The following is a 493,173-nucleotide window of genomic DNA, read 5'->3' as shown; positions in this document are numbered from 1 at the left end:
ATGCCAGACCATGAGGGGAACAGAAGGAAGATGATGGATGCTAGACCAAATTGGAGGGTGGGGGGGGGGCAGGAGGAGAGATGGCAGGGAAAGACAGACAGTGAATGGAAGGGGCAGATGCTGGACTGAAGAGACAGAGAAGGTTATCATGCTGCTGTACCGGGCCATGGTACGCCCTCACCTGGAGTACTGCGTCCAGCACTGGTACTTTAAGAAGGACACGGTACTACTCGAAAGGATCCAGAGAAGAGCAACTAAAATGGTTAAGGGGCTGGAGGAGTTGCCGTACAGCGAAAGATTAGAGAAACTGGGCCTCTTCTCCCTTGAGCAGAGGAGATTGAGAGGGGACATGATAGAAACATTCAAGGTACTGAAGGGAATAGACTTAGTAGCTAAGGCAGGGAGAACGAGAGGGCACTCTCTAAAGTTGAAAGGGGATAGATTCCATACAAACGTAAGGAAGTTCTGTGGTAGAAAGCAACATATTTATTTGGCTCATAACTTGCTGGCGCCCGATATTTTTAGCTCACAGTGAAAAAAGTTTGCTCACAACACCCGCCCGCTTAGAGGGAACACTGGTCTATACTGTAAACGCTGTGTCCTATGTCCACCAAGTCTCACTTTTAGTCTGTATGTTACACCTATACTGTAAATACTGTAATCTAATCCCCCTATGTCCGCCAATCTCTGTAGTCTCACAAAAGTTTGTTCCACTTTTACTGTGAATGTATACTTGTAACCCGTTTTGGGCTCCTTTGGAAGGATGGGCTAAATAAATGATTAAAGAAAAAAAGAAGGGAGACATTAATTTGGCATTACTTGCAGGGTTATATTTTTTGAAAAGAATCAAACCAAGAAAGGAATTGCCTTCTTATATCAACAAAGTGCAATTGTTCTAGTAAAATACAATGTTCTACTCATCTACTGTATCAAATACAGCTGTGAAATCCATTGCCTCATTCAAAGTGTCTAACAATGCCTAATAGACAGAATGTAAATTAGTATATAGAGAATATCATTTTAACTGTGGAACCACTGCTCTTTCAGTTTCTTTCAAGAAAGGAGTTTCAGAAATAAATTAGAAAGAATCTATACTTGGAGATAACTGTCTTGCAAAAGTATACTAATTTTGTACACTAAGGACTGAATTCTGTAAATGGTGGCCAAATTTTAATGCCTAAAAAATGTGCACTAAGCACTATTCTGTGCTCAATTTTGGGCATGAGCATTTACACAAGCTGAACCCTGGTGTAACTTCCTGTACCTAAATTAGATGTGAATCCCATCGAATTCTATAACATTGTGTGCAAATCCTAGAAAATGCCCCTGACCTGCCCAAGTCCCCTTTTTGGATCTGCAAGAAAAAAAAATGTATGCACACATATTTATGTTGAAAAATGTATGCACACATATTTATGTTGAAATATATTTATTAATTAAATATCAAAGTGCATGCATATAAAGATGACAAAGTAAAAGTTTTCTTGAAAATTTGCACAAAACAATCCCTCCCCCCTCCCCCTCCCCCTCCTCCTCCCCCTCCATATCACCCAACAATTCCAAATCGTGAGCTTGCAAAACAATCACTACTCCAAGTCAAACATTCAAAAGTCTACTCCGAGCATGAGGAGTCAGATCCATCCAAAAGTGTTCCCAAATCTGCTAAAAACGACGTCAAAACACATATTTAATTTAAATATAGAATGGTACTGCCTATTATAGTGTCTATGGGAGACATTGGGGGGGGGGGGTCCTGTAATTGCATATTTGTGGGTTATTGGGTCTTGGATTTGGGTCTCCTACATCCAAAAACCCCTTGCCAACATTTTTTGTACTTTTATTTAGCTCTCCTGAGCTGTTTCTTGGCACCAAAATGCTGCTGCCTTGGCCATCTTGGATTTTTTGATCCGATTTTAAAAGCATCTCTGCTTCAAAAGCACCTCAGTGTTTGATTAAAATAATTAGAGATGGACTCCTCAGCCTATTTTATCCCTGATTCAAGCCAGATTTGCGCTGGATGGCTGGCTGAGGAGTATCCTTGTTCCATGTGCCACTTTAAGCTTAGCCACATCTAGTCCCTCTAGGGCTGGAGTGTCAAAAGTCCCTCCTCGAGTCAGGTTTTCAGGATTTCTCCAATGAATATGCATGAGATCTATTTGCATGCACTGTATGCTAATAGATCTCATGCATATTCATTGGGGAAATCCTGAAAACCCGACTGGATTGCAGCCCTCGAGGAGGGACTTTGACACCCTGCTCTAGAGTGATGGAGTTGCAGATGGCCCATGTTTTTTTGGGGGAAAAATCCTAGAGCCCTCAGATAGTGACTCATCATCTTTGGCAAAGCAGGGGACCTGATGGTGTGCCACCTTTTTTAAGCCGGCAACCTTGCTGGAGGTCATCACAGAGTCTTTATGGGTATTGAAGCTTGAACCTCCACAGACCTCCACTGCTCAGCACTCTGTCATGAGCAGCTCTAAGTCTCAGACTACCTTTTTCCTTTGCATCCAGACATTACTAAACTAAACTAAACTAAACTAAATCTTGGGTTTATATACCGCATCATCTCCACAGGTGGAGCTCGACACGGTTTACAAGGTTAGGGAAGGAACGGAACTCCAATAGATTTATAGAAGTAGGTAAGAAGAGAGGATAGGTGTGATAGTACTAGGGAGGGGATGAGGTTACGTTTTGGAGAAGAGCCAGGTCTTCAGAAGCTTACGGAATGGTAGAAGGGGGCTCAAGTTGCGGAGAGGGGAAGGGAAGCTATTCCATAACTGAACGATTCTGAAGTGGAGGGAGGAACCGAGTTTACCAACGAGGGAGATACCTTTTAAGGAGGGGAGGGATAATTTTAGTTTTTGCGTGGATCTAGTGAAGAATGGATTTGAGGAATTCCAGGCTAGAGGAATAAGAGGTGGAAGGATGCCGTGGAGGATTTTGAAGGTTAAGCAGGCACATTTAAAGTGGACCCTGGAGATGACAGGAAGCCAGTGGAGCTTTTAAGGAGGGGAGGGATAATTTTAGTTTTTGCGTGGATCTAGTGAAGAATGGATTTGAGGAATTCCAGGCTAGAGGAATAAGAGGTGGAAGGATGCCGTGGAGGATTTTGAAGGTTAAGCAGGCACATTTAAAGTGGACCCTGGAGATGACAGGAAGCCAGTGGAGCTTGGACAGGAGCGGAGAGACATGGTCAAATTTACTTTTTGAGAAGATAAGTTTGGCCGCTGTGTTCTGGATTAGTTGGAGTCTGTGGAGGCTTTTCTTTAAGCTAAGGTAAATGGAATTGCAATAATCCAATCTGGAGAGGATGATGGACTGTACGAGCACGGCAAAGTGTTTTTGGTGGAAGCAGGACCTCACTTTCCTCAGCATGTGAAGGCTGTAAAAGCATTTTTTTATCAGGGAATTGAGGTGGTCGTTGAAGGATAGCGAGGAATCTATGGTGATGCCCAAGACTTTGCTAGAGAACTCCAGTTGTAGAGAGGAGCCTGTGGGCAGTGGGATGGAGGTGGGTAGATGATCAAGTTTAGGGCCAAGCCAAAGTAGTTTGGTTTTGGACTCATTCAGTTTCATTTGTACAGCGAGGGCCCAGGATTGAAGGTTGGTTATGCATGAAGAGATGTTTGCTGCGAGATTGGTGAGGTTTGCGTCGGTCTCGAGGAGGACCAGGATATCGTCTGCGTAAGTGTAGAGTGTTTCTAGGGGGGAAAGGTGGAGGAGGTTCAGGGAGGACATATAAATGTTGAAGAGGATAGGAGATAGGGGGGAGCCTTGTGGGACTCCACATGTCGGTTTCCACGGGGAGGATGAGGTACCATTCTTGGTAACGTTGTAAGAGCGAGAGCGTAAGAAGTTTGAGAACCAGTCAAGAACTGTGGAGCTAATGCCTATCTCGGAGAGTAAGAAGATTAGAATGTCATGATGGACAACGTCGAAGGCTGCAGAGAGGTCGAATTGAAGGAGAACGGCAAATTTTTTGTGAGAATGAAGTTGTTGGATCTTCGAGATTAGGGAAATCAGGAGGGTTTCAGTACTGAAGTTGGGTCTGAAGCCGTATTGATAGGGTAGGAGGGTAGAGAATCTTTCCAGGTAGGCTGAAAGTTGGGAGGAGACAATGGACTCAAGCAGTTTGGTTAGGAGCGGAATGTTCGCTATAGGGCGGTAATTGGATGGGATGGAGGGATCTAGGTCAGCTTTCTTCAGTAGGGGGGTCAATGCAATGTGTCCCATTTCAGGTGAGAAGAGGCCCGATAATAGGGCAGAGTTTATGAGTTTGGTGAGAGATGAGATGGCCTGTGCGGGTATTTTCTCAAATAGATAGGATGGAAATGGATCCAAGGTGCAATTGCAGGATTTCAATTTCTGGCAGAGCTTGAGGACCTGCGATTCGGATACTTGCTCAAAGGCAGTCCAGGATCTATTGACTGGGACAGGGGTGATGACATTTGGAGTGGGAATGGGGGTGGTGAACACTAGAGAATTGTAGGAGACTACGGGGGGGAAAGAGCTTCTTAAGGCGGTGACCTTTCCATTGAAGAAGTTTGCTAGTAGGTCGGCTGATGGGGAGGAGGGGAGTGTGGAAGGGTTGGTGTTGGGGATTAGGGAGCGCCAGATATTGAACAGCATGCTGTTCTGGTTGTTTGATCTGGAGATCTTGTCACCATAGAAGTTTTTCCTAGCATTTTTGAGAGTGTTGTTGTAAAGTTTAATGTTGACTCTCCAGATTTGTTTGTCTGTGGGGGATTTAGATTTTTTCCAGATGCGTTCCAGGGATCGACATTTTTGTTTTAGTACCCTGTGGTGTGGGAGGTACCAGGGGGCCTTACGGGAGTAGGTGACGGTTTTGGTGGAAAGCGGGGCAAGAGAGTGATAGATGGATTTTGAGAGAGTAATCCAATTGTGCCAGTTGGTAACAGAATCTGAAGGCTTAGGCTTGGATGAGAGATTGTTGAGGAATTTGGACCAGAACTGATCACTTGAAATTTTCTTGCGGAAAGTAATGGACTTAGTGGTATGGGGTGAGGTTCCAAGGTGTGACATGAAGATGGGGAGGCAGAAGGTTCCTAAGAAGTGGTCGGACCAGGGAACGTGGTCCCAACGGGTGTCGTCGGTCGAAGTTTTGTAATCCGTGAGATCGAGGAAGCTGATGATGTCTAGTGTGTGGCCTCTATCATGGGTTGGAGAGGGAGCAGGGGGGGAGAAGCCAAGGGATGTGAGGAAAATATTGAAATCAGATGCATCCTTGCAGGTGGTGTCATCGAGGTGGAGGTTAATATCTCCGATGATCAGTAGTCTTTGGAACTTGAGGAACGCGTTAGATATGGTCTTGTAAACAAGCTCGGAGGAATTGCTCCAGGGGGTGGGTGGGCGATATAATAATAAGATACCCAGTGGGTGAAGATGGAGCTCATCATTGACTGAGGCTAACATGTATTCTAGTGAATGATGGCTGCCTGCGATGTTAATGGAGCATTGGGAGACTCCAGAAGGTTCCTTGCGGGTTGCCAGAACTATGGCAAAATTGTATCTGCTGGCTCCTGATTTCCAAGAGCTGTTTGTCCTGCCTAAACTGAATTAATTGGTAACACAGGTTATCAAACATACTTCTCTTCCTAGTGAAGGTGGAGTAATTTTAAAGGATGCGCAAGAATGGAGGGTGGATTTAGTCCTCAAAAGTTAATTTGAGGCCTTGGGTCTGGGGCTGACGGTGGAAGCAGTGGCTTCCTTTGTCACATGTGCATTGGCATACCTAGCATATGTGACACCTGGGGCCCATCATTTTTTGACACAACCCCCCATCTGTACGAAAAACATGATTTTTAGTAACTAGCCACACGTCACACATGAGTACCTAGGAAAAGGCAGCATCTTACATACTGCAGTGAGCAGTACAACATCAATACACCCATTGTAAAACTAAACAAGCCAGACTAGTACAGATCAATCCTGCAATCAATCTTAACAAAAAAACATGTCTTTCGAACACACAGAACACAGAAAACACCTTCGCCTAGTATGGAATACGTAATCACAAACTAACCCCTCCCTCTTTTACAAAACTGTAGTGTGGATTTTAGTCACGGTGGTAACAGCTCTGACGCTCATAGAATTCTGAGCATCAGAACTGCTACCACCACAGCTGGCGCTAAAAAATGCTCCACAGTTTTGTAAAAGGGGGGGGGGGGGGGATAAAATAGAAATACATAGACAAAGGTTAAATTGAACCAGTAAGAAGCTGGACTCTGCATACAGTGCACCACAGAAACAGTGACACATGTCTCCTAAAGCAATAAATAAATAGAAAATTTTTTTCTACCTTTGTCTTCTGTGGTTTCTGCTTTCCTCATCTTCTTGTAACTCTCTTCCTTCCATCCACTGTCTGCCGTCTCTCTTCCCCTGTATGGCATCTTCTCTCCTTTTATGCCCCTTCCAGAAACTGTATGCCTCCCCCTTCTCCTTTCACCCCATTGGTCTGGCATCTCTCTCCTCTCCTTCCCTCTCCTCTGCAATCCCTTTCCCTTTTTCCCTCATTTTCCTTTTCAATTTATTTTCTGCATCTGTCTAGATTACGTTCTTACTACCCTCTCATCAATGTCCTTTTTTACTGTCTACCTAAAGCTTGCCACCTCTTTCCCTCACCCCTCCAGTATTTCCCTAACTCAATCCTTTTCTCCCCATCATGTGCCTTCCTTTTATTTATCCCCTCCTTCCATCATGTACCCTCTTTCTCCTACCCTTCCATCTAGTACCTTCTCTCTCTGTCCACTTCCATCCAGCGTCTGCTCCCCTCTTTCTCTCCTCCCATTTCCTTCCTGCATTTGCTCCCTTATCTCTCCCATCTGCACTTCCATCCAGCATAGGCTCCCCACTACCATCCAATGTCTGCCCTTTCTCTCGCCATCCACCCCTCTTCAATCAGCATCTGCCCCCTTTCTTTCCCTCCAATATCCTTCCCCCTTATGTCTCTCCCGTTTCTCTGTACATCAATTCTATCAGCACCACCCTGCCCCCTTTCTTTCCCTCCACCACTCTTCCATTCCAGCAATCTCGCTCCTTTCTCTCCATTCAGCAAGGTCCCACGATAACTGTAGCTGCTGGCTGCCAGTCCACCCCACTCCGACGTACTTGCTCTGGAGTGGACTTAGCAGCCGCATGCTGGAAGGTCCCGCGATGACTCTTCTGCTGGCTCTGCTCCGGAAGAGGTAAGTTACGTCGGAGGGGGTGGTCCCGGCAGACGCAGGGAGTTGTGGCAAAGTCCCACAATGACTGCATCTGCCGGGTCCACCCCTTCTGACGTAACTTACTTCTTCCGGAGCAGAGCCGGCAGATGAGTCATCACAGGATTTTCCTGCACCTCAGCGCAGCTGCCGACTCTGTTGCAGAAAAAGTAAGTCAGAGGTAACGTGACCATTTATTTTTTTCATCAAAAGGGGACATCTATTAATTAACTGTGTATCCTTTCATTTCTTTCTTTCTGCACTCAAGCCCAACAATTGTCCCTTTCTATTCCCTCCCTTCTTCCTTCCCATGTCCTTAGTGCCCCCAGTGCCTCCTTCCTGTGTCCATGGTGCCCCCAGTGTCTCCTTCCCATGCCCTTAGTGCCCCAGGGCCTCCTTCCTGTGCCCATAGTGCCCCCAGTGCCTCTTTCCTGTGTCCATAGGGCCCCCAGTGCCTCCTTCCCATGTCCATAGTGCCCCCAGTGACTCCTTCCTGTGTCCATAGCGCCCCCAGTGCCCTGTCTTGTGTCCTTAGTGCCCCCAGTGCCTCCTTCCTGTATCCATAGGGCCCCCAGTGCCTCCTTCCCATGTCCATAGTGCCCCCAGTGCCTCCTTCCTGTGTCCATGGTGCCCCCAGTGCCTCCTTCCCATGTCCTTAGTGACCCCAGTGCCTCCTTATGTCCCCCCCCCCACTGCCTTCCAGATTTTCTCCAGCCCCAAAGCCAGCCTGCCTGTCTGCCTACCTTTCTCCCTCCCTTCCTGCTGCGTTAAAGCTAGCCAGCTTGCCTGCCTACATCCTGCACCACGTACCGCGGGAAAAAAAAGCACCTCGCCCCTTACATTCTCCAGGTCTGTGCCTGCCATCTTACTTCCACCTGCCGACAAGAAGTCTTTCCGACGTCAATTCCGACGTCGGAGAGGACGTTCCGGGCCAGCCAATCACTGCCTGGCTTGCTCGGAACGTCCTCTCCGATGTCAGAATTGACGTCGGAAAGACTTCTTGTCGGCAGGGGAGGTAGGAATGTAGCGGCGGGGCCGGGGAAAAGGAAGGGCAGGAGGACCTGGCGGGCCATGCACCCCCCCAAGCCGTGCACCCGGGGCGGACTGCCCCCCCCTTGGTACGCCACTGCACATGTGCCTACCATACTATCCTGCATCAGGCTCCAACAGCGGAGGAGGACGCATATCTCCAGTTACTAATTTCGGAAGTGGATTATGTAACGGATGCTCTCTATGATGTATTCAGAGTCTTGAGCAAAAAGTTTCCTCTTATTTCCGCCCATAGAATGCTCATGCATCAGTCAATGGGTGGGAGATTCTACTTCCAAGGCTACCTTGAATAGACAACCTTTCAAGGGCCGCATGCTCTTTGACAAGGGGCTGGATGATCTTATGGCCAATGTGACAGATCATCATCCTAAATCTTTGCCAGACAGTAGATCACATGCTCCTGAGGGGAGCATGTTGGGGGGGGGGGGGGGGGGGTGTAGAAAAAATAATTTTATTTTGTGATTACAATATGTCATATTTGAAATATGTATCCTGCCAGAGCTGGTGTTAGCGAGCATGAGCTAGGACCTAACAAAGAGAAGAAAAGTCTTTTTTGTTTTGTTTACACCATAGCACCAGTGTGGGCTTGGACAGGGCAAAGAGGGGTGGAGTGGGTGAAGAAGTTACAAAAATAAACCTGTCAGGCTGTTACAAAAAAGACAACAAAAAACACGCCTGATTGAGCAGGAAAAGTGAATTAAACTGAATCTAAAAATCAATTCAATAGGCCAAATCAAATCGAATTGAAATTTTTTTCCCCTGAATCGGGCAGCACTACTCTCTACTTCTTCATCCCTTTGTATTTCTCTTAATGAGAAGCATAAATTTATTCATCCTGTGCCCTGTGTGTCTGTCATAATTAGATTGTAAGCTTTTTCGAGCAGGGACCATCTCTTGCATGTTTAATGTACAGCGCTGGGTGCATCTGGTAGCACTACAGAAATAATATAATAGTAGTAGAAGAACTCTGCCTCACAGATTTGCTTGATGAACCTGGTCTTCTGGCTACCAGTCAGACTGAGGTCAAATTGAGCCTCAACTCCTGGTAAACCTCACCGTGAAGGGTGGGAGGACCATGCAGCTGGCCCACTGTAAGTCCCAGCTAATCCGGGAAGGAGTCAAAACAGCCTGCACTCAAGCTCCTGAGTAAATCAGGGATGTGAGCAGCTACACAGAGGATGGTCCTTGAGCTCATAAAATATAAAAGCAGGCTGGCTAGCTAAGAGCTCCTTTTACTAAGGTGCGCTAGCGTTTTTAGCGCACGCACACAATTATCGTGCACTAAACCGTACGGTATGCTTCTAGAATAATACCAGCTCAATGCTGGTGTTAGGTCTAGCGAGCGCTATTCCACGTATTAAGGCCCTAACACACCTTAGTAAAAGAAGCCCTAAATGTCCCCAAGGGCTGTGTGAGACTGCATCTTCTTCCAGGTAGAGGTCCCAACAAGTCCAAACCTCTGGGCACCGAGCTTCCAAACAAACTGAGGAAAAATACCAGAAAATAATAAAACCACAGAGCAGAAACACTTCTGAGCAACTTGCTTGCAGAAAATAAATTTGGAGCAGGAGTTGAAAATATGATTGACAGTTTTCTGCAAGCAACTTGCAAGTTGAGATACAGAACTCTAATCGTTTCTGGACCACTAGATACATTGCACTAGAACTCAGACTCCATTAGAAATCACCCATGAGACAGCTTTCAGTTATGCAGCCCAAAAACTTTGGAATGACCTCCTACTTGATATCAGATCAGAATTTTCCCATTCATGTTTTAAAATGCTCCTCAAAACCTGGTTATTCTTACAAATACTTTCTGCATAGCTTTATCTTCTTCTTTCTCTTTTTTTTTTTAACTGCCATTCATTGTAAACCACCTCATTCTGTAGTCCTTTTACTAAGGTGCGCTAACCGATTTAGTGCACGTTAACGATTAGCACGTGCTAAATGCTAAGGTACCCATTATATTCTAAAAGGACCCCTGTATTATTACGATTGGTGGTTTATCAAACATCAATAAAAATAAAATATTATACCTGCATAAGTGCTAGTATTCTATAACTTTAGGCCCCTTTTTATAGAATTGGGAGGTATATGAATATGATTTACATAAAATTGATTAAAAGTAAATCAGTGTGGGAACTGAAGATGAAGCTGGGGGTTAAGTTGGGGAGGGGAAAGGAGGGAAGAGAAGAATACTAGTTGAAGAGCAGTGGTCTCAAACACCCGGCCCAGGGGCCACATGCAGCCCGCCAGCTACTATTTTGAGGCCCTCAGTATGTCTATCATAATCACAAAAGTAAAATAAAAGAGTTTCTTGATCAAATGTCTCTTTAGCTACAAGTTACAATATTATTATTAAGACTTAGACAAAAGGAAAGATTTATAAACTATAAAGAGTTTTACCTCATACAAAATTGTCAATTCTTTAATAAGACATGAACTATTTTTTCAGAGGCCCTCCAAGTACCTACAAATCCAAAATGTGGCCCTGCAAAGGGTTTGAGTTTGAGACCACTGTTGTAGAGGGAAGAGAGTGGGTGGGACTGGGAGAAAGGAAGAGAGAGGAGCAATACTGGACTGGGGCTAGGGTGAGTGTTCTCTGAAAGGTTGGGCAGGGAGGAGGGGGGGCGCCTGGTTCCAGAAATTCTAGCATCATCTCTGGGAACCCTGTTAAAAGTCCTTTTCTACTTTTAAAACAGGCTTGTCATCTGAGAAGCACTTTACAATGACTCCCAATGAAGGCAACTTATAAAAGCCATTTACTTAGATACTTTTTTCAACGGCCTCACTTGAAACGCACTGATCCTGTCGCGCTTTAAGCTTTAAAAAAAAGTAGCGCAGAATGGAAGACGAAACAACCAACCAATCAGAGAATAAGGGCAGCTCCATTGCCGTGTCCTCCCGATTTCCCCCGGCTTCTTTCTCCAGTGGCTGTCCATTGGTTGAAATAGTCCTGGTACAGTATGAGACTGTACAGAAGGGGGCGTGGCTACCTTCCATTGCCGCCCCATTGGGGAGGGGGGCAGTGAATGAGATGCTAATTAGTTGAGTTCCGCCGCCGCGCGCTCTCCGTTTTTACGGGTTCTTCTTCTTTTGAAAACTGCCGAAGAGTCACAGTGCAGCGACTGAGGAGATACCGGCTATTTCGCCTCGAGTGGATGCCGCCGCAGGGGCTGGAGGCGGAATACATCGGCAAAGCCGGGACCGGCGGCGTTGACGTGGTGCCGCCGGTGCCCCCGCGCAGGGTGCGTAAGCGGGCGGTTGGGGCCTCGCCGGGTCGCGAGCGCAGGCTTAAGTGCGTGCTGGTGGGAGATGGTGCCGTGGGCAAGACCAGTCTGGTGGTGAGTTATACTACCAATGGGTACCCGACCGAGTATGTGCCCACCGCCTTCGACAATTTCTCGGGTATGTATCACGGTTACTATCTCTTCCACTCACTGTGCCCTCCCCCCACCCCTTTCAGGTCCCTCTGTGAGAAAGCTGTGTTACGAATGTATAGCCACTTCGTTATCTGCGTGCTATTTAATTGAATGTCATTAAATAGTGATAAATATGAGTGTGTATGTGCACGTACAGCTTTGTCAAATATCTGCATAAAAGCCTATACAGTATATGCTTTACATTTTGAATGACATTATTTAAACATTAAATAAATTATCTATATATCTATATACAGTCACTGGGCTGCTTAATATTCATCTCTAGTGTGTCTAATACCAGTCCTGTGACCTGTCCGAAACATCGCAAGTCAATACAGTTGAACAAAAGACAATAGTAAGTTCATTATCTTCCTGAACACGTACGTTTTTGGAGTTGTTGGTTTTTTTTTTTAAGCTAGTGTGTTTGATATTCTAAGAAACGTTGATTTACAGGTACCATCTACTCACCGTTTGAATTTTGTTTAAGAGACAAACTATGAAGTTACAGGGAAATAACTTTTAAAACCAATAAAAGGAAATATTTTTTCACTCGGAGACTAGTTAAGCTCTGGAACGTGTTACCAGAGGACGAGGTTAATATAACTGGTTTTAAAAAAAGTCCATAGTCTGGTATTGAGACAGACATGAGAGAAGTCGCTTCTTGCTCTGGATTGGTAGTATGGGATGTTGCTACTATTTGGGGGGTTTTCAGGCAGTGGCATAGCGAGGGAGGTTGATGTTAGAGAGTTGCGCGGGGACAGAAATCCCACCCGTCCCCGCCAAAGTCCCACCCGTCCCCGTGAGGACTCCCACCCGTCCCCACCCGTCCCCGCGAGGAATCCCTCCGTCCCCACCCGTCCCCGCGAGGAATCCCTCCGTCCCCGCCCGTCCCTATAAACTACAGAAATAGTTATTTCATTTAATTATGCTACTGAATTAAAGGCTCTGGTAGAAACCCATTTAAAAATAAGCAAAAAGACTTTATTAATTTGGAAATATTAATTGGGAAGAATACATACTTTGTAAACGGGTTTCTACCAGAGCCTCTAATGTTTATAAATTTTTATCAACACAACTAATATACTACTTTATCCTTAAGCAAAAAAAAAAAAAAAGAATTTTTTTCCTACCTTTGTTGCCTGGTTTCTGCTTTCTTCATATTCTCATTCAATTCCTTCCATCCACTGCCTCTCTTCTCTCTGTGTCTTCCAATTGCTCTGTTACTGTGCCTCTCCCTTTCTCCCCCCTCCCAAATTGGTCTGGCACCCATCTTTTTCCTTCCACTCCCCCCATAGTCTGGCACCTCTGTCTTCTTCCCTGCCAGGGTCTTCTCCCCATTCCCTCTTCCCCATTTCCTTCCAGTGTCCTTCTCCCCCACCATCTTCCCCATGTCCTGTCAGGCAGCATCCTTCTCCCCCCTCTGCCTTCCCAATGTCCTTTCAGCGGCCTTCTCCCCCCTCTGTCTTCCCCATATCCTTTCATCAGCCTTCTCCCCCCCTGTTTTCCCCATTTCCTTTCAGTGGCCTTCTCCACCCCTGTTTTCCCCATGTCCTTTCAGTGGCATTCTCCACCCCTTTGTCTTCCCCAGTGCTTTCAGGGTCCTTCACCCCCCTCAGTCTTCAACATGTGCTTTCAGCATCCTTCCCCCCCTCCTCCCGTTTACCCCATGTCCTTTCAGCGTCCTTCTCCACCCCTTTGTCTTCCCCAGTGCTTTCAGCGGCCTTCTCCCCCCTTAAGCGTCTTTTCTTCTCCACTCCACCTTTCCTCCCTCCCTTCCCCTTACCTTTGTGGCATTTCCGCACCCGACCGACAACAGAACAGGCCCGGTCGGACAAATCTCCCTGTCTTGTAGCCGCGAATCTAAATTACCTTCTTACAGCAGCTGGAGTATTGAAGCTGCTGTAAGAGGTAATTTAGATTCGCGGCTACAGGGCAGGGAGGTTTGTCGGCCGGGCCTGTTGTCGGTCGATCGGGGGACCTGACCGGCTGTGCACATTCTTCGGGGCGGACCGCCCCCTCCCCCCTCTTTCGTTCGCCATTGCCTTCTTCCTACCTGCCCTGCCGCTCACAGCCGACCGGAAGTCTTCCTGATGTCAGCGCTGACGTCGGAGGAAGGGAGGGCTTTGCTTAAGCCCTCCCTCCGACGTCAGCGCTGACATCGGGAAGACTTCAGTTCGGCTGTGTGCTGCGACAGTGCAGGTAAGGAGGAGGAGACTACCCTCGCGGCTCAAATGCAGTGTACTGCGATCCAACCCCGCAGGAACCCCGCGACCCTAGGGGGCGTCCCCATGGGATCCCCGCGACCCTAGGGGGCGTCCCCACGGGATCCCCGTGACCCAAAGGGGGAACCCGCGGGATTCCCGTCATCCCCGTTCCCGTGCAGCTCTCTAGTTGATGTCTGGCATTACTGCACTGTTTGCCTCCCCACCCTCTTCTCTGCGGTGCAAGCACCCCCTGCATGCCTCTTGAAATGTTTGCTGGTGCAAACAGCAGGTGGAAGATTCTGTTTGTACAGTGAATATTTCAAGAGATACAGGGGGGGGGGCCCAAGGAGAGGAGACACTGGCACCACTGTGAACATGGCACTCCGGGTGGTCTGCCCCCTCCCCCAGCTCCTCCCTTGCAAAGCCACAGTTTCCAGGTACTTGTGATCTGGATTGGCCACTGTGAAGACAGGTATACTGGGCTTGATGGACCATTGGTCTGACCCAGTGGCGTAGCGAGGGCAAAAGGTACCCGGGATGGTGGTGCCTCCCCTCCTCCTGTAGCTCTAGGTGAAGTTGTTGCTCACAACGGTCAACAAAGTGCTCCTGACGACCCCATCGGTTCTTCCACTGACGTCACTTCCTATTTAAGACACTTGGAAGTGACATCAGTGGGAGAGCCGACGGAGTTGCGAAGAGCATGTTGACCGTCGCGAGCAACAACTTCAACTATATAAGTATGGGGGGAAGGGAAGGGGTGTGTGCATGTGGAGGGGGAGGAATGGGGAGAGGAGGAGGGGTGCCTGCGTCCAGGGCGGACTGCCCCTCCCTTACTACGCCACTGGTCTGACTCAGTATGGCTATTCTTATGTTCTTATGAATTGTTACACTTCCCCCTCAAAAAAGTAACTGGTCTATTGCATTCAAGCATTAGTAATATTTATAAAACCAAGTGTAGGTTTGGTAGACATTGTTTACTTTATAGCATTGTGTGTAGACTGGATCTTTGCTGAATCTTTGCTTTAGATCGTGTACCTAAATTTGAACTAACGAAGGGAAGTATGTATGATATGAAATTAAATCATGTATCTTACCAGAAGCTTTCCAAGTACAGTATTTATATTCTGCTATTAACCATCAAGTTTAGAGCACAGTAAATAACAAATATCAGTTCAGGATAATAATATAAAAGAATAACAAAGAGCTAAAAGCATAGCATAGAAACTTAAGGCTCCTTTTACGAAGATGCGCCAGCGTTGTTAGCGCACACACCAGATTAGCGCGCGCTAGCCAAAAATCTACCACCTGCTCAAAAGGAGGTGGTAGCGGCTAGCGCGCTATTCTGCGCGTTAAGGCCCTAGCACACCTTTGTAAAAGGAACCCTTAGTTATATAGAACAGTGTTCTTCAACCTTTATACACCTATGGACTGGCGGAAATAAAATAATTATTTTGTGGACCGGCAAACTAATAAGACTGAAATTTTTAAAAACCCCATTGCCGCCCTGTCCCCGCGAGCTCGGACCCGTTAACCATCTGATCCCATCCGCACAAACCTCAAATAGTTATGATTTTATATTGAACATATTTTATTAAAGTATAAAAAGAAACAATATTTTGTACAATTGTCATTTTATAAATATAAATAATACAGGGCAAGGATCAACAAAACCCCCGTCTCCCCTCCCCTTCACATATATCCCCTCTACTATCAAGAAAACCGAATAAGCCAAATTATTACAGAATGCTACACAAATATCATGCTAACAGAATACCGCAGTCACACATGGCAGGAATGGTGTTAGGGGGAGTGCAACTAGGGCAACTGCCTCCTGGTCAGAGAGAGCCCTAAGCCAGCTGGAAGCGAAAGACTTTGCACTCCCCAGTATGTCTAACATCAGCTCTAGCAGGATACATATTTTAAATCTGATATATTCTAATCACAAGATAGAAATAAAATTATTTTTTTCTACCTTTTGTCGTCTCTTGTTTCTGCTTTCATCGTCTTTTCACTCTCTTCCATCCAGCATCTGCCCTCTGTCTCTTCAATCCAGCATCTGCCTCTTCCATCCACTGTCTGCCCTCTACCCCTCCCCCTCCCATATGGTATCTGCGTTCTTTCTATGCCCCTCTCTCCTACACCAGATCTAGCATCTTTGTCCCTCTTTCCTTATTTTTCATCTGATCCTCTTTCCCAGCATCAATCTCTCTCTACTTTGTCATTCCTCTGTCTCTCCCCTTTCCCTCATCTGATCTCTCCATTCCATCCTGACTCCTTCCCCTCCTCTAATCTCCTTGCCAGCTGTTTCCTTCCAATGTTCCTCCTCCCCTGTCCAACAGAACCTTTTCCTTTTCTTCCTCCCCTTATCAAACAGTAACTCTCTTCCCTTTCCCTTCTCCCCTGTCAGCAGTAGCCCTTCCCCTCCCTTGTCCAGGAGTACCCCTTCTCCCTTTCCTTCTCCCCTTATCCAACAGTAATTCTCATCCCCTTCCCTTTCCCTTCTCCCCTGTCAGCAGTAGCCCTTTCCCCTCCCTTGTCCAGGAGTACCACTTCTCCCTTACCTCCTTCCCCCTCCAGCAAATGTTTCCTCTATGTAGGCTTGCGGCAGCTCTGTGTGCTTTTAACTTCGGCACACAGCTGCCCCTAAGCAGTATTTTAGCCGCGGTTTCATGAGGCAGCCTCGGGGCCTTTGGTAGGCCATCCTGTTTCGATGATGCGATGTGGGCCGGCCTACCAAAGGCCCCGAGGCTGCCTCATGAAATCGCGGCTAAAATACTGCTTAGGGGAAGCTGTGTGCCGAAGTTAAAAGCACACAGAGCTGCCGCTGCTTGTCTGGGGGTGTGGAGACATACGCGTCAGGAGTCGGTGGTGGAAGGCAGGAGTGCCGGCATAGCGACGGCAACAGGAAGTTGCATGTCAGCTGACGCCGGCACCTTTTGCTGCGGCGGGGACCTGAATCCTTCGCGGACTGGCAAGATTTTTTTGTGGACCGACACTGGTCCGCGGACCGGCAGTTGAAGAACTGTGATATAGAAAGATCTACAACCAAGACAAATTGCTTCCCTCCTCCCTCAAACAATAAAGCACCGTGGGCTGCAGAGGGGCAAAGCCGAGCCTGGGGGAAACAGTCTTAAGGATAACCCCTGTAGTTTGAATGCAAATGAGAGAGTTGTGAAGCAGTAAACTTATTTATTGGGATTTATTAACTGCCTTTAAGGAGAGATTCACCCAAGGTAATGAGTGTACAGCTCAACATAAAACTTATAATTTTATTAACAGCATAACAATAGTAAAATGACCAAATATAAACATAAATACAATGAATGAAGTAAACTCAAAATTTGAAACTTAGTAATAGGACTACCATGAAACAGTTTCAAAAATATACTTACTTAACAACACTAAAATTCAAATAGCAGAGATATGAAACACCTGATAGACACACATTAGAGCATTCAAATAACATAGATATACAGTGGTACCTTGGATTACGAGCATAATCCGTTCCAGGAGCATGCTCGTAATCCAAAATGCTCGTTTATCAAAACGAGTTTCCCCATAGGAAATAATGGAAACTCACTTTGATACGTTCCCCCCCCCCCCCCCGAGGCCAGGGCGCTGCTCCCCTCCCCCCCCGCTCGCAAAGTTCCCCCCCGCGTGATCCGGCACCCCCCGTGAGAACAGGCACCCCCCCGACCAACTTTAATTCACCTCCCCCCCCGAGATTCTCGGCGAGAGGGAGAATTAGAAGGGCTTGAGCATGCGCAGATGCATGCTCAAAGCCGGCAGAGACAAGGAAGAAGATCTTCAAGCGGCACCGGCACTTCTGGGCTGCGTGCCGGTGCCAAAGGGGGGGGTGAGTTAAAGTTGGTCGGGCGGGGGGTTCCTGTTCTCACGGGGGGGGGGGAGGGGTGCTGATTGGAGCGGGAGGGGGCCCTTTGCGAGCGGGGGGGAGTGATGCTGGTTATTGGGGGGTGCTCGTAAATCGAGTCAACACTCGGTTTGCAAGACACGTTTTGCGAGAATGTTTTGCTCGTCTTGCAAAACACTCGCAAACCGGGTTACTCGCAAACTGAGGTTTAGTGCGAGTGTTTTGCAAGACGAGCAAAACATTCTCGCAAATCGTGATTCGCAAACCAAGCATTGAGTCGATTTCCGAGTCCCTCCGCCCGCTAACCGGCATTGCCCCTCCTCTCGCAAATGCCGCCCGCCCAAACTGAATGCTTACCTCCAATGTGGCACCAGCATGCAGCACCAACCCACAGGTGCCTCTCCTTCGACTGGACCTTGAGATCTGCGTATGCTCAAGACCTTCTGGCTCTTGTTTTCTCTGAGACCCACCGCTTCGGGATGTCGAAATGAACCATTTTCAGGGACAGCGTCCCGAAGCTGTGCGCGGGGATAATGGACCGGTGATTGCTTCCCCTCCCTGCCGCACTAAAGCCTACCTCCCTCCCTCCAGCGCTGATTCAACAAAGGCTAGAAGGCAGTGAGGGGGACATAGGAAGGAGGTACTGGGGGCACTAAGGACATGAGAACGGGCACATAGGACATGGGAAGGGGGCACTAAGGACATAGGAAGGAGGCACTGAGGGCACTTAGGACATGGGAAGGAGGCACTAGGGGCACTAAGGACCCAGGAGGGGGCACTAAGGACCCAGGAGGGGGCACTAAGGACACAGAAGGGGGCACTAAGGACATGGGAAGGAGGCGCTGGGAGCACTAAGGACATAGGAAGGACACAGGACTAAGAACACAGGAGGGGCACTAAGAACATAGGAAGGAGGCACTGAGGGCACTTAGGACATGAGAAGGAGGCACTAGGGGCACAGGACACAGGAGGGGGCACTGAGGGCACTTAGGACATGGGAAGGAGGCGCTGGGGGCACTAAGGACATAGGAAGGAAGGAGGAAGGGAATAGAAAGGGCCAATTGTTGGGCCTGAGTGTAGAAAGAGAAATGAAAGAAAGGAATCACAGTCAGAAGGAAATGCAACCAAAGACTCATGAAATCACCAGACAACAAAGGTAGGAAAAATGATTTTATTTTCAATTTAGTGATCAAAATGTGTCAGTTTTGAGAATTTATATCTGCTGTCTATATTTGTCTATTTTTCTATAGTTACTGAGGTGACATTGCATATTTTAAAGTCATCTGCCTTGACATCTTTGAAAACCCCCTAAATATAAATGATAATTAACATTTTCTCTGCGTATAGTGTGCTTTTTGGTTTGTTTTTTTAATTTTATGGTTACCATTATGAATTAATAAGATATTATGTGTACATGAAAAAAGAAATTGGGGGCAGGATTGGGGACGGGACTGACAATTAATAGATATCTCGTTTTGATGAAAAAAATAAATGGTAACATTAGATATGCTGAACCATTGGGTTGTCCATCTGTGCTCACAAGCATACTGTAATCACAGCTTTTCAACTCCTCCTCCTCCACCACATTCTCTGCTGTCCCCTTCCGTTCTTCCTTCTGCAAGCGAACATGAAGATGTCATTCTAATCTGCTCCATTTATGTATTGTTTTGCGGTTTTTCAGTTTGTTCACAGTTTTTACATGGCTTAAGGGACTGCTGTGCCTACTTGGAGAGGAACAGAAGGTAGAAGCTTTGTAGTCAGATTAGAGACCTGTTGGTCAAGCCAGTGCCGACTACATGGTATTACCTGCAAGTCCTTGGATCAATGGCGGCCATGATAGAGATGGTCCCCCTTGGCAAAGGCATATATGAGTCCCCTCCAGGATGCCTTGTTGTCTTGCTGGTGACCTCAGAGAGACACCCTGCAAGTTCAACTTCGTCAGTGGCAGCCATCTGACTGGTGGCATGGGCTGGTGGCTCCACCTACAGTTGCTAGCAAAAGGAATCCCACTCTGGATTGATTCATTGGGGGCACATTGCAATGGTAATCTAGTTCAAAGACAATGGACTCTTGTCACAACAAAAGTGATCTATGAGCAGTGAAAAGGTTCTGGTCCCAAATACTGTCTCACACACACATACTCTGTCGTCTCTGGTACAGATGTATCTGGGGGCACCTCCTTAGAAAGAACAGACTACATCATGTTCAAGGAGATGTCCATTTATTATGAGTCCTTCATTCATTTATATAGCATTATACATGGGTCAATTTTTTCAGAATATGACTGTAGGAAAGACCATATTTGGTAACAGGATACATAAAGCAACTAGACAAAGGTAGCAAACATAAGGAGGGGGTTTGGGAAGTTTGGCATATAATACTATCCTTTTGTGTAAGGTTTGAGCAAATGTTTCTTTCTTAGCAAATGTTTCTTATCTAAATGAGAAGCAGAATCACTCAGCTAAACACAAGCTGGCTTACAGAACAAAATGAGGACACAGAGCTCAGAACACAAAGAGAAAATGACCTTGTAGCTTGTCAGCAGAATGAAGACTGTTTCAGCGTTCTTGTTGCAGGAATAGAAAAACTTATAAGGAATATATCTGCCCCTTCAAGCAGTTCATCTGGTATGGCACTGACTGTAGTCTTTGCTGGAGGGCAAAGTAGTCAGACTTCTCTGACAATGCCACTGTGGTGGCTTATGTCAACAGGCAGGAAGGCAAAAGGAGTGCTCTGCTCCAGCAGGATGCAATAAGCATTGTTCTGTCGGGCTGAAACATACCTGCAGGCAATCTTTGCAGTGCATGTGGCCAGAGTGGACAATGTTCAAGTGGATTATCTCAGTACAGTGCACAAACAATTAGACCCAGGAGAGTGGTCATTGTCCCTGAAAGCATTCCAGGCCTTTGTGAGAAGATGGGGGTCATCGACATTTGACCTCATGGCAACTGCAAAGAACAAAAAGGTGAATTGGTTCTTCAGCTGAAGGTACAAACCATGAAGTGTAGGGCTAGATGCCTTGGTTCAACCATGGCCAGAGACTGGGCTTCTGCACATGTTTCTCCCCAGTCCATGATAAGCTGGGTGATCCACTGAATAGGACATCACATGGGAATGGCAGTATTTCTAGCGCCAGATTGGCCCAGGCGCCCGTGGTATGCAGATTTCATATGACTACAAAAGAAGCAATGTAAGCACCAGCACTAGGTTAATAGGATTTAACATTCATGCAATGGTGGCTGAAAGTTACTAAAAGGGAGTGGGAATCTTGATAAAGCCCATCGATTCAAACGGGCGAAACATGTTGGTGTTAAGAATAAATCCTCCCTACACAGCATCTTACTAGAAGCTAAGTACTTTTAGTATTCATATCTAATTACTTATACATTTGAATGCAAATTGAAAATACGAGCTGGTTCCTATGACGAGTGGGAGCGTAAAGCCATACACAATGAGAGCTTTCGAGTGTGTGGTGGCCCGCTGAGGACCAGTGAACATTAATTCTGAAGTTTACTTGAATGAAGTCTAGCAAAGCTGTAAGATAACTTCTTTCAGCTGAGTTTGTTACAAAAGAAGCAAAGCATCCAACTCCAAGTGCATTCAGACTTGCTCTCAAAGGGGCCAGTTGCCCTAGAAGATCTGGGATGCTTTGTCTTGCGGTATAGCTCTTGAGCGCGCAGCTCTTTTTCTAAAAGGATACTTGGAAGTAGTCATTGCTACTCTCCTTCGAGCCAAAAGCAAATGATGGTTCAGCATAAGCTGAGGCATGGGAGAAGTTTCAGCACTGGTGTGGCAGCGAAAAATTAGAACTGGGTAATACCCCAATATCATCAGGATTGGCAGTGGTGACCCTTAGAGTTCAAGTAGCAAAACTCTCATAATTCCAAGGCTGAGAGAAGAGAGCTTTGCTAGCGGTCCATCCAGACATAGGTTCTTGAAGGGTACTCTGAGACTACTGCCCCCGATTCGAGATCCTGGAATCTTAATATAGTTTGGAGGGACTCAGAGATCCTTCATGGATCTCTCGGTCAAAGCAGTTTTCTTGGTGGCTTTACTTCTGCCAGGAGAATCTCAGAATTGCAGGCCCTGTCATGCAGAGAGCCGTTCCTCAGGATGACGGAAGCAGGAGTGACCTTGCATACAGTTGTTTTGGTGTTTCATGTCAGCCAAGAAGTTAAGTTCCAGCATTCGGGTTTTCAAGATATCCCTAATGAATATGCTTGAGGCAGATTTGCATAAAATAGAAATGACAGACATACAAATACATATGCCTCATATATATTCATTTGGGATATCTTGAAAACCCGACTGGCTGGAGGGTCTCCCAGGACAGGTTTCAGAACCACTGGTCTATCTCGTTGAAGGCACATTCTAAACTAAACCTATACTGCATCTTCTCTATAATGGTTGAACTCACAGCTTCCTCTTCGGCAGAAGCAATGGCAATTCCTCAGGAGATTTATAGGTCAGCCACCTGGTCCTCCCTTCATACTTTCACCAAATTCTAAAGGGTGAACATAGCAGCACAGGAGGAGAATGCTTTTGGGTTCTCAGTTCTATGTGCAGGCTCATCTCTCCCATCCTAGAGTCTCCCATCCTAGAGTTTGGGGACTGCTTAGGTATGTCCCTATGGTTCAGCATACCATCTCTATTGCACTAGAAAAAGAGATTAGGTTCTTACATTGATATCTTTTCCAGTAGATAGGATGGTATGCTGAACCCATCCCCCAGCTATTTATCTGATTTACTTGCTTTCTGACTTGAGCTTAATGGTCAGCTCCATAGCTAGGATTTTACTGTCGGTCAGTTTATTGCATTATGAAGAGTCCTGGGGGTCGCTGTGTGTGCGGACTTCTGGGCACTATGGACCACTGGTCTGACCCAGCAGCGGCAATTCTTATGTTCTTATTACAAGGGAGGAATAGTTGAGCTCTATAAATGTTCGGGCTACTTATTTCTTGTTTAACTTGTTTACATTCATTGTTCTTCTTTTAACTACATTACTTTTCGTTCAGTGATTGTTTGTTTTAATTTCATCTGAGCAAATCAGACACCTGGTTTCAGGGAGTTCCCCGTACCCCTCCTTCTCCTGTTTTTCTTCTGTAGGACTGTCACTGGCTTTGGTAAAAACTGAAGGGGGCAGCAGAGACCGTGGAGGAGTTGAAAAGCTGAAATTGACATCTTTTGCAGTATGCTTGTGAGTGCAGATAGACAACCCTACAGTTCAGCATACCGTCCTTATCTACTGGAAAAGATATTATCAAGGTAAGAATCTAATCTTTCTTTCATGCTCCCATCTCCTCCTCTAAGGCCAAAAAATATGATCACGTCACGCCACTACTATACAAAGTGCATTGATTGTCCATTAAACACAGAATGACTTTTAAAATCTTACTTCTCACGTTTAAAGATAGACAAAATAATTCCCCAGGATTTATAGATCAACTACTCATACCGTACACTCCGAGGACACTTCAATCCAGTCAACAAAATCTATTGCCCATTCTGTCTCCAAGTCATATAACTTATGACACTACACTTATGACTGTTTTTTTCCGTCACTGTTCCCACTCTTTGGAATGCTCTTCCATCATATCTCCGTTATGAAACCTCCTTAATTAAATTTGTCTAATCTTAAAATTTTTTTATTTAATGATGCCTATGAAATTACATTTTAAAGCGTATTATATCATACGTAAACTAAGATATACTTATATAACGATTCAAAGATGTATTTATAAAATTCCTTCACCTTTGTTCCTCTTGTAGCTTTCCCTCATTTTCTTTCCTATCAAGATATTGTAGTTCTTCCCTGGCCCTCTACCCTTTTACCCTATTGTATCTTTGTTTTTTGTAATTAACCCCTACATTTTATATAATGGTTATATAATTTTTTTTTTTCTTTCTTTTATTGTAAACCGCTTAGCCTTATTTTGAGCGGTATATCAAAATCTTAATACACTTGAAACTTCATTGCCTCACTAGTCAACTCCTAAAATTCTTGTACTGTCATAGCTCTGCTGCGGGCAGCAGGAAAGTGTGTGCTACGTGTGCAGCTATGCCCCTGCTTAGATGTAAACACATAAACATAGTAACATAGTAAATGATGGCAGATAAATGCCTGCCTGGTCCTTCCAGTCTGCCCAACCATACATGCTCCATAATTTAATTTAAATGGTCCTTTTTCTTAGATATTTCTGGGCCAGAAACCCAGAGCCCTGCCCGGTAGTGTGCTTAGGTTCTATCTACTGGAGTCTTCATCAAAGCTCACTCCAGCCCATCTTAACCATCCCAGCCATCGAGGCCCTCCCCAGATTGTCCTCAACTTAATGCCCATATACAGGACACAGACCCTGCAAGCCTGCCCAGTACTGGCCGTAGTTCCTTCAGTGTATCCTCATTATTTTCTGATTAGAAATCTTCTGTGTTCATCTCATGCTTGTTTGAACTCTATCACTGTTTTCTTCTCCACCACCTCCTTCAGGAGTGCATTCCATGCATCAACCACCCTCTCTGTAAAGAAGAATTTTCTAACATTACTCTTCAATCTACCACCCTTCAACCTCAAATTATGCCCTCTGGTTGCATCAAAAACACATTTAATTTGCTAGTTTGCTACTCGGTTACAAAGAAATGAATTTGAATATAGTGACAGTCTGGGTATTAGTGACAGATTTGTCTTTAGATACTCAGCCCACTAAATCTGAATTACCTGGAGGAAAGATGTAGAGGAAGACACTTACCCCACAGAAAATCTTAAAAGCAAAACCTGTTAACTTGATTGTATTTTTTTTTTCCTCTTCTTACCAAAGCTGTTGTATCTGTTGATGGCAAGCCGGTGAGACTACAACTTTGTGACACAGCTGGGCAGGTTAGTGAGGTGGTTCTTTATTTTTATATATATATATATGTATATATATATGGTACTATAATAACAGAGCATCAGTAGTTTTTAATGAACACCAAAGTTATGTATTGTATATGAAATTTTGCCTTGCAGAAAGACACCCTTGTACTTTTTCACATTCAGTTTGCAAATGAATTAAAGTAGGAGTTTATTCACTGATTTACACAGGATACTCTACATTTTCAATGTGAAAAATATAATTGTAGAAATATTCAAAAATTAATTAAGAATAGGAAACCAGTCTTGATTTGCATAAGTTTTCACAGTTGTGGACTTTTTCAAAGTATGGAGCACTTTTTGCAGCAATAAGACATGAGTTACTTAGGATAACTTTGCATAGCAGAATGGTACCAGTCTTAGTCACGTTCTCTCAGCTTAGTTGGAGATAATTTTGTTTTGTGCTTTGGATCATTCTCCCCAGTTCCAAGATACGGCACATGAGAGCAAGTTCTCTTTCAAGATATGCTTGTACTTTGAACTGTTAAAGATTATTATTATTATTATTATTATTACTAGTCTTTAAGCCCGTTACATTAACGGGTGCTAGAACATATGTGTGTGTGTCTGTCTTTATTTCTTTATCTCTCTCTCTCCTTAGCCGCTTTCTTTCTTTCTGCCTTTCTTTTTCCTTGGCTGTCCTCTGTTCCTTTTTCTTCACCCCCCCTGTCCATCAGCATCTCTTTCCTTCTCCCCCTGTCCAGCAGTAGGCATCCCTTCCTTTTTTTATCACCCCTCCTCCTTCTTATCCCTATGATACTCTTACCTTGCTCTGTCCCTGATCAGAGGTTCCCGACAGCCGCCCAGTTGCACCCATTGGAAAAGTTCCCACTGCCGCATCCCGCACCCCTCCTGACGCGGCTCCCACTGTCCTTTATGTCTGTCTCTGTCCCTGGTCCCCTTTGCCTGTCTGTCTTTCTGTGTATCTCCCTGCCCCTGTGTCTTTCTTCTTTCTCCCTCTGTCTGTCTGTCCAAACCAGCATTCCCTCCCCCTCCATTTCCCTCCCCCCACCCGTTCCCTGTGCAGCAGCATTAGCGTTTCCTCTATCCCCCCCCCCTTTCCCTTCCCGCGGTCCGGACTACAAACGTGATGATTCCAGCAGCGCTTGCATCAGTCTCCACACGCTGCTTCGGGTCCTTCTACTGCCCTGATTTACTCTGGCACGTCCCTGATGACATCATCAGAGACGCGGCAGAGCAAATCAAGGCAGTAGAAGGGCCCGAAGCAGCGTGTGAAGACTGATGCACACGCTGCTGGAATCGCCATTCGGGCCCGCGGGAAGAGAAGGGGGGTGGGTGTCAAAGGAGGAACGGAGATCGGCGGCGGCAGGAGGAACGGAGATCGTCACCTGGCTTTGGTCCGGCTTGTGGAGAGCAGGGAGGCTGTGGGGAAGAGAAGGGGGTGGGTGGCAAAGGAGCGGAGATCGGCGGCGGCAGGAGGAACGGAGATCGTCGTCTGGCTGCGGTCGGGCTTGTGTAGAGCAGGGAGGCTGTGACGTACAAAGCGAGTAGGTGGTGACGTAAAACCCATGCATGCGCACTTGTATTTTCACGACGGATCAGAGAACACGTTTTTTTAGTGCGCATGCGCGGTCTATCATTTTATTATATTATATTATTATTATTTTTGTATACCACCCAACTATGAGTTCCAGGCAGTTCACAATCAAGAAGGACTGTACAGTCAGTGAAACATACATGTAAACAGGGTTACAGCAGTGATCATGATACAAACTTATTAAACAAGTAAGTTTTCAACAACTTTCTGAAAGCATAATATGATTGCGTTTGTGGAATCAGAGTACTTAACCAGGAATTCATTTTTCCCAACTGGAAAGCAAAAGTCTTATCTAAAAATCTCTTATAACGGCAAGCTTTTACAGATGGATACAAGAACAGTCATTTTAAGTATTTTTATTTGACATATATAACTTAAATTGGGAGGATAGGTATCCTGAAGCCAAACCAAACAGGGCTTTAAAGCAAATGCAGCCAAATTTAAACAAAATTCTCGCTTCAAATGGCAACCAATAGAGTCATTGATAGAAAGGACTCGTATGGTCACTTTTTTTTTTTTTTAATCCAAAGATCAAACGCACTGCTGTATTTTGTATAACTCAAATGCGATTTAAGATTTTTTTTTACACGATGCCAAGTAAATGATGTTGCAATAGTCAAGAGCAGATAGAATTAAAGACAACTACTAATCTGAAAGATACCAAGCCAAAATATTTTTTAATAGTTCGAAGTTTCCAGAGAATCAAAACATTTTTTTATCATTTGTGCTCTTCTAAAGTTAAGTAACGATCTAATGTCACCCTCAAGATCTTAATTGAAGTGGCTATGGCAAAATATTCTGGCTATGAAGTGGCTATGGCAAATATTTTAATTTGAAGTTTTTTTTTATCTGTAATGCTATTGTTCGGACTGGCAAGAAAAAAATAAGTTTTTACTGGATTAAGCTTAAGTTTGAATTTGAACATCCAATGTTCTATCTGTGCCACTTTTGCCAATGTCAGCTTTTTCAGCAGATATAAAAGATCAGATTGATCTGATCTTTTATATCTGCTGAAAAAGCTGACATTGGCAAAAGTATAGTAACATCGTCAGAATAGATGTAGAATTTAACCTTCAAGTCTTGCAATAAATTGGCCAAGGGAATCAAATAGATATTGAAAAGAGTGGGCGCCAATGGAGATCCCTGTGGTACTTCTGATGGATTACTCTAAGAGGATGAAAATTGCACAGCCGAATAGACCTGATATGTCCTATTTTGCAAAAAGCCTTTAAACCACTTCCAAACGTTCCCAGTGATTCCAGTAGCATCTAAGCAGACCAATAAGATCTCATGATCTACCAGATCAAAAGCATTACTTAGATCTAACTGAAGAATCAAGACACTTGAACCTAAATTGAACTTACTATAAAGATAGTCCATTAGCGATGCCAAAACTGTTTCTGTATTATAATCCGAGCGAAATCCTGATTGATGATCATGAAGGATATCAAATTTATCTAGATATTTTACCAAATCCGCATTTACCAAGCCCTCCATCAGTTTTGTAAAAAGCGGAATACTGGCTATCTATCGTAATAAAACACTTAGCGCGCATGTGTACTTTAATCTCCATGCGTTATGCTCATGTGCCGCGCAGTACAATAATTCACCTGCCGCCGATCACCCATGCCTGCCTCAGCTGATTTCCTGCTTTCTGCCCCGATCTCTGACGCCGGTTGACTTCCTGCCTTCTGCCTATGCTGCCAGGATGCCTCTTCTTCTCACCCCTGGACCAGCAGCGGCAGCAGCTGCGGTTTCATCAAGCAGCCGCGGGGTCTTTACTAGGCCGGCCTGCTTGGATAATGCGAGGCAGGTTGGCCTAGCAAAAGCCCCGGGCTAGCGGATGTTGGACAGGGGGAACAGGGAAGGCAGAAGGGGTACTACTGGACAGGGGGGAGGTAAAAGGAAGGGAGAAGGGCTACTGCTTTATAAGGGGGAGCAGGGAAGGGGTGCTACTGGACAGGGGGAAGGTAAAAGGAAGGGAGAAGGGCTACTTCTGGACAGGGGAAGCAAGGAAGGGGTACTACTGGACAGGGGGAGCATGGAAGGGGTGCTGCTGGACAGGGGGAAGGTAAAAGGAAGGGAGAAGGGCTACTGCTATACAGGGGAAGCAAGGAAGGGATACTGCTGGACAGGGGGGAGGTGAAGGGAGAAGGGCTACTGCTGGACAGGGGGAGCAGGGAAGGGATGCTACTGGACAGGGGGAAGGTAAAAGGAAGGGAGAAGGACTACTGCTGGACAGGGGAAGCAGGAAGCAAAGAAAGAAAGGCCTCAGCGCCCCATTGTGCTAAAAGTTTACACAAATATTCTAGCTTAAACACTAGTAGGCCTATAAATGGTTTCACAAGTAATGGGCTCTTTTTGTTTTTTTATGATAGGAGTAACAGCAATATGACCTATCTCGTTCAGAAATAAATCTTCTTTAAGTGAGAGTGTAATCCATCTAACTAGTTCAGCTTTAAAAACAAAAGGAGCATTTCTCAGTAAATTTGGATGACGATCGTCAAGTCTACAATTAGATTTCACATACTTTGTAAATAACTTACAGAAAAATAACCAATCTGGAGAATTAAACCGTGTCCAATTCATATCTGCCCTCGAGCCCTCAACCAGTTGCATCATTACACTTGCATCATTTTTAAACAGTGAACAATAATTAGATCTTAGATGAATAATTTTGTTTTTAAAAAATTCAGCAGGAATATCCGCAGATGGCATGCAATCCGTAATCGAATGCTTTTTAGATTCTATATCAAATAAGTTATTAACTAATGTAAACAATTCTCTACTATTAGTATTAGCTGCTCCAATTTCCTTCAGTCTATCTTGCTCTGCTGCAAAACAGTCCCACAAGATAATACTGGCAACACCATACTTTACTGTAGGAATGATGATTGCAGGTTGATTAGCTGTGCTTTATGGGACACATTGCTTTAGCACTGAGACCAGAGTTCCACTTGCATATCAGGCAACAAAATCTTTCTTCAGGATTTGTGAACTGTGTTTGCAAATGCTATGCAGTATGTTGTCATATGTGTTCTCTTCAGCAGTGACATAAATTTGAAATTGTTGCTGTCAGCATCTTTCCTAGTCTAAGCCAGAGATCTTTTAAGTGAATGTAGGCACTGTTTACCTTCTAGTTGAAGCCTGCACAGAAGATCGCGGATATAGTGTCTTTGCAAACTGCTTTAAGCTGTTTCCTCTGCTGCAGTCCCGACCCTCCTCTGACATCAGAGGCAGAATCGCGGCGGAGGAAACAGCTAAAAGCAGTTTGCAAAGATGCTATAACCGCGATCTTCTGTGCAGGTTGCAACTAGAAGGTAAACGGTGCGGGGAGGCCAGGGTGGGGAACTGGACGCCGGGGGGAGGAAGCTGGACAGCAGCACTTCCCAACTGACCCTCCCTCCTCCCTCTCTAAAGCAGGTGCGGCAGCGGCCAGCTAGCAAGAGCAGCACTGCCGTTCCTGCTTTAGGGGGAGAGGGGGGAGGGTCTGAATCGGGAAGCCGATTTTTTTTTTTTTAATCAATTTGAATCAATTCACCCGAAGTGAATCGGTAACTGATTCGAATCATGAATCGGGCAGCACTAGTAGGGAGAGAGGAAGAGGACAAGGAGAAGCGAGGGGAAAGAAGAAATTAAGGGAAAATGGAGAAAAAAAATTAGGGGAACTGTCTGTGGTGTAGAGGGACTGGTTAGAGAAAAGTGCTATAAATAGCTTGAATGGAGGACTAGAGTATGATGCTGACAAGCTACCAGGAGGGGAGAAAAGAATGGCAGGACCTTAGTTGTTGATTATCCACATTACCTGCTCTGTTCTTGATGTTTAGATTCAAGCTCGTTATTCACTTTTGGATGTATTTTATTTTTACTTTTTATTTCCTTTGCTGATTGAGGGGAAATTTGTTGTCAGTTATGAGTTCTGCACCCTCAATCATTTTCAAAAGTTGGCTCCTATTAAGCATTTTAAAACACATTCTTATCCTTCTAATTTCTACCTTTGAATAACTTTAACTCCAGAGTTCTCAGGACCTCTCTTTTTGGTATATTTAGATCTATACAGCAAACAGCTTGATTCTTTATCCAGGACTGATCAGATTCTGTGGGAAGGACACACATGGGCTATATTTAACTTGTGGGCTTTTAAGGCTAATTTAAAAAAATGGAGTTAATTTGCTATGACAAGAGGAGTAAAGATTTGCATAATTAAAACCTTTTGGTTTCTTGTTCTTAATTACCCTGCACTTAACATGAAAAAATATTCAATATGTTCAGTAGATCCATTTACGAAATGGATTTTTAAATGTAGTTATACTCATAAGTTTACATACTCCTGGCAGAATTTGTCTCAGAAGTGTACCATTTGTGGAAAATATGAGTGATCAGACAAAACGCATTTCTTTTATTTTTAATTTGTTTCAAATTAAACAGAATAGCACAACCTTTAAACAAACCGTAGCAATAAAGAAAATAATAAAATGACCCTGCTCAAAAGTTTGCATACCCTTAGTTCTTAATATCTTGTATTGCCCCCTTTTGCATCAGTTACGGCTTTTAGCCTTTTCTTATGGCGGTGAATGAGGCCCTTTATTTTCTCATGTGTATAAAGCTGCCCATTCTTGGCAAAAAGCCTCTAGATCATATACATTTCTTTGGTTGTCTAGCATGAACTGCATGTTTGAGTTCTCTCCAAAGTGGCTGATTGATGTTTGAGGTCAGGATGTGATAGCTACTCCAGAACCTTAACTTTTTTTACTTCAGCCACTGAAGGGTCGACTTGGCCTTATGTTTTAGATCATTGTAATGTTAAAAAGTCCTAGTCTGCCCCTTGTGCAGTTTCCAGGCTGATGAATGCAAATTCTCCTCAAATGTTTTCTTACAAGACACTGCATTCATCCTGCCATCAATTTTAAATAAATTCCCTGTGCTGTTGTAGCTTGCACCGCCCTCCCCCCAAAAAAACAACAACAAAACCAGCAGAGATCCATTTCCATGCTTCATGGTAGGGATGGTATGCTTAACATGACCATTTTTTTTTTCCATCAAAATGGGACATCTATTAATTGTCAGTCCTGCCCCCAATCCCGCCCTAGCCCCGCCTAATCCTGCCCTAGCTCCTCCCACCCCAATCCCACCCCTAATTTCTTCCATTCATTTTTCATGTACACCTAATAGTAACCATAAAATTAAAAACAAAACAAAACACAAAGCACACTTTATGCAGCGAAAATGTTAATTATCATTTATATTTGGGGGGTTTTCAAAGATGTCAAGGCAGATGACTTTAAAATATGTAATGTCACCTCAGTAACTATAGAAAAATAGACAAATATAGTGCAAAATATAGACAGCAGATATAAATTCTCAAAACTGACACATTTTGATCATTAAATTGAAAATAAAATCATTTTTCCTACCTTTGCTGTCTGGTGATTTCATGAGTCTCTGGTTGCGTTTCCTTCTGACTGTGCATCCTTTCTTTCATTTCTTTCTTTCTGCACTCTGACCCAACAATTGTCCCTTTCTATTCCCTCCCTCCCTCTTTCCTTCCTATGTCTTTAGTGCCCCCAGTGCCTCCTTCCTATATGCTTAGTGCCCTCAGTACCCCCTTCCCATGTCCTTAGTACCCCTTCCCATGTCTTTAGTGTCCCCAGTGCCTCCTTCCTATGTTCTTAGTGCCCTCAGATCCAGTGTCAGTTCTCCTTTGTACTTGGTCCCCCTCACTGCTTTCCAGCCTTTGTCCCACCCCCTCCCCCGAAGCCAGCCAGCCTACCTCCCTCCCTCCCTGTCGTGCTAAAGCCAGTCTGCCTGTCCCTCCCTCTAGCGCCGAAGCCTGCCCCTCCCGGACCAGCCCCCGCTGCTGCTTGCTGCCCGCCGAAGCCTACCACCGCTTCAAACCCCCACCCCCTCTCTGATCTGCCACCCCCTGCACTAAAAACCGTAAATTCTGACGTCGGAGAGGAAGTTCTGAGCCAGCCAGGCAGCGATTGGCTGGCCCAGAACTTCCTCTCCGACGTCAGAATTGACATCGGGAAAAAGGTTTGTGGGCCTGTGCCTGGATCTTCCTTTTCTTTAGTTGCGGTGGTAGGCTTTGGCGGGTAGCAAGCAGCAGTGGGGGCCGGGCCAGGGGGGTCAGGCTTCGGTGTGGGAGGGAGGGAGGCAGGCTGGCTGGTTGGCTTTGGCGTAGCAGAGAGGGAGGGGAAGCGATCGCTTTTCCCATTGTCTCCATGCACAGCTTCGGGACGCTGTCTCTGAAAATGGGACATTTCAGCGTCCCGAAGCTGTGCGTGGGGACAACAGGTCAGGGGATTTAAAAACGGAACAGTCTCGTTCAAAACGGGATGTATGGTCACCTTAGGTACGCTTCTCTTCATAAGCCTTGTTGACTCCTTTCCAAACATAGTGTTCATGGTTGTGAACATTAAAGTTCAATGTTGGTCTCATAGCTCTAAATTCTTTTGTTCCAGAAGTTTTGAACTTCTCTAGGTGCTGATTGGCGTATTGTAAATAAGCTGTTTTGTGGCCTTCGTGCAACAATATCTCTCTCTTTCTGGCAACTATACCATGCAGCAAAAACAAAAAAAAGACTTTAGAGATATGTACAGGAACTTTATTAGTCTCAATAAAACATTTTCCAGAGAATGGTTAACATTAGAGAGAAACCAGGACCCAACACGTTCCGTGTTTCAAAAAACACTCCTTCCTCAGGGGTCCTAGATGGTCTATGTCTCAAAAACCAAGAACCATGTAGAATACAACGATTAAGTGTAAGTTTCAAAAGATTGTGAATGGCTGAAAGCTCCTGTGATAGTTGTTCCTCGGTATAAAACTGGCAGCAACTCTACAATGCAGCCCATTTTTGTTCAAGTATCTATCTCCTTATTGTACATGCTGAAATGGCCACACCATTTTGTTTCAGAGAAACCTGTATTTCAGCAAAAGTTGTTTGTGGGTTTTTCTTTGTATCCTTACAAAGTTTCTTGGCAGGTGTGTCTGAAATCTTTCTTGGTCTATGGCTTGGTATTAACAGAACCCATAATTTTCCATTTCTTGAGCAGAGTCCCAGTATAGTAATTCTTATGTTATAGCAGGGGTAGGGAACTCCGGTCCTCGAGAGCCGTATTCCAGTCGGGTCTTCAGGATTTCCCCAATGAATATGCATTGAAAGCAGTCCATGCAAATAGATCTCATGCATATTCATTGGGGAGATCCTGAAAACCCGATTGGAATACGGCTCTCGAGGACCTGAGTTCCCTACCCCTGTGTCATAGCATCGGCAGCCTACAAAACAGCTCAGCTCTTTATTCCTCCCCCAAGCATCCCCTTCAATCTGTCCCTCTGTTCCCTCTCCACTACCACATCCAACATTTCTCTCATCCTTCTATTCCCCATGCATCTGTATCTATGCCCAATTTTCTTTTCTTCCTTTCCCCATGTGCACCTTCTCTCACTCACATACTCATGCCCAACAATCCTCCCTTTCTATTCCCTCCTTCCTAAGTCCCCTTCCTTCTGTGTCAAGTTCGTTCCCCCCTTCCTTCTGGTCCCAAAATTAAGATGTACACCAGGGATCCCTGCCTGCCTGCCCCGCTGAAGCCGCTGCTGGGGATCTCTCCCTGCCTAACCCCCCCCCCCCCCGAAAGCCGACCCAGTTGTTGGAGCCACAGTCGCTCCCTCCTTCCCCAGCGAACTTTGTACAGAGATGGCACGAGCAGCGATTCACATGCTGCATGTGGCTGGCCTACAAGCCTTCCCTCTGATGTGAACTCTGACATCGGAGAGGAGGTTTCTGGGTCAGCTACTTACGTGCAACGTGTGAGTCGCGTCCCTGCATGGAGTTTGCCGGGGTGGAAGGAGCGAGTGTGGCTCTATCAAGGGAGGGGAGGGATTGATCTCCGGCAGAGGCTTCAGCACCGGAGGGAGGGGGAGGGGAGGCAGGGATCCCCGGCAGCAGCGGCTTCTACTGACTGGCAGGGAATATCCTCTGCAGCGGCCAGGCCGCTTATCCCCCCAACAAACAACCCACGTACCCCTAAGGGTACGCATACAGCGTGTTGAGAAACACTGTCCTGATCAACCCTGGTGCATTTAACCTGCATTATGGAAGAAACACTGCCTGCTCACTCCAAATGCTCCCTTTAGGGTCCATATCCTGATAATGCCAGATGCCTAAACAAAGCTTTTTGTACCAGTCTAGAATTCTTTAATTAGGATAATCTTCCCAAGCCTGGACTTTTCCTGTCCTTTTGTTTCCAACCTCGGTCAGAGTTCATAAAGGAGCTACCATAGAGCATTTGGATTCTCAAGTGATTCTCCTACAGAATTGCATTTCTTTTCAGACTCTTGAGGATGAACTGCCAGGGGAAGTAAGATGTTTATTTCATGAATTGAATATATGAGTGTACTTAGAAAGCATATCTGACAAGCATTCCTATTCAACAGTACTGAGCCAAAGAAACTAGGATAAACCCAGACTCAGGCTGTCTCTACCTTCCTCAGAATGGCTGGATAAAGTCATTTTGCCTGCTCTCAATTTTCACAAGTGGGAACCCCTTTACTTTCCTGCCATACAGTTGCTCACTTCCTTCCTGTGCTTTTGCTCCAATTTCCTGCCAGCTCACTCCCTCCAGCTGCAGAGTAGTGCAGTCAAAGCATTCAGGGGAGTTGGGTGAATCTTATAGCCCTGCTTTTTTTTTGTTTTTTTGCATTTTTTAAAGTTTTTTTAAAGAGCTGTAAGGATGGGGATTCATCTAGACCCCTGAAGTCCTGGCAGTACTGCTAGGGCCTTCAGGGTGCTTGGTGAATCCCCAGCCCTTAGCCATACATTTTTTTTTTTTTAAACTTTTTGCTTGATATAGTTTCATTGGTTGAGCAGTGCTCAGGACTAGTGCTGCCCGATTCAGGAAAAAAATTTTTGATTTGATTCAGCCTATTGAATCGATTTTTTGATTCTATTTTCCTGCCCAATTGTTTTTGTTTTTTTCAAACATCCTGGTGGGTTTATTTTATAGCCTCTTCACCCCCTTTGCCCTCTCCTACCCACACTGGTCCTGTGGTGTAATCAAAATAAACAAACAAAAACACTTTTCCTCTCTCTGTTAAATCCTAGCTCACGTTCGCGGTCCAACACCAGCTCTGGAAGAATACACATTTCAAATCTGACATATTGTAATCACAAAACAAAAAATAAAATTATTTTTCCTACCTTTTCTTTTCTTGTTATTTTTCAAATCATGTTGGTCTGGTTGTCTTCTGATCAGGCTTTCCTTCTTTCTCCGTGCTAACCATCCATCTTCTATCTCTGTGCTCCCCTTCTGTTTCCCTTTCTTCCCCCAGAGGTCTGGCATCTTTCTTTTTTTTTTCATCTCCATCCCCCCCGCAGCTGCAGCGATGGACCCCACCATCTCCAGATCCACCATCTCTTCTTTTCTCAACTACCCTTTCATCCAGCATCTCTCTTCTGTGTCCCTGTACCTATTCTCTTCTCCAGTACTGTCCCCCTTGTGTCCCAATTCCTATGCTCCCTCCATGTCCAGCATCTTATCTCTTCCCATATCCAGCTTGTTCTTTCTTTTTTCCTTACCTCTTGTATCCCCCTTCCTCAGGTACAGGCTTTCTCCTGCCATCCTGCACCTTGCCCACCTACTTTGGAACAGTATCTGTCCCTCTTGTACCCTTCCCCTTGTGGTCTTGCATTTCTTCTCCCTCTCTCCTTTAGTCCAGCACCTCTCCTTTGCTTTCCTCTCCCTCTTTTTTGTTTGGTCTCTCTCTTCCCTTCACCCCAGGTCTGGCATCTCTCCTCCCCTCTTTTACTCCTTCCTCCTCCTCCCTCTGCACAGGCCTTCCTCCCCACTGCGAAGGAACTCTTCCTCCTCTTCCCTCTGCACAAGCCTGCCCCCCTGCTGTGAAGGCACTCTTTTCTCCTGCTCCCCCCACAGTGGCCTGCTCTCCTGCCGTAAAGGCACTCTTTGACCTGCCCTCCTACTGTGAAGGCACTCTTTGGCCTGCCCTCCTACCGTGAAAGCACTCTTCGGCCTGCTCCTCCCGCAGTGGCCTGCCCTCCTGCCGTGAAGGCACGCTTAGGCCTGCTTCCTCCGCAAGCCTGTATCCTCCCCCAGCTTCCCCACTCTTACTTTTAGGCTAACACGGAAGCCTGCAGGATCGCTAGTGTTATAGCGATCCCTGCAGCTGCCCGTCATCCTCAGTGGCATGTTCTCTCTGCCGCGATCCTGTCCCTGATGTCAAAGCAGGGGCAGGACATAGCAGAGCGAACATGCCGCTGAGGACGACGGGCAGCTGCAGGAATCGCTATAACACCAATGAACCTGCAAGCTGCCGTGTTAACCTTAAGGAGGTAAGAGCGGAGAAGCTGGGGGAGGCCTTTCTGACTGACTCTTCCCCCTCAAGCAGGAGCGGCAGCGGATGGCCAGCAAGAGGCAGCGCTGCAGCTCCTGCTTTTGGAAGGCACAGGGGGAGAGTCAATCATTGAATCGGGAGGCCGATTTTTTTGGGAAATTGAATCGATTCAAATCGATCCATCTGATTCGAATTGGTGAATCGATTCAAATCGGGCAGCACTACTCAGGACCTTCAGGGGGCAGGGTGAATCTACCTGGAACACTAGGGAGAGAGCACAATTCACCAGAGTCATTCAAAGTACATGCATGCTCCAGTAGTAACATGGAAAACCGCCTCACCAGCCCCATCCTAATTACTAATGTAATTCAACAACAAAAAAAAACCCAAAACTTTTAGCAAAAAAATTCTTATAAAGTGGAGAAAAACCTCAGTCTTCATGGGTTAAAATAAACTCCATTCCATTTGCTAAGTCCAACATCAATCTGCCATGTTCATCAATCCAAAAACTTTTGAATCCCCATCCCTCAGCCCTGCTTCTTCTTTTTTACTTTTTGCTTGATGCAGTTTGAGCTGATCAAACTGTACCAAGGAAAAAGTAAACAAAAAAAACAACCAACCAGAGCTGTAGAGCTGGGAATTCACTGAAGGCTCTGACTGCATGCCACTGACTGATTGGCATTTTCAAATCTTTGGATATCTTTTTATATCCTTCTCCTGATTCATAAACAACAGTCATGGGTGGGTTTCTTTTCCACAGGATCCCAAGCCTATTTGTGGGTCTCTTTTTTAGGATCCCAAGCCTGCATTATCAGGACTACTTGAACTTTCGTGAGGCTTCATTAATCTGCAGCTGCCTACTTAAGCCTATCAATTCTAAGTGTAAAAAATATGAATAGTACACAAATGTTATACATAGCAACCAACTGATAAACCCAGCGCTGCCTTCACTGGAGAATGAACAGCAAATGAAGCATAAAATATAGTACCAATCACTAAACTCACTCACCACCAGAAAAACACATATTACAACAATACTGTAGAACTTTTAGATATTTTTGACAAGCATAAAACAAATATAGTAGTATTCAAATTATTGAACATAAATGCAAATATTGCATGCCACACTGCTAAGCATTCCTAACTTGAGGTGAATGTGTACATTTGACAGACATTGCAAAACCAAAAGGCATGTATCTTATGGAGTAAAATTTTCTCTTTCAAACAGTGTTGCTTTTAGAAAGATATAGGCAGACACATTTTTTTTTATAATAGACCCTGATGCCAAAGATGCCAAATTTGAAGGAATGTTATAATGCAACTATTCATGCAGAATTGCTGCACATTTGAGAGTGTAGTGTTCAATGCAAGGATATTTTATGATACAAATCTGAAGTCTATTTATTCTTGCTCTGGAGCTAAAGCAGCTGATAAACTGGTCAAAATCTGTTGCAACAAATTTTTGGGTATAGTTTGAGCAAAATTTTCAGGCTTTTGTATTAGCATCATTGCAACTAGCACGAGTTATACTGGACTACCAATAATTATCACTCTTGACCAATTCTTCTCAATTTTACAAGTAACTAAAAATGACACCTTATTCATTACTGTGCACAATGCTGCCAATATCCAGTCAGACAAGTGGTTCTAGCTCAGCGAATATGGCAGTTAGGAATCTAAAATCTTAGGAAAATTTTCTTAGTACCCTGACTATTCTATGTGCAAATTTTGAACAAAATCTGAAACATAATGGTGGGGTCCGTTAGACCACTTGGCATAGAATGACCCATACAATAATTACAATCAAACAAGGTACAAGTGTGGATACTTATCATTCATCGCCACCTTAACCTGTATGTGTCAACTTGAGTGAATATTATCAGCCTGAGCATTCAAGGGTATGTAAATTTTTGATCAAGGCAATCTGTGTGAGTTGTTATCATTACTAAAGGACACACTCAATTCTGTGATAATAAGTAGCTCGACCATTATCTTTAAATTAAAGGGTGGTGTTTTGCAGGATCACTCGTATTTTTCACAACTGGTGCATCATCTTACAAATTGTACCAGGGGTATGTAAACTTATGAGCACCAACTGTATTAGTAGATTGTGACACATACAGGGGTGTGAAGACTTCTTGCAAAGGCATTTTACATTTATTACAAACATTGTACCTAATTGATAGAAAAAGCATTACAACTCTGTTGAAAAGGCATTTTTGTTCTGTGCCTTGTTCCAGTTTTATAGTCCATGTTTTATCAAATGTATTGTCTGAGGATTTTTATTTCAGGAGCCACAGATTTCACCTTTCTGCAATGGGTTTCTCTCCACAAAGCTAGCTGTGACCTGCAAAATTCCTAAGGCCCATAAGTGGCCAATAATTAGGCTTAGGGAATGTGTATTGTGCTCCAGTAAAATTTTGATGACCCTGGTACACAGACTTAATTTGTCTTCAGAGAGTGGCTCCAATTTATATATGTATTTTTTATGTACTGTTTATGTAAAACTAATAAAAAAATATTGAACTTAAAAAGAGGCTTCTATCCCTGCGACCCATAACAATGGAAGATCCCTCCCTCTTTGGCCTTACTGTCCGGCTCTTGAAAGGTCAAGATTAAAAAGGAGAGGATATTCAGAGGAGGTGGAAATGCAAACCATTTATGTTGATCAACAGTACAATTGTCTCTGCATACCTCTTTTTAAGCATTATCACTTAGATTGTTGTGAGAGTAGAAGCTTCCTTGACTTCAGTGCTTTCAGTGGGGGTTTCTGTGTCCTGCCCAACTTGAGGGCTGCTTTTTTACAGCCCAGAAATCTGGACTGATCCTTGGGATATAATGGAATGAAAAATTAGTCCTTATCTGCTATCTTTTTTTGGTTGCAAAGAATCAGTCCAGAACATACCCTTCTCAGTATGTTGCTGTTGGTTTCTCGTTTTTCATGGTTCATAGGTACTTAAGTTACAGATTTGTTTCAAGTTTAACCTATTCTTTTCTATTTCCTTGATTAGATTTTTGGTTGCTCTTGAGGCAGGAGTTAAACAGTACTTGTATTTCCTCATAGCTTTACTGCTTGGATATTGAGAACTGGCTGAGAGCAGCTGCACAGTAGCCTTTATGGAAGAGATTTGCTCTACTCAATCTCCACCTGCTGGTAGACGGGCATGACCCATAAGTAGAGAATGATATGAGGACAAGCTCTGATCATACTTGCAAACATTATTAAAATTTATGAGAGCATGTGTGTGTGCGTGTGTGTCTATGTATAGATAGAAGAGGAGAGATTGCTGGGAAGGTGGGGAAGTGTGTGCTGAGATAGGCTGAGGAGAGGGAAGAGAGTGCTAAAGTCAGGCTGCACATAGGAAAAGGGGGAAGAGTGCTGGAGGAGGACATTTTAATTAGTCCTTTATGATCAGTAACTTCACCAATTCATTTATACTACACAGCTCAGTTTTTCATTGATTCTCATCTGGGATTCAAGAAGAATGATCCTGGGTTGTTACACAGCACTGCATCACCAGCCAAGGCTACCAGAATTAGAATATTTATATTTGTTATAGGAAGGTCTCTGAATTTTCTGTTGGTGTACCATACCTGATCTACTATCTGATGACTTGCATTCTGTTTGTTTGAGTTACCTGTAGGTTCCACAAGTCACCCATGCTGCTTGTGCCAACCTCATAGCTTTTAGTCTACTTCCCACCTGAGCAGAAACAGGAAGTAGTGTCAGATAGAAGGCTGTTGGATCAGTGCATGTAGCGCAGGCGAATTGCTGTTGGCCACTGCCGACCCACAAAGACGTGTACATGCCGACAACTAGGACGAATAATTCTTTATTGGAAAAAGACCCGACACTGCCAGTATTTCGGCTCTTGGCCTTCCTCAGGGGTCTTTCTCTTTAGTTGTCAGTCAAATGATTTCCTAATTAAAGATGATGAATGTCCCAATGTATCAAACCGTCTCACACAGTCTGCGGTGGAGATGCTAGATTGCTAGGGGAGAGGGTACAGGAAGAAATTGGGATGCTCAGTAATTGGCGGTAAAAACACTTTGCTTTGTTTTACTGGAGGTGAAAAATGCTTTTTATCATTCCTGCAGGGCAGTAATAGGCTTTTTCTGCCTCTATGGTAATCCCTTCAGAATGTGTATTTACTACGGATTATTTTGCGTCCCCCATCCCCATGTCATTTTCTACCCAAAAGTCTGGTTGCTCCTTTAGAACTCAAGGAAGAAAATTAGCAGGTAAGGACTAATTTTTCCTTGGAGAGGTTAGAACTGAGAGATGTTTAATGAAAATGGGAGCCTGGTCAAAGAGTAATGTAAACTAACATCTGACATGTTTAGAGCACATGGTAGCCATTTAGTTTTTCTAATCACTTTGGTTCTATTCTGTTTCTCTGTTTTTTTGTGCAGGATGAATTTGACAAGTTGAGGCCTCTATGCTACACCAATGTGGACATTTTCCTACTTTGTTTTAGTGTCGTGAACCCTTCTTCATTTCAGAACATTGGTGAGAAATGGGTTCCTGAAATTCGGAGACACTGCCCTGAGGCCCCCATTATCCTGGTTGGTACTCAATCAGACCTCCGGGAGGATGTCAACATCCTCATAGAACTAAACAAGTGCAGGGAGAAGCCAATTGCTGAGGAAGCTGCCAGATTGTGCATTGAGGAAACAAAAGCTATGACCTACATTGAATGCTCTGCCTTGACTCAAAAAAACCTCAAGGAAGTCTTTGATGCAGCCATTATGGTTGGCATTCAGTATGCAGATGCACAACAGCATCCAAAGAAGTCAAAGAGCAGAACTCCTGATAAAGTAAAAAATCTCTCTAAGTCCTGGTGGAAAAAGTACTGCTGTTTTGTGTAGTACACAATGTGATTTCAACAGAGCTGTCCCAGGGACAAATAAGAGCTATATTAGTTTATCCTCTGTTCTTCACAGGTTTGTAAATATAAAGAAGAGTATATGTAACAACATGCTGCTACAGGAAGTCTTGAATTCCTTTTTCCCCATCCTAAGTGCCTATATATAATGTGATGAGCACTTGGCCAGTGTAATAAAGCAAGCTGTGTATTGCAGACCTATTGTGCTACATAGCGGTGCATATTATACTTGGCTGTTATGGGGAAATTTTTTTTTCAGCAGTCTTGCTCACCCTAGTAGAACTTTACTTTTCACAGCTTTCATCTGCTGCTCCCAAAGGGCTTTTTATCATACTCCCACCAGTCACATGGAAGGAAGGGCAGGTTGATGTACTTAGAAAATGCAAGAAGTTTAAACTTTCTGTTGTTCCCTTAAGTACAAGCTTATCTTTTTGACTGAAATACATGGTAGCCACATTCATTTGGGAGAAATATTAAACTAATGCATGGACATGGTAGAGATTGCATATGTGTATCCGTTCTTTTCCTCTCCCAAATCTGCCCTCTGACTTGTGTGTGGTGTCCTATCCACACTAAATGTTCAGCATAAAGTCAGGTTGTCCTAGAGCAAGGCTGTCCAAGACCGATCCTCGAGATCTACTGGCAGGGCAGGTTTTCAGGCTATCCACAATGAATATGCATGAGAAAGATTTGCCTGCACTGCTTTCTTGGTATGCAAATCTCTCTCATGCATATTCATTGTAGATATCCTGAAAGCCTGGCCTGCCAGTAGATCTCGAGGACCGGACTTGGGCAACCCTGTCCTAGAGCAATGTTTCTTAACTTTTTCAAGCCAAGTACCTCCTAAGCCTAAGAAATACCAACCGAGTACCCCCACCAAGCTCCGCTCAAACTCTGCCCCTGACTCCACCCCCATAATAATAGTACTAATAGTAATGCAATTTCTTCCATCCATTTTTCATATACACACAATATAATCTTATTAGTACATGATGGTAACCATAAAATTAAACACAAAGCACACTATACGCACAGAAAATGTTAATTATCATTTTTATTTGGGGGGATTTCAAAGAGGTCAAGACAGATGATTTTAAAATATGCAATGTCACCTCAGTAATACCTATAGAAAAACAGACAAATAAAGTACAAAATATAAGAAAGCAGATATAAATTCTCAAAACTGACACATTTTGATCACTAAATTTTAAAATAAAATCATTTTTCTGACCTTTGCTGTCTGGTGATTTCATGAGTCTCTGGTTGCACTTCCTCATGACTGCATCCAATATTTCTTTCTTCTTCCTGCATGCTTCTTCCTCCAGACCTCATTCCATTCCCCAACCAACATCTCTCTCTGTCCTGCCAGGAATCCAATTTTTTCTTCCTCTCTCCCTGACTGCCACCCAACACACTCCAGTCCCTCCCCCAACTTTTTCTTCTTCCCTGCCTGCCTGCCCCCTAACACACTCCAGTCCCTCCCCCAACTTTTTCTTCCTCTCTCCCTGCCTACCATCAACACACTCCAGTCCCTCCTCCAACTTTTTCTTCCTCTCTCTCTCTCTCTGCCTGCCCCCTTCCCTCCCCTGAAGCCGCCACTGATTTCTCCCTGCTTCCCCGCCCCACTCTATTCCCTGCCGCCACTGATGCAGACGCAGCAACAGGGACGGGCCAGGCACGTGCAGCGACTGCACAAGCGGCTGTCCCACAAGCCTGCCCCCTTCCCTCCCAACGTTGGAGAGGAAGTTCCAAGCCAGCCATGCAGCGATTGGCTGGCCTTGAACTTCCTCTCCGACGTGACGTCAGGGGAAGGCTTGTGGGCCGACCGCTTGTGCAGTTGCTGCTCGCGCCTGGCCTGTCCCTGTTGCTGCGCCTGTGTTAGGGGGGAGGTTATCGGGTGGCAGGGTTGGTTTCGGGGATGAGGCAGGGAGAAATCGGACATGGCTGTGGTTTCAGTGGGTGGGAGAGGCAGGGTGCCGCAGGTTAAGAAACACTGTCCTAGAGGATCTTGCTAGGGCATTGGTTTTGGGAAAGATAAGATAGGCATGAACGCATCTCAAAGCAGGCTTCATTATTTGTGTGTGGAATTTTTATTTGGGGTGGGGGGTCATTTCAGATTGAAGCAAACTAGACTGTGAAATATGTGACTTGTCTTGCATAATGTGAACAGAAGTTCAGTTGTTACTCAAGAGCCCCTTTACCCTAGAAGATGTGTATGGCAAAGGGCACTTACCATAATTCCCCCCAAAACACTATTTCCTACCATTTATTGTGCACTTATTAGTTTTGGCTTGACAGCACACTCGAATGAGCCTGATTTGAGGCAGTTAGCCTCAGTGCTTTATAGAATAATGGTGAGAGGAATTGGCAAATCCAAAAATTAAAGGGAAGTATTCTTTGCAACTTTATCAGCTCCCTTTTCTAACTAAGGGAGTTGGGGAAGCACATATTTTGATATGAATTACAAAAACTCTCTGAGATAACTGAGGAGTAGCCTGAAAGCCAGGCCATAGCTACCATTTAGCACGATTGGCAAAATGCCCAGAGCTGCCAGTGGTAGGGACCACCTGCAGTAGAACCTTCCCTTCTGTGCCCCTCCCCCATGCCAAGCTACTTACCTGCCTGCTGGTCTTCCAGATGTTACAGCAGAAGACAGCGCTAAAGGCTTCCTCTCTGGTCAGCGGGACCTTTTCCTCTCTCACATCTTACCACACCTCTAGCCAGAGAGGCAATCTTTAGTAGAAGACAGCGATATAGTGTCTGGAGGACCAGTGGACAGGTAAGTAGGAAGGAGAGATGCTGGACCTGAGGAGGGGGTGTAAAGAGAGATGTTGGGCCGCTCCTGGGTCCAGTACTTCTCCCACCTCAGGTGCCGCCCCCTCCCCCCGATCCATCTCAGTCCTTCCACTCAGGGCCCACTGTTCCACTGCTGAAAGCATCTACTCAAGTGCCATTGGCTATTTTATTTTCTACATCTGAAACTCAGCAGCAGAACATGTGTGTTATAACCCACTTGAGCTGATTCTTACTGGCACATACATACACAAATAGACCTGCTAAAGAAAAAATGTACCTTGTGGCTGATTTGGGGGATTGTATTTTATGATTAAATGCATTTTATTAAGAAACCAATAAACATTTGAACAATACATTGTCTCATTTTTTTCATTAATCTTACTGAACATAAGAGATTCAGAAATCCTCCACCCTACCTCTTATCACCCAAGTATGTGGACAAAGCCAAAAGGCATGGAAAAATGTATTATCGCCATTTAATATAAATCCTAGTGGATAATAGGCCAGCATGAAAATCTTGGACATGAGAAAAATAAGCTCTGCCTAATTTTTGATACTCCAACACCGTACTGGGCCAACAATGGAACTAAGAAGTCACCCTGGCTCAATTCTAGAGACAAAGACTCAATTTCTCAAGAGCCCACAGTCAAACACCCGAACTAATCAAGGTTGTTAGACCGTTACATGGGCTATCATCGATTATAGTCTTATTTTCTCTGTGAGCCTATTTTTGAAATTTGTAAAAATGATACTTTAATTTAAAGACTCAATTTCTCAAGAGCCCACAGTCAAACACCCGAACTAATCAAGGTTGTTAGACCGTTACATGGGCTATCATCGATTATAGTCTTATTTTCTCTGTGAGCCTATTTTTGAAATTTGTAAAAATGATACTTTAATTTAAATACTAGATTCTATATAATATTCCGTTATCATTTTACTAAGTATGCTGTAAACATGTGGTACTTAGCTCAAGTTCAAGTGAGCAAAATTAAAGTATCATTTTTACAAATTTCAAAAATAGGCTCACAGAGAAAATAAGACTATAATCGATGATAGCCCATGTAACGGTCTAACAACCTTGATTAGTTCGGGTGTTTGACTGTGGGCTCTTGAGAAATTGAGTCTTTGTCTCTAGAATTGAGCCAGGGTGACTTCTTAGTTCCATTGTTGGCCCAGTACGGTGTTGGAGTACGGTCACTACTACTTTGATTGAGTGTGTATAATTTTTGATACTGACATTCCCTATAATAGGCACTGTAAATTTAGAGTGGGTATGAACGTTATAGCCCCACCAAGATTGTCTGAGCATAATTCTAGTTCTAGATTCCATTTCAAAGTGATATTATCATAACACATCACAGGAACCAGATTGCACAAGACTTTGTGCAAGGCTGATACCAAATAGACAGTTCTCATTGCATCCAAAAAACTCCCTTTATCGCTCATACCCAAAAATAAACCATCTCTTTGTAGACTATGTAATGAGAAACTTGCATATATCATTGTATGACTGGTATTACAGATGTCTCAGAACATCCTTAGAACTACTGTATATTATACATATTATCATTTTACCCTGTGGGTGCTATCTCACTCATGGAATGTGCTTGAATTCCAAATGAGTATTCTTGCTTCACTCGTCTAGATTCTTCACCATCTGCTACAGCAGGGATGCCTACACTTTTTTGGCTTGCAAGCTACTTTTAAAATAACCAAGTCAAAATGATCTACCAACAATAAAATTTAAAAAAACACAAAGCACACTGTAAGCAGAGAAAATGTTAATTATCATTTGTATTTGGGTTTTTTTTATCAGAGGTCAAGGCAGATGATTTTAAAATATGCAATGTCACCTCAGTAACAACTATACAAAAATAGACAAATATACCCCCTCCCCTTTTACTAAACTGCATTAGCGGTTTTTAGCACAGGAAGCTGCGCTGAATGCCCTGCGCTGCTCTCGATGCTCATAGTCTTCCTGTGCTAAAAACCACTATTGCGATTTAGTAAAAGGGGGCCATAGTGCAAAATATAGACGGCAGATATAAATTCTCAAAACGGACACATTTTGATCACTAAATTGAAAAAATAATTTTTCCTACCTTTTTGTCTGGTGATTTCATGAGTCTCTGGTTGCACTTCCTTCTTCTGTAAAACCAATATTTCTTTCTGCCTTTCTTTCTCTCTCCCCCTGCCCCCTCTTTCTTTCTGCCTTTCTTTCTCTGGCCCCCCCCCTCTTTATTTCTGTCTTTCTTTCTCTTTCCCCTTGCCCTCCTCAAGCCATCGTGTCAATTTCTCCAATTCCCTGATTCTTTCCCTACCCTCACCCCCAAGCCACCAACGCGCTTTCTCCCTGCTGCTTCCCCGAGCCAGGCCTGATGTACAAGCGCCGGGCCCACAAGACTTCACTTCCGATGTCAATTCTAATGTTGAAGAGGAAGCTCCAGGCCAGCCAGGCAGCGATTGGCTGGCCCAGAACTTCCTCTCCGATGTCAGAATTGACGTCGGAGGTGACGTTTTCTAAGTCCGGCGCTTGTACTTGCCAGATCTGGCTTGGGGAGAAAAAAATCGCAAAGGCAACGCGATCGACTCGCGTTGCCTTTGCAATCTACTGGTCGATCGCAATCGACCATTTAGGCACCCCTGTGCTACCTCCTAGAACATCTTTTCTTCATCTGCTCTAGGTCATGCCATTTTTTAAATCAGCTTCCCTAGTGACAGTGTTTTATAACAACCAGAAGGAATGGGATTCCATCTGCAGAAAAGCAACAAAAATTTTGGACATTCTCATAGCCAATAATACCCAAATATAAGTTGTTTATATTCACAAGAATCATACCATGTACTAAACAAGCACACCAAAGTTTTCCATTCTCATGAGTGATCCCTAGATACATCAGCACTTAACTGGCTACGAAGAACTACAGAAAGACAGGACTGCGTTATATGTGGTCCTATTTATGCAGTTATCTTAGCCACTTAAATGCTGAAAACTGGCACTTGATCAGCCAAGTGCTGATTCTGCCTCTGGTATACCTTCAAAATAGCTGGTTTCAGCTTGGGCACTAACCAGGCATTTTCAATGGTACTGTTTGGTTAAGTGGCACTGAAAATGCCTGGTTAGCCCTTTATAGGCAATTTAAACTGCCAGGAGCCTCTCTTGGCTGTTTAAATCATTTTGAATATTTTGCCAAAAAGATTTATCCAGTTAATGTCTGATGATAACTGAGTAAATCTGCTTATCAAATTCAATATCTTTATGGATTTTAAAATTCAAGTTTAGCATTTTAATAATTCATGGCCTGATCTACTAAAGGGTTTTTCCATTCTTTGGTTGATGGAGAAAATGCATATTACTTATGTAGCTTTTTCAGTTCTAAGGATCAGATCTTTCAAAGGAAGAACAATTTTATAAAATCAATGCAATACTGCCATCTAGGGACCACCTTTAACAAGTTCCTCAGGTAGTGTTAAGGTGCTCTGCAAATATTGATTGCTTTGGATACTAATGGACACTGGCATTTCTAGACAAAGATTTAGGGCTCCTTTTTACTAAGCTGCGCTAGCGGTTTTAGTGTGCGCTACATTGCCGCGCGCGCTAGACGCTAACACCTACATTGAGCTAGCATTAGTTTTGCGTAGCGCAGGGGTTAGCGCGCACTAATCTGCAGCGTGTGCTAAAAACACTACTGCAGCTTATTAAAAGGAGCCCTTAATGTATGTTTTATGTTTGATTATATGTAACTTGCATAGGTTTTAAGTGGGTGATAAATTTTTAAAATAAATTGTTTTAAAATTATTTGATATACTACTCTTCCTTGAGCAATCACAGGACAGTAAACAAAATGATAATAAAAACACAGTTACAAAGCAGTGAAAAGAACTCCGTTATTAACAGAAAAGGAGAGTAAACTAAGACACTGACACCAGTAGACCCTTACAGCGGTTGAGACATCCAGTGCTACAGAAAAGACTCTTCTGAAAAGATGTGTTTATAGAGAGGTTCTAAATTTAAGATATGATGGCTCAAAGTCAGGATCTTCCAATGTCGGTCCTCAAGGACTGCAATCCTACTACTACTATTTAACATTTCTATAGCGCTGATAGGCATATGCAGCAATATACAACAACATTTAAGAGATGATCCCTGTTCAAAGAGCTTTCAATCTAAATCAACAGGCCAAGTAGAGACTTAGGGTGAGAGGGTTATGAGTTAAATTCATTCTCAAAGTGGTGGGCTTTTACTCTGTATTTGAATAGTTCCAGGTACAGAGCTTGACATACTGACTCAAGCAGTGGTGTAGTAAGGGGGGGGGGGGGACGGACTCCTCTCTGCCCCACATAGAATGAACTAGTTAGAACTAAAGATATAAGCAGTGTAATGTTGCCCTTATTAATAGATGTTTGAAGGAAGTTAATGAGAGAACTAAAATTGCTTTGCAGTTGTGTCCAGGGTGAAAACCTGACTGGTGCAAATGAAGAATGTTCCTAGATTCTACAAAATCATTGTTATCTAAAGACTGTTTGTTCTGTTAGCTTAAAAAAATAGGGAAGATTTGAAGTGGGCCAATAGCTTGAAGCAGATTATGGGTCAAGAGAAGGTTTTTTTCCAACAAGGAACAAATAAGTGCATGCTTCCAGTTAGAATAGTGCCAGAGGACAAACTGTTACTAACCAGTTAGAGCAGTGGTGCCCAACCCTGTCTTGGAGAACCACCAGGCCAGTCGGGTTTTCAGGATAGCCCTAATGAATATGCATGGAGCAGATTTGCATGCCTGGAACCTTCATTATATGCAGATCTCTCTCATGCATATTCATTAGGGCAATCCTGAAAACCCAACACCTGGTGGTTCTCCAGGACAGGGTTGGGAACCACTGAGTTAGAGCACATAAGGAGCAAGGCAATGCCTGGAAACCATAAGGGTGGATTTGGATCAAGGATTGAGGTCTTAGAGCTGAAGGAATGTATCAACTTAAAGAAAAAAGAGTAGGAATTGAGAAAGATTATTGAGTCTATGATAGGGTTAAATTAGATGAACAGAGCAGAGGTGACCTTGGAGAGGACTGCTGCAGAGACAAGGGGCAAAAGAGCATTGCAGTAGTGGTGAGGCAAGGGAACTGTTGCTGAGAATGGAGATTTACAAACTTGGTGCTAAAGAAAGTAGCAAGTTTTTTTTTCGAGGAAAGAAGTTTGAAGTGAGTTTCCTGCAAATCGGAAGCCTTTAAGAATTGCATACCAATTTGAAATAGCTCCACAAATTGTACACTACTGAGCTGCTGCTCAAGTTCTCATTCCCATTGGGAAGCGAGCCTGGCAATGCCAGAGGTGTCCAATGTGTCTTTAAGATAAAAGGTATTCCTTACCATTATTCTAGACCTACCATTATTCTAGACCTACACTGCGCCTGAACTGGAAGCCTTCTCTCTGACGTCGCAACGCCAGAGGGAAGGCTTCCAGATGAGGTACAGGACATGCAAGGAGCTGCTGCCCGCAGCTTTGCGCACTGCATCAGTGAGAAAGAGGGAGCCGGCCTGAAGATAACACCGGGGGGCGGCATAAAATAGCCAGGCAGGAGCAGGCCAGAAGGTAAGGCATAGCATAGAGCAGTGTTTTTCAACCGCTGTTCCGCGTCACACTAGTGTGCCGTGAGATGTTGCCTGGTGTGCCGCATGGCCGCCATCAGGGCAGTACTACCAGTCCTGCATTCATGGACCCGGAGCTGACAGGGGGCCCGAGGCAGGGGCGCCAGTAGCTCGCCAAGGCAAAGTGAGTCGATCACCCAGGACTCACTTTGTCTTGGCGATCTAATCTATCGAGCCGATAAGTCTTCTTCTCCCCGACGTCAATTCTACAGTCGGAGAGGAAGTTCGGGCCAGCCAATCGCTGCCTGGCTGGGCGGAACTTCCTCTCCGATTGCAGAATTGACGTCAGGGAGAGCATGCATCGGCGTCGGCTTTGGGGCCTGTTATCCATTGGTGGGTCCTGTTCCCCGATGGCAGCGGCAGTGGCTTGGGGAACGGCAGGGAGAAAGAAAGAAAGGGGGCAGGCAGGGAAACAGAAGGAAAGAAGAGAAACAGAAAAAAAGAAAGAAAGGTCAGGGAGAGAGGAAGAAAAAGTTGGGGGAGGGAATGAGGTGTGGAGGAGAGAAAGCATACAGGCTGATAGAAGGGAAGAAAGATTGGATGCACAGTCAGAAATCAACAGACGAGGTAGGAAAAATGATTTTATTTTAAATTTAGCAAAGTGGAGGCAGTATTACCACAGTTTTCAAAGGAATTTGCCCAAATAACTTAATAGTTAACTGGGTAAATTCCCAGAGATGAAAACTTCCCTTCACTTACTATGCACAGTTCTGAATTTATATCTGCTGTCTATATTTTACAATATGGTCACCTTTTACTAAACCGCAATAGTGGTTTTTAGCGCAGGGAGCCAATGAGCGTCAAGAGCAGCGCTGGGCATTCAGCGCAGCTCCCTGCGCTAAAAACTGCTATTGTGGTTTAATAAAAAGGATGGAGGGTATATTTGTCTATTTTTGTATGCTATAAAAACCAAATACAGAGAGAGAGCTGTTGACGAAGAGCTACGTGTGTGTCTTTCTTCGATTTCAGCCAGAATATCAGCTTTGTGTTCAGCCAAACAGGCCCAGGTTTCGCACTGAATAAAGTATTTTATAATTTTTCACTATTCTGTTTACTTAATATTTCATAATAAAGTAATTATAAAATACTTTCTTTGTGTTTATTTGATTCCTATTCAAGAGAATTACTTTATATATAGTCAATATAGGCACAGAGTTAAATTTTTTAACATTTTCTAATGGTGGTGTGCCTCGTGATTTTTTTCATGAAACAAGTGTGCCTTTGCCCAAAAAAGGTTGAAAAACACTGGCATAGAGGGAGGGAGACGACAAAGGTAGGGGGGAATAATTTTATTTTTGAATTTAGTGATTGAATTATGTCAATTTTGAGAATTTACATCTGCTGTCGCTGTGCTTTGTGTACTTTAATTTTGTGGTTAACTATTATGTGTTGTTAATAAGATTATATTGTATCTATGAAAAATGAATGGAAAAAATAGTGTTACAATTAGTACTATTATGGGGGCGGGGTCTGGGGTGGAGATTAGGTAGAGATGGGCGGGGTCTGGCCCATAACATAGCCCAGTGTTCTTCAACTGCCGGACCATGGACCGATGCCTGTCCACAAAATAATCCTTTTATTTCTACTGGTCCATAGGTGTAAAAACGTTGAAGAACACTGTCCTAGAGGACTCTCAGGTTTCACGGGGACAAAGAAGGGATTCTAGACAGTGGAGTTCAGTGTCATGAAAGCAGAAGGGGGAAGATCCCAAGATGCCAAATCATGGCAGCAAAATTACTTGACACCCTAGGCAAACCTTCCATGTGAAAGGTTTTATATCTGAAAAGCCTTTCTAAAATTACCTTTTTATGGGTAATTGAATAAATGGCCACATTAGCCAAAACATGTATTTACTTTCAAGTATGTGAACTTTACCAGGTTTTCAAAGTGAAAATACCTTTGCTTTGAAAATTTATCCAAGAAAATTTTGCCCACACATTTATTCCTGCCTTTCAGAGTACATACTTTTTCTGAGCTGAAATAGGTGCATAGGGTTGAAAACCTCTGCTCCCCCCCAACCCCACCCTTAAGAAAGCCTGTTGATATGAGTAAAATTATGTGCATGCAAGTAACTTTAATCACCCATGGGGAGGGTAGCTTTGTAAAAAAGTGCTTTACCTGCAGAAATGGTTTTTAAAAATTATCCCTCCTAAGACCCTAGTTTCTTGCTTATGCAGTATTCTAATGAAATATCTATTCATCTCTACAAAAGACTTGAATAGATTGGTCTTGGGAATAGAAATAACAGCTGTGAGGAATGGAAAAACAATCATAGAATCCTTTACAAATTTTTCAGTTTCCTATTTGGTTAAGAAATCTATATGTAAGCGTTTGTTTATAATACAGTGAATCCAATCCAATCTCATTGTAGAGAAAATTCATTCTACTGTCTTTGTTGGAAGAGCTGAGGTACTTTTGGGTGGAAATATCTAAACTATCCAGAAATTCTGGGAAGAGGTACAGAAATTAATTAAAAACATTACAGGAGAGCAGTGACAGCTCTCTTTACAAATTTTTCTGCTTAAGCTTTTGCCAGATATTCCCTCGCTATCCTGTAACCGTAAATTAATAAAGCACATTTTGGCTATTTCCACAATAGTGTTGGCAGCAGTCTAGCATAAAAGTATAGTTCCTAGTAAAACTAAATTATGTGCAGGATATGAGAAACTGCAACCCTAGCATAAAGAATTGTAATATTATATGAATACTACGATAAATATTTGACAGTGTGGCTTACTGATGCCTTTCCAAATTTGGACTTACCCACATCTCTAATTTTCACTTTCAAATCCTTCTAACTGTCCAAATAGGTGCTATATTGAGAAGGCAGAGTGATATCTGACCATCTAAAAGTTTCAGTCTTTGGAATCTATTTAATATAGTTTCTGACTGCTATACTTTTAGAATTTATGGGATCACTATGTATTCAAAGTGAGTTAACTGTCCAGTTAACTTGCACTGACCAGGCCCTTAGTGAATATTCAGCGCTACTTACCTGGATAGTCCGCTAAAGCCTAAATTGGATGTTTTGGGGACAGAGTCGTTGGGGGGGGGGGGGGGGAGCTGTCAGGTCCAGATTCTATAAAAGATGCCTAAAGTTAGGTGCCTAGATCGATGTGGATAGCCAATCTAGGCACTTTATTATTTAAAAAACTTTAATCAGCACCATTAATTGAAAATTACAATAAAAAAAATAATGAAATCACAATTAATTAGATGGTAAGCGCCTAACTTGATAGGCACCTATGATTCGAGGTAGGTGTCTACTCCAAGGTGCCTACCAGAAAGCAGGTGTAGTTATGGGGCAAATTATGGGCATGTTTTGCGTTTAGGAGTGGATTATGGGTGTGTTTTGACTTAGATGCTGGTAGGCGTCTAATTTAGGTGCATTCATTTAGGCCAAGAAAACCCTGGCATAGAGTGTGCTTAAGGTTTCAATGCCTAAGAGCACTTTAGGCCCCCATAGGCCCCACTAGGTATAATTCTATAAATGGTGCCTAACTTGTGATTAACAAAGAAACACTAACAAGTACCACAGGAAACCAGGGCAAATCCAAGAGCAAAAAAACTGTGGATATGATGTACTTGATGTCAAAGTTTATTGTAATGTTTCCACATTAATACTCCAAATGGTGCAGGTAGTAATAATCCAAACACTCATTAATGAATATTGGTTCGCACCAATATTAATTGATGTGTGTTGTTTGGATTATTACTACCTGTACCATTTGGAGTATTAATGTGGAAACATTACAATAAACCTTGACATCATAGCCACAGTTTTTTGCTCTTGGCTTAACTTGTGATTGACACTTGTACTCCTCGGTGCCTACATGTTAGGCCCTTGTTTATAGGATCAGGGTCTCTGAACTTAGGTAAGTGTAATTCAGTTAACTGGGCAATCAACTCATGTTCGAGTCCTAGCGCCTTGATCATCAAAAGTTTTTGTAGCAGAATACAGAAGTAGATATAAATTTGATGTTGTCGTTGTTGTTGCATCAAATGCGATCCTACACCTCCAACTAGAGAGTTACACAGTACAGACATCCTGTCCGTCCCCACCAGTATCTCTCATGTCCCCGCCAGAATCTCCTCCATCTCCGCCTGACTCCGTGAAGCATCTCCGCTATCCCCGCCCGTCATAAGAACATAAGTACATAAGTAGTTGCCTCCGCCGGGGCAGACCAGAGGTCCATCCCGCCCAGCGGTCCGCTCACGCAGCGGCCCATCAGGCATATTGCCTGAGCAGCGGTCCCTGACTAATTTTATACCTACCTCTACACTTATCTCTAAACCTTCCACTGCTCTTATCTGTACCCCTCAATCCCTTTGTCCTCCAGGAACCTATCCAGGTCTTCCTTGAAACCCTTTACTGTGCTATTTCCTATCACGGCCTCCGGAAGGGTGTTCCATGTGTCCACCACCCTCTGTGTGAAAAAAAATTTCCTTGCGTTTGTTCTAAACCTGTCCCCCTTCAATTTCATCGAGTGACCCCTTGTTCTTGTGGTTTCTTTCAAATTGAAAAATCTGTCCTTGTCAACCTTTTCGATGCCCCTCAGGATCTTGAAGGTCTCTATCATATCTCCTCTGAGTCTCCGCTTTTCCAGGGAGAACAGCCCCAGCTTCTTCAGTCTGTCAGTGTATGTAAGGTTTTCCATACCCTTAATCAGTTTAGTTGCTCTTCTCTGGACTCCCTCAAGCATTGCCATGTCCTTTTTGAGGTACGGTGACCAGTACTGTACACAGTATTCCAGATGCGGGCGCACCATAGCCCGGTACAGTGGCAGGATGACTTCCTTCGTCCTGGTCGAGATACCCTTCTTAATGATACCTAACATTTGGTTTGCTTTCCTCGAGGCTGTGGCGCACTGTGCCGACGCCTTCAATGTCGTGTCTACCATCACTCCCAGGTCTCTTTCCAGCTTACTGACCCCTAGCATTGATCCCCCCATTTTGTAAGTGAACATCGGGTTCCTTCTCCCTATATGCATGACCTTGCATTTCCCCACGTTGAAGCTCATTTGCCACTTTTTCGCCCATTCTTCCAGTGTCGTAAGATCCCTTTGGAGATCCTCGCAATCTACCGTGGTTTCAACCTTGCTGAATAGTTTGGTGTCATCTGCAAATTTGATGACCTCACATTTTGTTCCCGCCCCAGGTCGTCAATGAATATGTTAAACAGGAGCGGTCCCAGCACTGACCCTTGAGGAACCCCACTCGTGACCCCTTGCCAGTCCGAGTAGTGGCCCTTTACACCAACCCTCTGCTTCCTGTCTGCCAGCCAGTTTTTGATCCATCGGTGGACCTCCCCTCGCACCCCGTGATTCCATAGTTTCCTGAGCAACCGCTCATGTGGTACCTTATCGAAGGCTTTCTGGAAGTCTAGGTAAATTATGTCTATGGGTTCACCTTTGTCCACCTGGCTATTTACCCCCTCAAAGAAGTACAACAAGTTTGTGAGGCACGACCTACCCTTGCAGAACCCATGCTGGCTCGACCTTAGCTGTCCATTTTTTTCGATATGATCACAGATGCCGTCCTTAATCAGCGCCTCCATCATCTTTCCCGGGACCGATGTGAGGCTCACCGGCCTATAGTTTCCCGGGTCGCCCCTTGAACCCTTCTTGAAGATGGGCGTGACATTAGCTATTTTCCAGTCCTCCGGGATCTCTCCAGTTTTTAGGGATAGGTTGCATATTTGCTGAAGTGTCTCTGCTATTTCATTCCTTAATTCCTTGAGCACCCTTGGGTGAATGCTGTCTGGACCTGGCGACTTGTCGCTCTTTAGCTTGTCTATCTGCCTGAGGACATCCTTCTGGCTCACCTCTAGTTGGACCAGCTTGCTATCTTGATCTCCATTTTCTATTTCCTCTGGTTCCGGAATGTTGGATGTGTCCTCCCTCGTGAAGACCGACGTAAAGAAGTCGTTTAACTTGTCAGCTATTTCTTTTTCCTCCCTCACTACTCCCTTTCTATCCCCATCATCCAAGGGCCCCACTTCCTCCCTCGCTGGTTGCTTTCCCTTTACGTACCTGAAGAATGATTTGAAATTTTTTGCCTCTCCCGCTAGTCTCTCTTCATATTCCCTCTTTGCTCTCCTAACCACTCGGTGGCACTCCTTCTGTCTTTCCTTGTGATACTTTTGGTTGGCCTGCGTTTGATCCTGTTTCCATTTTTTGAACGATGCTTTCTTGTCACTGATCGCCTTTTTTACAGCAGCCGTTATCCATGCTGGGTTCTTTATTCGATTTTTCTTGCACTCTTTTCTGAACCTGGGGGCGTACAGGTTCTGTGCTTCGTGCACCGTACGCTTGAGCAGGGTCCAGGCGCTTTCTACAGACTCTATCTTCCTTGTGCTGCCGTTGAGTTTCTTCCCCACCATTTTCCTCATTGCATCATAATTCCCTTTTCTGAAGTTGAGCGCTGTTGTTGTGGTTCTTTTCACCCTGGATGATCCCAGTTCTAGTCTGCACTGGATCATGTTATGATCGCTGTTACCCAGTGGGTCTAATACTGCTACTTCCTTTGCAGGTCCCCCCAGTCCACTGAAGATTAGATCAAGAGTAGCTTCTCCTCGTGTAGGTTTTGTGACCAGCTGCTCCAGGAAACAGTCCCTCGTGGCTTCCAGGAATTTGGTCTCTCTCATGCAACTTGAGTGCCCGATACTCCAGTCTATCCCAGGGTAGTTGAAGTCCCCCATCACCACCACACTTCCATTCTTGCATACCTGCTGCAGTTCAGTCTCCAGGTCCCGGTCGATTTCTTCCGATTGGCCAGGCGGACGATAGTATAGACCCAATTTGATGTCTGCTCCAGATCCTCCTGGTAGCTTAACCCATATTGATTCCAAGCCGTCCACCCTTACTGCTGTTTCCATTTTGGTTGAGGGTATGGAGTCTTTTATGTATAGCGCTATTCCTCCACCCTTCTTGTGTGTCCTGTCTCTCCTGTAAAGTTTGTACCCTGGTATGACTACATCCCATTTATTGTCATCAGCCCACCACGTTTCTGTGATTCCAATTATGTCTAGGGCTTTTTGACTGGCTATAATTTCCAACTCTCCCATTTTGGCCCTGAGGCTCCTCGCATTTGTGTAGAGGCAATATAGGTCCTGATTTGTCGCCCGCCCTGCTGTTTTCTTTCCATGGCTTGGCGCTCCCACCTGGCTTGCCTTTACTCGGTCATTCACCTCCCGTGGCGTGTCCGTTTTGCCCCCAGCCAGTATCCCCTTTTTTGGATGGTCCCTTGGCTCCCATTGTACTCTCTTGACCCTGCCTGTTAGATTCATTTGGGCACTGGGCCCCTGCATTGTATCTGTGATCCCTTTTTCTGAAGATTTCCACTCAGTCCCTTTGTCCAAAAGTTCCCTCCCAGTCCCTTTGTCCAAAAGTTTCCTCTCAGTGCCTTTGTCCAAGATTTTCCTCTCAGTCCCATCTGTGGGTCCCTTTTCTGAAGGTTCCCACTCAGCCCCTTTGTCCAAAAGTTCCCTCCCAGTCCCTTTGTCCAAAAAGTCCCTCTCAGCCCCTTTGTCCAAGAGTTCCCACTCAGTCCCTTTGCCCAAAAGTGTCCACTCAGTCCCTTTGTCCAAGAAGCCCCTCATTGTCCCTTTGCCCAAGAATTTCCTCTCAGTCCCTTTGTCCAAAAGATCCCACTCGGTCCCAAGCTCTCTTTTGCGATGTCCTTGCTCAGTATCATTTTTTGATACCAATGTCCGGTGTGTCGAGGCCAGATCGACTTCCGGCTTTCCCCTACTCCTCAGTTTAAACCTAGGTCTATGGCGTTTTGGATGTTTCTTGCCAGCAGCCTCGTCCCAGCCGTGCTCAGGTGCAGTCCGTCTCTCCTGTAGAGCTTGTTCTTCCCCAAGAAGGTCGTCCAGTTTCGAACAAAGTGGAAACCCTCCTCCTCGCACCATCTCCTCATCCATCCGTTCATTACTTGTAGTTCGCTCTGACTCCTTGCGTCTGCTCTCGGTACTGGCAGGATCTCCGAGAAGGCTATCCTCCTTGATCTCAGCTTCAGTTTTCGCCCCAGGATCCTGAACTGCTCAGTCAGTGTAGTCCGGTTGAAATTTTTCCTGCTGACGTCGTTGGTTCCAATGTGGATTATAACTGCCGTCTCCTCCGTCTCGGCTCCCTCCAGGATTCTCTCAATTCTGCTGATGACGTCCGTTGTTCTTGCCCCCGGGAGACATGTCACTAGTCGGTCCTCCCTCCCTCCGGCAATGTGACTGTCCACTTCTCGCAGGATTGAGTCTCCCACTACAACAGCAGATTTCCCCTTCCTCAGATGTCTCTCTGGTCTCAGGTCCGTGTCCTCCGGGCTCTGCTGGATCTCCGCTGATCCTTCCGCCAGGTCCTGTTGGGTACCATCATCTGCTTTTTCAGACCCTACGCAAGGTCCCACTCCCATGGTGTCTGGTGGATCCTGACCTCCAGCTGCCGGTTCCCGTCTGATACGCTGGTGGTCCTGTGCCTCTGCCATCTGCCAGGCCTCCTCTATGAACTTCTCGAGCTCTCTCACTTGTTCTGTGATGTGGCTCCCTCTGGTAGTATCCTCCGTTTCCCCACACTGTTCCTCTATGGTGCAGAGTCCCTCCAGCTCCTGGACTCTAACCTGCAGCCTTCCGACCTCCCTCTTCAGGCTATCCAGTTCCTGGCATCGATTTCATATGTATGCCCGCCTCCCACAGGGGAGGTAGTCATACATATGACATGCGATGCAGTATACTGGGTAGCCCTGCTGGATTCCTGCAGCCTCCATTTCTCTGTTTTCTTTCCTATGTTCTGTAAGAGAAGAGAGAGAAAGAGAATGAGAATGAATAGAGAATAAATTAGAGAAAATGTACCTCAGGAATTTCTCTACTGGGCTGCCTGTGCTCCTGACTCCTCCCTAAGGCACTTCCGCAAAGGCGCTCCCGCTAAGGCGAGCGCCTTTGCCGCTCGCCTTCGCAGCGCGCCGAATGGCTGCGCGCCGTTGGCTCCCTGCCTTTTAAGGGGGAGCCCGGCTGAAGCCGCTGACGTGGTGTGGGTGGGCGGAGCTAACTCTCGCCCGCCCCTGGCTCACCGCGTCCCCCTCGCCTTCCTCCTCTCCTGCTCGCCGCCGCTGGAATCGGCAGCGAGCCCTGTAAATTCCGCCCTCGCCTGCCTGCCTCCTCGCCTGGTGCTGGTCTCCTGGCTGCGGCTCCCTGCCTTTTAAGGGGGAGCCCGGCTGAAGCCGCCGACGCGGTGTGGGTGGGCGGAGCTAATTCTCACCCACCCCTGGCTCACCGCGTCCCCCTCGCCTTCCTCCTCTCCTGCTCGCCGCCGCTGGAATCGGCAGCGAGCCCTGTAAATTCCGCCCTCGCCTGCCTGCCTCCTCGCCTGGTGCTGGTCTCCTGGCCGCGGCTCCCTGCCTTTTAAGGGGGAGCCCGGCTGAAGCCGCCGACGCGGTGTGGGTGGGCAGAGCTAACTCTCGCCCGCCCCTGGCTCACCGCGTCCCCCTCGCCTTCCTCCTCTCCTGCTCGCCGCCGCTGGAATCGGCAGCGAGCCCTGTAAATTCCGCCCTCGCCTGCCTGCCTCCTCGCCTGGTGCTGGTCTCCTGGCCGCGGCTCCCTGCCTTTTAAGGGGGAGCCCGGCTGAAGCCGCCGACGCGGTGTGGGTGGGTGGAGCTAACTCTCACCCGCCCCTGGCTCACCGCGTCCCCCTCGCCTTCCTCCTCTTCTGCTCGCCGCCGCTGGAATTGGCAGCGAGCCCTGTAAATTCCGCCCTCGTCTGCCAGCCTCCTCGCCTGGTGCTGGTCTCCTGGCCGCGGCTCCCTGCCTTTTAAGGGGGAGCCCGGCTGAAGCCGCCGACGTGGTGTGGGTGGGCGGAGCTAACTCTCGCCCGCCCCTGGCTCACCGCGTCCCCCTTGCCTTCCTCCTCTCCTGCTCGCCGCCGCTGGAATCAGTAGCGAGCCCTGTAAATTCCGCCCTCGCCTGCCTGCCTCCTCGCCTGGTGCTGGTCTCCTGGCTGCGGCTCCCTGCCTTTTAAGGGGGAGCCCGGCTGAAGCCACCGACGCGGTGTGGGTGGGCGGAGCTAACTCTTGCCCGCCCCTGGCTCACCGCGTCCCCCTCGCCTTCCTCCTCTCCTGCTCACCGCCGCTGGAATCGGCAGCGAGCCCTGTAATTTCCGCCCTCGCCTGCCTGCCTCCTCGCCTGGTGCCGTCCCCCCATAAAAGTTACCAGTCCCCACAAAATGCAGCAATTACTTCTGCCAATTCTGATTTTAGTTTAATTGAGTTTTACCAAAAGCTCAGACATCTGCAAGAACACACAGACAGACCTTCACAAAATACAGAATAATGGATCACAAATTACGAATAGAAATATGAATATCACAACTGAACTGAAAACCCCAAAACAAACTCGGCAAGTACTTCATTTTGTACTAAACACAATTGGTGGCATAACCATGAGAGGGGGCTGGGCCTCCCACTTTGAGCTCAACCCCCCTCAAAAATGAACATCTCCCTTGCTGTAGCTGGTGGGAATCCCTAAGCCTCATCAGCTAATGACTAACTCCTCAGGTCCAGAGACCAGAGCTTTCCAAGTTTTGCAGCTTGCAATAGTATTCTAGAGCTTCTGCTGCTGCCTCCCCACCCCCTTGGCTTTTATTCATGCATGAAAGCAGTGGTAGCTTGAGGATGCGGTCACTAGCTGCAAAGCTTGGAGATTTCTGGTTGCTAGATTGGAGGAGGAGATCTTTAGTTGGCAGGGCTTAGGGATCCCCACCAGCTCAAGTATTCATATTTTGCATTCAGATGGGGAGAACATTTGGTGCCCATCCATCCATTTTGGGCTCCGTTCCCACCCCCACCCACAATTAGTTGTGTGCCTATGCCACTGTATAGAATGCAAGTATATTTGTGGTGCACATGTCCCAAAGCCAACATATTCCAGTTAATAAATTCAAAATAAAACACTTTTTTCTTACCTTGTTTGGACATTTTGTTTTTCCATCATCTTGGTCCCAGTTTCTCTTTCTGCTTTTGTCTATCTTCTACTAATTATCTTTCCAGTGTCTGCTGTCCATTTTTTTTCTCCTCTTCCCTCTTGCTCCATTCCCTCACTATGCCTGTCTCCATCATACTGATTTTGCCCTTTCAGTTTTCCTCACTTTTTCTTTACTGCCTCTGTTCACTTTCTCACCCTTCTTTTTACATTTTCAAGTTTCAAGTTTTTATTAATATTTGATGAATCACTTATACAATTTACTAAGCGATGAACAGCTTTATAAAAAACAACAAATTAGAGGACTAACAACTTTTTGAAAACAAAATTAAAAAACAAACATAATTATAATGACTAGCAAATTACATCTGACATTCAGATTAATACAAACATGATATAGGAGGGTAGGGGGGAAAAGTTACAAATCCTATTAGAGTGAAAAAAAACATAAAAGGGAAAGAACAAAAGGAAGGGAAAAATAAAAAATTCTGGAATAAGTTATAATGAGTCAGAATTTAAATATTAAAAGCATCTTTAAACAAAAAAGTTTTTAAAAGTTGTTTAAAGGAGATTAGGTCTATTTATTTTCTGATATAGCGTGGCAAAGAGTTCCACAATTGTGGAGCCATGACCGAGAACATATCACTTCTTCTTGTGCCCACAATTTTCAGGGAAGGGACGGCTAATAGATTTAGAGATATCGACCAAAGAGAACGGGGGGTATTATGTGGAATAATCATTCTTGTCATAAATTGAGGTTCATTAAAAATTAGTATTTTAAATACTAGGAATAATACCTTAAAGGTAATACGGTGGCTAATAGGAAGCCAATGGGAGTCGATCAATAAAGGTGTAACATGGTCGTATTTATTCGCTTTGTGAATAAGTTTTATTGCCGTATTTTGGATTATCTGAAGCCTTCTTTTTCTTTTTGTGTTATATTAATTAAGAGGGAGTTGCAATAATCAATTTTGGCTATAATCATAGAATGAATTAGTATATTAATGGATTTAGGGTCTAGAAATGTAGAAATTGAGCGTATCAGACGTAGTTTATAGAAGCATGATTTAACTATTTGAGTAATGTGATTGTGGAATGATAGATTAACATCGACAACAACTCCTAAAATTTTTAATCTAGGTACTGACTCTAAAGGAATATTATCGAGGACGAAAGAAGTCCTTGGAATTAAGTCTTTTTTCCAAGTGAAGAACATGGTTTTGGTTTTTTGTATGTTTAATGCTAATTTATTGGAGCTTAGCCAATTTTTTATCGAGTCCAGTTTTTTATTGATTGCCATAATTTCTTCGTCATTTTCCGGATCAAAAAGGTGGAGAAGCTGAATATCGTCTGCATATGAAAGTGATGTAAAACCTAATGATTGGCAGATGGTAAGTAATGGAGAAAGAAAAATGTTAAATAAGAGAGGTGACAAGATAGAACCTTGGGGAATCCCATAGGTTAGCGAATAAGATTTAGAATACTCATCATTAAATCTGACAATAGAGGAACGATTAGAAAGAAATGAAATGAACCAATTTAGGACTTGACCACATATGCCTAGAGATTCTAGGCGATTAAGTAATAGGTCGTGGTCAATAGTATCGAAGGCTGCAGATAGGTCTAATGAGAAAAGGGCAAATGATTTATGGTGATCTAAATGATAGTGAATATTAGTTATAAGACCTATCATCGAATATTCTGTATTATGAAATTTTTGAAAACTGGTTTGATTTGGGTGGAGTGCATTTGAGGATTCGATAAAATCTGAAAGTTGATCAAAAACCAGTTTTTCAGTTAATTTTGCTAGAAAAGGTAAATTGGAAATTGGGCGGTAGTTAGATACATCATCCTGACTGATTTTATGGGTTTTCAGAATTGGAGTAACGATAGCGGTTTTCCAGTTGGTAGGAACGGTTGCTGTGAATAGGCTGTTTTGGATGAGTGAATGGATAAAAGGACCAAAGCAGGAAAAATTTTTTTTAAATAAAACGGGGGAATGATTTCTAATCGGGAACCTTTTATATTGATTTTTTGAAAAATACCTTCTATTTCTTTTAAAGACGGAATCTTAAAATTAATACATTTGGCTGTAGGTATGAAATTGGTTATACAGTTGTCTGTGGAGTTGCTTATTGTGTTAACATCGAAAGTTTCTCTGATGGTGGCAACTTTTTTGCAGAAGTAATCTGCCAATCCCTGTGCTTTGAGAGTGGATTTTTGATCAGTATTACTGCTTTTAGTCTCTGGGGTAATGGATTTTAGGGTAGTAAATAAAACAGAGGAATTTTTTGCTTTGTGAATTTTATTGGAATAATAATTCTTTTTTGCCTGATTAATTTTATTTTTATAGAGAGAAGCCTTTTCTCTATAGTGTTGTAGGTTTGTAGGGGATTTAGTTGATCGCCATTTTCTTTTTAATGAGCGAAGTTGTTTTTTTAGCAGAGAGAATTCCTCCGAATACCATGGATTACAGAGTTTACGAGGGGAGAGGGTTTTAGAGATCATTGGCGCTTTGGTGTTCAAAAGAGTTTCGAGAGAAGAATTCCAGAATTGTAATTGTTCCTCAATAGAATTGAAGTTGGGGATACTGGTAAAAGTGCTGCAAAAAGGTATGATATCAGAGGTTTCTAGTTTGGAAAAATCCCTAAACGTAATCTTTTTAAGTTCTGAGGAAGATTTAGATAATATTGATTTGGGAAGATAGAAGTTAAGCGAAATGAAGTAGTGATCTGACCAGGGTATGGGAGAGATAAGCGGTACAGAATGAGTAACATGTTGAGATTTGGATGTAAGAATCATGTCCAAAGTGTGTTTAGCAGAATGTGTCGGTTCCTGGATCAAAGTTTGCAAATCTAAAGTTTTAAAAAAATTTAATGTATAAATGGTGTTTGAGTTGGTAAGATTATCAAAATGAATATTGAAATCTCCCAAAATTAATGGGCAAGTAGAGGCTGAGCAAAAGTCAAATATTAAATTTTGGAGAAAAGTTAACTTAGTGTGTTCTATAGGGGGAGGGATATAAAGTAAAAGAAGATCAATTTTATGATTCAGATTAATTTTAACGTGGAGGAATTCAATGGCAGCATTGTTAATGGATTGGTTGCTGATCTTAACTAAATTCTTGTGAAAAATGATAGCCAAGCCGCCACCTTTACGGTTGTGGCGGTGGTTCTAGTAGTAATCAAAATTAGGGGGACAGCAGAAGGAAAGATATGCTTCTTCGCCATCAGTAAGCCATGTTTCAGTGATACAGAGAATATGTAATCCTTGTTGAAGAATAGCATCTTTTAAGAGGTGATGCTTGCTTTTGATAGATCTGGAATTGATAAGGCCTAGTTTTAGAGTTGTATTGTTAAGGATGAAATTTCTGTGGAGAGGCACAGCAGTATTTATTGTTGGATCACTAGGGGGCAGTGGTAGAGTTGGAATTTCCAAAATTGTAGGTGGATGAGATCTTGTAGGTCTGTGGGTAGAAGGTCTATGACCCCAATTAACTGGGATATTGTTAGATGGAGAAAGCATAGTAGGGTCTGAATTAGTGGTACTGTCTCGGAGTTGAAAAGTCAATATTAGAGTGTAAAGAATAAGGAGAGCTAGAAGTCTGTATTTATGGCCGGAAAAGGCTAAAAAAAGTAAAAATGGTTTTAAAATAAAGGCGCCCTCGGATTGCGCACGAAGGAGCAAACTAAGGAGCAGGTCTTACTGTTTTATTTCATTTCTAGTCTTACTTGCTTTCTACTCTTCTGCCGCCGCAATGCGGCGGCCCGCCGGACTCCTCCCCCAACTAGGTTAGCGCATGTCCTATTTAGTTGGACTCTGCGGCACCGCAGAGAGTCCAACTAAATAGGACATGCGCTAACCTGGTTGGGGGAGGAGTCCGGCGGGCCGCCGCATTGCGGCGGCAGAAGAGTAGAAAGCAAGTAAGACTAGAAATGAAATAAAACAGTAAGTAAGTAACAACAGTTAAAACAATAAAAGCAGATTCAAAATGGTTTCCACAATGAGGTGCTAGTTAGTGCGGGAGTGCTGTGATGCCATTTTCAGCTACTTATCAAATTTTCCACCTCCTCTCATTCTGAAGCTCTCCAGTTTCTTTCTATATGCTCCCCATTACCACATTTCTACCATGGTATTCAGTGTTCTTTTTCATCTTATCATCCGCTTTTTGGCCTCTTCCATGTGGCTCACCACTCCAGAATCGCCCTTCCTCTCTCGTCAGGCTATATCTCCCTGTCCCTTTCTCTCCTTCCCCTAGCATCTTCTTGTCCTACCTCTCTTACCTCCTATGGGTCCATCTTTCATCCTCTCTCCCCATAGTCCAACACCTCTCCCTCTCTTTTATGTTCTTCTCTTCCTCTTTAATAGGTGGGAGGGAGGGAAGGAAAAAAGATGCTGCATCTCTTTCCCTTCCACCCCCATATCTAACCTTTCTCACTCCCTCCTTCCATCACCAGGTCCAGTTCTCTCCCTTTTCCTGCCCCCCCCCCCCCATGCCATGTCTCTTCCTTTCCAACTATCCTATCCTTCTATTCTATATATCTCCCAAGTTGGGACCAACAGAGAGAAAAGTCAGAACATAGCCCACAGGGGTGCAAACAATGCTCTCCTCCTGGACACACACCAAAAGGTTCTTGGAAAGGCTTTCACAACTTGAAAATTTTTTTAAAGTTGGTGGTACTTGCTGCAGGATAGTCCAGCTCCGGAGCACACTGTTACTGCCCAGTCTTTCCTGTGCTTTTCTACTGCACAGCTGCAGTGAGTGCTGGTGCTTAATCACAAGATCCTTGATTGGAGGAGGGGGGGGGGGAGGTCTTACACATTGTCATGGCTCACTCCACTAATCTGAGAGAAAGAGCTGGAGCCCAATGGCTAATCAGAAGCACCTCTATAAGGAAATGCTTCTGATTGGCCATCAAGCTCCAGCTCTGTCTCCCCAACTGGTGGATGTATGGCAATCAACAACTGGATCGACAGAACATACGGTAGCCCTTGGAAACCCTGGTTCCATCCCCATGGGAGTCCCGTAGACCTGGGGGGGGGGGATCCCCGTGGGAGTCCAGCAATCCCTTTTCCTGTGCAGACCTCTACCTCCAACACTGCCCATCTGCTGCAGCTCAGATGGGTGATTCATCATTAGTCTGACATCTGGGCAAATAAGTCTGCATAAATAGCAGTCTTATGTATGTTTGGTGTAACTTATTTGATTAAGGGCTGAATATTGGCATTTATTCAGTTAAACGCCAGCTATCCTCACATATCCAGATACTTAATAAAGCAGCATTCAGCATTTAAGAAACAGCTGGCTGAATATTACCTCTATATAATCTATTGTGGCCTCGCTGCCTTTTTTTCAATGTTATGATTTTATAAAGGGAGTGGCTGTGTTGACTTGCAGAGTGCTGTACATCATGGAGACCTAATCAGTTAAAGTTAAAATGTTATCTGGTTAACTGTAACCAGGAATTTTTAAAAAACTCTTTTATCTGATTAAGCCAGCTGCTGAAATTTGCTGTATTAAGAAGGTTAATTGGTATATGCCTATCTTTGTATTCTCCACTTCTGGTTGTATGTCCCTTTGCAATTGCTAATAAAAATATTTTTTTAAAAAAAGGTTGCTGGTTGGAGAGTGAGTAATTGAAAAGTTAATATTTGTGCAGTTCATATTTGAAGTGAACTGGACAAATCCTTTGAATATCAGGGTCTGATCAGTGGTGAAGCCAGGGCGGTGGTGCCTGGCATCACTACGCCATGCACCCCAAGCTCTTCCCCACTGCACTCTGTGCCTCCCCCACCCCCATCTTCCACCTGCTGCTTGCGCTGGCCTCAACTCCTTTCTGACATCATGTCCTGGTCCTTTATCCTTTCTCCCCTCGTTTCAATTTTTGTCTCAATAGTTACTTTTAGTTTTGATTGTCATTCCCCTGATTTTTAACTAATTTTTTAAACATTGTATAGATGTAAACTGCTTTGGTTTGTAAAAGCGGTATATCAAGACTTAGGTCTCCTTTTACTAAGGTGCGCTAGCGTTTTTAGCGTGCACTGCATTGCCACGCGTGCTAACCCTGCGCTATGCGCCAAGAACTAACGCCAGCTCAATGGTGGCGTTAGCGTCTAGCACACACGTTAAAACCTCTAGCACAGCTTAGTAAAAGGAGCTCTTAATAAATTGAAAGTTGAAGTGATGTCAGAAGGGAGCAGAGGCCGGCGCAAGCAGCAGGTGTAAGGTGAACATTTCAAGAGGCGTGCGGGAGGGAATGGAAAGGAGGAGAGGCACCTGTACCCCCATGAAGATGGCACCCAGGGTGGTCCACCCCGCCCGCCCCCCCCTTACTAAGCTACTGATGCCAGGGCACCTATTATGCTTCAACAACAAATGAACTGATATTGGTTTGTCATTAATTCTTGAGTGGAAAACACTAATTGCACTCAGGTGTTGCACTGAGTTAGATTTTGGGCCAGAATTTAAAAGATGGAAAAGGTACTCCTAAAGAGAAAGAAGAGTGCATGTACTGCTGTACAGCAGAGGGAAAATCTTGTCAAATAAAAATAGTAAATACCTCGTGTAGAAGGTTTAAAGAGACTTGCTCTATGTTTTCAAGAACCATACCATGAGAGTGAAAGAAAGAGTGTCAAGTTGAAGCAGAGACCCCTTGTTCTTAGTTATTAGAGTTGGAAAAGGCTCTAATCTCTATGGCTCTTTAGATGACAGTTCTAGAAAAAGGGGAAATCATATTTGATGTGGCCAGTAAGGAGCAATTATGATCACGGTCCCCTGATTTTTGATGCAGCTTGAGAAGAATTTTTCCCATTAAGAACTAGTGGTGGACAAGCATACAGAAGAATCCCCCCAGTGAAGAAGGAAAGCATCTGGGCTTCTCGGTTGTGAGGAGCCAATAAAAGAACTATCAATGGGGTTTCCCACTGTTGGAAAATCAGGAGAAGCACAAGCATGCTGAGGGACCACTTATGAGGTTGTAGAACTCTACTCTACTACTACTCTACTCTACTGCCACAGCATTTTGTTTGCCAGCTAGGTAGACTTCTGTAAGGAATATTCCTCAAGAGGTCCCAAGTCTACATGCAAATTGTTTTCTGATTTAGGAGATAATAACATGTCCCTCCCTGTTTGTTCAGGTAATATATTGCTACTTGGTTGTCCATGCAAAAAGGAACCATCTGATTGAGGAGGCAGTTATGGAAAGTTTTGAAGACATTACAAATCACTCACAATTCTAGGAGATTGATGTGTTGTGCAGTCTCCTTTTGGGACGAGGAACCCTGTGTATGAAGGCCAAGATGGGCTCCCCAACCTACCATGGAGCATCTGTGGTGAGAATTTTCAGATGCAGCGGGGAATGAAAATCCCTGAGTAAGATTGTGTGGTACCATCCACCACTATAGAGAGTGATGGAGCACCTATGTAACTTGGACACGGTCTGAAAGCATACCTGTGGCTCGAGACTATTGAGAGGAGAGTCCACTGAGGTACTTGGAAGTGGCATGACATGGACAGTTGAAACCATGTGGTTCATAGGATATGGTAGGTGATGAGCAGAAACTTGTATGTTACTGGAAATCTGTTTGGACAGACTATATTGTCCACTCATTATTGAGGTAGTAAAGCTCAGCCCTGAATCATATCAAGAAGGGCTCCAATGTATTCCAAGCATTGAACTAGTTGAAGATGCTATTTGGGGTAACTGACTGCATGAGTTTCAGAATGATGGGCAGAATGGATTTTAGCAACAACTGCTGGGAAGCTGCTGTTATCAACCAGTTGTCAAGATGGTGAAAGATATATATGCCCCACCTGCATAGAGCTGCTACTACTCCTACTAATAGGCACTTCGTTAAAACATGAGAAGCTGAGTCCAATCCAAACAACAAAACTGTCCTTGTAATGCAGAGTTCTGAAGTGGAAACATAGGAACTTCCTGTGAGTTAGTAGAATGGAAATATGAGTGTAGGCCTCCTTGAAGTCTAGAAAGCAATGCCAGTCATTGAGTTAAATCATGGGAAGAAGGAATCCTAGTGAAACCATGCAAAATATTTATTTGAAGAGATATCTGTTGAGTTTCTGCAAGTCAAGAATTGGTCAAACTCCCCCTTTTTTTTTGTTTGAGAAAGTACTTGGAATAGAACCCTTAACCCCTCTTCAGCAGATGAACTGCTTCAATTGCATTTTGCAGGAGTAGAGTAGAGAACTCTTTCTGTAGTACTATCTTCCAAATGTAGGAAATCTCAAGGATCCAGAAGGCTGTCAATGCTGAAGAGAAAGAGAATTGTCACTGCAGCATCAATTAGTGCTGCCCGATTCACGATTCGAATCGGTTCACCGATTCACTTCAGGTGAATCGATTCGAATCGGTTCAAAACAAAAAAAACCCGGCTTCCCAATTCACCTGACCCTCCCCGCTCGCCCCCTAAAGCAGGAGCTTTAGAAGGCGAGGGGGGAGGGTCAGTCGGGAAGTGCTGCTGTCGGCTTTCACCCCCCGGCGTCCGGCTTCCACCCCCTTGGCCTTCCACTTACTCCCCAGGCCTCCCCGCACTGTTTACCTTCCATCCGGAACAGCCTGCAAACAAGGTCACGGTGTCAGTGATCTTAGTACCGCTTCGGAGCTGTTTCCTCCATCGCGGTCCCATCCCTCCTTTGACATCAGAGGAGGGGCGGGACCGCGACGTAGGAACCAGCTCCGAAGCGGTACTAAGATCGCTAACACCGCGATCTTGTTTGCAGGATGTTCCTGGAAGGTAAACAGTGCGAGGAGGCCAGGGGGAAAGCGGAAGGCTGGGGGGGGTGGAAGCCGGACGCTGGGGGGGGGGGAAGTGAGCAGTCATTCGGGGTTGTCACAACTCTAGCCCTGAAGCCCGGTTTGTGCTAGGGAAGGCTGCGCCTATCCCTAAGCTTACCTTAAAAAGGGCTAACCAGAGTGACAGCTGAGCTCAGACAAGCAGTTAAAACCTGAGTTCCCATTAAACCATCAGTTTATAGGACCCTGGGGAGGGGAAGATGAGAGTGGGAATAGCCCGGTGCAGCAGGAGGTGCCTTTGAAAAAAGAACAGCCTTAGAGGCAGGCTCACAGCACAGCCAAGGCACAACTGCTGGACCCAATTAGGGCTAATCAGAAAGCCCAGCAGAAGCTACAGATTGTTCCTCCCCCTTGCAGGTTAGGGCATGTCCAGCTCAGGGCTTTAGAGGCTCAGCTCAGGAGAAACAAGTCAGTCTACCCTGGGTCAGCCCAGGAAGGAGGCTCAAGGGACTGGGCTCCTGATCCCTCACTGAATCTGGATGTTGAGATGGCAGATGTTACCTCTGTCCCTGAGACCAACCAGCCAGCCAGGATACCATTGAATTCATGGATACTTCCCTGGAACCTGAAGATAGCTCTATGGATCAAAGCTAAGTTTGATTTCTTTGGGGTTTTTGGTGGCTGTTAAATTTGGTTTTCTTTTAAGGCTGTCTAGGAGCGCAAGGCAAGGGCAGGCAGGGTGAGCTGTGCTAGGTTCACAGCTGCAGGTGTGCCTTATTACCTATGACAGTGAAGAAAGAGTTTTTTTTCTCTTGTTTGAACACTTGGACTTTTGGTTTTGTCTCTCTGTTTGAATGGGACTTTGTGGCTGCCCGGAAGAAAGATGTAGTAGTGGGGAAGAATCCACACAATATCCTCAGGGTGGGATTGTGGGGCCAAGTTTTTGGCAATCTTTGAATTAGTGGATTCAGCTACTCCCCTCCCCCACCAACTATCTGTTAAGTTGGTTGGGAAAGGCCGGCTAAAACCCAGGCCTAGGCAGTACAAGCTAACTGTGTTTAAAAACCCATTGTGAAGCTCCAGTATAAAGACTATATAATTTTGGTGGCTTTAGCTTGCCCTTTGGGGACTGTGAATCTAACAGGGCAAGGCTACCATAGAGTCATTGTTGAACTTACCTGCAAGAAAGGTGTGGGCTGGAATTTTTGTAAGCCCAGATTTTTGTTTATATTTGAGTGCAAAGCCTGCACTATAGCTGTTCGCTATCACAGCAATAAAGTTGAACTAAAATACTTTTGCAAACCTTTATTGGACCTGACATTTATTTTGTTTTATATTGATGAGAACCAGCAGGATCTTCAAGTTCCTTTGAAGACACGTCTAAGTCGGTCGTTACTGAACCCTGGTCAGTGGCCATTTGTAAAACCCGGCACCGGCAGGTTCACAGGGTGGGACAGGCAGGCAGGCCTTCAAAGGGGGGGAACAGACAGGCCTTCAGGGGTGGGATAGGTCTTCAAGGGGGGAGGCAGGTTTTCAAGGGGGGGCAGGCCTTTAGGTGGGATAGGCAGGCCTTCAGATGTGGAACAGGCCTTCAAGGGGGTGACAAGCCTTCAAGGGAAGAGGCAGGCCTTCAAAGGGGGGGACAAGTCTTTAGGGGGAAAAGGCAGGCCTTCAGGGGTAGGATAGGTTTCAAGGGGGGGATAGGCCTTCAAGGGGGAGAGTTAGGTCTTCAAGGGGGGAACAAGCATTCAAGGGGGGGGAGGCAGGCCTTCAAAAGGGGGACATGTCTTCAAGGGGGGGGGGACAGGCAGGCCTTCAGGGGTGGGATAGGTCTCCAAGGAGAGGGACAAGCCTTCAAGGGGGGGAGTCAGGTCTTCAAAGGGGAAGACAGGCCTTTAGGGGGGACAGGCAGGCCTTCAGAGGTGGGATGCAGACCTTTAAGGGGGGGGGACAAGCCTTCAGGCACAGGCCTTTAGGGGTGAGGTGCAGGCCTTCAGGGGGGACAGACCTTTAAGGGGGGACAGACCTTCAGGGGAGGGGGGACCCTGGTATAGAAGTAAACAGAGGGAGGGATTCAAAGAGATGTGCATATGCCGGACTTTGGGGAGGAAGAAATGGGTCTGAAAATAGAGGAGAGGGAGAGAGGGAGATGATGGACAATGGGATTTAGGGAGGGAAGGAACAGAAAGGGAGAGAAGTTGGACACAAGGGATGGTGTGGAATGGGGATAGAGATACTAGATAGGAGAGTAGTTGGGAAAAGAAAGGGAGAGATGGTGGACCCTGGGGTAGTGGGGAAGGAAAGAGAGATGCTGGATGAAAGGGTAGTTAAGAAAAAGTGGATCTGTGGAGGGAGATGAAAAAAAGGAAAGATGCTAGACCTCCTGGGGAGGGAAGAGAAACGGAAGGGGAGGACAGAGATGGAAGATGGATGATTAGAAGGGAGAAAGAAGAAAGAAGGAGACCCTGGCAAGCAAGTTAACAGAAGACAACCAGAGCCTGAGACCAACAAAATTTGAATAATGACCAGACAACAAAAGGTAGAAAAACTAATTATATTTTCTGTTTTGTGATTACAATATATCAGATTTGAAATGTGTATCCTGCCAGAGCTGGTGTTAGACCGCAAACGTGAGCTAGGATTTAACAGAGAGAGGAAAAGTCTTTTTTGTTTGTTTATTTTGTTTACACCACAGCGCCAGTGTGGTTAGGAGAAGGCAAAGGTGAAGAGGCTGTAAAATAAACCCACCAGGATGTTTGAAAAAAACACCCAATTGGGCAGGAAAATCAAATCGAATCGAAAAACCAATTCAATAGGCTGAATCGAATCAAAATTTTTTTTCCTGAATCGGGTAGCACTAGCATCAATGCTTCTCTGGCATTGGAAACTTCAGTGCAGGGAAGCTGTTGGCACCATGCTTGGAGGTTTCTAACCTTTTGGTCCCTCTATGCATGCTGCATCAACGATGAGGATGTAGATTCCTGTCACAGCTCTGTCACTGAGTCTGATGCCAAACGCTCTCTATGCTGTATTGGCGCACCTGATGCTGACACCGATGTAGGTTCCATGTCTGGCAACAAATTCTGGCCACACTCAATGTCAATGCCAACCCAAAAAGCTTAGTACACTGGATTCTGCGGGCTTCAAGGAATCTATTTTGTATAAACAAACAGAAATTGCAGTGTATATCCTGGTGCTCAGGTCCCAAACATTGAACATACCAATTATGGTCCTATTGCACCGAGCACACTTCTTAAAGACACTCAGCACTCCCTTTGATATGGAGGGAAAAACGTCTGATTTGAGGTGAAAGGGCTCAATGGCCTAGGGATCTCGAGTATTCAATGAACTGAAAACAGTCTATACTACCAGGCTGAAAAAAAAAGCTTTTAGAGGCCCAGAAATCCGCAAAAACAAAAATTTACTAAAATGATACAAAATGATAGACAATGGCAAAATAAGAAGAAAGTAACCCCCCCTCCTAAAAAAAACCCCATACAGAAAAACACCTGGAAAGAGGGAATGGAAAATGCATTTAGGCTGGTGTGATATAAAGGTCTCCTTCACAATCGGAAGAAATGGACAAAGATTAAATTGAAGACATTTACAACATAGCTAGCAAAAAGGAAGTACTACTGATAGGTGATTTAATATGCCAGATGTTGACTTGACTGTCCCAGCTGTGGGGTCATCTAGAGGCAAGGAGAACTTGGATTTGTTATAGGAAGAGTTGTTCCAGGAATTAGTAATGGAACCCACCCAGAATAGAACTATTCTGAACTTGGTGCTTATAAATTAGGCAAAGTGTTTGAGATTACAGTGGGTGATCATTTGGCATCTCACAGAATGGTGAAGTTCAATATTAAAATGCAGGATGAGAGTATTTAAGTTTGAAGGTTCTAGAAGCCAAAAGATGGGGAAATACCTCAAGGAGGAGTTAGTTGGATGGGAACAGCTGAATGAAGTAGAAACGCAGTGGGCGAAACTGAAAGGAGCTATTCTAAAGGTGTCAAAAGCTCATAAATATAGTAGCCTTTAATTAGTATAGTTTATGGGCTGTATAGAGAGGCATAATCAGCAGAAGAAAGGAAATGATGTCCCTGTACAGGTCATTGGTGAAGTCACAACTGGAGTACTGTGTTTAGTTTTGGAGTTCTAGAGATGGATAAAAAAGACTTGAAAGCAGTCCAGAGGAAGGCAACGAAAATGGTAGGGGGTTTGTGCTAAAAGATGTACGAGAAGACACTGGAAGAACTGAATTATATATACTCTTGAGAAGAGGAGGAACAGGGAAGATATGGCACTAAGGCAGTGGCATACCAAGAAGGGGGGAGGTCCGCCCCGGGTGCAGCCTTAGAGGGGTGCACAGCCGGCCAGGTCCGGAAAATTCTACCTGGCCGATCAGCCTTCCTCTCCCCGATGTCAATTCTGCATCGCCCTGTCATCTCATTCCCTCTCCGCCTCCATCCGCCACGCCAACATCCGCGCGCACTGTCATGAGCCGCACTTTTGCAGCGCGCTGCCCCACCTCCAGTCCTCTGGCACCGCCCCTACCCGCGCGCTGCTCATTCACAGGCTTCGGTTTCATTATGTAGTTTGTTTGGGGCGGTTCTGTCCGTTGATTGGCCGTGCGGCGCCTGCGTGTCTCTGCCTCCTTCCTCCCCGTGGCTCACGCGCTGTGCACGCTGCTGCTTCCTCCCCCGAGCCGGTCTCCTCAGTGTCTCTCTCTGGTGCTTTAGAGAATGGAGTAGCCTCCAACGCCATCCCCCACCGGGTACCGGTTGAAGAGGATGGAGTGACGCATTGAGAGGGGGAGGGATTAAGAGAGAGAACGAGACCCTCACCCGGGGTTGGGAGGGTACCAGAGAGAAGGGGTGGGAAGAAAGACCTTAATTGGGGGAAGGGAGGGAGACCTGAATACCAGAGTAGCCCTATCTAATCCCCTCCCCCTCCCAATCAGAGACTTGATGGGCTGCTAGATAGAGAACAACTAAAACTGCTGTCTCTCGGCCACCCTGTTACTGTATGAAGAGACCCTGCTTACATTGAGCCCTAGAACTAGAGAGATGCAAGTTTACTACATAGTGGGGGAATGGGAGACCCTGCATCAGAGGAAAAGAAATTTAGAACCAACTAAACCGGCCAGCCATCCTACTGGAGAAGGAGCAAGGGCCATAGCTTCCTAACACTAGTATGATCACACGCTCCAGTAGAAAGAGACTTATGGATTTGCTAGTAGCACCAACATGTCATCTTCAAATGCTAGTATCTTTATTATATGTTTTACAATCCATATCTCTCTCACTTCATTGTCTTTTATGATTGATCTAAGAAGGGGTTCCAGATAAATCAGGAACAATAAAGGTGACGGAAGGTACACTTAACGAGTACACATATTAATAGAAAACACTTCTGTCATAAATCCATCAATGCCTATCACATGGCTGGCTGAAAAGTTTGTTCCTACCGCATTCTCAGATTATCGCTAACATTGACGGATCTACAATCTAAAACTCTTGGTGACCCAATCTCCAAGGAGGAAGTTACAGAAGCAATAAAAGCTCTATCTTCTCCAAAAGCACCAGGGACACGGTTATTAGCGGTATATAAGAATTAAATTAAATTAAATTAAACTATCCAGCTGAATTGTATAAGGTATTCAACCACTCACTCGCTTCAAAACTAAAAGATCTGTATAACTACTTATGGAACTGTCCTCCAGATCAAGGTCATTTTACTGATGTTCAAGTTGTAATTTTATCTAAACCTGGTAGAGATGATAAATTTGAGCAACACTAAACTACTAATTTCTTTTTTTTTTTTTTCTCTTGAAAATTTATTGAAAATTTTATCAAAATACAAAAAAAGGAAAGAAACAAACAATCAATATCAATACCATAATCGTGGATCAATAAATGAGTAAAAACAATTATTCAAGCACAACAGAAAATCGTTAGATACATATAATCAGAGGTAAAAATATTCTATGGTGTTGTGATAAGTAGCGGGAAGATATTCAAGGAAAGAAAAAAAAGTCAGGAGAGAAGAGGGAAAAGAAAGAAAAAGAAGGGTGATGACGGAGGGCGAAAGGTAAGTAAGAAAGCAACAAGGGGTGAGAAAGAGAAGAGAGAGTCCCCCAGAGGCCAGAAAGAGAGAGAGGAAGAAGTTGGAAAGAGAGATATAAGATATAAAAGACGTTAGGCATTAACTTATGAGCGGTAAGGCATTAGAGAGAATTCAGGTATTCGGTGAACTTAGCCCATTTAATATGGACTTTAGCATTCAGGGGAATAGCAGCAGAGATCAGCATTTCACGCTTGTGTTGTAGTAGGACAGATTGGTACCAAAAGTGCACGTTTAAGGAATCAAACGATTTCCAGTTAGATAATATGAGTCGCAGAGCGACAATGAGAAGCGTGTTAAATAAGGCATAATGTGGTGCAGTTAAGTCGAGCAAAGGAGTCTCAGATTTCAATATGACCACTATAGGAGAAAAATTGAAAGTAAAATAAAAAATTTTTTGAATAATTGACCAGACATCTGTCCAAAAGTTTTGTAAGCAGGGGCATTCCACAAGCATATGCAGTAAAGTACCTGGATGCAATTTACAGTTCCAGCATTTGTTAGCAGGCAGCAGACCTGAGACGTGTAGTTTTTGAGGCTTCCAAGTGGCTTTGTGATGTAGAAAGAACATGGATTGCATAGAGTTGACAGATGGAATAGTTCGGATAGTTTTAGACCAAAAAACTTCCCATTGTTTATCTTGTAAATGGCAATTTAAATCTAATTCCCAAGAGTTTTGTACGGGGGTATGAACGTCAGTTCGGGAGTTCAGAAGTATTTTATAGAGATGTGAAGCAACATGGCCTATTACTAGGAGTTTGGGAAACAGCGTAAGTATAGTAGGGGTTCTTAAGATTTTCAGCTGTAAGACTTTAGATTTTTTTTATCATGGAGGTGAGTTGAAGCCATTGATAGAACGATGAGGCCAGAAGGGCGAATTTGGCTTGCAACTCCGAGAAGGTCAAAAGTTGTAGAGAGGGGGTACAGATGTCTATCAAGTATTGTATCCCAAGTCTGGACCATTGAGGCCAGATTATTGGTTTTTTATTTATTAGAAAAGATGAGTTATACCAAATGGAGATATATGCTGAAGTTCTGACGGGTATTTCTAACAGCTCATCGAATTCAAGGAGACAGGTAACAGATTGGGATATGATGGGGTTTACAGATGAAAGTAAAGCATCAGAAGTTAATAGCGGGGCCAACGTCAGATATGCTGGGTAGAGAGCACGTTCAAGTTGGAGCCATAGGGGGACGTAAGCATTCGAGGTGGAAAACCAGTGGGTGGTCTGTTGTACTATAAATGCCTTATGATAAGTTAGAAAATCTGGAAGAAAAACCCCTGCTTTGGTCTTTGGAGCTTTAAGTTTTTTAAGAGCTATTTTAGGCGGTTTGTTATTCCATATAAAGGTATTTATGTGTTTATCAATCAGTTTGTAAAAGTGAGGCGAGAATATGTGGGGGATCATGCTGAGTATGAAGTTAACTTTAGGTGCTACTACCATCTTGATTGTCTCTATCCTACCCCACCAGGAAAGGTGAAGGGGATGCCAAGATTGTATTAATGATTTAAGAATAGCTATGAGATTATCACTATTATGTTTAATAGTAGCAGGAAGGGATGTATAGAGGTTAATTCCCAAATATTTTATATGTGACGGAGACCAAAGAAGGTCAAATGATTGGATCAATTCAGGACGTGAATATTTGTTAAGAGGTAGTACTTCCGTCTTCTGCTTATTGATTTTGTAACCAGAAAATGAAGAGAAGACCTGAATTAGATTAAAGAGAGCAGGTAGGGATTTGTCTGGTTGGGTGAGATATAGTAAGACATCATCAGCATATGCTGAAAGTTTATATTCTGTTTTATTAAGCAGGATACCAGAGATATCTTTATGAGAGTTAATGGCTAAAAGAAGGGGTTCAAGGGCCAAATTGAAAAGATATGGAGAGAGGGGACATCCTTGACGAGTACCTCGCTGTAGGGTAAAAAAAGGCGACAGTATGTTGTTTGTAATAACAGAGGCTCTAGGATTAGAATAAAGGATTTTAACATATTCTAAGAATTTAGGAGGAAAACCAAACCATTGCATTGTTTTAAATAAGTGAGACCACTCTACTCTATCAAATGCTTTTTCAGCATCTAAAGAAAGAGCTATACAGGGTTCATGAGAAGAGTTAGCGATGGAATTTAAATGAAAAAACAGGCGAGAATTATCAGTAATGAGTCTGCCTGGCATAAAACCAACCTGATGTGGGGAAATAATTTTACTAATATGATGTTGCAGCCTAGAAGAGAGGATTGTAGCAAAGATTTTGTAGTCAACATTTAAAAGCGATATAGGTCTATAATTGGGGATTTGCTGGGGGTCTTTGTTGGGTTTAGGGATAACTGTGATAACAGCATCTAAAAAGTGACTGTTGGAGATCCTCTGGGGATTAAGAGAATTAAATAGAGACGTGAGTATAGGGGATAGTTTTTGTTGGAAGGTTTTGTAGAACTCTACTGTAAGCCCATCTAGGCCAGGTGATTTCCCAGAAGAGAGATGTTTTATAGATAGCACTATTTCAGAAACGTCAAATGATCTTTGTAGAGATTCACAATCCGATACGGTAAGTTTAGTAGAGTTCAAAGAAGTCAAAAATTGATTAATAATATCCGATTGATCAGGGGTATCTGAGGAATAGAGTTGAGAGTAGAAAGAATGAAAAGCCACCGAAATAGAAGAATGAGAAAAAAGAAGTTGTCCAGTAGAGGTTTTTATCGTCGGGATCTGTACTTTAACTCTTTTTCTCTTAAGGTAATTAGCCAGCATTTTACTGCTTTTATTCATTTCTACGTAATATTTGGTAGAAGTAAAAAAGATATCTTGCTGTGAAGCAAGGCTAACTAACTTATTGTATGCATATTTCAATTTGTATATTTCGGGTAGAAGAGTTTTATCATTAGAAGCAAAGAAGAGTCGTTCTTGAATTATAATTTGAGATTCAATGTTAAGAAGTTCCTGCTTTTGTTGTTTTGTTTCATATGCTTGAATAGAAATTAACTCACCTCTAAGAGAGACTTTAAAAGCCTCCCATATAGTTAGTGCATCCATTGATTCAGTCATGTTGAATAAAAAGAATTCCTCTATAAATTTAGTTAATCTTTGTTTAGTAGCGTCATTCATTAGCAGGGAATTAGACAACTTCCAAATAGGAGATTTGGTCGTATTAACGGAGGACCATTGCAGTTTGATAGATATCGGGGCATGATCTGAGACAACTATAGTATTAATCTTAGAGGCAGTTAGACATGGGATCAGCAAGGAAGAGATAAGAAAGTAATCGATTCTCGAATAACTATAATGAGGCGCGGAGAAGTATGTATAGTCCCTGTCGTCTGGGTGTTGTAATCTCCATGGTTCGGTAAGATTATAATGTTTAATAAGGGAATGTAGAGCAGAGGCAGCTTTAGTTGGGGTGATAGAGGAAGGAGAGTGTCTATCTAACCATATATCCAGAGGTAGGTTAAAGTCACCAGCAATAATAATAGGAAGAGGGTCAAAGTCTGAAACAGACTGAAAAAGTTGTGTAAAGAACTCAGGAGAGTCAATGTTTGGAGCGTATACGTTAACAAGAAGTACTTCTTGCGAATAAATTTGTGCTTTAACTATTAACCATCTACCCTCTAAATCATGTTTAGATTCTAGGAGTTGGAGAGAGACATTTTTATGAGATAAGATTACAACACCATGTTTTCTGCCAGTTGCTGGAGATTCAGCAATGTAGTTTAGTCCATCTTTGGGGTTCAAAAAGTGGGAAGTATTGGAAATATGGGTCACTTGTAAAAAAACAATTGAAGGTTTAAATTTTTTAAGATGAGTGAAAATTTGTTTCCGTTTGATTGGGTGTCGCAAACCGTTTACATTCCAGGATACATAATTGAGTGTGGCTAAGGCATTAGAGGTAGACATAATGCAAATAGGATATGTTTAAGCCTATACAATCATGACAATTAGAAGGAGGAGAGAAAGAGAGAGAAGAAAAGGTAGGCCTACAGGGGACTATGTCAGAAGTAGGCATAGTGAGCAAGAGCTCAGCCAGGCGAGAATAATTGAGATATCAGGGGGAAGCAACAGAACAAGAGACGCTCAAAAACAGAAACATCCTCCAATAGGTATAACTAAGTATTCAAGAAAGCCAGGCAGAGGAGAAAAGGGAAGACATAGAAAGAAGATTGGGAGTGGTGGGAACTAGTGATAACAGTAGAAAATTAGTGTTGAGAAGTCGTAAGTTTGAAATGATTGTGAAAGCAATCTATTATAAGTATTGAAGAAGTGCGAGGTGGACAGAGCGTGATAATGAAAATAATCAGACAAGAAGATGTTAAGGAAGAAGCGTGGATTAATAATATCATCAAGTAAATAAAGTACCAGGAGATCAACAAAGAAAAGTATGAGCTAGTATATAAGGACAGGAATGTTTAAGAGTTGCAGAGAACCTAGAGCATGAGAAGTAAGAGATAAATTCAAAGAAATGTGCAATGTAAAAAAGTAAAGAAACAATGGTCCAACTGGTAAAAGGTTTTTAATCTAATGTTTTACTTGTTATAAATAAAGTCTGCCTGCATCGTGTACAAAGTCTGCAGTTTTTTGTTTTGCTTGCTCTGCAATGTAAAAAAGTCACATATAATTAAGCAGCGAAATGTTCAAACAATAATGAAAAGGTATATAATCATATTTTGTAGCAAGGAATATCATATATTAAGATTCACATATTATAGACCAATAAACAACATAAAGGAATGGAGAGAAAAAAACAGTACATAGCAATCCCCCTTTTTTTTTTTTGTTGAAATATGAAACCGGTTTTTAAATCCATGAGTCAGTATGTTAAAAAAGGAAAGATAATATATAGGAAGTATTAGCAATTCATTTTGTAGGATGAGTTCAATAAAAGATAATTACAGAAAGTATATAACTGAGTAAGTAATCAACAAATGCAGGTTGTATTCAGTAGTGTGGTGACAGGAAGCCAGTAAAGGGGCTTAAAAGAAAAACTGCACAGACTAATAACACAAGCAACTACAGTGTGATTTCTGAGAGTAGGAGAACAGAAGTGTAATTAATACAGAAAGACAGTAGTTGATAAGTTATACAAAAATATAAGCCATAGGGGACTAAGGAGGAAAATTCATTGAGATGCAAATAAATAAAGATCACAGAAAGTTAAGCAACAAGATGATTAGACATCAAATAAAAGGTATGAATTCATTTAACCAATCTGTGATTACACAAAATTATAGTACAATTAACATTGCAAACTGAGAGGGAAATCTATTCAGTATATAATAGCAAGCAATAGAGGGATGCAGGAAGAAACGTATTTCAGTTGAGGAACAGTACATTACAGCTTAAAAGTATGAAAAATGCTACAAAATTCATCAATTAGCATATTATGAAGGAGAAAATGATAAATAAGAAGCATTAATAATGTATAAGCTGCATACAGCAAGTATAGGACAATGTGAAAACAAGTATGAGAGATAACTGACAATAAAGAGGACATATGGGAGATTCAAAGGACAAATTGAATACTATTAAACACATTAGAGAGAGAGCAGGATATACAGAATTCATGCAATATTGGACCGTAGTTAATGAGACGTAACAAATTCATTAGGAACATAAGGATGCTAGGGAATTATCCAAAGGTATTGAGGATATATATGTGCACATATAGTAACAAGATAGGGAAAATAAAGAATGCAGTACATTAATTCACAGTTGTATTAGTAAACCATAGAATACAAAAGGAGACTTAAAAACCAATATTAAAGAGTGAGATTATAAATGGGGATGAACAACTTATAAATTAAAACAATGAAGGGAAATGCAGTAACCTGAAAGATAGAGAAATTAAAGGAAAAAGTTGGGTTTACTTATAGCACCATTGTAATCTCACAGTAGACTGGGGAGAGAATCTAACAGTCAGGATAGAGCAGCAATACGAACATTAGCAATTAGGAAATCAAAAAGTGTGAGGTTAGTCATGCAGTAATTCAAAACAGGGTTAATAGCCTTCAAGTTGGAGATAAAGAAAGGCAGGAGTATTGTGCATTATAAGTGGAAGCAGTAAGCAATACCAGAGAGTATAACAGCAGTAAAAAGCCCCGAAGGTAGGGAAAATGCAGAAACAAATCAATGCAAAAAATCATTTAAAGAAAGAAGACATAATATTAAAAAGTACAAACTGAGAAGACAATTATGGAGAAAGAAATCAGTTGGATAATGAAAAAAAAAAGCTTTTTAGTAATTAACAGTACTTGTGCTGGAAGTCCTCAGGCAGGGCAGGAGCCATTTTGTGTAATGAAAACACGAGGACAGGGAATAAAGCAAAATAAGGGGAAAGAGTTCTCAGCAAGTTAAACAGATCTCGCAGTAGTTCAATATGTGGAAACCGAAACCAAATGTCTGCTTCAAACAGAGTTAACCATTAAGCAGAAGAACAGTAAACGGCTTCAAATCAGAGTCAGGAGACATCGAGGTGTCTGCAGTGGCAAGAAACACTGACACTTGCAGAAAACATGGATCCAGTGAGAGAGGAGAAAACAGGCACTTTCAGGAGTTTTTTGACTGAGTCTGATCCAGGTAGGCTTGCAGGAGTTCGGGTGAAACAAAGACTGTAGTGGAATTATTTAAGGTAACAACCATCCGTGCCGGATACTACTAATTTCTACCATAATAACTTTATTGCATCTCCCATCATAATTGGAAATTAAGAAAAGCAAATCTGAAGCACAATTCAAAAAGGCTGAAAATAAATCTACCATCTCCGGACAAAAATGGAAGATCTGATTCTGCTGATAATGGTGACAAGTCTTTAATGTCAGAACTTCGATCCATCAAAGAACTACTGAATAATTAAATGGCAATCTCAAAAGACATAAGAAAAGAACTAGAGGACATTCATGCTCAAATTGCCAGTTCACAACAAACTCTGGAAGTATTAACATCTTGCATGTCAAAAATCAAAGAATTGCAGTAGCGTACCAGGGGGGGGGGGGAGATCCGCCCCGGGTGCAAGCCCTGAGGCGGTGCTCCTGGCCTTGGTGTTCAGTCCCCCCTCCCGAAGGACCGCTCGCCCCCCTGGCTTCCCCGCACCACCTACGAAGCAGCCCGCAGTGGGATCGTGATGCCAGCGATCCCTGCGCTGCTTCCTCCGCCGCGGTCCCGCCCCTCCTCTGACATCAGAGGAGGGGAGGGACTGCGGTGGAGGAAGCAGCGCCGAAGCAGCGCAGGGATCGGTGGCATCGCGATCCCGCTGCGGGCTGCTTCGTAGGTGGTGCGGGGAGGCCAGGGGGGCAAGCGGTCCTTCAGGGTGGGTCGGGGCATTAGGCCTTCAGGGTGGGGCAGGCAGGCAGGCAGGCCTTCAAGGGGGAGGGGGAGTGACAGGCAGGCAGGCCTTCAAGGGGGGACAGGCCTTCAAAGGGGGGACAGGCCTTCAAGGGGGGGGACAGGCAGGCAGGCAGGCTTTCAAGGGAGGGACAGGCCTTCAAGGTTTTCAAGGGAGGGACAGGCCTTTAAGGGGGGGGACAGGCAGGCCTTAAAGTAGGGGGACAGGCCTTCAAGGGGGAGGGATAGGCCTTCAAGGGGATCAGGCAGGCAGGCCTTCAAGGGGGGGGCAAGCCTTCGGGGGGTGCAGGCCTTCGAGGGGGGTGCAGGCCTTCAGGGGTGGGATGCAGACCTTTAAGGGGAGGACAGGCCTTCAGGGAGGGGGGCCCTGGTGTAGAAATACATGGAGGGAAGGGGGGGTTCAAAGAGACTCGCATTTGCTGGACTTTGGGTGGGCATTTGCTGGACTTTGGGTGGGAAGAAATAATGGGTCTGAAAATAGAGAAGAGGGAGAGAAATGATGGACCATGGTTTTTAGAGAGGGAAGGAACAGAAAGGGAGAGAAGTTGGACACAAGGAATGATGTGGAGGGGGGGATAGAGATACTGGATAGGAGGGTAGTTGGGAAAAGAAAGGGAGAGATGGTGAACCCTGGGGTGGTGGGGAAGGAGGGAGAGATGCTGGATGAAAGGGTAGTTAAGAAAAGATAGATCTGTGGAGGGAGACGAAAAAAGGAAAGATACCAGACCTCCTGGGAAGGGAAGGGAAACAGGGAGGACAGAGATGGCAGATGGATAGTTAGCATGAAGGAAGAAGGAGACCCTGGCAAGCAAGTTATCAGAAGACAACCAGAGCCTTGGACCAACAAGATTTGAAAAATAACCAAACAAAAGATAGAAAAACTAATTTTATTTTCTGTTTAGTGATTACAATATGTCAGATTTGAAATATGTATCCTGCCAGAGCTGGTGTTAGACCGCAAACATGAGCTAGGATTTAACAGAGAGAGGAAAAGTCCTTTTTATTTCTTTATTTTACTTACACCACAGCGCCAGTGTGGTTAGGAGAAGCCAAAGGGGGGTGAAAAAGCTATAAAATAAACCCACCAGGATGTTTGAAAAACAAAAAAACAAAAAAACAAACAAACACCCAATTGGGCAGGAAAGTTGAATCGAAAAACCAATTCAATAGGCTGAATCGAATCAAAATTTTTTATTTTTTTTCTTGAATCGGGTAGCACTAGTTTGCACTACTGTCTTAGACTTTAGGAACTGGGATTGGGGAGAGATGGCATCCTCAGTACTTTATAATGCAAGTGAAACGAGGATTTGGTCAGACTTTTGAAGGGTCTGCAGAAGAAAAATATTGTATAGGCCGGGGACATGAGACAGCAGGAAATGGGAACTTTTCTTCCTTCTATTTTTGTGAATGGAAAGACTGAGGATGTCAGAGAGTTCAGTTAAAATATGTGCTTTATAAGAAAATATAATAATGTGTTTTATAAAGTTTATAAGCATTGCTGGCCTACCCGGTGAGGTGTTCCTAATGGTGGTGGTGGTGGCAGCAGCGTGTCAATGTGTTGAGAGGAAGAGGTGGTCTGGGAAATTCTGCTGAGCAAACTCCGGGCCCATTTCCACCCCCCAGTTAGTCCACTCCACTCAACTGGTTCACACACTGAGTGGGTCTTTGGGTGTTGTGCCTGGGTAGTTGTTTTGGGATCTCTTCCAGTGGTTTGAAAGTATCTCCTTGTGGTCCAAGGAAGAAAACTTTGTTAACCTTAGCATTGACCTTCAGAATATATTTGTAACAGCACTGCTTGTGTGGCATTAGGCTATGTAGTGATCGAAAGAAAAAAACAGACCTTTGCACATTTTTGCACTATATGGTGGGTGTATGAGGAGATTCACAGCTAAGTCCTTGTGAAGTTACCTTGTTCTTTCTGTATTTGACATCTAGCAAGGTCTCTGTTTGGAAGGAAAGATCTAAGCTTAAAAATGAAGTTGCCAGAAGTTATGGTAAAAGCAGATAGCGTTGCTGATTTTAAGAAAGGTTTGGACAAATTCCTGGAGGAAAACATAAGAACATAAGAACATAAGAAGCGCCATCTCCGGATCAGACCTTCGGTCCATCAAGTCCGGCGATCCGCACACGCGGAGGCCCTGCTAGGTATTCACCTGGCTTATTTTATAGCCAACCATATCTTTATATGCCTATCTCAAGGAGATATGCATCTAGTTTGCTTTTGAAACCTAGGACTGTCGATTCCGCAATAATCTCCCCTGGGAGAGTATTCCAGATGTCAACCACTCTCTGTGTGAAGCAGAACTTCCTGACATTAGTCCTGAACTTGCCCCCCCTTAGCTTCATTTCATGTCCTCTTGTCCGTGTCAAATTGGACATTGTAAATAATCTTCTCTGCTCTATTTTGTCAATTCCTTTCAGTATTTTGAAGGTCTCGATCATATCCCCACGCAGTCTCCTTTTCTCAAGGGAGAACAATCCCAGTGTTTTAAGTCGATCCTCATATTCCAGTTTCTCCATACCCTTCACTAGTTTAGTTGCTCGTCTCTGCACCCTCTCCAGCAGTTTTATATCCTTCTTTAGGTAGGGAGACCAATGTTGGACGCAGTATTCCAAGTGGGGTCTGACCATTGCCCTATAAAGCGGCATTATAACTTTCTCCGATCTACTCGAGATTCCTTTCTTTATCATGCCCAACATTCTATTTGCCTTATTTGCCGCTGCCACGCATTGTGCCGACGGCTTCAGGGTCCTATCTATCAGTACACCCAGATCTCTTTCTTGTTCACTTTTCCCCAGAGTTGCACCTGACATTCTGTACTCGTATTCCTTATTTTTACTGCCTAAATGCATTACCTTGCATTTCTCCACGTTGAACTTCATCTGCCATTTCTCCGCCCATTTTTGTAACCGACACAAATCGCTCTGGAGTTCCTCACTGTCCTCCTGCGATCTGATTGCCCGGCAGAGTTTTGTGTCGTCTGCAAACTTGATGATCTCACTGGATGTTCCGTTTTCCAGGTCATTGATATAAATATTAAAAAGGATCGGCCCAAGTACCGAGCCCTGGGGCACACCACTAGTCACTCTCTCCCAGTCGGAGAACTTCCCATTTATGCCCACTCTCTGCTTTCGGTTTTCCAGCCATTTGCCTATCCATCTTTGTATATCTCCCTCTATGCCATGGCTTTGTAGCTTCCTGAGAAGTCTTTCGTGTGGAACTTTGTCAAATGCTTTCTGGAAGTCCAAGTATATTATGTCCACCGGCTTTCCACTATCAATTTGCTCGTTCACGGTCTCAAAGAATTGGAGTAAATTCGTCAGACACGATTTCCCTTTCCTGAATCCATGTTGACTGGGTTTCATCAAGTCGTGTGTGTCCAAGTGCTGAACTATGCTATCCTTGATCAGTGATTCAATCATCTTGCCGGGGACAGACGTAAGACTCACAGGTCTATAGTTGCCCGGTTCTCCTCTCGATCCTTTTTTGAAAATTGGCGTGACGTTCGCTTTCCTCCAGTCGTCTGGTATCTGACCAGTTCTGATTGACAGGTTTGCAAGTTTTTGCAATAACTCTCCAATTTCAATCTTCAATTCCTTCAAGACTCTCGGGTGAATTTCATCCGGTCCAGGTGATTTGTCACTTTTAAGTTTGTCGATCTGATAGTATATCTGGGCTAAGTCCACTTCAACTGTGGTGAGGCTGTCTTCTATTTCTCCTGCAAACACTTTCTCCGCTTCAGGTATTGTTGAGGTGTCCTCCTTCGTAAAAACGGACGCAAAGAAGGAATTTAGTTTGTCTGCGATTTGTTTATCTTCCTTGATGTACCCTTTTCTTCCCTTGTCGTCCAGGGGTCCCACTGCCTCTTTTGCAGGTTTTTTCCCTTTCACGTATCTAAAGAAGGGCTTGAAGTTTTTGGCCTCCCGGGCTATTTTTTCCTCATAGTCCTGTTTTGCTTCCCTCACCGCCTTGTGACATTTCTTCTGTTCATCTTTATGTTTGTTCCAGGCTTCGGTTGTCTTCGTGCATTTCCATTTTTTGAAAGAGTCCTTCTTTACCTTTATGGCTTCCTTCACCTGTATGGTAAGCCATGCCGGTTCTCTTTTGCCTTTAGTTCTCCGATCTTTGGAAATCCTCGGAATGTAGAGATCTTGTGCTTCTGCAATAGTATTTTTCAATAGGCACCATGCCTGATCTACTGTTTCAAGTTTGTCCACCATCTTCTCGAGTCGTTTTGTTACCATGGCTCTCATGCAATCGTATTTACCCTTTTTAAAGTTTAAGGTGGTGGTTAAGTCCATAGTCTGTTATTAAGACATGGGAAAGTGTCTGCTTGCCCTGGATCGGTAGCATAGAATGTTGCTACTCTTTGGGTTTTGACCAGGTACTAATGACCTGGATTGGTTACCATGAGAATGGGCTACTGGGCATGATGGGCCATTGGTCTGACCCAGTTAGGCTATTCTTATGTTATGTTCTCATCTGTAGGGGCCTTTGTTTTCACTTCTTATTTTAATGTATTTTTTTTCTGGGAACTTATCAGTGTTTTTTAGAATGGGAACAAAAATGGAAGAGAATTAATGTGTGTGGAATGGGGGGTGGGGGTTACTAATTTCTTCAGCTAAATAATTAAATCCACCTCAACCAGACATAGGAGAACTCACGCACCATTCACACACCCTCCAACCAAAATCGTCAAAAGAAAAAAAACTGTTCGACAACCTCCTAACACTCGACCCCCAACTCTACAACCTATTGACCTCGACCACAAACTACAAAACCTTCAAAAAAGAAATAAAAACCCTTCTATTCAAAAAACACATTAAAAACCGAACTAACACAATCAGAACTGTCCCAAGCATCACCTGCAACTACTCCATATGTACTTCTGATGTCATGACAATTCAGACATAATTTATGTTATGTTTGGAATAATGGTTACATATATGAGGTTCAATAAAAGAAAATTTTCAGGGCCTGTTTCTATTATGACCATTTATTTTTCATGGTTATTACAAAAAATATTTTTTTACAGGGGGGGGGGTATCAAAAAATGATGGGCCCCGGGTGTCACATACCCCAGGTACGCCACTGAAGAATCGTTACCACAAATTCAAAACAATGCATCAAATATAAACAAACTTAAGGAAGAATTAGAAAATCTATCTAACAGAAGTCTGTGGAATAATATCCACTCCATAATTCAAGCTAAGTATATTAGACTTTTTCATCAGTGGATATCATCCACGTTATTGCGTTATTACGCTGAATTGTTATACCTTTGAACTGAATATTTTACTGAATTTTTGAATTGAACTTTTCCAATGCATGTTGATTAGATGCAATTAGAGTCTACGGAAAACTCATGTTTTTCATTTTGATTTTATATTGATTTCTTACTCAACACTTATACACTTTAGGGTCCTGGGATGTTTTACAACTTGTATTCTATACAATTGTTTCATTCATCTTTCTATTTGGGATTTATTGATATAAAACCATTTATTAGACATTCTACTTGCTCTAACACCCGGAGGGGAGAGTGTGGTGCAGTGGTTAAAGCTACAGCTTTAGCATCCTAGAGTTGTGGGTTCAAACCCATGCTGCTCCTTGTGACCCTGAACAAGTCACTTAATCACCCCAATGCCCCAAGTACATTAGATAGATTGTGAGCCTGCCAGGCAGACAGGGAAAAATGTTTGAGTACCTGAATAAACTCATGTAAACCATTCTGAGCTCTCCTGGGAGAACGGGTATAGAAAAATTGAATAAATAAATGATACTATCAAACTGGAAATCAGCACACTTAGTTTATTGTGATGATCAATAAATATGAATGTATAGCCATACTACAAACAAACAGATGCCATACCATTAAGAAAATATGATTCTACATTATTCGATATACAATGAGGATTCTAATTGGTTTTAAATTCAACATACTTCTACATTATTATAGTCTGCATATATCAGGGTTAGGGAACTCTGGTCCTTGAGAGCTGTATTCCAGTCGGGTTTTCAGGATTTCCCCAATGAATATGCATTGAAAGCATTGCATGCATATTCATTGGGGAAATCCTGAAAACCTGACTGGAATACGGCTCTCAAGAACCGGAGTTCCCTACCCCTGGCATATATGGTTCCATCCATTAATGAACTCTTTATTGCTGTATGCCTCCATATAATTTTTCAGATTGCACTTTTATACTATTGTTATTTATATTGTTAGATATTGTTACTTTTTTAAACTCTTGTATTTGTCTATATTTGTAATCTTTTCTTAAAATTACAATAAAAATATTTTAACAAAAAAAAAAGACGGCTGCTATTGGATTTGCATGCAAAAGTAATAGTTGTATTTATTTATTTGTATTCTGTATTATCTGGACATTCTAAGTGGAGAACAATATATTCGAAACAGAAACCAGGAGAAAAACCTCCACACACAAGTCTAGAACCAACAAACAGTGGAGGTCCCAAAAAGTTGGTTTGCAATTTTATTGGTCAAATCACAGTCTAGTGTGGTGGCTTGACACACACGTTTCAGCCTCTATGGCCTGCCTCAGGAGCCTAAAATACATGCATAATAAAAATATATATAATATCATATGTAACACACATAAAAACAGGCATTGTGAATGGATGGCAACATAGATAAATGATTAAAAATAAATGATGGATATAAAAACAATGAATTATGTGCATAAAACTTCAATAAATAAGATCGTTTTGGTGAATATTATATCCAAAAACTAATCTACAAAATGTGTTTTCAAAATCATTTTAAAAGCTTTTAAATTAGGTTCTAAACGGATCTGACTTGGAAGTTGAATCCATAGACTAGGTGCAAGACAGGAAAAAGCCTTGGACCGATTGAATTCCCACTTAGTCCTTCTAACAGATGGAATTACCAACCTATTATCTTGACACGATATCCCATGTACTGTCAAATGTATCTTTATTGTAAACCGCTTCAAACTTCACGGTATAGCGGTATATAAGAAATAAATTATTATTATTATATGGGATAGTTAAAGAATTTAAATAAATAGGCTGTTGTATATATAAAGATTTATGTGTTAATGTCAGAATTTTGAACTGAATTCTATATGATATAGGTCAGTGGTTCCCAACCCTGTCCTGGAGGAACACCAGGCCAATTGGGTTTCAGGCTAGCCCTAATGAATATGCATGAAGCAAATTTGCATGCCTATCACTTCTATCATATGCAAATCTCTCTCATGCATATTCATTAGGGCTAGCCTGAAAACCCGATTGGCCTGGTGTTCCTCCAGGACAGGGTTGGGAATCACTGATATAGGTAACCAATGACAATGTAAAAACAAAAGGTGTAACATGATCAAATCTGCTTTTATGACTCAACAACGTTATAGCAGTATTTTGTAATGTTTCAAGTTGTCTGAAATTGAACTTAGATAACCAGTTAGGAGAGGCCACTGTGTGGAGCTACCTGCTGATATTCGGTAGCACTTAACTGATTAATGCCTCTGAATATCAGCACTAACTCTAAAGTCATAGCTGGCTATTTTGTGGGCAGTTTGGGAAGGGGTGGGGCTTAGCATATATGCTGATATTCAGCACTTAACTGCTTAAGTTAACTGGACAAAATCAGACTGCATAAAACTCACTCCTCTCTTTTTCTGGTTTCACTTAGGCAGTTAAGTGCTGAATATCACACTTAACCAGATAACAGATAGATAGTTGGCTGCACAAACTCAGATATTCTATGCCCAAACATGACCTAGCATCTAATATCCAAGCATAACACCGCCAGTGATCAAAAAAATGCTGCCTGCCGTTTGCTGATTATTTACCCTTAGATCTGTTTCTCATGGTTCTTTTCCAGAGTTAAACGATGCTTCTCCCAATTCACTTAGCAAATATTTTTCATGGCCTTTTCCAATAGGAACTTGTCCAAACCTCTTTTGAATCTTGGCTGATTTTTTTTTTTTTTTAAATGTTTCAAAAAGATAGACACATTGAGCACAAAACACATCACAAAACTCACTGGCCCGGCTGCCCCACCTGGACCGAGAGCAGAGGGAAGGAAGCGTGGGAGCGCACTCCGCCTCTTACCCCTGATGTTCCACCGTTGAGCCAGTTGAAAGGCTCAGCGGCAACGCTTAATTTAATTTAAAAAAGGTTTTGTTTTTTTGTCGTACTCGCCGGCCCGGCCACCCCACCTGGACCGAGAGCAGAAAGAAGGAAGCATGGGAGCACACTCCACCCCTTACCCCCGACGTTCTACCGCTGAGCCAGTTGAAAGGCTCAGCGCCCAACGGCGCGCAGCCATTTGGCACACTGTCGAAGGTGCACGTCAAAGACGCCTTAGCGAGCACCTTTGCGAAGCGACCAAGAAGCGACCAAAACACAACCATCTCAAGTCCACCTAACCAGCCCTCACGAAGACTCACTCCAACACCAGCCACCCACAACACCACAAAACAACCTCTCCATCACCAGAATTGACTCTCAACAAGCCAAGGAAGAAAAAGAACTTACCCACCACTTCCAATACCCACCATTTCCGGCACCACAATGAAAACTACACCACAAAAATATCAAGCTATCCTACTGATTACCCTACACCTAACCAACCAGAAGGTAACAGCAAACAACATCTCCCCAATACCAACCATATCTAACTCCAAGGGAACCACCCAACCTACCAGAGGACTCTCAATAGATAAAATCACAAAATATCAGACCTACACCTATCAATCCACCACACAAACTACAAGGAGAAGACCGGCTAACCCTTGCAAGACCAAAACGCAACCGTACCAAAGATCACTCATCTACCCGAAAATAACTCAGATCATACAAACAGTCTACACCACTCTCACTTGTGCATATGTGAACATCAGAGCCATAGGCCCCAAGACAGAACACATAAAGAACTGGATAGAAGAAGAAAACATAGATTGCCTTTTCCTCACAGAAACTTGGCTTACTTCAGATTCAGACCCCAGAATAACGGAGGTCTGCCCAAAGGGATACAAAATAATAGTGGTCGGCAGAGAAAACAAAAGAGGAGGAGATATCGCCATAATAGCCAAAACCACCTTAGACCTAAAAATACAAGATAAAACAGCTACCTCATACATGGATCTACTAGTATGTCAACTCTCGAGCACATCACTTAAAGGAACACTAACATGCAAGCTCTGCTATATAACTCCAGGAAACTGGAACACAGCAAAACCAAAATTCGAAGATTTCATTTACCAAAACTCACTAACGACAACCTACAACTTAATTCTGGGAGACTTCAATCTCTACCTCGAAAACCAATCTCACAAACAAGTTGAAAACTTACTAGCGTACCTCGAGGCCCTAACATACAAGATACTAGACCCTCAAACCACACATGAAAAAGGTCACCAAATCGACATTGCAGCCTACACGTCCCAACAGCCCACTCAACCACAAATCTACACATCAAACGGATACTGGTACCGATCCCTATGGTCTGACCATTATACGTACTCCTTCAAAATCAACTGGACCAAAAACAAAAGCAAACCAATTACACAAAAAATAACTTACAACTCACCCCCACACATCGACCCCCACCAAATTCTGGACAAATACAGACGCCATAATCCAAGACTTCAACCCCAAAGACTTCATCCCACAATGGAACATTCTAAGTACAGCAACCCTAGATGAGCTAGCCCCAGAACAATCCAAAACAAGAATACATAGAAAATCTGACAAATGGTTCGACAATGAACTACTCCAACTCAAAAGACAATGCAGACAACTAGAAAGAAAATGGAGAAAAAATAGCCAAGATTCCACAAAAACAGCATGGAGAACACTACACCAAAAATACAAACAAAAGCTGAAAGAAAAAAGAAAGACATACTAAATAGAAGGATCCCAAGACACAAAAAAGCTATTCCAGTTACTAAAAGAACTCACAGACACCACACCATATTTGATCAAAAACAACTCCCCCCTTCCTCAGCCACCATATTAGCCACATTCTTCAAAAATAAGATCGCACATATCAGAGCCATGTTCAATGGAACACCCACTCACCTAGAAGAAATCTCGACCTCCCCCACAGAAAAAGAATCGATATCAGCAGACAGAACCTGGTCCAATTTCTCACCTATACAATGGTCAGACTTCAACAAACTATTTAACAAATACAGTCATGCAACCTGTGAACTTAACCACTGCCCACCATACCTACTGAAAACCTCTATTCCGCTAATCCGCACCCTGCTCCTACAATGGATACAAACCCTACTCACAGATGGCCAATTCCCACAAAACCTCAGCAAAATCATCATAACTCCAATCCTAAAGGACCCCAAAGGAGCAACGGACCAACCATCCAACTACAGACCCATAGCCTCAATCCCACTGTATGTCTAACTAATGGAAGGCCTAGTAGCTAAAGCCCTAAACGTATACTTAGAAAACCACAACTTACGCCACCTCACACAGTCTAGCTTCAGAACCAACTACAGCACTGAGACCCTACTAGGAACACTCATGGACATCGCGAGACAACACCTCTGCACAGGCAAAAAAATGATGATCATACAACTAGACCTCTCCGCAGCCTTTGATCTAGTAGACCACGACATCCTCTTACAAACTCTAGATTCAATAGGAATTACAGGAAAAGTTCTAACATGGTTTAAAGGATTCCTACAATCCAGAACTTATAGAGTCAAAACAAACAAAGAAAAATCAGAATCTTGGTCCAACCCATGTGGAGTGCCACAAGGATCACCCCTGTCTCCCACACTTTACAACCTATACATTGCCTCCCTAAGCTCCTACCTAGATAAACTAGGCATTACCTCCTACAGCTATGCAGATGATATCACCATACTTCATGCTCCTTGAAAACTGCAAAACCCCAACCTTGACTAACATAGAAATAAACTCGATCTCATACCCCATTCAACCCACGCTAAAACTCCTCAGAGTGCTGATAGACAGAGGTTGTACCATGCAACCACAAATCAACAAAATTATAAAAACATCATTCGCCACTATGAGAAACCTAAGACAAGTTCGAAAATTCTTCGACAGAAAACAATTCCAACTCGTGGTTCAATCACTAATCTTAGGCCTAATAGACTACTGCAACATACTATATCTCCCCTGCCCAGCAACAAAGATGAAACAACTTCAAACAATACAAAACTCAGCCCTAAGACTTATCTATTCATTGAAAAAAAATACGACCACATCACAGAGGCATACCATGACTCACACTGGCTCCCAATACAAGCCAGAATTCACTTCAAATTCAACTGCATACTATTCAAAGCTATAAATGGAAACAACCCTACCTACTGGAACAATTGACTAACTCATTCCACCTCAAACAGACACAGGAGAACCCACACAATATTCACACACCCGCCAACCAAAAATGTCAAACGAAAAAAAAATATGACAACCTACTGGCCACCAGAGCAGCAAACTGGACTGACAACTCACCAATCTGTTGACTTCAACCACAGACTACAAAACTTACAAAAAAGAAACAAAAACCCTACTCTTCAAAAAATACATTAAACCAATATAACACAACCAATAATGTTCCAAACTCCTCTTGCATTACCAATCTACTCCTTGCAAATTAGAAAATGCTCTAACTATTCCTCAAATACTTCTTAATATGTACTTCTTAAGATCATAACAATTCTTATGTAATCCGCCTTGAACCGCAAGGTAAAGGCGGAATAGAAATCATTAATGTAATGTAATTTAATCTAAGAAATGTTTGTTGCAGGTTTCCAGGTCTCGCTGCATCTTGTCGGGTAGAAATCAACGTTTCAGCCATCATGCTGTGGCTTTTTTCAGGGTATGCGGTGAGGTCTGCAGTTTGTCTTTGTAAATAGTGAGTTCACTGACCTAATTGGGAACAGGGCAGTCCACCAATTTGAATTTTGACGGGAAAGTCAGTTGTTCTCTTTTTCCACAGAATGGATAAGTCTCTGGTGAGTTTAAAGATGTTCTCCCCTTGAAGCTGGGTTACATGTTCTCTCAGGGTTTCTGCAGCTGGCATTGTGCTTATTGCAGGTTTCTGGGTCTTGCTGTGTCTTTGTCAGGTAGAAACAGACGTTTCAGCCATCATGCTGTGGCTTTCTTCAGGGTATGCTGTTGAGGTCTGCGTATTTAGTAGGTTCGCTGACCTGATTGGGAACAGGACTTTCCCATCAAAATTAAAATTTCTGACCAACTGACTTTCCCACCAAAACTGAAATTGGTGGACTGCCCTATTCACAATCAGGTTAGTAAACCCACTATTTACAAAGACAAACTGTAGATCTCATTAAGGGGTGAATTTATCAATGTGTGCTAATATTAAAATGGGTTATTTTACCACAGATCATGCTATTTTAGCACAGGGTCCCATTTTATCCAATGAGACCTTGTACTAAAATAGCATAACTTGTGGTAAAATAACCCATCTTAACAGTAGCAAACATTGATGAATTCTTCCCTAAGTGAAAACATATGAGTGCACATTTCATCTACTTTGAAAATTAGCCCAGGAAAAATGCCTGCACACATTTAACTACTAGCTTGTGCAGAGAACTATTCTGAGTTAAAGTGTACCCATACTTTTCAAAATGCCAAAGTATATATACAAGTGAGAATTTCTTAAGAGTAACTACAGGAAAAGGAATGCAAATTAAACATTGGAATGTGAAAACAGTATTTCCACGTAGCAAAACAACTGAAGTAATTTACATGGAACCATTGCCAAGATGTAACAATACAGAAAAACCAGACCACATACACAAATACAAAATAGCATATATTAAAACAAACAAGCTGTCAGAGAAAGGAATGCAAAAATAAATAACATGCTCATAAACAGAGAACAATATGCTTCATGAATAGAGTTTTAAAAAATTGGATGACAAATGGAGTTTTGTACTAAATTATGTTGATGACCAGGTGATGTGTTTTAAGTGTGAAGGGGATGACTGTGTTATAATAAGATCATTAAATAAAATTTCAAGTTTATTTACACATCCGGGGTGGGGGGGGAGGGAGGGATACTTTGAGGGGTAAAAATATATGAGTATATTATTGTAATAAAAATGATTTAATGTATTAATAATTGGATGATAGGGGGGAAAATGGTTGTTTCATTTATATTTTGTGTATTAAGGTGCATTTTATGCAAGCTTTTAATGTTATACTATTTGTAATGCACTGCCAATGTTTGAAAATTCAATAAAGTTTAAAAAAAAAAAGATAATCAGCATGATAGCACGACAAACGGAGCAATTTCGCTGGAGTAATACAATATAGTAAGGGAGCCTCGACCCTGAGGAAGGCGTGTGAAACATGGACATGTTGGTGGAGGCGCTCCCCTCTTTCAAATAAAATTCACAAGCTAAGTGAAAGTTTTATATTCACTATTTATATGGAAATTATAGTATTCAAATATAATATAAAGATTAGACAAAAAATACGCAATATATTTTGATCCTATGAGATCCTATGAAGATCGGGTTTGGTGGGCTTTGTCCATTGTAACCAACGGGAGATTTACCCTCTGAGGATCGAGTATCAAAGTATTTCCTTTATGAGCACCTATTTATGAGTGTGTGAAGATTATCTCAACCGGATGTTTTTAGAATTTATGATTAGCATTTTATCAAAATTTTAATAAACTTGGATTTTATAAAAATAAAAAGGAGGAAAAATGGGAAGAACGAAAGGGAGAAGGGAATTGTCTGATATATGGCCTTTGTATGAGTCTCATATGCATTTAATCCTAGCTATAAATCTCATAGGCATTTTAAAAAGAGAGGTTTCAAGGTTGGATTTGAACTTGCTGGGGTTAGTCTCCTGTCTCAGGTCCAAAGGGAAAGACTTGGGAAAAATCACATACTGTGTAGGAACAGAGGTCGAAGAGAAAAAGGATGGAAGCTACCTTCTCAGTCAAAAATATAAAGGACCCGGTATTCAGTGGCACTTTTGTAGATATCCCGCTACTGTAAGTGCTGCTCACTGGGGCTATATCTGGGTTTTTAGGGAATTATTTGGCATTTCAATGACCATACCCAAACTATATGGGTAGTGCCGGAGCAGCCTGAGAATGGAGCCAGTGAGGAGCTGGAAATTATTGGTACTGCAGATAACCAGTGGGTAAAGTTAGGATAACAAACTAATTGGTGGGGACAGGATAATCTCTCGTTCCACCTTGACTCTGTCCCTGGTGCTATTTGGATAGTGTGGATGTGTTCAGTGAATATTTTGCCACAGAAAATCTGGGTATGGTCCAATTAGCACTTATCCATCAGAGCTGCAACTATCTGGATTGCGAAGATCTGCAACGTGACATAATCAGGCTCGAGGAATGGGCATCGATATGGCAGATGAGGTTCAACGTGGATAAATATAAAGTGATGCATGTCGTTATCAAAAATCTTATGCACGAATACAGGATGTCTGGGGCGGTACTTGGAGAGACCTCCCAGGAAAGGGACTTGGGAGTTCTGATTGACAAATCGATGAAGCCGTCCATGCAATGTGCGGCGGCAGTGAAAAGGGCAAACAGAATGCTAGGAATGATAAAGAAGGGGATCACAAATAGATCGGAGAAGGTTATCATGCCGCTGTACCAGGCCATGGTGCGCCCTCACCTGGATTACTGCATACAGCACTGGTCACCGTACATGAAGAAAGACACGGTACTACTCGAAAGGGTCCAGAGAAAAGCCACTAAGATGGTCAAGGGGTTGGAGGAGCTGCCGTACAGCGAAAGATTAGAGAAACTGGGCCTCTTCTCCCTCAAACAGAGGAGATTGAGAGGGGACATGATCGAAACATTCAAGGTACTGAAGGGGATAGATTTAGTAGATAGGTTGTTCACCCTCTCCAAGGTAGGGAGAACGAGAGGGCACTCTCTAAAGTTGAAAGGGGATAGATTCCGTACAAACATAAGGACGTTTTTCTTCACCTAGAGAGTGGTAGAAAACTGGAACGCTCTTCCAGAGTCTGTCATAGGGGAAAACACCCTCCAAGGATTCAAGACAAAGTTAGACAAGTTCCTGGTGAACAAGGACGTATGCTGGTAGGGCTAGTCTCAGTTAGGGTGCTGGTCTTTGGCTAGAGGGCCGCCGCGTGAGCAGACTGCTGGGTATGATGACCCAGCAGCGGCAATTCTTATGTTCTTCTAGATAAGTGCAGCTGAATATCGGTCACTTTATTTTATCTCTTTAACTGAGAAGTTAGCTCCCATCCTTTTTTCTTTCTACCTTTCTTTCTGATAGTGCGTGTTGTTCCCAGGTCTTTTGTCTTGAAATTTTGATTTAACAATCTTATTTCACAGTCATCTTCTTCAATCACTATAAGACCAGAGACTGAGAAACCCTAGATAGCAACTCCTGAAGACTGCTAAAATGCTAACACTTTCCTTGAGTTATTTTTCTAATCATGGTTAAATGAAGACTAAAACACAGGTCTTTCTCTTGGAGCCCACAGTCTTACCTCCAAGTGGACTTATGGATGGCTTTGTACAGCAACCAGGGGCAGGTGAAGCAGGCTCTGTTATGAGCCCTTCAAAATCACTGTTAGAGACAGGAGAACCAGCAGAGACTTCAGGCTTGGAGATCTCATTGAGTCCAGAGTTGAGGTTTCCCCTGCTGCAGCAACAAATTGAAAGTTTTCCAGCCTTCCTTTTGACATGTCCTGATCCCTATGATTCAACTTCTGGCTTCCACAGGGGCAGGGCAGATCAGAGGGAATGCTTTGGAGTGACTGCAGGATCTAAAGATGGAGAGAGACAAATTTTAAGGTAGAGGAGGGACTGAGAGGGGGAGATGCTGAACAAGGTGGGCTGGAGGGGAGAAGTAGAGGAAGAGATGCTTCTGGGTGGAGATCAGCAACAGTGGCTAAGAAATTTAGAAGGGAAAAATGCCCCCTCTTTCCCCCTAGAAGCGCAAGACTTTGTACATCCATCCCTGAGAGAAGGGAGGGAACCATCAAAATTGTATATTTCAATAAATGAAGAAAGTATATCAATAGTAAACAATATCATAAGAATAAAAACAAAACCACATTCCCCATCTTAGTCCCCAATATTGGGAGATTCTAGTAATACTTAAGAGACATTATTTCAAGAGAACATTAATAAAAAGATGAAATAAACAATAAGCTTAACAATTATTCCTAAGCCCAATTTCAGAAAACACTCCTTCATACAGTATACAGCATGGCAATCCAGCTTAACTGAGAAGGAAAATTATTGTCCAAAAATGCTTTCAGTTGTTCTGGATCATAAAAAACATAACAGATTCTGAAACTTAAATATTTGGAAGGAATGTAATACCTGTGAGCACAGCTTTAGGAAGGACTTTCGTCTCTCCCGAGTCTCCCTGCACAAATCAGGGAAACACCCGATTCTTTGACCCATGAACACATTCATACATTGCTTAAAATAAGTTTTTAAGACTAAATTTATATCCATTTCAAAGACAAAAGATATCTTTCTCAGTAATGTTTCAAATATAACCAAGATGTTTAAACTATCTGGAGAAACTTCAGTTGCATCTTTACTAACAGTCATGTCCTGGAAACCTACAAACTGCCTTTTCTTATATGGAAGATAAAATAATTTATTAACTGGAGGAAGTTTTTCCTCTGTAAATTTCAAATTTCAATTATATATTTTTTTAAAAATAATTCTTTTGCTGATATTATGGTCATCTTAATGAAATTCAAAACTCAAAGGTTAAAATTTCTTAAATAATTTTCAGTCTGTTTTTTTCTTTTGCTGTAATCTAATTTATATTTGAGAAACCTTCCATTGATTCCTCTGTATCCATTTTGATCTTATTTTATAATTCTCAAATATTTCCCAGGGCAGTAGCTTCTGAAATTTCTATAGTTGATACCTAGGGACTGAGATTATCAACAGTATTCTTCACTAGGCTAAGTCTCTTACATTTTCATCCAGATTAGTGAAGGCCTCCCATATTGAAATGAGGGTTATCTTCACAGGCACAACTACAGGCAACAAACTGATGAAACCTTGAACTGTTGAATTCTGGGTCTCCAACCATCCTGTGGTCCCCAGCTAGTCCAATGTAGGATGCATATCAGATCCCCCTGAAATACTTTAAGGAGAATCTAATGTCATGGATTCCAGATTTCCCTCATTCTCACCATACTAACTCAGGTGGACTCATACATACTGGTGAGACAACACCACCCAGATGTACTGAGGAGCTCACCACTAGTGACTGTGGAAGTGTTTGGGCCAGCAGGCTGAGCAACACACTCTTCTTAGGGTGTGCCAGCTCTCTCAGTGCTGACATGCCAGCAATGGTTCCTCCTTCTCTTGCCTGCAAAGTGATACTACCTGATCTCCTTTCTATTATTTCCTGGAAATGACCAGATATGTCTTTTTTGTACTCCTCCTTCTATAACTCTTCTGTAACCCGCCTTGAACCGCACAGTAATGGCGGAATAGAAATCTCTAATGTAATGTAATGTAATAGTGAGTCAAAGAAGTCTATCCAGGGAGCAGCATACAGAAGTCATCACCCTAACTTTCCCTCTTCTCTTTGGCATGCCCAAAGAATAAAAAAAACAGGTAATATTGCAACATAATCTCAGCGTAACCAGCCAAATGTTATTCGCAGTTGGACATCCTGGATCTCCTTTGGTTGAAATTTTATTTGCTAGTTGTAAACTTAAACATAAAATGAAAAGCAGTGTGCAAGGATAATTTTATCTGAAATTATATTTGATTCTGCTGCCTTAGAGATATCTTTGTGACTTTACATCAAACAGAGAACAAAACTGATTACTTCTCTTGGTACTAGTGTTACATGAATTACATGACTGGCTTTTTCTTTATGCTGGGGTAGGGAGAAGAAGATCTTCTGTTTCCACCAGCTACCTGTCAAAGCCATGCCACACATGTGTGGCATAGCAGAGGACAGGGATACAACATGTACAGTACTTAGTCACGCCTACCAGATAAATCTGCCTGCATGCAGTTCTGTGTGCCTTATGTCTACAATACATATTGTGGATAGCATGCAGATTAGTGGGATGGAAATTACAGACCCAGGATACAATTTACCTTTGGGACAGTTGTGGGAGTGCAATGAAGCACAGTTTTGGGCTACTGCCCACTTCCTAGCTTATACTGCCATCAGGGCCTAGGAGACAGCACTGTATTGTAAAATGATCCTTTGTGAAAACAACGGGCACATTATGTGAGAAGTCTGCAATAGTGAGCCTTATGTTCTCTCGTTTGGTTTGTCAACAGGGGAAAGACAGGCTGGAACCTTTGCACAGCAAGAAACAGCACCACCTGAAAGGCAATAGAAGAAGCCAGTCCCTGAGAGATATCAGGTGACACTCCTGGCAAAAGAATATGGCCCAGATGTAGAGCAGCTGACATCATAGCTCTTGGGCTCTCTGTCACCATCTTTTCCCCTTAAGGAATCTGAAGATGAGAAATGGAGGAGGAAGATTCACTGTGGAAGGAGCAGGAAAAATAGTTTCTCACACTGGCCAGATAGTGGCAGATATATGGTTATTAGGAATACCTGACCCAGCAGTTGGAAATGAAGAGGGAACAGGCCTACTATGTGGCCAGCACAGCTGTCTCCCTGCAGTAAACAACCAGATATCTGGCCAACAATGCTGCAGCTGGTGCTGACCAGCTAGGAAGCTGCCCTGTCCCACTAGCTGCCTGGCATTTGGGCAGGGAGGGGGAGGGAGAGGGAGAGGAGAATGAGAATGAGAAACCGCATCTCAGACTGTATCACCGAGGAGAAATGCATGGGTGGAAAGATGACTGCACCAGATGGAAGAGATATTATATTCACCACTTTTTGGGTGGTGAATATAATATTACCTTTGCACTTAAAATGCCTGTTGAATTAATCTGTTTTTAGCATCAGCAACAGTGGGTGCCTGGCTCTGGATGGATGGTGCATCATCTGCTGAGGTAGTCCCTATCAGACTTCAACCATGTCTTACTTTGGCAGAGCAGTCCTTCTTTCAGTGGTGATATTTGGAGTATGAATCATGCAGTAAAGATTCCACATACTTTGGTGGGGGGAAGGGGGACTGTATAGGAGCTTACCTCCAGTCTTGTCAAGGCACCTGAAGCACTCTCAGACCTGATGTGCAGGAGTACTCTTTTGAAGCACTCCTCCTGTGGTGTTTGTGTCATCTCACTGGAATTAGGAGCCAGGTATTAAGGGGATAGCTCCTGTCATCTTGGGTGGAGACAACAGACATTAAGGCATTGTTAAGGAATCGTGCATGATTACAAGGAACAGGTTAAACAATTTGCTGTGGTAGAACTGCTATAGGCATGCCTCTCTATAGCTCATGGGTAGTGTATACAGTCGAATATGATAGTAGAATTTCACAATCTCTTTTTCTCTGGTTCCTGAGAGAACATAAGAAGTTGCCTCCGCTGAGTCAGACCAGAGGTCCATCCTGCCCAGCGGTCCACTCTTGCGGCGGCCCATCAGGCCTAATTGCCTGAACAGTGTCCCTGACTAATTTTGTAACTGCCTCCAATCCTCTAATCCTATCCCTATTACCTACCTCTACTCCTATCTGTACCCCTCAATCCCTTTGTCCTCCAGGTACCTGTCCAGACCCTCTTTGAAGCCCTGTAGTGTGCTCCTGCTTATCACATCCTCCGGTAGCGCGTTCCATGTATCCACCACCCTCTGAGTGAAAAAGAACTTCCTGGCATTTGTTCTAAACCTTTCCCCTTTCAATTTCTCTGAGTGCCCCCTTGTACTTGTGGTTCCCCGTAATTTGAAAAATCTGTCCCTGTCTACTCTTTCTATGCCCTTCATGATCTTGAAGGTTTCTATCATGTCTCCTCTAAGTCTCCGCTTTTCCAGGGAGAAAAGCCCCAGCTTCTTCAGTCTGTCAGTATATGAGAGGTCTTCCATACCCTTTATTAGCTTAGTTGCTCTTTTCTGGACTCTCTCAAGTACCGCCATGTCCTTCTTGAGGTACAGCGACCAGTACTGGACACAGTACTCCAGGTGCGGGCGCACCATTGCACGATACAATGGCAGGATGACTTCCTTCGTCCTGGTCGTGATACCCTTCTTAATGATGCCCAACATTCTGTTTGCCTTCCTTGAGGCTGTGGCGCACTGCGCCGACGCCTTCAATGATGTGTCTACCATCACTCCCAGGTCTCTTTCAAGGTTACTCATCCCTAGCGGTGATCCCCCCATTTTGTAAGTGAACATCGGGTTCTTTTTCCCTACATGCATGACCTTGCATTTCCCTATGTTGAAGCTCATTTGCCACTTTTTGGCCCACTCTTCCAGCGCTGTCAGATCTTTTTGGAGATTTTTGCAGTCCTCCTTGCTTTCAACCCTGCTGTATAATTTGGTGTCATCCGCAAATTTAATAACCTCACATTTTGTTCCTGCTTCCAGGTCGTTAATAAATATATTGAACAGGAGTGGTCCCAGCACCGACCCCTGCGGAACTCTGCTCGTGACCCATTGCCAGTCTGAGTAATGGCCCTTTATTCCAACCCTCTGTTTCCTGTCCGCCAGCCAGTTTTTGATCCATCGGTGGACCTCCCCTTGCACCCCATGGTTCCATAGCTTCCTTAGCAGTCTTTCATGTGGTACCTTGTCAAAGGCTTTTTGGAAGACAAGGTAAATGATGTCTATAGATTCCCCTTTATCCACCTGGCTGTTCACCCCCTCAAAAAAGTATAATAAGTTAGTGAGGCATGACCTGCCCTTGCAGAAGCCATGCTGGCTTGGCTTTAGAGCCTATCACTAGATATATTTGGGGGAGGGGGGATGGGAGAGATAATGGTTACTATGCAGAGGGTGCAAACGTTAAGTTGGGCAGACTGTATTAGTCTAGTATGAGAACTGGAATGAAGGAGTATATTCCCATTTGCAGCCATGCCTTATAGTTAGTTACAGCTGTTACTGTATATTCCGCTGTTTGCCAATAAAGGTTCAAAGCAGATTACAAATAAAGTAGAAAGAAGATGTTGGGCCAGCCTCTGTCAGGCAGCGTGTGTGAATCGCCAGCCTTTGGATCAATTAAAGGGACTCAACACGGCTATATTTCAGCGATGACACCTGCATCAGGAGTCCATCAACCTGATACAGAGCACACCATCTCATGTAGGTATCTTTGAATGAAAAGCTCTGAGATGGATTGTAGAACCAAAATACCTATAGGATTGTGTGATGCCCTATGTGCCCTCTTGACCACTGCACTCTGCTACACATTGTAATTTGTTTATTCCAACTCATTAGAAATTACATTTACAGATTACATCAAGCAACAAAGATTTGTGTAAATTAAAAAAATTGCTAAAGTGTCATCTGTTTTGTATGATGAAGTATGATGGTTGATGCCTTTTATATGAATTGGCAATTTTGATGTTTTTTGATAGGTTTGTTTTCTTTTGTTATTTTTTAATTGTGTATATTTGGTTGCAAATTATAAACTATGAAGAGCTAGATCATTAATCTAGGATAATTATAGAACACAATATCAATACAAGTCACTTTAAAAACATTTCAAATAAATACAAGGGTGGTTTGAAAAGTTCAAGTAAAAAAACAAGTTAAATATATACATTTTTAAAAAGCCTCTATTGTGACCTATACACTTAGGGCTCCTTTTACAAAGGCGCACTAGGGCATTAACGCGTGGAATAGCGTTTGCTAAAATGCCACGTAAGCTAGCCGCTACCACCTCCTTTTGAGCAGACAGTAGATTTTTTGCAAGCGCGCACTAATCCGGTGCATGCGGTAAAACTCGTAATGCACCTTCATAAAAGGAGCCCTTAGTCCAGTGACAATGCTGCCTCTAAGGATTGGCCAGGTGCATGCAAATTTTCTCATGTGAGTGACAAGTTCTAAAAATCAACAATTTTCCAGATTTGCAAGTATTTTTTGTGAGTAACAGTCTAAAATCTGTGAGCGATACTCCTAGAATGTATGAGTGATTACTTATGTGCTCAGATTAGAGAGCACATAGTCCATTGAGTGTCCAGTTTTTCCATCCCATTGAAAAAATAGATTTTACCAAATTAAAAAAAAAAATTGTTTAGCTTGATTTGCTGAACTTTTCAAACCGCCCTCGTATATTCCTAATTGCAAAAATTGTACATCACTAGCATGATCAAACATAGGCATATTAGTAGCATTATCTTTAAAACATTTTTATTTCATAAATATGTGTTTTTATCACTTTTAATCATAATTAAACAAACCTAATTTCTCTAGACAGATTAGACAAATTTTTGCTGCTTGATTAGAAAATAAGAGCAAAAACATTTTCTGTGCAACAATGTCCTTAAGATGTGGAAATGATATGTTAATCAGGTTTTCTATTCCACTTTTACCTATTCAGTTCAAGGTCAGATTATTTTACAAGAGGTTGGGTCAATTGCCCAGGAGGTTACAATGGACAGAATGACACGGACATTCAATAGGGTTGCTAGTACAGCTGGATCAGTTTAACGATTATAGCTGGGAGGAGAATGTGGTACAGTGGTTAGAGCTACAACCTCAGCACTCTGAGATTGTGGGTTCAAATCCCACACTGTTCCTTGTGATCCTGGACAAGTCTCCTAATCCTCCACTGCCCCAGGTATATTAGATAGACTGTGAGCCCACCAGGACAGACAGGGAAAATGCTTGAAGTATCTGTATGCAAACCGCTTTGAGTATGGCTGTAAAATTACAAAAAAGGTTTTGGACAAGTCCCAATCCCTATCCCCTTAATACAGTTAGATCATAGTTTCAAATACATAGTTACAAGACACTGAAGAGTAATGTAAATCAATCTTCATTTTAGAAATAAGTAGTAACATATACTGAGGGGTCATACAAAATTTTAAATATTAAAGAGTATAGTTTATAAAGTATTCTTACCTAGCAGCCATACATCTCAAAGTAGTCCTGTGCCATATTCTTGATCTAGTCTGGATTGAGACAGCACAAAATGCATCATGACTTGAGCGTGATATTTTGACACACTTCTGTGATGATGAGCGTAGAAATGCAGACTTCCTGCATTGTTCATAGAATGATACTGTCTGCGGTTGCTGTAGGCCTTCTCACTGCTTGATGTTCATTTTCCACATCCATATGAGCATTTACTTGAAGGCCTTGGTGGCCACTGTGCTCAAGATTATAAATACCCTTCCACCAGAACAGGCCACCTACCTTCACCAGGTAGTTAATGATCAGAAGGAGTGCAGAAAATCCATTGCTCGAGCCACTTTGCATACTTTTGATGTGACATCCAGACTTTCTGCTGTAGGAATCAGTATTTACAGAATCATGGCTGTTTCAGACATTGAGCCAGTGATTCAGGAGAAGCTGGCAGATGTTCCATGCTAAGGTGATAATTTTGGGGGAACAAGGTAGAAGAGATAACAGACCTCATTAAGAAGAGTATTTATACTATCAAGTCCCAGTCTCAGCCCGCTTCTTCTGGTTTTTGGGTGGGAGCTGAAAGAGTGCCTACTATACTCAAAGGTATAGGTACACCTTTTTCTCCCATCCTCAACAATATGCCCAACCTCTGTGCTCTCATCCTTCATAGCAGTAGACCCAAAAGCTCTAGCCAACTACCTGGTCTAAACAAGGGACGAGCATTTGACTGGCTCCAGCACAGCATAATCAAAATTAAAAAGCCCATTCCAGATGGTCTACTGGGGGGGGGGGGGGGGGAGAGAGGCTGATTTTTTTTTCCAAGAAAGATAGACCCTTGTACCCTCAGACTGGTAGGTTCTGCAAATAGTCTAGGTGGGTTATACTCTCCCCCAAATCGCAACAAGATTTAGCTCTCAGCACCAAGAAGTGCTCACAGAGGAACTCTTCACCCAAACAGTCAGGCCTATTCCACCAGGTGTGGAAGGGAAGAAATTCTATTCTAAATACTTCATGCTCAAAAAATGGGGAGGGGGGGGGGAGGGAGGGATTCTGTCCTATTCTAGACCTAAGAGACCTGAACAGGTATCTGACCAAAGAAAAGTTCAGAATTATTTCCCTAGACATCCTTCTTTCCATGATTCAGGAAAACTATTGGTTACACTCTGTGCTTGAAGGATACTTATACCCACATCTAGATATTTGGACTTATTAACTGTCTTTTCATGAAGAGATTCACCCAAAGCAGTTTACAATACATTAAACTAATCAAATATGCTTAAGTATTTTCCCTATTTGTCCTGGCAGAGTCACAATCTAACTGTGGTACCTGCAGCTTGGCAGATGTTGAGGTAAGTGGGTCACATCGCCTTCACAGTATATGTCATTCCCATGGCTTGTCTCCATTTGAGGACTGCCCAGTGAATCGTTGCTTCCCAGTAGTTTCAAGCCATGAGGAACCTTGCACATGTAATTATGGTTGCACCAGAGCTGGCCCAGTCACTCTACTGGTGGATGATTTGGCTCAATTTGACCATAGGACTCCCATTTCAAATTCCTCTGCTCTAGAAAATTCTAACCATTGATTCATCCACTCTCAGGTAGGGGGCTCCATGTAGATAGGTTTCATACTTGGGGACTCTGGTCCACTCAGGAGACTGATCTTTAGATCAATTTTCTGGTGCTCTTTTGAACCAATTTGTACTAATTCAGATAGATAATCAGATTTTCATACAATTTGTCAACAAGGGTATGAGTATGGGATCCCTTGGCTCAGGAGATGATTGGGATATGGAACTAGGCTACCAGCCATGGCACGGTACTCAGAGCCACATACCGTGCTGGGACAGACATCTGTCTGAAGGAGAAGCTGAGCAGGGTACTGAAACTGGGCACTGCCCTCAAGATTGCGGCACCCCCTTGGTGGATCTCTTTGCTATTCATCTCAACAACAAGATCCCTCAGTATTGCTCCAGTATCAAGCCTCCTGACAGACTAGTGTTCAATGCTTTCCTCCTTGATTAGGAGAAGGGACGTCTATATGTGTATTCTCCAATACCTCTGAAAGGGAAGACTCTGAAACTCATGCAAGATGGGGGAATTATGATCCTAATCATACCTGATTGGCTGATGCAGACATGGTTCCCTCTACTTCTTGAGTTGTCTTTTAAAGAGCCATTGAGATTATACTATTTTCCAACTCTCATCATGCAGAACGAGGGATCTCTTCTGCATCCTAATCTTCAATCCAAGGCCCTCATGGCTTGAATATTGACAATATAGGATTTGCTTCCCTTCAACTCCCTGAGGTGGTCTTCAGGATTCTGCTGGCTTTCAGAAAAGGTTCTATTAAGAAGTGTTATACTTTTAAGTGGAGGCAATTTGCTTGTCTAGTATGAAGGCAAAGCCCCAGATCCTCTTTCTTGCTCTACACAAAATCTGCTCGAGTACCTTCGACTCCTCTGAGTCTGGTCTCAAATCTAACTCTGTAAGGGTTCACCTTAAAGCGATTAGTGCTTACCATTACCATGTAGAGAGTACATCCACTTCTGTACAGCCTCTAGTTTGATTTATGCAAGGTTTACTTCTGACAAAAGCCCCCATCAAACCTTCCAACTGTGTCATAGAACTTCACCCAGATGATGAAAGCTCCTTTAGAGTCACTCAACTTCTGTCAGCAGAAGTATCTGACCTGGAAGGTCTTGTTTTTGGTGGCAGTTACTTCAGCTTGCAGAGTCAATGTGGTGAAGACCCTAGTAGCTGATATACTTACACAAATTTTCATTATAACAGCTGATATTGTAAGTAACTTCCTAAGGAAGTGTCAGATGTCCTACTAACATTTTTTCTGAAACTTCATGCCTATCCTAGTGAAAACACATTGCATACCTTCAAGTGGGCCTTAGTCTTCTATTTGGAGTGGATTAATTTTGACTTGAAGAGGATGGGGACAGCTACTGATAAACACACTTTGTCCAACTGGCTAGCAGACTGCATCTCCTTTACTTAGGTCCAGGCTGGACTGATTCTAGATGTCACAGCTCACAATGTGCGATAGAAAGATTACATTTTTACCTCAATAATTTTTTCTTGTAGATGTGTCTAGTGGTCCTGAACAATAGGTTCTTGCATCTGAACTCTCAAATTGCTTACAGAAAACTGTTAATCAACTTTTCAACTCTACCTCCTTTCCAGGGAGCTGCCCTCCCCCCCTCCAGTTTATACAAAAGCAATCAAGTAGTACTATAATTTTTATTTTATTTATTTATTAATTTCTTTAGCCCATCCTCCCAAAGGAGCCCAGAACAGTTTACAAGAGTACATTCATAGTACGGTTAGGACATTGTTAGGTGAGAAATACAGATTCTACAGTATTTACAGTATAGACATAACATGCAGACATAAAATACTGACTTAGTGGGCATAGTGTGGATTTAAATTCACATTCAGTGTAGATATCACTTGGAGGTAAGATAACTTTCTTAGTAAGTGGGTGCATGTTTGTTGTTGGAGAATGTAGTAGTAATTCAGGTTATATTTGCGGTGGCATGCGAGTATTTGTGAGATTCCATTTGGAGTTTTAGGACATGTCTTTGAGATCCATCTGTCAGGGTGTAGATGTGGGTCTTCAAGGTGCTGGGTTTGTAAAGAAGGTTTTCAAGGCTTTTCTGAGCAGCGAAACTAGACTGCCACCTCTCCAATCTGCTGACTATAACACCCAACGACAAAACATTCAGGAAAGAACTTAAAACCTTTCTATTCAAGAAATTTATCAAATGATCTAAGTAAACCTGATCGACCCTCCACAGATCCCGATGCATACTACATTTATTAACCACGTATTCTCCCTGGAAATGCCCAGGCCAACTCTTGTTGTAAACCACCTAGAACTGAAAGGTATTGGCGGGATAGAAGACACCAATGTAATGTAATAGATGAGGGGATGATGTGCCACATTCCAGGTATGTAGTGAGAATATGAGCGTCTTCGGGATGTCTCAGACGTGAGTGAGCGGCCAGATGGCAGGACCAGCCATTTTTCTGTTTGGGATCTCAGTGATCGGTTGAGGACATAAATTTGTACTTTAGATGCTATGTAGTTTGGCGCCATTTTGTGGAAACTCTTAAAGGCTAACACCAAGGCTTTAAAGGTGCCGTTTTTGGATAGGAAGCCAGTGCATGGATGTTCAAGTTCAAGTTTATTAATGCTTGATGGATCGCTTAATCGGTTTGCTAAGCGATGTACAAAATTATTAAAAGAAAGTAAAATTACAGAAAGACAAACCAAATGACAAAATTCTTGAAGACAAGACAAACTTGAGATGGGAGGGAAAGGGGGAAAGTTACAACTCTTTTTAGAAGAAAGACAAAAAAGGGAGAAGACAAAAGGAAACGGGATAAATAAAAATCTGAGAATGTTAAACGAATCTAAAATTTAAGTGTTAAAAGCATCTTCAAAAAGATAAGATTTTAAGGATTTTTTAAAGGAGGCCAGGTCTTTTTCATTTTTAATGTATTGTGGTAATGAGTTCCACCATTGGGGGCCCATTACAGAGAACATATCGGATCTTCTCATGCCTACTATTTTCAGAGAAGGTACAGATAAGAGATTTGGGGAGGATGATCTGAGTGGTCGTATAGTGTTATGGGGTATTAACATTCTGGCTATAAATTGAGGTTCATTGTAGGTTAGGGTTTTAAATATTAACAGCATGACCTTAAAGAAGATGCGATGACTGATAGGAAGCGAGTGAGAATCGATCAATAGTGGTGTAACATGGTCATATTTCTTGGCGTTGTGGATTAATTTAATAGCTGTGTTTTGAATAAGTTGGAGTCTTCTTTTCTCTTTTTGGGAGATGTTAAGTAATAGTGAGTTGCAATAGTCCATTTTACCTATAATCAATGAGTGAACTAAGATATTAATCAATTTGGGCTCAAGAAATTTGGCAATTGATCGTATTAAACGCAATTTATAAAAACATGATTTAACTATATTATTGATGTGTTCGTGAAACAATAGTTTGTCGTCGATTATGACCCCAAGAATTTTTAATGTGGAGACAGACTCAAGTGGGATGTTATTAAGGACAAATGGGATGTTCAAGCCTATGTCTTTTTTCCAGGTAAAGATCATGGTTTTTGTTTTATTTATGTTTAATGCTAATTTATTTGTATTGAGCCAGTTTTGTATTGTTTCAAGTTTTTTATTTATGGACAGAATATCATTATTATTTTCTGGGTCGAGAGGGTGGATAAGTTGGATATCATCTGCATAAGAGAAGGACGTAAAGCCAATTGACTGGCAGAGATTCAGTAACGGAGAGAGGAAAATATTGAACAGAAGAGGTGACAGAATAGATCCTTGGGGAATTCCGAAGAATAAGTATTAGAATAATAAGTATTAGAATATTCGCTATTGAACTTAACAAGAGAAGTGCGGTTGGAGAGATATGAAGTGAACCAGTTAAGCACTTGGTCGCTAATGCCTATTGATTCTAGCCGATTGAGAAGTAAATCGTGGTCTATTGTATCGAATGCTGCAGATATGTCCAATGAAAACAGCAACAGATCTATGGTGATCTAAAAAATAATGTATATTAGTTATTAGGCCAGTCAATGAATATTCGGTGTTATGAAATTTATGCAAACCTGTTAGTGCAGGGAAGACATGGTTGCGGAAGCCCAAATTTTTTAGGAGTCGGATAGTGGCGTTTTGCACACCTTAGAGCCGGGAGAGTGTTTTTGCGGGTAAGCCCACTAGTAGAGAGTTGCAGTAATCTAAGCGGAATAGTACTAATGCAAATAGTAGCTGGGCGAAATTGCTTTCTGAGAAATAAAAACGGATGCACTTTAGTTGGCAGAGGTAACAGAAGGAAGATGACACTAATTTAGATACATGATCTGAGAGTGACAGGTTTGAGTCGAGAATCACTCCTAGGCTGCGGACGTTGTCTTTGGCTGTAAGGGTGTCATTTCCCCAGGAGAGAGATGGGTGGGGGTATGCGCAGGTGTCCTTATGTATCCAGAGAAGTTCAGTTTTAGATGCGTTGAGTTGCAGTTTATTTGCAGTCATCCAGTTTCTTATTTCTGTTAAGCAGCAGTGAAGTTTTTTTTATTTGTGCATCTCGGTGTTGACTTAGGAAGGTAGAGCTATATGTCATCTGCGTACGAGTGTATTTAGATTTGGTATTTTTTTGTGATGTCAAGTACTGGTTTGACATACAAGTTGAAGAGGAGTGGGAATAATAATGCACCCTGGGGCACTCCGTAATCGAGAGGTTTTGGTTCCGATAAGGAGGGTTCCGATAGTACTTTCTGAGACCTTTCGTTTAAGAAGGAGGAGAACTATGTCAGTGTGACTTCACGGATTCCTATAGAGTGTAGTCTGGATAGGAGGATTGAATGATAGTATCGAAGGCGGCGCTCAGTTCTAGTAGAATCATCAGGGCATCTTTTCCCTCATCAAGGATTTCCAGCAGTCATCTACGATGTCTAGAAGCACCGTTTTTGTGCTCTGGTGCTTCCGGAATCCTGATTGCAAGTTGGATAGGGTGACGTTTTGTAGGAATGAGGCTTCACACAAGGATCAGATCAGGATGAGGCGACACTAATGGATGATCTTTCACCCTTTTATTGAAAATCTTAACTCCCTTAATTACTTAGCTAATGTTTTACAATGTTACAATTTCATCATGCATATACAGTGCAGATTATACCAAGGTAACTCCTTGTTTACCTATTTAATGTGATTCTCAAAGTTACTATCTCACATGACATCTGAATACATTATAACAGTTACAATAAAGTGATTCCCAATGTGTACACTTCTGATATGCCTAAAATCTTACCATAGCATGTGACAGTTCAAAGGTTATAATGCATGCTCCTTAAGCCTCTCGGGATTAGCCTTAAACTCAGGGCCTGCTTTTGCATGTAGGCAGGGTCTGATTTTTGCCCATATAAGGAATAGTTAGACAAGATAAGGAATAAGGGTAAATGTGTGTCAGGTTAATATGTGACAAGAAGGGAGGGGGGAATGCCTCAGCAAGGTGCAAACATTTTCCTTGCTTTTAGAATGTCGATGTGGCAGGAGAGGAGAGGGAAAGGATTCATACTTCCACAGGGCATCAGATCCTCACACAAGACCTTAGATCAGTGTGCTGACCTAGCCCATGTGCTGACCTTGCCCTGGTTCAGAACAACCTTGCCCTGGTTCAGAACTGCATCCCTTCATTTCCCCTTATTTTACTATTTTAAGGGCTTTACGGAGGTAAGGCAAATCTGCTCGGCATAATTTGTGAAAGCGACCATAAAATGGACTTATGAGCAAGTTAAACAAAGAAGGCAGGCATTGCACAAAACAACAAAGAGAAATCAAGTGCCCTGTTCCAATGAGGAGATATTGCAGAATAACACGGATCCACTGGCCAGATGGTAACCATGCCCATAAAGCATTCCACCACTGAGATAAGATGTCTTGACGCATATTAGAGGCCAATTCATGTAGTTGTTGAATTTGGTCGTGTACACGGTTGCTGTTATCGGACAGGTTGAAACAGCACATATTTTTAATTGCTTCACAGCCGTGATGATGTAAAAGTAAGAGATAATCTATAGCGGCTCTGTAACACAGCTGTCCGTAGTTCATTTGTTCTTGATTTAGCAAGCTAAGGGCGTGTGAGGTATAATTAATGCCCTTAGCTAATGCACAAGCTAATTGTGATAAGGTTTTTTGATTATATAATGCTAACCCAGGTACACTAACTAAAGAGATTGTCAAAGAGATAATTTCAGCTTTTGAGAGCAGATTAACATTACTGTCACACTGATCATTTAAAGCATAACTATCAGAGGCTATAGAGACAGAGCGTCTTGCTCTAGCAATCCTGGTATTAATCAATTGCTGTTTATTTACCAATGCTGGGACCAATCTACTTAAGCAGCATTGGGTATTGTGTGTTAAATTAGCAGGAATATAATTCCATGTTCGCGTTCCACAGGTCCAAAACCAACCTGCAGGCAGGACAAGGTGAGCATTAATATATGAAATATTTACAAAATGCAAACAGTTCCATAAAGCTAGTCCACTGTTAATGCAATTTCTAGTACAATTCTGTACCCTAGCACATGACATATTTTTGTGATTTGCTACTATGGAGGTATAAATGGTCATGGCATCCCAGGGTAATTTTCGGGAGACTTGTCCCCATGATTTAAACATGGTATATGAGACTTCATCTTCAGTCATAAAATTGGGGGGTTGGGAAGTATTTCCTATGCCCCTGGGCGCTTTATATACTGGAATTAAACACGATCCTAACAAAGTGTGCGCATCAGTACTCTGCTGTAAGCAGAAGTTGTCATTCCCTGAAATATCAGCTATTTTTTCCCAAATGTTATATTACATTCTTTGCTTCCATGCTTCCCCAGCAGAAGGTAAAGGAAGGCTAAGAAAAGTTAGCAAGCAAATAACAATCATTAAAAAATTACAAGTTAATTGTGCAAAAATAGCAGCAGTAAAATTTTCAGGTGTCATTTCTTTATCAGTCTTTTTCAAGGAGAGAATGACTTGGTCACTCAAGCTTTTAATATGTCCCCAAGTTACGGGATCAGTCTTAGAATAACGCTTTCTTTTCCGGTCGTCTTGCCATGGGATGGGAGTTTGTAGTGGTTTCCATAAGATGGAATCGAATTCAGGAATGGGATTCTGTAAATGTTGATGCCAGGACATTCCCGTCTTCTTCTGTAGTTTCCTAGACTGGAACAGGTGGTGTGTCAGCAGCTTCTGCTGTAGGTTCGGCGCTGGGAACTGCGCATGCCGGTCGGACGTGTCTGCTTGGTACCTAAACTGGACCTGTAGGAGTTGAGACAGCAGCGTAATCCCTTCCCCAGGTTATTAAGGGAGCAGGTCCATGCCAGACAGGATTAGGAGACAGTTTATATTTAACCAAAGGTTGCGGCAATGGAACTGTCATTTGATGGTGTTTATCATGGGCAGAATACTCTGAAAAATAGTTCAAATGGTTAATAGTGAACAAAACAATGGATAAAGACATTTGAACCTGTCTCAGATTAGGAATGGCATATTTCACTGGTTTCTGTTTTAATAAATAAGATTCTTTATGCCATATCTATAAAATGGAAAGATTTATTGTTTTACAAAGGGGTTACTTTAAGAAATTTCAGGATGTGTGGAAGCCATTAACAAAATATTGTAAGGATTAAGTGAAATTATTTCCCTTTTATTTATCAGTTCAGGATGTAGGGAGGGGGGTATTTTATTATTACATATATTATATAATAATGGAATATATGGTTGGGAGGGATGGGAAAGGGGAAGGGATAAAAATTTATATAATGTACCAATGATTGTTTATAAGTGATGTATTTATTGTTACTGTGAATGAATATATTTTACACTTAATGTAATTTTGAAAATGAATAAAGAATGAAAATAAATAAATAAATAAGATTTTAATGTACGGTTGGCACGTTCCACAATGGCTTGACCTGTAGAATTATAAGGCAAACCGTGAATCAGCCGGATATCCCATTGTAAGCAAAACTCTGAAAAAGCATTGGAAGAATATGCAGGGCCATTGTCTGTTTTTAAAGTTTGGGCTTTCCCATAACTGCAATGCATTGTAACATGATTAATTACTTGATTTGTTGTTTCTCCTGTTTGTGATGTTACCCAGAGATAACCAGAATAGGTGTCAATAGTAACGTGCAGATATTTCCATTTCCCGAGGGGGATATTGTGTGACATCCATTTGCCACACTTGATTTACTGCAAGTTTACGGGTTTACCCCGTACTCAGCAGCCGAATGAAGCTGTGAGCATTGTGGGCATGATTGAACTATAGTTGTAGCCGAGTTAAGGGAATTTTAAACATTTTTACCAAGGCTTTGGCATTTTGGTGGAAGAATGCATAACTATCTTTGGGGGTGGTAAATTGTGCAAAAACCTTCCTGGTAGCAGAGTCTGCAAGATTGTTTCCTGTAGAAATGACTCCAAGAAGATTTTGATGGCTACAAATGTGAAACACACTAAGAGAGTGTTTATGTGTCGACAGTAATGAACATAATTCAAGAAACAATGATAGTAAATTGTCATCAATTGACGGGGTGACATAGGCAACCAGGAAGCTGGTAAACTAAATTACGAACGTACAGACTGTCTGTAAAGCACAGTTACTTACCGTAACAGGTGTTATCCAGGGACAGCAGGCATATATTCTCACATGTGGGTGATGTCATCTACGGAGCCCCGATGCGGAAGCATTTTCAAGCAAACTTGATTGAAGATTTAAGTTTGCTCTGCTGCTCCATGCATGCGTGCCTTCCTGCTCCACTAGGGGGTGCATCCCCTCGTGGTCTCCAGTTCACTTAACTAGCCAAGAAGCCAACCTCGAGGAGGTGGGCGGGTTGTGAGAATATATGCCTGCTGTCCCTGGATAACACCTGTTACGGTAAGTAACTGTGCTTTATCCCAGGACAAGCAGGCATGATATTCTCACATGTGGGTGACCTCCAAGCTTACTGAAGAGGGATGGAGGGAAGTTGGCAATTTAAGCAAATAGATTTCGCAATACCGATGGCCGAACCGGCCATCGCTTCTGGACAGGGAGTCCAGACAGTAGTGGGAGGTGAAGGTATGAACCGAAGACCACGTGGCAGCCTTGCAGATTTCCTCAATAGGTGTGGACCTGAGGAAGGCTACGGAGGCTGCCATCGCTCGGACTTTGTGTCCCGTTACTCGACCATGCAGCGCGAGACCAGTCTGAGCGTAGCAAAAGGAGATGCAATCGGCCAACCAGTTGGACAAGGTGCGTTTGGAAACTGGGTGGCCTAACCGGTTTGGGTCGAAGGACAGAAACAGTTGTGGGACTTTCCGGTGTGGCTGAATGCGTTGGAGGTAAAAGGCCAACGCTCTTTTGCAGTCAAGAGTGTGGAGCGCCACTTCTCCGGGGTGAGAGTGGGGCTTGGGAAAAAACACGGGTAAGACGATGGACTGATTTAGATGGAAATCAGACACTACTTTAGGTAGGAACTTTGGGTGGGTGCGGAGTACCACCTTGTCGTGATGGAATACCGTGAAGGGTGGGTCCGCTACCAGCGCTTGCAGCTCACTAACCCGCCGTGCGGACGTGAGCGCGAGTAAGAAAATTACCTTCCAAGTGAGGAATTTTGGATGGCATTTGTCTAGTGGCTCAAATGGAGGTTTCATTAATTGAGCCAGAACCACGTTAAGGTCCCAAACCACCGGGGGAGGTTTGAGAGGGGGGTGGACGTTTAGCAGACCCTTCATGAAGCGAGTGACTAAGGGATGGAGCGAGAGGGCTTTCCCTTCCAGGGGCTGATGAAAGGCCGCAATTGCACTGAGGTGTACTCGAATGGAGTTGGTCTTTAGGCCGGAATGAGATAGTTGAAGTAGATAGTCAAGGACCAGGGGGACGGGGACCGACACCGGGTCCTGGCTGTGGGAGGAGCACCAGGTTGAGAATCTGGTCCACTTTTGTGAGTAGCAGGTTCTCGTCGAGGTTTTTCTAGAGGCCTCCAATATCTCCTTGACTGATTGAGACACAGGAAGAGCAGTCAGGGGGAGAGAAACCAAGCATTCAGATGAAGAGACTGAAGATTGGGATGTAACAGTGAACCCTGACCCTGTGACAGTAGAGAGGGAAACAGAGGCAGAGGCAGTGGATCTCTGACACTGAGTTGAAGTAGCAGGGAAAACCACGGCTGGCGTGGCCAGCGAGGGGCAATCAGGATCAGGGTGGCTTGTACTGTTTTCAGGTGGACAAGCGTCCGCAGTATCAGAGGAAACGGCGGGAACGCGTACAAGAACCTTCCCTCCCAGTTGAGGAGGAAGGCGTCGGCCTCGAGCCGGTCCGGGGAGTATATCCGGGAGCAGAAGAGAGGCAGCTTGTGATTGTGAGGGGACGCGAACAGGTCTATTTGAGGCGTCCCCCACCGTTCGAACACTCCTCGTAGGATCTGAGAGTGTAGTGACCACTCGTGTGGCTGGAGGAGGCGGCTGAGTCTGTCCGCCAGGCAGTTTTGTTCTCCTTGTATGTACACCGCCCGAAGGAAGGTGTTGTTGGAGGTTGCCCATTTCCAGAGGCGCAGGGCTTCCCGACAAAGGGGCCAAGACCCTGTGCCCCCTTGTTTGTTTATGTAGTACATCGCTACCTGGTTGTCGGTTCGGATGAGAACCACTCGGTCGCGGAGCAGATGTTGGAAGGCTACAGCTGCGAGGTAGATGGCCCGAAGTTCTAGCACGTTGATGTGGCAGCGACGGTCTTGTGCTGACCACATTCCTTGGGTGCGTAGGCCGTCCAGATGGGCTCCCCAAGCGTACTCCGACGAGTCCGTGGTGAGTACCTTGCTGTGGGGTGGGGTGAGGAAGAGCAAACCTTTGGAAAGATTTGAAGAGTCGGCCCACCAGCGGAGCGATCGTTGCAATGAAGGAGTCACTGTCACGGAGTGGTCGATCGGGTCCCGGTCTTGACGCCATTGAGACGCCAGGGTCCATTGAGGGATTCTCAGATGGAGGCGGGCGAAGGGTGTGACATGGACGGTGGAGGCCATGTGGCCCAGGAGGATCATCATCTGTCGAGCTGATACTGAGGTCAGCAGAGAGATCCTTCGGCTCAGACTTACTAACGCCTCCAGGCGCGGAGGGGGGAGGAAGGAATGGAGGCGAACCGTGTCCAGCGTGGCCCCGATGAACTGTAGGGACTGCGAGGGGCGTAGTTGAGATTTTGGGAAGTTTATTTCGAACCCCAGACTTTGTAGGTAGGTAATAGTCTGTTGGGTCGCTGAGATAACCCCTTCCTTGGACGGGGCTTTGATTAGCCAGTCGTCCAGGTAGGGGAATACCTGGAGGCCCTGGGAACGTAAGGTTGCTGCTACCACCACGAGGCACTTGGTGAAGACCCGAGGTGATGATGCTAGTCCGAAGGGGAGGACTCGGTATTGTAGGTGCCAGTCCCCTACTTGGAAACGCAAAAACTTGCGGTGAGTGGGGTGCACTGGGACATGTGTGTACGCCTCCTTGAGATCGAGGGAGCAGAGCCAGTCGCCCTCGTCGATCAGGGGGTAGAGTGTTGGTAGTGAGAGCATCCGAAACTTTTCCCGTACCAGGAATTTGTTGAGGCGTCTCAAGTCTAGTATTGGGCGTAGGTCTCCCGTTTTTTTCGGTACTAGGAAGTAACGGGAGTAGAAGCCCTTCCCCCGTTGGTCGGGGGGGACCTTCTCCACTGCTCTCAGGCGAAGCAGGTCTCGAGCTTCGGAGAGGAGTAGGGGTAGCTGAGTCCGTTTGGGAGGGCAATTCCTTGGGGGATTGTCCGGGGGGATGGCCCGAAAGTTGAGAGAGTACCCTGATGAGATCACGCTAAGGACCCATGCGTCCGACGTGAGTTGTTCCCAGCGAGGGTAAAAGGCTTTGAGTCGACCCCTGATGGGAAGGCGGCCTGGGACTATGGCGGAGGGGGCCCGCCCCCTTCCGCGTGTCCCGTCAAAAGGACGGGGATGGTTTGGTGGTCGCGGGTGGTTGAGACTTGGGCATGGCCCTGTGGTGGGCTTGCGGACGTCTGGGTGGGGGCCGCGAGAAAGCAGGGGTGGACTTTTGTGGGTAGCGGCGCGGAGGGGCCCTGTATGGCCTGGACGCTGGCGGTTTGGGCTTTTGCCGGACAAGGGAGGCAAACGAGCGTTCATGTTCGGAGAGGCGTTTTGTCGCCGCCTCGATAGTGTCATCGAACAATTCCTTTCCCACGCAGGGGAGGTTAGCCAACCGGTCCTGTAAGTTGGGGTCCATGTCGACCAGGCGCAGCCAAGCTAGTCGGCGCATGGCGATAGCGAAGGCTGCTTCTCTGGAGGAGAGTTCGAAGCCATCGTAGGCCGCGTGGAATAGATGAAGGCGCAGGTTGGAGAGGTACTCTAAAAGCAGGCCGAACGTTCCCTGCCGGGAGGCCGGTAGGTCAGTCTCAAAGGCTCTCAATAGTCCAATGAGGTGTTTGAGGTATGATGTGAAGGTGAAAGTGTAGCTTTGCACCCTAGAGGCCATCATTGCGTTTTGGTATAGTCTCCTGCCGAACATGTCCAGGGTTCGGCCTTCTCGGCCTGGGGGGACCGCTGCTGAGACCCGGGACGGGTGAGCCTTTTTCAAGGAGGATTCCACTAGCAGCGATTGGTGGGAGAGCTGTGGTTGCTCGAATCCCGGGTAAGGTACTGTGCGGTACTTGGCCTCCATTTTGGAGGGTACGGCCGTGACCATGTAGGGGGTCTCCAGGTTCCTGAAGAAGGCCTGTTGGAGTACCGGGTTAGGTGGTAAGCGAAGGGACTCTCTGGGCAGTGATGGCATATCCAGCTCCGCCAGGTACTCCTTAGAGTATCTGGAGTCGGACTGGAGGTCTAAGTCCAATGCGTGGCCCATGTCTTGGACAAAGCGAGTGAAGGATGGGCGAGATGTCCCTGGGGCCCCGTGCGGGGTCGGGGAACGAGACCTTCGTCGGGTGGAGAAGGATAAGGAGGCTTCCCTCGAGTATCGAGGTTCATGCTCTGATCCATGCTCCGAGACTGGGGAAGCACTGTGAGAGTGTTCCGGGGTTGTCGATCTTCGGCGTCTTGAGGAGCCCCTCGGAGACGATGCCGGGGTTAGGGGTACCGATCGATGTCGGATCGGTGACCTCGATCCGGACTCCCTCGGAGAATACGTCCGAGGGGGAGTTCGGAGGATGCGCGGGTTGGAGAGTGATAACTCAGCCACCCTTAGTGGTCCCGTACGAGGTGTGGGAGAACGGCCTCGTAGAGTTGGTGAACCTCGTGCCCTCTTGGAGGTACGGCGGTTCGAGGTTTCTGTCGTTCTAGCCCGACGTTTTGCCCCTCGGCGGTCTGCGGAGGGGGAACGTCTCGGGCGTCTCGGCGAGGAGTCCGAGGAGGATGGGATGCGGCGAGGATTGCGCACCTTTCCTCGAGGTTGTTCGGTGTGAGGCTCAGGCTGGTCTGGCACATTCGAGGTCGAGGCCGATTGAAACTGGGCCATTGCAGTGGACAGCTCCGACGTGATCATCGCTCGGAGTAGGTCCTGGAAGACGGGCACGGACAGCATCGAAGGCATGTCCACTGCCTCGGTGCGCTCCACCGGGGGCGACCTCGTATTAGAGTATTCCCGTGTGGTGGAGGCACGGCCCGAAGGCTTGGAGGGCTTAGACGGGGCTGTAAGCATGGGGCTTCCGCCATGCGTCGCCGTTGTCCCCGAGGCTGGCTTCTTCGCTGTTACAGAACCTGAAGAGGGAAGAGGGGACTTACCCGGAGCCGAGGCTTTCTGTTGTCCCGAGGACTTCGGGGTCGAGTCTCGAGGCGATGCCGAGGTATCCGGGGCCGAGGTCAAGGCCGGGGCCGAGGCCGGGGCCGACCTCGAGGCCGAGGTGGAGGGTTGGTCCGGGGTGAAGAGATCCGCCATGTGGGCTTTTCTTCGGCGGAGGGCCCGGTTTTGGAAAATAGCGCACTGGGGGCAGGAGTCGGTTGGATGAGCCGCCCCCAGACAGAGGATGCACCGGCGATGCGGATCTGTGAGAGAAAGAAGCCGCTCGCACCGGGTGCACTTTTTAAAGCCGGTCAAAGGCCGGGACATTAAATCGAAAGTAGCCGCGGCTCGATTAGCCACGCGGCCACGGGGACCCGGAAGCCTCCGGGTCGTTGAAAACGAAGCAGGAATCAAGTAAAAAGGTAAGGAATTCGCGCACAGCGACTTAATCGTGAAAAAACAAGAAAAAATCGCGGTGCTAGAAGGCAGTTGGGACAGAGCCTGAAAAACACGGCTTCTAGGCTCGCGGAAAATTTTGAACTGGAGACCACGAGGGGATGCACCCCCTAGTGGAGCAGGAAGGCACGCATGCGTGGAGCAGCAGAGCAAACTTAAATCTTCAATCAAGTTTGCTTGAAAATGCTTCCGCATCGGGGCTCCGTAGATGACGTCACCCACATGTGAGAATATTATGCCTGCTTGTCCTGGGATAATCAGGTTCAATGGACAGTGGGAAAAGGTTTGCAGTGCAAGAATAACAGCGGCTACTTCTGATCGCTGAGCAGATTGTTGTGGGAGAGTGAATAAGACCTGAGAAGCATTTTCTTGGGTCCAGTGCTGCCGTCTGTATAGACAGTGAGAGCATCAATTATAGGTGTTAATATTAATGAAATATATCACAAATCTGAGCATTCACACTGGTCTCTGTACCACCCAAGTCACGCAACCGTGCTATCCTGTGTCTCCCCTTCCAATTACACAATATACGAGCCATAGTCTCCCCCCCCTTTGTTACCATGCTTATATAGATGATAGCGATAGTACAAGTTAGACTTCAGAGCTCTTTGATGGAGCAGCTCATTCAAAGAGACCTCCAATTCCAAAAGATGGGCCTTATGAGCAGCTGTGGGAACCTTTCCAAAAAGGCGCCAAGCCTGTCCTATCTGGCGTTCTAGGCATAAGATAGCACTGTCCTGGGACTTCTTTTTGTGACTAGAGTAACTGATGCTGCTGCCTCGAAGCATGGCCTTTGCTGCCTCCCAGAACACACCAGCATTCGACCTATGAGCTGCATTATTAAGGGCATAATCCTTCCATTGGGAAATCAGATAAGAATGGAATTTGGAGTCCTTGTATAAAGCTACCAGGAACCTCCAGACCAACGACCTAGAAGGCCTGTTACTTCTTGCTAGACTTCATTCTATAGGGGTTACAGATGAGGTTCTAGCTTGGTTTACATCCTACTTTAGTGATCGCACATCTACAGTTATTTTTAATGAATCTTCATCTTTACCGTCACATATTTCACAAGGGGTTCCACAAGGATCTATTCTTTCACCTTTGCTTTTTAATATTTTTTTGGCTCCGCTGTTGACATTATGCCAATCAATTGGATTTCATATTTTTGCCTATGCCGATGATATACAACTATTGCATCCATTAAATAACAATAATATAAATGAAATTTCGGCTATAAACAAGAAACTAGATCAAGTTCATCATTGGCTGGACAAAAATAGATTGGCTCTCAATATTAAAAAAACAAATGTTATGCTTTTTCCTTGGAAGGATAGTTTTTCTCTTGTTACTCCTATTTCAATTCTAAACGTTCCTCTTCAATTAGTGAAAAATATAAAAATTCTAGGAGTAATCTTTGATAATAAACTTAATTATCATGATCATATTAGTAGCATTGTGAAAACCACCTTCTATAGACTGCGTAAAATTCGTTCCATTTCTAAGTTTCTCTGTCCTAAAGCACTTAATATACTGATCCATTCTCTGGTGATGTCTAAAATAGACTATTGCAATTCCCTATTTAAAGGAATTGCTTCAAAAGAAATAAAACGATTACAAATTATTCAAAATGCATCAATCAAATTAATAACAAAATCCAAAAAGTTTGATCATGTAACACCTCTCCTTAAAAAGGCTCATTGGCTTCCAGTCATATATAGAATCACTCATAAATTATGTACAATTATTTTTAAAACCTTATATAATAAGACCCCAGCTTTTTTATTTAGGTTACTTATCCCTTATTCTGCAAAGAGAATCTTACGATCTAACGAACAGAATCTTTTATCGATTCCCTCACTGAAAATTATTAATACGAGGAGACAATTCATCTTCTCCTGTACAGCACCGCAGACCTGGAACGCCCTCCCTATGTTTTTACGGGAGGAGAAGGAGTTTGCAAAATTTAAAAATGAGTTAAAAACTTTTCTTTTTAAAGATGCATTTGCAAATTAATCTTTTATCTTATTGCTCTGGCTTATTTTATTTTCCTCATATGTCTTATTACCCTTTTGTATTTTCCCTTGATGTTTCTCCTTTTCTTTATGAATTGTATTTCATCCCTCCTTACCTATTGTTTTTGTAATGTTAATTTTTAATATACTAATCTTATTTATTAATTGTATGTATTGTTTTGTTCCCTAATATATGTAAATTTTAAGTGTACACTGCTTAGAAACTTGGATTAAGCGGTTAATCAAGTCAACTAATAAACTTGAAACTTGAAACTTTTGTCCATTCCACCCAGGGCATCGCATGATCCGATATTTCATAAGGACCTATAACTGTATCTTGTACCGTCATCAATTCCCAAGAGAATAAAATATAATCTATGCGAGCTTAAGTGGAGTGAGCCCTAGAATGTGTGTAGTCCCTCTCCTGTGCATGTAGGACTCTCCAAATATCTAAGAGATCTAAAGTGTGAGCCAAATCGGGCAACCCTTGACCCCCCCCTGGGAACCCTGAACAAAGACCTTGTGATATATCCAGTTCTGGATCCCAAACCATATTAAAATTGCCACTAATGGAAGGGACCCCAGAGACAAAATTTTAGATAACAAAATAGTATATATGGAAAATGGTAAAACCAGAAGGCATAATTTGAGGTTGAGGGGTGGTAGAGTCAAGTTAGGAAATTCTTCTTTACGGAAAGGGTGGTTGATGCTTGGTATGCGCTCCTGAGGGAGGTGGTGGAGAAGAAAATGGTGACAGAGTTCAAACAAGCATGGGATGAACACAGAGGATCTCTAATCAGAAATCCTCATGGGTATACATTGAAGGAACTAAGGCCAGTACTGTGCAGGCTTGCACGGCCTGTGTTCCATATATGGACATTCAGTTGAGGACGGGCTAGGTAGGGCTTCAATGGTTGGGATGGTTAAGATAGGCTGGTGTGAGCTTTGATGGAGACCCCAGTAGATAGAACCTAAGCACACTACCAGGCAGGGCTCTGGGTTTCTGGCCCAGAAATATCTAAGAAAAAGGACCATTTAAATTAATTTATGGAGCAATTATGGTTACTACTATTTATTATTTCTAAAGCGCTGAAAGGTGTACGCAGCCCTGTACATTTTAACGTACAATAGACGGTTCCTGCTCAGAAGAGCTTACAATCTAATTTATACAGGACATTTTGGGGTTGGGGAGATTATGGTAGAGGAAATGATACAGTAGGTATAGGTATCAGACAGCTGGGAGTGGGAGTTAGGAGTTGAAAACAGATTTTAAAAAGTGGGCTTTTAGCTTGGATTTGAACACTGCTAGAGAGGGAGCATGACATTTTGATTCAGACAGCCTGTTCCAGGCATACGGCGCCGCAAGAAAGAAGAATGGAGTTTGAGTTGGCAGTGGAAGAGAAGGGTACAGATATGAGGGGCTCGGGCAGACTGGATGGACCCAGCTTGTGACATTGAAAGTCCACATCCTTATGGACGAGGATTGCTATCCCAGCTTTCTTATTCACAGCAGCCCCCTCTAACACCTAACCAACCCATTGCTTAAGTTTTGCATGCTCCAAAGAGTCAAGAAGGGTCTCCTGTAGAAATGCAATAGAGGTGTGATGTTGCTTCAGAGCCTGAAGAATTTTAGATCTCTTGATAGGGGATGACTGCCCGCTGCTTTATATTGGAGTGGAGTTATACTCAGGGTAAGTACTTCCAAGATGTGTTCCTGACATTAACCCCTGACGATGCTTGGTGTGAAACGGGGTACTCCCATTGGGACAGTATCGTGGATACAATATTGTAGACTATATAGATTGTTCAGTGAATTTGAGGACACAGCATGGCGGATTCAGCAGCTGCAGTGGTGGTGTCTTCGGTCCCCTGTGATGGATTGTTTCTTTCTGGTTCCGGGAGTGGAATTGAGCTAAGTACTTTGTTTTGTTCATTTTTTGGACTCTAGTTGAGCTAAGAACTGATTAGCTCCTTGGATTTAGTTAATTGTTTAACAGTTCTTTGGGCTTTAAGTTTGCTCTCTCATGTACTTTTTAGCAAAATCTGCTACCAGTAAATGGATTAAGCTGTTAACTTATCCTGTATGTGAACCTGCTTTTTTTTCTTATTTTACACAAAACAAAGTGCTACTTGTTCTCCACGATTATTATGACACATCAGTTTATTTTGGTTTTTGTTTTGCCTGCCCTATTGTTGGTAGAGAAGTGTTTTGATTGCAGTGAATGGTGGAGTTTTTTTTCTGACCTGTGATGATTCAGAGGCTTACTCGCTTTCAGCTTATACTGATCTGATAAGCTGATGGTTTGAATTTGAGTTTTTTCTCCACTATACTTGTATTTTTACCCTTTGTTTCTACCTCAATCGAAGAGGATAAAGTTTTTAATTTAGGAGTGTAAGTTTATCCTTTCCAATAATTTTTGTTTTGAATGAAATCCCTCCCACATTCCAAGAAACCAATCTACCCATTAGCCAATTCCCTCGGGGGGCCCAATAATTTCAAAAAGAACAGGAAATGACCCATAGGAAGAGAGGCCACCCCAACCTCTGACCCCTCTCAAGACCATCCCACAGCATAGCCAGCCACAACCATTCATACCACCGAATTGCAGTCCACAACATCCACACTCATCCAAACCAAGAATACTTACTCTCTGTTCCAACCCTCCCATCCCTTAACCCCAACTACTTCCTCAGCCCTCCCAACCTCTCACCACTGAAACATCAAGATCAGGGGTGTCCAACCTTTTGGCTTCCCTGGGCCGCATTGGCCCCAAAAAATGTTTCTGGGGGGCTACACAAATGCACAAACTCTGCAGCAAGACAGAGAATGAAGCCGGCAAGACGGTAAACACCTGGTGGCAGCAAAGGAAAACACTGCATTGCCCTCGACCGGGGCCGCACAAAATACTTCACAGGGCCGCATGTGCTAACAGTCAAAGGCTAACAGTCAAAGAGTATGCACCGTCCAATCTGGCACAGCTCTGGTAATCCAGAGAGAACACAGCCAAGAGGAAAAACACACTCAAGCAGGCTGCAGCCCAAGTCAGGGAGGCCGCGGCTTGGAAATAGGTGGGTATTCGCAAAATCCTTTGCCACAACCACTGTGTCAAAGAAATGCGGCTGACCATTGAAGAAGATCTGCAACTAGGCCAGACAAATCATCACTCTGTTATCTTCGACTATAGACTACAAAGCCTTCAGGAGAGATATTAAAACCATAACTCTTCAAAAAACACATAAAACCTATCCAGCACAACCAATCCCAACCCAATATTCAACACTCTATTTACCCTTAGATCTCTCTAATACTTTTTTATCTACCACATGTTATCTAAAACCCATAATTTCCCCTATTCTTATCTCCTAAAGACCTCCACTTCCCTTTGGTAACTCTTTACCCAATATATATTACCTTAAAAATTCTATGTCATCACTTATTCTATTTCTTCAAATTTTGAATGTAATTTTTGTTTTAGTTTGGATGTAATCCGCCTTGAACCGCAAGGTAATGGCGGAATAGAAGTCACTAATGTAATATAATGTAATGTAATAAAGCAAAGCACATGAGATTTTCTGAGTGTGAAGCTCTGAACACAAGGGCACAAATGCCTTCCGCACAGAAGCCACTAGAGAAGAATAATCCTGAAAGCAGAGAAGTTTAATATTTTGATATTCCAACACTTGGCCTCGATGAAGTGCCTGCAGAATCGCCTGTTTATGTAAGTTAAGTACTCAGACTATCACAACTCTGAGCCAAGCAGAGACATCCTTACAAGGCCCCAATCTATGAACATGTTCAAATTTCACCGGTCCTAGAGTGGAATCAAGTTGTAACAGTTGGTGAAACAAAGCTTCCAAGGTCCCCAATATCTCAGAGTCTTTAACAGACTCTGGGATGCCAATCAGACGCAAGTTGTTGGGAATAACTAGTGAAATAATTAAATTTGCTGATGACACAAAGTTATTCAAAGTTGTTAAATCACAAGAGGATTGTGAAAAATTGCAAGAGGACATTGTAAGACTTCCCAGAGCTATCGTGCATCTGCCTGCAGCAGGTAAGTTCCCATACCCATGTAGCATAATAGTAGTCCTAAACCTTAAACACTCTGTGCTATTCAGTAGTTTGTAGCTCTTCCCTCTTTAGTCTCCCAGAACAGAAAGCCCCTACTTTTTTTGTTTTTATAGGGATATGGATTCCTCCTTTTCCAGGTTCCACCTACTGTAGTTGCTGTGATAACTTTGCCCCAGTTCCTTGTGTTGTATGATTGTGTATTCCTGTCTTCCTTGTCTTTCCTTTGCCCTGAGGGCTTAATTTTGTGGCTTCCTTAGACTTTTCCCTTTGTGTGACCTGAGGTCTCTAATTTTGTGTTTGTGGTTTCTTCCCTTGTCTTTTTTTTGTTCTTTAGTCTGAAGTCATGGTGATAGGATGAACACCCCATGACAGTATGATAAAATGAGGAAGTGGTTTAAAAAACCTAAAAGGAGCAGCTGCAAAGAGCTTACATCAGATGTGGTCATTGTTTTAAAAATACTAATCTTGGAAGCCCAGACCAGAGGTATCTATGCATTAAAAAAAGGTGGAAGGAAGGCCAAATAACTGCCAGTATGGTTAAAAAGTGAGGCTAAAGAGAATATTATAGCCAAAAGTACATCTTTCAAAAATGAAAAGTAGATCCAGATGAAGAAAATAAGAAAAAGCATAAACACTGGCAAATTAGTTACAAAGCATTGACTAGGCAGGAAAAAATAGAATTTAGAAATAGAAAAATGAAGGCAGATGAAGACCATATGACCTATTTAGTCTGCCTATCCATGCTATCTACTAATCTTTTCTCTCCCTTAGGGCTCCTTTTACTAAACTGCGGTAGAGTTTTTAGTGCATACTGCAGATTAGCACCTGCGCTATGTGGAAAAACTAACACCAGCTCAATGGAGGCGTTAGCGTCTAGTGCGCGCTAAAACCACTAGCGCAGCTTAGTAAAAGGAGCCCTTAGAGAGGGAAAAATGAATAATCAATTTTTTTTCAGGTACATTCATAGCTAAAAGCCAGTGAAGGATTCAGTTGGACCATTAGATGAATACGTGATAAGGGGCACTCACAGTGGAGAGACCTAATTATTTTCTGTAGTCTTTATTGAAGAGTATGTAAGGGAGATACCATGCCAGAAATGGTGTTTAATGGTGCCAATTTGAAAGAACTGAATCAAATATCAGTAAATCTGGAAAATGCAAATTGAAACAAATCATCTGGACTGGATGGTATACAGTAAAGATTGAGAAGGTAGAGAGGGACAGATTCTTCAGACTAGCGGGGGCAACAAAAAAAAGAGGGCATTCAAAAAAATTGAAAGGAGACAGATTCAGAACAAATGCTAGGAAGTTCTTCTTCACTCAGAGGGTGGTGGACACCTGGAATGCGCTTCCAGAGGAGGTGGTAGGGCAGAATACGATTTTGGGTTTCAAAATGGGATTGGATGATTTCCTGAAGGAAAAGGGGATTGAAGGGTATACTATACAGGATATTAAATGATTAGGGAATAAAATGTTTTAGGTAAAAGATCACTTACAGGTCAAGGACCTGGGGGGGCCGCTGTGGGAGTGGACTGCTAGTCATGATGGACTCATGGTCTGACTCGGCAGAGGCGATGTTTATGTTCTTATGTTCTTACTACTTGGGATCTTGCTAGGTATTTGGTACCTATGTTAACCACTGTTAGATACAGGATACTGGGCTTCATGGACCTTCAGTCTGTCCCAGTATGGCACCAAACATTGAGGCACTGCAGAAGTTAGAAAGGATGATAGAGAGGTAGAAGAGGGGAACTACACTTGAAAAGAGTGAATAGAGATGAATGAGGAAAATCATTGGAGTACAGTGCCTGAAATACCAAAAGAGGAAAGTCTAGCTAGAAGTAAGGAATGGTTTATGAAGTCGAAGGTAGTAGTAAGGTCTAATGAGATGAAAAAGTCTACTGTCTCCTTTCTCAAAAGTAGAATGAAGGTCATTCATTCAGTGGCGTACCTAGGGTATGTGGCACCCGGGGCCCATCATTTTTTGACACCCCCCCCCTATGTAAAAAAATATTTTTTGTAATGACCATGAAACAGAATAAATGGTCAGAATAGAAACAGGCAGTGAAAATTTTCTTATATTCCAAACATAACATAACATAAATTATGTCTGAATTGTCATGACATCAGAAGTACATATGGAGTAGTTGCAGGTGATGCTTGGGACAGTTCTGATTGTGTTAGTTCGGTTTTATGTGTTTTTTGAATAGAAGGGTTTTTATTTCTTTTTGAAGGTTTTGCAGTCTGTGGTCGATGTCAATTGGTTGTAGAGTTGGGGGTCGAGTGTTGCAGCTCGAATGGCTAGGAGGTTGTCGAACAGTTTTTTTCTTTTGACGTTTTTGGTTGGAGGGTGTGTGAATGGTGCGTGAGTTCTCCTATGTCTGTTTGAAGTGGATTGAATTATTTAGCTGAAGAAATTAGTTACCCCCTCATCTCACACACATTAATTCTCTTCCATTTTTGTTCCCATTATAAAAAACACTGATAAGTTCCCAGAAAAAAAATACATTAAAATAAGAAGTGAAAACAAAGGCCCCTACAGATGAGAACATAACATAAGAATAGCCTAACTGGGTCAGACCAATGGTCCATCATGTCCAGTAGCCCATTCTCATGGTAGCCAATCCAGGACACTAATACCTGGTCAAAACCCAAAGAGTAGCAACATTCCATGCTACCGATCCAGGGCAAGCAGACACTTCCCCCATGTCTTAATAACAGATTATGGACTTTTCCTCCAGGAATTTGTCCAAATCTTTCTTAAAACCAGCTACACTATCTGCTTTTACCATAACTTCTGGCCATTTCATTTTTAAGTTTAGATCTTTCCTTTCAAACAGAGACCTTGCTAGATGTCAAATACAGCACAAGGTAACTTCACATGGACTTAGCTGTGCAGGAAATGTGAATCTCCTCATACACCTACCATATAGTGCAAAAATGTGCAAAAGTCTGTTTTTTTCTTTCGATCACTACATAGCCTAATGTCACACAAGCAGCGCTGTTACAAACATATTCTGTAGGTCAATGCTAAGGATAACAAAGTTTCCTTCCTTGGACCAGAAGGAGATAAACCACTGGAAGAGATCACAAAACAACACCCAAAGACCCACTCAGTGTGTGAACCAGTTGAGTGGAGTGGACTAACTGGGGGGTGGAAATGGGCCCGGAGTTTGCTCAGCAGAATTTCCCAGACCACCTCTTCCTCTCAACACATTGACACGCTGCCACCATCGCCACTAGGAACACCTCACTGGGTAGGCCAGCTATGCTATAAACTTTATAAAACAATTATTATATTTTCTTATAAAGCACATATTTTAACTGAACTCTCTGACATCCTCAGCCTTTCCATTCACAAAAATAGAAGGAAGAAAAGTTCCCATTTCCTGCTGTCTCATGTCCCCCGCCTATACAATATTTTTTTTCTGCAGACCCTTCAAAAGTCTGACCAAATCCTCGTTTCACTTGCATTATAAAGTACTGAGGATGCCATCTCTCCCCAATCCCAGGTCCTAAAGTCTAAGACAGTAGCACAAACTAATGCTGCCAGATTCAGGAAAAAAATTTTTGATTCGATTCAGCCTATTGCAGGGGTGTCCAATGTCGGTCCTCGAGGGCCGCAATCCAGTCGGGTTTTCAGGATTTCCCCAATGAATATGCATTGAAAGCAGTGCATGCACACAGATCTCATGCATATTCATTGGGGAAATCCTGAAAACCCGACTGGATTGCGGCCCTCGAGGACCGACATTGGACACCCCTGGCCTATTGAATTGGTTTTTCAATTCGATTTTCCTGCCCAGTTGGGTGATTTTTTTCAAAACTCCTGGTGGGTTTTATAGCTTTTTCACCCCCTTTGGCTTCTCCTAACCACACTGGCGCTGTGGTGTAAATAAAATAAAGAAACAAAAAGGACTTTTCCTCTCTCTGTTAAATCCTAGCTCACGTTTGCAGTCCAACACCAGCTCTGGCAGGATACACATTTCAAATCTGACATATTATAATCACAAAACAGAAAATAAAATTAATTTTTCTACCTTTTGTTGTCTGGTTATATTTCAAATCTTGTTGGTCCAAGGCTCTGGTTTTCTTCTGATAACTTGCTTGCCAGGGTCTCCTTCTTTCTGCATGCTAACCATCCATCTGCCAACTCTGTCCTCCCTTTCCATTTCCCTTCCCTTCCCAGGAAGTCTGGTATCTTTCCTTTTTTTCATCTCCCTCCACAGATCCACCTTTTCTTAAATACCCTTTCATCCGGCATCTCTCCTTCTTTCCCCACCACCCCAGAGTCCACCATCTCTCCCTTTCTTTTCCTAATTACCCTCCTATCCAGTATCTCTATCCCTCCTCCACACCATCCCTTGTGTCCAATTTCTCTCTCTTTCTGTTCCTTCCCTCCCTAAATCCCATGGTCCATCATCTCTCTCCCTCTCCTCTATTTTCAGACCCATTATTTCTTTCCCCCCCCCCCAAAGTTTGGCATATGCACGTCTCTTTGAACACCCCCTTCCCTCTGTGTACTTCTAAATCATGGTCCCTCCCAAAGGCCTGTCCCCCCTTAAAGGTCTGCCTGTCCCCCCTTGTAGGCCTACACCCCCCTTGTAGGCCTGTCCCATCCCCTTGTAGGCCTGTCCCCCCCTTGAAGGCCTGCCTGCCTGTCCCCCCCTTGAAGGTCTGCACCCCCCGAAGGCCTGCACCCCCCCGAAGGCCTGTCCCCCCATTGAAGGCCTGTCCCACCCCCTTGTAGCTTCTCCCCCCCTTGTAAGCCTGTCCCCCCTTGAAGGCTTGCCTGCCTGCCTTTCCCCCCCTTGAAGGCCTGTCCCCCCCTTGAAGGCCTGCACCCCCTTGAAGGTCTGCACCCCCCCAAAGGCCTGCACCCCCCCTTGAAGGCCTGCACTCCCTTGAAGGTCTGCACCCCCCCGAAGGCCTGTCCCCCCCCTTGAAGGCCTGTCCCACCCCCTTGTAGCTTCTCCCCCCCTTGTAAGCCTGTCCCCCCTTGAAGGCTTGCCTGCCTGCCTTTCTCCCCCTTGAAGGCCTGTCCCCCCCTTGAAGGCCTGCCTGCCTTTCCCCCCTTGAAGGCCTGTCCCCCCCCTTGAAGGCCTGCACCCCCTTGAAGGTCTGCACCCCCCCAAAGGCCTACACCCCCCTCGAAGGCCTGCACCCCCCCTGAAAGCCTGCCTGCCCCCCCTTGAAGGCCTGCACCCCTTGAAGGTCTGCACCCCCCCCCGAAGGCCTGTCCCCCCTTGAAGGCCTGCCTGCCTGCCCGCCCGCCCCACCCTGAAGGCCTGATGCCCCGACCCACCCCGAAGGACCACTCGCCTCCCTGGCCTCCGCGCACCACCTATGAAGCAGCCGCAGCAGGATCGCGAAGTCAGCGTCAGCGATCCCTGCGCTGCTTAGGCGCTGCTTCCTGCGCCACGGTCCCGCCCCTCCTCTGATGTCAGAGGCGGGATAGCAGCGCAGGGATCGCTGACGCTGACTTCGCGATCCTGCTGCGGGCTGCTTCACAGGTGGTGCAGGAAGGTCAGTGGGGCGAGCGGTCCTTCGGGGGTGGGGGGGGAACTGAACGGCAAGGCCGGGAGCACCCCCTTAGGGCTGGCACCCGGGGCGCACCGCCCCCCCCCCCCTTGGTACGCCACTGCATTCATTAATGAGGTCTGAATTGTTTCTGTAGAATAATTTGAATGAAAATCTAATTGGTAGGGATGTAGCAGGTTGTATAATTCAACATGGGCAGATAACTGAGAAAAGACTTATTTCTCAGTGAGTTTAGACAGAAAAGAAAGATTAGAGATGGGTCTGTAATTATCCAAGAGTGTAGGGGTTGAAGGGAGGGGGGGGGCTTTTTCAAAATTGGTCTAATGATGGCACACTTCCACGACAGAAGTACAATACCTGTGAAGAGACTATATTGTTAATAATAGCCAAAGCAAATGGGAGAAGATCATGATGTGAAATAAATAGTCATCTACAAGGGATCGGGTCCAGGGAATAGGTAGTCTTTCTTGTTGAATTAAAATACTTAGGGCTACTTTTACTAAATGAAGCTAGAGGTTTTTAGTGTGGGCCAGTGAGGTACATGCTCTGACACTCATAGAATTCCTATGAACATCGGAGCACATATCTCACCGGCCCGCACTAAAAACCTCTGGCGCTGTTTAGTAAAACCCAGTTTTAGTTAGAAAAGTCATATAGGGGAGATTAAATTGGGATCAAGAAGAAGAGAATAAAGTTGAGGGTGACCTGGAAAGTGAGGAGAAGAGTGAGGAGATTTGCATTGATGGGGGTGAGATTGGTGAAGCTGGGGGTGGGGACTGTGGCTTGCAGTGAAGAAATCTTGTTAGGCCATAAAGTCACTAGGGTAAATAAAAGACAGGGTAAGAGAAGAGAACTGAGTAACCAGAGAATAGAGTCCCTTGTGTCCCACTTCTTTCCCATTCTGTTCCTTCCCTCCCTAAATCCCATTGTCCACTATCTCTCTCCCTCTCCTGTTTTTAGATCCATTATTTCTTCTATCCCTCCCCCATATGCCCTCTCCATGATCTCCCCCAAGTTCATCTTTCTCTCTCCCCCAAGTCCATCTCCCCTCTCCATGATCTCCCCAAGTTCATCTCCCCTCTCCACCATCCATCTTCCCCCTCCACCTAGTTCATCTCTCCCATCCATCTTCTCCCCATCTCTCCTTCTCAGTCTACCAACTTCCCCAAGTCCATCACCCCTCTCCCCCATCTACCTTTATTTTGATATTACAACATGTTGTCAGTGGCGGTAGTGATTTAACAATCCAGTCCTGTCGCCACTCCTTGCATCTTTTCTCTACTGTGGGCAGCCCTCAGTGAAAACTTCTTGGTTCCGCATGGGAGGCTGAATGGAGAGAAGACATCGGGAGTAGCGGCAGGGTAGTGAATTGCATTTGCTACCACCGCTTTTGCCTGGCCGGGAAGGAGAGGAGAAATATTTCTGGCCGGCGAAGGAGAGAGCCTTGCTGCTGCCGATCTGCACGCAGAGGTCCATTTGGGCTTTCCCTCTGCCACCGGAGTCCTTGCTTCAGATGTAACTTCTGATTTCACAAAACTGGAAGTTACATTAGATGGAAGGACTTTGGTGGCAGAGTGAAAACCCAAACGGGTCTCTAGCAAGGAAGCCGACAAATCGGTAAGTTCAATTTTTTTCAAAAAAAAATCTATTTGAATCAATTCATCTGAAGTGAATTGGTGAATCGATTCGAATCGCGAATCAGGCAGCACTAGTTCCCATACACATACCCTCAAATTCTGTATAGTATGCCAAAAGTTAGACACCTATATGGCACACCTAGCTGATGTAGGCGCCTAACTTGATTGATTAAAAGGTTTAATTGGTACTGATAATTGACACTTAACACCTCATAATTTTCATTAATTGTACTTAATTGCAAGTTAAGCACCCTAACTCACAAAGTGTGATTCTATAAAAAGTAGGTGCCTAGTCCGATTGCCGGCACCCACAATCTCCTTGCTGGTGATGTTAACTTACACCTCGAACAGGAAGAGAATTCCAATGTAGCTGACCTCTTCTCCTTCCTTACCTCTCTAGGTTTCTTCAAGCCTCCCCCGACTTCCACCCATAGGAAAGGTCACCACCTCGACTTGATCACCTTTCTCTCCAATGTCCCTACTACCCCCAGCTTATGCCTCATAGGAGAAACATGGGCTAATACGCCTTGGTCGGACCACCTTCTTTGTAACTTCAAATTAACTTGGATCAAAAAACTACCTGAAAGGAAAACTAGGACCAACCCTAAAAAGATGTTCTGGTCAAGAGTCCAATTAAACCCAACAGACTTCTGGTCTCACTATAGCCCACCTTCCAGCCCCAACCTAGAACCTAATTTCATACTTGATTGGAATAATTTCAGCAATCAGACTCTAAACGAAATCGCGCCACTGAAACTTCACAAAAAAACTCTCCGTCCCTCAGACAGCTGGTTCGATGCTGACCTTTTAACTTTAAAGCGAGAAGTACGTAAATTAGAAAGAACATGGCGCAAAACCGAGACAGATAATGCCAGACTCAACTGGCGACTAAAAGTCAAAGAATATAAAAGAACTATCAAAGAAAAGCGCTCTAAACACTATTCCCAACTAATCAATACTCCCTCACTGAATAGCAAAGAACTTTTCAGAATAGTCAACTCACTATTCGATATTGACCAACTCAAACGCTCCAACTCAGACCTCCCACCCTCCGCCACTACCCTAGCCAACTATTTTACCAATAAAATTCACACTCTGAAATCGTCTTTCATAATCCCCAGCACAGACCCTACAATCAACCAACCGACCCTAGGAACTGATAGTTCAATAGCAGAAATGACCTGGAACCACTTTGAAAGCTCAGACTGGAACCTATTCCTCAAGCTCTACTCCAAATATGCAAATTCAAACTGCCTACTAGATAGCTGTCCCCCCTCCATCATGAAATCTGCCCCTCCCTCATTCAAAATTGAACTCCTCAACTGGATATCCTTTTGCTTGTCCACCGGCAACTTCCCGAAAGAACTTGGCCACATCCTTGTATCCCCGATTATCAAAAACCCCAAGGATTCTACCTCCTCGGCTTCCAATTACAGACCCATTGCCAACATACTGCTATTCCAAAAAATTACAGAAGGCCTAGTCAATCACGATCTCATGAACCACCTTGAGAAGTTCAACATTTTCCATGATTCCCAGTCTGGCTTCCGCCCAAATCATAGCACCGAAACTGTCTTAGCCTCTCTGACTAATTACCTCCTCCACTTATTCTCATTGGGAAAAAGTGCCTTGATACTCCAGTTCGACCTGAGCAGTGCCTTCGACCTGGTTGACCATGACATTTTACTCAGATGCTTTGACTCCATCGGCATCTCCGGTCAGGTCCTAAACTGGTTCACAGGATTTCTAAAAAACCGCTCTTACCAAGTACACTTCAACGGGACCTTCTCCCAACCCTGGCACAAACCCTGTGGAGTTCCTCAGGGCTCCCCTCTTTCCCCTTCTCTATTCAATGTCTACATGGCCTCGCTGGGACATATGCTATCCAACCTAAAACTAAAATCATATATCTATGCAGATGACATCACTATTATCATTCCCATTACCTCGCTTTCACAAGAGACTGAACAATTCACCTCATCCATCCTCACCAAGATAGAACAATGTGCCACTCAATTCAAATTAAAGCTGAACCCAGAAAAAAACAAAATTTTCCTGGCCAGTCCCACCAACAAGCTAACAAACACCTCCTTGAAACTAAACGGGTTAGACTACCCAATCAACCCCACTATTAAAATCCTTGGAGTCATCCTGGACCACTGCCTTACTTTTAAAGTCCACACCAATGCTCAGATTAAAAAATGTTTTGGAACCCTCTGGAAACTCCGCACCATCAAACACTACTTTGATTTCCTCTCCTTCCGATTACTGGTCCAGTCACTAATCCTGAGTATCCTAGACTATTGCAATACCATCTATCTAGGTTCATTTAAAAAAACCATCAAACGCTTAAGACTCGTTCAGAATGCAGCCGTTCAACTCATCTACAATCTCAAAAAATCAGATCATATAAGCCCTTTCTACAAAAAACTACACTGGCTGCCAATGGAGGCAAGGATTATCTTCAAATTTGCTTGCCTCTGCTTCAAAACCCTAACAGGCTCGTCTCCAACCTACCTGTCAGATCACTTTGTCCGTCCTGGCCCCACCCGCACACGTAACGCCCACTTGTTTGCCTTCCCGTCCCTAAAGTGCTGCATCTACAAGAGATTCCTTGACAGATCCCTGGCGTTCCAGGCAGGTAAATGGAACAAATGTCTATCCACTCTCATCTCTAATTCTCCCTCCTACCAAACTTTCAGGAAATCAGTCAAAACTTATCTCTTTGACAAATATCTCTGACTCCCGCCCTCCTTGTATCTCTACCTTTAACTATGCCTTGCACCTCCCACCTACCTGCACCTCCTACCTACCTGCCTCCTACCTACCTGCACCCAACTTCCTAAGCTATGCTGATTGACTTGTTTATAACCTCGCTATCTCCTTCTTGCCTGCTCCCGACTTGCTAAGCTATATTGATTGATTGACTTATTTGTAACTTCGCTGTCGATGTACAGTCTCTTTGTCATGTAAACCGTTTTGAACTATTCTGGTACTACGGTATACAAAAATAAAGTTATTATTTTTATTATTATTATTAGTTAAAAGTGGGCATGGTTAGGGGCAGATTGTGGGCATGTTTTTAGATCAGGCGCCTATTTTTGACTTAGGCGCCGTTGTGCACCTAACTTAGGTGTAGGCATTTAGGCAAGAAAACCCTAGCATAAATACGGTGTGCCTACAAGTTAGGACACCTAGCAATTTTAGGGGTCATCTTAGACCAAGACCTATCAATAAAAGCTCACACCAACTTGGTTTGAAAAAGTTTTTATACATTGTAGAAATTACGTTTGATCAGATCATATTTTGACACTTCCTCTTTTAGACTTTTAGTGCAGTCTTTGATTCTCAGGACTTTGGATTATTGTAACATCATTTATTATCAATTCTTAAAAAAAAAAAAAAAAAAATCTTTATAGACTGCGTTTCATTCAAAACATTGCTGTAAGATTAATTTTCAGTCTAAGAAAGTCAGATCATGTAACACCTTACTATTGCAAGTTGCACTGACTTCCAACTGAAGCTAGAGTGAAATTTAAATTTGGATCCATCTGCTATAAGGTGTTACATGGCCTCATAGCAGATTATCTTGCGGATCATTTTATATTTGCCAACTCTAGATGTTCTCACCGCTGTTATGCATTTTTTTTCCTTTCTTTTAGTCAAGGACTGTCAGTGCAAAAAATACTTTCATAGATTATTCTCATTTCAAGCAGCAATAAGAGATAAAGAGTTTAATCATTTAAGGGGTCGTTTACGGCGTGCTAGCCAATTTAGCACACGCTAAATGCTAACACACCCATTATATTCTATGGACACATTAGCATTTAGTGCGTGCTAATATTTAGCATGCACTAAATCGGCTAGCGCGCCTTAGTAAAAGACTCCCTTAATTGTTAATTCTGCATCCTACTAACACTTTAGGAAATTGTTGAACGCTTACTTATGATACATTTTTGCAATTATAAGATTTGTAATTTGCTGAAATTGTTCAGTTTCTTTGAATTGTGAGCCATATAGAACTGGAAGATTTTGCAGTTCTCACAGGGAGGACCCTATGATTGAGAAGGGTAGTAGGAAAACACCTGTGCCAAGTGCTAGGCGAAGGCAAATGCAGACCCAAAATGAAAATACACTAACGACACCTCAGCCCAGAACCAGACCAGTCAGGGAAAGTCCAGTAAGGAGCAGCAGAATACCCATTTGTTTTCACCTAGGTTATGGAATGGGAAACAAGAGGCAGGTGGAACCAATAGTGCTGGGAATATTGTTCCTAGGGGGAATATTTATGGGATAACTCACAACATTCATGGGGGACCCAGTTTAGAGTAACACCAGGAACAATCTAGGCACCAGTTTAGACAGAAACAAGCCACACCTGCAGCTTGTTATCTGGAGGCTTATAAGGGCCAGTAGTACTGAATTTGTGTTGCTGCCTGAAAAGAAGACTTCCAGTAGTTAGTTTGGTCTTTTTGAAATATTGAGTTCCTGAAGAAATAAAGTGATTTAAGTTTGAACTATCCAGGTGTTTTCATCACTTGATCCACTACTCCAGTGGGAACTGATTAACTGCTCGGTCAGTGCCGTGTGCTCTGGGTTCTTTTGGCTACCCCCTCTTCGGGTGTGGCCCGGCCTGTTGATGCATGGTGACACAGTACACAAATACATTTTTATGTTATGGTATGCCTAAGGCTGCTTAGGTGCTACTATGTATGATTCTATACAGTGTATTTATCTTTTATAGAATTGTGCTTAGACCTGCACTAGTCAGCGCCAATTTTTAGGCGATATATATAGAATCGGGGCCTCAATAAAATTACCACTGACAATTTTAGTAGCTGCTCTCTGGACCAACTTCATCCTGGTTATATCTTTTTGAAGGTGGGGGGCATCCAAAATTCTACAAAATATTCTGAATGAGATTTCACCAGAATCTTACACAAGAGCATCATCACCTCTTTTTCTTTCTACTGGCCATTCCTCTTCCTATGTTCCTAAGCATCCTTCTAGCTTTTGCCATCAACTTTTCTACCTGTTTGGCACCTTAAGATAATCGCATACTCACACTCAAGTCCTGCTCCTCTTTGGTATACACAAGTTCTTCACCCCCTAAATTGTACCATTCCCTCAGGTTTTTGTAGCCCAAATGCATGACTGTATTTTTTAGCATTCTTCAAGCTTCACTAGGTCCTTCCTCATGTTATCTAGGGGTGTTTACCCCACTGCAGATTTTGGTATCATCCACAAAGAGGTATACCTTATTAGACAACACCGTAGCCTCAGAGTGAGCTCCATTTACCACTACCCTCTGTCACCTTCTACTCAATCAGTTTATTTATTAGTTGTCTATGCAGAACCATGTCAAATCTTTGCTAAAGTCTAAATACACCACATCTAATGGTCTCCCTTTATCCAACTGTCTGGTTCGCTGTCTTAGACCATAAGAGATGCCATACTAAGACAGACTGAAAGGTCCATCAGTCCCAATATCCTGGTTCCACAGAACCACAAGTTTCCACAAGTACCTTGCAAGATCCCAAAAGAGTAAAACAGATTTTATGCTGCTTACCCTAGAAATAAGCAGTGGATTTTCCCAAGTCCATTTTAATAATGTCTTATGGACTTTGCTTTCACTACATTCTCTGGCAACAAATATCAAAGTTTAATTACAAGTTGAGTAAAGAAATATTTTCTCCGGTTTGTTTTATATTTATTACTTAGTAGCTTCATTGCATGTCCCCTAGTCCTTGTAGTTTGGAAACAGTAAACAAGCAATTCATATCTACCTGTTCCACTCCACTCACTATCTTATAGACCTCTATCATATCTCCCCTGAGCTGTCTCTTCTCCAAGCTGAAGAGCCTTAGCTGAAGAGCCTTATGGTAATCATCTGATTCCCTTTATCATTTTCATCACCTTTCTCTGTATCTTTTCTAATTCAACTATATCTTTTTATTTTTAAGTTTAACATTTTTAAAATTGAATTTAAGAATAGAAAAGCAGAAAGCAATTCGTATTTTTGTATCCATAGTACACAGTCAACCCTCCAAACATAGAATACAAAACTGTATATAAATGTGATCTACAACAGCGTTATTCCCTAAAACCCTCCCTCTCACCCATTCCATACTCTCAGATCATGCAGTTACATGGAGGGACATAATTAAAATATACGTCTAAGTCCGATTGGAACACAAAGCCAGCAGTGGGGAAAATGCCCATTCTCAAAAAATATGTCTAAAATATTTTTTTTCGAAAATAGTCTGTCTGGACGTCCAGGCTATTGTTCATCCAGACTGTCAGTACATCTATCTTTATACCACAATAAGAACATAAGAAACGCCGTCACCGGATCAGACCGAGGTCCATCTAGTCCGGTGATCCGCACACGCGGTGGCCCATTTAGGTACTCCTTTTTGGAGACCCGAATTTCCTGTATCCCTCAATATGATTTGCAAGAAGGTATGCATCCAACTTGCGCTTGAAACCCAGAACAGAAGTCTCTACCACAACCTCCTCTGGAAGAGCATTCCAAGCGCCCACCACTCGCTGTGCAAAACGGAACTTCCCGACATTTGTTCTGAACCTGCTGCCACTCAGTTTCAGGCTATGACCTCTTGTCCGTTTCACATCCGAAAATGTTAGTAATGCTGCTTCCTGGTCGATTTTATCAAATCCTTTTAATATTTTAAAAGTCTCAATCAAATCCCCTCGCAGTCTTCTCTTCTCGAGGGTGAACAGCCCCAGCTTTCGGAGGCGTTCTTTGTAGCACAAATTTTCCATACCTTTGACTAGTTTTGTGGCTCGCCTCTGCACCCTCTCCAGCAGAGTTATATCCTTCTTAAGGTATGGAAACCATTGTTGGACACAATATTCCAAATGCGGTCTGACCATTGCTCTGTAAAGAGGCATTATGACCTCTCCCGATCTACTCGTGATCCCCTTCTTAATCATGCCTAACGTCCTGTTTGCTTTCTTCACCGCCGCTGCGCATTGAGCCGAAGGCTTTAGGGTTCTGTCAATCAGTACCCCCAAATTCCTTTCCTGTTCGCATTTCGCTAATGTCACCCCCAACATCCTATACTTATGTTCTTTGTTTTTCTTTCCTAGATGCATCACCTTGCATTTGTCTATGTTAAAATTCATCTGCCACAATCTCAACCAAAACTTTGTCCAAGTCCCAAACACCCAGAATAAAACCATTTGGACATTGGATGGGCCAGTATTGTGATGGACTGGCCACCCAGACATGGCAGCAGAGAAGTGGGGCACCTTACAAGGCACTGCTGTGAACTTCATAAAAAGAATGTCACATCAATATCTCATCAGAACTCCTTTATAGGATATGGTGAGCCTCTCCAAACCCACTATACCCACCTATAGCCCTTATGGCTGCAGGTGGCACCTATATGGCTGCACAGTAGGGTTTGGGGGTTTGTTTTTTTTTGTGTGTGCTCATATTTTCCACCATGAATGTAGTGGTTAAAGTGGCTTATGGGCCTGGTTCCTCCTTTCTATGGTTCATTAGCCCATCCCCCCAGGGTACTTAAGAGACCTGTGTGCAGCTCTGCTAGGCTTTCCTATACTAGGTACTGATGTTTTGGAGACAGGTATCTATGTCTTTATTCCGATCTTTGCGAAGGTGTGAGGGAGTCAGTTAACACTGGGGGAGTGTGTGTGGGTCTTTACTTTGTCTCTGCAGTGGTTATCTGGTCACTTTGGATAACGTTTGGGCACATATACCTGTTTTTACATCATCTAAGTCACAATGTATAAGTTCCGTTCAGGAAGTCTCGTAAAACCTTTGATTATCCCAGCAGGACGACTAAGTCTAGGTCAGCCCACATCCCACCCTAACAACTCCATCAGATATGCCCCTTTTAGCTCTGGGCGCACAGCGGCATTTAGAGGCCTAAAAAGTCTCTGGAAACTTACAAAAAAATAGGTTTGATTATCGACAGTTGGATGACCTGTCTTTAAGGTCATCCAAGTGACGACTTGGGTGGGTTTTTAGACACGTTTGTTTCGATTATGAGCCCCATAGTGTTTGATGGATTCTCAGATTTTACCAGAGCGAGAATAGCATACATAATTTAAATTAATATTGGCTTCATATTTATAATGGTACAAACCGATTGCCATCAAAATTGGAAGTCGAGCATTTGAAAGTTTTTCCAGTTGCATAATGTGTCTTGTAAGGCAATAACAGTAAGTATTGAGATCGGGTCTCCTTTCACAAGAAATGAAAGACCTGACCTCGATACTTACTGCCTCTAAATCTTTTTAAGATGCTGTGACCAGAATTGCACACAGTATTTGAGGTGCAATTGCACCATGGGGTGATACGAAAATATTATAACATTCTCATTTTTGTTTTCCATTCCTTTCCTGATAATTTCTAACATTCTATTTGCTTTCTTAGCTGCTGCTGCATACTGAGTCAAAAAGCTATCCTTCATAATTCTAAGGTAAATTATATTTGAAATCATCTCTTAATCTCAATAAAATTTAAAAATACTCAAAAAAAATTATTTTATAATACAAAAAAAAAAAGCCAAGTATACTTGATAAAGTTCAAGTGATTATTTGTTCCATATCTCGGTTACATTGCTGGCATTTTGTCAGAACTGCCTCATGGAATAACATAATTTAAAAGTCAATATCACTGTGAATAAAAAAGACTTGTAGTAATTCATGTGTTGGAGTTCATCATACAAAAAAATATAATATGAAACTCAAGTTGTCCAACAATACAGTACCTCTTATATCATTGCTGAAAGGTGTATCATCTTCTTGGCAAACACACAACCAAAACTGTTTAGTTCACTTTAATACCCCAAGCCAATTTGGGTGGAATTGTTTTTTCCTATCATGAGGCATATTCCACTGCAATTTTTTTCCCACTCTTAAGTCAGTAAAGTAGCCTGACTATGAGGTTATGTATTAACTGTAGATGTTTAACAATGGAGGCTTTGATGTCCTGATACAAGGCTTTCCAGTAATCTAAGTGGTTACATAAGTACCAAGGCATGAAAATAAATGTACAAGTCCTTGGTTTGCAGAACTGAGTGGAAATTACCAAATTAATTAATTAATTAATTGGTTGTCAGGGATAGCACCTAAGATCCAGATAATTTTCAATTAGGTTAGGGGAAACATGGCAGAGCAGGAGAGCTGTCTCTGGGAAAAGAGAATTGCTCCAGGTTCTCTACATTAAGTTTATATTTGTTCCTAAGCAGCCAGTCTGTTATAGATTTCAGCCTACTGGTGATCTCCTGGGTTGCCTGAATGCCATATCAATCTAAAACAGTGAGTATATGCATGTCATTGGTGTACATGAAAACAGTGAAACTCAACATCTGAAGCAGGGTTGCAAGAGAGGTCAGAAAGCTGTTAAAAAAAGATGGGGGGTCCAAATATACACACAAGAATGGAGTAGATACCGCACTGTTCACAGAAGAAAGTGTTTATGAACAACTTGAAAAATTGAAAGTGGACAAAGCGATGGGACCGGACAGGATCCATCCCAGGATATTGAAGGAATTCAGAGAGGTTCTGGCAGGTCCTATTAAAGATTTGTTCAACAAGACTCTGGAGACGGGGGTGGTTCCTGGGGATTGGAGAAGAGCGGATGTGGTGCCAATTCACAAAAGTGGTCGCAGGGATGAAGTGAGAAACTACAGACCTGTAAGCCTCACTACAGTTATTGTATCCGAGGCAACATGGTTTTACTAAAGGTAAATTGTGCCAGATGAATCTGATTGAATTTTTAGATTGAGTGACCAAGAGCTGGATCGAGGACATATGCTAGATGTAATTTACTTAGATTTCAGCAAAGCCTTTGACACACTTCCTCATAGGAGGCTCTTAAATTAACTTGATGGGCTGAAGTTAGAACCCTAAGTGATGAACTGGATTAGAAACTGGTTGACAGACTCTAGAGGGTGGTGGTTAATGGAATTTGCTCGGAGGAAGGAAATGTAAGTAGTGGAGTCCCTCAAGGATCATTTCTGGGGCCGATCCTTTTCAATATGGACATTGCTGAAGAGTTAGAAGGAAAGGTTTGCCTCTTTGCAGATACCAAGATTTGTAACAGCGTAGACACTAAGGAGGAAGTGGAAAGCATGAAAAAGGATCTACAAAAGTTAGAGGAATGGTCTAATATCTGCAAAGAAGTGCAGAGTAATGCATTTGAGGATTAGAAATCAGAAGGAGTCATTTGTGCTGGAAGGTGAGAGGCTGATATGCACAGATGGGGAGAGGGACCTTGGGGTGACTGTTTCTTTGCCTTAAGATCTTCAGACACTATGTGACAAGGCGGTGACTGTTGCCAGAAGGATGCTAGGCTGTATAGAAAGAAGCGTAGCCAGTAGAAGAAAGGTGTTGATGCCCTTGTACAGGTCATTGATGAGGCCCCACTTGGAGTATTGTGTTAAGTTTTGGAGACCGTATCTGGCAAAGGACATAAGAAGACTTGAAGTGTCCAGAGAAAGGTGACGAAAATGGTAGGAGGTTTGTGCCTAAAGATGTATGAGGAGAGACTGGAAGCCCTGACTATGTATACCCTAGAGCAGGGGTGTCAAAGTCCCTCCTCGAGGGCTGCAATCCAGTCGGGTTTTCAGGATTTCCCCAATGAATATGAATGAGATCTATTTGCATGCACTGTTTTCATTGTATGCTAATAGATCTCTTGCAAATTCATTGGGGAAATCCTGAAAACCCAACTGGATTGCGGCCCTCGAGGAGTGACTTTGACACCACTGCCCTAGAGGAAAGGAGGGACAGGGAAGATATGATTCAGACGTTCAAATACTTGAAAGGTATTAATGTAGAACAAAATCTTTTCCAGAGAAAGGAAAATGGTAAAACCAGAGGGCATAATCTGAGGTTGAGGATTGGTAGATTCAAGAGTAATGTTAGGAAGTTCTTCTTTACGGAGAGCTTGGTGGATGCCTGGAATGTGCTCCTGAGGGAGTTGGTGGAGAGGAAAACGGTGACAGAGTTCAAAAAAGTGTGGGATGAACACAGAGGATCTCTAATCAGAAAATAATGGTACATATTGAAGAACTAAGGCCAGTACTGGGCAGACTTGCATGGTCTGTGTCACGTATATAGCCATTCAGTTGAGGATGGGCCAGAATGGTTTAGATGAGCTGTAGTGAGCTTTGACGGAGACACAATACCAGGCAGAGCTCTGCGTTTCTGGCCCAGAAATATGTTGGACCAATCGGGTCTTTATCTGCTGTCATTTACTATGTTACAATGTTACAGCCTTAGTCAAAAGAGCCAAAGATCAGCAGTACAATGATTAAGATTTCTTTTGAGAGCCATAACCCGTGCCAGCTTGCGCTACGATGGCTACATCAACCCGACTGACACCCCACTTGCATGCACATAGTCAAAATTGATTCGTGGCAGAGCCTAGAGAATCACTTTCATTAATCACCTTATAATTTCTCCATGTTCAATTACATTCACTAAAGTCTACTATCAACTGGTGCTAAATAGTGAACACTCAGACCCACAACTTTCGTCCCAGTGAAAAAATCACGGAGTAGCTGTGTAAGAGACCATCATCGTTATTCACAGTCTCACCCACCAAAATATAACAAATAGACATAATGAAAATCAAAAAAGAACCAAGATAACTTAACTTAAACTGTGGTGGGTAAAGATCCAATCAGCTGCTCCGGGCACATCCTTAATTAGTACAACTGCATACATGTAATTAACCAACCCCCCCAACCTAGGTTTCACCAGTTGGCTTCTTCAGGAGGGGTACTAAAGACAAAAGAGTGACTAGAATCAACACTAAATACACCAGCTTACACACAAACTTCCTAAACTAACTTTTAAAACATCAAATACAGATTACATTCTCCCTACGGCTTACCGGGACGGGAACTCCATGCTGCACACAGAAACGCTACTGGCGTCGGATTACCCGCCAGTAGGCCACACCCCTTTAAATACCCACATCAAGGAATTTACTAATGACGTCAGGGACTGAAATTCACTCCACTTATAATTGAAACCAATTGATTTCATTATTTAACCCTACCGGGGTGTGTGTGGGGGGGAGGTCATACCTTAAAGTATCCAGTTGTCATCTGGTCAGTTCGGGTACCTTTATGGCACTTAAGAGCTTCTAAAACAGGTCTAGCTTTGAATGTCCAGGATGTTTTGGGATAGGTTCGATTATATAGTATGTGCTGGACATCCAAGTTAAGCCCTCCAAAAGCCTGCCCATAACTCATCTCCCTGTACACCCCCTGGAACTCTGGATGCACAGTGGGAGAAGCATCCTGCTAGACATCCAGGAAACTGGTTTTAAATATCAGCATTTGGACACCCCAGCAATTAGGATGTCCAAGTGCTGACTTAGGTGGTTTTCTGGATGTCTTAGTTTTTTGATTATGAACCCCATAGTAGGTGGCCAAACAGGTTGAATAGTTGACGGCGAAATTTAGAAGGATTCTTGGATGCATAGGGAGAGAGGAATGGCCAGTAGGAAAAAGGAGGTGATGGTGCTGTTGTATAAATCTCTGGTGAGGCCTTATTTGGAATACTGCGTGCCAGTGGCGTACCTAGTATATTTGACACCTGGGGCTGATCATTTTTTAACACTACCTTCCTTTATATAAAAAAAATATTTTTAGTAATAATCCATGAGCCACAGAAGGAAAAGTCAGCACTAGAACATCAATACACCTATTGCAAAACTAAACAAGCTAGATTAATACAGATTGATCCTGCACAGTCAACGCCAACAGAAAACCATGTCCTTTTCATACACACAGAATACAGATACACCCTCGCCCAGTATGGAATAAGTAATCACAAACTAAAAATAGAAATATGTAGACCAAATTTGTAACACCACAGAAACAGTGTCATAGTAACATCGTCAACAACACAGAAAAATCTCACCAAAATTCAAATATAGAAATATACTAAAATAAATGGTGCTCAATATAGAATACCAGCCAGGATAGGGATGGTATGAGAGAACATCATAGCTCTACTGTAAAAAATTGGTACAATTCTCCTTTTAAACCCAGCACAAGGATTGAATCAGCAGTGCAGCTGTCACCTTGTGTTGGGTTTAAAAGGAGAATTGTACCAATTTTTTACAGTAGAGTTTTCATATTATTGGTATTTATAGTTTTGGGTTGTTTTTTTTAAGCCTATTCAGAACATCATAGCACCAGAACCCTACCTACCAGCCTAAGCTGGAAAAACACCTCAAAAACTGATAATAACCAGTATTAAAAATCAGGTACTTATCTCATAAGCTGGAGATGATCAAGATGAAAATACTTCTTGCAGGGTTCAGGAGAGTAATGATGTCAAGTATCCAGGCCGGAGTCCCCAAGTGAACAAATCCAATTAAGTTTATTCATGTATTTGATTAAACGCTTATCCTAAGATACTAAGCGTTGCACAATAATAATTAAAACATTTACAGGGGTACAAAAGACAGACAATTTTTTAACGTACTTAATTATAAAAACCATGGAGGTACAATAGGAAAGGGAGGAGAACTACAATATTTATCGAGAAAAGGTACATAAAAGGGAAGTACATTAGGATGGAGAAAGGTTTAAAGTTGCTGGACTTGAATCAAATGGTCAGTTAAAGGCATATTTAAAAAGAAAACATTTTAAACTACTTTTAAATTTCTGTAAATTGTGTTTGGATCTTATATATATAGGAAGAGAATTCCAAATCATAGGGGCAGTCACTGAGAAGATTGAGGTGCGGCGAGTACCTATTATCCTTAGGGAAGGGACATTAAGAGTGTACGGAGAAGTGAATCTAAGGGCTCTGGGGGGGTCATATGGAAATAGAAGTCTGTCAATGAATGCTGGGGCGTGTGTTTGTATCGTTTTAAAGGTTAAAAGGGAAATTTTATATGTTATCCTATATATGACTGGTAGCCAATGGGCTTTTTGTAGTAGTGGAGTAACATGATCATATTTTTTAGAACTAGATATGAGTTTGATAGCTGTGTTTTGGATTAATTGTAGACGTTTTATTTCTTTTAAGTTTATCCCTTTAAGTAGAGAATTACAATAATTCATTTTAGATATTACAAGGGAATGGATTAGTACTGTAAGGGATTCGGCATCAAGAAGGGGGGCCAATGATCTGATCATCCTTAATTTATAAAAATAGTTTTTAACTAAAGCACTAATTTGTGGGTGAAATGTAAGTTTATTGTCAATTAAAACACCTAATATTTTAATAGTAGTAGTTGGTTTAAGCAGAATGTTATCAATTGAGATTGGGGCAGTTAAATGTAACCCTTCCTTCCATGAAAATAACATGATATTAGTTTTAGTAATGCTTAATGAGAGCATATTAGTATTTAGCCAATATAGAGTATTCCCAGTGCAAAAATGATCATCCAACAACAAAAACCAAAACATCATAAAAATCAAAAAATAAAGTCCAACTTAAACAGTCCTTGATCTTCAAACAGTTCCTACTTCCTCAACATGAATTCCGTGTTTCACGAATGGCTTCTTCAGAAGGAAGAATGATTTTCTTCTGCTGCTTCCTGTTCTTGAGATATTTTTATATCTTCTACCTCTAGGGCTGCAAATTGGTTCTTCAGTTCAACCGAAGATGGAGTAGTGAGGTTCACTTTACAGGGTCTGGTGATCTATGTCCAGCTGTCCTCTTTCAGCCCAGTGCCTTCATTCCCTTTGCTGGAGATTTCCAATGCATCAAAATGCATATCTGGGATGGATTTCTGATTTTCAGAAAAGTCTCTTAGTCTTACCACTTCATCTAATAGTTCTTATACACTTCTTTCATGAGGGATTTAATATGCATTTAACTTGTACATGAAACTAGTCCCTCACCTTAGATCAAGCCACACTGTAACTAGAAGAGCTTTTTGAACCTGTGGGTAGAAATTCGGTTTTTCTTTTACTTGCTCTGTAAATGAGGAGCAGTTACTAATGATTAATGCAATGAGCTGAGAACCTTGGGAACTTGGTTTTGATTCCCACTGTGGCTTCCTTGTGACTCATGGGCAAGTCACATAAAATTACATTGCCTGAGGTGCAAAACTTAGATTGTGAGCCCACATGGGACAGAGAAAATACAGTACCTTAATGTAATATGTAAATCACTAAATCACTTTGGTTGTACCACAGAAAGGCAGTATATCAAGAATCAAACAAGCAGACTAGATAGACTATGCAAATCTGCAATCATTTACTAGGTTACGTCTATCTAGGAATCCCAGTGCCATGCAGACACTTGGTATTGGCATGTCTAATATTTACAATCTCACTAGCCATAGACCTGGCATAACTGTAGTTGCCTAACTGCAGCAGAGGTGTATGCAATTGACAGTAAATATTAGCTCTGACCACTGATGTTAAAAGTGGGCAGGTTTGGGGCAGTACAACGGGCGGTGTTGGGGATGAGCTGGCAGCTATGTGGATGCAGGTATTATTCAGTGCCAGCACCTGCATAGCTAAATGACCAAATTGGATCACATTAAAAGCAGTCCTAATTTGGTTGACTAGTTATGTAGTCCTCAGCATTGAATATAGGCCAGGACCCCCCCCCAAAGCAATTTTCCTCTGATCCCCTCTCCCAGATGCCCCATGAGGTCCATAGGTCCTTCCAAACCCCTCTCCCCCCACATGGTCAGTAGCCCACTCTAACAACACTCCCAGGTCCACACCTCCGTCCCATCCTCACCTCTGCTTACCAATAAGGATAGGTATCTGATATCCCTGGAGGTCCAGTGGGGAGATAGGGGCAGGAGTGAAGCCCTCTTGCTCCTACCCCTAGAGCTGATTTCACAAAATGACTGTAACAACCCCAAAGTACCAAAGAGGTCATGGCAGCCATTTTGTGAAGGCAGCCACTAGGGTCAGGAGTGAGTGGACTTTGCACGTGCCCCTATCACCCCACTGGACCTCCAGGGACATCAGGTTGACCCAAAGGGACCTATCCTGATTGTTGGGTGGGTAGTGGGGATGGGAGGGGTGTGTGGACCTGTGAAAAGGTTGAGAGGAAGCTATTTATCATGTTGCAGGGGTTGGGAGTGAGATCTTTGGACCTTATGGGGTGTATAGGAGGGGGAGAGAAGTGAAATTGTTGTTTTTTAATGCGGGTCCTGGCTGATATTCAGCTGGGGATTGCATAGATAATCAAGCAAAGTTAAGACTTCTTTTTATTGGTCCAATTGGTCATTTAACAGTGAACAATCTAAATTTTTGTTCTTGAGGCAGGCATTGGATGCAGTGTCAAAAGGAACCATAATGGGAGTCACTGTTTCCTCAGAATCAAACTCCATGGACTGTCCTCTTAAGTAGGGGCGATTCTTTATTTTTATATTTTTTTAAATTCTTTATTCATTTTCAAATTTACAATAAGTGTAACAATATATACAAACAAATTAACAATAAATATAACACTTAATAATCATCAATGGTTTAAATGATATGCTCTTATCTCCCACCCTTCCCACCCTCTCTTATCATATAATCAATACCTTATACAATATGTAACAATGAATTTACCCTCCCCTCTCCCATCATAATTGAACTTGTAAATTTAAGGGGAAAAAAATAAAATAAAATGTCATCTAATCAGTACAATACTTTGTAAATGGCTCCCACACATCTTGCAATTTCCTGAAACCCCCCCCCCCCGCTGTATTGCAATAAATCTCTCCATTTTATACACCTGACATAAGGAATTCCACCAGAAATTATAATTTAATCTACTCCAATTTTTCCAATTATACGTAATTTGTTGAATGGCAACCCTAGTAATAAGTAATAATTTGTTATTATTTGTAGAAATCTGACTTTTTGCTCTCATTGCCATACCAAATAGCACAGTATCATATGATAATGCCACTGGATTATCTCATAAACAATTAATTTGGTCCCAAATTGATTTCCAGAAATTCATAATAAATGGACAATAGAATAATAAATGATCTAAAGTCCCTGCTTCGAGATGACAGTGCCAACATTTATTAGACTTAGAGCTATCCAATTTTTGTAACCGAACAGGGGTCTATAATGCTCTATGTAACAGAAAAAAACAAGTTTGTCTCATAGATGCCGACCCTGTACATCTCATCCTCCAAGTCCAAATTCGTGGCCATTGAGACGCAGTAATTTGGTACTTAATCTCAATACTCCAAATGTCTCTCAGACCAGTATTTGGTTTCTTTTTAATAAATCCAGTCAGCAATTTATACCACTGGGCGGCCTAGTGTCCCAAGAAGTCCGCCTGAAAACATAAGAACTCCATACTAAATTGATTATTACGGTTTTTCCAGTCAGGGAACCCCGCCTGGATGGCCTGCTTCAGTTGCAGCCATCTAAAACTAGGGGCGATTCTTTTATAGGTTCCCTGCGTATCTGACCCCTCCCCAGCCTCCTCCTGGATCCCAGAATGTACTGGCTCCTCCTCCAAGGGACTCCTCCCCCTGGTATTTTTACTTGCCTGATTTCCTAAAGATACATCACCATGGGTCTGGCTTCTGCTTTGCCTGTTTACTCCTACTAATTAGTGCAGCTGGTAGCTGGTGGATCAGCAGTTTTCCCCCTAAGATTCTAGGGTATGGAGAAAAGTTAAATAAACCACAAAGTTCAGCACAGTATGGTAAAAATTTGCTTTATGCCAGAAAAGCCAACATGGCCCTGTACCATTCTTTACTAAATGGACTTTAATTGGAACACATTTGTCATACAAAATTTTTATATATGATGTTCAAAGCAGCAGGATGTTGATGTATGTTCCTATTGCTGGTGCAAGTCAAAATGTGGCCACATTGGGCTTTTCTGGAATGTGGAGGGCCATTTTTGATAGGAAGTCTAAGTTAAGCTTTGGACATTTCCTGTAAAAAGTTCAAAGCCGGAGGTGGATAAACAGCCATTATCAAAACAGGACGTCCAAATAATTTTATTTTGCAAATCCCTTACTTGGACATCTTGGCTGCCAAAATGTCTAGGCTGCCAGAACGTATAAGCTTATTCATCATTTTCAACCAAAAACAACATCCAAGTTAGAAACATCCATATAGACACCATTTAGACTTGGGAGGGGTCAGCATTGTAATAGGCTGGCCATATAGACATGCCAATAGAGCAGTGAGGCACCTTATATGGCACTGCTGTGAACTTCACATAAAGGGTGCCAGATATACATCTTACCATAACCTCACAATTTATGTTGAGCCCTCCTAAACTCCCCCAAACCCCACTATACATATCTACTACCCTAGTAGCTCTTATAGCTCTAAGTGGCATTTAAATGGCAGTACAGTAGGATTTTGGTGGGTTTTGGTGTGTCAAGATACACAGAAATAAATATTCCAAACAATTTAATTAATTGTGCTCAATAGTATGAATATGCTCTAAAAACCGGTGGAAAGCAGAAAGAATAAACATATTTTCAAAAAAAAAAAAAAAAAAGAATTCTATTCAGCACTTATGTCTCCATTAATTCAGTAATGAAAAAAACACGTGCAATCTCATAGATATGTGACCTATCTGAAAACATAAATAACTTATCTTAAACAAACTTATCTTAAACATCAGCAGGTGTTCCATATTTCATTTGTAATCCAAAATGGAGAAAAATAGATGAAAACGTGCCAAAAGTCTTTAACCAACTTTTATATCATGTCATTTGATACTATTTAACGTTGTTGTTCTCGTGAGATTTGATACGTTATCTAGCGGTCTCGGTCGCTGCTCCTGGTTAAGTCAGTTTCTTCTTCTCACTTGGTAGGAGAGCCATAAATATGTGTTTGAATTTATTTGAATTAACTTTTGAGATATTTTGAATGTTAGTGGTGCTTTTTATAGATATTCTATCTGTTTATGTGCTTCCTATTCCCCAGCGCATTTCTTCCTCTTGAAAAAGAGACTTGTCGAAACACGATCCATGTTGAGGGAGTTGAACTTTCTATGGACTGATTGCACATCAACTATATATTTATTGGATGATGAATTTGTGCAAATGATGAACTTGGATTTTTTACTAATGCATTTGCACTTTCTAATTACTATGTGAACAAACTGTGACCTGGTAATAATAATAATAACAACTTTATTTTTATATACCGCCACAATCTTGCCACTTCTAGGCGGTTCACAAAGAAGAAAAGCTGTACAATCAGCGAATTACAGTAGATGAATACAAGGTGGTTGAAAGGAAAATTATACATAGGTTGAATTATAAGAAATTTTACATCTTACAATTGAAAATAGTCGGACACCAGCGAATATCAGGATACAATTATGAAGGACTATTCACATCATGAGTAACTTTATGAATCCAGATAAATTGACCCTTTTGCTTTAGCAACATTTGTCTTGTGTAATCCTATTATCTTTGCTTAAAAAGATCCACCCTGGCCCGGTATCTGTAACTGCTTCTACCAGCTTGATTTTGATGCTTTTAAATAACATTAATAAGCAAAGTGAAAATTTCTGAGTCTTAGTTCTTGATGTTTAATTAGCTAAGTTTTAATCAAGCGAGCTAACTTTCTCCAAATTAATAGTTATTTATAATATATGTTTCTCTAAGCAAGAGAGGGATATATATTTTTGGTGGAGTTCTATCCATTTAATAATAATTTTTGTAACACATGGACACCACTCTTTTCCAGTTGGTTAAGGACTTTTGGCACATTTTCATCTATTTTTCTTCATTTTGGATTACAACTGAAATATGGAACACCTGCTGATTTGTTTAATATAAGTTATTTATGTTTTCAGATATGTCACATGTCTATGAGATTATGTGTTTTTTTCATTACTGAATTAATGGAGACATAAGTGCTGAATAGAATTCTTTCTGCCTTCTACTGGGTTTTAGAGCATATTCAAACTATTGAGCATAATTAATTGAATTGTTTGGCATATTTATTTCTGCGTATCTGGATTTTCTTGTATTTGCATATTTGTTTGAGAATTTCATTATTTAGTTTTTATCTCTCTAATTTATTTATTTGTTAGGTTTTGGTGTGTAACATGAAATGATTTTATAAGAAAATATAATTCTGCTTGGAGTGAAAATATTTTTATAATTCTGCTTGAATTCGGAGTTAAAATATGTAGCAGTTTATAATTCTGCTTGAATTCGGAGTTAAAATATGTAGTAGTTTTGTTGGAGGTATATTATGTAAGTTTGCTGGTATTATTGCCTGACCCAAGACAGGATGCGATTTAAATTATGGATTTATAATAAAGTGAACTTCTATTTGAATTTAAGTTAAATGAATAATTTTGATGGATTTAAATTCTGACTTGGTCTTTGAGCCAGCACAGCCATCTGTTCAGAAAGGTGTTAAATACTCCATTCAATAGAGCACAAAGAGAGGACTGAGCCATCTGCCTTCAGAAAAATGTTAAATGTACCCATTCAATGGAGTACAAAAATGAATACCTGCCTTCAGAAAGTGTTAAGTACATCTATTCAGATACCTGGCCAGGGTGGATACCAGGGCAAAACAGAACTCTACTACCCTATAATAGACAGTGTATTAGTGGAACAGGAAGTAGATCAATAGAAGCCCTTCCCACCAAATTCATCTCTGGACTAGAACCTCTTCACACCATTTTAAGCCTCTCAAAGAAGATTCAATCAGATGAACAGAGAAACTGCTATGTATCATGGGTCCAGAGAATTGATTCTATTTTTAGAACAGGTCTCAGCCCTATAAATATGAGGGGAAATCCTTTCTAACACGCTCACTCTCTCTCTGTAACCAGCCCTGGATCAAGCTACAACAACTCTTTTTCTCCCTGGATCACCATGCTGCTACACTAGGCCGTGTGGCCTCTTCTCCATTTTGAAGGACTATTCACATCATGAGTAACTTTATGAATCCAGATAAATTGACCCTTTTGCTTTAGCAACATTTGTCTTGTGTAATCCTATTATCTTTGTTTAAAAAATCCACCCTGGCCAGGTATCTGTAACTGCTTCTACCAGCTTGATTTTAATGCTTTTAAATAACATTAATAAGCAAAGTGAAAATTTCTGAGTCTTAGTTCTTGATGTTTAATTAGCTAAGTTTTAATCAAGCGAGCTAACTTTCCCCAAATTAATAGTTATTTATAATATATGTTTCTCTAAGCAAGAGAGGGATATATATTATTGGTGGAATTCTATCCATTTAATAATAATTTTTGTAACAGGTGGACTTACCCCCCCCCCAAAAAAAAAAAGATGAATAAAACAATACATATCTGTTTCTAGAACAGCAGCATCTGGTATGGGAAAGGTTAGTAGAGCATCACACAGGTGTCTTAAGTAGCCTGATGGATGAGCTAATAAGCCATAGAGAGGAGGACCCAGGCCTATAAGACACTCTAACCACTACATTTATGGTGGAAAGTGTGAGGCCACCAGAATCCATCAAACTCCTACTATACTGCCATATAAGTGCCACCTGCAGCCAGAGTTTATAGAGGTGGTAGATGGGTGGGTATAGTAGGTTTTGGGAGAATTTAGGAAGGCTCAGCATAAATTGTGCCACACTGCAGCTTGAGTTCTCAAGCAAAGTTCTAGGCATCATTATCAACTCTTCTCTTTCCTTCAACGACCACCTGAACTCCTTGGTAAAATCATGATTTTTTAGCCTCCACATGCTGAGGAAAGTGAAATCCTGTTTCCGCCAACAACATTTTGCCGTCCTTGTTCAATCCATCATCCTCTCCAGATTAGACTATTGTAATTCCATCTATCTAAGTCTAACTAAAAAAAAAATCTTCAAAGACTTCAATTAATTCAGAACACCGCGGCCAAGTTGATCTTCGCAAAACGCAAATTTGTTCATGTTTCCCCACTTCTGTCCAAACTCCACTGGCTCCCAGTAATTTCCAGGGTTCATTTTAAATGTGCCTGCCTAGCTTTTAAGATCTTACATGGCATCCTCCCTCCCTAATCCCACTATCTTGGAACTCTTCGAGTCCTGACACCACCAGGCCCACCCAAAAACTTAAACTACCCTTCCCCTCACTAAAAGGTATCCTCTCTGCGGGAAAATTGGGAAAATCCCTCTTCTTCAGAATCACAGACCTTTGGAATAATCTTACTGCCCCACTACGGAATCAGGGCTCCTTCCAACTATTCCGTAAGCACCTGAAAACTAGGCTTTTCACAAAAATGTAATGCTCTCCTCTCCCCTGTTCTTAACCCCCAAACCCATTATATTATTCCTTCCTATATTAAGCTCTTGTAAACCGTGCTGAGCTCTATAATTATGGAGAGGATGTGCGGTATATAAACTTAAGGTTCAGTTTAGTTTAGGGTTATGGTGAAATGTAAATCTGGTATCTTTTGTATGAAGTTTACAGCAGTACCCTCTAAGGCAGGGGTGTCCAATGCCGGTCCTCGAGGGCCGCAGTCCAGTCGGATTTTCAGGATTTCCCCAATGAATATACATGAGGTCTATTTGCATGCACTGCTTTCATTGTATGCTAATAGATCTCATGCATATTCATTGGGGAAATCCTGAAAACCCGACTGGATTGCGGCCCTCGAGGACCGACATTGGACACCCCTGCTCTAAGGTCTATGTGGCCAGTCTGTTACAATGCTGACCCCTCCCAAGTCTATATGGTCTAGATTTGGATGTTTTCAACTAGGATGTTTCTGTGGCCTTACACTTCCCATCATAAATGTGGTGTTTAGAGTGTCTTATGGGCCTAGGTCCTCCTCTCTATGGCTCATTAGCCCATCCACCAGGCTACATAAGACACCTTAGTGATGCTATACTAACCTTTCCCATATCAGATGCTACTGTTCTAGAGACAGATAAGTACTGTTTTATTTATATTTTTGGAGAATGGGAGGGTGGTTAGTGACCATTGGGGGAGTGTGTGGGGTCATTACATAGTAACATAGTAGATGACGGCAGATAAAGTTCCGAATGGTTCATCCAGTCTGCCCAACCTGATTCAATTTAAATTTTTTTAAATTTTTTCTCTTAGCTATTTCTGGGCAAGAATCCAAAGCTCTACCCGGTACTGTGCTTGGGTTCCAACTGCCGAAATCTCCGTTAAAACCTACTCCATCCCATCTAAACCCTCCCAGCCATTGAAGCCCTCTCCAGCCCATCCTCCCCCAAATGGCCATATTAGACCCAGACCGTGCAAGTCTGCCCAGTACTGGCCTTAGTTCAATATTTAATATTTCCTGATTCTAGATCCTCTGTGTTCATCCCACGCTTCTTTGAACTCAGTCACCGTTTTCCTCTCCACCACCTCTCTTGGGAGCGCATTCCAGGCATCCACCACCCTCTCCGTAAAGTAAAATTTCCTAACATTGCTCTTGAATCTACCACCCCTCAACCTCAAATTATGTCCTCTGGTTTTACCATTTTCCTTTCTCTGGAAAAGATTTTGTTCTACGTTAATACCCTTCAAGTATTTGAATGTCTGAATCATATCTTCCCTGTCCCTCCTTTCCTCTAGGGTATACATATTCAGGGCTTCCAGTCTCTCCTCATACGTCTTCTGGTGCAAGCTTCCTATCATTTTCGTCGCCCTCCTCTGGACTGCTTCAAGTCTTCTTACGTCCTTCGCCAGATACGGTCTCCAAAACTGAACACAATACTCCAAGTGTGGCCTTACCAATGACCTGTACAGGGGCATCAACACCTTCTTCCTTCTACTGGCTACGCCTCTCTTTATACAGCCCAGTATCCTTCTGGCAGCAGCCACTGCCTTGTTACACTGTTTTTTTGCCTTTAGATCTTCGGACACTATCACCCCAAGGTCCCTCACCCTGTCCGTGCATATCAGCTTCTCACCTCCAAGCATATATGGTTTCTTCCAATTATTAATCCCCAAATGCATTATTCTGCATTTCTTAGCATTGAATTTTAGTTTCCAGGCATTAGACCATTCCTCTAACTTTTGCAGATCTTTTTTCATATTTTCCACTCTCTCTTCGGTGTCTCATCTGCAAAAAGGCACACTTTTCCTTCTAACCCTTCAGCAATGTCACTCACAAACATATTGAACAGGATCGGCCCCAGCACCGAACCCTGAGGGACTCCACTACTCACCTTTCCTTCCTCCAAGCGACTTCCATTAACCACCACCCTCTGGCGTCTGTCCGACAGCCAGTTTCTAACCCAGTTCACCACTTTGTGTCCTAACTTCAGCCCTTCAGGCTTGTTCAACAGCCTCCTATGAGGAACTGTATCAAAGGCTTTGCTGAAATCCAAATAAATTACATCTAGCATATGTCCTCGATCCAGCTCTCTGGTCACCCAATCAAAAAATTCAATCAGGTTGGTTTGGCATGATTTACCTTTTGTAAATGATAGCAAAGTTAAACAAGGTTGGAATATTCAAAAGTAAATGGTTTTTCTAAAATACCTCAGCCCCACCACTCCACCGCTATGTTAGCTTCAAAACAGCGGGAGATTTACGTGGCAACTCATCATGGGTATTAAATTTATCTAAATGCTGTGATAGTTTTACAAAATTATTATCATTTTTATAAACTGATATATTTTTATTGGTGTGTATACTTAGCTTTTAACCACACAGCTGGACCTGGGAGTCAGACCCGACATGTTTCGCACAAACAGTGCTGTTTCAAGGGTCTCCCTAGTGTGAAAGTAAAGAGAACAAGCCTTAGGGAAATGGCAGAGAAATCTAGCCCTACATGCCACCCCCCCCCCCCATATAAACCAGTTTAAAAGTCACTTAATCAAAACGCTTACCGAGGCCGCCGTTGTCATCCGACTCACAAGTGCAACTTCTGTGAAAAGATGGCGCCGGCATTCTCAGGCTGCTTTTAAATCCAAACCTGGTGATGGACACTCCCCCCCGGTGCTACCATTGGTTCATTCATCCACCAATCAACGAAACCCAGTCAATCTCTCCATTCAGTCCCCCTGGTTCTACTGTGTTCAAAGAAAAAATAAGTCTTTGCTCTGCCTCATTCAACCTCCGTAAATCCTTCCCACCATCCCTCCCCGTAATCTTTTTAATCACTCGCCATCTAATCTGATCAACCCGATGGTTATGCCTCCGCCAGTGGACAACTAAAGGTGCTTGAACAACATTATTAACAATGCGTGATTTATGTTCAGTGAGTCTAGTTCTAATCTTACGATTAGTCCTGCCAATATATACCAATTCACATGGGCATATGATCGCATATATAACATCCTGTGAAGCGCAGTCTGTAACCGCATTAGAATCAAGACTCACTGATCTTGCCGGAACCCTCCATGATTCACCACTAATGGTGGAGGGACACCACTGGCATTTACCACATGGGCTGTGGTAACCTCTCCCCCTCTCTTTCCTCTTACCGTACTTTAAGGGATCACATCTCTGTCCCACAGTTCTACCCCTGGAGTACGCTATCCGGGGGAAATCATCAAAAATTGAGTGGAGCTGTACTATGTGCCAGTGTTCCCTCAAAAAACCAACCATTAGCTTTGTTGCCATTGAATATGGGAGCACACATGTCAATGGATCGTTACCATCCTTGGCAGAACATCCCGACTCACCTAAGAGTAAATCCCTCTGAGCAAACTTAGCTCTCAAATATGCTTGGCGAATAGACTTTTCCGGATATCCTCTCATCCGGAACCTATCTGCTAATAGGCCTGACTGTTTTTTGTATTCACTCAACGTAGAGCAGAGTCTACGAATTCGTAGAAACTGGGCTACAGGAAGGTTAAACTTAAGTTTAAATGGATGGAAACTATCAAAGTGTAAGATAGTGTTATGCATGACTGGTTTACGATATACAGAAGTCTGCAATTCACCTTCCTGGACCTGAATATTTATGTCCAAAAACACCATTTGGGTACGGTGACATGCCATGGTGAAACTAATATTAGTGTCAACCGTATTCAAATGGTGTATAAAACTGTCAAGCTGTTCGCTTGTATCTTGCCAAATAAAAAAGACATCATCGAGGAACCGGCACCAGAATGCCACCTGCGGAAACCATTGGGACGGGTATACATGTTCCTCTTCAAACTTGGCCATAAAAAGGGCTGCCACCGAGGGGGCCAATGTGGCCCCCATGGCCACCCCTTGGATCTGCTGATAAAAAATCCCTTGATATTGAAAATAATTATTCTGAATAACCCATTTAGCAAGTTGGAAAAGGAAATCAGTTGTTATACGTTGGGGGGAATTTCGGTGGCTCAAAGACTCCGATATAACATTAAGTGCCTCTAACTGGGGGATCTGGGTATAAAGAGAAGTGACATCCAGGGTCACCATCCACTTTCCCTCCATGTTAATTTCCAATGTTGTAAGTTTGTGGAGAAAATCAGAAGAGTCCCGAATGTACGATCGTATCTTAGGGACCTCGTTTCTTAAAAAATAGTCAGTAAACTTAGAGAGAGGTTCCAGGATTGAACCACGAGTGTTGACTATAGGTCGACCCGGTGGATTGCTCAGAGATTTATGTATCTTGGGTACGAAAGATATTCTAGGGACAGATGGAAATTTCTCATAAAGGAATCTGTATTCTCTATGTGTAATCATGCCCTTCTTCAAGTGTGTATTAAGAAATTCTAATATAATCTTCCCCAGATCTTCTGTGGGGTCACTATCCAATTTCATATATGCTTGAGTGTTAGCAAGTTGGCGATAGGCTTCAACCTCATAATCATTTCTGTTCAATACCACTGTGGCGCCCCCCTTATCGGCCTTAATTATAATAATTTTATCTTCTTTTAACAGCTCCTGCAATCCTTGTTGTTGGAGATAGGTGATATTATAAGGGCCCTTATCAACCCACTGTTGTTGAAGAAGATACAGCGCTTTACTGATCAGTTCTCGAAATGTCTGGATTAAGGGGTCCATAGGCCCCGGGGGGATCCAATTTGATTTTATTTTACAAATCTCAATTGTTTTTTCATCACTGGTGACACTTTCATCCAAATCATTTATACTAGGTTGAATGTCTATCACCCCTTGGTTATCAGAATTCTCACTTAACTTGTGGAAGAATAACTTTAGCTGCATTTTACGAACAAATGTATGTAAGGCCACATGGAGTCGAAAAAAGTCCGGGGAGTGCGTGGGAACAAAACCCAATCCCATCTCCAACACTTGCTGTTGGCTTCTAGACAATGGAAGAGCAGATAAATTGATCACTGACGACTCGTGACACGAGTCTTGGGAACCGGCTGTGTGGTGTTGCCTCTGCCCCGTTGTTGTCGAGTTCTTCCTCTCCCACGTATTTCTTTTTTGGTGGTATCCCCTGGTTTCTCACTGCTCGTATCCACGGAATCTTCACTTGTCATCTCTGAGTCGCCTGAAGAACTGTCAAAAGACACTTTTTGACGCTGGGGAATGACAGGGTTCCGACGCTGCCAAGAATATACGCGATCATTAATATAGTCCCTCTCGTCCCTCTTCCATTTTCTAATCTTTGTTAATTTTACTTCATCCCGGAACTGTTGGATGGACAACTTCAATTCAGCAAGTTTTTTATCAAATTCTTCCCTGTTAAGCCCTTGCTGTAACTCGTTCTCCAATGTAGTAGCCTTCATACATAATTCCTTTTCAGTACCCTCCGTCGTCTCCACAAGTAAGATCATAAGGTCCCTGGAGCATCTATTAAGAATTGCGGTCCATTTTTCAGCAAAAGTCTTGTCCGAGGAGACCATTTTTGGCTCTTTTAGAATCCTGAGACCCCTCGGGATCATGGCTCTCTTAAGGTACTGCACGAGAGTGCTACTATGTAGCTCAGCCCTTACCGCTCTCCTCATAAGGTTCTCTAATTCAGACCACGTGGTCTCCGTGGGGGTTGTGCTGTCATCATCAAGTAATGCTGGCTTCTGTAGAATTTTTTGAAGGTGTTCATCATTGTATCCATCAAATGCCATTGGTTCAATCATATTAATAAAGTACTGGTGAGATATTTACTATTAGCTTTAGTGCAATACCAGTGTGTTAGTTGTTAGTTCTAACACCAACCCTTCTTAAATGATAGCAAAGTTAAACAAGGTTGGAATATTCAAAAGTAAATGGTTTTTCTAAAATACCTCAGCCCCACCACTCCACCGCTATGTTAGCTTCAAAACAGCGGGAGATTTACGTGGCAACTCATCATGGGTATTAAATTTATCTAAATGCTGTGATAGTTTTACAAAATTATTATCATTTTTATAAACTGATATATTTTTATTGGTGTGTATACTTAGCTTTTAACCACACAGCTGGACCTGGGAGTCAGACCCGACATGTTTCGCACAAACAGTGCTGTTTCAAGGGTCTCCCTAGTGTGAAAGTAAAGAGAACAAGCCTTAGGGAAATGGCAGAGAAATCTAGCCCTACATGCCACCCCCCCCCCCATATAAACCAGTTTAAAAGTCACTTAATCAAAACGCTTACCGAGGCCGCCGTTGTCATCCGACTCACAAGTGCAACTTCTGTGAAAAGATGGCGCCGGCATTCTCAGGCTGCTTTTAAATCCAAACCTGGTGATGGACACTCCCCCCCGGTGCTACCATTGGTTCATTCATCCACCAATCAACGAAACCCAGTCAATCTCTCCATTCAGTCCCCCTGGTTCTACTGTGTTCAAAGAAAAAATAAGTCTTTGCTCTGCCTCATTCAACCTCCGTAAATCCTTCCCACCATCCCTCCCCGTAATCTTTTTAATCACTCGCCATCTAATCTGATCAACCCGATGGTTATGCCTCCGCCAGTGGACAACTAAAGGTGCTTGAACAACATTATTAACAATGCGTGATTTATGTTCAGTGAATCTAGTTCTAATCTTACGATTAGTCCTGCCAATATATACCAATTCACATGGGCATATGATCGCATATATAACATCCTGTGAAGCGCAGTCTGTAACCGCATTAGAATCAAGACTCACTGATCTTGCCGGAACCCTCCATGATTCACCACTAATGGTGGAGGGACACCACTGGCATTTACCACATGGGCTGTGGTAACCTCTCCCCCTCTCTTCCCTCTTACTGTACTTTAAGGGATCACATCTCTGTCCCACAGTTCTACCCCTGGAGTACGCTATCCGGGGGAAATCATCAAAAATTGAGTGGAGCTGTACTATGTGCCAGTGTTCCCTCAAAAAACCAACCATTAGCTTTGTTGCCATTGAATATGGGAGCACACATGTCAATGGATCGTTACCATCCTTGGCAGAACATCCCGACTCACCTAAGAGTAAATCCCTCTGAGCAAACTTAGCTCTCAAATATGCTTGGCGAATAGACTTTTCCAGATATCCTCTCATCCGGAACCTATCTGCTAATAGGCCTGACTGTTTTTTGTATTCACTCAACGTAGAGCAGAGTCTACGAATTCGTAGAAACTGGGCTACAGGAAGGTTAAACTTAAGTTTAAATGGATGGAAACTATCAAAGTGTAAGATAGTGTTACGCATGACTGGTTTACGATATACAGAAGGCTTTACCTTTTGTAAAGCCATGTTGCCTCGGATCCTGTAACCCATTAGATTCAAGGAAGTACACTATCCTTTCTTTCAGCAACACTTCCATTATTTTTCCAACAACTGAAGTGAGGCTCACCAGCCTATAGTTTCCGCTTCATCCCTTGACCACTTTTGTGAATAGGGACCACATCCACTCTCCTCCAATCCCCAGGAACCACTCCTGTCTCCAGAGATTTGTTGAACAAGTCTTTAATAGGACTCGCCAGAACCTCTCTGAGCTCCCTTAGTATCCTGGGATGGATCCCGTCTGGTCCCATCGCTTTGTCCACCTTCAGTTTTTCAAGTTGCTCATAAACACTCTCCTCCGTGAACAATGCAGAATCTACTCCATTTTCTCGTGTATTTTTGCCAGACAATCTCGGTCCTGCTCCAGGATTTTCTCTTGTGAACACAGAACAGAAGTATTTGTTTAGCACATTTGCTTTTTCCTCATCACTCTCCACATATCAGTTCCCAGCATCTTTTAGTTTAGCAATTCCATTTTTCATCTTCCTCCTTTCACTAATATATCCAAAAAATTTTGTCTCCCTTTTTTACATTTTTAGCCATTTTTTCTGCCACCTGTGCTTTCACCAGACCTATCTCTCTCTTGGCTTCTTTCAGTTTCACGCTGTAGTCCTTTCTGCACTCCTCTTCTTGGGTTTTCCTATATTTCATGAACGCCAACTCTTTTGCCTTTATTTTCTCCGCCATTAGTTTGGAGAACCATATCGGCTTCCTTGTTCTCTTGGTTTTATTTATTTTCATTTTTATTGCTCCTTTCAGCTTAGACCACTGTCTTTCCACTTCTCTTATGTCCTCCCATCCTAACAGCTCTTTCTTCAGGTACTCTCCCATTGCATTAAAGTCCGTATGTTTGAAATCTAGGACTTTAAGTATCGTGTGGCCGTTTGATGATCGCTACTTCCCAGGTGAGCACCCACTCAAACATTAGGGATACTCTCTCCATTTGTGAGGACCAGATCCAATATCACTTTTTCCCTCTTGGGTTCCGTCACTAATTGTCTGAGGAGAGCCTCTTGAAAGGCATCCACAATCTCCCTACTTCTTTCCGATTCCGCAGACGGAACATTCCAGTCCACATCCGGCAGGTTGAAATCTCTCAACAGCAGCACCTCCTCTTTCCTTCCAAACTTTTGGATATCCACAATCAGATCTTTATCAATTTGCTGCGATTGAGTCGGAGGTCTGTAGACTACACCCACGTAGATAGAAGTTCCATCTTCTCTTTTCAGAGCAATCCATATCGCTTCTTCCTCTCCCCAGGTCCCTTGCATTTCAGTTGCTTGGATATTGATCTTTACATAGAGAGCTACTCCTCTACCTTTTTGCCATCTCTGTCCTTCCTAAAAAGATTATATCCCGGTATGTTTGCATCCTATCCATGTGATTCACTGAACCATGTCTCTGTGATAGCAACAATATCTAGATCTGTCTCTAACATCAGGGCTTGCAGATCATGAACTATGTTGAATAGACTGCGAGCATTTGTGGTCATTACTTTCCAGCTGTAATCTCCTTTTTCATATAGATTTTTGTTTCATTTCACTTTCTGTTGCAATGCTAAGAAATGAGTTGCTGATATTGTTTATGTTGCAATCTTTACTACTATCACATCTTTTCTTTTGCCGGGGGTGGTCTGTATAATTGTCCTTCATACATACACCACCCCCACCTTCTAGTTTAAATGCCTAGAAAAATATTGTCTAAATTTCTCTGCAAGGTTTCTTTTTCCTGCTGTAGTAATATGTAGCCCATCAGTGCAATATAGCTTCTTGTCTTTCCATGTATTTCCCCAATCTCCTATGTACCTGAAGCCTTCTTGATGACACCAGGCTTTGAGCTATCTATTAAAGTCCTCTGTGTTTTTCACTCTTTGCTCTCCCTTTCCATATGCAGGCAGTATTTCAGAAAAAGCTAAAGCCTTTACAAAAGGTTTCAAGCCCTCACCAAGCTCCCGAAAAGCTTTCTGTGCTGCAAGTGTGGAGTTGTAGGCCAGGTCATTTGTTCCCAGATGGATAACAACATCAGTGTTAAAATCCTTAGTTTCTTCCTTAATTATAGTCTATATTTGCCTGGAACTTCTGGTAGCTGAGGATCCTGGAAGACATTTCACTATTTTGGTCTCCTCGCCTTGTGTTCCAAGGTTAATGCCTCTGATGATGGAATCCCCCAACAGTAATAGTTTTCTGTTTTTGGCTTTTTTTATTTGTGCTTAGGGTACGCTTGTTCTCTTGAGTTACCTTCATTGGTTCCAGTTCCAGTCCCAATCCTTCCAGTTGTCATCTGGTGAGTTTGGGTACCCCTTTGGCAGTTAGACACTTCTAAACCAGGTCTAGCTTAGAACATCTATTTATTTATTTATTTAGATTTTTATCCCATCCTCCCAGTAGCTCAGAACGGTCTACAAGTAAACATTCACAATGGAGTGTAATTTGACATACAAGATTATACAGTAGATTTAAATGTTTGGACATACACGACTGTGCAGCAGTTTAAATACAGGGACTATACAGCAAATTAAGAGCAGTAGTTTAAATATAAGTAGTTTAGTTTAAATTCAAGTTATTTGATTACAGGCTGAGAGAGGACTATATAGGAATTAGGGGGAAGATTAGAAAGGAGAAGGAAGAGTAGAGGTGGGGCTTAAGGGGGAGGGGTGTAGACTGAGGGTGACCTTTAGTAGAAGAGGAGGGTCTTTACCATTTTCCGGAATGTCATTAAAGAGTTCTGTAGTCTGAGTTGAGGGGGGAGTTGGTTCCAGAGATGGGGAATAAAGTGGCTGTAGGAGCGTTTGCGGGCAGTTTCTGAGAGGAGGGACCTTCCGGAGGGAATGCATAGGCGTGTCTCCGATTCTGAGCGGAGGGTGCGGGTGGGATGTAGATGGGTAACTTGGATTTTATGTAGGAGGGGGTGGTGGCATAAATTCTTTTATGCGCTATTGCCAGGGCCTTGAATGCACAGCGCTGGCTAATTGGGAGCCAGTGTTCAGCGCGGAGTGCTGGGGAGATGGGATCATGGTAGTTGAGGCTGTGTAGGAGGCAGATAGCTGCATTTTGGACCCGTTGGAGACGCTTGAGATTTTTTTTGGTTAGTCCATTAAATAGGGAGTTGCAGTAATCCATTCTGGAGAGGACATATGCATAGACGAGTTGGGCCAGGTCAGGTGTGGAGATGTAGGGTTTGATCCTTCTCAGTTGGCGGAGGTAGTAGAAGGAGGTAGAGACTACTTGGGATATGTGGGCGGATAAGGATAGGTGTCCGTCTAAGGTTACTCCTAGGCTGCGTACTTGATCTGTGCCGTTAGTAGAGTGGAGTCCCATGCTAGTGTTGGGTGTGTATATTTGGTGCTTTTTTTCCTGATCCATAAGAGTTCGGTCTTAGAGGCGTTCAGTTGTAGTTTGTTGTTTGTCATCCAGGTTTTCATGTCAGAGAGGCAGTGTTGGAGGTTAGCAATTTGGGACAATCGGTTCTCGCCTAGTGGGAGGAGCAGCTGGATGTCATCAGCATAGGAGTGGATTTTAATGTTGTATTTCTGCGCTATATCAATGACAGGTCTGATGTAGAGGTTGAATAGGAGGGGGGATGGAAGGGCGCCTTGGGGAACGCCATATTTGATAGGCTTGGGGTTAGATTTGTGCGTCCCTAGTAGGACAGTTTGGGTCCTTTGATGGAGGAAGGAGGTGAACCATTGGAGGACAGAGTCCTTGATTCCAAGGTCATAGAGTCTGGATATGAGGAGGTATTGGTCGACCGTGTCAAAGGCAGCACTGAGTTCAAGTAGGACTAGTAGGGCATCGCTGCCTTTGTCGAGTATTGCCCAGCTGTCATCAATGACATCTAGGAGTACCGACTCCGTGCTGTGGCCTGTTCGGAAGCCGGATTGAGCAGGGGACAGAGCAGCTTTTTCTTCAATGAAAGGGAGTAGTCGGCGGAGCACAATTCGCTCAAGGAGTTTGGAGACAAATGGGAGGTTGGAGACTGGGTGATAGTTGCCGGGTTCGTTAGGGTCAAGGGTGTTTTTTTTTAGAGTGGGTTTGATAATAGCTGATTTCCAGCTGAGGGGAACTGTCCCTGTGGAGAGGGAGGTGTTAATGTTGGGGAGGATGGATTCTTCCATGGCGTCTTCTGTGGACAGCAGGAGGCTGGATGGGCAGGGATCGAGGATGGTGTTGGAGGGTTTAAGTTCTCTCAGGGTTTCTAGAACCTCGGCATGGGTGGCCATATCAAATTGGGAGAGAGTGGTGGAGGATGGGGTATTTGGGATAGGCTTGGGGTGTGTAGGAGTGGGGTTGGTGTTGGTATCAAGATTATCGCAGATGGTTTGTACTTTGGACTGGAAGAAGTTCGAGAGAGTCTCGCTATCAAGTTCTGTTTGGTTGTTGTGGATTTTTCCTTGGGCGTTGGTGAAGAGTTGGTTTGTGAGGGTGAACAGTTGTTTGGATCTAGCAGGGGCTAGTTGGAGGAGGCGAGAGTAGTAGGCTTTCTTCGCTTTTAGGATGGCAGTTTTGTAGGTGATGGATGTGTTATTCCAGTTGGCTTTGGTTTCTGAATTTGGGTGTTTGATCCAATTCCTTTCTGCTTTCCTCAGAGATCATTTTATGGATCGGAGGTCACTGGTGTACCAGCGAGCAGGTGTTTTATTGGTGGTTATTCGAGTTGTTTTTGTCTGGGCAAGGCTGTTATAGAGGGATTGGATGTTGGAGTGCCACATGGAGGCTGCTAGGTCGATGGAGTGGGGATGTTGGGTGCAGGTTTCGTTTAGGATGCGAATGCCTGCGGCCATAACTGGAGGGCTAACTGAGTTAGGGAGTTGGCGTAGGGTGGGAGGGGTAGGGTCTTTGCACGGGGCTAGGGTAGTTTTGAGAGGGAGTTGGAATTCAATGAGGTGGTGGTCTGACCATGGGACAGGTGTGGTGGTGTAGATAGTTTGTTGGGGCTCTGCAGTTGGGCCTCTGAGGGTGAAGATTAAGTCTAAGATGTTGCCTGTTGAGTGTGTAGGGGTAGTTATAGTTTGATGAAATCCCAGGTCGGTGAGGGAGGAGAGGAAACTGTCTCTTTTCCCTGAGGTGTTGGGGTAATCTGGGAAATTGAAATCTCCCAGGATGGTCACGTGTTTGTGGGAGATAGACAATTCGGTGATGAATTCGAGGAGGGTCTCTAGGGTATCTGCTGGGGAGTTGGGGGCTCTATAGAGGAGTATGAGGGCGATTTTGTGTTTGTGGCCTATGGTGAATGCAAGAGCTTTAGGGAGGGAATGTTGATAGAGTTTATCAGTTTTGGTGTGGTGGAGGTCTTGATGATGGTAGTCACTCCACCTCATTTCCCAGAGGTACTTGAGCAGGTTAGGGCCTGGTAGCCTGGAGGACATAGTTTGCCTAGTGCTATCCCATCATTGTCTTGGATCCAGGTTTCAGTGATCATGAGGGTGTCCCAAGTCTTGTCACAGATGAGGTCGTGTAGGAGGAAGGTCTTGTTGTTAACTGATCTTGCACTGATGAGTGCCAGTTTGAGAGTATTGCTGGAGGGGGCTGGTGTGGAGCGTAGAATGGGGATGAGGTTGGCAGGGTTCCTGGTACGGCTTTTTTTGCGTTGGGAGGTAAGATCACCGTATCTGCCTTGGTGGGGATGGGGATGGTGAGGTATAGTGTCGTAAGGAGTGTTGGGGATGTGGTAGGAGTGGAGGCGGGGAAGAGGGTGGTTTGAAAAGTGGTGGGAAGGGGGGTGGAGAAGGGAGTGGCCTGGAGAGTTGGGGGCATGATAGGATGGGGTTTGAGGAGCTGGGTTGGAGGAATTTCGAGAGAGTCTCACTATCAAATCCTGGCTAAGTCCTACCATTGCGGCAAGAGTCTAATGGAGGGTCAAGTATGACAAAGCTAAGATGGGAGCTTGGTGCCAAATTGTTACTAGTGAGACAACTGGAGGAGAGAAAAGAAAAGAAAGGAAAAAGAAACCAGAAAACAAACGAGTTGGGTTTATGAAGACTAAGCAACCAACTGCTGCTAGTGAGATAAAAGCAAAGAGGGCTAGACAATTACTTGCAGTTTAACAGCGTAACAGCTTAATAGGTGTTAGTTTCGTGTGAAACTTGGTTAGAGGTAGACAGTAATTACTAGAAGGGATCATGTAGCTCCCCGCTGGATCGGGGGGAGGGGCGGAACAGGTCTCGAACGCCCTTGCTGGAGCGGGACTCTGAAGCAGGTCAGGCAGCGGTTTCTGTGTGGGAAGGAGGCTTCCCGATGCTAATCTTTTTAGCTCCCCGCTGGATCGGGGGGAGGGGCGGAGCAGGTCTCGAAGTTCTGTCTAGGACATCTTGCTAAAGATTTGATTATCACTGCAAAACATCCAAGTCTAAGTCTGCCCAAATCCCACCCAAAACACATTCCTTTCTGAGCTAGATGTTTTGGACGGCGAACGTCCTGCAAGACAACCAAGTTCTTTGTTTTGATTATCAGCGCTTGGATATCTAAGTGCAGATTTTTGGACTTTTTATAATATTACTCTAGAATTTGTGGTTTATCTAACTTTTCATCACAACCTTGTTCTTTTGTTGGATTTTTGCCTCTATTTTTGTTTTTCTCTAAGTTTCCCCGAAGCTGACTTCACAGACATGGAATTCCCATCTCTTAAAGGCCTACCCAGTGGCGTACCTAGCATATGTGACAACTGGGGCCCATCATTTTTTTGACACCCCCCCATCTGTATGAAAAACATGATTTTTAGTAACAATCCACATGTCACAGAAGAGTGTACCTAGGAAAAGGCAGCATCTTACATAATGCAGTGAGCAGTACATCAATACACTCATTGGAATAAGTATGGCAGCCGCGCTGAGGTGCCGTTTAGAGCAGCGCAGGAGGTTCTGGACCAGGCCGGCTATGCACCTCCTTGGTACACCACTGGGCCTACCTGCCTGAATCTCCTTCTCTACTAAAACAAAGGCATAGCAGCAGGGCTGTAGTGAGCTATGTGCAGGAAGTTCAGTTACAGAGGGCAGAAGGTACCAAAATTGCAACGAACAGAGCACATCACCTGGTTGACCACCAAGCAGTCGACTAGGGGCTGAGTTGCACAGGTTATGTTTCCATCTCAGGACATTCTTGTACAGCAGAGCCTTGTTACAGAAGCTTTTCACTACATAGTTCTGTTACACATACCAGTAGTTGTTCTGCATTTTAGTTCACGGAGTTGGTCACTGGAGCTGTAGAGCTTAAAGACAGTAAGTGTGATATAACCTCTGACATGCTGTACTCTAATCAAGACATAAAAAATAAAATTCCTTTTTCTACCTTTTGTTGTCTGGTCATTTTATTTTTCTAATCATGTTGGTTCCAATCTCTGGTTTCTGCTTTCCTCCTTGTCCATTTGACATTTCTTCTCTCTCCATCATTCATCTTCTGTGTCCTTGCCCATATCCTCCTGTTATATTTAGCGTCTCCCCTCTCTGTCCTTATTGTTTTGCTGTTCAGCACATCCTTCTCCCTCTCTGTCCAGCATCACCTTTCTGTTTCCCTTATCCCCCACATGTCCAGCATCACCCCTATGTGTCCATATCCCCTTCCTCATGTCCAATATTGCCCTCCCCATGATCAACTTCTTCCCTTTCTCTTGTACTGCTTATCACCCCTAGGCTAAACATCTCCCCATCTTTTTTCATTGCCTCCTGTCCCCCTCCCTAGGGGCCAGTTTTCCTCCCTCTCTGTTCTTTCCCTCTTGCCCCCCTTCCAGGGGGTTTAGCAAGTATCTCTTTTTCATCCCTCTCTCCTCCCTACCCCACCACAAGAAGTAGGAAGTTATATCAGAGGAAGTGAGTTATAGCCGAGGAAAAAAGCCTGCACTGGCCAGAAGCAACATGTTTTCAACACTGCTGGCTACAGAGACAAAATTAGCAGGCCAACAGGTAGGAAAGAGGGAAAGTGAAAGATGCTGAATTGCGGGAGGGGAAGAGGACAAGAGAGAGAGAGAAAGAGATACCAAATTGCAGGGGTAAGGAGCAGTCAGGAGCATATCAACAGAGAATTTAGGCAGGTGAGCTAGAGAAGGGGGCTCAAATGCATGTGATTTGGCATGTTTGCCAAGTCCAAGTCTTTGGTTCCATATGTAGCCTTTTTAATGCCTCTCTACTCTATTGCCATGATGTGATTGGAGTTGATATGATCAGACATTCTATTAGTATCCATTGCACTGAACAGCTTATCTACTGTAGATAGACAACTTATATGTCTGTAATTTTTTGGAAAGTTACATGCATTTCCCTTGGGAAGAACTGGTATTTTCCTTTATATTAGTCATTGTGGTGTTGAGTCTAGCTGTCTGACCAACTGGTTCTGCAATCTGCCAGGTCTTGGTGGTATGGTGCTAACTATTTGAGCCAAAAACAGGTCACTTCATCTGAGCTAGGGTTTTTTCAGTTTGGGGCTATTTTTAACCTGTTTTCCAACTCTACTGCTGTTACTTCAGGCCATTCAGGAATTTTGATATTTGCCTTATTCAAATTAACCTGTAGTTAGAGTAGCTGTCCTGCTTCCTCGATTGAACTCTACTGGCTTCTTGTATAAGTTTCTCCAGAATATTTCTGTTTTGGCTTTAGTTGATGGTATTGTCGCTGTACTAATGTTGTTTTGCAATTCCATGTAGAACTGTATGATCAGTTTATTTTGATTTTCCTCTTTAAACCTCCTTGGTTTTGTGCATCAGCTATTAATTTATTATCTGAACATATGAATTTAAAGTCTTCCTTTCTTAATGCAGCACGTTTCAGTTTGAGTTTTTGGATCTTTCTTATTATCTTTGCTGATATTGATCCTTTTAGATGCCCAGCTATTATTTTTCCTTCAGTGTGTTTTTCCAAAGAGAAGTTGTTATCTTTTTCCCTTTATACTCTGTCCCTGATTTCTTGTTGGTAGAATTATTCAGGTGATGATTTTTGCTGCATAGTATTGTATTTGATTAACTTCTGTGATATGAATAGATTGTCCTTTTATACATGATATTGCTTTAATCCTTTTATTTATAACTTCAACTTGGATAATCTTTTCTTTTCCTGGAACCTAGTATATTTCCAAATAGTCTATTTCCAAATAGGCTAAGAGCTCAGTCATTAAGTTCTCCACCTCTAGGTCTGACTCCTGCTTTTCTTCTTCTTCTTCAATTGATATCTTAGCTTATCCTTCATTTAATTCACTCCTGTGGTTCTGGATCTTGTCTCTTTATTGCTAGCTCACTCTTCCTTCTAGTACTTTCTTCTGAGCCTTTTCCTTCTCTCTTATCATCAGCCTTTCTTCTGATTTTCTCTGGATCCTTTCTTTCTCTCTTTGCACCAATCCTTCTACTTGTGCTCCTTTCTGGATGCCCTCCTTTTTCCTTTCACTATACCGGTTTTCTTCTGAGGCTCCTGTTTCGCTTTCTGCATACATCTATTCTCTGATGCTTCCAATTTGGTTTCCTCCTGACTCCATTTCTTTTTTTTTTTTTCAGAAGCCCTCAATTGTGTTAAGATGTTATCACTCACATTCTTCTTTTCTTTGATCTTTAAAATTATGGATATTAAATTACATAAGTTGCTTTTTACAGCTTTTCTTGTGGCAATATTCCTCTTTCCTCCAGTTTTTGGCAAAATCTATTGGTTTAAATATAGGGTTTGTAGCTTAAAGGTTACTGAATTTTATCTCCTGTTTATCTACAGGAGCCCTCTTAACTGTGGTTAATCTTCATAATTTTTTCATTAACTTCTGTGGCTTATCTGCTGCTGCAGTGGGTCCATGAACAAGTCAACCCAAAGACAGATCACAAAATTGTAGGTTCCTAGGCCAATTAGCACAAAAGGCCCCCTCCCCCCATCCTGGCCACAACTGCCAAGTACATACTTTTTACTATCCATCACACAAGGAACACAATATACATGCAACTATGTGGTTTAAAAAAATATATATACACAAATATAAGCATGTGTATATTATCAAGTTGTGTTTTAAAGTTAAACAAATATGTGCCTAACATCAATGATCTAGGTTAGTGTTTCCCAGGTCAGTCCCGGAAAACCCCCATGCCAGTCAGGTTTTTAAGATACCCATGATAAATATGCTTGAATGAAATTTATATGCAATGGAGGCACTGTATGCAAGTCAATGTCATGCATATTCATTGTGGATATCCTGAACACCTGACTAGCAAGGGGCTATTCCAGGTCCAAATTTGGAAACACTGATCTAGGTCTCTGGCTGTTGTACATGTAATTAGTAATTGCTGCCTGACAGATTAATAGGAGACCTATTGCTAATATAGACATAAGGCTTACAGTACAGTTGCTTCATAGAAGCTTTCATCTTGCTTTTCTCCATGAAAACTCATCCACCATATCAAAGTCTAACTGTTCAATAGATTCACTTTCAGTTGACATGATTTATCCTTGTACGCAGCTCCTTCCTCTTTGCCTCTTCACAACTACACACTCACCATTCAGACAAACGCATAACATTTATTCAGGAAGAGCACAGGCTCTTTCTGCTCCACTCTCTCATATACCCACACACATACATCCCTCCTCAGCCATTATCAGAAGGACAGCCATATTTTCTTATACACCTACAGAACCAGCTTTAAAACAAATTTATACCCTATATTTGTAAAAGCCTATTTCTATAAAATAGGCTTTTACAAAGCACCACCTGGCTCTTATCTCATCATCTTACTTCCCACTGCCTTGGAGGCCTGAACCCAGGACCTAAAATAAAATAGACTAGACAATACAAAAACACAAAACATTAAAGAAGTAAAGAAAATATTTTGCTTGGTCAAATTATTGATATATTGACACTAGCATAAATAAATGGTAAACTTTAGAGTTTCAACAGAGTTTATGAATAGATTTATCACATTCATGAAAACACAACCACTGAACTGTAGAGGTAGGCCGCTGTGCAAAGCCTGCCTTGATGAGAAGAACTCTCCAAACCTTTGCATGTTTTCATCATCTGCAGTGTCTTCACTATTATTACCACCTTCTCTAGCCCTAGTGCCTTAAGCTATAGGTGGACATTTTATTATTTTGGATGACATGTGGCTAGTATGTATTCTATTTCTTTGCAATCACACCTTGCTGAGATTCTTGGAGAGGGCGGGAGCTGGCAGGCCTTGAACATGTGCAGATGCTCAAGGTTCCTCTTGGATCACTGGCTGCATGTTTAGGCAGGTAAGTGCATACATAACATACTCCACTTCTAAAAAGTATAATAACAATTGTGAGTAGAATCCGAACAGTAGGTTCTGCCGTCTCCCCCAAATCAAACCTTGTTCACTGTTCCTTTTCCATCTTGAAAAACGTGCCATCATTTTTCAAAAAGGGTTAATTTGTTATGACTTATGATGGCGAACTTATGCATAATATACCATCTCTACAGTTTCTCTACCTCCTCCTTCCAATTAGGTGTTACTGGTAAAATATTAGGAGATAAAATTTTCCTTATATGCAGTTTATAAGTTTCAGAGATTTCATAATTTTTCCAGGATCATATCTGTGATATAGGAATAATCTGTCCTTTCTTTATTCCTGTGGACCCTGCAGCTTGCAAGGTTGTTATATGTGATTCAAGACTCCCCAGTTTGTGTTCTGCCTTATATAGTCTGGTTTCCTTATCTTAAAATTTTTCTGGAACTTGTCTTGAAAATTGTAATGAATCACTGAGCCCATCTACCAAGGAAATGGCCTATTTAACCTCTTGTTCACTATTCTCTTCAATCAGGATAGGCTTGAAACTGATATAAGCATAGCCAAGGGAGCTGCATTAGGGCACTAACCTCCTCGGTTTATATTCATGCCACCTTTTATCCCTCCCCTTTTTTGGGGGAAAAAAGGTTTCCTTGGGTCGATTTATAATCGAGTATATATGGTATATTCCGCTTAACTCCTAAGTGGATCACAATAAAAACATACTGTATATTAAAATAACACAGAACAACAATTCATCACTTTCTCTGATACCTTCTGCCACCTTAAATCACATCAGATTGCAAAAAAGGCTTGAATGAAAAGATGTTTCAAGCATTTTAAAAAACATTCTCATGTTGTTAGATAGTCTGAGTGTCCCGTGCAGACTTTGTGGGTATATAAGGTGGGATGCCATCAAATTGCCAATACAGCAACTGTGGCTGTCATTGAGAAAAAAGTGTGATTTATTAGATATTGAAAAAGGCATGTTCATCAGCTACCGGGCCAAGGGCAGCATTATTTCAGAAACGGCAGAGTTTGTGAACTATTCATGGGCTGCTGCAGTTTAAATGTACTGTGAGTGGATGAATGGAACCTTTTTGATGGCTTGACATGGTCACTGTGGTGCAGCATGAGCCATCAATGTGAGAGGTGAATGTAGGCTGTGCAGGTTGATGCGGGCCAATCTGCACACTACCATGAAGTTACTCATAATCCAAATGAACCAGAGGGCTTTCAGATGTGCATCCAAAATGACTGTGCAGCGAACTCTGTTATGAATGGGGCTCTGGAGCAGATGGCTGCTGACTGCACCCATGCTTGTGAGGACTCATTGTAAAAAGTGGCTGTAGTTTGCTCAAGATTACCAACATTGTACTTGCACTGACTGGTAGAGAGTTTTCTTCTCTGAGTCACATTTTAAGCTCAATCGAATGGATGGATATTGCGTGCTAGACATGAAACCGCCAGGAACACCCAGAACCATTGTTGGTCGTACAAAAGCTGGTGACTGCAGCATTATGGTCTGGGTCCCTTGATACCTCTGAAAGGCTTCTCGACTGTTATGGGTATTTCTCCATCTTTGCCAATCAAGCACACCAGTACATGTTGACTGTCTTTCCTATGATTGATGGGATCTTTCAACAGGACAATGTGACATGTCATACTACCAGAATTGTTTGCAAGTGGTTCGCAGAGCATGACCAAAACTTCCAGCTACTTCCCTGGCCTCTGAATTCCCCAGGCCTTAACCCAATCGAGCACATTTGGGACCACCTCAATTGACCTGTTTGATGACTGGATCCACCACCATGTACCCGTCAGCAATTGTCAGATGCACTCTAGCAACCATTCAGCATCTTACTGAGTTACTCCCAAGGTGTCTGGCTGCCATCCGTGCTGCCAGAGGTGGTTATTCTGGATATTAGCAGGTGGTCATAACGTGACTCAACCATGTACAACACCCAAGGTAGATTTTAACTCCAAATACAGCAGTTCAATCAACAGTTTCAAAAACCTGTAGCATAAAAAAGGGAAAGGAGGAGACGGGGGGAATCTTGCCACTGTCTCCTCATTTGCTCTTTGGTTGCACATTTATTGCATGGGACAAGACCACAAGTAGGGGGCGGATGGGGATGATTCCCTTGTCTCATCCCATCCCTTTTTTATGTACAGCTCCTAGCTGGTTAAATAGCAGTTAGCTGATTGTTAGAAGGCCGCTAAATAGCGCTTAGCTGCTAGCCGACTATGTTGCATGACGTGGAAGGGCATTTTTGTTAGGAAGTCTAAGTACAACTTTGGACATTTCTCGCAAAACATCTAAAGTCAGAGGCAGAGAAATAGCCATTTTCAAAACTGGTAAAAACACAACCAATTTTTTTTTTTTTAATCGCCTACTTAGCCGTCTTGGCCATCAGGACATCCAATCATAGGACGTCCAACTTTGTTCACCATTTTCAACTACAAAAATAGTCAAGTTCAAAACATCCAAATTCAGACTATTTGGATGTGGGTGGGGCCAACATTGTAATGGACTGGTCACACAGACATACCAACAGAGCAGTGGGGCACCTTAGAGGGCACTGCTGTGATTGTCATATAAAGGGTTCCAGATGTATATCTCACCATATACCCCTTATATTTTAAGATGAGCCCTCCAAAACTCCCTCCAAATCTACTATAGCCACCTGTCTACCACCCCAATAACCCTTATGGCTGCAGGTGGTATTTAAATAGCAGTATAGTACAGTTTTGGAGGCCTCACACTTTTCACCATAAATGTAGTGTTTAGAGTGACTTTTGGGCCTGGGTCCCCCTCTCTAAGATTCACTAGCCTACCCACTAGGCTACTTAAGACACCTATGTGCAGCTCTACTAAGCTTCCTCAGACCAGGTATGCTGTGCTAGACAGGTATGAACTATTTCATTCAGATCATTGTGGGGTGGGAGAGGGGTTAGTGACCACTGGGGTAATGTGAGAGGGTCATAACGTAATCCCTCCAGTGAGTACCTTTATGGCACTTAAGATGCTTTTAAAACAGGTCTAGCTCAGAACATCTAAGTTTCAAGTTTCAAGTTTTATTTTAGTTTGATGAATCGCTTATTTAGTTTTACTAAGCGAGATACACCATTAATAATAATTTTTAAAAAAAGAAGGCATTTATTTAAACATATTGTTTAAAATTTAAAATAATGGGTTAGGTCGACAGACTTACAGACTAATTAATACACAAGGTAAAGAGGGACAGAACTGCAATTCAATATTTTAAAGTACAGAAGAGAACCATAAAAGGAGAGAACATAGGGAGGGTAAAATAGAAACCTGAAAGGAACTAATGTAAAATTTAGATGTAATTTAAAGATTAAAGGCATCTTTAGAAAGGAAACTCTTTAAGTTACTTTTAAAATGACTCAAATTATTTTCCTCTCTTACATGATGAGGTAAAGTGTTCCAAAGTTGCGGAGCCATCACTGAAAACATATCATGTCACGAGTTCCAATAATTTTCAGAGAGGGGACTACCATGAGCTTTTGATTAGTGGACCGAAGAGAACGGCTTCAGGCTGTCTTGGGAAAGGTTTGATTATTACTGCAAGATGTCCAAGCCCAAGCACATCCAAATCCCACCCAGACCATGCTTCCATCATGCCCCCTTTTAGTTGTGGATGCAGTGTAGCTGCTAAGACACCTCATACAACAAAAAATTTCATCATAAATTTGACTGTTGGGTAGACTTTGCATATCTGTAATCTGCTATCATTTACTATGTTACTAGGAAAAAGTAGTGATGAAAGCCAGAAGATTGTTCAGGGGCATAAAGAGAGAAATGGGTAACAGGAAAAAGAGTTTCTACTGCCCTTGTGTAATAGTCTGGTGAGGTCACCAGAACTTCCAAAATGTATACACACTTTGAAGTTGGTGCAGAGGGTGGCTACTAAATTGATCAGTGGTTTTCATGATATGGGGGCAAACTTAACGATCTCATATGTATACTTTGGAGGAAATGAATACAAAGAAAACTGGCCTGTATAAATAGCTAACCAGTGAAGGGTGATCAAAAAAGTTTATAAAAAAGCTCAGAGATTTGAAACTCTGAAGGGAAGGTTGTGAGACCTCCCTTGAAGAGAGAGTTTACCTTCCAGTCATTGTCCTTTTATGAAAGATTTTTGGTCATGTCCTTCAAAGGTATATGTAAAAACCATTATTCAAAGCTTCAAAAGTTGTCCAAAAAAGGATACTGCCTTTAAGTTTTTGCAAATGTCACTGCACCTATGGCAGCTTCTGAAGGATTTATTTAACTTGTAAGCAGGATTGAAGGGTCCCAACGTGGCCCCGTTTCGATACCTGCTTCAGAGGACCCGATTATAGACTCTCTAAACAGGTTCTTATGGTGGATTTCATGCTGGGAAAGTTTGCCTTCGTGACATGCAGCTGAAGATTCGCTGATGAAACAAAGGTTGAGGTAACTTCTAAATCTTCAAACCTCTACCATTGTCTCATCAGTGAATCTTCAGCTGCATGTCACGAAGGCAAACTTTCCCAGCATGAAATCCACCATAGGAACCTATTTAGAGAGTCTATAATCAGGTCCCCTGAAGCAGGGATCGAAACAGGGCCGCGTTGGGACCCCTCAATCCTGCTTACAAGTTAAGTAAATCCTTCAGAAGCTGCCATAGGTGCTGTGACATTTGCAAAAACTTAAAGGCAGTATCCTTTTTTGGACAACTTTTGAAGCTTTTAATAATGGTTTTTACATATACCTTTGAAGGACGTGACCAAAAATTTTTCATAAAAGGACAATGACTGGAAGGTAAACTCTCTCTTCAAGGGAGGTCTCACAACCTTCCCTTCAGAGTTTCAAATCTCTGAGCTTTTTTATAAACTTTTTTGATCACCCTTCACTGGTTAGCTATTTATACAGGCCAGTTTTCTATGTATTCATCATAGTTCTTTCTGGCCTTGAGTCTATATATCTTATATCCCTGAATGCACTTCAGTAAATTACTTTGGAGAAAAGGCAGGAGAGGGGAGATATGATAGAGACATTTAAATACCTACATAGCATAAATACACATGAGATGAGTCTCTTTTTCAACTGAAACTCTAGGATGAAGATGAAAGAGGATAGACTCAGAAATAACCTCAGAATATACTTTGTATTTTTATGTTTATTAATTATGAATTTTCTAAACCACCGTTAACAGCAGTAGCAGATCAAGACAGTTGCACATTCTACTAATAGAAACAAGAAAAGAACTCCAACTTCTAGATAGGACAGTACCAGTTGCACCAGACTCGCACACAGGCAGACCTAGTAGATAGGAAAAAAAGGGAGAGGGGAGGAAGAATACAGGGTTCAGAAACTGGCAAAGGATAGAGTCCAAAAGACCATTCATTCAGTGTGAAAACGCTTCCTCGAAAAGGCTGGTGAATGGGTGGAATGTGTGGAGGTGGTTGAGATGAAAAATGGTCTGAATTCAATCTCACTGCTTCCCTTAAATTCCTGGGCACCAGCAGCTTCCAGTCAGATCTAGTAGCCAACATGGGACTCACCCAGCCAGTCATCTCCAACTGTCTCACCCAGTTTCTTCAAGCCTTCCTCATCCACACCCAGTACCACATCACTTTCCCCACCACCCCCAGGTATTATAGAACACCATGGGTGAGTTCTACCCTATAGCCTGCTTCCCCTAAGTTATATATGTGATCGACTGCACACATGTGACACTTAGACCCCCCCCCCCCCCCCGCAGAGTGGATGAGGCTACCTATAGAAACAGAAAAGCATGCCATTTCATGATTTTGCAAATCATATGTGATGCCCAGGGGAAGATGGTGGACAGAAAATAAATAAATAATGTGTGCCAGGAACCCAGGATTCATACACAATGCCTACATTCTACAGCATTCCAGCAACCAGAATGACCGGAGGTGAATTCATTGGTGATTGGCTGCTAGATAAACAGCACACATAAAATCATAGAAACATCATCTAATCTGGGATTTATGAGTCACACTATGAGGGGCATAATCAAAACTTTAAAATGTCCAAAAATCTGCCCAAGTCAGCACATGGACGTCCTAATAGCAGGGAAATGCTGATAATCAAAACAAATTTTCTGGACGTTCAGCAGCATTTCTAAGCTGCTGTGCATCCAGAGTTCAAAGGGGCATGTTGGGAGGTGTATTATGGGGGGAATCGGGTGGGCTTCCACTTGGACATCCTGAAGCAATAATCAAAACTTTTCCAGGATATGCTAGGCAGAACTTACCTGCCAGGACTTAAGACCAAAGTAAAACAGGTCTAAGTGCCCCAAAGGTGACCAAACTGACAAGATGATCACTGAAGGGTTTAAGGCATGACCCCTCTTTACTCCCCCAATGGTCACGACCCCCTCTCATCACCCATGGATGGAAGGGAAAACAGCACATTGAGGGCTTACCATCAACTGATCGTGGCAGAGGAATCCCCATCAGCTGAGCCGGTTTTGGGAATTCTTGCCAGCTCAGCTAATGGGGATTCCCCCTGCCAGGATCAGCTGAACCATGCAGCCCTATATCTCCCATCCCCCTAACATTTCTGGACCCTCCCCGACATCCCCCCACTTTTCTGATTTTTGAGCCAATCAGGGCCTTAGATCCCTCTCACTGCATCCCAAGATGCATTGGGAGGGGGAAGGCCCATCATTCTCATCACTTGACTCTGTACACAGGATTTGTCTTTGGAAGGTACAGGGGTCTGGGGATATGGGAGGGGGGATGTCAGGGAGTGTCCAGAGATCTCAGGGTGGGGATCTGGGGATTTCAGGGATCCAGAAATGCTGTGGAATGTGGGGTGGGATTCAGGGCTGTTGGGGGAGGGGTGGAGGGCTCCATGGCTCAGCTAATCTTGGCAGGGGGAATCCACATCAGCTGAGCTGGCAGGAATCCCCATAACAGGCTCAGCTGATGGGGATTCCTCTGCTGCAATCAGACAAGGTAGTTGGGTATGTTTACAAAACTTGCTTTTGTGGTTTTTCATGTGGATGTTCTTATTTTTGAAAATGGTCAATAAAGGTAGATGTCCTAAGGACCAAAAACTTATATATATAGGTCATTTTCAAAAATAAAAGATAGACGTCTGGCAGTTTTGAAAATGGACATTTTTTCTGCTGGGTATGTGAACATCTTGCCCAAAACATCTAACCTTAGATGTCCTATCGAAAATAACCCTCCACTCCTAAGAAGGTTCAAGGCAACTTACAGTACAATTTAAGGAGATACAATTTAGTAGAGTATAAAGATGCTACAAAAGATACATTACAATACAGATTGAGAGATGGTACAAACCAGGAAGAGATAAACAAGTATTTTTGTAAGAGTGGTGCTGAGAGGTAGCAGGAGTTAAAGGCCAAATGGTTCATCCACAGCATCCACTAACTCCTCCTCTCCCTAAGAGATCTCACATGCTGTCCCACATTTTCTTGAATTCAGACAGTCTTTGTCTCCAACACCTTTACCATGAGCTTATTCCATGCATTTATTAAACAACCTTCAAAGTACTGCCCTTCCCTACATATATACTTTTCCCACATCATTTCCACTTCTGGAAACAGTCCTTAAATACATCTTCAGGAATTGCCAAAAGTTGCTGTGTTGAAATTTACTTTATCTTCAATGGTGTCCAATCGCTTTCCTTTCAGCTTGGATTTAAGTTTAGGAAACAAGAGTCAGCAAGGGCCAAGTCAGGAGAGTAATGGGGCTGGGAAAGAACTGTCATTGTGGTTTTTTGCACAAAATTCGCAGTTGTTCTTCTGGCCATCAGCCATCAAGTCATCCCCAATTTCTCCTTTGTTAGAATTTTGTGGCATGAACCAATTGAGATATTGCACTACTCTGCCAATTCTCTAACAGTTAATCGATTAACGTGCACAAAACCCCTCATCAGTTGATGTTGATGGCCTTCCAGTTCACGAATCATCTTCCACTGATTCATGACCACTTTTGAAGAGTGAATACCATTCAAAACACCTTCCATGATTCATGACATGTTCCCCATAAGCCACTTTCAATATTTCATAAGTTTCTGTAGCGGTCTTACCCAATTTAAAACAAGACGTCACACTGTAGTGCTTCTCATTGAGGTCACACGTAATGAAAAATAGCCAATCACAAAAACACACTTTCACAAAAACTGCTATAGCTCGGAGACAAAACCAGATATCAACAAATATAAAAAAGTAGGTTACTCAAGAAATTTCAAGCTACTCAATGTCATCTAGCATGTCTCAAAAGAACTTCCCATTGGTGCACAATTCAAACTGTCCTGGAACATTTTGAACAGATCTTACATATTGAGATCTTTAAGTCTGTCCCAATACACCTTATGACGAAGACCGCTGACCATTTTAGTAGCCTTCCTCTGGATTGACTCCAACCTGTTTATATCTTTCTGAAGATGAGATTTCCAGAATTCTACACAATATTCTATTCTAAACTCCCCCCATCTCTCTCTCTCTCTATGTTTCCCCCCACAGGTGATGGGTCTAGGATGATTCATCACAGCCAATTTATCGTGGCTGATTCAGCACAGCTGTTTTATCAATCAATCAGCCATGATTAATCAACCACAGCAGCACCTGACCTCTTGTGTGTATGTATGGGGCTATGCCCCCTACCCATCCCAAAGTAGGAACGCCCCTTCCAAAATGAGCACCCCCGCATCCCCGGCATCCCCTTAGCCCCCCCCCCAGATAGTAGCACACCCCTCTGCCCTGCACACCTATTGAAAAGTTCACTGACATGAGCAGCATCTTCCACCTCCTGCTTGCATCAACCTTGGCTCCCCTCTGACATCACATCCTGGTACTATGACTAGGAAGTGATGTCAGAAGGGAGACAAGGTTGACTGAGCAGGGGGTGGAATATGCGGCTCTCGCTGGTGAATGTTTTAAGAGGTATGTGATGAGGGGAAGAGAGGAGGAGATACCCCACATCCCCCTTCAACTATCACCCCATTTCCCTCCTCTTCTTCCTAGCCAAACTACTTGAATGTGCTGTTCACCGCCACTGCCTGGACTTCCTTTCTTTTCAATCGAGCTTTTGTCCTCTCCATTCTATGGAAACTGCCCTTGCTAAAGTCTCTAATGACTTGTTCCTGGCCAAATCCAATGACCTCTACTCTATCCCCATCCTTCTCAATCTCTGATCACCACCTGCTCCTTAACACGCTTTCCTTGCTGGGATTCCAGGGTTCTTTTCTCTTTTGGGTTTCTTCCTCTCTCTCCCATTGCTTACATCCCACTGTCTTGGGCCCTCTCTTCTCCATAAACAGTATACCCACTCTCTCAGTGCACTTATCTCCTCCCATGGTTTTTATCTATACAGGAAGTCAGGCCCGTATCTCAGCCTGCCTGTCTGACATTGCCACGTCAATGTCTCACCACCATCTAAAACTGAATATGGCTAAATCCAGACCCCTTATCGTTCCACCTAAACTCCCCTTCCCTCTCCTGCCATTCTCTTTTTCTGTGGATAACACTCTCCTCCTCCCTGTCTCGTCAGCTCACAACCTCAGGGTGATCTTTGACTCCTCTCTCTCTTTTTCCACTCAGATCCAGCAAAATACTAAAACGTGTCACTTCCTCCTCTATAATATTACAAAAATCCAACCTCTCCTCTCTGAGCACACTATCAAAACCCTTAGCCACACTCTCATCACCTCTCACCTAGACTACTGTAATGTACTTTTCTCAGATCTCCCACTCATCTGTGTCTCACACCATTCAGAATGCTGCTGCACACCTCATATTCCATGAGAGCCGCCATGCTCACATTACCCCCTCCTCAAGTCACTTCATTGGCTCCCCATCCATTTCTGAATACAGCTAAAATGCCTCTTACTGACTTACAAGTGCAGTCACTCTATAGTCCCTGAATATCTTTCCTCACTCATCTTCCCCTATGCCCTTCCATGAACTTCGTAAGTCCCTCTTTGCTGTACCCTTTACCTCCACCACCAATTCCAGGCTCCATCCCTTCTTTCTTGCCACACCGTATGCCTAGAACAGGCTGCCAGAGTCAATACGTCATGCTTCATTTCTAGCAGTATTCAAATCCAAGCTAAAAGCCCATTTTCTTGAAGCTGCTTTCAACTACTACTCACTGTCAGATACATATACCCATTGTATTATTCCTTCTACTAGAAACTCCCCAATCCTGAGTTGTCCTGTCTGTCTGTCCAAATTAGATTATAAGCTCTTCTGAAAAGGGACAGTCTATTGAATATTAAATATACAGCACAGTGTATGCCTTTCAGTGCTATAGAAATGATAAATAGTAGTAGCAGTAGTAGTAGGGGAGGGGGAAGAGGAGAGGCACTGGCAGGGGGGGAGGCTGAGAGGAGGAGAGGCATCGGGGGAGGGGGAGGAGGAAAGGCACTTACAGGGGAGCGTGAGGAGGAGGGGAACTGGTGGGAGAAGAAGCATGATTCATGCCTTCTGTTACATGTCTTTCATTGTAACCTGTCTCTTTGAAGCAGCTGTTTGTGCTTTTCCTAAGGCCACAGCGATGTAGGTTGGGCAAGGTTGCGTAGTGACACACTTAGCAAAGCCTTGTGTATGCCCTCTAGTACCAAATTTGGAGGGTTTTCCCCTCACAGGTTGGTGGTATGAGACTACAGATCTTTTCAGTAGAGCAGTTCTCTTTTTGTGGTGTGTGTGACCAGGGGCTGGGGCTACAGGGTGTGTGTTGGGGAGAACTGAGACCAGCTTTCTCAATGGAAGCTGTCAGGGTCAGGCAGTGACACTCATCCAGAGGTGGATAAGGGGACTGCAGGCAGGGATGTGAACCCACATCTGTGGGCAAGCAACTAGGGTTACCAGACATCCAGGAAAACCCAGGCATGCCTACTTTTCCCAGGACTGGCCAGGTGCCCGGACAGTTTTTTAAAAATGGGGGAGTCTGTCTGGGTTTAGTCAATTCTCCTGACTCCCCTGCCTATCTCCTGCTTGGGCTTGACCACTGTGATTGAATCTTTGGACAGCTAGCAGCAGCAATGAGGTAGGCATGCTATTGCCGCCTGCCCCGGAAACCGCCTTCTGGGGCAGGTGGCAGTAGCAGGCTTACCAGGTTGCTGCTATTGGCTGCCCAAAGATCCAATTACAGCAGCTGGCCCTGGGGTGGAGTTAGGTGGGGGAGTTGGGAGCTAGAAAGGTCTTGAGGGGAAGCAGATGAAGGAGGGAAGGGAAGAAGCAGCATGGAGGAGGGCTGGAGAAATAGCATGAAGGGAGGGGGGAGGGAGAAGTGCTAGAGAAACAGCATGGTGGGAGAGAGGGATAGCTGGAGAAGCATTATGGAAAGGAAAGAATGCTGGAGAAAAGAGCATGGAGTAGGGTAGTGCTGGATGGGAGTGGAGAGACATAAACAGCAGGAGAGGAGGTTGGAAGGAGAGAGAGGATCACCCACAGGGAGGGGGTTGTTGGGAGTTGGAAGGAAAGAGAAAGAAACACACACAGGAGAGAGGGTTGGAAGGAGAGAGATGCATTCATGGGGAAAAGGGTTGGAGGAAGGGAGAGAGAGAGAAGCACTAAAAAGGTACAGAGGATGGGAAGGAGGACCATGGAAATGGGTGGAGTGTGGACAGGGCTGTGGGTAAAGTATTGTATGTGGGTGGGGGGGTCATGTGTCCCCTTTTTTGTCTTCACAAATATGGTAATCCTAGGCCAGCAACCCACCGTGCTATGATATGTGGGCAGTGACGCCAATGGTCAATTTTCATCACTATGATGAAGGAAAACCTTTACCAGAAAGCTATAAGTTGGCATTGGCGTGTGAGTCAGTGATGGCGGAATGGGATTGAGTCAGGATACTGACACAACGTATAGACTCTTGCGTTAGGAAGTTCAAGAAACTATACATATAAAATTGTTGCAAACAAGGCACTCACAGCCCTTTCCAGACATCTGTGGTTTCTGTGCCTTTTTTTGATGACAGAATTGCACCAGAAACAAAGCTATGAATGGTGCAAAACTTACAGCATTCTCCGTTGTCAGACATTCCATGACGTCTTATGTACAGATGAAATGGAATCTGTGACCTTTGAAAATTTTGTAACACAGAGAACACAGTCATTTTTTGATCTCTTGATTGAAGGAGGATCAACAAAAGCGAAAATATTCCAGAAGAAACATCCCACAGAGTGGACTGGCAATCCAGTTTTCAAGGAACTTTGGAATCGGGCATCCAAACTGACTGTTGTTAATGATGCAGCAGAACGAGGCATAAGCCTCATTGAAAAATACAATGATACTTTGACAAAAGATGAAGTGTGGCACAGTGGTTAAAGCTACAGCCTTAGCACGCCACTTAATCCCATTTCCTCAGGTACATTAGATAGATTGTGAACCTGCTAGACAGGGTAAAATGCTTGAGTACCTGAATAAATTCATGTAAAACTGTTTTGAGCTCCCCTGGGAGAACAGTGTAGAAAATTTAATAAATAAAAAAAATGACAAACAATTTGTTCTTCAGCTAGTGGACAGGCACCAAAAGAAGTGTCCTTCTGTATCACAGGCAGCTCTTATGTCATATAGGCTGTTCTTGTTGAGTGCACAAGAATTACAATATACTGTTAAGTGGTAGTTTAAAAAAAACAGTGAGGTGGAGTGACCCCTAAACTTTGTTTAAGTAAAATTTTGTGTGTTTTTCATTTTTATATAAAGGAATAAAATTAGCCTTGTGGACAAATGAAATGCGTTAATTAATTTTTTTGGATCCACCCTAATGTACATTTTTACAAAATAGTGCTTAGGCAGAATTGGGGTTGTATTATGCATATAAATGCTATTATTCTAAACAATTTACACATGTGGCATGTCACTGTTAGTGCCTAGGTAGGAAACAGACTTCCAATCCTAGCTGCTGCCCCTTTTGTGAAATGAAAGGGGTGACAGTAGCACGGTAGTAGTGGCCTAGAGACCTGAGCTCACTCTCTGTGCTTGTGGTACTCCAAGCTGGTGATGAAAGGGCCCATAAATGGAGCATGTGTGCTGCCCAAAAGGGTCTAGCTTTATCTCGGCTTCTGTCATAAGAACGTAAGAATTGCCATCTCTGGATCAGACCCTGGGTCCATCAAGTCCGGTGATCCGCACACGCGGAGGCCCCGCCAGGTGTAGCCTGGCATAGTTTTAGTCCCCATATCACTGTATGCTTCTCAAAGGAGATTTACCCTTACCCGTATCACTCTATGCCACTCTTAAGGAGATGTGCATCTAGTTTACCCTTAAATCCTAGAACGGTGGATTCTGCAATTACTTCCTCTGGGAGAGCATTCCAGGTGTCCACCACTCGCTGCGTGAAACAGAACTTCCTGATATTCGTCCTGGACCTGTCCCCCCTCAGCTTCAGTCTATGTCCTCTTGTCCGTGTCACATTGGACATTGCCTGTAAGATCATGCCAGGTGCTTATGGACAGAACTAGCCACCGTTGGAAACAGGATACCGGGCTTCATGGCCCCTCTGTCTGAGCCAGTCTGGCAAGTCAAACAGATATTTATATTCCTTCCTTAATAATAATAATAATAATGCCTTCTTTGTTCACATGACACAGATTTCAAATACTTCACAGGCGCTGCTACTGCCACCTATGGCTTTAATCGCACGTTTATGCCTTACATTTTCAAAACGTTCTGAACCCTCTACATTGCACCTAGTCGGTGACAAAGAACGGAACGAAAACCTCAAGGTGTCTTCCCTATAACAGAGGATCTCCACACAATTCTGCAAGCGCATAGCCTCATTCTGAAACCAGTCCTGGCACTCCCACCCCCTCCTCCCCCGAAAGAAAGAAAGAAGGGAGAAGGTCTATGTATCATTTGCTCACTTATGAGCCTTCCAGCCCACAGTGCAGCTGAAACCTAAAAGCAAAAAGGGTCCTGTATTGCAGCTAGAGTGGTATTTTCTAGGTAAGAAAGAAGAAAAGTGCTTTTTCCTCTTCCAAGCTCCAAGCATCAGATGACAGCTCTTCAGAAGAGAAACTGTATTTGAAAAGAACTCCGATCTGTGAGAAAGAGAGAGAGAAAGAGCGATCCTTCGGCTAAAGTTTCAGGACAGGGGAACTGACAGTTTCAACAAGCAAAACTAGGGGGGGGGGGGAATCTTCCAGGACACAGTACTGAACTGTATCTAGAAAGGTAAACAAGAAATACCATTTAAGCCTAATAGTGTCCTGAAATGAAACTAACAAAGAATTAAAAGAGGAAAAAAAAAAAAGCAGCCCACAGAGGATCCAAGGAAGCCGAGTAAAAGAAATCGCCCTGCAGAGGGAGAGGACAAGCGTTGCAGGGGAAGGAGAGAGGGTAGCAGCGCTCACAGTCTGTCAGTCTGAACTTTTCTGCACAAGTCAGATCAGGATGCTGTTCTCCTTGAAAGTTTTCCTTCCATTACCCGTCCTCTTCTTGGTGGTGGCTGCCATCCATGCGCAGAAATTCTCCGCGCTCACGGTAAGACAATCTGGTTCATTTTATGAAAAAAATTATTTGGGGCTGTTTTCATCTTCTGTCTCCCTAACGCCTTTCTGCTCTGCCTTTCCCTTGTGGATTCAAGTAACACACACCTATCTCTGAGCAAAGCATCCTGGACCAGAGCCCAGACTTCAGTTCCCACTCTTTTGGGGGTTTTTTTTGGTCTGTTATGTTGTCAGTCAAACCATAGAATAACGCAAAACACTCTCAGATCTGGAAAAGATACTCTTTTCTACACTGTTCATTGTGCCTCTTCCTTTTACACCTTTCTGGCTGTCCTCGAATTTTTTTTAGAGGTGTGGGTTTTGCCGCTCTAATAAGTTTGGCCTTAACAGTGCTTCACCTGTATCTGAAATATCTGTGTGCATCCTAATCATTTATCATATATAGTAAATGCATAGGGACTTTGGATGCATCCTGTCTCAAAATAGGAGGGTAATGTCATAGTTAAATCCCAAATTTAGCAATTATTTTCATGATCTAACAATTTTGTAAGGCTGTTTCTGGCGCCTGATACTTTACCAAATTTTTATATCTGAACAGGGCTTGTCAAGCCACTGTCCAGAAAGGGATAGTTATTTTGACTGTCTAGTTTTAATCTTCTGGGTATACTCAAAATATTTCAATTTTCATACTGTGGACATTGGAACAATGTCTGTGGTGTTGCTAGGTAATTAAACTTTTGGGGCATGAGTTCATGGGATCTCTCTCTACCCCCCCCCCCTTTGCAAGCTCCCCCCTTCTCCTGAGAATGATCTTGTAAATACTCAGGATATTAATGTTTCTGAGATCCTGCTGGTGTTACTGGGGACAGATTTAAAAATTGGCACCAATCAAACTGGAAGCACAAGTTCATTGGGAGAGCCAAGGAGATCCACCCTACTGGTTAATTCTTACATGATCAGTGATGTGCTGCCAGGTTTTTATCAAGGGACTCTTAACTGTTCTGTTCCATTCAGCCTTGTTTTCACAAAATTAAATTGTACGTATATATCTTTAGAAAATTGTGAAAACCTTTTTAATTTTAATGATTCTTAAATGAATCATTTTGGGCTCCTTTTACAAAGGTGTGCTAGCGTTTTTAGCTCATACACTGGATTAGCTAGCCGAAAATCTACCGCCTGCTCAAAAGGAGGCGGCGGCGGCTAGCTCGCACAGCAATTTAGCATGCGCCATTCCGTGCTTTAAGGCCCTAGCGCACCTTCGTAAAAGGAGCCCTTTGTTTGGACACAATATTTTTTTAGTTGTCGTTATCCACCTGGAATCTATTATGAGTATACACTTCTCCCTCCGGATTCGCAGGGGATAGGGGCAGAGCCGGACCGCGAATGGCGAAAAACCATGAATATCCAGCTCTGACCCACCCCCGCCTCCCTCCCTCCTTCCCGGCCTTACCTGGTGGTCTAGCGGGCTTTCGGGGCAGGAGCGATCTTCCTACGCTCCTGCCCCGTGCAGATCGCCATTAGGAAATGGCTGCTGTGAGTTCCCGTAGTCTCTCGAGACTATGACGGGAACTCCCTACAGCTATTTCCTAATGGCGATCTGCACGGGGCAGGAGCATAGGAAGATCGCTCTTGCCCCGAAAGCCCGCTAGATCACCAGGTAAGGCCGGGATGCCGGGAGGGAAGACTTAAGGATGTTTTATTTTTCTTTTTTCCCCCTCCCCAAAAAATTGTGAATATGTGAAATCACGATTACTGAAACCGCAAATGGGGAGGGGGAAGTGTAGTGCAGAATATAAATTAAGAATAAAATAGGCAGAACATATAGTAACTATGATTCCAATCAATAAGTTCTTGACAAGATTCTGAAACCTTTTACAGGATCAGCATACAAATGATCTAACCATATTCAGGCTAATATACAAAATCAGGTCGCATTCTGTAAGGAGCTGCCTAAAGTTAGGCATAAATGACGGTATTCTTGTCATTTAGGTGCATTCAATATGTAAACACAAATGTGCTTATCTTTCATAGCAGGTGGATGCTTATGTGGGAGGAGTCTGGGCGTTGCATGGGCAGGTCATACATTTACACATGTAACTTATAGAACACTATTAATTATGCACATATGTTTTGAATCTGGTGTACTTCAGAATTAATGTTCACTGGTCCTCAGCGGGCCACCACACACTCGAAAGCTCTCATTGTGTATGGCTTTACGCTCCCACTCGTCATAGGAACCAGCTCGTATTTTCAATTTGCATTCAAATGTATAAGTAATTAAGTAGGAATACTAAAAGTACTTAGCTTCTAGTAAGATGCTGTGTAGGGAGGATTTATTCTTAACACCAACATGTTTCGCCCGTTTGAATCGATTCCCACTCCCTAGAATATAAAACAAGAAACCTAAGTTTCCACACTATCACATATATACTAACACCTCAATACAGCTAAGCATAATTTAGATAAAACGTTTTCCCATATTTCCTCTCTCACCTTTTAGTAACTTTCAGCCACCATTGCATGAATGTGAAATGGCGGATCGACTCACTATCACATGTTTTATAGACTCACGCCTCCGACGTCAGCTCCCCAACACAATACGGAGAGAAGACGTCAGACGCCAGAGTCCACACCATAATCAATAAGACATAACTGTTAATTTTAATATGCTAAATGACGGAAGGAAACCCCATGCCCAGCCCTCATATCAACGAGGCCCATTCCAGCTCATTGTTAAGCCCAGCAGGGACTATGGTGTTTAATCGATAAATCCACCGCTGTTCTAGCATATTCAATTTCCGTTCCCAATTCCCTTCCTGCTCATTAACATCAATGTTGTCAATAACTCTCCATCTTAATTGTTGGACCCCATGTCCCTTATCTATACAGTGTTGAACGATGGGGGCTTGGACGGCTGCTGTGTTAATCCGCGATTTGTGTTCATTGAGGCGGATGCTAATCGCCCTCTTAGTACGTCCCATGTACACTAAATCGCAGGGGCATACAATAATATACACAACCCGAAGGGTCTTACAGTTAGTGTTAGCCCTAGCTTTTACCACATAGCCTGATTGCGGGTCCATCCACTGGGGGCCCTCCAAAGTGGAGTTGCACCATTGACATTGCTGGCACTTTTCATGACCCCTGATCATACCAGGGTCTAATACTTTCCTACCAGTTTTCCTAAGGGCCTGACCAATGGTCTTACCCCTACGGTAGGAGAACAGGGGGAGCTCAGCAAACCCCTCATGCAGGTTGAGTATGGGCCAGAATTGCTTGATTTGGGAGATTAAAACCCCTGATGCTTTAGAGTAAGGCAAAACACATATGAGCCGGTCCTCCTCACAACCACTACTTTTTTCTTTTTCTTTTAATAAAAGATCCCTCTGGGCGTAACGTGCTCTAAGGTAAGCTTGTATCGTAGAACTTTTAGGATAACCCCTTTCTAAGAACTTGGTTTCCAAATCCTTCGCTACTCTTTTGAATTCAACTAAAGTAGAACATGCCCTCCGTACCCTCAGATATTGGCTAATGGGTAAACTATGCCTCAGATGGTAAGGGTGAAAGCTGTTAAAATGAAGTAATGTATTCCGCGCCACAGATTTTCTATAAAGAGTGATCCGTGTCGGCAGATGAGGGAGTTCCTCCGATCGCCCTCATTTTAATTTTTTCAATTTGTGAATTCATCGGGCCTGCTGGGATTGGCCACAGATCGCCCCAGGAAGACAAGTTAGCGAATCTAGCCCTTTGTGGCCTTAATAATTCAATGACTAGTCCTCTGTCTCTGCATGACAGTCTAAGTATCTGGTGTCAGAAATGTTTTGATGTATTCCTATGCTTGATTGCGCCATTCTCCCAAAGATGTGCCAAAACCACTATTCCCTCCTCTTTTGCATCTAGAGCCCATCTTCAAAATGTGTCCCACTTACAACCAGAAGGAGAATCTGCAAGAAATTCCCAACTCTTGGCACATACTTGGCCCTCAATCAACATCAAATATGCTAACACAAATATGCTCAACAACTCTGAGACACGTGCATTTTGTCCCTTAATGACTTCCACCATTCCCTGATTTGACACTCCAAAACAACCCTTTTTAGCTGCTCCCCCCCCCCCCCCATTATGACTATTGGAAATAGCTCCCAAAAAGTTAAGATTTCTAACTAATCCTACCTCAGCTCTTTGCTTGGGTCAGGTGGCAGAGCACCACACACCCTAACAATAGGCACTGAATCCTACTGCTTCTGCTGCATCAGTTAAGAACTCTAGATCTCTGTTGAAGACTACATAGCTCTTATTTTAGAAGATCTACTCATGTTTTGGATGTCTGCAAACTGGCAATTAGACATCCATGTTGCATGGATGTCCAAATCCCAAATTTGTAAAACTGGGGTATGGAAGTCTAAAACTGCTATATGTCCTTATGGCAAGGGGTTTGGTCTGGGTGTATTTTGGGTGGGGCTAGGGAGAGGCCAAAATATGGAAACTCAATTTCAGAAGGGGAAAGGATGTCTATGTCCAAAAAGATGGATGTTGATATTTAGACCTGGAACCTGGTGAATCTAGGTTAAAGAAAGGTGCTCCAATTGAGCAACTCTCTACTAGAGGACCCTCAGTCCAGTCCTTAAGGTCCATGTCTCAGCCTGGTTTTTAGGATTTCCATAATGAATATGTATGAAATATATTTGCATTCACTGCTTCCATTGCATGCAAACAAATCTCATACATATTCATTGTGGAAATGCTGAAAATCAAGCTGGGCGGTGGAATTCGAGAACTGGATTTGAGGGCCCCTGGATTAAAGGAAGTCATAATAGGTATTTTTCTGTTCCCATAAATTTCACAAAAACAAGAAGAACACAGAAAGAACTGTGATGAGATTTGAATCCTAGTACTCTGGTTCTTAGCCCACTACTCTAACCATTAGACTCCTCCTCTTCATAGATCAGTAGTGTGTGTTGAGGGCTTTCAGAGGGATTAGTGAATTTCCAGCTCTATAGCCCTACCTTTTTATTTTTTTTGTTTACTTTGCATGATACAGTTCGATTTATTGAGTTGGCAGCCTGCTCAACCAGTCAAACTGCATCAAACAAAAAGTAAACAAAAAAACAAAAAAGCAGAGCTCATGGGCTAAAGGCTCTGACAGTATTGATTTGAATTTGATTGGCAAAGCAGCATGTGCCTGTTGCCTGCTCAACCAATCACATTCAGAGCAGTGCCTTCAGGGCCTTTAGGGGGTGGGTCGAATCCCCATAAGGCCCTGATTGTACACCACTGGCACAGGTGGCTTATGTGGCCATTTTATAATATTCTTTGAGAAGGATGAGAAGGTGACCTCTGTGCATTGTAAGAGAAGAAGCCTTGATACAGGCCTCCAGCGAAACATGATGTCATGTTGGGAGTTTCCCTTCTAAAACGTTAGGAGCTTCTTATGCATCAGAATTAAGATGAATGAATTAAATCAATTAGCTCTTTATGTTTTAAAAGATATTTATGAATGATTAAAAGAAGTGTTCTAAAAAAGGGTTCTTTTTGGACTGATGAAGAGGCGTTATGATAAATTTAACCTGAAATTAGCTGCTGAAGTTCACTAAACTAAGGTCTCCTTTTACAAAGGTGTGTTAGGGCCTTAACGCACGCTAAAATGCCACGCGCTAGCTGCTACCACCTAATCTTGAGCAGGCGGTAGTTTTTCAGCTAGTACACGCTATAGCGATTGCTAATCCGGTGCGTGCGCTAAAAACGCTAGCCCATCTTTGTAAAAGGAGCCCTAATTCTATGATTATAGTAAGTGAGAAGGTGTATGATAGTATACATTTTACGTATAATATGGCCATTCCTATGCTGCCACAGTGACATCCCTGCCCCTTGTTATGCTCTGTTCATAGTCTGGATGTTTCAGTTTGTAAAATGGATTTTCATGCTGGATGTAACCAGCCCATGGTCATCCATTTCGTATGCATTTTAGAATAGGCTGTTATGTCGGCAAATCCTTTTCTAAAATACTAGCAAGAAACCAAAAAGGGAAATACTATGGAGTAGATGTTCTCGATGACGGATTTATTGAATCACACAACAAATTGTAGTTCTCTATATAATCAACTGTATCCACATAATTTGAAAGGTACGGACCCAATGCAGGCCGTGTTTCAACTCAATCATCTTCCTCAGGGGTTCTAAGGATGGATGTCAAGCTAAGACACTAATGTGGATAAAATAAAAGATAAACCTGAGCTATTTCTTCCAAACAAGAGTGCTCTCGATTAAAAGGACTAACGGAATAAAATACTAGCGCCACAGGCAGGACTGTAGTTGGCTGTTTGTGGCTGGTGCAGCTGTACGGGGTGCAAGGGAAAATAGAGGAGCCAAACTTGCACCATATCCACTGGCTTCTCTTGCCAGTGCATTACTAGTGAGTAGGCCAGAAGCATTTGAGAGGGGGGGGGGGTGAACAGGGTTCATTCATGGCTTGTAATGCTCCTGACTATCAGGATTATATTGACTTGGACATCCTTATTCTGAGTTGGACGCCCTTCTCCCTAATTCTAAATAACTTCCAGAAGCTGATATTACTTGATCCTGTCATTCTCAACTTAGAAAGCCATAAAAAATATCAAATCGTTTAACTACCAAATTGCAAAAGTATTGAACTCACTTCCCATCAAAATTTGTACAACCAGTGTATACGCAGTGTTCTGCAAAAGTCTGAAAACATGGCTTTTCAAGAAGTCCCTGTTAGGGGGCTAAGGAGACTCAGGGCCAGATTCTCAAAACTTACTGTGCATTTAACAATGGTTACTAAACCGGTTCCAGCCAGTTTAGCATGCCAGTATTTTACCACACGATTATCAGAACGGCTCACTGTGTTCTTTTTCAAGCTTCCTAGCAGCCTCCAACTCTGCCATACAAATGTAGTACAATGAGGTCATTAATATTAAAATGGTAGTAAAATGGGCTCATTAATATTTAAACAACCACTCTGGGCGATTCATCGCCGGGTGATTCTCCAAACGAAGTGCTGGCTTTTAATGGCCAAAAATTACCGGGTGGTCCAGGGATGCTGGTACTGTGATAAGTGTGCCTCAGGTGCGTGTTTCTGGCTGTGATTTATGATAAAAAATTTAAAAAACCTACACTATTCACATAAATTATAGCAATATTGTGATGGGGAAAAATCTCACAAGCACGCATCTCGAGCATGCGTCTTGAGCACATGTATTAGAGGCTTGTATTAAAGACGTGTTTTATATAAGCCAATAATTGTACCTCCCCTCCATCCAATAGCGCTGGCGTGCCTGTGATTATCACAATGACGTAGCATTGCTGGCAGTTCTCTACCCCTCCTATCTACCTATGCCTCTTTCTGTTGACTATTTTGCGCATGTGCTGATTACTATCACCAGCGACTGATCTCCTGTAAATTTGGTCAACCTCTGTGAACCTCATTTGCATGTGCGGTTCTTCGAGAATGACTCATTTTAAAAAAATCATTAGATTTATGGCCGCTAAAGTGACCCATTTGATTTTACTGGCGAAATTAGAGAATCTGGCCATCAGATTTTGTAATAAATGTTTACTCGATAGAATGACAATGTTACTTACTGTTGTAGATGCCTTATCTTACATAGCAAGTAATTTTATGTAGCATATATGATTCTATGTATAATTCTATGTAGCGATATGCTGCTTGTAACCCGCCTAGAACTCCAATTGGTGAGGATTCAGAGGAATATAAGATTGCACATACGAGGGTCCGCTGAAAAGTTCTCAGACCAACCAAGAAAAGAATGATGTGGAGACATGAAACTTACAAGTTATTCCACACTTTTCTTGACACCTTTTGTTTCAATGATATGAAATTAAAAGTGTCAGAAAAGTGTGGACTAACTTGTAAGTCTCATGGCTCCACATCATTGTCTTTTCAGCGGCCCCTCATACAAGTAACAACATCCTGGCTCTCTGAGCTTTCCAAATAATTGCAACAAGTGTGTCCGACATCGTGTCTTTGTACCCAGAATGGCATCATCTGCAGGAGGTAAAAGACTTTGGGGACTAAGACCATCTTTACTTGTGCCACTATGCCAAAAAGATACTTCAAGAAATTTACACAGTTTCATTACTGGCATTGCTTCTGATTTACTGAAACTGATGCAGAGACCTGAGAAGGAGCCAAATTGCTGAATCAGTGTTATAAGCTTAGATACATTCTCTTGGGCATTATGGATAAAGAGCATTATGTCGTCTGCGAACATGCTGAGCCTGCAATTCCTTCTTCCCACTGGGATCCCTCTAGGAATTGATGAGCTCCTGATCTTTATGGGTAAAGGTTCTAAGGATAATATAAACAAGAGGGGGAACAGGGGACATATTGCTGTGTACCTCTCTGCATGGGGATTGATTCTGGCCCATATTCTCAAAACTTTAATGCCATCGCTAAACTGTTTACTGATGGTTTAGCCTGTACGCATTTTAGCGGTGGATTATCTCTGTCAGTAGTGAGCTTTCTAGCAGTCTCCGACAATGACATGCAAATGGGCTCTTCAACATTGAAATGAGCTCTCCGGTGGATTCTTTTTTTTTTTTTGTTCAATAACTTTTTATTGAAAATTTTAGTAAAGAACAATACAACATAATAACAGAACATAAAATATTCAAAAACACAATCCTGCAGAAACTGATGGAAAAGTTGAGTATGACATGCTACATAATAGTTTGATCATGTATGATATGCTACCAGATAGAAATAATAAGGGAGAGGCAAATCAAATGTGAATAGTATCATGATATTCTAACACCTTAGACCACTCTTTATTGAATGACACTGATGTATTCAGTTTTTCTGCTGCCACCTTTTCATATTTGGCATAGAGACAAATGGTATTCCACCACTCATTATAGTTTTGATCAGTAAAGTCTTTCCAGTGAGACAGTATCGTTTTCATAGCAATCAACAGTAAACAAGTATATAATCTTAGACCATATTTATCTAATTTCGATTTAATAGTGGAGACCCCAAATAATATAATTGAAAGTGAGATATCATCCGTGATAGGTAGTATTTTATATATAGTAGACCATATTGCAGCCCAAAACGGTTGCAGAAACTTACAGTAATAAAACATGTGGCCCAGGGTACCTATCACTCCGTTGTAGGACCAGCAAAGGTCGGAGCCAGATGAAGAAAGCTTGGAAAGCTTGTATGGGGTCCAGTAGGCTCTGTGGTACAGGAAGAGCGCCATTTATTTAATGGCTGACGACTGCAAAGACTTGGAAGATGTAAGCCAAACTTCTCTCCACGCCATTAATGAAAGTGACCAAATGCCATATAATGCTGAGGGATAAGTAAACTTGAATTGCTTTAACTGTTTGTACCAGGCAGAGGCTTCTCCTCTGTGCAGTCTGAATTTCATGCTCCACTTTAAAATGGAGGGGATTTCAGTTGTTAAAGAGACCTTACTCAGCAGAGATTTAAGACAGTGGTATAATTGAAACCAGGAATTGGTTGGCAGGAAGATCAAAGACAGCTGAGAATGTCGCAAAGTCAGATAACTTATTATCTAGTAGCAATTGAAGAAGAGACCATATACCAGATTTGAGCCACTATTTCCATTCTATGTATTGACCCTTGTATTGTCACTTGAGGATTATGTCAAATGGGAATCATAGTAGTGGAGTTCCATTTTATGTCTGCAATAGTATCTAATTCCAATGAAGCCATTTTAGTGGATTGTATAATAGATTTATCCTTCGTGTGAGTATTAGAGGAGAGAAAAGCAAAATAGTGCAAGTAGTCTATGTCATAGTTTGTGTTCCAGTTGTAGCCAGGTAGGAATATTGTGATGTTTAGGTTCCCAGTGGCGTACCTAGGGTATGTGGCACCCGGGGCCCATCATTTTTTGACATCCCCCCCCCCATGTAAAAAAATATTTTTTGTAATGACCATGAAACGGAATAAATGGTCAGAATAGAAACAGGCAGTGAAAATTTTCTTATATTCCAAACATAACATAACATAAATTATGTCTGAATTGTCATGACATCAGAAGTACATATGGAGTAGTTGCAGGTGATGCTTGGGACAGTTCTGATTGTGTTAGTTCGGTTTTATGTGTTTTTTGAATAGAAGGGTTTTTATTTCTTTTTGAAGGTTTTGCAGTCTGTGGTCGATGTCAATTGGTTGTAGAGTTGGGGGTCGAGTGTTGCAGCTCGAATGGCTAGGAGGTTGTCGAACAGTTTTTTTCTTTTGACGTTTTTGGTTGGAGGGTATGTGAATGGTGCGTAAGTTCTCCTATGTCTGTTTGAAGTGGATTGAATTATTTAGCTGAAGAAATTAGTTACCCCCTTATCCCACACACATTAATTCTCTTCCATTTTTGTTCCCATTATAAAAAACACTGATAGTTCTCAGAAAAAAAATACATTAAAATAAGAAGTGAAAACAAAGGCCCCTACAAATGAGAACATAACATAAGAATAGCCTAACTGGGTCAGACCAATGGTCCATCATGCCCAGTAGCCCATTCTCATGGTAGCCAATCCAGGATACTAATACCTGGTCAAAACCCAAAGAGTAGCAACATTCCATGCTACCGATCCAGGGCAAGCAGACACTTCCCCCATGTCTTAATAACAGATTATGGACTTTTCCTCCAGGAATTTGTCCAAATCTTTCTTAAAACCAGCTACACTATCTGCTTTTACCATAACTTCTGGCCACTTCATTTTTAAGTTTAGATCTTTCCTTTCAAACAGAGACCTTGCTAGATGTCAAATACAGCACAAGGTAACTTCACATGGACTTAGCTGTGCAGGAAATGTGAATCTCCTCATACACCCACCATATAGTGCAAAAATGTGCAAAGGTCTGTTTTTTTTCTTTCGATCACTACATAGCCTAATGCCACACAAGCAGCGCTGTTACAAACATATTCTGTAGGTCAATGCTAAGGATAACAAAGTTTCCTTCCTTGGACCAGAAGGAGATACTGATAAACCACTGGAAGAGATCCCAACACAACACCCAATGACCCACTCAGTGTGTGAACCAGTTGAGTGGAGTGGACTAACTGGGGGGTGGAAATGGGCCCGGAGTTTGCTCAGCAGAATTTCCCAGACCACCTCTTCCTCTCAACACATTGACACGCTGCCACCACCACCACCACTAGAAACACCTCACTGGGTAGGCCAGCTATGCTATAAACTTTATAAAACACATTATTATATTTTCTTATAAAGCACATATTTTAACTGAACTCTCTGACATCCTCAGCCTTTCCATTCACAAAAATAGAAGGAAGAAAAGTTCCCATTTCCTGCTGTTTCATGTCCCCGGCCTATACAATATTTTTTTTCTGCAGACCCTTCAAAAGTCTGACCAAATCCTCGTTTCACTTGCATTATAAAGTACTGAGGATGCCATCTCTCCCCAATCCTAGGTCCTAAAGTCTAAGACAGTAGCGCAAACTAATGCTGCCAGATTCAGGAAAAAAAATTTCAATTCGATTCAGCCTATTGAATTGGTTTTTCAATTCGATTTTCCTGCCCAGTTGGGTGATTTTTTTCAAAACTCCTGGTGGGTTTTATAGCTTTTTCACCCCCTTTGGCTTCTCCTAACCACACTGGCGCTGTGGTGTAAATAAAATAAAGAAACAAAAAGGACTTTTCCTCTCTCTGTTAAATCCTAGCTCACGTTTGCAGTCCAACACCAGCTCTGTCAGGATATACATTTCAAATCTGACATATTATAATCACAAAACAGAAAATAAAATTAATTTTTCTACCTTTTGTTGTCTGGTTATATTTCAAATCTTGTTGGTCCAAGGCTCTGGTTTTCTTCTGATAACTTGCTTGCCAGGGTCTCCTTCTTTCTTCTTTCTGCGTGCTAACCATCCATCTGCCAACTCTGTCCTCCCTTTCCATTTCCCTTCCCTCCCCAGGAAGTCTGGTATCTTTCCTTTTTTTCATCTCCCTCCACAGATCCACCTTTTCTTAACTACCCTTTCATCCGGCATCTCTCCCTCTTTCCCCACCACCCCATAGTCCACCATCTCTCCCTTTCTTTTCCCAATTACCCTCCTATCCAGTATCTCTATCCCTCCTCCACACCATCCCTTGTGTCCAATTTCTCTCCCTTTCAGTTCCTTCCCTCCCTAAATCCCATGGTCCATCATTTCTCTCCCTCTCCTCTATTTTCAGACCCATTATTTCTTCACCCCCCCCAAAGTTTGGCATATGCACGTCTCTTTGAACACCCCCTTCTCTCTGTGTACTTCTAAACCAGGGTCCCCCCCAAAGGCCTGTCCCCCCTTAAAGGTCTGCCTGTCCCCCCTTGAAGGCCTGCACCCCCCTTGAAGGCATATCCCACCCCCTTGTAGGCCTGTCCCCCCCCCCTTGAAGGCCTGTCCCTCCCCCTTGTAGGCCTGTCCCCCCACCTTGAAGACCTGCCTGCCTGTCCCCCCCTTGAAGGCCTGTCCCCCCGTTGAAGGTCTGCACCCCCCCGAAGGCCTGCACCCCCTGAAGGCCTGTCCCCCCCTTGAAGGCCTGTCCCACCCCCTTGTAGGCCTGTCCCCCCCTTGTAGGCCTGTCCCCCCCTTGAAGGCCTGTCCCCCCCCCCTTGAAGGCCTGTCCCCCCCCCTTGAAGGCCTGCACCCCCCTGAAGGCCTGCACCCCCCCTGAAGGCCTTTCCCACCCCCTTGTAGGCCTGCCCACCCACTTGAAGGCCTGTCCCCCCACCTTGAAGACCTGCCTGCCTGTCCCCCCCTTGAAGGCCTGTCCCCCCCTTGAAGGTCTGCATCCCCCCGAAGGCCTGCACCCCCCTGAAGGCCTGTCCCCCCCTTGAAGGCCTGTCCCACCCCCTTGTAGGCCTGTCCCCCCCCTTGTAGGCCTGTCCCCCCCCTTGAAGGCCTGCCTGCCTGTCCCCCCCTTGAAGGCCTGTCCCACCCCCTTGTAGGCCTGTCCCCCCCTTGTAGGCCTGTCCCCCCCTTGAAGGCCTGCACCCCCCCGAAGTCCTGCACCCCCCTGAAGGCCTGCACCCCCCCCTGAAGGCCTGTCCCACCCCCTTGTAGGCCTGCCCACCCCCTTGAAGGCCTGTCCCCCCACCTTGAAGACCTGCCTGCCTGTCCCCCCCTTGAAGGCCTGTCCCCCCCTTGAAGGTCTGCACCCCCCCCGAAGGCCTGCACCCCCCTGAAGGCCTGTCTCCCCCTTGAAGGCCTGTCCCACCCCCTTGTAGGCCTGTCCCCCCCCCCTTGTAGGCCTGTCCCCCCCCTTGAAGGCCTGCCTGCCTGTCCCCCCCTTGAAGGCCTGTCTCCCCCTTGAAGGCCTGCACCCCCCCCCGAAGTCCTGCACCCCCCCTGAAGGCCTGCACCCCCCCTGAAGGCCTGTCCCACCCCCTTGTAGGCCTGCCCACCCCCTTGTAGGCCTGTCCCCCCTTGTAGACCTGTCCCCCCTTGAAGGCCTGCCTGCCCCCCCTTGAAGGCCTGTCCCTCCCCCTTGAAGGTCTGCACCCCCCCCCCCCCCGAAGGCCTGTCCCCCCCCTTGAAGGCCTGCCTGCCTGTCACCCCCCCTCCCCCTTGAATTCCTGCCTGCCTGCCCACCCGCCCCACCCCGAAGGACCGCTCACCCCCCTGGCCTCCCCGCACCACCTATGAAGCAGCACTACCTATGCTCCCGGCCTTGCCGTTCAGTCCCCACCACCACCACCACCCCCGAAGGACCGCTCGCCCCACTGACCTTCCTGCACCACCTATGAAGCAGCCGCAACAGGATCGCGACGTCAGCTATCCCTGCGCTGCTTCCTGCGCCGCGTTCCCGCCCCTCCTCTGATGTCAGAGGAGGGGCGGGACCGCGGCGCAGGAAGCAGCGCCCAAGCAACTTAGGGATAGCTGACCTCGCGATCCTGCTACTTGCTGTTTCACAGGTGGTGCAGGAAGGTCAGTGGGGCGAGCGGTCCTTCGGGGGTGTGGGGGGACTGAACGGCAAGGCTGGGAGCACCCCTTCAGGGCTGGCACCCGGGGCGGACCGCCCCTCCCGCCCCCCCCTTGGTACGCCACTGTCGGTTCCAACAGCCTTTGTGAGCCTTGTCTCGCCAAAAAGGTTACACGATAATCATACTTGCTAGGAAAATTTACTCCCCCGTTAACTTTGGTGCATTTTGATTTCTTTAAGGCAATGCGGGGAGTTTTGTTGTTCCATAAGTACTTAGCCAGTAATGAGTCAATCTTATTGTACGTGGAGATGGGAAATAAAAAAGGTAACATTGAAAAAATATAAGTAAGTCATCTTAATGGAGTCCAGTCTGCCCCATCATGTAAGTTTCAAAGGTGACCACTGTTCAGTGAGGGATTTGATAATCTTGAAAATGTATTCGGTATTATATTCACAAGATTCCTCAATATTATTGCCAAAGAAAACACCTAAGTATTTTAGTTTGCTCAGAGAGTATTTGAGATTGAGTTGGGAAATGATGTCACTACATGGGAAACCATTCAGTGGCATAATCTCTGTCTTGAAGATGTTGAGCTTGTACCCTGAAATCTGGATTTGATTGTTGTGAGAATGATAGGGAAAGAGTCAAGAGATGAGTAAAGAAGGACATCGCCTGCAAAGGCTGACAGTTTTATGGACAGTTCTTTCAGTGATAGGCCATAGATGTTGGGGTTAGATCTTATAGCAATTAGCAGTGGTTCCAACGCTAAGTTGAACAGCAAAGGCGATAATGGGCAGCCTTGTCTGGTGCCTCTCGATGGATGGAAAGATTCGGAGATCACATCATTAATCCGGAGTTTAGTAGAGGGATTTGAGTATAACACTCCAACCATTTTGATAAATACGTCAGGGATGTCAAGCCATTTCATTACTTTAAAAAGAAATCCGATCAAATGTCTTTTCTGCATCTAGCGCCATCGCTACCATTGGGACTTGTGATTTTTGAGCTTGTAGAATAACATGGGTGAAAAGTCTAGTGTTAACACTAGACAACCTTCCCATCATGAAGCCATTTTGATCCACATTGATGATTTTGGAAAGAACAGCATTCAATCGTGAAGTGAGGATTTTGACATCCACATTTATCAGAGAAAGTGGTCTATATTTTTGAACATTCAAATGGTTTTTCTCTGGTTTATGTAAAACTATGGTAACCGCTTTGGTGAAAGATCCTTTTGCGAAGACAGTGGTAGTAAGATAATGAAAATATTGCATCAAAAAGGGAAGAATGATATCCTGAAAAGCAATATAAAATTCCACGGCGAGGCCATCCGGCCCTGGTGATTTTCGCTTAGCCATGGCATGTAGTGCTTCTTCCAGATGTGATTGCATAATTGGAGCCCAGAGGATTGAGGCATCATCTTCTGTAAGTGTGGTATGAGGGAGATCTTGTAAAAATGGATCAAATAAATTGGAGTCTGGTGTTTCTGACAAATACAATTTTTTGTAGAATGCGAGAAAATGGGAACAGATATCCTTGGTGTTTAATAACACCTCATCAGAATTATCCCGGTTAGCTGGTATGGTTGTCTTTTCAGTACGTAGTTTCAGATACATGGCAAGTTGATGGCCACATTTATTCATACAGGAGTAGTAGCTCGCTGAGTTCAGGGAAATCTCTTTAGCTGCAGCTGTACTGAGAAGAAGATTATATTCAAATCTCAATTTTTGTAATTTGGAGTGTGTTTGCAGATTAGAGAGATCTTCCATATGGAGACTTTCAGTATCTTTGATTTGCCGTTCCAAAAGACGTAGTTCTGCCTTGTTTTCTTTGTTTCTTTTTTGCAAGATAGGCAATAATGACTCCCCTGATGTAGGCCTTAAATGTGTCCCATGTAATTTGCCATGAAGTTTCGGCTACTTTATTGAGATCGAAGAATTCCTTGATGTGTTTAGATGTATGTTCAGTGAAGACTAGATCAGCTAGTAAGGAAATATTAAATCTCTAAAAACCTTTTGTAGAGGGGGGTACCCATATCCTTAAGGGTGATTAATATAGATATATTATCTGATATTGATATTGGATGTATTTCAGTGGTTTCTACCTTGGCTGACAGTGAGAAGCTTGACAAGAAATAATCGATTCTAGAATAGGATGAATGTGGAGGCGAATAGAAAGTATACGAGTGCTCATCCTGGTGTAATAATCTCCATGGATCTATTAATTTCATTTGATACATTAGATCTTGAATGCAATGCCAGGCTTTAGATTGCTGGAATGGGACATGTGATTTTCTGTCTATAGATGGATCTAATATTTGATTGAAGTCACCCCCAATGATACAAGGGGTGTCATCAAGGGATGATTTCATATCTGCCAATGTTACAAAAAAAGTTGGATCATTGACATTAGGTGCATAGAAGTTAATAACTGTAAGGGGGGAAACCCCAATACAGAGGTCGACTTTAATCCAATGACCCATAGTGTCTGCAGTATAAGATAAGATCTTGATATCCGGGTGGCATTTTATGAGAGTCAGGCATCCGTTTTTTTCCCTAGTACTGGTGAGAAAAGAGGAGGATATGCCCATTTTGGAGACATTTTGGAGGATTTCGTTGCAGACAAATGTGATTCTTGGTAGAATATTATGTCAGGTAGGAATTGTTCAGTATATCGGAGAATCTTAGAATGTTTGATTGGATTATTAAACCCTTTTACATTCAGGGAAAAGCAAGTAAGGAACATGATACCTTAACATATATGATAATCACAGACTCCCATTCTACTATAAGTGAGGAATACATGATCATGGAAGCACAATTGAGAATGCAAACAATGTTATAACAGCAAATTTTAGGTCTATACTGTAATGGGATGTAGATCGTTATATGCCAAGAACTGCAGCTGACTGGAAGTAAATGGAAAACAAGAGACATTGATAGCAAATGTTTAACTACTACTATCAATATAAATATAAATGTTATAGCACTAGCATAACAGACTGAGGACACAAATGCACAGCTTACAGTACAGAATTGACTCCATAGTGTAAATAGGCAACTGGACCCTGATAGTGAGAGTAAAAGGGACAGAGAAATAGACTTTAGTAAATGACCCATAGTTGTGGACACGATCCCAGCAGTCCTGGGGTGAGAGACCCCCATATATAAAACATCTGCAAAAAGTATTATGTGATGGTGTGCTAGAGTAGCATACTCCAGTATATTCTGTAAGTAGGTAGGAGGAATACCATATCCAATGCAATAGACATCTTGTGATATATAGCTCTGTTCCTGGGTATAGAGAAGCATAACAATTTGTAACAGATCCAATATCATATTACAGTATTACTTAAAATAATGATCTAAAGAGGTAAGTAGCAGTACCTTGTGATATAAAAAGTTGGGTAAGCAGGTAGCAGTATGAAAAAAATTGATTAGGTAAAGCAAAAGTACAGAGTCATATGTGGACTTATACCTGAGAAACTGGTTACTCACATTTGTGAAGAGCCACATTAGAGAGAAGCAGACAGAAGAAAAACGATTGTAAAAGGAAGATAGAGTAAAATCAGGTTGGGAGCCATGAGAAGAATGTTCCTGCAAGGAAAAGATATGTTAGTGGAAAAACCCACATCACCCCGTAGGTTAGTGAACAGTAAAGGAGAACAACGTGAAAGTGAAAGATCCAGATGAAAGAAACGCATTCATAGGAAAAAACACCAAAATTGTATAATTAGGATATAGTGACATCCAATATGGCATACATATTTAATGACTATTGCTGTAAAAAACCACATTAACTATCATTGTAGATCAGACAATCCCATCCAGGAGGTTATATTATCAGGCAGCATGCGAACTAGATAAGGTTTTATCTATGTTCGCAGGGTGGACACTCTCGATGAAATCAGTTAATTCAGCAGGGTTGGAATAGTCTTTAGTGGTGTTATTATATGTAACCGTCAATCAGGCAGGATATAGCATTCCAAATTTGGTGCCCATTGCTGATAGTTTAGGTCTGTAGGAAAGCAGTTGTTTTCTCTTCTTTGCTAATTCCTTGGAGAGGTCTGGAACAATTAGGAGTTTAGTACCTTCAAAGAGAATCGGTGAGTGCAATTTGGCTTTTTGCATGATGAGTTAAACTTCTTTCTGCTGTATCATAGTTACCACAATTGGTCTCGGGTAACAGCTATGGCACGCTACTTGTTGTGGCACCCAAAATGCATGGTCAAAATCCATTTTGGTTTTGTTGGATATTTTAAGTACTCGCAGCAGCATGGCCACTAAGAAATCAGCCAGGTCACAAGCTTCTCGGCCTTCCTGTAGGCTGAGCAGTCGAAAGCTGTTCCGTTTTGCCCAGTTGTTCGCATCTTCAAGGGCATGCTCAAGTTGGGAGATGCGTGAGATTTGCTTGAAGAGTAGCTTAATGGAGTCCTTTGAAGTCTGCGCTTTAACCTCCAGAGTGTCTGTACATTGTTTTATCGTAGACAGCTCTTCCTTGACATTAGTTAGGTCCTCTTTCATCTCTGATATATCCTGCCTGGTGTCTAATATCAGCTTGTGAATAGAGCGTAGTTCGGCCATTAGAGAGGCTGACGAGGCTTCCTCAGATTTTTCAGCACTATTCTTCAGCGGCAAGACAGGCTCCATGCTCTTGCGCTTACCAGGTCATGCCGTGGACATTCTAGAGAGCGATGCGGTAGGCTGTGAATTGGCAAGTCTTTAATTTTAAAGGTGTTTTTTCTTGATTTTGTACGTTAAGATGCCGGAGCTCGCTCAACACGTGTCCATGCCAAAACACACTCACTAGCGTTCCCCCTCCGGTGGATTCTTAAAAAATGCCGAGCCATTTTCTAAAAGTGGTGTCGGCTTATGGTGACAAAAATAAGTGACTGTTCCAGGGGTGCTGGTCAATGTCAGAGATTGCTAGAAAGCCTGTGTTGTGACGCATTGGGCAAGATGCCCATTTTCTCTTGCTGCATCACAACACCCCTCCCCTGCAGCGGAGGCAGCCCTCTCGGTACAGTGAAATGCCCACCTGCAGCGGAAGAGATGCCAATTCTATCCTGCTGCAAAGAAACCCTTGCCACCGGGGAACACCCCACTGGAACAGCAGCAACACCCCAACCTGCAGCAGGAGAGATGCTGATTCTCTCCCACTGCGAAGAAACCCATGCCGCTGGCGAACACCCCCCCCCCCCCCAGTAGGTTTTGGGTGGGTTTTAGAGGGCTCACCATACAATATAAGCAGGTTATGGTGATGTGTACCTGGGACTTTTTACTGTATGTGATGTTCACTGCAGTACCCCCTAGAGTGCCCCTCTGATTTGCTGATCTGTGTCTGTGTGCCATCTGAAGCTATAATACACGCTGGAATTTACTGTTTCTTTCACATCTTTGGGTGATGAGAGGGGGGGTGGTGACCACTGGGGGAGTAAGGGAGGTATAACAGATTTAGGGGTTTTCCCTCCCCCATGCAAATATTATACCCCTGGGCATCAGGAGATGCTAATCAAATGTGGAACTACAGGTCCCAGTATGCACTGGACTATGGAGCTCAGTGTTGAGTCACAGGGGCGGGACTCACAGGAGAGAGGTATTTCTACCCAGGCTGGGTTTATTCTAGAGAGGATCCCAAGGAAGAAAGTTTTCCTTAGAGATAGGTGGAGGCAGGCCTTGGGAAAACAGACTGATGCCTGCAGCAGTTTAGTTGAGGTAAGCCAAATTCATTCTATTTTTGTGTGAGGCAAATGATAAATAAAAATTCTCTTTATGTGTAATTGTGTCTTGGCTGTATATATGCTAACTTCTCTGGGCAAGCCAGGCTAGTCTCCAACAGGGGGGGGGGGGAGGGTCATATCTTAATCCCTCCAGTGTACAAAGCATCAAGCTATTTTATTAAAAGTTAATAAAATATAATAATCTCAAAAGTGGTTCTCATATGTGAAGTACAGGACTCTCGCTACTAGCTTCACACTGTGCAGCTGCAGTATTCACTGTCCACCGATTTATTGTACTGACTTCTCAATACCGACGGTTCTCCATCATTGCCATTCTATTTCATCTGGACCCATGAAAAAGGAGTGTTTCTCTGAAACAGGGCCCGTGTCAGATCCTGTACTTCACATTTGAGAACCACATATGAGATTACTATATTTTATTAATTTTTAATAAAGTAGACTGACGCTTTGTACATCGTCTCTGCAGTTTTTTCCTGTTCACTGCAGACTGGTTGGATGGTTTTAATCCCTCCAGTGGTCATCTGGTCAGTTTGGGTACCTTTTTGGCCCTTATTCATTTTTTAAACAGATCTAGCTCCAAACATCTTGAAATAGTATAACCTTCTTCATCTTTGTATTGTATATTGTCCTCATGCTATTTCATGGGCCTCTTATCCTGTAAGTCGCCTTGAATCTGTGCTGGAAAAGAGTGATTAAGAAATTCTAAATAGATTAGATTGGTGCCCTGGACGTTTTGTAAAATCTTTGATTATTGCTGCAAAACATTCAAAGTACTAAGCTTACCCAAATCCCACCCATAGCACACCTCCAACATGCCCCCTTGAGTAGGGTTACCAGACATCCAGGAAAACCTGGACATGTCCTCTTTTTAGAGGACATGTCCAGGTGCCCGGATGGACTTTCCAAAACCTGCAGTTTGTCCAGGTTTTGGAAAGCCCCGCCATGTCTGGAGGGCCTCTGAGCATGCGCGGATGATGTCGCACGCATCCGAATATGATTGGAGGCCCTCCAGACCCGGGGAGAAAGAAGAGGTGAAGCTGTAAGGGGGCAGGGCTTGGGGCAGAACAGGGGTGGGGTTTGGGGAGGATCTGAGTGGAGCTGGGGGGAGGAACGGGGCGAGACCATACATCCGTGATTTTTTATCTTCAGGGTAATTCTACCCTTGAGATTTAGATCAACAATAAAATTTTAAAAAACAAAAAGCACACTGTACGCAGATAAAATGTTAATTATCATTTATATTCCAGGGTTTTTTCAAAGAGGTCAAGGCAGATGACTTTATGCAACAACTATACAAAAATAGACAAATATACCCCTCTCTTTTAACTAAACTGCGATAGCGGTTTTTATTGCAGGGAGCTGCACCAAATGCCCCACGCTGCTCTTGATGCTCATAGGCTCCCTGCGTTAAAAAACGCTATTGCAGTTTGGTAAAAGGGGGCCATAGTGCAAAATATAGACAGCAGATATAAATTCTCAAAACGGACTTGATCACTAAACTGAAAATAAAATCATTTTTCCTACCTTTGTTTTCTGGTGATTCCATGAGTCTCTGGTTGCACCTTCTTCTGATTGTGCATCCAATATTTCTTCCCTTCTTTCAGCCTCCTGTATGCTTCCTCTCCTCCAGACCTCATTTCCTCCCCCAACTTTTTCTTCCTCTCTCCCTGACCCCTTCTTTCTTTCTGTCTCCCTGTCCCCCTTTCTTTCTGTCTTTCTCCATGCCCCCTTTCTTTCTGTCTCCCTGCCCCCTTTCTTTCTTTTTTTCTGTTTCCCTGCCCCCCTTTCTTTCTGTCTGTCTTTCTCTCTCCATGCCCCCTTTCTTTCTTTCTTTCTCCCTGTCCCCCCTTTCTTTCTTTCTGTTTCCCTTCTTTCTTTCTGTCTCCCTGTCCCCCTTTCTTTCTTTCCCTTCTTTCTGTCTGTCTTTCTTTCTGTCTCCCTGCCCCCTTTCTTTCTTTCTTTCTCCCTGTCCCCCTTTCTTTCTTTCTTTCTGCCTTTCTGTCTCTATGCCCCCTTTCTTTCTGTCTCCTTGCCCCCTTTCTTTCTCTCTCCATGCCCCCTTTTCTTTTTTTCTGTCTCCTTGCCCCTCCTTTCTTTCTGTTTCCCTTCTGTCTTTCTTTCTGTCACCCTGCCCCTCTTTTCTTTCTGTCTCCCTGCCTGCCCCCTTTCTTTCTTCCTTTTTCTTTCTCCCTGCTCTCCCCCAAGCATCTGCTGCTGAGTTCTGAGCTCTCTCTGTTTCCCAACAAAGTAGACCCGGCCCCGCCCAGTTCCACCCATCCCCGCCCCATCACACCCCAGTCCTGCCTCCAATCCCCCGTCCCCACCACCCCGCTGCCTGCTTTCATCGGGCAGGAGGGTATCCATGCATGCGTGGATGCCCTCCTGCCCAACAGCGATTGGATAGAAGCTTTTCAAAACCTGGACAAAGTGCTAGGTTTTGAAAAGTTGTCTGGACCTCCGGACAAAAGGAGGACATGTCTGGGGAAATCTTGATGTCTGGTAACCCTGCGACTAAGTGCTATTTAGACAGCCGGGAGCCATTCCCGGCTGTCTAAATAGCGCTGAATATTGGCCTTCAGTTATTCAGTCTAGTTGAATTATTTTAGGCTCTCTTTTACTAAGCTGCAGTAGAAGTTTCTACCGCGGCCCGGGGCGCAAAATGCTCTGATGCTCATAGGAATTCTATTATGGCTTAGTAAAAGGGGTGAGAGGATTAGTAATGTATGCATGCTATACTTTCCTATATCTATATGGGGTTCATTTCTGCCTATGTAAAATCTATATTATTGTAAACCGCTTTGATTTGCTTATACAACTTTGGCAGTATAGCAAATTTAATAAATGATTAAAAGGTCAGCAGTCATTTTTGGATGGTTAAATTGTTCTGAATATTGACCAGTATATGGATAAAGTTAGGAAAGGAAAAAGGCTGACAACTTTATCCTGATGGTTTTCTGGGTACTAGTCTGTATATTTCTAATACCTGGACAAGTGCCAGTTTTATAGCCAGATATTCAGTGCCAGTATCCTGGTTTAGCTTGGTGATGAACATTCAGACATAAAATATCCAAGGTAGGCAGATAGGATTCTAAAAAAATCCTGCAGCATGTTGAATATTGGAAATTTGGATTTTAACAGTGGCCATTAATGAATTCAACGTTGCAGAGCTGAACCCATGGTTCCTCTTGTATCAGTTGAATTGGGAGAAACAGGAATAACTTTCCCATCAAAGCTCTTTATAGTTCTGCATTCCACATTTTTATTTGGTGGTCCACCAAGTCCATGTCTAATCTCATCTTTGCAGTCTACCTCCTAGAGACTAGTTGTTCCAATAAGCTTCCTCAATTTTTTGAACTTTATTTCAGAAATAACAAGGAAAAGCTCATTTTGCCATGGACTTTACAATACAGTTCTGGCAATAAGTCTGGGAGATTTTGGACTTAACATATAAAAGGCCAGCTGTAGTGATTTTCTTTAGGAATGTGAGTTCACCTGATAAAATGAATCTGTATAAAATATAAATGAAAACTGTCCCCCCCCCCTCCTTTTACTAAACTGCGATAGTGGTTATTAGTGCAGGGAGCTGCGCTGAATGCTCCGCGCTGCTCCCGGCGCTCATAGAGTTCCTATGAGTGTTGGGAGCAATGCGGAGCATTCATTGTGGCTCCTTGTGCTAATAACTGCTATCACGGTTTAATAAAAGTGGGGGTATGCGACTGTTTGATTGCCATTATCTTAAGTACCAGCTTACAAAATTGGAGGCAGGGAGTCTCCTAACTTCTGCTTCTGATGGAATTCAGTGTGTCTGATTGCAAAATATGAAATGGCAATAGCAGGGAAAATAAAAGATCCCAGTTCCTACTTAAAGACTTGGGAACAGCTGCAGAAATTCTTCACCAAATCCCAGTTGCTTTAAATGTATTGTGCTGCAAATTTTTTTTACTGCTGCTGTCTTCTTTCCTGACTCTGTTATATCACAAAATTGTTGCATGGCATTACGATAAATGTAGTTGTAGTCATAAGAGGTTCTGGGTGGGAGGGAGGAGGGGTGATGAATTCCTATTGCTTTCCACTCAGTATTTGGCTGGAGATGTAAAAGCTTTTTCCTTTACTTGGGTTATTACTTTTGAAAATGATAAAGTTCCAAAAAAGGAAAAGTGAGCTGTGAAAAGAGCTTACCAAGTTTTCAAGTTTCAAGTTTTATTTACATTTGACATACTGTGTATCGTGGCATATCTACACAGTTTACAATTTTATTAAAACAAATTTTAAAAAATATATGACAAAAGTAGAGAATGCTATTTTATATAAAAGCAAAAGATAAGAAAATTAGTCCAAGCTGTTTCATACTCTGATTTCCTTTTAATTCCTCTTCTGTCCCAGGAAGGCAGGACTGGACTATGGCATGGCTTGCAGACTAGTCAAATTTAGAGAGGCCTTGTCACACATGCTCAGGAGGCTAGAATTATCAAATGTCTGGATTGTTTTTTTTCCAGGATTCTACAGATTTGTAAATGTATTTATTTGTGTAGACATAACTCACATCTTTTATAAAAATAGCTGAAGATATTTTGTCTCAAAGCCAAAAGGATGGCTAAAATATCCTGATATTTTTCAGATATTAACCTTCTATAGATCTACAATCTTCCCGTGTAGAGATTGTGGTAGGATCCAGTCAGTGAGAGGGCTGCTCTGCTCAGGAATGAGGATTGAGATACTAGGGCTTTGGGGGGAATCGGAGCCTTAGGCCCTTCCCTGGTGTATCCCAGGATGCACCAGGAAGGGGAAGGCACACCATTTTGAAGAGGCGGGCCTGCTGGCCAGACGGAATAGGCATCCCTCTGGCCTACCTTCATTGTAAAGGTAAAGAGGGGGGGGGGGGGGTGGAGTAATACCCTGGCAGTGGGAGGAAGTGGGCATCCCTCCTGCTGGTAAAATACAGGTATGCTAAGCCGTTAAGATCATGGTAAATTTTGAGAATCCAGCCCTGAGATGGCTAATCCTAATGCTTACAGAAAACCATGTCTTTCATACACACAGTAAAACACCTAATATTGACACGCTTTGTTTAAGAGTGGTACCAGTCAAAATTCCCTTCACAAAGACAACCGATCTCCAGTGTCTGCAGTCAGACCTCATAGCTAGTTATAAGGAAAGACCCATATGCAGACTATCATTGATCGTATTTTTCTCAGGGGAACTTTTAAAGTAAACAATTTTAATTGTTGCCCTATTCAGGTTTATTATGCATCGTCCATTGATATTAAATTGAAGCAATACTTAGCTTCACCCAAGCTAAGTATCGCTTCAATTTAATATCAATGGACGATGAATAATAAGTATCGCTTCAATTTAATATCAATGGACGATGCATAATAAACCTGAATAGGGCAACAGTTAAAATTGTTTACTATAAAAGTCCCCCTGATATAAATACGATCAATGATAGTCTGCATATGGGTCTTTCCTTATGACTAGCTCTGAGGTCTGAATGCAGACACTGGAGATCGGTTGTCTTTGTGAAGGGAATTTTGACTGGTACCACTCTTAAACAAAGCGTGTCAATATTAGGTGTTTTAGTGTTGTTCACATAGTATTTGAAGAGCTTTTGTGTTTCATACACACAGAACATAGAAACACCCTTGCCAGCATGGAATATGTAATCACAAACTAAAAATAGAAATATGTAGACAAAAGTTAAATTGAACCACAAAGAAGCAAGACTTTGCACAATGTAACACCACAGAAACAGTGATGCATTGTATGCCCCCTAATAAAGACAGCAGATGTAAATTTGAAAACACTGTGAAATAGCAATCATCACTTTACAAATTAACAAATAGAAATAAAACAAAACAAAAAAAGGAAAATAAGATAATTTCATTTTATTGGACTAATCCATTTTTCAATTAGCTTTCAGAGGCCTAAACCTCTCTCCTTAGGTCAGTAAAGTATACTGATATTACGGTATCCTGTCCTGACTTGAGGAAAAGGGTTTTGGTATCTGAATTAGTCAAAATTGTATTAAAATTTGTTCAGTTAAAGGATCACCTTATTTCCATTTTCTGTTTATAAAAATTTATCAATACAGATACAATACTACATTATCCTAAATCAAAAAAATAAATAAAATACAGTACATGTAAATAGAAACAAGGGCTTGATACAAAGTAGCAACATCTGAGGTGGAAACCGCCAAACTTCACATTACTTCAATTTGCAGCTATGGTCTATCTATTTTCTTTTTGATACATTTGAAGATGCTTGGTGGTACGGGACTATAAAGTGCAATGATGGTTCCGTTGCTACTTGTGCTCGAACCTTTTGAGCACATGGGTAAGGTCTGAGCACTTTATGCACATAAATTGTTTATATATAGATTTATATTATTTATTCTAGTTCATGGTCTCTGTGGTTTGGAATATGATTTCATTTATAATATTGAACACAGAGGTATAAGCTTTATTATGCTCCCTGATTTGAGAAGTCTGCCCATGACATAGCCATGATCAAAATACTGAAGGGAATAGACTTAGCAGATAAAGACAGATTGTTCATCCTCTCCAAGGTAGGGAGAAGGGCACTCTCTAAAGTTGAAAGGGGATAGATTCCGTACAAACGTAAGGAAGTTCTTCTTCACCCAGAGAGTGGTAGAAAATTGGAACGCTCTTCCGGAGTCTGTTATAGGGGAATACACCCTCCAGGGATTCAAGACAAAGTTGGACAAGTTCCGTGAGGCTGGACTCATTTAGAGTACTGGTCTTTGACCTGGGGGCCGCCGCGTGAGCGGACTGCTGGGCACGATGGACCACTGGTCTGACCCAGCAGCGGCAATTCTTATGTTCTTATGAAGTATCGCATCCAAATCCATTCCTTCACTGATGACATCCAATTATTCCTTCCATTAGGAAAAATCTGTGACACTCAAATCATAAAACTCCTCAGCTGCTTAACAGAAATTTTAAAAAAATGGATGACCATAAATAAACTTCAACTGAATGCATCCAAAACCAAATTACTCTGAATAGACAGTGAAAATTGCACCTATCTGCGACCCTCACTCTCCTGGGACACGACCGAACCAATAGCCAAGGATAAAGTTTATAGTCTTGGAGTGATACTCGACACCAACTTCTCACTTTCTGACAATGTCCCCCAGCTGTCTCGACTTCATTCTACTATCTTCAACAACTTTGGAAAATCCGATTATACTTCTCCAAAGCAGATTTTGCACAACTCCTATATGCTTACGTCTTATCATGTATGGACTATTATAATGCACTATTTGTAGGACTGTCCAAGAAAAACCAAAAATGCCTGCAACTCATACAAATTGCAGCAGTCTGTCTTCTAAAAAATCTCAACATTTGGGACCACATCACTCCCACACTGTCTCAATGCATATTCAAAGCCTTTAATCTTAGCCTACAAATCATTCCATAACATGATCCTGGGATACATGCAAGACAAGCTCCCAACCTACACAACTAATCACCATTTAAGATCACAAGGAGAAAAACACCTGGCCACTCTCTGTTACAAGAAAAAGCCAGGAGAAGCTCATACACTTCATACCCAAACTTGAACCAAATCCCAAAATTGATCCACTCACTCGATTCACTACTAAACTTCAGGAAGGCAGTGAAAACCTATCTGTTTAAGTTTCAAGTTTATTTAAAATTTCTTATACCACCTAATCAAGCCTTCTAGGCGGTGTACAAAAAACACCAAAACAATGCGCCAATTAAAATACAATATGAACAAAGACAAACCAGGGGAAATGACAATTTGTAAAAACATTGACGAACCGGAACAAAATGGAAGAAGGGTTGGATCTACAATTGATAGAAAGAAAGAGAACATTTATTTATTAAAAAATTTATATACCACATACAACTCTGCAGTTTCCATATCACATACATAAAATCTTGTTTCCCTATGATTATCACATATAACATAGACATGTCTAAACAACATCATTAATCGTCCCTGTTATAAACAGGGATAGAGCGCAAATTCAATCAATTCAGAAATACAAGCAAGCTTTAAATCATACATTGCTGTCCAAAAAAATTCTAAAAGGCAATTATCAACTGAAATATACCTTACCATAAGAAGGCATTGACAAATAAATGAGTTTTCAGCATTTTCTTAAAATTTATCCTCCCCATACAAAACCGCAGGATACCAGGCAAGGCATCCCATAGTACTTGACACCCCCAAACTAATACATCCAACTATGAAACCCCATAGTAACCATAAATACCCCTCATAGTAACTAGAATCAGGTGTAAACTGCTGTGATGTATTAAACTCACATGTATCCCATAACTATATATGTAAAGAGAAACATTATAGCCTGGGGTGTACAGTTAGGTACAGTGGGCTCATCAAACAATATAAGGGAGCTATGGTGAGAAGTGTACCTGGGACCTTTTATGTGAGGTTCACTGCAGTGCCCCATAGGGTGCCCCACTGTACTCTTGGGATGTCTGTGTGACAAGTCTATTAAGAATGCTGGCCCCTTCTACATTCCTAAGGCTTGTTCTATGCAATTTTGCTTTTAGACGTGTTTCTTTCGAAAATGTTTGCTTACTTGTGCTATACTGCAGCAGTTGTGGGAACATGACCTTGGAGAAAATATAAGTGATGATGTGTGGAAAACGTTCTGGGGTAAAGTCTGCAGGTCGGTGTTATCTGCCTCTATAACCCAATCCTTATTTTATGTAGCGCACAGGGCAGTTTGGACACCTTACAAGGTTTCTAGGTTGTCTACACATGGGTCTAGTTTATGCTGGACTTGTAGGCACTTTCTCTCATATGTTATTTGAATGCGCTGTTGTTAAATCATTTTGGGTTGGGGTTTGGTAGCGAATGCAAGATATAATATTTGGGTTTCATACTGTGTTAACTTACAAAATTGTTATTTTGCGTTCAGCTGCTTTACCACATTTATTTCAGAAATGTAAAGCTAAATTGTTTGACACTCTTATGGGCTTAGCTATCCAATATATTTTTTCAGAATGGAAAAATAGTGCTGCACTTTCCTTTTCAGCATGGTGGTCCAGTATTTGTTTAACTTGTAAATATGAAGAGGTAGCTGCCATCGGATGGAGTAATGTTCACTATATACAGAGGGTTTGGGCTCTTTTGGATAATTTTTGTAATTTACATACTGTATAATTTTCAATTTAGCTTGAGCTCCTAATTTGTCTTTGTTATACTTTTGTCTTGGGGGGGGGTGTTATTGGGTGATTCTGTAATGTTTGTTTTTTTTTATATGTATTTTATTGATTTTAAACAATACAAACAAAAGAAAATGGTTTGAAAAGATAGATGCACTGAGCACAAACACATTCATTTTCAAATAAACAAGATAAACGTCTTGCAGTTTTGAAAATGGGCATGTTTGGCACTGGATTTCTGTGCTTGTTTCACAAAATGTCTAAACTCAGATTTAGGGGTCCTTTTATCAAGCTGCGGTAGGGGGTTTAACGCGCATAATACCGCGCATTAAACTGCCTGCTGCGCTAGCCGCTAACGCCTGCATTGAGCAGGCGTTAGTTTTTTAGCCGGCTGCGGGGGTTAGTGCGTGATGAAATGTCCAATGCGCTAACCCCACTAGCACGGCTTAATAAAAGGACCCCTTAGATGTCATATCGAAAATGCCCCTCTATGGTTTACTGCTTGCAGGACTAGCAGATCTGAGTAGTAGAGTAAGGGCTTCTTTTACAAAGGTGCACTAGCGCGCGCAGCATTTTAGCATGCTCATTAAGGCCCTAATGCACCTTCGTAAAAGGAGCCCTAAGTGTCCTTGCTAGATCTCATTGTTGCTTCTCAAATGGTGGGGTAAAATGCAAGTCATACTTCTAATACCTTTTCAGCACCCTTAGCTACTCTCATCCAATCCTTTGAAATTAGGCCATACATTTTTTTTGAAGCTATCCATTAGTCTCCATGTGCCTGACTTTCCCTGCTAAACAATTATGAGATGCTGACACTCACTGGTTATCAGATCACAGACTAAAACAACCTATTTCAAAATGTAGACAACAGGCTTTGCATGGAGGTTACAGGCTTCCTCTGTATTGCTGATTTTCTAGGCACATCAGTCCCATTAAGAGATTGTGTTACAGTGCTAGGCGTTCATCTCAATTTGCCCTTGGCTTAAACACTTAGATCATCCTTTTGCTCCTTTGGGCCATTTGGATTCTAATGTGTATTGTGTTGAAATACTATGCCATAATAGGAATATTTGAATATTTTTTCTGTTCTATGTCTGGATTGATTTTGTTCTAAACTGGCTTGAGTGAATATCTTCAAAATGGCAATAAATAAATCTTGGCAAATAATTAATAAATTCCCTACAACTGAGTTAATACATTCTCTGGAAACTCAGTTGATTGAAATTCATTGTGAAATGGAGACGCATTCCTAAGGTCCCAGTGCGATGCTTGCTCCAAAGACAGCTCAAGCACTTGACTGCACCAGAAATTAGAGCTGGAAACAAAGAGATCAGCAGCATGCCTTGTTTCCAGGGTCACCAGCTGGGAAAGAGATCACACCATAAATTAGAAAATGGGAAGCAGACACCTCAGGTGGAGGAAGTGCCTTTAACCATGTGAACATCCCTGACCTAGTGAATCCAATATTATGAACCACAAGTTATCTGGGATGACTGAGGCATTCAAATGTTGTAGGGACAAAATGTATGACCAGAGAATTAGATCAAGGGCATATGCTAGATGTAATTTACTTAGGTTTCAGCAAAGCCTTTGACACGGTTCCTCATAGAAGGCTCTTGAACAAACTTGATGGGCTGAAGTTAGGACTCAAAGTGGTGAACTGGATTAGAAACTGTTTGACGGACAGATGCCAGAGGGTGGTATTTATTGGAATTTGCTCGGAGGAGGGAAAGGTAAGTAGTGGAGTCCCTCAGGGATTGGATCCTGTTCAATATGTTTGTGAGGGACATTGCCGAAGGGTTAGAAGGAAAAATTTGCCTTTTTGCAGATGGTACCAAGATTTGTAACAGAGTAGACACTGAGGAGGGAGTGGAAAACATGAAAAAGGATCTGCAAAAGTTAGAGGAATGGTCTAATATCTGGCAACTAAAATTCCATGCAAAGAAGTGCGGAGTAATGCATTTGGGGATTAGAAATTAGAAGGAGCCGTATGTGCTGGGAGGTGAGAGACTGATATGCATGGATGGGGAGATGAATCTTGGAGTGATAATATCTGAAGATCTAAAGGCAAAGAAACAGTGTGACAAGGAGGTGGCTGTTGTCAGAAGGATGCTAGGCTGTATAGAGAGAGGTATGACCAGTAGAAGAAAGAAGGTGTTGATGCCCCTGTACAGGTCGATGGTGAGGCTCCGCTTAGAGAATTGTTTTCGGTTTTGGAGACCGTATCTGGCGAAGGACATAAAAAGACTTGAAGCGGTCCAGAGGAAGGCGACAAAAATGGTAGGAGTGACTGGAAACCCTGAATATGTATATCCTAGACAGGGAAAGGGGAGCTATGATTCAGACGTTCAAATACTTGAAAGGTATTAACGTAGAACAAAATCTATTCCAGAGAAAGGAAAATGGTAAAACCAGAGGGCATAATTTGAGGTTGAGGGATGGTAGATTCAAGAATAATGTTAGGAAATTCTTCTTTACGGAGAGGGTGGTTGATACGTGGATATGTGGAATGCACTCCTGAGGGAAGTGGTGGAGAAGAAAATGGTGACAGAGTTCAAACAAGCATGGGATGAATACAGAGGATCTCTAATCAGAAAATAATGGGTATACATTGAAGGAACTAAGGCCAGTACTGGGCAGGCATGTGTGGCCTGTGTCCAGTATATGGACATTCAGTTAAGGACGGACTGAGGAGGGCTTCGATGGCTGAGATGGTTAAGATGGGCTGGAGTGAGCTTTGATAGAGACTCCAATAAATGGAACCTAAGCACACTACTGGGCAGGGCTCTGGGTTTCTGGCCCAGAAATATCTAAGAAAAAGGACTATTTAAACTAAATAATTAATTTATGGAGCATGTATGGTCGGGCAGACTGGATGGACCACTCGGGTCTTTATCTGCCGTCATTTACTATGTTACTATGTATGACACAAATGTACAGAATTTAGGAGCTATATGAACAGAGTACCTTTTTTTTTTTTTTTCTCTCTAACCACTTTACTACTTTGGAAATACATGAGCATGTTGACATGTTAACAAAGTTTTCTGAATCTGAATGTTAAATTAAGGGAAAGTTGAGGGAGAAAACCAAAACCCTGACTGAGAAAGTCAAAGAGAAGAACATGTGGAATTCAGATGTGGATTTTTCTGGACTCTAGTGCCCTAAAACCTTTAATCTGCCTGTATTGATATTATGTACTGGAACTGTTGCAATTGCTAGCAATTTGCTCTGTGATATTCTGAATGCTTGTGGTAGGTAAGCCTTCTTTTGTTTGTTGCCTGTGTAGTAATTACATTACAGCTTAGAAGACTGACAAGCTTTAACTATATCTTATTTCCTATAAACACCAAAGAATAATTAGACTCATGTACAAATGAAGTCTTTTGACCCATATTTAAAACAATTTAAATGGCTGTTCAAATCTTCTGTCCAGGGCTAACCTATTGTATTCAGTGGAACTTAACTGCATAGTGCTGCTGACTAAATCTAGCTAGGGTCAGATTCTACAAACGGCACCATTATCAATGGCAGCCTAACAGATGGCTGCTGATCGCCTGTCAATCTTGCAACGGCGTCGTTTGTGGAAATCATGGCTACCTCAAACATAGGCACCAGAAATGTAGGCCAGGGTTTTTGAGGCCTACATTTCCGGTGCCTATGTTTGATGTGAATCACGTCTAAGGCGGTGCCTAAGGATGCCTAAGGTCATTTCTGGTGTTAGGCATGTCTACTTCAACCTTAGGCATCCTTAGGCACTGCTGTACACTGATCTAGGTGCCTACATTTTTTGTTATAAATAATTTTAACTTACTTGCTGTCACTAACATAGGAATGTGCAGCATTCTGACCAGTCCATATTTTGCTGGTGAAATGCATGCTGCTACCTTTTGCTGTAGCTAAGCATAGCACAGATTATATAGGATAGGAATCGACGACCTGCTAAAGTTTGCTTTGGAATGCACTTGGAGATGTGGTAGCTGCCTTAACCCCTACACTGCCAATCACCTGCAAGAGCTGGCTTTCCTGGACAGTGATGCTGAACACCACTCCATCTCCTCCCTAGCTTAGACAGGCATTGGAGATCCTCACCTGGTTCCTTACCATGGAGCAAAAGCTAGGAGCACAGCTTGGGAAATTGATTTTCTCTTTTCTGTAGCTTTCCTGCCAGTGCTACATGCAGTACATAGTGGAGTCTGCAGCCTAGTATCAGTGCCCCCCCCCCATGAACCTAGTTCAAAGATTGGGTTTTTTTCTGAAAATGATGCAGTATGCCACTTCCAATAGTTCACACATTCTGCATTCTGTACTGCTGTACCGGGCCATGGTGCGACCTCACCTGGAGTACTGCGTCCAGCACTGGTCACCATATATGAAGAAGGACACGGTACTACTCGAAAGGGTCCAGAGAAGAGTGACTAAAATGGTTAAGGGGCTGGAGGAGTTTCCATACAGTGAGAGACTGGAGAAACTGGGCCTCTTCTCCCTAGAAAAGAGGAGACTGAGAGGGGACATGATTGAAACATTCAAAATACTGAAGGGAATAGACTTAGCAGCTAAAGACAGATTATTCACCCTCTCCAAGGTAGCAAGAACGAGAGGGTACTTTCTAAAGTTGAAAGGGGATAGATTCCATAAAAACGTAAGAAAGTTCTTCTTCACCCAGAGAGTGGTAGAAAACTGGAACGCTCTTCTGGAGGCTGTTATAGGGGAAAACACCCTCCAGGGATTCAAGCCAAAGTTGGACAAGTTCCTGCTAAACTCTAACGCACGCAGGTGAGTCTGGACTCATTTAGAGCACTGGTCTTTGACCTGGGGGCCGCCGTGTGAGCGGACAGCTGGGCACGATGGACCACTGGTCTGACCTAGCAGCGGCAATTCTTATGTTCTCAAGTGTTTTAAAATGCCTCCACACCTCTAATTTTTGTACTAGACTTTTCTTCTGCTTCTCTTGGGGGCTGATGCAGCTGCTAGAGCTCGGCCTGAAGATGAAAAGTCTCCAGGTTTGCCTTGCCTCTCCAGTACTTGCTCTACTTGTTGTTAGGTGCATTTGGCCCTAACAGTGTCACTTCCCATTTCTTCATTGTTTAGTGCAATAACAACTAGCTTGACTAAATCCTCCTCAGCTATAAACCTTTCAAAATGTAATGATTCTGGAACTTCCTTGACGATGATTCATTCATTTCTGCATCTGCCAAACACTCTCTGTGCTTTCTCAGTAGGCAAAGAGGTGTGCCTGCTGTTTGCTTTCTTCCTTTGACCTGTTGCTAGATTTCTGACCACCTCAACCTGTACTTCATCTGCTTTCTGTTGTCCCTGTGAGGAGATGGGAGCAGAGAAGTGGTCTTCATATTTTCATAGGAAACTGCAGCTGTTCTTCTTAGGGTTACCCGGTGATGTAGTAAGGGTTTGTGTGTGTGTGAGGGGAGCAGTCCACTCCGGGCACCGGCACTCCTCCTCCTCTATGCCCCCTGCCTCTTCCCATTCCTCTCCTCCATGCGCGCACCCCTTTCCCTTCACCCATACCTCCAGTTGAAGCTGCCGTTAGCTGCAGTCAACAATGTGCTCTTTGTGACCCTGTCAGCTCTCTCGCTGATGTCACTTCCGGGTGCCACACATAGGAGGTGACATCAGAGGAAGAGCTGACGGGGTCACGAGGAGCACGTTGTTGACCGCTGTGAGCAACAACTTCAACTAGAGGTATGGGGGAAGGCGCGCAGGGGATCAGGGAAGGGGAGGGGGGGAGCAGAAATGAGGGTGGGGAAGGTCGCCACCACCCCAGGCACCTCTCAACCTCACTATGCCACTGGGGTTACTATAAGGCTCCAGAAAAAAAAGAGGACAGATTGAGATATCCGAGTTTTACTTCCATTGAAAGCAATGAAAGTAAGGAGGACAGATTGAGATGTCTGGATTTTACTAAAATGGAAGTAAAACCCAGATGTCTCAATCCATCCTCATTTTTCTGGAGCCAACAGTAACCCTAGTTCTCATCTTAAAGGAAACCTCTTGTCAGCTTGGCTAGGTAACTACAGAATATCTAACACCATCCTCTCTATTACTCTCTGCTAGTGTTGCTTAGATTTCTTAGGAGTATCAACTATCTTCCCTCCTCTATTTATTTATTTTAGGTATTTATATTCCTCCTATCAGAATTTACAATCAGATACTCAAGCATTCTCTCTTTCTGTCCCGGTGGGCTCACAATCTATCTAACGTACCTGGGGCAACGGAGGATTGAGTGACTTGCCCAGGGTCCCAAGGAGCAGTGTGGGATTTAAAACCACAACATCAGGGTGCTGAGGCTGTTGCCCTAACCACTCCACCACTCCTTCCTTCTGCCACCTGTTGAATGGTGTTCAATGCCTACTCTTTCCAAGCATTTTGATTGAATCAGACTAGATTGCAAACTCCATGAAGCAAAAGTTATCTCAGTCACATGTGTCTGTCTGAATAATGCTACTTATGTGCGGTATATTAGATAGACTGTGAGCCTAGAGGGACAGATAGGAAAAATATTTGAGTACCTGATCATAAACCGCTTAGATAGGAGATATATAAATACCTAAAATAAATAGTAGTACTACAGTGTTTCCCTGAAAATAAGCTCTAGTTGCTGGCAGCAGCGCATCCCCACTGCGCCCCCCCCTGCCCCCGCCAAACCTTCCATCTCACCTTCCCATCTGAACCCTGACTGCAAGACCAAAATAACTGAGAACAAACGGCAGCGTCGGCAGCACAGGCTGCATCGTGGCCTTCTCACACCCGGGCGTTCTGTGTGCCACGTTGCTGATGACATCATCAATGATGCAACAGAGGAATGCCCAGTTGTGAGAAGGCTGCGATGCAGCCTGTGCTGCCATTTGTTACCAGGTATTTTGGTCTCGCGGTCGGGGTTCGGATGAGAGGGAAAGATGAAAGGATCAGGGTCTCGGGGGATGGGAGGTGCGCTGTGGCAGGGGTGGGTGGGATAGAAAGATGCTGCACGGAGGGATGGGAGGAAGGGAGGAATAGGAACTTCAAGGGTTCTGCTGCACAGGAGGGTGGGAGGGAGGGCTAGAAAGATACTGCACAAGGGGAGAGAAAGGAAATAGAAAGAATTGGGGTGGAGGAGATTAAGGGAGAGATGATCATTGTACATGGAAAAAAATAAGACCTACCCAAAAATAAGACCTAGTGCCTTTTTTGGGGCCAAAATTAATATAAGACAGTGTCTTATATTTGGGGAAACACGGTAGTAATATCAATAGATGACTGCCTGCTTGCCTGTGCCTATTAATCTTGTCTGTTCTATTTGGGGAACTTCACTATGTAAATGCTCTGGCTCTGGAGTCAGCTACAGAGATTGAAACTTTTTAAAAATTTTACTGTTCAATGATACTGAGATCTTAAGAGTCCTATGTGTCTTCGCTTTGGTTGATTTAATTATTTTTTAAACATAAGACAGGGTTAGTAAGCTCCCTATATTGCACTCGAAAGTTGGTATAACCCCCTTATAGAAACAGTATTTATTAGAGTGGCATTGGGGCTGGGACCGGAATTCTCTGAGAGGCCATAAGCATCTGCTCACACTTCCCTTCTCTCCACATGCGCAATTATTCAGTCAACTTCAGTGCTGCTGTTCTGAGCCAACTGTTTACTGAAATCAGCTCCTTGGTAAATGTAACAGAGAACGCTTGACAGAGGCAATGAATAGCAGCTGAATTATTTACAGCAGGGCTGCCCAAGTCCGGTCCTCGAGATCTACTGGCAGGCCAGGTTTTCAGGATTTCCACAATGAACATGCAAGAAGGCAGTGCAGGTAAATTTCTCTCATGCATATTTATTGTGGATATTCTGAAAACCTGGCCTGCCAGTAGATCTCGAGGACAGGACTTGGGCAGCCCATACGCCCATACGCCGAGAGGTTGGATAGGCTGGGGCTCTTCTCTCTGGAAAAAAGGAGGCTCAGGGGAGATATGATAGAGACCTTCAAGATCATGAGGGGCATAGAGAGGGTGGATAGGGACAGATTCTTCAGACTGAAGGGGACAACAAGTACGAGGGGGCATTCAGAAAAACTGAAGGGAGATAGGTTCAGAACAAATGCAAGGAAGTTTTTCTTCACCCAAAGGGTCGTGGACACTTGGAATGCGCTACCGGAGGAAGTGATCAGGCAGAGTACGGTACAGGGATTCAAACAGGGATTGGACGGATTCCTGAGGGATAGGGGGATCGTGGGATACTGAGAGAGGTGCTGGGATGTAACACAGGTATAGAAAGCAAACCAAGTAATAAGTATAGAAATCCAACCAGGTCGTGCATGTGCAAGACCGGAGGGTTAGGACTTCGATGGGAAGATAAGACTCAATGGGAAACCAAGGTGGCAAGGGGGCCCCTTCTGGTGACTCAGACAGGCCGTGACCTGTTCGGGCCGCCGCGGAAGCGGACTGCTGGGCAAGATGGACCTGTGGTCTGACCCAGCGGAGGCACTGCTTATGTTCTTATGACTTGGGCAGCCCTGATTTACAGTGTTTCTGGCTCTGACACTTACAGTTTGGGTTAGTCCAGCCAAAAGACTCAGGGACTCTGATGTAGATCTTGATAATTAGAGCAGCTGAGGTATACTTGGATCCTGCAAATTCAGATGATGAAAACTTCCTTTAGAAGTTCCTGGACGCCAGGTAGATGGGAACAGTCCCTGTCACCTTGTTGGAAAAACACATGTAACCCAGTCTCTCTCTATATTTTTCTCAGAAGGTATGAAGAGTTTAAACATTCCCTCAGCCATCTGGCAAGGCAGATGCTTAAGTTCAAAATTCTGCCGCATGACTTATATTCTGCCAGAGTCGCTATGCTCACATCTTTCCTCTCCATTTCCACTTCTCTTATTGACTTACAAGTGCATTCACTTTGCAGCCCCTCAGTATCTCTCCTCTCTTATCCCTCCCTGGTAACTTTGTTCATCGGGCAAGTCTCTCTTATCTGTAACCTTCTCCTCTATTCCCAGCTCCAGACTATGTTCCTTCTTTCTTGCTGCACCATACTCCTGGAACAAACTGTCTGAGTCAGTACTTCAAGCTCAGCCCCTGGCAGCATTCAAATCCAGGCTAAACGCCCACTTTTTCAAGGTTGCTTTTAACTCCTAACCCCCACTTGCTTATTAAGTACTCATGCCTGAGAAACTCCCTAACCCTCTACATGTCCTGTTTGATTAGATTGTAAGCTCTACTGAGAAGAGTCTGTTTCTTGAATGCTTTAATGCACAGTGCTGCGTAAGTCTAGCAGCGCTATAGAAATGATAAGCAATGGTAAAGGTTATGGGACTTGATATGTATACTGCTTTTTTTTTGTGGTTACAATCAAAGTGGTTTATGTATTCTAGACAGGTATTTATTTTGTACCTGGGACAATGAAGTGACTTGTCCAGAGTCACAAGGAGTTGCAATGGGAATCAAACTCATAACCTCAGGCCACTCCACTCCATGACACCTGCTAGGGTAACACATTATAAAGTCCATAGAACTTCTGAGTCTAATGTGATCTAACACCTCCTGCAGGCTATCCATAGTGGGTCTATAAACAAAACTGGGAGTCCACAGTATTTTCATATCAATCAATCAATAATCAATGGAAGTGTGTGGTACAGTGGTTGTGGGTTCAAATCCTGCACTGCTCCTTGTGACCCTGGGCAAGTCACCTAATCCCCCAGTGCCTCAGGTACATTAGATGGAGTGTGAGCCCGCCAGGACAGATAGAGAAAAAATGCTTGAGTACCTGAATAATTTGTAATCTGCATAGAACTGTAGGATATGCAGAATATAAATAAATAAATAAAAATAATATATAACAAGTCTTTATTCAGCTGTTTTCAAAAACCAAACTCAAACATCATAGCATATTTTTCTTTATACACATGTGGGCACATCTATTCTCTAGGTAACAAGGAGATATATGGATTTCAAGCCCCTTTTATTTCCTGCTCCTCCCTATAGACAAGAATTCAAACAGGCACAATTCCTATGACCACTTGCTACTCAAAATCTGCTCAGTTTTACATAGTATTTATATCAGCAAGATATTTGTGCACTGGGTTCCTAGAATCATAGCTCCTCTTCGCAGTTTCATTTTCCTCCCCTGCATTCAGCATCAGACAGGGATCAGCTTTCCTCCTCACTCAGCTGCTGCATTCCCAATTAATTAGGGTTACAGCTCTGTATGCTGCCTCTGCCTAAAAACAAAGTGGTTCCCTTAAACTTAAAGGCTTTGATTAACCCTGAAACAACTTTTAACAAGAAATCGTGCTACCCAGTTCTCTCCTTTTAAGCCTTCTCACCCCTGGCTAGTGGGTCAAATAGGCCACAATGCAGCTCACTCCTAGAAACACCTTGTCCATCCCCATGTGCAGCTGCTAGTTATACAACTTTACAAATAAATGTATTGGTTAGTCCCCCTTTCCTTCTTTCCAACCTTCTCATACCCAGCTTTTGGGGGTCTGAGGATCCTCACTGTCTCTTTCCTTGTGCAGTTGCTGGCTCTCAGCTTCAGTGCTCTCATGAACCACTCACTGACACCTTTGCCACTGACACCTCTGTGGTATCTCGGTCTTATTGGTAAGTTGGGGATATGGATGGATCCCTTCCTGAAATAAACCTTTCCTTCCTTCTTGGCTCAGGGAAAAGTACCCCTTCTTTCCTTTTTTTAAAAACTTTCCTTTTCTCCAGCTGTAGGGAATTAGCACCTTTCCTAGTTTGTCAACAGCTCCCTTCTGCCAAGTAAGAGCATTTATTGCCACTAGACCTCTCCCCCAGTTACCAAGGAAACTGAAGGATATCCAGATATCCAATATTGTGGTGCTGACCTACCAGCATTCTGAGCTCCCCTCATTGGGTTTTTCCTTCCCTTCAGTAGTATACCTGAATCATTTTTAACACCCCCTTCCTCTATATTTTAGTAATAATCCACAAGTTACACAGCAAGGGTGCACCTAGGAAAAGGCAACATCTTAAATACTGCAGTGAGCACTAGAACATCAATACACTCATTGTAAAACTAAACAAACCAGATTAAAACTGATCTATCCTGCAAGTCAGTACTAATAGAAAACCATGTCCTTTTCATACACAAAGAACACAAATAACCTTCACCCAGTATGGAATAAGTAATCACAAAATAAACATAGAAATATGTAGAGAAATGAAGCCAAACTCTGCATACAGTTCAACACCACAGAAACAGTGACAAATGTCCCCTAATACTGTGCAAAATATAAAGATAGGAGGTGTAAATAAATAAATAAATAAACCCTACAAATAACAATCATCACTTTACATATTAACAAATAGAAATAAATGAAAAAAAAAATATATATATATATATATCATTTTATTGGTCTAATCCACCCTCCCTCATGCTCTGGCATCTCTCTCGTCTCCTTTCCTTTCTTCCTTCCTTCCCATCCCTCAGTCTGGCATCTCTTTCTCATTTCCTTCCCCCCATGCCCTGACATCTTCCTCCTCTTCTTCCTTTCCATCTCTCCCTTCCCTCCATGCTCTGGCATCTCCTCTCCTTCCTTTCCCTTCCTCCCTCCTTTCCCCCTGGTCTGGCATCTCTGTCTCTTTTGCTTCTATTCCCCTTATGCCTTGACATCTCTCCCTCCCCCTCCATGGTCTGGCATCTCTTTTAGTTCCTTCTTTTCCCTCCCTCCCTCCCTATGGTTTGGCATCTCTCTCTCCTCTCCCTCCCTTCCCTATTCTTCCTTCTCTCTCCCTCCCCCCAATCAAGTGCAGCATTTCTCTCCTCCTGCCTCTCCCCTTCGATGGGTACCTCCCTCCCTCTCTCCTTCTATTTCACCCCCTCTCTGTTGGCAATGCAACTTTCACAACTCACTGCTCTTGCCAACATTGGGCCTTTCTCTCTGTCAGACCCGCCTACTTCCTGCTTCTGCAAAGGCAGGACCCAGCAGAGAGGAAGGCCCAACACTGGCAGAGCAGTGAGCAGCGAGTTGTGAATGCTGTGACTGCTGCTGCAACTGCTTCTGCCGGAAGGGGAAAAAGTTCTCGACCATGACGCCAGCCCTTGGAGCACCCCCTTATGGACTGCACCTGGGGTGGACTGCCCCCCTCCTCCAGTACTCCCCCCTTGGTACACCACTGCTTCCTTTTTTCTTAACATTAAGTACTGTGAGTTTCTTTTATCCTCCTCCCTCATTGAGTACAAAGACTGCATTTCCCTGCTTTTAAGGAAGAAGCAAGGCCGAGGACATCCACCTCTAGGTCTTACTGTATCCCCAGTCTTACAGTCTCCTCCAAGACTTGGTTTTAAAAAGGAGTCTTTTGGCTGTTTTGCCTCCTCTTCTTCCTGTCCTGGAGAGCTGACTGCTTCAGTCAGTCACACTATATAGCTAAGGCTTTAGGTTTAGAGTGCTCTCCCCTAACGTGTAAAGTCAGAGTCTGGGGAGGCAGAGAACCAAAGATAGTTATGTTAATGTGAAACAGGATTTTATACTCAAGAGAGTTTCTCTCCTAAAATGTTCCCTCCCTCCGGTTACAGTATTAAAGCCTAGATTCACTAAACTCACCTTTCCGATCCAATCCGTGGGTGATCCGTGGCCAAGTCTTGCTGGGAGACCGATTCACTAAACAGTCCTCATGCAAATTATTTGATTGGAGGCATGCCTCACACTGACCGCACGGATCACTGCAGAGCAATCCAGACGCATGTGCAGACCATCTTGCACAGGGCTTTCTAATGCTGGAGGCTTTTTGGCTTCAGAAGACACATCCCATGCAGGCTGCAGGATCGGGCACACCAGGGATTTGTGTTTAAGTTTCATAAAATCAGGCTTCTCTGCACACAACCCACGCTGTCTCACAGCCAGCCCCTACACAGCATTTCGATATCACAGCCAAGGCAAGAAGCAGCAGTCATCGCAAGTTTCCTGCCTGCTCTCCCCCACCTCTATCTCCATATTCACATCTTTTTTAAGCACGCTTTAGCCAGATATTACAGAACACGCTGCAGCCGCGAACACGCTTTAACCAGCGGTTTAAAACCACGGGCTCGCACTGCAGGGACAGGGCAGCAGAGAGCAGGAGAATCGGCAGGACAGAGCAACTGGTCCTCAGCAGTCGCTTCTTTTTGGATCGGCCAGCCCAATCGGTGTTCCTTCATTGGTTTAGTGAATCGCTGCCTTCCTACTTTGCATGTCATTTCCCCTCATTTGCATGCGTAGATCAGATCGGGTGGGAGGTTGATCGGCCAGGAGGTTAGTGAATCGGGTCGGGGTTGGAGAGAGCTCGCAAACTGGTCGGAGAAGGCTCGCAAAGCTTAGTGAATCTAGCCCTAAGTCATTAGATTCCCCCCTCCTTCTGGAAGAGGCTAGAAAGGATAAGAGCTTTGTAGTATTTTGACTAGTAACTACTGAAGTCAGAAGATAAAGCCATATTGCTCATAGAGTCTGTGGAAATCTTTATAGGAACACATATTGCAACATCCCAGCTGCTCTATAGTACATTTATACCTTTTGGACGTCAAAGTACCTTTCTGAAGCCTCCATCTTTGTGCCATTTTCTTTCTCATCAAGATTTGGGAAAAGTGACACGAGTGGGCATTTGATTCATTCTGACCCTGCAGTTAGTTTGAAGGGATACAAACTGAAAATGGTCTCAATTGTCATACTTTACTATTTAAAATGAATGCAAATTCTTAATATTCATGTTCAGACTTCTAAATCTCAGGATTCTAATGAATACCGTAGTCCATTTTGGTAGCCAAGGCCTCTAAAATCAGACAAAATTCGCTAGATGAGGTCTCACTAACAATATACAATGTCATAATCATCTGTTTTACAATAAGTTATGCTGCTCATTTTATACCTCGGCATCCTTCCAGCTTTTGCTCCCACATTTTTGAACTGTATCCCTACATTGTAATCATCAGATATAATCACTCCTAGGGCTCTTTCCTGCTTTATAGACATCAATGTTTTAATCCATATCATGTTTCACTGTCTTGGATTTATGCATCCAAATTTCAAGATCTGCATTTTTATATTGAAAATTTGCTGTCAAACGATTAACCACTCTTTAAATTTAGTTAAATTATTATTTATTTATTGTATTTTGAATATAGTACATCAAAGCAAAGTCTTTGAAACACATTTAGAAATCATCTCTAATCATTTATTATCTAAGCAAATTTTATAAAAAGAAATTGAATGGACTTCGGTGCATTTGTCACAGCAAAATTGCTATGGCAATGAAGGTCTCCTCCGTAGAAATCATACGCAGCAAATCTCTGTAGAAAACTGCTGCTTCTGATTGAAGACTATTTAACATATTTCGCTCGGCTGTGGTGATGCCATTGGCAAAGTCAGTGTTGTTATAGTGAAGGTAGTTAATGACACAGCTGAGCAAGGTTAAATTGATAACTGACCCAGTGCAGTAAGAGGCCTTGTTGCAAGAAGATGAACAGCATTGCAGGCTTTATCTTGACCAGTAGCATAGTAATGGGGGGGACCACCCCAGGCGCCATCTTTATGGGGGCACCGACACCTCTCCGCCCCACCATACCATGCTCATGCCCTCCCTTGCCTGCCCCGTACCTCTTTAAATCTTCACCAGTGTGAGCAACTACTCTGACCTGCTGCTTGTGCCGGCCTGGCTCCCTCTCAAATCACTTCTGGGTCACAGGGCCAGGAAGTGACATCAGAGGGAAAACAAATGCCAGTACGAGAAGCAGGCCGAAGGAGCTGCTCACCCTGGCGAATATTTAAAGAGGTATGGAGGTGGAAAGGGAGAGTGCAAGGGTGGCGTGGGGGGGGCGATGCTCAGATTCTCTAACCGGCGCTGATTTTATAGGAACCAGTAGACGCCGAAACTCAATAAAAAAACTCCTAGCAGAGGCATGATTCTGTACCCGGTGCCTTCGCATGATTGACATGCAATTAGCGGCCACTTTTAAGGGTTTTCTGGCCTACATTTCTGGCATCTAATTTTGTGTACACCCCATAGAACCACAAGATACATATTTGTGATATAGAAATAAACTTTTATGTTACAGAATCCGGGCCTGAATGTTTGAGCATTTGGAACGCCATTGGTAGATGACTACAGCAAAGTATAACTATTAGCAAAGTATGTAAAATTTCTGCTATTTTCCACAATAATGTGCAGATATTGAAGGTTCATTTAATAAAATACTGCTAAATTTTTTGCATAAAATGTCTTGTTATCAATATATTATTGCTAAGTGTGAAAACATAAAAGTTATAGCTATAATACCAAGAAATTTGCTCTATTAAGCATAAATAATAGCAAATTTAAAAAAAAACTGAGCTTTATGTAATCAGGGACTTTGAGGGACCCCAGTATGAACTTTAAAATTTTTTTACAAATACTTTCTGATCAAACACAGGAAAAACTTCAATTCGCACAGTTTGTCCAACTTTAGGTTTTTCTGGACAACCCTAGTGCTTCAAGTATCTGTACCTGTGTTGCTTCTTCTGTTTTTAGTTTGTATATCACCTTGAGGCCCACTCCCAGATAGCTTAGTTTATTTATGAGCCTTCTCTGTGACACAATAAAAAAAACCCCACACACACCCATCATACAGGCTTGATATAATGTTTAATCAAACAAAAAATTTGATCAGATTCACTAACATGATCTCCCTCTGCTGAACCCATGTACAGTTTCATATCTGATGCCATTATTTCCCCTGTTGTTCAAGGGTAGCTTTGCGTGATTCTTGCTATTTCATCTTTTTCCACTTGCTTTTGACAATCTTACAAAAGGCAAGGAGGATGTCTGTTCAACCAATGATAAAGTCTTTATTGAAGACTTTATCATTGGTTGAACAGACGTCTTCCTTGCTTTTTGTAAGACTGTCTACACTCTGAGGCGAGGTTTTCTTCTTCTTTTTGCCTGTCCACTTGCTTTTGACCAATGCATTTCTGTATTGTCTTTGAGGCACCTTGAGTCCTTTTTCCTGTCTTTCTGTTTTATCTGGAATGTTCCTGCTATGCCTTCAGGAGAAATAGAAAGATGAAGACCCCCAGAGTAGGAGAAAGATCCTCATTCAGAAAACCTAATAGTTTGATTTTCCAAAAGCACTTACATGGTCATCGGCAGCATTAAATATATATGTAGTTTTTAAAAACTGGCTGTATTGATTGCTAAATAGCTGAAGTTTTATGATTTAAAAAAGGACAACATTTTGGGTGGACTGAGAGTGGGAGCAAACTTTATGTTCAGTAGTGAAATTCAGCTGTTAAAAGTGAAAGTTAAATGTTTTAAGTACTGAAGGGTTAAAATTATATGTGTATTTTCCAAGTGGCGCATACATTTTTCCACTACTAAAAATATGTTTAAACTTTAAGGGAACAATTCTATAACTTGGCACTTCAAGTTTGGTGTCTCAATGCTTCGCACTGAATGCCATTTCTGTAACAGCATCTGGTATCAAGATTCCATTATAGAATACTAGTTTGTTGATATCAACACTTTTACATCTAGGGGCACCACTAATGCCAGGTATATGACTATCTGCATTGACACGCCTCAGTGCGTCATGCAGTTCATGCAATTTGTACGTTTAAGTTAAACAATTTGTTCCACCTATTCCTAGGCAGCTCATTTTGATATATACGTGGAGGGTCATTTTCAAAAAGGATGTCTAAGTCCGACTTGGACGTTTCCCACAAGACGTCCAAATTCAGAGGTGGAGAAACATCCATTTTCGAAACTGCTGGATGCCCAACATTTTTTTTTTTTCTTCAAAAATCATCTACTTGGATGTCTTGGCCGACAGAACGTCCAAACTTAGGATGCCTAACTTTATTCCCCATTTTCAACCACAGAAATGTCCAAGTTGAAAATATATAAATCTACACCATTTGGACATTGGAGGGGCCAGCACTGTAATGGACTGCCCACATGGACATACCAATAGAGCAGTGGGGCACCTTAGAGAACACTGCTGTGAACTTCACATAAAGAGTGCTATATGTACATCTCACCATAACCCCCTTATAATTTATGTTAAGCCCTCCAAATCTCCCCCCAAACCTACTATAACCACCTGTCTACCACCCCAAAAGCCCTTATGGCTGTAGGTGGCACTTATACGGCAGTATAATAGGATTTTGGTAAGCTCACACTTTCCACCATAAATGTAGTGGTTAAAGGGACTTATGGGCCTGGGTCCTTCTCTGTATGGCTCATTAGCCCATCCGTGTATATATAATATAATAATATATTAACCCACCACAGGTGACCTATAGCATTATATTATACCAGATATTGTCTTATAAAAAGGGAAGGAAAGGCCTCAGAATTGGAGCACTCACCCTGGTCAATAAAGCACCTCCAAATTTTTCAATTACTCATATTATAATCAGTTAATCTTCTTATCTTTAGTTTTCTCTTATTCAAAATATTATTGATTTACAGCTTTACTGTTCATTAACCTACAAAATAAAACCTTCGATAAACTGGTGTAACAGAAAAAGCCCTGAGGCAGCGGTCAATTGTGCCACGAAACGCTGGCTGCGTCAGCTCTTAAGTAAAGCGACAGCAAGTTATGATTTGAAAGCAACGACTGTCAAAAAGGTTCGTATCTGCCCTACGAATGGAGAGTAGAAAATGGGATTGGGGGCGGGACTGACATTAATAGATGTCTCCTTTTGATGAAAAAAATAAATGGTCACGTTACCCATACCAGATGTTGCTGTTCTAGAGACAGGTATGTACTGTTTCATTCATATTTTTGGAGGGTGGGAGGGGGTTAGTGGCCATTGAGGGAGTGTGTGGGGACTTTACTTAATCCCTCCAATGGTCACCTGGTTACTATGGGTACTTTAATGGCACTTAGATGCTTTTAAAACAGGTGTAGCTCACAACGTCTAAGTTCTATCCAAGATGTCATGGGAAAGGTTCAATTATAGGTGCAGGATGTCCCAAGTCTAAGCACGCCCAAAACCTACCTCCCAACCCCTCTTCCCCTCCCCCCCCTCACATCTATGGATGCACAGTGGCTGGGATGCCTCACAAGATGTCCAGAAAGACAGTTTCAAAAATTGACACTTGGATGTCCAAATACTGACTTATGATGGTTTTTGGAAGTCTTTATTTTTTTATTTTATTTTATGAACCCCATAATCTTTAAAAAGACATAAAACCCAAAAATAAAATTTATATAACAATCTTTACAAAAAAATACAATTTTGCCTGAACTCAAGATATGATAAAATATTTATTCCAATATTCCCTAAACTATACAGAATAGATGACCCTTCAGAAGTTTCTTGAATTTGTTTGTATCTGTTATCATTCTAATCTGCTTGGTTGCTGATTTCATGGTAATGGACATACAATAGAAAATGCACCCTTACTTGCTTTTTCAAAATGTATCTTTCTCAGAGCAGGTATATGCAGAAGCTGTGAGCTCTCTGTTCTTAATGTACGATGCAGCATACAAATTTTAAGTATTGTTCTCAAACAGTGATCTTGATTATAAGGCTTTGCATATTGTAAGCAATATTTAAAACAAAATGCATTCATGCACTGGTATCCAATGTAATTGTTTTAAAACTGACGTAATTGATTGAGAACAAGAATAGCCTGATATGAGCCTGCCTGAAGCATTTTGTATTATCTGTAAAGCTTTTAATTTTGTAGTTGGCATCCCTGAATAAAGAGCATTATACTCGTAACTATCTAGACCACTATGAATCTGTGCAACTGATTTTCAGCTGAGATTAAACCTTTCAACTTGCTCAACAATCATACATTTGAAATCCAAAAGAGAGAGAAAAATTCTGTCTTTAAAGGATAGAAATCTGGAAAAAGGAAAAAAGTCAATCTTAAAATCTAGAAACCTGGAGAGAAGAAAAACGTCTGAACCAAAAGACAGAAATCTGGAGAGAAGGAAACAATCTGAACCCAAAGTCCAGAAATCCTGGCAGAAGTAAAAAGACTGTCTTCACAGGGTAGAAATCTGGAGAAAAGGAAAATGTATGTAGCAAAGGCAAGAAGTATGAAGAGAGGGAATAGGTTTGTCCAAAGGCTAGAATTCTGGAAAGAAGGAACAAATTTGCCAATAAAGCTAGAATTCTAGAAATAAAAAAAAAAAAGTTGGCACCAAAGGACAAATATCAGTAGAGTGGAAAAAAAATTCTCCCAAGGTGAGAAATCTGGAGAGAAGAAACAACTGTTCCCAATGGCTTAAAGTCTGGAGAGGGGGTAAAAAGACTGTCCCTAAATTTCAGAAATCTGGAGGGACAGATCTTCAAACTTTCAAAAAATATAAGAACAAGAGGGCATTTGGAAAAGTTGAAAGGGGACAGTTTCAAAACAAATGCCAGGAAATTCTTCTTTACCCAACGTATGGTGGACACCTGGAATGCTCTTCCAGAGGACGTAATAGGGCAGAGTACATTACTGGGGTTTAAGAAAGGATTGGACAATTTCCTGCTGGAGAAGGGGATAGAAGGGTATAGATAGAGGATTACTGCACAGGTCCTGGACCTGTTGGGCCGCTGCATGAGCGGGCTGCTGGACACGATGGACCACAGGTCTGACCCAGCGGAAGCATTGCTTATGTTCTTATGTTCACAGAAATTTAAAGAGAGGGAAATAATCTATCATAAGGGCTAGATGTCTAGAGAAAAGGAAAGTGTCTGTCCTCAAAGGCTAGAAGTCTGGAGAAAGGTGAAAGGTTTGTCTTAAAGGCTAGCAGCTTGGAGAAAGTTAAATGTCCTTTTTTCAAAGACTAGAAATCAAGAGAGAAATTCTGTCTTTAAAGGATAGAAATCTTGAAAAAGGAAAAAAGTCAATCTTAAAATCTAGACACCAGAAGAGAAAAAAAAATCATCTGATGCAAAAGATAGAAATTTGGAGAGAAGGAAACAATCTGAACCCAAAGTCTAGAAATCTGGACAGAAGAAAATAGTCTGTCTTCACAGGGTAGACATATGGAGAAAAGGAAAATGTATGTAGCAAAGGCTAGAATTATGAAGAGAGAGAACAAATCTGTCAATAAAGCTAGAATTCACTACATTACAAACTTGATATTTAAATGAAAATTGAGAGTCTAAGATAACACCCAAATTTCTCATAACAGTAAATGGGTCGTACCGGTAGGTGGAATGTGGGCATGTCACGGTTGTTCCATCTAGCAGTGCGTGCACCTTATAGATTAGTATCAGATGAACACATTGTAAAGTGCACTTAGGTGTGTCAGCTTATGCTTGCCGTTGACTTGGTGTGAGCTGTTGCACCCAAGTTTCAGCACACTTAAGTGGTTTTGTGCTACTATTCTATAATGGGTTGAGGACGATGATAGGTGCTGTCAACTCATGTTCGAATCCTAGCGACTCGATGAACATCATCAAGTTATCGTGGTAGAATACAGAAGTATTTTGTCGGGCCTTTCCTCTTTGATATTGTTGCTGTTGTCACATCAAATATGATCCTCTGCCTCCAACACTGCCCACGTGGGTGGTACATCATTACTCTGCTATTTCTGCTGAAACCTGTATGCATCGGGAGGCCCTGCTGGTAGTAAAATTATCAATGACATAGCTTTCAGCTTCTCAGATGCGCACAAGCCCCAGTGGCGTATACCATGAGTTAGGTGCGCCTTATAGTTGTGGCGCTAAGCAGTGGTGAAGTAAGAGTGAGTGGTGACTGGGGATGTGGTACCCCTCTTTCACTCTCTTCACTGCCCCCCCCCACTGCCGCACACGAACCCCCCTTCCCTTTCCCTGTACCTTTTTAACTTCTCCAGTGCGAGCAGCATGCCCATGTTGGTGTCGGCTCGCCCTTTGACATCACTTTCTAGGCGTGGGTCCCGGAAGTGATGTCAGAGAGCACCAATGCCAACACAGGCAGCAACCTCGTGCCGGGGAAGGAAAAAAGGTACAAGGGCAGGCAAGGGACGCGTGTGTGTGACAAAGAGAGGAGCAGGGGGCGTAGAGGAGGAGGGGTGCTGTGCCCTTAGGAAGATAGTGCCCGGGGCGGGCTGCCCCCCTCACACTCCCAATTACTATGCCACTGGCGCTAAGAATGCTCCTTTGTTACTCCTATTATTTAGGTGAATCTTAACAGAATTGACCCTTTTGTATCCTCTTTACCTCAGATTTTGTTTTCCTTCTTATTCTTGAACACTAATGACAAGAAGAATGTCTTCTTTGAAGATTGTTGCTAACATACCCTAAATTAGATGTGTGTTAACAACTGTACCTTGACCTCATCATCTGAAGTAGTTGCCATATTTATCATGCCTTTATATACCACCCTATAAATCTTTGATTTAATTATTGAGTAGAAGATTTTCAATAAATTAAGGAAACAGCAAAGTTTCACTTAAATTTTTGTCCTACAAATGAATGAGAAACAGATATTTCTGCTACATTGTCAAAGTTCAAATGAATGCCAGATTTCGTTCTCAGGAGAATCTTTCTATAAACTGAGACATGAATGCTAGATTGGGGTGGAGGATTGGGGCTTGTTATTGACAGAAAAACCTGAGAAATGTTGACAGGCAAATTAGAGTTTAAGGGGTCAAAGCTGTAATTCAACAAATATTTTCTGGTGTGCAGGATGTGTTCCCTGAAATGACCCTAAAGTAATCACCATTAAGCAAAGTCAAAGCAGATGTGCACATGTGGAGGATTTATGAATATTCATAACAATTTATGGTGTATCTCTCTGCTAATAGGTTGCAGCGGCATTTTAAAGTTGTATATGTATTTTATACACATACACTGCATAGCATTCCACTGAGTTAAACATTTGTATACCACTGTCTACAATTGAAAACATAATGTTGAGACAAATGCATACTGCATAAGACACATGAAGGCCAGTATTCAAAGGATGCTGAGCAACTGGCCAGGTGCCTCAGTTTGACAAAATGTCAGTTGAAATTAAGCATCGAAAAACAGAAGAGTAGAGGCGGCCAGTCAAATTCTAGTTGACGTTTGAAAACTGACATCATTCATCTTTGATCCTGTAGAATAGACCCTGCATCCCTGCTGATCTGCTGCTTTTTGCTGTGTGTGTAACAATCTTTACTTAGTGATTGATATTCACTCTACAAGCTAAATAGACTTGCTATTTTGGATGCAGCTTGTTCTTGTTTCTGTAGTTTATCTATATGAATATTGTATGCATCTATACGTGTTTGCAGTGAATTGTTGACTCTTGAGGCAAACAAAAACTGTGGATACAGATGTTCTGGAGATAATTTATTAAACACTGACATATAAAACCATGAAAATTCAATTTAAAAAGTACAATGATAAAAAAATACTGTGATAAAAATCCAACCGGACCTGTCCAACTGGGTCTGGTTGGATTTTTATCACAGTATTTTTTATCATTGTACTTTTTTAATTTAATTTTCATGGTTTTATATATCATTGTTTAATAAATTATCTCCAGAACATCTGTATCCACAGTTTTTGTTTACATCGGTGGATTGTTTTCACTGTGGATCATTGGGTCTCCCCATTTTTCTTTGTTGTGCTGACTTTTGAGGCAGGCACTTCTGTGCCGAAACATAGATCTGCGATGGGTCTTTTTTAAAATGAAACTCTTGTGTTGGAATTTGTCTGGTTCACCTGTTTTTCTGTGGTTGCCATATGTATAGGATTGTCCTTGTCTTTTTCCATACATTTATGTTTGTTGAAATTAAAGGCTGAATTCTCAAAAAGCTGCCAAAGGTTAGTTGCTGGCAGGTGCCTAGATCGTGCCTACCAGCGACAAACATAAGGGTTTTAATTGGTTCTAAATGGCATGATAATTGGTTGCTCCATTAAAAACCAATTCAAACCTAATCAAAACAAAAAATTAGGTGATGCTAGGCGGCCTCCCAAATTGATGCCTAGGTCCATGATGCCTAGCTAGGTTGCCTAGTGACATTGCAGCCTTGAAATGGGCATGTTTAGGAACAGTTCCAGGCTTTGGCTTCACTAGGCAAATTCTAGGCAACACTAGCTGTGATTCAGGAAGGATCCTAGAACTGGAAATATAGACCTGTTAAACCCTGCCCTACATTTCCAGTGCCTAGGGTCCTTGGGAACTGCGATTCTGGAAGCAGTGCCTGTTGTTGATTGACAGGTGGCAGGCACTCTACGAGCTAAATAGACTCACTATTTTGGATGCAGCTTATAGGTGCCTGTTGCGGCAGGCGCTGCTTACAAAATCTGGGCCTAAGTGTCTAATTTAGGGCCTACAGAAATCCACAAAGAGAGAAGACAAACTAAAGATGAAGAGGACCGGAGGGGTATCAGACAACCCGACACTCAATACTAGAGTGTTGGGAGCGAATCCTCATTTAACCCCGCGGTGCCTCCACCACCTTATTATGCGTATTATTTTTTGATTATTCTTTGTATTTTGACTAAAAAGCTCATTGATTTACTATTTGTAAGGCCTTTAAGGTTACTTGTATTTCATGCCAAATAATTTAACATAACTTAGCTTTGCTTTTCATTTGCAGCCGGTGGTGGTATGCAGTGACTGTTCTAACTTTAAACTCCCCATGTCGCCTTGACAAAGGACATCGAAACGCGTTGGCGTTTGGGGGAAGTACTTTGCTGATAATGAAAGCAAATGAAAAGCAAAGCTAAGTTATGTTAAATTATTTGGCATGAAATACAAGTAACCTTAAAGGCCTTACAAATAGTAAATCAATGAGCTTTTTAGTCAAAATACAAAGAATAATCAAAAAATAATACGCATAATAAGGTGGTGGAGGCACCGCGGGGTTAAATGAGGATTCGCTCCCAACACTCTAGTATTGAGTGTCGGGTTGTCTGATACCCCTCCGGTCCTCTTCATCTTTAGTTTGTCTTCTCTCTTTGTGGATTTCTGTCGTTTCTTATTGGAATTTTCTCATATAGAAGATTGTGGAGTTGTAATTTAGGGCCTGCCATTCATATTACTATATCTAGGCCCCGAAGTTAGGTGCCTGCCTAGGACTGGGATCAATGCTGCATACCTAATTGCCTTTACCCACATATATTTTTTTCCATAGGTCCTGCCCGTGGCCCCATCCATTTAACAGGCACCTAAATATAGAAAAGAAGGGCAATTGTTTTAAAAGTATTACTTTGTAACTTCATCTAGTGTCCCCTAGTCCTTGTAAATCTTGACGCAGTAAAAAAATTGAATTGAACCATTTGTACTCATTCTACACCACTCAAGATTTTATAGACTCGTATCTCCCCTTAGCCATCTCTTTTTCAAGCTGAAGAGCCCTAACCTTTTTTGTTTTTCCTCATATGAGAGGAGTTCCATCCCCTTTATCATCTTGGTCACTCTTCTTTGAACCTTTTCTAGTGTAGCTATATCTTTCTTGAGATAAGGAGACCAGAACTGAACGCAATACTCAAGGTGAGGTTGAGCGATACAGAGGCATTATAACATTCTTAGTCTTGTTTACCATCTTGTTTGTTTTCTTGGCTGCCGCTGCACATTGGATGGAAGGTTTCAGTGTATTGTCCACGATGACATCCAGTTCTTTTTCTTGAGTGCTGACCCTCAAGGTGGACCCTTGCATCCAGTAACTATGATTTGGATTATTCGTCCCAATGTGCATCACTGTGCATTTGTCCACATTAAACTTCATCTGCTATTTGGATGCCCAGTCTTCCAATTTCCTAAGATCTTTCTGCAGTTTTTCACAGTCCGCCTGCGTTTTAACAACTTTGAACAGTTTAGTGTCATCTGCAAATTTAATCACCTCACTCATAGTTCCAATTTCCAGATCATTTATAAATAAGTTAAATAGCACAGGTCCTAGTACAGATTCTGCGGCACATCTCTATTTACCCTCCTCTGCTGAGAAAAATGGCCATTCAATCCTACCCTCTGTTTTCTATCCAATAACCAGTTCTTAATCTACAATTGAACATTATCTGTTATCCCGTAACTCTTTAATTTTCTCAGAAGCCTCTAATGAGGAACTTTGTCAATTGGCTTGCCTTTATCCACATGTTTATTCACACCTTCAAAGAAGTCAAGCAAATTGGTGAGGCAAGACCTCCTTCCACTGAACCCATGCTGACTCTGTTTCATTAAATCATGTTTGTCTACATCAGGGGTGCCCAACGTGTCGATCACGATCGACAGGTCGTTCGCTCAGGCGACCCCAGTCGATCGCACAGCAGGTTCCCTTCTTCCCTTCTCTTTTTTTCCCCTCCTGACTGGCCCACCTCTTAAAGAACGCTGGCCAATCAGAGTGCTGGAAGGGCGGGGTGAAGGTCGGTGGGGGACGGAGCTCAGCGCATCACAAGAAATAGAAGCGCCTGTAATGATTGAGGTAAGAGCGAGGCCTAATGCTGCCCGATATACAATTTTAAAAACCCCAAAATCGGCCTCCCAATCAGTGGCGTACCGAGGTGGGGCGGTCCGCTCCCGCCCCGGGTGCACGGCTTGGAGGGATGCACAGCCGTCCGGGTCCTCCTGCCCTTCCTTTCCACCGGTCTGCGCACGGGGCTCGCACCCGCTGCCCAAATGGTGCTGTTGGTTATCACGAGACTCGCGGGAGTTGACGGCACCATTCGAGCGTCGGCGCGGGACCAGGCAGGCACAAGCCCCGAGCGCGGACCGGGGGAAAAGAAAGGCAGGATGACCCGGACCTGGCCGGCTGTGCACCCCTCCAAGCCATGCACCCGGGCGGATCGTCCCCATTCTAAATCCATTGTACTTGTCTTTTATTCAGTTCCACTAATGAGCATTGTGACAGGCAGTTCTTATGGGGCAGTTCTTGGAAGTATTTCTTTGTTTTTCTGTGCCTAAGTATTCTATTAATTTAACTTCCTTATTCCTGTGGGGATCTCCAAAGGGGACGAATGGGAGACGGCCGGTGGCAGGTGGTACTTTAGCAATTCTTACAGGTTGCCATAGGCCTCAGGAGCTGTCTTCCCTCTGCCATGGTCCTGCCCCTCCTCTAAGTCAGAGATAGGCTTGGGGCAGAGAGAAGACAGCTCCTGAGGCCTATGGCAACCTGCAAGGATCGCTAAAGTACCAGCGATCCTCTCTGCAGACTGCTCCCTGCTGGAATTAGGTAAATGGATGTGGGGAGGGTAGGCCTTCGGGGGGGGGGGGGGGGAGTGCAGTCCTTCAAGGGGTAGTGCAGGCCTTCAGGGGGAGAGTCAACCTTTGAGGGGGAATGTGCAGACCTTCAGGGAGGGTCAGGCCTTCGGGGGAGGGGGGCTGTATAATAAAAAAATATTTGAACATAAATACAAAGTACACTCGGTGTGTGTATATATATATATAAAAATATATATATGTTTAGCATTTTTATTGTTGGTAGATCATTTTGACTTGGTCATTTTAAAAGTAGCTCGCAAGCCCCAAAAGTGTGGGCACCCCTGGTCTACATGTACCACAATTTTATTTTTTATAATTATTTCCACTGTTTTCCCCAGCACTGAGGTCAAGGTTACCAGTCTATAATTCCCTAGATCTCCCCTGAAATCTTTTTTTAAAAATGGCGTAACATTGGCCATCCTCTAATCTTCAGGTACTACAAATGATTTTACCGATAGGATACAGATCACTAACAACAGATCAGCAATTTCATGTTTGAGTTCTTTTAGTACCCTGGGATGTATACCATCCAATCCAGGTGAATAGTCACTCTTTAACTTGTCGATTTGGCTTAGACGTATTCCAGGTTCATCGAGATTTCTTTCAGTTCATCTGCCTCATCACCTTGGAAACCATTTCTGGTTCAGGAAGATTTCTTTCATCTTTTTCCGTAAAGACTGAAGCAAAGAATTCAAATAAAGTAGCTACCACCATCAAAATATACACAATATATACCTCGTACAAGGGCAAATAAAAAAGTAAAGGCAAAATATATTTAATGGCTGTAATAGAAGTAACTGTGAGCAATTGAACATATCACTTTTCCAAATAGTCCCCATGCAAGATGACACATATGTTGTATCTTCCAACTAGCTTCTGCATTCCTGCAGAGAAGAAGTTTTTCAGTTGCTCCAGAAGCCAGGTGAGCACCACTTCCTTTACTTCATCATGCTTTGTCTTTTGCTCTCCGGGTTACAGTGATGTACTCATGTCTTGTTGCCAGTATCAGTTCTCTCCAGAATACTCAAATCTTCTTCATACCGTCTCAGGAACTGGGTTGCAACCTCCACACGCTGTTGCTTGTGCAGATCAATAAGCTGTTTGGGAACTCATTGTGCACAGACTTTCCTGTATCCCAAGTTAACATGTATTATGGCAAATGCAGATCCATAGCTGCTCCAAAGGGCTTTAAACTAGGAGAGTTGGGGGAGGGAACCCTTTCTCATCCTGGTAAGGTAAGTAACTATCCTGGTATGGTAAGTAAATACTCCATTACTTAGTCTGAGGTAAGTACTTACGCCGCAGTCAGTACCGCAGGGGACACACCTACTCAGAAGGGACGAACTAACTCAAACAGGGAATTAAAGGGAATACTAAGTCAAGCGGGAAAATCTTTGCACAGACTGGGCATACACGGAGTATGGAAGGCTATGTACATCAATGACCACAGTTTAGGCAATAAAATATTGGAATTGGAGACGGAAATGAGGAGTGCTGACCTAGATGTGGTGGCAATATCTGAAACTTGGTTCACGGATTCCCATGGATGGGATATGGCTATACCAGGTTATAGCTTACTCCGCAGAGACAGAGAAGGTAAGAACGGAGGAGGAGTTGCACTATATATCACGGAAGAAATCAAAGTTACCAAAATCACAGGTGTCAGGTATACAGGGGGTCCCTCTGGGTGAACCTTGCTAGGGGAAGTGGCAAATGCCTGTATCTGGGCATTGTATACAGGCCTCCTAAACAACAGGACGACATAGACAAAGAATTAATTGAAGACATTGAGACCTTCACTCTGCGTGGAGACACTGTACTGTTAGGGGATTTCAACATGCCAGATATAAACTGGAACAAGGTTTCAGCCACAACCAGCAGCAGCAGAAAGCTGCTAACATCTATACGGGGGGCAAGACTCCAAGACTCCAAGGGGGCAAGATGGTTCTGGAGCCTACCAGGGATCAGGCGATTCTCAACCTGATACTCACCAATGGAGACAGCATCACAGAGGTTTCGGTAGGCGAGGCGTTGGCCTCCAGCGACCACAAAATGGTGTGGTTTCACCTCAGGAAGGGATCCATGAGGTCGAACACGTCAACGAAGGTCCTTAACTTTAAGGGCACTGACTTCGAGAGCATGGGAAATTTTGTCTATGAGGCGCTGCAAACCCAAGACACAACAGATGATGTGGAGGTCATGTGGTCAGCTTTGAAATCTACCCTACAGGAAGCAACCAACCTTTTTATAAGGTCTGTGAGTAAATGGCGGAGAAATAACAAACCCCAATGGTTCTCTGCAGAGATCTCAGAACTCATAAAACAGAAGAAAAGAGCATTTGTATCCCACAAACTATCACATCGACCAGAAGACAAAGAAGCTTATCTAGAAAAATCTAGAACTATCAAAACGGCGGTCAGATATGCCAAACTCAGGATGGAAGAAGATTTAGCTAGGAATATTAAAAAAGGGGATAAATCCTTCTTCAGGTATGTTAGTGACAGAAAGAGGAATACAGACGGGATAGTGCGCCTAAGGAAACCTGACGGCAACTTTGTGGAATCGGACCCCGATAAAGCTGACCTACTGAACAAATACTTCTGCTCAGTATTTACCTGTGAGGCACCAGGATCCGGCCCACAGCTGCAAACAAGAGAGAGCTCAGAAGACCCGTTCAGGAATTTTGAATTTTTCACCAGCAGCATCTACCAAGGCTCAAAGTGTATAAAGCCATGGGACTGGATAATTTGCACCCCAGAGTGCTTAGGGAATTGAGAGATGTCCTGGCAGAACCATTAGCCGCGCTCTTCAATCTTTCCCTGGGCACGGGAGAAGTTCCATTAGACTGGAAAACAGCTAACATAGAAACATAGAAAGATTGACGGCAGAAAAGGGCTATAGCCCATCAAGTCTGCCCACTCTACTGACCCACCCCATTAAGTCTGAGTACTAATGACCTAGTTCCTTAACTCGACCCTCGTAAGGATCCTACTAGGGCAACCCATTTATTCTTAAAGTCAATAACGCTGGTGGCCTTGATCACCTGCTCTGGAAGCTTGTTCCAGTGATCTACAACCCTTTCTGTGAAGAAATACTTCCTTATGTCACTATCGAATTTCCCTCCTCTGAGTTTGAATGGATGCCCCCTTGTGACCGAGGGTCCCCTGAGAAAGAAGATGTCTTCTTCCACCTCGACACATCCCATGATGTATTTAAATGTCTCAATCATGTCCCCCCTCTCCCTGCGCTCCTCTAGAGTGTAGAGCTGCAATTTGTTTAGTCTTTCTTCGTACGAGAGACCCTTGAGCCCCGAGATCATCCTAGTGGCCATCCGCTGAACCGACTCAACTCTAAGCACGTCTTTACGGTAATGTGGCCTCCAGAATTGCACACAGTACTCCAGATGAGGTCTCACCATGGTTCTGTACAGTGGCATTATGACTTCAGATTTGCGGCTAACAAAGCTTCTATTGATACATCCCATAAGTTGCCTTGCTTTGGATGAGGCCTTCTCTACTTGTTTGGCGGCCTTCATGTCTGCACTGATGATTACTCCCAAGTCTCTTTCTTCTGAAGTCCTAGCTAGTGTTTCTCCATTTAAGGTGTAAGGTTTGCATGGATTTCTGCTACCGAGATGCATAACCTTACATTTCTTAGCGTTGAAGCCCAGCTGCCATGTCGAGGACCAGATCCTGCGTCATACTATCCTGCAGATTGCTTTCACTTACTATATTACATAGTTTGGCGTCATCAGCGAATAGAGTTACTTTACCCTGAAGCCCTTGGGTCAAGTCTCTTATGAATATGTTAAAAAGGAGTGGACCCAGGACTGAGCCCTGTGGCACTCCGCTGGTCACCTCCGATGTCTCAGAGAGGGTGCCGTTGACCACCACCCTCTGACGTCTTCCACTCAGCCAATCTTTGACCCATGCAATTAGTGTCTCACCTAACCCCATAGATTTCATCTTGTTTAATAGTCTACGGTGTGGGACGCTGTCGAAAGCTTTACTGAAATCTAAGTACACTATGTCCAGAGACTCTCCCGAGTCCAGCTTTCCTGTTACCCAATCAAAGAAGCTGATAAGATTGGATTGGCATGACCTACCCCTAGTGAATCCATGTTGACTAGGATCCCTTATATTCCCCTCATCCAAAATCGTGTCTAATTTACATTTAAGTAGTGTTTCCATGAGTTTACACACTATTGATGTGAGACTCACTGGTCTGTAATTTGCAGCCTCCGCTCAGCAACCCTTTTTGTGCAGAGGAACGACGTTAGCTGTTTTCCAGTCCAGTGGTATTCTGCCCAGCAACCTGAGGGGGAGCCCAAGAGCACGAAAGCTAGGCACACACACACCTAGTACAGGGTGTGGCCCAAAGACTCTTAAGCAGCTCTCCAAGGCAGTAAGACAGGCTGCACACGAGGACCTGGCAGAGAAGGTTCTCCGGGCCAGGCAAAGGCCAGACCTCGCTCAGGAACCCATGGAGTGTGAGGATTCCATTGCTCAGGAGCCAGCAGAGCAACGGGGTATTCCGGAAAATATGGACACGGATGATTGGACAATGCCTGAAGCTGACATCGAGAAAGCCATGGATGTGAGCTTGGCAGCTTCTCACTAAGTACTGCAGATACCGAGCTGTATAAGAATATAGTGGTGAAGATTGATAGAAAACTATTTTTGTTTGGTGTGTAAAGCCAAGCTCAGAGCAGTGCTGCACCAGCTTGATTACGTTGCTGCACTCCAGCTGTGCAAAAGCCCAGAGAAACTGAAGAAAGTTTTCTGGCTTGTGAAGCAGTTTCCCTGTTAGCTATCTAAGTTCCAAGGACTCACAGAATTGGGGTAGGAGCCCCGAAGATCTGAGGGTTGGGATTCAGAGGGAGCTTGTTAAAGCTAAGAAATAAAAGGGGAACCAGCAATTCTGTGGCCCAACAGTGGGAAAGACTGAAAACTGATTATTGCTGGAATAACAAGAGCCTGCAGTAAGGCTTTATATTTTTTTTCTTTTCACGATTGAAGTTTGCTTTATAATGTGAAATGTAAGTGCCTGGTGAAGAGACCGGATTTTTGAATTGAAAGTCCAGGGCTCAAGGGTATTCTTGAGAACTTCTTATGGGACTAGTTTTGTGGGCTCTTACAGAGACTGTGGTTCAGTGCAGGGTGAAGCACTAGAACCCTGATTGTGAACTTACCTAACATAAACCTTGCTGTTCTGTCACTGAACTGTTTGGAAGATAAAAATCTGTTTTTCTCTTTGGGAAGAAGGAAGCTTGTACGCTAGTGCTTCTTTATATGATTTTTGGTTTTCTAATCGTGTTTTGGATACAAATTAAACTTTGGACATTGTTTTGATTTGACTTGGCTCGCTGTACTTTATTGTAGCGAAGCCCAAAGTATTGAGACACCAGTGAGGTCTTCCACTTTGGGAGCCATGCCAGGGTAGTGCTGCCGCCTGTCGGTGGTCTTTCTCAAGCTTCTAGAGACCCCGGCAGGTGACAAAGTGCACAGTGGAGTACCACAGGGCTTGGTCATGGGCCCGATCCTATTTAATATCTTCATACAAGATCTGCCTCAGGGACTTCGGGGTAAAATTGCATTATTTGCCGATGATGCTAAATTGTGCAACATAGTGAGCGGAGATACCATGCCCGACGCTATGACACAGGACATACTTGTTCTGGAACACTGGTCTACTCTTTGGCAGCTGAATTTCAATGCCAAAAAGTGTAAGATTATGCACCTTGGTGGCAGAAACCCATGCAGAACCTACACTCTGAATGGTGAGACCTTAACCAGAACTGTGGCAGAACGAGACCTGGGAGTAATCATTAGTGAAGATATGAAGGCAGCCAATCAGGTGGAGAAAGTCTCATCTAAAGCTAGACAAATGCTGGGTTGCATCCAGAGAAGCTTTGTCAGCCGAAAGCCCGAGGTTGTGATGCCGCTGTACAGGTCCATGGTGAGACCACATCAGGAGCACTGTGTATAGTTTTGGAGGCCACACTATTGGAATGATGTGCTAAGAATGGAATCGGTTCAACGATTGGCCACCAAGATGTCTCTTATGAAGATTGGCTCAAGGATGTCCCTTATGAAGAACGACTAGGTAAGTTGCACCTTTACTCTCTCGAAGAACGCAGAGAGAGGGGTGACATGATAGAGACGTTCAAATACGTTACTGGCCGCATTGAGGTGGAAGAAGATATCTTCTTCCTTATAGGCCCTACGGCGACAAGGGGGCATCCGCTGAAAATCAGGGGCGGGAGATTCCATGGTGACACTAGGAAGTACTTCTTCACCGAAAGGGTGGTCGGCCATTGGAATGATCTTCCACTTCAGGTAGTTGAGGCCAGTAACATGACTGACTTTAAGATCAAATGGGATCAACACGTGGGTTCACTTCAAAGAGGAACTTAGAGGGGAGGGTTATTTGAGTGGGCAGACTTGATGGGCCGTAGGCCCTTTTCTGCCGTCATATTCTATGTTTTTATGTTTCTATCCAAATTTTCAGCCAATTGAGACACTGATATCTGTTGGTTTTCTCTAATCAAGGCATATGTCCTATCAATTTGCTCTTGAGGGCATGATGTTGATGGGCAACTAGAATGACATTTGTCAGTTATACTTGTTCTTCCCACTTTAAACCTTTTTACCCACTCATAAACCTTTCGTTGATTCAGGGTGCTATGTCAATACTGAGTGAATATCCGTTGTTGGATTTTCAAAGGTTTCACTCCCTCTGCCCAAAAAAAGCACACTACTGCACATTGTTTTTCGATGGTGCAATCTTGCAATGGAGTGCCCATGTTTCTGACCTCATGGCTAAAGGCTGCACGACTAAAGGCCGAGTGCTGCACTGTGCATGGTTGAACTATCCAATGGGCAATGTATGAGTACACACAGTATGTTGCATTTCTCTAGCTCTGTTCCTGTTATCGTGCAATTTAGCATTTATTTATTTATTTAATTCATTTTCTATCTCATTTTCCCCAAACAGCTCAGAATGGATTACAGGTTAAATATACATAATAACAATTGCCTTTAAGTTTTGATTTGCTCTCATAATTCACCATTCTCTGTTTTAAAAGCATTTCAATTAATTTACATACCACAGAAGTCACTTACAGGCCTGTAGTTCCCTACTTCTTCCTTATTTTAAAAAAAATAATTTATATTCTGCATATCCTAGAATTCTATGTGGATTACAAATTATTCAGGTACTCAAGTTTAAGTTCGGATGCTTCTGCTTTAAGGTACTGTTCGGTTTAGCCCCTAAATATATAAATGACCTTTTCTCCTTCCCAACCAACAGACATAAGAGAAGCTCATACTTGAATTTTATATCCCCAATAGTTAGAGGATGCAAATTCAAAAGTCACCATCATCTTCTCTCATATCAAGCAGCATTATGGGGTAAAGATCTAGAACGATTACTTATGCATGCTAATACTTATGGAGAATTCAGGAGACACCTAAAAACATATCTGTTCCTGGAGTACTTAGGCAGCTGATTTGTACAATCTTTCCGACTTTAATTTATCTCTAGAGCCGCTATTCACTAGTTTTACTTGTTAGTTCTACTCAATTTGTAGCATTTCTAATCATTGTAAACCGCATAGAATATCACGGTCCTGCGGTATATAAACTGTTATTATTATGATCAAGCATTTTTCCCTAACTGTCCCAGTGGGCTCCCGCTCTATCTAATGTACCTGGGGCAATGGGTATTAAATGACTTGCCCAGGATCACAAGGAGCAGTGCAGGATTTGAACCCACAACCTCAGGGTGCCAAGGCTGTCGTTCTAACCACTGTACCAAACACTCCCCTTACTTCTACTTTTGTGGACAGGGACCACATCTGCCCTTCTCTAGTCCTCTGGTATTAATCTCAACCAAGGAAATATCAAATATAATTTAATACCTTAATGTACACAAAAATATAAGAGTATATGATGCAGCTTCCTCATTTACTACCCAAGTTTACAGTAAAGCTGTCATGTATCTAATACTTTTAAACATCAATTCAATTATTTCTCATCTTACACATAACTATATAATAAACTACAATGCAAAATATCAATTGCCTACATAGCATGTGCACCTATATTTAAAAGTAAATGTTATATTACAAACGTTAAACTGTACAAAAAACTTTTACTACAACCACATATTGAAAACAATGAGTGAGGTCATCAGATCGTCACATAATACAGAACTCTTCAAAGTTATTAAATCACAACTTATCTATTTGCTAAACACATCCCTTATGATTGAACTCCAAAATTCAAATTGGCGAGTCTAAGATCCTCTGGAAGTACTGGCTGCAGGTGGGCATACACACACTGGATGGGTGTCGGGTCAAAAGCGCACCGGGACAAAGGCGTGAGCAGACAACTGAGCGCAGTGCGGAGGTGCGCGCCGAAGAAAAAGACTGTTTTTAGGGGCTACGATGGGGGGTGTGGGGGGGGAACCCCCCACTTTACTTTATACAGATCGCGCCACGTTGTGGGGGCGTTGTGGGGGTTTGGGGGGTTGTAACCCCCCACATTTTACTGAAAACTTAACTTTTTCCCTGTTTTTAAGGAAAAAGTTACGTTTTCACTAAAATGTGGGGGGTTACAACCCCCCAAACCCCCCACAACGCCGCTGCGATCTGTAATAAGTAAAGTGGGGGGGTTTCCCAACAAACCCCCCATCGCAGCCCCTAAAAAGTATTTTTCTTCGGCGCGTGCCTCCGTCTTGCGCTCAGTTGTCGGCGCGTGCCTTTGTCTTCCGCATTACTGTCTATGAACCCACTGGATGATGTGTTATCAGATGGAAAGATGCTTGACTTTTCATGACTGAAAAATTACCATAGTGAGAGATTTTCATAAAAATAATGGAGAAAAAGACCTCAGTATTTCCAGGGATCAGTTTCTCCTGGAAGTCTCTATGTCAGCTTCAAAGCTGCTATAGGAAATATATCCTTGGTCAGAAAAAACTCCATTTATTTTATTAAAATTCTCAAAATTTTGCAATACAGTCAATTCACTTTCAATAGTCAAAAAATCATTCAAAATAGAAGAAAACCAGTACTTATCCGCAAAAATCTCCCGTCTCTGGTAGTCGTGAAAATCAGAGCAATGAACAGCATATTACAAATACATATAGGGCCCCTTCTACTAAACCGCGCTAGCGGTTTTTATTGCTGGGAGCTGTGCTGCTCCCAACGCTCATAAGAACTATATAAGCGTCGGGAGCAGCGCATAGCATTCAGCGCAGCTCCCGGCAATAAAGTAGAAGGGGGCCCTAGTGTCACATAATGTTCCTGGAGATGGATAACGTTGTAATAATCAATAGATTTCCCATCTAAAAGCTTGCCTAACCATTTTGCAAGTTATGTCATACTATGTTAACCATGCTTCTGCTGAACAAGTTTCTGCTGAACAAGAACGTGCGCTGGTAGGGCTAGTCTCAGTTAGGGTGCTGGTCTTAGACCAAAGGGCCGCTGCGTGAGCGGACTGCTGGGCATGATGGACCACTGGTCTGACTCAGCAGTGGCAATTCTTATGTCCTAGCCTCGATCCTTAATCACCTATACGGCTTATTCAGCAAAGGAACAAGTGCTCTGATTTTACAACTAGACTTCAGCAGCGCTTTCGATCTGGTTGATCACAAAATAATGCTACACTGCCTAGACGGAATAGGAATCACAGGAAGAGTAAGAAACTGGCTAAAGGGTTTCCTAACAAAGAGATCTTACCGGGTGATTAGTGGAGGGACGTACTCAAACACCTGGAAAAACCCCTCGGGAGTACCACAAGGTTCACCGCTGTTACCTACTCTATTCAACATCTACATATCATCCCTAGGACACTTCCTAAAAAAGCTAAACCTAATCCACTACATATATGCAGATGACATTTCCATTTTAATCCCAGTAAACAGCATAACGCAGTGGTTCCCAACCCTGTCCTGGAGGAACACCAGGCCAATCGGGTTTTCAGGCTAGCCCTAATGAATATGCATGAAGCAAATTTGAATGCCTATCACTTCCATCATATGCAAATCTCTCTCATGCATATTCATTAGGGCTAGCCTGAAAACCCGATTGGCCTGGTGTTCCTCCAGGACAGGGTTGGGAATCACTGGCATAACGAATGAGACCTCGGAATACATTTCTCATATTATGACCAAAATAGAACACTGGACAATAAACTTCAAGCTGAAACTAAACACAGAAAAAACAAAAGTCTTCCTTGCAAGCCCAACAGACAAAATTACCAATACAACGTTACATATAAAAGATCATGCATACCTGATTACTAAAACAATAAAAATATTGGGAGTTACACTAGACACACACTTGACAATGGTGGAACACACGAACATAGTAGTAAAAAAATGTTTCCTGACACTGTGGAAATTAAGGTCCATCAAAAAATATTTCGACCCTCTATCATTTAGACCAGTGATTCCTAACCCTGTCCTGGAGGAACACCAGGCCAATCGGGTTTTCAGGCTAGCCCTAATGAATATGCATGAGAGAGATTTGCATATGATGGAAGTGATAGGCATGCAAATTTGCTTCATGCATATTCATTAGGGCTAGCCTGAAAACCCAATTGGCCTGGTGTTCCTCCAGGACAGGGTTGGGAACCACTGATTTAGACTACTAGTGCAATCACTAGTGCTTTCAACACTGGACTACTGCAATATTGTTTATATGGGTATACCCAAAAAAACTGTAAGGAAACTTAGGATTGTCCAAAACACAGCGGTCCACTTGATATTTGGATTAAAAAAGAGTGACCATGTTAGCCCCTACTACAGACTGCTTCACTGGCTACCAATGGAGACACGAATAATTTTCAAGTTCTCTTGCATATGTTTCAAGCTGGTTTGGGGACTAGCTCCTACATACCTGCTACCTCACTTCATTCTATACAGCCCTACGAGACAAACCAGAAACAGCAACCTATTTGCATACCCAAGCATTACTGGCTGCAAATACAAAACCTTCCTGGATAGAACTTTTAAGTACCAAGCAAACAAACAACAACACTGGTTAGACAGCTATATAAATGGAGCAAGACTGACATATAATGCCTTTAGAAAAGCCATAAAAACTGCCTTATTCAACAAAATTATCACCTAAAAAAGTATCTATACCTAACACTACATATGTCCACTCCTGCTTTTAAGTCTGTAATGTCTAACATTATATTTTGTTGCCTTTTTAAGATTCTGTTTGCTGTATTTCACTGCCTTTTGTAAGATTCTATATGCTGTATCTCTCTACCTTTTTGAAAGACTCTATATGCTCTTTGTAAGATTCTATATGCTGTATCCTGGACCTTTTGTAAGATTCTATATGCTTTTTGTAAGTTTCTATATACTGTATCCCGGACTTCAACATATTGTAACTCGATGACTGTCCAGCTCTCTTCAGTGTGAACCACCTAGAAGTCTCACGACTATGGCGGTATAGAAGAATAAAGTTATTATTATTATTATTATGTTTACTGTGCTATGTTTTGCTGAACTTTGCTTGCCATGCTATGTCTCACCATACCATGTTTTGTTATATTACATTTTTACCATGCTTTGTAAACCTTGTTTTGCTCTATTTGTCAGACTTGCTTCAGGTACATTAGATGGATTGTGAGCCCACTGGAACAGACAGGGAAAAATGCTTGAATACCTGAATAAATTCATGTAATCTGTTCTGAGCTCCCCAGGAGAACGGTATAGAAATGAATGAATCAATGAATAAATAAATAAATGGTGATTGGTCCACTAACCAGGTAATTATGAGGTACATAATAATAATTAAAAAAAAAGTCTAAAAACACACATAAATCGGTACTTGGACAATCAAAAAGACAGGTCGTCCAAGTACTGATAATCGAACAGGGTTTTAGATGTATCTAAAACCAGCTTAGGCCTTTTCACTGCCTCCGTGCGCCCAGAGTGAAAAGGAGTATTTTTGGAGGAGTGGGTAGGGTGAGAGATTGGCGGGATGAAGGCTGGCAGCCATAATCCTACGGGGGGGGTGGCCTAAGAGTTCTGGCCAATCAGAATCTTAGACCACTCTCAGTGTATCCCATAATGCTATGGGAGATGGGCCTAAGATTCCGGTTGGCCAAGGTACCTAAAACCCCTTCTACAGGAAGGGCCTTAAGTGCCTGGATCAATCAGGCCCTTAGGCCCCATCCTGGTGCATCCCAAGATGCATCGGGAAGGGGTAGGCCCACCATTCCAGCAAAGGTGGGCCTGCAGGCTGGATGCAGGCAGGAGCTGGCTGGCCGGCCAACTAAACCAGGTTAGAGGGATCTGGGTAGGGTTGGGGGGTCTTGGTAGGGGTAAGAGCAAACTTTAGGAGGGAAGAAACATTAGGGGAGGGAGTGTCAGCAGAAGGGACTGGTCATCCCTCCTGCCGGGGAAGATTGCGAGAGGGTTCAGGAGAATGCGGCAGGAGGGATTGGGCATCCCTTCTGCTGCCAATGCTTGCAGAAGGGTTCGGGGATTGCGGTAGGAGGGATTGGGCATCCCTCCTACTGGCAAAGATTGTAGGGGGGGGGGGTCGGGAGTGTTGGCAGGAGAGATTGAGCATCTCTTCTGCCACGATCGTTGTGAGGGGGTCATGGCTAGTGCCAGGCAGGAGGGAATGGGCATCCCTCCTGCCATGATTGTTGTTAGAGGGGGAAGGGAATGGTTCCACAATTCTCTAACTGGCACTTATGACAGATGCAGGTTAGAGAATCGTGGTTTTAGGCGAAGGACTGGTCCCTCCCACGCCTAAAATGTCTTGTTTTGGGCTTTTTGGACTTGGGCAATATTTTTTTTTTTTTTCAGGAATAGGGCTTAAAGGTAGATGTAGTGGCAGTCTGAGTGTTTAAATTCCTGAATGTAGAGGTAGGTCATTCTAAAACCCCCCACACACATTTTGGACGTTTTTTCAGAGAATAGACATTTCCCTGTTGTCTACTGTGGACGCCTAGGGCCTTAGACCAAAAGGGGACTTAGATTTTTTTTAAATTATGCCCCTCCACGTGAAAAAAGTTAGGACAGCAAAAAAAAGTACCAGTCTGAATATTGTCAGGACCCAGATGAGTATCGGTGGTTGCTTTATATCCTGACTAGTCTTTAAGCCCGTTACATTAATGGGTGTTAGAACAGATGTGTGTGTCTGTCTTTCTATCTCTCTCTCCTTGGCCGCTTTCTGTCTGTCTTTCTTTTTTTCTGTCTCTCTCTTTCCTCGGATGTCCACCACCACCCCTTGCCTGTCCCTGTCCAGCAGTAGCCCTTCTCCTTTTCTTTTACCTCCCCCGTGTCCAGCAGCACCCCTTCCCTGCTCCCCCGTGTCCAGCAGCAGCCCTTCTCCCTTTGTTTTACTTCCCCCCTGTCCAGCAGCACCTCTTCCCTGCTCCCCCTGTCCAGCAGCAGCCCTTCTCCCTTCGTTTTACCTCTCCCCTGTCCAGCAGCACCCCTTCCCTGCTCCCCCTGTCCAGTAGTAGGCCTTCTCCCTTCCTTTTACCTCCCCCTATGTCTAGCAGCACCTCTTCCCTGATCCTCCTGTCCAGCAGCACCCCTTCTGGCCCACTGGCACAAACCTCATGTCCATCTCTCCCTCTCCTACTTCTTCTGTCCATATCTCTCCCTCCTCCTTCTGTCCCTTCCCTGAATCTCTCTCCCTCTCCCCATCTTGCCTCCTCCACATCCATTTCTCCCTTCCCCCCGCTTCCCTCATGTCCATCTCTCCCTCTCTTACTTCCTCTGTCCTTATCTCTCCCTTCCTCTAGTCCCATATGCTCCTCCCTTCTACATCTAGCGATCTGCCAGCGTGCTTACTGGTCGACACTCTGTAACGCACTCCTGCTGGCATCTACTCATCCCCTCCCCTCCCTCTCGCCTGCTCATCCGCCTGCTGTGTTCAACTTCATAGAAAAGCGCTGTGTCACGCTGTTTCTGGCTTCAGCATCTTCTGTCCACTGCGGCCAGCCCTAGCAGAAACAGGAAGTTGTCAGAGAGGGCGGGCCACAGTGGAGAGAAGACGGCGAGGCCAGCGGCAGCACGGTGCAGAGCTTTTCTAAGAAGTTAAACACGGCGGGCGGGTGAGCAGGCAAGAGGGAGGAGGGGGAGAAGTAGATGCCGGCAGGGCAACAAGTTCCCAGCCTACGGAATCAGCGGTGGCAGCGGTTTGTCTGGCGGTTAGTGAGGGCGGGAAGGGGGAGTCTCTGCCTCCATGTTCGAAAATGGAATTCGGCATGGAGGGACACATCATGCTGTCAGGGAACACACTGTGTTAAGTGTGCATGCATGCTTAGGATTTTATTATAGAGGATAACCAGTTCTAGCATCTGTGTACAGCCCAGCACTGAATATTCAGGTATAAAAAGTCCATGGCAGCTGGCATTTTGACAAATGCTGACTCTTGCAGGCTTAGTATTGACCCAGATATTTTTTCACTGAATATATAACAACTCTGGAATTTATTGCCAGAGGATGTGGTAAAAGCAGTTAACCTAGCTGGGCTAAAAAAGGTTTGGACTAGTTCAAAGTGATGTTAGCACTCATTTCCTGAGAAATTCTATATGACATCCCTTTTTGTTTCAAGTTTGGCAAAATCTATTTGAGTGGAAGCACATCCCAGATATTATCGTTGGTGGCTCTTAAGATTCCTGAAGCAGGCCTGTTGGCTGAAACATGTACATGTTGAGTCATTGAGTTGTTGGATGTATTATTGTGCTATTGGATGAATAAAGATTCTTATATTATCAGATGAGCTGGATGACACTTTCATTAGTGCACATCATTCTGATCTGGACAATTCCATTCTGTCTTTTGCATATTTGTGTTTGTGGTTTTGTTTTCCCCTGTTTCGTTCCTAGAAAAGTTCATAAATCATTATTAGGATAGACTTGGGGAAAGCCACAGCTTATCCTTGGAGGAGGGTAAGTAGCATGGAATCATATGGAAACAGAATACTGGGCTTGAAAGATCTGTGTTCTGAATCAGAATTACAATTCTTATTTTCTTAATATGTCTGCAAAATTGGCATCTCAGTGGTCTTTGTTACTGCTGTTCATATCACTGTTATCATATGCCTTCTATTGACAATGATTCATTAACATATCCTATATACCAGGGGTAGAGAACTCCGGTCCTCGAGAGCCGTATTTCAGTCGGGTTTTCAGGATTTCCCCAATAAATATGCATGAGATCTATTTGCATGCACTGCTTTCAGTGCATATTCATTGGGGAAATCCTGAAAACCCGACTAGAATACAGCTCTGCTATAAACTCATTGTGACAGGAGTCCCACTAGCCATAACAGAAACAGGGAGGAAGATCTTGTAAGGCCCATTGTCAGCAGGTCTGTGAAACATCCTGAAATGTATAAAGATCCTGTGCACAGTTTTAGGCAGAAGCCTGTCCCTTTAAGAATGCCTAGCGCATAAGCTGACAGTCAGAGTGCAGGGCCCTTTAAGATCTTGCCTGTCCCTGCTAGGAGGGGGTGTGGATGGGTGACGAGGTTTCCATTTCCTGAGCTTCCCTCCTCAGACAGGGGAGGAAGACAGCTGGAACAAGCAGTTGAAAGTAGGCTAGGAAGGAGGCCAGTCCTTCCAGCTGGGCAGGAGCCAGCACAAGCCAGTTCCCCTGTGGAGACTGCTGACTGGGATATGGAGGAGCTTGCTGAAAGCCATGCTGAGTCAGTCACAGAAGCCCATCCAGAGGACTACACAATGGATTTCCAAGAGGACAGTATTTTGCCTAACCTTAGTGAGGAGCGGATGGATTGTGAGTAGGCTGTTGAGCCAAACAGTTTATTTTTTCTTTCACTGGAGTTTGTCCATGCAGGTATTTTTGTTCAAGCCTGCCTAAGTGTTTGTGCTGGTGACAAAGTAGGGTGTGTCCAGCCACCCTATAGAACTGTGAAACAGAAGCTGGGTTTTTTGGGGGTTTTGAAGCAGCATGTGCACTGCTCTGATGTGTGCTGTGGGAGTGAGGGATAAAACCAGTGCCTGTCTTTTTCGGAGGGCGGCAACACCAGTAGTATACGGGCCTATCTCCTCCCAGCCTGTTTAGGGAATTTGGCTCTACCCAAAAGGGTTCCAGCCAGAGTGTGTGCTTTAAAAAGGAAAAATGTTTGCTTGCAGGAACTGTTCTTGATAGGCCAGCTAGTGTGGCTGGAAGAAAAGTTTTGGAGTTTTGATTTTGAATGTTGGACTCTAACCACTGCACTGGTTGTGCTGAGTTTGGAGCTGAAGGTGAACAGTGTGCTTAAAGCTCAAGTGTGGGGAATTGTGGAAACTTTATTTTGCCTTTGAGAAATAATTGAAGGATATGAGAGTCTTTGGAGTGCTCATGCCATACTTAAAATAAGCTCCTCTAAAATCTGGAACCCTGGTTCTAGAATGTTTTGGTTCTGATCAACTGGAACCCAAAATGCTACTTATCATAGGTGAGCCTGTCAGTACTACGTCCAGTGTTATGAGAGTAGTACTACTTATATTAAAAGGTATAAACATATATTCCATTCTTTGTCATCTTATCAAAGTTTCAGTTCACTGCCAGAAACCATAATCCCTCTTAGGATGTATGGAAGCCAGCTTCAAAGTATGATTGTTTAAAGTACTTTGTGAATCTAGTTCAGCAATCTAGCACTATTATTTATATAGTTATATAAATCTAGCACTATTATTTATATATTATATTATTTATATATATTATATTATTTATATATAATATATTATTTATATATTATATTATTTATATATATTATATTTATATATATATATATATAAATATATAAATAATAGTGCTAGATTGCTGAACTAGATTCACAAAGTACTTTAAACAATCATACTTTGAAGCTGGCTTCCATACATCCTAAGAGGGATTATGGTTTCTGGCAGTGAACTGAAACTTTGATAAGATGACAAAGAATGGAATATATGTTTATACCTTTTAATATAAGTAGTACTACTCTCATAACATATATATATAAAGTGTTAGATTGCTGAACTAGATTCACAAAGTACTTTAAACAATCATACTTTGAAGCTGGCTTCCATACATCCTAAGAGGGATTATGGTTTCTGGCAGTGAACTGAAACTTTGATAAGATGACAAAGAATGGAATGACTTTTGTTCAGTCTTTGTTTTCTCAGAATGGAATATTTCTGTTACAGACAGTGAGATTGAGATCTCTCGTCAGGTTGCTGAGTAGTGGATAGAATGAATAAAGCAATATCCTGCATTTTTCTTCTATCTACTGACAAAGAAATAACATGTTGTATCATGTGGTACATCCTGAGATCACAGTGCATCAATTGACACAGAAATGTGCTTCTGTAGACTCCTTTGTGTCACAGCAGCTACCTACATGCCTTTCAGCAGGGTTCACCTGGGTGAGCTCTCATTTCATAAAGGTTAACTCCTCCTAAACTTAAGTACATCTTTTCCCTGCCTCTGCCTTGATTCCTTGTCACCCCTATTCCTTTCTCTAGACTGTCCTTTTTTTCTGTCTCTGAAGGGTAATGTCGCCAAATGCATTAGCTGTGTACATACCATGACAGTAATGAACCTCATACAGTACTTGTTTGATCTCAGCCTTTCAAATGTACGAAGTGGGTGCTGAAAAGTTCTCAGCCCGACCAAGAAGAGAATGACGTGGGTGTGGTTCAATCAATGATCTGAAACAATGTCAAAACACAGAGTTTTGTTTCTGCAAATTGGCACTTAACGAAATAAGATAATACTCTTTTCAGCTATAGTGGCAAAATAGCGCTCAGAATTGAGGAAATTGGTTGGTTGGGCTGAAAACTTTTCAGCACTCCCCTCGTACTTGCCATATTATTTACATTCTGCTGGAGACAACATCCTTCTAGAATTATTAGGAAATACCATGGGCAGTTCAGCACTTTTTTTGACTGAAGGAGTTGAACAAACCAATCTTTGGCTACACCTTTAAGCTTTCCAGTCGCTGATGCTATGTTTATTTCTGCATTTCCCCCCTTTATTTATTTATTAGTAACTAGAGCTGTACTGAATAGCATATTTTATTATTTGGCCAAATATGAATAATGAAAATGATTATTTGGCCGAATCCAAATAATGTGCTTCGAGCATTAACATAAATAATAAAAGAAGCAACATGAAATCAGAGATCAAGGGGTCTTTTTACTAAGGCGCGCTAGTTGTTTTAGCGCACGCTAAATGCTAACGCGTGCTTCTGCGTCCATATCCTATGGACGCGTTCGCATGCGTTAGCATTTATCGCACGCTAAATCGGCTACCGCACCTTAGTAAAAGGACTACCAAGTGTTTATTTCAGTAGGGTTTAGAACAGTAGTATCCCAGATTATTTGATTTTTAAATCGCTACTCGGCCAAATACAAATAATGATTCAGGGCCGAATCGATCGAATATGAATATTTGGTACACCAACCTACTAGTAACTGATCTTGATTTATGCATCCCCTTCCTTGCATTTTCTTTCTTCATGCTTTTTTTTTTCTTTTTTTTAATCTTTGCTGTTTGTTCAATATACTGAGATTTAGGGCTCCTTTTACTAAGGTGCGCTAGCGTTTTTAGCACACGCAAGAAATTACCGCGCGATACACCACGTGCTTTGCTTCTAGAACTAACGTCAGCCCAATGATGGCATTAATGTCTAGCGCGCGGGGCAATGTAGCGTGCGCTATTCCGCGCGTTAAAGCCCTAGCACACCTTAGTAAAAGGAGCCCTTAATGTAAACCGCTTTGGCTCTTTACATTTGAATATTGGTATACCAAACTTTGAATAAATAAAAAAATTAATAGAATATTGATAGAGCCACGATCCCAGTGCCAGATCTCATACCAAAGTGCACATGGAAGTTTTCTTTAATCAGGTTAGTTGTACCCAAAACAATTGGGATTAGCTCTGTATCCTTCTGTCATATTTTCTTAATCTCCAATTGAAGATCTAGGAGGTGTAAGACTCCTATTTAAGTAGTGAAGATCACAACCTGGGAGACACTTAAGCACTTGGGCTCAAGGGCTCAGTTCAGAATCAGCCAGTCCTCCTCAGCCCCACTCACATTAGCTTGCATAGTGCAGACTGGAGAAGGGGATAGGTGGTGGCTATTGCTAGACAAAAGCCTAAACTGGTTCCCAAGACAGTGGCCAGATTTTTCCTGTTCCATCCATGTGCAGTGAACTAGCTGCAGAGAAAGGGGTAGGAGCATAGGACTCAACTTTTTTAAATGATTGGGAGTGCAAACACAAAACAAATTCTCCCTCATGGGACAGAGATTATGAAAATGTGACAGAAAGATACAGAGATAAAGGCATAAATACCAAAAGGGGGAAGATAGAAACAAAATTAGCTAAACAAACTTACTATTCTGAACAAATAGGAAAAGAAAAACTAGGGGCTCCTTTTATCAAGGCGTGCTACGGGGGTTAGCGCATCGAACATTTCATCACGCCCGTGGTAGCCTAAAATCCTAATGCCACGTCAATGGAGGCATTAGGTACTAGCGCAGCAGGCGTTTTAACGCGTGGTATTCTGCGCATTAAACCGCTACCGCGCCTTTGTAAAAGGATCCCTATATTAAAAAAAATTGTTTCAACACTTTAATGAGAGCTAAAAGTCAAATATCATCTCACAATAACAAACTTCTCTTTATTATGACAGGGGTTGCCATACAGCTTATTTTAAGGAATTGAAAAATTGGGATCAATTACACTATACCTTTTGGTGGGAGTCTTTGTGTCACATCTTTAAAATGGAACATATAATTGCTATACAACAGGGACATTAAAAGACGGTTCTGGATATTTGGGAGCCATTGACAAAATATTGCAAAGAGTGATTATTGGTTTTGCCCCTTGATCATGCACGTCCAGGGTGGGTGGGTGTAGGGGGGGAGTTGGAAAGTATTTTTAATCTTTATTTTGAGTGCAATTTTTGAATATGAAGATGGGGGGTGATATATTTATTTGTCATAGATTACAATTTTGATTGAATTTAGGTGCTATTATAGCGTAATATGATTGTATAATATATTTGCACTTGTTTTTGGCTTCAAAATGAATAAAGATATTTAAAAAAAAAATTAAAAACAAATTGTTTCTAATAACTAATTTTCTGGCATCGCAAATTGAACTAACAACAAAATCAATAAATGTTCCAACACCTGAACTAACATCTTATTTTAGAACAAAAGTTGAAAATTTCAGAATGGATATTAACAATGGAAATTCTATATCATAGAATTTCTAGCTAATAATACAGGTTCCAAAGAGATGGATGACCTTCTGCAGATAAAATATCCAGTAGATAGGTTTTGGGAGGATTTTTTTCCAATCACAGAAACAGAGTTAAAAAGATGACTATTCAAATACAGTAAATCTCAATGATTATTAGATATTTGACCAATATTTCTTCTCAAAAATTAATTTAAAACATATTTCTTGCTAGGCTAGTTAAATGATTCACTAGAGCATAACATATAAAACATAACATTTTATGTCTATGTCACAGATACCTTGCAGTTCTATATGGTATTGTTGTTGTTAGATGCCATCGACTCGTGCTCAAGTCCAGTGGCATACCTAGGGGTGGGTGGGGGGGGGGAAGTCCGCCCTGGGTGCACGCCCCAAGGGGGTACACAGGAGAGAGCTGAACAGGGACGATGGGGGACCTGCGGGGTTAAATTAATAAAGTGTCTTTGCTTATTTGTAAATGGGTCTCTACCAGAGACTTTAATTCAATAGCATAATTAAATGAAATAACTATTTCTGAAGTTTATAGGGATGGACGGGTGGGGACCGAGGGGATTCCTCGCGGGGACGGGTGGGACTTCTGTCCCAGCGCAACTCTCTAGTGCAAAGCCGGCCACCCTTCCTATTCTGCTGCTGCTGCTTTTCTTAACCCTACAGCAGCGGCAGTAAACAGGGGTGTCCGCGGGTGCTCACCATTGCTCATTTTCTGGCCGGCTCCCCTGCTGAAAGCCGCGGGTGTCCGCTCCTCACACGATCTTCAGCTGTGTCGGAAGCATTCCCTCTGACATCATGCAGCCGTGCATCACGCGAGGAGTGGACGCCCGCGGCTTTCAGCAGGGGAGCTGGCCAGACATGCTGGGCAGGGAAGGGGGGGAGTTTAGACATGCTGCTGCTGCACAGGGAAGGGAGGAGGATAGAAATACTGCACAGGCAAGAGGGGGGGGGGGGAGACATGCTACAGCAGCAGCACCCAACTGGGGAGAGAGAGGAAAGGAGGAATAAGGAAGAAAAGGGAGAGGAACCAGAGATGCCAAGTCCATGGGAGGGAGGGAAAGGAAAAAAGGAAAGGAGATACCAGACCATGGAGGGGGAGGAAGAGATGCCATGGCATGAGGGAAGGGATAGAATACCACACCTAGGTGTGGAGTGGGAAGGAAGGAAGGAAAGGAGAAGAGAAAGAGAGAGATGCCAAAGCATAGGGGAGGGAATGAAGACAGAAAAATGGAGAGGGGTGAAGCTGAAATGAATCATGTGAAAAGGAGAGAAGGGACCCCAGAAATACAGTTTATTGAAGGGACATAGAAAGAGGGAAGATGCCATATGGAAGAGAGAGAGGGTGGACAAATTAGTAGATGGAAGGGGCAGAGAGAGCGTGGGCAGTAGATGGAAGTGGTAGAGAGAGAGAGAGGACAGAAGCTGGGTGGAAGGGGCAAAGAGAGGGCAGATGTTGCATGGAAGGGAGAGAGGACAAATGCTGTATAGAAAGAAGAGCAAAGAAGATGATTAAAGCAGAAACGACAAAAGATAGAAAGATTTTTTTGTTGCTTTACTTAGAATCAAGTAGTATTGTAACTGTATTGATAAAAGTTTATAAATAAGAAATGGAAATAGGGCAATTTTTTGGATTAAACACCTTTCCTCAGGCCAGGATACCATAACAGCAGTATACTGTACTGTTCTGAAGAAAGATTTGGCCTCTGAAAGTTAATTGAAAAATGGATTAGTCCAATAAAATGGTATTTTCTTATTTCTCATTATTTGTTTTATTTTTATTTGTTAATTTGTAAAGTGTGATTGTTATGTATCAGTTTTTTCAAATTTACATCTACTATTTTTATATTTTGCACAGTATTAGGGGACATGTATCACTGGTGTTGTGGTGTTGCATTGTATGCAGAGTCTGGTTTCTTGGTGGTTCAGTTTAACTTTTGTCTACATATTTCAATTTTTAGTTTGTAATTATTCCATATTGCGCGAGGCTGTATCTCTGTTCTATGTGTATGAAAAAGGACATAGTTTTCAGTTGGCACTGACTACAGGATCAAATGACTGTGCGGGATCTGGCTTGTTTAGTTTTACAATGTATATGTTGGTGTTCTAGTGCTCACTGCAGTGTTTAAGATGCTGCCTTTTCCTAGGTACACTCTTGTTGTGCGATATGTGGATTGTTACTAAAAAAATCATATTTTTGATATAGATGGGGGGGTGTCAAAGAATGATGGGCCCCGGATGTCACATATGCTAGGTACGCCACTACTCGAGTCCTAGCGACTTGATGAATTGCAGATCTAAAAAAATCAGTTTTGTGCTAGTCCAGAAAGGTCCTCCAGTGTCATCTCCATGGTTGTTTTCAATGTGTCCAGCCATCTGATTGCAGGTTGCCCTCTTCACCTAGTTTCTTCGATCTTCCCAAACATGATGTCCTTCTACAGTGATCTCTCTGTTCTGATGGTGTGACCAAAATAAGACAGTTGTAACTTTATTATTTGGGCTTTGAGTGACATAGCTGGTTTGATCTCTTCCAGAATCGATTTGTTAGTTCTTCTGGAAGTCCACTGCATGCCTAAAATCCTTCTCCAGCACCAAAGCTTAAATGAGTCAATCTTCTTTCTGTCTTGTTTCTGTAACAAGTAAGTTTTTAAAAGCTTCCTAAAATTCATATAAGTCATAGACTTTCTAACCATTGGCCCGAATTCAGAATCCCAATGTATGGTTTGACAGGATAGTTGCCAATTTATAAATCATGTTTGAGTACAACCTTTAATAGGAAACTTAAAAAAGATAAATTATGACTAGAACGCCCCCGAGAAGCAAATAAAAATTAAGACATAAAATATTTTGGATTTAAGCCATACAACGCTTTATAAATAAAACAACCAAGCTTAAATAGAACTCTGTCTTCCATTGGGAGCCAGTGCAATTTTTGATAAAATGGGGATTCATGCTCATATTTTCAAATTAAAAATCAATCTCTGAGTACAAAGAAATTGACCCCATTAAACAAAAATAGCAAATATTAAGAAAAACAGAGCTTTATGTAATCAGTGGCTTTGAGGGAACCCAGGATGGGCTTTAAAAGTTTTTTGGATCACAATCAAATTCAAGGAGAAAACTTCAATTTGCACAGTTTTTTCAACTTTAGGTTTTTCTGGACAACCCTAATCCCACAAAGAGAACATTACAGTAATCTAGTTGAGGCAATATAAGTGATTGAACCAGTAACTGGAAGTGTTCTCTATTGAAGCAATGATGAGTTCATTTTAATTTTCTCGGTGTCAAACATGCCTCTGCTTCACATGTTAGATGCCTATCATATAAGTATAATCCCCCAAATTTTCAATTCTGATTCCTGTTTCAGTGGGATAATATGCAATAACACTTGTGTATCATCAGTAGTCATTCTAGGTGGACTTAACAATAAGAATATGGTTTTATCCTTGCTCCTTTCCCGTTTCATATTGTCTGCTCAATCATCAACCAGACCTATAACTTCTCATACCAAACTGTTAATCTTACTTTCATTCTTTAAAAAAGGGAGATAGTTCATTGTAATATCATTTACATGGGAGATGTATACAAGCCCTTTTCATCTAAGAATCATCCTAGCGTTGACATCAGTACATTAAAAAATATTGGAGAAAGTGGTGAGCCCCAGGGTACACCACTTAACGCTAACCACTCTTTGAATACGTCTCCTTTCATTTTTACACTACAAGATATGTTCATCAAAAGTCCTTCCAATCAAGAATACCACCAATCCAAAAAAAGTTCAGAATCAAAAAGCTGGTGATCCACCACATCAAATATACTAGCAGTATTTTATCTGCACTTTATTGTGGAAAACAACAGAAATTTAATATACTTTGCTAATAGCTAAACACATACACTATGGTGTATTCATCTACTAATGGCGTTCCAAACATTCAAGCATTCAATGTTTTGTTGAGGTAGTCAGGATAAAGCCTGCAATGCTGTTCAACTCCTTGCAACAAGGCTTCATGCTGCACTGGGTTAGTGTTGCCAGTGGCAAAGTCAGTCATCAGTTTTACACCTAAGAACATAAGAACATAAGAACATAAGCAGTGCCTCCGCCGGGTCAGACCACAGGTCCATCCTGCCCAGCAGTCCGCTCCCGCGGCGGCCCAAACAGGTCACGACCTGTCAGAATCATCAGAAGGGGCTCCATTGCCACCTTGGCTTCCCATTTAAGTCCTGCCTTCCTATCGAAGCCCTAGCCCTCCGGTCTTTCACATGCACGACCTGGTTGGTTTTTACTCATTACCTGGTTAACTTTCTATACTTGTGTTACATCCCAGCTCCTCCTTCAGTATCCCATGATCCCTTTATCCCTCAGGAATCCGTCCAATCCCTGTTTGAATCCCTGGACCGTACTCTGCCTGATCACTTCCTCCGGTAATGCATTCCAAGTGTCCACGACCCTCTGGGTGAAAAAAAACTTCCTTGCGTTTGTTTTGAACCTATCTCCCTTCAGTTTCTCAGAATGCCCCCTCGTATTAGCTGTCCCCTTCAGTCTGAAGAATCTGTCCCTATCCACCCTCTCTATGCCCCTCATGATCTTGAAGGTTTCTATCATATCTCCCCTGAGCCTCCTTTTCTCCAGAGAGAAGAGCCCCAGCCTATCCAGCCTCTCGGCGTATGGGCAGTGTTCCAGCCCTCTTACCATTCTCGTTGCTCTCCTTTGGACTCTTTCAAGTACCGCCATGTCCTTCTTGAGGTGCGGCGACCAATACTGAACGCAGTATTCCAGATGTGGGCGCACCATCGCTCGATACAGTGGCATGATGACTTCCTGTGTTCTGGTTGTTATGCCCTTCTTTATGATGCCCAGCATCCTGTTGGCTTTTTTCGAGGCTGCCGCGCACTGTGCAGATGGCTTCAGTGATGCATCCACCAGCACACCCAAGTCTCTCTCGAGTCTGCTGTCTCCCAACAATACCCCACCCCCCCCCCAATTTATAGCTGAACAGCGGGTTCTTTTTCCCTATATGCATGACCTTGCATTTGTCCACGTTGAAGCGCATTTGCCATTTGTTTGCCCAGTCTTCCAGCTTGTCCAGGTCCCTTTGCAGGTCCTCACACTCCTCCCTGGTCCTAACTCTGCCGCACAGTTTGGTATCGTCTGCGAATTTTATAACCACACACTTTACCTCCCTTTCCAGGTCATTGATGAATATATTAAAGAGTATCGGCCCCAGCACCGATCCCTGTGGCACACCGCTCGTGACTCCCCGCCAGTCAGAATATTGACCCTTTACTCCGACCCTCTGCAGTCTACCTGACAACCAGTGCTTGATCCATCTGTGCACATCCCCTCCCACCCCGTGGCTCCACAGCTTCTTAAGTAGCCTTTCATGTGGCACCTTGTCGAAAGCCTTTTGAAAATCGAGGTAAATGATGTCTATGGGCTCCCCATTGTCCACCCAACTGCTTATTCCCTCAAAGAAGTACAGAAGGTTCGTTAGGCATGATCTTCCCTTGCAGAATCCGTGCTGGCTTGTTCTCAGTAGGCCATTCCTCTCGATGTGCTCGCAAATGCCGTCCTTGATCATAGCTTCCACCATCTTCCCTATAATTGAAGTCAGGCTCACCGGCCTGTAGTTCCCGGGGTCACCCCTCGATCCCTTCTTGAAGATAGGTGTGACATTTGCCACTTTCCAGTCCTCTGGTACCTCACCAGTTTTCAAGGATAGGTTGCAAACATGTTGGATTGTGCCCGCTATTTCCTGTCTTAGTTCCTTCAGAACACTTGGGTGGATCCCGTCCGGGCCCGGTGATTTGCCACATTTTAATCTGTCTATCTGTTTGAGGACATCCTCCTTACTTACCTCTATGTGCTCTAATTTTTCAGCCTGTTCCCCACTCATGAGCTCCTCTGAGTCCGGTATATTAGTTGTGTCTTCGCTCGTGAAAACCGACGAGAAGAACGTGTTCAACCTCTCAGCTACCTCTTTATCATCCTTAATCACTCCCTTCCTGTCCCCATCGTCCAACGGCCCCACCTCCTCTCTCGCTGGTCGCTTTCCCTTAACGTAACTGAAGAATGCCTTGAAGTTTTTCGTCTCCCTGGCCAGCCCCTCTTCGTATTTCCCCTTTGCTTTTTTTACCTCTCGGTGGCATTCCTTTTGGCATTTCCTATGCGTCTGGTGATTTTCCTCTGTTGGGTCCTTTTTCCACCTCCGGAAAGATACTTTTTTGTCCTTTATCGCCCTTTTTACTTCTGTTGACATCCAAACCGGGTCCTTTGATCGTTTGTTCTTGCAGCCTTTCCTGAAATTGGGGACGTACATTCTCTGCGCTTTCTGCAGGGTGTCCCTGAATAGGGTCCAGGCGCTTCCCACAGTCTCCATCCTAAAGATGTTTCTGAGCTTCCTCCCCACCATTTCCCTCATAGCAGCATAGTTCCCTTTCTTGAAGTTCAGCGCAGTTGTTGCAGTCCTCCTAACCACGGGTGTCCCTCTTTCTAGTGTGAATCTAATCATGTTGTGATCACTGTTGCCTAGTGGTCCTCCCACTTCTACCCCTCTCGCTGGCCCCCCTAATCCGTTTAGGATGAGGTCAAGAGTAGCACCCCCTCGCGTCGGTTCTTTGACTAGTTGCTCCATGAAGCAGTCTTTCACCGCTTCTACAAATCCTGTCTCCCTAGTGCAGTTGGAGTGACCCGTACTCCAATCTATCCCCGGGTAGTTGAAGTCCCCCATCACTGTTACACTTCCAGTCCTGCACTCCTGTCTCAATTCCGCTTCCAAGTCATGTCCGACTCCCTCTGGCATGCCAGGTGGTCGATAGTACAGCCCCAGTTTTATGGCCGCACCCTTGTTTCTCGGTAATTTGACCCATAGTGATTCCAGCCCTTCTGTCTTCGTTGCCATATCCATCCCGATCGAGTGGATAGAGTCCTTTATATATAGTGCTATGCCTCCCCCCTTCTTGTGGGTCCTGTCCCTCCTATAGAGCTTGTACCCCGGCAGCGCTACATCCCATTGGTTTTCCTCTGTCCACCAGGTTTCTACAATTCCAATTATATCCAGGTCCTCCTCCCTGGCCACGACTTCTAGTTCACCCATCTTGGCCGTGAGGCTTCTTGCATTTGCGTATAAGCACCGCAGGTCCCGTCGTTTTTCTTCCACCTCTGCATTTATCTGGGCCACTTGCCCTTGGATTTCTGGCAGTTTTCCCGCTCTCTGCGCTTCTGCTTTGCCCTCAGCCTTTACCCTCTTAGCTTTCAGTTTCCCCACATTCAGTTTCCCCACATTCCTGCCACCCCACTTCCCTGCTTTTCCTCTGGGATTTCTAGCCCTTCCGGCCCCCTCCTGGGCTATCACCCCTTGAGCCTCTGTTTGATCCCCCTCGCCTTGTGGTACCTCTATATTACTCTCGTCTTTCGCCCTCATGCCACCCAGTCCCCCTGTGTCCCCATGCCCCTTAGTCTTCTCCCAGCAAGCTCCCTTTACCTGATGTTTCCCTCGCTGTCTGATTTTGAGATCTTCCGGTCCCTCTGCTTCCTCCCTGCAGTCAGCCCGTTCAGCATCTGTTCTGGATACTGTTGTCCGAAGCGTCAACATGAGATCAGCTGTCGGCTTTCCCCCTCTCCTCAGTTTAAAGCTCTCTCGATCTCCTTCCTCACATTGGCTGCCAGTAGTCTGGTTCCCGCTGTGCTCAGGTGCAGGCCGTCCCGCCGGTAGAGCTTGCTCTTTCCCCAGAAGGACGTCCAGTTCCTCACAAAGCGGAAGCCCTCCTCCTGGCACCATCTCCTCAACCATGCATTTACAGCTTGGAGGTCTGCCTGCCTCTTCGCATCTGCTCTCGGTACAGGCAGGATCTCCGAGAATGCTATCCTCCGTGTGCCCCGCTTCAGCTTTCGTCCCAGGACCCTGAACTGGTCAGTCAGTGCGTCCATGCTGAAGTTTCTCCGGCTCACATCGTTTGTTCCGACATGGATTATTACCGCAGTCTCCTCTGCCTCTGCTCCGTCCAGGATCCTCTCGATCCTATCAGTGATGTCTCGTGTCTTGGCCCCTGGGAGACAAGTCACTAGCCGGTCCTCCCTTCCTCCTGCTACGTGACTGTCTACCTCTCTCAAGATCGAGTCTCCCACCACAATAGCAGACTTTCCTTTCCTCAGCAACCTCCTCTGCCTCAGGTCGGTGTCCTTGGTGTAGTGTGGTGTCTCTCCCTCGGGGTCCTGGTGAGTCACGGTCTCCTCCTCTTGCGTGGTCCCTCCGCTAGGTCCTTCCCCGGTGTCGCCTTGTGGATCCTGGGTCTCGTCTGCCGACATCCGTCTGCGCTGCTGCTGATCCCGTTCCTCCACCGTCCTATAGGCCTCCTCGATGAATCTCTCGAGGTCCCTCACCTGGTCCACAATGGGGGCTCCTCCGTCTGTGTTCTGGGTAGACCAGCTCGTCTCCTCTGTGGTGCGCAGTTCCTCCAGTCCCTCTAGTTCCTGGACCTTGACCCTCAATCTGCCGACCTCCATCCTCAGGCTTTCCAGTTCCTGACACCGACTGCATATGTACTCCCGCCTTCCCGAAGGGAGGTAGTCGTACATATTGCACTCTGTGCAGTATACCGGAAAGTACCTCTGGGATCCTGGTTCCTCCATCGCTCTCGGAAAGTGCTGGTGTGCTCCTGCAGAGAGAAAAGAGAAAGAAGGTGATTTATTGGTGTTTCTGCCTCCCTCGCAAGGCTCCTTCGCAAAGGCGCTCTCGCTAAGGCGAGCGCCGAACGGCCGCGCGCCGTTGGCTCGACCCCTTTTAAGGGGGAGCCCGGGCGCTGACGCTGCCTCTGACGCGGTGGGGTGGGCGGAGCTTACTCTCGCCGCTACCCCTGCTGGATCGCCTGCCTGCCCGCCTCCGCCCAACTCTGTTGGCCTCTCTGCCGCTCCTCCGAGCCCCTGCTGCTGTCCTCGGTCAGAGAAGCAGCCGCGCTCGGCTCGACCCCTTTTAAGGGGGAGCCCGGGCGCTGACGCTGCCTCTGACGCGGTGGGGTGGGCGGAGCTTACTCTCGCCGCTACCCCTGCTGGATCGCCTGCCTGCCCGCCTCCGCCCGACTCTGTTGGCCTCTCTGCCGCTCCTCCGAGCCCCTGCCGCTGTCCTTGCTCGGCTAGGTGGTTAATGACACAGCCAAAGTGTTAAACTGATAACTGACTTTGCCACTGGCATCATCACAGACCCAGTGCTCGGTTTATTCTGACTATCTCAAGAAGACTTTGAAGCCCATATTCTAGAAACAGTGCCTTAAGTTAGACGCCCAACTTAAGTTGAAAACGCTGTAGGCACCTAGTATAGTAGTGCCTTAAAAATGACACCTACATCGTGCCTATGGAACCAGTGGCATAGCGAGGGTGAGAGGTGCCCAGGGTGGTGGAGCCCCTCCCCTGCCATCTTCTCTGCCCCACACCCCTTTCCTCTCCTTCCCGATGCCCTCCTGCCGTATGCACACCTCTTCCCTTCCCCCATACCTCTTTTTAAAAATTTGTTTATTTATAACTTTCAAATAAAATTCACAAGAATACATCTTGCTGCATGAAACACAGAGAAGGAAAATTATTCAAAAAAATAAAATTTCTTATAACTAAATCTTAATCCCCTTTCTTAGACCACATTAACAGTAGGGGTAGTCAATGTATATTACAAGGAGAAATTAAATACAAATCATTTGAAGAAATTTTTCAAAAAGGTCCCCTTTTCCAATCATTCCTGGACAATTTTCTTAATATCAAGGAAATGCTTCAGATGTTCTGTTCTGGAGAATAAAATGTATATTTGACATCCAAGTACCTAACCAGGCACTTATAGGGATACGCAAGAAGAAATGTAGCACCTAACTTAATTCTCTCTTGACGCAAAGAAAGAAAATCCTTTCTTCGTTCCTGAGTAGTTTTAGAAACATCGGGATATAACCATATTTTCTGACCCCCCAAATAATTTCTGAGAATTCTTGAAGTATAGTTTCAAAATCATATTAGTGTCCTGTTCAATATATTTATTAACGATCTGGAGACGGGGACAAAATGTGAGGTTATCAAATTTGCTGATGACACCAAACTCTGCAGCAGGGTTAGAAACACGGAAGACTGTGAAGACCTGCAAAGGGACCTAACGAGATTGGAAGACTGGGCAAAAAAGTGGCAAATGAGTTTTAACGTGGAGAAATGCAAGGTCATGCATGTAGGGAAAAAGAACCCGATGTTCAGCTACAAAATGGGGGGAACACTTCTAGGGGTGAGTAACCTTGAGAGGGACCTGGGGGTGATGGTCGACACATCACTGAAACCATCGGTGCAGTGTGCGACAGCTTTAAAGAAGGCAAACAGAATGCTGGGCATCATCAAAAAAGGTATCACAACCAGGACGAAGGAAGTCATCATGCCGCTGTATCGCGCAATGGTGCGCCCGCACCTGGAGTACTGTGTTCAATACTGGTCGCCGTACCTAAAGAAGGACATGGCGGTACTAGAGGGAGTGCAGAGGAGAGCGACTAAACTGATAAAAGGTATGGAAAATTTTTCATACGCTGACAGGTTAAAAATGCTGGGGCTGTTCTCCCTGGAGAAAAGAAGACTTAGAGGGGACATGATAGAAACCTTCAAAATCCTAAAGGGCATAGAGAAAGTGAATAGGGACAGATTCTTCAAACTGAGGGGAGCCACAAACACTAGGGGCCACTCGGAGAAATTGAAGGGGGATAGGTTTAGAACAAATGCTAGGAAGTTCTTTTTTACCCAGAGGGTGGTGGACACATGGAACGCGCTTCCGGAGGATGTGATAGGCCAGAAATCTGTACAGAGGTTCAAGGAGGGTTTGGATAGGTTCCTGAAGGAAAAGGGGATAGAGGGGTACAGATAGAACTTGAGGTAGGTTAAAGAAATGGTCAGAAACCACTTCACAGGTCGCGGACCTGATGGGCCGCCGCGGGAGCGGACCGCTGGGCAGGATGGACCTCTGGTCTGACCCAGTGGAGGCAACTTCTTATGTTCTTATGTTCAAAAACAAAAGACACCAAGAGAGTAGCTCTTTCTGTGTCAGCTGTTAAAGTTTGTTCAAGAAGTAAAGACACATTTTCAAAATCAATCTGAATCTCTTGACCATTCTTTTTTCCTGAATCCTTTTGTAAAACCTTTCTACTTGGCAAATAATAAATTTTATTAATTGGAGGGATATTATTTAAGGAAATTTTTAAGTTCTCGAATAAAAATCTCTTAAGAAAATCAATAAGTAGAACACCTGGGGCCACAGGAAAATTCAGGAAACGAAGATTTAACCGCCAATTATAATTTTTCTATCAGTTCAAGTTTCCTATGAATTAAGGTATTATCCTTAATTGTAGAGGCTTCAAACTGCTGTAAATGTAGTATCTCTTTCTGTGTTTGCCTGGCCTGGCCTGAAAACGCCATTTTCATCAAGTCCACAGTCTTAGTTAGGGTATCCAACTTAGGTGTAATATTAGTTACATCTTCTTTGGCTTGGACATTTTAGTCTCCATTCATTGCAGCAGTTGCCAGATATCATTCAAGGAAGCCTCTGTGGGAGCTGATATTGCCTCTGCTCTCTTGATTGTAGACATCAGCTGTTCTGCCGTTGACTCTGTGCCCTTCCTGGGAGACCCCGTGTATCCACTTCCTGAATCGCGAATCTCCTGCCCCAGAGCCCCGGTTGCAGCTGTACACAGAGGGTTAAGGGTAGGCGAAGGAGAAAGTGATGTTTCAAGACCCAAAAGGGTGATAGGCTCTCCCAAACCTCCATCCAACTCCAGGTAATCCATTCCTCCGGATGCTTGCGTCGTCGTTGATAGTCGGAAAGAAGCGATTGACAGTCTGCTGGACTGGGGTAGACGCTAGTGCCGGCGAGGGTATGACTCTAATTACCCCCTTCCTCTTCGTATGCGGCATACCGGCAGTGCTGAAAAAGTACAGCGATTGAAGAACAGGTAATAAAGACAGGAAATCCAGCAGTTGCCAGCTCTTAACTGCGTCTTGCTCTCAGCTCACACACCGCCATCATCTTGACTCCCCTCCCCCATACCTCTTTAACATTCCCGGTGGAGCAGCAACCAATCCTGCTGCTCACACCAGTATTGACTCTTTCTCTGATGTCACTTCCTAGGCGCAGGTCCAGGAAATAACATCAGAGGAAGAGCCAACGCTGGTGCAAGCAGCATGTTGGGGTTGCTGCTTGCGCCAAGAACGTCAAAGAGGTACAGGGAAAGAGAAGGGGTAGTAGTGAGGGTGTGGGGAAGGACCGGGGCAGCAGAAAGGAGGATAGGTACCTGCACCCTGTAGCTTGGCCCTCCCTTAGGGCATAGCAGGGACCGGCACACAACCACCATAAAGCCCCGGTGTGCTTCCCCAAAAGGGAGGAAGTTCCTGTTGTGGAGAGCTTACCCTGTGTGTAATAGTCAGGATGGCACAACTCAGGTAAGTATCATAAAGAAAGAAATCAAATTTATTTATCAATCAGTTAGGGCAAAACCAAAAATGCATGAAAAGTAAAAGTCCAAAAGTAATGACAATAATAATGGAAACAAAATAACGCTGCACTCACTAGTCTGGTCTGGTTAAAGATTCAAAAGCATATACCTTATGTCATAGGAAAGTCTTACTTCATTATGGGAGCGAGGGAACAAATACTCAATTTAGTCTCCCATAGTCTTCAGTGCAATCACAAAAAAAACCCCAAAATACAACACATTGCAATATTATAGATCTTCTCTTCTCCGAGTTCAATAGCAGAAGGTTGGCGGATTTACCAAATCGGCTCCTTGTCCGGACAAAGAGCAAAATAACCCTCAGATCCCTCCACTAAGATGTTGGGCAGATCCTGCCCCAAGCTTCAGGATTTTCCAACTCTATGAGGGTTACTGCTAGTGTTGCTTCACTGCAATCAAGCCACAGCTTGCAGTGAAGTGACTTCAAGAAAAAAAAACAACTTCCAAACAAACAAAACAATTTACTAGCATACATCCCTCTGCTAGCATGCTCAGAGAATTCATTTATACTTCAGTGAGCTCCTTCAAACATAACAGTAGCTAATATATTGTCTCAGAAGTCAAATATTCAAAAACCCAAAAAGGAAAGTTCACCAAAAAGAAAGCTTTTTCAAAACACAAGCCTACAATCCAATCAGCTTACATCCATTTCTTCAGCAAGCCCCAATTCTGGTAAAGCACTCCAGTCCATTTCCTCATGTTCCTGGTTTACCAAAGCTGCTTCTTCTGGCTCTGTGTTCAGCATTTCCACATCCGTGGGCTCTGGAGGAGGTGGAGGCTCTTTCCACATGAGAGCTTCCTTTGACTCTCCCTTCCTCCTAGACAGCCAACTCTCCAAGTTCTCAAGAGCTGCTGTGCCATGCCCAGCCCTATGCGGGGGAAGGGCTTTTCCACATGAGACTGCCTTCTAACCTGTTTGGTCAGCAGTTTACAAGATGGAGGATTTAAAGGGACCAAACTGTTTTTCTTAGGGCTATGTACTGAGTCCTGCCTAAACTCAGCCTGCACTTCCTGTTCCTGTTCCTGCTGAGCAGGAACATACTGATCAGCTCTAATCATTTTTACTTGGCAATATCTGGGGCTCTTAACTGGCGCAAGGCCGTAACCAGAGTCGGGCTTGTGACAACCCTCACCAAGATAGCACCCGGGACGGACTGCCATCCCCTTACTATGCCACTCTTTACAGCGCTTAATAATACTTTAAGTTGGCTCATGCCAAAAGTAGCATTAAGCTTCATAACGCGCCTCTGTAGGCATGATTCATATAAAAGGTAGGTGCCGGAAATGTAGGCCTTGAAAATTCTGGCCTATATTACCGACGCCTACCTTTTCTAAAGCCACAATTCTATAAGCAGCGCTGTTGCATGTTTGACTTGCAATCAGTGGCCATTTTTAAGGCAGCCGCTGACAGTAGCACCATTTATAGAATCCGGGCTTGAATGCTTGAGTGTTTGGAACACCATTGGTATATGACTACACCAAAGTGTACGTGTTTAACTGCGATGTTTCCCCAAAAATAAGACCTACCCCAAAAATAAGCCCTAGTTGAAGCGCTGGATTTGTTGGTGCTCAGGCACTGTAAGGAAAGTAAAGCTATGATAGCTCAAACCCTGCCAGAAATTTTGCTTGTAAAAAGTGGGCAAAACATTTAGAGAATCACCAGGAGTACTTTTTTAATATTAATGACCTTGTTGTACTACCATTTTAATATTAATGACCTCATTGTACTACATTTGCATAGTAAAATCAGAGGCTGCTAGGAAGCATGAAAAAGACTACAGTGAGCCGTTCAGAGAATCGGCTGGTAAAATACTTGTACACTAAACCAGCTAGGGTTGGTTTAGCGTCCATTGTTAAATTCACGGTGAGTTTTGAGAATCTGACCCTTAATGGGTGATAATTATATTATTATTATTTTTTTTTTTTTTTTTAATTTATAGACTCCTTTTACAAAGCAGTGCTAGTGAGTGCCACATTGTAGAAGCCCCGAAGCCCTTTAAATTCCTGTGGACTTTGGGGTATTTACTGCACCGGCCTGCACTAAAACACTTTGTAAAAGGGAGCCTATATGTTTTATTGCATTTCATTTAAAGAAGATTTCACGAGCAAATTATTCTAATTGAAAACTAAACTAAACTAATTTGTTTTCTTTTAGTTTCTAAGAGTGGATCAGGACAAGGACAGGGAGTGCAGACTGGCTTGTGCGGGCTCCCAACCAAAAGCATTATGTGCGTCTGATGGAAGGACTTTTCTGTCCAGGTGCGAATTTCTACGAGCTAAATGCAAAGATCCTCGGCTGGAAATTGCCTACAGGGGCAACTGCAAAGGTAGGTGCTTTAGGGGAAATATATCAAGTATAGAAAATTATTTTACTAATTTCATCTAATATAATCTCTTTTTTTTAAAAAAATTATTTGTTTATTTGATTTTTCACATCAAAACCCAGAATATTTTGACAAAGGAAATATAATAAGATAATAAAGAAATACAAAGCTCCAAAGAAAACTAGTGAGATAGGGAAAAAACTATCTCACTCTCATCTGCTAATACCATGAACATAGTCCACAATTAAGGAGAAAAAACCATACTCAATCAAGAGAAGTTGAAGTTAAGCATAATTGTAACAAGACATCTTTTGGGTTAATTAATTAATAGCCTGAATTGCGGGTGTGCTGGATGATTCTGGAGTTCTTATAACTGCCTTGCCTTCCAGGAAGTATTGCAATTGATCCGGATCATTAAAAATGTATCTATTACCCTGATAAGTAATGCAACATTTACAGGGAAAACGAAACTGAAAGGTAGCTCCCAAAGATAAGACTGATTGACGGTAAGTCAGAGATTTCTTCCGCCTGAACTGTGTCCACTTAGAAACGTCTGGAAAAATAGCAATCTTGTGACCTTGAAATTCAGCATTCTCAGTCTTGTAGAAAAGATGCAGGATAGCTTCTTTATCTTGCATGCATCTAATGTAATCTAAACTAATCTTGGTATTAATTCACTTAATCCCACTGAAGATCCAAAGCAGCTCACATAGGGCTCCTTTAACAAAGGTGCGTTAGGGCTTTGATGCGCAGAATAACGCACGCTGAATTGCTGTGCATGCTAGACCTTAACGCCAACATTGACCTGGCGTTAGTTCTAGAAGCATAGCGTGGGTTAGCGCGCGCTAAAATCCTGCGTGCGCCAAAAACGCTAGTGCACCTTAGTAAAAAGAGCACATAATCATATAGAAAGAAACCTAACACAATAATAAAATCCTAATCTCAAAAAGAGAGAGTAATATTGCAAATATCAATTATCATTGACAACTGTCAGCAATTCGCTATTTCTGAAATAAATAAATGTTAAGGTTTATTACAAAAGGAAATATAACTGGATATCTGTTTTATAGCTAGTTGGTAGATTACTACATGTATGCATAGCTTGGACTAGAAAGGATGTTTCCAAAACTTTCTTTAATATAGTAACATAGTAGATGACGGCAGATAAAGACCCGAATGGTCCATCCAGTCTGCCCAACCTGATTCTATTGAAATTTTTTAAATTTTTTTCTTCTTAGCTATTTCTGGGCAAGAATCCAAAGCTCTACCCGGTACTGTGCTTGGGTTGCAACTGCCGAAATCTCCATTAAAATCTACTCCAGCCATTGAAGCCCTCCCCAGCCCATCCTCCCTTAAACGGCCATATACAGACATAGACCGTGCAAGTCTGCCCAGTACTGGCTTTAGTTCAATATTTAATATTATTTTCTGGTTCTAGATCCCACGCTTCTTTGAACTCAGTCACCGTTTTCCTCTCCACCACCTCTCTCGGGAGCGCATTCCAGGCATCCACCACCCTCTCTGTGAAGTAGAATTTCCTAACATTGCTCTTGAATCTACCACCCATAAGCAGGGAAGTTAAACACTTGGAGGGGCATAATAAAAAAAATACATCTAAGTCCGTTATGGGCCTAGGATGCTAGGGGGCTCATAATTGAGAAATATGTCCGAAAACTGGCCTAAGTCGGCACTTGGATGAACATTTCTCAAAAACGTCCAAGTGCCGATATAAAAATGGGTTTTGGACTTATTTCTAAACAACCTAGGCCTTCATAGTGCCGCTGAATGACCAAAGCTAAACGGGGCGTTTCAGGAGGAGTGTCAAGGGCAGGAGTTGGGTGGAACGTGGGCCGGCTTAGACTTAGTCGTACAGACTTAGTCGAAAGTTATGCAGCCCACGATCAACGGAACTTGGACGTTGTGACTTAGACCATGTAAAACATGGTCTAAGTCACAAAAAACCACCTAAACTCATCAGATAAGCACTTTAAACACATAAAACAGACCCACACACACTACCCCAGTGATCACCGACCCCCCCTCCCCCATAAAATTATTAATCACATCTTTAAAATTCCGCCTCCAGACCATCATCACCTGGCTGCCTGGCATAGGAAAGCCTAGTTGTCCAGCACAGAGGCTGCTTAAGTCATCTTGGGGGTGGGTTTGGGACCCATGGAGAGGAGGACCATGCCCATAAGCCCCTGTAATCACTGCATTGATACTTAAACGTGCACTCCCCTATACACCCCCAAAACCCTCTTGTACTGGCATATAAGTGGCTCTTGCAGCCATAAGGGCTATTGGGGTGGTAGATAAGTGGGTCTAGGGGATTCTGGAGGTGGTTTGGGGGGCTCACCGTAACTTATAAGGGAGCTGTAGGGAGGAGAAGACATGGCACCCTTTTTGTGAAGTTCACAGCAGTGCCCTGTAAGGTACCCCACTATTTAGGTGGCATGTCTGGGTGTGCAGTCCATCACTTTGCAGACCTCTCCCACGTCCAACAGGGCTTGTTCTAGGCGTTTTGGACTTGGACGAAAAGTTGGACGAAAATGTGGTATAAAGATGGACGATTTAGCAGCTTCGACGATCAGTTCGGCAGGACATATAATTAGATGATTTTTGAAACAAAAAAATGTTGGATGTATTTTTTGAAAATGTGTCTTAAGCTGTTTTTTTTACTTTAGACAACTTGCGAGTTGGACGTAAACAGACTTAGACGTCCCTTTTGATTATGCCCTTCCACTCGTCCAATGTCGACAGTGTCTAAATAATAATAATAACTTTATTCTTCTATACCACCATCACCAGTAGTTCTAGGTGGTTAAAGACCATTCACAAAATGTACGTCCAAAATATTTTTTGGGGGAAAATTGTCTACTTCTACGTCCAGCCATTTGATCATCTTGACTGTCAAGTCATCTGTCTTTATACCGCATTCTCGTCCAAAAAATTGTCCAAGTACCAAATGCCTAGAACAAGACCTTTTAGACATGGGAGGGGCCAGCAAAGTTATGGACTGGCCACCCATACAAGGCAACAGAGTAGTGGGGCACCTTACAGGGCACTACTATGAACTTCACAAAAGGGTTCCAGGTATACATCTCACCACAACTCCCCAAAACCTACTATACCCACCTGTCTACCACCCCAATAGCCCTTCTGGCTGCAGGTGCCAACCTAAATGGCACTACAGTAGTGTTTTTTTTTTTTGGTGGACTCACATTTTTCACCATGAATGTAGTGGTTAGACTGGCTTATGGGGCACACTAAAGATAGTAGCCACAGCTTGAGGCACCCAGAAGTGTGTGGACGTCGCCGTGATGACATCACACATATGCGTGACATCATCACGTCGACGTCTGCACATGTGCAGAGGCCTCCAGATGGGCCCTGAGATGCCAGTAGGGGGTGCAGCGGGGAAGAGGGCCGGAGAGAAGGAGAGGCACTGGCGCCAGCTGATTGCCTACAGCAGTGTTTCTCAACTACTTCAAGCTAAGTACCCCCTAAGTCTAACAAATATCAGCTAAGTACCTCAACCACAGACCTCCCTAGGCCCACCCAAGCTCTGCCCCAGATCCCATCCCCTTTACTAATTATAATGCAATTTTTTCCATTCATTTTTCATATACACAGCAAATATAAATTCTCAAAACTGACACATTTCAATCACTTTATTGAAAATAAAATCATTTTACCTACCGGCGATCTTCTGCAGACTGCTGTAATTAACTTTAAAGGTGAGACTGGAAAGCCAGGGGGAAAGCCGGAGGATGCTAGAGAGAAGGGGGAAACATGCAGGCCTTCGGTGAATCAGGCAGCGCTGGCACTGTACCACATAGGGAAGTCAGCTGGCAGGTGCCTCTCTTCCTCCTCAGTGTGCTGCGGCACACTTGGAATCTCAGGAGGCACACAGTTTGAATCGCTCTAGAGCGATTCAAAAAGCCTGGTCTCTTCTATGCTTTTATTGTGACTCTAATTCTCATGATTGTAATATTAACAATGTTATCTTTCTCATTATCTTGAGTCCTTCATTGATACTTAGAAATTTATTATTACTTTTCCAGAGTATACAGTACTCCCCTGAAATTTGCGGGGGTTCCGTTCCAGGAATACCCGTGAATTTCAAAAAACTGCGAATGCGGTTTAGGAGTTGATCGAAGGCAGGAAAGGGCAGCTGGGGCGCCAGCAGATGCTGAAAATCATTCGCTGTATTTTCCGACTGCCTCTTCCTGGCACTAAAATCAGGCTACACCAGTGTCAAAGTCAGGCTACACGTGTCAAAGCAGCTCCTGGTTGGTGTAACCATGACTTTAGTACCAGGAAGAGGCAATTGGAAAATACAGCAAATTACTGAGTCCACAAACCGCAAATTTGTGGGGGTTTGCTATATGAGCTGTGTTCCTATTTTTTGTTCGTAATTTTCATTTTTTCAATCTGTGCTTATTTAATACTTACGTTATGGACCATGTTTAGCATTTCATGTACTAATGTTTTTAAAATTTTCAATAAAATTTCATGGAAAAACCCTCAAAATGAACTGCTCATAAGAGACATTTGAGCCATGGAAGTCTGCAGAGGAGCCAAATTCAGCTCTCTCAGAGATACTGTAATAACTTCAATTAAATCTGACGGTTTGAATAGTCTGCATATTGTTGGATTTTCTCCCTGGTCCAGGGCTGCCAAAGACTCTTGACTTGTAGTGCCAAATTGCGATCCAGAATTCTCTAAACCTGAGGATTCACTATGCAGGAGCAAAAGAATCAGCCCTGACCCCCCTTCATCCCAGTCTTTTTCTGACTGGACCTCTGGTTCCTGCAGAGCATTTTTCCACTCTGTAAAAGTTAGGGTTATCTTATGGCTCCAGAGAAAAGAGGACAGATTTAGACATCCGGGTTTTACTTCCATTGATGTCTCAATTCGTCCTCCTTTTTCTGGAGCCATATGGTAACCCTAGTGAAACTAAACCCTGCTGAACAGGCACTAGCATCTACCAAGCTGTGCAGACAACCCTTTATATTTCATATAAACTTCAAAAATTAAACTTGCAAAATCAGAGTCAAATCCCTGAACTGGATCTCTTGAGGGTCCTAGCAGGACATTTGCTGTCTCTTCCTGGGTTCCAAGGTGTCTGCATATTTACACCAGAGGGGGCTAAGCCCATTGCTCCCCTCCCCCCTCACTTGCCCCATGGCTAACGTGACCATTTATTTTTTTCATCAAAGTGGGACATCTATTAATTGTCAGTCCTGTCCCCAATCTCGCCCTAGCTCCCCACCAATCCAGCCCCCAATTTCTTCCATTCATATTTCATGTACACATAATATCTTATTAATTCATAATGGTAACCATAACATTTAAAAAAACCACACTATACACAGAGAAAATGTTAATTATCATTTATATTTGGGGAGTTTTCAAAGATGTCAAGGCAGATGACTTTAAAATATGCAATGTCACCTCAGTAACTATAGAAAAATAGACAAATATAGTGCAAAATATAGACAGCAGATATAAATTCTCAAAACTGACACATTTTGATCACTAAATTGAAAATAAAATCATTTTTCCTACCTTTGCTGCCTGGTGATTTCATGAGTCTCTGGTTGTGTTTCCTTCTGACTGTGCATCCTTTCTTTCTGTACTCAGGCCCAACAATTGTCCCTTTCTATTCCCTCCCTCCTTCCTTCCTATGTCTTTAGTGCCCTCAGTGCCTTCTTCCTATGTCCCTAGTGCCCCTTCCTATGTCCCTAGTGCCCCTTCCTATGTCCCTAGTGCTCCTTCCTATGTCCATAGTGCCCCCAGTGCCTCCTTCCTATGTCCCTAGTGCTCCTTCCTATGTCCATAGTGCCCCGAGTGCTTCCTTCCTAAGTCCTTAGTGCCCCTCCCTATATCCTTAGTGCTTTCAGTGCCTCCTTCCTATGTCCTTAGTGCCCCTTCCCATGTCCTTAAGTGTCCCCAGTAGTGCTGCCTGATTCACGATTCAAATCAATTCACCGATTCGAATCAGGTGAATCGATTCGAATCGATTCAATTTCCCAAAAAATCAGCCTCCCGATTCAATAATTGACCCTTCCCCCATACCTTCCAAAAGCAGGAGCTGCAGCGCTGTCTCTTGCTGGCCATCCGCTGCCGCTCCTGCTTGAGGGGGAAGAGTCAGTCAGAAAGGGCTCCCCGAGCTTCCCCGCTCTTACCTCCTTAAGGCAGCTTGCAGGCTCATTGGTGTTATAGCGATCCCTGCAGCTGCCCGTCGTCCTCAGCGGCACGTTCTATCTGCTACGTCCTGCTCCTGCTCTGACGTCGGGGACAGGATCGCGGCAGAGAGAACGTGCTGCTGAGGATGACAGGCAGCTGCAGGGATCGCTATAATACCAACGAGCCTGCAAGCTGCCGTGTTAACCTAAAAGTAAGAGCGGGGAAGCTGGGGGAGGATACAGGCTTGCGGGGGGAGCAGGCCGAAGAGTGCCTTCACAGCAAGAGGACAGGCCATTGGTGGGGGGGGCAGGTCATCATGGCAGGGAGCAGGCCGAAGAGTGCCTTCACGGCAGGGGGGCAGGCTTGTGCAGAGGGAAGAGGAGGAAGAGTTCCTTCGCGGTGGGGAGGTAGGCCTGTGCAAAGGGAGTAGGAGGAAGGAGTAAGAGAAGGGAGGAGAGATGCCAGTCCTGGGGTGAAGGGAAGAGAGCGACCAAACAAAAAAGAGGGGGAGGAAAGCAAAGGAGAGGTGCTGGACTAAAGGAGAGAGGGAGAAGAAATGCAAGACCACAAGGGCAAGGGTACAAGAGGGACAGATACTGCTCTAAAGTAGGTGGGCAGGGGGCAGGATGGCAGGAGAGATAGCAGGAAAAAGCCTGTACCTGGGGAAGGGGATACAAAAGGTAAGGAAGAGAGAAAGAAGCTGGATATGGAGGGAGCATAGGAACGGGGACAGTATTGGGAGGAGAATAGGGACACAGAAGAGAGATGCTGGATGAAAGGGTAGTTGAGAAAAGGAGAGATGGTGGATCTGGGGATGGTGGGGTCCATCGCTGCAGCTGCGGGGTATGGAGAAAGATGCCAGACCTCTGGGGGAGGAAAGGGAAACAGAAGGGGAGCACAGAGATGGAAGATGGATGGTTAGCACGGAGAAAGAAGGAGAGCCTGATCAGAAGACAACCAGACCAACATGATTTGAAAAATAACCAGACAAGAAAAGGTAGGAAAAATAATTTTATTTTCTGTTTTATGATTACAATATGTCAGATTTGATATGTGTATTCTTCCAGAGCTAGTGTTGAATCACGAACGTGAGCTAGGATTTAACAGAGAGAGGAAAAGTATTTTTTGTTTGTTTATTTTGCTTACACCACAGGACTAGTGTGGGTAGGAGAGGGCAAAGGGGGTGAAGAGGCTATAAAATAAACCCACCAGGATGTTTGGAAAAAAACACCTAATTGGGCAGGAAAATAGGCTGAATCGAATTGAATCAAATTTTTTTTTCCTGAATCGGGCAGCACTAGTCCCCAGTGCCTCCATCCTATGTCCTTAGTGCTCCTTCCTATGTCCTTAGTGCCCCCAAAGTTCTCCTTTGTACCTTGGTCCCCCTCACTGCCTTTCAGCCTTTGTCCCACCCCCTCCCCCGAAGCCTACCTCCCTCCCTGCCACACTAAAGCCAGCCTGCCTGTCTGTCTGTCTCCCTTCAGCACTGAAGCCTGCCCCCCCCTGGACCGGCTCCCGCTGCTGCTTGCTACCTGCTGAAGCCTACCACCACTTCAACTCCCCCCTCTGGTCCGCCGCCACTACCGCCCGTTGCAACTAAAGAAAAGGAAGGTCCAGGCACCGGCCCACAAACCTTCTTCCTGACGTCAATTCTGACATCAAAGAGGAAGTTCTGGGTTAGCCAGGCAGGGATTGGCTGACCCGGAACTTCCTCTCACCCTCGCTACACCACTGCGTGATGGTCCTGAGATCTGTAGCGTGTGCTGGGAAGGGGTGCGTGTGTGCAGTAGTGGGGTGGGGAAGGAGTGGGGCAGCGGAGAGGAGGATGAGTGCCAGCGTTTCCACCAAGACAGTGCCCGGGGAGAACCCCCCCTTACTATGCCACTGCCGTCAAGGTACCACTCAGCCTGCACCCAAGCACCTGATAAATCAGGAGTGAGCTGAGCTTCCAGGGGATGCACCCTGAGCTGTCCTAAGGGATAGTGCAGGCCTGCTAGGTAGATTCCCTACAAAAAAGGTTGCGCCAGCTCCAGTCCTCTGATCCAGAGACTGTATCTTCTACCAGACAGAGCTGTCCCCGAAATCACCAGAAGACCTCATACTTCAGATTAAAAACCCCAAAATAATAAATCACTTGCAGAAGGAGGAACTGAGAAGCCTCAAACTTCAGAGTAAACACCTCAAAATAATAAATCACTTGAAGATAACTTCTCAGTTCACTTGCTGAAGGAAAAACTGAGGAGCTGAGGCACTGCCCATTGACACAAGGAGGCAGAGTTAAAAATGTAGATGATACTTTCTGCAATCCTGACGGGTGAAGAGAAGTAACCCACTTGTCAAGACATATGTATCTTTGCACTGGAAACAGGTATGATTATGTATATTTGTCTTTTTATTAACATATAAAAAGGAAACAAAAAATAGGCATTTTTAAATTAAAGAATAAAAATTACAGACATGGTATGTAGAACCCCCCTCCCCGCACGACTCTTTTGACCTTCACTCTCTCAAATTTCCAACCCAATAGCAGCACCAACACTGACAAAAAATGGCCTCCTTTTATTTAAAAGAAAATACCCCAGGATCCACTTTCTGTTCTGCTTAACTGCTTCTCCCTCTCCCCCAACCCAACCTAGCTGGGGGGAGGGGGAGAAGCAGGCAAGCAGAAGAGAAAGTGGGCTTCAGGATTGTTCCAGTCACTCCCTCAGCTCCTGCTTCGTCTCTGTCCACCTGCTTGCTACTACCACTGCCCACTCACTCTGGCTCCTGCTCCTTGCCGCCTGCTTGTCACTGTCGCTGCACACTCACTTAGGCTCCTTTCCAGATCACCTTCTCGCTACTACTGCTGCCATGGCCACCACCATAGTTCACCCTCTCACTTCAGCTCCGGCTTATGCTCACACTCTCTGACTCCATCTGACTCGTCATCCATGCTGCTGCAGCCTGCCCATTCACTCCAGAGTCTGGCTCCTTCTCTTCATCGTCACCACAACTAAACCCTACAAAATGGCTTGCAGCCACAGGGTTTTACATTAGCGGTGACAACTGGGCTCTTGTAGAGGAGGATGAGCTGAGGGAAGGACAAGGCCGATTGAGTCCTCTCACAGGAGAAGTCAAGGGGAGTAGGAGGTGGAAGGAGAACAAGGTCAGGCCAGCACAGCGCTGGCATCACTGGAGGTAAGAGGGCTCAGTGGGGAGTTGTGGTAAACAGACAGTTTTATTTTTAACCACAGGAACAAAGCTTTATACCATTTCTGCGGGTGGTAAAAAGTTTTGCCCATGCCTCCACGGTGATGCGCCCACAAATTTTTCCATTGCCTCTGATTTACCATGGTATACCATGGTGTTCACTAATCAGGGATTCTCAACCTAGTTCTCGGGACACATTTGGCAGTCAGGCTTCCAGGATACCTAGTTCTCGGGACACATTTGGCAGTCAGGCTTCCAGGATACCCACAATGAATATGCATGAGAGAGATTTGCATACAATTGAAATAGGAAATGCAATTTATCTCGTGCATATTTATTGTAGGTATCCTGAAAATCTGACTGAGTAGGTGCGTCCTGAGGACTAAGTTGAGAACTCCTGGTCTAGATGGAACTTTTAAACCAGATCTTCCATGGTTTACAAGTTTATCAGTTTCTTTTCTTTCATGCCTTTCAGTATGCTTGCATCTGATTTCAACTTTTTGAACATATTTCTATTTGAATTTTCTAGTTTGTTTTTCTTTTTATCAGGACTTTTCTTTTATATCCAAGTTTTACTGCGTTCACCACGGCTGCAATGTAAAATAAGCTAATTGATTTGTTCTAAAGTTGTTGATTCGACCAGGTCTCTCAGGGATTATACTTGAATTATTTTTGGCAATAAATTTCAGTGCAAGCAGTTTTTGGCATTGTTTTTGTTCCCTGATGCAGATTGTTGAAACACTGATCATCATTGGATGTGGGGGGAAAGTTCACATGTAGATAAGTTTTCATTGCATTTGATTTTAGCAAGAAAAGGTTGTTGGCTTTGTTATTCTGGAAGGAGGTTTTGGTTGGTTTTTTTGCTTTCACTTTTCTGAGGCTTTGCCCTTCCTTCATAAATTTGTCTATGGGCTTTTTCATTATTTGTTTATGACTCTGACCTTACATGAAATATAGGGCAAGTAGTTTGTTTGTAGATGATTTTGTTCTTTCATGTGTTCTAGAATCTTATCTTTAGTTCTTCTTGTTATACCAGTGGTCTCAAACTCATGGCCCGGAGGCCACATGCAGCTTGCCAGGTACTATTTTGAGGCCCTTGGTATGTTTATCATAATCACAAAAGTAAAATACACTTCTCCCTCTGAATCCACGGTTTCAGTATCTGCGGATTCGGTTATTCACAATTTTTTTTTATTTTTAAAAAGCGATTTTAATTTTTTGGGGTATTTCTAAGCCCTCTGAGGCTACCCGGAACCATACCTGGTGGTCTAACGGGCTTTCAGGGCAGGAACGATCTTCCTACGCTCCTGCCCTGTGCAGATCACTCACAGGAAATGAACATAAGAAGCGCCATCTCCGGATCAGACCCTCAGTCCATCAAGTCCGGCAATCCGCACACGCGGAGGCCCCGCCAGGTGTACACTTGGCGTAATTTTTAGTCTACCATATCCTTCTATGCCTCTCGTATAAGAACACAAGCAGCGCTATCTCCGAGACTACGACGGGAGCTCAAAGCAGCCATTTCCTATGCGTGATCTGCACGGGGTAGGAGTGTAGGAAGATTGCTCCTGCCCTGAAAGCCCGCTAGACCACCAGGCACGGTTCCATGGCGTCTCAGAGGGCTTAAGGTAAGGTCCGGGATTCCAGGGGAAGGCGGGGGGTGGGTCAGAACAGGCCCCTAACCCCCGCGAATATTGAGGGAGAAGTGTAAAACAGTTTCTTGATCATATGTTTCTTTAGCTATAAATTACAATATTATTAAAGAAATGACAATTTTGCATGAGGTAAAACTCTTAATAGTTTATAAATCTTTCCTTTTGGCTAAGTCTTAATAATAAGACATTAACTATTTTTTTCTGAGGCCCTCCAAGTACCTACAAATCCAAAATGTGGCCCTGCAAAGAGGGTTTGAGTTTGAGACCACTGTGTTATACAGTATAAATCAGTGTGATCTTGTGCTCTTTGTGCTATGGGCTGAAAGATTTCCTAGAGTTGATGGTGAACAATTTTCCCATTTTGCCTTCTTCTGTAGCTGTTTAACTTGTTGTAAGCATTTGTGTTTCTTTTTGGCTGTTCCTCTGAAGCTTTTCTAATAACACATTCATAATTTTTTTTTTCCTGGTGATACATTGCCTCTTATTTGCTAGGTGCTGTTTAAGTTTAAGTTTATTAGGATTTTATATACCACCTATCAAGGTTATCTAAGCGGTTTACAATCAGGTACTCAAGCATTTTCCCTATCTGTCCCGGTGGGCTCACAATCTATCTAACGTACCTGGGGCTATGGAGAATTAAGTGATTTGCCTAGGGTCACAAGGAGCAGCGCGGGGTTTGAACCCATAACCCCAGGGTTCTGAGGCTGTAGCTTCAACCACTGCACCACACACTCCTCAGTTCTTTCTGAGTCCAGGTGTTTTTCTCACCATAATTCAAAAATTCATTTCAAGTAGCTGCATTTTGATGGACCTGATTTGTAGTAGAAAACCATAATTTCTCAGGTTTCGGCAATGGTGTATTTCCATCAGGCTTGTGGTTGTTCTTCCAGTGGCTCTGTAGCACCCAATCCTGGGTACTCAACTGATGATCCTGAATCCTGTAGTTCATTTTACATCAGATGCAGGGGCAGCAGAACATCTTTTGACATGGGGGGGGGGGGGTGGAATGGCAAACAAACTAAGCTCTGTCCCTGCCCACTCATCTTTCTGGCTGCTGATGTACTGTGGGATTGTGTTTGCCACATCGTGAGCAGAGCGGTATGCTGATTATTCCCCTGAAGATGCACTTAACAAAACAGGGCTCTTCCATAGAGATTAAAGAACTCGATTGTTTATAACACAGCTTTTTGAAGACTATTGCAATGTTTCTTATGCGGGAATGATTTTCTGCCTTCAAAAATGTTTACAGACTATTCAAAATATAGCTATTAGATTATTAGCTAGAGCCCACTGATTTGATCTTGTGACCAGTGGCACCAGGCGCCATGTTGGTGGGGGTGCTGGCACCCTTCTTCCTCTCCGCCCCTCCCCCCGCCTCTTCACACTCTTCCCTTCGCCATTTCCCTTCCCCTGTACCTCTAGCTGTTCACCGCTGCGAGCAACAACTTCAATGTGCTCCTAATGACCGCATTGCCTCTCCCGCTGATATCACTTCCGGGTGCCATGTATAGGAAGTGATGTCAGAGGGAGAGCCGACAGGGTCACGAGGAGCACATTGAAGTTCATGTTTCTCGCAGCGGTGAACAACTAGAGGTATGGGGGAAATGAAGGGGGCAATGCTCGGCATGGGATATTGGGGAAGGAGCAGGGGGCGGAGACAGGGGTGGGGGAGGGCCACTACCACCCCAGGCGCCTCTCACCCTTGCTACGCCACTGCGTGTGACTCCCTTATTTCACCTGTACAATTGGCTACCAATACAGTTTCAGACTCAACCCAATATACTCACTCTACTACATACTCCTTCATGAATACCACCCCTATAGTATCTCCTAACCAATTCTTCAAACCATATCCCCAAAATTATATTCTGAAACCTAAACAAGCAACCTCTATCTGTAACCAGAATATTTCTTCTCTCAACGTTATGTAATAATCTTCTATAACCTGAATGTATTGCTATTCTTACCTGATATGTAAACTTGATATGTAAACTTGATATGTACTTGATATGTAAACTTCCTGGAAATGTCCAGATTTCTTCTAATTTTGTAATCCGCTTAGAACCGCAAGGCACAGGCAGAATAGAAATCACTAATGTAATGTAATAAAGCTCTGAACACAGTATTGCCACATTACCTTGCATCTGTTAGTTCACCTTAAAACATACATTTGTTCTGCTAATCAACATTGACTCTCTGTTTCCTCAGTTTTTCTGGCTCAATTTGATTCCACGAGACAAAAATGTCAGTATAATTTTGAAACTGTTTCATGATAGTTCTATTATTGTTTCAATTTGCTGACTTTGAGTTTACTTCACTCATTGTATTTGTTTATACTGTATTTAGTCTTTTGATTACTGTAAAACTGTTAACAAAATTGTAAGTGTTATGTTAAACTGTACTTGCTGTACACTATCTTGGATGAATCTCTTCATAAAGCGGTTAATAAATCCAAATAAATAAATAGCTTTTAAAAATATATTCATTTATTTAGTTTTCTATTCCGTTGTCCCCGAAGAGCTCAGAACGGATTACAGGTTAAACATACATAGTATACAGTTAAGAGGTTACAGGTTACAATTTACACAGGATTTGTCATGATTTCAGTACAAGTTTCTGATATGAGTTTTTTCCTAACTAGACACATAATATACAATTTAGCGTACAGGTTTTATCCTAATTGACACAGAGAGTTTACAGGTTGGATTTGCCATAGTTATAGTACAAGATTTTACCTTACAAGTTTTCCATACGTGACACATACCAGGTTCTGGTACCAATGTACATTTCTTTGTAATCTATCGGTCAAGGGCAGGGGGTTAGGTGAAGAGATATGTTTTTATTGCTTTCCTAAAGTTGAGGAGTCCTTCAAGGGATCTGATCTGATCTGCGGGAGCAGTCGATTCCAATAGCTTAGTATGTAGTGGGAGTAGGAATGTTGTTTGGCAGTTTGCAGTTGCAGGGCACGACCAGGAGGCATTTTGAGGCATATTTCAACCTGGGAGCAGAGAGATTGGTTCCGTACATATGGAGGAAGCTTGTCAGGGAGGTTCCCTGTACCCCTCTTTTTTGTTTGAAATGGCACTTAAAGAAATATGCATTGAGTACAAAATCATCTAAAATTAGGGTGATTTTTGAACCAAAAAGATAAATGTTTTTCTGGTTCAAAAATGACCATGTTTGCCACTATATTTATAGATGTTTTTGCAAAATGTCCAAAATCAGATTTGGATGTCATATCGAAAATGCCCCTCAAGGGAAGATTAGATTCTTACCTCGATAATCTTCTTTCTAGTAGCAAGCTACTTGAGTCTTGACAAGTGGGTTCATCTCCTTTAACCGCAAATTGTGTAGAAGACATCTACCTTTTTTCAGTTCTGTCTTCTTCCTCACTGGGCTGTGCTGCAGCTCCTCAGTTTGTTCCCAAGCAGTTGTAAACCATTATAAGAGGAGAACTAAGAAGGACAGGTACAGGGAACCTCCCTGACAAGCTACCTCTGTTCTGCTCTAATATCACCAGATCCACCCAAAAATTCAAACTATCCTTCCCCTCATTAAAAGGCATATCCCATGCAGGAAAACTAGGGACATCCCTCTCCTTCAGAATCACAGAGCTCTGGAATAACCTTACTACCCCACTTTGAAATCTGGGTGCCCTCCAACTTTTCCGAAAACATCTGAAAACTTAGCTATTCTCAAAAATGTAATACTTCTTCCTCTTTGTTATACTAAGTCCCTCTAAACTTCCTCTATACTGTCTTGTAACCCTCATTGGAGTTCCTTCTCTATACCAATTCCTGTAAACCGTGCCGAGCTCTACAATTGTGGAGATGATGCGGTATACAAACTTAAGGTTTAGTTTAGTTTAATGTTAATAAAAACCATTACAGAAACAAGGTGGAACGAACAAGCCACCTACCTCAGTGCAACTAGCACTTATGGAACTTTCATACTCTTACTTGCCTCTTAACAATAGAGATGTCTCTTTACCCTTCAAACCTGTCTGACAGGTGAAGATCTCAACCTTTGGAGACACTTATTTGGCTCAGATAGTAAGCAGGCAAAATCGATATCCGACAGGGTGGGATGTCAAGACTCATGCCTTTTTACTAGATAGATTATCGAAGTAAAAACCTAATCCTGCCTTCTAATGCAAAAGGCACATGAGTTTTGACCAGTTAGATGTACCAAAGCAGTCTCCTGAGTCTAGGGTGAGACAGATGAGCAGAAAAAGACTCATAGAATTATACGGTTGAATGCTCGTGGATTCTGATAAAATCATTTATGGTTTTATTTGTCTTATTTAATGGTTATGTATATTTTAGTTCTTATCTGCTTAGAAGTATAATGATATGTGGGCTATAAATCGACTAAAATTAAATTGAAACGAAAAAGAAAAGTTACATGCTGAGAAGATGGTTCACTGTGGGATAGTTCAGAGAACCCATGGACTTTATAAGAAAAAAACCCTACCCACATAAAAGATTTTTAGGACCCTCAGACAACATGAGCTAATTCTCACAGCAATATATCACACTGTGCTAATGCTCTATGCATCATCCATTGGCCCCTTTATAATTTCATAATACTATATGTATCATTCCTCGGTATATGTAGTTGATCAAATTTCACCATCCAAGGAACACAAATCTCAAAATGGTGTGGCAGAAAAAAAAAAATCAATTCATCACTTATCATATGCAGTGTGAGACAGTAATACCAACACCGCCAATCCTCCAAACTGACTTAGCACTAGATTTTGAGTGTTTTTCTTCAGGAACCAGTATGCCTATGAAGTCAAGCTCCCACATTCACCAGAAACTCATTTAATCCAAAGAATCAATGTGCCATCTCACTGGGTTGTCCTGTGAGGTCTACAAGTCTAAAGGGAGAATTATATAACATCAGCATTGTGTCATCCTTCTGCAAACTTTATTATACACCTGTCCTGACTTTTGAACACAGAAATTGGCAGAGCTCTGTGTACTGTTGGTTATTCCATAGTAGAGAAGGAAGGCAAACTCTTTTTAAAATACAAGTTAAGCATTTCACTGTAAAAACAATGGGGTTGATATTCAGCTGGTGGCAGTGATTGTTTTAAAAAAATCTGCCATCAGTATTATTCCTGGATATGCAATGCTGGGCCATGGTCTAATATCTGGGTTTATGTGGCCAGCTATCTTTTATGTGGCTAAGTGTGAGCTGATTTCTCTATGCTGTTTAAATCCAGAATAACTGCTCTGTTTCCACACTGACCAAAGAGAGTATAGCTTTTGGAAAGCTAGTCACAGATGTATTGAATTACCCCAATGAAAACAGTACATATCACATACAACTTGTTTGTTGTCCTTGATTTCAACATATCCAAGTGGACGAATGTGGAAACCAACATATCTAAGAGAACTAAAATAAAAACCAAAATTCTTAGCTAAATGTTGAAATGTTTCAGATTCTTAAATGCAGGGTTTTGTTCATTTTACAAACTTAAGGCATGTAACTATAGTGGAGTTCAGAAATGAAATTTACCTTCCCCAGCTGTGTATTTGAACAAAAGACCACACAGACTCAACCCTCACAGATAATTTTCTAGATTGCCTTCTTCTTTTAGCTTCAACAAACTTCTGGAATACCTCCAGGAATGTCTTTAAGAGACATTCTGTCTCATTCACAACACAAATAAAACGCAAAATTAGTTCTGCATTTTGCTCAGAATATTTAAGGCTATTGTGGTTGTCTTGTAAATGACATGTGTTCTTTGACATAAGGAGGTATAGGATCACAATATATTTTTTTCCAAGCCAGTTCTATTGTGGATTCTGTTATTACAAATCTCACAAGATCTTACTGTACCCATTTATATTAAGATGATCATTTTAAAAAATTTATATGCGATTTCCACATGGAAATGGCAGCACTTAGATATGGAAGGTCTGACTTTAGAATGTCACAAATTACTCACTGATGTGCTGTGCACATCGATACATCCATGTTGAGATAAGATAGGGTTACCATATGTCTGGGTTTCCCCAGACATATCTTTTTTTGGGCACTCCATTGGGGTGTCCAGAAGGCTTTTTTATCGCCTTATTTTGTTTGGGATTCACCATTTGGGGGGGGAGGGGGTTGCGGCAGCAACCTGCTGAAAATTAAAAATCAGCTCCAGAGTCTGGACCCTGCTGCAGCAGTCAGTGTGAAGCGCAGATGCAGAGCATGTACCAGGTCAGCTCAGGTCACGCTGGGCCGAATGCGTGTTATGTGTCAAGCTGGAACCTCCTTTCTCCTTCCTCCGACTTTGTGCACAGACACAGTGCACTGCATGCCGACAGCTGCCAAGGCCTGAGGAGAGGTTGAAGGAAACACTTGAAAAAAGATTTAAGACAGGCCAGCCTGGAGTTGGGACCCATCGGAAGGAAGGAGAGCAAAGGACAGCAGGCAGAACTGATCACATCTGGACTCCTGGAAGTATAAAAGCCATCAGGTAGGAAAAAGCTTAAAGGCCAACCCCAGGAGTCCTTTCTATGAGTGTTCCTCTCATGCAGCAACAGGAAGCTGATGCAGAGGAAAGGCCCCTGGGATTGGCCAGAGAAAGCCTGACTGAATTGCTGCTGGGAAGATGATCATTTGTAAGAGCATCAGGTGAGTAATGTAAAGGGAAGCTTGAGTGGTTGGGGCAGTTTTGGATGCCAAGTCAAAGCAGAGGGACCCTAGAAAAGTGGCAGCTCTGGTAAGAGTTTGTGTGCTGGGATTTCTATACTTTTTATTTCAAGGATTTATTATCTTCTTTCATATAAGAGAACTGAAGCTGCTGTGACAGCTGCAGAATGTTCTCCAGTTTTGAAAGACAGAATGTTAAGTCAGGCTTTCTTGAGATGTCTGATGAGAAGCTTGGCTTCTTCAACTGTGATGGTCTCTCAGGCTTTGGAACCAGATAGAGACTGGCTGTTAAAGATGTTCTTTAGGCATCAAAAGAAGATTTTGGGACTGAGAGTGTTAGGGATTTTATAGATGTTTCTAAGGCTAGAAAAAGAAGAGAAATAGTAAGATTAGAGTAAGATGATTGCTTTGTAACAAGTTTTGTATATTGTTTGTCTTTCTACTTTATTATGTATATATTTTTGTGACTCCGTCTTGTACAAAGGCAGAATATAAATAATAAGCTATAAACTATGAGAGGGGTAGGATTTGGAGACGGAAAAAAATCAGCTCTAGCTTCACCCTCTTCCCTCCTCTCCTCTTCTAATACCTTATGGGGCTCATAATCAAAAGAGAAAAACATCCAAAAACCAGCTTAAGTCGGCACTTGGACGAACATTCTCAAAAACGTCCAAGCGCCGAGAATAAAACCGGGTTTTGGACGTATTTACAAATGACCTAGGCCTTCATAATGCCGCTCAACGTCAAAAGCTAAACGGGGCGTTTCGGGAGGCGTGTCGAGAGCGGGAGTTGGGCGGGACGTGGGCAGGCTTAGACTTAGTCGTACAGCATTTATAACCGAAAGTTTTACAACAGAGTCTAGACATTGTGACTTAGACCATGTAAAATATGGTCTAAGTCACAAAAACCCACCTAAACTCACCAGATAAGCACTGAAAACACATAACACAGACCCCCACACACTACCCCAGTGATCACCAACCCCCCCCATAAAAATTTTAGTCACAACTTTAAATTTCAGCCTCCAGACCATCATCACCTGGCCGCCTGGTATAGGAAAGCCTAGTCATCCATCCCAGAGGCAGCTTAAGTCGTCTTGGGGGTGGGTTAGAGACCCATAGAGAGGAGGACCCATGCCCATAAGCCCCTGTAATCACTGCATTGATACTGAAACATGTGCACTGCCCTATACACCTCCAAAACCCTTTTTTACTGGCATATAAGTGGCTCCTGCAGCCACAAGGGCTATTGGGGTGGTAGATAAGTGGGTCTAGGGGATTCTGGAGGTGGTTTGGGGGGCTCACCATCACCTATAAGGGAGATGTAGTGAGGAGAAGCCATGGCACTCTTTTTGTGAAGTTCAAAGCAGTGCCCTGTAAGGTACCCCACTATTTAGGTGGCATGTCTGGGTGTGCGGCCCCTCCCACGTCCAACAGGGCTTGTTCTAGGCATTTTGGACTTGGACGGAAATAAATATTGGCGATTTAGCAGCTTGGATGATCAGATCAGCAGGACGTATAATTAGACGATTTTTGAAACGAAAAAAAGTTGGACGTATCTTTCGAAAATGTGTCTTAGGCTCTTTTTAACTTTGGACGACTTGCGAGATGGACGTAAACGGACTTAGACGTCCCTTTCGATTATACCCCTCCACATATGCGCGAATATAAATCGAATATAAATTGAGGTGATCTTTTTCCCCTGCAAAAGTTGGAAAAATGGTTGACTCAAATATAAACTGGGGGTTTATATTCAAGTGCCCTGCCAGGCTCTGCATCCAGCCCCCTCCCTGCTTCCCTCCCCTGCCCTGCCAAGCTTTGCACTCAGCCCTCCTCCCTGCCCCCCTCCCTTGCCAAGCTTTGCACCAAGCCCTTCTCCTTCCCTGCCCTACCAGGGTCTGCACCCTGTCCCCCTCCCTCCCTCTCCTGATGCTTTGCAGGCCTCACCCTGCAATCTGTGCAAAACTGTGCTGCACGACTTATCTTCTGCCAACCTCACTACACTCACATAACCCTTCTCCTCAGATCACTTCACTGGCTCTCTATCTGGCTCTCTACAGTTTAAACTCCTATTACTAACCTACTGCTGTTCTTTTTTCGTATCATATGTCGTCCCCCCTGTTGTCTTTATTATTCATCTTTGCTCTCCCTTTTTTTAGATTTTTATTTAAACAATGTTTTTATGTAAACCACTTAGGAATTTTTAAGCGGTATATCAAACCATAATAAATTTGAAACTTGAAACTACAAATGTGTTCATTGTGCAGCCCCTCAGTATCTTTCTTGTCTCTCTTTACACACCTCCCTAAGAACGTCCTTCCTCAAATAAGTTGCTTTTTATCTGTACCCTTCTCCTCCACTGCCAATTCCAGTCTTCGTTCCTTTCATCTCACTGCTCTGTATGCCTGGAACAAACTCCCTGAGTCCGTGCTTTGCACTCCTTCCCTTTTTCAAAAGTAGGCTGAAAACCCACTGTTTTGAGAGAGCCTTCAACTCATAGCCCTGGTCTCCACTGCTCTCTGATCACCACCCTAGCCAGTAATTTAACCATCCCTGCTAACTGTAACCCCTACCCTGGCATCCTATTTTTTTTTTTCTGTCTTGATTGATTAGATTGTGAGCTCATTCAAGCAGGTACTGTCTCCTATGTGACTCTGTATAGTGCTGCGAGTGTCTGGTAGCACTCTAGAAATAATTAATAGTAGTAGTAGTAGTAGATGAATGGGTGAGTTAGAGGCATTCCTAAAATTTGCATGCAGTGTTGGGTGATGGGAATTATACATGATTTCAACAGGTGTTTGATGGTTGCCCTAGGGCCATATATGCACTTAAGTGTACATTTACATGCTTAAATGCAGGTATTCTATAAATGTAAGTGTGTAAATTGCACTTAAATTAGGCAACCTCTTATAGAATGAGTGTGATATGGCATTAAAGTAGGTGTTTGTTTTAAGAATGTGTTTACTTTGGGGCTCATTTTCAAAAAAGAAAAACATCCAATAACCCATTTTCTAGACCAGGGGTAGGCAATTCCGGTCCTCGAGAGCTACAGGCAGGTCAGGTTTTTGGGATATCCACAATAAATATGCATGAGATAGATTTGCATCTCATGGAGGCAGTGCATGCAAATCCATCTCATACATATTTATTGTGGATATCCTGAAAACCTGACCTGTCTGTGGCTCTCGAGGACTGGAATTGCTTACCCCTGTTCTTGACCATTTTAATGCTGTTGATCAGTAGTTTGTCTCAAGGGGGTGTGTTAGAGACATGGTCTGGGTGGGGATAGGTCGGGCTTATGACTTGGACATTTTTCTGTCATAATTAAACATAGGTCCAGGTTACAGTTTGAAAATTTGGGACTAGACCTGTTTTAATAACAAATAAATGTCAAAAGGTACACTAACTGATTGGAGGTGTGTAAACATGACCCCCTCCCCACACCCACCCACCCAGGATCTTTGCAGCACCACTGAGCACGGAAGTCTGTGCCAAAGCAAATGTGGTTACTGTAAAACTGATGCAGCTTTAAGCAAAATACTGGCTGGCTGTCGTCGGTTGGACTGAGTCTCAAGATAAGTTAATAGGTTTGTTGCAAATGATTTAATGAGAATAATTTTGAAACAAATTTTTGAAGTAGATGTTTTGAATCACATTTGAATCACAAGTAAAAGAATTGTTTCTGTGGTAAGGAAAAGGAGATTTTTCAGCTGATGAGGTGAACTGTCCCTCTCTCTAGTCTGTGGCATAACAACTTTTTGGGGCAAACAGGGATCTGAGGCATTCCCTCCTTTTCAATATTTTATGAGGTGTGGTGACACTACATTAGTTGTTTTCACAATGGGAAATTAAGAGAAGTCTTGTTGTATATTGTGTGGAATTTTTACTTCTCTGCTATTTTTGGGATTAAACTAAAGTTTACCCAGATAAATCTTTTGAATATTAACTTCAAAGTGAGTCAAGCCATTTTGAAAAACAAAATCTAAACCACAAAACGACTATTTGGCATGACTGTTTATTTATACACATAAAAGATGTAAAGACAAAATTATTAAAACCATTGATGGTTCTTTAATTCAGTGTAATTAATTAAAATTAATTAAAAAATTTATATTCTGCTTAATCCTCCAAAGAGCTTCAAACCGGAGTACAGTATATAAAAATAAAACAAAGCATAACATAAAAATTGCTTGCCTAACATAAAACACTGCTTGCCCTAGGCTCAGTAGCTTGGAATGTTGCTACTATTTGAGTTTTTGCCAACAATTGGCCATTGTTGGAAACAGGATACTTGCCTAGATGGACCCTTGGCCTAACATAAGAACATAAGAATAACCTTACTGAGTCAGACCAAGGGTCCATCTAGCCCTCATGATGGCCAATCCAGGTCACTAGTACCTGGAAAAACCAAATAGTAACAACATTCCATGCTGTTGATCCGTGTTTTTCTCAATAACAGACTATGGACTTTTCTCCAGAAAATTGTCCAAACCTTTCATAAAACCAGCTACGCTCTACACTCTTACCACAACCTCTGGTAATGCGTTCCAGTGCTTAACTATTCTCTGAGTGAAAAAATATTTCCTCCTATTGGTTTTAAAAGTATTTCCCTGTAACTTCATCAGCTGTCTCCTAGTTTTGTAATTTTTGACGGGGTACCCGTTCTACGCCATTCAAGATTTTGTAGATTTCAAGCATATCTCCCCTCAGCCGTCTCTTTTCCAAGCTGAAGAGCCCTAACCTTTTTACTCTTTCCTCATACAAGAGGAATCCATCCCCTTTATCATCTTGGTCGCTCTTTAACCTTTTCTAGTTCCGCTATATCTTTCTTGAGATAAGGAGACCAGAATTGAATGAGGTACTCCAAGTGAGGTTGCACCATGGAGTGATATACAGGTCTTATAACATTCTTAGTCTTCTTAAACATCCCTTTTTTAATAATTCCTAGCATCTTGTTTGCTTTTTTGGCTGCCGCCGCACATTGGGCGGAAGGTATGGTTATTCTTATTTTCCTACATCAGACTAGTATAAATAAATAAACATCCTAAATGTAACATTTTTCCACCTACAGTATATCATCTTTTAAAAGAAACACAAAAGTAATGAAATGGAACATAAGAGAAAATGCAAACCTCATAAAATACATAGGACTCAGCAATTAACTTGTCAAACAATCAAGTGGGCACAATTCAACAGGTGCACTCATCCACTTAATTTAAATCCCCACACCAGCATTCATACAGTGAGTAATATCCATATAAATTGCAATCACTGTGCCAACGCTATCCATTTATTTTAGGCATGTTGTTCAACAGTGCTAACCTAAATATAGAAATTATCCATTTGTCCCCAAATTCTCTAAAGTTGCACACCCAAATTTACATTTATTAGGCCCAAATTGTGTATATAGCGCCATAATTTTTGTGTGCAAATTGGTGCACATAGCTAATTTAAGCATACTACTTAATTATTGAACAAGACCAATTGAAACTAATTGGCAAGTAACATGCACAACTTAGTAGGCGCATTCTATAAAGTGGTGTGTGTCAGTTCTAGTGAGTGAATATCAAAAGGGGGCGTGACCAAAGGAGGCGCCTGAGTGGATCATAGGCATTCTTAAAAGTTACATGCATCGGTATAGAATACACCTGATCTGCACATACAGTTACCAGATTTTCCTGTGGGAAAATCTGGACCCATAGCCACGGCCACAGAACCACCCTGTTCCGCCCCAGCCACACCCACAGATGGCATCCGCACATGTGCGGACATGACACAATGGTATTTTGTGCACACACGCATGCATGTGATGTCACTGTGACTTCTGTGGTAAACAAATTAATGGAAATGCTTTTAAACAGAGAATGGTGAAGTTTCTGGAATCCAGTGAATTACAGGACTGGAGGCAACATGGATTCCCTAGAGGTAGGTCTTGTCAGAAAATCTGATCAATTTCTTTGACTGGGTGACCAGAGAATTGGATAGATGTGGTGTATTTAAATTTTAGCAAAGCCTTTGAAAGTGTTCCACACAGACATCTAATTAATAAATTGAGTGCCCTCGGGATGGGTCCCAAAATGATGGGCTGGGTCAGGAAATGGTTGAGTGGAAGGTGGTATAGTGGTCAAAGGACATGGCTTTGAGGAAAGGGATGTTACCAGTGGTGTGCCTCAAAGTTCTGTTCTTGGGCCTGTTCTTTTTAACATTTTTATAAATGATATTGCTAAAGGTCTGACAGGTAAGATTTGCCTCTTTGCGGATGATACCAAAATCTGCAATATAGACACCTTGGATAGTATGAATAACATGAAGAAAGACCTAGCAAAGCTTGAAGAATGGCCTGAAATTTGGCAAAATATTAAAACAAAAATATAAATATCAATCAAAAGACCTCAAAAGATGATAAAACAGAATATATAGAAGTGACTAACAGACCTCAATGGAGCAAACAGGATAGATATATTTAAAATATATTGCACATATTAAACATAGGTACAATGAATACTTAATATAACATAGTAACATAGTAGATGACGGCAGATAAAGACCCAAATGGTCCATCCAGACTGCCCAACCTGATTCAACTTAAATTTTTTTAAATTTTTTCTTCTTAGCTATTTCTGGGAAAGAATCCAAAGCTCTACCCGGTACTGTGCTTGGGTTCCAACTGCCGAAATCTCCATTAAAACCTACTCCAGCCCATCTACCCCCTCCCAGCCATTGAAGCCCTCCCAGCCCATCCTCCACCAAACAGCCATATACAGACACAGACCATGCAAGTCTGCCCAGTACTGGCCTTAGTTCAATTTTTAATATTATTTTCTGATTCTAGATCCTCTGTCTTCATCCCACGCTTCTTTGAACTCAGTCACAGTTTTACTCTCCACCACCTCTCTCGGGAGCACATTCCAGGCATCCACCACCCTCTCCGTAAAGTAGAACTTCCTAACATTGCTCTTGAATCTACCACCCCTCAACCTCAAATTATGTCCTCTGGTTTTACCATTTTCCTTTCTCTGGAAAAGATTTTGTTCTACGTTAATACCCTTCAAGTATTTGAACGTCTGAATCATATCTCCCCTGTCTCTCCTTTCCTCTAGGGCAGGGGTCTGCAACCTTTAAGACATAAAGAGCCACTTGGACCCGTTTTCGAAAAGAAAAAAAAAACTTGGAGCCGCAAAACCATTATAAAACAAATCTAACACTGCATATATTGTTTCTTATCTTAATGCTATATACAGGATCACTAAATTGAAAATAAAATCATTTTTTCTACCTTTGCTATTTGGTGATTTCATGAGTCTCTGGTTGCACTTTCTTCTTCTGACTGTGCATCCAATCTTTCTTCCTTTCTTTCAGCCTCCTGTATGTTTCCTCTCCTCCAGACCTCATTCTCTCCCCCAACTTTTTCTTTCTGTCTCCCTGTTCCCCCTTCTTTCTGTCTCCGTGCCGTCCCACAAGCCACTCGGTTTGCTGCCACCGCAATCGGGGAACAGCCCCCAAGCCACCGCCGTCCCAAGCTTTCCCTGCAGAAGTGTTGCGCTGACCAGCATTCTGCTCCCTGACGTCAATTCTGACGTAGGAGAGGAAGTTCCGGGCCAACAAGGCATTTCTCCTCATTCCATCCAGCCTGATCCCCATCTCTCCTTGATCCAGCATTTCCGTTCTGTGTCTGTCAGAATTACCATTCCACCTATTTTCCAGCATCACCCTTCTTTGTGTCCATCTCACCTATATCCCTATCTCACCACTTTTTCAGAATCTTCATTTGTCTCTGTCCTTATCTTTACGCCATGTTCACCATTTGCCCTTTCAATATCTTTATCTCCCCCCACACACTTTTTCAGCATTACTTCTATGTCTCTATTTCACCTCCTCTTCATGTCCCCTCTGTATCTCTATCCTTATTCAGTAGGTCCTGCTTACCCTTTCTCTTCTTTGTGTCACTATCTCCATTTTCAGCTTTCCCCCCTTTTCCTTTGTTACTGCACCCTGTAGCTAGAATCTTTCCACCCTCCCTCCACTCCGGCCCAGCCCAGTATGAAATATTTCCTTTTGTTTCCCTCCCCTCTCTCTTTCTCTCTCTCTTCTCCTCCCTCACCCACGAGTCCTGCATCTGGCCCTCTCCCTTCTACCTGCATCTGGCAACACCCCCCTGCTCCGCGGCTCTCTTCAGCAACTTGTCAGCAGCAGTGATCAAGACAAGCTGCCGACATCGAGGCCTTCCCTCTACGAGTCCCGCCTTTGTGGAAAAAGGAAGTTGAAACAAGCGGGACTCGCAGAGGGTTGGCCCCGACGTCAGAAGCTTGTGTCGATCGCTGCTGCTGAGTTGCCGAAGAGAGCCGCGGAGCAGGGGATGTGGCCGGAAGCAGGTAGAAGGGAGAGGGAGATAGGAAGGCTGTAGATCTCCGGAGCATGACACCGACCCCGGCCAGGATGATTTCTTTTTCAGGCGTGCACCTTACAAGTCCAGTGTCGCGGCGGGAAATAGCCATGCTGAGCAGTGAGCTCAGCACTACACAGATGAAAGCCTTGCTTGCTGATTGGTCCGGCGGCACGGCGGGGCCGCCGGACCAATCAGCAAGCAAGGCTTTCATCTGTGTATGTGCTGAGCTCACTGCTCAGCATAGCTATTTCCCGCCGCGACGCCGGACTTGTAAGCTGCATGCCTGCGTGACACACTACCGGAGCCGCAGCAAAGGTGGAAAAGAGCCGCATGCGGCTCTGGAGCCGCAGGTTGCCGACCCCCGCTCTAGGGTATACATATTCAGGGCTTCCTGTCTCTCCTCATACGTCTTCTGGCACAAGCCTCCTATCATTTTCGTCGCCCTCCTCTGGACCGCTTCAAGTTTTTTTATGTCCTTCGCCAGATACGATCTCCAAAACTGAACACAATACTCCAAGTGGGGTCTTACCAATGACCTGTACAGGGGCAACAACACCTTCTTCCTTCTACTGGCTACGCCTCTCTTTATACAGCCCAGCATCCTTCTGGCAGCAGCCACTGCCTTGTCACACTGTTTTTTCACCTTTAGATCTTCAGACACTATCACCCCAAGGTCCCTTTCCCCGTCCATGCATATCAGCTTCTCTCCTCCCAGCATATACGGTTCCTTCCGATTATTAATCCCCAAATGCATTACTCTGCATTTCTTTGCATTGAATTTTAGTTGCCAGGCATTAGACCATTCCTCTAACTTTTGCAGATCCTTTTTCATATTTTCCACTCCCTCTTCGGTGTCTACTCTGTTACAAATCTTAGTATCATCTGCAAAAAGGCACACTTTTCCTTCTAACCCTTCAGCAATGTCACTCACAAACATATTGAACAGGATTGGCCCCAGCACCGAACCCTGAGGGACTCCACTACTCACCTTTCCTTCCTCCGAGCGACTTCCATTAACCACCACCCTCTGGCATCTGTCCGACAGCCAGTTTCTAACCCAGTTCACCACTTTGGTTCCTAACTTCAGCCCTTCAAGTTTGTTCAACAGCCTCCTATGAGGAAGTGTATCAAAGGCTTTGCTGAAATCTAAGTAAATTACATCTAGCATATGTCCTCGATCCAGCTGTTTGGTCACCCAATCAAAAAATTCAATCAAGTTCGTTTGGTACGATTTACCTTTTGTAAAGCCATGTTGCCTCGAATCCTGTAACCCATTAGATTCAAGGAAATACACTATCCTTTCTTTCAGCAACACTTCCATTATTTTTCTAACAACTGAAGTGAGGCTCACCAGCCTGTAGTTTCCTGCTTCATCCCTGTGACCACTTTTATGAATAGGGACCATATCCGCTCTCCTCCAATCCCCAGGAATCACTCCTGTGTCCAGAGATTTGTTGAATAAGTTTTTAATAGGACTCGCCAGAACCTCTCTGAGCTCCCTTAGTATCCTGGGATGGATCCCGTCTGGTCCTATCGCTTTGTCCACCTTCAGTTTTTCAAGTTGCTCATAAACCCTAAATAATTATAAAACAATCAAATTAAGCAATAAATACAGTAATTAAGCATTAAATCTTTTTATGAAAACATAAAGAGTGCTTGCCAAAAATATTCAATTGAAACAGACAAAACATACGCCTAAGACACCATAAAATAACTTAAAATAATGAAACGAACATAGTACTGCTGAACAAATATACCATGCAACTATTACAAAGGAATGACTCATACATATCAAAGAAGAGACAAATTAATTTAACCATGTATTTTTAATGGGTATAACTAATGGGCAGACTGGATGGACCGTTCAAGTCTTTATCTGCCGTCATTTACTATGTTACCATATGAACTCATCTGGAAAAAACAATGTGTCATAACATAAATGATATAATTTGAGAAACATACCTGATGAATGGTAATCAATCCAAGTAATGATCTAATAATGATGCCAATACAGTTTCTGCACTAAAGAGAGAGTGACATCCAGATTGAGAAATGTGCAAAATAGAAAATTGATCAAGATAATTTGTTAATTCAATATTCACTAGGCCAGTGATTCCCAACCCTGTCCTGGAGGAACACCAGGCCAATCGGGTTTTCAGGCTAGCCCTAATGAATATGCATGAGAGAGATTTGCATATGATGGAAGTGATAGGCATGCAAATTTGCTTCATGAATATTCATTAGGGCTAGCCTGAAAACCCAATTGGCCTGGTGTTCCTCCAGGACAGGGTTGGGAACCACTGCACTAGGCCTTCCATTAATTAAACAAAAAAGAGGATAGTCGCGATTGGTCTATAATTACTAATAAGAGCTAAAGGTTCTTTTGGGGTCTTAACTATTGGTGTAATTGAAATATGTCCTAGAGTCATAGGAAATTCACCATTCTGTAATGATAAAGTAATCCAATCAAGGATTTCTTTTTTTAAAGTTCATTAGGGCTGACTTTAAAATCACTGGAGGACAGTTATCTAAAGAACAGTAGGATTTTGCATCTGTGGAGGGGCATAATCAAAAGAAACGTCTAAGTCCGATTCGGATGTATGGCACTAGATGTCCAAAGTCAGCAGTGGTAAAATATCCATTCTTGAAAAATACGTCTATTTACCCAAAATTGTCTATGTAGACGTTCAGGCCATTGATCAACCAGACCGCCAGTACGTCTATCTTTATACTACATTTTCAACCAAAACTTCATCATAAGTCCCAGAGTAAGACCATTTGGATGTGGGAGGGACCAGCATTGTGATGGACTGGCTACTCACATATGGCAACAGAGCAGTGGGGCACCTTACAGGGCACTGCTGTAAACTTCACAAAAAGGGTGCCACATAAACATCTCACCAGAACTCCATTATAGGATATGGTGAGTCCCCCAAAACATACTATACCCACCTGTCTACAACTTCAATAGCCCTTATGGCTGAAGGTGATGCCTATATGGCAGTACAGTAGGGTTTTGGGGTTTCTTGGTGGGCTCACATTTTCCACCATGAATGTAGTGGTTAGAGTGGCTTATGGGCTTGGGTCCTCCTCTCTATGGTTCACTAGCCTACCCCCAGGCTACTTAAGACACCTATATGCAGCTCTACTAGGCTTTTCTATAGCAGGTACTGATGTTCCAGAGGTATATGTGGCAGTGTGAGGGGGTCAGTGATCATTGGGGGAGTTTGTGTGGGTCTTTACGTTGTCTCTGCAGTGGTTATAAGGTCACTTTGGATATCTTTTTGGTATTTATACCTGCTTTTACATTGTCTAACTCACAACGTATAAGTTTCGTCCAGGAAGTCTCGTGAAACATTTGATTATCCCTGCAGGATGACTAAGTCTAGATCGGCCCACATCCCGCCCAAATACTGCTCTAACCACTCCTCCAGATACGCCCCTTATAGCTCTGGGTGCAATTCAGAGGCCTAAAAAGTCCCTGGATACGTACAGAAAATTGGTTTATCAGCACTTGGACAACCTTTCTTTTAGGTTGTCCAAGTGCCAACTTGGGTGAGTTTTTAGACATGTTTAAGTTGCAATTATGACTATGAGCCCCTTATTATATAATTTGTCAAATTCAAACCAATCTGGAATTTTAATCACATTCCAATTTAGATCATCCTGACAAGCATCTCAAGAAGTTTTAAGCATGTTTGGATCTATAATGTCTAAGTCTGTACAAGTATATCTTAGTTTTTGCAGTTTAGTGCAAAAATATTGAATCAGCTCATAAGATGATGGTATAGAATCTTGTAGTGCTTGCTTAAAGTGGTTTACATCAAATATCATATTAAGCATATTAGTTCCTATTTTAGATGAATAGTAGATGCATCTACCCTTATAGTCTGCTATTGAGATAGACATAGGGGAAGATATTGCTTGCCCTGGGATTGGTCGCATGGAATGTTACTGCTATTTGGGTTTCTGCCAGGTTCTTGTGACCTGGATTGGCCACTGTGGAAACAGGATACTGGGCTAGATGGACCATTGGTCTGACTTAGGCCCCTATGCACAAAAGGAAACTCTTCTGCCGATGCTCAAAAGGATTCTCCATGGTTGCTACGGATCATCATAGCATCCACTGAGAATCCTATGTAAATGCATTCCAATGAGATCATTAGTATTCTAATGAGCTCTCCTTTTGATGCACTAAATTGCATTTCCCTCTAGCACTGAATAATCGTTGCAGAAATTTTCTGACTGCTTTGGAGCTGCCGGTGGCTGTTGTGTGTAATCTGTGTATGTTGTGTGAGTGTACAACACACACACAATATCTGTGCCCCATAAAATAAATAGGCTTGCCATCAGCTGATTGTGGCAGGGGAATCCTTGATTAGCTTGGCGTGGCTGAAAATTTTATTTTTCTTTCTTAAGGAAATGGAACTGTAGAACTGTGAACGTTTTCTTCTTTTTGTCAGGAATTCTTTTGGATTGTGTTGAAGTTGGTCCCAGGTTACAATATCAAGATAAGTACATTGCTGCAAATATGGAATTCTGGAGTTGTGTGAAGTTTTTTCAGAGACCAATGACTGCGTTTAACCCTATTACAGGACACTTGTTGGACTGAATATATGGGCTCGATTTCTCTGAAGTCTCTTTTTCCTCATATATTTTTTCTTTTGTTTCTAATTATTTTGGAGTATGTTTCTTATACTGTAGTTGTATTTTTTTTTTTCTTAATGAGAGAAACCATCTCTCTCCTATTAGTCAGTCTGGACACATGGGGGTGCTAAAGAGAGAGAAAGGCACTGCTGAATGCTGATCTCCTTTCTGTTTGCCTTCTGGTTAAATCTGTCAAAGGAATATTGTTCATGTAGCACATCTGTGAGCATATGTGATACAAAGACTTTCACAAATATCTCAGAAGCCAACCAGAATTGCTGAGGGATAAGTATGCTTAGGCTTAGACTTAGTCAAAGTTAAATCCAGAAATTTTTGAAAAGTAGATTGTCCACTGCTGTACTGTAAATAAGTCACTGTTTGAAGTGTGTTCATTAACCAAAAGCAATTTACACTTTTGCTACAATTAAATACTTCTTTAGCAAAGGTAGCAACCATTTTTATTTCTTGTGTTCTCTTTTTTTGGCTCCCCAAATATGGTAATGCTGACCAAGTAGTTTTCATAGACAGTGAGGTCTAAGCTTGCAGAGGAAGAGGGAGTGACCCAATGTGCAGCAATTCACTTCCTCATCCTCATCCTCCTGCCAGATAGTCTCTTCAGGGGAGGGGGAAAGAGCAGTTGATACTAGCTGAGTGTGCCATAGGGATGGTGGGAGGGAGAAGAGTGTGCCTTGAGATTGTGTGGAAGGGGGAAGGAGAAAGGTGAATGTGCCAAGGTGAGAGTGGGGTGCAGGCAGAGCAAGCTGAGTGTGACTTGAGGGTGGATGGGAGGGGTGGAGCAAGGTGCATGTGCTAGTACTGCCCGATTCGCGATTCAAATCGATTCACTTCGGGTGAGTCGATTCAAATCAGTTTGTTTTTGAAAAAAAATCGAAATTACTGATTCGTTGGCCCCCTTGCTAGAGACCCGTTTGGGCTCTCCCTCTGCCACCAGAGTACTTCCATCTAATGTAACTTCCGCTTTTGCGAAACTGGAGGTTACATCAGTAGCGTACTAAGGGGGGGGGGGCAGGGGGGAGGTCCGCCTCGGGTGCACGCCCCAAGGGGGTCCACAGCCAGCCACCTTCCCTATTTTGCCACTCACCACCGTATCCCGGCACTGGCTCCCCTGCAGTGTCATTCCTTAACCCGGCCGGCCGGCCGGCAACTGGTAGGTGAAGACAAAAGATGAGGGGGCTGGTGGGCAGGGAAAAAGCGTCGTGCCCACAAGGCTTCACCTCCGGCGTCAATTCTAACGTCGGAGGGTAAGTTCTGGGCCAGCCAATCGCTGTCTGGCTGGCCGGCAACTTCCTCCACGTTAGAACTGACGCCGGAAGTGAAATCTTGTGGGCCCGATGCTTGTACGTGTCGGGCCTAGCTCAGGGAAGGAGAGGGAGAAATCGGCTGCCGGCTTGGGGTGGGGGTAAGGAAAGAATCTTGGAAGTGGAGAAATCGGCATGATGGCTTTGTGGGGGCTAGGGGGAGAGAGAAAGAAAGGCAGAAATAAAGAGGGGGGCCGGGGGAGAGAGAAAGAAAGGCAAAAATAAAGAGGGGGACCAGGGGGAGAGAGAAAGAAAGGCAGAAATAAAGAGGGGGGCCAGGAGGAGAGAGAAAGAAAGACAGAAATAAAGAGGGGGCCGGGGGAGAGAGAAAGAAAGAGGGGGGGGGGCAGGAGAAGAAAGAAGGAGGACCAGAAGAAGGACCAGAGACTTATGAAATCACCAGACAAAAAGGTAGAAAAAATGATTTTATTTTCAATTTAGTGATCAAAATGTGTCCGTTTTGAGAATTTATATCTGCTGTCTATATTTTGCACTATGGCCCCCTTTTACTAAATAAAATGGTATTTTCTTATTTCTCATTATTTGTTTTATTTTTATTTGTTAATTTGTAAAGTGGTGATTCTTATGTATCAGTTTTTTCAAATTTACATCTACTGTCTTTATATTTTGCACAGTATTAGGGGACATATGTCACTGTTTTTGTGGTGTTGTGGTGTTGCATTGTATGCAGAGTCTGGTTTCTTGGCAGTTCAGTTTAACTTTTGTCTACATATTTCTATTTTTAGTTTGTGATTATTCCATATTGGGCGAGGGTGTATCTCTGTTCTGTGTGTATGAAAAGGACATAGTTTTCAGTTGGCATTGACTGCAGGATCAATTGACTGTGCGGGATCTGGTATGTGTTGGTGTTCTAGTGCTCACTGCAGAGTTTAAGATGCTGCCTTTTCCTAGGTACACTCTTGTTGTGCGATATGTGGATTGTTACTAAAAAATATATTTTTCATATAGATGGGGGGGGGTGTCAAAAAATGATGGGCCACGGGTGTCACATATGCTAGGTACGCCATTGGGTTACATCATAAGCAAGGACTCCGGTGGCAGAGGGAAAGCCCGAACGGACCTCTGTGTGCAGATTGGTGGCAGCAAGGCTCTCTCCTTCCTGGCTGGAAGTATTTCTCCTCTTCTCCCCTCCCCTCCCCAGCCAGGCAAAAGTGACGGTAGTGAATGTGATTCACTACCCTACTGCTACTCTGGGCATCTATTCTCAATTCGGCCGCCCAAATGGAAACAGGAAGTTTTCACTGAGGGTTGGCCGCAGTGGAGAGAAGACGCAAGGAGTAGTGGCAGAAGTGGATCACTAAATCACTACCGCCACTGGCAACATGTTGAAACATCAAAATAAAGGCAGATGGGGGGAGTGGTGAGATGGGGGAGTTAGTGGACTGGAGAGTGAGAGATGGAGAGAAGATGGATGGGAGAGATGAACTTGGTGGAAGGGGGAATTTGGATGGTGGTGGTGGGGAATATGGACAGGGGAGAACATCAGGTAGCCTCGGGCCCTTTGCTAGGCTGGCCTGCCTCTGACAAAAAAGGAAGTTGTATCATCGAAATGGGCCGACCTAGCAAAGGCCCTGAGGCTGCATGATGAAACCACGTCAAAATTATTCCTAGCGGCAGCTGTGTGGCCACACTGAGCTGCCAATGCTGGTCAGGGGATGCAGAGAGAAGATGCGGAGGCAGTGCCGAGATATGTGCAACTGCTGCAGGTAGATATGCAGCACCAACAGGAGGTGCCTCTCGCAGCGAGAGGCAAGTCAGCTGGCCAGTGCTTCACTTCCTCCTCAGTGTGCCGCAGCACACTTGGAATCTCAGGAGTCACACTAGTGTGCCGCGGCACACAGTTTGCGATACACTGGCTTAAAACATAAGAACAAGAATAGCCTTACTGGGTCAGACCAATGGTCCTTCTAGCCCAGTATCGCATCTTCGTGGAGGTCAATTCAAGTCACAAGTATCTAGCAAAAACCCAAATAGTAGCAGCATTCCATGCTACATCCCATGTTTGTCTCAACAGCAGACTATGGACTTTTCCTTCAGAAATTTGTCCAAACCTTTTTTTAAAACCAGTTACATTAATTACTCTTACCATATAAGAACATAAGAATTGCCGCTGCTGGGTCAGACCAGTGGTCCATCGTGCCCAGCAGTCCGCTCCCGCGGTGGCCCCCAGGTCAAAGACCAGTGCCCTAACCGAGACCAGCCCTACCTGCTTATGTTCTAGTTCCGCAGGAACTTGTCTAACTTTGTCTTGAATCCCTGGAGGGTGTTTTCCCCTACGACAGCCTCTGGAAGAGCGTTCCAGTTTTCCACCACTCTCTGGGTGAAAAACAGCTTCCTTACATTTGTACGGAATCTATCCCCTTTTAACTTTAGAGAGAGCCCTCTCGTTCTCCCTACCTTGGAGAGAGTGAACAACCTGTCTTTATCTACTAAGTCTATTCTCTTCATTATCTTGAAGGTTTCAATCATGTCCCCTCTCAGTCTCTTCTTTTCAAGGGAGAAGAGGCCCAGTTTCTCTAATCTCTCACTATATGACAACTCCTCCAGCCCCTTAACCATTTTAGTCGTTCTTCTCTGGACTCTTTCGAGTAGTACTGTGTCCTTCTTCAAGTACGGCGACCAGTGCTGGAAACAGTATTCCAGGTGAGGGTGTACCATGGCCCAGTACAGCGGCATGATAACCTTCTACGATCTGTTCGTGATCCCCTTCTTAATCGTTCCAAGCATTATGTTTGCCCTTTTCGCCGCTGCCGTGCATTGTGCAGATGGCTTCATCGACTTGTCGATCAGTACTCCCAAGTCTCTTTCCTGGAGGGTCTCTCCGAGTACTGCACCAGACATCCTGTATTCATGTACAAGATTGTTGTTACCAACATGCATCACCTTACACTTGTCCATGTTAAACTTCATTTGCCATGTCGCAGCTCATTTCTCGAGCATGTTTATGTCCTGTTGCAGGTCTTTGCAATCCTTTGCGTCTTTACTACTCTGAATAACTTCGTATCATATTGATTCTACAACAACAATTCAAAGACATATTTTAAAAACTTGCATCCCCTCTTTTTACAAAGCCACGGTAGCGGCTGCTGTGTAGCAAATTTATCTATTTAGGTTTCTATTCCGTTTTCCCCAAAGAGCTCAGAACGGGTTGCAGGTTAAACATACATAAAAGACAGTTAATAGGTTACGATTTGCCATAATTACAGTACAAGTTTATGATACAAGTTTTATCCTAACTCGATACATACTAGGGGGTCTAATGCCAATATACATAATATACAGTTTATAGGTTATAATTTGCCATAGTTATCCCTACAGTGCATGTTTTTTTCAATATAAGTTTTTATTTTAGTATGGGTTAGCAGGAAAGAGCTTAGAGTTAACACAGAGAAAGCCTTCGACAGGGTCCATTGGCCTTTGATGTTTAAAGTGCTCCAGAAAATGGGAATAGTACCTAGATTCTGTCACTGCCTGGTTGAACTTTAGAGCTCCTTTGAAGCAAATATAAAAGTTAATGGGGCATACTCATCCAGCTTTCCCTTGGGGTAGGGTATGTGGCAAGGCTGCTCACTCTTCCCATTCACGTTGGTGATGGAGTCTTTGGTGCAAATAGTATGAAAAGAGAGATGCACGGGAACAGGGTTGATGGGAAGCCTGTGTGGATCCCCTCTAGACTTGTGGGGATAGAAGTCTGCAACCATTAAATCCCTATGGGCGTGGGAGTGATTACCACAGCAGCAGCTGCTACCACGGCTTTGTAAAAGAAGTACTTTTGTATTGTCAACAGTAGAAAATTTCATAAATGAGACATCCGAGTAACACACTTAAGAGATTGTACTTCCATGTTATCTGCTCTGTTAGAAGTTAATGCAATTTCATGACACCCATGTTAAGTGCAAGGTGCAGTCTCCTATCCTTCCATACTGTTTCCTTGCCCCAACATGAAATTCAGTATTTGTGATGTGCTATGTTTACTGTTTTTATCAGTGTTGTGTTAACACATACGTGAATGCTGTGTAAATAGTCATTTATTAATGGTTAGCATGTACTATCTGCAACAGGACCCTGTAGGGTTAAAATGGGCCCAGTAGCAGATAGCATAGACTGTTAGACTAATAAGGTTTAGTTGATAGGCACCTTGATAAAGTTAAATGGATTTTCTCTCCAGCTGTCACAGCTTTGTTAAATAAGAGTGTCTTACTTGAAACCATTTGTAATATTCATTTCTTTCTGTGGCTCATGATATAACTAATCTATCCCTAGAGCTGTCCAAATAGAGAACTTTTACAGTAAATATAGCTATATTATAGACGTGTGTTCTTAGTTTCTCTTTTCTTGGTTTCTTAACGCCCATTGGACCGGTATAAATGCCAGCTTTTCATTATTATGACCGGGATTGCCGTGCAAATGGTTACTCACAATTGGAAAAATTGTGATCGGCTTAGTTTTACCTTTTGGGTGAATTTATGTTTATGTTATAAGTATGAGAAAATGAACGCTGACATTTTGGGGCATAATAATTTATTCAGATTAGTTTGGGGTCCATTAACAACTTTTGTTACTTCAGTAGAGTTGTCTTTTATCTTTAATTTCCTGTAAATTTATACACACATCCAGGGAAGGGGGGAGGGGGTATCTCTTTTGTTTTATTCCTTGATTGAATGTGCTATTATTTTTGTATTGTTATTGACTGGTTGTAAGTGCTGATTCTGAGTATTGCTGTTTGTATAATTTTATGTACTTTGTATTAGCCTTGAAAATTAATAAAGATTTATTAAAAAAAAAAAAAGTACCAGCCCATATTCAAAGTGATTTAAATGAGCAGGAGAACCTCATTATACCTGCCTAACCGCTGATATTCAGTGGCATTTAGCTGGAGAGTGCTGCTAAATTTTGGTACTCGCCATCTATGTATGTCCCAAGTGGGCAAGTCAGGGGCATTTCAAGGTGCAGAGCCAGAGAGGATCCAGAAGTTATGCAGTTGTCCATAGTATTCAGCTCACCAATCATGTAGGACCATATAAAAAGCAGGACTTTTCCAGGTTAGCTATGCAGGTGTCAACACTGAATATTGCACAGCAGTCACATAACTTTTGGAATCAGTTGGTTTATGTTTCCAGTGTTTCCCCTCCTGACAAGTAAATACTCTCTTCCCAGCCAGTCCCTGACGAGTAAAGACCACCCCTTCTACATCCAGTCAAAATAGGCCTCTCCTGGGCTTACCTGAACTCCCTGGTAGTCCATCAGGGCGATGAAAGTAGGCATGAACCCCACATACTCCATGCTAAAAATGACACCTATGATATCTAGCGACAGTATTGCAGTACTACTAGCCAATACCATAAGACTATTGCTAGAGGTTGCTATTTTTACCATGAAGCCACTAGGGACAGGAGTGAGTGGGGTTTGCTTCTATCTCTATTGACCTGCTTGACCATAAGAGAGTTCAGGTAGGCCTAGGAGGGCCTATTCTGACTGGGGATGGGTGGGAGGGGGTCCTTGTCAGAGGGTTCTTGGTGAGGATGCTGGGAGGGGGTGTTCACTTTTCAGGGAGTTAGGAGGGGGTTCTTGTCAGGAGGATAGGAGGAGGGTCATGGAAACAAGACTTATGCACGTCCCAGACAATATGCAGCTGAAACCTACAATATATATGCAGATCCTGTCTGAATATCTGCCAGGACCTACATAAGTGCTGCTCATCTACTGATATTTAATGTCATTGCCCACATTTGGCCCAGCACTATCTATCGGAGTCTAATTCTGCCCACAGCAGTCAGTGTTTTTAAAAAACTGCTTATTGCTGCTGGCTGAATATTGACTGGGTATATTATATTCATCTATCAATTTAAGTTGACACATTAATCATGCTTATCTCAGGATTGTAACCGAAATAATAGTTATTCTCACATCATAATATTGTTGTTTTCCTTATCTCTAGAGGTTTCCAGATGTGTAGCAGAGAGAAAATACACCCAAGAACAAGCCCGCAAAGAATTCCAGCAAGTGTTTATTCCAGAGTGTAATGAAGACGGGACATACAGCCAGGTTGTTAACTCTCTTTTAGTATTTCTGTGTAGTTTTTACACTTATTAAGCAATTTATAAATTATTTTGATATATGAAAAGCTGAACTCCTGCTGATAGCAACTTTGCCTTTCCGGTAAGAAAAAAGCGATAACTAGTGCCCTGAACATTACCACAATCTTTCTAAAACAACACTCAGAACTGTCTCCAGTAATCTATAAATGCCCTCACACAAATTTAGAGGGTGTAAATTACTCTTTTGTTCCCCCCTCCTCCCAGTAATGATGAGGAATCTTGAAAAGTTTTCTGCCACTAAAAATGTAACTTAGCCCATATATAACATTATTGGGTTACATTTGCTAAAAAAGTACTACCACAGGATTATTCATGTACAATTGAAGAAAAAGGTATTACGGTAAAACTTGGAAAGAATCCTTCTTTTCAAGGACAACTCCAGAACATCCAGCTTGCTGGAATCTCCCTGCCTTTGCTGGAAAGTACAAAGCTATGACAAAATTTGCTAGTATCAGTGCAGTTGGTTTCTGGGACGTTGTAGCCTTCAGTTAAACCCAAATACACCATGACCTACAGTATTATTTTGTAATGCTTCTTTACTGTGACCTATCATATATCCTTAATGCCTTTCTTCTTTCGTTTACTTTCCAGAGAGTGAGGGGTGGATAGTTTGCAATACTGTGACCTTCCAATCCAGTTCCTACTACTCTCATGGAACCCTCCTACCTGCCCTACATCCTTCCTGGTGTAACTTGGAAGGGGGGGGCATGCCCTGCCATAGCGTTGGTGTAAATTCTTACATCTAGTATGCTAAAAAAATGCAGCTAAATTATGGCATTTTATAATTCATGCCATGCCTACGGTCTGCCTAGCTGTAAGCCCCACCTTCAAACTATGTGGCGTTTTATAGAAAACCATGCAGCCAGAATATTGGAATTTATGTGCAACTGTGGTGGGGAGAATGTGGCACAATGGTTAAAGCTACAGCCTCAGCACTCTGAGGTTGTGGGTTCAGACCCATACTACTCCTTGTGACCTTGGGTAAGTCATTTAATTCTTCCCCCCCCCCTCGCTCCAGGTACATTAGATAGATTGTGAGCCCACTGAGACAGAGAGAGAAAAATGCTTGAGTACCTGAATAAATTCATGTAAACCATTCTAAGCTCCCCTAGGAGAACAGTATAGAAAATGGAATAAATGCATGGTATTTACATGCAATATTGTAGTCATTTACACATATTCATAGTACCTAAAGGTTGCTGCCCTCTTTATAGTGTTACCATCAAACAATGCAGAGTAAGAGGGTGTGTGTGTGGGGGGGGGGAGGGAATCAGTCTGCTCCAGGCGCATATTTCCTCTCTGCCCCCCTCCGCTCCTCGCCTTGCCATGCGCACACACTCTTGCCTTCCCCCATATCTTTTTTACTTCCCCGGGCGCAAGGCTGCTATCCTAGGAAGTGACTTCAAAGGGCAAGCCAACACCGACATGGGCATGAGGGCAGCAGGGTGGGGTGGGGGAAGGGCAACCCCCTCCCCCCCCCCCCGGGCACTGCTCACCCTTACTACACCACTGTCATCAAAAGATCTGAATATTGTTGGTATACATGTAGCTATTGGTGGTCAATGGCATCTGCATGTATTCAGTGCCACTGACTAGGAGGTCCTTTTACTAAGCTGCAGTAAGAACTAATGCATGCTTACCACATTAAAAACTGGATTACTGCAAAGCACACTGATGTGTCCCATGGTAATTTTTGGATTTGTGTGTGCTATCCATGTACCCCCCCAAAAAAATTTAGTGCTTGGGGTGGGTCTGGGGGCAGAAAGTGGGCATGTTCCGTACTAATCGGTTAGCACAGCTACATTGCCGTGCACTAACTAATTAGCGCATGGTTAATGCGTGAGCCCTTATTGGTTTGAAAAAAGGCAGTGATAGGAGCTCTTGCACTAATACCAAAATTAGCACATGGCTATTAATACAGAAAATATTTTAAAAACCAGCCATTTTACCCTTGTGGGAAAAATGGCCACAGAGTAAGGGAAGGACCCTCATAAGGATGTGTTAAGGCCACTTTTTACTGCAATTTGGTAAAAGGGCTCCAGGCTCTACTGAACATACATTAAAAAAAATAGTGACATTGGCATTTAGAAAACAAACGCTGGCTAGTGGGTTTAAATATTGGGTCACAGCTTTCAGGGTAAATGAACAACTGCACAGACTAGATGGACTGATCATCGGTTTCTTTCTGCCATCACTTACTATGTTACTATCATAAAGACGTTTTTAAAATTATAGTACTTAAGGGGATCCAAGATGGTGGCTGAATGATCAGGTTTTATGGCAGATTACTGTATCTTCTCTCTGAATTTTTGTGATATGGGCAGATGGAAGAGTAGACAGCCGCATAGATCCTCTCTGGCAGTTGCAGCTTCCTCTGTAGGCCCTATAGATTCAAATTTGCCCAGGGCTGAGGGAAAATGGTCTGGATGGAGGCCAGGGATCAACAAGAGAGAGATGGACTAATTCTTTGGACCAGAGATAACACTGAGCCCAGACCTACATTTTCCAAATCAGAAGCCACAGTTTCAGCTTCAGTTCTGTTTAGGGGGTTTTGTATTTATATGCTGTTCTTTATCCTATATCCTTTCTCTCTGTTCTTTTAATTTCATCGCCTCCTATTCATATTTGAATCCTCTGTTTTTGTAGTAAGCTTTTAACATTTTTCAGTAGGTGTGTTTATTTCTTCTCTGTTTAAAAATTTCTTTGTTAGAAGTTGACCTAACTGTACACATTTTTCTGTACAAGTGCTGTGCTTGATAGATTATATAAATAACAAGTTTTTAAAAAAATTATAACATGTTCCTTATATTCTTTACATTTCAAATATGTTTTACAGGTCCAATGTCACAGTTATACAGGATATTGTTGGTGTGTCAGTCCCAATGGACGTCCAATAAGTGGTACAGCTGTTGCTCACAAAACCCCACGCTGCCCAGGTGGGATTACTTTAATTGGAATATATGTTATGAATCTGTAATATACCAATGACTAAATTTAAAAGCATTTATACAGGTAGCGGCATCTGTTACCTGGATAAATGTCACTGACCTGGGCCAGTTGCTGATTTTCAATGGCATTTTCTGGGTAATACTGCTGAAAATTGTTACAAATCACTCTGAAGTAAGAACATAAGAGCTGCCATACTAGGACAGACCGCAGGTCCATCAAGCCCATAATCATGTTTCCAACAGTGGCCAACCCAGGCCACAAGTACCTGGCAACATAGGCAGCAGAACGCTTTTTGGTTTGGGGGAGCCCAAAAGCTCCACCCCAGGCCCACCCAAACTCTGCCCCTGACACCACCCCTATAATAATAATACTAATTGCAATTTCTTCTATCCATTTTTCATATACACACAATCTTATTAATACATAATGGTAACCACAAAATTAAAAAAACACAAAGCACACTGTACGCAGAGGAAATGTTAATCATCATTTATATTCGGGGGGTTTTCAAAGATGTCAAGGCAGATGAATTTAAAATATGCAATGTCACCTCAGTAACAACCATAGAAAAAACAGACAAATATAGTCCAAAATATAGACAGCAGATATAAATTCTCAAAACTGACACATTTTGATCACTAAATTGAAAATAAAATCATTTTTCCTACCTTTGTTGTGATTTCATGAGTCTCTGTTTGCACTTCCTTCTGACTGTGCATCCAATATTTCTTTCTTTCTTTCTTATCCAACATTTCTTTCACAATCCATCCCCATCGGGTCCAGGTCTCTCTCTCTTTTCCCTCTGCTTACCCTCCCCAGATCCAGTGTCAGTTCTCCTTTATACCTACCAACACCTTTGTTCCAGGTCTCCCTCCTCTGTTATGATCTTCCATCTCTCTTTTCTTCCTCAGGGTCTCTCCCCCTCTGTCTGCACCTCGCATAGTCCAGCATCTGCCTCCTGTCTTTCCCCTTTGGTCCAGGCCTTTATCTCTCTCTCTCTCTCTTTGTCTTTATTCTGCTTACAACTCCCCCCCCCCCAGTCTATCTCTGCCTCTCTCTCTTTCCTTAATCCCTCCCTCCTTCCTATGTCCCCTCACTGCCTTCCAGCCTTTGTCCCACCTCCTCCCCTGAAGACAGCCTGTCTGCCTCCCTCCCACGCCGAAGCCTGGCCTACCTGCTGCCAATTCTTCCTTCCCCCGGTCCGCCACTAAAGCAAATCTGCCTCCCTCCCTCCCTGCTGCGCCAAAGCCTGGCCTACCCGTCGCTGATTCTTCCTCCCCCCTCATGATCCACCAATGCTTGCTGCCCGCTGCTGCAGCAAATCCAAGAAGAGAAAAGCCAGGCGCATGCAGTGGCGCCGGCCCACAAGCCTTCACCTGACGTCAGAGAGAAGGTACGGGCCAGCCATTGTCTATTTTATTTTTCCATTCACTTTGGTTTTTCTCTATTTTTCCTTCTATGTTTGCTTTCTTTGCAGGTTGTGTTGTCCATTTGACTTTCTTCTCTCTTCATGTCAAACTTCCATCTTCCCTCTGCGTTCTTATCTATCCTGTCCAACATCTACCCTCTGTGTTCTTCTCCTTTTGTATCCCTGTGATCTCTATTGCCCTTCTGTGTCCCCGTCCCCTTTCCATCCTCCTCTCTGTCTCTGTCCCTATTCTCCCTCCATGCCTAGCATTTCTTCTCTGTGCATCACCATTCTATTCTTTTCTGCTCACACCCCCAACCCTGTGGCTTAAGTCTCCCTCTTTATTTCTTCCTTTCTCCCTGTGGCCCGCATCTCTACCTCCCCGCATATTCCCTATTCCCCCAATCCAGTCTCTCTTTCTCTCCTTCTCCATTGCCCTACCCCAGTCCAGCAGCACTTTTTCCTCTTCCTCCTCTATCCTCAGTCCAGCATCACCTCTCCTTTTCACCTTTTCCCACCCCCCAGATCCATCACCACTTCTTCTTTTTCCTCCTCTGCTCCAACTCCAGCAACACTATCCCTGTCATCTGGGCAAGTTACTCAATCCTCCTTTGCCCCAGGTACATTTGATAGATTGTGAGCCCACCAGGATAGATAGGGAAAATTCTTGAGTACCTGATTGTAAACCACTTGATAGGTGGTATATAAATACCTTAAATAAATGAATCAAATAAAAATCTTCCCCCACGACCCAGGTCAATCAGCAATTCTTCTTCTCCATCCTCTCCTCCCAATCCTGCAGCACCTCACCCTCACCTCCCCCATCACCTAGGTCCAGCAGCACCTCTCTCTCTTCCCTTCCCTCCAAGGTTCCGCAGTACCTCTCCCTTCACCTCCCCCTCCCCCTAGGTAGCATTACATTTCTCTATCTCCCCCTAGGTCCAGCAGCACCTATCCCCGTTCCCCACCCCTTGACTAGCAGCAGCTCATGCTGCTTTTACATCCGTGCTCAGCTGCCGGTTAACATAGCAATGCCTTCAGGCAGCCTCGGGGCCTTTGCTAGGTCAGGCTGCTTCCAAAGGAAGTTGTATCATCATGATGCAACTTCCTCTGGAGGTGGGCCTGGTATAGCAAAGGCCCTGAGGCTGCCTGAAAGCACCAGTACCTTAACCAGCAGCTGAGCAGGGAAGTAAAAGCAGCTTTGAGCTGCTTGTCGGGGGTGGAGGGGAGGGTGGAAGTAGGGTTACCATATGGCTCCAGGAAAAGGAGGACGGATTTAGACATCCGGGTTTTACTTCCACTAAAAGCAATGGAAGTAAGGAGGTCAGATAGAGACATCTGGATTTTACTTCCATTGAAAGCCATAGAAGTAAAACCTGGCTGTCTCAATCCATCCTCCTAGGTGGAAGAAAAATGACGGCAGTGGCAGCAGGGAAGGAGAGTGAGAGAGATGCAACTGCAGGATCAGTGGCAGCTGAAGGAGGGTGTGTCACCAGCCTGTTCTCATCTACCATAGTAAGGTCTAACTGTACCATGGTAATACCAGGGGCTTCCCTGACATGGTCGCCATTACCACAGTAATGGGTACCGTGTCACTCTCTACTGCAGAGCTTGCCTGTCTCTCACTATTGAAAATGTGATAGTGAAGCAGCACCCACCCCTGGCAAGTAAGTGGAGGACTCTCGCAGTTTAAAGGGAGCAGTGCGAGAAGCAGTCCAGCACTCCTGTGCACTTAGAAGAATGTTGTACTGAGAAAAATCTAGAGCAGGGGTAGGGAACTCCGGTCCTCGAGAGACGTATTCCAGTCGGGTTTTCAGGATTTCCCCAATGAATATGCATGAGATCTATGTGCATGTACTGCTTTCAATGCACATTCATTGGGGGAATCCTGAAAACCCGACTGGAATACGGCTCTCAAGGACCGGAGTTCCCTACCCCTGATCTAGAGCATTTAACAGGACAGTGTCTCTGCTAGGCTCTTGAGTAATTTCTGATTAAGTGGAAGCAATTAACTCAGAGACTTTGTTATGAGGTCTTCCAAGACACAGGATTGCTGGCAATAAAGAGAGGGAGACTGATCTAATCCAAAGTGTCCAGGAGTGAGGGTATCCTACCTTTATATAGTAGAATAGGCATCACATGAGGACCCACTAGGTGTCTGTGTATGTATAAGCACATTGTTATAGAATTACCCCCTAAAGGTCACAAACAGATCCAATTTTTAAATACCAAACTATCCAAATTAACTTGGTTGTGAGCCCAAATGTATTCAGATATTTCTGATAAATATTCATTGTGAATATGCCAAAACCCAGGCCTGGGAGTAGCCGTCAAGAATTTGGCTCATGGATCTCAGTTTTAGCTCATCAGACCAAAACTAAAGTTCATCTGTGAGAACTGTGAAATCATTGCCAGCTGAATTTCTATTCAGCTAAATATTTTGGACTACTTCAGGTTTAAATTAAGAAGTCAGACAGAAAATATTTACTGTTGATCAACAGTTGTACATTTGAGCTAAGTTGGCTTGCTAAGACTGGAACCTTGTTTACAAAATTGACCTACTAGTAATACGCACGTCTGCACCTTGTCAAATAAGTGAGTTTGCCAAAGCAAATGGCTGCATCCTTAAATCTAGCGTGAAGAAACAGAGAAACTTTTAATGTACTAGCAGACTACCAGACCCATGTAGTTTGGTTTTTTAGCATCTCAAAACAGTTAAATGACTCTCATAATGGCCTGAGTTAGCTAAGGTGGGATAAGCTATAATTTTTGTTTAATTTTAGTACCTTAAAAGATCAATGAGAGTGCTGAAAAATCCACACCCAGAATAATAAACAGAACAATACAGAAATATAAGCATACATATTTGATTTCTATATTGTTCTATTTATTATTCTGGGAATGGATTTTTCAGCACTGTTATTGATTTTTACCTGAGTACCTTGCCTTTGAAATAGAGTTGTGCAGGGGACAGAAATGCCGCCCATCCCCACCAGTATCCCACCTGTTCCCGCCAGGATCCTCTCCGTCCCCGTGAGGAATCTCCTCTGTCCCCGTCCATCCTCCCATAAAAGTTACTTGTCCCCATAAAAAGCAGCAATTTCTTCTGACAGTTTTGATTTTTTTTTAAAGTCTTAGTTTATTTAAACCAACAATAAAATACAATATAAACAAATAACACTGAACAGAAATAAGAGATGCATACATCACTGGAAAGAATTAGAATAGACATTAGGTCATGTGATATTAGGGTCGACCATTTCTTGTTAAAAGAAATAAGAGCTGGATTGTTTGGCAATAAAAGCTCATATCTGTAGAGCAAACAAATCTGGTTCCACCATCTGGCATAGGTAACTTGTGAGAGGTTCTTCCAAGATCCACAAATGGTTTTTAATGCAGCAATGAGTAAAGAATCAAACAATACAACATTAAAATTATTTAAAGCAGAATTGAGAGAGGCACTTTTCATGACAATGTTTGCATAAGAAAAATGTGCCAAAACTGAACTGGAAACCCCAAAACAAACTCAGCAAATACTTCCATTTTGTACTAAACACAATTGGTGGCATAACCATGAGAGGGGGCTGGGTCTCCCACTTTGAGCTTAGCCCCCCTCAAAATGAACATCTCCCTTGCTGTAGCTGGTGGGACATTTTGTTTTTCCATCATCCCGACTCCTGCACTGGTTGCCAATGGAAGCACGTGTGAAGTTTAAGCTTGGATGTTTTTGCTTCAAGGTACTATTTGGTCTAGCCCCTAAATATATAACTGACCTTTTCTCTTTCTCAACCAACAGACATAAGAGAAGCTCACACTTGAAGCTTGTTTCTCCACCGGTTAGAGGTTGTAAATTTAAAAGACATCATCAACATCTTTTCTCATATCAAGCAGCATTATGGGGTAAAGATCTAGAACAGTTACTTATGCATGCTAATAACTAGGGGGGAATTTAGGAGACACCTAAAAACATATCTGTTCCTGAAGTACTTAGGTAGCGGATCTGCACAATCTTTCCCACAACAACTGATCTCTAGAACTGTTAGTCACTAATTTCTAACTTTGTTAGTTCTACTCAATTTGTAGCATTTTAATCATTGTAAACCGCAAAGAACTTCATGGTCCTGCGGTATATAAACTGTTATTATTATTATTATTATCTTGGTCCCAGTTTCTACTTTTGTCCGTCTTCTACTAATTCTCTTTCCAGGCCACAGGAACCCTAGTTCCATCCCCATAAGAATCCCGTGAGCCTGGGGGGGATCCTGCAGGAGGCCCATAGACCATGGGGGGATCCCTGTGGGAGTCCTGCGGGTCCCGCGGGATTCCCGCAATCTCTGTCCCTGTGCAGACCTTTACTTTGAAACTGTTTTCTTCTTCTTTGTGACTCTGTACAGTGCTGCGTGTGTCTGGAAGCACTATAGAAATAATTAATAGTAGTAGATGAAAGGAATAAGTCTGGAATTGGCAGTGGAGGAGAAGGGTACAGCTAAGAGCGGCTCATCTGAGGAACAGAGTTCTCTGGGAAGTGTATAAGGAAAGAGAAGAGAGGAGAGATATTAAGAGGCAACAGAATAAACACCTTGTAGGTCAGCAATAGGAGCTTGAATGTATGTGAAGGCGGATAGGGAACCAGTGAAGTGACTTAAGGAGAGGGGTGATATGAGTGTAGGGAGATTGGTAGAAGGTGTAGTTGTCTGCCTTCTTGTTGCAAAAAAGTTTCAGGCACATGATTCGATTTCATTAAAAACTGAAACAAACAAACAAACAAAAAAACCCATACACTGCTCTCAAATGAAAATAATTGGTGAGCTCAAAGAAACCTTTCAGATTGAGACTGTTGTTCAAGTTCAAGCCTTAAAACACCTTCTGTGGATTTTGGCTGCCATAACAGTGGCGGAGACAAGGGCCTTTGTTCTCTGTATTGCTTGGAAATACACGTAGATTATATAAGTGAATGCGGATATGTTTTCTTAGTGCTCAGACATATGTTGGTGTCTCTCCTTTGGTGCCTCTTACAGTCTTTGTCACTTTCTCCTTCTCTTTCATATCTCTCCTGTCTTCTCTGCCACATATCCCATTGTCTTCATATTGAAGCAGCTGCATTTTGTCTATTTCTCATCTTAAAATCATGTCAGCCCTTTCATATCTCTTTAAAGCACAAAAAAAATAAATCTGTAAGCTCTCATTCTAATGGATACAGTCATCTAAAAATCCATTTTCTACGAGTGCTCTATAATGTTGGTGCCAGAGTTGATCTGAACAGGCAATATGAAAACGAGAGATCATTAAGAGGGGTACCCCATAAGAACTGTGGATCATGTAGGAGATCATTCATGGTACTAGCCCTGGTTGTAAATATAACAATAGGCTAACACAGTCTGGGACAGCCTCAGAACTCCCTCATACACAGTGAATCATTGTCCAAAAATATGCTCTCCCAGGTCAGAATTTAGAAACATTTATGGACCTCACCTGCAGTATTATCAACCTAATAAATGTTCTTTATAAATTGCTGATGGTTGTAATTTTTGACATTTTATAAACAAAGAGCCTGATTCTGTATACGGATAACACCTAAAAATTGGCACTAATCATAATGGCGATTAGCGCAATTCTATAAAAAAGGCATGTGCTATCTATAGAATCATACTTAGTGGCTGTACGTGGTATAACATTGAGGCACACCTATTTAGGCCAAGAAAAACCAGGCCTAAATACCTGCATCTAAGTTGTGCACGGATTGGGCATATTTTATAACAGTGCAAGTTCTAAGAATGCCCGCGCCCATTTCTGCCTATGGTACTCCCCTGGCCATGCCCCCTTTTGAGATTCGTGCACTAGAACTGACAAGCAAACAAACCCTGGTAATCAAAACCAGCAAGATGGAGTTGATAAACTGACAAGTCCCAGGTTTATTGACAATAAATTATAATTAAAAACAATTCACACAGTAGTAAAAATCACTAGTTCAATAAAAGCGGCAAATGTTGCTGACAATTAAATCTGGCACTGATTCAAAAATGGCAACAAATAGTCCCAGATATGTGCCCATGTAACTAGTGATAGCTGAAAATAACTAAATGCAATAAATACACAGACAGATGGTATTCAGTTGATGAATTGAAGCAAAGGACCCTACACGGTCTGTGTTTTGACAAATATATTAGCATTCATCAGGGGTCCATGACTGAAACCAACCAGCGTTTTGCTCAGCATTGACATTCAAAGTTGTCTTCTCTTTAGCGTTCTACAAAATTGTCAATGTTTGATTCAATTGACTGGTTTCAGTCATGGACCCCTGAAGAAGGCTAATATATTTGCCAAAAACACAGACCATATGAGGAAAGACTGAATAGACTACAACTATACTCGCTCGAGGAACGTAGAGAGAGGGGGGACATGATTGAGACTTTTAAATATATCACGGGCCGCATCGAGGTGGAAGACGATATATTCTTTCTTAAAGGACCTTCAACCACAAGAGGTCATCCGCTGAAAATCAAAGGTGGGCAATTTCATGGCGACGCCAGGAAGTATTTCTTCACCGAAAGGGTGGTCGATCATTGGAATGAACTTCCATTGCAGGTGATTAACGCCAGCAACGTGCTCGATTTCAAAAAGAAATGGGATATGTATGTGGGATCTCTAGCCGGGTGAAGTCTGGGGGTGGGTCATTAAGGTGGGCAGACTTGATGGGCTACAGCCCTTTTCTGCCGTCATATTCTATGTTTCTATGTTTCTATATATACACCGTCATTCCCCAGCAGGAGGCTCTGGAAATTATAGCGTACTATTTGGATCATCGAATACCCACTTCTTTTTTGTTAGAATTAGCTGAATTGGCCTTGACAAAATTTTTTTTTCAATTTGAGGGACAGTATTACCAACAGACCTCGGGTGTTGCCATGGGGGCCACCATGGCACCATCAATTGTTAACCTTTTCATGACTCGTTTTGAAGAGCAGTGGGTTCCATTATCTCCATTCCATACCTCTATTCAAGTGTGGATTCTATATACAGACGACATTCTTTTTTTGGACTGGGTCAAGAATATCTCTGGATGAGTTTGTGATCTGGTTTAACTCAAGTCGAGGTAGAAATGGTTTCTGATCCTATTAAGACAGTGGTCTCAAACTCAAACCCTTTGCAGGGCCACATTTTGGATTTGTAGGTACTTGGAGGGCCTCAGAAAAAATAGTTAATGTCTTATTAAAGAAATGACAATTTTGCATGAGGTAAACTCTGTATAGTTTATAATTCTTTCCTTTTGGCTAAGTTTTAATAATAATATTGTAATTTATACCTAAAGAGACATATGATCAAGAAACTTTTATTTTACTTTTGTGATTATGATAAAATACCGAGGGCCTCAAAATAATATCTGATGGGCCGCATTTGGCCCCCGGGCCACGAGTTTTAGACCACTGTATTAAGATATCATTTTTGGATATCAGCATCACACGGGTAGGAAATCAACTGGAGAATACAGTTCACAGTAAGCGGACAGACCGCAACACATTTTTGCACTTCTCAAGCTCACACCCATCCCACCTTAAAAGAAGTTTGCCAATGTAAATTCTTGAGATTTCGGAGAATTTGTTCCACTGTAGCAGAGTATAAGGGCAGGTCTGTGGATTTGATACAGAAATTGCTTCAGCAGAGTATCCGAGAGCCCTTATACACGAAGTATACAAGCAGGCCTTATATGCCTACAGAGATTATCTGCTTCGGCAGAATCAGGTGAATACAGACTCAGAAGCAGTGGTCGCCTGTACTTTGAAATATGGGACACACACTGATATTGTATTTAAGATTTTACGGAAGCATTGGCGTATGCATTCTTTATTGCCAACTTTTCAGGATACTTGGCTACAGATAGCTTATAGAAAAGAACGTAATCTCAAAGAGGTGTTATGTCCTGCCATTTTACATAACAGGAGTGTACAACAGCTGGAAGAGGGAGGGTATAGCTCCTGTGGGAAGTGCAAAATGTGTGAGATCACCCTCTCTATTACTGAATTACATTACAGACAACAGAACATGCATGTTAAGACACAAGACTAATTGCGACACTAATTTTGTGGTATACTGTTTTATCTGCCCGTGTAGAATAAGAACATAAGAATTGCCGCTGCTGGGTCAGACCAGTAGTCCATCGTGCCCAGCATTCCGCTCACACGGCGTCCCTTAGGTCAAAGACCAGTGCCCTAACTGAGACTAGCCTTACCTGCGTATGCTCTGGTTCAGCATGAACTTGTCTAACTTTGTCTTGAATCCCTGGAGGGTGTTTTCACCTCCGGAAGAGCGTTCCAGTTTTTCACCACTCTCTGGATGAAGAAGAACTTCCTTACGTTTGTACAGAATCTATCCCCTTTTAACTTTAGTGTGCCCTCTCGTTCTCTCTACCTTGGAGAGGGTGAACAACCTGTCTTTATCTACTAAGTCAATTCCCTTCATTATCTTGAATGTTTCGATCATGTCCCCTCTCACTCTCCTCTTTTCAAGGGAGAAGAGGCACAGTTTCTCTAATCTCTCACTGTACGGTAACTCCTCCAGCCCCTTAACCATTTTAGTTGCTCTTCTCTGGACCCTTTCAAGTAGTATTGTATCCTTCTTCATGTACAGCGACCAGTGCTGGACACAGTATTCCAGGTGAGGGCGTACCATGGCCCGGTACAGCGGCATGATAACCTTCTCTGATCTATTCGTGATCCCCTTCTTAATCATTCCCAGCATTTTGTTTGCCCTTATCGCTGCCGCTGTGCATTGCACAGACGGCTTCATTGACTTGTCGACCAGTACTCCCAAGTCTCTTTCCTGGGTGGTCTCTCCAAGTACTGCACCGGTCATCCTTTATTCATATATAAGATTTTTGTTACCAACACTTATCCATATTAAACCTCATTTGCCATGTCGCGGCCCATTTCTCGAGCGTGTTTATGAAACGTTGCAGGTCTTTGCAATCCTCCTGCGTCTTCACTACTCTGAATAACTTTGTATCATCTGCAAATTTAATCACCTCACTCATTGTACCAATTTCCAGGTCATTTATAAATATGTTGAAGAGCACGGGTCCAAGCACTGAACCCTGCGGCACTCCACTTGTGACGCTTTTCAAGTCCAAATATTGTCCATTTACCCCCACACTCTGTTTCCTATCTGCCAGCCAGTTTTTAATCCACGTGAGTATTTCACCCTCAATTCTATGGCTTGTAATTTTTCAAAGTTCATGCAGAACATTGTCAAACACCTTCTGAAAATCCAGATATACAATGTCGACCGGGTCACCCTTGTCTATCTGCATGTTTACTCCCTCGAAGAAGTGCAGCAAGTTCGTCAAGCATGATCTTCCTTTCCTGAAGCCGTGCTGGCTGATCCTCATCAGATCGTGTCCGTCAAGGTGATCAATGATGTGGTCCTTTATCAGCGCCTCTACCATCTTTCCCGGTACCAAGGTTAGACTCATTGGTCTGTAGTTTCCCGGATCTACCCTCGAACCTTTCTTGAAGATTGGTGTAACATTTGCCACTTTCCAGTCTTCCGGAATCCTTCCCGATTTGATCGACGGATTGGCTATTAGTTGAAGCAGTTCAGCTATAGCCCTTTTCAGTTCCTTGATTAACCTCGGATGGATGCCATCCGGTCCCAGGGATTTATCATTTTTAAGCCTATCAATCTGCCTGCATACCTCTTCTAGACAGACCGTCAACCCTGTCAGTTTCCCATCTTCATTTCCTGCATATAGCCTGTCAGCTTCCAGCATGTTCTGTATGTCCTCTTCAGTAAATACAGATGCAAAAAATGTGTTTAGTTTGTCGGCGATGGCTTTGTTCTCTTTTAGCACTCCCTTTATTCTATGGTCATCCAACGGCCCGACCGCTTCCTTCGCGGGTCATTTCCCCGAAAGAACAGCTTGAAGATTTTTGCCTCCTTGGCTATTTTTTCCTCGTAGTCTCTATTGGCCCCGCTTACCGCCTTATGGCACCTGCTTTGATGTTGTTTGTGCTTTTTCCAATTTTTGTCCGTTTTTGACCTTTTCCATTCCTTAAATGAAGTCTTCTTGTCTCTGATTGCTTTCTTCACCACTACAGTGAGCCACGCCGGTTCCTTGTTCTTTTTCCTCTTGGATCCCTTGTTGATAGTAGATATAAATGTATAGATATATAGATTTTGCGCCTCAGTGACTGTGTCCTTAAAAAGGGAACATGCTTGCTCTAGCGTTTTTACAGTGCTTATCCTCTTCTTAATCTTCTTCACCACCATGAGTCTCATCCCTTCGTAATTCCCTTTTCAGAAGTTCAGTGCCATGGCCGTTGTTCTGGATCGATGTTTTGCCCCTGTGTCCAGGTTGAAGCGGATTATATTGTGATCACTGCTTCCTAGCGTCCCTTCTACTACTACACATTGCATTGGTCCTCTTAGTCCATTTAGAATTAAGACCAGAATTGCATTTCCTCTCGTATTTTCTGTTACAAGTTGTTCCAGGAAGCAATCGCCTACAGGAAGTTTCTACTTAGAGTAAATGAGCATCGCAGTGCAATCAACAGATGTTTAATGGAAGCACCTATAGTGCAACATTCACACCAGTTCAGTGACCTCAGTTGTTTCGTCATTGATCATATCCTGCAGAATATACAAGGAGGGAATAGGCAGCTTCTGCTCCTGAGGAAGGAACAATTGTGGATATACAAATTACACACAGTACTACCTGCAGGTCTAAATATATCTATTGATTGGATTTACTTTTACTGACCCTTTGTTATGAATTTTGTTTCAAAAGTTGTATTGTCCACAGTACATAAGTTTTTTAGGAGTGGGAGTTCTAAAGGTTTGTCTCCAATTGCTATTCAGTAACATCACAGCTTCAGCCAGTCACAGTGTATTTAGAGGCTGTCAGCTGTTTTCTATAAAAGCAACGCTGTGCTGCCATTTTTTCACTTTACAACTGAAGACAAGACAGCCATTTTTCCTGCTCATTCATGTATGTTTTTGAATCTGAGTCTGGTGTAAGGAGTGATAGCATGGAGCTGATCATTTACTTTGTTTTTCAGAACCCTGATGAAACGATACTTGTATGATAAAATGTTGGCCATCGTTGGCTTTTACAACACAGTGGCAACAGGCAACAAGCTTCGGCTTTCATCAGGCTTCAGCTTTAGCGTTCAGTTCTAGCTGTTCAGCACATGGGACTGTGACAATAGTTATGGATGACACTCACAATTACACTGCATCAATATAAAGATAAGTTCAGTCCTTTTCGCAATAGTCTATTTAAAGTTATTTATTTATTTACATATAGCACGATTGCTATAGTACAATAAGGGTTTTTCTGGCTGATGATCAAAGCATGGGGAGAGCTTAGAATAAGTTTTAGCTCTCACCCATAGCCCTGGTGTTAATACACCCCATGGCTTCTGAGGCCTTTTCCAGCTTTTCTGATATATGGCAGAGTGAAATTTCTGGCATGAAAATACAGCATAACTGGTGGTGTGTTAGAATTATATGTTTCTCTTTTACCCCAGTTCCTCCATCTTGGAAGATTTTTTGAGAGGCCATTAACACACATAAATGAAAAGAATACCACTATATACATTCCTGCTGTCTAAAAACTAAAGTTACCCCTCAAATGATGAAATTCACCCACTCAAAAAGGGGGCCAGGAGAAACCAGTGAAAAAAGTTACTTGTTCGGTGGCAAAATTAGGAGAAAAATCTTCATGACAAAATCCAATGGAAAGTCAAAGAAAATGAGGTATACAAATCAATGGACTCTAGCTAGTGGTAAATTTAAATAATAATAATAAAAAAGATCTTTATTCACAAAGAAAATTAATAAGCTGGACTCAACACATCTGTGTTTCGACAAGGAAACCTGTATCAGGAGTCAGCATAGACCTTATCGTAAATCCAGATACATGAAGTACAAGCTGATCAGACTATAACAAATCTAACTGTAATCATTTGGAATGGGATCGAGAACGGCCACCATTTTGCTAGCATGGTGCCATGTCGAGTCCGCCGTATTAATTTTTGTGAATAAAGATTCATTTATTTATATAATTACCACTGTCTAGAGCATTGGTTCTCAACCCTGTCCTGGGGACCTCCAGCCAGTCAGGTTTTCAAGATATCCCTAATGAATATGCATGAGAGAGATTTGTATATAATGGAAGTGACAGGTATGCAAATCTCTCTCATGCATATTCATTAGGGATATCTTGAAAACCTGACTGGCTGGGGGATCCCCAGGACAGGATTGAGAACCACTGGTCTAGAGGCCTTTGATGTGTATACTTCACTTTCTTGACTTTCTAGTGACAATATTAGCCACTTAACATAAAAGTGATGAATCTGATGGAAGATGGGTAAATGGTAGGATAAGCAGGTTCAAAGACATGGTTTGTGCAGGGTGGAAGAAGAATCCTGAAGTACATTTACAGGTTATAAAATACACAACTATACACATACTTTATGTTGATTGTATCCATAATCTCAGCAGGTTTGTGCAAATATTTTATAAAAACACATAGGTATTTTAAAATTATCCTCCACAAGTACCATATAGAATAAAAAATAATGCTAAAGGTTAATCAAGTTATTTTGCGAACTCTTTTTTGTAGGTTCTGTCACAGAGAGGTCACCTCAGAGAGAAGCAGGAAAAACAGGTATCTATGTATAGCTATTTTACAAAACGCTGTTCCAGGGACTGTAGTTTTAGAACAAAATTCTGTGAATGCATGTAAGCACGGCATAAACATATATTTCATTAAGCATCTGTGAGTCACCTTTACTGTTTTGGACATCTGAAAATCAACATTTAGATATCCATACTGCATGGCTATCCACCAGAATATGGAACGACTATTTTGCTGGGAGCAGGGTCAGCACTTGGCTGGTTAAGTGCCAATAATCAGCATTTAATTGGCCAAGTTAACTGCATAAATTGGACCGCATAAAAGTCAGTCCTATCTGTATGCTGAATATCGCATGGTTTTTAGCACAGGCCGGCTCGCTGAATGCTCTGTGCTGCTCATAGGGTTCCTATGAGTGTCAGGAGCAGCACAGGGCATTCAGTGTGCCGGCCTGCGCTAAAAAACTCTATCATGGTTTTGTAAAAATGGGGGTGGGGTGGGTGGTTATTCAGCTATGTGTTAGTTGGCTCCAGAAATCCAGAAATTCATTGCTGGTGCTCAGACATTGAATTTCCAAGTTTTAACACTGGAAGATTGGGCTCTATATTTTTTATATCTACATAAGTTTTACTTTAGATTTTATATTTAGCTCTAAACAAGACTATTTCTTTTTTATTTATTGTATTCAGTACTTGATTGGCATTGCTCTGTTACAGAGTAGATAAGTTTCACAAGGTGGTCACATGATCAAGGCCTCATCACTGCAACAAGCTCAGCATTCCATCAACTGAACAGTTCATCTATTAGAACTCCTGGGATTTTCAGTGCAATAACAGAAGTCACATTTACAACCAATATAGATCTTAGAGTTCATAGGAGCCCTTCAGGGTCGAGCTCTTCTACCTAAGCAAAAAGTCAATGATCTTATCCACCTATGTCAAAGTCTTCTCCCTATCATGCATAACTGCATGGCAAATGTTATATCTTCTGGGTCACATGGCTTCAAAAGTTCACATTTGGTTGCACATCTTCACCTCAAAGTTCCCCAGTGAACACTCTTATTTTAGTGGACATAAGCCACCAGTTCTCTCTCTGCAATAATACAGGTGACCTTAGACCTTTGTCATTCCCTCCAGTGGTGGATGCTTCCATCCAATCTCTCCAGAGGCCTTCATTTCCAGCCTCCTCCCCCATCAGAAGCTACTTACCACAAATGCTTCATGCTGAGGTGGGGAGTCCATCTCGACAGCCTCCACGCCCAGGGAGTCTGGAATACTCATGAAAAACCTCTCCATATCAATCTTCTGGAGCTCCAAACAATTTGCAATGCTATCCACATCTTTCAAGATTGCTTACAGAATCAAGTAGTCCTTATTTGAACTGACAATCAAGTCGTCATGTTCTAATTGAACAAACAAGGAGGCACAGGATGTCTCGCTTTCTGTCAAAAAGCAATAGAAATATGGAACTGGGTGATTGCTCACAGCAGGTTGCTCAAAAGCAGTCTATTTGCAGGGAAGATAACGTGCTTAACGTATATCTAAGAGTCTTAGGCAAGAGATTCTCCCTTCCCCAATTCACACATTTTCTTTTTCAGGTGATATCTTCCTCTTCCGTTTAGCTAAAGACTGACAGTACACTACATTTCTTGACAGGGATTATCGGTGATCTAAGTATGTGGACAAAGGAACTTCCTTAAACTTAATAAATTGAAGACTAAACTGCTATGGTTTGGTGACTACAATTCACTACCATATAAGGAACTGACCTTAACTACTGGAGAGAAACTTAGAATTGAAAAAACATCATAAGTTCTAGGCATTATTCTGGATTCTTACCTAACCTTCGGCAATCAGATTAACTCTTTGGTCAATTTTTTTTTTTTTCCAGACTACAGTAATTAAGAACAGCAAGACCTGTTTTGAGCCAGACCAGTTTTAGGATAGTTGTGCAGACTGTATTACTCCCTTACTTAGACTATTGCAACTCGTAGTAATACAGAGAAGGAACAAAATGGACTGCAACTACTTCAGAATACAGTGGTTAGGCTAATTTTTTGATCAAGTCAATTTAAGAAGGCTAGCTTGCTACTTGAAGAATTACATTGGGTGCCCATGAAAAAAGGATACAATTTAAGATTGCTTGTATGGTCTACATGTCTATACAGTGAAACCTCGGTTTGTGAATAACGTGGTTTACGAGTGTTTTGCAAGACGAGCAAAACATTTGAGCAAACTGTAACTCACAAACCGAGGCTACAGATGCTGCTCCCTCCCTTCATGACCAAGATCACCTCCTCCCCCCACTGACCGGCCCTGTCCTTACCCATGCTGAAAGTGCCAGCCGCCGGTTCTCTGCTGGGCTGCCGCAGGCCCTTGAGCATCATGCATGCTCAAGGCCTTCTGGCTCTCACCCTCTCTGAGATTCTCATGAGATTCGAACATCATAAACTATTAAATATCATACAATCAGATTTCAGAATACACTATAGCACTGAAACACTACTCCATGCCTGACATCTGAGATTAGAACATGCATGAGCACCAGACAACAAGTCTGTGTACTACAATGCGACTTAGCTAGTGCATTTGATGTGGTAGGCCATCAACTCCTTTTACTGATCCTAAACTTTCGAGCGATAAGTGGTAAAATGCATACTTGGCTAGAATGATTTCTAACGAACAGAACACTGGAGAAAGAAGAAAAGAAGAGACCAAGCCTCGGGCTACTATGAAAAGAACAACAAAGAGAGGCACTGGAGATGTCACAACCAACTGATGGTTATGAGTCTTATTTGAAATAAAACAGCATAAAAATGAATGGAGAAAGATCGGAAGAATGTTCGGCATCAGAGTACCCAAAGGCTTACCACTTTCTTCAGTACTTTTCAAATACTGATGTCAACACTAGGCCACTTCTTAGACAAGAACAACCTCACTTACTTCTATGCAGATGATGTTACAATAAGCATTCTTTTCTACAAGAAATAAAATAAGATTAACAAATCAGTAGAGGAAGTCACTTGTCTAGTTGCTGACTGGGCTAACATGAAACAAACTAAATAAAGAAAAAAAACAAATTTTTAATTATAAGCCCACCCAGAATCACCAATGACGACACTCAAATAACACTGCATAGCACCCCACTGAGAACCATATGCCCAAAACTCACTGTGTGTTTCATGATCACTGCTAAACCAGTTTTAACCAGTTTAGGAGGGGCCTTTGTTATCTTAACCAATTAGAGTCTTAGGCCCTTCCCAGTGCATTCCAGGATGTACCAAGAAGGGGCATAAGGCCCTGATTGACCAGGTGCCTAAAGACGCTCCTGTGGGAATGGCCTTAGGCACCTGGGCCAATCAGAGCTTAGGCCCCTCCTAGTGCATCCCTAGATGCACCAGGAAAGGGAAGACCTGCCATTTTGAAGAGGTGGGCCTGCTGGCAGGAGGGAGTGGGCATCCCTCCTGCTGTCATCTGAATAAGGTACAGGGGGTTGGGTCAGGTCATGGGGTGTTGGGGTTGAGGGTGTCCAGGTGGCCGAGGTAGGAGGGAGTGGGCATCCCTTCTGCTTTCATCTGAATAAGCTATGGGGTGGGGGGTCAGGTCACAACTTTGTGTCATCAGAAAATTTAATTATCTTACTAGTTATTCCTATCTCTAGATCAGTGTTTCTCAACTTGCCGTATGCGTACCCCAGGGGGTACGCGGGCCACCTGTTGGGGGTACGCGGCCTGGCCACCGCCAGAGATCTTTCCCTGCCTCTCACCAGGAATCCCTGCCTGCCCTCCCCTGCAGAAGCTGCTGCCGTCAGGATGCCTCCCGCCTCGGTCTGCACGCCCCCTGCACAACCCTCCTCCCCCAAAGCCGACCCTGAGCTGACATACTTCATCCCTCCACCAGCAAAAACTCTGTAGCAGGGACTGGCCTTGGCCGTGTGCAGTGGCCGGCCCACGAGACTCCCCCCCCCCCCCCCCCGACATCAATTCTGATGTCGGAGAGAAAGTCCTGGGCCAAACAGACAGAGGCAGGGAGGCATCCCGATGATGGCGGCTTCAGCAGGAGACAGGCAGGCTTTGGTGCAGGTTGGCTTCAGGGGAGAAAAGAAGGGGGTGGGACAAAGGCTGGAAGGCAGTGAGGGGGAGGGAGCACGAACTCGGGACACAGAAGGAAGGGAAGGGGGCATCAACATGGGACACAAGGGAGGGAGGAGGGGGCACTAACGGGACATAGGACATAGAAAGGGACAATTGTTGGGCCTGAATGTGAGGGAAAGAGATGGTGAACATGGGGAAAGGAAGAGGAAAATTGGGCATAGAGTGAGAGAGGAGTGAGTTAGAGATTCATGGGAATGGAAGGATGAGAGAGAGAAATATTGGATATGGTAGTGGAGAGGTAACAGAGGGATAGATTGAAGGGAATGCAAGGGGGAGGAATGTTGGGCATAATGATGGAGGGAAAGATGTGGCATGGTGCTGGAGAAGAGTGATAGGAGAAATGGGCATGGGGCCTGTGGGCATAGGTGAAAAATGCTGCACATGATCTGGGGGATGAGAGAGGAAGAAAAGTTGGACTCATGGAGGGACAGAAAGAGATGTTGGTTGGGGAATGGAATGAGGTCTGGGGAAGAGGAAGCATGCAGGAGGAAGAAAGAAAGAAATGTTGGATGCACATTCAGAAGGAAGTGCAATCAGAGATTCATGAAATCACCAGACAACAAAGGTAGGAAAAATGATTTTATTTTCAATTTAGTGATCAAAATATGTCAGTTTTAAGAATTTATATTTGCTGTCTATATTTTGCACTATATTTGTCTATTTTTCTATAGTAGTAATGAGGTGTCATTGCATATTTTAAAGTCATCTGCCTTGACCTCTTTGGAAAAAAAACTGAATATAAATGATAATTAACATTTTCTCTGTGTACAGCGTGCTTTGTGTTTTTATAATTTGGTGGTTACCATTATGTATTAATAAGATTATATTGTGTATGTATGTGAAAAATGGATGGAAGAAATTACAATTAATACAATTATTATGGGGGTGGAGTCAGGGGCAGAGCTTGGGTGGGGGTACTTGGTTGGTATTTGTTAGGCTTAGAGGGTACTTGGCTTGAAAAGGTTGAGAAACATTGCTCTAGATCATTCTTCTGGGGCATATTAGTGATCCATAAATACTAATGTAATGTAATATACCACAAATATAAAACAGAATAAAATCAAAATTATTTTCCAAAATAAAAACCAGGGGGGCAGGGTGTGCCTATAAACAATTTAAACATACAGAAAACCAAACAAACCAATCAACAATACACGACTTACTAAGACAAAAGGAAAGAATTTGGGGGAGGGGGAGATTACAATATGCATAGGGGATAATGAGGGAGAGGGAAGAAACAAAAGTGGAGGTGATTTCATAAAGTAGCACCAAATATGCTAAAAATTAAACCACTTCTGGAATTTAAGTACATGTGATGGGAAGATGGGACTGTCAACAGGTTTTGTGAGGCTGAGCATACTATTTGTGTTGATGAATATAGTATTAGATAGGTTAATTTAAAATACAAACACTAGGGGCTCCTTTTATCAATCCGCGCTAGCGGGGTTAGCGCGTCGGACATTTCATCACGTGCTAACCACCGTGGCCGGCTTAAAAACTAACGCCTGCTCAATGCAAGGGTTAGCGGCTAGCGCGGCAAGCGGTTTAATACGTGGTATTATGTGCGTTAAACCCCTACCGCAGCTTGATAAAAGGACCCCTAGGATTTTAAAGCTCATTTAGTGGGCAACTGATAACCAGTGTTCTTCTTTCAGCAGAGGGTTGGTCCTGAAATCAAATTTACAGCTGTGTATTGTAAGAGCTTGGAGATCAATCAAGGCATACAGCAATGGCTGCTTTATGCTGTGTGCCTCTGCATGACCACTCTTTCAGTATTCTTTAGACCTATCTGATCTGAGTAAAAAATATTCATCTGTACTTAACATGGCCACAGCAGTGCATTACACATGTCAAAGTATATGCTTCTCTGAGCATCAAGCATATAGATAATGGAGAGTCCAGAGGAGACTATACCATTCTATGATGGTACTGCCCTCCAGAAGTGAACAAAATGGTACAGGCCAAGGATTACCGTAGTCCTTGTATCCAATGAGATTCTAGTAGGATTAGAGGGAATCAATACTTGTCCATATCTCCTGTCAAACAAATGAATACATCTGGGAAATATTATCTGGATAAAGTAAATAACTATAGATTTATCCTGCCCCAGTCTTCAACCCTTTAAAAAGACATGAAATAGTTCATCTAACCGACTCTCCAAACTGACCCATAACCTCTGAAAGCTTCTTGAAACAAAACAGTCTTCACAACGCTACAAAATCTCAAACAATCAGGCTTTCCTCAAATCTACAGACAAGTTCCAAAGTTGTGTACTATTCATGAAAAATATCTGCAATGTGTAACCTTTAAATTGCCAAAGTTTTGAGCTGGCAGCTCTGTGTCTTGAATGTAAAGTACTCTTAAGGGTAAAAATATTTCACCAATGGCTGGAGGCAAAGTGGCTCAAGGCCATGGAACAGTCCGTGAACTAAAGATAAAATCTTGAATGGTATCCTCAAATGAACTGGCAACCAGTGCAATTTCTCCAAATAACGGAATAAAATATTCATACTGATGATGCACCACAACCACATTTCGAATCAACTGTAGAAGCCAAATATATTTTATAGACAACCCTAGCAAACTTCTTTACAATAATTTAAACCTGCTATTATTAGCAACTGCACAACCACCCTTGAATCAGATTTTAAAAAAGCACTAAGCAGATGTTTCAATTGCCCAAGTAATCTAAAGTTAAAAAAGAATAACTGAAGCAATATGCTATTTTAACATTAGCTGATCATCCATAATTATTTATTTACACCTTCCTTTACAAAGCCACTAACATTTTTAGTGCCGGCCACTCTGTTAACTGCTCCAATGCTCATAGAATTCCTATTAACGTCCGAGCTGTTACTGCCATGGCTGGTGCTAAATCACTAGCACAGCTTTGTAAAGGAAGGGGTTATTTATTTATTTAAAAATTTATTGCCCACAGCATCTATGCGGTGTACAATAAAATATACACAATAAAATCAAAATATACAGTGTTCCCCCGCAAATTCACGGTTCGCAAATCGCAGACTCACTCAATCGTGGTCTGCTTCGACCGCCTCTTCCTGTAGTAAAGTCGGGCTACACCAATCAGGCCGACTTTACTAAAGGAAGAGGCGGTTGGAGCAGACTGCGAGTGATTTCCTTCACCCGCTGGCGCTCCAGCTGGCCTCTCCTGCCTCCCCTGCCTTTTGACAGGCGAAAAACCGCATTTGCAGTTTTTCAAAATTCATGGGGATTCCTGGAACGGAACCGCCGCAAATTTTGGGGAAGTACTGTATAGTCACAAAAACAACAGAAACAATCATGAAATTAAAAAAAAAAAAAAAATGACTTTCAAGGAAAAGCTTGCTTAAACAAACTTTTCGTGAAATATTTTCTAAACTGCAAAATACTGGAAGTTCCCTTAACCTCAACAGGCAAAGTATTCCACATAGAAGTGCCCTATATCGATATCATGGAGCACCAAAAAGTTGAATGAGTTACAGATTTAAAATAACGAAATTTCAAGCAACCTTGTACTCTCAGTAAGTAATGATCGTGTTGGATGGTATGTACGAAATAAAGAACTTAACACAACAGGACCACTGTCCCTTAACACCTTAAAAATCAAACATACCACTTTAAAATTCAATGCGAGATGAAATGGGTAGCCAATGCATATCACACAAAATAGGCATAATGTTGTCAAATTTGGATGCATGCATAATAATGTGTGCAGATTCTTCACCATCTGGTACTTGATAAAAGTTAATAGCTTCAATGCTGGTCAGTCAACTCTGGCCTAAAAAGCTTAGGAAAAATGGAAGGGACCAGTTTTCCCATATTCAGAATCTATGGCAAGCAAGCCACATCTCAAAATGTTGCATCAGCTTTCCAATCCACTAATTTGCCTCCAACTGATTCACAGGCCAACAAAAAACTTTTTTTCATGGTGCCTTAGGTTTTTTTTGGGGTGCTGATTCAGAAAATTGCATTGGATAGACCATATCTGCTCTGGTTTCTTAGATATGGTTAAACTTATTACATTTTTTTTAACCGCTATTTAAAAGATCTCTTCTGCAGAATCAGGATGTCATAACAAGTTTTCTTTTATAAATGGGAAATTTATTTAAATTACCCACATTTTTTTTTTAATATAATGACCTTTGTTTCACAATTATTTGTTTACTTCCTTTACTATAATGCACACTGGCATAAAAATGTAAAGCTCAAATGACAAAATTGCCTTTGTTCTGTTATATTACATAATTATGTGCAAATAATCCACCCCCCTTTTCAAAACTGCAGAAACTTTTTTTAGTACAAGTCTGCACACTGAATGCTCTGCGCTGCTCCCAACAGTTATAGATTTTCTATGAGCATCGGGAGCAGCACAGAACATTCAGTGCGCTGGCCTGTGCTAAAACCTGTTTCTGAGGTTTTGTAAAGGGGTGGGGGGGGGGGAGTTAGATGGTAAACATGGTTTCCTTAGATTTGTATTTCAAAGTTTCTCAACCTGATCTGTTTAAAACAGTTGCACATAGATTTAAATTCTAACAGGTTATTCCAACTTTGTCTTCTGCTACCTGGTTTGTGTTTTTGTGTACAAATTAGCAGATATAGTGAGAGTGTATACATATTTCCAACTGTAGTTTTATATCCAAAACATTAGATTGTAAAAGGTAAGTAACTTAACTCTATAATAGTTATGATCGTATATGATTGTATACTCATATCATTTCATTTTTGCAGATCGAACACCATAGAGGTTATGGCTACCTCAAGATGGAGCTGCTTGAATCATCCCAACATAGTTTGCTATATTTGTGGAAAGTGCACACTGAAAGCAAGTAGGAAACCTATTTCTAAGTTTGTAAAAAGAGCATATGCAGGATATTTTGGTGTCAAGCTTGGAGATCAAGATAATTCATGGGCTCCTCATATTGTATGCAAAACTTGTACGGATAATTTGCTACAGTGGACAAATGGAAAGAGAAGCTGCCTGGAATTTGGAATACCAATGGTTTGGAGAGAACTGAAAAACCACTTCAATGACTGTTATTTTTGTATTGTTAATATCATAGGCATCAATCAAAATAATCATGACAAGTGGTCTTACCCTGATCTACCTTCAGTCAGGAGACCTGTTCCACATCTAGATCTTGTACCCGTTCCACCTTTCTATGAACTACTACAGCTCTCAGAGGATGAGTCTTGCATGTCTGATATTGCACAAGGTAAAGAAAGTGGGGGTAGTGTCAGTGATTCCCAAACAAATTCACATGGTGAATGTTTTGACCAGAATGAAATAAGTAATCTGATCAGGGTCTTAAATCTTTCCAAGGAGTCTTCTGAATTGTTTGCCTCCAGAAAGAAAAAAAAGAATGTACTTCAGCCTGAAATGAAAATTACATTTTATCGAAGGAGAGAAAAGGACTTGCTGCCATTCTTTACTTAAGACAACTTAGTATTCTGCAATGACATCGGAAACCTGAAAAAAATGGGTCTTTCAGAATGTAACCCAAGTGAGTGGCGTCTTTTCTTCGACAGTTCAAAATGTAATTTGAAATGTGTTCTTTTAAATAACGGCAACAAATATGGTTCTATTCCAATCGCCCACTCCACCAGGATAAAAGGCCATCTCTTAAGTATTAGAAAAGATATATTACTAAGAACATCAATGGGTGATTTGTGTAGACTTGAAGATGGTTAATTTTCTTCTTGGTCAACAAAGTGGCTACACAAAGTATCCTTGCTTTTTATGACTTTGGGATAGTAGAGCCAAATATCAACATTGGGCAAAAATAAGATTGGCCTCAGGGAATATATGGTGGTTGGAGGACAAAATATAATGAATGAACCTTTGGTAGTACGAGATAGAATCATACTGCCACCACTGCATATAATGCTATGAAACAATTGTAAAGACTTTGAATAAAGACGATTCATGTATTGAATACATAGAGGGGTATTTTCAATAGTGCGTCTGACTTTGGACATTTCCCGCTAGATATCCAAAATTGGACTTCCAGAAGTGTCCATTTTCAAAAATGCTGGATGTCCACATTTTTTTTTTTTTTTAAATCGTCTAGTTGGACATCTCGTCCACCAGGACGTCTAACTTTATACCCCATTTTCAACCACAAAACCATCTAAGTTGAAAACATCCAAATGCCCATTTGGACATGGAAGGGACCAGCCTTCTAATGGACTGGCCAACAGAACAATGGGCCACACTAGAGGGCTCTGCTATGAACTTCACATAAACTGTGAGAGGTACAGCTCAACATAACCAGGGGTCTAATGTATGGTGAGCCCTGCAAAACTCCCCTAAAACCTACTGTACCCACCTGCCCATCACCCCAATAGCCCTTATAGCTATAGATAGCACTTATACAGCAGTATTGTAGGGTTTAGGTGGGATCACACTGTTCACCATAAATGTAGTAGTTAGAGTGGATTATGGGCCTGGCTCCTCCTGTCTATGGTTCACTAACCCACCCACATGAATTAGAGAAACTGGGCCTCTTCTCCCTTGAACAGAGGAGATTGAGAGGGGACATGATCGAAACATTCAAGGTACTGAAGGGGATAGACTTAATAGATAAGGACAGGTTGTTCACCCTCTCCAAGGTACAGAGAACGAGAGGGCACTCTCTAAAGTTAAAAGGGGATAGATTCCGTACAAATGTAAGAAAGTTCTTCTTCACCCAGAGTGTGGTAGAAAACTGGAATGCTCTTCCGGAGTCTGTCATAGAGGAAAACACCCTCCAGGAATTCAAGACCAAGTTAGACAAGTTCCTGCTAAATAAGGACATTTGCTGGTAGGGCTAGTCTCAGTTAGGGCGCTGGTCTTTGACCAGAGGGCTGCCGCATGAGCGGACTACTGGGCATGATGGACCGCTGGTCTGACCCAGCAACGGCAATTCTTATGTTCTTATGTTTATGCTCTACTAGGCTTTCCAAAACCAAGTGCTGCTGTTTTAGAACCAGGTATGTACTGGTTTATTCAAACTTTTTGGGGTGGGAGAGGGGGGGTCAATGCCCACTGGTGGAGTGTGTGGGGGTCATTACCTAATCCCTCCAGTGGTCATCTGGTCAGTTTGGGTACCCTTTTGGCACTTAGATGCTTCTCAAACTGGTCTAGGTGAAAACATCTAAAGTTCCATCCAAGACAGCCAGGTAAAGGTTTGATTATAGCTGCAGGACATCCACATCTAAGCCTGCTCAAATCCTACCCATTCCCTACCTCCCAACATACCCATTTTTACTCTGGACACACAGTAGGTTAGAAGTCCTGCTAGATGTCCAGAAAGTCATCTTTGAGAATGCCCACTTGGATGCTTTGTCTAGTAAGACGTCCAAGTGCTGATTTATGCTGTCTTTTGGACATCTATCTTTTTTGAAAATGAACCTCATAGCGCATATGTTTGTTGGACTTACAATGGAAAAACTGAAGGCAGGAATTTTTGATGGTCCATAGATCAGACAACTTATAAATGACTCGCATTTCATAGCATCAATGAATAAAATCGAATCATGTGCCTGGTCTTCATTTGTTCCTGTTGTGAAAAACTTTCTTGGCAACAAGAAGGCAGACAACTATACACAATTAGTAGAGGATATGCTCTTTCATTTCAACAGGCTTGGCTGTAACATGAGTCTCAAAGTCCATTATCTTCACAGTCCCTTAGATCGCTTTCCAGAGAACCATGGTGACTTAAGCAAAGAGCAAGGTGAAAGATTTTACCAAGACATAAAAACAATGGAAGCCAGATACCAAGGAAGATGGGATGCACACATGATGGCAGACTATTGTTGGAATCTTGTGCGGGAATGTCCTGGCAGATCCCATTCTCAGAAGTCTTACAAAAGGAGCTTCTTGTATGTCGAATGACTGGAAAGTTTGTATCATAAACTTGCGCTTTTAGTATGAAATAAGTAGATTTTCATGTTGTACACTTTTGTTTTAATTTTTAATATGTTTTCTTTATGTTATTTCTATGCTGACGACATGTTACTGGTTTTCCTTCAACCAACTGCTAACCCAGATTTAGCATCTTTACAATCATGTATTAATATGATTAGTGATTGGTTAACTGAAAATAAATTGATTTTGAATCCACAGAAAACAGATGGGATGTGGGTCTCTAGTTCATCACAAACACCAGCTTTATCACTTCTTTTGGGTACCCAACCCATAAAGCTTTCAAATTATTTGAAATATTTAGGTGTCCGTTTGGACCCCGCGCTAACATTTCATTTACAGATTTCATCAGTTGTGAAATCCTGTTTTCTCTTTACAAAAGATTCGCTCTATTTGTACTTACATTGATACATCGAGCTGTGAGTCTCTCATTTATGCCCTAGTAACATCTAAATTAGATTATTGTAACATTATTGGATTACCATCAGTATCTCTTAAGAAATTACAAACTGTTCAAAATACTATCAGAGTTTTTGTTAACGCTCAGAGATATGATCATGTTTCTCCTTTTTTAAAGGCGTACCATTGGCTTCCCGTTAAATTTCACTTTATGCATAAGGCCTTAATCCTGGCGTATAAAGCATTACAATCAGGTCAACTAGATCACAGTTCTTCAACCGCCGGTCCGCAGAAAATTCCTGCCGGCCCACGCAGGGCCAGCAAGATTGATGAGCTTCAATTTCCTGCCAGCTGGGGCGGGTTAGAAGAAAGGCCGCAGCTGGAACATATGCATGCTGGGAGGAGAAAGGAAGTGATGCCAGACTGGGGGCACAGGATGGAGAGAGAAGAGGGGAAGTGCTGAATGGAAACAGGAAATGGCGGTGCTGAATGGGAGGGAAGGGGAGATGTTGGCGGATAGGGCAGGCGAAATGTCTCCAAATGGGATAGTTTTGCACATTAGCATAACAAAAATAAAAAAATATTACTCAGCTAATAGAGTGAGAGCACATCAGCGTATGTTGATTTACAAAAAAACGGGGAGAAAATAGCCTCAAGTTCAAACAGCAATTTCCTGCTGGTCTGTGCAGGGCCGGCGAGATCATGGGGAGCCTCCGACAGTGGCTTTCTCCCCTCCCAGCAGCTCTCCGTACTTACCAGCACAGCGATTCACTAAGGCAGCCTTGGAGCTTTTGCTGAGTCGCAGCTGCCTCTTATGGTACAACTTTCTCTTTCCTCAGAGGCAGCACGACCCATCAAAGGACCCAAGGCTGCCTTAGTGAATCGCTGTGCTGGCAAGTACGGAGAGCTGCTGGGAGGGGAGAAAGCTAGGAAGCTGCTGGGCAAGGGAAAATAAGGCTGCTGGACAAGGGGAAATAAGACAAGGGAGCTGCTACTGGACCTGGAGGGAAGGAGGAGAGATGCAGCTGGGAGGGGAGGAGGGAAAGGAGTCTGGGAAGCTGCTGGACAAGGGAAAATAAGACAAGGGAGCTGCTATTGGACCTGGAGGGAAGGAGAAGGAGAGATGCAGCTGGGAGGGGAGGAGGGAAAGGAGTCTGGGAAGCTGCTGGACAAGGGAAAATAAGGCTGCTGGACAAGGGAAAATAAGACAAGGGAGCTTCTACTGGACCTGGAGGGAAGGAGAAGGAGAGATGCAGCTGGGAGAGGAGGAGGGAAAGGAGGCTGGGAAGCTGCTGGACAAGGAAAAATAAGGCTGCTGGACAAGGGGAAATAAGACAAGATAGCTGCTACTGGACCTGGAGGGAAGAAGGAGAAGGAGAGATGCAGCTGGGAGGTGAGGAGGGAAAGGAGTCTGGGAAACTGCTGGAGAAGGAAAATAAAGGGACAGCTGCTACTGGACCTGGAGAGAAGGAGAAGGAGAGATGCTGCTGGGAGGGGAGGAGGGGAAAGGAAGAGAGTTACTGCTGAACAGGAGGAGGAGGGAAGGGAGAAGGAAAAAAGGAAGGAAGATTAGGAGGGGAAGGGGAGAGACAGGCATGAGAAAGTAGAGAGATTGATGATGGGAAGGGGTCATCAGAGAAATAAGCAGAGAGGGACAACAATGCTAGATCTGCTGTAGAAGAGATAAAAATGAAGAGAGCAGTGAAACTGGAATGAATCATGTAAAAAGGAGAGAGGGGGCGCGGGCTGGATGGAAAGGGAGTGGGGCATAGAAAGAAGACAGATACTAAATGGAAGGGGGAGAGGGCAGACAGTGGATGGAAGGGGCAGATGCTGGATTGAAGAGACAGAGAGGGCAGACGCTGGAAGGAAGAGAATGAAAAGAAGATGAAAGAGAAACCAGAGACGACAAAAGGTAGAAAAAAATCATTTTATTTCTATTTTGTGATTAGAGTATATCAGATTTGAAATATATATCCTGCTAGAGCTGGTGTTAGACATAACTGAGGACTGCAAAGCCCAGGCAGTGGCTTAGGATTCTCTCTGACCAGGGGGCAGTTGCCCTAGTTACATTCCTCTAACACTATTCCTGTCATGTGTGACTGCGGTATTCTGTTAGCATGATATTTCTGTGTAGCATTCTTTAATAATTTGGCTTATTCAGTTTTCTTGATAGTAGAGGGGATATATGTGAAGGGGAAGGGAGACAGGGGTTTTGTTGATCCTTGCTCTGTATTATTTGTATTTATAAAATGACAATTGTACAGAATATTGTTTCTTTTTATACTTTAATAAAATACATTCAATATCAAATCATAACTGAGGCTTGTGCGGATGGAATCAGATGGTTTACGGGGACTGAGCTCATGGAGACGTGGTGGAAACGGGTTTTTTAAATTTAAGTCCTAGTAGTTTACCGGTCCACAAAATAATTATTTTATTTCCGCCGGTCCATAGGTGTAAAAAGGTTGAAGAACACTGAACTAGATTACTTAGGAAAATTATTAGTTCGCTAAAAGCCTTCAGTAGTCTATGTTCATTGACTGCTCATCAATTGGCTTTGCCTGCCATTCTGGTATATTTGGCATCGATGCAAAGGTCTGATAAATATGCTATAAAAAAGAAAATAAAAATACAGTTATTAAAAAAAAGTGTCCTCGCATAATTTCATGAACTTCATTCAAGAAGATTCTTACAAAGGGAAAAAAAATATTTTTATTACTACTGTAAAACAGGGCACCAGCAAAGGATTAATGAAATTTCTGTGATAATACAAACTACAATAACATAAGAAAGCTGGGAAACACTGAAGGCAAGTAACAGCAACAGAGTCCACAGCCAGGTGTCCAGGGGAAAGGTTTGTTTTGCAGGGAAACTTAAAAATGGGAAGTGTGAGTAACAGAGTCTATAACTATATAAGCCACACAACCCTTGCTCAATCCTTTTTGAAAAAAACAGTGACATAAATGGTATTTGAAGTTTTGAATATTTGGTACCTAACAACATATGCATGTTTCAAAGCTGTAGAACCTTCTACATTATTTTGTTGCTTTTACATGAGAAGAAGAATTCTATAAGGTTCTGGCGTAGTAAGGTGGGGACGAAGTGGACAGACCACCCTGGGTGCTGCCTTGGTGGGGGCGCCAGCATCTCCCCCCTCCCCCTCCCCCAGTATCTATTCAAATCTTCACTGGCCACAAGCAGCACCTCTTACCTGCTTCTCATGTCAGCCTTAACCCTCTTTCTGATGTCAGTTCCTGTTTGCAGAGACCAGGAAGTGATGTCAGAGGGAAGGATGAGGCCAGTGTGAACAGCAGATGCTGCTCATAGCTGGTGAAGATTTGAAGAGCTATGGGGATGGGGGTTGTAGGGGCTGTGCCAGGGGGTGCACAGCGTGGTTATGCCAGGCTTCTCTATCCTAGGCACCAGCATCTCTCACTATTCCACTGTCAGACTTCATTTTCCCTTGTGGTATCTGGTCCATTGGCATAAGGGCAATAGTCCATCTTGACTAGAGTTAATTGGCACACCATGCACCAGCGCTATATTGTATAGCATGCAGCATATCTGGACTATGTCCACTACCATATACTGTAATGCCTTCCTGAAAGATGTAGACAGTGAAAGTGGCTCTTCAGAACTCCAAAGTTACGCTGTATAATGTGTCTTGTTTTGGTGTACTACTACTGCTACTTATCATTTCTATAGCACTGCTAGACATATGCAGCATTGTACATTAAGACATTCAAGAGACAGACCCTGCACTGAAGAGCCTATATTTTAATCAAGCAGACAAACAGTACAAGTAGGGGGTAAGGGAATTTCTCAGGTATGGTTGCTTTACAAACGAATGGGGATTAGGAGTTAAAAGAAACCTCGAAAAATTGGATTTTAAGCCTGAATTTGAATATTGTCAGGGATGGAACTTGACGTACTGACTCAGGAAGTCAGTTCCAGGTATATGGTGCAGTAAGAGAGAAGGAATGTAGTCTGGACTCTGGAGTTAGCAGTAGAGGAGAAGGGTACAGATAAGAGAGACTTGCCTGATGAATGGAGTTCCCAGGAAGGCGTATAGGGAGGGATAAGAGAGGAGAAATATTGAGGAACTACAGAGTGAATGCACTTATAAGTCAATAAGAGGAGTCTGAACTGTATGTGGAAATGAATAGGGAGCCAATAAAGTAACTTGAAGAGAGGGATGATGTGATCATAGTGACTCTGGCAGAATATAAATCGTGCAGCAGAATTTTGAATGGATTAAAGGGGAGAGAGATGGTTACATGGAAGACCTGTGAGAAGCAAGTTGCAGTAGTCTAGGCAAGAGGTAATAAGGGTGTGGATAAGGGTTTTGATAGTGTGCTCAGGGGGGAAGGATTGGATTTTGTTGATAATATAAAGAAAGAAGCCACATGTTTTGGTGGTCTGATAGATTTGTGCAGAGGGAGAGGAGTCAAAGAAGACCCTGAGGTTGTGAGCTGATGAAACAGGGAGGATGAGAGTGTTATCCACTGAGATAAAGTGAAGGGAGAGGAGAGGTAGGCCAAGTTCAGTTTTAAGTGGCGGTGGGACAGCCAGGCAGCAATGTCGGACAGGCAGACTGAAACTCAGGCCTGGATTTCTGTAGAGATTTCAGGTGTAGAGAGGTAGATCTGGAAGTCATCAGCATGGGAGTAGAGGAGTGGCCTGGTGGTTAGAGTTCCCAAATCAGCACCCTGAGGTTGAAAGTTCAATTCCAACTGCAGTTCCTCGTGACTCTGGGCAAGTCACTCAACACTTCATTTTAGTGAAGGAGCCCTAAATACAGCTTTCCAAAGCTTTCTATTTCTGTTCCTACTTTAAATCCTATTTTTATTTATTTACAGCATTTTCTAGCTATATTATAACAATATTCTCCATAGTAGAAGTAGTAGATTAATTTACAGAGACAGCTCCCAGGATTTGTTAATTAATGAATTTTGGGTTTCGATATCATGCTCTTTTTTAAAGAAATACAACATGTATTATTGGGATATGTGCAAATTCGTATAATTTATTAGTGTATAGTTATTTGTTGTAGAAAAAGAAAAAAGGAAGAACAAATATTCACATGAAATAACAGAGAAAACAAATAGTAGAAATAACCAAAATATAGACAGTAAGCAAATCAAAGTCCTTAAAAATGGGACTTAGTGAGATACCCTGTTTCCCCGAAAATAAGACCTATCTCAAAAATAAACCCTAGTTAAGATCAATGCAGAGGGAAGGCCCTGGCAGGGAAGGCTGCGAAGCAGCCCATTCAGACCGCTGCCGCCGCTGCTGTTTTTGGAGGCCTTGAAGGTACAGTATGTCAGTCTCATGGTAGGAGGGTCAGTGGGGTTCTGCTGCACAGGGGGATGGGAGGCAGGGATAGAAAGACGCTGCACATGGGAGGTGGGAGCAAGGAAAAGGGAAGAATTGGGGTGCAGGAGAGGAAGGAAGAGATTATTATTGTACATGAAAAAAAAAAAGACATCCCTGAAAATAAGCCCTAATGTGTTTTTTGAACACCAAATTAATATATGACACTGTCTTATTTTCGGGGAAACACGGTAGTACTAATTCATAACTCAATTGGATTCGACACAGGCTAAGTTTTGGCCCTCTCACCTGCATCAGGAGTCCATAACCAATCTAAAGGAAGCTTAAATAATATAAATAAATATAAAATAATAATAATAATAACTTTATTTTTGTATACTGCCATACCCCGAAGAGTTCTAGGCGGTTCACATTAGTTAGACAGAGATTACAAGTGGTTACATATCAAATTGAACATAGATTAGCAAACAGCAAAGCGAGAGTAGTTACAAATGGTTACATATCGAATTGAATCATAGAGTTGCGAACAGCGAGGAGAGGAGTAGGGGGGAGAGGAGGGAGATGGGGGAGGGGAGTAGATCAGAGCGGGTGGAGGATTGAAAGGGGGCATTAAGGGTTTTGGTCTCGGAAAGGAATAATATAACATATACAAACAGAATCTCATTTGTATATGTGTTGTACTTGATGATTTTAAACTATTTCTTATGAGATTCTGTGTTGAGCCCACTAAGTTATTGTGGATTATCTACACTGTTTATTTGTACCATAATAACTGTGCAATTTTTTTTCTCATTTTGAATTCAGATGATGCCTCAATTCCTGCACTGGAAATTCAGCCACAAGGGGATGAAGAAGGTGCGTGTGAGCTCTGGGAATTTTTTTAAAGTCAGTTCCAATGACAATTTTGAAATATTGAACAGCTGCTGGCCTGTATGGGAATAATATTGTCCCAGTATACAAGAGGGCACAACATTTTCTTTCTGTATCCTCCCTCCTCTCCCAGCACTTTCTAACTCAAAATATAAATACTATAGCTCAGTGGTTCTTAAACCTGTCCTGGGGAACACCAGCCATTCTTTTCTCTCCTGTCTTGTTCATTCCCTCCCTACACCTGTCTCTGACATATTTATCTTTCCTTTTTGGCTCTTTCCTCTTCTTTTTTTTTTCTTTTCTGCCTTTCTGTCCACTCAAATTTCACCCTCTTTCAAACCCTTCTATTTACTTTTCAGCTACTTGTCAAATTTCCATCCCTTCTCTCATCCACTATTTTCCCCCATCTCACTCCTTCCCCAGCCTTCCATTCCCTTTCATTTTAATCTTCATTACCATATTTCTAGCTCATATAATCACTATCCTTCTCTCATTCAACCCCCTTGCCTCTTCCATATGGTTCCACCATTTCCAGCCTCTTCCTCCCACTGTCTTTCTAGCTCAGCATCTGCTCTTTCTTTCTCCTCTCTCCACCCCTATTGCCTTAAATCTTCCTGTCCCTCCTCTCTTTCCTCCTACCCTGTCCTCTCCACACTGGTCCAGAATTTCTCCCTCCTTCCCATTGTCTTGCATCTCTCCCTTCCTCAATCCCTTCTGCTCCTGGGTCCAACATTTCTCTTTCTCAAGTTTCAAGTTTATTCAGAAATTTTATAAACCGCCCAATCAATCTTCTATGCGATGAACATTATGTTAAAAATGTATATGGGGTAACTATACATCCTTTGGAAACAGTCATAATTCAAAACATAAAAAACAAACAGAAACAAGAGAGAAGAAGGACAGAACTACAATTTATCAAATAAGAAAGAGAACATATAGGGAAAGAACAAAAGGGAGTTGTCAAAAAAAAAAAAAATGATTGATAACTGATTAAAACTACTGCTGCACCTCTCCTTCCTTCCCCCCTGCCATGTCCAACATGTCTCCCTATGCCCTCCCCTGCAGTATCTCTCCCTCCCTCCATGACCTTGTCCAACATTTCTCCCTTTTCCTCCCCCATGCAGCATCTCTCCCCCCCCCATGTCCAACATTTTTCCCTCTCTTGCAGCAGCTCTCTCTCCTTCCCACAAACATATTCAGCATTTCCCTACTGTGCAGCATCTCTCCTACCCAATTCCCCTTGCCTGTTTCTCCCTCTCTTCCCCTATTCCAATGCATCATCTCTCCCTCCCTTTCCCCTACCTGTCCAACAATTCTCCCTTTCTGTTTTCTTTCTCCCATTGCCCAGTCTGGAGTAAGCAAGCTGGGCTCAGCTAGGGAGGCTCCCACAGTCCTGTAGCATACTCCCTCCCTCCCTTAATAGCGGCAGTGATTGCTACACACTGCCTGCACCTGACAATGAAGCTTACTTTCTGTCGGGTTCTGCCTAGGCCGAATAGAAAGTTGTTTCCGGGTCAGCCACAGGCAGCCTATCGGGATCACAGCTGCTGCTAAGGGAGAGAAGGAAGGAGCTGCAGGACTGAGAGCCTTCATAGTACAGCCCAGCTTTGCTTCCCCGATGCTGATGCCGTGAAGTGTGCACTGCGGCTGGGTGGACCTGAACCCAAACTCAGTGGGCCCAGGCCCACCTGTGGCTACACCCCTAGTTTGAACTGAAGGAAACTTTGTCTGAAGGCAGACCCTTGGAGAGACATCTGACTTTTGTACATTTAGAAATCTGAAAACAAAATTTTCTCTCTGTATCCTCCCTCTTCCCCCAGCACTTTCCAACTCAAAATAGAAATACTTTAGCTCAGTAGGAAACACAAATAGAGACCCAAATTATAAGAAATGTATGGAAGGCAAATTCAACTGACCTTCTTTCAAGATCCACTCGGTCAATTCTATCAAAACTTAATGTGTAGATGCAAGATATAGGAACTGTCTCTCCAATATTCAAAGCTATTTAACCAGTCAGGAATGGCTCCTGGATGATTATATGGCATATCAGTGCCTAACCACAGATATTCAATCAGAGATAGCCAGCTAAATCCCACTGAATATTTATAGTTAGCCACTAACCAGCTATATCACATAAAATTATCAGCTACAGCAGGTGCGAATATTCAGCATCTAAACCAGCTAAGTTTAGCAACACCCCCCCTCAACAGGAGCTCGAGGACTTCCAAGTGTAGTCCACACCCTCCCTTAGAGCGCAAAAGGGAAGACCTCAAAGCATCGGAAGCAGCGGCACGCTTTTCTCCTGCACTCAAATGTCGGCGTGGGATTGTCGGGGTACCATTGTCCTCCATGGTTTTGACGCGTCACCATAACAATAACAACAGAATGATTTTGTTATTGTTTCAGAAGTGCATAGTGGTTGTCTTTAGTAGGTTTTTGTAATCAAAACTTGTTATGATAGCTGGTCTATATGGAGCTTTTATAACTGTCTGTGAATAAATGACTTTATACAAACTTTGGATTGATAACATAGATGCCTTAGTCCCCGTTGCATCTATGATTTGATTGTAAGGAACATTTTAATTGTAAAATATCCTTGTTTTTGATTTATTTGTGATTGATTGTAAGTGATGCTGTTAACTGTAAAATATCCTTGATTTATTTTATTTATACATTTATTGTGTTAAAATCTAATAAAAATATTTAAAAATGAAATGAAAATGAAATATAGTTAAAAAAAAAAAAAGAAGAGGGAGACTGAGGACTAAAACTGCAAATAAAAAGAAAATCTGAATAGTGAGGTAGAGTGGATAGAGAAGCAGAAAAATACAGTAAATGTAAGAAAAGTGAAATGAAAGATCATGTCAGAGATAGATGTATATAAGAAAGGAAATGGGAAGTGCGATATGTGACTTTAAAAATGAAAGTGTTTTGTATTGCTGGTGTACATCTGTAGAACAATCTTCTTGGGCATCTGAGATTGTGCACAGAACGTGTCAGTTTTAAGAAACTACTAAAGACTCAATTATTTGTTGATGCCTATATGTAAGAGATATAAATGAGTCCATGCTGCCTTGGATATGTGACTGCAATATGTACTCAAACAATGAATGATGGTCATGTTCATGTACTTATTGATATGCAGATAATGTGTGTTAAGTCTGTCTATTTTATGGAATTTTATGATTGTTTTTGATATTGGAAACCGCCTAGACTTAAGGCAGTATATAAATGTATCCTCTATAATAAAACCCTAAGCGCGCATGCGCACTTAGGATGGCATGTTCCCTGTCATCGTGGTCCCTGGGTCTGTGCTGAATTCCATTTTCAAACACAGAGGCAGGGAACACGCCAGCGACTCCCTCTTCCTGCCCTCACTCCATCTAACAGCGTTGTCAAACTTATGGCCCCCCAGGACCTGTTCTGCGGCCCACGGTCTGGCCAGCTCCCTTACCCTTGCCGAAGTTATTTTTAAGTTCAAAGCCGCCGCTGCAGCTCCTCTCATGAGCTACACCTGCGTTGGAAACCTCTCTGACCTCACATCACAGAGAAGGCTTCCTGCACAGGTGCGGATCATGAGAGGAGCCGCTGCGGCAGCTTTAAACTCAAAAATAACTTCGGCAAGGGTAAGAGAGCTGGCCAGAAACGCTGCTGCACAGGAAGGGGGTAAGGAAATGCTGCTGCTGCACAAGGAAATGGAGGGGGAGGGAAATGCTGCTGCTGCATAGGGAAGTGAGGTGGGAAATGCTGCTGCAGCACAGGGAAGTGGAGGGATGGAAATGCTGCTGCAATACAGGGAAATGGGGGGATGGAAATGCTGCTGCTGTACACAGAAGTGGGTGGGGGGAGAGGGAAAGGGGGCCAGGGAGCAAACTTGCTTTGGGGAGGAGGAGTGTGCTGGGGGCAGGGAGCAATCTTGGTTTGCTTTAGGGGGGGGGAGACAGGGGCCACGGAGAAAGACAAAGAAAGGCAGGCAGCGCACGAGAACGAAAGACAGCGGGCAGGGAGAGAGACAGAAAGAAAGGCAGACAAAGGGGGCCAAGGAGAGAGACAGACAGACGGAGAGAGAGACAGACAGACAGAGACAGACAGACAGACAGCGGGAGGACTAGAGACAGAAAGAAAGAAAGACAGACAGACTTGTAACGAGCTTAAACACTAGTTAAATAAATAAATAAATAAATAAATGTGAAGACAATAAGAGAGGAAATAAGTGTCAAATGGCCAGAAGGCTATGGGAACAGTTAAGAAAAGATATAGAAAAGTAAAAGGCAGAGACTGGAAGCAAGACAATTAGAATAAAATGGCTACAGAACATTAGTAGAAAAAAAATTATTTTCAGTGTAATGACTGGAATATTTCAGGTTTTGGAATTTATAACTGTCCAGTGGAAATACATTGCTGTTTCTGTTTCTCTGTACTGCATGCAGTGGATTGTGACTTCTTGAACGTACAGGGTCATTGTTCAGTATTTCTTTTTATTACAGGGTTGATATTCAGCCCCTGGCATTACAGTATGTGCCTTATAAGTGGCACACAGCAACTGACTGAGGGCAAGATGCACAAAACTCTCCGATCATGTACCGATGATTGCTAAATCAGTTTGACTGGTTTAGCAACTGACAGATTTTGCCAATCTGATTCTCAAAACAGCTCACCGTGTGGTTTTCCATGCGGTCATACAGTCTCCAATTCTGGCAAGCAAACAACATTACATTAGAGATTTCTATTCCGCCATTAACTTGTGGTTCAAGGCGGATTACAAAAGATTTATGAAAAGGGGTTACAGTGGAAGAATATTTGTCATTACTAAAGTTGTAAAGAATGGATCATTTGTCATTTCAAGAGTTGTATGGAGTAGAAGAACATTTGTCAGTATTTGAATGGTAAAGTGTAGGTAGAAATTTAGGAAGAAAGGGAAACTAAGGGAAATCATTTGTTGTTTTTCAGGTTGTGCGATGGGAGAACATTTGTCCTTTCTAGAGTTGTGAAGAGTAGATCATTTGTCATTTCAAGGGTTGTAACCTCATTGCTATTAAAATGAAGTCAGTAATATTAAAATTAGCCATCCGGTCCAGGGCCTTGGAGGGCCATTCTGCTGACTCTGGCCATGTTTGCCATGAGTCGTTTGGGAGGGGGGGGTTGTTGCTGTTCTTATCTCCTCTACGTAACTGATATTCTGTTGAATATGATGCCTCAATATTTGTCTTATGAATCTTGTATGTTTCATTGTTTTGATTGTTTTCTTATTGGCATCAATAAAAAATTGTTTGAACCTAAAATTAGCCATCCGATCGATGGCCTAACATTGCATGCCATAATCGGCTGAATGTCTTGTATCCATTGTATATCTTGTAGGCTTAAGACTACTGACCCGAGTTTCCAATTTGAAAGAAACGGTCATGTGACCGCCGCTGATGCTTAAGACTACTGACCTGATTTTCCAGTTTGAAAGAAGTGGCCTGTGACAGGGTGGAGTACCTGTCATTGGCCAGTGGAAGGAACTCAAGCAGTGGAAATCATTGAGCCTGAGAGGAAAGCCGATTTGCATAAGAGCAACAAGTGTTGCTGGGAGCTGTCCACTCACCCTGAGTGGATTGTGGTGCTGAAAAGAACAGCTCCCAGCACAGAGAGCTCAGAAGGCAAAGAGCTTCTTTGGGACCTGGGTGATTCTTGGGAGGAGGAATGCTGGTGGCTTAACTCCTGGTAAGCCCTGAAGGCCACTGCTGACTGATGATGACAGAGGGCCCAGTACAATAGAGTAGAGTGACCAGGTTGACCAGTCCTGACAGCATGGACTGGTACAATGGATACCTGGAAGCCTGGAGATGGGAGGGTCTGTGGGAACTTATACACTGGCAGAGAGAGATCTGGCCCTGTGGTGAAGCCCGGTGGTGGGAAGGACCTATGCACTGGCAGGAATGAGTTGGAAGCAGCCAGAAAGCCCGGTAGAGCCTGGAGTCAATGAAGTGAGACCGGTAAAAAAAGATCCAGGTGGATCCAAAAGGCCAGGGAGTGAAGGACTTGTGGTGGCCCCACGAGAGGCAGCTGGGAGAACTGGCAGAGTCCAAGGCTAAGAGGGTCAGACAGCTGATCTTAAATGGCACTGAGAACCATCAGAGAGACCCTGGGCGCAATAGACAAGATCTGAGTAGCGTCTGGTAGAGGGACTGGCTGAGATGGTGGAAACTGTCAGAGTGACCGGTGAATGGCACTAGAAGCTGCTGAAGACCTGGAGAGCCAAGAGACCTGGAGGAAGGACTTAGGGGAGATCTGGAGGGACGGAGTCCAGGGAGAACCCGGGAGAACAAGGAGTCCACGGAGGACCTCGGGATGACCAGGAGTCCAGGAAGACCTGGTCACATGTTTTAAGAATTGTGTGTGTAACCCTGTTGTGTGTTACAGAGAACCAAAGTGCCTGGGGGTGGATATATGATAGGTATACTGCTCGGCCTGGTCACATGACGACACTGCTACTGATGTAAGCACACTAGAAGAACTGTGTATAAATTCTAGGGACTCTATGGTGTCTGTGCCACAGCGGTGCACACCAGTGGCATGCACTGAAGGGGTGCGCATAAGGAGCAGGTTGTACTCCTTGGGCTTGCTCCTTGGGGCGAGCTCTTGGGTGAGCTTAAATCTGTCTGCAAGTATGATTTATATTGTTTCAGCATGCTGTCATTATTCGATGGTAAGTTCAAAGTGAATTTAAAATAAATTTAAAAAACAGGTATCTTATGGATTAAGGTTTCTTAGTTTCTTGATATTTTTAATGTTTGTTTATTTTAGTCACATGGATCAATCAATTCCATCTATTATAGGTAATAGACCATGGAAAACCTGAAATTATAGAGGATCTATTGACTTGAATTTAAGTTATTTGATTGACTCAGTTCCAAGTGGATATATATATTTTTTTTCTAAATCATGAGGTTCACAAATGGGAAGTGGTTTAACTTTAATTTTGGATGAATCATCACCTTTCTCAGAAATTCCAACTACTGTGTTATATTAAAAAATTTTATTGGTGAGATTGAATTTTAAAGATCCTATTTATTTTGCTTTGATTTATTGTCCTCTGAATTTATCTGCTGAAATTTGGGATAAAATTTATTCAACTTTGGCCACTATGAGAATGGGCTACTGGGCTAGATGAACCGTTGGTTGGCTCAGTATGGCTATTCTTATGTTCTTATAAATAGATCCCCAGTAAGTAGGTTATTTACAGCTCAAAATAAGCTGCTGCTATTCAGGTAAGTGCTACTGACTAGGATATCTAGAGATACTATCTTGATAGTGCTACTGAAAATCCTCAAAGACCACCTTTGCACTAGAGCGCAGGGGCAGAGCAGGGTTCCCAGGAACTTATCCAGAGAGTGGCACTATTTAGTTTGCTATCCAGAATTGCTTGTATAACTTCAGACAGCCTTTTAGCTATCTAGATATGTGCCAGTGCTGACTGCACTATCTATATATTCAGTGATATCTATCATCTGTGTGGTGGCACGGAATATATAGATAACTTTTAGCACTGTAGTCAGTGTTTAAAAAAAACAAACAAACGCTGATCTCAGTGGCTGAATATATGTGATTAGAATTTTGGGATGCCTTTTCAATAAATTGTTATTTTACATAAATAAATTGCTCTGCTTTACATTCTAGACTTTGCTTCCCGTTACCCAACATTATGGACTGAACAAGTCAAGAGCAGACAGAATAGAACCCATAGAAATTCAGGTAAGAATATTCACACAATAACATGCTGTTGTAAAGACAAATAAATAAAGAATATGAGATCAATAACATATAGTAAAAAAAAAAAAAAAAAAAGTAGATGATGGAAGATAAAATCTGAAATAGCTTAAGGTAATTAGCCATTCTATATGTTACCCAATACCCTCTGTTTAGGAATGCAAGTGTCACTCCCACTGTGCCTTAGTCATTCCAAGGTTATTTAGGACAGAAATGCCACTCCATGCAGGTTACCCCTCTGTTGTGTTTTCATCCTCTTTCCACTAACGGATTCTCTGCTTTTGTCCCAGGCCTTTTTGAATTCCTTTATATTTTTTATCTCCACCACTTCTTTCACAAACAATATTCCCTGATGCTAGTTCTTGAGTGTACCTCGTTGTAGCATCATATTGTATCCCCTAGTTCTACAGCTTCATTTCCTTTGGAAAGTGTTTGTTTCTTGTTCAGTAATACCTTTCAAATATTTAAATATGTGCATCATATCTCCTCTGTCCCTCTTCTCCTTAGGGTAAACATGCATAGATCCTGAAGTTTGGGGGGGGGGGGGGTGTTCATAAATCTTTTCGTAAAGACCTCACACCATTTTGGTTATCTTTTTCTGGATTGTCTCTAGGCTATCTTGATCCTTTCTATGATACGGTCATATAGTAGTTTTATTAGCAGCCAGAGTTCTGGGCCTGTGGTGAGGCTTGTGAACATACATCAGCCTAGCTGATCCAGAATCAGAACATAAGGAGAAATATGTATTTGTATCCACAGAAAACATGCCCTGCTTACCTTGCAGGCTCAAAAGAGGATTGCAAGCAAGTATTCTGTATGTTGTTATGGTGGTATCCTCTAAGACAGCAATGTTTAGTGGGGGTTAGGCAAGACACCAGCATCATAGGTTTCCCAAATAGCAGCAACTAGAAGTCCTGCTCTGAACTCCTGGAAAGGCCTGTATTCATCTTTTTCAGCCTCCTCTACTGCTTCTTCCTCCTGCCACCTCTGTCAGTGAGCCCACAGCCATTCCCCAGCTCATCTTCACTGGCATCCTCCATTGCTTCTTCTACTGGCCTAGTTCAATATTTAATATTATTTTCTGATTCTAAATCTTCTGTATTCATCCCACGCTTCTTTGAACTCAGTCACGGTGGAGAGTAAAACTGTGACTGAGTTCAAAGAAGCGTGGGATGAACACAGAAGATTTAGAATCGGAGAATAATATTAAATATTGAACTAGGCCAGTACTGGGCAGACTTGCACGGTCTGTGTATGGCCGTTTGGTGGAGGATGGGCAGGGGAGGGCTTCAATGGCTGGGAGGGTATAGATGGGCTGGAGTAAGTCTTAACAGAGATTTTGGCAGTTGGAACCCAAGCACAGTACCGGGTAAAGCTTTGGATTCTTGCCCAGAATAGCTAAGAAGAAAAATTAAAAAAAAAAAAAAAAAATTTAAATTGAATCAGGTTGGGCAGACTGGATGGACCATTCGGGTCTTTATCTGCCATCATCTACTATGTTACTATGTTACCCACCTCTTCAATCACACATGAAAGCTGGGCTAAAATGCCTCTTTAAGGCAGTTGGGAGAAGAAGGTAGATCCACGTGCTACTTCGAGCTGGCGTACACTTATAGTGAGCTCACGCCAGGTGTTCAAGTGTCACTGACACCAGTGCTGCACCGAGGCCCAGGTGGGTGAAGGAGATAATCTAGGGGTGTAGGAGGCAGTAATAGTGCAGGAAGGAGCAGGGATCAGGTACTGACTGCTTCCACAAGAGGGGAAATACTCATGCTCAGGCTGCCAGCAGAACTTATGAGCATCAGTGTTTGTGGCCAAAAGTCACAGGCACCCAAAAATAGAAGTCTGCCTGGCACTGGCCTTACTTCAACTACTGGAGTTACAGTCGTGACATAAGCCATAAAAGTCTATCCAGCATTGGCCTTAATTCCCAACTTTTGGAGTATCTATCTAAGCATCACCGGTGCCTATCATAACACATCATCAAGAGCCATGACATCATTTAATTTTTATATTTCATCCTCTTTCCATATAGGGATCCTCTGTGTTTATCCTATACAGTTTAGAATTCTGTCAATGTTTTTGTCTCTACCATCTCCATCAGGAGGCTACACTAGGCATCCACCACCCTTCCTGTAAAAAAGTATTTCCTGATATTGCTCCTAAGTTTACCACCCTGCAACCTCAATTCATATCCTGTAATTTTACTGCTTCCCCATTTTTGGAAAAGATTTGCTTGTATATTAATACTTTAAGGGGCTCATAATCGAAAGAGAAAAACGTCCAAGCGCCAATAATAAAACTGGGTTTTGGACATATTTCTAAACGACCTAGGCCTTCATAGTGCTGCTCAATGTCCAAAGCTAAATGGGGTGTTTTGGGAAGCGTGTCGAGGGCGGGAGTTGGGTGGGACGTGGGCTTAGACTTAGTCGTACAGCATGTATAACCAAAAGTGTAACAACAGAGCCTAGACGGAACTTGGACGTTGCGACTTAGACCATGTAAAACATGGAGGTGGTTTGGGGGGCTCACCGTCACCTATAAGGGAGCTGTAGTGAGGAGAAGCCTTGGCACTCTTTATGTGAAGTTCACAGCAGTGCCCTATAAAGTACCCCACTATTTAGGTGGCATGTCTGGGTATGCAGTCCATCACTTTGCAGACCCCTCCCACATCCAACAGGGCTTGTTCTAGGTGTTTTGGACTTGGACGGAAAGTTGGACGGAAATGTGGTATAAAGATGGAGGATTTAGCGGCTTGGATGATCAGATCGGCAGGACGTATAATTAAACGATTTTCGAAAGTAAAAAAAAAATTGGACGTATATTTCGAAAATGTGTCTTAGGCACTTTTTAACTTTGGACGACTTGCAAGATGGACGTAAATGGACTTAGACGTCCCTTTCGATTATGCCCCTCCATGTGTTTAAATGTCTGCATCATATTTCCTCTATGATATATACATTCAGGTTTTCTTATGTCTTTTGATGCAAACCCCATAACATATTTAACTCTCAAACTATCTAATTACATCAAAATTTAAAAAAGATATGAGTTTATAGTTTGGTCTGAAAGCTTTGCAGACAGTCACTGTTGGTTTGAATTGCACTGTTTGAATTGGTAGGAGAGGCCTAAAGCCCTGATTGGCTTAACATAGTGAGATGCATTGGGAGGGGAAGGCCCATCATTTACAGCACAACAACCCTGTAGGCAGGAGGGAGTGGGCTTCCCTCCTGATGATTTTGCAGCACAAGGTATGGGAGTGTTAGGTGATGTGGGGGGGGGGTGTTGATAGTGCTGTTGGGGGTGTCAGTTGATGTGGAAGGGTGTTGCCAGTGCTGTCAGGGGGGTCGAGAGATGTTGGGGGAGGGGTGCAGTGGCGGGGCTTTCTGTGGAGTCTCCGGCTCTACACTAGAGAATGACACGGTGACAAAATTCATCACCGTTCCTGTCCCCGCGGATAACCGCGGGAAACCATCTTCAGGTCATTCTTTAAGAGAGAGGGAAGAATCAGAGTTATGTGACAGAGCCGGTACCTGTATTTGCCGTAACCCGGCCTCTGCTCACCCGAGCGCAACTCCGACGTGCTTCCGATGAAGGAAGGAAGTCCTGCTGGAATATCTTTTCTTGTCAGGAAGCAAAATAGCAGAAATAAACAAATCAGTTCACTTGTTCAAAGTCCCTTTATTCCTTGAACCGAAGTTGGGAGCAACGTCTCCCTTAAGCATTCATAAAAAAAAAACCCCAAAGTCCAAATAGAATGCTGCACACAGATAACCAAAAATAAAGTCTGGAGTGGACCCACTGGAATGGGTTGCCACTGCTACCTTCAATCAGGCAATTAAGGTAAGTATCATTTACATCCAAAAATAGCAAACAGAACTGTAGTGGGCTTGTCTTTACCTTAGGGAAGATAAAGCAACCTTACACACTCTCACTCAAGTTCTGGGCCTCTAAGCTCAGCAAGTTTAAAGCTGGGCTGAATCCAACAGAGAAACTGTTGGTGGGGGAGGGGAGTAAAGGAATTCACTTATTACTTTTCTGAAGTATCAGAATGCCAATAATGGCCCCCACTATCCCGACCTGGATCTTAAGTGAATTCTCCCCAAAAGTTATGACATTTACTTCCCTCACAGTCACAGAAATGCATCCCCAATTCAGGCCACTTGAGTTACAAAACAACAATAAAAAAAACGTTTTTTTTTTTTTCAGCACAAGTCCCTGCACTTTCTCACACACAGCACAACTGCACAACAGTGTTCTAATAAACAGAGAAAGGCTCCAAACCTTCAGACCTGCCACTTATCTTTATTGCATGAGCGTATCTTCAGGCAGTCCAAGGCTCTCTACCCATTCCATGGGTTCAGGTGGGGCTGGCTGGTTGGCAACAAGGTCAGTGTCAGTTTCCATCATGGTCACCTCCTCACAGTCAGGAATATAGTCAGGAGAGACCCTTCCCTGAGCTGGCTCAGGGCCAACTAACTTTCCTCTCCTCAGAGCAGCCTCTATATTGTTCAAACGAACACACCCTGCTCTCTGAGGGGGAGGAGTTACCTGCCTTGATTGCTTAGCTTGTTTTACCTTTCTCACCATGGGCCTCAGCTGGGAGTGAACAGGAGGAGGGAGGTCCCTCTCAGGCTCTTCTGAGCTGTTCTGCTCTCCTTCCTCTACTCCCTGCAGTTCAGCCTGCTTCCAGTTAAAGGGAAATGTACCTTTTTTCCTGGGACTAGTCACAATCCTATCCCCGTGGTTAGCTCGCTGAGTGGCTGGATAAGGTTTAGCCACCGGCAGCTCTGGAATGAGCGGAGCCACTGGGGACGGATTGTGACATACCCTCACCCTTAAGGATTGATTGTCCCTATTTTCCCGGGGCAACTCACTATCCTCTTGCATACGAGACAGAGTGTCCACATTCACACTTAACTTGCCAGGGCGATGCTCAATATCGTTTCCGGGGCCTATTTGCCCTTTTCCCTTGATTTAGGGGTGGTGGATCAGAGTCCTCAAAATCTTCCGGCCATCTCAACAGGGGTGTCTCATAAGGCCCTGCTAAGGCCCCTGTATCTTGATCCTGAGGACTTTCCAACCCTTCTACTCTCTGGGCAAGGGCAGCTACCACCTGTGTGATATCCCCTAAGTCTTCCTTTTTTACTTGGGCGATCTGAACCCTCACTTCCTCCAGGTCCTGTTCTATTCCCCTAAAGGTATCCAGCACCTTTTCAAAATGCTGGGCGTGTTGTTCCAGCTGCTCTTCCTGTGCCCGTTGTTTAGTTACCCAACTTTCTGCTTTCCCAGTTTGGTTTGTTAGTTCTCCGCAAGTGTTCTTTATTTCTACAACGCTACGTTGGATCGCTTGCTGTTGGACTTCATTTTCCCTTATTTGCCCCTGTACTACCTTCAGTTGGTCAGTAATTTGCGCCATAAGGTCGGTCAGCTTCCCTGACTCCCGTTGACACTGGGCAGTTATTTCCTCCCTGGACCGTTGATTATCCCGGTCTAGGGGATCCTTCCAAGCTTGGAACTTGGCTTCGGTTTGGGTTCTTAGGTTAGCTTCCCAGTCCTTTCGTGCTAGTGTCAATTCTTCTCTCAGTTTCAGTATCTCTGCGTCTAGTGCGGCTACTTTAGCGGCTTCTATATTCCCTCTCAGTCCCGAGCCTAATTCAGGGCGAGACCTACTTTCTATAGTTCCTACCCCGGTGGACCCGAACCCTTGCTCTCCTCTGCTGGTGTCCGGGAGACGGGTCCACTGTACCAGGTTGGGGTGCCAAATTCTCTCGCAAATAAGCTGGGCTATACGATCCCCGATTTGCACTTTGTACTCGCTATCACCCTGATTGACCAGGAGTACCGCGACATTGCCCCTGAAATCTGGGTCGATGACCCCAGCGGCCACATCGATTGACTGCTTTAACGCCAATCCTGACCTTGGGGCTATCCGTAGATAGGCACCTGGTGGGGGAGATACTTGTATATCTGTGTTTATCAGGGACCTTCCCTTAGCAGGGATAGTTTGTTCACAGGCGGCATATAGGTCATAGCCTGCAGCCTTAGCGTAAACCCGCGTGGGTGCTATGGCCCTATCTGACAGCGGGGCCCACCGAATTGTAGGCTTCCCATATTTAGGTTTTAACCCCTTAGCCCGTCGTCTTCCCTCCCGGGGCCCGACTAAGCTCTCTTCCACCCGACTACCCAACACACATTTACTCGACATCCCCTTCCTCTCCGGCACTCCTATCTGCGCCCGATTCAGCCAATCTCTTCCCAGGATTAATGGGTAAGGTGTTGTCTTTAAAACTGCCACTGATATTCGGGTTTTTTTTTCCCTATGTTGAATGGTCAGGTCTCTAAGGGGGTATTCCTGTGTTTCTCCGTGTATACAGGTGATGGGTACTTGCTTCACCCCCAGCTCCTGATCTGAGCCCAATTCATCCCATAGTTGCTCTGATACGACCGACTGCTCAGCCCCCGTATCGACCAGAGCCGGGACCTCCCTGTTGGCTACTGAGACTATGACTTGATATTCTTCGGGAATCGGGGCCCCAGGCCTCTGAGTTATTATCAGATCCCTCGTTACCCTACAGTACCTCTGGGTATGCCCTATTTTCCCACAACGATAGCACCTCTGGGTTTTCTCAGGGACAGGCTCCTTCGCCCTAGGGTACCCTGTAGTTTTCCTAGGTGGGTCCTGACCTCGGCTGTCCTTAGCTTTTCCCAGGCCTGGTAGGGTGGTTGTCTTTCCCTCCTCATAGGCGCCTTGGGCGTCCAAATAGGCTTCTGCTACCTCTAAGGTCTGGGCCAAGGTTTTGCAGCCCTGTTTCTGCACCCAGCCCCTCAAATTCTTGGGAGCGGATTGTAGAAACTGCTCCCTGATCACCTCCAATACAATAGCCCGGGCATCCCCAAGCCATGGACTAAGCCACCTCTCAGCCAACTTAGACAGTTTTTGAGCAAGTGCCTTAGGCCTTTCCTTATCCTGCATAAGGGTTGCTCTAAACCGCTGGCGGTAATGCTCTTGAGTGTAGCCTAAGTACTCCAATATATGTGTCTTTACAGCTTGATAATTGTTAGCTACCTCAGGGGCTAGTGTCTGATAAGCAGACAGGGTTTCTCCTGCAAGGCATGGGAGTAGCCTTACAGCCCACTGACCCTGAGGCCAACCAGCAGCAGTAGCTACCCTCTCGAACGCGGATAGGAATTCATCCGGCGCATCCGCTGGTGTGATCTTACACAGATTTAGCGTGGCTAGAGGGTTAGCTGCTCCTGAGGGTTGTGGCAAATTACTATGTCCAGGCTCACTGCCTGCAGCTGTCGATGGGTTCTGCAAAATTCTAGACAGTACTTGCGTTTGCTCCCCCATCGCTAGCACCATCTCGTCGTGTTGCCGCCGAGATAATTCCTGAGACCGGTACCATAACTCCTGGTTGGTCTTTAGCACTGCTTGTAAGTCCTCGCTTTGCTTCTGGCGTTCCGCCGTCAAGAACGTTATCAGCTGTTGCTGGTCCATCTTGCTGATTAACCTACAAGAAACAAAGCGAGAGAGACCAACCCAAGTGCGGTACCACTATAGGAGTGTAGTCAAACTCCCTCACCCCCCCTGGTCAAGCCTCTTACCAGAGCACAAGGTGAGTCTTTGCCTTTTGTTTGTAGGCCTCCTTGGCCCCCAGTCGTATAGCTGCGTTTCTGTCCTCTTATATCGATCCTCAGCCTCCTCCGACTCTGGCTCCTCACTGGTGCAGCTGGGTCAGCCAAGCCACTTGCTTCCTCTGCACCCCGGTCGGAAGACTTCTGGAACTCCGCTCCGCTCAGACTGGAACCAATACAACAAACTAAAATAACAAGCTAAAACAACAAATTATTCACAAGTCCAAAACTTTTTTTTTTTTTCCAAAAAAAAAAAATATATTTTTTTTTTCCCAATTCTCACAATGTCCAGCAGGAGGCGCTCATCCCACTCCTGATACCATATGTGACAGAGCCGGTACCTGTATTTGCCGTAACCCGGCCTCTGCTCACCCGAGCGCAACTCCGACGTGCTTCCGATGAAGGAAGGAAGTCCTGCTGGAATATCTTTTCTTGTCAGGAAGCAAAATAGCAGAAATAAACAAATCAGTTCACTTGTTCAAAGTCCCTTTATTCCTTGAACCGAAGTTGGGAGCAACGTCTCCCTTAAGCATTCATAAAAAAAAAAACCCCAAAGTCCAAATAGAATGCTGCACACAGATAACCAAAAATAAAGTCTGGAGTGGACCCACTGGAATGGGTTGCCACTGCTACCTTCAATCAGGCAATTAAGGTAAGTATCATTTACATCCAAAAATAGCAAACAGAACTGTAGTGGGCTTGTCTTTACCTTAGGGAAGATAAAGCAACCTTACACACTCTCACTCAAGTTCTGGGCCTCTAAGCTCAGCAAGTTTAAAGCTGGGCTGAATCCAACAGAGAAACTGTTGGTGGGGGAGGGGAGTAAAGGAATTCACTTATTACTTTTCTGAAGTATCAGAATGCCAATAATGGCCCCACTATCCCGACCTGGATCTTAAGTGAATTCTCCCCAAAAGTTATGACATTTACTTCCCTCACAGTCACAGAAATGCATCCCCAATTCAGGCCACTTGAGTTACAAAACAACAATAAAAAAAACGTTTTGTTTTTTTTCAGCACAAGTCCCTGCACTTTCTCACACACAGCACAACTGCACAACAGTGTTCTAATAAACAGAGAAAGGCTCCAAACCTTCAGACCTGCCACTTATCTTTATTGCATGAGCGTATCTTCAGGCAGTCCAAGGCTCTCTACCCATTCCATGGGTTCAGGTGGGGCTGGCTGGTTGGCAACAAGGTCAGTGTCAGTTTCCATCATGGTCACCTCCTCACAGTCAGGAATATAGTCAGGAGAGACCCTTCCCTGAGCTGGCTCAGGGCCAACTAACTTTCCTCTCCTCAGAGCAGCCTCTATATTGTTCAAACGAACACACCCTGCTCTCTGAGGGGGAGGAGTTACCTGCCTTGATTGCTTAGCTTGTTTTACCTTTCTCACCATGGGCCTCAGCTGGGAGTGAACAGGAGGAGGGAGGTCCCTCTCAGGCTCTTCTGAGCTGTTCTGCTCTCCTTCCTCTACTCCCTGCAGTTCAGCCTGCTTCCAGTTAAAGGGAAATGTACCTTTTTTCCTGGGACTAGTCACAATCCTATCCCCGTGGTTAGCTCGCTGAGTGGCTGGATAAGGTTTAGCCACCGGCAGCTCTGGAATGAGCGGAGCCACTGGGGACGGATTGTGACAGTATGAATGGCCACAACCACTGACCCGCAAGCTTTGCTTTGAAGAATGCTGGTGTAGAAGGACTGAGGTTGAAATAGACACTAGACAACGACATGAGATTATTTCCCGCGGTTATCCACGGAGACGGTGATGAATTTTGTCACCGTGTCATTCTCTACTGCACTTAACTGGTTCTCATCTTATCTCACTGATCAAAACTTTAAAGTAAATTTCAGTAAATTAACTTCTGACCCAATCTCACAAAAATTTGGAGTTCCAGAGGGTTCTATATTATCTCCTCTGCTTTTCAATATCCAGGAAATCAATGCCAAACTAGATAAAATCAGCACTTGGTTAAACTATAATCAACTTTCATTAAACATTGAAAAATCAAAAGGTATTCTCTGTACAGCATTCGACAAAGAAATTTAAACGGAACCATATGCATAGATTCCTACCCCATACTAATGATTGCTGTATATGAAGAAGGACATGGTACTACTCAAAAGGGTCCAGAGAAGAGTGACTAAAATGGCTAAGGGGCTGGAGAAGTTGCCGTACTGCGAGAGGTTAGAGCACGGGTAGGGAACTCTGGTCCTCGAGAGCCGTATTCCAGTCGGGTTTTCAGGATTTCCCCAATGAATATGCATTGAAAGTAGTGCATGCAAATAGATCTCATGCATATTCATTGGGGAAATCCTGAAAACCCGATTGGAATACAGCTTGCATTGAAAGTAGTGCATGCAAATAGAACTCATGCATATTCTTTGGGGAAATCCTGAAAACCCGACTGGAATACAGCTCTCGAGGACCGGAGTTCCCTACCACTGGGTTAGAGAAACTAGGCCTCTTCTCCCTTGAAAAGAGGAGCAGAGAGGACATGATCAAAACATTCAGGATAATGAAGGGAATAGACTTAGTAGATAAAGACAGGTTGTTCACCCTCTCCAAGGTAGGGAGAACGAGAGGGCACTTTCTAAAGTTAAAAGGGGATAGATTCCATACAAACGTAAGGAAGTACTTCGTCACTCAGAGAGTGGTAGAAAACTGGAATGCTGTTCCGGAGTCTATTATAGGGGGAAACACCCACCAGGGATTCAAAACAAAGTTAGACAAGTTCCTGCTGAACCGGAATGTATGCAGGTAGGGCTGGTCTCAGTTAGGGCACTGGTCTTTGACCTAGGGGCCGCCGTGAGAGCGGATTGCTGGGCACGATGGACCACTGGTCTGACCCAGCAGTGGCAATTCTTATGTTTTTAAAATTAAACTTTAGGGGGTCATACTCAACAAAAACCTTAACTACCATGACCAAATAAGTACAGTGACCCAACGTTTTTTCTATAAATTGAGATTATCATATTTCTCCATACATAGGCCACACATGGGTTTTACAAAACCATGTATGGGGCACGGCCTAGTTATATGGGGCGGCCTATATATAAAAAATTTTAATTATCCCCCTCCCGCGGTACCTTTTTCAGAGCCCCCTGGATGGCTGACAGCGAATCTCCAGTGGTGCAGGGCAGCCACGATCTCTTCGGCATCCAGCCTGCCCCCGCATCACTTGAATGACTGACGTCAGTTCTCACGAGTCCCGCAAGTCCCATGAGTGCTGACGTCGGTCATTCAGTGGGCAGTGCGGGGGCAGGCAGGATGCTGAAGAGATCGCAGCTGCTCTGCACCACTGGAGATTCACCATCCGCCATCCAGGGGGCTCTGAAAAGGGTACCGGGAATGGGGGGGAGGGAAGATTTTAAAAGGCAGGGGAGGTACCGAAAGATAATCCATGGCTAATACCATGGGTCGGCTTATCTTCCGTTTTTTAAACATATGCCGCCCTTTTCTGCAGCCTATACATGGGTGCAGCCTATGCAGAGGGGCGGCCTATATGCAGGGAAATACGGTAATACTTTCTATAACTTCTCTTCCTAACCCCTCCTCTGTTCAAATTCTGATCTATTCTCTCATTTCACACATTGACTATTGCAACTCTTTATACCATGGCATAATACAAAAAGAAACTCGCAGCCTACAACTCATCCAAAATATGGCCATTAAACTTGTATATAAGGCAAGGAAATACGATCATGTCACCCCTCTACTCCGCGAAGCCCATTGGCGCCCCATATCTCACCAGACAACTTATAAGAACATAAGAATAGCCTTACTGGGTCAGACCAAGCCCAGTAGCCTGTTCTCACGGTGGCCAATTCAGGTCACTAGACCCTGACCAAAACCCAAGGAGTAGCAATATTACATGCTACCGATCCAGGGCAAGCAGTAGCTTCCCCATGTCTTTCTCAATAACAGACTATGGACTTTTCCTCCAGGAACTTGTCCAAACTTTTCTTAAAACCAGCTATACTATCCATTCTTACCACATCCTCTGGCAATGCATTCCAGAGCTTAACTATTCTCTGAGTGAAAAAAATTTCCTTCTATTGGTTTGAAGTGTTTCCCTGAAACTTCGAGTTTTTGTAATTTTTGACAGAGTGAAAAATCGATCCACTTGTACCCGTTCTACTCCACTCAGGATTTTGTAGACTTCAATCATAAATCCCCTCAGCCTTTTCTTTTCCAAGCTGAAGAGCACTAACCGTTTTAGTGTTTCCTCATACGAGAGGAGTCCATCTTGGTCGCTCTTCTTTGAACCTTTTCTAGCACCACTATATCTTTCTTGAGATAAGGAGACCAGAATTGAATGAAATACTCCAGATGAGGTTGCACCATGGAGCGATACAGAGGCATTATAACATTCTTAGTCTTGTTAACCATCCCTTTTTAAATAATTCCTAGCGTCCTGTTTGCTTTTTTGGCCGCCACCGTACAGTGGGCAGAAGGTTTCATTGTATTATCTACGATGACACCCAGATCCTTTTCTTGGGCACTAATCCCCAAGGTGGACCCTAGCATCCGGTAACTGTGATTCAGGTTATTCTTCCCAATGTGCATCACTTTGCATTTCTCCACATTAAATTTTATCTGCCATTTGGATGCCCAGTCTTCCAATTTCCTAAGGTCCGCCTGCAATTTTTCACAATCCGTATGCATTTTAACAACTTTAAACAGTTTAGTGTCATCTGCAAATTTAATCACTTCACTCGTCGTTCCAATTTCCAGATCATTTATAAATAAGTTAAATAGCACCGGTCCCAGTACAGACCCCTGCGGCATTCCACTGTTTACTCTCCTCCATTGAAAAAAATGACCATTTAGCCCTACCCTCTGTTTTCTATCTGATAACCAATTCCTAATCCACAACTGAACTTTGCCACCTATCCCATGACACTTTAATTTTCCCAGGAGCAACTCTTTGAAAAGCTTTCTGATATAGATACACTATATCAAGCAGCTCACCTTTATCCACACCATCAAAAAAGTTAAGCAAATTGGTGAGACACGATCTCCCTCGGCTGAACCCATGCTGACTCTGTCTCATTAAATCATGTATGTTTACGTGTTCCACAATTTTATTTTTTATCATTGTTTCTACCATTTTGCCCAGCACTGAAGTGAGGCTTACTGGTTTGTAATTTTCTGGATCTCCCCTGGAGCCCTTTTTTAAAAAAAAAACAACAAAAAAAAACCAAACAGTGTAACATTGGCCACCCTCCAATCTTCAGGTACTACAGACAATTTTAGCGACAGGTTACATATCACTAATATCAGGTCAGCAATTTCATGTTTGAGTTCTTTTAGTACCCTGGGACGTATACCATCCGGTCCTGGTGATTTATCACTTTTAAACTTGTCGATTTGGCTTAGTACATCTTCCAGATTCACCGAGATTTATTTCAGTTCCTCTGCATCATCACCCTTCTATACTTCTACTAGCCTTTAAGATCAAACTTAGGGCTCCTTTTACTAAGATGTGGTAGCGTTTTTAGCGCGCTAAACGAAAAATACTAACGCAAGCTAGCGCGTACTAAAACCGCTAGCGCACCTTAGTAAAAGGAGCTCTAACTAATTCTCCAGCTTTTTTAGATAAATATCTTATTCCTTATGCCTCCTCTCGGTTACTGCGATCTAACAGTCAGAATTTATGTACTATCCCATCCATTAGAGAACTATTTTATAACACAACACGCAAGACCATATTCTCCATCAGAGCTACCCTTTGGATTGCTCTCTCATTAGATATCAGATTGGAAGAATCATTTGACAAATTTAAAACCAAATTAAAAAGTTTCTTATTCAGGAACGCCTTTTTAATATGAGAATGGTCAATTCAACCAGCCTACTCACTTTGCACACAGAAATGAATACCAACCGCTTTTACGAAACGTAATCCCTTTTCCCTTTGTTTTATCCTATCCCCCTTCCCCACCCTTTTTTTATTTATTTGATCTCGATGTATTTCACTCATGCCTAGCCACAGATCCTTTTGTTTCTGTATGACTATGTCCAGCCTCTATATATATTTCTTTTAAGCTTCTTTTTTAAATTTTTTAGTATTGTAAACCATCTAGGTACACGTTGATAGACGGTATATCAAATTTGGAATAAACTTGGAAACTTGGACTTGGAGGGGCTGGGGGATCGGTGCCTGTGATGGAGTGAGGGAGAAAGGAAATCCCTGCCAGTTCAGCTGATCCTGGCAGGGTGAATCCCCATCAGCTGAGCCAGCAGGAATCCCCAAAACTGGCTCAGCTGATGGGGATTCCTCTGATGCGGGTAAAGAAGGTAGTTGGGTACATCTACAAAACTTGCTTTTGTGTGTTTTTCATGTGGATGTTTTTATTTTTGAAAATGGACAAAAAAGATAGACGTCCTAAGTACAGTCAAACCTCGGTTTGCAAGTAACCCGGTTTGTAAGTGTTTTGCAAGACGAGCAAAACATTCTCGCAAAACTTGTCTCGCAAACTGAATGTTGACTCAATTTGCGAGCACCCCCCCCCCCCCGATAACCGGCATCGCTCCCCCCCCCCCGCTCGCAAAGGCCCTCCTGCTCGAACCTGCACCCCCTCCCGCGTGAACCGGCATCCCCCGCCCGAAGAACTTGAACTTACACCCCCCCTCCCGTCTGTAGACACACAGCCCACAGGATTCTCGGTGGGAGGGAGAATTAGAAGGACTTGAGCATGCGCAGATGCATGCTCAAGGCCGGCAGAGGCAGGAAGATCTTCTAGCGGCACTGGCATGTCCTGTGGGCTGCTTGCCGGTGCCAGATGAGGGGGTAAGTTCAAGTTCTTCGGGCAGGGGGTGCCGGTTCGCGTGGAGGGGGGAGCAGCGCCGCTGGCTTCGGGGGGGCAGAGGGGGGAATGTATCAAAGCGAGTTTCCATTATTTCCTACTAGCTGATGGCCCGGCGTTGCACGGGTATTTAATTATAGCAATAACACTGTAAATGGATTCAAATAAAGATACTTTATAGTGGTGAATGAAATTATACAGCTTTATAAAAAGTACAATATTCAAATTATAATGTGAAATATTTGACAAAATGAATACAATACAACTAACACAAAACTTGATTATAAACAACATTTTTAGTTTCACCTCCAGGAGCAAGAACATATAAATTCTTGGGTGAAGAGACCCCAGTTAGTGAGGGATCTGCATACCAAGTTTCGTTCAAATCGGTCAAGCCATTTTTGAATTACTGTGAGAATGGCAGCGTTTTACATTTTTTCCATTGACATGAATGGGTGAAATCTGATGTTCTGTTTATAGCTCCGCCCACGTGTGCAGGTGGGCCGCAAGACCCCCAGAACATATCACCCCAGGTAGTTGGAATTACTGTGAGAATGGCAGCTTTTTACATTTTTTCCATTGACATGAATGGGTGAAATCTGATTTTCTGTTTGTAGCTCCGCCCACGTGTGCAGGTGGGCGGCGAGACCCCCAGAACATATCATCCCAGGTAGTGAGGGATCTGCATACCAAGTTTTGGTCAAATCGGTCAAGCCGTTTTTGAATTACTGTGAGAATGGCAGCTCTTTACATTTTTTCCATTGACATGAATGGGTGAAATCAGATTTTCTGTTTGTAGCTCCACCCACGTGTGCAGGTGGGCAGCGAGACCCCCAGAACATATCACCCCAGGTAGTGATGGATCTGCATATCAAGTTTCGTTCAAATCGGTCCCACAGCTTTTTACATTTTTCCCATTGACTTGAATGGGTGAAATCTGATTTTCTGTTTGTAGCTCCGCCCAGGTGTGCAGGTTGGCCGTGATACCCCTGGAACATATCACCCCAGGTAGTGAGGGATCTGCATACCAAGTTTCGTTCAAATCGGGCAAGCCGTTTTTTGCGTTGGCAGCTGTTTTACATTTTTCCATTGACATGAACGGGTGAAATCTGATTTTATGTTTGTAGCTCCGCCCACATGTGCAGGTGGGCCGTGAGACCCCAGAACATTTCACCCCAGGTAGTGAGGGATCGGTATACCAAGTTTCGTTCAAATCAGGCAAGCCGTTTTTGCGTTGGCAGCTCTTTACATTTTTTCCATTGACTTGAATGGGTGAAATACGATTTTCTGTTTGTAGCTCCGCCCATGTGTGCAGGTGGGCCGCGAGACCCCCAGAACATATCATCCTGGGTAGTGAGGGATCTGCATACCAAGTTTCGTTCAAATCGGGCAAGCCGTTTTTGCGTTGGCAGCTGTTTACATTTTTTCCATTGACATGAATGGGTGAAATCTGATTTTATGTTTGTAGCTCCACCCACATGTGCAGGTGGGCCGTGAGACCCCCAGAACATATCACCCCAGGTAGTGAGGGATCCGCATACCAAGTTTCGTTCAAATCGGGCAAGCCGGTTTTGTGGAGGCAGTTTTTACATTTTTTCCATTGACATGAATGGGTGAAATCTGATTTTCTGTTTGTAGCTCCGCCCAGGTGTGCAGGTTGGCCGTGATACCCCTAGAACATATCACCCCAGGTAGTGAGGGATCTGCATACCAAGTTTCGTTCAAATCGGGCAAGCCGTTTTTGCGTTGGCAGCTGTTTTACATTTTTCCATTGACATGAACGGGTGAAATCTGATTTTATGTTTGTAGCTCCGCCCACATGTGCAGGTGGGCCGTGAGACCCCCAGAACATTTCACCCCAGGTAGTGAGGGATCGGTATACCAAGTTTCGTTCAAATCAGGCAAGCCGTTTTTGCGTTGGCAGCTCTTTACATTTTTTCCATTGACTTGAATGGGTGAAATACGATTTTCTGTTTGTAGCTCCGCCCATGTGTGCAGGTGGGCCGCGAGACCCCCAGAACATATCATCCTGGGTAGTGAGGGATCTGCATACCAAGTTTCGTTCAAATCGGGCAAGCCGTTTTTGCGTTGGCAGCTGTTTTACATTTTTTCCATTGACATGAATGGGTGAAATCTGATTTTATGTTTGTAGCTCCACCCACATGTGCAGGTGGGCCGTGAGACCCCCAGAACATATCACCCCAGGTAGTGAGGGATCCGCATACCAAGTTTCGTTCAAATCGGGCAAGCCGGTTTTGCGGAGGCAGTTTTTACATTTTTTCCATTGACATGAATGGGTGAAATCTGATTTTCTGTTTGTAGCTCCGCCCAGGTGTGCAGGTTGGCCGTGATACCCCCAGAACATATCACCCCAGGTAGTGAGGGATCTGCATACCAAGTTTCGTTCAAATCGGGCAAGCCGTTTTTGCGTTGGCAGCTGTTTTACATTTTTTCCATTGACATGAATGGGTGAAATCTGATTTTATGTTTGTAGCTCCGCCCACATGTGCAGGTGGGCCGTGAGACCCCCAGAACATATCACCCCAGGTAGTGAGGGATCGGCATACCAAGTTTCGTTCAAATCGGGCAAGCCGTTTTTGCGTTGGCAGCTCTTTACATTTTTTCCATTGACTTGAATGGGTGAAATACGATTATCTGTTTGTAGCTCCGCCCACGTGTGCAGGTGGGCCGCGAGACCCCCAGAACATATCATCCCGGGTAGTGAGGGATCTGCATACCAAGTTTCGTTCAAATCGGTCAAGCCGTTTTTGCGTGATCGCGGCACATACATACATACATCCGATTTTATATATATAGATGGGGAAACTCGCTTTGATATACGAGTATTTTGGTTTACGAGCATGCTTCTGGAACGAATTATGCTCGTAAATCAAGGTACCACTACCAAAACTTATGAATAGGCCATTTTTGAAAATAAAAGATGGATGTTTAGCAGCATTGAAAATGGACATTTTTTCTACTGGTTTTGTGTATGGCTTGCCCAAAATGTCCAACCTCAGACTTAGCCAACCTATTGAAAATGCCCCTCCACGTCATCTTAAAAAAGCTTAAAGCAAAGCAACACACTCATATAATAATTTGACAAGTAACTATAATCCAGACTGTGCAGTTCAAACCAATAGTGACTGTCTGCAAAGCTGCTATATCAAAGCATTCAGTCCAAGCTTTGTATAAACGAGTAAAGGCACTCACACTTATCTTTCTCAGAGTTGCTAACAATGTCCCCCTGTTTTAGAAACTCAGCTGCATTTTCAACTCAATTCCTGGCATTCCAGGTCAGAATTCCCAACAGAGAAATCTCTGTTTCACTTCATGCTGCGTCAGGGGATTCACAAGCATTTTGCAGTAACTGGCTTCTAACATTGCTGGTGTGTGTGTGTGTCGGGAGGGGGGGGGGGGCTGAAACAGCTCTCAAAAACTCTTTGCAAACATGATCAGACATCTCAGCACTATGCATATTATTTATTTAAAAAATTTGTAGCCTTCCTACATTTAAGCAGACTCCAAGAACACAATCTTAAAATGTCATAAATGCACAAACACATAAGTTAAAACAAAATTAATAATAATCCATCTTACGTTTGTTTATCTTGCCTACTACTGCTTTTTATCCACACACACACACACTAAACTTCCATAAAAAGGGTTATTTTTAAAAATTTCTTAAAATTCTTTATCTTCTTTGTTAATCTCAATTGACCAATCAGATTATTCCATTAAATTACCCTAACCACTGGAATGGCCATTGTCCTAATATACAGTACATCAAAGCTTAGGAAACAGCTATACTCTTCAAGCTATAACCATTACATTTCTCAATAGTTTCTCTCAACCAGTCCTCAGCGGCACCACCACGGACTCAGTAAGCTTTCATAGTCCCTGGCTTTATGTGTCAACTCTTCATCGGACCATTTAAATAATTAATTTAACTTTAATTTATTTCTTCATTAATTTATTTTTATAATTTATTTTAATAAATAGTGAAAAAGTACTTAGCTTAGTGGTCAGTTTCAGGAATATTAGGCTAACATCCAAAGATCTTTGGATGGGTGCTGTGGTCTAAGTCAATAGCTTTAAGCAGTAAGGGATTATTGCCTTGAGAAAACCAAACAGGTGAAACATGTTGGCCTAATATGAGGTAGTCATATGTGGAACATTACTGCATATTAAGCCCCCCATGGACCGCTATAAATGCCGGCTTTTCCTAATTATGACAGGGATAGCCATGCAAATGGTAACTCGCAATTGGAAAAATTACGATTGCCTTAATTTTCCTTTTTGGTGGGCGAGTTTATGCTCAAGCTATAGGTATGAGAAAATGAATGCTGATAGGCTGGGGCATCGCAATTTATTTAAACTGGTTTGGGGCTCATTGGCGTCTTTTATTACTTCATTATAGTTGTCTTTTGTCTTTAATTTTTGATTATTTCCATGCACATCCAGGCATAGAGGAGAGCCTAACAACAATAAATGTGGAGTTGGACATGATTTACTTTCAGATTGACAAACTAAAAAGTGATAAATCCCCTGGACCGGACGGGATTCACCTGAGAGTATTAAAGGAACTTAAGATAGAAATTGGGGAACTATTACAATCCTTAGCTAACATGTTAATTAGGACTGGGCAAATACCAGACGACTGGAGGATAGCAAATGTCATCCCAATTTTCAAAAAAGGATCAAGAGGTGAACCAGGAAACTACAGTTCCTGGGAAAATAATTGAAGCACTAATTAAAGATCGCATTGTACAACACTTGGAAAAGCACAACCTAATGAGAGCTAGTCAACACGGCTTCAGGAAAGGGAGGTCATGCTTGACAAATTTACTTCAATTCTTTGAGAAGGTGAACAAGCAAATAGATAGTGGAGATCCAGTGGACATAATTTACTTGGACTTCCAAAAAGCGTTTGACAAGGTTCCGCACACAAGGCTTATGAGTAAACTACTAAGTCATGGATTAGGAGGAGAAGTGCATGGATGGATCGGAAATTGGCTAGAGAACAGAACGCAGAGGGTAACCATAAATGGGAAATTCTCGGACTGGGAAAAGGTGACCAGCGGCGTGCCCCAGGGCTCGGTTCTTGGGCCCATCTTGTTCAATATTTTTATAAATGACCTGGAAGAGGAAACATCATGCAATATAATCAAGTTTGCAGATGATACAAAACTATGTCGGGCGGTTGGCTCTCAAAGGGACTGTGAGGATCTTCAAAAGGATCTAAATCAGCTGGAAATGTGGGCGATAAAGTGGCAGATGAATTTTAACATAGACAAATGCAAGTTGACGCATCTGGGAAAGAAAAACAAAAAACATGATTACAAGATGTCAGGGGTGACATTAGCCAAATGCAAACAAGAAAGGGATTTGGGGGTTCTGATAGACAGAACCCTAAAGCCGTCGGCTCAATGTGCGGCGGCGGCGAAGAAACCAAATAGGATGTTAGGTATGATTAAGAAAGGGATCACGAGTAGGTTGGAAGATGTTATAATGCCACTTTACAGAACAATGGTCAGACCACACTTAGAATACTGTGTCCAACACTGGTCTCCATACCTTATGAAGGATAAAATTCTGTTGGAGAGGGTGCAGAGGCGAGCCACGAAACTAGACAAAGGCATGGAGAATTTAAGCGACAAGGAACGCCTCAGAAAACTGGGACTGTTCACCCTCGAAAAGAGAAGACTGCGTGGGGATCTGATAGAGACTTTTAAAATATTAAAAGGATTTGACCAAATTGATCAGGAAGCAGCATTACTGACATTTTCAGATGAGACACAGACAAGAGGTCATAGCCTGAAACTGAATGGCAGCAGGTTTAGGACAAATGTCAGGAAGTTCTGTTTCACACAAAGAGTGGTGGGCGCTTGGAATGCTCTCCCAGAGGAGGTGGTGGCAGAGAATACTGTTCTGGGTTTCAAACACAAGTTGGATGCACACCTTCTTGCAAATCATATTGAGGGATACGGGAAATCCGGGTCTCCAACAAGGAGCACCTAAATGGGCCTCCGCGTGTGCGGATCGCTGGACTAGATGGACCTTGGTCTGATCCGGTGAAGGCGTTTCTTATGTTCTTATGACAGGGTGGTAGGATGGGAGGGGGTGGGGAGGGATATATCTTTTGTTTATTCCTTGATTGAATGTATTGGAAGGGAGGTGGGGGTATTTTTTCTGCATTGTTATTGATTGAATATAAGTGCTTATTTTGATTATTAATATTTGTATAATTTCCTGCACTTTGTATTAGTCTTGAAAACTTAATAAAGATTAAAAAATAATAATTTTTTTTTTAAATGTGGTTTAACCTTTTGCTTTAAATGTGCTTTAACCTTCCAAATGTGGTTTAACCTTTTGCTTCAGTCTTACTGAAACAAATATGTATTTTGTAGCAAAAAGGCACACACATATCCCTTTCCTGTGGTTTGGATTTATAAGCAAGCAATTGCTCATGGGGATTATACCATGCTCTAGTAGCAGCTCTATTTACCACCTGCTGAGGATAATCCCGACATTAAAGTTTCCCTTTCAAAGATACTGCCTGTGCTTTAAAAGACTCTTTAGTGTCTTAAATATGATGGCATCCCAGAAACTGAGAGAATGGTATGTATATTTGTGATCATATGTTGACAGTGCATACTAGAAAAATGCAACAATGAATTCTTACCAGTATCCTGTTTTCATAGTGGCCAATCAAAGTCACAAGTACCTGGCAGAAATCTAAATAGTAGCAATAGTTAAAAAAAAATGGGGAGAGGTTAGGTACCTAAATTTAAGAGCTTAGATTTTTTTTTTTAAATATCGTTCTCTAAGATTGCTACATTGGTTCACAAGGACCTTGATAATGAAGCAGCAGAATCTGTGATTACCGTATTTTCGCGGATATAACGCGCACCCGTGTAAAACGCGCACACGGGTATAGCGCGCAGAAATCACGATGATATGTACAAAAACTTTTGTATACCGCGCTCACGGGTATACCGCGCATGATGCCCGACGCTCCTTTCGCCCGCCCTGACTTTCCGTGCGCTGTCCCGACTCTCCGTTCACCCCCCCTGACTTCCGTGCACTGCCCTGACTTTCCGTGCGCTGTCCCGACTCTCCGTTCACCCCCCCTGACTTCCGTGCACTGCCCTGACTTTCCGTGCGCTGTCCCGACTCTCCGTTCACCCCCCCTGACTTTCCGTGCACTGTCCCCCCTTGAAGTCCTGTCCCCCCTTGAAGGTCTGTCCCCATCCTGAAAGCCTGATGCCCCCCCCGACATCCGATACATCCCCCCCCCCCCCGGCAGGACCACTCGCACCCTCAACCCGAAGGACCGCCGACTCCCCAACAATATCGGGCCAGGAGGGAGCCCAAACCCTCCTGGCCACGGCGACCCCCTAACCCCACCCCGAACTACATTACGGGCAGGAGGGATCCCAGGCCCTCCTGCCCTCGACGCAAACCCCCTCCCCCCAACGACCGCCCCCCCCCCAAGAACCTCCGCCCGTCCCCCAGCCGACCCGCGACCCCCCTGGCCGACCCCCACGACACCCCCACCCGCCTTCCCCGTACCTTTGTGTAGTTGGGCCAGAAGGGAGCCCAAACCCTCCTGGCCACGGCGACCCCCTAACCCCACCCCGCACTACATTACGGGCAGGAGGGATCCCAGGCCCTCCTGCCCTCGACGCAAACCCCCCTCCCCCCAACGACCGCCCCCCCCAAGAACCTCCGACCGCCCCCCCAGCCGACCCGCGACCCCCCTGGCCGACCCCCACGACCCTCCCACCCCCCTTCCCCGTACCTTTGGTAGTTGGCCGGACAGACGGGAGCCAAACCCGCCTGTCCGGCAGGCAGCCAACGAAGGAATGAGGCCGGATTGGCCCATCCGTCCTAAAGCTCCGCCTACTGGTGGGGCCTAAGGCGCGTGGGCCAATCAGAATAGGCCCTGGAGCCTTAGGTCCCACCTGGGGGCGCGGCCTGAGGCACATGGGCCCAACCCGACCATGTGTCTCAGGCCGCGCCCCCAGGTGGGACCTAAGGCTCCAGGGCCTATTCTGATTGGCCCACGCGCCTTAGGCCCCACCAGTAGGCGGAGCTTTAGGACGGATGGGCCAATCCGGCCTCATTCCTTCGTTGGCTGCCTGCCGGACAGGCGGGTTTGGCTCCCGTCTGTCCGGCCAACTACCAAAGGTACGGGGAAGGGGGGTGGGGGGTCGTGGGGGTCGGCCAGGGGGGTCGCGGGTCGGCTGGGGGGGGCGGTCGGAGGTTCTTGGGGGGGACGGTCATTGGGGGGGGAGGAGGGTTTGCGTCGAGGGCAGGAGGGCCTGGGATCCCTCCTGCCCGTAATGTAGTGCGGGGTGGGGTTAGGGGGTCGCCGTGGCCAGGAGGGTTTGGGCTCCCTTCTGGCCCGATATTGTCGGGAAGTCGGCGGTCCTTCGGGGTGGGGGTGCGAGTGGTCCTGCCGGGGGGGATGTATCGGATGTCGGGGAGTCGGCCGGGAAGAGGGCTTGGGCTCCCTCTTGCTCCAATCGTGGATGCGGGTGCGGGTGGGAGCGCGTGCGAGCGGTCGTTCGGGGTGGGGGTGCGAGCGGTCCTGCTGGGGGGGTGAATCGGGCGTCGGGCGGGGTGGGAACTATGTTTAAAAACTTTTGTATACCGCGCTCAGCCATATCACGCGCGAGGGGTATGCGCGGTAGGTAAAAACGCGTATAACGCGCACGTTATATCCGCGAAAATACGGTACATTATTGAAGCTGTACCATTCACCAAATCATTTAAGATTGGAAAATCAACATCTATTAGATGTTCCCCTTTATCTCTATGTTCGGTTGGCTGAGACTTGCATGCAGGTATTTTCAGTCGCAGCACCCAGTTTATAGAATTCTTTATTTGTCAGCCTGAGATTCTAAACTAATCTGAGATTTATGAGTCGCACTATGCCTAAATAGGTTTGAGGCGACTTACAGTGTAATTTAAAGATATACAATTTAGTACCGTACAAAGAATACTACAGGAGATACATTACAAAACATTTTGAGAGTTGGCACAACACAAAGGGGATGAACAAGCACCGATTAATGAGTGGTGCTATGAGGTAGAAGGTAGTGGTGACATTATAGTCCAATGTCATGTGGCTGACTGTGTATGTGGTGTCAGATTGTACAGTGTGGGCTCAAGGGTCAGCTTTCTGGGCTGAATTTGGTGTTGAAGAGATAAGTCTTTAGTTTCTTTCAGAATGTGAGGTAGTTTGCTTCAAATTGGATGGTTATAGGGAAGTTGTTCCATATCTTTTTGCCGATATATGTAAACATAGTGTTGAAAGTATGTTTCTATTTGAGGCCTTTTGTTGAGAGATAATTCAACTGAAGCTTACTAAGATTTCTGTTCAAGGAGGGCCATGAGGAGTGAATAAGTTTATGAGTGGCATGGCAGAGTTTCCATGTAGGATGTAGAAGCTTATACAGGAGATCTTGAAATTTATTCGGGTAACCAATGTAACTGTTTGAGATAGGTAGAGATTGGGTCTTATTTTTTCAGCTTGAAGAAACAAAGAAAACGACGACAGATAAAACCATATGGCTTATTCAATCTACTCATCCATACCAACTACTAACCTCTACTATTCCTTCCTCTCCCTTAGATATCTTCAGTGCTTATCCTATTCTTTCTTGAACTCAAATACAATCTTTATCTTCACCACCCAAAAAAATCAGCACTGACAAATGCAGCATTAAGTGCGATTCTGTAAAAGTTAAGTGCACTGCAAAGAATCACACTTAGCACGGCCTAAGTGGCATTAGGCATCACTAAGCATCCTCACTTTTAGGTACACTATATTTATGTCAGGGTTTTCTTGGTCTAAATGTATGTACTTAAGTTTGGCACACAACCCCTAATTAAAAAACAGTTGCCTAATGCCCAACAATGTTTACTAATCATTCTCACTTTTAAGTAGGTGCTTTGGACAAGGTCCTAACTTTTATAGAACCATGCCTACCAAGTTAGACATCTGTCAATTAAATCCAATTAACATCAATTTTGAGTCGCTAAAGTCCAATTATTGGCGCTGATTTGGCTATTGATTAAGTTAGGTGCCTATGTTGGCTAGGCATGCCAATGTAGGCGCCTAACTGTGCTTTGCGCTTAAGAACACTCTTGTGGTGATGATCCCTTTGTTGAATTGTTGTATAATCTTGCCAATATATAATCCACAGGGGCACACTGCTACATATATCACACCTATGCTTAGTGGCGCCTAACACCTAAGTGGGCATTTGTATGGGCAATTCTCCAAAACGTAGGCATCTGAAATGTAAACCTTTAAAACCCTTGCCTTCATTTCAGGCACCTAAATTGTTTGTACATAGCCTTCACTAGCCGCGATTCTATAAACCATGCCTAAATATGATTGACATGCGGTTGGTGCCATTTTTCTAGGCGCTGGCCAATTTAGGCACCTTTAGGCAATTTAGGTTTATAGAATCAGCCCCATGGTGCCTACAAAAAAAAAAAATCGGTGCTGACCAGAACGGCATTTAGCACGATTTTATAAAAGGCACTTGCTATATATCGAATCATGTTTAGTACCCATAAGCCTGGAATAGGCATATGGGATCTCTTAGAGAGAGGAAGAGCGAATGGTTACTGCAGATGGGCAGACTGGATGGGCCATTTGGCCTTTATCTGCCATCATGTTTCTATGAGTAACATTTAGGCGCACTCATATATGCCAATGAAAACCAGGCCTAAATATATAGTGCCTTGTGTGCAGATCAGGCATATTCTATAACATTGAACCTAACTTTTTGGAATGCCCATGCTCCACCCATGCTCCTCCCCTGGCTATGCTCCCTTTTGAGATTATGTACCACCTTATAGAATACGCTTAGAATGTTTGCTGTTAACTTCTAGTTAGTACTAATTAGCGTCGATTATTAGGTGTTAAATGGCAATGATCAGTTTGCTAAACAATCGAGTTGTACTCACAAATCTGTGCTGTTTACAAATTTGTGCACACAACTTGGGTTGTACAGTACAGAATCTGGGCCTTCAAGTCCAAATTCAAAGACAGAGTTCTATGCACTGAAATGGAACTTCTGAAAATTGTCCAACACATACGTGTGTGGATATGCGTGAACTGCCAAAATACGTGTTGCTGTAAATGCATATTGATGAAGCGCTCCCAGGGCAGGGTTGGAGAGTGCATTTATCAGCATACTTTTACAGTTCCAAAAAGTATGTACAGTACTCCACAGATATTTGTGGGAGTTCCGTTCCAGGAACCCCTGCAAATCTTGAAAAACTGCGAATACGGTTTTTAGTGGGGGAGATGCGGGGGATAAGCAGCGACATAGCAGCGGCAGCCATTGCCCGGTCCGTCAGTGAACACTGAACAGAAAAGTACGCGATTCGAGCACCTCACAGCAGGCATGCGCTCCACCGAGGAATCTCGGACCAGCTGTGTGTGCACGAGGCAGGAAAGTGCCCGAGCCTGCGGTTATCTCCCGCTGTAGGCACGTGTGCTACTGAGGTTTGGGCAGGGAGGTGAACAAGCTTCTCTAGCTGATTACATCAGAGCCCTCTTCAGCCCAAAATCCAGTGGTTGAAGTTACTTCCGTAGGTGCTTTTAGTGGGGGAGACAGGAGAGGGCAGCCGGAGAGAGCAACCGGAGCGCCGGCGAGTGAAGGAAATCACTCGTGGTATGCTCCGACCGCCTCTTCCTGCACTAAAGTCGGGCCTCACCAATCAGGAGCTGCTTTGACATGCAGCTCCTGATTGGTGAGGCCTGACTTTAGTACAGAAGTGGCGGTCGAAGCATACCACGAGTGATTTCCTTCTCTCGCTGGTGTTACGGATTCCCTCTCCTGCCGGGTCATTCACGGTCGGAAAATACCACGAATGACCGGGACTGCGAATCGCCGACCGCGAATGACCGGGGGGAGCACTGTGTCTGTGTTTTTAAAGAAAAAGTACCAGCAAAATTCAGATTACAGTTTCCTTGAATCAGCTTTCAAAAGGAAGTTTTTCCTTTGAAAACTGATAAACAGTCTGTAAGTAAAACATAGGTAAAAACTGCCCCCTATTGCCTGTATCTTGTGGAGCAGTGTCAACGACAAATGTGTCTCAGTTAAAAACAACAGTTCTTTATGCGCACTATGTCAGGCTTCAGTCTCATACGTTTTCACTCTTTCACCACCTCTATCTCTCAGAGCTGCTCCCACATATTACTGAGTAGCACGCACAGGCACATGGTGCTGTTTCTATGTTTCTAACCCTTAAAAGGTCATATTAACCTTTCAGATATTCTTAAAATAAATACGTGTGCAAGTTCTAATGGACAAGGTTCTAACTAGAGCAAATGCAGGGCTAGATTAAGGAGCAAATCCCCACATCTGTTGATCTGGAATGAATTTTAAATTTATTTAGTTACTTATTCAAGTCTGAGATCGAGGCAAGTTGCAATCAGGTGCAATAAGAAGCTCCCTGCCATAAAGAGCTTTAAATCTAACTGACCAAATTTACTTACCTATGGTAAAATGCATTTATGTGCGATTTTACAGCAGAAAATTTACTGCAGGATTCACTGAGCTATGGTTCCTCTGTATCACAGGTTATTGAGTTCTATGGTAATTAGTTTTGCACTGCCTTGAGAATTTTGTTCAGTCCATTCTAAAATTATGGGAAGGAGGGGGAGAAAATTATTGTTTTTTGAATTATTTGTGTATTTAAAGTGCGTTCTGTGTAGTGTTTATGTTTAAATTCATTGTATGGCACTGTTGACATTTGAAAATTAATAAAGATTTATTTAAAAAAATAAAAATAAAAAGCTGCCCCTCTAAAGTAACCCTGTTCACTTTTGTACTAAGATTTGCTATACTGCCTTTTGTATAAAATAGCAAAGTGACTGTGATTGAAACAAAACAGATACTTGGAAAATGAACGCCAATATTTGACGGGACAGTGGTCATGAAAAGGAAAAAAAAAAAAAGTTAATGCATTTTAAAAAGTCTAGCACTCCTTTGTGGCCACATAATTCTCCCCTCCTTCCCCCCCCCCCCCCCCCTTACTGGTGCCAGCAGGAGGCAGCACCAATTTCTATAATAGCACCATATAACACTTTACACTTCTCCCTCTGTATTCGCAGTTTCAGCATTCGCGGTTTCGATTATTCACGGTTTTTAGCTTGCTGGCTCCTCCCCCCAAATTACATCAGCTTGCATAGAGAAATTGCTGATTCCAAGCATTTACAGAGAAAATCGCCGATTCCCAGCACTTTCTTCACCATGTTTTTCCTCTCCTTCAGGAACAGACCAGGTCTCCCACCATGTTATTCGCGGTTTCACTATATTTACGATGGTTTTATAGAAAACAGCGAACAACATATGAAAAAGTTATTTGCGATTTTTCTGCATTTGTGGTTCTGTAATCCCCTATCACAGTGAATACGGAGGGAGAAGTGTAGTAGTATACATCCTGTACTACCACTATAGAAAAAGCCTAATGGCAGTAATGTAGATTACTAGTGCTGAGGAATGTAGGGGGGTCAGCGAGGGAACACCATTTTGACAAATGGTATAACGAAGGCATGAGCTATCACTAATCACTCTTGCCCTCTCATGGGCCACCAAGAGATGTCATGGTAGGTAGGTACTGCTAGGGCCCAGAAGGGAAACTAGACGAACTTGGCGGAGGGGGTGTATGCTTTTTTTTTTTTTTTTTTTTTTTGCAATATAGGCAGTGATTAAGAGGACAGGATTTTTTCAAAGCACTGACAGCCACCTGGAAAAAAGATTCCAACTAGACCATTTCAACTACCAAAGAGATGAGGGTTTTAAGTTTTACAAGATGGCCCCTTTAACTTGGCCCTTGGCAGTATCAGCGGACTGATGCTGTGGAGATGTTATTAATTTTCCTGTAATAGCACAGCCTGCAAAGTTCCTGCAAGCTGTGTTTTCCATTTGTTTTCCATGCAATGCAGTTCATTACTCTTTAACACCTGTTGGTCCAGATTTGTCATGTGATATGCTATGTTATTGTCAAATGATGCACTTTGCCCTTAATATGCATTAATTGGACAATGCCGCATGTTGCCATTAGTAAATTGGTTCCCAAGTTTGTACCAGAGGCAATGGAAGATGAAGCAGTTTGCCTAGTCACAAGGCATGTCAGTGGAGAAATGGGGATTTCAATCCTTTATGTCCCAATAACTATGCTGCTTTTTTCTTAAATATCTAGAAATAACTATTTTCTTTTATATCTCTCTGAATGTTAGGGACCTCAAATCCACTTACATCTTTCTTACAATTTCAGTCATCTTTGCTATTTCTTTGTGTGCCCAGTGCTCTTTATCTCCAAGGGTGGTGGGCATCTCTTCTCCCTCCTCTCGGTACTGAGCTCTAACAGCTGCTCATTTCAGTGTAGGGCAGTTTAGCAAGTATCACTTTACTCTGATCCTGTGCCATTTCCCCATCTGTCATCTTCATTATCCTCCATACCCCCTCCAAGTCCTTCATCCTTCACTGCTCTCCATCACCTCTCTTAATTTTTCACCTCCCCCTCTCAACACATATCAGCTTTCTCTTCCTTTTCCACCTTCTCTCCCCTTCCTCTCCTGATTCTTCCTTATTTCCTTCCCCCTCCTCCTCTTCCATCTATTTTATTCTAACCCTTCTGTTCTGGTCTCTTGAACAGCATCAGTTCCTCTCTTATGTGGCCTTTCTGTTTAATCTTTAAAAATTTTCATATACCATCCTTTTGAAAACAAAACTCCAAAGCGGTATACGTAATTAAAACCAGTTACGATAAACTGTGTTTCACTGGCTACCCTCACAGACTGCTTCTATTGCATAATGACAAATTTCATAGCAGATGAAGGTGCAGGCTCTATGTCGCTGTTAATACTATTATTTGCTTGCTCACAAACCTCTGTTTCCTCCCAACTCCAACAGGCTCTCCTGGTTTTTTGGATAGTATTCACTATTCAAGCAATGAGGCTCCCAGCCTCAGTTTGGTGTTCTAGCTGCTTTTCTGGGCACTGCAAGCCTCATTCTGGCTTACCAACTGCCTCGCTCTGTACGTTTCAAGCCTCATTTTGGTGCGCCAAATGCCTCTCTCTCTCTCAGTGCATTCTAAGCCTCATTTTGGAGTACTCAGAGATTTTGACTATATTCCCTCAATGTCTTCCATCTCTGGGAGAATCCCATGGCAACTTCATCCATACCCACAGGAACCCCACAGGTTCCACAGGATTCCTGCAATCCCTATTCCTGTGCAGCAATCTAATGCAAACTGCCTCCCAAGCATCTTTGCAGCCCAGATAAATCTAGACGGCAATTGGGTCTTGCAGCAGTTCTGCACTGTAAAAGCGAATCCATAGAGCTCAAAAGCTAGACCTGTTTTTAAAACAAATAAGAGTCAAAAAAGGTGACCAAACAGATCAGATGATCACTGGAGAAATTAAAGCATGACACCCCCCCTTACTCAACCAGTGGTCACCAACACCCCCCCACACACACACTGCTCTGTTCAGATGTCTATGTATACTGGCTGCTTGGACATGCGTTTTTCATTTGGACATCTTTGTATTTGAAAATGGCCGAAAAAATAAACGTACTAAGGGCCAAAACGTCTAGATAGGTCATTTTCAAAAAAAAAAAAGAAGAAAGAAAGATGTCTTGCTGATTTGAAAATGGTCATTTTCTGTACTGGATGTCTAGATGTCTTTCTCAAAACATCCAAATGTTCCAGACGTTCTATTGAAAATGCCCCTCCATGGCTTCAATCTTAAAATGAAAATGCCGCAACCTCTGACAGCTATCTCATGAGATTGCCGCCAGAGTCTGGAGCAGCCATTTTGAAAATAGAGCCAGTACATGTAGGAACAACTGGGGATTTCTCCTGCCCCAACTTTACTGCTAGACCCAGTGGCGTACCTAGGGTATGTGGTACCCGGGGCCCATCATTTTTTGACACCCCCCCATGTAAAAAATATTTTTTGTAATAACCATGAAACGGTATAAATGGTCAGAATAGAAACAGGGAGTGAAAATATTCTTTTATATGTAACCATTATTCCAAACATAACATAACATAAATTATGTCTGAATTGTCATGACATTAGAAGTACATATGGAGTAGTTGCAGGTGATGCTTGGGACAGTTCTGATTATGTTAGTTCGGTTTTATGTGTTTTTTGAATAGAAGGGTTTTTTTTTTTATTTTTTGAAGGTTTGTAGTCTGTGGTCGAGGTCAATAGGTTGTAGAGTTGGGGATCGAGTGTTGCAGCTCGAATGGCTAGGAGGTTGTAGAACAGTTTTTTTCTTTTGACGTTTTTGGTTGGAGGGTGTGTGAATGGTGTGCGAGTTCTCCTATGTCTGGTTGAGGTGGATTTAATTATTTAGCTGAAGAAATTAGTTACCCCCCCATTCCACACACATTAATTCTCTTCCATTTTTGTTCCCATTATAAAAAACACTGATAAGTTCCCAGAAAAAAATACATTAAAATAAGAAGTGAAACCAAAGGCCCCTACAGATGAGAACATAACATAAGAATAGCCTAACTGGGTCAGACCAATGGTCAATCATGCCCAGTAGCCCATTCTCATGGTAGCCAATCCAGGTCACTAGTACCTGGTCAAAACCCAAAGAGTAGCAATATTCCATGCTACCGATCCAGGGCAAGCAGACATTTCCCCATGTCTTAATAACAGACTATGGACTTTTCCTCCAAGAATTTGTCCAAATCTTTCTTAAAACCAGCTAAACTATCTGCTTTTACCTTTAACTTCTGGCCACTTCATTTTTAAGCTTAGATGTTTCCTTCCAAACAGAAACCTTGCTAGATGTCAAATACAGCACAAGGGAACTTCACACGGACTTAGCTGTGCAGGAAATGTGAATCTCCTCATACACCCACCTATAGTGCAAAAATGTGCAAAGGTCTGGTTTTTTCTTTCGATCACTACATAGCCTAATGCCACACAAGCAGCACTGTTACAAAAGGTCAATGCTAAGGTTAACAAAGTTTCCTTCCTTGGACCACAAGGTGTATGAGTCCCCCTCCTTAAAGGCCTGCCCTTGAAGGCCTGCCTGCCTGTCCCCCCCCCCCGAAAGCCTGTCTACCCCCATGAAGGCTTGCCCCCCCTTTAAGGCCTGCATCTCCCCTGAAGGCCTGTCCCCCCCCTCTTGAAGGCCTGCACTCCCTTGAAGGCCTGGATCCCCCCGAAGGCCTGCACCCCCCCCGAAGGCCTGCACCCCCTTGAAGGCCAGTCCCCCCCTTGAAAGCCTGTCCCACCCCCTTGTAGGCCTGTCCCCCCCTTGAAGGCCTGCCTGCCTGTCCCCCCCCCCCCCGAAAGCCTGTATCCCCCATGAAGGCTTGTCCCCCCCCTTTAAGGCCTGCATCTCCCCCTGAAGGCCTGTCCCCCCCTTGAAGGCCTGCACCCCCCTTGAAGGCCTGCACCCCCTTGTAGGCCTGTCCCCCCCTTGAAGGCCTGCCTGCCTGTCCCCCCCTGAAAGCCTGTCTCCCCCATGAAGGCTTGTCCCCCCCCCCCTTTAAGGCCTGCATCTCCCCCTGAAGGCCTGCCTGCCCGCCCCACCCCGAAGGACCACTCGCCCCCCCCTCCCACCCCCACCCCGACGTCCGGTTTTTCCCCTCTGGCCTCCCCGCACCATTTAGAATAGGGAAGCAGCCTGCAGCAAGATAGCGATGTCAACGATCTTGAGCTGCTTGTGCTGTCCTCCACCACGGACCCACCCCCTTCCTCTGACATCAGTGGAGGGGGCGGGACCACGGCGGAGGACAGCACGAAGCAGCGCAAGATCGCTGACATCGCAATCTTGCTGCAGGCTGCTTCTACTCTAAATGGTGCGGGGAGGCCAGAGGGGAAGAACCAGATGTCAGGGGGGGGGAAATGGATGCCGGAGCACCCCCTCAGGGCTTGCACCCGGGGGGGACCGCCCCCCCCCTTAGTACGCCACTAGCTAAACCACCAAGGACTTGGAAAGTAGGCTTAATGGAGGCCTACGGATAGTTTGTGGATAATATACTGGTGAGAGGGGGGGGGGGGTGGAATCCAGGACACGCGGTTGCTACTGTTAGGTCCAAAATTGGACTGTCTTCCTCCTACTGTAGCTTTGGATTCTGGGGCCTCTTTGCAGATTGAGTTCTCTGCTAAAATATTGGGAGTCCTTTTTGATTCCTCTCTCATTTTTATAAATTCCCTGGTCTATGAATGCTGAGGAAGGCTAGACATCTTTTTCATCATCAACATTTTTCTGTCTTGGTCCAATCAATTATACTATCTCGACTAGATTACTGCAATGCTATCTATCTTGGCATCACAAAGATCAGTCTCCAAAGATTACAATTAATCCAGAATACTGCTGCAAAGCTGATCTTTGGAAAAAGCAAATTGACCCCTTTGCTTCAGCGTCTCCATTGGCTTCCGGTTTATCTTACAATTCAATTCAAATGTGCTTGCATCTCTTCCAAAATTTTACTTGGTATTTTTATTCCCCTCATTCCTTTATTATGGAATGCTTACATATTTTCCTTTGCAAGAGGCAACCAACAATTCAAACTCTCCCTTCCTTCTAGAAATGGAATTAAAGGAGTTAAGATTTTCAGTCAATCTCTGGTTTTCAAATTCTCAACTTTGGAATGAACTCCCCTTAATTCTGAGGAGTTCCAGTTCGTTCCAATCTTTCCGTAAATCTCTAAAAACTCTTCTATTCACCAAACATTTTGGAAAGTAATCTTTTTGAAAACTTCCCTATTACCTTCTCTAGTTTTTATTTAATCATTGTAAAAAAAATTTCATATTCATCTAATTGCTGTACACCGAGTCGAGCGTTCTCAGAATGATGACTGGTATATAAAGTTAAGCTTTAGTTTAGTTTACTGTTCAGAGAATGACGGAGAGATGCAGCGAGTATGGTAATGGTGCCCCAAGATGTCTGGATTATCCAGCATTTTTGGTTATCTGATAACTTGTCAGTCCTATTTATGTCAGATAATCTGGATGGTACTGTATTCTATAACTTATGTACATAAGTATTCAACTCGCCCAGACTCCGCCTATGTGAATGCCCTCCTGCAAACTATTGACAGGCACCTTGTTACAGAATTACCTGTAGCCAGACTACTACCACTGCCACTATTTAGCATTTCTACCAGCGCTGCCAGACACACACAGACATTACATTAACTACGTAATAGACAATCCCTGTTATTTACGTGTGTATGTATAACTAGAATACCAGTGTTTACATGTGTACTTGCCACCTAATTTTGCCACCAGATACAATTACCTTCTCAGTGTGCCACAAGAGCTAGGGAGCCTAGGAGAGGAAAAAAGAAGAAAAGGGAATGGAAGATAAGGAACAGATAGAGAGTTGGGGGAGAAGAGGAGGGAAGAAATAGAGCATCAGGAGGGAGGAGGAGGAAGAGAGGTAAAGGAGAGAAAGTAAGGGTTGGAGAGGTGGGAGGATGCACAGTGGAGAGAGAGTGCCTGGGTCAGGTTGGAAAATGAGGCAAAAGGCTGAGGCCACTGCACATGTTTTCGTGGGTATATACTGGTATTCTGTGTCAGTCTGTTAGGATAATTACTATATGTAGCTGGAGACTGAAACATGATTTAGTGTGCAGAGCATAAAATGGGTTACTTAAGAACAGCATGTCTACAATCACTGTCCTTGCTGCAAGTAACACAAATACCATAGAGGCCAAGAGAAATTAAACTGGGGCTATAATTAGGATGAATGGATTGTTATGTGCCAGAGTAAACGGATCTGTACCAGAGGAAATACAGCACTAACACCAGAAGATCTTTAAGTAAGCTGGCAGTGGTAACAAAGCAGTAGGGAAAGCATGATGCTATTTGGTATGTTTGCCCAGCATGAATTGGGCAGCATAAATCTTCCCAAAAAGTGGAGCAATTCAGCCAACATGCTGAACTACTTATCAGAAGTCCCCCCCCCAAAAAAAATCAAAATAGTAAAGGAGAAATGTTGTGACTTATTAATATGAGCTGTACAAAAGAAACAAGAGCTTAATGTGCATTTGTTTACAAACCACGTTAAAAACACTATGCGAAAAGGCTCATTGTGTTTCATTTCATTCAAAACAAATTGAAAAACAACTGGAAAATTGCACACTTGTAGAGGGTAATTTTATAAACTTTTTAAATGCATAAAGCATAGTTTTATGTGCACAAAAGGCCTATTACAAAATTACCGTATATAATCAAATATAAACCTACCCAAGTATAAACTGAGGTATTAAGTTTCCCTCAAAAAGGGGAGAAACTGTTAACTTGATTATAAGCATGAGGGGAGGGGCATTTATTTTCAAATATAGGTCTTTCTCCCTTTCCCTCTCCTACGCCACTACCCCACATGACCACCACTTCTCTCTTGTTCCCCCCTCTCCCCTCCATCATTTTTCTCTCACTCCCCCACCTCTTATTATCTTTCGTTCCCTCTCCTCCCCTTGCCACAGTGACTGGCAACCTGGTATTTCCCTCTCCTACTCAGATGACCGGGCAATCCGCTCTCTCTAAACCTCCCCCTTTGTTGCTGCTGCATTAACTACAGTATACCTATTAAAGGTCAAATCTTCACAGTCAGAGAGCAGGGTGACTAATACATTGCTTGCAGCTTTGCGCCATTCCCAGTGTCCTTTCTTCTGATGTAACAGGAAGTTGCATCAGAAGGAAGGGCTTGTGGGACCAGCAGGCATTGCTTGCTGCCAGCAAAGATTTGACCTTTGACAGATACGTTGTGGCAGCGGTGAGAGGCGGAGATTTTAAGAGAATGGATTCGCCCAGTCACTGCAGAGGGGAGGGAAAGAGAGGAGAGTGAAGTGCTGGTCACCATGGATGGCGGGGTGGGGGGGCACAAAAATCATCTAACTCGACTATAAGCTGAGACTCCAATTTTTGGGCATTTGGGGGGGGGTTTAGGCAACCTGAGGGGATGTTTGGAAAGAGCTGAAATTTACATGAGTATTTTATAAATGATATTTAGGTCTGCTCCCAACAATCTAGGCACTATGGAGCTCATAATCGAAACAGAAATATGTCTAAGATCCCGCCTAAACCAGCACTTGGACGATCAAAAAGACAAGTCATCCAAGTGTTGATAATCAAAACAAGTTTTAGACATATCTATAAACAGCTTAGGCCTTTTCAGTGCTGCTGTACACCCAGAGCAGAAAGGGGCATTTTAGGAGGAGTGGTGAGGGCGGGATTTGGGCAGGACGTGGGCTGACCTAGACTTAGTTGTACTGCAAGTATAACCGAAAGTTTAATGAGACTGTCTAGACGGAACTTGTACATTGTGACTTAGGCAATCCAGAAACAGGTCTAAGTGCCCAGAAGGTATGCAAAGTGACCCGATAACCACTGCGGACACAAAGTGCAGACCCCACCACACTGCCCCAATGATCACTGATCCTCCCCCCCCCTAACATAAAAATCATAATAAAAACGTACATACCTGCCTTCAGAACATCAGTACCTGGCGTAGGAAAGCCTAGTAGAGCAGCACAGAGGTGGCTTGAGTAGTTTGGGGGATGGGCTAGTGAACAAAAGAGAGGAGGACCCATGCCCATAAGCCACTCTAACCACTGTATTCATGGTGAAAAATGTGCACCTACAACCCCCCCAAACCCTACTGTAATGCCATATAGGTGCCACCTGCAGCCATAAGGGCTATTGGGGTACTCACCATGACCTATAAGGGAGTTATGGTGAGATGTTTATGTGGCACCCTTTTTATGAAGTTTGCAGCAGTGCCCTGTAAGGTGCCCCACTACTCTGTTGCCATGTCTGGGTGGCCAGTTCATCACTTTGCTGGCCCCTCCCAAGTCCACAAGGTCTTGTTCTAGGCGTTTTTGACTTGGATGAATTTTTGGACAAGAATGGGGTATAAAGATAGATGACTTAGCAGTCTGGACGATCAAACAGCTGGAAGTACAGCTAGACGATTCTCAAAAAAAAAAAATTTTTGGACATATTTATCGAGAATAGACTTTAGACACTGCCGACTTTGGGCAACTAGCCACTTAGGCCCAAAACAGACTTAGACATATTTTTTTATTATGCCCCTCTATCTCTGCAGAATTTATGCTAATATTCCATAAAGACACAGACACCCATTTGTCTTTATATAATTTGCAAAAATTAGACACTTTCCTGCCTGACTAATCTAGATGTCTTGTTATAAAATTACTCTTTACATGGGACAAAACTTCCTCTATCTCCATTTGCAAATATTCACGTCTGTGTGGTGGACTTAAAAGGAAGAGGCATAGTAAAATGTGTCTCATTAAGGAGGCGGAGCTGTGGGGCTGTATGAAGTGTGTTGTGTGTGGGAGTGGCATCATTTGAGAATTGTGCAGGGGGAGTAGCATGCATGTGTGTGCATGTAGGATAGAAGCCTGTAAGCAAAATAATTTCATTTTGTTTTAGTCTCCCATGTCATTTGTGAGATTTTTGTTTCTTTCTGGGAGGGGTGGGGGGGGGGGTGCTCAGGGCAATTTTGATAACAGTGAACACTATGGGGTAAATTCTGTATATGTTGCAAAAAAAATCAGTGGTGAAATGGTGTTTGGTGCGATTCTGTAGATTGCACCTGGAGTTCAGTGCAATTTGTAGAATCATGCGTAGCGGCTGTCCATGTGACTAACATTTAGGCACAAGCATTTCTGCCAATGAAAATCAGGCCTAAGTGCCTGCCCCTAAGTTGTGCACAGTTCTGGTGTATTTTACTGTCTAACGGTACACCTAAATTTTAGGAATGCCCATGATGCGCACATGCTCCTCCCCTGGCCACACACCCCTTTTAAGAGCTGCGTATTAGAATTTACGTGCACCAGCTTATAGAATATGCTTAGAAATTTGGGCACGTAAATTCTAATTAGTGTCAATAATTATTTGCTAATAGGCGATTATTGGTGCTGAATGGCTTATAAAACAAGTTGCACGCGCAAATCAGCAATGCACACAGAATCTGGGGATATAGGAGTAATTCTATAACAGTGCACATATAGAGAGAGATGACTACTCTTATTTTATTTATTTATTTATTTTTTAATTCTTTATTCATTTTTTAATCTTACAACAAGTGTACAAATAATAAAACATTTAAAATTAAATATATCACTTGAATTTCTTTCTAGTATAACATCAAATAAATAAATTTATTCCCTTCCCACTCACCCTTTCCTTTTCTCTTATTTTTTAAAATCAATTTATTTATTTTGGGCTTTTTAAAGGATTTATTTACCGCTTTTTTGAAGAAATTCCTCTAAGGCAGTGTACAGCAGGAATAAGTTGAACATAGAAAAGAGAAATTTTTTGTTTTGTTATTTTATTTCTTTTTTATGCAATTGAATAGGTGTTTCCTGTATTTTATGGAGTTCTTTTCTTTTTTCATGCACTTCATTTTAATTGTCGGCCGCCGAGAACTTTTGTAAGCATCGGCGGGATATCAAGTTTGTTTTTTTTCCAATTCTTTATTCATTTTCATATCTCATAACAAGTATACAATAATCATTCAATATTCATATAATTCACTTGTATACTTCATATAATATTAAATCTTATATTATCCCCCCTCCCCCCTTCCCTTCCACACATATCAACATTTTATTTGAATCTCACACATTATACTCTCCCAATCCCATATCATATTATTCTTCTATATAAAAAAAAAGTGTCTAATCATTCGAATATTCAATCAATGGCCCCCATGGGATATCAAGTTTTAGTAAACATAAACATAATATGCTATTTAAACTGTCAGCACAATTTGGAATAAAATATTTGAATAGACAGCACAGGGTGTAAGCAAAGGTGGAACAAACAGATAAGATTCAGTAGCAAGAGTTAGAAAATAAGGAGACTAACTTAAAGAAATTTGTTTGTGAAGTCAGAAAGGTGCATGAAAATAACAGCTAGGGTAGGAGTGGATAAGCCAGTTCTGCTACAGTATGTGCAGTCAGCATTCGTTCTTTTATGTGTGCAACCAGCAAATTAATTGCTTCTTTCATTAAAGGCCGTGGAGAAGAGCCAAGCTTTCACCTGCTTCCTGAAGGAGAGATAGTCTTTCTTGTGTTAAGTGAAGCCTTTCAGAGAATGCATTCCAGAGTATGGGAACTACTCCAGAGAAAACTCACTGAGGCTGTCACATTGTGTGATATCCTTTCCAGAGGGTGTGGTTAGGGATGCTGCTTGGGAGAACCTTAGTGATCTTGGCAGTACTATATATAGGAGATCCTGTTCTTTAAATTCTCTGGCCATTTCCTTTAAGGTCCTTGAAGATCATTGACTTAACTACTGTAATGCCCTGTACACTGGTCAAACCAACGAGTTTGCATCAGCTAATTCAGAATGCTGCAGCACATTCCTGCAAAAATGCACAGGCTACCAGTACCTTATACGGTTAATTTAAAACTCTGATTTTCAAGGTTCTCAGACAAAATGAGCCAGACTACTTAAAGAACAAGTTAGCCCTTTACATACCTTTGAGCCTTCTCTGGAGTAGCCCCCATGCTCTGAAACTAACTCTCTCAGAGAGGATAGGTGTAACTTGAGACTACCTCTACTTAAGGAAGCAGGTGAAAGCCTGTCTTTTCTCTTAAGCCTTTAATACATATGGGGGCTCATTTTCAAATCTCTCCCGCTACCTACCGACACCCCCCCCCCAGTAGCAGGAGAGATGCCCAATCTCTCTCGCCACCAACCAAAACACCTCACAAGCCCCCTTGGCAGTGGGAGAAATTCCCACACTCTCCCACTGCCATGCAACACCCCATGTGCCTCCGACGACCCCCGCCCTCTCCCCCTTACCTTACTTTCAGATGGCTGGCCAGAGGGATGCCTACTTCCTCCGGCCAGCTGGTTCACTTCTTCAAAATGGTGGGCCTTCCCGTCCCTGGTGCATCCTGGTATGCACTGGGGAGAGGTCTGAGGCTCTGATTGGCCCAGGTTGTGTAAGGCCCTTTCTATGGATGGGGTCTTATGCGTCTGGGCCAATCAGAGCCTTAGGCCCCTCCCCGGATACAGGATGATACACCAGCTATATACCAGCTTGGGTGAATCTTTTTATAAAGGAGGTTAATAAATCCCAATAAATAAATAAATGATTTAGCTCTCTATTGTACTGATAGCCCATGTGTTTTTGCAGAAATGATGTAATGTGGCCACGTCAGTTACAACCTTCTATCAGTTTTGCTGCAGCATTCTGAATAAAGTGTAGCTGGTGCAAACCCTTTGTAGTCAGATCAGTGTAGAGTGTATTACAGTAATTCAGTCTTGAAGTTATCATGGTGTGAACCATTGTGACTACTACTACTACTACTATATTATTTCTATAGAGCTGAAAGGCATATGCAGCGCTGTACATTTTAACATACAATAGACAGTCCCTGTACAGAAGAGCTTACAATCTAATTTAGACAGGACATTTCAGGGTTGGGGAGATTATAGTGGGTATAGGTATCTGACAGCAGTGAGTGGGAATTAAGAGTTGAAGGCAGTTTCAAAAAAGTGGGCCTTTAGCTTGGATTTGAACACTATCAGGGATGGAGCACGACGTATTGATTCAGGTGGCCTGTTACAGGCATATGGTGCCGCAAGAAAGAAGGGACGGAGTCTGCAGTTGGTGGTGAAGAGAAAGGTACAGATAAAAGGGGCTTGCCCAATGAGCGGAGACCACGGGGAGGAGCATAGGGGGAAATAAGCAAGGAAAGATAATGGGGGGGCTTCAGAGCGAGTGCATTGGTAAGTCAGCAAGAGGAGTTTAAACTGTATTCGGAAATGGACGGAGAGCCAATGAAGTGACTTGAGGAGAGGTAATGTGAGAATAGCAGCTCTCACAGAATATGAGTCAATGAGCAGAATTTTAAATGGATTGAAGAGGTGAGAGATGGATGCGTGGGAGGCCCGATAGAAGTACGTTGCAGTAGTCTAAGCGTGAGGTGATGAGAGCGTGGACAAGGGTTTTGGTAGTGTGTTCAGAGAGAAGAGGACGAATTTTGGTAATATTATAGAGGAGGAAGCGACAGGATTTGGCAGTTTGTTGGATCTGAGCAGAGAAGGAGAGAGAGGAGTCAATGTATTGGGAGTCAATGTATTGGAGAGAGGCAGCGTAGTTGTTGCAAATGATAGAGGCAGCTCTTCAACACTGTAACATAGTAAATGATGGCAGATAAAGACCTCTATGGGCCATCTAGGTCTGCCCAACAGTCACATTCTTTATCAAGGCAATGTTGAATCAATAATCCAGTATATTATTATGTTTTACCTGCTAAGTTCCACTATAAGATGTATTCCTATCCCCCCCGAGATATGCAAAACTTGTATTCAGACAATACTTGCTCCTGATGTGCGTTGGCGGCGAAAAGGGCGAACAGAATGCTAGGAATGATAAAGAAGGGGATCACAAACAGATCAGAGAAGATTATCATGCTGTTGTTCTGGGCCATGGTGCAGCCTCACCTGGAGTACTGCGTCCAGCACTACACGGTACTTCTCGAAAGGGTCCAGAAAAGAGCACCTAAAATGGTTAAGGGGATGGAAGAGTTGCCGTACAGTGAGAGATTGGAGAAACTGGGCCTCTTCTCCCTTGAAAAGAAGAGACTGAGAGGGGACATGATCGAAATATTCAAGATACTGAAGGAAATAGACTTAGTAGATAAGGACAGGTTGTTTATCCTTTCCAAGGTAGAGAGAACGAGAGGGCACTCTCTAAAGTTAAAAGGGGATAGATTCCGTACAAACGTAAGGAAGTTCTTCTTTACCCAGAGAGTGGTAAAAAACTGGAACACTCTTCTGGAGGCTGTTATAGTGGAAAACACCCTCCAGGGATTCAAGACAAAGTTGGACAGGTTCTTGCTAAACTGGAACGTACACAGGTGAGCGGACTGCTGGGCAGGATGGACCACTGGTCTGACCCAGCAGCGGCAATTCTTATGTTCTCCTGATCCATCCTTGCCATTTTCAGGGCTCAGTCCATAAAAAAAGTCTGACCAGCTACTGAGGTGCCATGAAAACTTATTCCAGCCCCACCTAATCTGTCTTCCTAAGTAAAAGATACAGACTGTTCAAGTTCATCTGGCATGGGCTACAGGGCCCCACTGCTGGAGTTGCCATGAAAGCCTATTTCTGTACACAAAAGAGCATGGATACGCCTTTCCGCATTCCACGAGAACTGGATAAGAACATGAGAACATAAGAATAGCCTTACTGAGTCAGACCAATGGTCCATCAAGCCCACAGTGGCCAATCCAGGTTACTAGTACCTGGCCAAAATCCAAACAGTAGTGACATTCCATGCTACTAATCCAGAGCAAGCAATGGCTTGCCCCATGTCTTTCTCAATGACAGACTATGAACTTTTCTTCCAGGAAATTATCCAACCTCTTCTTAAAACCAGCTACGCTATCCCCTCTTACCACAACCTTTGGCAATGCGTTCCAGAGCTAACTATTCGAGTGAAAAAATATTTCCTCCTTATGGTTTTAAAAGTATTTCCCTGTAACTTCATTGAGTGTCTCCTAGTCTTTCTAATTTTTTATAAAAATTTTTTTTATTCATTTTAAAACCAAAATTAAGTGCAACATATTATACAGACATTTTACACTTTAACAGCACTTAAATTCTATCAAATTATATTTCATGACAAATACATATATCACCCCTCCCCCCCTTCTACATATTCAACAATTGCACTCAAATTAAAAGTATTTCCCTACCCTGGATGTGTATGTTCAAAGGGCAAAATCAACAATCACTCCTTACAGAATCTTGTCAATGGCTTCCAAACCTCCTTAAATTTCCTATAATGTCCCTGCTGTATAGCAATCATATGTTCCATTTTAAAAATGTAGCATAAAGACTCCCACCAGAAATTATAATTTAACCAGTCCCAGTTTTTCCAGTTCTTCAAAAAAAAAAAAAAAAAAAAAAGTTGTATGGCAACTCCCATCATAATAAAGAGAAGTTTATTATTATGGGAAGATATTGGGTTTTTAGCCCTCATTAACGTACCAAATAGCATGGTATCGTACGTCAATGCCACTGGATTTTCCAATATTTTATTCACTTGACCCCAAATGGATCTCCAAAATTTAACTATCAAGGGACAATAGAACAGTAGATGAGCCAATGTCCCTACATCGAGATGACAGTCTTTCTCATTTTTGACGGAGTGAAAAATTGATCCACTTGTACCCGCTCTATTCCACTCAGGATTTTGTAGACTTCAGTCATATGTCCCCTCAGCTGTCTCTTTTCCAAACCAAAGAGCCCTAACCTTTTTAGTCTTTCCTCATACTAGAGGAGTTCCATCCCCGTTTTCATCTTGGTCATTCTTCTTTGAACCTTTTCTAGTGCCGCTATATCTTTCTTGAGATAAGGAGACCAAAATTGAATGCAGTACTCCAAGTGAGGTTGCACTATTACATTACATTACAGATTTCTATTATGCCATTGCCTTGTGATTCAAGGCGGATTACAAAAGAATTACAATAAAGGTATTACATGAAGAAGATATCTGGTAATTTCTAGAGGAGATACAGAGTAGATGAGGTTGCTTTGGGAAATCGAGAAGGTATTAGGGAGTGGTATTGGGAAGTGGGAAGGAGCTAGAGGCATTATAACATTCTTAGTCATATTAACCATCCTTTTTAAAAATAATTCCTAGCATCTTGTTTGCTTTTTTGGCCGCTGCAACACATTGAGCGGAAGGTTTCATTGTATTATCTACAATGACACCCAGATCCTTTTGGCCCAGAAATATTAAAAAAGAAACAAGTTAATTTAATTATGTATTTTTGAATGGGTATAACTTCTGGGCAGACTGGATGGACAGTTCAGGTCTTTGGGCTAGATTCACTAAGCAAACCAATCGTGTACCAATCGTGCAACCCCTTTGCGACCCGATTTTCCTCTGACCTTATTCACTAACCTGTGTCCCGACCATCCTCCGATCCACGCATGCAAATGAGGGGGAACGACATTCAAATGATGGCAGGCAGTGATTCACTAACAAAAAACCTGCAACACCGACTGGGCTGGACGATCACAAACAAGCGACTGCCGAGGACCAGTCGCTCAGGTCCTTTCCGACTGCCCTGCCTTCTGCCGCCCTTCTCTCTGCTCTGTTTTTCTGCTCTCCGCCCCAAACTCCTGCCTGCCCTGAACTCCTGCCAACCCTGAATCTCTCCCCCTTCCCCTCAGTGCAAGCCCGTGGTTTTAACCTGTGGGCTTAAAGTGGGTTAAAACCATGGGCTTGGGAAGAAAAAAAAAACCCACACAAAAAAAGAAATTTCCCTGCTCTACCAAGCACAGAGGGCCAGTTCATGCGTAGACCATGTACAGATGGTCTGCGCATGCTTAAGGATCGCTGTTCAGGGGGGCGTGATTCCGATCGCCCTCCTTTGCATGAGGGTGATTTGTGAATCAGCCTCCCAGACACGGATCGGATCGGATCCCTCACGGATCAGATCCGATCTGTGCCCTTAGTGAATCTAGCCCTTTATCTGCTGTCATTTACTAGCATCTGATAACTGCGATATGGGTTATTCTTCCCAATGTGCATCACTTTGCATTTGTCCTTATTAAATTTCAACTGTCACTTGGACTCCCAGTCCTACAATTTCCTAAGTTTGCCTGCAATTTTTCATCATCTGCATGCGTTTCAACAACTTTGAACAGTTTAGTGTCATCTGCAAATTTCTGTTTAAAGTTTTTATTGAAAATTTTTTCATAGTACAAACATACACACCAAACTTCCAATTTGCAGCTAAAGGGCCAGATTCACTAAGCAAACCGACCTTGTACCGATCAGTTTGTGAGCCCTTTGCAACCTGATATCCCTCAGAGGCAATACCAGATGAAGAGGAGGAAGGAGGAGTAGAAGAAGAGGTGCCTGAAGACAAGTTTACACTGGATAATATAGCAGAGGGCATACGCAGGTTCAATGGTGCGATTGACTTTTTCTATGACATCAACCCTTCCATGCTACATGCGTTAAAGTTGAGGGAGTTAGCAGAAGCGACTATTTCAACATACAAAAATATATATAAAGAAATGCATAAGGAGAAGAGCCAGACGGAAATCATAATGTATTTCCAAAAGATACCGAGAGGGACTGCCTCTCCATCCACCTCTTTTACCCATGAGGAGGCATCCCCTTCATCTCATTGTTTTCCTTGTCCTGAACACCTACTTCCACTGCCTGAGGAGGCCCCTGGTGCTCGCTTATCCTCTTCGTCTCCTCCTGCAGTGCTTGTACTGGACAATGAGGATAAAGACATTGCCTGTGTACAGGCCCCTGTTGCACAATTATCTGCTTCGTCTCCGCCTCCTGCGGTAGTTATATAGGACGATGAGGATGAAGACATTGCCTAATTACTGTACTGTACAGGTATTCCAATATTGAACATTTCTTTTTTTCCTTGTTGAGAAAGCAGTACTGTACTGTACTGAACTTTTGTTTACCCTGAGATTACAGTATTACTTGTATTGTTCAATAAATATTGTTACAGTATTCAATAATACAGTACTGTATCGTTATTACACCAACATTGTGAATATTAATAGTATTTAGTAGTAGTCCTTTCACAAAACCGCAAATAACTATTGTATATGTTATTCGCGGTTTTAATAACAAAACTGCTATCTTTTACAAAAAAACGCGAATAACATATACAATAGTTATTCGCGGTTTTTCCATATTCATGGCTATAGCTGGAACGTATCCCCCACGAATACGGAGGGAGAAGTGTATAAAGAGTTTTACCTCGTGCAAAATTGTCATTTCTTTAATAAGACATTAACTATTTTTTTCCGAGGCCCTCCAAGTACCTACAAATCCCAGATGTGGCCCTGCAAAGGGTTTGGAGTTTGAGACCACCACCCTAGCTGCAGGGCATGCTGGGGGTCACAGCACCAGCTATGAGGGCAGAATATAGGGGCTCAAGGAAAAGGAGTGTCTCAGGCATTTTTCCACAGTTCTCAACAGGTCATTCTCCCCATAGATGATGATATTAAAAAAAGATTATTGTTGACCCTTTGATAAGAAGGGGAGGCGTGGCCTAGTGGTTAAAGCTGCTATTTCCATAGCCTGAGGTTGTGAGTTCAATTTTAGCCTGCTCTGAGCAAGTCACTTAACCCTTTATTGCTCCAGGTACCACAGCTAGATTGTGAGCCTGCCTGGACAGATAGGGAAAATACAAGAGTACCTGATTGCTATTCAATGTATTGTAAACCACTTTGGGTGACTCTCTTCATGAAAAGGCAGTTAATAAATCCCAATGAATAAATAATGTCCGTGGGAAGGACAATCTACAGCAGTGTCACTCAAACTGTGTGCTAAGACACAATGGTGTGCCCCAAAGAGATTCCAGACGTGCCATGAGAGATTCCGGAATTGTACTTTATTTTTAAAAAATTTATTTTATAAGTATACACTAGAATAGATGATATGTCGCATATGTAAGAGCGTCTATGTGCGCAATGATACAATCGCCCACACAAGCACCATTTTTTGACGTGCTTGATCCCTGAAAATTAATGGCAAGTATTTTTATTTTTTATGCAGTAGTAATCCTAATTTGAACATCAAAGCAATCAGGGCTTTGTTACCATTTGGATCTTCTCATCTTTGCGAACTTGGATTTTCAGTTCTGACAGAAATTAAATTGAAAAAAAAGAGAATGACTGCAGATGGCGGATGATGAAAATGCATGTTTGCTTGTTGACTATCGAGCCGCGTTCTGAATTAATTTGCAATAAAAAATGAGCACATCCATCTCATTGATTATCAATTCTATTCTATCTACTTTAGTTTCACCGTGGTTATAATTACCCATGCATAGCTTAAAAAACTTTAAATAACTCTCAAATTTAATTTTTTTGTTGGTTTTACAGTTCTGTCATTTCAATTATAATGTGATGTGAAAAACGTTTGCTCTGTTTAGTGTGCCACAAGAAACATTTGCTCCGTTTAGTGTGCCAGACCTAAAAAAGTTTGAGAGACACTGATCTACAAGGAATGCAGAAATCACAGCAAAGAAAACCAGAGGTAGAATAAGGATGCCCAATGCAGGCCCTCAAGCAGCAAGGCTGACTATCAGTGAGCAACTTGTTTCTCAAATATGGCCTTGCTTTTCAGCCCCCTTCTAATTTATGCAAATTAAGCCCCATAATGAGTCTCTGCACAAGGCCCTACAACCCTCCACATTGGCCATCTTTGTCAAGCAGACTGTACTCCTTTTTTGGATATATTTATTGTTAAATGTTGCTGAATATCAACTTTGATGCCTCTTTGCCATCTTCATTATCATGAATAGCTACTATATTTAATGTTGTGCCTTGACAAAGACCATGCACCATTTTATTAGCCTTCCTCTGGACTGACTCCATCCTGTTTTATATCTTTTTGAAGGTGCAGCCTCCAGAATTGTACACAGTACTCCAAATGAGGTCTCACCAAAGCTTCTTACAGGAGGGGCATCAATATCTCCCCTTTTCTACTGGCCATGCACCCCAGCATCCCTCCAGCTTTTGCTGTCACCCTTTCAATCTGTTTGGCTACCTTAAGACCATCACATACAGTCATAGCCAAGGTGAACCATTTCCCATGCATCACCCTGGCTGACTGCAGTACTGGAGGTGGATGTCCTCAGCCTGCATTACTGTTTATCCCAGAAGCGGTCATAACTATATGTCATCAATATACAGTATCACACATGTTATCAATCATTTTAATTCTACCTTTTTAATAGTATCATCATGTGACCAGGAACATCAGGCAGCACTAGATGAAGTCAAACAACCAAAGAATGACAATGTATTCATTCCAGAATGTGCACAAGGTGGTCTCTACAAACCAGTACAATGTCATCCCTCTACAGGATACTGCTGGTGTGTTCTAGTAGACACAGGCCGTCCCATCCCAGGTACTTCAACAAGGTATAGTATTTCTTTTAGGGTTCATTGACTGTTATCTACTGGGTGATGGGTTAAAAGAAAGTACTTTAAAAGCCTCCAGTCAAACTTGAAGAATATAAACATACCTTGTTATAAAATTATGCAGACTTTTTCAAACATACAGTATTAGCTTGAATGCACAGGTCCAATGAAAATCTATATATAAATGTATGGATAATTTATTCTTATACCTTTATCCAGTCACCAGACTGCTGATTGACTTAATTTTGGGTAATCTGAAAGCCAAACTGACTGTGTGTGGGAACCTCTAGACCAGGGGTGTCAATGTCCCTCCTTGAGGGCCGCAATCCAGTCGTGTTTTCAGGATTTCCCCAATGAATATGCATGAGATCTATTTGCATGCACTGCTTTCATTGTATGCTAATAGATCTCATGCATATTCATTGGGAAAATCTTGAAAACCCGACTGGATTGCGGCCCTCGAGGTTGGACTTTGACACCCATGCTCTAGACCAGGGGTGTCAAAGTCCCTCCTCGAGGGCTGCAATCCAGTTGGGTTTTCAGGATTTCCCCAATGAGTATGCATGAGATCCATTAGCATACAATGAAAACAGTGCATGCAAATAGATCTCATGCATATTCATTGGGGAAATCTTGAAAACCCGACTGGATTGTGGCCCTCGAGGAGAGACTTTGACACCCCTGCTCTAGACTAAAAGATTTATTGAAGCATAAAAAGCGGTTCTATAACTAGGCACATATTGTAATGCACTTCTTTGTATGTTGTCAGTGCAGCAAAACGTGGCACTTACACCTGTAAGCAAAGTTCACACTATTTTATGAAGGCACACCCAACTGCAAAGGAATGTGTCTTGGGGCAGAGTATGGGTGGACATGGGCACACCTCCCAGTTAGCCATTTAATCTATAGAATATTGTGTACTTGGTGCATTTGAATGTCCACTGTTATACCAAGTTTATGGTTGGTGCAACTGTACATGCCTAAATATCATATCACTCTATGGCAACAAAGTATAGTCTTCCAGCCACCGTGTATTGGTATAGCAAACAATATAATCGGGTCTGGATATATTCGTATTGTTGTCTCAATCCTCCTTGACTTTATAGGAAGCCTCAGCCCCACCACTCCACCACTGTGTTTATCTTATAACTGCGGGAAGAATTAAGTGGTGCCTCATCATTGGCTGTCCCTTCCAGTATTTTTAAAGTGTCGTGCCAATTTTAGAGATAAATAATAGATAAATATCTTATATATAAATACTTATGTAGATAAAGTACTTAAATACTTAGCTTCATCTCAGCCAAAAACCTGGGAGTCTGACCCGACATGTTTCGCTCAAAAAGAGCTGTATCAAGAGTCTCCCTAGACAATAAACACATACAAAAAGAAGAAAGTTGTAAACACAAACACTTCTGTCCAACTAACCCCCCTATAGAACTCAATCACTACTCCCTCGTATCTTAGACTCACCGAGGTCGCTGTCGTCATCCAACTCCACTCTTCTTTAATTGTAAGAGAAAAATGGCTGCGGCGTTTTATCCCTGGGTTTAAATCCTCCCATCTCACTTGATTAACATACACGCCCCCTGCATCCCATTCACTCGAAAATCAACCAATCACAGTCGTCCATTCAATCTCGCAATTCAACCCCCTAGGTTCTACTGTATCAAGAGTAAAAATGTAACGTTGTTCACATTCATTCAGTTTTCTTCCCGCAGTTATAAAATAAACACAGCCATGCCTAAATATCATGCACCTCAATGCCAGGTTACACAAGTATTCTATAACAGAATTTAAGCACCCAGATGTTGTATTAGAATAGGCCCTTGCTGCATAGCATCAAGCACCTAAAAAGGTGGCACTCACTTAGAACTACCCCATTAGGCTTTTGAGGCCAAGACCCTGCTTCATTCAAAGCATCTTAGAAAACATATGCATTAATAAATAAGATGCGAGCAGCCTCTGTACCATTTATCAATAGCATCCTCACTTTGAGTTCCAACTTCTATATAGTGCAGCACCAGGCATCTGCTGCTAGAGCTGGTAGGGCTCCCCAAACTCTGCCAGCTGGGACTAAAGAAAAAGTTGCTCGAGGAGCTCTGTAACAAGGCCCCCTTGCATCCCATATTTTTACCAGAAACATACACCCCCCTGACATTTAGCCAGCGACAGTCAGCGTCTTTTAAAATGCTGATCATCGCCAGCTAAATTATCCGTTGATATTCAGCCAGGCCATGTCTGGGCACTGGCACTGAATATCAGTGCATGAATCTGGGCAGCCTGGCCGCCCGGATCTTATTCAGGCCTGGCTGATATGCAACCGGGGTTGCATAAGAGTTATGCGATGGAATATTAGGCTGGCTGCATAACTTAAAGAAAAAGAGTTCCGGAGCTCCAATCCCCCTCTCAACCCATCCCCTGATCAATGTCCCTCTTTACATCCCACCTCCCCCTGCCAGTGACAAAATCCATCTTACCCCTGGAGGGCCCCCCTCCCCACTGTTCAGGCAGGCCCCCCTGGTCCTATCTGCATCCCTGGTAATCCAGCAGCCTCGTGGGGAGGCAGGAGCACAGCCTAATTGCTCCAATTAGAGAATGACACGGTGGTTGTTATCCACGGCTAGCCACAGGTAACCCGCTGAAACGGTGACCAAAAATAAAGGTCACCGCGAGATTTGGGACAAGGCCATTCACCCCCCCTGTGAAGGAGTGAATGGTGAGTACGCGCGGTGAATGAGCGTGTGGTCCAGCAGCCTCCTCTCTCCCGCCGACCGGCCAGCCATGCATCTCCCTCCCTCCCTCCCTTTCCCTTACCTTCTCTTGTGGTGAAACTGGCGATTTCTATAAGGCTATGCGCTGTATTACAGCCAGAGAATTGAAGTTGTGTCACTTTGCCTGCTGGAAAAGTCTCCTCTGACTCAACTTCCTGTTTCCGGTTGCATCGGAGGAGACTTTTCTAGCAGGCGATGCAACTTTAAGGCTCCAGCAGCAATACAGTGCATAGCCTTATAGAAATCGCCAGTTTCGCCACAAGAGAAGGTAAGGGAGAGGGAGGGAAACACATGGCTGGCTGGTGGGAGGGAGCTGCTGGACCGCGCAAAGGGTGCTGGGGAACAGAGAGTGGAGAGAAGACGCTGAAGGGAAATGGGGAACAGAGAGTGGGGAGAAGATGCTGGAAGGGAAATGGGGAACAGAGAGTGGGAGAAGATGCTGGAAGGGAAGAAGACAGATGCCAGACTATGGGGGAGTGGAGGGAAGAAGATGGGTGCCAGACTAATGGGGGGGGTGAAGGGAGAGGCACAATAACAGAGCAAATGGAAGACGCAGAGAGACGGCAGACAGTGGATGGAAAGAATTGAATGAGAAGATGAGGGAAGCAGAAACCAGACAAAGGTAGAAAAAAAATTTTCTATTTATTTATTTTGTTTTAGGATAAAGTAGTATATTAATTGTATTTATAAAAATTTATAAACAAAGCCCTGCCAGCTGAACCTCTCTTTTTCTAGTTCAGCAGCCAGAACTTTGATTTATAAGGAAGGATTAAGCTGAATATTGCAGTACTGAGGCTTGTATGGATGCTGCGGGGACGGGGCAGTGAAAGGGACGGCGGGGACGGGGCAGTGAAGGGGACAGCGGGGATGGGGCGGTGAAGGGGACAGCGGGGACGGGGCGGTGAAGGGGATGGTGGTCCAGGGATGGGGCAGTGACGGGGGACAGAATTTTTCCCCGTGTCATTCTCTAGCTCCAATCTCTTGCAGCACCTTTGCAAAATAGCTGCTGCGACCTCTTATGCATAAAGTTAGGGACATAACTGTGGACTTATGCTGGCATTCTGTAATGGCAGTAATGTATTTAATCGACAAGTGACACTTAACATACATCATCCTGGTGCCTAATTTCAGATGACTTTTTGAGAATTATTCTCTATGTGGATAGTGCTAGGGAGTAGACAGGGAGATCCTAGAACTTACCCAGATAATGGGAATATTCATTCTGCTGTCCTAATAATGTATTTGGATAATTTCAGAAAAATAAAAGGCTGTCCTAAGTTATCTGGATAGCAGACTACGTTTTGCCACTGATGCCGATTGCCTTTTTCACGACTAGCAACTATCAGATAATTGTTGTTTAATATTAGTTGAGTGCTGCAGTCAGCATTTAATAAAGATTCAGGATATAAAAAAAAACCACCCTGCTGACCACAGTGACTGAATAATGACCAATATGTTGTCATTATTTTGCTAACTCTGTTTAACAATTTTCTCTTAGACATGAACAGCCCAAATGTGATACCAGTGCCAGAGCCCATCCAACCAAAAGAAAAGATTTGTACAAAGGACGTCAACTTCAAGGTCAGTAAAAGTTTCCTTTCTGCTAAACTCTGGACCAGATGCACTAAACAGGATTGGTAAGACCGCGTGGGTCCGCTCCGATCTGATGTTTGGCTGATTCTAAAAGAGCTATTGAAGCACTAAAAATTTAGCATGGCAAATGATTCACGCGGAGGTTCGTCGGAATCCCTATCGCTCCCATCCGATTGATCGCTGTGAGAGTGACTTTCACACATGTGCAGAGCCAGCAAGGGAAGCCCCAAAGCATCCTTCTGCCACTCAGCTGTTCGGAGCAGGAAACCTTTTTTTTATTATAATGGGCACAGATGCTATGTGTGTTACACACACTCACACACACAATATCTACCCCATTAAAAAAAAAGAAAAAGAGCACTTTTCCCCTTGTCTGATCTTAGTACTGGTAACAGAGTTAATGGGTAGCTTCTTTGGCTTAGGAATAGGCACATTTGCTTTAGTGACAAGGTTTAAAGCAGGTTTTGAACCCGTGACAGGGGCTTCCCCGTTACAATATGTATGAGATCTATTTGCGTGCAATGAATGCAAATAGATCTCATACTTATTCATTGTGGAAATCCTGAAAACCAGGCTGGGTTGTGGACCTTGAGGACTGGATTTGAGGACCCCTGGTTTATGATGTCTATGTACTACTGCATTGTTACTCAACTTGGTCCTGGAGTACCTCCTTGCCAGTCAGGTTTTCTGGATATCCACAATGAATATGCATAAACTTGATTTGCCTACACTGCCTCTTTATTATATGCAAACCTCTTTCATGCATATTCATTGTGGATATCCTGAAAACCTGACTGGCAAGGTGGGTACTCCAGTTGAGAAACACTGCACTACTGCACCCCTTACCCTTACCTTGTTCTCCCCTGTCCCCTTCCAGGCAACATGCTTTCTCACTTACCTGTCTCTGCCCCCTTCCCAGTAACTACTGAAGCAGGAGAAAGTGTTCCCAGTCTCTGGACTGTTTTCTTCTTCTTTGTGACTGTACAGCGCGGCGTAAGTCTGATAGCACTATAGAAATAATTAATAGTAGTAGTAGCACATTAACTGATTCTGTTGGCCACAATTAGAAGTAGGAGGTGGGAAATTAGCCTGTGCAGGAGGCAGAGAGCTCACTTTCTACTTCAGTCACTGTCCTAGTTCTCACAGTGGGGGTTTTTTGTGTGTATGCTCCAGCTCCAGCTCCTGCTCATGTTTGCCAACCTGGGTCTTGGAAATGCTTAGCTTATCTAAGCCTCTGATATTAGGCAAACGCTTATGGATTCAGCTAATGGAAAAGGGGGCATTTCATGGGAAGAACAAAGAAGCAATGACTTATGGTGGATATGGGAGGGATAGCAGCCTTATAGGACAGCAACAGATCAAGATCTTTTAGGGGGATAAAGTAGCAGAAGGAGAGAGAGAGGATGACTGTAAAAGAAATTTTTAAAAAGTCACATACATGCAGCCAGATCTGCACTCTGTCATACACTGACCCATTCACTCAGTCATTTATAAATGTCATACCCACACAAACCCCCAACTGCAACCTATTCTCCACCCATGCTGTTCACCCATCCTCACATAACTGTGAAAGAACACAACACTATAGGCATGAAAATAAACCCTACACACTCAAGCATACTAGGCCCAGTTATTTGCTCTTGCAAACATACTTAAACACATTGCACTCACTAGACCATGGGTGTCGAAGTCCCTCCTCGAGGCCTGCAATCCAGTCGGGTTTTCAGGATTTCCCCAATGAATATGCATGAGATCTATTAGTATACAATGAAAGCAGTGTTTGCAAATAGATCTCATGCATATTCATTGGGGAAATCCTGAAAATCCAACTGGATTGCGGCCCTTGAGGAAGGACTTTGACACTCCTGCACTAGACACTTTGGGGCTGATTCTATAAATGGCACCCTTTAAAGAATCACACCTAGCGGTCAGGGCAGGATTAATTCTTCGAGGGCCCCTAGGCAACAAGTACACTTGGCCCCCCCAGGCCCTGCCCCGCCCCTGTCCTGCCCATACCCCGCCCCCATTTAGCTGTTTTCTTATTTACTTCTTTATTTCCACCTGTATTTCTTTTTTTTTTTTTTAACATTCAAAACAAAGATTAGCATACCAGTGCACAGTTTTTCTTCTATGCAACCCCAAACATCTCTGAACAAATCCCCCTTCCTTCCCTTCCCACCTACTTACCCGGGACATTAACTCTGAACCCTTTCAGTACGTATATAAAAGTGTTCAAATATATTGTAAAGCAGTAATACTATCCGAAATATAAGTCTATATTAATAATCAAGTTTACAACACCTATCAACGGCCTCACTCTATATCGACCAACTGCAGTGGCGTACCAAGGGGGGGCGGGGGGCGGTCTGCCCTGAGTACACAGCTGGACAGGTCCGAGAAATTCCTGGGCTGCGACGGCACTCAGCGGCATGGGCGCCCCCCCTCCGCGACGGCACTCAGCAGCTTCGGCGCCCCCCCCCTGCCCCGCGACAGCACTCAAGTTCGGCCTCCTTCTCCCGGCATCAGCAGAACTTCAGATCGGCAATAGGTACTCAGTTAAAAGCTTCCCTGACTGAACTGCCTGGGCGGAAACAGGAAGCTGAGTCAGGGGGAGCTTTTGACTGAGCACCTGTTGCCGATCTGAAGTTTTGCTGATGCCGGGAGGAGGCCGAACTTGAGTGCTGTCGCGGGGCAGGGGGGGCACCGATGCCGCTGAGTGCCGTCGCAGAGGGGGGCGCCGATGATGCTCAGTGCCGTCGCAAAGGGGTGGGGGCTTGCCGATCTTGTTGCCAAAATCGGAAAGGTGAGGGAGAAAGATGGGCCTGTGGTGGATGGAGAGATTGAGAGAAGGGGCAGATGATGGAAGTGGAGAGAAGGGGGAGAGAGAAGAGGGCAGATGATGGAAGTGGGGGGAAAGAAAGAGAAGGGGCAGAGGACTGGAAAATAGCCAATGTCACGCCCATCTTTAAGAAGGGATCAAGGGGTGACCCGGGAAACTACAGGCTGGTGAGCTTGACCTTGGTTCCGGGAAAGATGATGGAAGCACTGGTCAAGGACACAATCTACGAACACATAGAAAACAATGGACAACTGAAGGCGAGCCAGCACGGCTTCTGCAAGGGAAGGTCATGCCTCAAGAACTTACTGTATTTCTTTGAGGGAATAAACAGCCAGGGGATAAAGGGGAATCCATAGACATCATTTACCTTGACTTCCAAAAGGCCTTCGACAAGGTATCTCATGAAAGACTGCTTAGAAAGCTGTGGAGCCACGGGGTGCAGGGGGATGTCCACCGATGGATCAAACACTGGCTGGCAGGCAGGAAACAGAGGGTTGGAGTAAAGGGCCATTACTCAGACTGGCAATGGGTCACAAGCGGAGTTCCACAGGGGTCGGTGCTGGGACCGCTCCTGTTCAATATATTTATCAACGACCTGGAGACAGGGACGAAATGTGAGGTCATTAAATTTGCTGATGACACTAAACTCTGCAGCAGGGTTAGAAACACGGAAGACTGCAAAGACCTGCAAAGAGACCTAACGAGACTGGAAGAGTGGGCAAAAAAGTGGCAGATGAGTTTTAACATAGAGAAATGCAAGGTCATGCATGTAGGGAAAAAGAACCCGATGTTCAGCTACAAAATGGGAGGATCACTGCTAGGGATGAGCAACCTTGAAAGAGACGTGGGGGTGATGGTGGACACAACATTGAAAGCATCAGCACAATATGCGACAGCCTCAAAGAAAGCGAACAGAATGTTGGGTATCATTAAAAAGGATATCACGACCAGGACGAAGGAAGTCATCATGCCGCTATATCGTGCAATGGTGCGCCCACATCTGGAGTACTGTGTCCAGTACTGGTCGCCGTACCTCAAGAAGGGCATGGCAATACTTGAGGGGGTCCAGAGGAGAGCAACTAAACTGGTAAATGGTATGGAAAACTTTTCATACGCTGACAAGTTGAAAATGCTGGGGCTGTTCTCCATGGAAAAGCAGAGACTTAGAGGAGACATGATAGAAACCTTCAAAATCCTGAGGGGCATAGAGAAGGTGGACAGGGACAGATTCTTGTACTTGTGGGGAACCACAAGTACAAGGGGTCACTCGGAGAAATTGAGAAGGGACAGGTTTAGAACAAATGCGAGGAAGTTCTTTTTTACCCAGAGGGTGGTGGACACATGGAACGCGCTTCCGGAGGTTGTGATAGGCCAGAGCACACTACAGGGTTTCAAGGAAGGTTTAGAAAGGTTCCTAAAGGATGAGGGGATTGAGAGTTACAGATAGATGTAGAGGTAGGTTACAGAAATGGTCAGGAACCACTTCACAGGTCACAGACCTGATGGGCCGCCGCGGGAGCGGACTGCTGGGCACGATGGACCTCTGGTCTGATCGAGTGGTGGCAACTTCATATGTTCTTATGTTCTTATGGAAGTGGAGAGAAGGGGGAGAGAGAAGAGGGCAGATGATGGAAGTGGGGGAAAGAGAGAGAAGGAGCAGATGATGGAAGTGGGGAGAAGGGGCAGATGATGGAAGGAGGGGGGAAAGAGAGAGAAGGGGCAGATGATGGAAGTGGGGAGATGGGGCAGATGATGGAAGTGGGGAGAGAGAAGAGGGCAGATGATGGAAGGAGGGGGGAAAGAGAGAGAAGGGGCAGATGATGGAAGGAGGGGGGAAAGAGAGAGAAGGGGCAGATGATGGAAGTGGAGAGAAGGGGGAGAAAGAGGGCAGATGATGGAAGTGGAGAGAGAAGAGGGCAGATGATGGAAGTGGGGGGAAAGAGAGAGAAGGGGCAGATGATGGAAGGAGGGGATAAATAAAAGGAGGGCACATGATGGGGGAAAAGGATTGAGTTAGGGAAATACTGGAGGGGGTGAGGGAAAGAGGTGGCGAGCTATAGGTAGACAGTAAAAAAGGAAATTGATGAGAGGGTAATAAGAATGTAATCTAGATGGATGCAGAAAATAAATTGAAAAGGAAAATGAGGGAAGAAAGGGATTGCAGAAGAGAGATGTGGGTGAGGGAAGGAGGAGAGAGATGCCAGACCAATGGGGGTGAAAGGAGAGATGGAAGGGGGAAGCATACAGTTTCTGGAAGGGGCATAGAAGGAGAGAAGATGCCATATAGGGGCAGAGAGATGGCAGACAGTGGATGGAAGGAAGAGAGTAACAAGAAGATGAGGAAAGCAGAAACCAGAGAAGACAAAGGTAGAACAAAAATTTTCTATTTGTTGCTTTAGGAGACATGTGTCACTGTTTCTGTGGTGTTGCATTGTATGCAGAGTCCAGCTTCTTGCTGGTTCAATTTAACCTTTGCATATGTATTTCTATTTTATCCCCCCTTTTACAAAACTGTGGAGCATTTTTTTAGCGCCAGCCATGGTGGTAGCAGTTCTGATGCTCAGAATTCTATGAGCGTCAGAGCTGTTACCACCATGGCTAAAATCCACACTACAGTTTTGTAAAAGAGGGAGGGATTAGTTTTGTGATGACATATTCCATACTAGGCGAAGGTATTTTCTGTGTTCTGTGTGTTTGAAAGACATGGTTTTCTGTTAGGATTGACGGTGTAGGATTGATCTGTACTAGTCTGTCTTCTTTAGTTTTACAATGGGTGTATTGATGTACTGCTCATTGCAGTATGTAAGATGCTGCCTTTTCCTAGGTACTCATGTGTGATGTGTGGCTTGTTACTAAAAATCATGTTTTTCATACAGATGGGGGGGTGCCACAAAATGATGGGCCCCGGGTGTCACATATGCTAGGTACACCACTGACCAACTGTAACCCATATGTATGTATAAACAACCAAATCTGTAACTCCTCTAGTACATGCAAACAACAAAGGGAAGAAATCCAACACAATCTGCAGTAAAAGAAGACCAATCCAAAACAAAAGAGAACTGCAGACGAATGTACAAAGATGCAGGCTAAATATATTAAACCAAAAACATGAATGCGGTTAATGTTACCACCTTGTACCAAACCAGAGGACCCGACACAGTCCGTGGTTCGGTGAACACACCTTCATCAGGGGTCCTAATAAATTAAAATGACATGACTTAAATATTTAATAGTTGATGTGTGAGATTATATATATATATATATATATATTTATATATGAAAAAGTGTATGGATGTGAAATCTATCATGAGTGATGTGAATAAATCAAAGTGACACAAAAATAACGTATAAAATGTGATATGTGGTGTCATGCAGAGAATTCTCTGTCTCTCCTCCTGCTCCTCATTTCCCCATTCCCCAGTACTCTTTTTCACTTAGACCAAGCACATCAGGCAGCACCCAAGACTTGGACCCCCCACCTCCTCTCTTTTTCAGCAGCATCCAATCCTTTTCCTGTAAGAACTGTAGACCAGAAGTAGCTTCACTGGTTACTTTCTGTTTTCTGAAACTCAGGATCAGGTCTCCCTATTAAGCTATCCCCAATCAGTTTAGTTTCTTTGCAGACCTCTCTCCTTACTCTATACCAGGGGTGCCCACACTTTTTGGGCTTGCGAGCTACTTTTAAAATGACCAAGTCAAAATGATCTACCAACAATAAAATTTTAAAAAAACACAACGCACACTGTACGCATAGAAAATGTTAATCATCATTCCTATTCCAGGGTTTTTCAAAGAGGTCAAAGCAGATGACTCTAAGCACTATCACCTCAGTAACAACCATACAAAAATAGACAAAAATATACCCCCCTCCCTTTTTACTAAACCACGATAGCAGTTTTTAGAGCGCAGGGAGCTGCGCTGAATGCCCAGCGCTGCTCTCGACGCTCATAGGCTCCCTGCGCTAAAAAAAACTCTATTGCGGTTTAGTAAAAGGGGACCTTAGTGTAAAATATAGACAGCAGATATAAATTCAGACACATTTTGATCACTAAATTTAAAATAAAATCATTTTTCCTACCTTGTCTGGTGATTTCATGAGTCTCTGGTTGCACTTTCTTCTTCTGACTGTGCATCCAATCTTTCTTCCCTTCTTTTAGCCTGTATGCTTCCTCTCCTCCAGACCTCATTCCCTCCCCCAACTTTTCCTTCCTCTCTCCCTGCCCTTTCTTTCTCTCTGCCTCCCTTTCCTTTTTTTCTGTTTCTCTTCTTTCCTTCTGTCTCCCTGCCTGCCCTTTTTCTTTCTTTCTCCCTGCCCTCCCCCAAGCCACTGCCATCGGGGACCAGGACCCAAACCGCCACCAATAACAGGCCCGAAAGCCGACGCCAATAACACGCCCAAAAGCCGACGCCGCCCCAACCTCTCCCTGCTTCGGCCGACCAGCATCGCGAGGAACTGTTGGGGGAAATGCTGCCGGGTCCTGCCTTCGCGGAAACAGAAAGTAGGCAGGACCCGGCAGCAAGAAGAGGAAATGCTTCACTAACATGTCTCCCGCCTTAGCCCGTAGCGAACGCTTGCTTCAGGGCTCTCTACATGTGCGTGCAGGCTTCCCTTCTCCCCCCCTCCCCCTCCCCGGGCATAACTTCCGGTTTCGGAGGGAAGAGAAGAGAAGCCTGCACTCACACGTTAGAGCCCGGAGCATAAGTTTGCTAGGGGCTGAATCTCCAAGCCGGTTTTTTTGGGGGGTTTTTTAATGTTCAGCAGCGGCAGGCTGATCGGCCCGTAGATCAGGACGGCAACACGAGTGCGATCGACTCGAGTTGCCTTCCTGAGCTACTGGTCGATCGCGATCGACGCGTTGGGCACCCCTGCTCTATACACTTTCCAGGATAGAGCCCTGTGATGCCCAGCAAGTAGTGGAGAGGGAAGTTGATGGGCACTAGGCCATGTGGAACCAGGTGAGAACAGCAACATATATCCCCAAATCCTGTAGCCTGGATTGAAGACGGGTCACAACATCTCTCTGTCATTCAAAGTTACACGCACACACACTCACTCTCCTCCAGTATAGATCCTCAAACCCTTTCTCATAGACACATATTAAGGATGGGTAGCCAAAATTTTTTCACTTCATATCATTCATATCTGTGTCTTCTAGGGGGAATGTTCATTTTGTATGGGGAAGGTGGGGGGTTATCTGCTCTTGGAAGGGGGACCCTGAAAATTATTTTTGGCAACAAAAGGGTGGGGGAGGGCCCTAGTCCTGCACCCTCCACACTCCACATAGGTCCCTCAAGCCTACTTGAATCCCTAATGGTCTAGTCAGATGTTGGGACAGGAGCAATGCTCATTCGCTCCTGCCTAGGCTGCAGCCACACTGAATAGGGTGGCCACAATAGTCTCATGTTACTACCAAGACCCCTAGTGGTACCATAATCTGTGGTAAAATTTGCAGATGCCATATTGGATGCAACTGTGGCCATAGGCAGGAGTTAATGGGCATCACTCCTGCCCCAATTACACCTTCTAGATCATCAGGAATTTAGGGAGGGAGGGGGACTGGAATAAGGGGCCTAGGATGGTTGGGGTGTGTGAATCATTGGACAGCCTCCTGTCACTGGCAAACAAAACCCTGCCCATTTTCATTTGTTGGCAGTTGCAGAAGATTGCTTTTAAGGAAAACGTACCTGCCATCTCCATGATCTTTTATTTTCCCACATCACCTTCCTCTCCATCAGTTAAAGCTCCTTGAACCGGGAGCCCCAGCAGCAGCACTGGAGGACTGGAACCCACGAGAGCCAGTGGGGATGGGTCTCGTTTGCCCGCCATATTTTCTGACCTGAGCGTCATCCGAGAGGTTCCTTTTCAGAAGGGTCCGACATGGCAGCATTTCTCACAAGCTGCTGGCGGCTGCTCCAAAGTTTTCTCTCTGCCGCCACTTCCTGTTTCCGACAGGGCAGATGCTGCATAGAGGGAAAGCTTTGGGGCAGCTGCCGGCAGTTTGTAAGAACGGCTGCCATGTGGGGCCCCTCTGAAAAGGAAAATCTATCTTTTTAATAAAGCACTTCAGACCGCGGGGCCCCCTGGATCTGTGGGGCCCAAGGCAGATGCACTGTTTGCTCCCTGTAACGCCAGCTCTGACAATGTAAGGCCCTAGGCATGTGCCTCTTGGGCCTATCCTTTAATCCGGCCCTGCTAGCAGTGCCTTAGACGTCACTAGGCATCTTAGTGGTAGGTAGATAAATTATTGAACATTTATCCCATGGGTTTGATGAAAGGAAAGGTAGCCAATAAAAGAGTAAAAAGTGTATTGGGGAGGGGTCAAGATTAGCAGCAAGGACATTGGGATAAGGCAAGGGGGTGGGGAGTTCAATGATTTGCAGATGAGTGTAATAGATAGAATTTCCAAGGATCATGATAAAGAGTATAAATTATAATACCTTATTTTTCGCTCCATAAGGCGCACTTTTTCCACCCCCATAAAGGGGGTGGAAATAAGGGTGCATCTTATGGAGCGAATAACCCCCCCCCCTCGCGTTACCTTTTTTTTTTCATTCTGCCGCCCTCCCTCGCTAGACGGGGCTGCCTTCCTGGTCCCGGCAAGCAGAGATGGCTGACGCAGCTCGAGTCCTCTTCTTTTCCCTTGCAGCGGAGCAGCGCACAAGGCTGCCTGCCTGGTCCCGCGCCTCTTCCCAAGTCTGGCCAGTAACATCCTCATGTTCCAAGTTAGTGGAGTTCTTATTGATGCCCTCCCCAGCCCAATCCTACACCAAATCATCACATATGGGGCACAGACCATGAAAATCCAGTACTGGCCTTAGCTCTTTAATTTACATTCTTCATTTTCTAATTAGAGATCCTCTATGTTTATCTCATGCTTTTTTGAATTTTTCATCACCGTTTTCCTCTCCACCACTTCCCTTGGGAGGACATTCCTAACATTGTTGCTGAGTCTTCCTCCCCACAACCTTTTGGTTCAAACCCCTTACCATTTTCGTTGCCTTATTCTGGACCACTTCAAGTCTTTTTATATCCTTCACCAGATACGGCCTCCAAAACTGAACACAATACTCCAAGTATGGCCTCATCAACACCTCCCTTCTTCTGCTTTCTATACAGCCTACCATCCTTCTGGCTACAGCCACCCCCTTTTCATACTGTTTAGATGCCTTTAGATCAGGGGTGTCCAATGTCGGTCCTCGAGGGCCGCAATCCAGTCGGGTTTTCAGGATTTCCCCAATGAATATGCATTGAAAGCAGTGCATGCAAATAGATCTCATGCATATTCATTGGGGAAATCCTGAAAACCCGACTGGATTGCGGCCCTCGAGAACTGACATTGGACACCCCTGCCTTTAGATCCTCAGACATAATCACCCCAAGGTCCCTCTCTCCATCAATGCTCCCTCAGATTTCTACCCCCCAAATGCATCACTCTGCACTTTGCATGAAATTTTAGTTGCCAGACGTTAGACCAACTCCGGCCCTCGAGAGCCCTATTCCAGTCGGGTTTTCAGGATTTCCTCAATGAATATGCATGAGATCTATTTGCATGCACTGCTTTCAATGCATATTCATTGGGGAAATCCTGAAAACCCAACTGGAATAGGGCTCTCGAGGACCGGAGTGCCCTACCCCTGCATTAGACCATTCTTCCCACTTTTGTAGATCCTTTTTCATGTTTTCCACTCCCTCCGGGATGTCCACTCTGTTACAAATCTTGGTATCATCCGCAAAAAGGCTAACCTTTGTAAAAGAGGCCCTATATGTTTTTTGATCCCAAATAGCTCTTATATTTTTTTTTGAAGGCTTGTGAAGCACGTAAGCTATTTGATGTGGCCTCTCAAACTCCCCCCCCTCTTTTTACAAAACCACGATAACGGTTAATAGTGCAGGGGGCCACACTGAATGCTCCGTGCTGCTTCTTGCTCCTCTTTTATGTTTGTTGACAAATTTGGATAATATAGATGAGGTGTAAAAGGATTTTCTTTTTTGTATTTTTTTTTTCTTTTTACCTAAACCACATTTTGTGATCTGAACATTATTGTAAATTTGCATAAATAAAAAAAATTATAAAAAAAAATTGTTAGAGTAATCAGTATGATAAGATGCCATGGTTAAAGTCGAGCATAGTCAGAAGAAAGTGACATTTGGAGCTTGCCACCATGATGTGAAACACTGCTGGTAGTAAATTAATAAAGCTGCAGGTCCCAGGATTCATCTAAATTAATACATCGCCTGATGCAGGTGTGAGTGGAACACAGCACAGTCCAAGGCCAAGCCAAATATGCAGCCAGAGCTCAGGCATGTAATGTGTCATATGAAAACACATAGAAAATGAGTACCTTTGGGTCACTGCTGCCACCCCCTCCCCCATCAGGAATGAAGTTCACTTGTTCCTGCCCTAGTGTTGCTGCTCAATGGAAATAGCCGCTGAGACTTCCCAAGGCCGTCTCGCAAGACTGCCACAGGAGTCCTGGCAGCCATGAGATTTCTCCTGCTTATGCTGGTGCCAGTCTCCAGTCGCTCCTGCATATGCCAGCGCCAATCTCAAAATGGACACCAGGACCTCGTGCAGCAGTATTGCGAGGCTGCCATGGGAAATCTCGGTGGCCTTTTCCACTACCAAGGATTGGGCTGAAACTGAGCAGTGAATTTTGAATACTGATTCAGTTTCAGTCACCTTCTACTGTTATATAATTACTCTGTCTTCACTGTATGTAATAAAGTAGAGTTACCTAGAGCAGTGGTTCCCAACCCTATCCTGGAGGACCACTAGGCCAATCGGGTTTTCAGGCTAGCCCTAATGACTATGCATGGAGCAGATTTGCATGCCTCTCACTTCCATTATATGCAAATCTCTCTCATGCATATTCATTAGGGCTAGCCTGAAAACCCTATTGGCCTAGTGGTCTTCCAGGACAGGGTTGGGAACCACTGACCTAGAGAACTAAACCCAAATTCAAATTGATATGTGAAGAAAGACTCACTTCTACAACTTAAATAGAACAGGTAGTAAGAATTGTAAACATATGACTTACTACAGTTTCAAGTTTTCAAGTTTATTAGATGGCTTGATTAACCGCTTTAGACAAAGTTTCTAAGCGGTGAACATTTAAAAAGCTACATAGCTTAGGTAACAAAACAGTCCATACAATTAATAAATAAACTTATTATACTAAAAATTAACATTGTTTAACAAAAGGAAAGGAGGGATGAAATACAATTTGTAAAGTAAAGAGGAGACATCAAAGGGAAATACAAAAGGGTAATAAGACATTTGGGGGAGTAAAATAAGCAATGCAATAAAATAAAAAATTAACTTGCAAACGCATCTCTAAAAAGGAAAGTTTTTAATTCGTTTTTAAATTTTACAAACTCTTTCTCCTCCCGTAAAAACATAGGGAGGGCGTTCCATGTTTGCGGTGCCGTACAGGAGAAGATAAATTGTCTCCTTGTATTGATAATTTTTAGAGAAGGAATAGATAAAAGATTTTGTTCGCTAGATCTCAAGGTTCTCTTTGCAGAATAAGGGATAAGTAATCTAAATAAAAATGCTGGGGTCTTATTATATAAAGTTTTAAAAATAATTGTACATAATTTATGCGTAATTCGGTGCATAACAGGAAGCCAGTGAGCCTTTTTAAGGAGTGGTGTTACATGATCAAACTTTTTGGATTTTGTTATTAATTTAATTGATGCATTCTGAATGATTTGTAGTCGTTTTATTTCTTGTAAAGCAATTCCTTTAAATAGGGAATTACAATAATCGATTTTAGATATCACCAGAGAGTGAATAAGTATATTTAGTGCTTTAGGACAGAGAAATTTAGAAATTGAACGAATTTTCCGCAATCTGTAAAAGGATGAAACAGAGCCAAAATTAGTTGTCACAGAATCTCTGACCTGCGTAGTTATGAATCTTTCTTTAAAAATCATGGCTTCTGAAAACTCTGAAGAGTTAAACAGGGGATACTAGAATATAAACCTTTGTAAAAAGTGCTGATAGGAAATGGAGAATCCATTCCTTCATCCAGAACAGAAACAACAAGGGCAGACAGTTTGGAGTCACTATGGGTTAAACTGACAGGAGGGGAAGGAGCTGACATCAAATTGGGACTGTACTATCGCCCACCAGGACAACCAGAAGCTAACGACCTGGACCTGGAGGCCGAACTGAGGCAGGAGTGCAAAAGTGGAAGGGTGGTGGTTATGGGAGACTTCAACTATCCGGGAATAGACTGGGACATTGGACACTCAAATTGCACGAGAGAAACTAAATTCCTAGAGGTGATAAGGGACTGTTTCATGGAGCAGCTAGTCACGGAACCAACGCGAGGGGAGGCCACTCTAGACCTAATCCTCAACGGGCTAGAGGGACCCGCAAAGGAAGTGGTGGTACTAGCACCATTAGGGAACAGCGATCACAACATGATCCAGTACAAATTAAACATGGGAACACCAAAGGTGAAAAGAACCACAACGACAGCACTTAACTTCAGAAAAGGAAACTACAAGGACATGAGGAAAATGGTAGGGAAAAAGCTCAGAAACAGCTCAGGGAAGGTGAAGACCGTAAAGGAAGCCTGGACACTGCTTAAAGGCACAGTGCTCGAGGCACAAGACCTGTACGTCCCAAGGTTTAGGAAAGGGAGAAAAAAAAATCGAACTAGAAACCCAGCATGGATAACAACTGCAGCTAAAAAGGCGATAAGCGACAAGAAATCATCCTTCAAGAAATGGAAAAAGGAACCAACAAAGGAAAACCAGGAAGAACACAAAAGACACCAGAAAAAATGCCATCAAGAGGTCAAGAAAGCAAAGAGAGAGTATGAGGAAAGACTGGCAGGAGAAGCAAGAAACTTCAAACCCTTCTTCAGGTATGTGAAAGGGAAACAATCAGCCAGAGAGGAAGTGGGACCACTGGATGATGGAGACAGGAAAGGAGCGATAAAGGAAGAAAAAGAGATAGCTGACAGGTTAAACAATTTCTTCTCGTCAGTCTTCACCAGAGAGGACACATCCAATATCCCAGAACCCGAGGTGTTTATAAACGGAGAACACGACGAAAGACTGATTCAACTAGAGGTAAGTAAAGAGGATGTCCTCAGACAGATAGACAGACTAAAGAGCGACAAGTCACCAGGCCCGGACGGCATCCACCCAAGGGTACTAAAAGAACTGAGAAACGAAATAGCAGAGACACTTCAACAAATATGTAACCTCTCCCTAAAAACTGGGGAGATCCCAGAAGACTGGAAAATGGCAAATGTCACGCCCATCTTCAAGAAGGGATCAAGGGGTGACCCGGGAAACTACAGGCCTGTGAGCTTGACCTCGGTTCCAGGAAAGATGATGGAAGCAATGGTAAAGGATTCAATCTGTGAACACATAGAAAACAATGGACAACTGAGGGCGAGCCAGCATGGCTTCAGCAAGGGAAGGTCGTGCCTCACGAACTTGCTGCACTTCTTTGAGGGAATAAACAGCCAGATGGATAAGGGGGAATCCATAGACATCATTTACCTTGACTTCCAAAAAGCCTTCGACAAGGTACCTCACGAACGGCTACATAAAAAGCTGTGGAATCACGGGGTGCAAGGGGATATCCACCGATGGATCAAACACTGGTTGGCAGGCAGGAAACAGAGGGTTGGAATAAAAGGCCAATACTCAGACTGGCAATGGGTCACGAGCGGAGTTCCGCAGGGGTCAGTGCTGGGACCTCTACTGTTCAATATATTTATAAACGATCTGGAGACGGGGACAAAATGTGAGGTTATCAAATTTGCTGATGACACCAAACTCTGCAGCAGGGTTAGAAACACGGAAGACTGTGAAGACCTGCAAAGGGACCTAACGAGACTGGAAGACTGGGCAAACAAGTGGCAAATGAGTTTTAACGTACAGAAATGCAAAGTCATGCATGTAGGGAAAAAGAACCCGATGTTCAGCTACAAAATGGGGGGAACACTACTAGGGGTGAGTAACCTTGAAAGGGACCTGGGGGTGATGGTAGACACATCACTGAAACCATCGGCACAGTGTGCGACAGCCTCAAAGAAAGCAAATAGAATGCTGGGCATCATCAAAAAAGGTATCACAACCAGGACAAAGGAAGTCATCATGCCGCTGTATCGCGCAATGGTGCGCCCGCACCTGGAGTACTGTGTTCAATACTGGTCGCCGTACCTCAAAAAGGATATGGCGGTACTCGAGGGAGTGCAGAGGAGGGCGACTAAACTGATAAAAGGTATGGAAAATTTCTCATACGCTGACAGGTTAAAAAAGCTGGGGCTGTTCTCCCTGGAGAAGAGGAGACTTAGAGGGGACATGATAGAAACTTTCAAAATCCTAAAGGGCATAGAGAAAGTGAGTAAGAACAGATTCTTCAAACTGTGGGGAGCCACAAGCACTAGGGGTCACTCGGAGAAGTTGAAAGGGGACAGGTTTAGAACAAATGCTAGGAAGTTCTTTTTTACCCAGAGGGTGGTGGACACATGGAACAAGCTTCCAGAGGAGGTGATAAGCCAGAACTCTGTACAGGGGTTCAAGAAGGGTTTGGATGGGTTCCTGGAGGATAGGGGGATAGAGGGGTACAGATAGAACTTGAGGTAGGTTATTGAATTGGTCAGTAACCACTTCACAGGTCGCGGACCTGATGGGCCGCCGCGGGAGCGGACCGCTGGGCAGGATGGACCTCTGGTCTGACCCGGTGGAGGCAACTTCTTATGTTCTTATGTTCTTATGTTCTCATGCACTGATGTAATATTTTCAGTATACTTAGCAATTTGTCCAATCTACTAGGACCCCCCCCCCCTCCACCAACACCACACACACACACAATTATTAAATCTGTTTTCCTTTTTGGCCTTCAGGTGGCAGCATAATGCCCAAAGTCCCAACACAGAGAACAATGGGCCAGCAAGTCAAAAAACTTGAACACCTATTAATACTACTACTACTACTATTATTAATTATTTCTATAGTGCTACCAGCTAAATTTCAGGCCAATGCTCAGAGGACACTCTCTAAAGTTAAAAGAGGATAGATTCTGTACAAGCATAAGGAAGTTCTTCTTCACCCAGAGAGTGGTAGAAAACTGGAACGCTCTTCCGGAGGCTGTTATAGGGGAAAACACCCTCCAGGGATTCAAGACAAAGTTAGACAAGTTCCTGCTGAACCAGAACGTACACAGGTAAGGCTAGTCTCAGTTAGGGCATGGTCTTTCACCTAAGGGCCGTTGCGTGAGCGGACTGCTGGGCACGATGGACCACTGGTCTGACCCAGCAGCAGCAGCAATTCTTATGTTCTTATGTTCTCTACAATTCAAACTCCTCTTACTGACCTACAAATGCACTCACTCAGTTGCACCTCACTATCTGTTTTCGCTTATCTCCCCATGTCCCCCCTCTCCCGTGAGCTCCACTCAGCTGGTAAGTCCTTCCTATTTGTTCCCTTCTCTTCAACTGCCTACTCCAAACTCCGTCCCTTCTGCCTTACTGCACTATATGTTTGGAACAAGCTGCCCAAATCCCTAAGGCAGGCACCATCTCCGGCAGTGTTCAAGGCCCAGTTAAAAGCCCACCTCTTTGAGAGTGCTTTCGACTCCTAACTCCTCTCACCTTGGGTTCTGAATAGAGAATGACACGGTGGCGGGTTACCTGCGGCTAGCCGCGTTTAGCCGCGGGTAACCCGGCAAAACGGGGAAGAAAAAATAGTGGCCTCTGCGGGATGGGGACAAGGCCATTCACCACCCCGTGACGCGGTGAATGGACTTGTCCCCGCAGTGAGGCAATCAAGGATCACGCGGTCCCCGCCATCTCCCTCCCTCCTCCTTACCAACCGGTTGAATTTCTGCTGGTCCGCGCAAAAATAAAGCCTCCTTCCTTTTCCCCTGCTCTTACCGCCATGCTCATGCTGCAGCTACTAAAGCCAACAGGAAGTCTTTCCAACGTCAATTCTGACGTCGGAGAGGACGTTCTAGGCCAGCCAATCGCTGCCTGGCTGGCCCAGAACGTCCTCTCCGACTTCAGAATTGAGTCAGAAAGACTTCCTGTCGGCTTTAATAACTGCAGCATGAGCATGGCGGTAAGAGCAGGGGAAAAGGAAGGAGGCTTTTTTTTTTTTTTTTAGCGGCAGGGAGACAGCAGGCTGGCTTTGGCTAGGGAGGGAGAAAGGTAGGCTGGCGGGATTCGGGGGTGGGGGTGGGACAAATTGTGGAAGGCAGTGAGAGGGACATAGGAAGAAGGCACTAGGGGCACTAAAGACATGGGAAGGAGGCACTGGGGGCACTAAAGACATGGGAAGGAGGCACTGGGGGCACTAAAGACATGAGAAGGAGGCACCAGGGGCACTAAGGACATAGGAAGGAAAGAGGGAGGGAATAGAAAGGGACAATCCTTGGGCCTGAGTGCAGAAAGAAAGAAATGAAAGAAAGGATACACAGACAGAAGGAAATGCAATCAGAGACTCATGAAATCAATCACCAGACAGCAAAGGTAGGAAAAATGATTTTATTTTCAATTTAGTGATCAAAAAGTGTCAGTTTTGAGAATTTATATCTGCTGTCTATATTTTGCACTATATTTGTCTATTTTTCTATAGTTACTGAAGTGACCGAGCTCGCTGAGATGGGGCAGAAACGGGGTTTTTAAATTTTAGTCCTAGTAGTTTGCCGGTCCACAAAATAATTCTTTTGTTCCTGCCGGTCCATGGGTGTAAAAAGGTTGAAAAACACTGATGTAGAGTATGACGGCTTTCTTTTTCGCCCAGCCGCACGCGTTCAAAAAGCCGCGCACGCGCGGCTGCTCGAGTTGATCAATCTTCTCCTCTCCTGCAACTTCCTGTTTCTGGTTGCGTAAGAGGAGAATATTGAACAAATGAGCAGCCGCGCGTGCGGCTGGGCGAAAAAGAAAGCCGACATACTCTACATCTAAGGTGAGGTGGAGGGAGGGAGATGGCGGAATGCTGCAATCGGTCGGGTGTCTGCTGTTTTTGTATCACTGCCTGCCTGCGCTCACGTTCCAGATCCTCCTGCATTTTTAGTGTGCACAATTGACCTGATTCGAGCTATAGATGAACATGGGGGACACGTCATTGCAAGGGAGGACAAGTCAATTGATTTATTTTATGTTCTGTTTTTACAGATTCTCAGTGCAGTAGTAGTAGTGGCAGGACTCTTTTCTGTCTTCATGGTGTTTCGCAGTACTGAGGCTTATATGGATGCTGCGGGGATGGTGACGGGGCGGTGAATGGGATGGCAGTGGCGGTGATGGGGCGGTGAAGGGAACGGCGGTGACGGGGCGGTGCAGAGGATGGTGGGCCGGGGACGGTGCAGTGACGGGGACAGATTTTTTCCCCGTGTCATTCTCTAGTTCTGAATCCCCAACCCTATATGCCATGTCTGTCTGTCTAAGTTAGATTGTAAGCTCTTCCGAGCAGGGGCCATCTATAAATGTCAAAATGTATAGTGCTGCGTACACCTTTCAGTGCTATATAAATGATAAGTTTCCAAGTTTATTTAAAATTTTCTATCCCACCCTAGGGGGAACCTTCAGGGCAGCTTACAATCTAAAACAAATTATAATAACAATACAATATAAAAATAAAAACTGGCATAATACATAAAATTGAGATTCAGGGGACAGAAATACAAAAAATTATAGCAAAGTGAGGGAGGAAAATAACATTGGGGACATTCTTCTGTTTTCCAATATACCAGCAGTGCTACCCATTAAACCTGAGAATATGCGTCGGAAAAAAGGTATGTTTTCAGATTTTCCTTGAACTTGTCAATGGAAGTTATTGATTTAAGTGTCAAAGGTATGGAATTTCAATACTTTGGGCCATTGACATGTTCATGGACTATTTCTGTATGCGATGGAATTATAAGTAGTGGCTTATTCATAGATCTTAAATTTCTACCAGATATATAAGGCCTGAACAAACGTGCTAGGTAGAATACTGTGGGAACAGCGCTGAAAAATATCTTCCCAATGTTCAGCATTAACAGCATGCAAATCATATGCATGCTATTAGTGTTACAAACTGGGAAGTTATTTTTCGGTAAGGAGCTGGAACGTGCCTGGTGTGTGCGCACAAGAGCTGCATGGTAAGCAAAGCTTTTGACCACTGGCCTGTCAGATGCCTCTGGAAAGCCCCATGAAAAAACAAACAAGCTTGTGCAGCATATGTCTCCATTCCCCGCCTGCCTTCTTCCCTCCCTTTTCACACCCCCAAGACCACTGGCAGCTGCTGTGTTGCACTGCAGTGGTGGCTGTGCTCCAGCCACCCTCCGTACTTCCTTTCAGTGCCCAGTGCTTTACAAACTGCCAGCAGCAGTCCCAGACAGTCTCGTTCCAGCACTCCAGGGTGGCTGTGGTGACCAAAACCACCTGTTACAAGTTAGAACAGCAGTATGCGGGGTAGTTAGAACCAGGGTCTTTCAATATACTAGAATGAATTGTTGAAAAAAGTAGAATGTTGTTTTGGGAGACTCTGTTTTTCCTGATGCACAACCAAAAAAGTAGATAAGTGGCTTGCCAGACGTCAGACAAAAGCCTGGAAATCCTAATGCCAGCTCCAAGATAGAGTTAGGTTTCCTGTGGTAAGAGTACAGTTTCTGTAGGTGCGCTGTTTCTGAGACTTGGGAAGGAATAGCCAAGTAGCTTGTTTGACTACATTTTCATGCTATTAGCACTGAGCTTTAGCGCATTATGCTGTTCCCTGGTCTCATGCCCTCTGAACATGTGTGCAGTCTAACACCAGCGTTAGGTTTATGCCCTATATTAAGTCAAATTTAGAAGCATAAGTTTTCAGCTGAAAAATTTTTTTAAAGTTAGGCCTATCATTCATTAAACTAGATTTATGAGCCTAATGCTAAGCTCCAAACTTTTCTTCTTATTCTAAATTCTCCCATTGCCAGCCATTTTTTTTTATTGTTCTAATTGTAGGAGTTTAGTGAAATATGAGCCCAATATTGGAAGCAATTTAACCAAGCAGGAGAGCTGGCTTGTGCCTGTCTAACTAATAGTATTCATTAGTGCTTCACTGAACTGAATATCAGCACTAACTGCCTTGTATTATCCAGTTAGTGCTGAGGGGAGGGTACTTAGCTAGTTAGCAGCAATGTTCAGACAGGTAAACAGTTAAAGTTAGAATAGCAAAAACACTTTCCTAACTTTAGCTGCTGAGCTAACTGGACATCAATCTAAATAGTGATTAGTTCACCCAGTTAATGTCTATGTAGCGATATGAGGGGTCTCGGGTGCACCCTCTCTCCCTCCTCCGAAGACCCCCCTCCGCCCCCCAAACTAACCTTGGATATATCTGGACATCCATGGAGTTTCTGGGGAAACATGTACCCTCACCTTCCAGGTCCCTCTACTGACCTCCATCCCTGATCTCAATTCCTCCTCCCTTGCAGAGATGCCAAGCTACCCAGTTCCAGGCTGGAGATTTTGGGAGAGTCCTGGATTTCAGACCACCCCATCCTAGTGCATTACGGGACTTGCAGCACTGATTTCAATGGGCAACATCAGATACTAGAAATTCCACCTGCTTTGGGATGTAAGCTCAGAGGCAGGACTGGCCAAAAAGTCTCCAGCCTGGAACTGTGCAATTTGGCATCGCTACCTGCCTCCCCCAGTCTACCTTGGATATTGCTGGTGGGTTAAGGAGTTCTACAGGCAAAAGCAATGCTCACTTGCTTCTGCCAATTATGGCTCTGGCCTCAAAATGGCTACCTCAATCTCTAGTGGCAGTCTTGCGGTATTTGCTTGTACTGCAAGGCTGATGCTTGAGTTTGCAGTGTCCATTTTGAGGCTGGAGACACAACTGGCAAAAGGGTGTGGTCATCGCTTCTGCCTGTAGAACTCCCTAAACCACCAAGGATATCCAACAGAGGCCCATGTGTGTGTGGGGGGGGGATTACAGGAGCTCTAATTCTCTTTAGGGAGGAAGCCTGGGGGAGGGGGAAGTGACAGGGAATGGTTGTATGGGACCTGGTCATGGCTTTATTTCTCCTTGGTGAGAAGGGTGGGCATTGAGATCCAGGGGGGTTCAGGGATTTGGAGGAGATGAAGGCACTTGCTTCCCTTATACACATTCTGGCCGTTATTCAACCTGGGCCTGCATCTAAGGAGGGTCTGTATAAGGTCCAGCAGCCAGCACATGCCAGCATGGCCCTGGATATTCAATGCCAGTAACCAGGTATGGCCTGGCATTGAATATCAGAGCCTAATTCTGCCCTTGATGATCAGTGTTTAAAAATACTGACTGCCAATGGTTGAATTGACTGGTTTGAGTACAGGGATGTGAAAAAGCTTTTGCTCTCTCCTAATTTCCCCTATTGCACATTTATCATACTGAATAATTTCAATTTTTAAACAAAATTTAATATTAGACAAAAGAAACCTGAATGAACACTACCCTATGTAATTGGATGAAATACAGTACTGGTAGTTTGATTAATTTATTTCCAGCTGTGCAAGTCATTAAACCTCAGTTATTATCCAGCGTTACAAAGCATTGTTTTATCCTCATACAGGAAAGGTGTAAGTCTCTTTAAACTGCCCTTTCTGCTTCTTTTGTTGTTTTAACATACAACTAAAACAAATCAAGAAATATGCTATTGAAAGTGAATATTCTTTATTGCCGTACATATCCTTTTTCTGTCTAGGCTGTCCTGGAGCAAAGAAGAATGAGTTTCTGACAAGCGTCCTGGATGCTTTATCTACAGACATGGTCCACGCAGTCTCTGATTTGTCATCTTCCAGCAGGTGAGCAGATTGTCAGGATGGTTCGGCTAGAGGGCAGACTACGCATCCGCCTAGGTCACAGAATTTTGGAGTGGCGGCACAGCTCTGGTGCACACAAGAACCTTTCCCCTCTTCCTTTCTTGCTGCTGGTCTACCACTGATGCCTCCCTAACTTCTTCCTAACCATATGGAAGATTAAAGAAGCATCAGCATTGAGTGGGACGTGTAAGGACATATCTGCACTGATGTACCATTTTGTCTCTCATCCTCTGACTAGACATCTGCCTCAGGGCAAATGCAGGTCTATTTGTACAGTGCCCGTACAAAACTGATGCTTCTTTAATGTTCTGGCCAAGTTAAGTTACAGTTAATTTATTTGATATACTGCATTTCTTAACAATTGTAGTCAAATCAAGGTGGTTAACAAAGTTAAAAACAATGGGTACAAGATTTAATAATAATAACTTTATTTTTATATACCGCTATACCACAAACAGTTCAAAGCGGTTTACAGAGGAAGAGACTTTATACAAACAGCGATATAACAGAAAGCTTTTCGAAGTTACATTAATATGTTAAGATACATTAGTATATTAAGATTGGTCAAATTTATCTGGAAGTGGTCTAAAAGTACATCAAAGCAGGATTGGGGTCAGAGAAATTTATCAAAGAAATAAGTTTTGATTGACTTCCTGAAAGTTTGATAAGAAAGTGCGTTTGAGATAAAGTTGGTTAAACATTTGTTCCATTTGCCTACTAGGAATGATAATGTTCTGTCAAGGAATCTCTTGTAGATACAGCCCTTCAAGGATGGAAAAGCGAATAAGTACGCACTGCGTGTACAGGTTGTGCCTGCAAATTCGAAATGATGAGACAGATAGATTGGGGATGATCCTGATATGGTTTTGAAGCAAAAGCAAGCAAACTTAAAGATGACCCTTGCTTCCACAGACAGCCAGTGTAGTTTGTTATAATACAGGCTTACATGGTCTGATTTCTTGAGGCCATAAATGAGACGAATTGCAGCGTTTTAAAGGATTTTCAGTCATTTGATGATTTTCTTGAACAATCCCAAGTATATAACATTGCAGTAGTCTATGGTATTTAAGATCAGGGTTTGGACTAGCAACTGAAAAGAGAAGAAATCAAAATAATGTTTAATGGTACGAAGTTTCCATAGAGTGAAAAAACATTTTTTAACCTCAGCGTTAGTGTGGTCTTCAAAAGTCAAGCTACAGTCCAAGGTGACTCCAAGGATTTTGATTGTAGGGTTAATTGGGTAATCTGACCCATTTAGGGCTCCTTTTACGAAGCCACATTAGAGGCTTTATCGCACGCGGAAAACTACTGCCTGCTCAAGAGGAGGTGGTAGCGGCTAACGCGGCCGGCAGTTTAGCACGTGCTATTACGTGCATTAAACCACTAACGCGCCTTCGTAAAAGGAGCCCTTAGTTTCAGGGAGGTATTCGTGATCTTGATATTGGGACTTGATATTAGTTTTTTCTGAATTTAGTTTTGATTTGAATTTTAAAAAAGACAGGGGAAAGACCGTTACTGTAAACAAACTGGGACAAAAGGATATTCAGGGAAGGGATGAGTTACAATATTTATAATGGAAAGGGGAAATTAATAAAACAAAGGAAAACACAAGAGGTTAAGAGGATAAAGGTTTTGTTTTGTTTTGTTTATTCCAGGATAGGAAGCATTTGTAGGGATTCACAGTCAAAAACCTTTCTGAAATAATAAGCCTTCAGCTGTGACTTGACGACTTTAAGAGATTTCTTCAATCTCAGATAAAGTGGTAACGAGTTCCAAAGGCTCAGGGCCATCACTGAAAAACTTGACTCGCAGTTAGCTTCCAGGAACATTTGTTGAAATGAAATTATGGTACAGTTAACAAATGCTGAGAAGAGGAATGAAGATTTCTTGTTGGTATGTAAAGAATCAGATGACCAAGCCAGGGGCGCTATTGAGAGAATGGGATGGGAGATATGCTGAATTTAGGAAAAGGGTAGGGAAGGGGAAATAAGAAATTAGGGTTATGGAGGAGAGGAAGAAATATTTGATTATGGCTAGGGTGTCCAATATCCTTGGCCGTCCCTGGAGTTTGTGCATATGACAAAATACAAACTGAAGAAAAACTTTATATTGAATTATTTGTGTGAACTTTAGAACTAAAAGGCACATATGGAAGCGATATGGATTGCTCTGAAAAGAGAAGATGGAACTTCTATCTACGTGGGTGTAGTCTACAGACTTCCGACTCAATCGCAGCAAATTGATAAGGATCTGATTGTGGATATCCAAAAGTTTGGAAGGAAAGAGGAGGTTCTGCTGTTGGGAGATTTCAACCTGCCGGATGCGGACTGGAATGTTCCGTCTGCGGAATCGGAAAGAAGTAGGGAGATTGTGGATGCCTTTCAAGAGGCTCTGCTCAGACAAATGGTGACAGAACCCACAAGGGAAAAAGCGATATTGGATCTGGTCCTCACAAATGGAGAGAGTATCTCTAATGTTCGAGTAGGTGCTCACCTGGGAAGTAGCGATCATCAAACGGTTTGGTTTGATATAACGGCTAAAGTGGAGAGCGGCTGCACGATACTTAAAGTCCTAGATTTCAAACGTACAGACTTTAATGCAATGGGAAAGTACCTGAAGAAAGAGCTATTAGGATGGGAGGACATAAGAGAAGTGGAAAGACAGTGGTCTAAGCTGAAAGGAGCGATAAAAATGGCTACGGACCTTTATGTGAAGAAAATCAATAAAAACAAGAGAAAAAGGAAGCCGATATGGTTCTCCAACCTAGTGGCTGAGAAAATAAAGGCGAAAGAGTTGGCGTTCGTGAAATATAAAAAAAATCCAAGAGGAGGAGAGCAGAAAGGACTACAGGGTGAAACTGAAAGAAGCCAAGAGAGAGATACGTTTGGCGAAGGCACAGGCGGAAGAACAAATGGCTAAAAATGTAAAAAAAGGAAGACAAAATTTTTTTCTGATATATTAGTGAAAGAAGGAAGATGAAAAATGGAATTGCTAGGCTAAAAGATGCTAGGAACCAATATGTAGAGAGTGATGAGGAGAAAGCAAATGTGCTAAACAAATACTTCTGTTCTGTGTTCACAGAAGAAAATCCTGGAGAAGGACCGAGATTGTCTGGCAAAGTTACACGAGAAAATGGAGTATAAGAACATAAGAACATAAGAACTGCCATCTCCGGATCAGACCCATGGTCCATCAAGTCCGGCGATCCGCACACGCGGAGGCCCAGTCAGGTATACACCTGATGTAGTTTTAGTCACCCATATCCCTCTATGCCTCTCATAAGGAGATGTGCATCTAATTTGCCTTTGAATCCCAGCACAGTGGATTCCTTGATAACCTCCTTTGGGAGAGCATTCCAGGCGTCTACCACTCGCTGCGTAAAACAGAACTTCCTGACATTTGTCCTGGACTTGTCCCCCCTTAGCTTCAAACCATGTCCTCTTGTCCGTGTCGCGTTGGACAATGTAAATAATTTATTTTCCTGCTCTATTTTATCGATGCCTTTCAGCATTTTGAACGTCTCGATCATGTCCCCTCGCAGCCTTCTCTTCTCAAGGGAGAACAGTCCTAGTTTCTTGAGTCGTTCCTCATATTCCAAGTTCTCCATACCTCTTATTAACTTCGTTGCTCGTCTCTGCACCCTCTCTAACAGTTTTATATCCTTCTTTAGGTTGGGAGACCAATGTTGGACACAGTATTCCAAGTGTGGTCTGACCATTGCTCTATAAAGCGGTATTATGACTTTCTCCGATCTACTCGTGATTCCTTTCTTTATCATGCCTAACATTCTGTTTGCTTTCTTTGCCGCTGCCGCGCATTGTGCCGACGGCTTCAGGGTCCTATCTATCAGTACACCCAGGTCCTTTTCTTGTTCGCTCTTACCCAGAGTTGCGCCTGACATTCTATACTCGTATTCCTTATTCTTACTACCTAAATGCATTACTTTGCATTTCTCCACGTTGAACTTCATCTGCCATTGATCTGCCCATTTCTCTAACTGATACAAGTCGCTCTGGAGTTCCTCGCTATCCTCCTGCGATCTGATTGCCCGGCATAGCTTTGTGTCGTCTGCAAACTTAATGATCTCACTGGATATTCCGTCTTCCAGGTCATTGATATAAATATTAAATAGGATCGGCCCAAGCACGGAGCCCTGGGGCACACCACTAGTCACTTTCTCCCAGTCTGAGAACTTTCCATTTATGCCCACTCTCTGCTTTCTGTTTTCCAACCATTTGCCTATCCACCTTTGTATATCTCCCTCTATTCCATGGCTTTGTAGTTTCCTGAGAAGCCTTTCATGTGGAACTTTGTCGAATGCTTTCTGGAAGTCCAAATATATTATGTCCACCGGCATTCCACTATCAATTTGCTTGTTCATGGTCTCGAAAAATTGAAGTAAATTCGTCAAACATGATTTCCCTTTCCTGAACCCATGTTGACTGGGTTTCATCAAGTCGTGTGTATCTAGGTGCCGGACTATGCTATCCTTGATCAGTGCTTCAACCATCTTTCCAGGGACAGACGTAAGACTCACAGGTCTGTAGTTGCCCGGTTCCCCTCTCGATCCTTTTTTGAAAATTGGCGTGACATTCGCTATCTTCCAGTCTTCTGGTATCTGTCCAGTTCTGATTGTCAGATTGGCAAGTTTCTGCAATAGCTCTCCGATTTCAACCTTCAATTCCTTTAAAACTCTCGGGTGAATTCCATCCGGTCCAGGGGATTTGTCACTTTTAAGTTTGTCTATCTGGTAGTATATCTGGTCCAACTCCACTTCAACTGTGGTGAGGCTGTCTTCTATTACTCCACTAAACACTTTCACTGCTTCTGGTATTTTAGCGGTATCCTCCTCCGTAAAGACGGACGCAAAGAAGGAATTTAGTTTGTCAGCAATTTGTTTATCTTCCTTGATGTACCCTTTCCTTCCCTGGTCGTCCAGGGGTCCCACCGCCTCTTTTGCGGGTTTTTTCCCTTTCACGTATCTAAAGAAGGGTTTGAAGTTTTTGGCTTCTTGCGCTATTTTTTCCTCATAGTCCTTTTTGGCATCCCTCACCGCCTTGTGACATTTCTTTTGATCATCTTTATGTATTTTCCATGCTTCGGTTGTTTTCATGTGTTTCCATTTTTTGAAAGAGTCCTTCTTTTCTTTTATGGCTACCCTCACCTGTCTGGTAAGCCATGCCGGTTCTCCCTTACCTTTTGTTCTCCCCTCTTTGGAGATCCTTGGAATGTGGAGATTTTGTGCTTCTGAGATAGTATTTTTCAGTAGGGACCATGCCTGGTCTACCGTTTCAAGTTTGTCCACCTTTTTCTTGAGTCGTTGTTTCACCATGGCTCTCATGCGATCGTATTTGCCCTTTTTAAAATTAAAGGTTTTGGTTAAGGTTTTGACACGTTTTCTATTCCCGATGTCAAGCTTAAAGTTGATCACATTGTGATCGCTCGTCCCCTGCGGTACCGTAACTTCTACTTCTTTTGTCGGTCCCGTGAGGCCATTTAGTACCAAGTCCAGGGTGGCGTTGTCTCTTGTCGGCTCCTTTACCAATTGTTCCAGGAAGCAATCCCCTAGCACCTCCAAGAACTTGGCCTCCTTGCCGCAGTTGGAGGTTCCTAGTTTCCAGTCTATCCTCGGGAAATTGAAGTCTCCCAATATTATTACATTGCCCGTTTTGCTTTCTTGTTTGATTTCCTCTATCATTTCTGAGTCAGTTTCCTCCGCCTGTCCTGGGGGACGATAGTAAAGGCCAATTTTCGTGTCTGCGCTGTTTTGGCCAGGAATCTTGACCCAGAGGGACTCTAGCTTCTCTTTTGTTTCCGTTGTAGCCACTTCAACAGATTCTATTCCTTCCTGAACATATAGGGCAATACCTCCACCTTTCTGCCCTATTCGATCTCTTCTATATAGTTTGTATCCCTGCAGTACGGTGTCCCATTTGTTTTCTTCATTCCACCATGTTTCTGTTATGCCAATGATATCCATGTTCTCATGTCTTGCTATCGTCTCTAGTTCTCCCATTTTGTTTCCTAGACTTCTAGCATTTGTATACATGCATTTAAGTTCCCTTCGTGTTACCTTTTTGGACTTTCTACTCTTGGTTGTCCTTACAGTTTCCTTTACGGTATCCTTTACTGCTCCTGTGTTATCTCCCATGTTTGTTGTGTGGTCATCCCCTCCTGTGTCTGGGTTGTCCTTTCCTGCTTGTTCTCCTTTGTTGGCTGTGAGGTTGACCTCTCTTGTGTATGAGTAGTAGTCCTTTGTTCCTACGTCAGGGCATCCTGTTGTCCGTACCATCGACCGGTCGTCGACTGTCGGCTTTCCCCTGTCCTTCAGTTTAAAGCCTTCTCTATTGCTTTCTTCATGTTGCCTGCCAAAACTCTTGCTCCTTCCTTGTTGAGGTGTAGATTCTGCGCCTTTCACGGAGGAGGGTGTTTATGAGCAACTTGAAAAACTGAAGGTGGGCAAAGGGATGGGACCAGACGGAATCCATCCCAGGATACTAAGGGAGCTCAGAGAGGTTCTGGCGAGTCCTATTAAAGATTTGTTCAACAAATCTCTGGAGACGGGAGTGATTCCTGGGAATTGGAGGAGAGCGGATGTGGTCCCTATTCATAAAAGTGGTCACAGGGATGAAGCAGGAAACTACAGGCCGGTGAGCCTCACTTCAGTTGTTGGAAAAATAATGGAAGTGTTACTGAAAGAAAGGATAGTGTACTTCCTTGAATCTAATGGGTTACAGGATCCAAGGTAACATGGCTTTACAAAAGGTAAATAGTGCCAAACGAACCTGATTGAATTTTTTGATTGGGTGACCAGAGAGCTGGATCGAGGACATATGCTAGATGTAATTTACTTGGATTTCAGCAAAGCCTTTGATACAGTTCCTCATAGGAGGCTGTTGAACAAACTTGAAGGGCTGAAGTTAGGACCCAAAGTGGTGAACTGGGTCAGAAACCGGCTGTCGGACAGATGCCAGAGGGTGGTGGTTAATGGAAGTCGCTCGAAGGAAGAAAAGGTGAGTAGTTGAGTCCCTCAGGGTTCGGTGCTGGGCCAATCCTGTTCAATATGTTTGTGAGTGACATTGCTGAAGGGTTAGAAGGAAAAGTGTGCCTTTTTGCAGATGATACCAAGATTTGTAACAGAATAGACACCAAAGAGGGAGTGGAAAATATGAAAAAGGATCTGCAAAAGTTAGAGGATTGGTCTAATGCCTGGCAACTAAAATTCAATGCAAAGAAATGCAGAGTAATGCATTTGGGGATTAATAATAGGAAGGAACCGTATATGCTGGGAGGAGAGAAGCTGATATGCACGGACGGGGAGAGGGACCTTGGGGTGATAGTGTCTGAAGATCTAAAGGCAAAAAAACAGTGTGACAAGGCAGTGGCTGCTGCCAGAAGGATGCTGGGCTGTATAAAGAGAGGCGTAGTCAGTAGAAGGAAGAAGGTGTTGATGCCCCTGTACAGGTCATTGATAAGGCCCCACTTGGAGTATTATGTTCAGTTTTGGAGACCGTATCTGGCGAAGGACGTAAGAAGACTTAAGGGAGGTCCAGAGCAGGGCGACAAAAATGATAGGAGGCTTGCGCCAGAAGACGTATGAGGAAAGACTGGAAGCCCTGAATATGTATACCCGGGTTGGGCCCATGTGCCTAAGGCCCTGCCCACAGGAGGGGCCTAAGGCTCCCGGGCCTATTCTGATTGGCCCAGGCGCCTCAGGCCCCACCTGTGGGCGGGGTCTCTGCCACCTGGGCCAATCCGGCCCAATTCTGGACCCGGCTGGTCTGACGGACGGGCAGGCTTGGCACCCGTCTGTCTGGCCAACTTACAGGTACGGGGAAGGGGTGGGGGTGGAGGGTCATGGGGTCGTCCAGGGATGTCGCAGATCGGCGGGTGGGGGGGTCCGATCGGGAGTTCTGGGGGGGCGGTCGTTGGGGGGAGGGGGGTTGTGTCGAGGGCAGGAGAGCCTGAGATCCCTCCTGCCTGTATTGTAGTGGGGGGGTGGGGGGTAGGGGGTCGCCGGGGTCAGGAGAGCTTGGGCTCTCTCCTGGCCCATTGTATCGGAGGGGGGGGGGGGTCGCCAGGGCCAGGAGAGCTTGGGCTCTCTCCTGGCCCGTTATGTTAGTCGGGAGGGTCGCCGGGGCCAGGAGGGCTTGGGCTCCCTCCTGGCCATTTCAAGTTGAGGGGGGGGCACAATCGCCGGGGCAAGAGGGCTTGGGCTCCCTCTTGCCCCGATATCATCGGGGGGGGGGTGATATATCGTGGCAGGAGAGATTGGCCATCTCCCCTGCCGCGATGCGATCACTCCTGTACCCGAACTGCCACAACCCGCGGCATCTCTCCTGCTGTGGGTCGCGGCAGTTTGGGTAGAGGGGTGATCGCATCGCGGTAGGGGAGATGAGGCATCTCTCCTGCCGCAATGGTTGTGGTGGGTAGGTTGCCGGGCCGCTGAACTGATCACGCCAGTGGCCATCAGCTCAGCAGCCCCTTTTTCGGCACTTAGACCTGGTTTGACTTCGTCTAAATAAAAAAGGTCTAAGTGCCGACTAGGCAACCTGTCAAATGTTTTGGTTATACCTGTTGTACGCCTAGTTGTAGGTTGGCCCACCTCCCGCCCACCGCCCGCCCACCGCCCGCCCTTTCCACTCCTCTAAACACGCCTCTTTTCTCTCTGTGCGTTTAGAGGCAGGGGAAAGGCCTAAGCTGTTTTTAGATACGTCTAAAAACCAGCTTTGGTTATGGGTACTTGGACGATCAGGCTTTTTGATCGTCCAAGTAGCCATTTAGGACACTTTTTAGACGTTTTTTTTTAATTATTATGAACCCTATAGTATCTAATTCTGCTACAATCTTCTTCTTTTTTTTTTTTTACATTAAATTCAGCAAGGTGAATATTTATGTTAACAGATATTTTCTTCAGTTTTATATTTTGCTATTAGGCTATTCTGTAGGGCCATTGTAAGTTTCTGGCAGCCTACAAATCAGTGCCCTCATTCCTCCCCCTCCCCTCATGCAACATCTCCTGTTTCTCTTCCCTCACCTTCCCCTAGTCAGCATTACAGTTTCTCTCTTCTTACATGTCCTTCTCATCCACCCACCAGCCCACCCAGCATTACCCACCTATTTACTCATTCTTTTTTGGAAGAAATAAGAATAGGGCTTGGATGTGATTGCATGTGATGATGTTAAAGGGTCCAAAGAGTTGGAGGTGAAAGCTAGAGGATTGCTTGGGTATATAGAGAGAGGTATGGCCAGTAGAAAAAAGGAGGTGATGATGCCTCTGTGTAAGACTCTGGTGAGACCTCATTGAGAATATTGTGTCCAATTCTGGTGACTGCACTTTTAAAAAGATTACCGTATATATTCAAATATAAACCAGATTTTTGGGCAAAAAACAGCCAGAGCTCCCCTCCCTGACTTATTGCAGGACACTGCCAGGCTGTGCACCCTGCCTCCCTCCCTGCTCTGTCCATCATGCCTCCTTTGCCGATCCCTGGTGGTCCAGAGGTACAGTGGGCAGGAGCAAGCTTTCTGCACTCCCGCCCCACTGCTAACCCGGTCGGTTGGTCTCATGAGAATTCACGGGAGCCAGTCAGGAAGCTGCTCGGTGCCAAGCAGCAGCACCAAAGCGCGCTCCTGCTTGGTGCTGCTCAGCGGCTAAAGAAACCACAACTCGTGGCAGCCACCGACCGACCAACTGGGTTAACAGCAGGGCAGGAGCGTGGAAAGCTTGCTCCCGCCCACTGCACCTCTGGACCACCAGGGATCAGCAGAGGTACAACGGACAGGGTAGGGAGGGGGGGACAGGGTGCAGAACCTGGGAGGGAGGGGGACTGGGCACAGAGTCTGACAAGGGAGGGAAGGGGGCTGGGCACAGAGCCTGACAGGAGAGAGAGGGAAGGAAGGAAGGGGGCTGGGTGCAGAGCCTGCCAAGGGATGGAGGGAAGGGGGCTTGGTGCAGAGCCTGACAGGGCAGAGCACTTGATTAAGCCGCCTGACTTATATTCGAGTCAACCATTTTTCCTCCTTTTTGGGGGGAAAATGGGGGTCTCGACTTATATTCGGATAAACTTATTTTCAAGTATATACAGTAAACAGGGATGAGATGGTACAGAAGGTGGTATTAAACCATATAAGGACACTTCTTATACTTTGGAAGAAAGGCAGGAGAGAGGAGATATGATAGATATTTAAATACCTCCATGTCATAAATGCACTGAAAATGAGTCTCTTTCAATTGAAAGGAAGCACTAGAATGAGGCATCATAGGAAGTACAAGAATATTAATGTATTGTAGCACATTTAATATTTCATTTTTATATTGATATGTATTTCCCATGATGGTGTGTGTTAAGTGGTTTATTAAGCCCTTGGGAAGTCTAAGCATCGAAAGCAATTAAGTGCTTTGTATACAGGGTGGGTGCTCTCAATGCTTATGACTACACACTGAGGATATACATTCACAATATATAAAATTTAATATGATTGAGTTACATGTTGTGTGACATGTACACCCAGTGAAACTAGCTTATTTCCTTTGGATTTTTGGATTGTGAAATTCTTACTTGCCATAGGAAGGTTTATTTAAATAGGGTTACCAGATGTTCTTTTGAGGACATGTCCAGAGGTCTGGACGGCTTTTCAAAACCCAGTACTTTGTCCGGGTTTTGAAAAGCCTCCCTCAAAATCGCCGTCGGACAGGAGAGCAATGCAATGACATCATGCAAGTGACATAATCGGGTCGCATGCGTGGATGCCCTCCTGCCCAACTAGAGCAGGCAGCAGGGGGGATGGGGCGGGGATTGGTGGAACTGGGCAGGTCTGGGGGCGGGTCTAAGGGGTCCGGATTTTCCGAACGGTAAATCTGGTAACCCTAGTCTTAAACATTTAACAGCCAGGTTTGTCTTATTCTGTAGCCATTATTAAGATGGACTTGGGAAATTAACCACTTATTCCTAGGATAAGTAGCATAAAATCTTATTTACTCTTTGGGATTTTGCTAGGTACTTGTGATCTAGGCTGACCACTGTTGAAAACAGGATACTGGGCTTGATGGATCTTTGGTCTGTCCTAGTATGGCTACTCTTATGTTCAGAAAGAAGTGCCTGAAAGTTTAAAACACTGATAGGAAGTAACAGAGCTTGTAGGAGGGGCAACTGAAAAGTTCTCAGCCCAACAAACAAAGCTGGGGCAGTCTCCATCGAGGGCTATATACTTAGTCCAGCAATTTTCCACTTTTTTTGTTCTATATGTTTCTGACGGAACAAGAAAAGTGGAAAATCACTGGACTAAGATAGAGACTGCCCCAACTTTCTTGGTTGGGCTGAGGACTTTTCAGCGGTCCCTCATATACAAGATATAACAAAACCAAAAGTATCAGCGCAAATTAGTACCCGATTTTCTGCTCATAAATATCAGCCTTACAAAAAATTTATGTGCAAGAGATTTTTGTGAAGCTCATGTTTATTCACAGAAGGACAGGCCCTGATGTGTGCTGACACTTCCATTTTTGTTCCGGAACGCACCTGGAGAATTGTACAGCCGAACATTTAGGCTGAATTCCTGTCTATTATTCAAAGAAAAGCCCTACATCATTCCATTTGATCTTTCTGGCAGGTTGATTACGAGAGGGTGCTGTAAAGTTCTCAGCATAACAAAGAAGAGATTGATGAGGATATGGTTCAATCAATGATCTGAAACAATGTCAAAGGGCAACTGAATGAAAGATGCTCACTATGTACAATTCAGTGGAGGGCATTATCTCCAGCAACATGGTTTACCAGAAGCAGGTTGTAAAAAACAAATTGTAATGATTTTTTTGACTAGGTGACTAAGAGTACAAATAAAGGACATGCACTGGATGTGGTCTATCTAGATTTTAGTAAAGCCTTTAATACAGCTGATGAATAAACTGAGTGGCCTGAAGGTAAGTCCCAAGAAGATAAACTGGATTAAAAATTAATTGGTTGCTAGATGACAGAGGGTAGTAGTAAATGGATTTAATTTGGAAGAAAGAAAAAGGACTAATCGAGGCATGTTAGTAAATCTAGCCCAGATCACAGATCCAGAATCTCCACCAGACAATCTTCCCCACCCCCAACCCAGTCAGGGCTCCCAAGTGAAAATGTTTGCCCAGTTTATTTATGTAGTGTGTGGCACAGTGGTTAGAGCTACAGCCTCAACATCCTGAGGTTGTGGGTTAAAATCCAATGCTGCTCCTTGTGACCCTGGGCAAGTCACTTAATCCCCCATTGCCCCAGGTACATTAGACAGAGTGTGAGCTCACCAAGACAGATAGGGAAAAATGTTTGAGTACCTGAATGTAAACCACATAGACCAGCGATGGCGAACCTATGGCACGCGAAAGCCTTGCAGCTGGCATGCGGGAAGGTCCGCAAAAGAGAGCTGCACGGGTTACGGGGATCCCGTGGGGACGCCCCCTAGGGTCGCGGGGATCCCGTGGGGACGCCTCCGAGGGTCGCGGGGTTCCTGCGGGGCTGGATATACTAAGTCGCGCGGCTTTTCTCCCTACCTGCTCTGCTTGCAGCACAGAGCCGAACGGAAGTCTTCCCGACGTCAGCGCTGATGTCGGAGGGGAGGGAGGGCTTAAGCCCTCCCTCCCTCCAACGTCAGCGCTGACGTCGGGAAGACTTCCGTTCGGCTCTGTACTGCAGGCAGGGTAGGTAAGGAGGAGTAGCCCCGCGGCTCGAGTGGCTACCAAGGGAGGGGGGCGGTCCGCTCCGCCCCATCCCGTGTGCAGCACAGCCGGCCAGGTCCCCTTACTTTTGTGGCGCAAACCCGACCGACCGACAACAGCCCTGGTCCGACAAACCTCCCTGCCCTTAACCGCGAATCTAAATTACCTTCTTATAGCAGCTGTAAGAAGGAAATTTAGATTCGCGGTTAAGGGCAGGGAGGTTTGTCAGACCGGGGCTGTTGTCGGTCTGTCGGTCGGGGAAGTGCCACAAAAGTAAGGGGACCTGGCCGGCTGTGCTGCACCTGGGGCGGGAGAGAAGGAGGGGGAAGAAGGACGCTGAAAGCACTGGGGAAGACAAAGGGATGGAGAAGGATGCTGAAAGGCCATGGGGAAGACGGGGTGGGGGGGAAGGACATTTGAAAGCATTTGTGGAAGACAGAAGGGGGAGAAGGATGCTGACAGGACATGGGGAAGACAGGGGGGGAGAAGGACACTGAAAGCACATGTGGAAGACAGAAGGGGGAGAAGGACGCTGACAGGACATGGGGAAGACGGGGGGAGAAGGACGCTGAAAGCACATGGGGAAGACAAAGGGGTGGAGAAGGACGCTGAAAGGACATGGGGAAGATGGGGGGGTGGAGAAGGACGCTGAAAGGACATGGGGAAGACGGGGGGTGGAGAAGGACGCTGAAAGGCCATGGGGAAGACAGAGAGGGAGAAGGACGCTGAAAGGACATGGAGAAGACAGAGGGGGGAGAAGAACACTGAAAGCACATGTGGAAGACAGAAGGGGGAGAAGGATGCTGACAGGACATGGGGAAGACAGGGGGGGAGAAGGACACTGAAAGCACATGTGGAAGACAGAAGGGGGAGAAGGACGCTGACAGGACATGGGGAAGACGGGGGGAGAAGGACGCTGAAAGCACATGGGGAAGACAAAGGGGTGGAGAAGGACGCTGAAAGGACATGGGGAAGATGGGGGGGTGGAGAAGGACGCTGAAAGGACATGGGGAAGACGGGGGGTGGAGAAGGACGCTGAAAGGACATGGGGAAGACAGAGGGGGGAGAAGAACACTGAAAGCACATGTGGAATACAGAAGGGGTAGAAGGACGCTGACAGGACATGGGGAAGACGGGAGGAGAAGGACGCTGAAAGCACATGGGGAAGACAAAGGGGTGGAGAAGGACGCTGAAAGGACATGGGGAAGATGGGGGGGGTGGAGAAGGACGCTGAAAGGCCATGGGGAAGACGGGGGGTGGAGAAGGACGCTGAAAGGCCATGGGGAAGACAGAGGGGGGAGAAGGACGCTGACAGGACATGGGGAAGATGGGGGGGAGAAGGACGCTGAAAGGAAATGGGGAAGAGAGAGTGGGGAGAAGATGCTGGCAGGGAAGAAGACAGAGATGCCAGACTATGGGGGGAGCGGAGGGAAGAAGATGGGTGCCAGACCAATTTGGAAGGGGGAGAAAGGGAGAGGCACAGTAACAGAGCAAATGGAAGATGCAGAAGGAAGAGAGACAGTGGATGGAAGGAACTGAATGAGAACATGAGGAAAGCAGAAACCAGGCAACAAAGGTAGGAAAAGAATTCTATTTCTTTTTTTCTTTTTTTTTGCTTCAGGATAAAGTAGTATATTAGTTGTGTTGATAAAAATTTATAAACAAAAGAGGCTCTGGTAGAAACCCGTTTACAAAGTGTGTATTCTTCCCAATTAATATTTCCAAATTAATAAAGTCTTATTGCTTATTTGTAAATGGGTTTCTACCAGAGCCTTTAATTCAGTAGCATAATTAAATTAAATAACTATTTCTGAAGTTTATAGGGACGGGCGGGGACGGAGGGGATTCCTCACGGGGACGGGCGGGGACAGAGGATATTCCTCTCGGGGACGGGTGGGGACGGAGGGATTCCTCACGGGGATGGGTGGGGACGGGTGGGATTCCTCATGGGGACAGGTGGGGACGGGTGAGACTTTGGCGGGGACGGGTGGGGACAGGTGGGATTTCTGTCCCCGCGCAACTCTCTAGTCCGCAATTAAGATATGCCGGTGTCTGCTTTGCAGCTCACCTGGCAACAGGGCCGGACTGGCCATTGGGAGGACCGGGCATTGTCCCGGTGGGCCGCGGCCCATCCTCCTGTGCTGGCTGCAGTCCTGTGAGTGGATGTTTAGCCTGCCTGTCTTCCCCTTATTATCCTATGAGCCAGGCAGTGTGTGAGGGGGAAGTGGGGGGAGGAAGAGAAGCTTCACACTGAGTCTGTCACAGGAACTCAGTGAGGCTGTAGTGTGACTCCACATGTGACATCTGTAATCAGGAACAGTTCCTAGTGCTCCCATGCTAGAGAGGTGAGGATATGGGGGGATGTTAATGTGTCTAATAATGTGCTCCTCTGTAAAAACCTTTGTATCTTCCATGGGGACATGCTAAATTCGAGGAAATAAAAAAGCTGCTTATGATGATTGCATAGAGAAGTTCAGTAAGCTGAGAGGAGGGCTGGGCTCTCTGTGAACAACCAACACACTAATCCTCTGCGCTGTACCTTATGGAAAACTCAATATAGCAATAAAGTGTATATGTGGCCCTTCACAGTGCTTTTGTAAACATCATAATAAAATAACAAAGGCTCCAATAATGAAAAATAAAAGTCCTTTTCCCATACACTCAGGTTGCACAAGTCCGGTTTTCACCTGGACAGTATATTTTTTGACCAAAACGGATGTCTACAATTAGTAAAATTCCCCAATCACATATTTTTTTATGGGGACGGATTTGTATACAGCACTTCATTAGATTTTTTTTATTATACAAATTTTATCTTTTTGTAGACTTGAAGTCTTGAACAAAGAAAATGAGTACAGCAAAAACAGATAGTGGAAGACCATTCCAAGAGGCCTGGACAGAGACATATGGAGTGATTGAACGCAGTGGGAAAGCATTGTGTATTATGTGTAATGAAAGTGTTGTGTCTCGCACATCAAGTGTCAAACGTCACTTTGAGACCAACCATAACAGTGTTGCTGAACTTGGTTTAGCTCAAAGAAAAGAGTTCCTTGTAGGAAAATTAAAGAAATATCACTCCCAGTCTCTTAGTTTTAGCAACTATCTTTCAAAAACTAATCATCTTACAGTTGCCAGCTTTCAAATTTCACTGTGCATGGCAAAACATGGTAAGCCCCTCTCTGATGGAGATTTTATCAAAAAGGCAATTTTGTCAGGGAGTAATTCACTCTTCCATGATTTCCAAAACAAGGATAAAATTGTGCAGTGCATCTCTGAGATGCCGCTAAGCAGAAATACTGCAAAAGATAGGATTCTGCGAATGGCTGCTGATGTTAGTCAACAGCTTACTTGCGACTTACAAAAAGCACCCTTCTACTCCATGTGCTTGGATGAAAGTACAGATATTACTAACCATGCAAGACTAGCGCTCATTTTGCGTTATGCTACTGGTGACATCATGAGAGAAGAGCTGGTAAAACTGCTGTCTTTGCCTGGAAGAACACAAGGGATAGATATCCACAATGCTGTGATGGAGGCTTTTTCATCACTAGACATAAGTCCAGAAAAAGTGGTTTCAGTTACTAGCGATGGAGCACCTAGCATGGTGGGGACAACATCAGGATTCATTCATTTCTTTGCTAAGGAAGCAAAACATCCACTGATTCAATTTCACTGCATAATACATCAAGAGGCTCTCTGCGCCAAAGAAAGCAGCAAAAAACTTGACGATGTCCTCAAAGATGTAACAAAAATGGTGAACTTCATCATGGCACGTGCTCTTAATTTTCGACAATTTCAAGCCCTTCTTGATGAGGTTCAGGCACAATATAACACTTTACTGATGTACAATAATGTCCGGTGGCTGAGCAGAGGACGAGTGTTAGAGAGATTTGTGGCCTGCTTGGAAGAAGTTAGGCTATTTATGAACGAAAAGGGGGAAGACTATCCTCAACTCACCAACATGGCCTGGCTTACCAACCTCATGTTCTTTACAGATTTTACTAACCACTTTAATGTACTAAACAAAAAATTACAAGGCATGGGAAAAACAGCAGAAAGCATGTTTAGTGACATCAAAGCTTTTGAGAGAAAATTGCATGTTTTTGAAAAAGACCTTGAGAGTGGACAGCTAAAATATTTTCCCAACCTAAAAATACATTTGGATAATTCTACAACATTTGTGGACAGTCATAAAAAACACCAGGAAATCCACAAAGCATATTCCACCATTGTAGCCGAAGCAAAGGAGAATTTTAGTAAAAGATTTTCTCAGTTCCGTAAGATGGAGACAACCCTTTCATTTATAACTTCCCCAGAAAAGTCCACATTTGAAGATCTTGATCTTTCCTGCTTACAGTGGTTGGATATTCAAAATTTGGAAATGGAGCTACTGGAATTTCAAGAAAGCTCTATCTGGAAAAGAAAATTCAATGACCTGCGTGCGGCTCTTGAACGTATTGAGTGTGAAAGGGTGACAAATGAAATCACTGCTAGCAGTTCTGAAAATGAAATCCTAAAAGCGTGGAATTCTCTGCCAGACAATTTTAAGTCCATGAAAGCACTTGGGATTGCTCTTCTTACTTTGTTTGGGTCATCCTATGCTTGTGAGCAGCTGTTTTCGGCTTTGAATCATATAAAATCTGATGCTAGAAACAGATTAACGGATGACATGAGTGCTGCATGTGTTGCTCTGAAATTAACGCACTATGAGCTAAGGATTGACAAGTTATCAGCATGCATGCAACAACAAAAATCACATTAATTTTTTTCAGAGCATGCCCAATGCATATGTTTACATGAAGCAGTGTTTGCAGTTAAGACACTTTCTAAGTTATTTAAATATTATTTAAAGATGTTATTTAAAAAAGGGACTTTACATGGCCCTGTTGTATTCCAATCTGGAATTTCCAATAAAAACGGTTGGTTTAATTGAAAGCTCTTTTGTTTTCTTTACATCATATTATTAGAAATGTAATGATTTAACTATTTTCAAATTTGATTGTAAATTTTACAAAAAACCATGTATAGACTCTGGGAATACACACCGAGTCTTGACACAGTTAACAGTTTTAAGAAGTTTATCTTTTTTTTTACTCAGGATACATTTGACATGTTATGTGAATAATACATTTAAAATATATTGTGTAACTGAATCAAATTCTTCCTAAATTCATTAAATTGAATGAAATCATTAAAACATTATAAATTGCCAATAAATTGAAATGAAAACCAAAGGATTGTGAATCAAATTGATTCTCTGACAATACAAAGATTCCAACCTTTAAAAATGATGTTACATAGTTCAGGCAACTTTGTAAAGAGTTTTTAGATACTAAAATATTGTTATTAAGGTTTAATTGACGTGCTGGCACTTTGAGGAAATTCTTTGGTTTTGTGCAGCAGTTTGGGCACTCGGGCTCAAAAAGGTTAGCCATCACTGACATAGACTATAGGTGTTATATAAATACTTAAATAAAAATTAAATAAATTCCAGGATTATTGTCACTGCTCGACATTACCATGCTGGGGGCCAGTGTTCAATTCCTAATATTGCCTTAAGTTCCTTGGACTGTGTGGGTCTCAGTAAATTTTCAAAGCAAAAGTTTTTGTGTTCGTCCATATTAAAAATTCCCCCAGGGAATTTATATGGTTGGGATTATTATGTACACAGCATCTAGTGCAGTGTCCCGAAAACGTTCTCGAGCCGCAGCACACTAAACATAGTGGCCACGGCTCGAGGCATCTGGAAGCATGCGGATGTCACCATGATGATGTCATGCAGATGCGTGACATCACGTCGACGTCCACGCATCCGCAAAGGCCTTTCAGATGAGCCCTGAGACGCCAGTGGGGGTGCAAGCAGGGAAGAGGGCCGGAGAGGAGAGGTGCCGGCGTTGGCTGAGTACCTACAGGACGTGCCTACATCCTTGAGCCTGCTTAGGTATGTGCGATGCAGAAATAAAAATTAGATTGGATTAGATCCTGTAGGCGGTCAGCCGGCACCAGCGCCTCTCCTCCTCCCCAGTGTGCCATGACACAACTGAAATCTCAGGAGGCACACTAGTGTGCCACGGCACACATTTTGCAATACACTGATCTAGTGGCTAGACTCAGCGTGCCCACCTACCAAGTTCCAGAAGGAGCGAGAGTCTGTGGATCCTGACCAAGAACTGTCACTGCAATGACTAGACAAGACAGAAGGAGAAATGGCTTCTTCATGGCTACAAAAAACTGTCCACTCTGTAAAGCAGACACAAATACATAAATGGCCATTGCAAGCACATCAGAAATTTAAAATCACTCAATTTTTATGTTGATCATGCTTGCTGAGCATTTTTTTTTCTTTTTCTTTGTAGACTTTCTGAACCAGATCCTAATCATACGTTAGAGGAGAGAGTAGTCCACTGGTATTTCAAACAGCTGGATAAAAATTCAAGTGGTGACATTGCCAGCAAAGAAATAAAACCCTTTAAAAGACTGCTGAGGAGGAAATCGAAGCCAAAGAAATGTGTGAAAAAGTTTGTGGAATATTGTGATGTAAACAATGACAAATCATTATCTGTTCAAGAATTAATGGGCTGTCTTGGAGTAACAAAAGAAGAAGGTAAAACACAGGCAAAGAAGCGCCATAACAAGAGCCTTTTCTAACCATGGTATAGAATGTATGTGTAAAAAATGATGCTGTAACCTTAAATTCCACAAGTCAAAACTGCTTCTCTAATATTCTACATCCAGTGTAACATTCTTAGTAGTCTACAAACTCTCAGTTCGCATTCATTCAGTCTAAGCAACATGAATTTTGGTATTTCAGAGAATCCTGGGTAAACCTAGGAAAATGTTTTGTTTTCATTGTGATTTTTTTTTTTTCTTTTAAATAAACGTGAACTTTTCTAAGCTGGCTTTTTATACATAATTATCTGCACAAGTACATACTTATGATTCCATTAAACTGCTGGCACTGTATGAAAAATAAATAAATCAGAATGTACTGTTCAGACAAAGATTTTCTGCTGGATTTAATAAATTCCAAATAAAATGAAGCATATACATGTATTTATTTTTATTTAACATTGTTATATTACTTTATCTATGTCTCTCGGAAGATCACCAAATGTCTGTTAAAAATCAAAGATTCTGTGTGCAAAATATTACGTTTTGAATTTTAATTAATAAGCAGTTTGTAAAATATTTGAGGCAATTTGGATGCAGCATCAACATAGGGGTCCTTTTATCAAGCTGCGGTAGGGGTTTAACGCGCGTAATACCGCGCATTAAACCACCTGCCATGCTAGCCGCTAATGCCTGCATTGAGCAGGCATTAGTTTTTTAGCAGGCCATGGGGGTTAGCGCGTGATGAAATGTCCGACGCGCTAGCGCGGCTTGATAAAAGGATCCCATAGTTGATTCAGGATTAGAGAATTAAATAGGGACTGCTTTCTGCTTCTTTGTGACTTTGAACAAAGTCTGGTAGTGCTATAGAAATAATTAATAGTAACATAGTAAACGACAGCAGATAAAAACGTGAACGGTCCATCCAGTCTGCCCTATAATTACATGCATTACAATTTCATGATTAAATTAAAGTGTCTTTTTTCTTTGTTGTTTCTGGGCCGTAGACCTTAAAAGTCCACCTGATATTGTCCTTAGGTTCCAACTACAGGAGTTGCCATTGAAGCTCACTCCAGTCTATCGAAACCATCTCATTGTTTGCGGAATTCAGACCGTGAAAGTCTGCCAAGCACCATCCTCCTGTTTCAAATTGCTGGGGCTCCCGCTGAAGCTCTCCCATGCCCATCCTAAACCAAATTGCCATACACTGGACACAGATTATGCAGATCTGCCCGGTACTGGCCTTAGTTCTTCAATAATAGTAGTAGTAGTAGTCTGCGAGATGGGGAAAGAGCCCACAGGGACATGGACAAACTTTGGGCTAGATTCACAAAGCGATCCCTTTGTGACCTGATTTCCCTCCGACCCAATTCACTAACCTGTGTAGTGATTCCATCCCGATCCATGCAAGCAAATGAGGGGAATTGGCATGCAGAGCAGGAAGGACGCAATTCATTACCCTTTTTTCCTGACACACCAGCTGGCTGGCCGATCAAGAACAAGCGACTGTAGAGGACCAGTCGCTTGTGTAAAAAACTGCTCTGTCTTTGGTAGGCTCCACTTGGAGTACTGCTTGCCCCGACTCTTCTTTCTCTGCCTCCCCGGCTCTCCTGCTCTCTCTGCCTCCCCCGACTCTCCTGCTCTCTGCCTGCCCCGACTTTCCTACTCTCTGCCTGTCACTACTCTCTCCGCCTCCCCTGACTCTCCTGCTCTCTGCCGCGATCTGATCTGCCCCGACTCTGTGGCTCCCCGACTCTCCTGCTCTATGCCGCCCTTCCCCGCAGTGCGGGCTGCACTGCTGGGAAGGGCTGCAGAGAGTAGGAGAGTTAAAAGTTGCCCACCCCCGGCCTGACACGATACCGCCCTGCACCTAAAAGTTGGGAGCAGGAGTGGTGCTCAGTCCCTCCTGCTCTATAGGCCTCCAGCGGTGGGAATAGGAGGAACTGCAAAGTCCTCCTGCTCCTTCTCCTCCTTCCTGTCCGATGCAAATGCAGGCCAATCAGGGACTTCCTTAGGCTCAGCCCTAAGGAAGTCCCTGATTGGCTCAGGTGCCTCAGTCCCCTCCCATGGGGGGAGGAGTCCAAGGCACCTGAGCCAATCAGGGCCTTAGGCTCCTCCCTGTGCATCACATGATGCAATGGGGCAGGGCCTAAGGCCCGCATTCACATCCGGCAGGGCGGAGAAGGAGCAGGAGGACTTTGCGGTTCCTCCTGTTCCCACTGCTGGAGGCCTATGAAGAAGGAGGGACTGAGCACCCCACCTGCTCCCAACTTTTAGGTACAGGGGGTGTCAGATCAGGCCATGCTGGGGGTGGGCCCGGCCGTGCCGGTCGGGGGGGTGTGCTGTGCCAGTCGAGGGTATGTGTGTGTGTGTGTGTGTGTTGTGTGTGTGCCAGGCCGGGTGCGCATGGGGGGTGCTCGGTCCGGGGACGCTTTGTCAGGTAGGGGGAGGCAGAAGTAATAGGAGGCTGTTTCTCCTGTCACTACTATCAGGGCTTTCCCCGACTTAATCCGATCCATGCAATCGGTTGGGGGCTGAGTAGTGGCTCGTGGCTGGTTATGGGACGGAAATGGGAATGGATGTTAGGACATGATAAGTGCAGTATTTTTTGTGGGATTGTTTTCTACAAAAGGCCAGTTTTTCGTATGATTCTGGGTAATTCTAGTTAGACAAACATCTGTGTTAGTTAAGGACCACGCCCAAATAGAAGCGTACGGAAAAACAGGTGAATAAAAATTTAAATATAATGTAGCTAAGGCCAGAGAAAAACACACTAAGGATTAATATAAGGGAAAGCATAATAATATCTGTGTATGTACTTTGCTGTTGAGCCAAATCATGGTGGAAATCATGATTACATGGAATCCAGTTTGGGTTCTTTGTGTGTACTATATCTGTCCTGTCTTCGGCCACCATCTTGGGCCAGTGAATAATATTCTGTCTTTGTCCTCTCTGAGTTATCCCGCTCCCAGCAGCGTGGTGTTAAGTAATACCACATGTACTGTAGACTGGCTAGGAAGATCAAGTGTCCTAAACTAAGAGATAAAATGCATTAAGTATGAATGTGTGCAAGGGGCCCCGAATGAACGAAGGAATGATTGATATGAGAGATATATGAAAGAATGGTGTGTACTTAAATTCTAATATTTTATATATTTTAAACCTGAAGAAACACTAAGGAAAATCCTAAGGCAGCATCTGGAAGTAATTAGAGTCAGTCTCAAGAATAGGAAGAAGGGGGGCATTGGAAGCCCACGCTTCAGGGAGAGGAGAGGGGGATTTGCCCCCCTTCCTCCAGAGTAAGGTTTCTGTGTAAGGCTGTGCAATTTGAACCTGTCAGCTTAGGAAGAGTTTTTTCCTTTAGGGCTGAGAATTTCTCAGCACCATGTTAAATAATTATAGATTCTCTTGAATGTTATAATGTTAATTCAGAAATCAAAAGTAATTTTCTGAAAACTTTGTATAACTTTTAAACATGGAGGAATGTTTCTTTGTCTAAACTTTAAGACCACCCATAGAAATGTTATTGGTCGTCAACCTTGATGATGTCACTAAACCAAAAGTTATATAATAGAATGAAATGAGATATGAAAACGAGACCGTTGTTAGAAGGCCAGCCTTTGGGCCACAATGACGATCTCCCATTAGCGCAACGTTAAGCAATGATGCTGTTCTTTTGATCTAATAATGGAAAAATAGAATCAATAATTCAATAAATCTTGGTTATAATTTTAAAAACCTTGCGCTGGTGTCATTTTGCATGTATTATTGTTTTCAAACCTGAAGCTTTCACAAAGGCGTTGATGTCCCTTGCTCAGGGCATGCCTCCGATCACCCCCATTTGCATGAAGATGGTTGGTGAATCGGTCGGCCTGCCTCCAATCGCACATGGATCGGAAGGCTAGTGAATCTAGCCCTTTGTCCCCTTGTCATTCTTTAAAAACTTGAGACTAGTACCAATATGTAAAAACTTAACACATGTTAGACAATTGGCAACTGAATTCAATGATTAAAAAACCCCGCAGAAGCTGCTTTTGGATTTAAATGAATTACTGTTAAATGACATCATTTGTGTCTTCTCTGCCTTTGATGTGGCAACAAGAGTCTTGTCTGCTGATCAAACTCCTACTATCTGCAAAGTCCTTCCATCATGTGCCCAGCTGCTAAAGCATCTTTTTGCAATAGATTCATCCATCGTTGCTGGCATCAAGGAACATTTCTAACATTTAATAGACACAGTCATGTGAATGAAATATTCAGTTCTTTCTTAAGAAATATTCACATATTGATGGCACAAATTAGGAGGGGCCTTAGGCACCTGGGCCAACCGAGGCTTAGGCCTCCTTCTCAGTGCATGGCCAATTGGAATACAGACATAATGCACTTGGTTTAATGGTAGATTTAAAGCATGGATCTCAAAGTCCCTCCTTGAGGGCTGCAATCCAGTTGGGTTTTCAGGATTTCCCCAATGAATATGCATTGAAAGCAGTGCATGCACATAGATCTCATGCATATTCACTGGTGAAATCCTGAAAACCCGACTGTATTGCGGCCTTCAAGGAGGGACTTTGAGACCCTTGATTTAAAGGAATATTACCAGTATTTTGACCCCCCAGACAAGATGAGTGCAAAAGAAAGAGCTAGAATAGGTTATAAGTTTACATACATAATACAACATAACAGGGAATAGTAGTGTAGAGCATGACAGTATAGTTTAGGATATGACAAGATTAATCTCACTTTTCATCCTCCAACAGAATATTCCCATAAGCACTTAACACAAGCAATGTTGACTCTAATTTTTGACAGGCAATATGTAGAAACATTTTCTTTTGTACCACCTACCTTTTCTTGGCAAGGCAGTTTACAAAACAATCATAAAAAGTACACATAGGGGCCCTTTTGCTACGTTGCGTTAAGTACTAATGTGTTAAGCTAAAAAGTACTTATTATGGCATGTATTGAGGCATCCCTCAGTACATTTTGCATGTACATGTGCTTTCTATGAACTAAAAAATAAGCCTTATGGCACTTAACACCTCTCAGAGCCCTCAAAGTCAGTGCTAGCTCTATGGGTGCTTGAGTACCCCTAATAGTAAGCATATATCTTCACTGTCTCCCTCCTTTACTAATGCATAGCGTGGGTTTTAGTGCCGGCAGTGGCGGTAACTGCTCTGACGCTCATAGAATCCCTATGAGGGTTGGAACAGTTACCACCGCTGCTGGCGCTATAACCCTTTCTATGCGTTAGTTAAGGAGGGGGGACGTGTCTAAGGAAGGGTAATTTGTGTTGAATTTAGGGGTCCTTTTACCGAGGCGCGCTAGCCATTTTAATGAGCGCTAAATGCTATTGTGTCCATTATAGTCTATGGACGCATTCGTGTTTAGCAGACACTAATATTTAGCACACACTAAAATGGCAAGAGGATCCCTCATAAACTAGGCTCCTATAATTTAGAGCTCAGCTAATTTTGGGGCCTCCTTTCTACTGGAGAAAATTTAAAGACAGTACAAAACAAAAGATGTCAAGAAAAGGACCATTTGGTTTACCCAGTCCACCCACTTTCAAAGGTCTTATTGGCTTGTAGTAAAAATCTTTTTCAAGCTCATCAAAGATATGTTTGCAAGAGTCAATTGAACTACAAGATAACTAGGGGTAGAATAGATGGACAAGGCCACAACAGAAAAATGAAGGAGTCAGTATTCAAAGTGATTAACTCACATGTCCGGGGCTAACCAAGAATATTCAGAGCAGTGGCGTAGGCCTGCCTATTTTTGCTCAGGCCCACCCAGCAGCAGCACAGTAGCACCGTACTGCCCTCTCTCTTCTGCAGCATCCCGGAATCTGTCCTATCTCCCAACCTCGACCTTCCCCGGTATACCTTGAATGTGTCCCGATGCCTGTGGCGATTCATTTCTGCTGCTGTTGCTGGTTATAAAAGCCGTGTCCCACTCTCATTGATGTCCCTTCCTGTTACCTGTCTGCCAGAATGCAACAGAGGGAAGCCTTTGGGACTGGTGCTGGCAGCAGAAATAAATTGCTGCAGGCGCCAGGATGTATGCAAGGTATGCTGGGGAAGACTGAAGTTGAGAGATAGGAAGGCAGATGCCGGAACACAATGGAGGAGAGAAGTTAGATGGGTATTAAAAAGGTTGTATTTTTTAAAAAAATCTTTGAACTGGAAAATATCTCTGAGAGGCAGGAACATGGAAGGGCACATCTGAACTAAATGTAGGCCCATTCAAAATACTGGATCTGGCAATGCCACTGGTTTAGTAGCACTTAACTGGACAGTGCTGCTAAATATCCCCTCTAACTGCCCATGCTGAAACCAGCTAGTTTGTTGGAGGTCTGAGGGTGAAGTTGGTGTGGAGTTAGGGTGATGTAGCAACCTAGCCAGTTAGCATAAAAGGTTGTCCTAACTTTATGTGGTAAAGTCAGCCAGATATTGGTCTGAATATTACCTGGTGAGTAGTTAACTTCTAGGTCCTGGCCTGATGCCCCGCCTTCACCATCCCTCCTTGGCTCATCCAGAACTCCTCTTGATCTCACCTGCCTCCCAAACCCTACCTAGAAACATACTGACTCCCTTCCACCAACCCCTAAATGTCTGTAAGGACCCCTCCTTTGGGAAGCTCACTCCCCTCTCCCATATCCCCCTGCCCCCCTCCCCTCCCAGTAGTAGCAGACATGGTATCTGCCCATTGCCCTAGTGATCCAGTAGGGAAATGAGCTCCTGCAAAATCAGTTGGTATAATTATCCTCTATATTAAAACTCTAAGCACGCATGCGCACTTAGGGTTTTGTATTCCTGCCACCGTGGTCTCTGGTTCCGTGCCAAATTCAATTTTCGAACACGCCGGCGACTCCCCCATCCCGCCCTTACTCACCAACTGCTGCCTCTCCTCTTCAAAGCAGCCTGCTGAGGTTCGCTACTTAAGGAGGCAATGTATATGTTGAAGAGTGTGGGAGATAGGGGTGATCCTTGGAGAACTCCACATGGGTTGGACCATGGTTTTGATTTTTCTTTGTTTGTTTTGACTATAAGTTCTGGTTTGTAGGAATCCTTTGAACCATGTTAGTACCTTTCCAGTAATTCCTATTGAGTCTAGAATTTGTAAAAGGATGTCATGGTCTACTAAATCGAAGTCTGCGGAGAGATCTAGTTGTATGATCAGCATTTTTTTGCCTGTGCTGAGGTGTTGTCTCACGATATCCATGAGTGTTCCTAGTAGGGTCTCCGTGCTATAGTTGGTTCTGAAGCCAGACTGTGTGGGGTGGAGTAGATTGTGGTTTTCTAGGTAGTCATTTAGGGTTTTAGCTACGAGGCCTTCCATCAGCTTAACGTAAAGTGGGATTGAGGCAATGGGTCTGTAGTTGGAAGGTTGGTCCATAGCTCCTTTGGGGTCTTTTAGGATCGGAGTAATGATAATTTCGCTGAGGTCTTGTGGAAATTGTCCATCTATGAGTCAAATTTGCATCCATTGTAGGAATAGGGTGCGGAATAGTGTACTGGAGGTTTTCAATAGGTATGGTGGGCAGTGATTAAGGTCACAGGCAGCGTGACTGTATTTGTTGTATAGTGTGTTGAGGTCTGACCATTGTATGGGTGCAAAGTGGGACCAGGTTCTGTTTGCCGCTACTGATTCCTTTTCTGGGGGGGGAGTTGAGATCTCTTCTAGGTGAGTCGGTGTTCCATCAAAAATGGCTCTAATATTTGTGATCTTATTTTTGAAGAATGTGGCTAATATGGTGGCTGAGGGAGGGGGGGAGTTTTATTGGTTAGATATGGTGTGGTGTCTGTGAGTTCTTTTAGTAACTGGAATAGCCTTTTTGTATCTTGGGAACCTTCTATTTGCTTTGTGTAGTATGTTTTTCTTTTTTCTTTCAGCTTTTGTTTGTATTTTTGGTGTAGTGTTCTCCATGCTTTTTTCGTGGCCTCTTGGCTACTTTTTCTCCATTTTCTTTCTAGTTGTCTGCATTGCCTTTTGAGTTGGAGTATTTCGTTGTCGAACCATTTGTCTGATTTTCTATGGATTCTGGTTTTGGGTTGTTCTGGGGCTAGTTCATCTAGGGGTTGCTGTGCTTAGCTAGTTCCATTGTGAGATGAAGTCATTGGGGTTGTAGTTTTGGATTATGGTGTCTGTTTTTGTCCAGAATTTGGTGGGGTCGATGTGTTGGCGTGAGTTGTAGGTTATTTTTTGTGTAGTTGGTTTGTTTTTTTTGTGGTCCAGTTGATTTTGAAGGTAAGACCAGAGGGAGCGGTACCAGCAACCGTTTGATGTGTAGATTTCTGGTTGTTAGGGCTGTTGGGACATGTAAGCTGCAATGTCGAATTGGTGTCTTTTTTCATGTGCTGCTTGAGGGTCTAATATCTTGTATGTTAAAGCCTCGAGGTATGATAGTAGGTTTTCGACTTGTTTGTTGGCTTGGTTTTCGAGGTGGAGGTTTAGGTCTCCTAGAATTAAGTTGTAGGTTGTCGTTAATGAGTTTCAGTATATGAAATCTTCAAATTTTGGTTTTGCTGTATTCCAGTTGCCTGGAGTTATGTAGCAAAGCATGCATGTTAGTGTTCCTTTGAGTGCTGTGCTTGAGATTTGGCAAGCTAAAAGATCCATGTAAGGAATGGTTGTTTTGTCTTGTATTTTTAGGTCTAACGTGGATTTGGCTATGATGGCAATTCCTCCTCCACTTTTGTTCTCTCTGCAAACCACTATTGTTTTATATTTTTTAGGGCAGACTTCCGTTATTCTAGGGTCTGAATCTGAGGTAAGTCAAATTTCTGTGAGGAAGAGGCAATGTGTTCTCTTTTAGGGCCTATGGCTCTGATGTTTACGTATGCACATGTGAGCGTGGTGTAGTCTGTTTGTGTGATTTGAGTAATTTTCGAGTAGATGAGTGATCTTTGGTGAGGTTGCGTTTACATCTTGTAAGGGTTTGTCGGTCTTCTTCTTGTAGTTTGTGAGGTTGGTTGGTAAATATAGTTCTGATGGTTTGTGTTTCTGTCTATTGTGAGTCTTCTTTTTGAGTGGGTGATTCCCTTGTAGTTTGATATAGTTGGTATCACATTTTTCCACAGCTCAGTTTTTTACACAAGTCACTGGCCAGCATCACTGAGGTGCTACAGATTAGTAACTTGCATGGACAATTTCTTCTTGTGTTGCTGCAGCCAGAAACAATGGATGTTCCTTGGTGTAGTAACACAAAGATAGTGGGGCCTAAGCCTAGATGCTGAGACCAATATGCAGACCACAGAAGATGGCTGGCTATCTCCTGTGATTGGTGGTGAAGCTGGAAATTCAATGCTGGTGCTGTATTCAGCAACAAACAATGAATTTCTAGGTGTTTTTGTGGCCAGCTAAGACATAGCCAGCTAAGTCAGGTTCAGGTCGGCCAAATAGCAGATAGCTAGCTATCTGCTGATATTTAGTGGGAGATGGCTGTCTATCTCCTGCTGAATATCCCGGCCAGCGACTAGCTATATCACGCATAGGCAACGGAACACTTTTTTATTTTGGGGGACCCAAAAGCTCCGTCCCAGACCCTGCTCCTTAATAATAATAGAACTAATTGTAATACCATTTTTTCATTCATTTTTCATATATATATAAACTATAATCTTATTAATAACACATAATGGTTAACCACAAAATTAAACTACAAAAAGCACATTGTATGCTTCTGAACATTCATTCCTACCGAAACACCTGGCCTTGGTCACACATACAGAACACAGATAACCCCTATGCAAATACAGGACCACAAACTAAAAGTACTAATGTACACAAACAAAACCTTAAGATGCCAGACTCTAGAAGCAGTACACCACCAGAGAAATGGAAAGAAATTAATTTCTTCCTGAACAGTGTAAAATATAGACAACGGATATAAATTCTCAAAACTGACATTTCAATTACTAAATTGAAAATAAAATCATATTCCCCTACCTTTGTTGTCTGGTGATTTTATTTTTCTACCGTAATCATCTTTTCCCAGTCTCTGGTTGCACTTCCTTCTGTCTCTGCTCTTAACTGTGTATTGTCACAGGGTTGCCCCTGTTCCTAACGAGGAAGCCTTGCCAGAAAATGGGAATGAGATTAAAATCCCTGAAAGTATTCCTAAGCCTACTAAAGAGAGTCCCAAAGCAGCCCCTAGGAATACTTATAAGTCAAGCCTTCCAATAGTGAAACCTCCTAAAGCCCTGCCTAAAGGAGGCAGATCTGGTTTAATTTTACCTAAGTAAACTGGCAACGTATACCAAAGAAGAAACAGAGGCAGATATCAGAGCAACACTCGCCCCAATACTCGGTCCCAACAACAGACCAAACAATAGTGGTGAATTTATCTCAATGTGTATTTTCAGAGATAGAGGTTAGGACTCTATCTAAGGGACTTACTTTTGTACATGAATTGAAAATGGACCCATTTCAGCTGAGAGTAGATTTGGAAAAGTTCTTTAGAAAACTTCATCTTCGGTTATATTTTTCAACTGAGGAAAATGAGTATATGGACCGTTCAGTGGTCAGACAAAAATCTACTTGGGTCCCAATGGGACCATTAGATCCAACATTACAATTATATAAAGATTTAGTTTTGAAAGAAGTTGAAAGTCAGGAGACTAAGGCGTTTTTTTTTGCTCCTGGAACACTACCAAGCTTGAACGAGAAGCTATTAAAAATTTGCAGTCTAATAAAGATATCATTATCAGACGTGTGGACAAAGGTGGGGCAGTGGTAATATTGGACCATCAACAATATATATCCGAGATTCAACAACAATTAGGAGATAGGTCTATATATTCCCCTTTACAGGAAGATCCGACTGACTTTCTGAAGAAGGAAATAGCGGAAATCGCTTCTTTGGACCATAAATGTGGATTTTTGACTCAAAATGAGTTACAATTTCTGTGTCCTCAGTGCCCTACTATCCCATTTTTCTATACTTTACCTAAGATCCATAAGAGTTTAGTGTCCCCTCCTGGACGGCCAATAGTGTCATCATGTGGCTCCTTATTTGAGAGAGTAAATCAATATGTAGATGTATTTTTGAAACCACTGGTGCCATTAACAAAATCCTTTGTTCAAGATACAACACATTTTTTGCGCTTATTGTCTCAATACCATCCCACGGAGAACACAATTCTGGTGACATTGGATGTACAGTCGTTGTACACAAATATCCCACAAGATTCCACTCTACAAATTTTAGAAGAATGTCTGGAACAACGGATGCATCCTCACCAAGTACCCTCAGATTGTTTGATTAAGCTATTATCCGTATCCTTGAAGAAAAATTATTTTATGTTCCAGGGGATTTTTTATCAACAGCTATCGGGTACGGCCATGGGAGCTATGTGCTATCTTTAGCCAATCTTTTCATGGCTAATTTTGAAGAACATTTTGTATACAACTCTGCATGGTTTTTGGGTGTATCTCTCTGGTGTAGGTACATCGATGATATTTTTCTATTATGGGAGGATTCGATGTCCAATCTACAATCTTTTGTGTCTTTTTTGAATAGCTGTTTACCCACTATACATTTTGAGATGTCATTCAGTGTCCATCAAATTTCATTCTTAGATGTGCTTATTACTATTCAAGGAGAAAATTTTTTGACCTCAGTCTTCCGGAAAGATACAGATAGGAACACGTTTTTAGATTTTTCAAGTTCACATCCTCAGCATTTAAAAGATAGTTTACTGAATTCTCAATTTCTTCGGTACCGCCAACTTTGTTCCACAAAGAATGATTTTAAAACTCAAGCTAACAACTTAGCTGACAAGCTTTCTGAAAGAGGGTACCCAGAGACGTGCATTAAAAAAACATATACAAGAGCACTATATAATCAAAGGGATCTATTACTACAGTATAGAGAACCCGAACCAGTGCCTGAGAAAATTTTGAAAAAGTACTGGAACTGTCTGTCAAAATATCCTTGTTTTAGAGATGTGCAGATGACTATAGCACACTCGAGGAACAAGAATTTACAAGAACTTATTTGCCCCACGAGTAGAGCTGCTGTGACATTAGAAGTCGGGTGGAACATACAGAATGGGACGGTGGGACATTTTAAGTGTGGACATTGTTCAATTTGTCCAGTCACTAGAGAATGTATTACATTTACAAATCCAGTAGACAACAAAGAATATATGTTAAGATCTTTTTCCTCCTGTGAGACCAGTGGAGTGATTTATGCTATACAATGTCCCTGTAATTTATTATATGTAGGACAGACGTCACGATCATTTAAAACTAGACTGATAGAACACCGATCATGTTTGACATGCAACAGAATAGAGGCACCTATGGTACAACATTGTGTTGATTTTCATCATTCATTTGAAGAGTTGCGATGTTGGGTCATCGAGAGATTTTTTTCCATCTAGCAAAGGAGGGGACTTTAAGCTAGCGTTAAGACAACGTGAACAAAAATGGATTTTTAAACTGCACTCTTATACCCCGACTGGCTTGAATGCCAGAGTAGAATGGAGAGCCTTTTTCTAATAGTGGATTGGCTAAGCCCTGTCCATGTGCTAGGATTGGCTGGCCTATAGGTCAAGCCATACCCCTTTAAAAGCCGAGTCAGACGCCGAGTCGCCATTTTCTTGATGAAGATCTTTGAAGCAGGAGCTCGTTATATAAAGGTGAATGCCTTTGAATTATTGTTTGAACAACTTTGATGTTATAAATAAGGGATTGATTGTGAATGTTTTTTTGTTCTTAGAAATTCCCCTGATGCAGCTTGACCACGAAACAGGGCCTGTCGGGAATACTATGATTTCTCCCAGTGCAAGGTTATATTGAAAGAAAGCAGCACCGGGAGCTTTTTCACTGCGCTGCGGTGATCTTGCCTACACCAGAGGATATCTAGGATAAGTGCAGGTTTTTGACTTTATTTTGAAGATTTTGAAAATTTTGAAGTTTATAATTCATTAGATTTAAACGGAGTTTTTCTCTGACCGAGGATGTGTTATCTATGATAAATTTGCATTTGCCATAGTAGTTTCTGGAGTTTGTTCCCTGGAAACACTGAGGTCTTTTCTCCGTAATCTTTATTACCTGGCTATCTAAATCTCTAGTAAGGGGCTATAATTTGAGAATATCTGTTGGTGGCTATACTTTATTTTTATATTCTGCTTGTATTCTGCTGGTGACGCTGGTGCACCACGTCACCAGCGTCGTCAGCGCCCGGACTCCCCCTTAACAGGAAGGAGCCGCGGCGTGAGGGGCACAGAAGCCGCGTGGAGGAGGCGAACACAGGCGGCAGCTGAGGCAGGAGAGGTAGCTGCGGGAGTCGGAGACAGAGGGAGCAGAGACCGGAGGAGGCAGGAGAAAGCAGGGACTGTTGGTGGCGAGGAGCGGGTAGCGAGAGTAAGCTCCGCCCACCCGCACCGCGTCACCAGCGTCGTCAGCGCCCGGACTCCCCCTTAACAGGAAGTAGCCGCAGCGTGAGGGGCACAGAAGCCGCGTGGAGGAGGCGAACACAGGCGGCAGCTGAGGCAAGAGAGGTAGCTGCGGGAGTCGGAGGCAGAGGGAGCAGAGACCGGAGGAGGCAGGAGAAAGCAGGGACTGTTGGTGGCGAGGAGCGGGTAGCGAGAGTAAGCTCCGCCCACCCGCACTGCGTCACCAGCGTCGTCAGCGCCCGGACTCCCCCTTAACAGGAAGGAGCCGCGGCATGAGGGGCACAGAAGCCGCGTGGAGGAGGCGAACACAGGCGGCAGCTGAGGCAGGAGAGGTAGCTGCGGGAGTCAGAGGCAGAGGGAGCAGAGACCGGAGGAGGCAGGAGAAAGCAGGGACTGTTGGTGGCGAGGAGCGGGTAGCGATAGTAAGCTCCGCCCACCCGCACCGCGTCACCAGCGTCGTCAGCGCCCGGACTCCCCCTTAACAGGAAGGAGCCGCGGCGTGAGGGGCACAGAAGCCGCGTGGAGGAGGCGAACACAGGCGGCAGCTGAGGCAGGAGAGGTAGCTGCAGGATTCGGAGACAGAGGGAGCAGAGACCGGAGGAGGCAGGAGAAAGCAGGGACTGTTGGTGGCGAGGAGCGGATAGCGAGAGTAAGCTCCGCCCACCCGCACCGCGTCACCAGCGTCGTCAGCGCCCGGACTCCCCCTTAAAAGGGGGGGAGCCAACGGCGCGCAGCCGTTCGGCGCGCGGCAAAGGCGAGCGGCAAAGGCGCTCGCCTTAGCTAGAGCGCCTTTGCGAAGGAGCCTTGTGAAGGAGCCAGGAGACCAGGCCACCAGCAGATTAAACTAGAAAGTAAGACACCAGTACTTCTCTCTTAAATTCTTTCTTCTTTTTCTCTTCCCAGCAGGGACCGCCTTTGCACACTTCACACCAAGAGACTAGAAAGAGAAATGGAAGCAGCAGGAATCCAGAGAAGCTTTCCGGTGTACTGCACGGAGTGTCATATGTATGACTACCTCCCCTTGGGAAGGCAGGCATACATAAGCGGTCGGTGTCAGGAACTGGAAAGCCTGAAGAAGGAGGTCGGTAGACTGCAGGTCAGGGTCCAGGAGCTGGAGGGACTCCGCATCTCGGAAGAACCGTGGACAGCTGAGGACCCCACAAGAGAGAGCCACATTGAGGAGCAAGTACGGGAGCTCGAGAGATTCATCGAGGAGGCCTACAGGAGCGTGGAGAACCAGGATCATCAACAGTGCAGACAGGAACCAACAGACGGAAGACAGGAGCCGCCAGACACCAGGGGAGGAGGACCTCATGAAAGCATCGAGCAGACAGAGGAGACAAGGATTCACCAGAACCCTGAGGGAGAAGCATCGAGCCTCATCAAGGATACAGACTTGAGACCAGAGAGGAAGCTGAGGAAGGGGAAATCTGCAATCGTGGTGGGAGACTCAATCCTGAGAGAAGTGGACAGTCACATAGCAGGAGGGAGAGAGGACCGGCTGGTGACATGTCTCCCAGGTGCAAGGACGAAGGACATCACCGACAGAATCGAAAGGATCATGAAAGGAACTGAAACAGAAGAGACAGCGGTGATAATCCACTTTGGAACAAACGACATCAACAGCAGAAATTACAGCAGGACTACACTAACTGAACATTTCAAGATCCTGGGGAAGAAACTGAAGCTGAGGACGAACAGGATAGCATTCTCAGAGATCCTGCCAGTACCGAGGGCAGATGTGAAGAGGCAGACTGAGCTACAAGCAATGAACGCATGGCTGAGGAGATGGTGTGAAGAGGAAGGCTTCCACTTTGTGAAGAACTGGACGACTTTTTGGGGGAAGAACAAGCTCTACAGGAGGGACAGACTACACCTGAGCACGGCGGGAACAAGACTGCTGGCAAACAACATCAAGAAAGAAATAGAGATGGCTTTAAACTGAGAAAAAGGGGAAAGCCGAACATCGACCAGACGTCGACATTTCGGAAAACATTATTAAATGAAGATGCTGAGTGGGAACAATGCTGGGAAGAAACAAATGGCACACCACAGGGGTCCAAAGGTCAAGCGGAACCAGAGAACAAAACGAAGAGCATACAGCAGGAGTTAGGGGAACAGGTGAATTTGAGGAAACAGGCTGAGGATGGGAAAGACAAGACATTGAGAGAAGAAGAACAAAATGGAATTCAGGGGCTGGAAGCCCGCAAGGTGGACGGCAAGAGGAAAAATTCACAAGGCAGAACGAGAAAGGGAAAAAAACCAGGACATAAACTGTTTATATGCTAATGCAAGGAGTCTAAGGGCCAAAATGGGAGAACTGGAAGTCACAGCTAAAAATGAGGACCTGGACATTATAGGAATTACAGAAACATGGTGGACTGAGGACAACAAATGGGACGTAGTATTACCCGGGTACAATCTCTATAGGAGAGACAGGACCCACAAGAAGGGCGGAGGAATAGCACTATATATAAAGGACACCATTCACTCGACCAGATTGGATACGGCAGCAAGGGTGGAAGAACTGAAATCATTATCGGTTAAATTACCAGGAAGAAATGGAGCTGACATAAAATTGGGACTGTACTATCGCCCGCCTGGGCAAACGGAAGCAAACGACAAAGAACTGGAAGCAGAATTGAGGAGAGAATGAAAAAGCGGAAGTGTACTGGTGATGGGGGATTTCAACTACCCCGGGATAGACTGGAGCATTGGGAACTCAAGCTGTGCGAGGGAAACAGAATTCCTGGAGGCTGTGGGAGACTGCTTCATGGAACAGCTTGTTAAAGAATCAACGCGAGGAAATGCCACTCTCGACCTAATCCTAAATGGACTAGGGGGACCTGCAAAGGAAGTGGCAGTTGTAGGACCACTAGGAAATAGTGATCACAACATGATCCGGTACAAACTAGAGGTAGGAGCATCCAAAGTGAAAAGAACTGCAGCGACGACGCTCAACTTCAGGAAAGGGGACTATGAAGCTATGAGAGCAGTGGTGAAAAAGAAACTCAAAAATCGCTCAAAATGGATGGAAACCGTAGAGAAAGCATGGTCCATATTCAAGGACACGGTGCTGGAAGCACAAAACCTGTACATTCCCAGGTTTAGGAAAGGGTGCAAAAAAAAAATCGAACAAAAGACCCGGTATGGATAACGACAGAAGTAAAGAGGGCAATAGGAGATAAAAGAAAATCGTTCCGAAAATGGAAAAAGGACCAAACCGAGGAAAACTGGAAAGAACACAAAAATTACTAGAAAGAATGTCACCGAGTGGTTAGGAAAGCAAAGAGAGAATACGAGGAGAAGCTGGCTGAGAAATCCAGAGACTTCAAATCATTCTTCAGATACGTCAAGGGGAAACAACCGGCGAGGGAGGAAGTTGGCCCGTTGGATGATGGAGACAGAAAGGGGGTGGTAAAAGAGGAAAAAGAGGTAGCCGACAGGTTAAACAAGTTCTTCTCGTCGGTCTTCACGAGCGAGGACACATCGAATGTACCAGAACCAGAAGAGATCATAAGTGGAGATCAAGAGGAAAAACTGGTGCATATAGAGATAAGCCATGAGGAGGTCCTCAAACAGATAGACAGACTAAAAAGCGACAAATCACTGGGCCTGGATGGAATCCACCCAAGGGTTCTAAAAGAGCTAAGGAACGAAATAGCGGAAACTCTCCGACAAATTTGCAACTTGTCCTTGAAAACTGGGGAGATCCCGGAGGACTGGAAAATAGCAAATATCACACCTATCTTTAAAAAGGGATCGAGGGGTGACCCGGGGAACTACAGGCCAGTAAGCCTGACTTCAGTCCCAGGCAAGATGATGGAGGCACTAATAAAGGACACCATCTGCGAACACATAGAAAAAAATGGACAACTAAAAGTGAGCCAGCACGGCTTCTGCAAGGGAAGATCGTGCCAAACGAACCTACTGCACTTTTTTGAAGGGATAAACAGCCAGATGGACAAAGGAGAACCCATAGACATCATCTATCTCGACTTCCAAAAGGCCTTTGACACGGTGCCCCATGAGCGGCTTCTTAGGAAGCTGTGGAGCCACGGGGTGGAAGGGGACATACACAGATTGATTAAACAATGGTTGGCAGACAGAAAGCAACGGGTCGGAGTGAAGGGACACTACTCGGACTGGCGGAAGGCCACGAGCGGTGTTCCCCAGGGGTCGGTGCTCGGACCGCTGTTGTTCAATGTATTCATAAACGACCTAGAAGCAGGGATGAAGTGTGAAGTTATAAAATTTGCGGATGACACCAAACTCTGCAGCAGGGTTAGAACCACGGAAGAATGTGAAAACCTGTAAAGGGACCTAAACAAACTGGAGGAGTGGGCAAGCAAATGGCAAATGCGCTTTAATATAGAGAAATGCAAGGTCATGCATTTAGGAAAAAAAACCCCGATGTTCAGCTACAAAATGGGGGGGTCAGTGCTAGGGGATAGTAATCTTGAAAAAGACTTGGGTGTACTGGTAGATACTACAATGAAACCAACGGCACAATGTGCAGCGGCCTCCAAGAAAGCAAACAGAATGTTGGGTATTATTAAGAAGGGCATTACGACCAGGAAGAAGGAAGTCATCATGCCGCTGTATCGTGCGATGGTTCGTCCGCATCTGAAGTACTGTGTCCAGTATTGGTCACCGTACCTCAAGAAGGACATGGCGATACTTGAAAGGGTCCAGAGAAGAGCGACGAAAATGATAACAGGTATGGAAAACCTTTCATACACAGACAGGTTGGGAAGGCTGGGGCTCTTCTCCCTTGAAAAGAGGAGACTCAGAGGAGACATGATAGAGACTTTCAAGATCATGAAGGGCATAGAGAGGGTGGAAAGGGACAGATTCTTCAGATTATTGGGAACCACAAGCACCAGGGGGCACTCAGAGAAGCTGAAAGGGGACAATTTTAGAACCAATGCTAGGAAGTTCTTCTTTACACAGAGGGTGGTGGACACCTGGAATGCGCTTCCGGAGGTTGTGATAGGACAGAGTACACTACGGGGGTTCAAGGAAGGTTTGGATAAATTCCTGAACGATAGGGGGATTGAAGGATACAAATAGGGGTAAAGATAGGTTTTAGACAGAGTATAGATAGAAGGATAAAAGGGATTAGAGAAGGATCACATTACAGGTCATGGGCCTGATGGGCCGCCGCGGGTGCAGACTGCTGGGCACGATGGACCTCGTGTCTGACCCAGCGGAGACAACTTCTTATGTTCTTATGTTCTTATTTGAGTGGTTTTAATTTTACCTAAACCAGTTATAGGAAAGCAAAGAGAAAGACTACATCTCCCAGCAGGCATAGGGCCAGAGAAAGGAAAGAGCAGGAATGGAATACTGGCCACACCCAAACAGGCTCAAAATGGTTTAGGCCATGTGAAAAGTTCTCTGAGAGCAGGCTACTAGCTAATCTGTCAGTCGAATCGGGAAAGATTCCCGAAGACTGGAAGGTGGAGAATGTTATGCCGATCTTCAAAAAAGGTTCGAGGGGTGACCCAGAAAATACAGACTGGTGAGTCTGACCTCGGTACCAGGAAAGATGGTAGAGACGCTGATAAAGGACCGCATCATTGATCATTTTGACGTACACGTTCTGATGAGGAACAGCCAGCACGATTTCAGCAAAGGCAGATCTTGAGTAAAGAGGCAGATAGATAAGGACGACCCGGTTGACATTGTATATCTGGACTTTAAGAACATAAGAAGTTGCCTCCACTGGGTCAGACCAGAGGTCCATTGCGCCCAGCGGTCCGCTCCCGCGGCAGCCCATCAGATCTGTGACCTGTAAAGTGGTCCCTGACTATTCCTATAACCTATCTCTACTTCTATCTGTACCCCTCAATCCCTTATCCTTTAGGAACCTATCTAAACCTTCCTTGAACCCCTGTAGCGTGCTCTGGCCTATCACAACCTCCGGAAGCACGTTCCATGTGTCCACCACCCTCTGAGTAAAGAAGAACTTCCTAGCATTTGTTCTAAACTTGTCCCCTTTCAATTTCTACAAGTGCCCCCTTGTACTTGTGGTTCCCCACAGACTGAAGAATCTGTCCCTGTCTACCTTCTCTATGCCATTCAGGATTTTGAAGGTTTCTATCATGTCCCCTCTAAGTCTTTGCTTTTCCAGGGAGAATAGCCCCAGCTTTTCAAACCTGTCAGCGTATGAAAAGTTTTCCATACCTCTTATCAATTTAGTCGCTCTTCTCTGGACTCTCTCAAGTACTGCCACGGTGACCAGTACTGGACACAGTACTCCAGATGCGGGCACACCATTGCACGAAACAGCAGCATGATGACTTCCATCGTCCTGGTCGTGATACCCTTTTTGATGATACCCAACATTCTGTTCGCTTTCTTTAAGGCTGTCGCACACTGTGCCGATGCTTTCATTGTTGTGTCCACCATCACCCCCAGATCTCTTTCAAGGTTACTTACCCCTAGCAATGATCCCCCCATTTTGTAGCTGAACATCGGGTTCTTTTTCCCTACATGCATGACCTTGCATTTCTCTATGTTAAAGCTCATTTGCCACTTCTTTGCCCACTCTTCCAGCCTCGTTAGGTCCTTTTGCAGGTCTTCGCAGTTTTCCGTGGTTCTAACCCTGCTGCAGAGTTTGGTGTCATCTGCAAATTTAATAACCTCACATTTCGTTCCCGTCTCCAGGTCGTTTATAAATATATTGAACAGGAGCGGTCCCAGCACCGACCCCTGCGGAACTCCGCTCATGACCCATTGCCAGTCTGAGTATTGGCCCTTTACTCCAACCCTCTGTTTCCTGCCTGCCAACCAGTGTTTGATCCATCGGTAGACATCCCCTTGCACCCCGTGGTTCCACAGCTTCTTAAGCAGCTGTTCGTGGGGTACCTTGTCGAAGGCTTTTTGGAAGTCAAGGTAAATGATGTCTATGGACTCCCCTTTATCCATCTGGCTGTTTATTCCCTCAAAGAACTGCAGTAAGTTCGTGAGGCACGACCTTCCCTTGCAGAAGCCGTGCTGGCTCGCCCTCAGCTGTCCATTGTTTTCTATGTGCTCGCAGATGCTGTCCTTAACCAGTGCTTCCATCATCTTTCCCGGAACCGAGGTCAAGCTCACTGGCCTGTAGTTTCCTGGGTCACCCCTTGATCCCTTCTTAAAGATGGGCGTGACATTTGCTATTTTCCAGTACTCCGGGATCTCCCCAGTTTTTAAGGATAGGTTACATATTTGGTGAAGTGTTTCCACTATTTCGTTTCTCAGTTCTTTTAGTACCCTTGGGTGGATGCCGTCCGGGCCTGGTGATTTGTCGCTCTTCAGTCTGTTTATCTGTCGGAGGACATCCTCTTGGCTTACCTCTATTTGCACCAGCTTTTTATCCTGATCCCCACTTAAGATCTCCTAGGGTTCTGGAATATTGGATGTGTCCTCGCTCGTGAAGACTGATGAGAAGAACTTGTTTAACCTGTCAGCTATCTCTTTTTCCTCCTTTACCACTCCCTTCCTGTCTCCATCATCCAATGGTCCCACTTCCTCCCTCGCTAGTTGCTTCCCCTTCATGTACCTGAAGAATGGTTTGAAGTTTCTTGCTTCCCCCGCCAGCCTCTCTTCATATTCTCTTTTTGTTTTCCTAACCACTCGGTGACATTCCTTTTGGTGTCTTTTGTGCTCCTTCTGGTTGTCCTTAGTTTGGTCCTTTTTCCATTTTCTGAACGATATTTTCTTGTCACTTATCGCCTTTTTCACTGCATTTGTTATCCACACTGGGTTTTTTGTTCGATTCTTTATGCACCCTTTCCTAAACCTGGGGATGTACAGGTTCTGTGCTTTGTGCACCGTGTCCTTGAGTAGGGACCAGGCTTTTTCTATGGTCTCCATCTTCCCTGAGCTGCTTCTGAGTTTTTTTCCCACCATTTTCCTCATGGCCTCGTAGTTCCCTTTTCTGAAGTTGAGCGCTGTCATTGTGGTTCTTTTCACCTTTGATATTCCTATTTCTAGCTTGCACTTGGTCATGTTGTGATCGCTGTTTCCTGGTGGCGCTATTACTATCACCTCCTTTGCGGGTCCCCCTAGCCCGTTGAGGATTAGGTCGAGAGTGGCATCTCCTCGTGTTGGTTCCGTGACCAGTTGTTCCATGAAACAGTCCCTCACAGCCTCCAGGAATTTTGTTTCCCTCGCGCAGTTTGAGTGTCTAATACTCCAGTCTATTCCAGGGTAGTTTAAATCTCCCATCACCACCATACTTCCGCTTTTGCATTCCTGCCTCAATTCAGCCTCCAGGTCTTGGTCGTTTGCTTCTGGTTGTCCTGGTGGATGATAGTACAGTCCCAATTTTATGTCTGCTCCATTTCCTCCTGGTAGCTTGACCCATAGTGATTCCAAGCCGTCCGCCCTTACTGCTGTTTCCATCCTGGTCGAGGGAATGGAGTCCTTTATATATAGCGCTATTCTTCCACCCTTCTTGTACGTCCTGTCTCTCCTATAGTTTGTACCCTGGTAGGACCACATCCTATTTGTTGTCCTCGGACCACCATGTTTCTGTGACTCCAATTATGTCTAGGTCCTCCTTACTGGCTATGACTTCTAGCTCTCCCATTTTGGCTCTTAGGCTCCTTGCATTAGTGTATAGGCAATTTAAGTCCCGGTTGTTTACCTTCCCTGTTGGTTTTCCTCGTGATTTGGTGCTCCTGCCGACCCCCTCATGAGCTGCCAGTCCCTGAGTTTTGTTTCGTTCATCCTCCTCCTGTGGTGTGTCTTTTTCATCCTCAGCCTGCTTCCCCATTTTTGGATGTCCCTCTGGCTCCTGCTGTTCTCTCTTCTTCCTGCTCTTTAGTTTCACTTGTTCCTTCGGCCCCTGTGTTTCATCTTTGGGTCCTTTTTCCCAAATTTCCTGCTCGGTCTCGAGTCCTTTTTTACATTTTCCCCGCTCAGTATCCTTGTTTGATACTCTTGTCTGATGGGTCGATGTCAGATCGACTGTCGGCTTTCCCCTTCTCCTCAGTTTAAAGCCTTGTCTATGCCGTTCTTGACGTTGTTTGCCAGCATCCTCGTTCCAGCCGTGCTCAGGTGCAGTCCATCCCTCCTGTAGAGCTTGTTCTTCCCCAAAAAAGTTGTCCAGTTCTGTACAAAGTGGAAACCTTCCTCTTCGCACCAGTGGCGTACTTAGCATATGTGACACCCCCCCATCTATATGAAAAATATGATTTTTAGTAACAATCCACATATCGCACAAGAGTGTACCTAGGAAAAGGCAGCATCTTAAACACTGCAGTGAGCACTAGAACACCAACACATACATTGTAAAACTAAACAAGCCAGATCCCGCAGTTAGTTGATCCTGCAGTCAATGCCAACTGAAAACTATGTTCTTTTCATACACACAGAACAGAGATACACCCTCGCCCAATATGGAATAATCACAAGCTAAAAATAGAAATATGTAGACAAAAGTTAAACTGAACCGCCAAGAAACCAGACTCTGCATACAATGCAACACCACAACACCACAAAAACAGTAACACATGTCCTCTAATACAGTGCAAAATATAAAGACAGTAGATGTAAATTTGAAAAAACTGATACATAACAATCACCACTTTACAAATTAACAAATAAAAATAAAACAAATAATGAGAAATAAAAAAATACCATTTTATTGGACTAATCCCCGTAAGCTCGGTCCACATCCCCGCAAACCACCTGATTCCATCCACACAAGCCTTGAATTGTTTTATATTGAACTTATTATATTAAAGTATAAAAAGAAACAATATTCTGTACAATTGTCAATTTATAAATCAGCGTCTTCTCCCCACTCTCTCTTCCCCATTTCCCTTCAGCGTCCTCAGCCCACTCTCTCTCCACTTTCCTTCAGCGCACACACATAAAAACAAGCAAGTAATTTTATATCATTTTCATTCTATTCATTCATAGAAATTAAAGTTTAAAAAATGCCAGTCACATAAAACATGATTTTACAAAAATAATTCCCTACACAGTCAAGCCTGCAAGGATTACTAGATGTCTTTCAGCAGCTCCCCTCCCTCCCTCCCCCTTACCTTTGTGGCCAAGTCAAAATGATCTACCAACAATAAAATTTTAAAAACACAAAGCACGCTGTACGCAGAAAAAATGTTAATTATCATTTATATTCCACGGGTTTTCAAAGAGGTCAAGGCAGATGACTTTATGCAATGTCACCTCAGTAACAACTATACAAAAATAGACAAATATTCCCCCTCCCTTTTTACTAAACCGCAATAGCGGATTTTAGCGCAGGGAGCTGCACTGAATGCCTCACACTGCTTTCGACGCTCATAGGCTTCCTGCGCTAAAAACTGCTATTGCGGTTTAGTAAAAGGGGGCCATAGTGCAAAATTAGACAGCATATATAAATTCTCAAAAACGACACATTTTGATCACTAAATTGAAAATAAAATCATTTTTCCTACCTTTGGTAATTTCATCAGTCTCTGGTTGCACTTTATTCTTCTGACTGTGCATCCAATATTTCTTCCCTTCTTTCAGCCTCCTGTATGCTTCCTCTCCACCAGGTCTCATTCCCTCCCCAAACTTTTTCTTTGTTTCACCCTGCCCCCTTCTTTCTTTTTTCTCTCTCTCCATACCCCCTTTCTTTCTTTATGTCTGTCTTTCTCTCTCTCTCTCTCTCTCTCCCCATGCCCCATTTCTTTCTTTCTTTCACCCTGCCCCCTTCTTTCTTTCTCTCTCTCTCCATGCCCTCTTTCATTCTGTATGTCTGTATTTCTCTCTCTCTCTCTCTCTCTGTGCCCCATTTTTCTTTGTTTCACCCTGCCCCCTTTCTTTCTTTCTGGCTCCCTGTCCCCCCCTTTCTTCCTTTCTCCCTGCCCTCCCCTCCCCCATGCCACCACCATTGGGAAAATGCTGCCACCGCCGCTGGGGAATAGGCTGCCACTGCCGCCATCGGGAGCAGGCCGGCGCCGAGTTCACCCTGCTTCTCTTCCCCGAGGGGCTGACCAATTCTCGCCAACCGAAGTCAATTCTAATGTCGGAGAGGACGTTCTGGGCCAGCCAGGCAGCGATTTGCTGGCCCAGAATGTCCTCTGCGATGTCAGAATTGACACGGGCGGCAAGAGTTGGTCGGCCCCACAGGGAAAAGCAGGGAGAACTCAGTGCCGGCCTGTTCCTGATGGCGGCGGTGGCACTCAAGTGGCTAAAGAGCCGCAGTTTGCCGGCCTAGGGAGAACACTAGAGGGTGGCCAGCTGTGCACCCCCTTGGGGCGTAAACCCAGGGTGGACCGCCCCCCCCCACCTTGGTATGTCACTGTCTGTACCTCACTCCCTCCCTATGACCAAAAATTCTTCTTTCTTGCATTCCCCGTGTACACAACCATCTCTTTCCCTGCCTTCCTCACTCTCAAGTCCATGCCTTCTGTGTCCAAAAACACATTCCCTCCCCCACCTCAGCATCTCTTTCCCTCCCTTCCTCTCTCCCAAGTCCATGCCTTCTGTGTCCAAAAACGCACTCCCTCCCCCACCTCTTTCCCTCCCTTCCTCCATCCTCTCTCCCAAGTTCATGTCTTGTGTCCAAAAATGCACTCCCTCCCCCCTTTTGTGTTCCTCGTTTGCCTCCTAGCCCTCATCTTAGCAACTTTCTCAGCCAAATACAACTCGAGCCACGAGGCTCGTCTTGTGTTCCTACCTGCCCTGCTGCGCACACATAGCCGACCGGAGGTCTTCCCCGATGTCAGCGCTGATGTCGGAGGGAGGGCTTAAGCAAAGCCTGCCCTCCGACGTCAGCGCTGACATCGGGGAAGACTTCCGGTCGGCTCTGTGTGCGCGGCAGGGCAGGTAGGAACAGAAGACAAGCCTCGCGGCTCGAGTTGTATTTAACCCCGCAGATCCCCTGTCGTCTCCGTTCAGCTCTGTCTTGTGCACCCCCTTGGGACGTGCACCCGGGGCAGACCTACCCCCCCACCCCCCGCCACCCCCTAGGTACGCCACTGTTTCGCACCATTTCCTCAGCCAACCGTTTATTGCTTGCAGCTCGGTCTGCCTCCTTGCATCCGCCCTCGGTACTGGCAGGATCTCTGAGTAGGCTATCTTCCTTGTCCTCAGCTTCAGTTTCCTCCCCAGGATCTTGAACTGCTCAGTTAGTGTAGTCCTGTTGTAGTTCCTTCTGCTGACATTGTTGGTTCCAACGTGGATTATCACTGCTGTCTCCTCCGTCTCAGCTCCTTCTTGGATTCTCTCGATTCTGTCAGTGATGTCCTTCATTCTTGCCCCCGGGAGACATGTTACTAGTCGGTCTTCTCTCCCTCCTGCTATGTGACTGTCCACTTCCCTCATGATTGAGTCTCCCACCACGATTGCAGACTTCCCCTTCTTCAGCTTCCTCTTTGGTCTCCGGTCTGTATCAGTGACGCGGTCCGCTAATCCTCCCTCTGGGTTCTGGTGGGTCTCCGCCTCCTCTGTCTGCTCGGTTCCTCCGCAAGATCCTTCTCCCCTGGCGTCTGGTGGATTCTGTCCTCCATATATTGGTTCCTGTCCCCTGGCGTCTGATGGATTCTGTCCTCCATCTGTTGGTTCCCTTCTGAATTTCTGGTGATCCTGTGCTTCCACCATCCTGCAGGCCTCCTCGATGAATCTCTCGAGCTCTCTAACTTGCTCCTTGATGTGGCTCTCTCTGGTGGTATCCTCAGTTGCCCAGCACGGTTCCTCTGAGGTGCGGAGTCCCTCCAGCTCCTGGATCCTGACCTGCAGTCTCCCGACCTCCTTCTTCAGGCTTTCCAGTTCTTGACACTGACTCAGAGGGGAGGTAGTTGTACATATGACACTCAGTACAATATACTGGGAAGCTCCGCTGGGTTCCTGCTGCCTCCATTTCTTTTTTTTCGTTCCTATAGTCCCTCGGTGTGTGGGAGTGCTGCCCGGCGTGCAGCTAGCTGAAAGAGTAGAGAGAGAAGAGAAGAATGAGAAGAGAAGAAAAGTAACTGTGGTTTATTTTTCAGAATTTAGAATTAGCTGCTGGGCTTCCTCTCAAGGCTCCTTCGTTGGCTCCTCCCCTTTAATGGGGGAGTTCGGCTGGTGACGTCAGGGGTGGGCGGAGATATCTCTCGCCTCTTCCCCTCGACTCTGCTTGGTCTGCTATCCGCCTCCCCTTAGCTCTCTTCGCCTGCTTTCAACTCTCCTCTCCTCTCTCGGTCTGTCCGCTCTGCTCTCAGATCTCAGATCTTTTCTCTCTGTCCGCTCCACTCTCAGCTCCTACAGCTCTCTCTGCCTGTCTGCTCTCCAAAACCCCTCAGCTTCCTCCACTGCCTGCCACGTGCTTGGGTTTCAGCTCGGCACAGCACCTCTTATCTTCCCCCTGCTGTAAGAACTGTGTTCTCCGCAGTTGGCTCCTCCCCTTTTATGGGGGAGTTCGGCTGGTGACGTCGGGGGTGGGTGGAGATATCTCTCGCCTCTTCCCCTCGACTCCGCTTGGTCTGCTATATGCTCAGGACTAGGCACAGCTCCTACAGTTTCCCTATGTTTCAAACTTACAATAAGTGTGATAAAATGTCCAAACAAATTAACAATATCTATATCACTTAATAATCATCAATGGTAACAGTGATAAATACTTAACTCCCACCCTTCCCCCCTTTACCTATCAAATAATCAATACTTATACAATACATAACTATAAAATTCCCCCCCCCCTCTTCCCTCACAATTGAACTTGTAAATTTAAGGGAAAAGAAAATTTCATCTAATCAGTACAATACTTTGTTAATAGCTCCCAAACATCTTGAAATTTTTTGAAACTACCCCGCTGTATTGCCAGAAATCTCTCCATTTTATATATATGACATAAGGAATTCCACCAAAAATTATAATTTAATCTACTCCAGTTTTTCCAATTATACGTAATTTGTTGAATGGCAACACCAGTCATTATGAGTAATAATTTGTTATTGTTTGTAGAAATCTGACTTTTTGCTCTCATTGCCATACCAAATAGCACAGTATCATATGATAATGCCACTGGGTTATCTAATAAACAATTAATTTGGTCCCAAATTGATTTCCAGAAATTCATAATAAATGGACAATAGAATAATAAATGATCTAAAGTCCCTGCTTCGAGATGACAGTGCCAACATCTATTAGACTTAGAGCTATCCAATTTTTGTAACGCTCTATGTAACGCTCTATGTAACAGAAAAAACTAAGTTTGTCTCATAGATGCTGACACTGTACATCTCATCCTCCAAGACCAAATTCATGGCCATTGAGATGCAGTAATTTGATGCTTAATCTCAATGCTCCAAATGTCTCTAAGACCAGTGTTTAATTTCTTTTTAATAAGTCCATTTAATAATTTATACCACTGGGCGGCCTGGTGACCCAAGAAGTCTGCCTGAAAACATAGGAACTCCATACTATAATGATTATTAAGGTTTTCCAGTCAGGGAATGGCATGCTTCAGGTGCAACCATCTAAAACTTTCAGATCTATTAAGTCCATATTTATGTTGCAACTGTGAAAATTCAAGCATATTACCATTAGAAATAACATCATCTAATATGCGTATTCCTGCTATCATCCAATGCTTCCAGACGAGCCTTTCTCCGCCAATTTGAATCTTGGAGTTCACCCATATAGATTGATTTGTAGATTTGTGAATTGGAATAGTTGTTAAATTATTTACATACCGCAATGTTTTCCATGTATCAGCTAAAATTCGGTTTTTACTGTAACTAGGCATTTTGATACTGAGCACATGACAAAGGCGTAATGGAGACATGAGTTTCCATTCTATCCACAACCAATCTGGGAGTTTTTCCATGAGCTCTGGAAGGACCCAATACATACTCTGGCGCAAAATATAGGTTGATGATACCTATAAAAATTGGGAAAATTTACCCTTCCCTCTGAAATTGGTCTTTGTAAAGATACCAAAGCCACTCTAGGAGTTTTACCCAACCAAATAAATTTTATAAGAATACTATTTAATTTTTTATAAAAGGACCCTTGAAAATAAATCGGCAACATACTCATCTGATAACAAATTACAGTCAAAATCATCATTTTAATAGTTTGAACTCTCCCCCACCATGAAATATGTAGAGGATTCCATTTCTTATTGTGAGTTTTAAAAATGAATAAAGATTAATTTAAAAAAAGAGAGCTGGGGGAAAAGTGGATTTTGTACCAGATTAATATAAGGCTGAAGTTGTGTTGAATCCTTCCAAGCCACCAGGTAGCCATTGTGTTAAGGGAACCACAGGAGTGGATTCCTTCCGTGGGCCACTTGGCTGTGCCCCAAGTGGAGTTGGTGCCTGACTGAAGAAACTTTGCAGTTTGGACAAGTTTTTCTTTTTTTTTGAGTTGGTGGGCTTGGAATAGACAATTATTTTGTGTTTTGAATACTTAAATGATACACAAAGTGATACCAACCTGAAAAGCTTGTTTGAAAGTTTGCTTTTGATTTATGAACAATAAAGTATTTTAAGAAATTGCACCATTATTGCTAGACCTCTTTATTATACCGCTCGGCTGAGGTTTATGTGTACTAGGGATGGCCACTTGCTGAGCCCAGCTTGGCCGTGCCCGGTCACAGTATCCAGGGCCTTCTTATCCATTTGCTATTTTTCTTGCCTTCTTCACTTTGGCATTAACTTTTAACATCTAACTTTCTTCCATTTTTCTGCTTTCTTCTCAAAATCTATTTTTCCATGTCTTCCCTTCCCTTCCCTTCCTTTCACATCTATTCATGTGTACCATCTCCTCCCTCTTTCTTCTCTTTTCCCTGCCACACCAATTGCTGTGCACCATCTCCTCCCTCTCCTTCCATCCATGTGTACCATCTCCTCCCTCTCTCTTCCCTTCCCCTCCATTCCTGTGCACCATCTCCTCCTTCTACCTCCCCTTCCCCTCTATCCCTGTGCACCATCTCCTCTTTCTCCCTCTCCTGTGGTCTGACATCTCTTTCTTCCCCTTCCCCCCTCCTATGGTCTAGCATGTTTCTCATCTCCTTCCCATAGCCTGGCATCTCTCTCTTTCCCTTTCCAATGGTCTAACACAGGGGTGGGCAACTCCGGTCCTTGAGGGCAGGAATTCAGTCGGGTTTTCAGGATTTCCCCAATGAATATGCATTGAAAGCAGTGCATGCAAATAGATCTCATGCATATTCATTGGGGAAATCCTGAAAACCTGACTGGAATCCGGCCCTTGAGGACTGGAATTGCCCACCCCTGGTCTAACATCTCTCTCTGCATCACCCTTATCCAGAATCTAACATCTCTCCCTTCTTTGAGTCTTCTCTTCTCCCTCCTAGAGTAACATTTATCCCTTCCTACTCTCTACCACTAACTATCATGTCAAACAATTCTTCTTTTACCCATGTATACCATTTCTCTTTCCCTCTCACTCCATGCACCTATATCAAACAATTCACTTCCCTCCCCCACTGGCAGCGTCTCTCTTTCCCTCACTTCCTAACCCCTCAGCCTGTGTAGCATCTGTCATTCCCAAACCCCCTCCCAGCCCATGCAGCATCTGTCCTTTCCTGCCTTCCCAACCCCCCAGCCCATGCAGCATATGTTCTTCCCTCCATTCTGAACCCCAACCTCAGCCCCCCCCCCCAAGCGGGGATCCTATGGCATTACCTCTCCAGCTCCTCATTCCCGCACCTACCTCCATCCCAACAATGTAATTTTAAATCTTCGGGCAGCTGGTGGCACCGAAGTAAGCCTGCTGCTGTCGGCCTGCCCTGGAAGTTGTATTCCGTATTTTCAGTTATTTTGAAGCCCTCGGTATGTTTATCATAATCACAAAAGTAAAATAAAACAGTTTCTTTTATGTCTCTTTAGCTATAAATTACAATATTAGCATGTCTCTTTAGCTATAAATTACAATATTATTATTAAGACTTAGCCACAAGGAAAGATTTATAAACTACTAGCTGATGCCCCGGCGTTGCACGGGTATTTAATTATAGCAAAAACACTGTAAATGGATTCAAATAAAGAAACTTTATAGTGGTGAATGAAATTATTTTTTTACAGCTTAATAAAAAATACAATATTCAAATTATAATGTGAAATATTTGACAAAATGAATACAATACAACTAACGCAAAACGTGATTATAAACAACATTTTTAATTTCACCTCCTGGAGCAAGAACATATAAATTCTTGGGTGAACCCAGCCTTGAGCAAACAACATAGAGTTGTGGGCCGCGAGACCCCCAGAACATATCACCCCAGGTAGTGAGGGATCTGCATACCAAGTTTTGTTCAAATCGGTCAAGCCGTTTTTGAATTACTGTGAGAATGGCAGCTTTTTACATTTTTTCCATTGACATGAATGGGTGAAATCTGATTTTCTGTTTGTAGCTCCGCCCACGTGTGCAGGTGGGCCGCGAGACCCCCAGAACATATCATCTCAGGTAGTGAGGGATCTGCATACCAAGTTTCGTTCAAATCGGTCAAGCCGTTTTTGCGTGATCGCGGCACATACACACACACATACATACACACATACATACCTCCGATTTTATATATATATAGATAAAGAGTTTTACCTCATGCAAAATTGTCATTTCTTTAATAAGACAGTAACTATTTTTTCTGAGGCCCTCCAAGTACCTACAAATCCAAAATGTGGCCCTGCAAAGGGTTTGAGTTTGAGACCACTGATATAGATAGTCTGCAGGCACCTCACCTCAGATCTCCCTTTCAGATTCCCTCCAAACAGTTACCCTCATTCTACTCAGGAGAAGGGAATCTCCTAATTATTTGAAGGGTCTACATATTATGTGCCCTGTCTTGCCTCAATACACTGTTGTATCCGAAAGTGTTTACCAATATCCTGAGAGATCCACTGTCCCTGGCTGAAACCTATTCAACTCGGGTCCTCTTTTTTTCAAATCAACAACACTGCTACCCAGTAAATATCAAGGAGAGCTAGTGGCAGGCAGTCTGTATAATAATAATAATAATAGGTCCCTGAGGCTGAGTAGCACGCCGGAGGAGACTGTTTAAAATTTTCCTTGGAGGGGAATTACTCACCCGAACATGCCGAAGAGGAGAGGTTGCAGCGCCGCTGGAGCCTCGCGGTGTCCTCTTTCGACAATATTGAAGAACTCCTTCGTCGGATGCAGGATATCCCGGCAGCGTCGGTACCCCCGCTGGAGACGCCTCAGAGGGGCGGAAATGAGGCGATCTCCCTGGGACTAGAGACAACGTTGAGCCCCGATGCTAGGGCACCTCCCCCACCTCCTCAGGTTACTAGCTCCCCACGAGTGGAGGAGCTACCGGAAGAAGGCATGCACCTACCCTCGGAGGCTAGGAAGAACATGGAGAGGAGCCAGGAGATGGACTCCCTGAGTTTTCAGGCGAGTCCAAGAAGTACTGAGGATTTGGAAACATCAGGGACTACCCCAGCCCAGCAGAAGGATTGCCAGGAACAGCTAGCAATTGGTGAGACTATTCAAGTTTCTAACGTTTCATATGTTATAGAAAAACCCAGAGAAGTAACACTGGATTCAATTTGGGACCTAGTTGCTGACCTGGCCAAGTCTGTTAAGCCCCAGCTTTTGCAGCTGGAAAATAAAATTATACTTCAAGAAACTGAGATAAAAAATATAAAGGTTGAAATTGACGAATCCAAGAATTCTATTGTGAATATACAACAGGAACTAAAAGTATCAAAACAGCTTAGTGATGCATTAGTAAAAGATAATACAAATTTACGCAGAAAAGTGGAAACTTTGGAGAACTTTTCTCGTAATAATAATCTCCGACTGATTAATTTCCCCAGGATAGCTTCTGTGACACTTAGGGATATGTTGAAACGTTATATGTTGGAGATTTTAGGTATTCCAGAGGATACATTACCACCACTTACTCAAGTCTATTATTTGCCAGTGAAAGCTATTAAATCACCATCTAAACCACAGGAGGATAATCAACCACATAATGTTTCAGCAATGCTGGAACTCTTGGACAGAGAGGCTGCATCTCCGTCAACACTGCTTCTCACTGTGGCTCTTGCACCAGATAAAAACTGGTTGCTTAGACTTTTCTTTAGAAATAAAATGAAAGAATTTCTTGGATATAAAATCTTAATGTTTCCAGATTTGGCACGGGACACTCAAAGAAGAAGGCGAGAATTTCTTTTGATGAAGCCAGGGGTTACATCTCTTGGAGGGACTTTTTTTCTACGGCACCCTTGTAAATGTGTAATACAATATCATATGAAAAAATATGTATTCTTTGAGCCCTTCCAGTTGACAGCCTTTCTGGCAGGAACTCGATTGGATGAAGGGAAATTAAAGTGAAGTGCAATTGAATAATGGTATCCTTTCTCAGCTAAAGGGATCTTGTTTTCCTATATATTTGATTTAATATTTTGTTAATATTTGTTAATACGTTCGCCTAATCTTTCTTGGATCTAAATGGAGGACTTGAGCTGAATTTAAGCTAAATATTTATTTTATTTGATTATCATGTATTTTAAATCTTGAGTATTATTTTCCTGCTTTTCTTCAACTTTCTGTACAAGTGGATACTTGATTTGTAAAATGTGAAAACTTGATAAATAAATAATAATAAAAAATAATAATAATAATAATAATAACACCCAGGGAGTTCTAGGCGGTTCACAACAGATAGATGAATTACATACAGTGCGATTGAAAAAAGAAGAACATAACAAGGGAATCGTAGGGTCAAACTAGTTTACATTAACAATTTAGGTGAGGGAAGGGCTAAATACAGAGCACATACAGTGTGTACTGTAAGAGGATATAATTGAATTTATGAAAAGGGGGAACAAAGCATATTAGATGAAAGGGGGGAAGAGGCGGAAAGGTAAAGGAAGAGGTGGGAAGCGTTGAGGAGGGGGAAGGGGAGCGTTAAGGAATTGGTCTGTTGCAAAGAAGAGTTTTGATCTGTTTTCTAGTGTGGAGAAGGGGAACGTTAAAGTGGAAGTGGGGAGCATTAAGGATTTGGTCCATTGAAAAGTAGAGTTTTGAGCTTTTTTCTAAAGTGGAGGTATGAAGAGGCATCAAGTATAATTTGGGCAAGCCATGAATTTAGTTTGGCCGCTTGAAAAGAGAAGGTTCGTTCAAGGAATCTTTTAAGATGACATGATTTCAGTGAGGGAAAAGCGAACATAGTTATTCTGCGGGAGCTCTTATTATTATAGTTTAGGTTGAAGTGGGGGTAAAGATAGTCTGGTGACACCAGATACGGTTTTGTAGCAGATGCAAGAGAACTTAAATAGAACTCTGGATTCGAATGGCAGCCAGTGCAACTTGTGGTAGAAAGGGGATATGTGTTCCCATTTCTTCAGGCCAAAGATAAGGCGGATGGCGGTGTTTTGGACCAATCTCAGCTTCCTGGTGATTTTCTTGAAGGCGCCTAGAAAAATGATGTTACAGTAGTCCAGGACACTAAGAATAGAAGATTGGACCAGCAGACAAAAGGAGGTGTCAAAGTATTTTTTAATGGTGCGGAGTTTCCAGAGCACCGAGATACTTTTCTTAAACACTAGGTCAGTGTGTTTCTCCAGTGTGAGATGCTTGTCTAAAGTGACTCCTAGTATTTTTAAGGATTGCTCAATACAGTAGTCTAGTCCGTTGACATGTAGCGCAGTTTCCTTGATTTTGACGTTTGGGGATACTAAGAAGAATTTAGTTTTTTCTGGGTTTAGCTTTAGTCTAAATGCTGTCATCCAAAGTTCGATCTGATTTAGGGTGAACGATAACGAGTTTAGAAGCTCTGAGGTAAAGTAAGAGAGCGGAATGATTATGGTGATGTCGTCTGTGTAGATGAAGAATTTGAGCTTTAAGCTCTGCAGGAGGTTTCCTAGGGAGACAAGGTAGATGTTAAATAGGGTGGGGGACAAGGGGGAGCCTTGTGGGACCCCACAAGGGTTGTTCCAGCTGTAGGAGGTAGTGTCGTCCTTGAACACCTTGTAGGTTCTTGTTGTCAGGAATCCATGGAACCAACTGAGAACATGACCTGAGATTCCAATAGATGTCAGACAGTCTAGTAGAGTGGCGTGGTCAACCAAGTCAAATGCGCTACTCAGATCGAGTTGCAATATTAGAGTGAATGAACCTTGGCTGAATAGTTGATGAAGGTAATCAAGCAGAGAAGCTAAAATTGTTTCAGTACTGTGACCTGACCGGAAACCGGATTGGTTGTCATGTAGGATATTGTGTTTTTCTAAGTATGTGGTGAGTTCGGTGTTTACTATCCCTTCTGCTATTGTGGTAACCAAGGGGATATTGGCGATAGGTCTAAAGCTGGATGCAGTGTTAGATGGCTCTTTAGTATTTTTCTTAATTGGTGTAATCATAATGTGCCCTTGTTCTACTGGGAACTTCCCAGAGGATAGTAGAGAGTTGATCCAAATCAGCATTTTGGCCTTAAAATTGACTGGGGCCGATTTCATGACATTAGGGGGACAGGTATCCAGTCTGCAGTAGGAATTGGCATACTTATTGTAGTGTTTATTAAAAATTTGCCAGTCTATGGGTGAGAATGTATTCCAGAACAGGTCGGCTCTGGAATCGTCTGAGTCTAGTAGAATGGGGTAACACCAGTGGGGCTTGGTTGGGTCGGTAAGAGAGGATCTTAGTTTTTGTATTTTGGAGATGAAGAATTCCGCCATGCTGTTTGCAGTTAGAGTGGGCTCTTCGGGTGTGTCGATAAATGTTTCTATATTGTATAGATCATTTACCAGCTTAAAAAGGTTACTACTGTTGGTTGAAATGTTGCCAATTTTGAGGGCATAGAAGTTTTTGCGTTTTTCTTTGGTTCGATTTTTGTAGATTTTTACTTTTAATTTCCAGGTGATTCTGTGTTCTTGCGTTCCTGATTTTAGCCAAAGTCTTTCCGATTTTCTTAGGTCTCTCTTTAACATTAGCAGTTCTGTGTCAAACCAGCCCTCTAGGTTTTTAAGTCTCTTTCTGCGGGTTTTAATGAGAGCTATTTTATTTAGAATATTGGTGCTATCAGTAATCCAGGAGTTCATAAATTGATCGGTTTGTTTGTTTTGTTCAGATATGATCTCATAGTGAGACCAGAATTCTACGGGATTTATCTTACCTCTGCTAGTGTGGAATTTTTTATTTCTCGTTTTTGGGTTATTATTTGTTGGACTCGTAGTTTTTAGTTGGCAATCGAGTTCAAAATTGCAGAGATTGTGATCTGACCATAGTGAGTCGGTCCAGTGTATTTTGGGGTTAGGTAGCTCTCTAGAGGAGAAAATAACTAAATCTAACTGGTGGCCTCTTTGGTGGGTTTTAACTGGGGGAGGTTTGAGGAACCATAGTGAAGAGATGAGTGACCAGAGTTCTGTAGTTTCAGTTTGGTCTATTTTTTCAAGGTGGATATTAATATCTCCACACAGTAGGTTGTAAGGGCTGGATAGAGAGTTAGTTAGTAAGAATTCGGAGAGTCATCCTTGTCAAGGTTCCATTTTTTGGGTGGAACATAAAACAGTGTTGTTGTTAGCGCAGCCGCTAGGGATTTGGATGAGAGTGAGAGTGAAAGAATTTTTAGGTAGGGAGTGGATTTTGAGTTAAGAATAGAGCAGTGTAGGTTGTCTTTAAAAATTATGGCTAGGCCTCCCCCCCTGCCCCAAGTCCTAGCTAGCGATAAAATTTTGAAGCCTGGGGGAAGGCAGTCTTGGATAATAATGTCTTTATCGGATAGTAGCCATGTTTCTGTAAATAGAGCGAAGTCAGGGTTGGTTTTTTTTCAGCCAGTCCTTAATTAGTATGGACTTGTTCCTCATGGATCTTATATTTAAGTAAAAGTCATGTAGGTTCTGGTAGTTGGCCGGATCAATTGAACAAATGTGGGAATAAGTTAGTTTTTTTAGTGATCGTTGTTTTTTTATGTATGGTTTGGTCGGTCTACATAGTGATGGTAGAATTGGTATTGGGAAGGGGCCTGCTTCAGAGTAATCATATAATGCGCGGTGAGAGATTGTAGAGGTTTTAGTTTTAACCGCATGGAATGTGGGGTTAAGGACAGGGATAGGGGTTGGGGTAAGTGAGTTGATTAGGCAAATTCTGAACCAGATCAGATAGAGTAGGAATAGTGGTAAGTACGGTCGAGAATTGGGGCAGGCCATGATACAGATCTTTCTGTAGGTAGAATGGGATAAAAGGCTGCAGTTGCGATTGGGAAGAGAAAACACAGTTGGTGCTGATCACAGATATTCAATGCCAGATCTTTTTCAGTGACTGGCAATGAATATCTGAGGTGGGGGTGGGGGCTTTTGGCCAGTGCTAACTTAACTGGTTAAGTGAATACGTATTCAGTACTGAAAAGAGGGGGACATCAAAAAGACCCTTGTCTGTATATCTTTAGGATGGTTGTAAAGCAAACTATGCAGCATACTGTCACCAAAATTTGAAAACAAATTCACAAAAAAATAAGAACATAAGAATTGCCATACTTGGACAGACCAAAAGTCCATCAAGCCCAGTATCCTGTTTCCAACAATGGCCATCCCAGATCCCAAGTACCAAGCTAGATCCCAAGTAGTAAAACAGATTTTATACTGCTAATCCTAATAATAAGCAGTGGATTTCCCCAAGCCATCTCAATAATGGCCTATGAACTTCTCTTTTAGGAAATTTATCAAACCTTTTTTAAACCCTGCTAAGCTAAATGATTTCCCACATTCTTCAGCAATGAATTTAATATTTTCTCCAGTTTTGTTTTAAATCTACTACTTACGTCAGGGGTGCCCACACTTTTTGGGCTTGCGAGCTACTTTTAAAATGACCAAGTCAAAATGATCTACCAACAATAAAATTTAAAAAAAAACACAAATCACACTGTACGCATAGAAAATGTTAATTATCATTCCTATTCCAGGGTTTTTCAAAGAGGTCAAAGCAGATGCCTCTATGCACTATCACCTCAGTAACAACCATACAAAAATAGACAAATATAACCCCCTCCCTTTTTACTAAACCACGATAGCAGTTTTTAGCACAGGGAGCTGCGCTGAATGCCCAGCGCTGCTCTCGACGCTCATGGGCTCCCTGCGCTAAAAACCTCTATTGCGGTTTAGTAAAAGGGGACCTTAGTAACATAGTAACATAGTAACATAGTAACATAGTAGATGACGGCAGATAAAGACCCGAATGGTCCATCCAGTCTGCCCAACCTGATTCAATTTAAATTTTTTTTTTTTTCTTCTTAGCTATTTCTGGGCGAGAATCCAAAGCTTTTCCCGGTACTGTGCTTGGGTTCCAACTGCCGAAATCTCTGTTAAGACTTACTCCAGCCCATCTACACCCTCCCAGCCATTGAAGCCCTCCCCTGCCCATCCTCCTCCAAACGGCCATGCACAGACACAGACCGTACAAGTCTGCCCAGTAACTGGCCTAGTTCAATCTTTTTTTGAGTTCAATATTTTTTATTGATTTTTTGAAAAAATATAGGAAACAGTTCAAGTACATGGTATCAAAATATAAAACAAAACATTTAGTATAACTAATATTCAGTTACATTGTGCATTGTAGAATTGAATCGTTTTAAAAGATCTAAAGTACTAGGACTGTTCATGAAAAATTAGTAAAAGGAAAGATAAGAGGAAAGAGAAATTGAAGGAAGAAAAAGAAGAGGAAGAAGAAGAAGAGAGGAGTGTCTATGAAATAGATTTAACATATGAGTCTAGGAATTTCCAGGGTGATTTACATTGTATCAAATTTTTGGAAAGTCGAATTATATTTTTCTTTTCATAAGCATATGATTCAAATTTATGATACATGCTCAAAGAATTCCACCAGAAGGTATAGTTTAGTAGTGAAGAGGACTTCCAATTTTTCAAGATTTGCATAAGGGCAGTCACAAACATTGCATCAATGAGTTTAGGAGGACAGTTAGACTGTGTAAAACAAGGGTGTTGAGATCGGAGAATTATAGTGTCAAAGGAAATTTCTTCTGAACAATTGGTAATAGACTTTATGGTGTCCCAAATGCACGTCCAAAAGGAACGAACTTGAGCACAATGGAAAAGCATGTGATCAAGAGTCCCAACTTCTTTCATACAGTTCCAACATATAGAGTCTTGTTTTAGGTTAGCTTTCCACATCCGAAAAGGTGTCCATACCGCATTCCACATAATGAAGAACATTGATTGTGAGACTCTGGATGATAAAAGAGGTCGGTTTGTCGAGGACCAAAAGAGTTCCCAGTCAACATCAGAAAGTGAAGTTGTCAGCATAGGTTCCCAATGTTTCATGGAATGAGAGGAAAATGTAAAAG

The 493,173-nt window shown here is 43.4% G+C and overlaps 2 protein-coding genes across 3 annotated transcripts; both read left to right on the top strand.

Annotated features, from left to right (window-relative positions):
• The first annotated feature begins 11,233 nt into the window (after positions 1-11,233).
• On the top strand, positions 11,234-41,964 carry RHOU (ras homolog family member U). The gene is made up of 3 exons (XM_033939814.1): positions 11,234-11,677; positions 24,579-24,637; positions 40,995-41,964. The coding sequence occupies exons 1-3, from the start codon at positions 11,431-11,433 to the stop codon at positions 41,448-41,450; spliced, it is 762 nt and encodes a 253-aa protein (XP_033795705.1). The 5' UTR covers positions 11,234-11,430; the 3' UTR covers positions 41,451-41,964.
• A 147,549-nt stretch (positions 41,965-189,513) lies between these two features.
• Positions 189,514-454,954, top strand: SMOC2 (SPARC related modular calcium binding 2). Of its 2 annotated transcripts, none has more exons than XM_033938643.1 (11): positions 189,514-190,231; positions 280,048-280,219; positions 318,220-318,326; positions 321,216-321,315; positions 335,356-335,400; positions 353,964-354,014; positions 361,692-361,766; positions 409,025-409,211; positions 413,481-413,563; positions 435,098-435,197; positions 454,266-454,954. In XM_033938643.1, the coding sequence occupies exons 1-11, from the start codon at positions 190,142-190,144 to the stop codon at positions 454,555-454,557; spliced, it is 1,302 nt and encodes a 433-aa protein (XP_033794534.1). In that variant the 5' UTR covers positions 189,514-190,141; the 3' UTR covers positions 454,558-454,954. The 2 variants fall into 2 exon arrangements, with proteins under 2 accessions (XP_033794534.1, XP_033794533.1); XM_033938642.1 differs by lacking the exon at positions 189,514-190,231 and adding an exon at positions 260,721-260,913.
• Positions 454,955-493,173: the final 38,219 nt, after the last annotated feature.

Source organism: Geotrypetes seraphini, chromosome 3, assembly GCF_902459505.1.
Source record: "Geotrypetes seraphini chromosome 3, aGeoSer1.1, whole genome shotgun sequence".
Taxonomy (NCBI): Eukaryota; Metazoa; Chordata; class Amphibia; order Gymnophiona; family Dermophiidae; genus Geotrypetes; species Geotrypetes seraphini.
The sequence above is the reverse complement of the archived record's forward strand: the minus strand, read 5'-3'. Positions and strand labels throughout refer to the sequence as shown.

Excerpts from the sequence above, each read along its gene's own strand:
- RHOU (XM_033939814.1), top strand. The coding sequence starts at position 11,431 with ATGCCGCCGCAGGGGCTGGAGGCGGAATACATCGGCAAAGCCGGGACC. Across the intron at positions 11,678-24,578 it reads CGCCTTCGACAATTTCTCGG|CTGTTGTATCTGTTGATGGC; the intron begins GTATGTATCACG and ends TTCTTACCAAAG. Across the intron at positions 24,638-40,994 it reads TTTGTGACACAGCTGGGCAG|GATGAATTTGACAAGTTGAG; the intron begins GTTAGTGAGGTG and ends TTTTTTGTGCAG.
- SMOC2 (XM_033938642.1), top strand. The coding sequence starts at position 260,818 with ATGCTGAGTCAGTCACAGAAGCCCATCCAGAGGACTACACAATGGATT. Across the intron at positions 335,401-353,963 it reads GAGAGAAGCAGGAAAAACAG|ATGATGCCTCAATTCCTGCA; the intron begins GTATCTATGTAT and ends TTTTGAATTCAG. Across the intron at positions 354,015-361,691 it reads GCCACAAGGGGATGAAGAAG|ACTTTGCTTCCCGTTACCCA; the intron begins GTGCGTGTGAGC and ends TTTACATTCTAG.